At 39.5% G+C, this 498,044-nt stretch overlaps 2 protein-coding genes, 1 long non-coding RNA gene and 1 other non-coding gene across 11 annotated transcripts; 1 reads left to right on the top strand and 3 right to left on the bottom strand.

The window, feature by feature from the left end:
* Positions 1-40,345: 40,345 nt before the first annotated feature.
* Positions 40,346-397,287, bottom strand: LOC131511730 (uncharacterized). 2 transcript variants are annotated; one of them, XR_009261694.1, is made up of 8 exons: positions 397,205-397,286; positions 341,303-341,379; positions 249,631-249,691; positions 133,060-133,185; positions 116,923-117,054; positions 114,150-114,348; positions 85,000-85,105; positions 40,346-40,992 (listed from the first exon to the last, which is right to left on the bottom strand). It is a non-coding gene; the product is annotated as an uncharacterized LOC131511730 (long non-coding RNA). The 2 variants fall into 2 exon arrangements; XR_009261695.1 differs by lacking the exons at positions 40,346-40,992; positions 133,060-133,185 and adding an exon at positions 84,789-84,907 and having other exon boundaries at positions 397,205-397,287.
* Positions 366,132-366,240, bottom strand: LOC131513266 (U6 spliceosomal RNA). The gene has a single exon (XR_009262496.1). It is a non-coding gene; the product is annotated as a U6 spliceosomal RNA (small nuclear RNA).
* An 8,417-nt stretch (positions 397,288-405,704) lies between the features above and the next one.
* Positions 405,705-417,934, bottom strand: OXSM (3-oxoacyl-ACP synthase, mitochondrial). 4 transcript variants are annotated; one of them, XM_058729717.1, is made up of 3 exons: positions 417,648-417,934; positions 409,099-410,208; positions 405,705-406,226 (listed from the first exon to the last, which is right to left on the bottom strand). In XM_058729717.1, the coding sequence occupies exons 2-3, from the start codon at positions 410,076-410,078 to the stop codon at positions 405,824-405,826; spliced, it is 1,383 nt and encodes a 460-aa protein (XP_058585700.1). In that variant the 5' UTR covers positions 410,079-410,208; positions 417,648-417,934; the 3' UTR covers positions 405,705-405,823. The 4 variants fall into 4 exon arrangements, with proteins under 4 accessions (XP_058585700.1, XP_058585702.1, XP_058585699.1 ...); XM_058729719.1 differs by lacking the exon at positions 417,648-417,934 and adding an exon at positions 417,158-417,278; XM_058729716.1 differs by lacking the exon at positions 417,648-417,934 and adding an exon at positions 410,793-411,556.
* On the top strand, positions 417,462-482,939 carry NGLY1 (N-glycanase 1). Of its 4 annotated transcripts, XM_058729711.1 has the most exons (12): positions 417,464-417,668; positions 428,626-428,740; positions 433,502-433,747; positions 448,480-448,645; positions 459,470-459,692; positions 463,850-463,971; positions 464,951-465,096; positions 467,753-467,863; positions 469,145-469,309; positions 473,352-473,537; positions 481,383-481,560; positions 481,930-482,939. In XM_058729711.1, the coding sequence occupies exons 1-12, from the start codon at positions 417,538-417,540 to the stop codon at positions 482,103-482,105; spliced, it is 1,965 nt and encodes a 654-aa protein (XP_058585694.1). In that variant the 5' UTR covers positions 417,464-417,537; the 3' UTR covers positions 482,106-482,939. The 4 variants fall into 4 exon arrangements, with proteins under 4 accessions (XP_058585698.1, XP_058585695.1, XP_058585697.1 ...); XM_058729715.1 differs by lacking the exon at positions 481,383-481,560 and having other exon boundaries at positions 417,462-417,668; XM_058729712.1 differs by lacking the exon at positions 473,352-473,537 and having other exon boundaries at positions 417,462-417,668.
* Positions 482,940-498,044: the final 15,105 nt, after the last annotated feature.

A 498,044-nucleotide genomic window follows, 5' to 3' on the forward strand; every position in this document is an offset into this window, starting at 1 on the left:
TTCAACACTTCCAGTGACTAGAACTATGTTCCCACCCCACCCTCTGCTAGCTCAGTCTTTTGTTACCTTTTAAAAGAACTTTTTAAAATATTAGAATAATTTTATATCAACAGAAAAGTTGAATATCCAAACCTTCTTTAGTCACTTGTATTCTAAGAACTTGTCAACAAATTCATATTGCCTTCTTGTGAATGTGTGAATGTCAGTAAATATTTATCCTCTTTCCCTGCACGTGGGCAGAGAATTTTTGTTCCCATCCCACCAGTGTTGGGCTGTGCTATAGGAATTACTTTGTCCAAAGACCCATGAGTGGACAGGACAGAAGCAGAAGTGTTTTAGTGCAATTGAAATTAGTGTCAGTGATCTGCCATGAGAAGTACATGATGTGATGATGTGTCAGTGATGATGTGATGATGAAAGATTTGAACCATACCCTCACCTAGAGTAAAATATAGCTTACCTAAATCCTGATACAAAACTACCCAACAGAGTCCAGCTTGGACCAGCCAAACCATGCTTATCTACAGACCCATGAGAAAGAAAGAAATGTTCCTTGATGAAAGCCACTGCGTTCGGGAGTAATTTGTCACTCAATATCTTCATGGCAAATCTGACTGATATACCCTCTTTTTTTAAGCCAGAACATAACCAATTGCTAGATTTCTTACTGAAACTGCAAAGTACAACCTCTATAACAGTCTTTTGAACTACCTCCTGTAATCATATCCCAATGGAAACTTAGTAGTTTAGTTTAACAATAACGGTCATGTAGCCCAGGGGTAGCACAATAGATTTCTCTCCACCCCCTGGGAATCTGATTTAATTGATCAGCAGTAGGGGGTTAGGCATCAGCACTTTACAAAAGTCCCCGGGGTGGGGGGTGGGGAGTGGGGGGTGGGGGGCGGGGTACAGCATACAGCCAGGATGGAGAACCATTGACTAGAAGGGATGTGGAGGCTGGGCTGTGTTTTTGGAAGGACCAAACTAAAGAAACGAGTAAAGACACCAAATCCCCATCAGACCATGTGGATGCCTGTGCAGTGGGACTGCAGGAGTCTGCCAAGTAGAGTTTCCATTATATGAAAAACAACAACACAACAATTATAAAACCTCATCTCTCACTCAGTAGGGGCAAAACAAAAGCTAAGGCCTGGGGCTGGTGACATCTGTAGATGTTGAGATGTTGAGCAATTATATTGATTTCCCTACAGGAAGATCAGTCAGAGTAGTAATGGTTGTGTGGGTAACGTGGGTGGATGAAGAAGAAATCTGTTAGTCTAGAAAGTCTTTTTAAAGAATGCACCTTGGGATGTCTGTTTAATTATGTTGCCTCCAACTTTATAACCTGAGGGATTTTTGTTTCCTTTTTAAATAAACAACCCAGTTAACAAGTTTTTCCAACCATTTTAAACTCCTCTGGGCACACGTGGACTTGTCAGCTCTGGTTTCAGTAATCACTCTGCTCAAATAATGTTGATTAGAAACTTATAAAATCCAACATTAAGCCTTGACACGAACAGGATCTTCTATAGATGATAGAATTGCAAAGAAAACTGATCAGAAGGAAAGAACACAGTCATGGTTCATATCCAAATCTGCTATTGTAAGCTGAGTAATCTTGGGCAAGTTAGTTTCTTTGCCTCCATTTCCTCATAGACATGAAACAAAGGGCAGAATTTTTTCACCAGAATTCTAGTGAGGATGCTAACCTAAGGCAAACTATTTTTCCTACAGGGTGGCAGGCAGGAGAAGGAAGGAAAATGGCGATAAGAAGGTAGAGAAGGGCAGAGTCCTGAGGGGCTCTAGGAGAGTAAAGTAGCATGTGGGTGAAGGCAGGGTAGGTATCAGTATCTGCCTTGAAGAGGAAATTTACAGAAAGGAAGAGACATCTAGGGAGTATTTGCACAATGTTGGCTGGTGATACCATCTTAAAGCTCATTCCTATCCCTTTTAAGAATGCCTAAAGATCCACATCACTTGTCATGGTTTCTAGAAGTGGATTTGAAAAGGTGGTAGACAGTGGTTGGCTCTAACATGACCATAGAATATAGGGTTATTGAGAAGATAAAAATGTAATATGTAGAGGGGTGCCAGGGCAGATCAGTCAGCTAAGCATCTGACACTTGATTTTGGCCCAGGTCATGATCTCCTGTTTCGTGAGTTTGAGCCCTGCATTGGGCTCCAAGCTGAAGGTACAGAACCTGCTTGAGATTCTTCCTCCCTCTCCCTCTGCCCCTCCCATGCTCATGGTCTGTCTCTCTCACAAAATAAATAAACATTTTAAAAAATGTAATATGTAGAAAACCATTTGTTCCAGCACATAGAAAGTACTGGACTATTAACATTATAAATGTATCCTATCTCTAAGGGCAGCTAATAGGCATCTACTTATTCCAAAAGCCCATGCCAACGCATGAAAGCATGCGTAATGGAACATGAAAAGTAATGGAACCCGAAAAACAAAAAAGGAAATGAAGGGTGGAGGCATTTTCTGGAGGCCTCAGCATCCAATTAAACCATTGACACAATTGTCTGGCTATTTCAGGCCAAAGCAAAGGTGGACAAAGTGAAGTTTTCAGATTGTTAAAAGAATGCAATGGACAGGAGAAGACACATTTGTCATGTGCAGAACTTCAAGCCAAATGACAAGGGCAAGTCCATTTACTGCTAGAGTTTCCAAAACTGTTCATGACAGTTTAGTGAATGGGAGAGAAGAGCTAAAGCAGGTGAACTGGAAAGAAAGAAAGAAAGAAAGAAAGAAAGAAAGAAAGAAAGAAAGAAAGAAAGAAAGAAAGAATGAATCTATGGCCTTCAAACCCCAAAGCAACAAAAAATACTTCCTAAAATAAAATAAATTCTGACAAAAACTCTCCCTTTTCAATTTGCCCTATTTGTATTTGCTCAACGAAAGTTTCTAGTGTCTCTGTCATGCGGAGGACAAATCACTCAGCTACACGTCTGGCAATGCACTCAGCAGCACCCTGCTAGAGGCCAGCAGAATGCAGAGAAACCATGTGAGGCATGTAAAGGGCCAGTCCTGGGGAAGTGAGGCAGGCGGCAGGTGTGGAAATGAAGGATTCTCTCCCCACAGGCTCAAGAGACTAAAAGGTAGTGCTCAAATGTTGGCTTTAGAAATGCAAAGCATAACAGAAAACACTTCTTTAATCTAGCAAAAGCCTCCTTCACCTGTGCACAATTCAGTTTCCAGTTGCAAATCTCTGCCTCAAGTACTCGCTGCCAATCTGCAACCGTCAACTGAATGGAGGACTATTTGCATTGACTAAAATCTCTAATAGTGTGAACGAATCACGTCAAATATAGCATAAATGAAATACGATTGTGTACCTAAGATGAAATTTCCCTTTGGAAACACTGGATTATCAGTTCCATGAATACTATTGCATGTGCCCTATGGGTGGTAGACCTATGATCTATTTTACCTTCAGCTAATTTTATCAGTAGGACAGGAAGTAGGAAGCTCAGGATGAGCTTCTGTTTATCCTTCTATTGTATTTCCATAATGTGTTCATGGCGGGGGGGGGGGGCAGGTCTTTGGTTCATTAGAGCTGTGAGTATTTAGGAAAGTATTGGCAAGAGAGGTTCCTTTGTATGAAATACAAGGAATATAGTCTACTCATGAAGACTCAGTGTATACTTCTTTCATCTCAAAGGGACTATAATGAAGATAAAATCTTCACATATTGAATCTCAGGGATAGAAGTAAGCTTCAGCATGTTGGATAAGTTCTTGTTTTCCAAGATAAGGTAATTTTAGCCACAATTCAGTCCAAACAGTGACCATTAGTGAAGTAATCATCTTTTCTTTTTCTAAGATTGAGACCTCTGGACTATGATTTCTCTCTCTCTCTCTCTCTCTCTCTTTCTGTGTGAATTTCTTCAAATGAAAAGTCTCACTAACTTATAACAATTAAATCACAATTCATTTGGATGAGCTAAACCATCTTAATAGTGAAGAATAAAATTTTATGAACTCAGGACAATCCCAGGACATCAGCATATGAAATGCAATTGATGAAAAGAAACACAAAAAAGTATCCTTGAAGACAGTAAAGACCTTCTCACTTATGAAATAATATTTTTAAAATGTACTTGCTGCAGCATTTATTGGCCATTGCGAACATTTGACAATCCTATAGAGCTCAGTGGTCATCAACCTAGATGGAATTCTTCCATTCTGCCTGCAATGGCTGCAATGGAATATTTGGCAATCCTTGAAATACGTCTGTCACAATCTAGGTGGGGTTAGCAGGGAGGTTGAGGAGCGCTACTGGCATCTAGTAGGTAAAGACCAGGGATTCTGCAGAACATCTAACAGTCATCTACATCAAAAAAAATTCTCTGGCCCCAAATGTCAATAGTGCCACTGTTGGGAAACGCTGCTGTAACTGGAGTCCTCAGGAATGCCAATACATAAATGAGGAATCAAACAAGATAGACCAAGAACTGAGAACAAGGGGTTGAAAAGGGTGTAGCCATGTTGGATTTTTAAGAATCTGGTCATGCCAAGAAGAAGAAAGGATAGTGAAAGAGAAAAATGGAGTCAAAGATAAACCAATCTATAACCAATGAAAGCCACAGGACCTGGATTATATTTTCCTTTGGAAAGAGTTAAAGCAAAAAATTTAAATATATAACAGCATTCGACAATAAAGGGAACTCCTATCATTAGTGGGACAGAATTATATAGGAATTTCTGCAAAATGAGAAGTATATGGAATATAATTGATAGGTAGAGAAAACTACAACCCAAAATAGGTTAGAATGGGACCCTAGAAAACTTTTCTTTTTTTTTTTTTTTTTTTTTTTTTAATGTTTTTTATTTATTTTTGGGACAGACAGAGACAGAGCATGAACGGGGGAGGGGCAGAGAGAGAGGGAGACACAGAATTGGAAACAGGCTCCAGGCTCCGAGCCATCAGCCCAGAGCCTGACGCGGGGCTCGAACTCACGGACCGCGAGATCGTGACCTGGCTGAAGTCGGACGCTTAACCGACTGCGCCACCCAGGCGCCCCTAGAAAACTTTTCAAACAAGACAGTACCGGTAACCAAGGTATAGGGCAGTAGTTCCTAAACTTGACTGAACATTTAAATCTGAACATGTTTCAAAGCTGCCAGTGCCCAAGCCACACCAGACAAATTAAATCTCTAGGGATGGAATGCAACATTAGTATTTTTGGAAGCTCCCTTGCTGATTCAAATGTGAAGAGAACTTTGAGAACCACCGGTGTAGAAGTAATCAAAGGATAATTATTGGCCATCAACTAAAGCAGTGCTTCTCAGACTTTCTCCTGCATATGAATCACTAGAGTATCATCCTAAATGCAGATTCTGATTTAGCAGGTCTTGAGATTCCATATTTCTAACCAGCTTCCACAGGACATCAATGTGGCTGGTCCACAAATCACTCTTAGAAGAGCAAGAAATTGAAGAGAAACAGGCTATTCCCATCACCCTATCCCTATTCCCCCTCCAATTCCCATAAATACAGAAATTACCTCTAGTATCAGTCCTCTGGTTAAAGCACTGAGGCCAGCTCTCTAAACTAAGTGGAAGCTAAGCCTGGAAGAAGCTCAAAGAAAAGGAAAGAAGACCTCAAGGTCACACCCGGCCTATTCCGCAAACAGTGGGAAACAAGAAAGAAAAGGCAACTGAACTCAGGAGTTGAGGGTATTTGGGGCACAGTTTCCACAGAAAGTAAAACCAGGATTTAGATTACAATGAAAATATTTTTGGCAGTGACCTTAATTACTAATTATAGTGAAATCTTACAACTAAATGTTAAGCAGGCACCAAAAACTATATTATGGAAGAATGATTAATGATCTAGAAAGAAGTTCATGGGGTAACTTTAATTTTAAAATATCTAACAGAGTGGGTAGAAGAGGAAAAGTAAATAAGCAAGTGAGCAAGATATAAATGGGGGGGAGGGGCGGGTAGCTATCATTCTCTCTCTAGGAAAGAGGCGGTGGAATTGTAGGTGATTTTTATTTTTTTCTTAGCAGAAACAAGATAGTAGGAATACCACTCTCTTCCTCCAAACAAAATGTTTAGAGGTCTCAGACTCTACTTAATCCTACTCTCAATTTCCAGGGGATAATCGAGCTGCCCTTTACAGCTTTCTCAAGTCGCTGGGCCTCTGCTACAACCAACACCCACAGTCATCAACAGCTGATGGTGCCATCCCAGCCACCATACTATTAACTGAATCTCTGGTGCTATTGATAAGCTCTTGTAACCCTGGGCTCCAATACCACCCAAGAGTTCCCCCAGCTCAACCTACAATCATAGTTCTTTCTTCCCAGGGCAAAGAAGTTTGATTCTGAGTGTGGCAGCCATTTGAGGCTAACGCTAGATCAGAAAATACTGTAAATAATGGTAACATGAATAAGCTTCACTCACCTGCTCTGGTTTCATGTCTCAAAATGGTACCCATGCTATATCGCCTTCCCTCTCAAAGGTCTCAACACTAACTTATATGGTCCCAATTGTAAGCCCCCACGTTCCTGTTATAATCCCTGCATTGGCAGGGTTGGAGAGAGAGATTTAAATGGATAACCTGGTGATCTACCTTGACTTCCCAGGATTCCTGATGTCGATCCATTGATTGTGTTCCTTTTCACAACCCTCACATTGACCTGGACAAGTTGGTTTTTGGAGAAGGTTGTGGCCTGGTACCTCACTGATGAGTACATTAAGGTAACAGGAATTTTATTTTTTAAAAAGTTAATAATCCAGAAGACTACTAGTAAACAGCATTTAGAGAATCGGTTACAAGTGATGGCTACACCATGGGTCCAATTACAATAACATTTAGAAATTTTAACATCACTTTCATATAGAAAGAAAAATCGGTCACAGTATTTCAAGCTCCCGCATTATCGACATGGTATTTCAAGTCTCTGGCTAAAGATTCACGGGTGGTTGCTTCTATTAGACCATTAATCATTGTGCTTCATTATGGACAACCTCAGGTTTGAAGTTATTAACTCTTTAACCCTTCTTTGTAATTAGATCAGCATAGTTTTCTGTTAAAAGGCAACAAATCAATAAGTCAGCTGAAGGAAATATCTCTTCCCTCAGGCAACATATGATTAGTCCGTTAGCCTCAAATACCTTTAAAGTAAATAGTTTGAAGTTTACTGTCAAATTAAAATTCTTCTGATTTGTTAAGCATCTACTATATGTCTATTCCTAATGCCATAGAGTAATTATAATTCAGCTATTTGTTTAGCCATATATATATATACATATATATATATATACACACACACACACACACACACACACACACATATACATATTTCCATTTAGGTCCCTTTCTTATTAAAACTGAACAACAAGCTGTATACTAAAAAGAAAAAAAGAAAAAAACTATCATTAATAGAAGATAAAAACAGAGAAGTAGAGGAACAAAAACCAAAAAAATCATCTTCAACAAAGCAACTTACCTGCTATTACATTAATTTATCTTCCTAAAATTTCATCAGGAACACACTCAAAAAATGCAGCTAATTAAAGACAAACCATGATTATGGAAATCATTAAGGGAAGTAACGTGAAACAGAAGAGGCTGATAACTAAAAAAGAAGATCTAGAAACTAACAAGATTCAGTGTCCCACTAAAATGTAAGTTCCTTGATGGTAAAAACTTGCCTCTCATTCACCACTGTATCTTCAACCCCTAAAAGAGTGCCTGGCACATGGTGGGTCCCTGATAAGTATTTGCTGCATAACTCACTGTTTGGAGTAGCCTGTGCAAGAGAAAACAATGCATATTAAAGACTTAAATATTTCAGTTGCTAAAAATGGATGTTCTGTAGCAGAACAGAAAGATTCTGCAAATGCTATCACTATGTATATGATATGTCCTCTAGAGCTAGATAGAGTCTCTTCCAACTTGATATTCATCACGTAACTTTTTCATTGCAAAAGTCACTTCCAGAAGTGGAACACAGTAAAGAAAACCTGAGTGCTCCAGTTATTAAAATGATGTATGCCCATTTGTCAATTAACATTTGACATTCAGTTTCACAAATCAATCTCCTATGGCTTTGGCTGTATTGATAGATTTCCCAAAGCTTTTACAAGGAATTTATAGCTTTGAATTTCTAATTGTTAAAGTCAAAAGCTACACTCTACCAGGTACCCACCAAAGGACAGATACTCTATTAGAACCCTATCAGAAGTATCTATCCAGACACCTTCCCATTTCAAAACAATGACTAATTCTAGACACCAAGGGCCTGGACCAACAGCCAACATAAAGAAGAAATCTGTGCAGTGTTCACACAGTATGCTCCAGCAGGAAAGAACCATAGCTTGGTTTGGGAAAAAGCTGGATTTTAGACTATTCCTGACTCTATACTATTAGACATATTGCTAAAACTCTTGCTTGCTCAGATTTTTCATAAGTAAAATATCTACATTGGCTATCTCTATTGTTCAGGGATAGAGTTTGGGAATGAGGGGGAAAAATCACCAATATGTGGTACAAGGGGACAGTAACAATAAAAAATAAAGCATTTTCTCCCAGGTTTTCTTGTTAAGCAAAACTCAATATATCTCAAGATAGAGCCTCTGTCCTCTTCCCCATCTCTAAAACCCTAGCTTATCTTCCAAACTAATCTATTTCATTTAATGGTGGATGTCATTATTCTTCAATCTAATAGACACATATTTTTAAGGGTGTCTTTTATCCTTCCTTCTCCTTTATATACCAAATCAATTCATCATGACTTCCTATCAATTATTCAGAATAATCCATCTCTATCTTTCCTTATCGCCTCTGCCAGTGTCCCAACCTAAGGCTTCATCAAGACATGCCTGAGCACAGACTATAACCTAATAATAGATCGCATAACTTACTGGTTTTATTCATTCATGTAATATAAATGCTCTCATTTGTTATTTTATATTTTTGTCTTGTTGCCTCCATTGTAAAACCTATTTATTTGGGATTAGGATCTGGTAATCATGAAGAACTAGGGTCAGTTAGTTCAAACAGGATGTGATTATATTTAGATAACATTTGGGGGGAGGGTGGCTATTACAGAATCTACCTTTCTAAGTCAATAGTCTCATATCTACCTAATATAGAGTTTTGCCCTCTTTTCAAGCACTGTTTTAGTCATCTAGTGCTTCAAAATCCTGGAGTTGAAACATCCACTTCCAAGATAAACCCTTCCCTCACAAGGCTGTTGAGAGAAGGACTCAGTTATTCCCTCACTTGGGGAGCTCACTTGCTGCTTGAAGATCCTCACAGCATGGTGCTGGCTTCTACCGGGGTGAACAATCCAAGGACAAACAAGGCCAAAGATAGAATGTCTTTTATGATCTGTCTTTGGAAGTGACACATCATCATCCCATGGTTCTACAGGTCAGTGTCACTTAATGTGGAAGGGGATTACACAATAGTGGGAATACCAGGAGGCAAGGATTATTGAAGGCCATCTTGGAGAACAGGTACAAAATTAACAACTAACTTTCATGTGCATGTGTGTTGTTGTGATCAAACACTTCTGTGGGTCACTATTTCACTCTACAACTTCCAAGATTACAAATGTATCCTTGTTTAGAAGAGGAACTTCTAGATTGGAATTTAGGAAGACGTTGACCTAAAGCTTTATATGTAGAAACACAGTAATAAAAATGGGACAAACTGCCTATACTCAATAATTCTAAACAACCAATTCTACAACCAATTTTCTCCTTGGGCCCAAATGTTTATATTTATATTTACACACCTCTCATTTTGTTTCTCATATGAGTGGGGTGAGGGGAATAAAGACACTCATCATTGTGGGTTCTGGTTTCAGGTCGCTACTGGAGTTTGAGAACTTAGGTGAAAAGCACATCCCACTTCAGCTTTGATAACCTCTTCTTTGCCACGCAAAGTGTGGTCCAAAGACCAGAAGTACCATCATCACTTAGGAATTTATTAAAATTGCAAACTGGTGGGCTTTCACTTCAGACCCACTGAATCAGGATGTGTGTGTGTGTGTGTGTGTGTGTGTGTGTGTGTGTGTGTGTGTGTGTGTTTTAAAAAAGATGCTCAGGGACTTGTGTAGGGAGTGCTTATCCAGGAACCGCTTCACAGACCGTGAAAGCTGTTATGTCAAATTTTCGCCTCTCTGCAGAAAAACACCTATCAGGATTCTCTACATAGCAGATGCCTCAGAACACTGCTGATGGAGTGACATCATTATGACTTCCCCTGCTGGGCAGCTTTTCTCTCTGCTTTTCTCAGTGAAAAAGCAATAATGCATTACCAGTTACCTCTGTAAAATGCAAATGTGCACATAAATAGAGCAGAATGTGGGAAACATTTTTTTTTCATTTTTGTTGTGCTTTCTTCTAATGTACTAAGTACAAAGGCATAAGGCTTACAATTAATGCCATGATGAAAATCTTCCCACTTTTCAAAAGATTGAAATTCTCATTGGATAATATAGATTTCCCAACTCCCACAATGCCTTGGGCAAACTGTAACTTCATTTTTTGAGTCCCAGTTGTCCCCTGAGTAAAATATGGCTCATAAGAATAACTCATAAAGTTTTTCTTTTTGACTTTTTTGCACATTTACAGTCAGTAAAACGTACATATTTTAAGTGGACAACATGATGAGTTTTAACAAACACGTATATACCTGTGTAATCACATCAGTTAAAATATAGAACATGTCCACCACCCACACATTTCCCTTAGCCCCCTTTCAGTCAATTCTACCTTCTAGAAAGGATAGATGGTGAGGAGTTTTATAGATAATATTCAGGAAATTAGAGCTGGAAAGAGACTATTTTAGAGTCAAAAGAACTAAAATTTGCCTAAGTTCTTATAGCTAGCAAGTGGCAGAGTGGGAAACTGACTCCAGGATAGCGAGTCTCCCATAGTTCTCTTTTCTGCAAGTTAAGATAAAATGTGGAAGGGTATATACATGTTACTGTCATCACCATATATTATTGTTGCCTAATGTTGAGCTTTATATAGATGGAATTATTCCATTTGTGGCCTTTGATTCTGGCACCCTTCACTCAACATAATGGTTCTGAGATGCAGGCACTTTGTTGCACATGTGAGCAGTACCCACAGGGCTGTGTTGAAACTTAAATGAGATATACGGAAAAGTACATGTTTCCATACTTTTAAATCTGAAAATCAAATAAGGGCATTTGGATGCCCTAAGATTTCCATCTTCCCAGATACTAGGAATTAGGACGTAAAATGTGATCTTCCACTGGATAACCTCATTCTAATTTTGCTGCCTTTACTCAGATTTGCTAATATGTTCCTGAGAGTACTACAGCAAATAAAATGGACTGAGCTCTTCTTCAATCAGAACACGATAATGATAATCTTACAGGTTTTCCTTTGGCCTGGGGAAGATGCCTGACATTGATAACCGCCAGGTCCAATGGGAATTTTCCTGGAAAGCAATAAGCACCTGGATAAATCTCCTCTGTCCATTCACTGTCACTATGGCAACATGTAATTACACCTGCCCTGAATGAGAATGTCTCTCTCTACCAATATAATACAGCTATGCTACTTCAAAACCATTCATTTTCAATAGGACCGCTCAGCATAGACTGACAGAGGAATTATGTCTCAGCCACAGTAATGATGAAAAGTAATTATGTGAGTCTTACCAACACTTCGACATTGAGATGAAGTTCTGTCTATGAGATCACGAAACTGTGATCCAGCAGGAAACAGGAATAATTGTCCTGGCCAAGATTCCATGGCCAAAGTGAAGCAGATAATTGAGGCAATTATTTGGCAGATTCAAAGCAAAAAGCATACTAGAGTAATAACACTGTTCAACACTAAAGGTGCTCTCACGGAAGATAACCATAATTATGTGTCACTGTGGCAACAGTACTTAAACACTTCTTCCCCACTGGTCTTACATTCGAGTATTTATGAGAATACTTACTTTCTGATAGTTTCTAACATTGAATGGCCACTTCAAATCCAGTTTTAGGGATGATTTTAGGTACACAAAGATGAAAATCTAGTGCCTTTATCATTTGTATATTTTTCAACTTCTAATTGAGTCTAAAGAAAACTGGCAATATATTATCCTTGATGGCCAAGGCCATATGTTCAAAGGAAGGTCTCTTGCGATATGTCTCACGGTTAATATTTTGGATGGCTAGGTTGGATCTGGTAGTATGAAGGTACAATGTATTAAACGGGATTCTTGCAATAATAAGTTATAAAATTCATTTCAAACTGCCATCCACCATGAAAAGCATAGAGGTAGGTGCTGCTGGATGCTAATCAAGCGTTTTGATTTGTGCTTCAATATGTGATCACAAATTTGTCTCCTTCCCGTGATGGCTTTACTTCCCCCGTCCCCAACATTTTTGTTAACATGTAATTGATACATAATATTGTATAAGTTTTAAGTGTACAATGTGATGATTAGATGTATGTATATATTGCAAAGTAATCACCACAATAAGATTAGCTAACACATCTGTCATCTCACAAAATTATCCATTTTATGTGTGAATAAGAACTTTTAAGATTTACTATAGTCAGGTACACAATACAGTATTGTTTGTGATGGCTTTATTTTCAGGGTGAATCTCTCTCTAAGTGGCAAAGACAGAAATAGCAGACCTGCTCTTGCTTTCTTTTAACTCAGCAACCCCTGTGGAATATTAGAACCTACTGTTGATGGTTACAGCAAGAGTCTCAGGATAATCCAGGTGGTCCCAGTAGGCCACACATCCACCCAGAAGGAAGAGTGGGAGACAATTACTATTTATGTTCACCTGAAACACACGCAATGAAGCTTAACTTTACAAATTCATCTCAAAGAGGACTATAACATAGAGTCATTGTGTTTAGTGACATATTACTAATAAAATACATAATAATAATCCACAAGCAGTTACGATATGCCCACAGCCCAGTGTTAATTTTTCTTTTCTTAAGTTAAAAAAGAAATGAATGATAACTTCTGACTCCTACCATATGAGAGTTTTCAACCTAGTGGGGAGTCAGGAGTTAAAATAAATATGAAATTAGAAAATATAAGACAACATGCAATCCTATGCCATATTGGAGAGGTCAGATTATGATAGGTATGGGAATTTATTGAAGTCAGTGGTAAGATATATTTCCTATTATCCCAGCAATTCTACTCCCAGGAGTTACTCAAGAGTAATAGATTCACAAAAAGACTGTCAGATTTATTTGTGGAACAGGAGATAAATGGATAAATAATTATGGTATATCCATACAATGGAATATCACTTTATGATAAAGAAGAGAATGGGGGTACCTGAGTGGCTCAGTTGGTAAGCGACAGACTCTTGATTTCAGCTTAGGTCATGATCTCGTGGTTTGTGAGTTCAAGCCCCACAGTGGGCTCTGTGCTGACAGTGCAGAGCCTGTTTGGGATTCTGTCTCCCCTCTCTCTGCCTCACCCACGCTTGCTCTCTCTCTCTCTCTCAAAATAAATAAAAATAAACTTAAAAAAAAAAGAAGAGAATGATCTACTAACATGGATGAATATCAAAAACACATTATTCTTAGATAAAGAAACAAGGCAAAAACACAACCTACCATATGATTCCCTTTAAATGAGATACTAGAACAGGCAATGACAGAAACGGAAAACTCTTCAGTGGTTACCTGAAGTCAAGAGTGAGGAATTAACCTCAGAGACATGAGGAAATATTTGGAATGAAAAAAATATTTGCTTATGTGGGTATAAATATATGTAAAAACTCATCAAACTGTACGCTCAAAATAAGGGCACTAACTTATTTAAATTATGCTTTTCAACAAGTTGATTTAGGGCCAGTGTTAGTAATCAAGGAGGCAGTAGATAAAGATTTTATTATTAAAAATAGTCATCGGGGCACCTGGGTGGCTCGGTCAGTTGAGTGTCCGACTTCGGCTCAGGTCACGGTCTCAGGATCGGTGAGTTCAAGCTTCACAATGGGCTCATTACTGTCAGTGCAGAGCCCATGTCGGAGCCTCTGCACCCCCCTCTCTGCCCCTCCCCTGCTCGCGCCCTCTCCCTCTCAAAACTAAATAAACATTTAAAAAAATTCATAAATTATATAGTGAGAGAGAGAGAGAGAGAGAGAGAAAGAGAGAGATGATTACATTGCCTAACAATGTGATGAGAACCTGGTCACTGGCTCCAAACCCATCCGCTTCTACATGCTGTCTCTACTATCAGCTGACAGGGTGGTGATCCCATCTCCAACACCTGAAAAACTGACTACTTACCACCTTGGAATATTAAAATATATTAAATGTGAAGATAAAATGAAATCAAAAGGATCTGAAGGAAAAGAATAAAATCTATCCAAAGCATTAAAACGATAGAATAAGGAATATAATAAAGAATAGAGAACTATGGATGGGTGGATAGATAGATAGACAGATAAAAGATGGATTACTTCTAACTTTGGCAAGAGGCTTTGTCAAGAATAAGGAGGCAATCCTGTGTAATGAAGTACTATAGGAATTTACATACTTCAATGGGAATTCTTTATTCAGAAAAATAAGGAAAAGGGGGGCTTTCAGCACTTTGACCACAGAAACTGTCAATGTTATAACTGGGCCACGTGAGCCAAAGATATTCACAAAGATTAAATGATTCATTTCCTACTCCTCTTACCATGATTATAATAATATCATAGCTGAGATAAATAATTAGTAACTATCTAATGCAGAGTGAGGTATAGAGGGGTCGTCTTGAGTTTGTAAATAAAAGAAAGTATACTGAGCCTGCATTGGGGGAATGACCTAGGTACCACCTGATCTGCAACATCTCCAGATAACTTGGTCATTCAATGTAAGTAAATTAAATGCTCTCTATGTACCAGTCACGAAATTCCCTATTAAGGGGACCAGCAGCTTTAGGACCACCAGTAAGCTGATTAGAAATGCAGACTCCCACTTAAGCGACCGACTTTGGCTCTAGTCACCATCTCACAGCTCGCGAGTTCAATCGCCACGTCGGGCTCTGTGCTGACAGCTCAGAGCCTGGAGCCTGCTTCAGATCCAGTGTTTCCCTCTCTCTCTACCCCTCCCGCACTCACACTCTGTCTCTCCTTCAAAAGTAAATAAACATTAAGAAAAAAAGAAATGCAGACTCCACTCAATATTTGCTGAATCAGGATTTGCATTTTAACAAGATCCCCAGGTGATTCTTGTGCATACCGAAGTTTGAGACCAAAAAGCCTGCTTCCTTGCTTCATGAAAGGAAATCTAGGACAAGAAGAAAGGGAAGCTTATTCTGGTGGTGTGAAGACTTAGGCTTGGAATTGCTAACTCAGAAACTCCAGTAGCCTTAGGCTACCATCAAGAGCCCACAAAAAGGCACAGAAAAGTCAGGAGCAATAACGCAGGTAATGGTAGTCAGGAAGTCAGAAGAACGATATATGCCAAAATGTTCCGCCTCAGTAGTATTCAGAGACTTGCGTATTTTAGCAACATGAAAATGTTACTTCTTCCCATTGGACTGAAAAAATTTTAAAGAATGTTATTAACTCTTAGTAAAACTAAAGGAAAATGCAACTTTCATTTACATTGCTGATGAAGCTGGAGAGCATTCATTCATTCATTTTGAAGAGCATTCTGGCATTAGCTACTAGATGAGCAATGGGTACCTCCTATGACCAAGCCATTGCATGCCTCAATATCTACCCAGGGAAACCCTTGCGTTCATGCCCAAGGAGAGTTACTTAAGGCTTGTTGCATGAGGCTACTACAGCATTGTTAAAAATAAGAAGATATTTGACATCCAAATGACATCCGAAAGAAGCATGTTTAAAACAAACTGGTATTTCTATACTCTGAAATACTGAAATATCTGTTAATAGAATAAGTATATAGATTCACATAGGAAGATTTCTAAGACATATCATCAAATTAAATGTAGTTGAAGAATAATCTATAAGATATGATATAACTCCTTTCTTTCTTTTCTTTCTTTCTTTCTTTCTTTCTTTCTTTCTTTCTTTCTTTCTTTCTTTTCTTTCTTCTTTCTTTCTTTCCTTCTTTCTTTCTTTCGAGAGGGAACAGGGGAGGGGCAGAGACAGGAAAAGAGAGAATCCCAAGCAGGCTCCACGCTGTCAGCGCAGAGCCCGGAGGAGGACTCAATCCCATGATCAGGACCTGAGCCACAATCAAGAATCAGACACTTAACTGACTGAGCCATTCAGGTAGCCTGAAATAATTTCTTTTTTTAAAGAAAAAACATATACAAAAAACTTCACATTTATATAGGTGGAATTATGTACATCATACATATATGTTAGGCAAACACATAGACAAAGCACATGCACAAAATCTTTTAAAGTTGTTATCTTTGGAGAGAAAGCTGGATCAGCATATAATGGCACAGAGGAATTTTACATGTGTGTATTTGTATATTATTTTATTTTTGTTAGTATATATAATAGTAAATGAAAGACAATAACCTTAAGGAGAAATATTTATATAAACCTAATGTGTTACTTTGTATTTTTCACTGAAACATCTGTAGAAAATAGTATTTTTCTCTGGAACTGACGCTTAAATTCAATGTAAAGAATACAGTCCATAGAATTATCATCCTTTTATGGGACGGGTTTTCTAACTGGAAAGATGCTTTAGAATCTTTAATAAAAATTAAAATTCTCGAAAAATGTTTCACTATAAAAATGCTGGCATCTGCAGAGTGCTTTGCAATCAGTTATTGGTTATTTCCTTCCCAAAAAGACTAATAAAACACTTTGAGTAATATGCAAGACTAACTTTTCTCGGAAATTTTAACATTTCCCAGAAAATATAACATTGGCCTAAGTTACCATGGGATAAAATTTTGTTAAGTATGATTCTATTTATAGTTCCGGTTACTACACCCATCTCCTATGATATATATACCTGGGTCCACATGACCTGTTTTCTTTCCGGTTTTACACATAACCTTGTTTAGTTCTTACTGCAACTCTCTGATGTGCCTATTATTATCCCCATTTAATATAAGAAGCAGAGACTCATCAGGTTACATGGTTGCTCAAAACCAGGTTTTGTATACCAAACATCCCAAATAGTTTCCAAATTAGTTATGCCCATGATATACTCCCACTAACAGTTCATGAGCATTTCACTTATTCTACATCCTCACCAAGACTTTGAATTGTTTTCATCTTTAAAATATTATTGTGGGTGTATTGTGGCTTCACATTGTGGTTTTAATTTTCATGTCTCCAGGTCCTAATGAAATTGAGCACCTTTTCATATGTTCCTTGGCCATTGGAATATCATCTGTTGTTAACTGCCTGTTCAAATCCTTTGCCCTTTTTCTATTGTTGTAACTGGTTATTTTATCTGGGGAAGACCTGGGACTCAGATTCCCCAAAAAGTGTCCATTAGCAACATCCCTTCCCTAATTAATCATGCACCAACACTAATTTACAAAGTGCCTGAGTCTCCTACAAGAGTTGAACCCTGGGAATTTCAAGAAAAAAAAAAATCCCTTCCCTCAAAAAGCCCAATAAAATAAACAGAAACAAACAAAATTTAAAACCCACTAAAAATGCAATCCATTTTATTTTTTTTTCTTTTGGTACTTTCCTCTGTTATGGGAGACAAATAACTTTATTAGGAAATTTGCTTGACTTCCTAATGCTTGAAAAACACCATGTCAATGAGTGGCACAAAGTCTCAAGGCTTTGATTTTGTTTTGTTTTGTTTTGTTTTCAAGATGGGTGCTATGGTTCTTAACTTTAATATTCTAGAGCATGGGGTGCCTGGGTGGCTCAGTCGGTTAAGCGTCCGACTTTGGCTCAGGTTGTGATCTCACAGTCGCTGAGTTCGAGCCCCGCGTTGGGCTCTGTGCTGACAGCTCAGAGCCTGGAGCCTGTTTCAGATTCTGTGTCTCCCTCTCTCTGACCTTCCTCTGTTCATGCTCTGTCTTTCTCTGTCTCAAAAATAAATAAAAATGTAAACCGTAATATTCTAGAGCATAATTGCTCAGCAATCCAGACTCCTAAGTGTTTTCAAACATACTACTTTAAAGATCCCAAATTAACCAAAATTAATATAACAAATAATGAAACCACACATCCTAATGAGAGGATTGTAAGAAAGAGTATGGAGATGAACAAGACAAAAATATTCTAAAACAATTTACTAAGGGCAATGAAGATCCACAAGCCCTTTGTTAGACTTTTGTATTCAAGAGTTTGTCCTTCCAGAAGCACAGGAAAGAGTAGACTTGAGAAATTCAAGGAACACTTGCTTGCCCATGGAAGAAGCCAAAATCTATCTACTGATGGTTCTTTCAGTTTTTTCTTTAAAAAAAAACACCCCAATTCTTTTCAAAGAGCCATTAGCATCAACTCTTGTCTCTCTGTTGAGTATTAGAAAGGCATTTACACTTAAGTCATAAACTTTCAATAAACTTCTTTTTCTCACTCGGATCTGCATTGTTTTGCTCTGCGTATGACTGGAAGAAATGACTTAAAGACATTATCAAAGCCTGAAGAAAATGTTCATTAGTACACAGGTACTAGTGTTATACTAGTCATTTTATTCTCAGCTTGAGTATTTTATTTTATTGTATTAAAAGCTTATTTATTTATTTTGTGAGAGAGAGAGAGAGCTTGCTTGTGCACATGAGCAAGCGGGAGAGGGGCAGAGAGAGATGTAGAGAGAATCCCAAGCAGGCTCCCTGCTGTCAGAGCAGAGCCCTACACAGCGCTTGATCTCACGAACCATGAGATCATGACTCGAGCAGAAATGAAGAGTTTGACACTTGACCTACTGAGTCACCCAGGCGCCCCTCAGTTTGAGTACTTTAAACTAGTTTATGCAGAACTACTTTTTGCTTCCCCAAAGAGTTTTCCTAATTAAAGCTTTCTGGGGAAAGAGGCCCTTCTTTGACACAATTCAGTATTATAGGAAACATTGGTGTCACCTTGATTCTCATAAATGATAAGAAAGATGAGCTGAGACAAAAGTAAGTAATTAGGGCTCAGAAAGAGGTTTCTTCATCTTTATCTCAGCTCCAACTAGAAGTACAGACACATGGTTACTTAAATAAGCTACTGTTAAACTAACATCCTATCTTTTCTCCTGGTTGGCATTTAGGTAATTTTCCTTATCTTATTTTTATACAAAGGTATAATATCACATAATATAGAGTTTCAAATACTTGGTTTCCAAAAGCTCTCAAATAAAAGAATGAACCTATTTCTACTGGAAACTAGAAACCAATCATTTTGTAGAAAGCAAATTATTCAATCTGTCTGATTCCAGCTTCACGAGATACTGTAACAAGTCTCAAATCTCTAAACACAATGTCAAGTTAAAACAAAGGCAATTAGTCTGGGTCTAGACCTATTTTATGCCTAAATTTCCAATTCCAAAAGGTGAGGTCCAAGAATAGAGACATGTCTATTGTGTTCTCTTTGATTTTTGTTAGTTTGTTTGCTGGAGAATAACTTTGACAAGTCAAAGCATGGAATACCCTCTCAAGTAGAAATCAAAGATAATTTATATCAGGGAATGAACTCTGGTTCCAGCAGTCCTTAAAGCTGGGTGGTCTTTGCAAAGACACTTCATGTTGCTGGGCTTTAGTTTTAGCATCTACAAAACTAAACCTCTGAACTCTATAATTCCTCTGGTCCCTTCCAGCGCTGATTTTCTGTGACAACACTTAAAAATCCCCTTAAGCTAAAAGAATTTACATTTCAGTACTTATCCTATAAAAGGCCAATCGGTACCGTCTTAACTAATATAACCAAGAAAAACTAATATAACCAAGAAAAAATGGTGGCAGTCTAGTGAGTAATCATGATAGTAAGCGTTTTAGATCTGAACCAGGCTGCACAATCTACAACGACTTTCAGGCTTATCGTGTCAGTGTCGTTTCTTAGCTCCCTAAGACTGCACAGTTAGCAAGTAATGAGTCCAGAACATATCATTTGGTTCAAGAGGCAGGGTGTTCTAAATGCATAGGAAAAAAAGATCAGACTTGGGGTTACTGGAAGTGGAGGTGAGGAAGGGGGAATCGGAGGAAGGTGGTCAAAAGGTACAAACTTCCAGTTATAAGATAAAGTAGTAGGGATGAAATGGACACACGACGACATAGCTAACACCTCTATAATGACATACAGGGAAGTTGTTAAGCGGGAAAATCCTAAGAGCTCTCATCACGCGGAAAATTTTTTTTCCCTTTTTTCCTCTCTTTTGTTTTTACTGTATCTATAAGGGGAGATGGATGTTAACTGAACATATTGTAATCATTTCACAATGTATGTACATGGAACCGTCATGCTTTAAGCTTATACAGTGATGTGTCAATTCTTCACAAAAAGCGGGGCGGGGCAGGGGGGAGAAACAGGATGTTATCCATATTCTGCTATCTCTGTGGTCACTGGTCACTTTGAAGGAGGAGTGTGTAGAATCAGCTATCAACGTCGAACTTTGACATTAAAGTAAGGGTTTTTTTCATAATTTTTAAAAAATTTTTAAATTTAAATTTTAATTTTAATTGTTAATTTTTTAATTATAACTGAATAAGTACCCCCCTCCTCTTTTATTATACTGCCAGGGAGACCCAAATGATATGATGGCCAAAGAATGAGCTCAACAACCTGTCATACTTCAAATCAGCTGTTTGCTATGAATGTGGTTGGGTAGTTACATGAGCTCTTTGTGTACAGAGAATAATTATTCACCTCAAAGGAACTGAAGAAATTTGTGCACGTGAATGTGTGTGCATCGCAGAGCTGGTATATATTAGGCAGTCACTGTATGTGAGAGAGACAGAGAGAGACAGAGCGTGAGCAGGGGAGGGGCAGAGAGAGAGGGAGACACAGAATCCGAAGTAGGTCCAGGTTCTGAGCTGTCAGCACAGAGCCCGAATGGGGCTTGGACCCATGAACTGCGAGATCATGACTTGAGCCAAAGTCGGATGCTTCACTGACTGAACCACCCAGGCACCCCAGAATTTCAACATTTAAATGTCCCAAATCTCTGAGAAGAAGAAATGCATAAACCCAGGTCTAAATCTAGGTCCATCTTTACTAACTGGATGGCCTTGAGGAAGTTATATAAGCCCTTTGAATGTCAGTCTCGTATATAAAGAGTGTGTGTGTGTGTGTGTGTGTGTGTGTGTGTGTGTACCACCTACCATAAATATTTATTCTGAAAATTATAGTCTATTCTGCCTCAATGCTTATTTTTATAATGGGAATGATCTGATATATGATTATTAAATAGAGGAATTATGCCAGGATAATTCAGAAGTCAGGTGGTTTTATGGAATTTTTTTCTGATCACGTGCTGTTTTGCACCCAGTAACCATAGCTATATGCCAAATCCACCCACACAACTAACAGCAAGCCTCACAGGAATACCGTAGTGTACATCATGCTCATTTACCCCCATATTCTGCCTCCTGGCTTAGTTTATCCAAGTTCTCTGCTCCAAAGGTGTTTATTGGACAATTTTCTCTAATCTTGGACCTTAACTCAACAGCTGCAGCTCTTCTTTATACCCTTTTCCATCAACTTACCTCTACCTTTAAAAAAAAAAAATGAAGGCTACATATTTTAACTAAGCTTGTATTTTATTTTTATTAGATTATTAGTGCTTGCATTACAAAGTTGAATGGGTTCTGAGTGGTCTTCCCAAAGTCTATTTTCCCATTATGCTATTATTTCTAAAGCATAATTTTACAAAATGTGTTTTTTAATTTGCACAATCACGTTATAAACAAACACCTGTAAATCAGATAACATATGTAAAGTACTTAGCACACTGCTCGGCATATAGATTTTAAACATCAGACTCCCTACTCTTTCAAGATGTCAGTATTTCCTTTCAAAAGGCATAAAAATGAATTAAATGAAATTTAGGGTCCTTTAGCACCTTTAAGAGGTTTTCTGAGTCTGTGAGAGAAAGCATAATTCATACTAAAAACATTGGCTGAAAGCATAAACTATGATCAGTGCAAAATGCCCTGGGAATTATTCATGGTTCAACATAAAGAAACTGAAAGGATCAGACTAAAAGAAAAAAAAAAAGGCCCAAGGGTTACATTGCACCTTGTGTATTTTCTTCAATCCACTTGGTACCTCCCAACCAATAGGAGACACCTATGATTTTTCATGCCACATTGGTGGTCTCCTTCAAATATCCCCTGAAAATTGAAATGCTTAATAGGTACCCGTGCTTTTGTGAAGCTCTTTCGGAAGATTCTTTCTTAACACTGTTCCCGAGACCACACCTATCATGTAGCAAGTGACAGAAGGTGGCTGGCAGAGAGATATCGAAGCAGCCATTAGCAGAAGTCACTGGGCACTGACTTGTGTCTGGAGAGGCAGGAACCCAACTGGTCCTCTAATGGTGCTCCCCCTGCATCCCTCCTTTTCCACGGGAAACCACTCTCCAGTTCACCAAACTCAGATGTCAAAAATCAAAGCGGAGCTGGCAGTAAAAACCTTCCCCTTCAACCTGGAAACTCTTGAGACTTGGGCATGAAACTGGTTTTGAAGCAGAGGACTGGTTGGCAACTGTAATCCATCCACTGCCAGGCAAAACTGCTGCATTTGTCAAGTGTCACATCACACTTTCCCCAGGCAGTTATTTCCCTTGAGCCCACTTACCCCACTGAGAAGGCAAAGGAAACGTTGGGCCTGCCAAAATTGTTCTCTAAAGCAAAACCAAGGGCCGTTTTTCATCACAAGAACATAGCTAGCACAGTGTCCTAAAAACAGTAGGTGCTCAGTAAATGGGAACTAACTTTCACTTCCCCTGCCATGGTTCAAAAAAAACCATTCAGATCTACTCTAGTTAGAATACTGGTTTCCCTCAAAACAAAAGCAAAGAGGAGATTTAAAACACAGGTAATTTTATCTCCTGTAGAATATAAAATTTTACATTTAATTTGGGTCTCTACCAGTTTTATTAAGCATACTTCTCTCTGAAAACTCCTCCAAAGTACCAGGGACTGGACACCGGATTTTCAAGGAGTGACTATTTTCTTTCTTTCTTCCTTTCTTTCTCTCTCTCTCTCTTTCTTTCTTTCCCCTCTCCAAATAGTGCTACTCACTTTGCCAAGCAGTTTTCTTAATAAATGCCTCTAAATTCCCATGCACCAAAGCTACGACTGTGCATCAGATTATGTCTGCCCACTATATTCATAGCCACAGAATAACCATGGAATTATCAGCAATAAGGAGACTAGAATGAAAATTAGGTAGGGTCACTGCCCTAACGCACAAGTGGGCTTAGAGGCAAATGTTCATACATTCATTCAATAAATGATTATTGTGGACCCATCATGTGCTTGGCACTGGTGAAATAATGGTGAACAAAAAGTAGACGCGGTCTCTATTCTCATAGAGATTACTGTTTAGTAAGGAAAGACTGATATTAATCAAACAATCACATGAATGGATAAATAACCTAAGACAAATGAAATGAGATAAATGGAGTACGATTCTATTAGAGTATATAATAAAGAAGTATGATTGGGCTCAGAGAACTAGGAAGCACTTTCCTGAAAAAAGTAACTTGTGCAGAGATCCATATGATGAGTAGGATTATCCAGGCAGGAGACTATAAGATGGAAAGAAGTGATGACCATACAGAGTTGACAGAAAGCATGCAAGTTTTTGTAGGTCATGTTAAAGATTTTGGTCCTTTGAGGAAACCCAATATTCAGAGGCCCACATGAGGAAAATGAGCTAAAGGAAGGAGTGACCAGACAGCTAGGCAGAAAATCAGGTGAGCTAGTGTCTAGAAAAATGCGGGACAAAATGGTTTTAAAAAGGCAGCCTACAAAGCCAAAAGCAGCCACCAGGTCCAAAACATGTTCTGCAAAGCTGTGGGCTGAAAGTCAGGTTGGATGTTGAGAAATGAGTGAGAAGTAAGAAAATAGAGATGACTTTGGAGAAATGTGGCTTTGAAGGGAGGACAGAGTTAGAGAAGAGAGGTGATATTTATGGTGGCATCTAGTAGGAAGAAGAATGACTGAATGCACAAACGAGAAAAGGAATCATGGATGGTATGTGCTTCCTGAGAAGGGGAAGAGGAAGCACTGCACGGCACCGGCGGAGAGATTGGACTCACATAGGATTAAGGCCCTTTCTCTAATGTAGTAGGTGAGAATTAGGACAAAATGAGTACAACTGTAAGCAGTTTGTTTTGCAGATGTGATGGCCAGAAGATAAGGATGGCCATAGAACGGCTTCGGATCTCTATGGCTGTAGGAAATTAACCCAGTCATTGAGCATGGTGGGTAGAGATAGCAGAGGTGGAGATTTAAGGATAGGTTGGAAGTGTTGAAACATGTGGACTGAGCTGGTTAGAAAAATGTTAGCCAGTGTCGAAAGCACATCTGATACTGATGATCAGGAATGGTCGGTGACACTAATCTGCCCAGGCTTCCCCCAGCAGCACTTGATTGCCAAGCTTAAAGACAGTGCATTGGAAGGTTCTTCTTGGGATGGGGTTTTGCCAGACTGATACTACACAAAGACAGATGACCAGGGACTTTAACACGGTAGCAAGGAAATCATTTAAATGATTAACCATGGTCTCTGAGCTGGAATGGATGTTCCATTTTTTCCTCTCAACATATGGTTGGGTTTAAAATTCAAAGAATAACCAGCACCCAGCCTTCCCCTGCCAGGTTTTAATGGGTCAAATAAAGGAATGAATGAAGTCCTACTTCATCTTTGTTAGAATTCCCCCATAGGAACTCAGCTCGGTCTCCATTTGAAGCTTTGCGGTTTTCTTCAATCTTTCAGTTGTCTTCCATTAACCCTGAGACTTCTATGGATGATGAACTACGAGAAGTAATTTTTTACCCACCACACACCAGATGACTCTGAACACTCTATCACTCTTTTCTAGTGCACACTAATCATAGCTTCCAAGTAGGGAATATGCCAATCATTTTACATGTATTATTTCATCACCATTTTACAGACGCAGAAATTGAATCTCAAAAAAGATCAAGCAATTTGTCCAAGGACACACAACCAGTAAGTGTCAGAGCAAGACTGGCAACTAGGCCATTGTCTAAGAAGTACACTACTCTGTCCCCCTTACCAAATAGTTACTAAATATTTAGCCTCAATTGGACAAACTCATAACATACTTCTCTCCCGGCGCAACGCGTGAATATGCTCAGCAGAGTCTTCCTCTTGGGTACAGAAGACCACTATGAAAGTGATGATCATTCAATATAGCGTTTCCCACAGTGTGATACAAAGACTACAGTGGGATCACCTGGATTAAAGTTGAAGCTGCCAGGCCATCAAGCTTCTCACCTCCCCGAGTGCTACCACCGCTTCCTATCAAAAGTCAGTTTCAGGAGGCTGAAGTAGAGCCCGGTCGCTCACACTTTTAATAAGCTTTCATTTCCTAAGCTCTTTTTTTTTTTTTTTTTTTTTTCACACTAGAGTTTGAAAACCATTGACTCAGCAGAACTCCAGTCTTGTCAAAGGGACTTGAAAGAATACTACATTTGGGTACTTTTGTTAGAAAAGATCATTTATCTCATCATGAAAACCACAAATCTGAAGACATAAAACACAAAGGGGTTGAACTGACAGCATAAGGGAATCCAAGATTAATATCTGAGGAGGATGCCTAAGTGTCTCTGTCTGTCTGTTTATGTGGGACGGCAGAGCAAAACAAGCTTTGCCTCTTAGTGATTCTGTCTTTTCATCCCCCCCCCCCTTGGCCCTCCCCCGGCATTTCTTTGAGAAGGGAAGATTTAAATGCCTGTGTTTATTGGTAAATTGTTTCCGCCACTTGATGGAAAACCCCCTTAGAAAGCAGAGGATGGAAATGGCCTCTGCAAATGATTACGGATAGCTATGATTCCATTCTGAGGGCGGACGCCAAGAATCGTGACCAAGAGCAACATTATTAGCCACAGGGGATTCCTCCCGCTGTGCTCATGTATAGTTTCCAAAATGCATCATCATGCCTCCAGAGCAGCCGCAAATGCTGAACCCAAGGCAGATTCTGCTACAGCAAAAGTGCCTCCCTGTGACTCAGGAGAAAGTTCCCCTTCTTCCCTGACCTTTGCTCCCTCAAACTACAAAGGTTACTTGGAATTTCTCCAGTTATTTCTTATTTTAAAGTATCTGTGAAATACTTTGCAAAATGACCCATGCGTGGTGTGAGGGTGCAAAAGGGTACATGGTTTCGCGGTTCCTGGTACAAAGGCATAATGAAGGCAGAGGGGCAAGAGGAGACACAGACCAAAGGGCCAGACCTTATTTTCAAGGAGCCCATGTATAAACCTGGGATTCATTAGACACTTTGACAAGCAATGGCATCATCAGCCACCAGTTTTGATGCAGTCGTCCAAAGAGCTTCACCCCCAACCAGAGAATGACTTAGGCTAGATATTTAAGAGTCACCCTAGGGCTTCCCTTCATCCAGAGGGCACACTTTTCCCTGTATTAACTGGATATTCCCTCTTAATGATTGGCAGGGCCCAAAGAGTTCAACAAAAGCACTGACCCATATACACCTTGTCATTCAAGTTAGACAGGCATGTGGTGCTAGAGACCTCCGGGTGGGGAGAAGGGAGAGGAGAAGGCTAATGTTGCTTTGACCAGCAGCGCTGCACTGTTGACATGCTCTGTAGCATATTGACCGAGAAGAGCCCCAGCTGCCAATACCTCATGGGTGAATGTGTCATCCTTTTGGCACATGGAAGGGTCCTTTTTCATAAGCCTTTGAACTGTAAAAAAATTTATTACCCTTAAGAGCCTAAGTGTTCAGGCCAGGACTCACCTGACAAGTATTTAAATCTAATCCAGTTCCACAAAATTGTATTGATGTCTTACTATGACCAGATACTGGGAATATTCTGATGGCCAAAATACTCTGGGCCTTGGAGATCACCTGGAAGTTTCATTAAAACACAAAGTGTGGGGTTCTATTCCCAGAGTTTCTGAGTCAGTAGGTTTGTAATGAGACCCAGAAATGGCATTTTTAACAAGTTTCCAGGAAACACTAATGTTGCTGGTCTAGGAACCACAGTTTGAGATCCAGTATCATAGAAGACTAAAACATAACTCTTGGTTTAAAAGGTCTCGGATAAGGTACAGCTCATCTGAATACAAGACAGTTTGCGCACCCGGCATGAAATAGGTAGGCAATAAATAGTTGCCAAATCGATGAATAAATAAATGAATGAAAATATAGAATATTAGGGGCGCCTGGGTGGCTCAGTCGGTTGGGCGTCTGACTTCAACTCAGGTCATGATCTCTCGATTTGTGAGTTCGAGCCCCACACGTCAGGCTCTGTGCTGCCAGCTCGGAGCCTGGAGCCTGCTTCGGATTCTATGTCTCCCTCTCTCTCTGCCCCTCCCCTGATCATGCTCTGTCTCTGTCTCTGTCTCTGTCTCTGTCTCTCTCTGTCAAAAATGAGTAAACATTAAAAACAAAATTAAAAAAAAAAAAGAAAATACAGAATATTATACACTATGCCAGGACATGGAATGGAGGAATTTACTCTAGTTACAGGGTGTGCCATTTGAAGACGCATCAAGCAAGGGCCTAGTGGCATTATGCTTTGAAGGTCAAATGGGATTTATGTAGAGAAATAGTTGGCTGGAGGAGTTTCTAAGCTAAGAGAACAGCACGGCAAAGGCACAGGGGAAGGCAGGGAGCCGTGCACGGTGGGGAGTGGTGAGCAGGTGGGTATGTGTGACATTTCACATGCCTGTGCTTGAGCCTTGCCTCTCCAGCAAAAGCCACTTCACTACGGTTCCCCTTCCTCTACTTTCCTCGAAAGTATCTACTTCTCCTTTCAGTGCCCATTTCTTCCTCCTCTACCCTCACTGTTCTTTCCTCTTTGGGAAATCAGAATATCCCTTATCTGAAGAGCTTTTGAGACAGTGGCAGGTGTTTTGGGGACCACCATCCACCCACTTAGCCCCCTTCTTATTTCTCGTTCTCTGCACATGACCCAGACCCACACCAACTACGTTTGACAGCTTTTCTTTACCTTTCTGTCTCAGGGCTTCCAACGTTCAGAAACTGTGTCATCCCATTGGCAGGAGCAGACAAAGGGTAGTACAGTTTACAGCATCTGGGGCCATTATTAAGCAACGGGAGAGAAGATTCAGTGGATGCTTCACCCAGCATCTTGTCCTTTGGAGGTGGGTTCCTCAGAAGGTCTGCCATGGAATCAAACCTAATTGCCACAGTGATGACCATACCAGTAACACAACCTTTATTCATTATTGTTGTTGTTGTTGGCTTTTCTTTCTCCCTCCTCTCTCTACCTCTCCTCAACTCTGTTACCTGGAGTCACCTCCCAAATAAACTACCACATTTAAGTCTTTGTTTCAGAAACCCAAACTGGTATCTGTCACTCATGACAAGCACACAGCCGCTGGGTCCTAGCTAGCTTTGCTTGAATGCTTTTCTGAGGGGGCAGGTGAAATTTCAAGAGCAGTGGCCTTCAGCAACAACGGATTTGCGAATAGCAGAAGACAGATTAGCCAGTTTCCCTCAGACTGCAAAGGCATTCACATCACTGAAGACAGACGGGTTGTTTTCCATTTGAATGACAAATCTACTTAACACTGACTTGTTGATTTTTGTGACTTTGGTATTGCAGTTTTCAATGAGAGAGCCACTCTTGGGATGATCCAGAAGTTCTAAACTTTTATACCCCAAAGACATCCAAAATGATGTCAAAGTTATGATGTTGTAACTTAGGATGTTAGAAAGTGAGGTATAAACTATCTGCCTTGCACTTGAAGTGGCAGACTTACTAACCTGTGAGACAAGGACGCATCTCCAGCCATAGGGAAGCTCCAGAAACAGAAAGCCAACCAAGCCTTCAGCAGGAGGGGAAGGGTGAGGAAACAACAACAAGAGTTACAGGAAAGGCTCCATCTAGCTCCAAGAATCTGATTCAAACTGGAAACCTGATTTTGTGAAACTCTCTTTGGGTTTTTTCACAAAAGCACAAGCATAGTTAGCAGCAGGCAGATTCTCCAACTCCCTTTCAAGAGGATGATAGCAGAGGCTTTTAGTGAGGGAAAATGAATGGTCACCAGCATGAATATTTCATCATTCACTCCCCAGGCGCCAGGAGATCAGCACATACAAATTACACTGATGTGGTGCCAAGAGGAGGCTGCCCAGAGTTTTCAAGGTAGGAGGTTCCGGAAAAGCACTTGAAATTCCAACCACCGCGTGATATGATTTGAAGACAGCTGGAAACCTCCATAGGCATCTGAGGGTCTAAAAAAGCACTCTGAATTTCAGGTGTCTTTACTTTTTGCTAAAATAGCATCTTCAGACGCGGACCGGGGAATGACTACCCACTCAGCCCACATTTTAATCTAAATCAATGATCTGAGTGAAGGCCTGAGTTCTTCCCTTCCTTTGTGAAAACTCTCAGAACTCTCCCTTCCCTCAACTACGTGCTGGTAGAAATAAAAGGCAAAAATCATAAGATAAGAGAGTGAAAGCTAGAATAGATGGGAAAAAAAGATATACCGGGAAGGTCACGAAAGATCTTGATTGTCCTAAATAAAGAGCTCCATTATCCCAACATAAAGAATTTATTCCCTAAGTCCATCTCCCCTAATATTTGTAGAGAACTTGACATTTTAGAACATAGTTTCACACACATGACATCAATTGATCCTGATATCTACCCACTAAAAGTGGGCAGGACAGATGGCTTCAACTTTATTTTGGGGATAAGGGAACAGTGTTTCAAAGGGTTAAATTACTTGCCCAAATTCCTAAGGCTGATTAGTGACTTGGGACCAGAATCCAGGACTTGGGACTCTCAGTCTAGTGCCTTCTCTGCTACACTGCCTTTCCCAAGCCAAATGACAGATGGGCCTTCAGTTGGACAGTTTCTCTAGCAAAACACCCTCATTTGTGGGTGAGCAGTGCCTTGAAGGGAGCTCTGTAGCCTGCTGCATGTTGCTGTCCTCTGAGAACCAGGCCTTGTTCAGACCACCTAGGCTGAATCCTGGATCCTCCATTTGCTAGTCGCACGGCTTAGGGAAAGTTAAACACACTGTTGCTGAGTCATACCTTTTCTATCTGTAAAACCAGAATGAATGTAATCCTTTCCCGATAAGATGCAAGAATCAAGTTAAAAATGCAAGTAAGTCATCTTAACACAGACCTTGGGATTTAGTTGGTGCCCATAAAAATGAGTTGCTATGATGATGGTAGTAACAGTGATGCTGATTGTTATCATAAAACCCAACGGGGGCCAGTAGCCTGACACAGCCCGTGAATCAGGCAAACTCTTTCTTTTGGAAACACACGTCTCCCCTTCGGGTTGCCTTTTATATTTACTTATTTGTTTGTTTGTTCGTTTATTCAAGCGTTTATGTAATTCAAGTTTTATGGAAAAGGAAAACATAGCTGGATGTAATTTGTTAAGGAATTCGTTTTTGGGTTCAGTGTCAGTCTTGTAGATTCCTATTATGTTACTGAACAAATACATAAATAAATAGTGCCATACATCTATTTCAATGTTGATAGTGAGTAATCAATTAAGGATTTTAATTCATCCAATGTTTCAGGTCCAAAATATTAAAAAAAATTAAAATGAAAAAGTGCAAGATCAGATCAACATAATTTATTATAAAGAATTACAGGGGCGCCTGGGTGGCTCAGTCGGTTAAGCGTCTGACTTCGGCTCAGGTTATGATCTCACGGTTCGTGAGTTCGAGCCCCGCGTCGGACTCTGTGCTGACAGCTCAGAGCCTGGAGCCCATTTCAGATTCTGTGTCTCCCTCTCTCTCTGCCCCTTCCCTGTTCATGCTCTGTCTCTCTGTCTCAAAAATAAATAAACATTAAAAAAAAAAATTAAAAAAAAAAGAATTATATATATGAATAAAGGCATGTATTTATAAAGAATGTCACTATTTAACAGAATAAATGATTCCTAAAACACTTGAAACTTATTCCTTGAGCACATCTCACTCCTAATTCAATGGTCACCTCACTAATGTTGACTCTTCATCCATCTCAGTGATGTCATGACAAAGAATGGACTTCCACAGTGTCAAGTGGGCTCAGACATGGCTAAAAATTTGCCTCCTTTGTCAAAACAATTAAGTGAAACCTGAGAGTCAAACTTCTCACTTCTAAAGTTCCAGGGACATTGCATTTATTCTGTAAGCATGGCATGCTTTGCTTTTAAATTTAGAGGCTTAATAATTTAGCCTAAAGCAGCTACAGAAACAGAAACCTGTGAGTTAATATTTGGAAAGTGCTTATGGCAAATAGTAAATGCTATGTAAGTGTTTGTTAAATAAATAAATCTCTTTGGAAACAATGACTGCCTTTTCAACAAACTGCTACTCGACTCTTCAAAACTCTACAATTTATTTGCCCTGAGAACAATTTGCCAAAGAAAAATGAGGACAGTCTCCATCCCGCACTTTGTTGAACAAGTTAGCAATTTTTCATGACCTCCTGCATTTCCAAGTCCAATGTGTCATATCACTGACAAGATGCAACTTTATAAAGTCCTAGGAAATCCTGCAAATTTGGATTCTAGCAGCACTTATATTCCAAAATGCTAATGTGTGAAGGCTTTGGTCAGTTAACCACTTCCAAGAACGTTCACAGCACATTTTAGCTATTTCACACACTGAAATAAATTAAATACACATATTTTACTGTCTAGAGGACAGTGTATTTACTTCTCCAGCATTCGCTCTCGGCCATCCCCATTGTGTAGCAGCAATGCGACTCTGACCCACCCCAAGCTCCAGAATGTATCCCAATGGGGCTAAGCCAATTAAGAGAATCCCATACTTCTTGCCAAAGTGATTGAATTAGGAGAAGCTAAGAGAGAGGATGAAGACTTTTGTTCACATGATTGTGGGAAGTCTTGTGCTTTGCATCCCTGATATAAACATAGATGCACATACTCTGAGTTCTTGCTGGTGGCCATCTTATGACCATAAGGAAGTCAGCCCGGGGATGAGCCCAATACACAGGGAGGGTAAAGCAAAGAGAATTGCTGAAAAACAGATTCAAGATCACGGTTTAACTATGCCCAAAGGCTGCTCCACCTCTGGAATTTTAAGTTAGTGAATCATAAATCTAATTTGTGGATTAGTTTAAACTGAATGCATTTTAGTATTCAGATTTTGACAACAGAAATGTGGAACCGGCTAAATTGAGCTGATAAAGGAAAGTGATGAGGGCTTTGATTCACGACTGGGAAATTGATAAACCTTTTTATTTAGATTCTTCTAAAAGTCAATAAATCATAAACAATAAAGGGATAAGGCATGCAGAGAAACATCATCAATGTCTCTGGTGATTTCCACCATGACATCATTCAATGATTCTGCCTTGCCAGATTGACGATAGATATAATGGTAGCTACATATCAAATCCCTCCTTTTCCATCAGTAAATCTTCTAAACACTTCTGCTTTCCTGCTGAAAGGATATGCAAATTCCTTCCTATCAGAAGGGTAGGTCCCATTGATTTATGCGTGCCACTTCATTATTTTAAAAATTTCACTCCAATACTACTTTAGTAATATTCCCACAGGTATTCTGAACGGACTAAGAGCTCTGTTTTCTGCCCCTGCCTCAAGGCAATTGTTTCACTGAGGAGGAGAGTAGGCTAAAATTCAAAAGGATGAGTAACATGTATAAAACCACCAAGATAGTGGCAGAATAATGATAAAAGTTCAAAACTCTGCTTTATTTACCCAATGCCCTCCTGAGTATACCATGGAAACAGATTAGAAAACCATTCTGTCAGTCAACAGTTGCTGTGTAACAAATTACTCAAAGATTCAATTTCTTAAAATAATTACTTTTTCTCAACTATCTCTGGGTTGGCTGGGATGCCTCTGCTTCAGGCTGCAGATCTGCAGGGCTGCTCCACTTGTTTCTACCCTCCTCTGATCACAGGCTCACCAGAGAATGTTCTTCTCGTGGAGACAGCAGGGGCGCAAAAAACATCACCCAAGTGCATAGGGATATTTAAAGCCCTTTCTCATGTTGCATGTGGCAACTTCCCACTGGCCAAGGCAAATCATAAGATCGAGTCCAAAGTCAAGGAGAAGGAATTGTAAAGTTACTGGGAAAGGGGGAAAATGGGAACAATAACTGAATCTACTACAAATGTAAACAGACTGAGGAATATTAAAAGTTAAGAAAATGTACTTCCTAAAGTAAAGTCAACAAAACCCAAAAAAGGTTTGTTAGGAAGAGAAAAGCATCAGGGCACTGCAGCTGAAGGTAATGAGTACAAAGCGAACACCTCATCTGAATCAAGTTCATTTGTTTAGCTGGAGATGAGGATTAATGCTATAAATTTCTCATTAAATATTAAACAACAGCTTGCTCATCCGGGCATATTATCTTAGATGTCTGTAATGCCAATGAAACTCCAACCAGGCCCTAATTTGAAAGGTGTAGATTTGAACACAAACTTGTTGTCTATAAATAGAAAGCTTTACCAAACACACATAAGCAAAACATCCTTTTCTCCAATCTGTAAAGAAATACTATAAGTAAACCTTCAGATTTTATCAGGACCACTGAATTTACCCTGGGCAAAATATAAAATCGTACTTATGCTGCCCACATTTCTAAAATGCCACCCATTTCTAATACTCTGAGTAGTATCAGTGTTCAGGATGCAAAGGGTTTGTGACAGGATTGATTATTCAAAGAACAAATTCCTATCCCCCAAAACTTTGGTAAGGAAAACAGAATGGCGTTAAAGAAAGCAGGAATGACAGGGATATGCTGAGGTCATATGAAATATAAAAGCCACATCAGTCAATGTGGAAACTACAAGGCCCACAGACAGATCAGTAGCAGGATTGTCCTCCTGGGGCTAATCAGCACCTAGCAGGGGATTCTGGAGGTAGTACCTCTTGTCCTGTGATCAATGGAAACTCCACTAGAAGTCTACGTAAAAAGACACAGTGATCATTTATTAGTCTTCCCATCATGGACAAGTACAAGTTACATAGTAAAACAGAATCTAGATTCAAGTCTGGATGCTACTATAGGAACAAGTCTTAGCTCCCACTACTTCACTAGCTGTGAGGATTCTTGCAAAGTACTTTGATTAACCTACGTTAGCCTTAGTCTCCTTACCTACAAGATGGAGAAATTAATAATACCTATCCCTTAGTGTTGCTGAGACAGCTAAACGGAGTTACATAATGCATGTCAAGCAACTAGCATAATGCTGAGCAAGTGGCAAAGGTTCTTACAGGAAGGAGACTTTAACCATTGCTGGGAGTGACCCAGGGATGTTATCCAGTTCAAGTCCTCATGTTTACACTAATGGAACTAAAGTTGATCAGAGACAGAAAGTGGTGCTTTAAACTGGTTTATTAATAACTGGACTGGAGTGAGATTGCAATTTTCAACTGGTTTCTTTTTTTCTTTTTATGCTAAGCCAATGATTGTCAGCTTAGGGTTCCAGGTTAGTGAATGAGGAAAAGTGCAAGCTGATAAGTTAGTTGCTATTTTTAGAGATCTGGAACTTGGGAATTTGCTCATAAGCTATGGAAGAAAAATTTAAAAATCGACTTTCTTTGCTTTACCTAGAATTATATAAACTCAGAATAGTAACATGGATGCTCTCATGCTGCCCAGAAACTGAAAATATTCTTTAAAAGATTCCAGAAATTATTGTGATGTAACAACCTACCTCATCGTAGGATTTTCTGGGACATGATTGATGGACCTGACTCTGACCCAAGTCCGGAAGACACCCCCATCTAAGTAGAACCTATACACTCAGACTAAAATGCAGAGAGGCAGCTAAAATAAAGTTACCCATAACAAGGAATTGTGTTTTCTGCTGTATTCTTACTTAACTTCATTATGTAGCGGCATTATAACGGAAGTAATGATTTATGCATTTTCATAATATTACGATAAACTTGGATGATTGGTCTAAATCTGGATTCATGTTTAAATGGAAAACCAGTAATAACACAGTTGGAGCTAATAAATTACTATTTAAAGAATGTAGTTTAGTAAAACATCTTTCAAAATACAAGTCTTTTTTGGCATTAAGAAGAAAAAAATCCTGAAATTACTGTACTATATCAAGCTACTTCTTGCTACAAATTTACATTTTAGGGCTATAATTTTAAGATTTCCAAAGTGAACAGATCTCCAGGAAGAATACCTAAATTCACCTTTTCCAAAATATCGAAATCCATTTTTTATGCCAGTGTTACAAAACATGAATCTCTTCTAGGAAGCCATTTGGGCTTACGTGATCTTGCTTTCTCCTAGAATTCCTAAAGAAGCACTGGGGAAGAGACACTGTGCCATTAAAAAGATGAGTAATCTGTTAAATATGAACCTTCTAGGAATAGTGTTTCCAAAATAACCTCAAAAACCAAAAAAATGAATCAAGTTGCCTACCTTATATACGCTAAAATTTATGTGTCTCAGGGAAAAATGGAAGGAGTTACTACAACATACATGGTCAACTCTCTCTTGCTTCTTTAGAAGAAAAACTGTGTATCTGTTTGGCTGCAAGCAGACACCATTTTTGTAGGTTTTTGTATTTTTATCATTTCAAATGTTTTACATTTTCAGCATTTTCTGTCTCGTCTATCTCAATTTCTGATAGTTTAAGCCAGACTTCTTTCTAAATCTCAAGACTTTTATCCAAAATCCCAAATTCCAATATCCCACAACAAGTATCCATGAAATAATCCAAAGTATTTCCTTTAAAAGGAGTTATCGCTGGGGCGCCTGGGTGGCTCAGTCGGTTAAGCATCTGACTTCGGCTCAGGTCATGATCTCATGGTGGGTGAGTTCGAGCTCCGCATCAGACCCTGTGCTGACAGCTCAGAGCCTGGAGCCTGCTTCAGATTCCCTGTCTCCGTCTCTCTCTGCCTTTCTCCTGCTTGTTGTCTCTGTCTCTGCCTCTGTCCCTCTCGCTCTCAAAACTAAATAAACATTTAAAAAATGTTTAAATGAATTATCCCATGGCATGTAAATGATGCAAAGGCAGAGAATTTACATTTAGCGGGCACTTACAGTATTCTATGCAAAATCATCCTCTGCACATTAGATAAAATATCTCAGTATCCGTCATCCAGGGTATTACTGTACCCGCTTTGAAGAAGAGAGCTAAAGCTTGGAGAGACTGAATAATCCAAGGGTAAGAGCTAATAGATGGCAGTGCAGAAACAACCCACCACAGGAGAAGAGACTCAAATTTGATGGCACTATCCTCACTAAATTGGATGGAGGGTTGTACTCAGCACACATATGCAATGTATGAAAGCTATTAGGTTACAAGTGACAGAAACCCAACTTGAACTAGTTTAAACAAATTAGGAGAATTTATTTATCCCCATAAACAAAGCCTAGGAAGAAAGAATTGGAACTGGCTTTTAGGGAGACTGGAATCAAAGACTTGAACAAAGTCAAGACTCCTTTTCTTCTTTTCGGCGTAAAAATCATCTGACTTCTCCAGATGATGAAGGGCATGGTCCCCACTCTAATATTACAGTCTTGGGATATGAGAACCCCATCTACCAGCTGCTGGTGCAGAATTCTTTAGGGGAGGGTTTCTCAACAGCAATATTATCGACACTTTAGTTTGGATAATTTAATTCTTTGTTGTGATGATCTATGCTCAGCATTGTGGTATATTTAGAATCACCACCAACCTCTACTCCATGGATGCCAGTGGCATTCCCAAATCATGACAGTCACAAATGTCTCCATACACTGTTAAACGCCATGGATGAGGTGGCAAAATCTCCTCCCGTTGAGAACCACTGCTTTAGGGAGAATTACAACTAGCCTGGTTTTATTCAAGCATCCACCCATGCACAATCCTGGTGGCCGGAAAATGTGTCATTTAAAAACATGGCAACTCCAATTCAGAGCACATGACTAGAATTCGAAGGAGAGGAAAAGTCCTTAAGAAGACGAGGGCACGGTACAGACATTGTCACCAGGAGTCAGTGATACAGCTGTGCCCCAATTTGTGTCAATCCCATGCAGATTATAGCAGGAAAGCAAAACATATGAGCTTCTTTACCTGACTCAAATGAAGCCTGATGGATCTTTTGTAGTCAAATGCCACATCCTCCATAGCATTCAGTGTGATTTTCTATATTCCACTAGTTCTAAGGGAGTAGCTATATATGTTCTCTCTCTCTCTCTTTGTCCCCAACTTCCATATTCCAAACACATTTTTAAAATGTACAGCAAATACACTTACTTAGGGCACAAGAAAATAATAGTTGATGCTTACTGAGAAACTACGAAATGCCAGGCACTGATCTCAGCATGTTTAATTCACCTCATTTAATACTCACAATGGCCGTATAATATAGACACTGTTTCTGTCTCTATTTTATAGAAGAAGGAAAAAGTCTTAGAAAGGTTAAGTGACGGGTCCAAGGCCAGCTAGCTGGGATTTCAAAACGTGTACCTTCAATATTAAAAAGTTGATGTTCTTATTCACAAACACATCCTACAAATGGTTTTGCAGGACTCAAAACTGAAGAGCCAGGAAAGAAAGGTAGAAAGTAAAGTGGTTCTTCTTTTCCCTTTTCTCCAGTTGCTGTCTCCCCAGCAGCTACAACTCCCTCCTCACCCTCTCCCATATCCTTCTCTTAGGAGCACAGAAAAAGCCACAGAATCATTTTTTCCACAAGTAAATTGCTAATAAGTACAGACAATCAATTAACTCAAAATCTAGACACTACAAAGGGTAGGTGAGGGTTAATCAGCATTCATTCCTATTCAATTACGGCACATTTCAGATGATGTTTACGAAGCAGGAGGGCAAAGGGGTGGACTAGATAATTGCTCTGAAATATAATATCTAGAGTATGAGCATTATGACAGGCAGAATTCTTTTACAGAAATGAGAAACAATAGTTGCAGATCCTAAGTGTCTCAAAGTGCTACAAGGAAATCTAAACAAAGCAGAGAACAGGAGAGCTTGTCAACATCAATGAGCCCATGGGCAGAACGTTTTGAACCTCAGTATAGTTACAAAAGGGGACTTCCCTACTTTGGACAGGAAGCCCTCAAGCAGAAATGGGAGTAGAGAGAGACCAGCTGGTGACTCGAGCTCTGCCCCAACTGGATTCATTTTTGGCATTCATCTCTTTGGTTTCAGTGGCATCAAGTCTAAAATTGCGGATGATGTTGCCCACTGGACCACTTCTCCCTGTATATTTGACAATCTAGGGATGAGACTGTGATATTGGTGCCAAAGGACATCTCTTAATCCAACTTGGTCTAATCCAAAGAGACGCTGAGCATTTCTTTCGGCAACTCCAATTGAATCTGGTCAGGAAAAACTCTGCGTGCCACTCAGCACGCTGTATGCATACAAGAGGTTTTATTCCAGCAAAGCCCCACTCCCCAGATCATCATCCCCTGCTATGATGTTTTACCCCCATTTCTTATAAGATTTGGTGTTGCATGACGCCCTTTTAATCCTCCATATTTAATTAGTTCTATCATATCCTTCAAATTAGACATGGAAATCTTCTTGAGCCATATTGCACACATCATCACCTTGTCACTTTGCCATGGTTCCTGGTCCTTTCAGTCCCTATCCCCTCTTCCACTGGACCCCCAAACTTGTCTATGATGAAACTGGGATCCCCTTCTCTTACACCATCTTCTCCAAGGTTATTTATTTAAAGTGTGTTTCACAGTTAATGCAAAGCATAAGACCTTCCAGTGATACACCTCAGTGTGCCCAACAGCTTTATATCAACCTGTAGCCCAACACACTGGTTAATGTCTAAGGCTCCTCCCAGCTGCAACATGCTATAATATCACGGACACTACAGTAGTGACAGTAAACATGTAGCATATGGCAGAAGAGGCCTCCTGCCATGGGCAGCAGTTGAAGGACCAGAACATGAGCCGAACTTCACAAACAGTCCTTCATTAGGGGCCAAATGGTTTCAGCATTCCCATCTATAAATAACTACATGATATTTCTCGGTAGCAATCAAAAGAAAGCATGGAGCTCTGTGCCCCCAGCATATATGACAACACTTACATGTCTCCTGTGACATCTACATGAATTAGAGAATGGTGGGAAAATGCACGGGGTCCCAAGAAGCTTTCCGTATTCATATAGAATATGAAGGGAGTCCACCTGCATGTACTTTCCTTGTGAAGCATTCATCACCATGACTAACATTTTCCTGAACCTTCTCTTTTTACTTCAGGTTGTGGGGTTGGGTTGGGGTTGGGGTTCGGGGGTGGTGAGAGGTTTTTGAAAAACACATAAGAACAAATACACCCAAATTAATGCACTTCCTAAAAGGTCATTCCCTCCTCCTAACAATGCAAACTCATGTAAAGCTATTCTATGGGATACACTCTTAAAGCCGGTTTATTGACTACATTCTTTTTAAAAGGCTCATGACTTTATAGTGTATCTTATATTTGAAAACAAAACGAGACAAAAAAACACATAAAAAGAGCCAACTTGATTACCCAGTTTAATGAGCCATCCAGGTTAGCAGGTTTCACCATGAAACACTCTGGGCTTTTTCCAAAAACAACAATGACCCACAAAGTCTTATGACCATGGGAAATGTTTATACACTGTGCCAATATCTTAGGATGAAATTCTAAAAGAGAAATTTCAAAGATGTTTTCATCAGTGATAACATCAAAGGCAACTAGCTTATGGTCTCTCGAGATAAATATTTTGAAGGTGTCAATACTCATTAAGAAGTATAGCTTGTATGTTTATTATTTTGTATTTGGTCAAGGCTTATACTATTTATTCATCCTTATCACACTTTGTTTCAGAAGTAATTTAAAAGGGTGTATAGGAAGAAATTTAAATGCAAGAAATAGCAAAACTAAAAGTGGGGTGAAAGAAGAATTAAAAAGAAAAATACATAAGAGACAAACAATAGAAATGGAGTTTAAAATGCACATCATGGTGTGAGCTTGTGACCCACAGTGTGGCTGGCAGCCAATGGGAAAAGGAAAAGCAGGTCAGCTCCACAATTCACAGTGCTTGTAAGAGAGGAAGCAAATCAACTGCTCAGGAAGAATTGTGTAACTGACAAAGTTTCCTTTTTTCCCATCATCCCAAAGGCAGGGCCAGTCAAGCTTTTCCTCCAAAAACAGGTTTGAATCAATTCTACGTTACAGGTGACCAAGTGAATGAAGGCCCCAAATTCTGCTCCACGTTGAATTATTCCATGGAACATGGATATAATACTCATAGTTTTAAAAATGTTGAGGCATGTATAACAAGAATCTTGCCTGTATCAAAATAAAACTTGAAAATAAAATAAGAATGTCTAGTTTGGAATGGCATTAATTCCTGCCAGGGGGAAAAAAAAAATATTTGTGAATGCTTCCCAAAGCTATTTAATTAGGTCACTGCTGTATAGGATTGGTATGTAATAAATAATCACAATTTAAAGAATATCATCACAAAATATCTTTTATCATAGAATAGCGGATATGTCTCCTCTTTAATAAATATATTGAACTAGTTGATGCTTTAGTGATTTAGTGGTTTAGATAAGATTTAGTTTCTTATCACATTTCTCTGAAGATATTTCTCATACTCACACATACGTTCAAAGAGGCTTATAAAAGGATCATTTTTGTATATTACTGATAATAATGGAAAATTGGATGCAGTATTCCAATGCCTTCAACAAGGTAATGGTTAGATAATGTGCGACACATTTTAGAATACAATACACGTATTTAAAAGAACAAGGTAGGTTAAACTGACTCATGAGAAAAGTCTAAAACATACGTTTTCTTTCTCTGTTTGCTATTAATTCTGGTCATTTGTGTTCATTCTTCCATTTGTTGATTGTGGAGGCTTTCTTTCATGATGTTAGATTTACCGAACAATTTAGTGACTCTTGGTAGCATACACATCCTTGTCTTTGAGATTCTCTGTTAGCCCACCTGAGAATACTGCACTGGTCATTGTTCACTGTGAAGAGAGAAGAATATTCTGCCAGGCAGCACAGGCTTGCAGTTTCTTACTAGCTTTGGGGTCCTCTCCTCCATGAGATGTCAGCAGCTACCTCAGGCACTGCCCTTTCTCCAGGCTCAAGTGACCTTACTGATCACTTCTGCCAGGGATAGGGACAAGACTATATTTCTACTGTCTACCATTTGGCCCAATTTGGGGAAGGGAATAAAACTGAGCCTCCTGGCTTCTTCCATGGCACCTCAAATAGTCATTCTGAGGGTTATTCCCTGGCCTCTTCTTCCTCCTCTACCTGCCTCTCCTGACTCTGAACCCCTCTTGAAACTGATCCTACACTCTGTTGATGTTGTATCTCGGGGGTTTCCCATTTCAATCCAATCTGAACTATTTCAGGTATTTCTTGTAATATATGTCCATCCAGAGGATTCCTTCTGGTCACCAGCATTGTTATGGGTTTGTTTTTAAATACTAGGCTTTGTGTCATTTCTAGGAATTTGAAGTGGGAATGGGAGACAGGTGTGTGTGCTCAGCTCCCTCTCATAATCCAGTCTCTGCAGGTGGATTGCAGAAACACTGTGTTCAGTCCTCTCCTGCATCTACCTACATAAAAATACCGTTGAGATTTCCACGAGGATTGGGTTGGCAGAATAGATTTAATTGAGGAGAATTTACATCCTTAACAATACTGATTTCCCCAATTACATGAACAGATATTTCTTTCTCTCCATATATTTTCTAGATAAAGAATGTTATTCTGTTCACATAGGTCTTGGACACTTATTATTTATTCCCATGTAGTTTACGCTTTTGTTACTATTGTGAATGGTATCTCCTTTTCGATTAAAATTTCTAACCAGTTCCTGTTGGTATATTAACAAAGCTATTGATTTTGATATATTCATTTTGTAACTGGCCACCTTGCTCAGTGCTTTTATTTTTTCTAATAGTTTTCAGTAGATTCTCCTAGGCTTACCAGGGAGATAATCATAAAGACAATGTGCAATATGCATACCAGTATTTTCATTTCAATAGTTTGTAATGAAAAAAAGTATAAAATAGTATGAATCCCTATCAACAGAGGAATAAGAAATAGATTAAATAAGTTATAAAGCACAGTGATGATAGAGGGAAAATAATATGAATCTCCATCAATAGAGACATTAGAAATAGATTAAATAAGTTATAATGCATAATGATGATAGCGTGCATGCAACCTTTGAAAATAAACATATCTAGAAAGAAATCTACAGATGAAAAGGGAAAAAGAAGAATATGAGATAGCATAAATATTTTGATCCAAGTTCCTCATTCTTACAAAAACTCTTTGCGTGTATATTTTTGTGTATAGAAAGGGAGGGAGGGAGAAAGGGAGGAAGAAAGGAAGGGAGGAAGGGAGGAAGAAAGGAAGGGAGGAAGGGAGAAAGAGAAAGAAAGAAAGAAAGAAAGAAAGAAAGAAAGAAAGAAAGAAAGAAAGAAAGAAAGAAAGAAAGAAAGAAAGAAAGAAAGAAAAGGTTTTGACAGACAACCAAATGTTTAAAATAGCTATCTCCAAATGGGTGTTTTGTTATGTTCCCCCCCTTTTCTAAAAGACCTGTAATGACAACATATTACTTTTGTACAAAAAGACATGTTCAAATACACATTACTAGTGGCTCATTATCATCTACAACCACCATTTTCTGAGGCCTGCTATACTCTCCAGCTGACTGACCACACTGTTCTAGCCTACTTGGAGGCAGGGTCTGTGGAGACATGAGTGAATAAGCTAGCCAAATGTGGCTCTCCCGTTGGAGTAGAGAATATGAGAGAGAACAGTAATGGGTGATTCTCAGGGACTATACTAAAAGAAAAAGCTGGACAGAGTGTAGGTTGAGGAGTCAGTTTATGGAGCATCACTGTAAAGTCGTATCCAATATGGAATATGTCCAGCCAGGTTGATTAAGCCAAAGAAATTCAAAACTTCAAACTGCTCAATGAAACAAGTACCAAGCATGTTTCACATAAATTGTTTATGCCCTGTCAACATAGCCTAGTGCAAACAAGTTTTAAAATTGAATTTTGATGGAAGAATATAACTAATTGTTAACTCTAGGATATTAGCATACATAAAGTTCTCTTCTTTTAGAAATGAGCCAGATCATATGAGTAGACATATCCCCAAAATGTATCATTCATACACTGGATAGTAATCCTTATCTATGGCTAAAGCTCTATAACATAAATATGAAAAGATATCAAATGGTCAAACATTTGCCTTTATCAGAGTCAGAGTGATCACAAAATAACAGAATCTCATGATTGGGAAGTGCTCTACTGCTTGTTGGGTGTGGCCCGAACCAGGTAAAGTTAGCATCTTTTTTATAAGACCCCCACACATAGTCATTTAGAAAAAGCCAAAATCTCTGCCATGGTAGAAAAAGTACTTTTTTTGTTCATGTAAGGAATGTCAACAAGCATGCTGTAAGGAAAAGAAGACATTCATCGAATGCACTATCCTAAGGGCTTTATATATAACACCTCATTGCATCTTTACAATTGACCGCTAAGGTATTTATCATTATCTCTGCCTATAGTAGGAAAAGAAAAACTGGCAAAAGGATAGAGCCTGGAGATTAAAAAAAAAAAAAAAGTCCTTTTATGTGACTCTGCTTCTGCTGCATCCAACTGACATATAGGAGTCCCTCTATGCCTCCTAACCTGTGAGAAATAAAGACCTACTTGTATTTATTCCATCACAGTCTTTTGAACAAAGGACAGTTCAGTTGCCCCTCAAGATGTTTTACCATGGGCTGGGTATTTAGTTCTTTTTCAGAAGGCTTTTGGTTGCCAAAAACCTAGACCTGACTCCAATACTCTGAAATAATAAGAAAAAAGTATTCTCTTCCATAACAGGAAGTGCAGGGGTAGGGGAGGCTCTGTTTTGGTTGACATAATGGAACAAATCTCATCCAAAACCAAAGTCCTTTACTTCTCTCCCAGTTGCATCTCTGCTGAGGGCCTTTCCTTCACCCTCAGTCTTGTTTCCCTCATGGCCCCAGGATGGTTACAGCTGATCCAAGCATCACACTCAGATCTCACACAATATTTACCCATATTTCCTTCTAAGGAACAAGGAAACTCCCAGAGCTCTCAGCTCTTCTCCTTGAGCCTAGATGGGTCACATGCCCATCTCTCAACCAGTTACCAGCAAGAAACATACACTCTCCCTGATTGGTTGGGTCTAATCAAGATCCAGTCTCCAGAGTAGGGGTTGTGACAGCATTCCCTGAAATATGAGGGAATGTGGAGGAGCCATGAGACTTGAGCTAAATCATGGTTGTTTCATAAACAATACAGACAAAAGCAAAAGGAAAAGCGGGTAAGCAACCAACAGAGTTAAATAAACAACACTGAGAAAACTCCAGTCAGACCAGCTCACTAACGGTCCCAAGCATTTGACTCTCAGACTTTGATCTTTGTACCTTGTTGTTATTAATTGCTTTGTGAGGAATGGTCATTTGCTACTTCTACAGAAATGTGAATTTCACCAAACCTTTTAGTTTTGGTTCAGTCTCACCTCTAGCCTATAGATCTCTCTCTTTTTAGCAGCAACTCTTATGTAAAGTTAACTTGGCATTTGACTAAAGACCTTGTATCAGATACAAACTCCACTGACTGCCTACCTGTCAGACTATGCTACCACCACTAGGAGCTGACCAGTCACTCCTCCTGGGAATGTAAACCCTCCCCCTGGGTGATTGTCATACACTTGGCCCAAGTATCAACATACTGGAGTTTCTGGATCTCCACCATTTCTGGACTTATGTGAAACCCCACACAGGAGGTGAGAAGACCTGGCACTCCAAGAAGACACACGAAGGGCGACGTGATGCAATTCAGAAGTGTGGGGAAGTTAACTTGCCGTGAGATGAATTTTAACCAACGAGAAGCAAGAGATGGGAAGGAGCAGGGTTGACAAACTTCCCCTCCTTTATCCCTCTCACTGACTCCCCTGAGCCAGACTTTCTCCAAACTATCTGCCATTTAGGCCTATCATTTAGGCTCAGTAGATGCACTAGCCAAGCTTCCTAAAGTATCTCTTCCTAGCTCACTATAAAGCCAAAGCCAGCAAGGTAATGTAACACTTCACATTGTTTCATGTCTTTTTTTGCCCTTCTCTTTCCCTCACTCTCCCACCCTAGACTATCACTCCCTAACAAAGCACTTTAACCCTTGCCTCAGGCTCTGCCCTTCTAGAACTCAGGCTACGACAAATATCACAGAGAGGATGAGATACATGTTTTTCTGGACTACCAATCATTTGTTCCATCCAGTGTAGGGCATTATTGCTTCAGTTCTACTGGTGAAGCTTGCATAAACTATACAATAGAAATGGGTACATATTTTCAGGCCACTTAGGGGAAGATTTGACATAAAAATTTACTTAAATATTTAAAATATAAATACTTACTTAAAAATGAAAACCTATTGTACAATATGAAAATCAATAAAGCATATAACAATACTTCACTGAAGAAGCAACATCAAAATCGTCCTGCGTGTGTATCAATAGCTGATTTGCTGACATTTAAACTAATCAAAGGACACGTTACTTCATCACATCAGGATTCAGAAGTGCTCCGAGCCCCTGGAGTTACTTGTTAATATCTGCCATCAGAGCTCAATGACTAAATTTTGATACCAGATATGTAGAATTTTGGAAGCTACAGAAATCCGCTAAAAAAGTAAACTTGCAATGGGTAATGACTAATAGTCAAATAATCACAAAAATAACCACAGAAAAAATGTGACAAGGGTACAAAAGTTCAATCAGATTAGGCAAAATGATTTTTAATTAGTTGGCTTTAGAAGAATGAATTTTGTTTCTTGCGTGACACTTGCCTGAGAATCTATTCATCTAGAACCAATCCCCTCACCTTCCTGGGTTCCTATTGCCCTATGACCTGTGTTATTTACCATGAATTGTTGCCATGCTTTTGTTCCTGCTTTCCCATCTGCCTGACATATTCTTCCCTTTTCGGTGGTCTTATGCCTTCTTCCAACTCAGTTCCCATGTCACTTCCTTTAAGGGTTTTTGCACCGCCAGGCAGAGGTTGGCACACTATATCCCATGGGCCAAATATGGGTGTTTTCATGGAGCTAAGAAGGATTTCTACAGATAAGCATTTGCAATCAGTCTAATGATAGGGGACATTAACTTTGAATCCCAATTAAGCAAGATGTGATCCAACTTCAACAAAACAAAATAAAATGATGAAAGAATTCCATTCTCATTAAAAGATCTGCAATTCAAAGAAGTTATACCCAATTATTATTAATGCATTGTGAAATGTCCCAATAAAAATTTATGGACATTTCTTTTATCTCTTGTCACATAAATACCTGCACAAGATCTTGATTTTTGTCTCTTGGCCCACAAAGCCAAATATGTTTCCTATCTCATCCTTTCCAGGGAAACATCTATCAACCTCTGCACTAGAATCATGGAGCCCAAAACAGCCAGAAAATTTCATATTTAGCATCTTGATTATAAAGATTAAAAACAACAACAACAACAACGCAAAGAGAAGGGACAGGGCCGCCCCCCTCCCCCCACCCCCGCTTCCCAGAAGTATTAGGACTGGCCCCCAAGCCTCTGGGCTGTGCTCTGCTCTTCCCCAAGTCACAGCTCAACAGACGTTTGTTAACTGACTAGAAAGGAGCAGGATTTCTCAGAGAACCTATAAATCAGACAGCATGCCCAATCTCCATTAAATATACCTTTCTCCTCCTGCCTTTTGCTCTTTGTTTAATTTAATGGAAATCCAATGCTTGGATGAAATTCAACCCCACTCTGTCTCCAGCAAGTGCTTAAGGATGTTATGTGAGAAGCAGCTGTGAAGACGGGGTGTGATCAGTTAAATGTGAGCAGAGTTGAAAGCCTGGAAAGGATTCTATAGCCTAGTAATGGTTTATTAAAAAGCCCTGGCAAGGCTTCACTGGATTGACAGTTGGCCCACACCTTTCTCTTCCTTCTGAAAGAGCTCAGCAAAACCAATCTGCCTCTGCCTGAGACCTGCCATTCCACACTGCAGAACTCTACCAGGGCACAGTGTTTACACTAGAACTCGATTCATCATATTTACAAAAGGTCAGACATGACTGAACAGCCTGCCTGGAGATTTTATTTAAATCTACTGTATTTCTTTAAAGGCTTAAAAAAAAAATTCAACCTGTGCTTCGAATGAAGGGGCCATTTGATTTGTGTGATTTGTGTTTGAAAGGTCATCGGCTATATTATAAAACTTGGTCAGCAGAGATGGGGATGAGAGGAGTTGAGAGCTGACTAATAATGGGGGAATGTTCCCTCTGTGCTCATGAAGGCTTATTCAAAGGTATATTGTTTGTACACACTTTCAGAATATCCACGCTTCTAACAGTTGTGTTTGGGGAAATTAGAATCTCAATTCAAGTCCATAGAGATTGATAATACATAGATAAAAGGATAGATAGGAAGGGAGGTAGATAGATACACTGAAAAAACATGGTCAAAAAAACATGACTAAGCAATTGTTTGATGATGTGGATCATGTATTATCCTCAAGTTCAGAGAAAGGACATGCAGCCACACACACTGTCCTTAATTTGTAGGAGGAATTTTTACAAAGAATGTTCACCTTATGTTGGTGGTTGGCTGGTGGGAGGGTAGGGTTCTTCCTATATATTCCCAACTGCATTCATGTGACATGCAACCTATCATGAATTGTCACCTACAGTAGGAAGCTTGTGAGGACAAAGGCGTGGTGTTCATGTGTGTTGGGATTAGTTCTTGAAACAACTTTTTTCCTGCCAATCCATTTAGGGAAATTCTACACAAATAAAGCTCTCAACAGTCCACAAAGACATTGCTAGTGTTGATTTGAAAACAAAATCAAAGATCCAGGAAGTTTCTGAGGAAAAGTGGATTGATTACATCAGAAGGTCCCACACATGGTTGCTTACCACAATCACCTGGGAGCTATTTTCTAAACATGTTTCAAGAGCTAAAGAATTCTAGCTTAAGAATGAAAGAAACATGTGCTTCACTAACGTGTCAAAGGAAGAATGAGGAAACCTGTAGAACTGGCGTAAGTCTGAAAAAGGGGGTGATGAGGAAGGAAAAACAAGAGTATCTCTCACATTTATCATTTTCCTACATATGGGAAACATACATATACATATACAGGATACATATCTTAACACTCTTGTTTTCAGAGTAGCACAGTGGAAGGCAGAAGACCAAATCAGTGGAGAGGACCAATTTTGCTATTACATAATCTGGGCTTGAATCCCAATTCTGCTACCACATCATTATCGAACAGCTCTGAACCTCAGCTTCCACAAGCATAACATGATTCTAGAGATAAGACCTTCCCTATTTGCTTGTTATGAAGATTAACTGAGATAATCTGTGTAAACATTTCACCAAGGTGCCTGATGAACCCTCTGCAAAATCTATTAGGATAGACAGGAAGCAAGTGCAAGTTCACAGAGGGGCCGTTGGGATCTTGACTTTCCCCACATGGTCTTATCTTCATTGGGGATCACAAAACTGAAGAGGCCTTGTGGTTCTCAAATTTGACCGCACATCTGAATTACCTACAGAACTTTCTGTTTCAAAATCTAGATTTTTATGGGGCGCCTGGGTGGCTCAGTCAGTTAAGCGTCCAACCTCAGCTCAGGTCATGATCTCACAGTTTGTGGGTTCAAGCCCCACGTCCGGCTCTGTGCTGACAGCTCAGAGCCTGGAGCCTGCTTCAGATTCTGTGTCACCCTCTCTTTCTGTCCCTTCCCTGCACTCCCTCTCTCTCTCAAAAATAAATAAACATTAAAATATATAATTAAATAAATAAAATCTCGATTTTTAGGCCCTCCTCACATCTATTTCATTAGAATCTCTGGGATGGATTCCTGACAGTACTATGTTTAAAAAATATGTCCCAGGTGATTCTGGTAAGCAACCATGTGTGGGACCTTCTGATGTAATCCACTTTTCATCAAATGAAGGAATCCCTTCTTCAAAATCCATGTCCCAACCTCTTCAGGGCACAGCAGTGCTCTCAAGTAGATAGTATCTTCTATGGTGTCATTTTGGTTGTTGGACACTGTTTTCTATGAGGTCCAAAAATCTTACAATCTCTACACCCCCATCTTACTTCTTAGTAGGAAACGACTTTTCCTATGCAATAACTTTTCTAAAATCTTTTTTTTTTAATTTTTTTAATGTTTATTTATTTCTGAGACAGAGAGAGACAGAGCATGAGTGGGGGAGGGGCAGAGAGAGAGGGAGACACAGAATCAGAAGCAGGTACCAGGCTCTGAGCTGTCAGCACAGAGCCCGACGTGGGGCTCGAACTCACAAACCGTGGGATCGTGACCTGAGCCAAAGTGGGTCGCTCAACCGACTGAGCCACCCAGGCGCCCCAAACTTTTCTAAAATCTTAAGGAGGCCATTCATCAAGCCTTCATTCTTTATCTTTACATTCTTTATCTTCTCCACCTTCTGCAAATATTTCTCCTAGGACATGGTTTCTAAATCAACTTAACATCATCTTCTTCCTCATCTTAAACACTAGGTCAATCAAAATATTCCTCCTTAAAAGATTTTACTAGAACACAATAGATGCTGTGTGTGGCCTGATCAGCACAATCACTTTCATGATCTCCCACCAAGCAGTCTAATTTTTATTAGTCTGTATCTTTTGACAGCTATCTAATATTGTTCAGGTTGTGGTCCATTTCAAACACCGATGCTCTTCACAAACTGCTAGCAAACCAAATCTTCCTTATTTTTACGGCCATGTTTAACTTTTTGAGGAAAATGAAAGACTATTTATTTCCCACTCTTGAAGTTTCTTTTAGAGATTTTGTAATCAATTTTTTGAGGTGATGAGTAAAATTTTTATTATAATCAACATATGTGTTATTCCTCCTTGCTTTGCATTGTTTTGCATCATCTCATTCAGCCTTTGGCTTAAAAAAAAAAAAAAAAAGGCAGGACCAAAGCCTGTGGAAGTCCACGAGACACCTCCAACTGGGTGGACATAGATTCACACAACCAGCTACAAGTGATGCTACAAAATGCTTTGCTGACCTCAAGAAAAATGATAACTGGAGAGCTCCTTGGATCTATCATCGTCATAAAGCGATTTATAAAGGAACTAAAGTCAGCTTGAGATATCTTCCTCTTAATGAATACACACAGGTGGCTCTGTATCCTTGCCTTTTCTAAAGATACATAAACAATTTAATGGTCTATTTCAGAATGTTGCATGGTTGTAAATGTCAAGATTGACAGTTTATGTCAACCAGAAGCTAGCCTTTGTGAGAATAATGGAATGATTTGACTGTCTCCATTTTTCCAGAACTTATTTATGAGCCCTCAGAGGTAACTGACAATGATGCTGAGACTCAGCAATCACATTTCTAAGGTCTGTTAGCATTTTAGAGGCATGGTTCCTTTTATTCTCAGGTACTTGAATTCTCTTAAGTCTGCTGAATCTTCTTTTACTCACTTGTCATATTGCTTAGGCCACAATACCCCCTTATTTTCTTTTGAATTTTCTTCCCTTCAAGTCAGAAAATGTTTCCCATTTTCAAGACAATGGAAAAAAAATAGAAATTATGATTTTTCTCTTCTTTTCATCATGTTAACACACAAATCTTTATTTTTCAGACTGCAGGCTTGATACGTCCTCCAATGTAGGTACTTGTTACAAAGATCACTAAAACAGCTTTCTGAGCCACTGCAAGTCTGGGAATGTCCCTCCCAACATAATCTTCCCTGTACTATGCCCTGCTTTCATATTCAACCTTGACCATTTGGCATCTGAGGACAGATCATTTTCTGTTAGAGCATAGAGGGACTGTCCCATACATGTTGGATGTTTAACAGCATCCCTGTCCTCTGTCCACTAGATGCCAGTAGCATGCACCTCCCACCCCCCAGTTAGGACAAATTGAAAGTATCTTCAGATGTTGCCCCCAGTTGACTTCCTAATTTTTGGAACTTTTGAAAATCACATATCAAAAATTTTTATATTATTATTAACCTTCCTTACACATACCCCTTGGCATCTCTAGGCTGGTTCATACTTTTTGTTTAATTTATTCTCAAGTTAGTTAACCTACAGTGTAGTCGTGGTTTCAGGAGTAGAATCCAGTGATTCATCACATATTAACACCCAGAAAGTGCCCTCCTTAATGCCCATCACCCATTTCCCTACCTCCACCAACCCTCAGTTCGTTCTCTGTATTTAAGAGTCTCTTATGGTTTGCCTCCCTGTTTTTATCTTATTTTTGCTTCCCTTCCTCTATGATCATCTGTTATGTTTCTACAACTCCACATGAGTGAAATCATGTGATATCTGTCTTTCTCTGACTTATTTTGCTTAGCATAATACACTCTAGTTCCATCCATGTTGTTGCAAATGACAAGATTTGATTCTTTTTCATAGCCAAGTAGTATTCCATTGTGTATATATGCCACATCTTCTTTATCCATTCATCAGTTGATGGGCATTTGGGCTCTTTCCATAATTTGGCTATTGTTGAGAGCACTGCCATAACCATTGGGGTGAATGTGCCCCTTCAAATCAGCACTCTTACAGCCTTTGGATAAATTCCTAGTAGTGCAATTGCTGGGCCGTAGGGTAATTCTACTTTTAATTTCTCGAGGAACCTCCACACTGCTTTCCAGAGTGGCTGCACCAGTCTGAATTTAGGCTGGTTCATATTTACATTTGCTACAAATATCCCATGCAGTTGGATTGTATGTGGCCAGACCAGAAACCTTCCAGGGAGGACACAAACTCCCAAGTCTATTGTCCTTAGAAATTGTTTATCAGATCTGACATCTCCCTCCATTTCATTTGCAAATCTGCCATTTTTTAATCCACCAAACAAGAATTGGAAACCTTCGGCCCCCAGAGCTTCTCAGATCGCAAGGTTCATATTTAAAATAGTGAAATCATAAGATAATAATCTGATGCTTGGTGCTTCTAATTCCAAAACCCACACTGATTCTGGGAATGGAAGGAACCAACCAGTTTGCCTTGAGCTATTTCCAAGCCCTTTCTAAGAAATGCTTACTTATACCACAAGTAATCTTTTTCCCTCATAGCTTATTTCTAGCTACTTTCCAACAAAGTTTATTTTTCTCCTTTTTACTAGTGCACACTAGATGTACTTTTAGTGATGTGTCCTTGTAATAAAGTCAACTGAGCAAAACCCAGAGGGGAGGATATTTTCAAATGTCTTTTGGAAAGAAAGAAAACAGTCCACAAAAAAAGGAAAGGCAACACTGTTCTTTTAGAAATAGCCTGCTGTGGCAAAAAGAAATGCACAGAAAAGGACAATTTTGTGATTCAATAGGAATGCAAAAGTCAGAATTATTGCCAATACAGAAGGACAGAGGTGCAAATGCTGGGAAAGTTAAGGTTGCCAGGCTCTCCGTATACGCACAAAGAACTTCTTGTCTTACGCTGCCGAGAAAGACAAGCTATGGACATTTTGCCTATCTTTCCCACCTAAATGTAAAGGCTAACACAAATTCGAATTTGAGATCCTAACACAAATTCTTTCCCAGAGATTCTTGGGAAACTTCCTGGGTCAACACCCCCCTCCCACCTCCTAGAATATGTTTGACACCTGCCAGTAGCTACTGGGCAAGTGTTTTTCAAACTTCAGTGTGTTTAAGGGTCAATAGGAGAGCTTATTTCAAAGGTAGCATTCTGGGGCCTGTCTACCAGAGGTTCATTACATGCAGGCTGGAGCCCAGAAATTCACACTTTTTTTTTTGAGTGATTTTTTTTTTCTTTACTATTTTTTTTTTTTAATTTTTTTTTTTCAATGTTTTTTATTTATTTTTGGGACAGAGAGAGACAGAGCATGAACGGGGAAGGGGCAGAGAGAGAGGGAGACACACAGAATTGGAAACAGGCTCCAGGCTCCGAGCCATCAGCCCAGAGCCTGACGCGGGGCTCGAACTCACAGACCGCGAGATCGTGACCTGGCTGAAGTCGGACGCTTAACCGACTGCGCCACCCAGGCGCCCCTTTTCTTTACTATTTTTGAGAGAGAGAGAAAAAGCACGTGAGCGGGGAAGGGGCAGAGAGGGGAGGGGCGAGAGGATCTGAAGCGGGCTCTGTGCTGATAGCAGAGAACCCGATGTGGGGCTCGAACTCATGAACTGTGGGATCATGACCTAGGCCGAAGCTGGACGCTTAACCAACTGAGCCACCCAGGTGCCCCAGAAATTCGCACTTTTTAAATTAAGTAACACAGGTGATTCCGATGCATGTTTGAAAAACACTGTCCCAGGTACCCTAGGGTGAAACTGGGAAAACCCTGATAACTGGGGCCTGGTCATGTAGATACAAAATGTGTTTTATCATGGCATTCAGTACTTCTCTCCCCAAGGAAACAATTGGCAGATAAGCAATATAAAATAGTGTTATCAGAGCTTGTATGCAAACCCTTCCCAAAAGAGAAGCAACATTTAAAATAACTTGTTATTCACACAGAAAAATATGTGTTTAGCAAAAATATGCTGTTAAGACTATTAAGCTTTAGTTTCTGTATAAATGAAGATTTCTTCCCTCAAAGAAAAATTAGGCCACAAGAAATTTTTTCTCCTCTAATAAACCATGACGTTCGAATGCGTGAATGAAAGGACAAATGCCTTGCCAACGTTCTCCATAAAAGCTGACCGTCTGTGAGCCCAATGAGACAGCCTAGCCCTTGCAGATCTGAAGCTGGAACCTAGCTGTCCGACCCACTGATGGCTGTTTTCATAACAGATGATTGAGAAAAGTCCCCTGTCACTTCTGCTTCAGGGTCTGTGCTGTCTAGTCGAGACAAGCTGATGCCCACCAGCTAATGTTCATGTCTCCATCAACCTTGTCTCCAAGTCCCAGAAACATCTCACACAAGCAGAAGTTCTCTTTCTCAAGGTACATGGAGCAGACCACATTTAGCAGAGGTCATGATACTGTCGTCTCTATTTGAACCCGAACTGACATAGCTTTTACTCTTGTTCTGCACAAATAAATGAGAAAACACAAACGAGATCCTTTTTTTCCTTTTATTAATGGACAAAAGTGCACAAAATTGTAAGTACTCAGCTGCATGAATTGTCACAAGGTTGAACACACCTCTCTAACCATCTAGGACCTCACCTGGAGCCAAAACATCACAGGATCCCACAAACTTCCTTCCATATTCTGCCAGTCACTATACCTCCCAGGATAGGGGCAAAGGCGTGGTTTTGCTTATTTGGGGCCGTTATTAAATGAGGTAATATTGTATGTGCTGCTTTGTGTCTGATATCTTTCAAAGCAAGTATTTTAATACACGGATGCCCATCTCATGCCCCCTGTTCTCCTGAGATACTGGTATTCATCAAATATCTGTAAAGACCCTTCAAAAGTTGTCAGTAGAGCAAAGCAACTGACCAACCTCCTGAGAAATTTAACAGCAGCCTATAGCACGAAATGGGAGGAGATTCACCATAGAAACCATTGCTCTCTTTCCATCAGACAATAAATTTGTATCAAATGCCTACTGTGTACTAACTCTACATTAACACTATGAGGTAGAAAAGTCATGGCCCATCCAGAAAGCACTCATAATGTATCTGGAGAGGTTAATACACAAACATAAAAGAAAGAAAGAAAACTCAGGATGTGTGTATATACTTACAGTGCTGCATGTGTCTTCTAGGCAATTCGAGAAAAGAACAATAAGGTGCTGCTTGAGTTACAGACAGTAACTTCTTGAGTTACAAGCAATAATTGCAAAGTGAGTTATGGAGGAAGGAGCCCAATGCAAGGTTGTCACCAAGAGAAAGGGTTCTCAGGAGAGATGACATCGTGTCCTGTGTATTGCAGATATGGCTACAAAAGTTGTGTTATTAATGTCACTAGGGTAGGAACAGAAAGTTCTGTAGGGAGATAAAGATTCGGCCTAGGTGGGCAAAAAACAGGCAACATAAAAATAGGACCCTGTTAACAAAAAAAGAGACATCAATGTTTGAGAGTCAGTGATGGTTTGCCTCTGAGGTGTTCTTTTTCCTCAGAGAAACTCAGTATCTCTTTACAGAATCACTGTACTTGAGCCAATGATAGAGGTTCCATAATTGAATCTTATATCTTAGTAATAGCAGTCACTGCCAGATAAGAGTTTGTCCTATTTAGTACGAAAGATTTCCTTTACAGTTGGCCATAGCCAAAAAAAATTTTTTTGATAATAAAATATCATTGATCGGGTGGCAGGAACTCTTTCATGTATATGTTAGCTATAATCTTCACCATGTCCTAAAAGGCAAATACTGAAAACTAAGATTCAGATGGCTCCAATACCTTTCATATAATTAAATAGCCTGTAAGAGGAACTGCCTGGATCTGATCCCAGGTCTATCTAGATACAAAAGTCGTCTAGAGAGCAGAGGGTGATCCCTTTAATTGGATGTGCTGATAATGATCACAATGGCCCAATATAATTGTTATATGGTATTTTCTATTCTATAAATTCTTTATTCTGTATCGCTCTTCACAGTCTCACAAATAGGTTTATCTGCATTTGACCCTCACAATGACCATACTGAGTAAGTAAAACCAATCTTAGCCCATGTCACAGGGGAGCTCACCTAGTTTGTCAGCAGGAGGCCACAACTGAAGGCCAGATCTTCTGATTTCATAATCAGTATTGTTTCCACTGACTAGAAATGTACAACTTTAGTACTTCTGTATGGATATGAAGATAAACCATAATATGATCTTTAGGTCATGGGTAAAATAAGAATCCAAGATATATACTGATAAAATGTCTTTGTAACACAAGTTGCTCAAAATACTCTTCTTAAAGAAAGGCCTGGGGAGGGGGTAGGATTCCAACAATCCTAATGATTATCTGTTTCCTCAAAATCCCGGACTTGTTCAGTAGCATGGAAACTCCTACAGAAATGGCTTTCCCTGCATCTGTCTGAGAATAAGAGAAATAGAGGAAGGTTAAACATGCAAATGATGCTGCAAAATTCATGACTGTGGATGCATCTGATTCCCAGCCCGCAGCTTTAGGGGGGCACGTGGCTCCCCTGGATAAAAGAAAGTAAGCATGGAAAGAAGCTGGCAGGCTTTCCCAGAAAATACACCACCCTTGGGCACCCTGCCCAAGAAAGAATCAGACAACATAGCCAGATGATTTAAATGCTTAGCTGCTAACCTCAGCCTGAAGGAGCCTTGTGTTGGCAGTCTTCACTAAGATTCTCAGGCTTAGCAAGTAAGCCAGGCATCCCATACCACTAAGGGCCACAGAACAAGAGCCTCTTAGGAGGACAGTCTAGGCCAGATAACCCCCTTCCACCTCACAGATCCATGAATACCGTTTGCACAGCAAGTGGGATGAGTGGTCATCGAAATCAAATAAACATATGGCTTCAAGGATTCTCGGGCACCCCCTTGCCTACAGGGCTTGCTTAAGGTCTCCCCATCGTATTAGACAATGTCAGGGTTCTACCCAGATTCCCCAGGATATCTTTTGACCTTGTTTGTGCATGCCCCTCCTCCCTTTGGTGTGTTTTACATACCCATGGCCAGCAAGTATTTTTAGGACTGCCCTAAGGCTACTGGAAGCGGGAGCCTGAAGCACTTCAAAATACAAAAAGCCCTTAACCAATGCCTGACAGGCATCATCTATGAAAGACCCAGCCCACTTGCCCAGGCCCCAGAGCAAGTCTGTTTGTGCCTAGAATGCCACAAAATTTTTGGTGAACGATTCTTTCAGTCTTTTTCTTCTTTCTTGTAAGTTTTCATTTAAATTCCAGTTAATTAACATACAGTGTTATATTAGTTTCGGGTGTCAAACATAGTGATTCAACACTTTTGAAAATACAACACCCAGTGCTCATCACAGCAATGCACTCCTTAATCTGCATCACCCATCCTTCCACCCACCTCCCCTCTGGTAACCATCAGTTTGTTCTCTATAGTTAAGAGTCTGTTTCTTGGTTTGCCTCTCTTTTTTTCCCCTTTCCTCATTTGCTTAGTTTCTTAAATTCCACATATGAGTGAAATCATATAGTATTTGTCTATCCCTGGATGACTTATGCTTAGTTTCTTAAATTCCACATATGAGTGAAATCATATAGTATTTGTCTATCCCTGGATGACTTATTTCACTTAGCATTACACTCTAGCTCCATCTATGTCATTGCAAATGGCAAGATTTCATTCTTTTTATGGCTGCATAATATCCCATTGAATATATATACTACATCGTTATCCATTCATCCGTCCATGGACACTTGGGCTGTTTCCATAATCTGGCTGTTATACTGGCTGCTATAAACAAAGGGGTGCATGTATTCTTTTGAATTAGTATTTTTACATCCTTTGGGTAAATATCTAGTAGTGCAATTGTCGGATCGTAGGGCAGCTCTATTTTTAACTTTTTGAGGAGTCGCCATACTCTTTTCCACAGTGGCTGCACCAGTTTGCATTCCCACCAACAGTGCAAGAGGGTTCTCCTTCCTCTGTATCCTTGCCAATACCTGTCATTCCTTGTGCTGCTGATTTTAGCCATTCTGACAGGTGTGAGATGACAGATCATTGTAATTTTGATTTGCATTTCCCTAATAATCAGTGATGTTGAGCATCTTTCCATGTGTCTGTTGGCCATCAGTATGTCTTTTTTTTTGGAAAAATGTCTTTTTATGTCTTCTACCCATTTTTTTAATTGGATTGTTCATTTTTGGGTGTTGAGTTTTGTAAGTTCTTTATATATTTTGGATACTAACCCTTTATCAGATACGTCATTTGCAAATATCTTCTCCTATTTTGTAGATTGCCTTTCAGCTTTGTTGATTGTTTCCTTTACTGTGTAGAAGCTTTCTATTTTGATGATGTCCCAATGGTTTGTTTTGCTTTTGTTTCCCTTGCTGCAGGAGACATATCTAGAAAGAAGACACAGTGACCAGTGTCAAAGAGGTACTCCCTGTGTTCTCCTCCAGGATTTTTATGGTTTCAGGTTTCACATTTAGGTCTTTTATCCATTTTGAATTTATCTTTGTGTTTGGTGTAAGAAGGTGGTCAGTTTCATTCTTTTACATGTTGCTGTCCAGTATTCCCAACACCATTTGTTGAACAGACTTTTTCCCATTGGATATTCTTTGCTGCTTTGGCGAAGATTAATTGACCATATAGTTGTGGGTTCATTTCTGGGTTTTCTATTCCGTTCCATTGGTCTGTGTGTCTATTTTCGTACCAGTACCATACTGTTTTGATCATGACAGTTTTGTAATATAAATTGGAGTCCAGAATTGTGATGCCTCCAGCTTTTTCTTTTTAAGATTTCTTTGGCCAAAAAAGACCCAAACAGTCAGCCTCTTCTTAAACCTCAATCCAAGGAACCAGCTGGAGAAGAGAGAAAATGCTGCTCCTCACAAAATACCCCCTGTCACTTGAGAAGTCTACCTGCAATAAATTTCACCCCATCCACCTTCTTCAGTTACACAAATCAGAAGTCCCCGTGCACATCAACGTATGAAAAGAGATACTGGGGAGGGTGCTAGAGATGTAGTGTGTACCTGCAGTGTCTAAGGTGTAGATTGGCTAGTCAAAATGCCACATTACTGAGTAAGTGTCTGGAGAGAGGTAAAACTTTGAGTTGCAATGACCATTTGTATCTGAGTGTGCAAAAAAGATTTGCAAGCAGATATGTAGCGGAGAGAAGGTCTGAGCAGCTGAAGATGAAAGGGAAGTGTGGCTGGGGCAGGAAATCAGGCTGAAAGTTTAGGAAACACAGGCTGTTTCTCCTACAGTAATGGTTCTTCAGGTATAGAAGCTTTCTATTTTGATGATTCAGGTGATTCAAGCAGCATCAGCATCACCTGCGAGCTTGTTAGAAATGCAAATTCCCGCTACCTCTTAGAAATGGGCCGAGCAATCTGTGTTTTACAAGCCCTCGGCTGATTCTGATGACGTCAAAATTTGAGAGTCACCAGTCTAAGGTGTAGCTCTCAATAGAAACCCCGCCACCACCAAAGAGCAACTGTTGCCATGCCCTAAACGCTAGGAGCTCTGGGGATAAATGGTGTCGATTTTCAAAGCCAATACCCATTTGGCAAAGCTTATTTTCAAGGTCTTTTTTCACTGTAGCTTTAAGGCCTTAAAAAGAAAAGTCTAAATTCTCACCTTCAGACACATCACTGCCCAGTGCGTGCATAAGAGATGTGGCAGTCCCAGTCTTTGCCCTCATGGGTGCATCTGTTAGCTGGGGTTTGCCCCTCCTATAAACACGCTGTCATGCTAGCTGGAAATGTCTTCTGATGATAGAATGCTTCCTGTTCGGCAGAGAAGCTTCTTCAAATAGCTCCAGCTGCTGTTCTTGTCTGCCAGCTTGCCTCTCAGAAGTCGTCGGGAGATGGGATCAAGGTAATAGACGGCATAACAGGAGGAGATTCATAGTCACAGACACAGGCCAGACTCCACTCCCTGGTGGAGAATCTATGCCAACTTCAGGGTCAGGAATGAGGCAGAAGCCACCAGCAAGAGATTCACTTGTCCAGAATATCTGGACTACAGTTGCCCTGACAGAGTCCTACAAAAATCACAAGAGATCCAAAGGTAGGAACCAATTTAAGTAGAAGCCCCAGTATGCCTGTACCAGTCTAGCATGGGAAACATTCAAAAGGATGTAAGAAACTGAAATAAGGAAGATAAATAGAAAAGTGAAGAGTCAAGAGTGATGTGCTCTAAGTGGAAGTGCTCTGAGACCTCAGGGACGTGAGCAACCTCTCTGGACTTCCCTTCCCCTTCTTTAAAATGAATGAGTCAACAGGATGACCTCCAAGGCCAAATCCAGCTCTATAACTGTAAATCTCTCCCCACAGTTGGAGGTGACTTTCTTCTTTCTTTGCTGTGCTGGGTTGCCGTGGGTCTAATCACCACTTCCTAATCTCTGGGTACATTTTCCTGCTGACTTTCCCAAAGGCAAACTTCTACAGATTAAAAAAAAATGAAAACAGGGGCGCCTGGGTGGCGCAGTCGGTTAAGCGTCCGACTTCAGCCAGGTCACGATCTCGCGGTCCGTGAGTTCGAGCCCCGCGTCAGGCTCTGGGCTGATGGCTCGGAGCCTGGAGCCTGTTTCCGATTCTGTGTCTCCCTCTCTCTCTGCCCCTCCCCGTTCATGCTCTGTCTCTCTCTGTCCCAAAAATAAATAAAAAAATGTTGAAAAAAAAAAATTAAAAAAAAAAAAAAAAAAAATGAAAACAAAAACAAAAACGAAAAATCTCCCAAAGTCTCTGCTTTTGAACTGGAGGTACAATTGATGCCCACAAAAAGAGTCACCAGGGTAAGCATATTTGGGAAAAAAGCATTTCAGCAATGGAGGAAGGAAAAGACATCGAGCCCAATGGATATTAAAAATAAAGGTTAGGGGCGCCTGGGTGGCGCAGTCGGTTAAGCGTCCGACTTCAGCCAGGTCACGATCTCACGGTCCGTGAGTTCGAGCCCCGCGTCAGGCTCTGGGCCGATGGCTCAGAGCCTGGAGCCTGTTTCCGATTCTGTGTCTCCCTCTCTCTCTGTCCCTCCCCCGTTCATGCTCTGTCTCTCTCTGTCCCAGAAATAAATAAACGTTGAAAAAAAAAATTTTTTTAATAAAAAAAATAAAGGTTAGTAAACGTTCGGAGAAATCTTCTCTCTCCTTTCCCTATGTCTATCCTCCTCTTTCTTTTCTCCTGCGTGACTCTCCTTTCTCGTGCTGTTTATTAAGCTCTTATTTCATAATTTGCACATTCTCTGCTGGCATGAATAAATCCTCACAACAACCATGTGAGGCACATACCATTAGTATCTTCTTCTTATCATAAGGAAACTGAGGTTTAGGGACATTAACATTCCCAAGATGACAGAGAGAATAAGTGTAAGAGTTGGAACCTACATCCAGGGAAAGCCGGGTCCAGAGCCAGGCTCTTAATCCTCCGGTGTGCTGCACCTCTCAAATTTCCTTTATAAACTGTTAATTTAGGATAAAAAACAATGAGTTTTAGAAAATTTGTTCGAGGTTTATCTTAAAAAAAAAAAAAAACAACTAATGTTTATTTATTTTTGAGACAGGCACAGAGCGTGAGCAGGGGAGGGGCAGAGAGAGACAGAGACAGAATCCGAAACAGGCTCCGGGCTGCTGAGCTGTCAGCACGGAGCCCGATGCGGGGCTGGAACTCACAAGCCGTGAGATCATGACCTGAGCTGAAGTTGGACATGTAACCGGCGGAGCCACCCGGATGCCCCAAGTTTTATCTCTTTTTTAAAGTAACCCCGAAATACTGTTGCACATTCCTTCAGGCAGAACAGTGATCCTGACACTACATCTCAACAGACAGTTATCTGAAGAGCATCCGATGTATCCAACAAGGGATCGAGGTGAACGATAAGCCCTCGATGTCTAGACATGAGGTTCTTAGTTTCATCAACCAGAGCCTGAGTACTACCCCAGATTCTATTCTGAGAGAGCTATGTGACCTTGGGAAAGTCAGTTGACATCTCCAAGGTTTAGTCTATCTATAAATTAAGGGGAGATTGCTTTCCTAAGAAAAAATACGTGTGACCGTTCTCATACCCCCAGAATCTTCAGGGAGATCTGCGGACTTGCAACTCAGCTCCTTTTTACGTGCAGAACAAATTCAGTAGTAAAGTTAGACAAGTAATCAGAATTTAGAAGTTGGCTTCTGGACTTGTATTCTTCAACATCTGAGGCTTCTACCAACCTCAAGTTTCTATATTTGCGTTCCATGTATTGGTTACTGTGGGGTTTTTTTCTTCCTTTAGCTTCACTCCCCACGAGTTAGAATACTATAAAGCACATCGACTGGCTATTCTAGAAATTAAAAGCCTTTGCTTTAATGTAGAACAGTTACCTTAACTCACACTTCGGTATCTAGCCTGCTTACATTATTGCTCTATGTCTCATAATTTCACAAGAGTTGCTTTTTCTTATTTATGCCTTCGATAGAAAGGACCTGACTCTGGGGCAACCTCCTTTCCCCCTTCACTGCTTTCTTCTCCACTTTTCTAGAAACAAATACTTCAGAACAAGGGGAAATACTCATTAATCCCTTCTCTATTTTGAATCATGGTGGCTAGCCTTCTGGCTGCTTGTATTGCCAAACTTTGCTGTTTTTAACTTTCCTTTTTCGACTCAGTGATCGCAGACTCAAAGGAGTGGCCGAGAGGCAATCAGAGTTACTCTTGCATTTGAACTTCAGCAAGGAAATTACAGTGTTGGTGTACCCACTAGGAATAAATTTGCCATTCCTACTTCTCCCTAACAAGTTCCAAAAGTAAACCCCAAATATATAAAATGACATCTCTGCTGGCCACTTATAATGAGTCTCTCTCTTCCCAATCCCTTAATGCAGGGGTCTCAATTCAATTTAGCCATCAAGTCATGTCAAGATTAATAACCCTTTAGAAGAGAGATCATCTTACCCAACTAACCAAATGAATCTCCCTCAGTGGGAATTCTGACTCTTGTAACTAAATCATGGTCTTAGGAATCATGGAGCTGGAAAGAAACTTCTGAGGTGTTGTAGGTCATCTTCATGTCTGGATAAAACCAAGTTCAAAACAAAGAGAATGAGGTGATCTTTACTTAAAAGAGCCAGAGATTCATTAGTCTTTTTCAGTCATGCAATGCTTAAATCCATAGACAAACATCACTCGTTTATATTTTTCAGAGGGAAAGAGTAAAAGAAATGGTTTTGACTATCAGATTTTAGTGTAATTTAAACTGTAAGTGAAATTTGGACTCCAATTCATTATCTTTTTTACAAAAAACCATGAACTTAATACATTGAAAAGAAATTGCTGAAATAAAGTGTGGGTATTTCTAAAATAAGTATACTATTGGCATGGACAAGCCATGGCATTCAGAGCAACTAATTCAAACTGCCAGAAACGTACTAAAATAACTCTGCACATTAACAAAGAAAATTCTAAAATTAATTTATATATTGTGTCACTCAGGAATCTTATTTGCAAGTATTGCATTCTGGCTGATTTAATCAGAAAATGAATGAATTGAAATTATATCAGCTGCTTGCAGAGTTGAGTCGCTAGGAAGGTTGGAAATTGGTCAGGAACAAGGGATACTAGAGCACACCCAAAGCAGGGCCAGAGTTCTACCACCAGACTAGTCCAGTGGGGACTTTGCTTCCGATGTCCCTGAAAACCAGGCACAATAGCTTACAAAATTTTCCACCAGAAATGGACCCCAGACCCCAGATGTTAGTACTGTACCTGTTATCCCTGATTTTCCCAGAAACGTACATTTCCTACCTTGCTATTGCCACCAGAAGAAATGGGAATCATTTATCCACTGTTCCTACTTCTTTGCATTTCTAGCAAATTTATATACATAGATGGATGTGCTGATTGGTCAACTGTGGATCAAGTGCCTACCAGAGAGGTGACAAACTATCTATCCTTTTGTACTTCTTATGGGAATTCCCGGGGCCCTGCCAAGACCCAGACTCTGCCAGACTCGAGGGCCAAGAGTCAGAAGAGGCCAAGTCATGCTGCTTAAATGAACCACCCCAAAAATCTTAGTGGCTGAAACATAAAATATTTTTGTTTCTTTTTCTTTTCTTCCCCCCGCCCCAGCCCCAGCCGTCCCCAGTCATGCTATGTATTTGTAATTAGTTACCTGAGACCTCTGTTCTGTGTCACTTTCTCATTCTCACTCAAGGACATAGGCTAACAGGGCAGACTCTATGTGGAAAGCTTCACGTCATCATGGCAAAGGGACAGTGTGGTGAAACATATACCAGTACTTAAAGTTTCTAACTGGAAGTGACACGCGTCACTCCTGCTTCACCTTTAGTGGCCAAGCAAGCAGGGTGTAGGGAAGTATGATTCTACTATGTGCTCAGAAAAAGAACCAGAAACACTAGATGGACAGCACTAATGAACAGCATAGTGATGAACTGCCAAATATATAAAGGGGATTCAGACATTAGGCAGTTAAAAACCGACAAACATCTACTACATATTAATGATAACTAACATTTATTGAGCAGTTACCATGTTCCGGGCACTGTTGTTACTGAGTTGCCTTACATACCTTATCTCATTAAATGGACTCTGGGACCTAGCTTTTAGCATTATTTTGATTTATTGGTGAGGAAACTGAGGTTGAAGAGATTATGTGACTTGCTCAAGTTCACATACCAGGGAATAAAGAACTAAGATTTCAACTTATAATTATCAATAAGTGTAAACAAAAGGAAAAAAAAACTCAGAGTTTTTTCTGAATGGACAATAACCACACCAAGTACAAAGCGACGGCTGAGGGCTCATATGGGAAGTCAAGTGTTAACTTTCCTCAGCTTCCCACCTCTGTTTCCCTTACTCTTTCAGTTCCCCTCTCTTCTCTCTCTGCTTTTAGCTCTCACTAGTCCTAGAAGCGCATCCCAAGTCTCCTTCATGGAGACTTTGATCAGAAATTGTGGAGTGAGAGACACCACAGAGTCTCACAGAGACAGAAGCTCTGGGTTCTGTCAGGCTTTCGACTGGAGGCAGCTCTGAGCTTCAGTCTTCTCAAAGCTGAACTGATAACAATAATCCCAAATTACAGTGTTGTGGTAGAAATAAGTTACAAATACTACACGTGTAAAATGTGATTAGTAGAAAGATGATCAATAAAGAATTTCTGCTGTAATGAGATTTATCTGAAAAAAATGATAAGAAGCTTCAAAGTCCAAAAGGATGAACAGCTGAAGAAATTCCTGGCCAATAGAAAGAGATCTGGGTGAGTTATCTTTTTCAAATCTCTTCTGGAATAACATCAGATAGACTAGTGCCCACTTGCCTTTCACTCTCCCAATGCGCCCTCCTATGTGAGAGCTTACTACCGCCATACAGATCCCCCCCACCCCATTTAAAAACAGAGTGTTCCTATGAGCTTTTCCATAAACAGAAATGGCTTAAAGCAAAGAGTATACCCCCTTGGAAAAAGATACTAACATAGGTTTTCAAGCGAAGTGACAGTACTATGAACTTTCAGAGAGTGGGGGGTACCTATAAATCTAATTTATTAAGCCTTTCCTTTTCAGACTCTCTGATGCATTCCAGGAAACAGTGACACCACAAATGATGTTAAACCTTATTCATTCCGTTGATAATGAACAATCATCATGTGTGCCTTCTGGACAATGTATTCTTAAAATGATTCTGCTCATTTGGGTATGTCACTGTGAAGTTAGAATTTCTAAATTCTTTTACTTTTATCAGGTTAAGTGGTGAGGAGAGGTCAATGTGGAATAAAAGTGAAAGCACCGCTGAACAGAGGGAAAAGTGATGCTAATAACTGGAGAAAATGTCAGGGCCAACTAGAAGTTTCCACTAAAACATCTCCCATTACAATTTGTCCTGTGAGTGCTGTGGCCGAAAGTGCCCTGGTCACTCCTTTGAGCATTTTTCATTAATTATTTTTCCATTGTGTCGATTAGACTAGAACCAATTGCTTATAAGCATTCACATCCACAGCAGGTCTAAATTAACGATATAATGTTGTTCTTTCAAAGCCAGCTTTGTGCAAGGCAAACCCAGTGGTAGCAGATGGACATTTTCTGTTGCAAAGAGCGCTGTGTATTTATTATAAAATTAGGGATTCTGCTGCTTAAGAAACAGTGCAATTTTGCTTCCTTTACACCAAAAAGTAAAAGTATTCATCCTCTGTCACATATCTGAAAATCATCTCTTTGTTGGTATAAATAATAGGGAAATAAGAAAAGGAAAGACCAATATGGGACGAGTCCACAGTTTTCCATTATTGTTGTGTAAATTACCCACTTTTGTTTCTTTGGCAGCATTTTTTTAAAGTAGCATTGGTTTCCTGGGACTGACAGAATAACTTTCAGCACCATGCCACGTCTCTAACAGGTCTTATTCATATCTTAAGCAAAACACATTGAAGAAGGTTGAATTGTTTTATCTCGTAAATCAAATGTAAGTGATTATTTGGTCCCAATCTTAGATTGTACTGTGCTTCCCTGCCCCTTTGGCCCAGATCACTGTCAGATGCCTATAACTTATTTCTTTGTGGTTTTAGCTAGAACTTCTGGTCTTCAAAGAACAAAATTTTAATTCTGTTTTCTGGACGTTGGGACCTATTTTAGTCTCAATTATTGATAAATACTCCTGTCAACTTCTCAATTATAAACCGGAGGCATTATTCACTTCCTCTTCATTGATGAATTTTCATACCAAGCTGATGAAGGGCACTATTTTTAGAATGAGTTCCTCCAGATTTCACCCAAACATCTGCAAAGAGGATAGCATGAAATTGAGCATCTCCATTCCCGAGCATATGCAAGGTCGCAAAAACACAACACAGTTTCCCAAGTAAATATTAGCAGCCCGAAAATTACCAAGATGATAATGTTACTCCAAAAACTGTCTCTTGTCTATAATATGGGTTGCTGAGTTTGTTCCCTTGGTATGTGCACATCCACTCTGCAACCTGCCTTCTTTGGCATTCTTGGTGTGTGTTTCCGTGGGGAAAAAGATTAGCGGAAAGGCTCCTCTTGTACTTTTCTCTGTTGTCATTTCCTCTTGATGTTACTTTCCCTCCTTATTTCTCTACAACTTCTTTCTGTAACTAATAAAACTTTCAAATGGCAACATCATATTTCTTGCCTTTGTATTTATATTTCAGGCTCTTAGTCTAGAAAGTAAAGATTGGTTTATATTTCTCTTTAGAAAAAAGAAGAAGAAGAAGAAAGAAAAATGTAGTCACTTTCACTTATATGATTTTAGAAAGTATTTCTTTCCCAGAAGCCCTTAATACAAGAGAAACTCCTCCCCTTACTGAAAGTCTCCCCAGGAGGGAATGTAATCAGCCACATTTAGTGCCTGGAGGCAGAAAGATCAGGCAGTCATCGAGTACCTCTTGCTGGGAGAATCTGGGAAATAAAGGCCATTTACACATATTTGGTTAATTAAAAAGTTAGTGTTGTATGTTACTGAATCTATAAGACTATTTCTTTTCTTTTTCTGTGTTTTGAATATATTGAAATTTTGAACATATTGCATTTTGAGTATACTGAAATTTTGAAAGCTCTTCTGCTGAATTTTCATGATTCAATGCTTTACAAAAGCAATAGTATAAAACTTCTTTTAAACATCCCCAACTAAACCCTAACGCTATTTCCCCCTGTGAAGTAAGACTGTAAGAATGTGTAATTCAGGTTTTACAGGGCATACTGTTACTAGGAAAAACAATATAAGTCAGCTTCTCATTAAGGTGATATACATCCCGCATTATGACTTCTAATTATCGACATTGACTCCAACTATGACTCATCATTCCCATGAGTTTTAAGACAAGAAAGTACAAAAGCCAAGGAGAAGAATTTTATAATCAGTATTTGGGCAATAGAGGATTGGCCCATTCTATCAGGATTGGAGAAATTCCTGACACCTTCTCTGCCTTTTTTATGGGAAATAATACACCGCCTTATTGTCAAAGCCAGTTTAAGTAGGGAACTCTGGTTACTTGTAACAAATAGCATCTTGATATATAACACAGTGCCCTTAGTTAAAAGGAACAGAATCCAACTCTGGGTCACTTAGCCAAGAGAAGACATATTAGACAGATACCTGAGGGATCACAGGACTGATTAAAGTCTGAGAGAACAGACTTAGAAACCAGCAGAAATCTAGGAGGTAAGAGAGAGCCATGATTTAGAAAGCTGTAAGAGTGCCATAACAGACTTTATAGTCTCAGATGGCTCCCTCCTCATGCTTGTTTCCTTTACCCAAGATTTACTATCTAGTTGGCCATGCTTAGATCACATTCTCCCACTGGGGTATGAAGACAGCAGGAAGGAATGGGAAGATTGGCTCCCTTGATTTTCATATTGGGAAAGAGCAACCTCACTCCAAGAAGATGTAAGACAGGTAAACTCCAAAAGGAACTGGAATATTAAGAGAAATGGGATGGATTCTGGGCAAATTAAAATGACAAATGATCTAGCAAAAGGGCATGAGCTTTGAAGTTAGACCTTGAGCAAATTACATCCTCTCTTCAAATTTCAGTTTTAAAATCTAGAAGATGATAATGAGTATGGTGATGAATATAACATCTGCTCTGTAGATTTCTTCCAAAGAACAAACAATGTGTACAAAATCGTTAGCATAGAAACCATGACAAAGTAGCTATGGACCCTCAGCAGTAGTAGCAGCATTGTTCTCGGTTCTTCCAGAAGACATGGCTGACATCTGCCAGAACACCCTCTTCCCTAATTATAGGATTGTTCTTTTAAAACTCAGGGCGTTGGGGCACCCGGATGGATGAGTCGGTTAAGTGTCCAACTCTTGGTTTTGGCTCAGGTCATGATCTTGTGGTTTCGTGGGTTCGGCCCCACATTGGGCTCTGCACTGGCAGTAGGAAGCATGCTTAGGATTCTCTCTCCATCTCTCGCTGCCCCTCCCCCACTTGCACTGTCTCTGTGTCTCTCAAATTAAATTCATGAACTTAAAAAAGAATTAAAAAAGAAAAGCCTCAGGACTCCAATAGCAACATTCTAGACGATGCTCTGGGCAATAAACCAGTCAAAAGATCTAATCCCAATATTCAATCTAAGAAGGAGAAACCCCCTTAGGCTTGGGAATCAAGTACCAAATACACTCTGGGTATCTCCCTACTGAAGTGAAGGAACATCTGTCTGGTGGCCCTCAGGAAAAGTGGTAGTATAATTGATGAGACAGGGCAAGGCCTTGGAACTCGAATTCAATCATCATCTCAATCAATTCCAACCCTCAAGAATGGCTTCTTTCTCCTTCACATGAGACCTGGGACCCTCAGAGCTATGGCAATTTCACTTGGAAGGCAGTTGCTTCTTCCCTAACTCTACCCACTGAGGGGCTCCAGGCAGATTTCTGGGCTCTCGCTGGCACGCAGATGGCTCAGGAGCTGGGGGAAGTGGAACTTCAGAAGGCATTGGCACCAACCCAGAGTTTCTAACAGACAACACAACCTCATAAGGTATTAAGGTTAATGGCTTAGTGGTGCTTGGCTGAAATCCATTAACCATTTGTAATCTGTAGGGAAACTCCTAGGTGTTTAGCCTCCAAACAACATGGTAGTTAAAGGCCTAGATTTCAGAGTCAGAAGTCTAGGTTCTAATTTAGTTCCATTCATCTTACTAACAGAAATCACTAACCTTCTAGCAAAAATCTATTTGGCATTAGGGAATAAGAGAAGTTAAGTGGCTGCCCCGCAAAGGACTACATTTCCCAGAGGCTCTTGCACCTTAGGTAGGGTCATCTGATTAGTTCTCACCAATGACATGCAGCAGGCTAAGAATGTTCAGAAGCAAGCTGCCTTCTTCATACTCTCTTCCTCATCAGCATCTGGGAGGGAGGAATCAAGATCCTAATGGGTGGCAGAGCCATGAGATAAAAGGAACTGGGATCACTATATGGAGCTTATGCCTTCCTCTAATCACAGATATCTGCTCTGGGCTGTGATGGTGAAGCCATCTTTCACTTAGGGGTTATTTCTTACCACTTCCTACTCTACCCTAATTAATGCATAAGTGCTATGCAAGCATTTATTAAACACATGAACATCTTCTCTCCCAGTTTATTTTTTCTATGTATAGAATGGTTTTCTGTACTGCTTTGCTTTTTATACTCACAGTACGTTTGCCCTGTTTCTATACTCTTTAACAGAATTTAGTGATTCTAGAAACTTATGAATGGAAATTCCATAATTCATTTGACCATTTACTTATTGGAAGAGATTTACATTTTTTCTCATCTTTCACCTTTTAAATTTAGTTATTCATTGAAAATGAATCTGACTCTGATATATTTTCTAATAATGTCCTGGTGACCTTATGTCTTTTAACGTACAGTCTTGTTTTGTACAATGTCTGTGAAAATGTTCATATCTTCTTCCAAGTGTTGAGATGAAGTTAACTCCCTACAAGACCAGTAATATAGTAAGCCTATTTTCCTCATACACCTTCTCTCTTAATTAATTTATTTATAGCACATGCATGCACACACATGCATGAAGTAGGGGGAGAGGAGCAAAGGGAGAGGGAGGGAGAGAATCCCAAGCAGACTCTTCTCTGACAGCACACATCTCACGAACCATGAGATCATGACCTGAGCCAAAATCTAGAGTCGGACGTTCAACTGACTGAGCCACTCAGGCACCCCCTCCTCTCTCATGCTGCAGCAGCAGCATTCACTTCTGCTAAAGTGTCTACTGTGATGATATCTAAGACAAGGTATTGTTTTTAGAAGAGTTAGTAGTTGCCTCCTATTTGAGGTTCTAGCAGTAACCAAATCATCAGTCTTGAGGGATTGCTCCTGACATTAACTGATTTCATAGCAGGCTTATCTCCTATATCTATTAAAAAAAAACAAACTAAAATTATGTAATGTTAATTGATTTTCAAAATCCTCTGCCACCAGAAAAAGAACCTGTTAGCTGAGTCCTGGGATTCACTGTGTTACAAGAAACATATTACATTCATGGCAAGTAGTTGATAAACTACATAAAGTCTCTTCCTATTTTAGAAATGTATCCCCTCTGTCTTGGACCCTTAGATTTGGATATTTATTGACCAAGAGGAAAAACAGCTAAAATAATCATGCAGGACTTTGTATCTCAAACCCCTCACACTCATGGTCCCTCCAAGCTTTGTTGTCAAAGCACACCTTAGCATCTCATGATTTAGTACGATTGAAAAATTAAAATGAAAGAATAAAACAGATTCTGAAATTGGAATTAGAAATATAGTCTTGAGAATGCTGGCTTTATGCTTCTCACTTCCTAGCTATCATAGATGGAGGAAAAAAATGTATATTTCATCTTTATTGCTTGGGGAAGAAAAGAGAAGGTGCTGGAAATCATGCTGGAAAAAAAAGAGAGAGAGAAACTTACATCTGAGATTTTTTTCTTCTTCTTGCCTTTGTATTTACAACTCCTGCTTATTTGGTAGACATTTTCTTAGCAATCCTGCAACAATGGCCAGTGTGTTTGGGTGTACCACAGTGTGGTTTCAGTGTTTGAGCAATCTGTTCACTTGTGTCTCTTCCACACTAAACCTCATCAAGTAAAAAACAAAAAGCAGCCCTCATGGAGGATTCAGAAAGTGGAGAGAGAGCGAGCATCTGTTAAGCTATCTTTTCTACGTGACTAGCTGCACCAACCCAGACCATGCTCCACATAGTCCTATCAGATACCTGCACATACATCAAGGAATTTGTAAACCAAACTTAATTTCTGACAATCAAGAATGACGTTTGGCTCTAGGGACTCAAGAGGGAAGTTAGGCCCGATGTATAGAATGTATAAATTTTAAACGAACTCGGCTCCATCAGTTCACAAACCATGCAAGAACTTCTTTGATCACTAAGCAAAACTGTATCTAGAGACCCTGCCACAGACATTTCATGCTATTGAGGCTTTATGAGCTCACCAAATGGACCATGAAAAACTATAAGAACTGTGAATCCACTTATTACAGCAAGTGAGGAAGAACACTTTGTGATGTTGCTGCCATTATTTTTCCATCTTACCTAATATGCAACATTTGGGAAACCCCAATGTTACAAGAGGCTCATTCCATAATTATAGATAATCCAGCAAATTGTTGTGGATATTTTCTGACCCTCTGAAAAGGCACTAAGAGACCTCAATGTTTTGTTTCCAACTAGGGAAGCAGATTAAGCAAATGGCTTCAGACTAATTTTATTGATGAAACCAGAGAATGGGACATTGGGGCAAAGTATTTTTTCCCCAAAAGGTAACTTCCAAGCTGAGAGGTCACCACTCTGATTGCACTTCAAAATTCTTACACGATTTAGTGACAAATAATATAAATTAACTAAACCAAAGCAAGTGGTAGATTTATTTACTCTTTTCTGTTTATACCATTGTCAATCTTCTTCCTCTTTCTCGTTTAACTTATTGTCTGAAGAAATTTTTAAGTGGTATGAGAGACAGTAACTAGTTAATTGGGAAGTTGAAAAAAGCAGAGAACTAATTAAAAATCAGTCATCTGGGAAGGTCTCAGCAACGTGGTAACTTATGAGCTGATGTCTACATGACAAGAAGGAGCCAGCCAGCCATGTGTCTAGAATATTCAGCAGCCAATTCCAAGGCAGAGCTTGGAATGTTTAAGGTACAGAACGAAGGCCTCTGTGGCTGTAGCACGGTAAGCAAGAGGCCAGCAATGAGGAGATAGTGGTCTGGGACATTCAGGACATGGTCAGGAGCTCAGCCTTTATTTTGAGTACAATTGGCTACCTACCTGGAGCATTTTAAAAGAGATAGTGGAGGCGCCTGGGTGGCTCAGTCGGTTGGGCATCCAACTTCAGCTCAGGTCATGATCTCACCATTTCCTGACTTTGAGCCCCGCATTGGGCTCTGTGCTGACAGCTCAGAGCCTGGAGCCTGCCTTGGATTCTGTGTCTCCCTCTCTTTCTGCTCCTCCCCCATTCTCACTCTGTCTCTCTCTCCAAAATAAACATTTAAAAAAATTAATTAATAAATAAAAGAAATAGTGACCTGATCTATTTTCCATTTTAAAAGATTACTGTTGCATTGAGAATTGATTACAGAGAAAGAACAGTCCTATGAAAGCCAGGCAGGAAGCCACTGCAGCAGGTGAAGAAAGAGCTAATGGTAGCCTGTAATAGAGTGGTAACTGTGGAAATAGGACTAAGTGAATGGATTTTAGATACACTTTGGAGGCAGAGGAAAAGGGAACTGTTTAGAATTGGTTATGAGTGTGGGGTACCTGGGTGGCTCAGTGGTTAAGCATTCCACTTTTAATTTGGGCTCAGGTCGTGATCTCACCATTTGTGAGTTTGAGCCCTGTGTCGAACTCTGCACTGACAGTGCAGAGCCTACTTGGGATTCTCTCTCTCCCTCTCTCTCTTCCCCTCCCCTGCTCACACTCTCTCTCTCTCTCAAAATAAATCAATTTAAAAAAAAACAAGAATTGGATGGGGCACCTGGGTGTCTCAGTTGGTTGGGCATCTGACTTCGTCTCAGGTCATGATCTCATGTTCCATGAGTTCGAGCCCCTCATCGGGCTCTGTGTTGACAGCTCAGAGCCTGGAGCCTGCTTCGGATTCTGTGTCTCCTTCTCTCTCTGCCCCTCCCCTGTTCGCACCCTGTCCCTCTCTCTTTCTCTCTTTCTCAAAACATAAACAAACATCAAAAAAAAATTTTTAAAAAAAGAATCGGTTATGGGTATGAGAGAATGGAAGTAATAAGGAATGACTCTTTGGGTTCAGACTGTAGAATATAAGCAGATTGTGATTCTCTACACTGAGACAGAGGATCAGATGGATGAGAGGAGAAAAGAAATTCCATCAAATGTTCTGATTTAGTCATGTTAAATTTTAAGGGCTTATTAGAAAATAAAGGTATGCAATAGGTAGTTGAAAAATGAATCTGGCTAGATGTATAGAATATACAGATTTAAAGAAATAAGACTTGATGAGGCCACCTAAGAATAGAGACCAAGAAGACTAGAGAACCTACAAGTACTGTGGGCCATTCCAAAAGAAAAGAATGAAAGAAAAATCGAGACAGAAAAGGAGATTCAGTATGGAGGCCACAGGAGTAGAGAAATAACCAGTGTCAGTGTCATATAAACCAAGAGAACAAAGTGTGTCGGGAAGGCAGAGACAACCGTGTCCAAATCCACTGGAAGGTTGGGCCCAGAGAGCAAATGCCCACTGAATTTGGCAATACAAAAGTAATCACGACCTTCACAAAAGCAGCTTCAGAGGACCGATAAGAAAGAAGTCCACTGAAGTCAGGTAAAGAGGCTGGCGTGGGAGGAAAGGAAAATGATGGCAATACCGACTCAGTAAGTTTTTCTATGAAAGAGCACAAAAAGGGAGAGGTGGATAGAGGAAGATGTAGTCTACAGGTGTCTTTATCATTGAAATTAGTCTGAGATGGGAGAGCATGTTTGTATACCAATAGGAAGAATTCATTACAGCTGGAAACACTGGTCATGAAGGGGACAGGAGAGTATAGCTGAGAAAGAGACTCTTCAAGAACATGAAATGAAACCCAAAGTACTCTGGAAGAGTTGCCCTTTGAGAAGATCAGGGACTTTTATCTTCTGTAACAGGAGGAAGAGAACTCAAGCCACAATTCCAGAGATGTGTAATACCAGCAGAGTGATTCAGCCTATGAAATGGGATGCCCTGAGGTATTGTTGTGGGGGCTCAAAGAATTTGCCACTGGGATTCAGAGGCTTTGCTCAGTGTCCAGCAGACCTGACTTTTCACAGCATTTCTGAACACTATATACTTCTCCAAGTCTCCACTCTCTACTCCAATTTCTCATTGTCTTTAAAAGTGTAATTCAACATCCCTCTTTAAGAAGCAGCTTCAGCCTACGTGAATTTCTTCTTTCTCTGAATTCTAAAAGTTCCATACAGTCTACGTTTGGTACTTTATTATGTACTATTTTGGTCTCTAAATGCTTCTTACCTTAAGTCTTTTTTGCACCATGGGATCAGAGTTCCATAAGACCATGATTAAAGTTGGGTTTTTTGTTTGTTTGTTTTGTTTTTGTTTTGTTTTCTACATATCTGATCTCTCATGATGCCTAAATGCAGGCAAGGATGCTGTCTTGTCTGAAAACTACCTGATTGCTCACGAACTATAGCAAAGGTAAACAGAGGTATCAGGACAGGAGTTATAGAACAAACAGTCTTCCCAATGAATATTCATCATCACCACATCATTAACCCCAAACTCCAGTTAATTTAGGGTGAATTAATTCTGCAGGGATGTATGGTATAAGTAACAGGATGCCACAACCACCTCCACCGCTAGTTCTTTGAATACATCTGGCCAAGGCCAATTCTGCCAGAGAACCCTGAGATGGGACTGTTCATTCTAAAATCATGGATCATTTATTGAGGAAAGATTCTAACATTCATCACTGAAGGTCATGGCTCTTAACTTAAGTTTTAAAGTAGGACCTATCACCCTTATTCAATCCAGATAATAGACAGAATTGGCTAGTATATACATGCCCATATCTCGTAGTTCCCGTATTTCTAAGTGAAGAGCTCTCTGATTAAAAAATTATTTTTTTAAAAAAAGGACTATACATAATTGTCATTTCCAATAAAGGAAATATAATTTATTTTCTCAAGATCCTTAAGTATATTGCTATTAAATTATGAATGTTCCCTTATGTAGTTTGAATAATATGCATCATCATGAAGTTGAGATGTACTAAAAACTACAGCTCCTTATGTCATCTCCAAGCTGTCCTTCATGACTGGTCATATTCAGTTGGATTTAGAGCATGTCAGTGTCACCTAGATCTATGGCAGTGCTGGGGATGATTTGCTATAGGAAATCAGTTGGGTATTCATTTGGTGATGGCTCCAGTAATGACAGAATCAAGAAAGATGGAGGGGGTCAATTCTTACTAGTTAACTCCAAATCTGTTGTCCCTAAAAACAAAGAATAACAATTCAAAATAAGCAAAAAGCTGATGTATCAGTGAATCACCAGCTGGATTACACTTTGCTTATTATAGCATGAAATGACAGCCAGAGATCCAGTCCCTGATTTCTTTTCAACCTACCCACCACTTTGTTCCTTTCTCTTAAATGTGCTGGTTGGACTCTTTCAGTTGTTTGTGTTTAAAGATCAAACTCTCAAAGTTATGAATGACTGACCAATATATACTAGATGCATTTGGCCCATCCACAGGATGGGTTGGGACAAGAAAATGGTAAGAAGGACTGGCAAAGAGACAAAGTGATATGGCAGTCATTCAGAAGTCATAGAAAACACAAAGGCTATCACACAGAAAGTTCTGCAGAACATAAAGGTAACAGGGGAAATGCTATTGTTCCTTGTAGTGATTTTACTGTTTTACTAATTTTTCATCACTGAGGGGTATTACTTCATATGAAAGAAATATAATTAACTTTTAAGCCCTGCTAAAGGTTTATTTAATGTTCTTGAAGCTATCTTAAAAATGTCTTCTTGTTTTTCCTTAAATTAATTCTTACCTCTGCCTTACCTTTCTTCCTATTCCCTAACCACATTTCTACCCAATCCCTCTCAAATCAACTGGAAAAAAAATCAGAAATTTCCTCTTCAGGGAAATCTACTCCACAAGAAACGATAAAATTTTGTGCCATTTGGAGTTTACGATTAATTATTTTGTTCTCTGAAAACAGATTGGAGCTGTCTAAAGAGTCTATCTAGGAAAGAAAATTTCCTTTTCTTTGAACTTCTTTTTAGATGTGAACATGAGAAAGGTTACCTTTAATGCAATTTATAAGCAGTCATTTCACTGAAGGTGCGGGAGTACATTTCTAAATTGGTTTAGGATCATTGCATCTTATATCTGCTCTAATTCCCTGAGAGACACAATTTCCAATTAACATTGGAAAGCTTGACAAATAGAAAAGGAACATTCTTTCCCGTGGTGAGCAACACCTTTCCAATGCTATTCCTTGGCCTTAAGTGACCTCTCTGCCCTAGTCCATCTTTCTGTGTGAGCTTTAGTTGATCTACCCTTCTAGAGTCAGGCTTCCTGGGGAACCTCCCCAGACCCATTCATGCAGGGTTAATGACCCTCTCTTTTGTGTTGTTGGTGGACTTGATACACATCTGTGTGAGTTGCCCTTCCCACTTGCAGTGTCATTATTACTTTGCGTATTGAAACTCCCCACTATACCATGAGGACCCTGAGAACAGGGATTGTCTTTTACTTCTTTTCATAGTCTCATTGCACACAGCAGGTGTTTAACAAATATCTGATGAATGAATGATTCTCCCCTCTGTTAAAAACTATGTGATCCTGGATGAGTTATACAGTCAGTCCCTCTGTGCCTCAGTTTCCTCATATGTGGCTAATGACATAAATCTTTTTGAATTGTGGACAGGATTAGAGACACTGCAAAATGCTTATCAGCATGCCAGGCCCTTTCGAGGAGCTTGTGGCAGAATGCAGATTACCTCCTCCTAAACCATGCCTCTTGCTAATAAATGCTAGATGTTACTTTGGTAGGGGGCAGCAGTATGTTTTGAGAAGGTGAACCCATCCCTCAAACTCAGATAGGGAACTGTTTTGACAATGACAGGTTTAGGGGCAGGCCTAACACTTGGTCCTACTTCATACAACTGAAGGGGATTCTCTTGGGGGGGTTTTGGATTATCCTCTTTGATAAAAACAGTCAGGAGGAAAATGACTGTCCCCTTTCCCTTCCATGGACATTGTTCTATGAGGTGTGACCTCCATCTTATTACCATAAGGGGAAATTTAAGAGAATTACAGAGAAGCCAACTCAAGGAACTTGACATATTTGAGTTGCTATATTAACAACCCTGAAATCACCTCTCTGTAGACATTTTAGCCTGTGAGAAAATAAATGTCCCATTGTCAAGCCACTTTAATTGACTATTCTGTCACTTGAAGGGGGAAAAAATCCTAAATAATAGGATGCTTAACAAATGCTAGCTATTCATTATTATTATTAATCACTTCAGCCAGTACTAATGCTCTCTGAACAATTTCTGTTACAACAAGGAAGTAGGTCCTTGATAGAAATTACACCATACTTTCCCTACTGTTATTCAGAAAATAGGAATTCCATAAGCTAACACTTTCTTGTCTATTTGGAAAATAAGCTAAAGTTACCAGGTACTCACTGCCCCACTCACTTCCTTACTATCTCTCCAAAACCCCATGGAAACATAGTGCAAATAAAGATTGGTATGGCTTGCAAAATCTTTCAATATTTCATTGACTTTATAGGACCTGGTAGAAAACAGGTAGGTTATGCTTGTGTCAAGTCTCACTCAGAGAACTGAACTCTGACTGAATCAACTCAGTCAACAAATTCTACTTTATACTCCCAAGTAAGCTGTACCCTGTCTACCTACCCTATATCTCAGCAACTTACAGCCCACAGTAAACAGTAGATTAGCAATACAAACAGGGTGGGTTGATGTCTGCTTTGGGGGAGACTGTCTTAAGTTCTCATATTCTTCTTTACTTTATTTTTTTAAAAAATTTTTAATGTTTATTTATTTTTGACAGAGAAAGAGAGACAGAGCATGAGTGGGGGAGGGGCAGAGAGAGAGGAAGACCCAGAATTCGAAGCAGGCTCCAGGCTCTGAGCTGTCAGCACAGAGCCCGACGCGGGGCCTGAACTCACGGACTGCGAGATCATTACCTGAGCCGAAGTCGGACACTCAACCGACTGAGCCACCCAGGCGCCCCTCATATTCTTCTTTAAATATATTGGCATCTCTTGTTCTAGAACACTCTAAATAGGTTGTCAATGTTATCTACAATGTTACTTCACTTCCTCTTCACTACAACACCCACAACAGTACATCAAAGACCTCCAACAGAAATATACATACATATATAATTGGTATATATTATGTACATTATATATATAATTGCTGTACATGTTGAATGTCTTTATCTTGACAGATAACAAAAAACGAAGATTTTTGAGAGGGGAATGGTATTCTCTACCACACACATACCTTAGAGATTAGTCATCCCAACAGAAAATAAATGGCACACTCAGAACTAGACATAAGATGTGATACTTTGTGGGGGATTCATAAGAGGCTATGACAAAGGTGTAAGAGTAGGGTAATACCAAGGAATACTGCAGCAATTGGAATCAGTAACAGCCAAATCGTTACCATCCAAAGACAGATGGAAATGGGGGAAGAGTTCAATACTCTTCAATACGGTAGAGAAAGCCACCCTTGGAGTGACCTTCAGTGGATGGACACAGCCAGCTCAAAGAAATTTTTCGTGGAAGGATTTGATACTGGACTTCTCTTTCTCTTCTCTAATCTTGGGCTAAGCCTCCCCATTGACTAGATCCAATCGGAATCCAGAGGACCTGGGGACCCTGTGATGAAATCTATACCTATCAGCCTGTGGGACAGAGAAAGAGGGAGAAGAGTGGATAACAGACCTGAAGAGGCATAGCCCAGGTCCAAAGCAGGGTTACCGTGAAAAGAAAAGGATTGGCTCAGAGCTGCAGAACCTTGGGAAATATATTTCATTGTACAAATCCTGGCAAGGTCTAAGGGCAGTGAGAGAAAAGGAAAACAAAATCAAAACCCTCTCACCTTTCACTCATATTTGCTTGAATATCAGGTCTCCAGATTTTTAAACATTAATAGAAATCTGGATTTGAGTGAAAGATGCTGAGCAAAACACAATCAGAGATAGAAAATTTGAAGGACAATTAGACGCCAATTTCTCTCCCTCTCTTTCTGCGGCAGCTGCAGTAACTTTGAAAAAGATATTCCTTGATTTAAGCTGTGGAGACATTTTAAACCACTCCATCTTAACTTATCCTCCACTAGATATTGACCTGGCTGTTCGCAGAGCAATGCCATCACGTTATAGAAAATCCACTTCTATGTATGTGAAGAGGGCATTATTCATTTCTGCCTCTGCTTATTTATCTACCTATCGACGTTTTTTAGTAACTTCTTACAGAGAAAGTTGTTAATTTAGTTTTCCCCAGCATATGCCACTGAATATCAGTGAGCTTTAGCACTTAAATTGTTCAATTATATTTTGCATATTCTTAATTAATTTGTACTTAGTCAAGTAAAAACAAATTTTCTTTTCTAAAAAAATTGGGACATGACATATGTCATGAAAAAGCTCCAATCCTTCTCCTATCACCAAATATCCCAGTCTGTGGCATACCTCTTTCCAGACCATTTGACCATGGTTTTGAATATACATCTGTAAGTACGGAAATTATGTAGTATTACATACAGTTGTACTATATATATAATTTTGCAACTTTTTTTCTTTCAATAATGTATACTGGCTACATATTGATGCTACTTTACATAGATTTAGTACATTCCTTTTAGTATTAACAAATTTACCACAGTTAATTTACGCATACAACCATTGATGAGTATTTAAATTAATTTGGGGGAGGGTATACAAACAAACTACAATGACTATTTTTATACATGTCTTCTTGAGTATAAGTGCATTCATTTTTATAAGGCAATTAGAAAGGCGTAAGATTGCCCATCCACAGATAGGAGGGGTAAATATTCTCTGAAGACGGCTACACCAATTCCTTGCACCTCCAAATAAACTTACGTAGCTCCTCACAAAGGGTGGAGTCTAATTTCCCATCTCCTTGAAAATGAGCAGATCTTACTTATTTACTTGAAAGTAGTAGAAAGAAGAAAGTTCAAGTAGAAGTTCTTGAACTTCTGAGGCCAGGTCATAAGAAGCCTTGCAGTTTCTTCCTGAGGGAAGCCAGTCACTATGTCAGAAAGTATGACTACCCTGAAAGTACCATGCTGTGAGGAAGCTCAAGTTAATCATTTGGAAATGTCCTATGTAGACAGAGAGAGAGAGAGAGAGAGAGAGAGAGAGAGAGGGAGGGAGGGAGGGAGAGGGATCAGTCAACTCACAACCATTCCAGATATTTAACCTGAGACACCATACATGCTATGAGTGAAAGACCCAACTTGAATGTCCAGCCCAGGTGAGTTTTTGTGTAACTATAACCCTAGCTGTCATCTGACCATAACCACGTGAAAGACCTCAATGAAAATGACCCAGCTGAGCCCACTCCATCCATTGAGCCATAAGAAATAATGGCAATTTTGGGGGCGCCTGGGTGGCTCAGTTGGTTATGTCTCCGACTTCAGCTCAGGTCATAATCTTGCAGTTCGTGGGTTCAAGCCCTGCATCGGGCTGTGTGCTGACAGCTCAGAGCCTGGAGCCTGCTTCAGATTCTATGTCTCCCTCTCTCTCTGCCCCACCCCTGCTCATGTTGTCTCTCTCAAAAATAAATAAAAACATTAAAAAAAAACTTAAAAAAAAGAAATAATGGCAATTTTTAACCACTAAATTCTGAGGTTTTTAAAATGTAGCCATAAATAACTGGAATAAAAGGTATGCTAATTTTCATTGTTAATCAGTGCTGCCCAATTGAGCTCCAAGATGGCTACACCTCTCCTACCACTAGTATATGAAAATTCCTAAGTACCTACAAACCATTGTTTTACACTAAGAAAACTTAAAGGGCATGTTTTTCAGCTGACCTTTTTACTTTAACTCTGAAGCCAATAAAACCCTTTCATGTTTTCCATTTGTAATAAGGAGATTTTGCTGTCCTCATGCTCCACACTGACAGACAGGGTCAGACAGACTCTTCTTCCTTTTCTTAAATAAACTAGTTAGAGATGTTTTTTATACTCAAAACTGTGAAAATAGCTCAAATGGTAATTGCAATGTCTGGTTATCACATGTTTGCAGACCATGATATTTAAAAGCAATGTTTGAAAATGACTCTGGATTGTTTCCTAGTGGTCAGTCCGAGGCTAACCCCAGGTCCACATATTCCTGGAGGGAGCTCATCTCAATGCAGACATGGTTCTAACTATGTAACTCCACTCCTTTCATCTCTCCAATCCAATTAAATACTAGCAACCTGTCCACTGTCAGAAAATGACTATAGAGAATTGGGCCAATGCACCTCTGTGAGAATTTCTTCTGGGCCAATCAGAGGGTCAGTCCAATTATTTTCAGTGATTTGGAGAGTGACAGAAAGTCTATCCTTCAATCCTATCATTTAACTACCGGCAGCTAGACAGTCTCAGGGCTAAGCCTATAGAATAGGGTGTTCCCAGCATGGGCAGAGTATGTATCTATGCCCGGAGAACATGTCCTTTCTATGTCATCTTCCTTTATGCACCCAGAGAAATCCACCACTCAGCCTCTCCAATCTTTTCTATAAAATAATCCCCCAAATGGCAGTATTTTATTACAAATGTAATGCATGATTGTTTTATAAAGACATACAATGCCAAATTACGTATTTCTCAAATCCTTCCCTGTTGGTCCCCCTTCCTTAATTATAGCACTTTTTTTTCATTTAAATTTTAATTAGTTAACATACAGTGCAATATTGGTTTCAGGCGTAGAATTCAGTGATTTATCATTCACATACAACACTCAGTGCTCAACAGCCAAACAATGGAGCCAGCCCAAAAGTCCATACACCAGATGAATAGATAAAGAAGATGGGGTATATACACACAATAGCACTTTTGACAGCAGGATGTTTTCTCCCAGAAACACTCCTATGCATTGTTGCATTACTATTCCTTTGTATTATTGTTGTACCAAATGGGATCATAATACTATTTTGCAACCATCATCATTTACTTAAATCATGTATAATGGACTCTTGCTATAGGTACAACAGTTTCCACCCTGTTTGTCCTTTCTAAACAGCCACACGGGATTCCACTGTCTCCTTTCTTTCTGGTGGGAACTGTGAAGGTTTACTGGAGAAAAGTGGATTCCCACCTTTTTATACCAATATCTTATCTCAAAATAGAATCAGTAAGGGCTAGACAGCAGAGTAGAACAACAAATAATTTGGAAATGGAAAAAAAGAAGCAAAGGCAAAGCAACTGGGGGCATGGACTCTGTGTGCATCCTGTGGTTTTTGACTCAGGTTTGGAAGGAAAAAGAAAGAATGACACTGTCAATGCTGATAATTTCACGTTGGCACCAGCGTGTCTTAGCTGGAACTTGAGAACGCTGATAAAAAATTCTTTTCTTTTAGACCATGGCTGGCTGTTATTTACAGGAATATGATGGAATCCCATTAAAACACAGGAATTATTACATGTTCTTTTTCTGATACACACTCTACATTGAATTAAGTTCTCCAAAACTGAACTAAAAGAATACAAGCAAATCCTTGTTATTAGAAGACCTGCCAGTAAGACATCTATGAGGCTTCACCGACATCACGACTATTAAAAAATACTAACAGGTAAATTCACCATTCATCTTATTAAGTCATCAAAAAAGCCTTTATTCACTTTCTGAAAGACATTTACTTAATACAGCTGGTATTAATAACAGAACGACAAGATGCCATCATGGTTTTGGGCTTGAGAGTCTTTGGACCAGTGAGGAAAGATAGATTTCTAATGGTTGGAATTTTTTAGTTATCATGAGAGAAGCAATAAATTATAAACACAGATTATCTAAGAAGCATCCCATGAGTAAATTTGGGAGCTATTCGGGAATTAGCTTGACTACTTCAGTAAACCAAAAAAAATTCAATGACTGAAATATATCTGGCTCCGCAAGTCAAATTAATCCCAACCAAAGCAAAGCAGAAGGATAATAGGAGCTGCAATGTCCCTCAATATGTATTTCCCAACAAAAAGCAACACAGTGAAAGCTGACTCAGTCCTCCAGCACCCATCTAGCAACCTCAACTGTCCAAAAGACAGACAAGAGCCAGAAAAAAAGAAACTGAAAAAAAACAAAAAAAAAACCCAATTCTGAGCATCCAAAAGAGCTGCCATAAAATCAAAACATTAAATTCTGTTCAATTTATTCAGGGGGCACCAAAGCCTTCAGGCAAAATTGTGCAATTTGGAGCCAATTTTTAAGAGCTTGCTTATCTGGCTTCTCAATTCATACTAGATTAGAAATGGCAATTAAGAGGCAGTGGAAAAGACTGGCTGCTAATGATAGACAAGCTGACATTAACAAGAAGTATGAGAAAAACAACGACAACAACAAAAATCCATGAAGGAAGACACATTAATTCTAAATCCTATCAGCTTAGGGTTGTTTAGTGCAGGCACAAACAACCTCAGAGATCTCATAGCATGGAAAAAAGTGTGCTCATATTTCTCGTCACTAGAGTCTGTGTAAGAAGGCTGAAACTTGTAGAACTCATCTTCAAAAGACTTTCACTTAAATATCATACACACACACATACATATACACACACGCTTGGTGCTAAAGTTTGATTAGGATACAACTTCATGTGAAATCTCATGGGGTGCTAACTTTCTATAGCTCATGTATTTGAAAAAAGAATGAAGGAGATTTTCATATACTTATAAATTTATTTCACAAATAGACAAGGACCTGGAAATTTAATGAATGAGCACAGCTCAGTCCACTACGTATGAAATTTAATTCTGTCTTATGTGGCCTTTCCAGTGTAATAAGTGAAAGTATTCAAAGAACTGTAGGGCTGGGAGAGCTCTCAGCTTGTCTATTTGTGAAATAAGTTTATCACAAAGCAGTTTGGAGATGGGGTAGAATGACAGCAGTCCATAATTGAGTCTATGGGGAAAATACAGGTATTCAGGGTATGCTTTAATGGGTAGTTCTGGAACGCATAAACAGTAAACTCTTGGATTGTCCATGTGGTGATGACACAGACCATAGCTAATTATCATTGTATTCCCAGAACTGAGAACAGTGACTAAAACATAGTAGGTGCTCAAAAAATGTCCAAATCATTTGTGAGTCATAAAACAGAGTACACGGCACTCTGTTCAGGAGAATGAGAGATGAAAATGATTGCAATGATTGCAATGAAAATAATTGGCTCCACCAATTAATCTGGCAAAGACAGGACTAATTAGGGTTTGAGCAGAAAAGATACCACTGGGATACACTGTACTTTTGGATGAAGAGAACACTTGGAATGACTTTCTGGCTCTTTGGAAGAGTGCTGGGTAGGAATGCAAAAATACAGAAACAGGAATAAGTATGTGGTGTCAGGAGGATAAGACATCAAGCTAAAATGATGCAGAAGGGTGATGCTGGAGCCTAGTGGAAGTCCTATTGAAAAAAAAAAGCTAGGGCTGTGCATGCATGCACATGCATGTACACACACCCAGGTGGAAGGGGGCAGGGCTTGACTGCCAGTCGAGAGAGTTCAGCTTGGGCCATAAGGCCCAAGTATGTGTAAGAGGCTTCCAAGCAGGCAAATGACAGATGCAAACAAGGTTTAAGCAAAATTAACCTAGTAGAATGACAAATGGAATGGATTCAGAAGAGGCTGGAGAAAAAGGAGTACAGGGCTCGGGACATAGTAAGAATGTCTTGGGTACTTACTCAATTGATGCACGAAGCCAAGGAGATCAATGTTGAGCAATGTTGATTGGTCATGGAATATACACAGGTTCTTTGAATCAGGTGCTCTTATTTCAAGGGGTATATCCTATGGAAAAAGAGTAAAGAGGTGAGCAAACATTTACCTACCTGCCTGTGAATTTCAGTATTCTTTGGACAATGATTAATGAAATTATGGAAAATTATACAGACTCATAAAATGATACATACCTACAATAACAAACAGGAGTTAAAATTATTTTTACAAAGAATAATCAGGCTATTTTTCCCCATGGATGTGGGAGGTAATCATCAGGGGGAAAAAAAATGGTGCTGGACCTTGGCAGCTCAAGTCCAATTCTGAGAGATATGTGCACTGATGTCAGAGACTGTGCTATAAAAATTATTCTTCTTCAAGGGAAAGGTTTAAAAATCAAAAAGAAAACATATAGAGAACTAAAGACTGAGATCTTGGGAAGAGATCAAAGTTGGATAAAAGAAAAGAAAGCTGAATGTATGGAGAAAAAAATCTTTAAAAAAGGGATGGTGGAAGGGTGCTGAGAGCACAAGAATTTAAAGAAACAAGAGTAGACAATGGAACCAATACTGTAGAAAGAAGTATGCAAGTTGATGAAAAGCCTCTAGATTTGAAGTCATCAGTCTTTTATGAAGTCCAAGGATCTTAAAAAGTATAATTTTCATGAAGCTGGAAGACCAAAATCTCAAAATTTTCAGCAAAGGTCAATGGTTAAAAAAAAAAAAAATCTATATGCTGCCTACAAGAAACTCACTCCAGATCTTAAAACACACGGCAAGTGAAAGTCAAAAGATGGGAAAAGATACTCCATATAAAGGGAAATGAAAAGAAAGCTGGTATAGCAACACTCATACCAAACAAAATAGACTTTAAAACAAAGGCTGTGACAAAAGACAAAGAAAGACATTATATAATTATAAAGAAGTTAGTCCAAGAAGATTATACAACATTCCTAAATAATAATGCACCCAGCATGGGAGAACCTAAATACATAAAGCAAATGTTACAGACATAAAGGGAGAAATTGACAATCCAATAAATTCAAGAAGACTGAAATTAAATTAAGCATCTTTTCTGACCACCCTGGCATGAAACTAGAAATCAATTACAAGAAGAAAACTGGAAAAAAGCCACAAACACATGAGGACTAAGTAATATGTTCCCAAACAATTAACAGTTTAACAAAAAAATCAAAGAGAAAATTTAATAAAATACCTTGAGAAAATGAAAACGGAAACACAAAATCTCTGGTACACAGCAAAAGCAGTTCTAACAGGGAAGTTCATAGCCATACAGGCCTATCTCAGGAAACAAGAAAAAACCCAAATAAACAACCTAACACTATACCTCAATAAACTAGAAAAAGAACAAAGCCTAATGTCGGTAGAAGGAAGGAAAAAATATAGAGCAGAGCAGAAGTAAATGAAATGGAGACTCAAAACACAATAGAAAAGATCAATGAAACTAAAAGCTCGTTCTGTGAAAAGATAAACAAAATTGATAAACTTCTAGAAAGACTAATCAAGAAAAAAAGAGAGAGGGCCCAAATCAAAAAATTTGAGAAAAGAAAAGGAAATGGTACAACTGACACCACAGAAATGCAAGGATCATAAGAGATTACTACAGTTATACACTAACTGAAAAATCTAGAAGAAATGGATAGATTCTAGAAACACACATTCTAAAACTGAATCACAAAAAAATAGAAAATCTAAATAGACTGATCACAAGTAATGAAATTGAATTAGTAATTTAAAAACTCCCAAAAATCAAAACTCAAGCTTTAAGAGATGAACTCTACCAAACATTACAAGAGTTAGTACCTATCCTTCTCCAACTAGTTCAAAAAAACTGAATAGGAAGGAAAGCTTCCAAACTCGTTTTATGAAACAGGATTATGCTGATACCAATACCAGACAAAGACACCACACACACACACACACACACACACACACACACACACATTATAGGCCAGTATCCTGGATGAGCATAGATGCAAAAGTCTTCAACCAAAGATTAGTAAGTCAAATTTACTGATTTGTGATTTATTCCAGGGATAAAAAGATGTTTCAGCATCCACAGATTAATCAGTTAACACATTAACAAAAAGGAGAATAAAAATCATATTATCATCTCAACAGATGCAGAAAAAGCATTTGACAAAATTCAACATTCATTTATGATAAAAACTCTCAACAAAGTGGGTATGGAAGGAACATACTTCAACATAATAAAGGCTATAGATGATAATCCCACAGCTAACATAGTACTCAATGGTCAAAAGCTAAAAGCTTATCCCCTAAGATCAGGAACAAAGACAAGGATGCCAATTCTCACCACTTTTATGCAACATAGTACTGGAAGTCCTAGCCACAGAAATTAGGCAAGAAAAAGAAACAGGCATCCATATTTGTAAGGAAGAAGTAAAACTGTCATTCTTTGAAGATGACATGATACTATATATATAGAAAACCCTAAAGACTCCACAGAGGAACTATTAGAACTAATCAATGAACTCAGGAAAGTCACAGGATATAAAATTAATAGACAGAAATCAGTTGTGTGTCTATATACAAACAATGAGCTATCAGGATGAGAAATTAAGGCAACAATCCCATTTACAACTGCATAAAAATGAATAAAATACCTAGGAATAAAGGATATGAAAGATCCAAGGATATGAAAGAACTGTACTCTGAAAACTATAAGAACATTATGAAAGAAATTGAAGGTGACACAAATACAAGCATACCTCGGAGATATTACAAATTTGTTTCCACACACCACAATAAAGCAAACACCATAATTAAGCTAGTCAAATGAATTTTTGGTTTCCCAATGTATATAAAAGTTATGTTTACACTTTAATGTAGCCTCTTAAGTGTGCAATAGTATTATGCCTAAAGAAAGCAATGTACATACTTTAAAAAATACTTTATCACTAAAAAATGCTAACCATCATAAGAGCTTTCAGCAAGTGGTAATTACTGATCACAAACCACCATGACAAATATAAGAAGAAGAAAAGTTTGAAATGTTGCAGGAATTACAAAAATGTGACACAGAGACATGCTATTGGAAAAAGTGGTGCTGACAGACTCACTCGATGTAGGATTTGCCACAAGCCTTCACCTTAAAAAAAAAACCACACAATTACATGTGAAGTACAATATGGTGACATACAATAAAGTGAGGTATGCGTATAAATGGAAAAAATATTCCATGTACATGAATTGGAAAAATTAATATTGTTAAAATGTCCATACTACCCAAAGCAATCTACAGATTCAATGCAATCCCCATCAAAATACCAATGGCATTTTTTCACAGGACTAAAAAAAAGAATCCTAAAATTTGTATGGAACCACAAAAGGCCCCTAATAGCTAAAGCAATCTTGAAAAAGAACAGAGCTAGAGGTATCATGCTCTTGGGTTTCAAACTATACTACAAACATATAATAATCAAAACGGTATGATATTGGCACAAAAACAGATACATAGATCACTGGAATAGAATAAAGAGCTCAGAAATAAACCCATACGTATATGGTCAATTAATCTATGACAAAGGAGGCAAGAGTATACAATGGGGAAAAGACAGTCTCTTCAGTAAATAGTGTAGGGAAATCTGAACAGCTACATGCCAAATAATGAAACTGGACCACTCTCTTACACCATATACAAAACACATTCAAAATGGATTACAAATTTGAATGTAGGACCTGAAAGCATAAAACTTCTACAAGAAAACATAGGCAATAAGTACTTGGACATCAATCTTAGCAATATTTTTGGGATCAGTCTCCTCAGGCAAGAGCAACAAAAGCTAAAAAAAAATGGTATTACATCAACCTACAGCTTTTACACAGGGAAGAAAAAAAATGATGAACATGGGGGATCAACAAAACGAAAAGGCAAACTAGTGAATGGGAGAAAATATTTGCACCTCATACATCCAATAAAGAGTCAGTATCCAAAATATATCACTTAACATCAAGCAACCTGATTAAAAAATGGGCAGAGGACTTGAATTATTTTTCTAAAGAAGACATACAGATGGCCAACAGGCACATTAAAAGATGTTCAACATCACCAATCATCAGGGAATTGCAAATTAAAACTACAATGAGATATCACCTCATACTTGTCAGAAGGGCTAAAATCAAAAAGACAAGAAATCACAAGTGTTGGCAAGGACGTGGAGAAAAGGGACCCTTATACACTGCTGGTGGGAATGTAAATTGGTAAAGCCTCTATGGGAAACAGTATGGAGGTTCCTCAAAAAGTTAAAAATAGAACTATAATACAATCCAGCAATTCCATTTCTGGGCATCTATACAAAGAAAACAAAAATACCAATTTGAAGAAATACATGCACCCCTATGTTTATTTTGCGATTATTTACAAAAGCCAGAATATGGAAGTAACCTACGTGTCCATCAATAGATGATTGGATAGTGTGTGTGTGTGTGTGTGTGTGCGTGCGTGTGTGTGCGTGTGTGTGTGTGTGTGCGTACACACTGGAATATTACTCAGCTTTAAAAAAAAGTGAAATCTTGCCATTTGCAACACTTGGATGGACTAGAGGTTACTATGCTAAGTGAAATCAAGTGAAAGACAAACACTGTATGATTTCCCTTGTATGTGGAATCTAAAAAAATGGACAACAGAAGAAAACAACCTCACAGATACAGAAAACTGTTGGTTAGCAGAGTGGGGAGGTGGTGGGGTCCAGGCAAAATAGGTGGAAGGGATTAAGAGCCACAAACTTCCATTTACAAAATAAACAAGTTAAGGAGCTATAATGTATAGCATGGGGAATATAGTCAATAATACTGTAATAAGTTTGTATGGTGACTACACTTACAAAGATCATTTGAAATGTGTAAGAGATCCAGTCAGTATGGGGTATACCTTAAACTAGTAAGATACTCTATGTCAACTGTATTTCAATTTAAAAAGAAAAGAAAATAGATGCAGAAGAAGAGAGAACCAGATTTGAGCTGCTGGAGGCAGGAGGATGTCAGGAGGTAATGATGATTGTAAAAGCTCACAGCCCTGCTGCTGAGGGACACCCTGCAGTTGTCCTGAAGGTACCGTCACATCATCCTACCAGACCTTCACAGCAGAAAATATAAAGGCAGTCGTATTAGACCAGACGAACTGAGGATTACTCAGGTGTCTTACAAATGAGGAAACTGAAGCTCTGTTAAAATTAAGTCATTAGTTAAAAAAACTCTGCCCGATGAGGGATCCTCGATCAGATAGGTAAAGGGTTTTAGCTATAAAAACCCTTAATTTTCTGTGTGACTTGCAAGAGAAGTCATAGACTATCTCACAGCAGTGGTTCTCAACCAGGGTATGAGTTTGTCTCTCAGGGGACATCTGGCACTCTACAGATTTTTGGTTGTCACAACTGGCAGCTAGGGTGCTATTGACCTCTGGTGAAGATAGCCTAGGATGCTGCTAGAATTCCTATGATGCACAGGATAGTTCCCCACAGGAAAAAAAAAATTACCCAACCTAAAATACCCATAGTAACAAGATTAAGAAACTCTTCTGGAATATTATGTGAGCATCCATAATAAAATCTGATTTCTAATTTTAATAAAACTTAATTGTGAGGCTAATCTGCAGCAAGTTTGACTTTGACATTAGTCCATCATTTTAGTATATTTACTTTTCTGAAATCTCATTTTGTCTATTTTTGGAATCTCAAATGTCTAGAGTGAAGTCCTATAGAGAAAGACAAACTCCCCGATAAAGTATGTATTAATTGAAGAAAGGCCCCCGGGAGTTGGGCTTATACTTACAAAATTGCACACCACTGAAAACTGAGATTTACCAAGGACAAAAGTCACTGCACAAATCAATAATCTCCTAGGGTAAAAAAATGCTCGGCTCTGCATGGATGTTCTGTTTTCACCTTAAGATTCATAATTGTTTGCCATGTTGATCACCTCCGTAGGGAAGGAAGAGGGGGAAAATCTATTGTGTCAAAAGGAGTCATAGAGTTTTCTAGCTGACTTGAACAACACTGGGGTGGAAGCAGTAGTAAAAGTGTATTTCGCTGGTACAGATGGAGGACAGAAGATTACAAAGGACGTGCCATCCTTAACCAAAGTCTGGGTTTGTTCGACTTCACGCGGCTTTCTTCATAATGTCTCCCTGTTCTTCTTAATACCCCGTTATTAATCTCAGCGTGCTAAGGAGAATTTTCTTTTTCCTCTTTTCATTTTGCTCTCATTTTTAGTTGCAGGAAAAGACATTGTTTATCGTATTAATTCTGACAGGAGTATACATTTAAATGCCACATTGGGGCTTATGTACATTTATATTCACACTGCATATACGTACAGGGGTGAATATCCTAGAACTATGTTAGTGGCAACATATCATTCTTCTTTATTAATAATTTCAGAAGAAATCTTAGATCTATTAAATACTCTGGTTTGGACTTCATAGATACTTAACAGAAAATTTAGTTATAATCATTGATAAATGCTTGTTTAAGATGCATACTTTGTTCTTATAGGTTCCCATAGATTTTTCGAGTCTCCTCCCCTTATTAAATTAGACCATCGGCCATCCCTAAAATATTCTTACTGAGGTAACATTTAATGATGTCACCTATGTTTTCGTAAGATCACTAGAACAACCAGGTGTTTGAACAATTTATAAGTCAAGGCATCATTCCCTATGTCACCCAACATCCTTCCTTTATACTGATGTCTGATAAACCTATCTTTATGTTATAAGTGACTATTATGCAACATTGGCCCAGGTTATGAAATGCTAGTTTTTCAAATTCAATTTTAATAAACCTACATGTGATTGTAAAATACCTATGTAAATAGGTGAACAGAAAGAGGACAAGGAAAATAAACAGAACAGGCAGGGAAGGAAAGGGGCTTTTAAGGATGAATTAGGAGAGCATGGCTTGTTACCAAAAGATCTCTAACTGCTTGAAACTTAAGACAACTCTGAAAGCTCATTTGTTTTCTAAATAAGGACAATTGTGTAAAATAAAACAAAAATGGGAATTTAGACCTGTGAAGAAAGTCACAACGAAAGTTAGTTCGCCAAAGTTATGTCCACAGTACAAAGATGCAAAGAAAGCATGTCTAGCTCACGCTACTCATGAGAAAAACTTAACTGGTTTAAGGGAGAAATGAAACACTGGAAACTTCTCTAATCCTGACCCAAAAAAGGCAGGTAGGGTAGGTAGTAGAGCTCATTAACAGAACTGCAAGGAGCCTGAGTGAATGTTGAGACGATTTTAGAGAAAAATTTTAATATTAATGTAGTAGGAAACAATTTTAGTTTTTTTTTAATGTTTTTCATTCCCTCATATTTTTATATCAGTTTATTATTTATTAATCATTATATAAAGATGCATTTTGGAATCATAAGTACACGATGCAATTTTGTACATAACTGGACAATATCTTAATCATTGCCTTGAATTATTTCCAAGAACTGATTTCACCTTAATTATTCAAGCATCTATGTTGCAGTCACAGCTCAGAATCCTGTCACCATGGTCACTTGGTAGTGTTCCTCGTTGAATTTTCATAATCAGGCCATATCAAGTTTCTTAACATACAAATTATGATCACTTGCAAGGTGTTTTACTCAAAGTTCTAAATCAGGGATTCACAACTGATGAAAACGTGACCATGTAATCCAAGATGACTTCTTTAATTTCTTTAGCCACTTTTTATTTACAGTCAAACTCTGCCTCATTGAGATAACTCTCTTACCATGTGCCTAATATCGTCTACTCCTGCTTCCTTGAGCCTTCTTGGATCTACTTTTTTTTTTTTATGTTTATTTATTTTTGAGAGAGAGAGAGAGCAGACGTGACTGGGTGAGGGGCAGAGAGAGAGCAGAAGACTGGAAGCAGGCTCTGCACTGACAGAAGAGAGCCTGATGTGGGGCTTGATTTGAGGAACAGTGAGATCATGACTTGAGCCGAAGTCGGAGTCTTAACCATCCATCCAGGCAGCACCTTCTTGGATTTACTTTTAATTGTTATATCTAAGTGTATAAACTGCCTCATGTAGAAAATAAACAAAATAAATACCACGCTTGATGTTTTCAAGGAAGCAACTATACTCAGATTAACATCTATAAGTGATGAATAATTCAGACATAATCAATATTTCCATTCATATTAATGCAAATTAGCCATGCAGATTAATAAACCCGGCAGGATGAGGATTCAAAAGAAATTGGTTACACTTAAAAATATTATACCCTGAAAGTAGAGGATCATCAGTAATAATTGAAATTGTGACCCAAATCAGTAATATTCTAATTATCTGGGCTCTTAATATTTCCTTCCACGGGATACATTAAAATGTGGATAAACTAGGTAAACGTGGGAAGTCTGAAAAATTCATGCACTGCTTAAATTATTTTGCAGAACAATGGATTTTTAAAATGTATTTGCAAGTTTCTACATGTTTACATGTACTAGAATTTCACAAACTCAACCACGTTAATGTGGAAGATGTACCTCAATTAGCAAAAGCATATATACTGTAAAGATGCTTAAAAGAGCGCACCAGAGTATATATGGTAACTACAACCAGAATAACAATGAGCTGTCTTTTAGAAGTCCCAAGGGAGACCTATTTTTAATGACTAGGAGAGAGAGATTCGCAATTAGCATATTCATTATGTGTATGTAAATGCCTGATTCCAACAGCTGCTTAAGGGTGTTAAAAAACAATTTGTTCTATTAAGCAGTTTAAATATTCTTCTTAAAATCTTGTTTACCTGTTTCATTTGCTGAACAATGTCTTCCTTCAGAGGACTGGGGGGTGGGGGTGGGGGGGGAGGAAGATGTAGATTGCCTCTCCTGCTGTCATTTCTTCTCTGGTGAGATTCTTAAGCAAAAAGTGAGAGGTAGAGGCCACAGCTCAACATTAATATTTTGGTGATTTGCTATGTTCTTTCATTAAATGCAGCGGCATTTTTTCTCTCTGGCAGGGATATATTTTGCAGTGGTAAAGATCAGTGCTCTATATTGCACCACCTCTCTTCTAGTCATGGATGTCTGGTAAAGCTCAGAGGAAAAAAGGTGGAGAATTTAAGACAAAGTACCTCTTTTTTTCTTCCAGGATGCTTGCTAAACAATCACCAGTGACCTTCCTCCTGGCACCCAATCAGCTCAAGTCTCAAAATGGATGCTGTGAGAGTACTGAAGGCTTTGAGGTCGGTCCCCTACTCTAGGATTCCAATTACATTTTATTCTTAAGCAAACAGAAGTGCGAGTCTTGAACAGAAAGCCCAGCTGTAGGCCCCAGTATCTGCTCTAAGCTCCCTCATCTCCCTGTTCCTCTCCCTGTGGGAAAACCAGGGCAAACCACCCCTTCTGCCAGTCCCTGCCAACCTGTGAAAGCAAACCAGTGTTAAGTCTCATTCTCAGGATAAGGACTGAAATCCTTTAACTTCCACCCAACACCCATTCCCTTCCCTCTACCTGTAGTCCTTTGATGTAGCCCAGGGCTTTTCAGACTTCACTGTGGCCTTGTTACAATGCAGATTTTGAATCAGGAGGAGGCGTGGGGCCTGACATTCTGCATTTCTAACAAGCTCCCAGGAAGGAGGTCTGGTGGATGGACCAAACCTGAATGAGTAGCAAAGGGGCTAGCGCTGAATCCCAAGTCCCCTGGTTTTATAATAGTAAATATTACAGTAGCCATTAACACATATATTAAATACATATACAGCACTTAGTTTGCTATTTTCTCCATGAATGTGGTAACTGAGGCAAAGACTGATCAATAATATGAGTAAAACCACACGACGAAGGACAGAGTCAGGTTTCAAACCGAAGCAGTCCAGCCCCAGATCTGCTACATGGTGGGTCCAGATCTGCCAAACTGTAAGACTTTCTGGTTTTCCTTTCAGCCTCTGGACTTCAGCTTTCCTAAGGTTTGCTGTTTCCCTTGTGCCTCTGGCCCCAGCATCAGCTAGTTCTATGGCAAAATATACCTAATCAACCTTCTGGAACCATTGGACAACTACTCCAAGGAGATGGGGAAATAACAAAAAAGAAAAGGTGCAGACTCCCTTCAGTTTAGACTGAAACATTTGATAAACTTTTGGGACCTCTGAACATGTACTTCTCACTAGTACTAATCAGACATAAATGATATAGAGGCAATCAACAACTCTGTTCTTTCTACCCCAAAGCTACATTAGCCCTCTCTGCACACCAAGTCTGGGATTTATTGGATAATATACTGTGGTATCCCAACATGTCCAATTGTTGGCAGAGTCCTTTAATGGCATTGACAGTTGTGATGGCCCAAGAAGAAGACTTTAACAGAATGACTGCCACCTAATCTGTGCTATTAAAGAAGGAGCCATCAGTGATACTTCAGTGGACACTATAATCTATGGCAGATGGATAAATATGGTGACACAAAAGTAAATAGCACCAGTCAACAGTCACCAAGTCATGGAAAATGTACATCCCACCATATCCAGTTGTGTTCAGGCTGGGGAAGCCAATCACCATGATCTGTATGCTGATTCTAGGATGTAGATTGAAGCTCTAATGCAGGGTCACCTTGAGAACTGTATTCTTTTTTCAGAAATCATAATTAAGGAGTTGTAGCACTTCTCTCATAAGATACTCTTTGACCTTGAGTATTTCTGTGACAGTGGAGGAACATACTACTCAAAATCTCCAGGGCAAGATGCCTCAGGTACTGGCATATTTGCAACAGGGTTCATAAGAATACCTCCTGTGCAAGACAGAAGGGGTCTCTCATTTTTGGTATAGAAATAGCCAGCAAAAATGCTTCATGTATTATTTTTCTACAGGGTCCTTTGCCCGTTGTCCTAATTCTAATGGACTATGTTTATTGTCCCCCATCTGTTTCTAGCATTCCCAGTGTATAGCCACACCATTATTTATGCCCAGAGAAATATGTTTGCAAACCTCAACTTTGACAATGCTTCTCCATTGCTATTTGAAAAATGCTGTTCCATCACAAACCCAAAGACTCAACTTTTCAGTTTGAAATGTATATTGCCCTGAAATATTCCAATGGTTCGTGTTCTTTTTCAAAAGAATCCCAAGACTGATACCGTGTTTTGATGATGTCATGAATGTGAACGCAACAGAAAGGGAACTGGAGGAAAAATTTTAAACAGCCCACATTGTTTCCAGCCGTCTCAGAAAGAAGAAAAAGAAAAAGATGAAGGGAGAGAGGGACGGAGGGGACGGAAAATGAATAGGATCTTCTAGAGCTGTCTTCCTAAACAGCACTGCTGATATTGGGACAAACCGTCTAACATATTTGCAGTGCGTTCCTTCACTCAGTAAATATTTACTGAAAACATTCTACTTGCCAGACCGTTTCAGGTGCTAAGGATACTGCAGTGAACAGGGCAGACGTGATCCTTGCCCGTAGGAAGCGTATAGAATAGCAATTTATGCAATCCATCTTCAATGTACGATGAAACCACTTCAAACATGTTTTTAAACTAGTTTAGTTCTTCTAGGGTTTTTATTTCCTGCCACCATTTTCTTTTCGGAGACAGTTTTTCTGTAGATCCTTTCAAAAGTCTAGTGAATACTGAATACCACATTTGCACAAAAGCATTCTTATTAAACCTATCCTATTTGGGGGCACTTAGCAAAGAAACAAGCTGGGAGCCCTTGAAGTTGGTGAGGCAGAGTTAGAATGGCAAAGCTGAAAACAGAAAACGGGCCAACATGATATACTTAAAACAAGAACGACAATAAAGGCTGATTATAGCATATTACATACAATATTTTTTAACTCCCATTACAACCCCTATGCAAGCACCTTCATTAAAACCACTTTTGAGCAATACAAGAGGATTCTCAGAGATGGTGAATAATTTCACGATATTTTACGATAGTAAAACAAAAGCCAAGGCTTAGATCAAGCCCAAGGGCTCTAGTCCAAAGACAAAAATCTCAAATGACATGATATGCTGGCCTCTCAGAACCTGGCGTACGGTGAGAGAAAAGTAGAATAGGAACCAAAGTCATCTCTTAGTCAATTAAAAGAAGATGCCAAGTTCAAGAATAATAGAGATTAATAAATCAGATGCCAAAAGCTAATCTAAAATTGTAGATGGTAGGGGTTGGAAATGAAGTAAGGCGAACAGCAAGCCACAAAACCCAGACAAACTTTCTTGGGTTAACATTCTCTGACAGGGTCCCTTCAGAAATCTATGGTGTTACCCCTGAGCGTGTACTCCAATCTCCAAAGCTGTGCCTTCCCACCAGTATCTGGTAAATCCACAATTTCTTACCACTAATGCTTCCCTATAAGATATAGCCACTGAGTTTAGTCACAAAGTAGTGTTAGTGAAGTGGCCACCACTTTTCCAAGGTCACTTACCAAATACAATGGGACACAAAAGGACTTTTCTATTGTGGTGAAAGCTAAAGGAGTCCCTCACAAACTCTACAACTCCTTTTAAATCTCTACCAATGCTAAGTCTATAATAACTGGAAAAGGGGGAGGCGGTAATTCCTTACCCTTAAGTATGTCACAGCATTTGCAGGCCTGAGGACTTTCCCAGGTGCTTTGGATAATGCAATTCTCTGTGACGTGGGAGAGAAATATAACCCAGAATCATCTAGGGTACTTCCTCTAGCAACTTTAATATATAGACACACACCCCCTTCCCCGATCCCCGATACCTTTTTCTCATTGAGCAAATGATATAAATAACTATTTGGGATCTTAGATAGGCCTTGAATTATTTGTGGAAAGGGTAACCAATAGTGGAATTTACTGAGAAATTCAAGAAAATGTACAAAGCATCAACATGAGTTATCTGTCTATAAGGATACCTGCCAAAGAAAAATCACATTATTCCAGAAAACTTTATCTTGGTCACATTCGATGCTGTATATCCAGAAATAGACCACACAAAAACACTGACACACAACAAGGTTTTCTGATTAGAAATTAATGAACACAAAGTCTTTCTGATTCCAAACCCCTTACTTTTAGCCTTTATACTGGACTGAATAGACTGATCTGACAAAGTGAGAAATACAGGCTGTATTTTATTGAGGTAGATAGAGTGAGCAGTATTTTAAGGTAAAGGGTAAAATAATGGAGCTGATTTTAGGTAAATGTGTATGTAACTCTAGAAGTAGAGAAGATTACTCTAGGGGAGAAGGGAATGGAGACAAGATTTGGAGCTATTGCAAAGGTATAATATCTTAATCTATAGTTTCCTTTTAGTTTAGATTTTCCTACCAGCTTATTCTCAGCCCAAGTCCTTCACTACCTAGCCTCCTGAAAACTCTTTTTATCCCTTCCAACCAGTTTCTAATTAGCCTCATATTTGTCTGTCAAAGTCTCCCCATCACTCAGTTCCAAGTATTTTCTCTGTTGGTCTTGCCTTAAGGCAAAGGACAACGATATGGTTATAAGGTGCTCCAGGTAACAAAGTACCCCAAATTTGGTTTCTTTCATGATTCTGTGGGTCAGGAGTGTGGGCAGGGCTTGGATAGCTCTTCTGTTCCTTGGGATATTAACTGGGGCCACTCAGCAGTATTCAGGGGGTGGCTATGATGGTCTGGAGAATCCACAATGGCTTCACATACTGAATGTGTGCCTTGGCAGGGATGGTTAGAAGGTGGACTCAGCTAGGACGATTGACAGGAGCCTCTAGTATGGGTTTCCCAACATGAAAGTTTCAGGGTAGTCAGACTTCTACCATGGCAACTGGCTTTCCCCAGAGCATGTGTCCCGAGAGAATCAGGCAGAAGCTGCATGGCCTTTAGGTCTTTCCTGATCTAGCCTTGGAAATCATGCATTGTCACTTCTGCCATATTCTATTGGCTACAAGAGAGTCATAGGCCAGCCTAGATTCAAGGGGAGGAGAAACAGACACCACCTCTTGAAGGCTGATTGGCCAGGTCACATTGTAGAAGAGCTAGTAAGATAGGAGATGATGTCGTGACCATCTTTGGAAAATACCCTCTGCCGCAAAAACAAAGAATTGAAGTCAGGCAGGCCTGAGCTCAAATCCTACTTCTTTCCCTTAATTGTGCAACTCTTGGAGAGTCACATAATCTCACAGTTTACATCTTGTCCTATAGAATGGGATTTAGAAAATGCTACCTCTCACGGTCAGATGATTAAATTAAATGAGAAGATATACACAAAGCAGCCTGACTGTAATAAATGCTCAATTGTGTATGTTTTTTTTCCTCCCTGCCCTAGAGCCTATAACACTGCACAAGACAACCCCAAATAATCCTTCTAGGACAGAGGTATTCATTGCTTTCTTACATCCAGTGATTTCTACCAGCTGACTCATTTCTACTCTTTCTGTCTTTTGATTTCCCCTTCTTTTCTATACATTTGTTCAGAACCTCATCACCCAGGATGCTGACAAATGGATTGTTCGCTACAAATCAGCCATCCATTTCCTCAGGAAATTGTGAGGAATTGTGAGCCGATGGAAAAAGTAGTATTCAAAAACTTATATATAGAATAAGGAATCTGTTTATCCCTTGACAGGGAGGAAAATTTCAGACAAGCCCCTGTCTAACTCATCACAAATTCTGAACGTATAGGTGCATATTCCAAAAGTATACATTATGGTGCTAGTTCTCCAGTATGTGGTAAAAGGACAAATTCCAGTTTTAATACTGAATGTAATTATTGAATCATAGTATAAGATTCTGTGCAGAATTTCCAATCCAGCCCTTCAAAAGCACTGACAGTAAACTTGTTAGGGCAGGTTTATGAATCTCGTACAATAAGAGCTCCATGCTCGTTTCTTTCTATTGTATATTTTGACAAAGTACTTTGATCCTTCCTTCCTTCCAATCTTCCTTCTGTCTCTCACTTTTCTTGCTTGCGACAAGATGCCTCACCATCAGCGAGGTATTTATATTCACTCATTCTCTGGAGCACATCAAATTGTGATGAAACACAAAATCTGGGCCAGCCCAACATGGGGCAACCCTAGACTCATTTTTCTTTTATTTGAATAATACAGCAAGGAGCGCTGATGGAAGTCAGTCTCCTGTAGCTTGGCTCTCTGAATGTTCTGCGACATGGTGGGAAACCTGAGTGAAATGATGCAGATCAACACAACTGTCCTAGGAAAGTGTTGTGATGTTTTCTTGCTGTCACCCATGAAACAAGCTTAAAATCATTGATGATTCTTTTTGCTGGAGACATGAAGCCGCGTTTGGTCACTTTGAAGAAACCGGAGAAAACCCACTAGGACAGTGGCCGAGATATCTTGGGCCTTATTCTTCATAAAACAGTATGAGCTCTGAATACCAATCAGATCAAAAGATGACTTCGCCAGCGGGGGTCTCGAGCCCAGAAATGCTCAATGCGATCAAGAACAACACCGAACAGTGCTCTCCGGGGCACATGCCACGAACAGTCACATAAACATATATAGTTTCCACCATCTTTGTGTTTTTCTTCGAAGAAAGGCAAAGATAACCATACTCCTTTCAATGGCTTGTCTGCATTCTGTCCCATCAAAGTGTGCTGGCAGTCCTGTTGGAGCAGAAATGTTGTGGCCTCAGACCAGGAATAATTGGAAACTAATTTACCATGGAAATCTTAATGATATTTGAAATCACAGATGAGTGCTTTAGGGAGATAACAGAAGGAATATTCAGAGCAGACAGCAGAGACACCAGTGACTATCAGAGTTTTTTTCCCTTATGAGCTACAAATGGCCCCCGTCACTCTCTCCTGTGCCCAAACTTCTTCCAAAATGACTGATGTAATTTTTTTTTAACTAAGTTTATTTTCATTGTACATGCATATGGAAAGGGAATTAGGTAGTGCTGAACAACAGGAATACTTCTGTTCTCTTTACCTTTTGTTCACCAGGTCTGGCCTGTAGCCATTTGTTGGCGGAGAAATGGGTACAAAAGGCTGTCCTGTTACATTTCATAGACTGATAGGCTTAGAAGGGCCTCACAAGCTGGGCTGGTACAGAGAGGACCATCTTGCGGCTTAGTTGTTGTTGTTGTTTTTCCTCACCTAACAGCGTGCCACAGAGGCAGGTCTCAAACTGCTCGGGGCCATCTTGCAGAAGAGCAAAATGGAGACCAGATCCAAGTCTTCCTATTTCCCACCCCCCCAGCCCACAAAGATTCGTCATCATAATGACTCCACATTGAATCCATTCACTCTGAAACCCAGAACCATCTTTTTCTTCTCAGTTTGCTTAAGTTCCGTATCTCAGCATTGGAGGAAGGACAAATAACCCTGACATTTGATGTTAAATCTCAAATGTAGCCTTCTACAACACTTCTCTCCTGCTCTGCACTTTTCTTACTCCACGAAAATACAAATTAGGAACAGGGGCTGCACTTTATCATCGAGGCCCTTCTTTCTCCTTGGGTCTAGTGGAAGAGGTCCAGATGTGAGTTTCTGAGAAATGTGATGCTGTATGTTTCTATTTTTCTGTGAAGTAGATGCTAAGATGCTTGAAAAGTACTCATTAGTGATATAGAAGAGACAGTTTACTTGATATAGCAGCATTGTCAATGGTTAAGAGCCTCGGCCTTGAATCTTGCCTGCCTGAACTCAAATCTGGGTTCTCCTACTTCCGCTGACCAGCTATTTCAACTGACTTGTCTCCGTTTCCTTATTTCTAAAATCAGGATAATAATATTGCCTTGAGGGGTTATTGACAGCATTGACTGAAAATGTGCATAAAATCTTGTCAGAGTGAATAGCACATGATATGTGCTCAATAAATTTTCTTTTTATCCGAAGTGAGTACACAGTGCATTTTATTGGGTGTGACAAATGCATGAGCACAGTACATAAGATTGCACAGAAAATGAGGTTCCTCAGTTACTAAATACTAAGAAAAGGTGTGTGTTGAAATTGGAAGGGCGAAGTGAGGGGTCGGGGGGTGGTGAATGCAAGAATGAGGGCTGACCTCCAGGGAGTTCAGCCAGATACATCATAGCCTGTTGTCACACGTCACCATTGGACCAGTGCCCCAAGTCTCTCCTGGAGAATATACATGACGCACAAAAGGGACACATGAAAATACTACCCCAGAAATACACCAAAGCCTTAAAATTGTCAGAACTAAATCCAGCAGGACATAATCCACCACAAGGGAAATTCTGCCCAGTCACAGACTTTCAAAGAGAAATGTTCATGCAACAAATACTTGGTTAATTCTCCCACCTAGATTCAACACATGGTCTCACAACCAGCAAGGGCTTCCTGAAAGGGACAGGAGATTTCACATTTCATCTACTCTCATCTGTGAAGTCGTTCTTCCACGTGTGGCATTAAGGGTGGGAATGGAGAAGAGGAGGCTTCTTCTTAACCTCCCTAATAGGGGAGAGGAAGGATACATTTTGCCTTAACATTAAAGATATAAAAAACGTATCAAGGACAACCAGGGAAAATTGCTATGTAATGACGTAATATTTTAAGCTACAATTAAGTTTCTTTGCTACTTTACCTAAGTCAAACAATTAAAAGAAAATAAAAATAACCCTTACCTTAGCTGTCTTGTCTATGCAACTAATGAGTGCACAGACACCCATCGTAGTTGTCTTAGCTTTTGCCCATCTACAAACAAGTGATTCATTCATACACTTTTTTTTCCTCTGGTGCCAAGAAGACATCCTCAAACTGTACTTTCTGGAATGTATGCAGTCAGGGGTGCCTGAGTGGCTCAGTCGGTTAAGCATCCAACTTCGGCTCAGGTCATGATTTCATGGTTCGTGAGTTTGAACCCCTCATCCAGCTCTGTGCTGACAGCTCAGAGCCTAGAGTCTGCTAAGGATTCTGTGTCTCCCTCTGTCTCTGTCCCTCCCCTCTCATGCTCTGTCTCTCTCTCTCAAAAATAAACATTTTAAACAGCTAAAAAAAATTAAAGAAAAGAATATGTGCATTCAGACATTTCTAATATAATGCTAGCTAACAACTACAGCAGGAAAGAACAAAAGACAATTCTTTATTCGCTCTGTTCATATTTTTACTTTTAAAGCTAATTCTAAACCTACCAAACTACCCTTATTACAGTTGTTTTGAATACAAAAAATTGTATTCTCCAGTGTTACACCAGTGCCCTGCAAACCAAGGTGATTGATTATTTCCAAGTGGTAATAATATTACTGGTAAAAATAGGCTTTAATTTGACAAATAATTAGCTTTGCATTCAGAAATGGATAATAAAGCACCACACTAAAAGGCAAACTGTTCTTTTTTCTTTCCCTGCTGTGGATATTAGGAATATTTCTTTAGTCGTATGAAACAATACACAAATCACTTATTTTATTACTTTCCCAAGACAGGGGGTCTCAAGGATTGAAATACTCTTAAGCTAAGAATTTGCCTACCTAATTGGTGATTCAGAACTGACTCTGTTTTTCTGAATGTTAATGTTGGGAGTCCTTCTAAAGACCAACCTGCTTTGTACCTTTTAATATCCTTCCTGATGTGGCTTCTGACTCCCTTTTTAGTCTCCTATCTTACCTTTCTGCTTCTTGTGTTTCCTGCTTTGCTGTCTTAGCCTTCTTTTGGGTTCCTGGGACAAGAAATGCTCACTTCTGCCATGAGGCGTGTGCACATACTTCCTCCCTCTTTCTGAATCAGTTGCCTTTACCACAGACCCCTCGTTGGTGATGGTGAAATCTTCCCTTAGCCTCCAGACCAGTAGTCTTTGTTTAGCATTTTATTTTAGATGTGGCATCTAACGTGGTGCTCAATACGCATACGAGAAACTCAATAAATACCTGCTGAATGAATACATGTTTTTCATTTGGGGGGAAACTCATCAATCGTCTGGCATTTTTCCAGATAGGGATCCAATCAATGCCATTCTAGCTATACCAGCCTTAGCAAACACCGAACAGATTACAAATTAATATCTATTAAGTCCTATGAGGCAATATATCACGTCCACCCAATTTCATCTCCCCTGCTAAATGTATCTTTTGTTTAATGATGCAAATTTGATGGGGACATGGGATCAGGGTTCGTCAGTAGCCTATTGCAAGCAATGCACTAATAGAATTAGCTCTTCTGTAGGTTGTTAACTTCTGTAATAATGTTACCACAAGACAGAATGTAATGCAGAAATGGGCAGAGATGAATCACTTTATATGTTCACTGGTTCTCAGGGCACTCTATCCACTCTGGGGAACTCTAAGTGCAATATCTGACAGAGTCCTAGGAAAAGAGAAGGTATTCTGCCACCTAAAACTCTCTCTCCAACCCTGTGGTTCCTAAAGAAACTTCCACAAGTAGTAAAAATTGTCAACTCATGATCCAGCATTTTTGGAAGACCTGCCTCCTCACGCAAAAGCAGAATGTATACAAAACCTTCATTAAGTTCACCCCACATACACACAAAATTTTCCCATGGTCTTAAAACAGCTGTCAAACTCCTCTGTACTCTTTTCTCCTACCACAAAATGAGACTAACATCCACTAACCTTAAAGGAATATTTCTAAAGTATGAATCAACAGAACTGAGAAATTACATATACGTGTTATTATAGAAATGTCTAAAATGATTAAGAAGGAATTTGTTTCAGCTTCACAAATCTTTGCAGCTTTCCAACATCATGGAAAAGTTAGCAGAAATAAAATACTTCATGACATTTCTCAGAAAATAAAAGAGAAGAACATAAATTTCAGAGAAATAAGAAAGTGTCACCAAGAAAAATGCAGAGCAAAGATTTAAAATAGAACTTCTCAAACTTAAAAACAAACCCTTTGGATGCCTTGGTAACAGTAATGATAATATTCAAAATGATTAATAATAGAGCCAGTACTCAAATAATGTGAGTACAAGCAAGGCATTCATGGATAATGTCACAATAATAGTAGAGTCACAACTTAATCTGGGATAGAAGGCTTTTTTTTTTTTTTTTTTAAGAGTAAAGCCTATTAGGAAAACCAATCTTGCGTCTTGTCAGGGCAATTGTGCTCTCTTTTTCTTCTCAGCTTTATTTATTGTAAACAATGGAAAAATGAAGCAGCATATTATTAGATTGTTTTCATTTTTCTTTGTTGAATTTTGTCTCCCCATGGCTAGTACATAATTTAATTCAAACTTTCACATAGACATAATTTTTAAGGTATGCTTTTCCAAGTATATAGTTTTGGTTCCTTGGACGTCTGAATCAAATACTTGGACAACATTCTTAGGAAATTTAGTCATAGGTTTGAAATTGTGACCTACAGTCCACATCAGGCATGTAAACCATGATCTGTCTGCTCATATTTATCTAAGACGGCAGAATCGTCATCAATCACAGAGGATTATCTATTTTCTTCAAACAAGTTATGCAAGGTAGAATATACCCATTTTGCATGTGTAAAGATTCACATTGAATTTAGCATTCCCAAACCGAGGATATAGATTGTTGATCAGGTTCCTACTTTATACTTTAAGTAAATTTTCTCATCTCATCATAATCAAACTCCTCCTAAATGCAGGGAGAGGCCTTGATTTCCAGGTTAAGAGCCGTCTTCTCTTCTTGGCAAAGTATGACTCTCTCTCTTTTTAATTTTATTTCAGAGAGAGAGAGTGCAAGTGGGGAAGACAGTGGCGGGGGTGGGGGAGGGAAAAGAGGGAGAGAGAGAAAGAGAGAGAGAGAGAGGGAGAGAGAATCCCAAGCAGGCTCCACACTCAGCATGGAGACCGATGCAGGGCTCAATCCCACAACACTGGGATCATGGCTTGAGCCAAAGTGAAGAGTTGAATACTCAACTGACTCAGCCACCCAGGTGCCCCTTGGCAAAATCTCTTTATCCTTGGTGAGAGGTTCTTAATGAGCTAACTTACATGTTTAGAGCTCTTGGGAAAAGAGAAAAAGAACATTTAAAGGTTAGAAGGCAATTCTTTGGCCTGAAATGACACAGATGGTAACTCCAATACACAAGAAGAAATGAAGAACCAGAAACGTAGGTAAATATGGAATGTCTTAAATGCATATTTTTTCACATTTCTTCCCTTAACTTCTTTAAAAGACATAAGGTTATATGAAGCAATAAATGTAACACTGTATTGTTAGATTGATAACAATAGATGTAATAAATGTAACAATAATAGCAGAAAGAAGGGGAAAGAATAGAGCCACATTGCAGTGAAGTTTCTGTATTTTACCAAAATTAAGTTAAAAAATAAAACTAAAAGTTAGTTCTTTGAAAAGTTCAATAAAATTGACAGATCCTAACTAGACTAACCAATAAAAAGTGGGTGGATAGAGGACATCAGCTACCACCTTCAGGTCAGAGAAGAAATCATAAGGTAAATTCAAAACATTTTCTATTGAATGAAAATAAAAACACAGTACACCAAAATTTCTGGCACACAGCTAAAGCAGTACTTACAGAGAGATTTACAGCTTTAAAGGCATATATCAGAAAAGAAGAAAATTCTCCAATCAATAACCTATGCTTCTACTTTTTTAAAATTTTTTTTTAACATTTATTTATTTTTGATACAGAGACAGAGCATGAGCAGGGGAGGGGCAGAGAGAGAGGGAGACACAGAATCCGAAACAGGCTCCAGGCTCTGAGCTGTCAGCCCAGAGCCTGACACGGGGCTCGAACTCACGGACCACGAGATCATGACCTGAGCCAAAGTCGGATGCCCAACCGACTGAGCCACCCAGGCGCCCCTCTATGCTTCTACTTTAAGAGCCTAGTAAAAGAAGAGCAAACTAAACCTGACGTAAACAGAAGAAACAAAATAATAAAGGTTAGAACAGAAGTCAATAAAATAGAAAACAAAACCAAGAGGAAAAAGGCAATCTTGATCTTTCAAAAGATCAACAAGATTGACAAATCTTTAATTGAACTGAGGGAAAAAAAAGTGAAAATACAAGTTACCCAATTTAGGAATGAAGGAAGAAACATCACTACCAATGCTACAGAAACTGAAAAGATTTATGAAGAAAATTATAAACAGCTATGCCAAAAAAGAAAACAAATGAGATGAAATGGACTTCCTAGAAAATAATGAGCAACATGTTTAAATAGATATTACACAAAAGATAAACAAGTGGCCAATGCACATACGAAGGAAGATATGTTTAGTTTCATTGGTCATTTGGGAAATACAAATTAGTTAAAATACAAATTATTACAAACACAATTAAAGTCACAATGAGATAGAACACCTACTAGAATGGCTCTAATCAGAAAGACAGTCCAAAGTGTAGGCAAAGATGTGGAGAAATTGGAACCCTTATTTATTGCTAGTGGGAAGGTAAAATGATACAGCCGCTTTACAAAACATTTTGGCAGTTTCTTATGAAGTTAAATATAAACTTACCATATGATCCAGCAATTTCACTTTTTGGAACCCATCCAAGAGTAATGAAAACATATGTCCACACAAATATTTGTAAATGAATGTTTTGTTTATAGCAGGATTACTCAAGATAGCCAAAACTGGAAACTATCCAAGTGTTCACCAAATGATGAGTAAATAAAAGTGGCACATCCATACAATGGAATACTGTTCAGCAATAAAAAAGGCACAAAGTACCAATACCTGCTACAGCTTAGATGAATCCCTAAATATTATAATAACTAAAAGAAGCCTGATCCAAAAGAATGCATATTCTTTGATTTCATTTATATGAAATATCCAGAAAAGGTAAATTTGAAGAGAAATCATTAACATGCTTTCTTAGGTCAGGTGCGGAATAGAAGATTTTCTGAAAATGGTCAGAAGACATCGTGAAGTACTGAAAATGTTCCAGAACTAGACTGTGTTCATATCATAGCAAATTTACACACACAAACACACACACACACACACACACACACACACACACACACAACACACTGAATTGCACATTTACAATGGGGAAAATTGTATAGCATGTAAATTCTCTCTCAATAAAGCTATATTTGTTTTAATGGCTAATAAATAATATGTAAAAGGAACACAAATGGCTCTGTTTGGATGAAAATGCCTGATTTCTTTATAAAGAATTATATATCAAAAGCATAATGAGATACAGTTTTTACAACTCAGGTTACTAAGATTAAAAAGTTTATAACACACCCAACTGATAATGATATGGAGAACAGGCAGTCTTATTTATGGCTGGGAGGAATATTAATTTGGTATATCCTCTATGGAGAGCAATTTTGCTTTATCTATCAAAATTGAAAATTACATGTTCCTTGACTCAGTAATTACGTTCCTACTCCCACTGATGCCAAGTGATGATGTACATTATATTTGGTACAAGCAAGAGATTGCAAACAATCCAAAAGTCCATCAATAGAAGACTAAGATAAATTGTAATAGAACCAATGAGTGGAATCTAATGCAGCTGTAGAAATAAACAGCTCTATTTGACCTATTAGGAAATGATCTGTACTCTTAGTGCTAAAAAGTAAAAGCAGAACGACGTGTAAACTGTATGTTACCATTGTGAGTATGAACAAATATAGTAATACATAGTAAAAACATTAAAGATATGTTCTGTGCTTGCTTGCTTTCTGGGAATAGAGGTGAGTTCCTTAAAAAATACGGAAATGACAGAGGTTTATTTTCTCTGTCTACTTTTTTATACTTTTTCAGTTTTGATCATGTGCAAAATTCAAAAACAATACCATATAAAGTATCTTTAAAAGAGGGCTTTGAAGCTGTAATCATCAAAACAGTATGGTATTGGCACAAAAACAGATACATAGACCAATGGAATAAAACTGAGAACCCAGAATTGGACCATTAGGAAAGAGTATCCAATGAAAAAAAGACAGTCTCTTTAGCAAATGGGAGAACTGGACAGCAGCATGCAGAAGAATGAAATTGGACTACTTTCTTATACCATACACAAAAATAAGCTCAAGATGGATAAAAGACCTAAATGTGAGACAGGTAACCATCAAAACCCTAGAGGAGAAAACAGGCAACAACCTCTCTGACCTCAGCTGTGGCAGCTTCTTACTCGGCATGTCTCTGAAGGCAAGGGAAATGAAAGCAAAAATGAACTACTGGGACCTCATCAAGATAAAAAGCTTCGGCACTGCAAAGGAAACAATCAACAAAACTAAATGCCTTTAGTTTCAAACCAATGGAATGGGAGAAGATATTTGCAAATGACATATCAGACAAAGGATTAGTATCCAAAATCTATAAAGAACTTCTCAAACTCAACACCCAAAAAACAGACAATCCAGTGAAGAAATGGGCAGAAGACATGAACAGATACTTGTCCAAAGAAGACATCCAGATGACCAACAGACACATGAAAAGGTGCTCAACATCACTCATCATCAGGGAAATAGAAATCAAAACCACAATGAGATACTACCTCATACTGGTCAGAGTGGCTAAAATTAATAACTCGGGAAACAACAGATGTCGGCAAGGATGTGGAGAAATGGGAACCCTCTTGCACTGCTGTTGGGAATGCAAACTAATGCAGCCAGTCTGGAAAACCATGTGGAGGTTCCTCAAAAAAATTAAAAATAGAACTATCCTAGAACTCAGCAATAGCACTACTAGGAATTTATCCAAAGGATACAGGAGTGCTGATTCATAGGGGCACATGTACCCAATGTTTATAGCAATACTATCAACAATAGCCAAATTATGGAAAGAGCCCAAATGTCCATCAACTGATGAATGGATAAAGAAAATGTGGTTTATATATACAATGGAATACTACTAGGCAATGAGAAAGAATGAAATGCTGCCATTTGCAACAATGTGGATGGAACTGGAGGGTATTATGCTAAGTAAAAGTCAGTCAGAGAAAGACAGATATCATGTTTTCACTCATATGTGGAATTTGAGAAACTTAATAGAAGACCACGGGGGAAGGGAAGGGGAAAAAGTAGTTTCAAACAGAAAGAGAGGGAAACCATAAGAGACTTTTAAATACAGAGAACAAACTGAGGATTCATGGGCAGGGGAGGAGGGGAAAATGGGTGATGGGCATTGAGGAGGGCACTTGTTGGGATGACGCTGGGTGTTGTATGTAAGCAATGAAATCATGGGAATCTACTCCCGAAGCCAAGAACACACTGTATACACTGTATGTTAGCTAACTTGACAATAAATTACATTAAAAAAAAAAAGGGCTTTGAATAAGTGTAAGAGGGATATGGAGAGAGAGTACAGGGCTCATCTTAAATGAAATGATCTTTCCATCTGATTATAAATATGAAACATTGAGACATTCATTAATATAATGGTTACAAATTCTTATTTGTTCCTAAAGCAATAACTACAAATTTGACTTTAAAATACTTATATTTGGGAGAAATTTCTATTTAATTGGTGGAATGTTAGTTAATTTGAAGTTGATTTTTTGCATAGTATAAACTGGTTTTAAAAAATTAAGCATGGCATTTTAAAGTAAATTTCCTTTTAAATTAAGGATTTATTCCTATAATTTTTAATGATTTTTAAAAAAATCAGCCATTCAGAGTATTATTTGAAAATGCTGGAAGTTTAGACAATAATTACACTAAAGACTAAAAATGAGTCTTTGACACAAGCTTTGAGAGCAGAAATAAACGATTAATGGTAATTCAGCATACCTGAAGCAAGGATTTCCCCCTGGATAATCTCATATAGACATATGTTCCTTTTTGAACTTTATTACACATAAATATTTCAAGGTCTCAAGCTTTTTTTGGTTGTCCTTTCTTTCTTGCCCAAAATGTTTTACTTTGCTATCCATGCTGCCCCTTCAATCAACTTTATCTCCTTGTAACTTGAACCTTTCTGATTAGCTTAACAAAACCTCCAACACGGCAATACTAACAAGCTGAAGAATGGCAGAGAAAATAAAATGCCAAAACTCACACAGAGTAGATGGGAAGAAAAGCTGGTATCACCATCTCTCGAAAGGGCCTTTTCTACCGCAGAAGGTCCCCACTGTCTCCTAAAGATCGAAGACTAACCATTGACTCTGAGCCTCAAATGTTTTTCTCTTGTAAATACAGCCGAATTCACTTAGAATTTTCTCCCATGCCATTTAGCAAACATTAGTCAAGGGTCTGTATGTCAGAGATAGTCTACTTAGCATTAAAGATGGGAAAACAAATAAGATCCAGTCCCAAAGTGCCAGGAACTGAGAGTCCAATAGGGAAGTCAAACATGTACACACATGATTATAATAAACTGCTATTTGGGCAGTAACAGAAATGTGCACACAGTAGAGGGCATGCAAATAAGGTGATTAATTCTGGATGCAGAGGGAAGGTGCATGCATAGGGCTGATGATGTGTGAATAGGTTTTAAAAGATGAGTAGAAATACGTTAGGTGCTCAGTGCAGAAAAGCACTCGCTGGCAGCAAGCAGGAAGCTGTGAAGCAGTATGATGTGTCAAGGGAAATGCCAAATAGTGATGCACTGATGAAAAATAAACATGCAGCGTGGTTACAACGGCAGCCATGGGAATGGGGGCCTAACCCCCTCCTAGGTCCACTGTGCTAGCTTCTCTTCACTTACCTATGAAGCTGTGTGTTTCAGAGCCAGGAGAACTTTACAGAACTTGGGGAAATCCAGATGTTATATTTATATTTATAGGTAGCTTATAGGCTATAAATTAATATACCAACATCCCTTGCAGGATCGCCTGCCATGGCAAAGGGTGAAAACAACCTAGATGTTCATAATTTGGGGTCTGATTAAATAAATCATGGCAGCTTCATAAAATCCAGTAGCATGAGGTTATTTTTTTTAATTTTTTTAATGTTTATTTTTGAGAGAGGGAAAGAGACAGAGCGTGAGTGGGGGAGGGGCAGACAGAGAGGGAAACATAGAATCTGAAGCAGGCTCTAGACTCTGAGCTGTCAGCACAGAGCCCGACACAGGGCCTGAACTCACAGACTGTGAGATCATGACCTGAGCCGAGGTGGGATACCCAACCACCTGAGCCACCTAGGCACCCATGCATGAAGTTATTTTTAAAATAAGACTGTGTTACATGTATTCAAATGAATCTCACTCCAGTATATAATACTCAGTGGAAAAACAAAAAACAAGGGGCTGATCAGGCATCAAGCAAGGCACTTACTGTCTTTAAGTGGTTTCTGAAAATACATACACATTACTAGACTGTGATCTATTAAAAAAACAGCCCAGGAATTGATTCTCTCCCCCTATTCCCTTTCTTTCATCTGTGGAAATGAACAAGATACTAAGCGGGACAGTGGGAGGAGAAGAGATAATGCAATCAAGAATTCATACTCAATTACAGATTGTCCCACAGAATTAAATATGGTCAACAAAAATACTCCATGTAACACTTCGGTTAGAGTTTGTACCAGCACACTGTTCTTTTGATCAACAAATAAAACCTTACTTTTACTTCTTCTGGGTATACACACAATTGTGGTGTTGGAGCCATGGGCAGGGGTCAAGGGGAATGTCAGGCTGGAAGACTGTATGTCTCCTGGAACATGGAGGCTCGGCCCTCCAAATATAAGAGTCTGACATCAGGGAATCAAGTGGTTCCATTTAACAAAAGCCTGATGCTAAAGGAGGGCAAAATGAATAGTGTGGACGTTTTTATAGATGCTGTAAGCTTCTGCCGTACTGTGGATGTAGACTGTGTTACAATTATTCCTGTCTTGGCTAGTGTCGTTTTGAATTTTGTGCTAGCAAAACATCCTAAAATTTGGTATCTGTCATGTACCAAAAAGCTTGAGTCCACTGGGTAAAATCATCATCCTAGCTTTCAACACTAACACTTTTAGACATTTGACCTATTCTAAATTAATCCTGAATCTAACTGTACATATCCATGGAAATAAGCTGAATTTAAGGAGGAAAAAAAATGTCTTACGGGCACAAGGGCAGGACCTGACTACATAATACCCAGAAGTAATTTGCAAGTGCACCAAGTTAATGTCCAGAGCTCTGTAGTCTGCTGTGAAGGAACCAAGAAAAGAAATATACTGTGCCCATCTCACTATACGCCATTTCATAAAACACAGCTGTAAATGCTATAAAGAGTTATGGGCCAAAACGGCATGGTCAGTTCCACCTGTGCACTTTGAAGTTGGAGAGCTGGGCTCTGTAGATGTGTCGAGGAGAGGCGGTAATGGAGGACACGGCCTCTGCCTTGGCCTGACGAGGCTCTTCCCAGGCCCGTTGGGATGCCAGCTGCCTGCTCTTCAGCAGGAAGCCACAGGTGAAGTTCCTCGTTCTATAGACATCCTAGGTGCTAATGACCTCACTCTTTCTGATTAGAGACTTTCATTTCCAAGTTTCAGGGGCCATATGGAATTTTTCCTGCTTTAACTCCTTTAAATAACAGTTCCTGCCTGAGGCGCCTGGGTGGCTCAGTCAGTTGAGCATCCAACTTCGGCTCAGGTCATGATCTCGCAGTTCATGAGTTCGAAGGTCATGATCTTGGGTTCGCGAGTTCAAGCCCCACGTCGGGCTCTGTGCTGACAGCTGGAACCTGGAGCTGCTTCAGATTCTGTGTCTCCCTCTCTCTCTGTCCCTCCCCTGCATGCACTCTGTCTTCCAAAAGTAAATAAACATCAAAAAAGAGAAAACAGTTCCTGCCCTAGTGGACTCCAGCATCCAGAAGGAGCCTAACACCACTCATTTGTCTATTTGTACCTCCCTCCTTCTAACAGATTCCTCATTCTCATTATATAGTCCTCAGTTCACTCTCTGAACCAATTTCTGTTCAAGTCCTTAGCTTGAAGATTCAACTGGCCGCCTCACAGAAGTCCATTTCTTATCTCTTCTGAGGTTAGGTGTGATCTAAACTAGGAAATGTCAGGGCCTTTGTCTGGGTGACTTTAAGGTCATACACACTTGAGTCTTCCTGTGTAGATGATCTTTTTTTTTTTTCAATTTTTTTTTTTTTACATTTATTTATTTTTGAGAGACAGAGAGAGAGCACAAGTGGCGGAGGGGCAGAAAGAGAAGGAGACACAGAATCCGAAGCAGGCTCCAGGATCTGAGCTGTCAGCGCAGAGCCTGACGCAGGGCTCAAACCCACAAACTGCGAGATCATGACCTGAGCGGAAGTCAGACACTCAACCGACCGAGCCGCCCAGGTGCCCCTAGATGATCTTTTTATATTTGTTCAACACTGTAGGCCATACAAGGACATGAAATACCATCATACCTTGAGCTTCTCCTTTGCTGTTTAAGCTTTAAACTTGCGATCATCCTCATATCTCAGCCCAAACGGTTTATGAAGACAAACTTCAAACACAAAAGGGGACTTTAGATGACTCCTTCTGATTAAGTTCCCTGGAAAGCAGTCTCTGAGACAAAGACTAGCCTGTGGGGTGTTTATTACAGAATGCTTTTGGAATCAGCACCTGTGGAAGGGGAAGGAAGGAACAAGATTGGACAATTGGCTGTGATGCAGTCCCAGCAAAGGGCTCAGTCAATTCAACCTGGTGGGAACTCAGGAACTGGAAGAGCCCCTGAGAGTTGTTCTGACTTGGGGCAAGTGGACAGAGCCTTCACACTCCTGCCCCTGTTAGTCACCGAAGAGGACAGACTGCTGAGGGACTGGGGGAAGAAGTCCTTGATTACCAAAGGGAATGCTGGGCAGCAGTATGGCGTCTAAAATGGGACCATTTGGGACCCTTCCCTTTGCCTCATCTATTTCATCTGTTTCCTACCTCTGTTGCTTTGTCTCTTCTGGTTACAGACTTTCACACGTGCCTCTGCACCCTTCATGTCTGGCAAGTCTCTGCCAACCCCTCGCCCACACACATCCTGCCTGTGGCTTCTTGGACCTTGGCACCCTGGCACAGTGGCTTTGCTCACAATCTCAGCTTTGCCATCCTGGGATTCTTTTCCTTTCTTGGGACCTCAGAATACCCCCCTGTTAAAAGGGCAATTAGGTTGTGGGTTTTGTGGATCATCTAATTCAGAGTGTGCAAGGTAAAATACCTCCTCCACTGAGAAAACAATTCTTTCAGTCATTGAAAATAAGTTACTTCTTTCACTAAATTCGGGGGTTAGACAGAGTAAGGAAGGCAGGAAAAGATCCCTTATAGATTTTTAAGGTTCTTGGTACATAGCTCACACCAAGAGGCTTACAATTTGGGGGTTCTGAATATCAAATATTCCAAGAGTAAAGCATAATTTTGGGACAATCCTGAAAATCTGAAAGATAAATTAGAGAGGATGATTAACCAAGGAGAGAGAATTTACTCTAAGCCCAGGCAAAGAAAGCCTCCAGAAACGTACCTTTTCTTTTGAAAGGTCACCTGCTACTCTCTGTTACTATTTATCCTCAAATTTACTAAGATAGGTTCAATGTTTCAGCAAATATAATCATCTAGGAAAATGATATGGCCAACAGCTAGTGATGCGGCACCCCATGCACTAGTTAGAAAGGGGTAGAAACTTGGCTCTGTTGGATTCAACACGGCATCAGTCTAGAAGTCACAGATGAACTACTATTATTAAGACTTAATTGTAAATCCAGGAGACAAAGCTACTCATATTAAAATGCAATAAACTGGAGGCATTTTGTGTAATAGGAAACACTTTACAGGCAGCAGTAGCATTGAACTATCAGGGCAAGTCCAAGAACTCATGATCATGGTGATAATCTTAAATCATCCAAAAAAAAAAAAAAATCACGATTTTTATTCATGCTGTTTAACAGAGAAAAAAAAACCAGAATTCTTTGTTTTCAATCCCTATTTGGATGGGTTAAAAGAAAAGAAAAATTTAAAACAAGAGACAGAGACAACTCTTCAAGGACAACTGGAAAACTGAATTTTCCAGGCTAGGTGAAATATCCTGGGGTGTGAGCCAAAATGTGCGCCAGTTACTAGATGGACAAAGGTCTACTGCTCCCAAAGGAGATTCACTCTGAAGCCAGAAAGGCTGTGGCATCCAGTCCTGCTGCAGGTAAAATGAAAGAGAGCTCACATGTGACTGCCCGGTCCTTGAGGTCTATTCAGAAACGCCCTCTTGCAGTAACACAGGAGTGTCCAGACAGCCCCCAAGTTGACCAGGCACTGACAAAGAAGATGAGAACCATGGACGGTCATGCACTTACTGGACAGGAATCAGTAGCCACATCTAGATCATGAAGCAGGCTTCTCAAACTACCTGAAATTTTGGGGGGAAATGGTGTGACCAGGGATGAGAAGGATCCCCCCATTTACAAACCCCATTCTTCATTCTCAAATTTACTCTCCGCTCAGATGCTTTTCCAAGGTCTCCTGGGCCGTTGTGCTACCTCAGAGAAGCTCCCCTTCCCATCTCCAGCAAGGAGAACGGCCCTGGGAAATTAGGGTTACTGTGATTCTGCAAAGGTACTATTTGAATTGCTTTAATCTGCACTGATTTTCCAGCACTAACAAATGCCTCTCCAGAGTACACATCTACACTGGCAACTACAGGCTCTCAAGCCAAAAAAGGTATTGTTCCTCTTATTCACAGGACGACTTTCTATTACCCTTTTGAATCGACACTCTGATTGCAATCCCCACTGCCACAATCACAGTTCAGGCCGCTACCGGCTTTTGTTGGAATCAATGCTCAGCCTCCATCCCTGGTGAAAATTCTTTATGGGTTTCCCAATGCCTTCTAAATAAAACCCAAACTCACTTATAGGACATGAGAGGCTTTCCCTTGAGTCTGTGTTATAACTGTGCACTTACTTACATGTCGGTTTCACCATTTACTTGTGAATTTCTTTGGAAAAATGGCCATGCCTTTATTCCTTTTAATCTTAATGCCCTAGCTCCTGAAACACTGAGCAGCAGCCTGAATTCGTGCCCACAGAACAACTGGCAGTCAGTCCAAGGTTCTCTGAATCCGTGGGCAAGGTGCTGAGCCTTAGGGTATAACATGGTACATTTTAGCCTCCAGAGAGACAGCAAGTGACAACCTCACTGTAAAATGTCATGGCATTTACCTACCTTACAGGCTTCTTGCAAGGACGTAATGGGATCATGCGTGTAAAGGTCCTAGGTCACTGCTGGCACATGGTATTTATTCTGTCACTGTATATATAGTCCATTTGTTTCCTTCTCTTGGCCTCAGTTTATAATCTGTAAAATTAAAAAATTAAACTAGGTGATTTCTAATGTCCCTTCTATCTCATAATGAGAGATTTTAGCACACGATTATCAGTACTTGATAGGGAAAAGAATGAAAATCAGTCAAGATAGAGAAAAGTTGGACAACACAACAAAGTTTATATAAATACTGTGAGGTGGTACGTAACCTGAGTGCCATATGCAGAATCCCACACCCAACGCCTGCAGAGAATACATTCAAGTGCGTGTGAAAAACATACCAAAACCAACCCTATGTTTGGCTAAAAATAGTATTATACACAGCAACAGAAACTGAAAGAAATATGGCCACATGCAGCAAGATAGATGAGTCTTTTAGACATTAAGCTAATGAAAAAAAAAAAAAAAAGCCAGAGGGATGCCTGAGTGGCTCAGTCGGTTAAGCATCCTAAGCATCCGACTGGCTCAGGTCATGATCTCACAGTTTGTGAGTTCAAGCCCCACATCGGGCTCTGTGCTTACAGCTCAAAGCCGGGAGCCTGCTTCGGATTCTGTGTCTCCCTCTCTCTCGGCCCCTCCCCCACTTGCACTCTGTTTCTCCCTCTTTCAAAAATAAACATTAAAAAAATATTTTTTAAGCTAGATATTTACATAAAGCTAAAAACAAGCAAACAAAACAGGCGAAATAGGTCCAATGGCATCAGAGGTCAGGATTGTGGTTATTGGGAAAAGAGGGCAATGAGGAAGGTTTCTGGGGTTCTATTTCTTGATCTGGATAGTGGTTAAATGGATATGTTCACTTTGCGTTAATTCAAGGGGTACACTGATGATGATGCATCAGTAGAAGTTTATCAATGACACCAAAAAGAAAAAAAAAAAAGTGTGGCTAACATGCCCAGCTAGAAAGTGGTGAACCTGAGATTTGAATCAGGTGCACAGGGCCTCACCCTCCTCTGGGTGTCTACAAGGGCCTTTGCGTGAACAGCAAGCTCTGCTGTTTGTACCTCAGCCCTGGACGTTTTCTGAAAGCTCTTCTCAGCTTCTCAGGCTCTCCTCCACTGCTATAGAAGGCCCCTGTCTCAAGGGGAAAGAAGGCATCAGTTTGGGATTCATGTCCCTATGCCCTCTTTCCATTCAGGATTTTGTCTCTTTATGACTTCTCTGAAAAAGAACGGACTTGGCGACTGCCTGTTCTTTACAGCCAACAAATTATTTTGTCAATATATCATCTAGTCCGAAGGTTCCTGCAACAAGGAATTCTACCATCACAAGAAGTGACACGAAAACTTACTCCATCTTTTCGCCCAGAGTTATTTCATTTCTTTTATACATTATTCAACAAATATTCATTGGACACCCTGTGCAACAGAGGCACAATTCTAGGATAGATGCAGTGTTGAATAACTCTTATGGTATTTGCATCAACAAAACTAAACTAATAATGCGTCTTCTTTGCTAAGATTAGATAATGTACCACACAGCTTAATGTTTGGTAGACAGGAAATGTGAAATATATTTTAGTCCTTACTTGTGTGTCTTTTATAACTTAGACATCTTCATCAGTGTCCCCAGCTCAAGAGGAGAAAACTGGACTCCATTTTAATCATCTGCTGTACCTTAGCACAATATAAAAGGAAAGAGAGGAAAGAGGAAGGTATTTTTAATTTGGACCATTTGGAGTACATAAATGGTCAAAGCAATAAGACATCCTAATTCTACTCATAACAAATGATCCAGCCAAAAGCCTGTGAAGACCCTTGTCCCTACCTCCCTGCCACTCTGCAGAAATCACGGAAGGCTGAGCTATGTCTCTGGCTTCATCAGGTACTGTAGGGCCACTTAAAGATGACAAATTGGGAAACCCAGAGGGGTTGTCCCTCCAGAACCTCCGGTTGTGAATTACATAAACATGTTGCTCTACAGGGGCGATTCTCTGACTCGCCTTTATTAGATCACGTCTTTTACTCCCGGGTTACCTCAACCTCTACTGCTTGCACTTTCTTAGCAGCTAGCCTGACCCCAGGGCACCTTTGTTTTATGTTAAAAAATAACTTTGCAAGGCTGCAGTGTGTGGCCATGTAAACTCCAGGATTATCACTGCTAGAATTCAAAAGGGCTTTCCTGGCCTGCCTGCGCGGCCTGCTGTTACATGACGAGAACACAGTGCTGGGCTGGGGCTTCCCTTCTAGAAGCCGCCGCGTGTCCCCATGAGGAAACGTGTCAGAACAGAGGTTTTGCAGGCTAAAAATACATGACCAGATTTCAAAATAGCAGTCAGAAAGCATTCCACAGCAACCTATTTTGTCCACTTGGTTCCCCTAGGAAAAGAACATTCATGCCTGTGATTCGTCCCTCACTGAATTTGGATCAAATTTCTGAGCTCTGAAATATACTACTAGCATAATAAGGTTAAAGAGACACCTTGAGGATTATCTACCAGACATTAGCGAGCAGCTTTCCAAAATTATATACTGCAAGTGCTCTAGACAGAACCGCAAATTTGCATTCGTTTCCTCTATATTTGTAAATGGTCTCTGTTCAACCAACATCCATTACTCAACACATCACGGAGCCAAAAAGACATAATTATGGTCTGCTGCTTCTCCAGAGAAAGATTTCCCTTGAAAGCCAAAACAACAACAAGAAAACACTAAAAAAGGAAGACCGAAAGAGTTCAAATTCTTTTAGATCACATAAACTCTGAGAATATTCTCTGCTGTCATTACAAGTGATACATTGCTGTGCTAAAAATATGTTTGGGATGATGAATGTTACTCGTCATGATCTGATTCAAGAGGACCACGTTCAGGGTGTCCAACACCGCGAGACTATACAGAGTCCCGGGGTGGATCTGAGATTCTGGGAGGTTAACTGAGGCAAACAGCCAGAGGACAAGGCCAGTGGGGTCCCCTACTTCTGTAAGCCCTCTGACCCCAAGGACTGGGCCCTGAGCGTGCTGCGTCCCTGACATCTGTGCGATGCTCAGCTCAGGGCCCGCAATGCATGGGTTTTGAACAAAGAATTAATGAATGGCAGATATTATAATAGATTATAATATCTAAAGCAGAGTTTATCAGGGGAGGGAACACATCACTGTTTTCACTTACATTATACACAAGAGTGTCTGAATACAATAACACTACTTCTGAGACTGCTGATGCCGGACGTGGGTTTTTATCCCCTACCCCAAGCAGTTCTTTGATACCAGCTGGATGTCCCACAACTGAACTCAATTCTGACACTGTCCTAGAGACAGCATCAAATCCCACAGGTTAAAGTCTTGGTCCTACCGAATTGCCCCGCCCCACTTGAGACGCTAGTTTCAAGTTCAGGCTATCACCTGTGCTTCTGAGCAAAGGACCACAGATCAGAGGTTACCATGACCCTCTCCTCAGGTTTGATTGCTTTGCTAGAGTGGCTCACAGAACTTAGGAAAATAGTTTACTTACAAGATTACTTGTTTGTTATAAAAGGAAAAAACAAAAAAGAGGCAAATGAAGAAATTCATGGGACAAGGTATGTAGGACGGGACATGGGGCTTCATGCTTTCTGAGGCGAAACTCTCCCTACATCTCCACATTTGCCAAGGAAGTTCTCCAAACCCAATCTTTGGGGTTTTTATGGAGCCCTCCTTAAGTAGGCAGGCATTGATCAAATCATTGGCCATTGGTGAGTGAACTCAGTCTCCAGCCTCTCTCCTCTCCCTTGAGGTCAGAGATGGGGCTGAAAATTCCAACCTTCCAAACACATGGATGGTTTCACTAGTAACCAGCCCCCATTCTTAAGTTACCTAAGTAGGGGCTTTCCAAAAGTGGCCTCATTAACATAACAAAGACACCTTGCCTGCTCTTAGCACTTAGGGAATTCTAAGAGCTCTGTGCTGGGAAGTGGGAGGAAGACCAAGTATATATTTCTTATTATAAATCACCATATCATAGTCACTCTTAACATTTGGCTGGACAACTCTTTGTTGTAGGGGGCTCTCCTGTGTGTTGTAGGATGTTTCGTAGAACCCCTGGACTGTGCCCACCTACACCAATCAGAAATGAAAATCAAAAATGTCTCCAGATATTGTCAAATGTCCCTAAGGGGGCAAACTCACCCTCAGTTGAGAACCGCTGGATATAAAGGAACAGGGTAGAATATCTAGGGAGATCCTCAGAGAGGTTTGACAGTATGAACTTCCGCAAGGTGGTTAAAGTTTGGGGACAAACTCTTGTCTCCAGAAAAGACTTGAGAAGTATATTAGTATCCTACCTATTAGTTGAAAGTGGCCTAACCCAAAGTGGCTTAAGCAATAAAAGATAACCTATTCGAAGAGTACCTAAAAGTGCAGAGATAGCTAACTTCAGGTATAGTGGGATCTAGGAGCTCAAACACTATCATCAGAACTCTGTTCCTCTCCCTTCTCTCTCTGCCCCTCCGCCTCTCACACTCTGTCTCTCTCTCTCTCTGTCTCTGTCTCCCTCTCAAAAATAAATAAACACTAAAAAAAATTTAAAAATTTAAAAAAAGGGGGGCGCCTGGGTGGCTCAGTCGGTTAAGTGTCCGACTTCAGTTCAGGTCATGATCTTGCAGTCCATGAGTTCGAGCCCCGCATCAGGCTCTGTGCTGACAGCTCAGAGCCTGGAGCCTGCTTTGGATTCTGTGACTCCTTCTCTTTCTGCCCCTCCACCTCTCATGCTCTCTCAAAAATAAATAAACATTTTTTTAAAAAAAGAAAAAAAAAAAAAAGAACTCCGTTCCTCTCCATTGCTGGACTCCTCTTTCCTGATGGCAAAGTGCTCACCCCTCCAGTTCTACATCTTACCAGCTTAGAAACCAACCCTGATAGGAAGAGAGCTTCTCTTTCTCAATAGTTCTAGAAAGGAAAAAAAAAAAAAAAGATGCTCCCAGTTGATGCTTTTTGGACCAATTAGGTCACGTGTCCATCTGTAACTAATCAGAGTTAGGAAATTTAGGAGTTGTGGAACATGCCAAGTGGTTGGGTCTGAGTCTTGTGCCACTCCTAGATCAGGGAGCAAGGAATAGGCCAGTCCCACCCCAAGTACCTGGATTTACCTTGGGAGGCATATGGTTACCGAAAGAAACTCAACATGATGATACCCTAAGGGGTTATAGTAGGTACTGGGCAGGTAAAACAGTGTAAGTTAGTGGCCTAAATCTGGAAACACTAAGATACCAAATCAGAAACCAAAGCAAGGCCTCCTGTGCCAGTGTAAATACAGAGCCCCAGTGATGGCCTCAGGGTATGAGCTGCTCAGTTAGGGTACTACTTATAACTATATTTTCTCTGAAACTTTCTTTCCTAGATCTGTGAGTACTTATTAAACATGAAGAGATTTATGCATTCAAATAGCAATATTTAATCTTTCCCCCTGCCTGGCCCTGTTTGTGTACCTTTGCTTTCCTTCTTGCCCTTTCTAAAGATCCCCTCCAGTAAATTCAGACTTGGAACAGCTCCCTCCAGCTGGATGACAGACACTTTCTATTTTGTGCTGCTCACAGATACTGAATTATGGGTCACGGAGTGGGATCGCCTAACTGCCAACACCAGGTTGAGGACAGAGAAGGGAGACTTGTAATATCTTGCCCTGGTAGCAACTGGAGGAGATTTCCTCTTGCCCTAGCTGGTGAGCATTTTACATCCAGAAACAGAATGATGACCTCTGATAACGCGTAGAAATTGTGGTCTCCCTGACACGACCACAGGTGCTGTTTTTGTTTGTTTCAATGCTAATCCCTTTCACAAATCTTACTGAGCATTTCTCTACAGACTATAAAGTCACATCAATCTCAGACAACATGTTATGTGGAATATGAGAAATCCAGCAACTGTCCTTTATAAACTTTTAGCTTTTTAATTTTTTTTTAATGTTTATTTTTGAGAGAGAGAGAGACAGAGCATGAGCAGGGGAGGGGCAGAGAGAGAGGGAAACACAAAATCCAAAGCAGGCTCCAGGCTCTGAGCTGTCAGCATAGAGCCCGATGCTAGGCTCAAATTCACGAACCATGAGATCATGACCTGAGCCAAAGTCAGACACTTAACCGACTGAGCCACCCAGGTGCCCCAAATTTCCCCAAATTTTAATCTCATTATGTGACAACAAGCTGCAGGAATTCACCTGGAAATGTGAGGCGTCTGGGCTGTTCTCATAAATTTAAGGCAGTTATTCATTAAATGGAAGTTCTTTGAGGACAGCAAATTTGTTTGCTGAGGGCATCTGAAGTCTGTGGAGGGACAGGGCTTGTGCTGACAGCAGTCCGGATCAATGGCTGCCCATCGAAGGGTTGGGCCCACTCTGAAGACTAGAATCTTGGATCCCCAGTGTTGACCAAGATCAGTATCTGTGATAAGACTTGGAAGAGATTCTTTAAATGCATGCATTCCTAAGAGGATAAAAGTAGACTTTTTAATTTATAAGCATAAGGACGGACATTCAGTGGATTCTAAGACAAGCCCACGTTTCTCCTTTATTAGGGACCTGTTAACAACTCTGAACTTCTACTGTGATAATAGCCTCGTTTGGATTCTTCTATTTTGCAAGTTTGCTAATGCTCTTTGACATATCAAGTAAAGCCTTGTCCTGCTCTCTTCTCTATGAAGGCATTACATGGCAGTGAACTGCAAAGACTTCAGACTTGTAGAGACACACAAACCTAGTTTGGAATCTTTGTTTTTGCCTCTTGCAATTTTGTGACCTGGAGCTCATTTCACATCTATTTTCTTATCTCTGATCTGTGGGCACACCCATTTGATAGCATTGTGCTGAGATTTACTTAAGAGGCACATGTAACGTTTGGCACAAAGTAGGAGTTCATGGTGGCTATTGTATTATTTTAGGGTCTTTGCTTACTATTTGAAAATAATCCTTGGCCTCTGTGTCTGCAAGCACATCACATTCTTTTTCAGGTAATCTTTACAGAGGATTTGTCTCTCTACCACTCGCGGTAAGCTCCTGGCCACCTTTTTTATTTGTTAACTAAGGAAAAAACTGGGGTCTCCCTCCTTGGTCTGTGGCCACGTCCAACAGAGCAGTATCCCCCATGCCCAGGATCGCTCCTAACTTTGGCCAATATAGTGTTGCTGTCTGAGTAACACCTCCACGCATCCCACAAGAAGAGCATGTCAGGGATGTGGCAATCATGCCGTACCTGATACGGTATTGGTCGTGTAATTGTTTAATGTGATGCTAACAATCGTTATATACACACATATCTCAGGGGGTCAAATGCCATTTGCCCACCAAGTGAATAGAATCCACTAGTTAAAGGGATTCTAGTTAAACAATCCCTAGTTAAAGGGACCCAGACAAAGCCATGATTCTTTAGGGGCCTTGTGCATATCTTCATTACGCATGCTTGGAATTTTTAGCATCTGATTACGTAGCTTGGTTTCATGGGTGATCACCCTCATCTTTCATGTGTATATTCAACTCTAAGCTTAGTCCTCAGGGTTTTCTGTTCTGTTACAGACCTCATCCTAGGAAATTTCTAAGCAATCAACTTCTTTAACAAACATATATTGAGCACTCCCTGTGGGTAAGACTCTATGCTACGTGCCAAGGATACTTATATAAGTGAACCACTGCTGGAATGCAACACAGAATACACTAGTTTATATAATAAATGCGTGAGCCTCTCATGTCTGATGCTAACACTGCCATACCTAGATAAAGGCAGGGGGCATGTCCAGACAGGCATGACCTTACGTGCACAAGATTCCCCTCATGGCCAGAGAGCTGGCTGAGCAAATGGGGGAGAATGTGCTAAGGGATTCAGTTGCTAAAGGAGTCAGGAAGGACGATAGCACAGGGGTCAAAGGGTTGATTACATATTTCTTGGTTCATCTAGATCTTAGTTTCAAGGTTGTCACAAATGATTCTTCATACGTGAAAGAGATTTATGACCACTGCATTCATGATCACTACTGGATAATTCTCTGACAGGCACAGGAGACAGAGACTGAGTTCAGAAAATAACCTGACTTTGCCCTTTACCAGCCATTCCTTTCCTACCCTTTGATTTCACACCACCATTGTCTTTGATATTGTGTTGGTTATTCTTGTTGCTTTTCTTTTTGTTAAGGAGTAAGAATTTGTCTTCTGCTTTCTTGCTTTGAAATGACAACTCCTTGTACTGTATTTAATAAGGGCTAAGTTAAATTAATGCAGGAATTGGGACAAGGAGAATTTTTTTGGAAAGCACATGTTTGGGAATCCTTAGGTAAGCTAAGGATGTAAGAAACCCTGAGACTACCCCAGAGAAAGACATGCTCCTTAAATTGACCACAGTTGAAACTCTACCAGGACTGTTTTTTTAAACAGCATAAATCTCAGATAACACAATTAAGGGTTCAAAGCTGTTTGTCATTGTATTTGATGGAGACATACAACAACCTTCTGCTTGTAATCAGAATTTAAGAAGCAGGTACCAACAGGATTTACAGAAAGCAAGACACCATCCTGGACACCAACACAGTCTGTCTCTTTTATATCCAGTCCAGAACGGAAATAGATGTGGCATCACTCTGCTTCTGTTCAACTCCAGTGCCCTCTATGTGTTACTCTTGACCCCAAATTTTGTTACACTGTCAACTAAAGTCCAAAAGGTGAGCTTTGAACTGGTCATCATCAAAAATCTTCATTATTTTGGGGGGCACCTGGGTGGCTCAGTTGCTTAAGTGTCTGAGTCTTGATTTTGACCCAGGTCATGATCTCACAGTTTGTGAGAACGAGCCCCACATCAGGCTCTGTGCTGACAGTGCAGAACCTGCTTGGGATTCTCTTTCTCTTCCTCTCTCTCTGCCCCTCCCCTGCTCACACATTCTCATTCTCTCTCTCTCTCTCTCTCTCAAAATAAATAAGTAAGCATTTAAAAATCTTTATTATTTTTATTATTTTTGTCGGGGTTTTCCCAGAAACAGATTTTGTTTGGGTTCCCTAAGATAAGAACTTGAGTGTGGAAAGCTTATTTAGGAAATGAGGGGAATACCAATAGGAAGGAGGGAAGTGATGGAGGGAGAGAAGGCAACCAATAAAAGTGTTACAGAGCCAGCTACCACGGTGGACAACCTAAGCTTAATCCTCTGGAGACACTATGGGAAATGTTGTAAAATTCACACCAAAGAATTTTCTCACATTAAGTGTTATGGGTTGAATTATGTACCCCAAACAGATATGTTGAAGTTCTAACCCCCAGTACCTCAGAATGTAAACTTATTTAGAAATAGGGTCATTGTAGATGTGATTAATTCAGTAAAGATGTGTTCATCCTGAATAAAGTAGGCCCTGAATCCAACATGACTGATTTCATTATAAGAAGATGATATGAATTGGGGCACCTAGGTAGCTAAGTCAGCTGAGCATCTGTCTCTGGATTTCAGCTCAGGTCATGATCCCAGGGTCGTGGGATAGAGCCCCAGTGTCAGACTCCATGAGGAGCATGGAGCTTGCTTAAGATTCTCTCTCTCTCTCTCTGCCCCACTTGCTGTCTCTTTCTCTCAGAAGGAGGAGGAGGAGGAGGAGGAGGGGAAGGAGAAGGAGAGGAGAAGGAGAAGAAGAAGGAGAAGAAGGAGAAGGAAAAGAAGAAGAAGAAGGAAGGGGAGGATGGGAAGGAGAAGGAGAGGAGAAGGAGAAGAAGGAGAAGGAAAAGAAGAAGGAGGAAGGGGAGGATGGGAAGGAGAAGGAGAAGGAGAGGAGAAGGAGAAGGAGAAGGAGAAGGAGAAGGAGAAGGAGAAGGAGAAGGAGAAGGAGAAGGAGAAGGAGAAGGAGAAGGAGAAGGAGAAGGAAAAGAAGAAGGAGGAGGAGGAGGAGGAGGAGGAGGAGGAGAAGAAGAAGAAGAAGAAGAAGAAGAAGAAGAAGAAGAAGAAGAAGAAGAAGAAGAAGAAGAAGAAAGAAAGAAAGAAAGAAAGAAAGAAAGAAAGAAAGAAAGAAAGAAAGAAAGAAAGAAAGAAAGAAAGAAAGAAAGAAAGAAAGAAAGAAAGAAAGGGAGGAAGGAGGGGGGGAGGAGGAGGAGGAGATGTGAAGCTAAGAGGGAAGAATGTCATGTAAAGATGAAGACAGAGATGGACTCATACAGCTACAAGCCAAGGAACACCAAGGATTAATGGTGACAGCAGAAGCTAGGATAAGGCAAGGAAAGGTTCTACCCAGAGTCTCAGAGAGAGCATGGTCATGGTAATGCCCTGATTTTGGACTTCTAGCCTCCAGAAATGTGAAAGAATAAAATTCTGTTGTTTTAGGGCCAGTTTTCATACTTTGATAGGGAAGTCCTAAGAAATGAATACACTGAAGGACGTGGGATATTTATACACTATCATCAGTCACTGGTTGAGGACTGGTTGAGGACTGCTCAACCAGTGACTGATGGGAGTTCAGCCCACAGCACTTCTTGATCTTCACACACAGGCTGAGCAGCTTTTTGAGGTTCCAGAACAATCCTCAGGCATAGAGATCCAGTTACTGGCAGCTGGAAGTCCACCAAGTCCCCAGGCTAGTGGCAGAAAAAGATAGAGAGATTTGAAGCCTGAGAAGGACTCAATGCATTCTCACTGGTTTGAAGACAGGGGCACTTGCCCCTAGAAATAATGAATGGCCCCCACTGACAGCCAACAAGAAACCGGCCTCTACCAACAACCTGCACGGACTTGGAAGTGGATTCCTACCCCCAAGCTTCCAGATTAATGCCAGATAGCCTGGACTTTGGCCTTTTGAGACCTATTATGGCCGTCAAGTTCTGATGTGGTTTGTAATACACCATAGATATCTGAAACAAGGACTTTTATGCCTTTTGGTTACAGTTGAAATACTTCTCCAGATTGGTTATGTTGTATACATTATGTCTAACCTCACAAAAACATTGAAAAGTGGCTTCTGTATAATTAGTCCCATTTTGCCAATAAAAAAATTGAGTTTCACATAGGTCAAGCAACTCATATATATTTACCACCACTGTCCCCATTATTTTTACTCCTGCCTTTTAATGATAAAACAATACTCAAACCTCTACTTTTAGCAAATCATTTCCCAATCTGTGCCAAGTAAAAGAACTCTGGTGTGGTCGCTGACATGGGCTGGGCTTCTTGCCCCAGGGGAAGGGAAGTGTCACTGTTGTATGGCTTAGATGGGCACATGACCAAAAGCATGTTGACCTCTCCAGGAAATCAGTGGGAAGCAGATGCCCTATAGGGAAGCAAGGGTCCACCTACCGCTCACCATATGTCAAGCGGTGACAGGTCAGCATTTGTCTAAGAGGTAGGCATTCTGAGAGTTGTCACCTGGGAGCATATGGCAATTGGGATAGAAAAAAACAAACAAACAAACCCCCTAACATGTCAGGTGTTAAACACCAGTTGCCAAAAATATATATTGTTTATGACAGCTTTTAATTTCTGGAGAATCATGGAGAGGCATATTCCCCCAGGCAACTTTGTGGAACTACAATTATATTCAATAAGCTGCAACAACTAAATACAGCAAAATGGCCAGCCCTACGGTAGTAGGATTGTTCCATGCTCCTAAAAATATGGCCCCAAATAATTACCTAGGCCATCATATATTATCATCCAGACAAATAGAAAAGCAGACAAATGATTAGAACAGACACTTCAAAAAAGTAGGTATCCAAGTGGCAAATAGATATATGAAAAGGTGCTCAATTTCATTAGGCATCAGGGAAATACAAACTGAAACTCCACAGAGACACCATTGACAATCCAACAAAATGACTAAAATGAGAAAGACCAACAATATCAATTGTTGACCTGGGATGGGGACCGACTGGAAATTTCAAATATTGCTGCTGGAAGGAGTATAAGTTAGTACTTTAGGAAAATGTTTTAGCACTATTTACTAAAGTCGAATGTCCCCTGACTATATGACCTAACAATTCCACTGTCAAGTATACCCAACAGACATGTGTGTACATGTTCCCAAATGACATATAAACGAGCGTTCAGACATTATGATGTGGTGCTTGAAAATCAACACTCCACATATGAGACCCAGTAGACAGCTTGGTTCCTATCAGGTTGTAACACACACTTTCCATTTGTAGCATACTGAGTTATCCAGCCATGAGTTAGGCAGGTAGGGATTAGAATAATGGCTGTACCATTTTATTAGCTATGTGGCTTTGAATACTTATGCATCAGCTTACCTGTCTTTAAAATGTAGGCCAGAGCAATACCTATTTCATTAGATTGTAGTAAGAACTCATGATGCTAATGTAAATATAGCAGTTAGAACAGTGCTTAGCACATAGTAAATGCTCCATAAATTAGATGCCATGTATCAAGCCATCTCTCTTTCCCTATTTATACAGCTGTATGCTCAGGTATGTTTCAGACATACTCAAGCAGGTTCAGCTAAAGGTGAACTTCAGATGAGCACTTCAGTCAACGGACAGGTAAGCATCCAGTGATATCGTAAAAATCAAATCTGTTAATTGATAAATGTTGACATTAATAGGTGACAGAGGACTAACTTTATAAGGATGCATTTATTTATGAGCATATATCTTGCTAATATTTTTTATAAGATTGGAATGTTGATAACATGCTTCATTAAGCATACGTGATTTTGAACTCAATAGCGTACCTAAAATACTTATATTAATTGTATGCACATATAAACATTTGTTTCATCAAGATTTTCTTTTATTTTCAGCACTACTAATTTAACCGAAGGTTTACAAGTTTGAAGGAGTACAGAAGTTGTAGGATAATCTTGAGGTCTTAAGTTCAGATGTCAAATAGATCACAGAAATGATATAAAAGTTTGTGGCAAGGAAGATGGATACATAGCACTAAAGAAATAGGAGAAAAATTGGAAGCAAAAATGAAGGAGTAATATACTTGGATAAACCCAACAGAAACACTAAATATCAATGATCAAGCTACAATAATGTGGAAAACATAACTTTTTTTTTTTTTTTGCTTGCTTCAACTCATTCTCTCTGATAAAACATGCCCCTAATATTCATTTTCTAGCCTTGAGTCCTTCCAGTGACTACCAACAGTGGCAGGGACAGACTTTTGATAGAATCCATTTGTACCTTCCAAGATAATGTTACTATTTTGCTCTTTCAGGAATGCCAGCATTGAAAAAAGAAAGTCCCTGAATGACAGCTATGCAGCAGCCTCAGGAACAAGTCCTAGAGGGAGAAAGAGGACACAGAGCTCAGCACAGACTTCTCCAGAGAAAATGGAGTCAATAGGTTAGCTGATATGCTAGGGTATGTGGAGAAGAGCTTTACATCAAGGGCAGAGACTGGGGTGGGGAGAGAGGGAAGCACAGAACTAATGACAGCAAAAGATTAAGCAACAGAAAAGATGGAGAAATTATTAAAACACCAAGGGAAAAATAACTAAAAGAAAAAAGCAATCATATTACACAAGTTGAGTTGGCTCAGCTGGGAGTAATATTTGTATAGATATAATAATGAAAGCACAGTACTGATTTAATACATTATGACAAGACTATGTTGTATTAGGAGAGTCAAGGAGGAAGGAAGAGTGTGATAGGGACAAAGAGAGGACATGAATGTGTCAGTCTGGTTTAGGATATGTGGGTAAGAAAACAAAACTTTCTCTTAGCAGAAAATCAAAAGGTAGCAATATAATTATATTACATATGGAGGTACTATCCAAAGAAAATCCAAGAGTTTATAGCGGCTATATTCAGAGGTAAGAATGGCAGGATTTGAGGGAATCTTTTTCATTATTAGATTTGCAGTATTATTTCATTTCGAATCTATGTACCTATACTATTCTGACATTAAAAAAACCACTAAATGAACAAGGGGTTAATCTTTGGACTCAGTCTTGATTCTGAAAAGAACAACATGGCTAGTAGTGTTTATAATAAAATAATGCATAAATTAAATGTATTAATATATTGTAAATAACTATTTGGTTCCACTCAGTGGCTTACATGATACTCATAAAAGCATGGTCACCAGCCTGGTCCCCCATTAGTCAAAGTCTGCCAGAATTAAGATACAAGAAAAAGGTACAACATGATTAGACTGCTATCATTTTTATTTAGGGACCAATGCTAAATTCAATATTTAAGAATATAATGGCACTTAGTACGATAATTTGACAGGATTGTTGCATTATGTTTGTTTTTCCAGAGTAGCCTCTTAGTTCTTCACCATTCTTAACAATTTTGACTTCATTTGAATATCCTATGAGATAGTCAATCCCCTGGCTCTCTCCCCCAGTCACCCTAAGGATAAATAGAATCTATTTTATCTATTTCACTTGCAGCCTGGTGGCACACCTGCTGACACTCCCTTGACCAAATGGGGCCAAATAAGGTCCTTCAGGAACACACCTCCTTCTGCTCACCACTGTGTCCAGGGAGCATGAGCAAGAACATGAATGAGAAAGTAATGAAAACTTGCTTTTGTTTGTCTCATTGTTTGTGTGCTCACATGGTGAAAGAAACAGAACCTAGGGGCACCTGGGTGGCTCAGTTAAGGTCCGACTTCGGCTCAGGTCATGATCTCACGGTTCACGAGTTCGAGCCCCTCGACAGGCTTTGTGCTGACAGCTGAGAGCCTGGATCCTGCTTCAGATTCTGTGTCTCTCTCTCTCTCTCCCCTTCCCCTCTGCTTGTGCTCTCTCTCTTTCTCTCTCAAAAATAAATAAACATTAAGGAAGGAAGGAAGGAAGGAAGGAAGGAAGGAAGGAAGGAAGGAAGGAAGGAAGGAAGGGAGGGAAAGAAAGAGAGAGAAAAAGAAAGAAAGAAGAAAGAAAGAAAGAAAGAAAGAAAGAAAGAAAGAAAGAAAGAAAGAAAGAAAGAAAGAAAGAAAGAAAGAAAGAAACCTATGTTCAGTTAAAACCAGGCATTTAGGGGCGCCTGGGTGGCTCAGTCAGTTGAGTGGCCGACTTCAGCTCAGGTCATGATCTCACAGTCCATGAGTTCGAGCCCTGCGTCGGGCTCTGTGCTGCCAGCTCAGAGCCTGGAGCCTGTTTCAGATTCTGTCTCCCTCTCTCTGACCCTCCCCTGTTCTTGCTCTGTCTCTGTCTCAAAAATAAATAAACGTTAAAAAAAAAAAAAAATTAAAAAAATTAAAAAAAATAAATAAATAAAAAACCCAGGCATTTAGCTGATACCCAGACTAAAATGGCAGTATTCAGGATCAGCAAGGAAAAAAATCAGAAAAAAAAAACAAAAACTGCAGAGTGTGAGAAAAAATATACAAAGAGGAAAGTAAGATAATCATGAGCCTAGAGCATGTATTGTTTTTAGCTCCCTAGTACATATCTATTTTTCACGAAACCCAGCTCCGGGGCAGGATCTGATGGGTTCAACCAATCATAGAAATCCCAACTCCTTTGTCAAAGGTCATTTTCTAGATGAACCAACTAAATTTTTTTCTCTTTTTTTCCCTTTTTTTGTTTAATTTCAGATTTACTGAGGTATAACGGACAAATAAAACAGTAAGATATTTAACACGTACATTGCAGTGATTTGATATACATATACATTAGGGAAGAATTTCTCCCACCTAGTTAATTAACACAACCATCACCTCATATATTTCCCTTCTTTTTTCCCTCTTGGTAAGAATATTTAAGTTCTGCTCTCTTAACAAATTTCAATTATACAATATAGTATTATTAAGGACAGTCACAAGGTTTTACATTAGATTCTCAGGCCTTATTCACCTTATAGCTGCAAGTCTGTACTCTTTTACTAATCTCTCCCTATTTCCCAAGCCCTGGCAACCACTTCCCTTCTCCCTGTTTCTGAGCTTGACTGTTTTGTTTTGTTTTGTTTTTTTCTTTTTTAGATTTCACATATAAGTGATACCACGTGGTATTTGTCTTTGTCTGTCTGGCTTATTTCACTCAGCATAGTGTCCTTAAGGTCCATCCATGTTGTTACAAATGGCAGGATTTCCTTCTTTCTCGTGGCTGAACATTCCATTGTGTATATATATCACGTTTTCTTTACCCATCCATCCTTTGATAGACTCTCAGGGTGTTTTCCTATACTGGCTATAGCCAACTAGGTATGTATTTACCTTAAACAAAAGATTTGCTCTAGGCCAGTCCAGTGTGCATAGTACTCAGAAAATTTGCTCAGTAATTATGGAAAACTACAGTCTCCTGGCTTCCATCTTGTGACCATGAGGCATCAGAAAGCTAATCTAAGAAAGCAAAGTGTAGAGAAGCACAAAATAAGAAAGTAGAACCCTCCACAAACCATGTCTGAGAGTTGCCTCACCTCTAAACTTTTTGGTCGTGTGACCCAATAAATCCCTTCTACTGTTGAAGACAGTTTGACTCCCATATTCTTTTACTTGCAACAGAAGCTTCTAACTGACACTGTACCTAATGGACAAGATGCATGGAGAAGCCAAAGAGGGATAGAGTATCAGGCACCAAGACAGAGAATTGAATGCATCTGAAAATAATTCCATTCAAACTGAGTCCAGAAGACAAAGAAAAAACTCAGTGCTGGAAACTAGAAGATAATTGCTTAATTACAGTTTGGGGACAGCACTTGTAAAAGGGGAACATTTCACCCCAGTGGGACTGCAGAGAAGGAAATTACTCATTGTTCTCATACTGGTAAAAGCTAAAATCCCTTGTCTAAGGATTATTGTTCTCTGCGATGGCTCCATAATATTCTGTTAACTTGCTTATAGATTTTTTTTTTTAAAAGGTATGTTTTCTCTGTGAGCTTTAGAGGAAATGAATAAGGACAAGGAGAAGAAGAAGAGTTGGCAGTTTAATGAAAGAAACTTAGAGCGTGTATTTTCATATACATGATGGATCTGGCAGAATCTTATATTTGCCAGTTACTTTGTTATTTTATTTTTAAATGTTTTATTTATTTTTGAGAGAGAAAAAGCATGAGCAGGGGAGGGGTAGGAAGAGGGGGGACAGAGGATCCTAAGCAGGCACCACAGTGATAGCAGAGAGCATAATGCAGGGCTTGAAGCCATAAACACTGAGATCATAACCTGAGCTGAAGTCGGATGCTTAACTGACTAAGCCAGGCAGGTGCCCCTGTAACAGTTATTTTAAATGTTGAAGCTTGAAGTTTTAGATAAAATAATATAACAGAAATTTCTGCTGTATGGTACAGAGCAATCTCCCCACTCCAGCCTTCTTTCTGTCCAGGGAGACATTGGGTCAAATTGTGGATTGGGCCTTTGAAACCTTCCTTCCCTCAGCCCTAGTCTCCCTCGCTTAGCTCTGTAAGGATTCCACTTGCTGGCAAATGAAATTATTCTGTGGTAAGAGGACTCTTGATTTGTGTATTAAAGTTACACCTCCACAGGTTGCTTTTAACGCCCAAGTCACTACTAAATTACCCATCTCCTCTTAGATTTCTGAGTCAATGACCACAGAAAGAATATAGCTCTTAAATTCACCCAAACACACATGTTCAGAACTCATGGAATATTACGTGGTTGTTTACAAAAGACAAAAACCAGATTCTAGAGAGACTAGACCCGAGGAGTACACGACAGGTCAAAGAACTTAAGGAATGACTGCATTTCACTAAGTCTAAGATGCACTCTTTTTCTCATTTTTGATCTCAGGAATTGAGCTGTATCTGACCACTGGCTACTGTTATGATGTAGTTCAAACTGTCTGCATGCATGTGACTCTCGTCATAGATGTTCACATCGTTGGCACTTCAGCTAATATGTGAATTGTTGGCCCTTCATGTGCTGAGTTTAAGTGCCCTTTAAAATGTCCTCCTGGTTGTGTTAGTTTGCTAAGGCTACCATAACAAAGTACCATCCCAGGGTTTTTCTTCTGTGTGTCCTAATCTCCTCTTATAAAGGCACCAGTCAGATTGGAGTAAGACCCATCCTAAGGGCCTCATTTTATCTTAATCACCTCTTTTTTTTCTATTTATTTTTTTTTTTAATTTACATCTAAGTTAGTTAGCATATAGTGCAACGATTTCAGGAGTAGATTCCTTAATGCCCCTTACCCGTTGAGCCCATCCCCCCCGCCACAACCCCTCCAGCAACCCTCTGTTTGTTCTCCGTATTTACGAGTCTCTTCTGTTTTGTCCCCCTCCCTGTTTTTATATTATTTTTGCTTCCCTTCCCTTATGTTCATCTGGTGTGTGTCTTAAAGTCCTCATATGAGTGAAGTCATATGATATTTGTCTTTCTCTGACTAATTTCGCTTAGCATAATACCCTCCAGTTCCATCCACCTAGTTGCAAACAGCAAGATTTCATTCTTTTTGCTTTAACCGCCTCTTTTAAGGCTCGATCTCCAAATGTAGTCACCTTCTGAGGTACCGAGGGTGAGGGCTTCAACACGTGAGTTTTGAGGGGCACATAATTCCCACAACACTGGGATGAAAAATTCTAAGATGGTAAAGCTCTATGCAGTGATTTGTGAGTTTTTCTTCCCTAGGGATAGATAAAATTATGAGACATGTTAGGATGAGTGGCATCTGTGCAGATTATTTACTTATTCCTTCCAGCAACCAACCCACCCTTATGTACTCTCTGATGCTTGTGATAGGGTAGGAACCACAGACCCCACACCTCCCTGCCCTGTGGCTTCCTGGTGAGCTCTGCCACTGGGAGACCCAACAGGGAAACTGGAAGGTGGGAAAGGGGGATAAAGGACTTATTTTCTGTGTCAGTATTAATCCACTATCAGAGGACAGCTGTAGGTAGCCTCAGCCTCAAGATTCTTTAGGCAGTTCCAGAACCAGCCATAGAGCAGGCGCCTAGAGAAAAGACCACCCACGCTCACATCAGCCATGCGGTAGTGCCCAGAGGTGCAAGCACCAGCCACAAAGGGCCAAGCCCCCAGGTTTGGTGAACCCATCTCTTTTTATTCTCTACCACGGCAGCTGCTTACTGCAGTTTCCATATCGTGGGAACCTCAGCAGCCCCTTTTTATACTTTCACCCTTCCAGCAGTTCCTGTATTAAATTGCTTCAATCAGAAATACCTGGTATGGTTCATCTTTCCCTATATAGACCCTGATTAATATAATGCCTTAGATTCGATGAGATAAAGTAACTCGAAAATATTTAAGTACACCTAGGGGCGACTGCGCGGCTCAGTTAGTTAAGCATCTGACTTTTGATTTTGGCTCAGGTCACGATCTCACAGTTCATGAGTTCAAGCCCTGCATGGGGCCGGGTGGTGGCAGTGGGGATCCTGCTTGGGATTCTCTTCCTCTCTCTCTCTGTTCCTCTCCCACTTGTGTGCTCTCTCTCTCCCTCTCTCTCTCTCTCTCTCTCTCAATCAAAACTAAATAAATAAACTTTTAAAAAAGTTTAAAAAGAAAATACTTAAGTACATCTAAATGTTCTGTTTATTTGTATGGTTTCTATAAACCACTTTATGTAGCTATTTTACCTCAATTATCCACTTCTTCAATTTGGAGTTTTAAAGTGTATTTTTCTGGGGGCGCCTGGGTGGCTCAGTCAGTTGAGCGTCTGACTTAGGCTCAAGTCATGATCTCACCGCCTGTGAGTTCAAGCCCCTTGTTGGGCTCTATGCTGACAGCTCAGAGCCTGGAGCCTGCTTCAGATTCTGTGTCACCCTCTCTCTCTGCCCCACCCCCACCCCTTGTGCTCTGTATCTCTCTCTCAAAAATAAACATTAAAAATAAAAAAAAATAGGGGCGCCTGGGTGGCGCAGTCGGTTAAGCGTCCGACTTCAGCCAGGTCACGATCTCGCGGTCCGTGAGTTCGAGCCCCGCGTCAGGCTCTGGGCTGATGGCTCGGAGCCTGGAGCCTGTTTCCGATTCTGTGTCTCCCTCTCTCTCTGCCCCTCCCCCGTTCATGCTCTGTCTCTCTCTGTCCCAAAAATAAATAAAAAATGTTGAAAAAAAATAATAATTTAAAAAAAAAAAATAAAAAAAAATAATAACAGTGTACTTTCTGTATACTTTTCAGTCTTTACAGATTCACGCTAACAGATTAATTGGCTTTATATTGTATTTGTAGCTTCTGATTCCCACACGTACTCAAAACTTTATCTATAAAAGGTAACCATACACAAAAGAATATATACACAGGTTTGCTAAGGGCAAAATGCACCTATATTTTGTAACTGTCTGTTGAAGGTACATTTTGATAGGAATGGGAGAGATAATTTTGAAAATGTTTGTGACAAAATATTTTAATGCATGTAAATTGTCCTGTATAAATTCAACTGTCACTGAGGATAAGAGAACTTCCTAGATTTGGTATTTCTCTCTCAGAAACTTCTTAACATGTGAGTTCTGGCTTTTTCTTTTTTCACTAGAAATGTCTAAATTTTATGTCTAGTACAAACAAGGCCTCTATACATCTCTATGACCTAAAATAAGCCACTCTACAACTCTGACCTCAGTCATCCCATGAGATAAACAAGGGGTTGGACAAGATCAGTGATCCTGATCTTTAAATACCAAAGACACATTTCTCACCTGTCTCTCATAAACCCAATATTTAAACAATGTTTCTCCACCAACAAGACTGCATTTAAGTTTGGACTTCCCGATATCTATCATTTTTATTAATTTTTTTTAAAATTTCATTTATTTTGAGAGAGAGAAAGAAAGAGAGAGAGCAAGCAGGTGAGGGGCAGAAAGAGAGAGAGAGCCCCAAGCAGGCTCCACACTGACATCGTAGAGCCTGACACAGGGCTCAAACTCATAAACCATGAGATCATGACCTGAGCTGATATCAAGAGTCAGACACTTAACTGACTGAGCCACCCAGGCTCCCCCCAATATCTATTAATCACAGACATATATAACTTTCAATTGGATATTTTGATTTTCAAATTTCTTTTTCTAAATTTACTTCAACTTTTTAAAAATGTGGAACATCATTTGGTAGCCCCATTATTATGCTCATGAACCATCTCTAGGTGTTTCAGATTCAGGGCCACTGGTCTCAGTAGTCTTTTTGCGTTTATAGCCTAACCTCGGCACTCTGAGGTAAATTCCAAGGTGTGTGCCAAACATTCCCTTAACCAGAATCTTCATCCAAATGTACATCATGAGAACTGAAATAGAGTGGAACAAAATGGAATATGTTTGGCTCCTACAGGCTTACTTTATCAATCACTCTGTTAGAAAATAAAGCTGTTTTTAATCCCATAAGATTCAATCATGCTTATAAAGACCAAGTTTTGAGACTATATATTCAAAAATCACAGAGTTGAAAGGAGTCTCAGCTAATCAGTCCAACTGGATCCTTTGTTTCCAGTGGCCCTGCCCAATATTTGTCCAAATTATGCTTGAATAAATTAAACTGACAGGGAGAATCACGGTGCTGTGTAATTAAAAGCATTCAGACTTCCGTACCCTACATAGTTTTCCATTGCCTGAAACCAAAGACCCATCCACATCCTTTTCATATTCCATTACCGACACAGAGAAGGTAGTCATTAAACAATCTCCAATGCTGAAGGAAAACTCAGATCTACTCAGTGGCATTTACTGGATAGTTTTGCTTTTGTTCACCTGCATGAAAGGGAAACCATCACACCCTGTGTTTATCTGCACAGGCAAAGTTAAGGAGACAGTTAATGCAATCATCTGGATAATTCAGGTCAATGGGAAAATCCAGTCACTTCAGTGAAAGGGAGTTAAGGGTTATCTAAATGATGCAGATTGGCATTTGTTTTGGTTATATCGAAATAAACTGAAATACTTAATCTGTATATGCAATCTTCCTCCCATATGCCATGTCCATTAGAAAGAACATTTATGCTTCTTTTAGCTGGCTTTTCCTGGTTTGCAACTTATATTTTTAGAATGGATTTGTATCACCCATTATTCAAGTAATTATCAGTTTCTAGCAGATCTGTTGATTTTCTTAATTAAACTTAGCTAACAAATCATTAAAAAAAGAGAGAAAAATGCAACAGTGTTTCCCAGTCCAATTAAATAACTATTCCTTATTTTATTCTGTTGCCCCTAGACTGCAAAGTAAATTGTGCATAAAACAACACTTCTAATTTTACTACTGTCATCTTAGGCTCATGGTTCCAAGTTGCAAAGAAAAAAAATATCTTAGAACACTGTTATTTATTGAGAATAACATAACCAGCTTGTGTCTCGAGGCAGATGATAAAAGGAAACTATAAAAGAGAAGCAACTTTGGAAGTTTCACAAAAGGAAAATGCAGACTTTCAGAGACATCTCAAATTATTTTCTGGAGGTGAAATTTGTTAGAATGAATACGGGAATTTTTTTGCTCTCATCTTGCTGCCTCACTTATTTTTTGACTTGAAATTGAATACTGTGACACATAAAATAAATTGTCTCTCTCTTTTCAAACGTTTGTATATGACCAAATGCTATTTCCTGTCACAGTTTCCTAAACAATTAATTTTTTCCTTTGTAATATTTCTCAAGGAAATTTATTTTATTTGCTTTCACAGATAGCAATCTGATCTAGGCCTTTAATTCCTGAGCCAAGGACAATCGTAACAATCTCCACACTGGGGTCCCTGCCTCTACTCTCCTCCTGAATCTAGCACAGGACCAATGTGGGCAGTGATCTAGAGCAAAGACTCGAGCCAGGCCTGAGTTCCAATCTCAGCTCCAGCAGAGTGACCTCAGGCATGTTACTTCACCCTTCCACTCCTGTTTCTTATCTCGAAAATACCTAATTGATCCTGGAACTGTTTATACCCTGTTCTGCTCTGTAGTTCCTTCAGGCTCCCATGTCAACTGACTTCTAGTGGGATCAGCCAGCAGGTGGCGTTAATGAGTGGAGGGTGAGAGGAAAGAAAAAGCCAGAATACTTCATGTCCTCCCTACCCCTCCTCAGACAAAGGGCCTTCCTTCTGCAATGGCCTTGCTTCCTCCACAGCTGCAGCTCTCTCATGATAAGCCTACTAAGATTACAACCTTGACCTTGACCCAGTGACCACCCCCCCCCCCCAACCTCTGGCCTCCTCCATCACTGCCTCCTTTTGTCATCCTTCCGGCCCAGATGTGATAGCAGCTTCCTGACGCAGTGAATCTAAGGTGTTTTAACCTCCCTTGTTGGCCTCCTATCAATTCCATCACCTGTGTATTAGGTGCCCTCTGTTTGAAATATTCAAGATAAGGTTTTCCCAGTCAGAACCAGTTAAACACTGAGTGATCCAGTACCTTACAGTGTTATTGAAAGATTTAAATGAGCTGATATACAAAACAAAACAAAACAAAACACCACTGAGAACAGTACTTGGAACTTGATAAATATTAGTGATTATTAAATGTTGTTACATACTAGTGCTCCACTAGTGCTCCACTAAGAAATGGGAAATCCCCTGAGCTTTATTCTTATGAGTGACACAACTGAGTTCACATTATATTAATACTCCGATTCCATAAACGTAGTTAGTTCACCTGTGGGAACTGAGAATCCAGAAATCCAGGATCCAGATCCTACTCCTCAATTTCTCAAGTCCCCAAAGGTGACTCACATATACTCATAAACAAGTTGATTTCCTTCTTTTCGAAATGCATAATTTAGCACAAGACCTAGTATCCACAGTGTATTGGCTTCCTAAGGCTACCATGACAAAGTACAACAAACTGAGTTGTGTAACAGAACAGAAATTGATTCACTCAGAGTCCTGGGAGCTGGGAGTCTAAAATCAAGGAAATCAGCAGGCCCATGCTTCCTCTGAAGGCTCTAAGGAAGACTCTTTCGTTGCCTCTTCCTAGCTTCTGGTAGTTGCCAATAGCCCCCCGTGGCAATCCTTAGAATCCGTTGGTCTACAGACACCTCACTCCACTTTCCTTGTGTATGTCTCCAAACCCCTCTCTGCTTACAAAGATACCAGTCATTGGATGAGGGCCTCCCTACTCTTAACTTGATTATACCTACAATAACCCTATTTCCAAAGAAGGTCAACATTCAAAGGTACCTGGGGTTAGAACTTCAACATCTTTTTTTTTTTTTTAAATGTTTTTATTTATGTTTGAGAGAGAGAGAGAGAGAGAGAGCAGGGGAAGGACAGAGAGAGGGAGACACAGAAACATAAACAAGCTCCAGGCTGTCAGCACAGAGCTTGACACAGGGCTCAAACCCACGAACTGTGAGATCATGACCTGAGCTGAAGTCAGATGCTTAACCGACTGAGCCACCCAGGTGCCCCAGGACTTCAGTATATCTTTCTGGGGAATATGATTCAACCCACAACACATATATGTTGCTCTAGACATACATCTTTCCTGTGTAATGCTAGTTAATTATCACAAAATGCCTGAAGTGTTATTATCCCCATTTTAGAAAGGGAGAAGCTGCCATTAGAGAAGTCAAGGGACCTAACCAAAGTGCAACATACAGTAATGTATTGCAAAATCAGAACCTAAAGTCAGGTTTTTTTGGAACTTAGACCACTCTTCTTCCAATTATACCATTTAACCCTTGAATTCAGTGAGAACACTGATCTTAGTACTTAATGAGGTTTAAGTTCCTGAGTATTCCACCAAACCCTATGTTGCATTTCCAGATTTAGCCAAGCAGCCATGTGAAGGCCTAGAAGATCAGTATGTTCTGTATGAGTCAGCTGTTGTTGCATAGCAACCATAACCTCATGCCCTAGATGCATGATGCCTCTGGGGTCAACTGATCAATGCAGATCTGCTCCCTGTGAGGTCACTCACATTTCTGGGTTTGGCTGGCTGTTGACTCAACTGATTCAGCCTGCCACTGTTCCACATGTCGTTCATCCTTCCCCTGAGACCAAGAAGCTAGCTTGGACTTGTTTTCACGGTGATGGTAGAGGTGAAGAGAGAAGGCATGCCCCAATGTGCAAGGCCAAGTCAAGCCTCTTCTGCCTCCGCTGGTTGCTCATATCCCTTTGGCCAAAGCAAGTTTCACGGCTGACCCCGGTGTCAAGGGGCAGGGCAGGGCATGCTGCTCATATCGAGAGGGAACTACAAAATAACATGACAACGGGCATAGACAGAGGGAAGGGGGAAGAACTGGAGCCCTCACTGCAACTTTCTTTGCCACCTTAGAGTAACTCTGGTGAGCAGTTTCCTTCTTCTAGCTAGCACAAGGACCACAGAGCCACTGAATACCTGACGCTGACTCCTCTCCTCTTCACCCAAAGAGTGATCGTCCTACAGTCCCTCAATAAATTTTCAAACTTCTTACAATTCTGTGGCTGCCTTTCACATAAGGCTGGAGCCTACTCAAAATGAAAGGGTCATCATTTCAGAAATACAGAAGTACTTGTAGAATGGAGAAACATATAAATTTTTTTACTGCAGCGGACGGAATCATTTACATTGAATCATATTTCTGTCTCTCCCCCAGTTCCAATATTCTTCTTCATATTTCAGCAGAAGGTTTAATTTTTCACTTTGACACTGTAATTCAACCTCCTCTTCAATAGCTTATATCTAAAGAAAGTGTATTTTAGAAATCTCAGCAACAGATTCGCTTTGTTCTTTAAAAACAAAATCGGACATTAACGGTATTTCAAGTGCATTCATATGTTGAGTTTTCCTCAGAAAACCTTTTTTTTCTAGATTTTACTCCATTGCATGTAGATTCATGATTGGTCCTCAATAAAAATTTGTTGAATAAATTAATGAATGAATTGACATATGCCTGAGCATCCATTATCTCAATCAATAACGTCCATACAGGAACGGTGATATTGCTTATGAAATTTGTAAACAAGATTATTTCCATCCCGAATGCAGCAACCACAAGGAACACATGGTTTAGAGGTGCCTGAGTGGCTCAGCTGGTTGAGCGTCCACCCTCGGCCCAGGTCACGATCTCACAGTTTGTGGGTTCGAGCCCCGCATCAGGCTCTGTGCTGACCGCTTGGGAGCCTGAAGCCTGCTCTGGATTCTGTCTCTCCCTCTCTCTCTTCCCCTCCCTGACTCACCCTCTCTCTCTTTCAAAAGTAAACATTGAAAAATAATAAAAATTTTAAACATAGCAATGTATGGTTTAAGGATGTTAAGTTGGACTTGTCATTTCATCTCCTATTTGGCTCAGTACAAGAATGAGTTTTCAGCTCTTCTCCCACCCAGGAAGTTGCACCCCTAATCTCTTCCACTATCCCAGTATGGCAAAGAACACATGGATGGCCCAGAGCTACACCAGGACTAGTGTGGCAGGGTAGGCAGCCATCTTTTCAGAGTACTCTATAATGTACAATCTTTCTCATAATATTCAATTACACATTTAGTTGACAAATATTTTTGATATCCTAATATTTGCCAACCAGAGCTGCCAAGTCCAAGATGATAAGAAAAAAAATTGCTAGAAAAAAATTAAAGAAAAAGTAATAAAATCCAGTCCTATGCTCAAAGAGTTTATAGTCTACCGTAGGCATATGGTCATTAGTCAAATACTCACAAAGGTAAAATATAAAATCGAACCTTGATAAATGCTTTGGGAGACGGCGACACTGTGATGTTGATGCATGCAACATAGTGGTGTGACCTAGTTACAGGGGTGTGAAGGCTAAGTAGGAATTAACCGGGAAATCAAAGTGTGAGGGAAAGTGTGCTATGCCAAAGAAAAGCAAGTACAAAAACTGCTATGGGAAGAAGCAAAGCCTATTTATTAGAAGAACTAAAAGAGGACTGGTAGGGTTGATTGCAATCAGAGCTCAAATTTTCACACCTTCCGGTGGCCACGCCCTTCGATAGTTCCCTCCCACACTAATCCTAAACGTGGCTGTGTGACTTGCTTGCCGTGGGAGTGCCGGTTCCAAGTTTGGGCCTCAAAGCACCTTGAACACTGCTGCTTGCTCTCTCAGACTGTCAACCTGCCAGGAAAACAACCTGAGCTAACCTGCTAGAGGGTGAGAGGCCACACCGAGCAGAGCTGCGTCATCCCAGCCGAGGCTCTTCAACCAGCTAGCCCTCTGATGACCTGAGCCACCGATGCAGATTAAGCAAGGACTGCATCAACCCGGCCCAGCTGAGAGCAGCAGAACCACCCAGCTGCCCTATGGACTGGTGAGAAATGCTAAATAGCTGCTGTTGTAAGACGCTACGTTCGGGGGTGGTCTGTTATGCGATCCGATTCAAGACTAACGTGGCCGGATTACACAAAGCAAGGGGGAATGCTGGGCTAGACAAAGCAGGAAGAATAGGTTAGGAAACAATGTAGCGGTTCATATATCCACACAATAGTAAACATTTGTATCTCAGCCAAACCAGCACATGTGCATCCTTCTTCCAGCAAGATCTCCAGGTTTCTTGCAGGGATCTGCACTTTCCCCACTCTGAGTCCATATGGTTTAGGTGGGGTAGAATCTAGGTAAAGTATGTCATCCAGCTTTTGGCCAATCAACATAATCTGATTCACCTAATCTGGGTAATTGGTTCAGAAGAGGACACATGACCCAAGCCAGTCCAATCAGAGGGAATCCCAGGGCTGTGGCTGAGACTGCCGGGGGCGGGGGGAAGGTTTTATCCACAGCACATAAGTTAGAGTCGCTGGCAGCAGTGTTGCAGCCAAGAGATCTCACCTGAGAGGAATCCACACAGAGGAAGCAAAGGTGGCGGAGAGAGAAAGCAGATCTTTATCAAATCTTTTAACGTCCTGAGCCCTGATTGTTGGATAGGGTTACCCAATAACATTTCCTTGTTTACTTAAGTCAGCTTGAATTAGGTCGCCTATTACTTACAATCAAAAGAGTCTAAACCCACATTAAGTACTTCTGTCTTTATCCTAGGGACACCAGGAAGACCTTGAAGGGTTTTAAACGGGGTGGGGGAATGAATGAGTAAATTTGCGCTTCAGAATAAATACCCTTTGGATGCTGTGTGGGAATAGATTAGAGAAGCTGGAGGCTGAGTGGTAGAGAAGCCTTCAGATGGTTTTTTTGTAGGAGTCCAGGTGAGAGCAGATGGCCACTTGGACTAAAGTCAGGTAAAAATAAGGCCCACTTTGAGCAATCACTTAACAGAAATAAAAACTGTACTGGAAGAAAGGAACTTTCCGGGCATACCAATTCTTCCTCTGTGCCTGTAAACCAAGGCACGTAGCCCATTCCTAGAGTCACAGAGGCCATGCTGCTGGCAATGCCTGTCACACACTGCCGGGTGGCCCCTGCTCACCTCCTCTCTAGTCTCACTTCTCCTCACACCTCCAACTCTGAATACGCTCCTTCTCTCACCTAACATTGGCAGAATCCCCCAAACTCTCCTCTTTGAATTTAAAGGCCTTCAGCATTACACGTGGCTCTTGACTGTCCATCCGCATCTTCTCCCTGGTTTCAGTGCCAGAGCTTTACATCTTTCTAATCAAAATTTTAGGTCGCGGTACCAAGACTAATTCTAGGTGATAACAAATTTAGCTAAGAGCAAAAGCGGTTCATCAGAGCATTTTGGTAACAGTGAAAACTTCCACCAATAAGGAGATTGTTACATGAATATGGTAATGAGTAATGGTACAAAAACTTTAAAGTGACCACGGTGAAGACATTGTAGGAAGATACAAATATTTGTGAAGCAACACATATTGTATGCCCAGTATATTTACATCTAGATAAAAATGTATGTAACACGTATAAGCGAATGTTCATGAAATGACAGTAGTTGCGTGCTAAGACGTTTGCATAAGGGAGACCGTTTGTCCCTCGGATTTCTAAACTTTCCCTGATCTTATTTCACTTTTTAGAACTTGCAAAAAAAGAGAAAGAAGTAATAATGCAATCTCATCCTCCAGTGAGTCCCACTGGCTGGTAATCTATCCAACTCCAGTTTTATAAAGATGTATTGAATTCATTTAGACATCACATTACACTTGCTGCTAATGCTGTGCCCACTTTATGGATGTGGGAAGCAGCATCCTGGGAGAGTAATGTTAATGGAAACGTTAGAAGGGTCCACAATCCCATATCTGCAGTTCTGAGATCCAAAAAGCTGTGAAAAAAACTAAAAGCTTTTTGTAAGGCATTTGACGGCAAGACCTGACCTGAACGGGCATGAGGCTACTTTTATCACTCGGTGTGAATATTCCTCAATTTCCTTGCAGCAAGATGAGTGTGTGTGTGATTAACAGGGTTCTTTCTAGTCTCTGATGTGTTGTACAATAGGCAGTATATGTACCGTATTACTTTCCTAAGATCCAAAAGTTCTGATACACCTCCGGCCTCAGAGGTTTCCTATAGAAAATTGTGGAATGGATTCTTCTTCAGGTTCAACGGTGTAGAGATCATAATAATTCTCCTAATCATCATATGACTGCAGTCCCCGGAGCTAGTATTGCCACATACATTACGTGCCAGATAACTTTCATGCTGACTCCTCGGTGCATTCTTCAGTCATTTCATCCGCACAGCAACACTACGCGGAAGCTTTTGTTATCTCAGCTCTGTAGCTGAAGGAAGCGATGCTCTGAGAGAAATAACCGGACCACAAGCACACAGTGGCCAGCAGCGGGGTTGGCGTTGGCGAGATTTCTATGGGCTACTTTAGCAATAAAGATTCCTCTGCTTCTCAAGTAATTCTGCTTCTAGGATTAATTGTACTTTCATCCCCACAACTCCTGGCTTAGGCAAACTCTGTTCCTGCCTCTGCTCTGTCCCGCAGCCCTGATTTAGACCAGGCAAGTGAGTCACCTCATACACTGGCCACTCTTTAAAGCGATCAATGTTGAATGTTTTGGTTCTTTCTGCTTTCCTGGGAAAGAAAAATATGCCTTACAAAGCAGTTTCTGCAAGTCAACACACTGCTTGCCATACAGTATCGTCTTTCAGCTTCCCAACAAGGACTGAGATAGATTTTATTGTTTTAGTTTTCAGGGGAAGATACCAAAACTGACCATGCGGTGACCTCAAAGTTGTTCCAGACAGAACTATGTTTATTGAGTGACAACATCAAATAGGGCTGTGTTTATCAAAGTGTAATTTGTGAATGGACGTCATCCAAATCACGGAGATCTCTAGTTCCCTCTCTAGACCAACCTAATCAAAATATCTAGAGGTAGAATCCCAGAATCTGCCCTTAAGAAACTTCCCCCATTGTTCTGACAATGGACAGTTGGAGCCTGGCCTGGCAGAATAGATGTGGCTTTGAAATGCAAGCACACACCCAGTGTGCAAATCCAGACTCCATCATATACTAGCTGTGTGACCTTGGCTGAGTTTCTTCACCTCTCTGAGCCTCTGTTTCCTTAAATAATAGGTAGTGCTACTCGCCCTCCTTGCCTCATAAATTACAGAGAGTAAATAAGGTCCCATATGTGACGTTTTTAGCATATGATAAGCTGGATATTTAATGGATGATACTGAAAAAGATGAGAATTAATACATAAAAGAATGAATGAACAGGGCTGCCTGGGTGGCTCAGCCGGCTAAGTGTCCATCTTCGACTCAGGTCCTGATCTCACGGTCCATGAGTTCAAGCCCCGCGTCGGGCTCTGTGCTGACAGCTCGGAGCCTGGAGCCTGCTTCAGGTTCTGTGTCTCCCTCTCTCTCTCTGCCCCTCCCCCACTCACGCTCTGTCTCTCTCTCTCAAAAATAAATAAACATTAAATGTTTTTTTAAAAAAGAAGGAATGAACAAACTACAATCTGTTTCTTATGTCTTGTCTTCTTCTGTTTTGACTTTGCCTGAGTCTTTCCCTTTCCAAACTTCCCCCAATGTCTATCTGTTGACTTAACTTGGAGAAGTTCTACTTAGAGACTCATGATCTCTCTTGTACATTTAATGCTCCTATATTTGAGCTTGGATCCTAGTTCACACAAAAACATCATCAAGTGTGATCAAAGAGGATGTCTGCAGGAGTTGATGGTGCAAGCCAGCATTTCTAAGCCCTGCTCACAGCAGTGGAGACACTCAAGAAAACCGTGAAGCTAGACCAACCCCAATCTCACCTGTTTATAATGTCATTTGGTGTTTAGAAAGGACCTTTGAGCGTAAAGTGGCCTTTTCATAACAATCGGATGCAAGCCCCTTATACTGAGGTAGCATGTGTTTTATGATGTCCTTGGTCATAAAAATGCCAAATTCTGGGCCCCAGGAAATTGTTTCGATAGCTGATTTTGACCATTTTTAAAGATTCTTTTGGCTATTTTTAGCAGTAGATAGTCTATTCCAAAATGCCTTATACTTAATTCATGCAGTAGAGAAATACTACACCCCATTCATTCATCTTTGTCATATAAAATGAGCTAGTATTATGATCCCATTTTTCAGATAGGAGAATTGAGCTAGTGGCTCAAGACCAAATCCTCCATGAACCTACAGGCCCTTTATCCTTGGTTCCTGAACCATCCGTGCATATGTAAGCATTAGTGTTTTATTTGTTCGTTTTTTTAAGACAATTGACAATTTTATATTACTTAGAAATTTTTTGGGGTGCCTGGGTGGTTCAGTCCATTAAGTGTTTGACTTCGGCTCAGGTCATGATCTCACAGTCCGTGAGTTCGAGCCCCACGTCAGGCTGTGTGCTGACAGCTCGGAGCCTGGAACTTGCTTCAAATTCTCTGTCTTCCTCTCTCTCTGCCCCTCCCCTGTTCACGCTCTCTCTCTCTCTCTCTCTCTCTCTCTCACAAAAATAAATAAACATTAAAAAACATTTTTAAAAAATTTTAACTCATTTTTTAGAGTACAGATTTTTGCCAAGATACAATTTCATTCCTTTTATCACTGAAATGGTAAATGCTTCCACTTTCATGTTCAGAGTTTGGGGCTAAAATCCCCGTGGACAGACTTAATTCCATGCACAATCTATGAATAATGGTTCTCAGAAATTCAGGCTGAAACCATTATGAGAAACCAGTGTTTCAGATCCTCTGCCCCCGACTTGGTCTCTGGATCACACCTCTGAGACTCAGCTTCACAGAGTCTCCTTTTTTTACTATGTAGATATGGTAAATATAACAAATACCTCCAAATAGAATAGAGAGGGCTTTTAAAGCAGTTGAAGAAACAGCTTGATCTGTTTTATTTAGAAGCCTGGGTGATAACACTTTTTAAAAGAAAGCACAAGGTGTGAGGTCTAAAATGCCTGGGTTTGAACACCAGCCTCCCACCCACTTCATGCATCAACTGACTACATAACATTGAGCGGTTCCTATTTACCCCCTTGGTGAAAACAAGACAGTAGACCCCAAATGGAGTCACTCATGCTAAGCGCCACATCACCAAACCAGAATTTAACCTTACTGCAGTTCCAGCTTTCCCACAAATGGAGTCTTAAGCCAGTCAATCACCTGATCAGCACTAGCTGGGACATCTGCTGGATAGGCCCCTGCCATTCCTTAAAGGGAAGTAACTTTGCAATAACTGACCTGCCTTTTTTTGCCAGTATAACTTCCTTGTTCCTGCTCCTTTCTGCCTATAAAAGTTTTTCATTTGGCTCCTCAGAGCTCCTTTCTATCTGTTGGATTGGATGCTGCCCAATTCAAGTAGTATTTTGCTCTAATAAACTCTTAAAATTTTTAATATGCCTCAGTTTATCTTTTAACACCCTCTGTGGAAGAAGTAAACAATCGCCTTCATCAAAGGCTTCCTGGAAGGAACAAACAAGACAGAATCAATACGGTATATATTGCACAATGTGTGCACTACGAATGTTTATTTTATTTCACTTCTGAGTCCCTTTACTTCCTGTCTGGAACCTCATGCCTAGAAACTACTGAGGAATGTGCTGGCGAGGGCCTGGGCTGTGACCTTGAATGACCCGAGTCTACATCCATTGCTGTGTGATTTTGGAAAAGTTAACCCACGTCTCAGTGCTTCAGTTCCCTGACCTGTAAAATGGAGATAATACCCGTAACTCCTTCACAGGGTTGTTGGGAGAAGTCAGCGAATTAGTACACGTAATGCACTTAGCACAGCACAGAGAAGTACATCAGTGAGTGCTAGCTATCATCACCTTCATCATCATCATCACTCTCTAGATTATACTTTTGAAAACTGTGTTTAGCTCAATAGACAACTACTGTGATATTTAATCAAGTATTGCTCCGTGCACCTTTGTTTCAAAAAGTTTCCCCAAAAAAGTTTTAAATTATAGTTGCAAATTACCCATTGAAAGGATCTACTCGATTATTTATAAAGTCCACAGCAATTCAGAACATTTTTCACAAATCTGTCCCCTTCGTCCACATTTCCAACCCCCGCAGTACGTTTAAAACAACATTTCCAACCCCCACAGTATGTTTAAAACAACGCAAAATAAAACAAAGATATTTTGACACTATTGCTTAGCGGTATCATGCAGAATATAGGAAAACTTTCTGTTTGGTCGATGCCTTTAGGATCAAAGCCGATCTGCAGATTTCATAATCTCAGGGCTAATAAAATCATTTTTCTCTGTGGGGACTGTGCCTTCAGTGAGGATTTAAAAGGAGCCAGGGCTTTGCAGGGCTCCTGTCTCCCCAGGCTCAACCTGAGCTTTGCCCTTTATTAACGCTGATTTCATTTTTGATAAGCAGGAAAAGAGATGCAAAGTTCATGCCTTTTCAAAGCCTAAACCAGCATTCTGGGCCTGAAGTGGTTCCCCCCACCAGCCCCCCCCACCACCACCTCCCCGTGTGATATCTGGGGTTTCATCGGTTTCGCCCACTTCTTGATATTTACGATGTTGTAAAGTGAAAGGAGGGGCAGCAAGCCCAGCAGACTTGGAGGAGCGTGCATCACTTAGGTGCCAAGGCCCCAGACAAATTGCCCAACAACTCTTGCTGCTGAGGGCCCAGCCCTGCCTTGGGTTCCCTCCCTGTTTCTTAACTCAGAGTAACCGGCTCTGCCTTAAATTCTGAGAACACCCCAGCAGCTTTCCAATCCATTCCTCCTTTTTTCTTAAGTTAAACAATGTTCAGTTCTGTTGGTGGCAACAAATAAAATCGTAATAAATATATTCACTGAGCACTTTACGTAAGTCTCATACCAAGCTTTTACTCTCTTCATCTCCACAATATAGCAACATTATTAACAGCCTATTTTATGGATGGGAAAAGCAAGGCAGAGAGAGGTTACGGTACTTTCCTAAAGTCACACAGCCAATTGGTAGAAGAGCTGTATTTGAACCCAGGTAGACTAATTCAAATGTGCATATGATAAGCTCCCAGGCTGTGCCCCTTTAGAAGTTTTCTCTAGGTAAAAAGCAGTTTGGGCACTGGCTATGCCTAAAAAGACAGGGGAGAAAATGAAAACACTCGAGAGGAGAATGACGGGCCACTTCCCACTTAAGCAAGCCCGAATGTTACCTCCATTGATTAAAAAACAAAAATAAGAAAGAGTCATGTGCTTTTTAGATAAGTATAAAATATCCCCATCCACAGACATAATTCAGACAGAAATGAAATGCAGCCAGCTCTCCACTAAGAGAATCATAGGGAATGTATCTGAAGTCACAGGAGGCTCAAAATTCCATGTATGGCAATGAGAACAGAAAGCAGGTAGGAATGGCAGCTCCCTCCTCCCCTCCACCCCCGGCTCACCCCTCACTCCTAGAGAGCTCCAGCCTCCTCTCGCCTCCCCTCCCTGTCGGTTCCCTCACTGCTTTGATGTTCTGATAGGCTGCTGCTTTTTCTATTTCTGAACCTGTCTTTTCCTCGTGAATCCAGGCTCCAGGCCACCTCTGAGGGAGGCACGTGCACTTGGGAGAGACTGGGAATGGACTTACCCCAAGGCAGGGCTTCTACACGGGGAGAGTAAGAGCGTGAACCGTGACCGTAACCGGCAATTACTGCGTGCCTCCCACGTTTGGGGGGGGGGGGCCGCGCTGCACCACATTCTTTGCGGTGCCATCCCATCTCAGCCACACCCGCCCTGTCAGGTAGGCATCATTTCTCCCATTTTCGAAATGCAGAAAGTGAGACTAAAAGAGATGAAGGTAACTGCCCCAAAGTCGTGTCAGCCAGGATTTCTTGGATTTCAGGTCACAGAAACCAACTGTGGCCAACAAGCAGAAAGGGGACTCTGTTGACAGGAAGGCGGTAGCTCCCCGCATTCAGAGAACCAGAAAACAAGACAAGAAAGAACAAGACAATTCCCAGCACGAGGAATTACTCAAACAGCAAAATTCAGTATTTCCAGGGGAAGCAACGGGCTCTACCGTATTTGTCGGCCTTACTCAAGACTCAGATGCCAGGGGAGTCATGGTCCTAGCGTGGCTAGGAAAGGACAGCACACCCAGATTTACATTCCCATCAAGACAGATCACAAAGAGGGAAAGACATTCCCCCCAAGGGAAATCATTTACCATTACGAACGAGGATAAGCAGAAAATACAATCCATATCTCTGATATTCCAAAATGGCAGAAACAGGATTCACACCCAGGTTCCTCTGACAGCAAAGTCGGAACACTTTTGTGGAGGAGATGGGAGGTGGGTTAAGAGAGCCAAAAAGAGTTTCTCAGGGTTCAACATCTTTAATTAAACTGACAAGGAACAGAGTCTAGTGCTGGACACAGAGGAGGAGCTCGATAAGTTCTTGCTGCATAAATAAATGAAAAGGATGCATAAGAAAGCAGGAAATCTGACATTCTGATTCTCCTTCTCCCTATTTCACACCCTTGGGGGAACAGGCACCTGTTTCACCCTTAAAGCTTATCTGTCTGAACCATGCGTTGCTCAAGGATCTGAGTGGAATTAGAAACCTGAGCCATCCTTTTCTTTATGAAACCAAGACATCATCAGCCTGGCCCCCATGGAACTGGGCAGAAAGCAGCCTGTGCAATGCGTGTGCATCGAGGCACACACGCGCAAAGAAATCTTCTTTGGTCGGGGTAAAGAAGGTAAACCACAATGCCCACATATTGCCTCCTGGCCTTCACAGGAACCTGGATGATTCTTAGAAGAAAAGGCTATGAATCTGGCATGGTATGCTCTCTTTCTAGTGCACAATCTCAGAGCCTGAAAGATGCAGATCTAAAGGCATGGGCTGTTTTAGTGAAAGAGAAGGAAGAAGGATCATATAATTGGGGGTCAGGAGGAGAATGCCTTCTTGTGATGCCAGTTTTCTCTGTTGGGGCTTCCTTGGCTCTGGAGATCTAGGAGAGGACTTTTTATTTCTAAAGCACTACTTGGGCTGAATGTAAAAAAATAAACACTGAAGGAGCCATACTTTTTCTGTTGACCTCATTGATTCTGTGACCAATGGCATCCACAGGATCATACATCATTGGAGGTGGAGAAATTTGATGTTCCTTTAGGTTCAGAATGAGACCTCAGCTGTGAGATTACGTGGCTAGGAAAACCACTAAGTTCATTTCTGTCATTTGCAAGGTCAAGCCCAACAGTGGTAGCTCAACGTAGTTCACTGCTGAAAGAATAAGGAAGCTGCTAAAATGAACAAAGATAAGGGAGACCCCAGAAATCAGCAGCCACTGTCAAAGAAGCTGAATGTTTACCTAGGTGAGAATGGAATTTTTTAAAGGGGCAACCATATTCTTGTAATAAACTCAAAACAAAACTCATATGAAGTATTTTATTTTTAGGACTATCATTCAAAGCTTAATGCACTTCTTTTGAGGCCTTAGCACAGGGCTTGGGAGAAACAATCTAGACTTCCTTTTTCTTGTGAATTAAAAAGTATAGTATGACTGCTCACAGAAGAGAGAAAGTGCAATAGTGTTCAATAACCTTGAATTATGTTGCCTTCAACCTCAGACACATCACAAGTTTCACAGCTATTTTTTAATAATAAGAACTATAGGTAGGGAGAATCTACAACTTGAATAATCCAAAGATCGCTACTGTTTTTTTCGGTAGCATGTTTTAAACCATGGTCACAGCACAAGGGGTATGCTGATAGACTAAGTTCCATAGGCACAGTGATTAAGCTCCATTATGGTCCAGTTAGGGGAAAACTGGAGAACTTCTCAGTATCTCACAGTTCATGAGATGCTCTACTTCTCACCCCTTCTTCCTACATGGCAGAAACATACAATATTATGACTCAGAGTAACTCAAAACACAGATTTGGGCAGGAATGCTCTCTCTCTCTCTTGAGCCACAACTGTTTCTTTCAAAGTTTGCAAAGACAAGATATCAGTGAGCAGTTTTCATTTAAAAGGAATCTTGGGCTGAGTTCTTTGATGCCTGCTTTCTATTTTACAACTAACTCTGGGAGCTTTGAACATAGCAACACATAGTAACATCTTGCTCAGTCACCTCTGAAATAGGGAAAATAAAGTATGTTTTGAACAGTAACAACAAAAGCAGGTTATACTTAAGAATTATCTTAACTAATCTAACAGAGACTCATGTAATCATTGAGCTTTAAGATTAAAAAACAATTTAGCTACACAAGATGCAAGAATCCATTTATTCAACAGACACTAGGTGAGCAGGTACTATGAGCTAGGCCCTTGCCTACTGGGCACTGAGGACATACTGATGAACAAGACAGTCTCTGTCTTCATGGGCTTCTTCTCAGGAAGAAAAGACAGAAAATAGACACGTTACCAACCAACTAATGATACCTTTCATGTCTCAAAAAGAGTGCTAAAGAAAGCAAAACCGATTAACGTGATAAAGCACATATTCTTTGATGCATGCTTACTTGGCATGTACACTTTGATGAAATAAATCCTGGCTTTATTTTTCATGTTTCTTTCCACTGTCATTTCCCTTTTCTGTCATTTTAGCCCTTCCTGTTGCTTCTCTGAGCCGAATAAACATCAATAGTGACTGAATTTCTTCTGGGATGAACTGTCCAACTAATCTCAAAGCACTTCAGTACTTTTTTTTTTATTTTTTTTCCATTTTATTTATTTTTGAGAGAGAGACAGAGACAGAGCACAAGTGGGGGAGGGGCAGAGAGAGGGAGACACAGAATCTGAAGCAGGCTCCAGGCTCCAACCTGTCAGCACAGAGCCCGATGCGGGGCTCGAACCCACGAACCGTGAGATCAAGACCTGAGCCGAAGTCAGTTGCTTAACCGACTGAGCCACCCAGGCACCCTAGCACTTCAACCTTTTTATTCCAGAGTTGATGTCTTAGGAAAGTAAGAGTTTTAGAGCCAATGATGCCATGATGTAGAAGTTTCATTGCAAGCTTTGCTTTTACAAATGAACAACACAACAAAACATCCATTTTCAGTAAGCTACTCAGGAAGATAAAAATGTATGTTTTCGATAATTCTAATATATTTTGGATATTTTGCTGAAAGCACTTCATACAAAGTCAAAAAGTCGTGAACATGAAAAAGCAAAACAGTGGCAGACCAATGAATTATAATCCTAAGAAAAGAACTTGATTCATCAACTGGGAAGGGTGTCTCTGAGTCATGACAGACTCTATTTCATTCCCTTAGTGACAATATCAGCTACTGATTGACAGTCCTTATCAAAATCATTTCTTATACTGACACAAACTCTTTAAATTTCTTAATACATTTTATTTATTAAAAGCAACTCTTAATTATTCTCACTACTGGCAACAAGGAGATTCTGAGAAAGGAAAATTCAATCATAATCCACAAACCTAAATTTAGCCTGATACTCAATCACTACCAGCTCTTTGACTAGAGGTGCTAAAAACTAAGGAAAGCCGTACCCAATTCCTTTCTTTTGACTTTCATAGCCATGAAAATACTCCAGGCAGTGAAATGGCCTGGAGGCAGACAGAAGAAAACAGGAGAAGAAAAATCTCTGTATAATCCACTGACTGAATAACCAATCCCCACATTAGAGTTAATTGTATTGTCACAGCCTGCAGGACTATTACTTTACAAAAAAACACTAGAACTTTCCGAAAAGTGAATAGGATCGCTGTGCCAGTAGAAAGAAAATGCAACTCAGGCTTCCTAAAATCCCCATCTCTAAATGAAACCGTTTAGTCTCATTTCCACAGGGGGAGAGACAGAGACAGACACAGAGAGAAGAAAGGTCAAAGCTAAGGCTAAGGTCTAGAGAAACAAGTCTCAAAGTGTAATAGAAAAGGCTACTTTCTGCAAGAAAATGATGCCTAATGGTATTAGCAGTACTCAGATTCTTCAGTTCAACAGAAAGTGATATTCGCCATTATGGTATAAACAGGAATGAAGACATGGTCTTCTCTCAATTGGGGAAACTAAACACAAAGTGTGTATTAAGCGTCATTAAAGAATCACCATTGATTTTCTTAGGTGTTATCCTGGCATGATGATGATTTTGTTTGTCCGTGTTTTTGAGAGCTGTGTGCTGAAGTAGTTAGGGATAAAAGGTCATGATGGCTGACATTTACATTTAAATGGTTCAGTGGAAATAAAACATGTATCACATAAAGTAAATGTGACCACATGCTATTGCATGTTGAAAAAGGTGGGTTTGTGGATTGCATTCTATCCCTTCGAGGTTTCTGTATGTTTGAAAATTCCCATACTAAAATATTGGGGAAACTGCAATAGAAAAGTGATATTGTGGCCTCCAACTGAATGAGAAGGACAAATATACAACTAATTATAAAAGAAGTGCAGGAAGTAAGTATCAAAACACAACTTTGAATTTTTGCTTGTTTATTTAAGCATTATCAGGGCTAAAGATGATAGTGACCACCTCTGATTTGGGGGAAACAAAAGACTTCACAAAATAATTACTATATATAGTATACTATACTATATATACATATATACATATATATATACTTATATACTTATATACATATATATATATATATATATATATACTATACACACACACGTAAAAGTATATCTATACTGTATACATATAAGTATATATATATATATATATAAATATATACACACACACACTTAAAAATGAAAGTATTTTTTTAAGTTTATTTTTTTTTTAATTTTATTTATTTATTTATTTATTTTTTTTTTTTTTTTTTTTTTTTTTTTTTTTTTTTTGGGACAGAGAGAGACAGAGCATGAACGGGGGAGGGGCAGAGAGAGAGGGAGACACAGAATCGGAAACAGGCTCCGGGCTCGAGCCATCAGCCCAGAGCCTGACGCGGGGCTCGAACTCACGGACCGCGAGATCGTGACCTCGCTGAAGTCGGACGCTTAACCGACTGCGCCACCCAGGCGCCCCAAGTTTATTTATTTTGAGAGAGAGAGCAAGTGAGGAAAGGGCAGAGAAAGAGAGAGGGAGAAAGAAAGAATCCTAAGCAGGCTCCTCTCTGACATCACAGAGCCTGATGTGGGCTCGAACTCACAAAACGTGAGATCATGACCTATGCTGAAACCAAGAGTCGGATGCTTAACCGAATGAGCCACCCAGGTGCCCCTAAAAACCGAAAATACTTTAATAGGCAGACAAAGGTGACAAGTACACTCCTATGGAGGGGCAGCATTTGGAAAGGCAAAAAGATTGACATTAGGGGAATGACAAGGGTGAACAAGCTGAGTGTGCATGGAGTTGAAGCCGGGGGTTGTTGAGGGGGTGGAAATGAGCCCAAGCCTGGGCTGAGGTTGGGCCCTGGAGTGCTCTGAGTGTCCAAATCCTGCCTGCAGACTTTATATGCTGGGTGTGGGAGAGACCCTTGAGGTTAGTGCAGTTTGTTTGTTTTCAGCAGGAGAGTGAGACAATTATTTATATGTTTTCTCCAACACTGTATTATATTTATATGCTTTTAAATACAAATCAAACAATAGAGATATTTCACCGATAACAGCACCTCCTAAATGTGCCATGCACCATTGTAAGCATGATGTGTGCATGAACTCACTCCACTATCTCCATTTCCCAACGGGGCAGGGACTGTTATCACTGTTCTCATTTTACAGGAAAGTAAACTGAAGCACAGAAGCTGAGCAAATTGTTCAAAACCACAGAGCTAGCAAGTGGCAGAGGGAGGATTAAAACCTGGGCAAATTGGCTCAGAACACTCTACCACACGTCCTCTCTTTGTAAGAGAAAATGGAAAATAAATAAGACTACAATCTTCTTCTCTAAATCAGAGTGCAGGAAAGGGAGGTGAGCCAAAAAGAGTCGAATTTGAATCTGACCAGTTGTAAAAACTTAAATAAAATAAAGTAAAACTATCCCTTCAGGGAACTGTCCAGCTTGAGCAACTGCTGGTTAGTGCAGGCAATTGAAAATGCCCACACCCACCTCCAATCCACCTCTCCTCCATGATAGAGGCAACCATGAAATTTTCCATAGATGCACATCTTCACTTGCAAACATTTCCTTTGGCCTCAAGAAGACATGGCTACAGTAGAAATGAGATAAGATGCTCCTGCTATCACGGATGACAAGAACTTCGTCATTGCCTGTGAGCTAATGGTAGAGAGGACACTCCTGACGGAGCAACTCTTAGACTCTTCTTTGGAGTGACTGATGTTTTTTTTAATATTAATATTTGTATCTCCTCAGGCACTGTCCCCTTTCTTTTTCTAAAGTCAAACGGGCAGAAGAATACGGTTTGGAAAGAAGGGATTTTGCAACACGCAATGAGAAACGAAGAGAAGTCACAAAGAGTGAGGGAGGATCTCCTGAGCAGTGGGGAAGGGTGCTCTTCCTGAAGGGTGGCAGGCAGACAGCAAAGCCCCAGAGACAGAGCCCCATGATGCTCCTGGAAGGCCATCTCCTAAGCTCTGAGGTTCATAGCACTGTCAAAATTCCTTCCTCCAAACTGGAAGGGCGGCAGAGTTCCAAGACCGCAGGGGACCACAAACACATGGACAAAGCATACAAGAGGATGAAGCCCCCCAGTGGCTTGGTACCAACTAAGACCTTGAAGCTTCAGCTTGACTCTAGGGAGAGGAGGAGTCTCATGAAGGACTGAGGCGAAATTTCCTGCCGGCCAGGAAAGTGGGTATTCATAGTCCAAATTGTGTCAATTGAAAGGAAGGAATTGAAGAAATGTGATATTTCTTGTCTACTTCCATTTGTGGGCTGAGAGTCATACTGTTACACCTGTAATCTTTTTGAATACAAATATTTTCAAAGCCTCATCAAAGCTAATGAGAAAAAGAGTACCAGAGAACTTTAATATCTTTTTTCTCTTTCCAATAGCCAAAAAAAGTTGGGGAGAGAGGTTGTTTTTCAGCCATGGAAAAGTAAACACTACAATCAGAGCAGAGCACTATAACCTAGTAGCAGTTGCCTATAGATTGCAATTTGAGGGGGAGCAGAAAGACACTACAAACTGTTTTCCTACTATTACTAAAGTTGCATTATTAACAAATACGCCAGACACTTAGGCATTACCCCCAATTTGTGCACTTTCAAGTGTAAATACTACCAAGAACAGTAAAGAATAATATTCTCTTTTCTCTGTGACAAGACGGTTGAATTTTGATGAAATAAAGGTCTTGGTGTTTAGGATCCCTGAAATAGGTCAGCACAGAACAGAACAGAATCAGGCAGCTTAGACCAAACAAACAAACAAACAAACAACCACTATAACTATGTGATTTTGCTTAATGGTGTGATTTTGCTCAAAGACCTCACCAAGGCCACAGTGGCTTTGCCTCTCTTGATTCCCAACTACTCCCAGGAAGATGGAGCATACTGGAAGGGAAGAAAGAGGCTGCTGGCCTTCCTCCAGATATAAGAAATATAGTAAGAAGGATGTATTTTTTTATTTTTTAAAATTTACATCCAAATTAGTTAGCATATAGTGCAACACTGATTTCAGGAGTAGATGCCTTAATGGCCCTTACCCATTTAGCCCATCCCCCCTCCCACAACCCCTCCAGTAACCCTCAGTTTGTTCTCCATATTTATGAGTCTCTTCTGTTTTGTCCCCCTCCCTGTTTTTATATTATTTGTGCTTCCCTTCCCTTATGTTCATCTGGTTTGTGTCTTAAAGTCCTCATATGAGTGAAGTCATATGATTTTTGTCTTTCTCTGACTGACTAATTTCACTTAGCATAATACCCTCTAGTTCCATCCCCGTAGTTGCAAATGGCAAGATTTCATTCTTTTTGATTGCCGAGTCATACTCCATTTTATATATATTATATATATATATATATATATATATATATATATATATATATATATATTCTTTATCCTTTTATCCATTGATGGACATTTGGGCTCTTTCCATACTTTGGCTATTGTTGATAGTACTGCTATAAACATGGGGGTGCACGTGTCCCTTCGAAACAGCACACCTGTATCCCGTGGATAAATGTCTAGTAGTGCAATTGCTGAGTCGTAGGGTAGTTCTATTTCTAGTTTTTTGAGGAACCTCCATACTGTTTTCCAGAGTGCCTGCACCAGCTTGCATTCCCAAGATTGATGTATATTTTTGAAATCATCCTAAATGTTAGACCTGCACACAGACATGCAAAACAAAACTTCATGCTTTCTTGGGGAACACTGCAGCTTTTATGATCAACCCCTTTTTTTGAGCTCAGTGATAACTGAGGTCCCTGCCAACACTGAGATGCTTTGATTTGGGGGAATATTTAATTACCCATAAGTTAGAGAGGTTGTTAGGGTCAAGAAAAAATTGACAGCAGATACCCTATTTGAAGGGGGAAGTAATAGCTTTATTGTTAAGCCTGAGTCAGAGAAATATTTAAATGCCTTTTAAAGGTATACCTTCACCTGGTAACTTCTATTACAAGGCTGGAGTAATGACAGAGCCAGCAGGCACACTTAAAGCCCCACAAAGCAGGGGTGCCTGTGTGGCTCAGTCAGTTAAGTGTCCAACTTAGGCTCAGGTCATGATCTCATGGTCTGTGAGTTCAAGCCCCACGTCGGGCTCTGTGCTGACAGCTCAGAGCCTGGAGCTCTGATTCTGTGTCTCCCTCTCTCTGACCCTCCCCCATTCAAGCTCTGTCTCTTTCTGTCTCAAAAATAAATAAACATTAAAAAAAAAAAAACCTTTAAAAAAAAGCCCCACAAAGCAGAACAGAATTACCACCGATAGTCATATAAGCAAACATCAGCCCCTACTTGCTCAGGACTTGCCCTCTTTCCCTTAAATCATTGGCCATGAGCATCCCCAGCCCAGGTCTGGACTGTTCAGAGAACATTCTCTACCACTCCTGCATCTGACAGGCCCAGCAGCCCCCTACATCCTTGAGGATGACCTAAGCCTCCCTAATTATCCCCTAATGCATGTGGCCTGCCCCCAGCTGGTTTTCTTCCCTGCCCCATGCTTTCACTCCAGTTCCCTGCTGAAGGAGGCTGGAGCTTGAGCTCACCTGGAACCTGGGTCGAATTCTGATAGACTGTCACTATTGGTTTGGACCAGGTTTGATCTATCTCCCCAAAGGCTCACTGAACACATGAACTTCGGGGGGGGGGGGGGCTGAGTGTGGATGTAAAAGTAAGCATGGTGCAGGACTGCTACTCCTGCATCACACCCGCCCCACCCATGGACCTAGGCCTCACCTCAGCCTGAGTCTGATACCATAATCAGATGGAACTTTTCAGGGTTTTTGAAGGAAGGGTAAGTACATGGAAGAGACGTATATTGTTGCAGCCAGACAGTAAGCCTGTGGCAAACTATCTTTTCCAAAAACAGCTGCATCTATGTTCTGGATTCCAAATGCTCTTCCATTATTTTGACATTGAGAGTTCAAATCTATTCCCTTCCCCTTGAAACTTGGCAAATCTTTGTAACTGCCTCAGTATGTTAGAATACTGTGGAAGGGACACTGTTTAGTCAACTTGAGAGGCTGGGTAATAAAGGCAATGTGGCTTCCACCTGGCTTTCTATCTTAGGATGCTCACGCTGGAAACACAGCCACTGTGTGGGATTAATGCCCAGATTATATGGAGGGGGAGTGTGTCGATGTTCCAGACAATAGTCTCAAGGGTTAAAGTCTCAGCCAACAGCCAGCATCAACCATCAAGCATGTGAGTGACAGAACCTTCAGATGATTCGAGCCCCCAGCTATCAATCATCCCATTCTTAAGCCTTCTACCTGAGGCCCCAGACACCACAGAACACAGGCAAACCATCCTTGCTGTTCCTGCCTAAATTCCTGACTCACAGAATCCATGAGCATGATAAATAGCTGTTTTTTGCAACAAGTTTTGGGGTAATTTGTTGCACAGTAATAGATAACCAGAAAACCATAAAGGATAATACCCTCTTTATAATTCCAACATCATTTTGCAAGTAAGAGCTAAAATGAACACAAAAGCAACCTTGAAGGGTGAAAACTGTATCAAATGAGCATCCAGATGGCGTGAGCACATTTCTAAGAGCTGGATGCACGTTTGATCTGAGCCTCTGCCTTCTGCAACACCAGATGTGATGGTCAGAAGAACAACCTCTTTCTTTCCTTTTCCAAAGACAGGAAGGGCAACTCTGGGACCACTTCCCACTGTCCAATCCGAGAAGCAGCTCTCCACAGATATGTGCATGCACTGGAAACCCTGCTTTCGAAAAGTGACCCAGAACTTCTTTTGATACCCACGATCTTGTATGTAAAGAGTCCTTTACAGACAGTCTCGATACACATGACAAATTACAAATGATGCCACTATCCTATTGAAGACTTTTACTTGCATTGCATTAATTCCTCCACTCGGTATCATTACTTCATATTCTCTTTAGGGAATGACTTTATAGTAGATTGAATGATTGGCCACAAGTATTTGCCCCTCACTGTATCCATTTTTGTCATGTGACTGTGCTCTTCCTGCTGCTAGAGGCAAGAAATATTTCCCCGGCCTCATGGGTGTTGGAACTGTCTGTGTGATTTGCTCTGGTGAATGAATGTGAGTGAAAGGAGCACTATGTTGGTGTGGGCTTACGTTTTAAACAGCAGTGCTTGGGGACGCCTGGGTGGCTCAGTCTGTTAAAGTGTCTGACTTTGGCTCAGGTCATGATCCCACGGTTCGTGGGTTTGAGCAGGGCCCTGTGCTGACAGCTCAGAGCCTGGAGCCTGCTTCAGATTCTGTGTGTGTGTTTCTCTCTCTGCCCCTCCACTGCTCATGATCTGTCTCTCTCTGTCTCTCAAAAATGAATAAATGTTAAAAAAAAAAAACTAAACAGCGGCGCTTGTTTCCACTGTACCTTATATCTCTATCATCACTGTGAGTTGGCCTCAAGTGGTGTAACCTAACAACAGAAGACTGTTAAAGTTCATTTACCCTGTCAGTAGTACTCTAAAAAGAATGCTTGTTTTCACTACCTAGATCCCCAGAAAACCTCTGATTTCCTTCTGATACTTGGTTATTCTGCCTTTACTCAATGAAAGCAACATGACTAGGGATGTTTGGAACAAATCTGCCCATTGAAAGAAATCTACACGTAAATCTCTTGGAGCAAAACAGCCTAGCTCAGAAGGAGGCAGTTCTGGTAGTGGGGTGGGGGGGGGGGGGGGGGTTGGGGGGTGGGGTGGGGAGGACACACAGACAAAAAAAAAACCGTATGTTAAAAATTCAACCTTTGGAAAGTACCCTGGGAGATGGGGGTGGGGCTATAAAATGTAAAAGAAACAAAATTTGACCTTCACCAAAAGATCCATTGTGCTTGATGTTTATGCAAAAGCCTCCACATTCCAAAATGGGATTTGTACCATGCCTTGTCAATTAAGAGAAAGAAATACTTTATAAATCAATTACAGGCTCTAGCTTTCTGCTTGCCAACCAAAGCAACCGAATGGCTAATAAGTACACACAGTGCATATGCACACACCACACACACACACACACACACACACACACACACACACAGTAAGACTTCCTAGCAAATGCAGCCCAGAGACCATATTAATCAGAAATACCTGACTTGTTTCACACAGTGTGACCTGGGCTCAACACTGTGATTATTTCTGGGGCTGTTATATGTTATGTTATTTTTGTACGAGTTTCAGCAAGCCTTGTTATGTTTCCCAAGTGTAATCAATCACATTCATTGTTTTCAGGTTTCTTTTAGCTGTTACCCTTAGCATTGGGGTAACCGTGTGGAATTTCACAGCCCAAGCAAGCTCATTAGCTTGTGTGGCATTTCTATTTCTCAATTTTGGCAGTCTGTGGGAAGTGGGATTCAATGGCTGCGTGCAGTCATTCATCCGTCAGGGACAGCATCCTTCATCTGTTGCTTTTTTTTCCCCTTCGCCACAGAAATCTTCCCTTTTATTTTTCTGTACGTTAGAAGACATGAGATTTTACCTAACCTTAGTGTTAATACAAAGCACTCAAGTTTGACCTTATATTCTCATTTTTCATTTCATGAAAACACAGCAAAAGAAGCAGAAAATGGATTCTTCCTAGTTTCACCTCAAAATACCTCCAGTTCTGGGTTTTGGGATCATAAAATACTTTAAGTACCCAAAACTAACAGGGAAAAAAGATCTCAAACCTAAGCCCGTAATAAGAAACATAAATTAAAACTGTTTTATTTTTTTAATTATTTTATTTAAATCCAAGTTAGTTAATATATAGTGTAATAATGATTTCAGGAGTAGAACCCAGTGATTCATCACTCACATATAACACCCAGTACTCATCCCAGCAAGTGCCCTCCTTAATGCCCATCATCCATTCAGCCCACCCCCTCACTTAACACCTCTCCAGCAACCCTCAGTTTGTTCTCCGTATTTAAGAGTCTCTTATGGTTTGCCTCCCTCTCTTTTTTTATCTTATTTTTCCTTCCCTTCCCCTATGTTCATCTGTTTTGCTTCTTAAATTCCACATGTGAGTGAAATCATATATTTATCTCTCTCTGACTTACTTCACTTAGCATAATACATTCTACTTCCATCCGTGTTGTTACAAATGGCAAGAGTTCATTTTTTTGATCACTGAATAATATTCCATTATATGTAGGTGTGTGTGTGTATGTGTATATACATATATATATATATGTATATACATATATATGTATACATATGTATATGTATATATATACACATACACACACACACACCACATCTTCTTTAACCATCATCAGTCGATGAACATTTGGGCTCTTTCCATAATTTGGCTATTGTTGATACTGCTGCTAGAAACATTGGGGTGCATGTGTCCCTTCGAGGGAGCGTTTTTGTACCCTTTGGATAAGTATGTACTAGTGCAATTGCTGGGTGTAGGGTAGTTCTATTTTTAATTTTTTCAGGAACCTCCATACTGTTTTCCAAAGTGGCTATACCAGTCTGCATTCCCATCAACAGTGCAAAGGGTTCCCCTTTCTCCACATCCTTGTCAACATCTGTTGTGTCCTGAGTTGTTCATTTTAACCATTCTGACAAGTGTGAGGTGGTACCTCACTGTGGTTTTGATTTGTATTTCCCTGATGATGAGTGATGCTGGGCATCTTTTCATGTGTCTCTTGGCCATCTGGTTGTCTTCTTTGGAAACGTGTCTATTCATGTATTTTGCCCATTTCTTCACTGGAATATTTGTCTTTCAGGTTTTGAGTTTGCGAAGTTCTTTATAGATTTTGGATACTAACCCTTTACCCGGTATGTCATTAGCAAATATCTTCTCCCATTCCGTTGGTAGCCTTTTAGTTTTGTGGATTGTTTCCTTCTCTGTGTAGAAGCTTTTCATCTTGACGAGGTCCTAATAGTTCATTTTTGCTTTTGTTTCCCTTGCCTCTGGAGATGTGTCTAGTAAGAAGCTGTTGCAATGGAGGTCAAAAAGGTTGTTGCCTGTTTTCTTCTCTAGGATTTTGATGGTTTCCTGTTTTATATGTTGGTCTTCGATCCATTTTGAGTTTATTTTTGTGTATGGTGTAAGAAAGTGGAGCAGGTTCATTCTTCTACATGTTGTTCTCCAGTTTTTCCAACACTATTTGTTAAAGAGACTCTTTTTTCCATTGGATACTCTTTCCTGCTTTGTCAAAGATTAGTTGGCCATACATTTGTGCCTCCATTTCTAAGTTCTCTATTCTGTTCCACTGATCTATGTGTTTGTTTTTGTGATAATACCATACTGTCTTGATGATTACAGCTTTGTAATACAGCTTAAAGTCCAGAATTGTGATGCCTCCAGCTTTAGTTTTCTTTTTCAACATTACCTTGGCTATTTGGGGTCTTTTCTGGTTCTGCACAATTTTTAGAATGGTTTCTTCTTGCTCTGTGAAGAATGCTGGTGATATTTTGATAGAGATTGCATTGAATGTAGATTTCTTTGGGTACCATCAAAATTTTTTTTAATTTTTTTAAAATTTTTTTAATGTTTATTTATTTTTGAAGGAGAGAGAGACAGAGTGTGAGTTGGGGGCGGGGGCAGAGAGAGAGGGAGACACAGAATCCGAAGCAGGCTCCAGGCTATGAGCTTTCTGCACAGAGCCTGACGTGGGGCTCGAACCCACAAACCAGGAGATCATGACCTGAGCCAAAGTCGGACACTCAACCGACTGAGCCAACCAGGCGGCCCATACTATCGACATTGTAACAATATTTGTTCTTCCAATCTGAGCATGAAATGTTTTTCCATTTCTTTTTGTATTCTTCAATTTCTTTCATATTACATGGGATCAATTTTTGTAAATGGGATCAATTCCTTATTTCTCTTTCTGTTGCTTCATTATTGGTGTATAGAAATGCAACTGATTTCTATACATCGATTTTATATCCTGTGACTTTGCTGAATTCATGTATCAGTCCTAGCAGTTTTTTGGTGGAGTCTTTTGGGTTTTCTATGTAGAGGATCATGTCATCAGCGAAAAGTGAAAGTCTGACTTCCTCCTTGCCAATTTAGATAACTTTTATTTCTTTTTATTGTCTGATTGCTGAGGCTAGGACTTCCAGCACTATGTTGAACAACAATGGTGAAAGTGGACATCTCTATGGAGTTCCTGACTGTAGGGGGAAAGTTTTCAGTTTTTCCCCATTGAGGATGATATTAGCTGTGGATCTTTGGTATATGGCCTATGTGATCTTAAGGTATATTCCTTCTATCCCTACTTTTTTATCAAGAATGGATGTTGTGGGGTTTTTTAATGCTTTTTATGCATCTATTAGAAGGATCATGTGGTTCTTATCCTTTCTTTTTTTAATGTGATGTATCACATTGATTGACCTGTGGATATTGACCTGTGAACCATCCCTGAAACCCAAGAATAAATCCCACTTGATTGTGGTGAATAATTCTTTTAATGTACTGTTGGATCTTGTTTGCTAGTATCTTACTGAGAATTTTTTTCATCCATATTCATCAGGGAAATTGGTCTGTAGTTCTTTTTAGTAGGGATTTTGCCTGATTTGGGGATCAAGGTAATGCTGGCTTCATAGAAAGAGTTTTCCTTCCATTTCTATTTTTTGGAACAGTTTTAAGAGAGTAGGTGTTAACTCTTCTCTAAATGTTTGGTAGAATTCCCCTGTAAAACCATCTGGCCCTGGACTCTTATTTGTTGGAGATTTTTGATTACTGATTCAATTTCCTTAATGGTTATGGGTCTATTCAAATTTTCTATTTCTTCCTGTTTCAGTTTTGGTAGTTTATATGATTCTAGGAATTTGTCCATTTCTTCCAGATTGCCCAATTGTTGGCATATAATTTCTTATGATATTGTCTTATTATTATTTGTATTTCTGTGGTGTTGGTTGTGATTTCTCCTCTCATTCATGACTTTATTTATTTGGGTCTTTTCCTTTTCTTTCTGATGAATCTGGCTAGGGGATTATCAATTTTGTTAATTCTTTCAAAGAACCAGCTCCTGGTTTTGTTGAACTATTCTACTGTTTGTCTGGTTTTTTTATTATTATTTCAATGTCATTGATTTCTGCTCTCATCTTTATTATTTCCCTTCTTCTGCTGATTTTGGGCTTTATTTGCTGTTCTTTTTCCAGTTCCTTTAGGGATAAGGTTAGGTTGTGTATTTGAGACATTTGTTCCTTCTTTAGGAGGACTTAGATTGCTATATACTTCCCTCTTATGTCTGCCTTTGCTGTATCCCAGAGGTTTTGGGCTGTCGTGTTTTCATTTTCATTGGCTTCCATGTATTTTTTTAATTTTCTCTTTAATTTCTTGGTTTATCCTTTCATTCTTTAGTAGGATGTTTTTTAACCTCCAAGTATTCATGTTCTTTCCAAATGTTTTTTTATGGTTGATTTCAAGTTTCATATCATTGTGGTCTGAGAATATGCACAGTATGATATTGATCTTTTTGTACTTGTTGAGGGCTGATTTGTGACCCAGTATGTGTTTTGTTCTGGAGAATGTTCATGTACACTTGAGAAGAATGTGTATTTTGCTATTTTAGTATGAAATGTTCTGAATATATCTGTTATGTCCACCCAGTCTAGTGTATCATTCAAAACCACTGTTTCCTTATTGACTTTCTGCTTAGATAATCTGTCCATTGTTGTAAGTGGGGTGTTAAAGTCCTCTACTATTATGGTATTATTATCAATGAGTTTCTTTATGTTTGTGATTAACTGATTTATGTATTTGGGTGTTTCAAGTTGGGGGTATAAATATTTATAATTGTTAGATCTTAGTAAATAGACCCCTTAATTATGATATTATGTCCTTCTTCATCTTTTGTTACAGTCTTTGTTTGAAAATCTAGTGTGTCTGATAAAAGTGTGGCTACTCCAGATTTCTTTTGAAATCCATTAGTATGATAGATGGTTCTCCATCCCCTCCCTTTCAATCTGCAGGTGTCTCTAGGTCTAAAATGGGTCTCTTGTAAGCAGCATATAGATGGGTTTTATTTCTTCATCCATTTTGATACCCTATGTCTTTTGATTAGGGCAGTTAGTACATTTACATTTAGAGTGATTAAAGATATTAATTTAGTGCCCTTGTGTTGCCTGTAGAGTGGGTTTTTGTGGTGATGTTCTCTGGTCCTTTCTAGTCTTTGTTGCTTTTGGTTTTTTTTCTTTTGTTTTGTTTTTTTTCTCCCCTCAAGAGTCCCACTTAAGATTTCTTGCAGGGCTGGTTTAGTGGTCATGAGCTCCTTTAGTTTTTGTTTTTCTGGAAAACTTTTTATCTCTCCTTCTATTTTGAATGAGAGCCTTGTTCGATAAAGAATTCTTGGCTGCATATTTTTCCATTTCAGCACATTGAATATATCCTGCCACTCCTTTCTGGCCTGCCAAGTTTCTGTGGACAGATATGCTGTGAACCTAATCTATCTAACCTTATAGGTTAAGGACTTTTTTTTCCCCTTGCTGCTTTTATAATTCTTTCCTTGTCTGTGTATTTTGTGAATTTGACTATGATATGCCTCGGTGATGGCCAGTTTTGGTTGAATCTAATGGGAGTTCTCTGTGTTCTTGGATTTTGATGTCTGTGTCCTTCCCCAGATAAGGAAAGTTTTCAGCTATAGTTTGCTCACATGAATCTTCTGCCCCTTTTACTCTCTCTTCATGTTCTGGGACTCCTATGATTCAAATGTTATTCCTTTTTAATAAGCCACTGAGTTCTCTAATTCTTATATCATGACCTTTTGCCTTTGTTTCCCTCGTTTTTTCCCCTGCTTCATTATTTTCCATGATTTTATCTTCTATATTGCTGATTCACTTCTCTGCTTTGTCTATCCTTGCCATCATGGCATCCATTCAAGATTGCATCTCAGTTATAGCATTTTTAATTTTGGCCTGACTAGATTTTAGGTTTTTTTATCTCCACAGAAAGGGATTCTCTGGTGTCTTCTATGCTTTTTTTCCTACCTCAGCTAGAATTCTTATAATTGTGATTTTAAATTCTAGTTCAGACATCTTACTTATATCTGTGTTGATTAAATCCCTGGCCATCATTTCTTCCTATTCTTTATTTTTGGATGAATTCTTCCATCTGGCAAGTTATCTGGCTCAAATTATGCAGATTGTTGCATTAATCCTCAGATCAATATCCTAGGTGTTCAAAATGATCTGATGCTGATTTAGCTGCATTTCAGGGATGAGACGAGATCAGGGTCCCCGTACTAATCTGCCATCTTACCTCCTCTCCAAGAGTGTTAGAAGACATTGTCCTTAAACCCTTTTCTTCCCCACCAGAAATCATACAGGTCCCCCGCCCCTGACTATGAAAAGTTACAGGGTTCCTAAAAAACCTTTCATAAGCAGAAATGGCATAAAACAAAGAGGCAGGTACCACTATTTTATGTGGAAACTATTTTAAGCATTCCCAAACCCCCAAAATCATCTCAGTTATATTTTTATGATACCTTAGGACACATCTTGCTAACAGATGCACAAAATAAATCCAGGTAAAGCACAGATACTCACAGACACACCTCAAAGCTATGGCAGCCTGATGCTGAGATGCTGAGTGTGGTTCCCAGAGAAGGAACTGGTAGTGCCATTCTTGCTTCCCTCTATCACGGTTCATGGCCATAAGCATAAATCCTCTTTGAATTTCTCTCCATTAGTGAAAACAGGTACTGACATAGGTCATTCATAAAAGCAAAATTATGTATGGTGAACTCTCAAAAAGCAGGGGAAACCTGCATCATGAAAGGAAGAACATGCCCTCATTAGAATGGTAAAGCTGAACAACAGAAATTTCAAGCATACTTTTTCTCTGTACAGGGGACAAGAACCTAGGTGAACTAGAACAAATTCATAGACTTGGGGGGGAAATGAATGTGAAATACTTTTCTCAGTAGTAGAATTCCTGCCTAGAGTAAGGGTGCATTCCTGAGCTATCAAAAGTCAAGGAGAAAAATTAGTGGGGGACAAGGACTGGGAAGTTTATATACATTTTCATCACCTAATATGTCCAGTCTGCCTCATTATTGGGTCCTAGTTATCAGAATTATATAATTCAAGGTTACTACTGAGAAGTCCATTTAAAAATGTACCTACTAACACATGCCTAATGCATACAAAACACTATTCCAATTTCCAGTTGACCGAGACTTACAGAGTTGAGCAAGATATGGTCTCAGTTTTCAAGGAGGATACGTGTTAAGCAATCACCCACATACAAAGCAAATAAATGCCACAGTGCAGGATAGGCAAAGGGCTGTATTGTGTCAAAGAAGGGAGGGCACAGGAGCACCCGGGTGACTCTGTCAGTTAAGCTTCCAACTTCAGCTCAGGTTGTGATCTAATGATTTGTGAGTTTAAGTCCTGCATCGCACTCTCTGCTTTCAGCCTGGAGCCTGCTTCAGATCCTTGGTCTCCCTCTCTCTCTGCCCCTCCCCTGCTTTCACTCTCTCTCTCAAAAATAAATAAACTTGGGGAAAAAAAAAGAAGGGATGGCACATGATAAGGGAGGATCAGGGAATGCTTAGATATGGCTGCATTCTGCACTGCCAGTGGACACCTGCTAGCTACTGGCTATGTGGGGTCCATGGGTTCTGTTCAGCTATTTTCTGTAAATTTGTTGCCAACACTGAAACTTTCGAATATTGCTTATAAGTATCTGGAATTCTGGCTTCTCTTGCTAAATAAGATAATCTGAAAATTTGGGGTCCACGTGCCAGCCTGGCAATAATTACTTAGGGTGGCATAGAAACAGTCATAGATCTCCACTTTGCTTTGGTCCCCACGACTCCCCGTTGCACTCAACTCCTGGCCTGCTTCATTCCTTTCTTTTGTCTGCTCTGATCCTATATGCTCCTATCTGCCTTAAAGAACAGATAGAATCTCAACATACAAAGCTGGAGAGGGAAGATCAGAGCAAAGGTAGAGAGGCAGAAGAGTTTAGGCTATGCTCAGGGAACTGTGAGCAATCTGCTCAAAGAATAGGCTTAAGAATGAGATGAATTTAAAAATAGACAAATGATGGTTGGGACAAGTGGCGGTGGGGGGTGGGGGACTCCACGGACTTCTCCTAATGCCAGGATGAAGCAAACTGACTCAATTTGGTCAGAATGTGAAGCAAATTCAGAATGTTAGATCAGGGAATTGCCACCATCTGAGATAGCTTTCAGAATGATTAATCACAGGTGAGCAGAATAGACCTAGGATTCTATTGTAGATGCTGAGGTAATTAAGTGACAGAAGGAGAAGAAAGGATGGCACACGCTTGGTGGACACTGAGGAGATGGTGTAGACCAGACTTGGGAACGGCTTAGATAGGGTGGTGGGGAAAGAATGAAGTGAGTAGGGAGGAAGAAAAATTAAAAATGCCTCTATGTCTGGGGTCCCAAGCTCAAATGTCTTCAGGTACAGTCATGTAGCAAAAATATGATAAGCAACAGGTATAAATGTCAAGGATTGGTGGAGACTTTGGTGGGCTGGGGAATGCATATTCAAAATCAATTCATAAACTCAAAAAACAAGAAGAAGTGTGCCCATCAAACAATCCACGTCAATGCAAAACAAACAGCAAGCTGCCCACGAAAAGCCTTGAAATAAGAGACATGAAAAGGCATACTTATAGGTGGTTCTCCCAGTAGAGATGTCCATCAGGTCAGGGTAAACACACGTATGAAGTTTAGGTGTAGACAAAAGGCATGAGTTTTGGTTTGCAAACCAATGGATAAATGATAGAATCTCAAGATTGGGGATCATGAAGTTCAGGGATTCATCCATGTGCTGATGATAGTTGAGGCTGTGGAAGAAGGTACAAGATCAGAGGAAAAGAACCAGAGGATGGGAAGCATTCCCCCCAGGGAGTCCTTAAGGAGCCTCTGCTCCCTGGGAGCTGGGCAAGAAAGAGGAGGCTGAGAAATGGAAGGAGAAGCAGGAAGTAAACTGGGGTATAACAGTATTATGAAAACTACAGGAGGAAAAATATTCAAGAAAGAGGAAATGATCTCCCCTGTGAAATTCCCTATTCCCTTCTGTCCCCTTCTCAAAGACTCATTTAATTAAAATACCTTTCTCCCAAAATTGATAATTTCTGCAATAGCTTTCACAGTGTCAAGCAGAAAGAACCCCATCTGTTCTCCGATCTTCACTGCCTTCCCTTTTGCCCCAGGGCAAAGTCTCTTACACACATCGGGAGTAATATGCAGAACGATTTTTCAACCACCGACTCACCCCTGATGTGTGCAGACGCAAGTGAGACAGCATCTTTTATGTGACCTCTCAAAACCCTGCCTACTGCCTCCTTTGGTGATATTTGGAACTTCCCAAAGAAGCCAGATTTTCCTGGGCATCATTCTCCTCTTCCCAGGCAGCTGAGAAGTGAGCTGTGAGAGTACAAAATGCCACAATAAGAAGAAACCCTTCCCTGGGTGAAGAGATAGAGATGAAATCAGGATATATAACAGGGTATCACGATCCTCCCCCTCCAAGCCATAAATCTGGAACCGAAGCCATTTTATGGGTTCCCACATCATCACTGAAGCCAAAATTACTCCTAAATCACCCGGCTTGTATCTCAGATGACAACCTGCAGGGTTAGAGATTTTGCTTTAAAAATAAATAAATAATTGTTCTCCGTGCTTCCTTGAAAAGATGAAACAGTGCACAGGCAAAAGATACTATTTTTTAACTCAGGGAGCATCTCTTACTCAGCTGGCTTCCGCCCTTTATAAGGCCCTGAGTCACCAAATGGCAGGAGCTCCTGAGATGCCCTTAATTTTAGTGCTTCCTGCAACTTTAATTTTAAGAGACGCCATTGCCCTCATCCCACATTGGGAGACTTCCCTGGCTGAACTAGTTTCCCACACCATCACTCCAAAGCCAGGGATTAAGAAAGCTGTTATCTCCCATTTTTTATACCAATGTCAGTAAAGTTTCAAAGTAAATACGGACAATGGAGGCCAATGTCACATCCCTGAGACAAGAAAGTGTTCAGTCTATACCTAGAAAAGGAAGAGTCCTGTGATTTACAGAGAGTGCCTTTGTTCAAGGGCAAAAAGTGTCTTAGACAAGAAGAGCTCCAACTTAACAAGACTTGAAAAGGAAATTAGATGACAAAGTCCACCATGAAAAGTGGGATTTCTAAAGGGCACAGAGAAACAATTGCTTCCGCTCAACTGCTGCAGCCAAAGACAGAGTACCATGTTCTCTTGGTCCCTTAAACACATCAGGTATTTCCACCTTTACAAGTCGATCATGCCGTCCACCCTCCCTATTTCTCTGTGTCAGCCATGAGAATCTTATCTTTCCTTCATGGCATGGTGCAAATCCTGTCTTCCTTACACAGCTTTCTTTCCTTCCTGGCCTACATGCATCACTCTCTTCCTCTGAAGCTCTACAGTATTTTTAAACTATTCATCTTCGTTCTTAATCCCACATGCGCTTAGATGCTGCAAGTCAAAGTCTTGTCTCCCCAGCCAGATCATGAACTTGATGACATGAACTCTCCTGGGATGTCATCATATCCCCTGCAGCAGTGGCACCGTGCCATGCCACCAAACCCTCCTAAGAACCACTGAACACAGGGGGTTATGCAGAGATATATGGGGAGATACAAGCAACAGAAAAGCAAAAGGTCCAAGGAAGTTTGCTTTATTATTTAAAAGAAATTCATAATTACATCCAAAATACTTTGCCAATTAAATTCATGCTAATCTCTGTGTCAAGAACTCCATTGAGGAAAGATTATTTTCTCGAGTCTTTCACAAAATCCAGGAGTCTCTTAACATAGAACTCCCTTTTTCCTTAATTGCCAAAATGATCATAATTTCAACCAGAAGCTGTTTATCAGATCAGATCACCTGTCACTCTAAGGAAGCTTCAGATTTGACTATCTTCTTCTTTTCTTTTCTTTCTTCCTTCCTCTTTCTTTCTTTCTTTCTTTCTTTCTTTCTTTCTTTCTTTCTTTCTTTTCTTTCTTCTTTTCTTTATTCCTTCCTTCCTACCTTCCTTCCTTCCTATCATCCTTCCTTCTTATCTTCCTTCCTTCCTTCCTTTCTTTTATACAACAGTGCCAGGTACTATCCTAGATTCTGAGAATACTGTGCTGAGTAGGACAAAAACCCTGTTCTCATGGAGTTGACATTCTAATAGAAATAGACAATATATGTATAAATAAGTAACAATTATCAGGATGTGATCCCTGCTATACAGAAAAATAAATTAGAAAAAGGAGCTAGAAAATAATGGGGGAATGAAGAGACACTGTGATCTGTTCTGGATTGAAGAAGGACTGAAGGAGACGGCATTTGAATGGAAACTTGAAAAAAATCAGAGAGCAGGAAGGCTAAAGAGCACCCACAAAGAAAGAAGAGCAAGTGCAATGGTCCTGGGGAAAAACTAGTTTGAAGTATTCTAGGGCTAATAGGGAGACCAGTGCATCTGGAGCAATGATTCGGGAGCAGAATAAGCAAGGAGAAGGGTAGATCCCTCACCAGGAACTGAATCGGTTGGCACCTTGATCTCTGTCTTCCCAGTCCAGAACTGTGAAAAATACATGTCTGTTGCTCAAGCCCCCTAGTCTGTGACATTCTGTTATGGCAGCCTGAGCTGAGTTAACACAGGTAGTAAGGAAATAAGTGAAAAATACCAAAGGTGTCTGACAGATGCTGCAACTGCAGAAAAGTGGAGAAAAAACTCCCAAAGAAGGTGACATTTAGCAGACACTCTTAGTCACTTCTAGCTCCTAAATAAATTTCTATCATTTTCATTGGCTGAGGGATTACTTAGTGTGAGTTCACTGTTCTTCCTAGTGGTGATATTCTTATCTATGTATTTTTAGATATTTTATACACTCTTTGCGTGAACTCCCAAAATCCACACATCTGGGTCCATTAGATACTTTTGCATCTCTTTTCGCTCACCAAATGTGACAGCATTTCTTTGAATTTCAATTAATTCAGTGATCACTGAATCTACCTTTTTTATAAGGTAACAGTTGCATGAGTCCATTCTTTGGGAGGAAATCTCTCCAAGAATTTTATACATCATTTTATATATCATCATAAAATATATTTAATTTTGCATTCATTTTGCTGATTCATCTGCCAAAACTCCACAAACCATGTAAATCTTAAGAAGGAAAATGATATTATCCTTCCTGAATTTCTCTACCTGAAATTCAATAGCCTTCTTAGTGAGCAAGACTGAACAACAAAAAGAAATAACATTCGTCTTCTCCAAAGTAAAGAAGCAGGGATGAAGTACTCAAGTGGGCTAGGTCCTGGAGCCTTCCGGAGCTAAAGTTTATATTGCATGGTTTTAACAGATTTTGTCAGTTGAAGTGTGTTTGTGATTTGCAGTTTCATTTTGTTATCTCGTTCCAGTAAGAAAAGTCACACTGCTTACAAAACTGAGAAACTTATTAGAATCCTGTGGTGTTTGCCTGCTTCGATTTTCACACGGCGAGCCAACATAAAATGAAGGGTAGTGTTGGAAAGGGAAAGGTGGAACATGTGCAAAAATTCGCAGCTGGAGGCAGCACCGCCTCAGCTGTGCAGAAGAGTCTTCCAACCTCAACATCCTCCTTCTTCTCAAACACAGGCAATTGTAAGTCAGATTCTGCCCGAAAAACTGCATCTAGAGGTGAGGTCTTATGCAGGGATGGGAACTGGACACGGCAGTTAAGAAAACCGCTGTGGAAAATGCCAGAAGATTCTTACATTTGTTTTAATGATTTCAGCTTACCTCGAAGGGGCTCTGAATCACCAGGTGGTTCTAAATGCCAAGTTGGACTGCAGGGCAGTTGGGGTGAAGTGAAAAAAGGCTGTGCTGAGTCAATAGATGTGTTTGTTTTGTATTCAATTCTTTGTGAGGCATCATCGCCAATACTCCTAACAGGCACACCGGGAACAACTAGTACAAAAATCACAGAGGTGCAAAAATCACACGAAAAATCAATTAGAGAAATAAGCCTTGGGAAATGTAAACGGGAGCAGATGAAAAAGTAGATAGAAATTCCCAGAAGGACTACAGAAAGCTACAGATCCCGGTCAAAGAGAGAAGCCATTGGATAACCAATACATTCATCTGATAATTAGAGGGAAAGCATTCTTAAAAGAACATTTCTTTTTAATAAAAAAACAAAACAAAACAAAGCAAAAGACAAAAAGCTCTCTAGCATGAGTCTGTCGAAATGGTAAAATTAGGACACTGGCCAGAGAGAATATCACAAATGAACATTCCGAGTTTCCTAATAACACTCATCTGCTCTCCTCTTTGGGTTACCAAGTCTCCAAGGAGAGGAATATATGCTTATGACTGACAAATCTGTTGTTGGCAAAGGAAAACTGCCTTATCTTTCACATCCTTTGACTGGCTACTTCAACCTCAGAATGGAAGATGGGGATAGTTTTCCAAGTGGCTACTTGATTCAAAAGGGAAACTCTGACTCAGTCAATAGCTGTCTTAAACAATTCCTGATAATACGGACCCTAATGTTTCCCAGGCAAACACGCTCATTAAAACTTTGAAAAAAATGGGGCACCTGGGTGGCTCAGTAGGATACGCGTCCAACTTCGGCTCAGGTCATGGTCTGGCAGTTTATGAGTTTGAGCCCCACGTCAGGCTCTGTGCTGACAGCTCAGAGCATGGAGCCTGCCTTTGGATTCTGTGTCGCCCTCTCTCTCTCTGCCCCTCCCCTGCTAGCACTCAGTCTCTGTTTCTCTGTCAAGAATAAGTAAACATTAAAAATTAAAAAAAAAAAAAAAACTGACAAAATCTGTAAGTCCTCCTATACAATTTTTAACAAATAACAATGACATTTGAAAAAATTCTCTTTGGGGCGCCTCGATGGCTCAGTCAGTTAAGTTCCGACTTTGGCTCAGGTCATGATCTTGCGGTTTGTGAGTTCGAGCCCCACGTCGAACAGCTCAGAGCCTGAAGCCTGCTTCGGATTCTGTGACTCCCTCTCTCTCTGTCCCTCCCCTTCTCATCCTCTGTCTCTCTCTGTCTCAAGAATAAATAAAACATTAAAAAAAAGAAAAGAAAAAATTCTCTTTGCTAAAAAATTAGAACATTATAGAAATGCCTGAACTTCTCTTTGATCTTTAGCACCAAATCTGGCTCCTCCTACTTCCTTTTAGTTTGCCTGGCTTTCTCCAACCCCTTCTCTCTCGAATATACACATTAGAGCACATATATTTTTTGGTGTTTGTGTTTCATAAATTGAATCATATCATATATACCTTTCTGAATATTTGTTTTTGTTCACTGATCAATGAGATCTGGAACCTTCTATGTTTGTACAAATAGACCTGCCTCAATCTTCTTGATCAGCTGCATAGTATTCCTTGAGAATGTTAGTATATATTTTGCCATTCTCCATTGATAGAAACTTAGGTTATTGTTAATTATTCGCTTTTATAAAAACTCTTCAATGAGCATCTTTTCACAATACATCCTTGGGTACCCCTCAACATGTTTTTCCAGAGTACAAGCAGACCAAAGAAATGTCTCATGCTTTTTAAGTGCTGTGCTAAAATAGTAGGGAACAAAGAATGAAATAAAATATACCTGTCAGACTAAAAGACATAAAATTAGAACTTTCCGAAAGGAAACCAGAAAGCTACAGAAGGTTGGTTTGGAAGAGATTCTTAAAAAGTCAGAGATTCCTAGCTTCAAACCTGGCCCCAGCTCCAAATCAAAAAGAATCTAAGTGCCCTGTTTTTGTTTAATGTTTATTTATTTTGAGAGAGAGAGCATGAGCAGGAGCGGGGCAGAGAGAGAGAGAATCCCAAGAAGGCTCCACACCATCAGTGCAGAGCCCAATGTGAAGTTCAATCTCACAAACCTGTGAGATCGTGACCTGAGCGGAAATCAAGAGCCAGATGTTCCACCGACTAAGCCATCCAGGCACTACTATGTGTCCTTCTATGGGAATGGCAAAACACATACTACCTAAAGAATCCTATATAGCTTATTTTAAAAAATTACGCAGGTCTAGATATATTAACATAGACCGTAACCTTGTGTAACTTTTAAAACGTTACTTTTCTGTCAAGCTTTAGGTTCCCCATCAAAATATGGAAAGAACAATTTTTTGAAATGAATCTACAGCATAAAGTTCTTGCACAGATTAAATAACAGAATACTTGTTAAGCACTTAGTATACTAATGACACAGAATAAGTGCTCAAAAGATATTGGTTTCCATTACATTTCTATTTTTGATATGTCCCACGATGGTGGAGGAATTTCAACAACCCAAGGCCATTTATTAATCTGTCAGTCATTTATTAAGCATCCATTATTAGCAGAGCTTTATGCCACCTCATTTGAGGAGAACACAGATGAATGAAATATCATTATAATATTCCTCAAGAATCTTGGGAACATATCAAGGAATATAAATCATGTCCCAAATAACCTTAATAAAAAAATGAATGTAGTATTACAACAGATCTCATACTAGACTACTATTATTTTTATATGTCCAGGGCCACTTCCTTCGTCAGGCAATAGCATCATTCTTTGGAAGAACTATTCCTCCTCCAATCCCGATACTGATGTGAAGGCAGACAATTATAGAAGCCACAGCCCTGGTTGGCCACAGTTGATAGGTCAGGAAATGTGCATATGACTTAGTCATATGACCCAAGCCAAGCCAGTCAAAGCATTTTTCACACTAAGAATGGAGGAAAGGGAGTGGGTCTTTTCTAATGACAAAGGCATGTGATGGCAAGTTTGAGCACTATTTACAGCCAAGTTCTCCCATATTTGGGAGACTCTACTCTGAAAAAATAAAGAACCACAGTGACAAGAGTAGAGGCAAAAACACAGACAGACGTGAGGGGATTGGAGTCCCAGGTTCTGGAGGCCCAGCCTCAACCCTGCCTTTTGGTAATGACATGAGATATCATTAGTTCTATGAAAGCAGAGGTTTCTGTATGTTTTTATTTACTAATGTATCCTCAGCATCTAGAACACTGCTTGGTGCCTAGCACATAGTAGACATTCATGACATATTTTCTGAATGAATGAATAAATGAATGAGTGAATAATATCCTATAATATAGCCCTCTTTTTTTTTCTGAGTTAAAATTTTATTTTATTTTATTCTTTCCTTATAACTGAAGTCAGAATTACTCTTGAAATTTTTTACAACCCTATCTCAGAAGGAAAAAGAGGAAATGAGGCAAAGAGTGAGGGAATATAACATCCAAATATTTTCCTGGGCCAATAGGCTAGTGGCTTCAGACACTACCAGGACCAGATTCTATCAGAGTATTGCCCATCTCTGTCACCACAAATCCAGAGCTATTTTGAGTTTGAGTTATTACAACTTCTCACGTAGGATTTGGTCTAGTTTAATAAAACACAGGCTTGTCTACTTGGTTTCCAAGACTGCAGACTTTAGATTCTAGAAATCAAAGACAGTCTGTCATGTGACTGCTTCTGTCTCTCTTATTTGCCTATGTCTTATTTATTTCCTTCCATGGACCAACGGGTAAGATATAAATAAGTAGCCAGGCAGTTAAAGACTGGCAGAAGTCTAAAAGGTTGTCAATGAGCTCATTGTCAACAGGAAATTCACATTAATGAGCTCAGATTGGCAGCAGTTTGATGTAACGTCCAGGGATTGAGTAGCTTGCAAACACCTCTAGCAGATCTGAAATACACAGCTTACTGAGAATCACATCATTATTGAAAAATTGCACGATATAATTCAATGTGCATGACGGTTGTGGCATCAGTAAATTAAAACAAAATAGAGGATTGCCTCTTTTTAATATCTATTAACTGCCTAATACATGTTGGGAGTTGTTGCACACAGAAGAAAAAATAGATACAGATCTCAGTCTATAGACTTAGACTCTAGCAGATGACTAAGACATGCTCACCAATTGTCAGATCAACCAGTCCAGGACAAAAGTGAACCCATATGGAATCCAGCCATGATGAAGAGTGTCAGGTGAGAAAAATGTCATAGTAAAGTTTTCATCAACTGTTGAGGAAATAGCTACTTTTCAGCTCTCTCTCATGCTACCTTGACCATCACCTCCCATGCCTGGTCTATCTATGGCTTTTGACATTTTTTTGGCTAAAGTCCAGGTACCTCCTCATGGCTTCCATAAACAATATTTATGGCCCATAATGCCACCACTTGGCCACTAACATAACCTGCCCTGCGCAGGCTGCTCTCCAGTACATAACACCTCCGGGACTATTTATTTGGCATATCCTATCCATAAAAGTTACCCGGTCCTACGTAATCTTAGTACAAGATAGAATGAACTATGACGGTACAATGCAACAATTTTCATCAGCTGAATTAATCTGGCTTTTTGGGTTTTTTTTGTTTGTTTGTTTATGCAAAATTTTAAAAGAGTAGATTGCCAATTATATATATATATATATAAAATATATATATTATACATATATTATGCATATATATTATGTATATATAATATGTATATATGTGTATATATTATGTGTGTGTATACATATGTACAATAAAACCTTGGATTGCGAGTAACTTGTTCTGTGAGTGTTCTGCAAGACGAGCAAACATCCCTAATACATTTTAACTTGATAAACGAGTGCTTACAATACAAGTAGTATGTGATGCCAAACATCACATGATCACAACAGAGCCAATGGTTCTTCTCTCTCTCTCGCTGTGGGATTGTGGGTGATCATCTCCCATGCTCAGATGCTCAGTGTCAGGCCGTGGTGTTTGGCAGAAATCGGTGATTTTTCAGAACATTGGAAGGTGCCCACAACTGACACTAGTGTATTTTTGTCACCTCAAAGCACCTATGGATAGTCCTTTGCTTTTCCATACCAGAGTAAGCTTAGGAATGCTTTGCTTCATTTCTATGTCATTGGACAGGTTCTTTGTTAAAGTTGCATGAAAAGAAAAATTCCATTGAGCCAATAGATAGCATGACTTCATTAGTGACAGTGAAAGTTGTCCTACACATTAACCCTCCCATCTCTTGTCTCCCTCACACCAGCCACTAAGGTTTTTAAAGGTAATTGCAGGTTGATTTATTTTTCTTTATATTTTGTATTTTCTTTTATTTTGTATTATATTACAGTATTGTAATCATTTTTATATGAATATTTTTGAGTTGCAAAACGAATCATCTGAGCTTTCATTATTTCTTTTGGGGAAATTCACTTTGATATACAAGTGCTTTGGATTATAAACATGTTTCCAGAATGAATTATCCTTGCAAACCAAGGTTTTACTGTATATGTGCATATTCATTATATATGCACTTATCTGTGGACTTATAAACATATGTTAAACATATACAGTTTATCTTGGTGAACAGCCTGTGTGCTGATCAGTACTGTGGAGGGAAAACCAACTTACTGTGTTTATTATGTGTCTGCTCTGTATTTGTTAGTCTCCTCCTTATATATCCCTAGCCCCAAATTATTTCCTCTATTTCGTTCCACTGACTTTCCAATGAGAAAGAGACAAACCGTACAATCAGACTTCATTGTTCCTTTTCTCTTCTGGATCATATCCCTAAAACTTTCTCCTAACTTTCCGCCTACAAATAAAGACACAGTGTCTTTATAAAGGCTCCAGTGGGTCTAACAAAACTTAACAAAATAAATGTTTTGGAAGCATATTATTTTACTCTCTGATTCTTTTTACCAAACACAGAATTCAGAGGCAAGCCAAATGTAAAAATGAGAGACAAATGAAAACATTTGTATATTGAAACCTACTCAGGAACTGCACACATAGGAAACCCTTGAATATGTGCTTTAAAAGCAGATCTGGAATTGAACGACTATTTCTTCAAGTGTGGATCCTTGACTCAGTTTCTATTCTTCACTGAATAATTCAAGATGATGTCCATTTATTGAGATGGTCACAGCCCAGTATCTGTGTTAACTATTACAGGAAGGATTCTTCCAAAAGGTAACCAGTAGGATCGTTTCATCCATGAGAACAATAAAATGGAGCTATGCCACTCTGGCATGTTGATATTAGGTCACTGAATACTGTTACAAGTTAAGTCTCAGAGATCATCTTCCAGACCACTGTTCCACAAAGTAAGGTCCTTGTACCAGCAGCATCAGCATCATCTGGGAACTGGTTAGAAATATAAATTCTTGGCCCTATCCTAGACCTACTTACTCAGAAACTTTGAGGTACAGTCCATCCATCTGTGTTTCAACAAGTCCTCCAGGTGACTTTGGTGCACATCCAAGTTTGAGAATTCCTGCTCAAGATAGTTTCTTATTTTGGAAGTGAACCGACTGAACCCCAAAGAGGTGAAACAAGTTGCCCAAATGGATGACAAGAACCAGGAAGAAATCTCACAAAGCACAAAGTAAGGTTGCTTTGGGGGTTCTAGAGGACCAAAAACTCAATCCTCAGTATTTTTATTAGTCAGTGTCTTGACAGGAATTCCTTGGTGTATTCAAATTTGGGTAATGTTTCATGTATTTACACAGGTATGGGTGAAGTGTAAAGAAACCACAAGGGGGAGACACAGTAGAAGAGCATATTCCACTCACAGGCCTAAAGAGGCAAAGGGTGCAGGACGTGGGGGTCAGCAGGGGGAAAAAGAGAGCCTTGAGAAGTGCAGTGATCTTTATTCATGGGTCATAGACAGCCTGAGGTCACCTCACAGGAGGTATCCAAGACCAAAAATCCCTGACATCACTCTCTACCTCCTTATCCTTATCCTTATCCTTATCCTTATCCTTATCCTTATCCTTATCCTTATCCTTATCCTTCCAGGCCAACCCAACTGGAAGCCAGATGGCAAAGAAACTCATGTGCACAGTCTATACCGACACCCTCCCCAGGCAGAGTGGGGAGTGAGAAGGATGGAGAGTAAATTTAGAAGGGCAAATGGGAGATTTCTAAACAATATAAAATCAAGGATGGCCAGAAATTTCTGGAATTCATGATGCATACTAGTAATTGGCTCCAACTACTTTCTTTTCAAGAAGGGATCCCTGAAATCACCCCACATTCAAAACAAAATACAGATATATCTTATTGTTAGTATGCCTTACTAACTAACTGTTCCTACCTTCTTTATCAGCAGTAGAACTCCTAGATCTTAACTGGAAATGTGGCCATCACACCTAAAAGATAATATTTCAGTCTCACGAGCAGTTAGGTATGCAATGTGACTAAGTTCTAGCCAATGGTACATAAATACAAATGATGTCCACAACTTCAGGGATTGTTCTTAAGGTTCCTCCTTCCAGTTGACTGCAAATTCAGGCAAAGTGTCTGGCATTCCAGGAGCCATCTTGGATCGTGAGTTCACATTGAGAAGGAATGACATACACAGAGGAGCAGCGAGGTGGGAAGAGGCTGAATCTCTGACCCCCTGCAACACGAAGCCAGTCCTAGGCTGACCATCTATCTACTTCTTGAGTGAGAGGGATGTATTTTTATATTCTTAAGCCACAATTATTAGGTGATTGCTATTACCTAAATCTAATTATAACTAACATACTCTGTATATACTAACAAGAAAATATCAGCAAAGGCATGTGTTAAGGGGTAAATTGTACCACTACCACCCACCCAAATTCATATGTTGAATTCCTGACAGCTAGTACCTCAGAATGTGACTGTATTTGCTGATAGAACCTTTAAAGAGGTGACTAATTTAAAGTGAGGCTGTTGGTGGGGGGGGGGGGGTCCTAATCCAATCTGACTGGTGTCCTAATAAGAAAAGGAAATTAGGGCACACGGGGATAGTATGCACAAAGGAAGGGACATGTGAGAACACAGCAAGAAGGTGGCCATCTATAAGCCACGGGGAGAGGCTTCAGAAGAAAAAGCAAAATACCTGAAGATGCCTTGATCTTGAACCTCTAGCCTTCAGAACTGTGAGAAAATAAATATCTATTATTTAAGCCACCCCTTCTGTGGTATTTTGTTATGGTAGCCCTGGAAAACTAAGACAACATGGTATTAAGTTAAAAAAGAAAGCAGCAAAATGCAGAATGGTATTATTTATGACTAATGTGCTTATGTATGAATACGTACAAAGGTCTGGAAATACACAGCGAAAAAGAAACAAAATGGTGACCAAAAGTGAGGAGCTACTGGGGGACCAGGATTGAGGATGGAGGTTAAAGGGGAATTTCACCTTCTATAGAAAAACATATGCAAGATTAGATGTGAAATTAAAATGTATTTCTTAAATCTATTAACTTCTGCTCTGGTTTTGGCAGAACCTGGATTCTGCCGAGCAATTAAAATTGAAATCTGATGTGCTTGCCCATGGTGGTAACATCCGGTATAAAGAGAATCTCAGAACTGGGCACTGAGTTTGGCTTTTGCTGTTTTCTGTAAGCCCGGGCTGCTGTTCATTGTTGAAATAAATTGTACTTCAGCTCCATGGTCTGCAAAGTTGTGAGAGAGTCATTAGGGAATGAGGCCTATAGGGCTGTGGGGTCATGTTCATAAAGATCACATGCTGAGTTGTCTGGAATCAAACCCAGAAATATAGAGAAGTGGCAAGAAATCCAGTGGGATGAAATACAATCTGGTTATGAGACCAATAATCAGGAATGTGTTGTAATGTGACTTATACTGGAGAGGGAAAGAAAGAAGTCCTTCTATTGGAAACAATAGTAATTTAAAAAAATAGAATAATGATTTTGAATGACAGGACTGAAATTACCCCCAGGAAGGGCACATTTTGGAAACTACTCATGAAATTTTTCGGTCTGCACAGGGCTGTATACAACAGACGTCCTTGGAATGTGTGTGTCCCCACATCTGTGTTTCCACAGAGAAGAAGTGGTCCCTAATGGAAGAAATACTCAGGATGTGGCATATGGAGAACTGCCCTGAGCTCTGGTGCCTATTGTAAGAATAGCATAGAGTTATAATTAGAGAAGCCAATGAATCACAAAGGACCATGGTAACATGGCAACCCTGGGAACAATGGGATGAGGAAATAGGTCACAGCTCTATCTGGCAGTGGGACAATGTTACTTCTGATTTCAACACCTGGGCCTAGTTAAGAGGAGATTACCCTGGAAAGAAAGGATTACGGGTTGAAAGTTTACACGGTTGAGTGTGGGGAGTTTTGTTAATAGGAAATGTGGCTATTCCTGTGATAGTAATGTTTTTAAGCAGCTAAGTAATACAAAAGAAAGACGAAACAAGAAAAACAGATGGGGAAAATTACGCATAGGATCCTTTCACACAACAAAATTTAGGAAAACTTTTAAAGGGTGGGTAGATGTTGTAAGGGTGGAGTTTTGATCAGAGGGAGAATCTGAGAAAGGGCATAAGTCTACCAAAAAGAAATAGGAGTTCACTTACTAAACTTAGGAGAAACTGATTAAGTGGGCCAGATCTGGTGGTAGAAGAGACAAGATAGAGGAAGAAAGGAGTATCTCCTTAACCACAAGACAACAACCTGACAAAGAGCTCTAGGTATATCCCATTTCCAGTTGTCGTAACAACAGCATCCTCACCTTATGGTAATGGCGGTGTAACAGAAAAACATACAGATAAAGAGAGTTTTTACAGGCAGGCCCACACAGTTAGCTTCCCAAGATTTGGAGGAAGGTCTTGGAGGAGTTTATGCTACCAGACCAAGGATGATGTCAAAACGGAGAAGGATCCTGACTTGAATATAGAAAGGTTCCCTTGCACCTGCGGCTAAGAAGGGCTTCGGGTCCTGCTTCTGTTGAGTCTGATTGGTGTCAGAGTCAAGCAGTAGGTCATACAGTGATTTACTCTCAATGTTTCCCTAGTTCTCTGCCAGGCTCAATGCTTAAGAGGAAATCCTTAAAATTAAGGGCAAGATCTAGAAAAGCCAGGTACTCATTCAGTCGGTGCCTGAAGCCAGGGCTAAGACTGTTCTTCCTCCATTCCCACCACCCTACAGGTCTAGGCCTGCCCAGAGTGGGGAGGAGGAGGTGGGAAGTCAAAAACTCTGCATGCACCTCGTCAGAGACTGATTCCACCCAAGACTTTTCCTGGGAATGAAAAATAGAGTGTCCCTGAGGCAGATCTTCCCCGTCCCAACCCAACCACCAGCCCGCTGAAGTTTCTTCCATCATAGCCAAGCAAAATAAAATGATTTCTAGCTTAAAAGTACATGTGGTTGCACACCCCCAAAGAGGGCCCCACCCAAATACTGGTGACGGCCTGAATACTGCCCTGCAGGCGCTCCAAGGATAGTTGAAGGGATGTGGCGACCAGGGCTAAGAGTTCCCATCCAGGTGAGACCATCACACCACACCCTGGGCTGTAGCTGTTTCGGGTAGCTTAAGATGGCAAACACATTGCTTTCCAGCTCAGATGACCACTTCACCTGCTCCACTTTCATCTCTCACCAAACCCTGCTGCACCTCCTCCTACCTAACAAAAGCCTGTACCCCTCAGACCAGCATTTGGCCCTGCCCATGTTAGATGATACCTCCAAGAACGTCAGGAAAGAAATACTAGAGTCTTTCAGACATCACCATTAGTTCCAGAGTGGATGTCAGCTGGAAGCACCAGCGAAGAAAACTGCCTTCTGACTCTATGTTAGAGTGGTTTAAATCCTTTAAGTCCTGTAACTAAGTACACTTGGAAAAATGTCAGCCCTGCTCCCACCGCACAGGATAGACAGCCACGAGGAAGAGGTATTCATCTATTCTAGACCCTGTAAATGGATCCGGTCCCTTGCGCCATGCCACTAGGTAGAGATAGAACTGAAATCCAGTAGTCTTTGGGAACCCATCTTAAACTCCCACCACCAGCTGCTACTTCTTGCTACTGGAAAACTTCTTTGGCTCTCTACACCCATCCCAGGCTTTCCTTGTTTGGTGTATAATAGGTTTGAACATTCTCTTTGAATTCTGACGCTATATCACTCTAATACAATGCTATAGAGCACAGTTGCACATACTGTGCACTGTTCAATTCCATAACACCATTCATATAGTTGAATTTTAATACTATTGATATAGATTCTCTGGCTTCACACACTCATGACTACTAATAAGAGACACTCCCACCTTTTGCCCTTGTTTTATGATAACTATACAGGCTGGGTTAGCCCCAACAAAGAGAAGTTCAGAAGTAGTTCTCAGAGGTAGAGATCTGAGCCAAGAGAAATAAACAACCCATGTTCTGTAGGTTACAAGTCCCCTGGCTAGTTTTGAGATGTGGCTTCAGTTAGAGTTTCAGAATCAAAGATGTGAAAACTGCCTTTGTATTGTTACTTTTCAAATGTAGCCATACATTAACATTTTATTAACTCAGAAGCAGTGCCAGTTTTCAATTTTCTTTCTTTTTTTTGCTTCAATCTTTCATCTTTTCCAGATTAAAATTTATGAATTCAGTTGAATTATGCCTTGTGACTCTACCTAGATTTATTTCCTTAGCTCCTTTCCCCGAAAACACTGCTCTTCTGAAGTAGATGAGTAGCTAGCTATTAAGTCCACGAGTTTATGCTTTCAATAATATGTGAATCATTTGAATGATATATAAGTTTGGGGGATTATTTTAATTTTATACAACTAACATTACAAGTTGTCATTCTGTACCTTGCTCTTTTTGTTCAAAACCAAGTTTTTAAAATTCATCTGTAAGATTCACATCCTTCAGCAATTTCTTTTTTCTTATTCTTGGAGTTCTTTATGAATTCTGGAAGTGTTTCCTTTCTCAGATATATATACTCTTCTAGTCTAGTTTTGCTTTTAAATTGTTTATGTTATCTTTAGTCATATATATTTTTAAAGTTTCAACCTAGTCAAATGTATCAATATTTCCCTTCTGACCTCTGTCTTTTTAAGTTCTGATTAAAATATTGTTCCCAACACTGCATAAAACTAGAGGTATCACGATTCCAGACCTCATTGTATTACAAAGATGTAGTAATCAAAACAGTATGGTACTGGCACAAAAATAGACATTTAGATCAATAGAACAGAACACAAAACCTGGGAATGAACCCACAACTATAAATAGATTATATACTTTTCTCCCTAAAGATCTTGCCCAATATTACTAAAAAATATTCCTAGTCTTCATGCTATTATGACTAGGGTCATTTTAAAATTTAATTATACTTTTGAGTTGGTTATTCCTGGAGTATTAGAAGGCTGTTGATTTTAAAATATTAATCTGGATCCAGGAGATTTGCTGAAATTTATTTAGTTTCAACATCTTGTGAATATATCCTGCTAGATTTTCTAACCAACAATTTATCAGTTGCATAGATGATAATTTTCTCTCTTCCTTTCCAAATCTTACACTGCCAATTTCTTTTTCTTATTCTATTGCATTGGATAGGACTACCAGGACACTGGTGAATAGTAATAATTACAGATCCATCTTTATTTTGTTCTTGATTTTAATGGAAATTCTTTTAAATTACTTGAATTATGATGTTTTTATGTGTTTAGATTTTTTATATTTTTTCAAGTAAATAAACTTCTTCCTAGTTGCTGAGATTTTTTGTTTTTAATTTTTAACATTTATTTACTTTTGAGAGACAGAGAGAGACAGAGCATGAGCAGGGGAGGGGCAGAGAGAGAGAGGGAGGCACAGATCTGAAGCAGGTTCCAGACTGAAGCTGTCAGCACAGAACCCAGTGCAGGGCTCAAACTCACCGAATGCGAGATCATGACCTGAGCCAAAGTCAGATGCTTAACCGACTGAGCCACTCAGGCACCCCTGCTGATAATTTTTAATCATGAATATTTATAAATTTTGTCAGGATCTTTGAAGATGATCATAGTTTTTTCTCCTTCAATGTATTGTTGTGGTGTACCATTGATGGATTTTCTACAGTTAAGCTATCTTGCATTCTTGGGATAAACTCTATTTGGTCAAGATATGTTTTATATACTTCTAGATATGATTTATTGGTATCTGAAAGGTTTTTTATCTCTTTGTAAATCAGCTTCTCTTGTTTGTACACAGTCTGTCCAATTTTGATGTGAGTCTAAAATTAGCTGAAAAGCTTTTCCTCTGAAACAATTAAATTAGAAGGGGATTATTCTTAAAGGTTTGATCAAATAAAACCCTCTGTGGTTGGTACCTTTACACAAAGGTGGGAAAAGGAGATGTATTCTCCAAAGTCAGTCTCTTTCATAGTCATTTGATAAGTCTGGCTTTATTTCCCTTGAATCCATCTTGACAGCATTATGTACTGCCTGGTAGTTATCAGAAACCTGGCACAAAATGCCTAATTTGTTCATCGTTTATTATATAACTACATTATCTCTAGCTATGCTCTTTTTTATTTCTAAAGTTGTTAATTTATGCTTTATTGCTTTTTATCAAATTCATGAGTATTTCAAATACTGAGCTTTGAGTTTTTGTTAATCATTTCAATTATTTCTTTAGCTATAGCCCACAAGTTTTGATATGTAATTTGTATTTTTATTTCATTCTAAATATTTGTTTTCCCACTGCAATTTTACTAATGCATGAATATTTACAAGTGTAGTTTAGTGCTGAAATACATATATTTCTATTGTCTTTCTATTATTTCCAATTTTATTACTTTGTGTTCAAGGATCATGGTATATATGATACTTAGAGTGTCATTAAGACTTACTTTGTAGCCAATTTTTATAATTATACCCTGTGTATACAAAAAGTAATATATACATAACTTTTATACACATACACACACACATGTTGGGGATAGAAATCATATATCTCTGTTAGCAGTTTGTTAAATCTGTTACTAAAATCTTAAATATCATTCATAATGCTTTTATCTCTGTGACTTGTAAGTTTCAGAAATGCGTGTGTTACAACCTTCCTTTGGGGAACAGAATTTTCCATTTATCCTTATAGTTCTGCCATTTGTTGTTTTATATGTTTGGAGGCTACATTGTTTAGTGCATACAGATTCATGATGGTTATAGCTTCTTCAGTCAATTGTTATCATTAGATAATATCTCTATCATTATTAGCATTTTTTGTATACATTTTTAAATGTTTCTTTATCTTGAGGGAGAGAGAAATAACGCTAGTGGGAGATGGGGAGGGAGAGATGGAGAGAGAATGCCAAGCAGGATCCACACTGTCAATGCAGAGCCCAATGCAGGGCTCGATCTCAAGAACCACGAGATCATGACCTGAGCCAAAACCGAGTCAGATGCTTAACTGACTGAGCCACCCAGTGGCCCACATTACATTTTATATGACATAAAAATTGTTAAACTGGTTCTTTTTTTATAACACATAAATTTATTTAAAATAAATTTTTTCCTAAAAATTCAAAATCTCAAATCACTTGGTTTAATTTCATACATTTCCAGTTCAAAGGTAAAATTAAGAAGCTGGTATCTCCTTTTTTTTCCTTGATTGAGGTATAATTGACATATGATTATATTAGTTTCATGGATACAACAAAATGATGTGATATGTGTAAACACTGCAAAATGATCACCATAAGTCTAGTTTCCCCTATCACCATATAAAGTTACATAATATGCAGTACAATATTATTAACTATAGTCCCATGCTGTACATCACATCCCAATGATTTATTTATTTTATGACCAGAAGTTCAGACCTCTTGATCCCCTTCTCCCATTTCACTCAACGCCACAATTCTCTCTAAACTGGCTCTTGTATTAGTATTTACCTAGTATATAATTTTCCATTCCTTCATTTTCAAACTTCCTGAATTAAAATGTTATTTTAAATATGATAAAATTATTCACACATGCACAAGAGTATACAGTGTGAGATAATTAATCCCATTATGGCCATAATGCAAATTCAACAGTCAGCAAGACTTTGCCCACACTTGCTTTATCTATTTTTTTCTTTTTTTTTTTTTTTGCTATAGTATTTTATAGAAAAATTCCACACCTCATGTCATTTTACCCTTGCATACTTGCAAGGTGTCTCCAAAAATACAAGCATTTTCTTTTTTTTTTTTTTTTTTTTTTTTTTTTTAACATTTTTTATTTATTTTTGGGACAGAGAGAGACAGAGCATGAACGGGGGAGGGGCAGAGAGAGAGGGAGACACAGAATCAGAAACAGGCTCCAGGCTCCGAGCCATCAGCCCAGAGCCTGACGCGGGGCTCGAACTCACGGACCGCAAGATCGTGACCTGGCTGAAGTCGGACGCTTAACCGACTGCGCCACCCAGGCGCCCCTACAAGCATTTTCTTACATATCTACCCTGTCACTTGCACTTCGAATAAAATTAACACTAATTCCTTGGTGTTATCTGATTCCAATTTAGCATCAAATTTACCAAGAGTCTAAAATGGCTCTTGTTGTTGTTGTTGTATTTTTGTTGTTGTTGTTGTTTACAATTTGTTCAAATGAGGATCTAAACAAGATTCACGTATTATGCATTATTTTTGGTTGTGGCTTTTTAATCTAGTGTAATCTTTTCCTTTTTTTCTTTTTCTTTTTCTTTCTTTTTTTTTTTTTCTTTTCATGCCTATCTTTCTCCAAGACCCAGGTCAGTTTTCCCATAGAAGGCCCTACATTCTGTTTGCTTCATCCTCACCGTTATGTCATTTAACTAGTTTTTCTGTCCCTGTGTTTCCTGTAAACTGGAAATTATCTCTAAGGCCTACGTGCACATAGGTTCAACACTTTGGGGCAACCTTACTTCATTAAGCATACTTCTGTGGGCTTCGTATCACTTCACCTCTGGAGGCATACTGTAAATGGTGTTGTTTCTGTCCTACCATCTAATTCTAATTCTTCCTCTAATGAAAAGCCTGTATATTCTATTTCTATCATTCCAATTACTATTCTTAATTTCTCAATATGCTTATCTATGTAGACTTTATGTTAATATCTCCACTCTCTTCCCAAACAAAACAAAAAAATTAGAGTGCTGTAACTCTGAACTCCTGCTCCTATCATTCACATTGTTGCTTAGGAGTTTGAGTCTCCTTTTTTTTCAAATGTCATTATGAACTAATGTCATTATTTTTATAGATAATATTTATTTAGTATTTCCAACATGTTTACCAATGTCTTTTTCACCCTTCTTGCATTATATGGCTTCTTCTGGGTTTAATTTCCTTCTTAGCAAAATACATCCATTACTAGTTTTTGTCATCTATTTTGTTTTGATCCAGAAAAGGTCTAAGGTAATATCTTGGCAATCTTTATAGTTTGAAAATGTCATTTTACCCTCACCCTTTAGTGATTATTTAGCTGCATACAGAGTTGTAGACAGACATTATTCTCCTTCATAACCCAGAACCTACTTTGTGGTCTTATGGAATACATCTTTAATGTTGAAAAGGGTTTTTTTGTTTTGTTTTGTTTTTAGTCTGATTATTGGAATTTCACAGGTGATGTCTTTGTGAGCGTTTTTAAAATTCTTTCTGTCTTTGCAGTTTTACATTTCCATTATGATATATCTGGGTGTAAAACTGTTATCCTATTTGAGAACTGTAAGCCTACTTTGATCTCAAAACGAATTGAATTTTTCTTAATTCTGAGAAGTCCTCTACCATTATGACTTCAAAAATTCCCTCTCTGACATTACTTGTATTGTTTTTGTGTTATTATACACAAATATATCATATTATTTTCAATATCTCCAAGCTTCTCCTTCATGTTTTCCATTCCTTTCCCTCTCTGTGCTGTCTTCTGAGTGACTTCCGAGATACATCACCTAATTCTATTTTCAGCTTTATACAGACTTCTATGAAAACTACCCATGGAGGTTATTTCAAAGGGTATATTTCCCATTTCTAAAATGGGCTATTTTTTCCAAATTCTTTTTTGTTTTTTTCATAATATTCATTCTTTTATTCTTCTATAATTGATAGCTATTGAGGTGTGAGATTTGCAATTTGTCAGATTTGCTGATTCTTATAATTTGTAACTTGCAAATATGGAAGTAGAAATTGTTGAGCAAGAGGTTCCCACATGACCTGGGCTGAGGAGTTTCTTTATGTGGAAGTTTTATGCTTGTCTCTATCTTCATCCAACAGTTTCCCCAATGTCTGATCATTTTATAAGCAAATTATTCAGCTAAGCGTTCTCACATGACTCAGAAAAAAAGGAATTGGGACCCCACATCCATAAGTGATTAAGGTTTCATGTTCCATTTTCCCAAATGTCACAGGCATTGGCCAGCTTCCTTGTTACCAAGTTGTGGACTCAACTGGTCCCCAGTTCATAGATGGGCCAGGCTTGAGTGACTCTCAGTTTTACTCAACTGCTTTTGATTCTAGTTCTTCACTTTCCTATAACCTTATCAAACTTTGTTGAGTTCTTGGCATTTTTAAAGCATCCATCCATCATTATTTATGTTAAAATAAAAGGAAATGCCATTTTGAATGACAGAGTGTTAGAAATGGAAAAATTGAGTTGAGGGTTTTTTTTTATATGAGAAATCTTAAAGTGGGACACACACATTTTTTACTTCATATTTTTCAAGGGGAAACTATTCTTAAGAGTATTCAGAGAAAAGAGGGAGACATACTAAAATACTGCTGCCTATTAAGGTAGGGAAAATGGGTTGACCCCAGAGCCAAGAACTCCAAAAATCAGGTTTGAGACTCTGGACCATGAGGTTTTACAAACTGGGTTTCAGGATTTCAGCTTTTGATGTATCAAGTTAGAAAAATGGAGATTGGCAGGAAACATGCAGCTTCAAAGATGTAAAGAAAGGTAAATTCCTGTAGGAAAATTTATAACAAAATGCCACAACCTTTTTAAGTCATACTTCTTACTATGAGAAAAGAAGCTTTGTGGGTGATGAGACCATAAAATAAAGCCATACAAAGTGAGACTACTTTAGGCTCAGTTAGTCTGACCCTAGACTTTGTTCTTAAAGTGCTGCTTACTTAGCTAAATCTAATCTGAGAGGGAAACATCATTTGCTAAGCTTTGGGAGCTAGAATATTCTGTAAATTTAAGATTTTTCCCAGAAATATTACAATAACTCTGTTTTTAAACTCTGCTCTGTCTTGCTTGCTGTGGTCATAAAGTAAAAAAAAAAAAAAAAAAAAAGGTCTAAACCGGTCTCATTAGTCAGCCTTAAAAGATCAACTTCCCACACACTTTCCTCATGACAGAAGACCAGCTCTCTCCCGGGACAAGAATGGCTTTGAGATTTCAGAAGATATTTCTCATTTTGAAGAAAGAGCAGACAAAATGTAGACCCATTTTATCCGAGCAAAAACACTAATAAGGTTATAGACCCTAGAGAAGCATCAACATCCCCAAAATGTGTGAAGGTCAAAATGTAATAATAAATTGTGTGTCTCTAGTTATCATAAACCAGAGTAAGGTGGATCCTTGTTATAGGTTAGTGGAGAGATTGGCGAAACTGTGTCCTCCAAGTTATGTGGAAATAACTTGAAGACAATGAACTTGGCTCTTCGCTTGAGGACATTTCCAAAGAAAGTGTTGAAGGTGTGACCTGATTTCATCTTGTTGCTCATAGTAAAATGTGAGACGACAAATTCTACCGGTGGACAACAGCTTCAGCCTGTGCCTGTGAGTTCTGGTCTGCCCTATGCATCTTGGACTTGCTTAGCAAGCTCCCAAACTGCAAATGCCAATTCCTTGCAATAAATCTCTTCATATATTTGTTAAATAAATAAATAAATAAATAAATAAATAAATAAATAAATAAATAAATAAATGGTGCGTCTTCTGCTGAAAAGCAGCTAGGACTCATCTAATACCTATGAGCTAATCTATCTTAAGCGCTTAATTTGGGACAGTCTTCCTTCTCCTAGGTTAGCAACCAAACGAATTGGTCAGCATGGCAAAGCCTTCCCAGGCGAAACGTGTTGTGTTTTTCACCATTCTGCCTCATTTCCAGGATATTAACAGGACATCTGGAGATGATGTGAAAGATAATAAGATATACTCCTTCAAAAGTAAAGCAGATCAGGGCTTCCAGAAAGTCCGTTGCACTGAAGCCTAATATCTTAAAGGCGTTTTCCTTCGGAAGGTGTGGGGATTTTCAAAAGGCTTTTCAGGCAAACGCCCATTCTGGACGTGCAGACCTAAGCACGTCCTACCTAAGCACTGACGCCAACGCTCATTTCCAGTGGATAAAAGGAACCCGTGGTCTCTATATGCACACAGGAAAGCCCTGCTGACCAAATCATAAATTCAACAGGCATGAAGACAGAACGTGAAATGAACAACCTGGGCAGTCTTTAAATATTGTGACAATTACCCTGTTGTCAGCCAGATTTTTGTCTCCAGATGTTGTTACCCAACAGTACCATGTGTGTAAGTGCTTTTTTCTTTTCTGTGGCCAAGACAATTTTCCAGCTGTTTCCTCCTCCTTAAAAGTTAGCAGTGGTAAAAAATGAATACAGTCAGGCACCGAGAAGACTGCCAGCCCAGCAGCAGCTGCAACAGCAGCCTGACTTTCTAGAACACTGATGCTTCACTTTTTTCCTTGTCCAGGAAAGGAGGGGGCAAGCTGTCAGTCAAAAGAATGCCACTCTAAGTTTCAGGGAGGCAAGGAGGGTGCCTCCCAGAAAACTCACGTTCTAGTGGAAGGAAAGTGGACAATAAGCAGGTAAGCAAACGACTTTTGTCCGACAATATTAAGTGCTACAAAGAAAAGAAAATAGGGCAATGAGACACAGTAATGAGGCATGGAGGTTGGTAGCTGTTTTAGATACTTTAGCTGTCTTATGAGAGGTGACATTTGAGATGAAAACTGAAAGATAAGTAGTAGGCAAACTGCTCTGAATACTTTGGAATGTTTTTAAAATATTTTTAAATGGGTTTACATATTTTGTAACATGGTATTTACTCAATCTGTTAGGAAAGTATTTCTATTTTTTAAGTACTCTTCCGCAGCATAATTTTAACAGTTTATTTGAAGGGAAATTAACACACGAAGAAATTAAATATCTCCCACAATCTTACCACTTACACACAATCATATAATGAAGTTAAAATTCTCCATCTCTTCTGTTTCTTCCACCCTTCCAATCCCCATGTCCCTGTGGCTAGCTAGTCCCCACTGTGCAGTGGAAAGAATCACTAGTAACGTTCCCATCGGTAAGTGGATTACGGACAGCACTCTATCAACATGCTTACATTTAATTCAATTATGGTGGATAACTTGCAAAGCTTTAGGAGTTCTCCGATTGTTCTTTGCCTACACATCATTTGACCTTGCCTGGGGAAGTTCCAATGGCTGCAAAACCTGTCAGTTCCCCTTTAACTGCATGAATGAACTGTGAGTACCACAAACCACTGTAATGATGGCGAATGATGAGCATGGACTGTGTGCCCAGCAGCCAACTAAAGACTCTGCATACATTACCCTGCTTAGTCTTCACAACAACCCTATCCTACAATGTCAGTGTAAACGTCCCCATTGTAAAAGCGAGGCCCAGAGATTAAGCCTATCACCCAACATCATGTAGTGAGTGGCAGGCGAAGATTTATGTGCACATCTGGATGACTCTATCAGTCGTCCTCTGGATCGGGGGTTGGCAAACTACAGCCCGAAAGACCTTGTCATTTGTTTCTGTACAGCCCATGAGCTAAGAATGGGTTTTAGATTTATAAATGGCAGAAAAAAAGGTTTTCGTGACACATAAGAATTATATAAAATTCAACTATCAGTACCCATACGTGAGGTTTTATTGGACCACGGGCACATTCGCTCATTATGTATTGTCTCTGGCTGCTCTCATGCTGTTGCGTGGCGAAGTTGAGGAGTTGCAGCAGAGACCAGTGGACCCACAAAGGCTCTGATATTTACTATTGTGATTTACGAGAAAGTTTTCCAACCCCTCCTCTAGATAATCAAGCACCGCCCAGGCAGTAAATGAGTATATAAGCTGTCTCATTCTGAGTTTGATCAGCAAAACAGAGATACTACACTATTATGATAATAACGGGTTTGCTATGGGAATCAAGTTTACAAGAAAGTGGAAGGAGCTGCAAAACCCACGATCTCGAGGCTACAGCCAGAAGTTTAAGGAAGCAGCCACTTTTAACCTCATTTTGAAGCACTGGGGTAGGTGGAGAAAGTACAGCTGGTGGGGAGCTCTGAGGAACCACTACATCTGGCTGCACAGCCTCAAAGAGGGAGTTTACGGAAAGGTCCACATGGCTGCCATGTCTGACTGTCAGTATCTCCTAGAATGGTGGCTTCTCCTTCACTTTCACCTTCCAAAGCTCTACAAGTTCCTCCCAGTGGTAAATGCTAACCCAGAATTATAGAAGAAGAGGGATTCTGGGAAACATAGACGAGGCACAGAACGGGGTGGTGATTGTGCAGAGTTGAAAACCCAATTCAGCATGCAAACCAACCTGTACTTAGCAACACCATAGGCAAGATTTACCCAGTGGTAACCAGGACCTGCAAAGAGCGTGTCATCTTGCCCACAGTAATAGGGATGTAGATTGGAGTCTTGGGGTGCCTATGAGAGGACAGAATGCAGCATTCCAAACCCATGCCCACTAGATGTGACAGGTTTGCTTGTCTGGCCTTCTACCATAACCCTTATTCATAGTAGCTACACTGCTTTTTCTTTGGGATAGTGATCCAAGCTTAAAATTCAAACTGGACAACAGGTAACCCAGTATTTTATCATCATCATCATTGTCTTCATTGTCATTAAAAGGAACCTCCACTTAAAAAAAAAAAAATGCCTACTTCTTACTTGGGCCCATACTGGGTGATTTACACACTTCACCTCATGTACTCTACCCATAATCCTTTCAGGCAAAGAGGTTTTACCTCTTTTTACAGATGAGAAAACAAAAGCATGAACAGGTTAAGAAACGTGCTGAACTTCACAGCATAAACGACTGAGCCAGGACTTGCATCTCAATTCTGTAAGACTCTCAACCATAGCACACTGAATCACCATGCAATCTGCCAAAGCCAAGTTTCTCTCAAACCCTGCTTCTGGCACCCTCTTCTTCACTTTGGCCTACAAGTTGGAAAACCTTTGTTTGCTGGCCACCGAATTATCCACGACAACGCTCCCATTCTCCATCCCTCAAGTTAGACCCTTGGAAAGTTCCAGATTCAACTGGATTTCACTAAACTTCCTTCATCGTAATATTAACTGCTGATTTCATCCTCGATGGGGCTGAGGATCACACATATTGCCCTTCTGGTCCTTTTTTTGCAGTGCTGCACAGCTTAACATCTGCCCTACTAGTTCTCAAAATATAGCTTGGTCCAGGGCGTTCCCAGCTATGACAATAAAAAACAGTCTTAACAAGAGGCCCCTGGGTGGCTCAGTCGATTAAGCACTGACTTCGGCTCAGGTCACAATCTTGCAGTTCTTGAGTTTGAGCCCTGTATCGGGCTCTGTGCTGACAGCTCAGAGCCTGGAGCCTGCTTTGGATTCTGTGTCTCCCTCTCTGTGTCTGCCCTCTCCTGCTCATTCTCTGTTTCTCTCTGTCTCTCAAAAATAAATAACGTTAGAAAATTTAAAAAAAAAAACAACAGTCTTAACAAATAGTCTCCTTTCCCAACACTGCAAGGATAAGAGTTCAAGCACAGGCTCGGGCATGAGATTACCTGTTTTAATCTAGGCCCTCACACTTACTGACCATGCATGATCTAACCACTAACCCTATGTTTTCTCATCTATAAAATAGAGACAGTAATCATATTTCCTTCACAGAGAGGTTGTATGGATTACATAAATCAAGATATACAAATAACTTGCTGCAATGGGATACTTACTATAAGCATACACAGTTGGCTATGGTTATTATGATTATCTTCATAAATCAAAGACATCAAAAAATACCGGCTTTTCAAAATGATATACAGTGTATTTTCTATCCAAGCAAGCCAATCTGAACAATTGTTTCTAGTATGATGAAACGGTTTCTCAGTATAATGATGATAAAAATAATTAATAGTAGTTAGCCAGTATGGCGCCTTGTGATTTTGAAACAGCTTCCTCATTAATCATAAGCATGCACAATCATTTCTGTTCATGGACTAAAACGCCAGTTAATGGATTCTGAACCGGGGCTGTGTCAGAGCAGCCAGAAGGTGTGTGAATTTTTGACGAAGTAGAGAAGAGCTTGGAAAGCTGGTGTTCAATTGCTAATACAGGCAGGCCCCTGTGCAGCTGATCTGCATGGTAATTGCCTTGCCAGAAACTAGATTCTGCAAGGCAGACACCATGTTAGTGAAATTCTCCTTCTTCCTCTCTCCCTTCCCCCCTTGTCTCTCTTCATCTTGCTCTTTATCACCATCACTCAATCTGTCACCAAAAAGAAAAAAAACACTCCACCCTGTCCCCAAAATGAAGCAAGAAGTCTGGAAATAGTGGTTCTTTTATGAAGTCCCCACAGCTAGAAAGCTATTGCTTGGGATCCAGGCACACTAAATGACTTTAAGCGTGAGAATAACACGGTCAGATTTAGATCCTTTATAGAAGGATCTACCTGGAAACGTGGAAAAGGGGGATTGAAGAAAGACTAGACTGAAAGCAGAGAGTATCTTTTACAATAATCCAGGGTGATATTATGTTCAAGGTGGCCTGAACAAGGTGCTGTAAAATGGAGAGAAATGGATAGATTTGAGGGACATTTAAGAATAAGGACTAAAGACTGATCTGACATGGGGCTGAGAGAAGAGGGGAGTCAAGGATGACCCTCAAGGATGACCCCGTCACAGTCAATTGGATCCTCTGGGCCTAGAGATAATTAGGAATTTAAATTATCATTTGATTAAATGGCCTCATACACCCAATTCGTTAACACCTAGGTCAATATATTCATATCAACATTGAGACTATTTACCCATTAGACACAGTAGCAAAAGAATGGTTGACAGGGCTACTTAGGGAACAATCCCCTACTATCTATGCCAGGCACCAGCAAGGATATAGAGATGAATAAGACAGTAAGACGACATTTGCAAAGCAAAGTTGATAAGTGTTACATTAAGGTAAAAAAAATGCATTCAAAGGGTGAAATATACAGGAATGGGAAATTAATTCCAAACTACCAGAATGAACACTAGCCCCGGGGGGGTGGGGGTGGGGGGGGGAATGTGGAATCTAAAATGGTCCTTGAAGAATGAGCAGAATTTCAACCGGCATAGATATGATGTTCCGATTAATGAAAAGGTTTGAACAAAACCTCACAGGTATGTGAATGTACTTGCTATACAACAAAAAGCCTGAGTCGATAAAGTGAAAAAAAAAGTATCATGAGATCAAGTAAAACCAAGTATGACATAGTGAACAGGGGAAGTCAGAGTAAGAGATATGTCTGGGAGCAGGGGTTTATACTTGGATCTTGAGGACAACGGTGGCACATTTGAAAGCTTTTGAGAAGACAAGTAATGCTGTCAGATCTGTAATTCAAGATGAGGTATTCAGCGCAAAAAGTCAAGAAAAAGACATAAGACACATAAAGATTATAAAGGGGGAGGGAAAACTGTCTCTATTTGCAGATGACATGAATTTTAATATAGCAATTCCCAAAGAGTTTATAAAATAACTAATAGAACTAATACATAAATTGATCAATGCCACAGCATACTCGGTTAATATTCAAAATGCATGGGGGCGCCTGGGTGGCGCAGTCGGTTAAGCGTCCGACTTCAGCCAGGTCACGATCTCGCGGTCCGTGAGTTCGAGCCCCGCGTCAGGCTCTGGGCCGACGGCTCGGAGCCTGGAGCCTGTTTCCGATTCTGTGTCTCCCTCTCTCTCTGCCCCTCCCCCGTTCATGCTCTGTCTCTCTCTGTCCCAAAAATAAATAAATAAATAAAAAAATGTTTAAAAAAAAAAAAATGCATGCTGGCATCAAATACTGGAAAAAAATTTTTAATGTTTATTTTTGAGAGAGAAAGCAAGAGTGGGGGAGGGACAGAGAGAGGGGGGCAGAGGATCTAAAGCAGGCTCTACGCTGACAGCAGAGAACCCAATGCGGGGCATGAACTCACAAACTCTGAGATCATGACCCGAGACAAAGTTGGACACTTAACTGGCTGAACCACCCAGAAGCCCCGGAAAATAATTTTTTAAGATTATTTCTACAATGCCACCAAAAAGCAAACTATACTTAGGAATAAATTTAACAAAACACATGTAAGACTTCTAAAATGAACCTACAAAACATTGCTGAGAGACAGTAAAGAAAACCAAAGAAAGTGAGCCACATGCTGTCCAGATGGAATGACAGAGTCAATTTTGTTAAGAAGTCAGTCTCCCCCAACCCCCTGCAAATTAATCTATGCATTCAGTACACCCCAAATCATAATGGCAAATGACTTTTTATAAAAGTTGATGAGACGATTCTAAAATTTATGTGGAATTACAAATTATCTAGAATATTTTTTAAAAGTCTGAAAAAGAAACACACTTATACCTACTACCTAACTTCCAGATATATTATAAAACTACTGTAATGAAACGGTGTGGAACTAGCATAAGACACATAAATAAACATAAGAGAATGATAGTCCAGATAAAGCCTCACAAGTATACTAGTATTTCACTTTCAACAAAGGCACCTAATCAATCTAAAGAAGGTAAGAAAATTCTTCAGTAAGAGGTGTTGAACAACTAGGTATCTATATGGAAAATGAACCTTAATCTCCACCTCACCTTATACTCAAAATTAGTGCAAAGTGGCTCATAAGCCTAAATGTAGAAGCTATCTTATGTGAGAGAATATTTGCCTAAGTATAGATTAAGTTTTCTTAAGTAGGACAGAGAAAGCGATGACGAGCAAAGCTCCTTAAAATTTACCCAAAGAAATTAAAACTTATGTCCAGACAAAAACCTGCACATGGATGTAAACAGCAGCTTTATTCATAATTGCCAAGACTTGGAAGCAACCAAGTGGTCCTTCGGGAGGTGAAGCTCATTCTCATTCAGTGGGTAAACGGGTAAACAAATAGTGGTACACCTGTGCAATGGAATATTACTCAGCACTAAAACAAAAATAAAATATCAAGGCATGAAAAGACATTGGAGGAAACTTATGTGGATATTACGAAATAAAAGAAGTCCATCTGTAAAAGCTACATACTGTATGATTCCAACCATACGACGCTGTGAAGAAAACATAATGTAAAAAAGAAGTGGTTGATCTGAGGGGAGGGAGGGATGAATAGTTAGAGCACAGAGGATTTTTAGGACAGTGAAACAATTCTGCGTGATACAATAATGATGGCTTCATGTCACTATACATTTGTCAAAACACATAAAATTTATACAGACGTAAGACAAGCTTGGCAGATATATCAATGCCCAAGCACCAAGTAAAATACATATACTTTCAAGATCAAGAGAGTAGGTCTGGTATGAGTTCAGACTGCCAATAAATAAGTTAATTTCTATTTCCCCATCTTCTCCTGAATGCTTAGAATTCCCTTTAGCTTGTTGTGAGGGCGGGGGAGTGGGATTTAATCCATTGAGTTAAAAGACATAAAATGTAAATACCTGTGTGAGGTCACTTTTTAGGCAGAATATGTTTCATGGTGGGGGGGGGGGGGGAATCCAGTGAATTGATTAACCAAAGGATTAATTTTCAGATAATTGCCTATTCTTGGATAGACACAACAGTGAGCAGGAAGATACCATAATGGGTTTGTTGGCACTTGGCCCTAAATAAAATTATATTGCACATAATATTCAGAAATGATGCTGACTATATCTGGTTATAACAGGGCTTACTTGACAACTCCCCAAGGGATTCCTCAAAATTACATAATCATTGTTCAGAGTGCTTAAACCTCATAACCTCCAAGGAAACCTGGTTGTTAGGGTGGTATCTGGAAAACAAAAGTGGAAAATAATGTGTTACTTTTATAGTAGATACAAGAACTTCTCTGAAAAAGGGAAGTGTCTTCATCTGCAATGTGCCACTTGGAAAAGCAGGTGAAATCTAAAGGTCACAGGGTACAGAGTGCCTATAAGAGGCAAGAAGAAACTGGTTTTGCTCTTGCATGAATGGCATGGAGAAGAAAGGAGAGGGAGAGGAAGAGGGGGAGGAGGTGGGGGAGGGGGAGGAGGAGGAGGAGAAAAGTTAATGTATAATGTTCAACTTGAGGTTTGTGTTTCTGAAATATAATCTCCAAGTCTGGATCCCCAAAGCCATTCCCACTCCCAAATCTTCGCTTAAGTCTACTAGACACAGCAAGTATCTTGTGGAAAGATGCTTTTTTGGAAATCAAGAAAATCACAGGGATTCATTTCTATGTCCACATGGTAGAGAACAAGGAGGGCATTTTAGGACTGCTCACTGGTCCATAAAGAGAAGGTTGGAGACTTTCAAAGCCAGGATTTCTACAAAGTGAAAGACCCTGTGGAAATTTTCAGGAAATCTTGTAGATAGCCACTGGATAAGAAAGTTAAGGTTTAAACCAATCTTTCCTAGATCTGAAGAAGCAGAACTAGTTGATACCTGACAGCAGCACACATAAGCAGGCAAGTCAAAAGAAGCTAAGGTACCTTTTGAGAGATGCCTTAGCCTCGAGGTATATGTTTTGAAGCTGGATTTTGCCAGTGTAAATTATTGATTTTTGGCCATCAGAAGGACAAACTACAAAAACATCCATAAGAAACACGCTGGCTACTCCTCTGCACAAAAATCTACCGCTTGACTTTTTAACGAATGACATGAAGGGGGATAAAGGCAGCGGCAAGACATCAATTTATAGAATGAGATTCTAAAAATAAACACAGTTGTGAAGATGGACGAAGTAACAAAGAAAGGAGGAGGAGAAATAGCCCTCACTATTCCTCTGAGTCGAGCACTCAATCCCCCAGAGTGTTTGTTCTTTATAGATATGTCATTTGAACAGCTCTTAGGTAAAGCTGTTTGAAACCGGCATATTTCATGACAGGCTGTGAGCGCCAGTTCTAATACAGGGCATATCTCCACTGCAGTTCCCTACCATAGTACGTGACCTCAAAGCATTCCGCAACTGCAGCTTTCCACAAAGGAAAACATAGCACCATTGTTATAAAGGATATTAAACTCAGTTGAATAATGGCTAGAAAATCAAGCATGATGATCAATCACTTTAATCAATCTGTTTCTAGCTCCCCCAATGTTTAATTATGCAAAAACTTTGCTGTAGGTCCATATTCCTCCTGATACTATTCTAGGGTTAGAAAAGAGGCAGGGTCAGTATCAAAAATGGACTAAACTGGGGTGCCTGGGTGGCTCAGTCGGTTAAGTGTCTGACTCTTGATTTTGGCTCAGGCTGTGTGTCACAGACTCTAAGTCTGAAGTTCTCTCTTGTCTAGCAAAAGAGCAGATGCAGGATTAAAACCAAAGATGGCTAATGTCCGGGGGGGGGGGGGGGGGGGGAGACAAGAGCCCAGAATAAGGGTCCTTGCCCTGTTTTTATTCAGATCAGAAGGTTTACAAATATGATGGGCGTGTACAAGGAGACAAAGAAACTGAACATTAACTTTGGGATGTGAGGGGGAAAGGGGGGGTTTGAAGATACACAGTATTTGGGGTTTGGGTCAATATAAAATAAAATCCGGGCGCCAGGCAGATGGGTAGATGGTTGTTAACAGCAGACAGGAGGTGCCGTGCCCATTTATCTTTGCCAGCCTAGGGGATGAAACAGATAGGGGGAATAACCTCAGAGTTAACAAGACACCTTTTCTTTTGTTAACCATCTCTGCTCCCGGCTGCTTTGCCTGCAGCGGTCCAAAGTCCAATTCACCAATTTACCTAACCTGCCCCTATTCTCCTATGAAAGCAGCTTTCTGCTATAGTACTAAACTTGGGATGCTTTCACCCTGAATACCTAATCTTGTTATTCCTATGTATTGGGCACCTTTGTGCCATTTCTATTTCAGGCCTTTGCCTCTCTCTATTTTGGGGGACTCTGCAGCCCCTCCCTATTTTGGGGTGCCTTTGCACCTCCCTATTCCTGGCACCTTTGTGCCTCCCTATTCTCGGGGTGTCTTTGCATCCCCCTATTCTTGGAGTGCCAATCTGTTTTACCCAAACTTGGGTGTGAGCATTTTATGACTTTGTATTTCTTTATGCCTTGTCAACTCATTGGTGTAAGCCCTGGGGGATTCCTAAGCTTATCCCCCACAGCTGTGGTCGCACGGTTTGTGAGTTCAAGCCCCGCATCAGTCTCTGCGCTGACAGCACAGAGCCTGCTTGGTATTCTGTCCCCCTCTTTCTCTGCCCATCTCCCGCGTGCTCTCTAGATCTCTCTCAAAATAAATACAAATAAACTTTTTAAAAAACGGACTAAAAAATTGTTACAAGTAGTTGAAAAGATTTGTATAAAAACTTCACCCCCACTTACAGGCCTATGTGAAATCACTGTGTCCTTAAAATGTCCCGTAATTCCAGGGTAGCATTTTCCATAAATTCTCTTCCCAGAGAAACTCTGGAAACAACAAAAGAACAAAAGACCTTATCGCTGGCCTTTAGAAAAGATAAAATTGCAGCATTATTTTTCACCACATAATCAGAGGTCTTTGCTCAAGGTCAAGCATTTCCTTCTGCACTTGATGAGTTTGCTATAATTGCAATTGGCACCACAAAAGGAGGTGCCCCCAGAGCTCCAGTGTTTTGTCAGCCAGGAGAAGAGGAAAAGAGGCCGAGGTTGCTGGTTGTGTCTCCTGATTTTAAAATGCCTGTAGTTTCTCTAAATGAAGGACATATGTGGGAAAAGAAAAGAATACTCTCCCAAAATTTAAGGCCAGATGATGCATTAGGACTTGGCCAGCTAACGTGGTTTCTGTGCATGCTACATTTGCACTCAAATGGTGTATCTGGCCCCCTGACAACATGAGAAATAAAGAGAATAGTCTGATAAAATAATGACAGCCAGGGAACAAGCAAGTTAGACCAGAAGCAACCCTTCACCAGATTCTGTACCAAAATCCTGTACCACCGTCCTTACTGATTTCAATACATCACAAGGAGAAATCTGAATTACATGAAAATCATGGTATTGTGCCATCTATTACCATGTGCCATGGACCATCGGAATGTTTTTGAGCTGAGAATTTATTAGTGTTCTCCCACCCTCTCCCAGTCTCGCACCCCCACTCCCTGCAATCACTCTGACCTGATTCACCAACTTGGAATACAGTTACGACATCTTTCGTTTCTTCAAATACACAAACTCTCACCTGCCTTATTATCAAGAAGTGTGGATTCCCTTCTTGGAGCCCCCATCACCATTCTGACTGATCTTAGTACCCAAAGAGGATCGGTCCCCCTTACAATGCCATAAACAAAAAAAAATTTGAAATTCTAAGCAATCCACTATCTAACACATAAGAGACTCCACATCCTTGCCAATGCTTGTTATCATCCATCTTTTTATCATAGCCACCCCAGTGAGTGTGAAGTGCCATCTAATTTGGTTTTCATATGCATTCTGCTAATGATAATAATGTCAAGCATCTCTTCATGTCTTTAATGGACACTTACATATCTTCTTTAGATAAAGGTCTATTTAACTCCTTTCCCCAAATTTTGTTGGGATTTTTGTCTCTTTATTGTTGAGTTGTAAAAGCTGTTTGTATAGTCTGAATGCTATATAACTTTAATAATCCTATAAAATAAATTGTATATATATATATGTGGTGCCTGGGTGGCTCGGGTCATGATCTCACCATTCGTGAGTTAGGGGCCTGCATCAGGCTCTCTACTGTTAGCACAGAGCCCATTTCTGATTTTCTGTCTCCCTCTCTTTCTGTCCCTCCCTGCCATTCTCTCTCTCTCAAAAATAAACATTTAAAAAAACAAATTTTATGCACACACACACGCATATATATGTAATTTACAGGTATGTTCTCCCATTTTGTAAGTTGTCTCTCCATTTTCTTGATTTTGGTCTTTAAAGTACATAAGGTTTGAAATATGATGAAGTCAGGCCTGGGTGGCTCAGTCAGTTAAGCGTCTGACTTCAGCTCAGGTCATGATGTCAGGGTTCATGGGTCTGAACCCCGTGTTGGGCTCTGTGCTGACAGCTCAGAGCCTAGAGCCTGCTTCAGATTCTGTTTCCCCCTCTCTGCCCCTCCCCCACTCATGCTCTCTGTCTCTCTCTCTAAAATAAAAACATTACAAATAATAGTAATAATAAATAAATATTATGAAGTCAAATTTACATAGTTTTTTCTTCAGTTGCATGTACTTTTGATTTCATATCTAAGAAACCATGGACTGATACAAGCATACAAAGGTTTATGCCTAGGTTGTCTTCCACAATTTTTATACTTTTATCTTTTACATTTGGGTCTGATCCATCCTGAGCTCATTTTTAATATAGGTGTGAGGTAGGGGTCCAACTTCATTATTTTGCATGGGCATATTCAGTTGCCACAGCACCATTTATTGGTTCTTCTTTCCCCCACTGAATAATCTTGTTACCATTGTCAAAAATCAACTTACCATAAATGTAAAGGTTTATTATGGACCCTCGATTTTATTTAATGATGTATATCTATCTTTATGCCTCATAGTCTTGATGTTGCAACTTTGTAGTCAGTTTTCAAAGTGGGAAGTGTGAGTCCTCCAACTTTCTTTTTTTCCAGAAGTGCTTTGTCTATTTTTAGCTCCATGCATTTCTGTATGAATTTTGAGGACAGTTTGCCAATTTCTTTTTTAAAAAAAAAGGCAGTTGAGATTTTGAAAGAGATTGCATTGGATCCACAGACCAATTTGGAAAGTATTTCCATCTTAAAAACATTAAGTCTTCTAACCCATGCAAACAGGATGTATTTCCATTTATTCAAGTCTCAATTTTTTTTCAAAGATGTTCTGTAGTTTTTGATGTACAAATCTTGCACTTATTTTGTTAAAATTATCCATAAGTATGTTATTCTTTTGATGCTATTATACATGGAATTACTTTCACAATTATATTTTTGGGTTGTTCATTATGACTATATACAAATAGAACTAATTTTTGTATATTGATCCTGTATTCTGCAGCTTTGCTGTATGGTTTATTAGCTCTAATAGTTTTTGTGTGTGCATGTAGACTCCTAAGGATGTTCCATATGCAAGATCAGGTGATCTGTGGCTAGAGGTAAGTTTAAGTTCTTCCCTTCTGATCTGGATGTCTTTTATTTCCTTTTCTTGTCCAGTTGCCCCAGCTGGAAGCTCCAGTACAATGTTGATTATAACTGGTGGGAACAGACATCTTTGCCTTGTTCTTAATTTTAGGGGAAAAGCCTTCAGTCTTTCACTACCTAAGTATGATGTTATCCATGGGTTTTTCATAAAAGTCCTTTATCAGGTTGAGGATATTGCCTTCTGTTATTAGTTGGTTCACTGTTTTTATAATGAAAATGTGTTGGGTTTTGTTAAATACTTTTTCTGTATCAATTGGGAGGGTCGTGTGATATTGATCCTTTATTCTATTAATATCATGAGTTGCACAGGTTGATTTCCATATCTTGAAACAACCTTGCATTCCTGGAACAACTTCCATTTGGTCATAGAGTATGATCCTTTTTATATCTTGCTGGTTCAATTTTGTGGTGGTTTGTTGAGGATTTTTGCTTTTATAATCATTCTATCTTCTATGTTTTAGAAAATACCCTTTGTTTCTAGTAATAATTTTTGTCTTAAAGTCTATTTTTTTCTAGTAATTGTATAGCCCCCCTGTCTTTTGGTTTCTGTGTGCATGTACACCTTTATCCATTCTTTTACTTTCTATCTCTTCGTGTCTTTGAATTCAAAGTGTGTCTCTTACAGACAAAATGCAGTTCGATCATTTTAAAGTCCATTCTATCAAACTCTACCTTTTGACTGAAGTGGTTAGTTGATTTACATTTACCTAACTGCTAACAAGGAAGAATTCATATGTCTTTTGGTCATTTCTTTTTTATACATATTATGTCTTTTCTGTTCCTCTATCCTTTCATTAATGTCTCCTTTAGCATTAAATAAATATCTTCTAGGGTACCATTTTAATTCCCTTTTTGTTTCTTTCACAATAGATTTTTTAAAGGATTTTTGTTGTTGTCATCGTTGGTTTTTAGTAATTACTCTAGGAATTAAAATTAACACCTTAAATTATAACAATCTAGTTCAGATTAATACCAACTCAATTTTAATAGTTTACAAAAATGGTCCTTGATATTCATTCTCTTCCCCTTCTTTTGTGCTGTTATTGTCATACAGATTACATTTTATACATTGTATAACCATCAACACATATTTATCATTATTTTTATGCAGTTGTCTTCCAAATTAATAGGAGGAAAAAGAGTTATCAAAAAAAATTCTTGTCGTTTACATTTACCTATGTAGTTACCTTACTGATGTTCTTTATTTCTTCATGTGGATGCAAGTCACTAGGTAGTATCCTTTCATTTCGGTCTGAATGACTAGCATTTCTTATAGGGCATGCCTGCTAACAATTGATTTTCTCAGTTTGGATTCATCTAGAAATGCTTTAATATTTCCTTTATTTTTGAAGGACAGATTTGTTGGAAATTGAATTCTTGGTTAAAATTCTTTTTCTCTCAACACATTGAATGTATAATCCCACTACCTTTTGGCCCCATGGTTTCTGAAGAGAAGTCAGTTGTTAATCATACTGAAGATCCCTAGTCCTGGACAAGCCATTTTTCTTGTCTTATTTGCAAGAGATTTTCTTTGTCTTCGATGTTTCAAAGGTTGACTATGATGCATCTAGATGTCAATCTCTTTGAATTCATCCTACCTAGAGTTTATTAAACTTCCTGGATATATATGTTAATGTTTTTCATAAAATATTAGGATTTTCTATATGAGATCAATGCCATCTGTGAAATGATGTAGTTTTACTTCTCCTTGCCAATCTGGATGTCTTTTATTTGGCTAATTTTCCTGACAAGAGCCATTATTTCCTCAACTATTCTTTCTGTTCCTTTCTCTCCTCTCCTTCCAGAATTCTTCCTCACTATGCATATGTTGTTACACTTGATGGTGTCCCACAGGTTCTCTGAGACTGTGCATTTCACTTTGTACTTTTTCCTGTCTTTTCTCATATGGGATAATTTTAAGTGATCTATCGTTTTTCAAGGTTTTATTTTTGAGAGAGCAAGATCAGGGACACACAAAGAGAGAGGGAGAGGAAGAACCCCAAGCAGGCTCCGCACCGTCAACAAAGAGCCCAACGCGGGGCTCACACTCACAAACTGTGAGCTCATGACCTGAGCCAAAATCTAGAGTCAGATGCCCAACCAACTGAGCCACCCAGGCGTTTCCTAGGTGATCTATCTTTAAGTGCACTTATTCTTTATTCTGCTGGCTCAAATGTGCTTTGAATCTCTAAGGCAAAATTTCATTTCTGTAATATTTTTGGACTCCAGAATTTATATTTCGTTCTTGTTTACAATCTCTATCTTTTTAGTGATCGTCTCTATTTGCTAAGACATCGTTCTCACACTTCCTTTAGTTTCTAGACATGTTTATTTTCCTAAATTTCCTTTCTGAATGTGTTCTTTGAATAGCTGATTAAAAACCTTTATTTAATAAGTACAGTGTCTGTGCTTTCTCAGAGACGATTTCTATTGATTTTTTTCCCCTGTGTATGCATTACACTTTCTTCCTTCTTTGTATGTCACATAATTTTTTGTTGAAAACTGAATGTTTTAAGTAATATAATGTGGAACCTCTGGAAAATAGATCCTTCGTCCCCAGGATCTGTTGTTGCTGTTTGCTATTGTTGCTGCGGTGTGCTTATTTGGTTATTTTCTGAGCTAATTCTGTGATTTATCTGTATTCAGGTTATAATGGTATTCTGTATTGTGTGTGGCCACTGGATTGTTTGCCCATTTATGTTAATGGTCATCTCATGCTTGGATAGATTTCCTTAAATGACTAGAACCAGTAAGTCTCCCAGCCTCTGCTGAGGGTCTCTATGTATACCCTGGGGCATATTTGCAACACTCAGACAGACAGGCAGTTTACAACTCTGTCTTAGCCTTCACTTCCTGCATGCACATAGCCTTAAAATCAGCTGAGATGAGAGTTTAGAACCTTTTCAAGTCTTTTCTGGGAATGTACACAGCCCTATACATAAGTATAGCTTTCTATATTCCTAGGAATATGCTGAATCCTTTCAAAGTCCTCTATATACATCCTATTTCCAAGCTTTTCCTTTTAGATTTTTTGTTCAGCTTGTTGTTTCCCCCAAGTGTTATTACCATTTCAGGCAACTGCAAAGTTTAATAAATGCCACTGATTATTTTAGATAAATGCCCATTGGCAAAAAAACAATGGGCCAGACTTGAGTCAGTTCAAATAAAAGCAAACCTTGTTAGAGGGATTTTTCCAAGGGACTAACATATTAGTCAAATCATGTGAGTTATATAGTAATTGAGCTTAGAGGAGCTCCAATCCCATTCTGCCCTTTCAGAGACTGCTAGGCTGCTGGTATTCGATGTGTGCTATTGGTGTCCAAGGCTACCGGTGAGCTGGCAAGAGGGGAAGAAGACGAAGCAAGTTAAAACACCACACACGTGGTGTTCTTTCCAAGATTCAGAATTTTCTCAAATAAATATTCTTCAAATTGTTGCAATCGTTTGGCTATTTTCTAAGGTTTTGAGAAAGTTCATTTTCCACTATATTCATTGCTTTATGGAGGAGGGGATTTTCGAAGGTCCTTACTCTACCATTCCTGCTGATGTCACTTCCTCCCATAATTTTTATATATCTTTTTCATTAGTTTTATGATCTGCCTTAATATGTAACCAGTTACACAAACTTCCTTGTCTTATGACGACTAAAAGTGTCTCAGGATCAAACTGAAAAAGAAAAAAAGAGATCAATAAAAGAACCCATTTGATCACCACTATCCGCTCTGCATAGACATGACAGTTTGTCATGCTTCACTATCAGAGTCACATACCAAATGGACACACAGAAAGCAACTTCTCCCAGGTTAGAAAACATCCTTTATCCGTGTCTCTCTCCTCACTACTTGGTTCATTTTTTTTTTTAAGTTTTCTAAAATTTTAATCAGTTTAAAGCATGCCCAAAGTTAAATACACCCCAAACATTAATGACAAAAAAGCAATAGTTCTCTGTCCCAGAGTGAACCACTTTCAACAATTTATGTTTTGAGTTATTTGAAAGATTATCTCCACATTTTAAATAATACGTTTATACCACTAACTCTTCACTTACCAAATTTGGATGTTATTATTTCCTTACTGCTATAACTTCAAAAATGTTAGTGCTTAGGTCATGATTTTTAGTTTTTCTATTGATTGCCTTTTAGCTTAGATTATTTCTACAATATAGTTCTTTCTCCACCAACTGGAAATGGAATCTTACTCCTCACATTTTTAAGAAAAGGATCTTTGCAACCCAACCTTCTCTCCACATTTCCTCCCTCTTTCATTTTCTCGACTTCGTTTAGGAATACTTTTATGTTTCCGTTGTCAACGTTGATAATATTTATATTCTGTTCTGAAACATCTATATTTTTTATACTTAGTAGGTTAACTCTAAATATTGAAAACCAATAGACAATACTTCCGTTATTATTATTCTGTTGTTCACAGCACAGGTAAGTAGAAACTATGATGAAATTTCCTTCCCTGAGATCACAATGTAATTATCTCTGTGCCACTCACAAGGCAATGTTCCTAATGACAAGGTCAAATGAGTTTTCTGCTCTTGCTCCTCCCTCCCCTATTCCAACTAATTGTTCAAACCTTGATGTATTTTAATTTGCTACTTACGTGACCATAACTTCCCTGTGCTTTTTGAAAAGTTAATTTTGCCTTTCATCAGGATTCCGATGGCCTTCCTTGACCTTAAGACTGATAGTAAGCTCTTAGTAAATAGTTATTGCAATTAAATTATCTGAGTTACCAGCCTATCCCCACTAATAATGGAATGTTAAAACATTGCTTTTTTCTGGGAATTTTGTATGTGATTACTGGCAGGAGGAGAGAGAAATTATTCAGTATGTCCCTTTAGGATAAATTTCCACGTTTTCCTGAAATGTTTGTAGGCAATATTGGTATCATCCCACACAGCATGGCTTCCAGAAATCACAATGACTTTACTGTACTCAATATTAACTAGCCAAAAGGGAAATAAATATTTTATTTTTCCATAAATGAACTAAAATAATGTTATCTGTCAGGTTCTAAATAAAAAGCATCTGGGGGCGCCTGGGTGGCGCAGTCGGTTAAGCGTCCGACTTCAGCCAGGTCACGATCTCGCGGTCCGTGAGTTCGAGCCCCGCGTCAGGCTCTGGGCTGATGGCTCGGAGCCTGGAGCCTGTTTCCGATTCTGTGTCTCCCTCTCTCTCTGCCCCTCCCCCGTTCATGCTCTGTCTCTCTCTGTCCCAAAAATAAATAAAAAACGTTGAAAAAAAAATTAAAAAAAAAAAAAAAAAAGCATCTGGCTCAATTTAAAAGGTTTACCTAAGGACTTTGATTCCCAAAGAGTGTGCACATGGTGAAGAATTACAATAATCAAATCCCGAGAAGGAAAAAAGAACCCACGAGCAAAATATTGACAGTGATTATAGGTAATGCCATTGGGGGAAATACGCAGATTTAATTGTCGAGAGAGTGGATAGTTTCTAGCCTCCTGAGACAAACTTCACAAAACCACTCACACATGCTTTCCCATTCAAATATGGACCCCTGCCAGTTCTCTGGAGCATGGATTCCAATGTGGGTCCTCAGACCTCTCTAAATAAGCCTCAGCAAATTGGTGAACCTCCTATATCTATTTAACAAGTTTCATGCTTATGAAATTTCTGGGTAACGGGTTTACAGATTTAATTGATTTGCAAAGGGTTCCAAGATTCCAAAAAAAAGTTGAGCTCACTGCCACAGATTAAATATGCTTCTTGGATATCATATGTTGACAGGCCAATCCATAACAAATATACCCAAGACTTCTTTAGAAGGGTTACTAATTCTGTCATAGCCATACAGAACCTACATCTCTTATTTATAACTTAATTAGTCAAGCTACCACATTAGATACCTCCCTTTCATTTTTCTTATTCCATGCCTATCAGAAATCTCACATGGCCTAAAGAAAATTTATAATAAAACCTATACCTTCTAAAAAGTATCTTCATAGTCCTCAGAGTCACTGGGCAATAACAAAATATCTGCCAAAAATTTCACTAAAAAGTATAAACAAACCATGGCAACCTTCTGGTTCACTCTATTAAGGCCTAGGAACAGAAAGTATAAGTGCCCTAGACCTCCTTAGGTAAACACATACATTCCATATTGAGGATAGTACATTTCATGGGAAGATAGGGGTGTGAAGTTTATGGGACCTAGTGCTCTGGGGTATATTGAGATATCCCTCCAAGTGGCAGAAACTTGCTACACCTTGAGCTTCCCACCATTACAAAAAAGTCACAATGCTTGGCGGTCCTCTTGGGTTGTAGAGGTAACATACACCACACTTTTGTGTACTTCTCTACCCCATTTCCTATTGATTCCAATGGCTGTCAATTTATGTGAGGCTAAGGGCAAGTTGAGATTCTCCACCTGGTCCAAGCTGCAATATGAGTGCCCTGACACTTGACTCAACAAATCGGACAAGACTTGATGGGCTTATGGCAGAAATGTAATACTCTATGGAGAATTTCACAAGATTTGAATGGTAACCTCTTGGTTTGGGGGACAAACATGCCCCTTTCAAGCTAGTGTCCTTTTGAAAAACATCTCTTGGTTTGCTGTTAGGGAAAATGAAGACCCAATACCTCATTATGGGATGCCAGCTGACCAAACAACTTCTCCATGTAACATCACATATTAAGTGTTATTTAATTAATCGAACACCATAAACTCAGGCATAGTCAACAAAACCATAATCATTAATCGATATATATTGATATGTTGACCTATATCAAACCTAAATAGATAGCTGCATAGATAGATACATAGATAGACAGATAGATAAAATTATATCTATGGGACATATCCTGGGAGTGCCTGGGTGGCTCAGTCAGTTAAGCGTCTGACTCTTGATTTCGGCTCAGGTCATGATCTCACAGTTCTGTGAGTTCAAGCCCCGCATCAGGCTCTATGCTGACCAGGTGGAGCCTACTTGGAATTTTCCTCTCTCTCTCTCTCTGCCCCTACCCCTCTCACACACTGTCTCTCTCTCTCTCTCTCTCTCTCTCTCTCTCTCTCTCTCTCTCTCAAAATAAATAAATAAACTTTAAAAAAAAGAACTGGGACACATCTTAATGGTACAAGTGATTTGCCTGAGTAAGTGGTCTACACTCCCTGAATATTCACTCACGTCTTCTGCCACCTCTCCCTCAGCCCTCACTTATGGCCTCCTGAGGAGATTCCTCTGACCAGAGATCTGAAGAGAGAAAGATATAAGTTTAGCTTACAGACAGTTCCAGAATACAGTGCCAGTGCCAACCAGAAGTGGACTGTGGACAACCTGATAACTCTCCTAACAAGTAGCCATGAAATACAGTAAAGAGAGGTTTTCCCCATGGGTAGAAAATGGAATAGGATATTAGTCATCTTTCATTCAGTAAGTTGTGGTTCAAACAACCCCAAAACATGAGTGCTTACAGTAAAGGTTATTTGTCACTCATTATCATGTTGGCTTTGGGTGAGTTATAGCTTTGTTCTGCATGTTTTTGCAGTCTTAAATCCATCCTCCATCTACAACATTGCATTCTTCCATCAGAGCAAAAACAGACAACGTCAAAGCTCATAATGGTATTCTGATGTTTTATCTGAAGATGCCAGATGTTATGTCTGGTCCCATTCCATTGGTCAAAACATGTCACATGGCAAAGCCTAATCAACAGTCTCTACAGGAAGAACTGTCAATCACATGACAATGGATAGGCTACATAATTCTTTAATAGGAAGGGGTGTGAATAATTAGGAAAATAGTATAATCTACAAGTAGCACATATCATTGTTCACTTTTACTAGAAACAGAAACTTTTCAAGATACGATTCAAGACCAATTTATAGGGGGTGGCTGAGAGTTTAGCTGGATCACAAAGAGTCTCACTGTGGAAGAAACTCTTAGTAATCAGATGATTTATCTAGTGAATGCCAGCCTCTGTCTTCAGCCAGTGAACTCTTGAACTAAATGGCTATGCCAACAGGCACAGAGAAATCTCCCCATGAAAGTCATGGCGGAGACCACCAATGAATTCTCCAATTGCCAGCAGCAGCAACCAATCCTAAAATCTGATTATAAAACCATATCCTTGGAGTGAGGGCAACGCAACTACCTAGCTATCCCATAAGAGTTGACTGTATTAGACCCTTTCCATCAAGGTGAGAACATTGATTCTTCCTCCCCCCCCCCCCCCCCCCCCGCCACTGGAACAATCACTATTTCTGGATTTGAGTAGTGATGAGATATCCTTACAAATTGTTCCTGCAGTCTCTCAATCATTTTGGAGCCTGGTTCTCCAGGTTTCCCACTGATTCTGTGGGCTACACAATTTCCTTCCAATAAATCCCTTTTCGGCTCAGAGTCAGTTTCTGCTACTTGCAACTAAGACTCCGGCCTGAAAAAGAAAGCCTTAGGATTTCTACTCAGTCACTTTCCCTCTGAAATAAAGCCCTAAATTCCCAACTTCTCAAAATCCTGCCATTTACAAAAAAACATGGATGAACCTTGAGGGCATTATGCTAAGTAAAATAAGTCAGACAGAAAAGGACAAATATTGTATCATCTTATATGTGGAACATAAAAAAAACAAACGTGTAGAAAAGGAGAGCAGATTGGTGGTTGCCAGGGTAGGGGGTTGGGAAGTGAGAGAAATGGGTGAAAACAGTCAAGCTTCCAGTTATATAACATGACTAAGTTCTGGGGATGTAATGTACAGTGTGATATACAGTATATATGGTTACAGGTATATATAATTAACATTACTGCACTATATTTTTGAAAGTTTCTGAGAGTAGATTCAAAAAGCTCTCACTACGCCAAAGCATAAGAGACTGTTAAAAACTGAGAACAAACTGAGGGTTGATGGGGGGTGGGAGGGAGGGGAGGGTGGGTGATGGGTATTGAGGAGGGCAACTTTTGGGATGAGCACTGGGTGTTGTATGGAAACCAATTTGACAATAAATTTCATATATTAAAAAAAAATAAAAAGCTCTCACTACAAAAAGAAAGTGTAACTATGTGAAGTGATGGATGCTATTTAATCTTATTTTGATGACCATTTTGCATTGTTTACATATATCAAGTAATTACATTATTGCCTACCTTAAACGTATACAATGTTATATGTCAATTTTATCTCAATTAAAAAAAAATCCCAATTTCTCCATAAATGAAGCAGGAGTTTCCTGTTTCTTAGAATTATAGGCCTGGCATCCAAGTTATAATCAAATCAATCCAAGAGGAATTTCTTAGAGATTCAAGTTTAGGCTGCCTAGGCAAAACAAGGGCTAAATTGAGCAATTTTCCACTGAATTTGCTAACTACAGGCAGCAAAGCTGTCATTCACTTTATAAGATGCTTCTTTTTCTTCAAACGAACATATATTTCCTTGGATATCCTGGCATCCTTTCTACATACTTCATTTTTTCTGCATAAAATAAGTTAAATTATGCAGTTCTATTTAAAATATAGCAGTAACTGCTACCATGTCTATAAGTTTTCCCCAGGCATCTTTACTAAGGAGATGTGCAACTAGCTGCTTCTTAGTGACCAAAATTAAAAAGAATTCAGGTAATTCCAAAGCAATCTCTTAGCACGTGTCTGGGGCTCCTGGATTTTTTTTTAAAGTGTTTATGCTACACACCCATGCCTGCATCAAACTTCCAGTAGCCTTCATGTAACATCTTAGTCAAGATAGACAAAACTCCGCTTTAGTGACTAACACAGCAAAGCTTCATTTCATTTTTATTTCATTTATCTAATGTCTGATCCAAGACTGCTTTTCTCCATGCAATGACATAGAAATCTAAGATACTCACATTTGTAGTTCCACAGTCTCAACATAGGACCTCTAAAGCCTTTTGGCCAGAACTAGTCACGTGTCCTCATGGCTAGCGAGGCTGGGGAATGCAGGAAAAACATCAACTATCTCTGTTACAGATGAAAAAAGAACCAGGTATTTTTCATTTGTTCTAGCATTCAAAAAGGGTTATTTTCTTTAGTAGCCGGCATATGTCTGACACTCTGTATGCACCAGGGCTATGAGCTTGAGCTGTACATGGGTCTTTCCTCAAGAAGATTATAATTCTGAGAGAGGTGAGAAATAAATCAAACCGTTTACAACATCATGTAATAAGCACAGTACACAGGTTACTGTCAAAGCACAGAGAAAAGAAATCAGGGTAAGATTTTTACAGGAGGTGATTTTTCAACTGATTTTTTAAGGATCTAGTTTAAATTAAGCAGATGATGGAAGGGAAAAGAACATTCTAGGCAGAGAAGCCAGGACGTGAGGACACTTAGAAAATAGTAACAGCATGATGAATTTCAGAGACAAGCTGGATCAGAGAATAGAAGAGACACAGTCACCAAAGTTAAGAGGCTGGTATTCGTGAGAATTATGAGTCTCCTGAAATACTTCATGACAAGTGATTCAATGGTTAAATGTGTAAAATTCTTGGGAAATGTAGCAGATTATATGCTATATACATTGTAGCATACTGAAAGTTCTGAGAAACCTATGCTATCGAAAGGAACTTGGCCTTTTTGACTAGTATTTTTCAAATTCAATATGAAATCTTATTAAAAGTTCATAAAATTGATGATCTAGAGAATAGAGATGGAGAAAAATCTGTTATAGGGACAGTAAAGATCTCTAAATAGAGTAAAAATTTGAAGATGCTGTGATGTATGGTAATCCAGCCATGGAGTTATTGGGGACTGAACATAGCTTTTTTTTATTTTTACCTTTTTCTTTGGCTGAATCAGCTGGACTGTCAGGGTGCATGGTTTCTTCATCTCTGCGTGCATACATTCCAAGCTCAGGGTTCCACACACGATAGAAGTTCCACGGCTGAAGAGTGACTGAGTGCTTTAGACAGCTTCTGCAATGATTCCCAATGATCCCTGCTCTCTTGGCCTCCATGCCCTTTCTGTAATCCCCTCCCCTTGAGCCATGCTGGACCTAGTGACTTGCTTCTAACAAACAATACAGCATAGGAGGCCACTCCTGTGATTAAGTGAAAGAGAACTGTGACTCCCATCTTACTTTTCACTCTCTCTTGCTGGAATTCTCTCTTGCACTCTTGCTGGCTACATGTTACAGCACATTCTGTGGACAGGTGGACATGACAGGGAGCTGACACAGACCTCCAGCCAACAACTCACAGTGAACCGAACCCTCAGTGAAGCAGACGGCAGGAATTAAATCCTATCAACAATGATAGAAGTAGATTCTTCTCAGTCAAGCCTTGATATGGCTGGGCTTGTAAGAGATCCAGGGCGTAGGGGGACCCAGCCAAGTATGACTTCTGACCTACGGAAACTATGAGATAATAAGATGTATTTTTTTGAGCTCCTAAGCTTTGAGGTAATTGGTTATGCAGCAACAGATTACTAGCACACTAAATGAATAGATGAATCAATCAGTACGTACATTTTTCTCTATTTTATGGCTTTGATATTTATCAAGTCTTCTTCCTTTCTCTTTTATACTTGATGACACAAGAGCTGTGTGTTTGATGGCATAATTGGTCCCCAATTTTCACCTTTTCCTATGTGACTGCCAATTTTCACCTTTAAAAAAGTGAAATATAGGGGCATCTGGGTGGCTCAGTTGGTTGAGCATCCGACTTCGGCTCAGGTCACCATCTCATGGCTTGTGAGTTCGAGCCCCACATCAGGCTCTGGGCTGACAGCTCAGAGCCTGGATTCTGTGTGTCTCTCTCTGCCCCTCCCCCACTTGCACCCCATCTCTCTCTCTCTCAAAAACAAATAAACACTAAAAAAAACAGTGAAATATATTTTCCTATCTCTTGATACTGGGTTTAGCTACATGACTTGCTTTAGCTAACAGAGTAAAGCAGAAGCAACAGGGCACCAGCTACCAGCTGAGGTTTAAGAGGCCTTGAATGTTTTCATTCCAATTTGCATGCAATTCTACCGTTGCTACAAGCAGAATGAGCTCAACCTAGTCTGTGTATCCCTAAAGGAAGATGAGAGACATGTGGAACTGAGCCACGTGCTCAAGCGTAATGTCAATCAGCTAACTCCCAGACCATTCTCTGAGTCATGAGCTCAATAGATGCTTACTCACATATGCTATTGAGATTTTGTGATTTTGTTGTTGCTGGTTCTCAATAGGAGAAACACTTTACTTAGTTCTCCCTTTTCCATTACCAGGGCTCATAAATCTGATGCTTTTGAAGAACTCGTTAGCTCTTTGGGATCATACTTAGCTGGAGGCCATAAGAGCATGGATTGACTCTCATTTTGTTACAGTTCTTTTTTTTCCAATAAATTGGTGAACATAGAGAGGAAAAAGTGGTCAGTTAAAGGGAAATTTAGTCCATGACTGTTTTACATGTAGTCTAAGAAAAGTCAACCTTTGGTGGACTGAACCAGACTCCTATTTGAGCTTAATTGCTGTTAAGTTATTTGAAAGAAATTACTATGGTTTGCATGTTACTATTTTTCTTTCAAATTTTTATCCCATTATGCTTATTTAGTTTTTTTTTTAACTGAGCTTCTAATGAAAGAGCATTTCTATACCTCTGCTCAAACTGCCAAATCCCCTTCCAAAGATGGCTGATCCATGCTATAACATTTTATGCAGTCAACTAGAACCTTTCTGGTTGTTTGTACTCTAGCCAAATGTATTATCATAAACTATACATTTTCCAGATTTCTGTAGCACTGACAGTTGAATGTTTGGTAATTTACAATATTGGAAAAAGTGTTTACCACTCAAATCACATGGCAAATTGAACTAATTTTAACAATGATGTGGAAATACTGCTTTCTTGAAATACTAGTCTAGGCTTTAATTGCTGCAATTATCCCTCAGTAGGGGGGTGGTATAGATTTCCCAGCTGCACCAGCTGCATGGCATGCTGGGACTAAGAGGAGGGAGAAACTGAAGGGATCATGGAGTTTCTGGAATAAACAAAAATGCAGCTCCAAGAAGCAGATGATCCAAAAAAGCTCAAATTTGAAGAGAGACATAGAAAAATCAAACTAGATTTATGACTGATGATCAGTAGGAATGGAATATGCCATTTGGGAGTACAAAGTAGATATCTTTTCATAGCCAGTTTCCAGGTTGGATCTAAGAGTTCCATTACAACAGGGCAAAGAAAGATCTGAACAATGTGAGCCAGATTCCAGGTGTGATAGAATAATATTATGAAGAATAAGCTCATGTGTCTCATATTCTTTACTCCCTTTAGGAGTAACCTTCCCATCCCCTTCTTGTGTCCCAGGAACAATAAGTTCTCAAATTAGGCCAGATAGCAATACACACAATGCTTTTTCTTTAAGTATTTAAAAACCAATGCCAGACCAAAATGAATGCAGCAGATACGGAATCAAACAGAATGGAGCCTTGCCCCCAAGTATTTTAGCTGGCAATGATTTTAAAAAATGAAGAGAAAGTTCAGATGTTGGTCCGTTTCTGTACTATAGCTGCTATTCCCAACTCCCAGAGTTGGTAGAAAAGAAAGGTGATACAGTCTTCTAGATAGATTTGAGGAATACCAGACCAAGAGACCTGTGCTTCACTTGTCTTTCCTGAAACATGGTAAGTTGGCTGCTTTGCTGATACTATTCATAAAACAAAGGCAAGAGATTAACACAGTATGGATAGCTGGGAGGGGTGTCTATGTCAAAGTAGGTGCCAAGTGACAACCCTGGCTTTTCCATGGTTTCCCACACAGAAAAACAGCTGGAATTTCTTTATGCCCTTGAAAATAGCAAATAAGAGCCAAGCAAGGCCTAGCAGACCATGCCCTCATCCTCCCCTGACCTGGGGGGAAAAAAAGACCTGGCATTTGGAATAAGAAGGAAGCCAGGTAACCTATGTTGACCTGATAGCTAGAGATCATGAAAGACTAGACACTTAATGGGATGATTTCTATCTCTTCGTGGGCACCTTATGAAAGAGGGTCAAGCCTGAGGACCAGACTGGATGGGGTCTAAATGGAGCAGGAAGACAGCAGAAGAATAAAACAGATAGAGACAAAGGAAGAGAACGATCTATTTCCATCAATGGCTCAGTGACCTTTTTAAACCTCATGGAGATACAGGCAAGGGTCATTAAGAGCTGGTTAATGAGCTTTAACTTTACTTATGAATAGTGAAAAGACTTTGAGGTGTATTTTTTTCTACAGTAATCAAAATTCAACTACTATTGGCAGAAATGGACAGATTTTTCTCATTCTCAATATTCAGAAGTCTGGAGGGAAAGAATTCTGGGCTGATGCAGCAACTCAAACATGTCATCAAGCACTCTGGATTTTTCTATCTTCCTGCTACACTATCCTTAGGATGTGGCTTTCATCCTCATGAATGAAAGACAGTTGCAACACATCTAGTAATCAAGTCTTTATTCCATCCACAAGGAAGGTAGAGGGTCAAAGTGTAGAAAACAAAAGAGTTTTACCCTGGTAAGATGTTTCATTTTGTTTTAGTTTACATACTGTCATTATAATCATGGTGTATTTTCTTGTACTCTTCTACTGAAGGACTAGAGAAATGTTTTAACTATTTCATTTTTCTTTCATTATTTTTGACAGCTTTCCTGGAATACTACTTATATACCATTACATTCACTCTTCTTGGCATACAATTCAGTAAGTTTTAGAAACTTCATAGAATTGTACAACTGACAGTATAATTCAATTTTAGAGCATTTCCATTGCCCCTAAAAGATGCCTTACACCCATCTGAAGTCACTCTCCATTCCAATCTTCAGCCACAGGCAACTACTTTCCGTCTCTGTACATTTGCCTTTTCTAAACATTTCATACAAATGAAATTATATAATATGTGACATTTTGTGTTTGGCTTCTTTCATTTCACACATTGTTTTTGAGATGCATCCACATAATACATGTTACTAGCCCATTCCTTTTTATTGGTGAATGGTATTCTATTATTTGGAAATACCACATTTTATTTATCTGTTCAGCAGTTGGTAGACACTGGGTTTTTCAGAATTGATCTATTATGAGTACTACTACAATGAACATTTATGTACAAGTCTTTGTGTAGATATGTTTTCATTTCTTTTAGGTAGATTCCTAGCAGTGAAATAGCTTGGCCATATGATAAACTTATGAAAAACTGATGGATTTTAAAGAAATTGCCTACATAGGGGCACCTGGGTGTCTCAGTCAGTTAAGTGTCCAACTTCAGCTCAGGTCATGATCTTGTGGATCGTGAGTTTGAGCCCCACATCGGGCTCTGTGCTGACAGCTCAGAGCCTAGACCCACTTTGGATCTGGGTCTTCCTCTTTCTCTACCCCTTGCCTGCTCACACTCTGTCTCTCTGTCTCTCTCAAAAATAAACATTAAAAAAAAGAAAGAAATTGCCTACATAAAGGTTACAGGACAACAGGAATTATAAATAATTATAGCTGAGGCTGGGACGATGGCAGAATAAGAGGACTCTAAGCTCACCTTGTCCCAAGGATACAACTAGGTAACACCAATCAGTATAAATAACCCATAAAACAGCCCAAAGATTGGCAGAACAAACTTAACAAGTAAAGGTAGAGAAGAGGCCACATCAAAGAGGGTAGGAAGGGCAGAGACTCAGTGGAGAGCAAAATGGACTGTGGCCATCCTGGGTAGAAAAGGAAGGAGAGAACCACAGCCCAGACAAGGGCAAGGAACAGACTATCACACTGGGGAGCACAGGTGGGGAATACAAGTCTCCATAGCATTTGGGTTTGAAATAGAAAGAGGCCAGATTTTATTGGCTCTTACAACAGTGAGACTTAAAGCCTGGAATTTTAAAGATCAGTGGGATTGGTTCTGGGAGACCCGAGAGGGCAAGAAGAGTCTGAGTCCCCACCCTTAAAGAGAGAGCACTACAACAGAGTGCTGAGATATAGCATAGAAGCAGTAATTTGAAACACGTGTGGGACATATGAGAGAGAGAGAGTAGTTTATTCATTTGGGAGCAGAATATCAGGGATCTCTGAGGGACTCCTCCAGGAACAAAGGAGATGGCAGGCACCATCTCCCTCTCCTACTCCCCAGCCTAATGGCAAGGCCACCTGCAAGATTAGATTAAGCCCTGCCCCTGCACACTTAAGCAGATCCACCCTTCCCAGTCACATTTGCCTCAATCCTGGTACCATGAGTCCCCTCTCACAGAAGACTGGCACAAACCTTGCCAACACTGCTTCTCTCAACCCACCCATTCTGCTGGGCCTCAGTCTTGGTGACAGTGCCTGAGGGGGAAGTGGGCCCTGTGGAAGCTTGAGGCATACTTGTTATCCACTTTTCAAGCTTTGTGGATGCCCCTAGGAAGACCCCCAGTTGACTGGATTGAAGGAAAAAGTGACCAGGACACAACAGTAGGATGCACACAATGCATATAGGAGACACCTCCTGAAGTGCCAGGTCCTGGTGAACAGGAGACACTATGTACTGCAGGATACCAGAGGACCTCTTCTTCATAAGGCCATTGCTTTCAAGAGCAAGAGACCTTGCTGACTTTCCTAACACAGAGAAACAGACACAATTAGGCAAAGTGAAGAGACAAAGGGATATGTCATAAATGAAAGAACGTGACAAAACCACAGCAAGAGACCTAAGTAAAATGGATATAATTAATATGCCTGATGAAGAATTTAAAGTGATGATCATAAACATACTCACTGGATTTGAGAAAAGAGTGTAGGATATCAGTGAGATCCTTAACAAAGAGATAGAAAACAAAAAAGAACCAGTCAGTGATGAAGAACACAATAAGTGAAATTAAAAATACACTAGATGGAATAAGTAGCAGGCTAGAAGAAGCAGAGGAATGAATTAGTGACCTGGAGGACACCATAATGGAAAGTAATCAAGCTGAGCAAGTAAGAGGGAAAAAAATATGCAAAAATCAGAATAAAGTTAGGGAACTCAGGAATCCCATTAAACATAGTAACATTCACATTATAGGAATCCCAGAAGAGAGAAAAAAGGGGGTAGAAAATTTATTTAAAGAAATAATAGCTGAAAACTTTCCGAATCTGGGGAAGGAGACAGATATCTAGATCCAGGAGGCAGAAAGATTCCCCAACAAAATCAACCCAAGGAGGTCCATACCAATACACATAGTCATTAAAATGGCAAAAAGTAGTGATAAAGAGAGAATTTTAAAAGCAGCAAGAGAAAAGAAGCCGGTTACATATAAGGGAAACCCCATAAGGCCATCAGTGGATTTTTTCAGCAGAAATTTTGAAGGCCAGAAGACAGTGGCAAGTATATCACTAAAGAAAGCCAGAAAATCATGAAAGAAAGCAAGAAAAGAAAGGATCAAAGAAGAACTACAAAAATAACTACAAAACAAGTATCAAATAGCAATAAATATATACCTATCAAAAATTACTTTGAATGTAAATGGACTAAATGCCCCAATCAAAAAACATAAGGTGACAAAATGAATTAAAAAACAAGATGCAAGGGCACCTGGGTGGCTCAGTCAGTTAAGTGTCTGACTCTTGATTTTGGCTCAGGTCATGATCTTGCAATTTGTGAGATCGAGCCCTGTGTCAGGCTCTGTGCTGACAGCACAGAGCCTTCTTGGGATTCTCTCTCTCTCTCTCTCTCTCTCTCTCTCTCCTGTCCCCTGCACTTTCTCCCCCCCCCACTCTCTCTCTCTCCCAAAATAAATAAATAAATAAATAAATAAGTAAGTAAATAAATAAATAACTTTAAAAAACAAGATCTATCTATACACTAATAGAGACTCATTTTAGACCTAAACAGGTAGATTGAAAAGGGGAGAAATATTTATCATGCAAATGAATATTAAAAGAAAGCTAGGATAGAAGTACTTATATCAGACAAATAGACTTTAAAACAAAGACTAGTAATAAGAGGCAAAGAAGAACGCTATATAATAATAAAAGGAACAATTCAACAAAAAGATATAACAATTGAAAATATTATGTACTCAACATGAGAGCACCCAAATACATGAAACAGTTAATAACAAACATAAAGAAACTAATCAACAGTAATACAATAATAGTAGGGGACTTTAAAACCCCACTTATATCAATGGACAGATCATCCAAATAGAAAATCAATAAAAAAAACAGTGGCTTTGAACCACACACTGGACCTGATAGATTTAACAGATATATTCAGAGAGGTCCATCCTAAAACAGCAGAACACACGTGCTCCTCAAGTGCACATGAAACATTCTCCAGAATAAATCACTTATTAGGCCACAAAACAAGTCTCAACAAATTCAGAAAGATCAAAGTCATACCACGCATCTTTTCTGACCACAACACTATGAAACTAGAAACCAACTACAAGAAAAAAATTGGAAAAAGCACAAATACATGGAGGTTAAATAAAGTGCTACTAAACAATTAATGGGTCAACTAAGAAATCAAATAAGAAATAAAAATTTCATGGAAAGAAATAAAAATGAAAGCACAAGAGTTCAAAATCTTTGGGATGCAGTAATAGCGTTTCTAAGAAGGAAGTTTATAGCAATACAGGTCTACCTCAAGAAACAAGAAAAATCTCAAATAATCAACCTAACCTTACACCTAAAGGAGCTAGAAAAAGAATACCAAATAAAATCCAAAACCAGCAGAAGAAAGGAAATAAGAAAGATTCGAGCAGAAATAAATAATATACAAACTAAAACAAACAAACAATAGAACAAGTCAATGAAACCAGGAGCTAGTTCTTTGACAAGATCAACAAAATTGATAAAGCTATAGTCAGACTCATCTGAGAGAGAGAGAGAAAGAAAGAAAGAGACAGAGAGGGAGGGACTCAAATAAACAAAATCACAAATGAAAGAGAAATAACAACCAACACCACGGAAATATAAACAATTGTAAAAGAACATTATGAAAAATTATACGCCAACAAATTGAACAACCTAGAACAAATTGATAAATTCCTAGAAACCTACAACCTACCAAACTGAAGTAGAAAGTCACAGAAAATATAAACTAATTACCAACAATGAAATTGAATCAGTAATCAAAAATTTTCAACAAACAAAAGTCCAGGACAAGATATCTTCACAGGCAAATTCTACCAAATATTTAAAGAAGAGTTAATACCTATTCTTCTCAAACTATTCCAAAATATAGAAGAGGAAGGAAAACTTCCAAATTCATTTTATAAGGCCAGCATTACCCTGATACAAAAAAAAAAATGAAGATACCACAAAAAACAGAACTATGGGCCAATATCTCTGATGAACATAGATGCAAAAATTCTCAACAAAATACTAGCAAACCAAATCCAACAACACATTTGAAAAATCATTCACTATGATAAAGTGGGATTTATTCCCCAGATGCAAACATGGTTCAATATTTGCAAATCAATCAACATGATATATCATATCAATATGAAAAAAGATAAGAATCATATGATCATTTCAATAAAGAAGAAGCATTCAGCAAAGAACAACATCCATTCATGATAAAAACCCTCAATAAAGTAGATTTAGAGAAAACATACCTCAACATACTAAAGGCCTTATATAAAAAAACCTACAGCTAACATCATACTCAATATGGAAACACTGAGAATTTTTCCCCTAAGGTCAGGAACAAGACAAGGGTGTCCATCACTCTCACCACTTTTATTCAAGTCCTAGCCACAGCAACCTAGACAACAAAAAGAAATAAAAGACATCCAAATTGGAAAGGAATACGGAGTGCCTGGTGGCTCAGTCGGTTAAGCGTCGGACTTCGGCTCAAGTCATGATCTTGCGGTTTGCGAGTTCAAGCCCCGTGTTGGGCTCTGTGCTGACAGCCCAGAGCCTGGAGCCTGCTTTGGATTCTGTGTCTCCCTCTCTCTCTGCCCCTCTCCTGCCCATGCTCTGTCTCTCTCTGTCTCAAAAATAAATTAAAAACATTTAAAAATTTTTATAAACATAAATAAACAAACAAATTGGTAAGGAATAAGTAAAACTTCACTGTTTGAAGATGACATTAAAACCCTAAAGATTCCAACAAAAAACTGTTAGAATTGAGAAATGAATACAGTAAACTCACAGAATACAAAATCAATGTACACAAAGTTGTTGCATTTCTAAACACTAATAATGAAATAGCAGAAAGATAAATTAAGAAAACAATTCTCATTTACAACTGCACCAAAAATATAATAAAATATTTCGGAATAAACTTAACCAAAGTGGTGAAAGACCTGTACTCTTACAAAACACTGATGAAATAAACTGAAGATGACACAAAGAAATGGAAAGACATTTCATGCTCATGGATTGAAAGAACAAATATTGTTAATGTTTCTAAACTACTCAAAGAAATCTACACATTTAATTCAATCCCAATCAAAATATCAACAGCATTTTTCACAGAACAAGAAAAAAAATCCTAAAATTTTCATGGAACCACAAAAGACCCCAAGTAGCCAAAGCAAACTTGAAAAAGAAAAACAAAACTGGAGGTACCACAATCCCATACTTAAAGTTATATTAAAAAACTGTAGTAATCAAAGAAGCTGGACAAAAACAGATAGAGATCAATGGAACCAAATATAAAGGCTAGAAACAAACCCACAATTATATGGCCAATTAATCTTTGACAAAGGAAGCAAAAATATGCAATGGGAAAAAGACAGTCTCTTCAGCAAATGATGCTGAGAAAACTGGACAGCTACCGGCAAAAGAATGAAACTGGACCACTTTCTTACACCATACACAAAAATAAACTCAAAATGGATTAAAACCTAAGTGTGAGACCTGAAACCATAAAAATCCTAGGAGAGAATACAAGCAGTAATTTCTCTGACTTTGGTCATAGCGACATCCTTCTAGATATTGTCTCCTGAGACAAGGGAAATAAAAGCAAAAGTAAACTATCAGGTTACATCAAAATAAAAGGCTTCTTTCTGCACAGTGAAGGAAACAACCAACAAAACTAAAAGACAATATACAGAATTAGAGAAGATATTTGCAAATGATATATCTCATACAGGGTTAGTATCCAAAAAATATAAAGAACTTATACAACTCAACACCCAAAAAACAAATAATCCAATTAAAAAATGAGCAGAAGATATGAATGGACATTCCTCCAAAGAAGACACAGATGGCCAACACACACATGAAACATCATCAAGGAAATGCAAATCAAAACCACAATGAGACATCACCTCACACCTATCAGAGCGGCTAAAGTCAAAAACTCAAGAAACAAGTGTTGTCAACGATGTAGAGCAAAAGGGACCCGTGTGTACTGTTTGTGGGAATGAAAACTGGTACAGCTCCTGTGGAAGACAGTATGGAGGTTCCTCAAAAAACTAAAAATAGAACTACCCAATGATCCAGGAATTGCACTACTCAGTATTTACTAAAAAAATACAAAAACAGTAATTTGAAAAGATATATGCACACCTATGTTTATCACAGAATTATTTATAATAACCAAATTATGTAAGAAGCCCAAGTGACCATCAATATATGATGGGTTTCTTCTTCATCCAAAGAAGATGTAGCACTTATACACAATGGAATATTATTTGGCCATAAAAAAGAATAAAATCTTGCTATTTGCAACAACATGGATAGAGCAAGAGAGTATAATGCTAATTGAAATGAATCAGTCAGATCAAGACACATACCATATGATTTCAGTCATATATGGAATTTAAGAAACAAAACAAATGAGCAAAGGGAAGAAAAAGAGAGACAAACCAATAAACAGAGTCTTAACTATAGAGAACAAATTGATGGTTACCAGAGGGAAAGTGAGTGTGGGAAATGGGTGAAATAGGTGATGGGGATTAAAGAGTATACTATTCATGATGAGCACTGAGTAATGTATAGAATTCTTGAACCACTATACTGTACACCTGAAATTAATATAACACTGGGGATTAACTAAAAAAAAGAAGAATTAATGCCAATCCTTCTCAAACTCTTCCCCCCAAAAATGAAGAGGGAACACTCCCAAATTCATTTTACAAGACCAGTATTGGCTACTCTTTACCAAAGCCAGATAGGAAAAATATAAGAAAAAAAACTACAGGCCAATATCCTTGATAAGTATACAGGCAATAATTCTCATAATGATAGCAAACTGAATTGAAATATATATTAAAAGGCTCACAGAACATGACCAAATGAGATTTATCCCTGAAATGCAAGGATGGTTCAACCTGTGCAAATCAACAAATGTGATACAAGACATTAATAGAATGAAAGATAAAAATCATATGACCATCTCAACAGATGCTCTAAAAGCATTTGACAAAATACAACATGATTTCATGATTAAAACTCTAAAAAAACTGAATATAGAAAGAACATACCTCAACATGATAAAAGCCATCTATGACAAGCCCATAGCAACCATCATACTCAATAGTGAAAGATTAAAAGCTTTTCCATTAAGATCAAGAACAAGACAAGGATGCCCACTCTCACCACTCCTATTCAATATAATACTAGAAGTCTTAGCCAGAGCAATTAGGCAGGAAAAATAAATAAAAATTATCCAAACCAGAAAGGTAGAAGAAAAACTGTCTCTGTTTGCAGCTGACATGATATTAAATATAGAAAACTCTAAAGACTCCACCAAAAACTGTTGGAACTATTCGGTGAATATAATAAAGTTACAGGATACTAGGGTGCCTGGATGGCTCAGTCAGTTAAGTGTGTGGCTTCAGCTCAGGCCATGATCTCCTGGTTCATGAGTTCAAGCCCCATGTTGGGCTCTGTGCTGACAGCTCAGAGCCTGGAGCCTGCTTCAGATTCTGTGTTTCCCTCTCTCTCTGCCCCTCCCCCACTTGTTCTCTCTCTCTCTCTCTCTCTCTCTCTCTCTCTCTCTCTCTCAAAAATAAACATTAAAAAGAATAAAGTTACAGGATACAAAATCAACATGGAGAAATCAGCTGCATTTCTGTATACTAACAATGAAATCCTCTGAAAAAGAAATAAAGAAAACATTCTCATTTACAATAGCATCGAAAACAATAAAATACTTAGGTATAAATTTAACCCAGGAGGTAACAGATCTATACACTGAAAACTATAAAAATTTGTTAAAAGAAATTGAAGACACAAATAAACAGATAACTCATGTTCATGGATAGTAAGAATTCATATTGTTTAAAAGTCCATACTACCCAAGGCCACCTATAGATTCAATTCAATCTCTACCAAAACCAATTGTATTCTTGGGGTACCTGGGTGGCTCAGTTAGTTAAGCGTCTGACTCTTGATTTCAGCTCAGGTCATCATCTCACAGTAGTAGGATCGAGTCCCACATTGAGCTCTGTGCTGACAGTGCAGAGTCTACTTGGGATTCTCTCTCTCCCTCTCTCTCTGCCTCTCCCTCTACCAAAACAAACAAACATTAAAAAAACAATGCTATTCTTGACAGAAATAGAAAAGCAATCATAAAATTCATATAGAACCAAAAAAGCCTCCAAATAGCCAAACAATCCCAAGAAAAAAGAACAAAGCTAGAAGCCTCACGCTTCCTGTTTTCACACTATACTCCAAAGCTATAGTAATCAAAGAATATTACAGTAAAACCTTGGATTGTGAGTAACTGTTCTGTGAGTGTTCTGCAAGATGAGCAAATATTTCTAATAAACTTTAACTTGATAAATGAGGGAATGTCTTGTAATACGAGTATTACATGATGCTGAATGTCACATTAACACAATGAAGCCAATGGTTCTTGAAATTTGCTTTGATATACAAGTGCTTTGGATTACAAGCATGTTTCTGGAATGAATTATGCTTGCAAATCAAGATTTTAATGTATACTGGCATAAAAATAGTGACTAAGGGAACAGAAACAAGAGCCTAGAAATAAACCATAACATAAACATTGAACTATTATTTGACAAGAGAGCCAAGAATACTCAATGGGAAAAGGATAGTCTCCTCAATAAATAGTGCTGGGGAAACTTGATAATCATGCAGAAGAATGAAATTGGATCCCTATCTTACACCATTCACAAAAATTAACTCTAAATGGATTAAAGATTTAAACATAAGACTTGAAACCCTATAACTTATAGAAGAAAACATAGGGAACAAGGTCCTGATGTTGTTCTTAGCAATGATTTTTTTGGATATGACACCAAAAGTGCAAGCAACAAAAGCAAAAATCAATAAGTGAGATTACAGCAAACTAAAAAGTTTCTGCACGGCAAAGGAAACCATCAGCAAGATGAAAAGGCAATTTATACAATAGGAAAATATTTGTAAACCATCTATTTGATAAGGACCTATTAAACAAAATATATGGAACTCATATAACTCAATAGGAAAATATATATATATTATATGATTATGATTATATGATATATATTATATGATTATGATTATGATTATGATTATATGATATATATGATATAATATATATGTATATATATGTACATATGTACATATGTACATATATATACATATATATAATATATATGTATATGGAAAAATATCTACTTAGGTCCTCTGCCAATTTTTTAAATCATATATATATATATATGTATATATACGTATACGTATACATATATATATGTATATATATGTATATGTACATATATATGTACATATGTATATATGTACTTATATATACATATATAAGTAGATATTTTTCCAAAGAAGAATACAAATGGCCAATAGGTATATGTAAGGTGTTCAACATCACTCATCATCAGGGAAATGCAAATCAAAACCACAATGAGATATCACCTCACAACTGTTAGAATGGCTATCATCAAAATATCAAAATGACAAGAGAGAACAAGTATTGTGAGTATGTGGAGAAAAGAGAACCGTCATGCACTGTTGGTGAGAATGTAAATTGGTGTAACCACTATGGAAAATAGTAGAGCCACTATATGATCTAGTAATCCCACTTCTGAGTATATAACCCAAAGAAAATGAAATCAGGATCCTGAAGAGGTATCTGCACTCCCATGATCACTGCAAAATTATTCACAATAGCCAAAGTATGGAAACAACCTAAGTGTTCACGCACAGATAAATGGGTAAGGAAGATGCAACATAAATACAGAATGGAATATTATTTAGCCACGAGAAAGAAGGAAATTCTGCCATTTGTGACAACATGAATGGACCCTGAAGGTATTATACCTTCAGTGGAATAAGCCAGAGAAAATCAAATACTATATAATCTTACTTATATGTGGAATCTAAAAAAACTGAACTCATAGAAACAGATAGTGGGGGGCGCCTGGGTGGCGCAGTCGGTTAAGCGTCCGACTTCAGCCAGGTCACGATCTCGCGGTCCGTGAGTTCGAGCCCCGCGTCAGGCTCTGGGCTGATGGCTCGGAGCCTGTAGCCTGTTTCCGATTCTGTGTCTCCCTCTCTCTCTGCCCCTCCCCCGTTCATGCTCTGTCTCTCTCTGTCCCAAAAATAAATAAAAAATGTTAAAAAAAAAAAAAAAAAAAAAAAAGAAACAGATAGTGGAATGGTAGTTTCCATGGATTGGAGGTTGGGGAAATAAGGAGATGTTGTCAAAAGAAACAAACTCCCAGTTATAAGAGATCTAAGTTCTGGGGATGTAATGTACAGCATGGTGACTCTAGTTAACAGTATTGTATGATACACTTGAAAGTTGCTAAGACAGTAGATCTTAAATATTTTCAACACACGTACACACAAGGTAATTAATTATGTGAGGTAACAGAGGTGTTAACTAACCTGCTGTGGTAAACATTTTTGCAATAGATTTGTGTATCAAATCATCATGGGTACATTTTAAACTGACACAATGTTATAAGTCAATTATATATCAATAAAATTAGAAAACAAATCTTAAAAAAACAGAGGTGCCTGGGTAACTCAGTTAAGTGTCCAACTCTTGTTCTCAGCTCAGGTCTTGATCTCATGGCCATGACTTCAAGCCCAATATTGGGCTCTGCACTGGCTGTGAAGCTTACTTAAAAGAAGAAAAAAAAAGAAAAGAAAAAAGAAAAAAAGAAAAAGAAATTTCCAACCTCTTCCAAAGTGGCTGCACTATTACACCTTCCATCCGTGATGTATAAGGATTCCAAAATCTCTGTTTTCCTTGCAAGTATTTTTTATTGTCTGTCCTTAACGAAAGCCATTCTAGTGGGAATAAAGTGGTATCTCATCACATCTTAATTCACGTCTTCCTAGTGACTGACTAATGATGTAGAGCATCTTTCCACATGCTTGTTGGCTATTTGTATATCTTCTCTGATGAAAGTACCTATTATATATCTTCTGCCCATTTTTTTAAATTGGGTTTTCTGTCTTACAATGAGCTCCAAAAGCTCTTTATTTTATTCTGGACATAAGTCCTTTATCAGATATGTACTTCAAAAAGTATGTTCCCTGGGCCTGTGTCTTGTCTTTCCATTTTTTTTTTTTTTTTTTTTTTTTTATTTTTATTTTTTTTTTTTTTAAATTTTTTTTTTTCAACGTTTTTTATTTATTTTTGGGACAGAGAGAGACAGAGCATGAACGGGGGAGGGGCAGAGAGAGAGGGAGACACAGAATTGGAAACAGGCTCCAGGCTCCGAGCCATCAGCCCAGAGCCTGACGCGGGGCTCGAACTCACGGACCGCGAGATCGTGACCTGGCTGAAGTCGGACGCTTAACCGACTGCGCCACCCAGGCGCCCCTGTCTTTCCATTTTTAAAATGATGTCTCTTGAAGCACAAAATTTTAAAACTTTAATGAAGTTCAATTTATCACTTTTTTCTTTCATGGATATTCCTTTTTATTTAAGAAAGAAGTTCCTCTCTAGAAATTTCTGCCCAGATACCATTGACCAAAACCATATTATGTAACTGATCTTAGGGGTAAGGGAGTTTGACTCTAACAAAATTTACCCTCAACAAAATTAGGTTCTGTTATAAAAGGGACAAAAAAAGACAGAAAGGCTGTTTGTAAAGCAATTAGCATTGTCATCATTTTTTAAGCAAGATTATCCAATTCTACTTTAGAAAGTCTATCGGTTTTTCTATCGCCAAAATAATGCTTCATAACAACACGCAGAAAACCCCTGTAGCATACACAATGAATGTTTATTGCCCACGTGTCGAGAGTGAGCTGAGGTTTGGCTGAGTGGCTTTGCTAATCTTGGCTGGTTCTCTCTCTCTCTCTCTCTCACATGCCTAGGCGTGGGCTAGCTATTGATCTAGACTGGTTTCAGTAGGCTGTGTATGATAATGTTGCTCTACTCCATGTGTCCCTCATCCTCCAGCAGGCTAGCCGAGCCACGCTTTCCTGACAATGGCAGAGTGCAAGAAGGCAAGGTCGACAAGACCTCTTGAGGCTAAGGCTAGGGAATGACATTCTTCCACTTCCCCCACATCCCATCGTCCACTGCGAGTCATAAAGCTAGCCCAGATTTAAGAAGTCAAGAAACAAATTAATTCCTCTCTTTAGGGAGGAGAATTGCAATCTCACGTCAAATATGTGTACCCAGGGAGGGATCTGGGGCCTTGAAAGCAGTCAATCTAACATACAAAACAGCATTGTCAGACTAGGGAAGTGGGGTGAGGGAATGAGCTAGGCTTGAGTAAAATACAAGTGAGGCAATTTCAGTAACTCAGGTGAGAAAATGGTAGCCCGAGCTAAGGGGAGCCTGTGAGTAGGAAGAGAAACAGACCAACTCCAGAGATATCTAGGAGCTAGTGAAGAAGACTTGGGTTGATTAAATCATAGGGAGAGGAGTACAGGAGGGGGGCAAGGAGCAGTCAAGTACTCACATAATTTTTCCTCTTTCTGCTTTTCAGTGAAGGTCTAAGTCATCAGATATTTTTGTTATCAAAGAGACTAGAGAGAGAAAAAAGCATTATATATGGAACAGTATGACATACATTTGAATTTTACTTATTGCCAAAACTGGCCCATTTTTATTTTAGCTTCAGTTTGATTTTACACTGATCTCTTGGGAGTGTTGCAAGGTGCAATAACTTGTGACACGTGTCTATCACTAAGATCTAGTTTAATGAAGCATTTTATTCTAAATGATACACTGTGGGCGAGGTGAGAAGAGAAATGTTTTCCAAGAGCCATACGGATATGGCTTTTGGTTGATTAGCCCTGAAAATTGTCCAAAATAAATTAGTACTTAATGTAAGCCAGAAAGCCAGATGCCAGCTTTAATGGGGAGTCACAAAGTAGCATGACAACAGTAACACAAAAAGAGCTGAAGGGGCCTGTGAATCAAATGTTGCATTTGCTGATACAAGTTTTGTGCATTGTCAGGGCTACAGACACCTGCTTTACTGAGAGTGAAAATTTCCAAGGCTTATTATCATGGAATATGGTACTCCGTGGGGTTCGTTCAGCCTTCAAATGCAGAAGTTATAGCTTGAAAACCAAAGCTGGAAGCACATATTTTGCTGGGTCTTGATGACTGCACTCTCCCGTGGACATTTCAAGTTTCATTCTAAAAGAAAAGTCCAGGTGTGCCTAGGTGGCTCAGTTAAGCGTCTGACTTCGGCTCAGGTCATGATCTCATGATTCGTGAGTTTAAACCCTGCATCAGGCTCTGTGCTGACAGCTCAGAGCCTACAGCCTGCTTCAGATTCTGTGTCTCCCTCTCTCTGCCCCTCCCTAGCTTGTGCTCTGTCTCTCTCTCAAAACTAAATATTTAAAAAATTAATAAATAAGTAAAAGAAAGAAAAGGACAGGTTCCCATGCCCTTAAGCAAAGCCCCACTAAATTTCAAGAACGAGATAGTAGGAGAGACAGAATGTCATGGTAAACCTGTGTGGGAGACACAACCAACACATTGGAGGATGTGCTGGTCTAGGGTACCTGGAAGGAAATGAAGAGAAGGGTAAGATTCTCTCTCCAGAGAGACCCCACACCCTTTATTTTTGTCCCCCAAAGATAAAGAAGCAGAAGCTGGAGTGTGAAAATTTTACCAATCCCCATGACAAGGTCTCTAGTGGACACTACCATTTACTTACTCACTCGCTTTTTTTTAGAGTGAGCTGTTATCACTTAGCTAAAATATCACTAACATCACAGCTGGTGAGTTCTATTGTGTGAAACAAAAACACAGAGAGACTTCCTGAATTGAGGTAAGACAACAGCAGTCTTCGCTGAGGTCTATATAGCAGGCATGTTGCATGTTTATCTTATTTATTCCTCTGAACAACCCCCAAATGTAAGCATTTGCTATCATTATTTAAATGATAAAGAGAATTAAATTTGAGAATGGTCAAGAAATATGTATCCAAGCTCATGCATCTAGAAAACTTGTTCAACCAGGATTTGATTTTCTTCTATTCTGTTCCCAAACCCCTTGGCCTTAACCATGCCTACATTAGAGTCTAAAAGGGGAGATAAAACATGGATGAAAGCAATCAGGGTAGATATAATGATCCTTAGAATGGTTTCTACATGCCCAACATTTTTCTAAACACTTTGCATGTTTTAATTCACTTAATCCCTATAGTGATGTCATTATGTAGGTACTAGCATTGCCTCCATTTTTAAGAATAGGAAAACTGAGGCACAGAGACATTTACTGAAAGTCATACAATCAATAAATGACAATGCTGGGACTTGAGCACAGGGAGACTGGGGCTCAAAGAAACCATGCTGTCGACACCTTGCTATGCTGTCACTCTCAAAGGAAAAACACAGATTCAAAGCAACAGGAGGGAGTAATTTCTTGAAGCTATAAAGTACACTAGTATGTGGGAGAAAATAACCTAAGTTTGGGGGGAAGATGAAAGTCTAAACTGGTTTTTGGAAAAGAGGTGCACATGTGGTAGGAGGGTGAGGTTCAAGTGGAATGTGGAATACATTCTACTTAGATTTCTCTCCAGCACCCTGCCTTTATTCTCTATCTTTGGCATTATTTCCTACATAGAAGTCTGTGGTCTATAATTATGTATTTCCTTACTTCCTTATAAAAAGACCATAAGGGCAGAGACCAGATTCTTTCCATCATTGCATACCTGGTGCCAGGCACTCAATCATCACCAATGAACCAGATAAAGAAGAAGGAAGGAAATTGGAAAAGCTAGGGAATGTGTAAAGGGTTGACAAATTCTGTAGGAATTCAAGAAACCTGTCCAGGATTGGCCAAGGAGGGCTTCGTGTGGTCAGTGGAATCTGAGCCAAGCAACAATTTTTAAATATAGTATATTACAATGTTTCTAAAATTTACATGTTTTCCATGTGAAATGAGTGACACTGAAATTAGAACCCACTTTTAGTCAATGGTATACTTTAGCTTAATTGGCATCCTTTTTTCTACCTTAAGTAATAAATTAAAATGATAGTCCATTTTATAATTGATGACATCTTAGATCAATGAAATAAAGTATTGATGTAAAAATGGCTTGTCTGACACCTATAGACAATGCCTGTTAGGAAACAAATGGGGAAGACAAAAGCAAACTGTGGAGTGTCCTGGAATCCAGTCTTATTGTAGGCTTGATATGAAAAATAATAGGAAGCCATGGTGACTTTCTGGGCAGAGGAGCAACTTCATTGAAATAGTGTTTAGGAAAGAAGTGACTGGACTCCGCATAAAGAAAACCCTGAAGATGGAAGAAAATGGCACCAGTGAAGGCAGCCTAGCAGTGAGGAGATACAGAGAGACATGTCCCAAAGTCAAGAGTGTTCCAAAGTCCACTGTGTAACTAATGCTTTGAGCTGACATGCATCATTTGCCTTTCCAGTTTGGGTTTCTTCATTAGTAAGACAAAAGGGTAACACAGAACAGTTTACAGGGCTCTGTGAGTTCTAAACCTTGATGTGTACTCCAGGTATGAAACAGTAGGACAGATAGCAACATAAACCATGAATACTTCAGGACCAGTATTTTGAAGGAAGAACAGTGTGTGCAGAAATGTCGAGTTTGGAGGAAGGATGGAATAGAATGCAACACAGTGTGGCTAAAGATAAGGTCAACGATGCAGAAGGGCGGAAATGGACAAGGCTGAGCAGAGCCTTTTGGAAGCCACGTTGAAAGGTTTGGACTTTATTCCAGGAACAATAGGAAGCCATTGAATAAGCAAGCAGAACTATCATAATCAAATACACACTTAAGATGGTCATTTTGTCTGATTTGCTGTGGTCTATAATTAAGCTATAATATAAGCCCAGAATGAGCCGACCTCCTCTGAAGAACGAGTTGGAAAAAGAAAGAAAAAAAAAAAAAAAAAGGAAGAGGCTAACATTAGAGTGATACACCATAGGGAGAAAGGGAACTAGACAGGATTCAAGACACTTAGAGACAAAACTAGCAGGATTTACTAAGAGATTTAATTTTGAGAGAGAGAAATAAAATAATAATTGTAACAGTGGTTGTATTAGTTTGCGAGGGTTGCCACAAGAAAATCACTACAAGTGGGTAGCTAAAATGAGAGATATTTGTTTTCTCATGGTTCTGGAGGTTAGAGGTCCAAGATCAAGGTGTCAGCAGGTTTGGGTTCCTCTGAGGCCTCTCTCCTGGACTTTCAGATGACTGCCTTCTCACTGTGTCCTCACACGGTCATTCCCCTGTGTGTGTGCATTCCTAGTGTCTCTGTGGCCCAATCTCTTTTTATAATGACACCAGTCGGATTAAATTGGGACCCACCAAACACCTTCATTTTATTTTAGTTATATCCTTTTTTTTTTATTTTTTTAAATGTTTATTTATTTTTGAGAGGGAGACGGAGTGCAAGCAAGGGAGGGGGAGAGAGACAGGGAGGCAGAATCCAAAGCAGCTCCAGGCTCTGAGCTGTCGGCACAGAGCCTGACACGGGGCTTGAACCCCAAGCCATGAGATCATGACTTGAGCCGAAGTCGGATGCTCAACCAACTGAGCCACCCAGACACCCCTTAATTATATCTTTAAAGGCCCTATTTCCAAAAAACAGTCATATTTTGAGGTTTGGGGTGGGGGTAGGCTTCAACATATTAACTTGGGGGACACACAATTTAGCCCACAATGTAGTAATAAGAATAGTAATAGCTAATACCTAGAGGACCTACTAATTCCATTGTCTCCCTTTTCACAATTCTGGACTATCTTCCTTTCTTCTTCCACCCTCTCCACCCTCAGCTATCCATCTGCTAGCCACCTGCTCTCCTACTTATTTCCTGGGGCTCTGAATCCCCCACGATCATATTGGACACCAAATCACACCTCAGTGGCCCCCCTCCCTAGCTTTCCAGCCATTCATTAAGCATTTTAGCTCCCATTACCATCATGTGATCTCACCCACCCCCCACCCAGTCAACAGAAACAAAGAAATAACTGCCACACTTCCACCTCCTCAACAGACATCATGCCCTCAATACTCAAGAACTCAGCACATATCCATAGTCTACAACTGAGATCACTGTGACTCTGCCTGTGTAGCGGTCCATACATGTCAGAAATTAATCCCGTCCCCAGGTTAGGTTCTCCAGGAAGCACACTGTGAGACAGAATTTAATGTGCAGGATGTGTTAAGGAGTTCTCTTGGGATTGACACCCACAGAGATAGAGAAAGCAAACAGGAGTGGGCAGAGGCAAAAATCAAGTTGGTCCAGAGCACAGGCCCAGTGACAACCTCAGTCAACCCTGTGGGGAGCTCTGGAGGCAAATTAGAATCGTCCCAAGTTGGGTTTAAATGGCCAGGCTTTTATATCCCCACTTCAGTCAAACATTGCATACGGGCTACCATGGAAGGATGTGACCTCGGTAAGGTGGCTTTCGGCACCGAAGGCAATTACTGAATGGGTAGATTGTGGAAGGGTGTCCACTGACGGCACCCCCAGAAGCTGGGCAAGTCCTTCCCTAAAGGAGAATCTGGGTGGCACAGATGGCCCCCACAAAGCCCCAGCAAGCAGCCCTGAGCCAATGACTGACCAGGGTTGGAGAATAAGTACCCCAGTGTCCTCATTTCTTGGGGTTGGGACTGGGAGAGGGAAGACATCTCTAAAGCACATTCTGCCCTCTCCCAGAATTTCCCAATTTAATTGAGCCTCAATTAAATTTGAGTTGCCCAAAGTGATAACCTGCTTGATCCCACACCATTTACTGGATTTCTTCCCTTCCCCATCTCACTTCCCCACTCTTTACCTGTGCCTCCTAGATACACTATGTGCATTTAAATCCTCATCTCAGTGCTGTTTTGGGGATAACCCAACCAAAAATATCTCCAAAAAGTTTCTTTATTCATAGTCTCTATGTTAAAAATAGACATCTTTTTTTAAAGGAATGGCCTATATCCCTAGGCTAAATTGCCTCCCTTTCATTGCAATTTACCTTTTTTTTCCCAATTGAACCAGTTATTTGAGGTAGGCATGAGTGACCTTGGCATATGCTAATGCCTGTAAGGTGCAGGCTGTTTGCAGAAAGTGCTGATTTGTCCAGCATGATGTTTATTGTTTATCAGAAGGCCCACGCGTTCGACAAGAAAACATCCTGAGCACTTCTCTGTGACTTAATCAAAAGCTGGTCGCTGAAGTACATTCCTCAGTCCTAAACCTAGCAGACAATAAAATCAATCTTCTCTGAATGGTTATGTCTGGCACATGCTTATAACAACTTGTTGGCTGCTCGAGTCCCCACATCTGTATTCAGCAGCAGCTGTCCAGGGAAATGGTCTCCATATACCTCAGGAATACCTGCTGTTGGCCTATTTGCATCAACAGAACCAGAGAATTGCTCTTCCTGGCAAGGGATGACAGATGGGCTGACGACCTCCAGAGGGTTTGGTTGCTACACCAGGACTGGCAGTTCCAGGTGGTAGATGACTACACAAACACTTTTAACCATGAACAGCTTTCCTTTATGTGGGAAGGTTCTCTTAGTTGACAGATATATGTGGTAAGGGGAACGTTTGTTTTTGGTCTTCTTTACTTCCTTTTAACCTGTGGCCCTTAACCGTTTGGATCCATTTGAGTTGTCAAGAAAGAAAAGAGAAAAAAAAATCGAAAATCTTTGGCTTTTAAGTTGAAAAGCCATAGTCCACCTGTCACAGGAAGTGTTCAAAGAATACGTGCAAAGAGAATTTGTTCCCACCCATCAAAGAAATTTTTATTGTCCTGAGACAATGACTTGAGTGCAGGGAGTTTATTCACAAGGCGGTTCCAGGAAGCGGTTCCAGGAAGCACACGTAAGATATGAGACAGGGGCGCCTGGGTGGCTCAGTTGGTTAAGCGTCCAACTTCAGCTCAGGTCATGAGCTCACAGTTTGTGAGTTCAAGACCCATGTTGGGCTCTGTGCTGACAGCTCAGAGCCTGGAGCCTGCTTCGGATTCTGTGTCTCCTTTTCTGTCTGCCCGGCTCATGCTCTGTCTCTCTCTGTCTCTCAATAATAAATAAATGTTAAAAAGAAATTTTTTTAAAGTAAGATTTGAGACAGAGAAAGGAAGAAAGTAAATAAATGGCGCGTTGATGAGCTGGTTTGCAATGTGGGCAGCTGGTGCTAAAATGTATTAGGGACCCTCTGAGAAACTGTGTGAAGCACCCCTCAGAATCTTCCTGAAAGACAAGCAGATTGGGGCATTTAACTCCCAAATCCCCTCACCTGCTGGGCAACAGCTTCCCACAGAGATGTCAATACTGTATAATTCTGGGCTGTACCTGCTCAGCCAAGCATGCTTCCATGATATCACAGAAAGCCCTCAAGCAGAGAAACAGAAAGAGGCAGGTGCGGGCACTTTGAGTGGGAACTGGCAGTATGTTGGAAGTGTTTATAGCTGCAGCTCAGGGCGGGTGAGAGAATGAGAGAATACAGGGCAAGAAATCAACAGTGCTTGCTTTAATATGCTTGAGAGTTGAAGGGAAGGCAGTAAGGGACAGAGGCAGAGGGAAGTAAGGCCATGAGATACCATGCGACGTTTTGAAAAGGGGCTCTGCCCCTTCTGTCCCTCATCCTCCACTGGTCAAATCCAGTATGGGGAAGAATGACTGAACCCTCACAAAACTTTTAGAGTCTAAGGACAATGAGAACCTGAGTTCAAGTTCCTGGCAAGGCCCTTGAAAGCAAGCAAGGCCCTTGAGTTCCCCCATACCTCTCTAGCTTTAAGAACAACACCACAGAGAAAAATGATGTCAGCAAGGGTAATCTCAGAAAACACAAAAATACAAGAAGGCTAGAAGGGTGCCTGGGTGGCTCAGTCCATTAAGCATCTGACTTTGGTGCAGGTCATGATCTCACAGTTTGTGGGTTGGAGCCCTGCATCGGGCTCTGTGTGGAGCCTGTAGCCTGCTTTGGATTCTGTGTCTCCCTCACTCTCTGCCCTTCCCCCACTCACACTCCATGTTTCTCTCTCTCTCTCAGAAAAAAAAATAAACTTACAAAAAGGAAATATAAAGTCAAGGACACTACGAATATTTCAGCAAAGTCAGGGTGAAGGGTAGCGATGGCTAAGAAGAATGCAGCTGAGGGGCGCCTGGGTGGCTCAGTCGGTTGGGCGTCCGACTTCAGCTCAGGTCACGATCTCGCGATCCGCGAGTTCGAGCCCCGCGTCGGGCTCTGGGCTGATGGCTCAGAGCCTGGAGCCTGCTTCCGATTCTGTGTCTCCCTCTCTCTCTGCCCCTCCCCCGTTCATGCTGTGTCTCTCTCTGTCTCAAAAATAAATAAACGTTAAAAAAATTAAAAAAAAAAAAAAGAAGAAGAAGAATGCAGCTGCGACCATTGCAGCAGGTGCCAGCAAAAAACCAGAGACCAAAACCATTCCAGATTCCTCCCTCCAAAGCCATGGCACTCTACAAATTCCCCAAACCTTAGATGCTGCCGCAGGGAGGAGGGGGGAAAGAAAATGTCCAAATTGACAGAGGCTAAATCTAAAATGACTATATGTCTTAGTTTGGGCTTTGGGGGAGGCAGAGGAAGGGGATTCCAGAGAACAGGAGTGAGGGACTAGAAGAAAGAAACTGAGAAAGAAGCAAAGCCAATGCAAGGGAGTGTTACTGAGGCAGCCCTTGTGAGCCATAAGAACTTACTTCCTTTGGAACCTCCTGAGAATCATAGAGAATTGTCCACCTGAATGACGGGAAGGTGAGGCATTTATCCATGGACCCACATCCTCAAATGGTCAAGGGATGGCCTCCGTATTAGTCTGCGTCTCCAGTAAAGCAGAAATAGTAGTGTGTGTGTGTGTGTGCGTGTGTGTGTGTGCGTGTGTGTGTGTGCGTGTGTGTGTGTGTATGTGTGGAGAGAGAGAGAGAAAGAGATTTATTATAAGGAATTGACTCACATGATTACAGAAGCTGACAAGTCACAAGATCTGCAGGGTGAGTTAGCAAGCTGGGGACCTAGGAGAGCTGATGGTATGGCTCCAGTCTGAAGGGCGGGCTCAAGGCTCAAGAGGAGCCATTGTGTCAGTTTGAGTCTGGAAAATGACAATGTACCAGTCCACAGGCCATTAGGCAGAGAGAGTTCTCTCTCGAGGGACAGTCAGCCTTTGTGTTCTATTCAGGCTTTCAACTGATTGTATGGGGCCCACCCACAGTATCCAGGCAGTCTGCTTTACTCAGTCTACCCATTTAAACATTAATCTCATCCAAAAACTCCCTTAGAGAAACACCCAGAATGATGCTTAGTATCTGGGCACCCTGTGGCCCAGTCAAGCTGACACATAAAATTAACCATCACATACCCTCAGAAGTGTTCATTCTTCTGCACTTCCAAGCTGCATATATACTACAGGCCAAGCTAGCGCCTGCCAACATTCGTGAGTTTGAAGGAACCCACGGGCAAAAAAAAAAAAAAACAAAGACTCAGCACATAAACCTCAGCCTAGAGGCTGACAGTTGGAAGTAAGTCAAAGCCCATACAGAATTATGCACACAGCCAAGATTTAAATCAGAAGTGAGGCACAGATGATGTGACTGGGGGCATAAAAGCATCTTCTCTATTAGGTTTTTCAGAATTTATTAAGATTATTATTTTTCTGCCATCGACAGAATAGGGGTTCGAAAAAGAGATTAGATTGAGTCACAGAAAGATTTAGAAAGCTACACTTCCTGCACATCTGCTTTTTGTCGTCTGGGATATTCTTACCCACTTCGCAAGTATTACCTTAACAAGTTAGATTAATCAGATCTTGGCAATCAATGGATTGCTGCCCAATCATCTCATACCTAATGTACCTGTAATTTATTTTTCACATTAACTCATCCATTGAACATTTACTGAGTATGTAAGCCATCATGCCAGTTGGGACCACAAAAGGGAGACAAGATGAATTTTCTGCTCATTGATAGCCTCCCTACTATTTGCCACCAAAGACAAAAGGTTGACTTTGTGAATACTGGCAGCTGTATAGGATTATAATGTCAGGCCTTATTTGGGCACAGTGTCTCTGAATAGAGATTGGGAAGAAAAACAGATATTTACCTAAACACTGGAGGTCACAGAAGCACACATTTGTGTCAGTTCCACTCAAAGGAAAACTGTTTGACCTCAAACATCCGGGCATGCCTACAACCAAATTTATAAAGTTAAAAAATTTCTCTTCTGGGCACCTGGGTGGCTCAGTCAGTTAAGTTTCTGACTTCAGCTCAGGTCCTGACCTTATGGTTCATGGGTTTGAGCCCCACATCAGGCTCTGTACTCACAGCTCAGAACCTAGAACCTGCTTCAGATTCTGTGTGTGTGTGTGTGTGTGTGTGTGTGTGTGTGTGTGTCTGCCCCTCCCCCATTCATGCTCTGTCTCTCTCTCAAAAATAAATTTAAAAAAATTCTCTTCAAATTATACCACCAGCATTCTGTTTCTTTTTACCACCTGGCAATAAAGGAGTCAAACCAAACATATAATTTCTTTTTCTCACTCATAAATAAGTAGAGGTCTTTCCAAAATGTTCTTCCTGTATTTCCTCCCCTTTTCCCTCTTATTCATTAACTTTTACCTTTCTCTAATTTTTCCTTCTCCCACTCTTTCCCAAAAGTCCAGAGAAGGAGTAGGAAGCCAGCGTGGAAGGAGAGAACAAGAAAAATGATTAATTTTTAAGAAAATTATTTCAGCAATGTTTTCCCCTTTCAAACCCTGAACAAAAATGAACTTCCAACAATACTCCCAGTTTATTCATTTGAACTAAGGAGATGCTTAGTTCAAATGTGTGGTCCACATGCCATCAGTGAGGTAGAAAGATTTTCCTAAGAGGCCACCAAATGATCAAAACTACAGGTTCTGGGGGCACCTGGGTGGCTCAGTTGGTTAGGCATCTGACTCTTGAATTCTGCTCAGGTCACGATCTCATGATTCGTGAGTCCAAGCCCCGTGTCATGCTCTGAGCTGACAGCATGGAACCTACTTAAGATTCTCTCTCCGCTTCTCTCTGCCCCTCCCTCACCTGCACTATCTCCCCCTCAAAATAAAGAAATACACCTTAAAAAAAAAAACTACAAGTTGTATGGTTGTTACAGGGGAGTAATGCACTATAGTGTATGTATTCCACAGACTTTATTATCTTTATCATACTCTGGCGGTATGTTAATAACAGAAATAATAATAGCTAGCATTTGTTGAGTATTAATGCCCCAGGTACTCTCAGAAATGCTTTCTTTACATGTACTAACACATTTATTCTTCACACCAAACCTAGGGTTTGGTCATCCCTATTTACAGGCGGGGAAACAGAAGCACATAGAGATACAACCCACTACCCAAGATCACATAGTCAGTAACCAGTGGGACCAGTCCAAGCTCAGGCATTCTGGCTAAAACTCTGTACTACCATGCCTTTGCATGAGCTGTAGAGCAGTATTGAAATTTGTCATTTATAAACTAAAATAAGCGGTTTACTAGTGTTTACCAAGGATTCTCATTCAATGTTCTAACTGGCTGGTGGCATAATACCATGCAGCCCAGCAAATCTCCTATCAAGCATAAACATAAGCAGTACTTGATTCTAAATTGCTAAGTCCAATGGTCAATTCTCAGTCCTGACTACACTTGATCTATCAGCAGCGTTTGACACAGGCTCCCTCCTCTTCAATATACTTTCTCTTCTTTTCTCCCAGAGTACCAGTCTCTCTTGAAAGGGGCATGCTTGGCCATTGCTTCTTTTTTTTTTTTTTTTTTTTTTTTTCATTTTTTTAAAAATTTAATTTGGCCATTGTTTCTTGGGTCTCTTTGGCTGGTCCCTCCTTTAATAGACCTGATAGTACTGGAAGGCATCAGAGTACAGCCCTTCATCCTCCCTCCTTATGTGTAACTGCACACGCTTTTTTGGTTAGACAATCCATTCTCACATCTTAAATACCATCTATTTACATGCCAGTAAGTCCCAAATGTTTAAGTCAAGCCCAGCCTTCTCCTTCCTGAACTCCAAACTCTCATACCAACTGCTACTTCAATGTCTTCACTTGGATATCTAATAAACACCTGAACCTCAATACGACTTAAACAGTCCTGTTCTTTTCCCCCCAAACTTGATCCTCACACAGCATTCTCCAACTTCAAATGATGGCAATTTCATCCTTCTACTCATCCAAGGAAAATACCTTGGAGTCATGCTTGACTTTTCTCTTGTTTTCACATGCTGCATAAATTCCACGTAGGTTCTACTTCCAAACGTACCCACAACATGACCACATCTCAACACTTCCACTGTTAGCACCGTAGCTTGGGCCCCCATCCTCTTTTACCAGGACGACTGCAATAGACTCCTCACTGGAATCCTTGCTTACCTTCTCATCGTCCTACAATCTATTCTCATATATACAGCAGCCTACTAGATTATAAGCTATACCATGTCCCTCTGCACAAAACCCTTCAGTAGGTTCCCATCTCACTCGGACATGAAGAATGCCTCCCACCACTCCTACCTTTCTGACATCATCTTTCCCCTTGCTCATCCCACTCCAGCCACACTGGCTGCCTGTTCCTCCACAGGCACTCTCCTATCTTAGAGCCTGTACATTGGCTGTGCCCTCTCCCTACGTGTCCTTCTGTTCGAAATCCACTTGGCAAATCCCTCACGTGAAGTCTGTTCTTAAGTGTCTCCTTCTCAATGAGTCTTGCTCTTATCTGCCCCTATTCAAAACTGTAACTAATCCCCTACACTTAATACTCTCAATCTCTTTACTTGGCCCTCCATTTTTCTTCTTAGATACTAATTGTCAACTACTGGCAATTTACTTATTTTATTTATTCTTAATTATCTGAATCTCCCACTAGAATGTAAGCACTAAAAGGGCAAGACTCTTTTTCTTTTTTATTCATAGATATATTCTAAGACCTTTTCCTAGAAAAGCTGGCACATAAGAGGCTCTCAGTAAGTACTTTTGTCTAATCCTCTAGTGTTCAGAACGCTCTCTTTCTTAAAATATACGTGCTGCCTTGAACTGGTCACGGTTTTTCAATTACTCCTCTTGCTTTTTACTTATCACTGGAGTTAGTATAGCTACATAATTATGATTTAACTTCTTTTTATTTGATTAACCTTACATGTCTTGCAAAAAATACATTCAGCAACAGCATTTTTTGACCCATAATCTCTCAATAAATACACTTTAAGGGCTTTGTATTGAGTGCAAATATGAATTGGCCATACTTTGGGGCTGAAATAGATATATGCAAAACCCACACAATTTTGCTTTTATGGTGGAGGATACTTAATTAGCGATACACTGCCTATGAGTTTGGGTTATTTAAATAACATACTTCAAGGCAAATGTAAAATTACAAGTTATATTCCAGTTTAAAAGGTACTGATACATAATAAAAAATCATATGTGTAGGTTTAAATTCCTCTAATAGATGGCACATGTTACTATAATAGCAAGTAAATGGCTACTTTTTAATTTTTGTTTCTCTCCAATTTGTTATTATAAAGCATTTTTCAACAGAAAAGTGGGTCTAATGATTGGACCTCCATAGTCTGTCCTCAGTCTCTATGAGCCACATTCAAAACTATATGAGATCCACTGATCTTGGGGTCAGAGAATATGTCTGGAGAGTATATGATCAGGTAAGAACTCAGTCTCCAGAATGAGTCACGCTTAGATATGAATCCCCAGATCACCAACTACTAGTCATGTAAACTTGGGCAAATTATATAATCTCTCAGCATCTCTACTTCATCTGGAAAATGAAGATAATATTAATGCTTACTTCATATAGCCATTGAGAGGATTAATTGAGTTAATGCACTTATCTGTGTACTTAGCACAGTATCTGGAACATACTTTGTGTTCAATAAATATTAGTGATTATTAAATTATTATTTTTAACAATATATACACAACAAAATCATTGCACTTACAATGAATCATATCACAGGAGAGGTGGGATTTTATACAATAGCTACAGAATCCAGGTTATGCCTATAGGGGAAAACATAAACCAAATATTGGTTTCTTAGATTTTATACAGGAAAATTAAAAAAAAGGCACAAGTTCATTTTAACATTTTTTCCCAAGGTCAAAATTAATTTTGCTTTGGGCTTTGCAAATCCCTCCTTTAATCCTCTAAACATCTGCAATTGAGAAAACTGAGTGTGTAAGTTTATTTTCCCCAAAGACAAAAAAAAAATTGAAGGCTACCAAATTGTTTGTTAATGCATAATACAAAGACCTAAATGGGGAAAATAAATCTTCAAAGACTTTATCTGCAATCACTTCACTAGCCATGATAGCCTTAAGATACATATTAATTTCCTAAACAAATAGAAATTCCCTACCTTTGGAAGCTATAATTTTAAATGGGCTAGGAGAATCAGGGAAGAGTATACATATAGTATAGACAAGTATTTCAAATTTAATATTTCTTGATTTCATGAGTACATATGTTTAAGAACTAATTTTATGCTAATGCCTTCCATTGATTCATTACAACCAAGTGATGTTAGTGAGAACAACTTTTAGCTGAAGGAGACATTAATATATATTGCAGGCAAAGGAAAGCCACAAGTTCTTAGACATTCTTCCCACTAAGAGGTGGCACCTACCTCCCCTCCCTTTAATAATGGGTAGGCTAAGGGGCACCTGGGTGGTTCAGTCGGTGAAGCATCTGACTTCAGCTCAGGTCATGATCTCATACATAGTGAGTTGGAGCCCTGCATTGGGTTCTCCACTCTGCTCTTAGCACAGAGCCCACTTCAGATCCTCTGTCACCCTCTTTGCCCCTCCCCCACTAGTATGTGTGTGCGCGCTCTCTCTCTCTCTTCCTCTCTCAGAAATAAACACTTAAAAAACAAAAAGAAGCTAGATGGGTTATTGAATAGATGTTTTTCCAAAGAAGACACACAGATGGCCAACACACACATGAAAGGATGCTCAACATTACTTATCATCAGGGAAATGTGAATCAAAACCAAATGAAATATTACCTCATACCAGTCAGATGGCTAGTATCAAAAAGTTAAAAGGAATAACAAGTGTTTGCAAGGATGTGGAGAAAAGCGCTTTTAGTGGGAATATAAACTGGTGCAGCCACTTTGGAAAACAGTATGGAGGCTCCTTAAAAAATTAAATATTGAGCTATCATATGATCTAGTAATTCCTACTGGGTATTTACCCAAATAAAATGAAAACATTAATTCAAAAAGTTATATGCACCCTTATATTTATTGCAGCATTATTTACAATAACCAAGACATGGAAACAATCTTAGTGTCCATCGATAGATGAATGGATAAAGATACGGTATAAATACACAATGGAACATTAATCAACCATTTTAAAAATGAGATATTACCATTTGCAACAATATTAATAGACTTAGGGGGTATTATGCTAAGTGAAATAAGTCAGAGAAAGACAAATACCATATAGTTTCACTTATACGTGGAATCTGAAAATAAGAAAATAAAATAAGACAAACAAGAAAATAAAAATAGCCTCATAAATACAGAGAACAAACTGGTGATTGCAAGAGAAAAGGGGAGTGGGAAGATGGGGTAAATTGGTGAAGAGCGTTAACAAGTACAAACTTCCAGTTATAAAATAAATAAGTCAGAGAAATAAAAAGTACAGCATAGGAAATATAGTCAACAATATTGCAATAATTTTCTATGGTTACAGATGATGACTGTACTTAGCATGGTGAGCATTATGTAATGTCTGGAACTGTCAAATCAATATATTGCATGTCTAAAACTCATATAATATTGAATGCCAACTATGTTTCCGTTAAAAAATTAAAAATTTCCCACACTACCTACCTCCCCTTCGTACACCATAATCAACAGTCAACTCTAGGGTTTGAGTTTGACTGCTTCTGAATAATAATTCCAGTATTCTTTATGGATTAATAAATTCTTTAATCTGACTCGTTCTGAAGAATTCTCTTGTGGAACTTGAGAGCAGACAGTATGATGTACAGAAATAATACCAGACAGTTTAACACCCATTTAACTGCAGTGTGGGAAAACTGGAGTGTAGTTATATTGCTTTAGCTATACTAGCATTGGTCAGCCTATTATGTATTTTTGGTGTGTATCTGAAAGGATGTTTGCTGCCCTAAATCTAATTGCATTTACTTATCAATAAATGCCAATAAATGGGAATTATATTACACTTGACTATTTTCCAAATGAAAGAACAAAATAGAGTATAAAACCTAGCCACCTGTGTAATCCTAGTCACGTGCCTGGAATATATATGTGTCACATTATCTGGCTCATGCTACCTGTTTTTCCATCTAAACTTTTTGATTCACGCTACCTCATTCGTTTACTTGACATACTGTAGGCCCACTGGAACTCTCTTCTAGGTGATGACACAGGGCACAAATGTCTCTTGGTCTTCTTTATCAACACGAATGCCTTTTAATTACATCAGCATTTGCTCCTGGAATACACATTTGTTCAGGAAAACATGTGGCATTCTTGAATAATAATTTCCAAATACCTTTAATACAAAGAAAAAGACTTAAAGTTTATTTCCCTTTCTTATGCACACCGGAATAAAAATGATGTGCATGTTTTAGGGATAGATTACTTAACTGTCCATTGGTCTATTTACGTGTAAGAATGTTTTTTAAAGCACACATCTTGGTTTTTTTTTTTTTTTAGTATTTATTTATTTAAGTCATCTCTATACCCAATGTGGGCCTTGAACTCATGACCTCAAGATCAGGAGTCACACACTCTTCCGACCGAGCCACCCAGGAGCCCCAGCACATATCTTGTTTTAAATGATACGCAAACTTAAGGCATTAATAAAATTTAAGAGTAATAAAATAAAATTCACACACAAAAAGAAAAGAAAATGGGTGTGCACCATGACAATTTTCACACAGAGAATATGGCAGAAGAGACACTGTTTCTAATGTCTGAGGCCAGGAGGTAAGAGACTGGCAGCTTCCACCTCCTTTCTCTTGGAATACTGTCCCTGGAAGAATCTGTTGGTTTGCAAACTTGGGAGCTTCCTAGGTGAAACATGAAACTGTTCCCTGTACAGAGGGTAAAGAGAGACTAAAAGAAGCAGCAGACCACTGCAGGTCAGTAGGTGGCAGTTTTAATAAACAGGGGAACTTACTTACAAGACTTGCCTTGGGCGGCCACAAGATGAGTAGATCTTGGCACCCAGTTGCCAGAATCATAAATGTTTACATAGAGGCCTTAGCTGGGTTTAGTCACATATTCAGTATGATGATCTTTTTTTTTTAATGTTTGTCTATTTCTGAGACAGAGAGAGAAGGAGCATGAGTGGGGGAGGGGCAGAGAGAGAGGGGGACACAGAATCCGAAGCAGGCTCCAGGCTCCGAGCTGTCAGCACAGAGCCCGACGCGGGGCTCAAACTCACGAACCGCGAGATCGTGACTTGAGCCGAAGTCGGATGCTCAACCGACTAAAGGCACCCCTTTAGTATGATGATCTGAACAACACCTTACTCTCTCAAGCCTGCATCCTTGAAAATGACTCCCACGGTAAGAATGGTGGGTAGAACCTACATTCCAACAATAGGGGAGGGAGTCAGGAGCCTCTGATTGCCTGGGTCGACCTTGCTGGTCAACCAGAGGTCGCATCCTGTCGATGACCTCCCCCAACAGTAGCCAGGCCCCATATAAGAGGTCCAGCTCCCCTGAGACCAACATACAGTGATGAAACTCAAGATAACCACATGGATAGTTCACAAGAAGACACACACACACACACACACACACACATACACACACACACGTGCACGCATGCGCACACCCAATCAATCTGCAACTATTCCAGCCAGCTCAGCCCAAGCACCAAGTATAGGAATAACAAGCCTTAAATGACTCCAGCCTGAGCCACCATCTGACTGTAACCATATGAGGAATCCCAAGCAAAGATCAAAGATCACTCATCTACATCCCTCAACCTCCAGACCATTGATAATTTATTATTACACTGTAGATAACCTGAATAGCACAGTCTTTCATTTATTGATAGAAACAGTGAACTACAAGTCTTCTCCTGTTTTATGTATTGTATAATGATGGACCTAGAATGAGGGTTCCAATTCTACGAGCTTTATTTCAGATTCTCAATCCAGTGGTTTCTGGTTAGAAATTGATTCTCTTACTTTATTTTTTTAAAGTTTACTTACTTATTTTTGAGAGAGAGAGAGAGAGAGAGAGAAAGCAAGGGAGTGGCAGAGAGAAAGAGAGGGAGATACAGAATCTGAAGCAGGCTCCAGGCTCTGAGCCGTCAGCACAGAGCCTGATATGGGGCTCGAACTCACAAACCATGAGATCATGACCTGAGTCAAAGTCAGATGCTTAACCGACTGAGCCACCCAGAGTGTCCCATCTTCCTTTCTTTTAAAATAATAATCACAGGAGCACCTGGGTGGCTCAGTCAGTTAAGCATCCCACTCTTGGTTTTGGCTCATGTCATGAATTCACGGTTCGTGAGTTCAGGCCCCACATCAGGCTCCGTGCTGACAGCATGGAGCCTGCCTGGGATTCTCTCTCTCCCTCTCTCTATGCCCCTCCTCTGCTCTCTCCGTCTCTCAAAATAAATATACAGGCACTTGCACCCTAATGTTTACAGCAGCACTTTCAACAATAGCCAAATGATGAAAAGAGCCTAAATGTCCATCAACTGATGAATGGATAAAGAAATTGTGGCTTATATACACAATGGAATACTACTTGGCAATGAGAAAGAATGAAGTAATAGCCTTTTGTAGCAACGTGGATGGAACTGGAGAGTGTTATGCTAACTGAAATAAGTCATATAGAGAAAGACAGATACCATATGTTTTCACTCTTATGTGGATCCTGAGAAACTTAACAGAAGACCACGGGGGAGGGGAAGGGAAAAAAAAGTTAGAGAGGGAAAGAGCCAAACCATAAGAGACTCTTAAAAACTGAGAATAAACTGAGGATTGATGGGGGGGTGGAAGGGAGGAGAAAGTGGATGATGGGCACTGAGGAGGGCACCTGTTGGGATGCGCACTGGGTGTTGAATGGAAACCAATTTGACAATAAATTCCATATAAAAAAATAATAAAATAAAAATTAAAAATTAAAAATTAAATAATAATTCCAATGTTCAATTTTTTTTATTATCCCCCAATTTATTTCAGGCAGAAGTAGCTAAATCTTCCTAGAACACTTATATCTACCTACTAGTCCTTAAAGTATTGTTAAAATATGCTTTAGTATTATTAATGAGCAATGAATCACATCAAGTACTTTCTAATTTATGGGATTTTGTCTCTGTACTTTCATATGCAAAATTCTAGAGGTCGAAAATTAATATTGTCTAAAAGGCTCAGCTGACAGTATATTGGGGTGAGGCCTGGATATCAATGAAATGCTGATCCTCATTTAAAAAAAAAAATGAAGTTTTCCAGCTCAGTTCAGCCATGACTCATTGAAGAAGACACATTTTTGATAGCTTTAATTAACTTGTTCACAACTGAAGTATGGAAGGACAATAGCTTCTACAATCTTTTCTTACTTTCTGAGTAGAGTTTTCAAATGAGTTGTCCATTTTTTTCATTCATTACATAAGTTAGGAACTTAATCTTTTCTCAAACAGTAGCTCAATGATTGGTTGATTCATTGATTCATTGATTCATTCATTCATTCATTCATTCATTCAATAAATTGGGTACTACCCTGTCTGTCAGGCACTGTGTTAGGTCCTGGCAATACCAAGGTAAACCAGACAGACTTGGTCACTACCATGGAGTTCATATTCTAGCAAAAAAGCAGGCATTCAACCAATGGCAAGTGTGTTAAGAGCTAAAAGGAGAAAATATCAGGCACTATGCAAGCATGTAGAAAAGGAATTTAACACAGTATAGAAAGTGTGAGAAGGCTGCCCATACACCATACAACTTGATCCCAGTAAACAGCACCATACGCTCCAGGCTTTGTACAATTTAAGGTATAAAGTAATGGAGTGGCAAAGGATACCTAAATAACCATCTTTTTACTGATAGACCCTTAATTAGAGGACAGAACTTAGCATGAAAGCCAAAGCAACCTGAATTAAACACATTTATGCACTCACCCAGAGCAAGTGGTGTTAGATCAGATTAAGCAAGAAAGGCAGAGCTGGGCTAGGCATGCCCACCTATTATTTCCAATTTTATCATCAAAGCAAAGCAAATCACTCATGGACAACAACAACAACAACAAAGCAGAGAAGGATCAGAAGTGTTGCATCAATAGAATTTCTTCCACTTGGAAGAAACCATAATGAATGGGTAAGACACAGGAGCTTATTTTACCCAAGAAAAAGCCATTACTTCTCTAACTAGTTTCTTCTTGTCCTGCTGTTCTCTTTAACAACAAAAGAAAAATCGTTCTGAAAGGCATCTCCACCTTCCTGATGGTTTCTATTAACAGCAAAAACCCATTGCACAAACAGTTCAAGATTTAATAAATGCCTTTGATGTATAAAATGATCCTTTTGCTGATTCATCAATAAGAGTAAAAATGCAGTCTGACCAGATTGGACACTTAAAATGCTTTCTATTATTACCGTATGTTTTCCCAAGTGCAAAGCTGAATGTTTAAGCAATTCCACTTAAAATACAGTAGATCAGTGTAATAAATGCCAATTGAAAAGCTTCCAGCAAATGTTTCATGCTAAATTTTCTCTGTTCTACCTTCTGAGGAAGAATATTTTCTTTTCAAAAAACTCAAGAAAAAAAAAGGACTAATAAAAATTAAGTATAAATACTTCCAGATAGCTCACATTTTCAATCCCTGCTCTTATACCAAACTCAGTATTTCTTTGTCCATCCTTCAGATTAGTAAATTTTTAGTTCCCAAAATATTTCAGAAACCAGACTGAACACCGGTACTTTGCAAAGTGGAGAAGCAGAATCATGCATGTGAAAGCATAAGTAGATGTAAAAAGATTCATTATGGGTTGCCATCTTGTGAAAGTGATAGGATCCCCTTAATAAATGGATGAGCAGATTCATATTTCAAAGAAAATCATGACATGGAAAATGGGGATGCTTTTAATACCGTTCATTTCCAGAAGCTTCCTGGCTGCTTGCAATAATTATTTAAAAAACAAAACCAAAACTAGCTAATGGTGGTAGGCTAAGTGCAGAGAGGGCCCCAAATCTCATTATGCTCCAAGTAATACTGCCTCTTCCCAGACTCCACCCACCAGTGGAGAGGACTGAGTGGAGAGGAGGAGGCTGAGCTTGCGTTCTTGGCAAGGCTTCTACCCTACCCTGGACACCATCACCCCAACACTCACAGCCTCACCACCCCTACCTGTCTCGGAGACCATCAGCACTCGTTCCGTATGCCTCCAAATCAGGAAGGCCCAAATCCCAGCCTATCCCTCAACCCCATATGGCTCTGCACAGTTCTTAGTTTGACCTATCTACCCTCCCCTGGCCCCAGATCTTACCAGTGCTCTCTCTGGAGCTCATGATGTAACATCAGTAAAACCTTTGTTCTCCAAATGCTTGCCACTGGGTGATATAGCACAGCAATTATGTACACCGAGATTCTGAGGTGACCCACCTGAGCTCAAGTCCCAACTCTGCCAGTGGCTGCTACCAATCATGCGCAATACACTCAACCTGTATGTGCTCCAACTTCCCCATCTATAAAATAGGGCTAAAAATAGTATCTTCCCCCAGAGAGCTTGTTTTGAGAATTAAATAATTAGTACATAAAAATCATAGAAGAGTTCCTGGTACATAGCAAGCACCTTATAGGTATTTTGTTTTTCCTTTCACCTTCATTCTCCCAATGAGCCCTGGCTCTCCCCCTGAGACTGCTTTCCCTAAAGCTCTAGTAGGTGGTATCTGTTTTTCTCCCCCTCATATCCCTCATACTAATGTGACTGAGAGTTGAATAGAAGTCTTTCTTGCTCATTTCCCCTTTCAGACCATTATCCTCCCCTCCTCCCAATGACCCTCTCCAACTCTGAAGTTCATACATCAAACCACACTACCCAATCATCACTCCTTGTAGCAGCATTAACAGAGTAGCAGATCACCTCTCTCATTCCTTGAGAATTTCAACTCCCACATCCCTGCTGTTCTAGCTCTACTGTTGTTATGCTTTCTGGTGACTGTAGTGTCTATGGGGATGATCCTTTCAACTCTCTGGTTTTTTACTTTCCTCACCACTTAACTTCCAGTGATTTTCTCCTTAACTGTAACTCAACACCTCGCTCCCCTGGTTATACCCTACGTAGACCTTGCCATTGCCAATAAACCCATCCCCTTCCACAGTCTCGTTCTCTGACCATTGTCTCCTATCTTTCAGCTCAATCTCTTTGCTTCTCCTAACTCCAACAATTACTTGTCTTCAAAGTTCTCTTGATGTATTGATTCTACCCCTCATGTCCAGATTTCCCTGCATGTTATTAAAATTCCAGGGCATGGTCTGTTATTACAGTCCCTTCCTTCCATACACCCTCAACTCCCTTGTGCTATTACCCTTCATTATACTCGCCTGGCAAAACCCAACCCTGGTTAAATCCAACTCTTGACAGCTCTGTGCTGTCTTCCACAGAGCCTAATAGGGCTGGAGAAGATTTCAAAATCAAACCTGCTAATCTCAATTTATAATCACTAACCTAACAAAGTTCATCTGGACCCAATAAGCATACTCTTTTTCTCTGCTCCTTTAACTCTCCTACTTTATTCAACAGCTGTTGAATACATCTTCTCTCTCCTCAAACTTCTAATATATCCTCCATAATCCTTATTTTCAGTTGGGACTTATCCCTCCTATTTTGGGAGAAAATAGAAGAGGTCAGAAGATAACATTTCCACCAGACGTTTTCCATTTTCCCTTCAGATTCACCCTCCACTCTTTTCCAGCCAACTCTGTGCCTGAGAGGTTGACTTCTATGGATTTCATCAGCTTTGTTATCCTCTGGATACCAGTTGGCTCAGCCAAGGAGAGGACCCAGAGAGAATTGAAGGCAAGAGGAGAGTGAAATCCAGAGCTTTATTCCCTTGGCTCTCTCTCTTCTGGTCTATGGTTTTAGAATTACTGCATTTCTTTTATTAGTCTCCAACTCTGTCATGCGGCCCTGTACTCTAGTTATAGTCACAGCTGGAGATCCACTGGATTCTAATGACAGCCCTTCCACTTGACTCTTCAGACCCAGGGTTGTAATAGCTATTGCTAACATGAGGTGCTTCACCGACTCTTATTAGTTGCCCTAAACTTGCCCATTTCTTTGTAAGTTATCATGCTATCAGTTTCCTGTCAGGGTCCTTCTAACTTATTCCCACCTACCTCCATTTGTGCCTTACTCTCTTGCAGCCCTCCTGTTACAAGGATGAAGAGTCTGGCTCTTTTCTAAGGCAAACCCCTGCACTTGTCCCCAAACTCTCTTACCAATTAGCCCTCTAGCAATTAATCATTTTTGCTCCTACTTCATCCTTTTTTCTCTCTCTACTGGATTATACCAATCGGAATGCAAACACGCTGGAAGAGTCCACTTAAAAATCCTCCCACTACCTCATATCTTCCTGTAGCAGCTGCCCCATTTCTGTGTTCCACTTTTTTTTTTTTTTAATGTTTATTTGTTTTTGAGATAGAGACAGAGCATGAGCGGGGAGGGGCAGAGAGAGGGGGAGACACAGAATCTGAAACAGGCTCCAGGCTCTGAGCCATCAGCACAGAGCCCGACGCAGGGCTCGAACCCACGAGCTGTGAGATCATGACCCGAGCCGAAGTCAGACGCTCAACCGACTAAGCCACCCAGGCGCCCCTCTGTGTTCCACTTTAAAGCAAAACCCTCCAAAGTGTGGTCTATCCTATCTTCCATGCCTCCCTAACATTCTGTGCATATCTCACACCAAACAAGCATCCTTCTCTAACACTTAACAAAAACAGCCATCATCCAGTTAACCGTGACCTCCTCATTGATGAGTCCAATGGCCACCAATCAGTCATCACCTTCAAGGACCCACTGGCAGCATTTGATACATGTGATCACTCCCTCCTTCTTGAACCGCTTTCTTTCCTTGGCTCTGGGACAAAACTTTCTCTTGGTTATTTGCCGTCTCACTGCCCACTCTTTTCCAGTAGACTTTGCTGGCTTCCCCCCATCTAATGGTGGAATGCCCTAAGACTCATTTCACAGGCCTCTGCACTTGTTGGTTTAAATAACTTCATCCCACTTCATATCTTTAAATTCCACTTTGTCTCTACCCAGACCTCTCCTGCAAGCTATAGGGTGGTTTATATACCCATATAGTCAACAAACTTTGAGGTATACTAGGCTTCTCAAATTCTGTATCATGTCCAAAATCAAACCAGTGAACTCCCCCACCCATCTCTCAACCTATTCCTCCTAAACGTCTCCATCTCAGAAAGTGTCAACTCCATCTTTTCAGCCATCTTTGACTCCTCTCTTTTTTCACATCCTATGCCTTATCCATCAGCAATCCTGTTGGCTGCATCTTCAGAATATAATCAAAATCTCACCTTTCCTCAGTATCTCTACATCACTCCTCTCATCTAAGCCAACATGTCTCTTGACTTACTGTTTTACAGCCACCTAAGTTGTCCTCCTGCTCAGTTGAGACTTCCTCTGGCATCCAATATACTAGAGGAACTTCCCTATTCCCTCTACTCCCGCTATGGTTTCTCACATGGCACTTCTCACCATCTGACATAATCTATGTTCATATAGTTATTATGTATCACCCCTTAAATTCTATGAACGTAAGGATCTCTGTTTTCATTTAGTGTTATATTCCCAGTGCCTTCCAGGGTTTGTAACACACAGTAGTCACTCAGCACATATTTTTCAAATGAATCATTGAATAAGTATTGGAATAAGCCACAATGATACCATGATCTAAATTCTTATCACTAGAAGAATGGGAGACCCAGGAAGACCTGTATGACTAGGAAATCATAGCATGTACAGCCATTGTTAAATACTCATGTACTTCCTGGTCAGCCTTAAACCTGACATTGTAAAATGTCAACCAGTGGACAGCTTTATCTTGTTCGTTCCTAAATTAATATGTAATACATTACTCCGTACCAAGTTTGGAAAACCAGTTCTTCAAGTGTACAATGTTCCTTTAGGAAAGAAAAAAGACAATCTGTTCCAGCGGGGGTGAATAGTGAGGGAGAAAACTAAGGCAGAAGGTGCAGGCTGTGATAGACTACGTGGGAAACAGGGCCATGTTGGAAGCAATAGAAGTAGGGAAACTGACTGTGAAACGATATTCATCAAACATTTATTAGATGCTTACTCCATACAAGATACTGTGCTGGGTGCCAAGACTGAGGCACATTTAAACACGAGTAAGGCAAGTTCCTGTCTCCAGGTGTTCGTAATCAAATATAGCAAATAAAACATATGCTTAAATAACTCTAATATAGGTACAGCATGAGGTGTCAGAAAGGAAGAGAAGGTGAGAAGAAAAAGGCTACTGGGTGGTATAATGACTGCTAATGGAAATGAAGCAGCAGGTGGAATCAAATAGGGTTCTAAAACTTTAAGCCTAAAGTTTCCGAAGGATTCTAAGTACACGAACAGAAATGAGGAGAATCGGTTTGGCAAACTCTTAGGATCAGTTTCAAATGACAGTGGACCATTGGGAGAGCCATGACCCAGGGGCTCCCAAACCTCGCTGTTCTTGGGACGGAACTGCCTGAGCAATTTCTTTTTTTTTTTTTTTTTTTTTTAATATATGAAATTTATTGTCAAATTGGTTTCCATACAACACCCAGTGCTGAGCAATTTCTAAAAACTACTAACTCCTAAGTCCCAGCCCACAGCTACTCTGTCAGAATCTCTAGTGGTGCCTATTGATATATATGTATTTTGTATATATGCATGTGGGTGTTTGTGTGATACATGTGTGAGTGTGTGTGTGTATTTTTAGGTAAATAATTTAATGATGAAAGAACACTAGAATGTCTTTAAACACAATGTCTCAAGTTACTATATTTTGTCTGGAGTACAGATCTGAAATGGTACAAACTGCACCCAACTACTAAACCATGAATTAAGCAAATAGAATGAAAAAAATTTCCTTGATCTTAGGTAATTTCTGAGGCGGTCAATCCATGGACCATCATTTGGAATCATTGCTACTGACAGCTGAAAATATAGGACTAAAAAGAAGATGAGGAGTCATTGTTGGAGAAGTTCTAATTCTTTAAACCAATGACCTCATTCATATACTGAGGACTGGAACCTCTAAGAATGGAGGAAATCTGGATGATTTACAGCTCTCTAAGGGTAGAATTAGATGGGCATCAAGGGACAAAAGGAAGGCACAAAGAGGCACTCTGAGAACAGACTGAAAATAGTTCTTACGTGAAAAAAAAAATGAACTGCAGCAACTCAACAAGCAAGTACTTCTTATGCATAATAAAATATGGAGTCACTTCTCAGGTATATCCATGCCCCACATGCATATTTTCCCTTTTTTTGTATTTTGAAGCTTAGTGATGTAGAAGAGCAGAGTAATGATTCATTTCCTTCTCCAAATATTTTTGAAAAAGAGAATTGCTGTCTTAAAATAATGAATACTGAACTGAATGTTGCAGAACAGATGCAGTACCCAAAAAGACAGGTCTTGCTAATTAACTCAGTACTCATTAAAGATGAACAGCTCATGAAGCTAAAACATAATTGTGCAATGGTTTAAAATGTATAATTAATATGAAAGAGAATGTATTATTAAAATAAAATAATTTGTTAATGCAATAGTCTGTGGCCTACTTGGAAAAGCACGGTCTTAACTTTACCGACGACCGTTATGTTTTATTCAGGTGTGTAACCAACACGTATGTGGCACATGTTATATGCCAGGCACCCTTCTAAACACATTACAAATCTTAATTCATCTAACAACCTTATCAAACATTGCAGTATGTACTGTCTACTTCAGCTAAGAAACAGAGGCCTAGTGAGGCTGTGCAGCTTGCCGAGGGACTACGACTAGAAAAGATTCAAACCCAAGCCATCTATCCCCAGAGTCTGTGTGAAGGCAAAGTAGTTGCCATAACACTGGGAATATTTTTACTAACTTTAACTAAATTTAATTTTGATCTGAAAACAGATAACAGAAGTTGGTTTGTGGTACCTCACCAGTATGTCTAATGAACATATTAAAAGCAACATATACGGAAGATGAGATGACTGAAGCAACCAGAGTTACCCAAATGTCTGATGCTCGAGTGCCTCCTATCTTAAGATGGATTCCCCCAGAAGCGGACGCTGAAATGAGGCTGTGAGAGCCAGCAGTTTGGGAGTGACCCCAGGAGGCACTAGAAAGGATACCTGTACACGAGACAGCAAAGGGAGAGAAGCGAATATAGTACATTTTTGAATACATGACTCCTGTGGGACAGTGTGGCTGAGCCTCACTAGGGAAATCTGGGTAGCCATGTGCAGCATGCTACCAGGGCACGAGAGAGCTGGGGTTTTTACCTACCAACTCCTGTCACTGGTGGAGAGCTATTTCTGGGGACTTCTGGGGACTGTTAATACCTCTGGCAGCCAGAGAGAGCCCTCAGGCAAAGAGCGGCAGGTGCTTACAGTTGGAAACCCTGGGGTCAGTGGTCACACCCATGCAGAGAGGATGTGGGCAGAGCATCGGCAGTATCCTTACGCATCTTGATGTATCTGGCTCTCACTTCAGAGAAGAAATGTTTTCCCATGAAGATAGCTTTAATTATATAAAACTGTCATTCTATAAAGTTAGTACTATTTTCCCATTTGTTTAAATCACACCTCAGATTCAAAGCTCTTTCGACAATATATTGCATAGTCAAATACAAAGTATCCCAGACATTATATTACATTAGTAAAGTTTTACCAGGATTATAGTAAAGATAGCAGTAAAGTGAACTTCCATGAAATAATTCAGTGCATGAACAGCTTTACATGGAGGAAAAAACAGGAGTAACATTCTAAAACCAGCTCTACTGAGCTATGTGATCTAGAATGAGTAACTTAACCTCTCTCCACCTGTTTCATTATGAGGAAAATAGAAATGGTGATATTTGCCTTGTGGATTGGCAAGAGATGCATATTCTTTGCCTTTGGAGTATTTCTTTCTTTGAAAAATTAGCTCTCCTTCATTCCGTGTGTCCCTGGGGGAGCTATCCTCCATAATGTCCGGTCACCCCGCAACAGGGGTGAACAGGTGACCCACGTAGGGCTAATGAGAGTTTTTTCCTGAGGCTAAAATAATGATTCTGGAAGAGGAAACTTCTCATCTACTGCTTTGCTAAAATGACAGGATGAAGTTATGGAGAGGACAGCAGCCATCTTAGCAGATACATGGAGACAGCCTACCTACAAAGAAACCAAATTGACACAGGCAATGGTTCAAGGGAGAGAACCGGAGTCCTGGCACCATTGTCTGAGCTCCTGAATCTTTGTGGCTAAAGTGCCCTTTATCTTGGAAAAGTCCCGTTAAATTCCCTTTTACTTAAGCTGGTTTGAGTTCAGTCTCATACTAACAAAGTCCACTCCGGGCATATTAAAATCTTGCAGCACAGTGTTTAATACATAATGGATGCTTGATAAGTACCAGTTCATCCCTAACACCAGAACTTCTACTATGGTTTCCCAATTCTTGCCTCTAACTTGAAACTTTAATCCTAATATTACCCTTTTGATAGTAATTTCTCACTTACCTTGAAATCACATGAATCCCCAATGATATCCTCTAAAGAAGGGTGTATATCCCCCGACTAGGTGGATTAAATTATGTTTAATGTTGCTATGTTAGTTAAGTTCCTTAATGTCATATGTTCCTTATTACAGTTAAAGAATTAAATTCTGAAGAAGTAATGCCTCTATTTTTAACCACAATTTGGTAGTAATTAATTTAAAATAAAAGTGTACATGTATGTGGTGGGGTGGGAGAAGGAAAAAGAACTAAATCCTCATCTTCTGAAATAAGGTTATGGATGTTGTTCCAATGAAGAGAAAAAAATAGAAGCCATAAAAGCAAAGTATTTATTGCTGTTGAGGTAAACAAAACACACACACACACACACACACACACACACACACACATACACACACAATTTCAAACATCTCAGTTAAAAGAACATGGTTTCTTCTGGAAAAATGGAAATGGGGTAATGAGCATTAGAAAAACTGTCTTAAACATTATACAACAAACTGACTCTTTAATCTATGTACATTTATAACTGATAAAAATGAAAACTTATCATAAAATATAACAAAATTGAACATCTTACTAGTAGACTCACTTTCAGGCTATTTTAATACTTTGCTATTGCCTTTACTCACACTGCCTAGAAAACACACTTCATTTCTCACTCTCTTTTCCTATTATTTTCACCAGTGAGGTCACCTCAATACACATGTGCATGTGAAGTGCAATGCACTAGGTCCAGAAGTACATGCTATTATGTGCTGTACAGAACTGCACTGAGTTTCCAGTCCTAACCATCCGTTACGCTGAATAAACACCATTATTTATCTGTAGAAGAAGAAAAGAATCACAAAAGATATCAAAAGCCCAAAACCAACAAATGTGCTTAACCGTATTTTCTTTTATGTAGTTTTTCATTTAACATATGTGTTACAACTAAACATTGCCACTTTTATTCTAGATATTTGAATACTGAGTTTGCTAAGTAGTGTTATCATAAAAAAAAAAACAATAAAACAATAATGGTCTGACATACAAATGTCAGAATCACTGAGTAGCTATGTAACATTTGACAAGCCACTTGAATATTCTGGGACTTAATTAGCTGGTATAGAAAAAGGAAGAAATGCATAGGTGGACTAAATAAATTACTAATTTCCCTTCCAGCAAGAACACTGGAAAATTATTTACAAATTAGTTGCTCCATTTCAAAGAAAGAAATTCTTTCTGGTAACAAAAATACAAATTTTAGTGTTCTAACAATGAAACTAATATTTCCCAGATATCGTAACTCCACAAAATAGAAATTGGCTTCCAGAGGAGTTCAAAGTTTCTCATTACCACTCTGCCACAACTTCCCACCCCATCTCCATCGCAAAGGTCAGGATCAAGGTAAGAAATGACATCCCACTGAAGAGGACTACCTGGCATCGCTAACTGGCTGGATTCTGAAGCATCCACTGTTACATTTTCTAAGTGGTTCAAAGGGAGGTATAGGTTGCTACGTGAGATCATGATCTCTCCTCTTTTCTTCCTCCTCTTCTTAGCCTTGCACTCACACAGCTGAAGCAGTCAGCAAACTTGGGCTCCCTTGGAGTTGGCCACACCAGGGTCTGGTACTGAGAATCTAGGAAACTCAGCAGCACAAGGCACTAGAAGTAGATGTGGTCTCTCTTGCCAACTGCCTCTCTTATTCCATTTCATCTACTATTGGCTGTTATGGCTTTTTGTCCTAAAGGAGCAGTAAATACTGGTGTTAAGAGAAAATGCAATACTGGGACCTCAGGAGACAAAGCTAGTAAAGGGCAGATCCTGGATCCAAACTCACGATTCTGTACTCAAGAGTCCTATTCCTCCCATTATACCCCAAGTATAATAAAAGTAATACAGAGAAAATAGACACAGTCTTCTGGTCCTCTCACAATTAAATGAAGTTAGTGAAGTCCCATGGATCATCCTACTCTGTATATCTAACACAGTACTCCTAAGGAATTTAATAATAAATGCAGTGTCTCAGTTGGAAGCAGCAGCAATAATCTTTCAATAATTCATTGAGGAAAAAGTAGGTGGGAAGGAAATAAAGTTGGTTTTAACACATTTAATAATGACTTAAAATGGAAAAATTATGAAGGAAGCATGAAAAATAGATGTGCTGTTGTTCAAATGACTAATATTTTTGAGGGTGAAAAATCTTTATATAAGAAAAAGATTTGTGTTTGTTTTGGGATGGGATTTTTATTTCTGCCAAGTAACTTCTAAATGGCACATAGAAATAAAATATGATAAAGACATTTACATACACACCATGTAATATTTTATACAGCACCAGTGAGTCCTACCGAAATAGGTGTTGATATGAATAATTCAGAAGGAAATTACATATTACTTCAATAATAACATTCATCTACAATTACTTTCAACCCTATTCAGGTGCTAAAGCTCTTCAAAATGAACACAGAATGACGGTATGGCAGCAGTAGCATGACCAGTAATGTGGGGATCAAAGAGTAAATAAAGAATCTGTGTTTTGTTCTAAGAAACACAAAATTATTTCAAGGCCGCTCACAGCTTTGTTAAAATTACTCAAGCCTGCCTCAGCTACATTCAAGTTAACTATCACTTCAGTGGATGGTGATCGCTGTGACTATAACCCAATCCACCTACTAAATGGTAGACATTGAGTATGCAGTCATAGACAAATCTGCCTGTCAAGGCAAAAACAAAGCTGTGGAAATTCACAGAATTTAGCTGCCATTAGCATCATTCACACTGCGTGAAGAAGATTGGGCAATGACTAACTGATATGTTGTATCACTGCTCAAATTTTATCCCATCAGACTCAGGATATATAGCAACCACGACCAGAATTTTAATCTCTCTTCAAAAATAAAATAAAAAAAAAAAGGCCTACAGCTAATTTAATACATGCTAAATAATAAGCAACCAACAATCCATTCTAATAACAATAAAGTAGGAAGAGCTGAGAATGACTACTGCAGATTCACTCAAATTTCTCCCAAGCCATAGCACTGGTTAGCACATTTTTTAAAGTCGTGCCCTAAAATAGTATTGTGGTGGTATGGTATCCCTTGATCTGACACCTATAGTTGCATGGCATAATGAGTTGAGTCAAGGAGAGTCAAATCCAAGGCCAAGAAATTGATCAGAATTTCTTCTTCAATACCTGTCCCAGGTGGGTCTTCAATTGGCAATGCACTCTGAATTGAATGTCTGACTTCATACAGCATTAATTCCATGATTAGTTTCTTTCTGACAGCATATTTATTAACTCATTGCCACTCCTACCTAATTTTCTCTTAATTTATAAGTTAAAAGATATAACAGAATGATTTCCTATATCTTGAAGTTACTCTACCCTTAGATTGCCAAGATCTCACCATACTATTGGTGCAAATGTGGTCACAGTAATAATAATGAAATTAATTTCATCAGGACTTTCTCCCACCCACATGATACAATATTGCACACTCCCACAGAACTCCCTTTAAGAGTGTTATGTGGTTTCCAAGAGGTATCTCACAAAGCCTTACCACCAATCTTAACATCCTTCTCTAGATGCCTTTATTAATGGAAACTGTACATAAAGCTAACTAACTAGCAAAGTGATACTTTACTATTTTTATCCATATGTGGGGGGTTATTCTCTTAACACCCCCAGTTCTGAAAAGCTGAATAGCCTTGAACCAACTGTCAGGGAATGGGGTCACCCGTTAGGCTGAGGTTGTTAATTCCAATTACTAAGGTGAAGTTGGGGTGTCTCTACATAATGGAGCAAAGAGGAATTTGTTTGGAACCCAGGTGATTCCCTAAGGGGCCTTTTAGTATTCTCTTGACCAATGCTACTTCTCAATAGAAAACTTCAGCAATCAAATAAAAATAGAACTACCAAGGGCTCAAATTCTTCAGGAATAAAAGTTTGATAACCCCCTAGGAAAGAACAGAGGCTAGCCAAGGCACTGGAAGCGGATTAGGAGAACAAGAAGTAGGTTATAGAAGATGAAAATTATCAAATTAGACCTCATGACCAGATTCAAGAGATTTGGCAGCTGTGTTTATGCTCTTTCCCTGCTACGTTATATAAAGTATTTGTAATGGCTAGTATTTTAGATTTTAGGTGGAAGCGAATTGACATTATCTTGTGATAAAATGTATCTGATGGCATTTTGTGTGCCCCCCATGTAGGAAATACATTTTTTTTTTTTTTTTTTACTCAAAGAATAGTGGCAGATGCTTAGGGGCAAAAGCTAGATACTTTCTCTAATCTTTACTCTTCTCCACCCTATTCTGTACTTCAGGAGACACAATTGTTACTACAACATTAATGGGATCCCTTGCCTTCTGGCTTCCCATTAAGTTTGACCAATAGGAGACACTGGCAGAAAATCAGAAGGGAAGAAGAGTGAAGTCAAGTGTTTATTCTTCCAGCACCTATCCTGCTGTGTTGCTGCAACTTAGTTGCACTTATCAAAAGCCACAGCCCCTGTAAGTAACCCTTTCCTACATTATAGCTCTCACTCCAAGTTCTAGTAATTCCTTCATTCTTTACTCCTTCAAGTACATGACTCTCAACATCTTAACTATTGTTAGTCCTAGGATGCTGCACCATCTTTCATTGTTTTTTACCTTGTCCACATCTTTATAAATACTTCCTTTATGTGCTCTACGCATATGGAGAATGTAGTTTTTTCTTGTCAGGACTGAAACTGGTATACAACACAATAACAAAAAAGAGCAAAATACTTGAACAAGCCTGTACAGCATATTCTCCATATCTGTGTCATTAAAAAAAGTCTTAATAAATTTCAAAGAATTGAAATTTCAAAAGATTGAAATCCTAGTATAGTGTTCTCTCACCAAAATAGACTTAACTTGATGGCCTATATTGGAAAGAAATCTAGGAAAAATGAAAATGTTTGGAAAATAAACAAAATACTTCTAGATAAGTATCCAGAAGATAATCCATGAGAGAAAAAATGTAAGATAGCTTAAAAATAAAACAATGAATGAAAACAAAAACACAATATACCAAATTCTATGAAATGTACCTAATGTAGTGTTTTGAGGGAAATTTATATCTTAAAGTGCTTATCAAAGAAAAAGATCAATTTAATAACTCAATAGTCCATCTTATTAACTAGAAACAGAAGAGCAACCCAAACTAATACAAGTAAATAAAGGATACAGTAATGATTATAGTAGAAATCAATGAGATAGAAAATGAAATAATAGAGGACATCAATGAAACCAAAAGTTTGTTCTTTGCAAAGCCTGACAAACCCTTCTCAAACTAACAGAAAATGAGAGGAAATACAGCCTATCAAAATTAGGAATGATTTCCTATCCTATAGAAATTAAGAGGATTATAAGGGAATGTTGTGAACAATGTTATGCCAACAAATTAGACAACTTTGATGAAATGGACATATTCCTAAAACCCACAAATAACTAAAATTGATTCGAGAAGAAACAGATTATCTTAATTGGCTTATAAGTAAAGAAACAGAATTGGTAATTTCAAATATTACCATAAAGAAAAGCTCAGGGCCAGAAGGTTTCACCGATGAATTCTATCAAGTATCAAGAAATAATACCAACATTTTATAACCTTTTTCTGAAAATAGAGGAGGAGGAAACACTTCTCAGGTCATTCTATGAGGCCAGCATCAGAAAAGATACCATTAAGAGAATAAACCACAAATCAATATTTCTCATGAACATAAATACAAATACCATCATAAATTCAAAAATTCAGCAACATATAAAAATGATTATAGATCACAGCCAAGCAAGATTTATCCCAGGAATGCAAGGTTAACATCTAAAATTCTGTTAACATAATATGCCATATTAATATAGTAAAAGACAAAAACCACATGATTATCTTATGATAAAAGTCAGTGCCCATTCCTGATTTTTTTTTTTAATTTCAACACTGAGACCAGGAGAGCACTTCTTCAACTTCATAAAGGGCATCTAAGAAAAGCCTACAAATAGCATATTTAATGGGGAAAGGCTGAATGGTTTCCCTCTAAGATTGGGAATAAGGCAGGGAGATTTTTAGGCCAAGATAGATAAACTGAACTTCACTTAAAAACAATTTTTTTTTGCCTTAAAGGATATCAACTAGAAAATGAACTCAAGAGAATAAGAGAAAATCTTTACAAATCATATATCTGAAAAAGGATGTATACCCAAAATATGTAAAAACAAAACAAACAAAAAAAAAACACCTTATAACTCAAGAATTGTGAAACAACCCAATTTTTAAATGGGCAGAAGACTTGAATAGCTATTTCACCAAAAATGACATATGTATGTAAATGAGCAATACATTAGTGATTAATGCAAATTAGTCACTACAGAAATGCAAATCAAAATCACTAGTGATACCACAACACACGTACTAGGCTGGCTATAATCAAAAAGGAAGATAATCTAAAATATTGGTAAGAATGCGGCACCTAGGTGGCTCAGTCGGTTAAGCATCCGGCTTCAGCTCAGGTCATGATCTCAAGGTTTGTGGGTTCGAGCCCCGTGTCAAGCTCGCTCAGAGCCTGGTGTCCATTTCAGATTCTGTGTCTCCCTCTCTCTCTACCCCTTCCCCTCTCTCTCTCTCTCTCTCTCTCAAAAATAAACATTTAAATAAATAAATAAATAAATAAATAAATAAATAAATAAATAAATAAATAAAATATTGGCAAGAATGTGGAGAAACTGAAACCCTCATTCATTGTTGTGGAAAGGTAAAATGATGCAGCCTCTGTGGCACACATTTTGGCAGTTTCTTATGAAGTTAAACATTTTTTTTAATTACTTGTTTATTTTTAATTGTTTTAGCATTTTTACTTATTTTTGAGAGACAGAGTGTGAATGGGGGAGGGGCAGAGAGAGAGGGAGACACAGAACCTGAAGCAGGCTCCAGGCTCTGAGGTGTCAGCACAGAGCCTGGCAAGGGGCTCAAACCCATGAACCGTGATATCATGACGTGAGCCGAAGTCGGACTCTTAACCGACTGAGCCACCCAGGTGCCCCAAACATAAATTTATCCTATAATCCAGCAATCCCACTTCTAGAAACCCACCCAAGTTAAGTGAAAAGCATAGCCATATGATTTGTGGTTTTTTAAGTTTGTTTGTTTGTTTGTTTATTTATTTATTTATTTATTTATTTATTTATTTTTGAGAGAGAGAGAGAGAGAGAGAGAGAGAGAGAAAACAAGTTGGGGAGGGTCAGGAAGAGAGGGAGACAGAGGATCAGAAGCAGGCTACGTGCTGACAGTAGAGAGCCCAATGTGAGGCTGGAACTCACAAACCATGAGATCATGACCTGAGCTGAAGTTGGACTCTTAGCCAACTGTGCCACATGGGTGCCCCCAAGGTCACATGATTTGTAAATGAACATTGATAACAGGATTAAAACTGGAAACCACCCAAATGTCCATTAACTAATGTACAGATAAATATATGAATATATGTATGAATATATATATTCATACACTGGAATGTTATTCAGCAATAAAAATGTACTGATCCATGATGCCACAATATAGATAAACCTTGAAAACAATATGCTTCAGAGAAGACATACGGTCAACATACATACAAAAAGATGCTCAACATTTATAACCATCATGGAAATGCAATCAAAATCACAATGAGATATCATTTCACCCCTGTTAGGATGGCTACATTATCAAAAAGACAAGAGGTAACAAGTATTGGTGAGGATGCAGGAAACTGGCAAACCCTGGTGCACTGTTGGAGGGAATGCAAATTGGTGAAACCACTATGGAAAACAAGATGAAGTTTCTTTCAAAAAGTAAAAATGGAACTAGCACATGATCCAATAGTCCTACTTTTTTTTTTTTTTTTTTTAATTTTTTTTTTTTTCAACGTTTTTTATTTATTTTTGGGACAGAGAGAGACAGAGCATGAACAGGGGAGGGGCAGAGAGAGAGGGAGACACAGAATCGGAAACAGGCTCCAGGCTCCGAGCCATCAGCCCAGAGCCTGACGCGGGGCTCGAACTCACGGACCGCGAGATCGTGACCTGGCTGAAGTCGGACGCTTAACCGACTGCGCCACCCAGGCGCCCCCAATAGTCCTACTTTGGTGTATATATCCAAAGGAAATAAAATCACTATCTCAAAGAGATATCTGTACTCCTGTGTTTATTTCAACATTATTCACAATAGCCAAGATATGGAAAGAACCTAAGTGTCCATCCACAGATAAATGAATAAAGAAAATATACTGAATATAGTTAATAATATATTACATACTTGAAATTTGCCAAGAGAACAGATCTCAAGTGTTCTCACCACACACACACACACACACACACACACACACACACACAGTAACTATGTGAAGTGATGGATGTGTTAATTAGTTTAATTGTAGCCATCATTTCACAATGTATACATATATCAAAACATCACGTTGTACACCTTAAATATATATAATTTCTATTTGTCAATCTCAATAAAGCTAAAAAAGGAAAAAAATAAGAGCAAAATTTAATAAAACATAATAGAGAAAAAAACATGCTAAGTGAAAGAAGCTAGATGCAGAAGACCATATATTGTACATAATTCCTTTTGTTTTAATCTGACTATAGTTGATACCCAACGTTACATTAGTTTCAGGTATACAACACAGTGATTCAACAGCTCCATCTACAAGTGTAGCTACCATCTGTCACCATACAATGCTACTCCAATACCACTGACCATCTTCCCTATACTGCACCTTTTATTCCTGTGATTTATTCACTCCGTAACTGGAAGCCTGTATCTCCCACTCTCCTTCACCCATTTTATCCAACCCCCTCCCCACCCCCACAACCATCGGTTTGTTCTCTGTTTTTATAGGTCTGATTCTGCTTTATGTTGGTTTATTCGATTTCTTTATTAGAATCACATGTAAGTGAAATCATACGGTATCAGCCATAGCAACATTTCTCTAGATGTCTCCTTAGGCAAGGAAAACAAAAGCAAAAATGTATTGGGACTACATGAAACTAGAGAGCTTTTGCACAGCAAAGGAAACAATTAGAAAAAAAAAGTCAACCTACTATATGAGAGAAGATATTTAAAAACGGTATTCTGAATAAGGGATTAATATCCAAAATATATACAGAACTTATACAACTCAACACCAAAAAATAATAAAAATAAATAGCCCAATTTAAAAAATGGGCAGAGGAACTGATTAGACATTTCTCCAAAGAAGACATAGAGAGAGCCAACACACACATGAAAAGACGCTCAATATCACTAATCATCGGGGAGATACAAATCAAAACCGCACTGAGACATCAGCTCACACCTGTCGCAATGGCGAGTATCAAAAAGACAAGAATCAAGTATTGGCTAGGATGTGGAGAATAAGAAACCCTTGTACACTGTTGACAGAAATGTAAATTGGTACAGCCATTGTGGGAAACAGTATGGAGTTTCCCGGAAAAAATTAATAAACAGAGTTATATGATCCAATAATTCCACTAATTTACACAGACAAAATAAAAACACTAATTTGAAAAGTTATAGGCACACCTATGTTTATTGTAGCATTACTTACGATAGCCAAGATATGAAAACAACGTGTCTACCAATAGATTAATGAATAAAGAGGATGTAGTGTATACACACACACAGACACACACACACACACACACACACACACACAATTTAATGGAATATTATGCATTCATAAAAAAGAATGATATCCTGCCATTTTGCAACAGCATGGATGGATCTAAAGGGTATTGTGCTATGTGAAATAAATTGGACATAAAAAGATATGATTCCATTTTTATGAGATATTCAGAAAAAACAAATTTATAGAGACAGGAAGCAGATTAGTAGTTGCCGAGAGCTGGGAGTAGTCACAGAGATTGAGTGCAAATGAACTTCACAGAATTCTCTGGAATTATGGAAGTGTTCCAAATTTGTACACATAATGATGATTGTGTAATTCTATATATTTACTAAAAAACCACTCAATTGCACACATATGAATGGTGGATTTTATTGTATGTAAATATGCCTTGTGAAAAATAGGGAGAAAATCATGTAGAAGATGTCATTCTCTTTCTTAAAGGTGGACTGTGAAGGATGTGGAATTTGCTCATACCTCAACTACAGAATTAATTTAAATGGTCAGGAGCATATCGTCGATACAATGGAGAAATGATCAGCAGTTGCAGTAAGGCAGCATGCTGATAAAACTTTGTTAATATGCTAATATTGACATGTAAGGTAGGTTGCCTACCTTTACTTATTCTTAGACAAACCAGGTATAAATAACTGTCACCCTATTCTAAACATGTCTATTTTTCTTCTTCTTACCAATAGAACAAGGCAAATTAGAATGCTTTCCTGAAGTTACCCTACTACAAAGGTCACATTAATTGATATCTCTCTAATATATCTTATACAGTAACTTGCTGAAAATTAGCCAGTTTTCTAACTAATTTCTGGGCTTGCACTCAAGACTAGGATAAATGCATATTTCCCCTCCTTTGAAACCCCAGAGCAATTTCTCACATATTCCTGCTCCAGAATTAAAAGAACATTTCCTTTTTGTTGTACTCAGATGAGCTCTTTCTTCATGAAATATACTACGGATTACTTTGAAATCCATAGTGAAAGATGCCTTCCTCCTCGTCCCCACATCCTCCTCCTTCCTCTTTCTTACCTCACCCTGTTCTTATGGAATGACAGAAGACCTGCCAGGACTATTCTTTCTCCTTGAAGCCTTCAATCCACTTTTTAAAAACAATCCCCCCCCCCCAAATTTTATTTCCTATTCTAGTTTCCTTTTCAGGATCCATTTATCAAGAGCTTAATAATGACGTATGCCCATTCTGTCCTTTTGCCCCTACGTCACACATATTGTACACTTAGAGTACGTTTGTGAGCTCAGCAATGTGCAAGGCTCTGCAGACTGACTCTTAGGAGCCAGAAGGTTCAGCTCCAGCTCTGAATGTCAGCAGGATTGGATTGGGAAAACAAGATGCACATATAACAAACCACAGAGAATCAAGTCACTCAATTGAATCCCAGACAAGAACAAATGGACAAGGTTTGAGTGCAAGGAGTTTATTTGAATAGCAATCCCAGGAAGCGCACTATGTGAATCAGGAAGTATGAGTAATGGGAAGGTGCTATCAACTTACCACTGAGGGCAACTGACTTGCCCTCTCCTGCTTGAGAACTCAGGAGACATCATGAAATAAACAAAAGTTGTCTCAGTACCCATCTATCTTTGGCTGAGGAGAGATTAATTCTCCACCACTTTCAGCCTACCTTATACAGGAGTGAGAGGAAGCCCTCAGACAGAAGGTGGCATGAGCCTGCCATAGGATGACATCTGCAAGAACTGGAAACATGAATGCCAGGGAGATGACAGCAAAGCCAACACTACTATAGTCAGCAAAGACTTTGTGAGGGATGGCATTTCAGATTCTTTAAACAATGCACTGTGAACTGGTCGAGAAAAATAGCATGGGTGAGAAGAGAGGAGCGGGAATTGGCAGGAAATGGCGTGAGTGAGAAGAGAGGAGAGGGAACTGGGAAAGGGTGACAGCAAGAATCCCAGGAATTTTGCAAGCACTCTGTTATTTAAAGAGGTGGAGGGACATAACTTTCATCTTAGAATCTTTGTATTTGCAAGAATTAATCATCTCATTCCACACAGATCAGATTAAACTCTCAAGAGAAAATGAACAGCTCTTAGTTTCAAAAGAAGGCAACCTGGGAGAGGAAAATACTAAATAAATTAACGTGTTAGAAAGTAAACTCTTGAACTAAGGCTAACACTTAAAATTCTTATTATATAGCACAAGAATGAACAGCATTCGCCCTTAAGTCAAAGGCCTATTAAGTATAGATATTCCTCCACTTACAATGGGATTACATCCCAATAAGCACATCGTAAGTTGAAAATATCATAAATTGAAAATACATGTGATAAACCTAACCTCCTAAATATCATAGCTTAGCCTAACCTACTCAAACATGCTCAGAATGTGTACATTAGCCAATAGTTGGGCAAAGTCATCCAACAGAGAGTCTATTTGATAAAAAAGTGTTGAATACCTCATGTAATTGGCTGAATACTGTACTGAAAGTGAAAAACAAGAATGGCTGTATGGGGGTACACAGTGGTTGTAAGTTTACCTTCGTGCCACTGGCCAGCAGCATGAGAAAGGATGGACTGCATAGTACCAGCCCAGGAAAAGATCAAAATTCAAAATTTGAACCAAGTGCTTATTGCTTTCACACCACTGTAAAGTTGAAAAATCAGAAGTTGGGGACCATCTGTAAAAAGTAAGTAAAGCCTAGGCCAAGAATACATCTTCAGGATGTCTCAGACAGTGGTCTTCAAAGGGGCTTGTATTATAAGAATCACCTATGACATGTCTTCAAAAACACAGATTCCTGAGCCAAATACCCAAATGTTTTGACTTAGGATATCCTGGGGTAGATCCTAACTACCTGTATTTTTAAGACCCATAGATAATCTTAATATGTACCCTGGTTCAAAAACCATAGGTGGAGAACAGAATGAACTATGAATCCTGTAGTTATGCAGCTGGACTGTGGAGGATGCCTAGGGAAAGAGGGAGAGACTGTGAAAGTAATTAGAAATTACCTCTGGCAAGAAAGAAAGGAAAGAAAGGAAAGAAAGGAAAGAAAGGAAAGAAAGAAAGAAAGAAAGAAAGAAAGAAAGAAAGAAAGAAAGAAAGAAAGAAAGAGGGAGGGAGGGAGGGAGGGAGGGAGGGAGGGAGGGAGGGAGGACGAAATTACCTCTGGCCAATAAATAAGACATTAGAGAGGGAAAAAGAAAAGAATGTGACAACACTAGGGGAAAAGAAATCTTCTACCCCAGTCCTATGTTGCCAAAAGGAAGGGTTTGGCATGTGTCCTGCTAGATCTATATAGCAGGCCTGGCTCCCATAAGCCTAAATAATCAGGTTAGAAATGCCCCCATAGACCCTAAGAAAGTGGGCCCATTCAGTGTGAGTGTTAAAAAACCAGGTCGCAGAGTTAAGGAAGACTTAATGGAAGAATTTCCCATTTCTTCAACCATCCTAAGTAAAACAAACATAATCAGAAAGCAACTACTGTTGGTATGCAGGATGGAGGAAGAGAATTTATCAGCTTAATGCACCAGCCACTGATTGAATGTGGAATATTGAGAGCTCTGTTGATTAAATTTATTTAGTACTCATAAGAAATGTGTTTAGGGAAAGAGCAGCACTTGATTCAGTGGGTTCTAGCTATAAAGCATACTAAATAAAGAGGATTTATAAAAATCCTAATCCTTCAGGCCAACAACATGCAGTAATAATGTTTATATGCTCCAGGCATATATATATATATGGTAATTATACAGAAAAGAGTGATCTAGATGCTTTCTGCTTCACCCTGAAAAACATCAGAACACAAGAACCATCTTATAACAAAAGCTTAACATGATTTTAGATTAACTGCACACAAGTTCCAAGGTATTAAACACCAAAATGAATTAAGGGGTATATTGTAGAGATCTCTACAATTCTCTCTCTAGAATTTTGCAAGTAGATTATAGATCTTTCCCAGCTGATAAGTTTCTATATGTTGAGTAATAAAAAGTAGAAAAGGGTGTCCAATCTTATGCAAGTATTTATTGATCCTAAGTGTTAGCATTGCACTAGGTGTTTGGGGAATATAACAGTAGCAAAACACTTGACCCTTGTCCTCAATGATCTTATATTCTAATAAACAAGATGACAGTAATGCATTGCATACAACAGCAACAAGTGAAAAACAAATTCTGTTGTGTTTCTTCCATTCTAAAATATCACTAATTATAGCTCACATCAATTTCTTAGACAGCAAATTCTTAGGGGGAAAAAAGAAGCATATTAATATCCATAATAATTGTGAGATGTATCTTAATTCCCAAAACATTAAGTTGTGGAAAACAGGTATGTTTTATAATTTTAAAATGTTGTAATTAAGAAATACATCATATAATACAGGCTATAATCTTAGTGGGGAAAAAATAAAAATGAGGGAAACCACTGTGCGCCTTTCCATATCTGGTTTGCATTTAATACTGTCCATCTCATACACTGGATATTCTATGGAACTATACTTATCCTTCTACATGAAACCCTGTCTCCTCAGATAGACTAGAAGTCTCCAAGGACAGTAATGGTGTTTCATACCAGTGTTGCTCAAACGTTCCTGCAAATGAGACTCACTGGGGCAGATTTGAAAATCAAAATGCCCAGGACACATCCAACGCAACCAGTACTTCAGGGCTTGGGGCAAGGGGACGAGTCTCCACATTTTTTAAGCTTCCTGGACCATTCAAATATGAAGTCAAGGTTGACACCCATCATTTTACACCTTTTTTCAATCACCAATCTCTAGCAGCTTATTTTCTCAATAAATGTTTATTATCCATGATATTCTCCGAAGGATCTGGATAAAGTTTTAATCATCTTATCTCTCACTCAAATATGCATGCATATTTAATCATGCATACCTCTCACAGAACAACATGCCTGAATTTCACAACTTAATGTTGAGTCGGAAAAATCCAGAAGCAAAAAACAGTACACAGTATGATTCTATTCCTATAAAGTTCAAAATAGTCTAAAGTAATCAATGATGTTGTAAGTCAATTCTCTTGAAAATGGGTACTGACTATGGCCATGAGATTTGGGAGTGCTCCAACATCCTGCTTCTTGATCTGACAATTGTGTTCATGCTGTGAAAATTCATTGAGCTGTATGTACATTTATGAGTTTCTAAATGTATGTTACACTTCAATGTAAAAGTTTACTTAAAATAACAAATGAAGCCATTTTAAAAGCTGGCTTTGAACTTCTCAGTAAAGATGATGTCATGATCTAAATCACTTAGGCTCCACCTCTAATATGAACAAGATGAATAATAAACAATAGAACCCAGCCTCCCTCAAAAAATTCATCAGCAGGAGACAATAAGAAAGGTCACAATTTAATGGCATGATATTCAAAAGTAGAAATGGCTGCAGGCTGAATTTGGAGAATGATCTGTGTATGTATCCCCAAGGGGTGGTATGCATATTTAACAAAATTATCAGGAGATCAGAACCTAGTTTTCCAACAAATGGTTCTTCCCATATCCCAATTCCCAAAATCTAAAACTATAGAAAAGTGGCTGAGACACAATATCAAACTCTAAAACTCTAGTGCAGAAAAAGTAAGTACATGTGATTTAAAAAAAAAAAAAAAGTCAACAAGTATTCATCAGTACTTTAAGTAAGTAAAGAGAAATTCTGGTTAGAGTTTCACACACTAAATAGGAGCCAGATGAATCATCATGAGAATCATATTAACAGACTAGAGATAAATAAATAAAAGTAAGAGGAAAGAAGGAATGAAGAAATGGGAAGAATGAGAGAGTGGAGAGGGAGGAGTGAAGGAAAAGGGAAGGGGATTAAGAGGAAATAAATGAAAGGAAGGAAGAAGAAAAGTAGGAAGGAACAGAGGGAAGGTGGGAGGAAGAAAGAGGAAAAAAGGAGGGAGAGAGGAAAGAAAGGTATCAACTCCAAGTCCAGAACCTCGAGCTGATGAATGATTTCCAGCTGTGGCACCTCTTCTTGACCCAGAGACCCAGGTAGTAAAAGGACAAGTTATCTTCACTACCACACATCCAACATACAGCAGTTGAACAAGAAGGACAAAACTGCACTGAACAGTTCATTCAGAAATAAACCCTTTCACTTGCAAAGAGGAAGGATGGGAGCACAGAGCAGTCTCTGGTCCGTTGCAAACCTGAAATCCGGCAGGGAAGATGTCATGAGGAGCCGAGACCCTGGTGTGGGGAATATTCCTCCATCTGGCTCTGATTTTATAACCTCTGAGTAGCTCGCCTGTCCATTTTCCAGGGATCTTGCCTCCACCCTTGAAAAGCATCATCCTTTTCAATTAAACTCCTTTGTTACACCTGAAGAAAGCTTTGAAGCAACAACTGAGGCAAAAAAAAAGATCAAGGGATTTGAGCAGTGAACCAAATAGGTTTGTAAACCTCTACAAAGTAGACATGGACACAACTTAGTTCAATATATCTTTAATGAGATTCATTTGGTCAAAGTGAAAAGTCTGTGCAGAGTAAAGGCGGCAAAAGAAGGATTTAAGGAACCCTTTGATATGTCTCCCATTGTCTACAGAATAAAGTCCTAACTCTTAGCCTAATAGCCAAGACCCTTCAAGACCAGCACCAACCTGACTTTCCAGTATTATTTTCCTTGATTTCTTTTTGACTCTATAGATTAATCAAAATAATAACATGGCAAATTATTCAGAATTAGTAAGCTATTGAGAATATCCCCTCCAAATTAAGTGTGTATATTTCTTGAGATCTTAGTAACAATACTCAATAATAAAGAGGCCTTAGAACATTTCTATATTGGGAGCATTTCTGCACACAGATGACACTAAGAGTCTGAAGAAAGAATGTGGAGGGCTTTCTGCTCCAGACTCAGTAGGGTGACACTCTATGTTCAGATTCTTTGAAAAGGATGAACTACTTCATAGCTCTTTAGCAGTGGTTCTTAAAATGGGTAACGTTGCCCCCTCAGAGAAATTTGTTAACGTCTGAAGACACTTTTGGTTGTCACAAATCAGAGGAAGGGAGGGAGAAGGAGCAGGAGCTATTCATCTAGTGGGTAGAGGCCCGAGATGCCACTTAACATGCTACGATGCACAGAACAGACCCCCCCACCACCCTAATAAAGAATTATGTGACCCAAAATGTCCATAGTGCCAATGCTGATAAATCTTGCACTATAATTTGGCCTACAGGACCAAGAATGGCCCCAAAGGAAAATGGAAATCGAAGAGTTAGGAAAAAAACAGTCCTCATCACTAAAGTGGAGGGGGGTGTGTGTTTAGCAGAGAGCCCAAGAGAATAACTACACCTGCCTCCATTTCTTCAGCCCCCACACTCTACCCACGCTCTTTCCCATATGTCCCCATAGGCTCTCCGGATCCTGAAGAGAGCAGTGCACAGAAGCCAGATGGCTTTGCCTCTCACCCTCTGCTTGTCCACTCCTCTCTGGACTCGTTGACTCAACACAAATAATCCTAATTACCATTGCTATTTTCAGCTTGAAGACAGATATTTCTTAAATGAGCAGGATCATCCTTACTAAGAGAAAGAAAGAAAGAAAGAAGGAAAGAAGGAAAGAAAGAAAGAAAGAAAGAAAGAAAGAAAGAAAGAAAGAAAGAAAGAAAGAAAGAAAGAAAAGAAATTGAAAAATCCCCAAACTTTAAGTCCTTGGCATTGAGTACTTCAATTTCATGTCAGTGAGTCTGGACTTGGCCTGAAGGGAAAATGCAACAGAGCGTGCCATCAAAATAACTAGGTCAATTTTCAGCTTCTTCTTGGAAGGCTTTCTGCTCCTTCCCTGCCCTCCCCGCTGGGCCCTTGGCCTGCCTGTGCCAACCACCCTGATTTCAAATAACTGGCTCTCTCAGCCTACATCTCAAAGTCCAAAGGCCCCTGGGATTGAACAAATTGCCCACCTACTTTGAATCAAAGAATACAGTCCTGCTCTTTCAATTTGGGCATCTGGAATTAGTAACACCTACAGTGTGCAAGCACTAGACCACCTGGCGGAGAATGAAATTTTATGTGATGCCTGCTGGCATCCTGGGCTTCGTCCACTGCCTCCATCAGAGCATACCATTGGACCTCAGGAACTGCTGACTTGCATGCTTTACTTAAGGACCTAGTGTCAGGCTCATGTCAGTGGAAAATACATGATTTATCAGGTTTATAAAAAAACATCAAACAATAAAACCAAAAAGAAGGCCAAAGTGCCAGGTTTAAGGAATTAAGGAATCCGAAATCCCTAAGGGAAGGGAAGGGAAGGGAAGGGAAGGGAAGGGAAGGGAAGGGAAGGGGAAGGGGAAGGGGAAGGGGAAGGGGAAGGGGAAGGGGAAGGGGAAGGGGAAGGGGAAGGGGAAGGGGAAGGGGAAGGGGAAGGGGAAGGGGAAGGGGAAGGGGAAGGGGAAGGGGAAGGGGAAGGGGAAGGGATATGAAGGGAAGGGAGGGAAGGGAAGGGAAGGGAGGAAGGGAGGATGGAAGGAAGGAAGGAAGAAAGGAAGGAAGGAAGGAAGGAAGGAAGGAAGGAAGGAAGGAAGGAAGGAAGAAAACCGATGTGAGGAAAGATTCTTTTCAATCAAACCTTCCCAGAACATGGCATCCAGCTTTTTATAAGGTATGAATAAAGACATCAACTATACAAGTTCTCATAGTCCTTCAACTGTTTCTTTACACATCTTTCTTCCTCTAAACACCTAGACATCCAAAGATAGAACTTACATTTCTGTCTTATATATTCAATATTCAATAGAATGCCTGACTCATACTGATACTTAATAAATTGATTCCTCAACCTTTCCTTGTACTCTTTTTTTTTTTAATGTTTATTTATTCTTGAGACAGAGACAGAGCATGAACAGGGGAGGGATGGAGAGGGAGAGGGAGACACAGAATCTGAAACAGGCTCCAGGCTCTGAGCTGTCAGAGTGCAGAGCCCTCAGAGCCCGACGCAGGGCTCAAACCCACGAACTGTGAGATCATGACCTGAGCCGAAGTCAGACGCCCAACCGACTGAGCTACCCAGGCGCCCCTCCTTGTACTCTTTTTTTCAATGACCACTCTCAAATAGTCTCCCAAAGACACCTGGATTCCAGTGGTCAGCACCCTTTGATCCCAAGACTTTTAGCTACTATACCTACACCCAGTGCATGTTAAGGGTTGGCTCTTCCCCACTTGGGAACTGTTTCTTCTATATTAACTGGCTACTGCTTACAATCAGTTGGCTAATGTTACAAACCATGTGGGATTTGTGTCCTGATAAATAATTTAAAAAGAAAAGAAAAAGCCTCCTTTACTTTTAACTATAACTTTTTAAAGACAGTATGCGTCCTTACTAATTACTCATTGGTTGACATGGCTAAATTCAACTCTTTCTAACATGGTGTCCTATGTATAGTAGATACTTATAAGCACTTGCTGAACAAATGTTTGCTTCATTAAAGAGACATCTTCTCCTAATATCATAGAAGGGAGTTATTGAATAAGTGTATCTTTGTATTATATTTACATAACAACAAGCACCTGCTGATTCCCACACATTTTTTCCCAGTAAAAAAAATAAATAAATAAACAAGGGAACATAAGGGATAAATCATACTAAAATCCATAACCCCAGCATCAACAACAACCTCCAAAAACATGGATGTTTCTGAACCACAGTAAAGAAATAAGAATTGCTCCTAATTGAAGGGCTTAAGTATAATTTTCCTTATATAATAGGACAAAAAATGAAAGAAAAAAAAAGTCCCAACTTGACATGCAGTCTGTCAGGGATGCCTTCTTGAGTAAATAAGGTTTTAGAGTTTATTTTTTAGAAGTGAAAATTTGGTGAAGATTTAGGAAGGTATTTCAAACACGGAGAAGATGAGAGAAGGGCATGAAGTCAAGACAGCAAGTCACACGAGCTGAACCACTGAAGAAGGTAATACACGCTAGACAGAACAGTGAGTAGAGAGAACAAAGGTGATGTCAGAGACAAGGAGGTTAAAGCATCATGAGGAATGCCTATAAAATGGAAACACTGGGTGAGATGATCTCTAATATTATCCATCATTCTACAACCATATGGACACTGATGCCAGCTTCTGCTCTGTGGTTGTCTTTATCAGGACAACATATCCCCCTTTTTTTGCTCCAGAAACACTCGCCACAAAGTCAAGCTATAATAGAGTAGAATATGAGCACAACTTAAACAACAATCCTTTTGAAGTAAACCTCAAGTTCTCAGAGTGTAAGTTATTAGGAAACTGCTACTAGAAACCCACAGTGAAAGCTTTAAGACCTAATTTTTAAAAGATATATGATTATAGTGAAAAAAACTGTAGGAATAAAAAAAACCATCATTTTCTTCAAGACAGCTCATCTCTATGTAATGCAATGCTTTAAATGACCATATGGTACCAAGTAAGAAGAAAGGAAAATGGAATCAACATGTATTGATTTGTAAGCTATTTTATACGATCAATGTCCAAATCATGACTGTCTTGTATTTTGCCCTTACTTGGTCGAAGATATGTCTGGAGGAAACTATGTGCCAGCCATTTCTTGGCATGTTTTATGAGAATATTTAATCTTCCAGAGAGAAATATTACCTGCACTAGTTTATAGCTAAAGAAAGGAAAACTGAAAAGAAAATTTAAAAGTTCTCAAAGTATGAGGCAGCCCCAGGATTTGAACTCTGATTGTTCTAATCCCAAACTCTCATGTCTAATACTAAGTCAGTACCTTCCATACTTTGGAATTTCACAGACCAGTAAAATTTCAAAAACATTCTGAGATCAATCTAAGATTATCAACTTTTTTTTCCAAGACATTAAGCTCGTGCGCGCGCGCGCACACACACACACACACACACACACACACACACACCTGTTACCATCATCTCAACAATGAACATTTTGACACCGAAAGAGTGAATAAACTTAGCTTTGTAAACAACTTGCTATATATCCTTGCTTTTATTACATTGCCTCAAAGGGGGAAATTCTAATCAGACAGTGAAAACGTCAACATGGCACTGAACTTCTGAGGACTTGCCCTTGGGAACTGCTGCATGTAGCCAGGGAGGCTCTTCATGGTACAATGGCAACAAAGTACCTCCACCTGGAATTGGATTGGATCCACTGCTGAAAAACTAAAAACTGCCAGGGCCTTCCAGCTATCCACATGGATCAAGATGTCCAGGAGATCATGTGGAAAAGGTAAATTTGTATGGAGGAGACAAGTATATAGATAACTTCAAACCAACACACATAGGTATCTGCGGCCACTTTCAAAAGCAGATACTGCTATTTGTTTGTCATTGTTCTCTATAAACTGTTACTCTGATAAAAGACATTTCTGTATTATAATTAAACCTTTCCTGAAGCTGGAGACAAATTAGGAACCTTGCTTGGAATTAGGTGTTTACATTAAACTATGCCAATTTTGCACAAAATGTGCACTAACTGAGGGGGCATACAATTTAGTAGAAAAGACAGACAGACAGATTTGGGTTCTCCACTTTGTTTTGACCCACTTACTCTGTGATTTCTAGCAAACCATTGAATGTTTCTTGGCCTCACTTCCTCACCAGTAAAAGGAGAGACTGAGAACATTGCTCTCCAAGCTTCCTTTCAGCACCATTAAACTCTACTTGCCAACATCTGAGCTAATGGCTTATTTACAAAGAACTTACTTTATTCTTATTACTTTTATTTTTCTCCTTCCAATTATATTAACATTTCTGAGTACTGTAGAAAAATTGGAAAAGTAGACACAAAATATGACGAAAAATACGTAACAATCCTACCACCCAGAAACAGCAATGTTAACAATATTGTTAATATTTTTCCAAGTACAATTTTACATGGCTTATAAAATTTTGCACATAAAATTTTGCATCTGCTTTCTCTTGATATTATATTAAGACTTGTTCCCAGTGTAACCAAATATTTTTCAGCAGCATACTTTTTAAAATCTATGTTTTTGTTAATTTAAAAGTAATATGCTTATTATAGAATGCAAACTTATAGAAAACATAAAGAACAAAATGTTAGATTTCCTAAGGGTTGATTCCTATTAATCCTTCCATGTAAGTATTCCAGATACATATTATAAAATTTTTCCATGCTAATTTTTCCACATCAAGTAATGGCCATGCAGTACTTGATCACAGGAAATTACCAAAAGTATTTATGGGTAAGGGATTGCCCTTACTATTGTTGCATGCTTAGGTTTTTAGTCCAGTCTGATTTTTTTAAATTTTATTTTAGAGAGAGAGAAAAAACACAAGTGGGGGAGAGGAACAGAGAGAGAGAGAGACAGAGAAAGAGACAGAGAGAGAGTGAATCTTAAGCAGCTTCCATGTTCAGTGAGGAGCTTCTATGCCACGACCCTGGGATCATGATCTGAGCTGAAATCAGGAGTCGGACGCTCAACTGACTGAGCCACCCACCCCGGCGCCTCCAGTCTGATTTTTAAAAACCAGATGTTACTACTGCCCTTTTATTAATAATACTAGTTTTATTAATACACATTTTGACATTTCAAATTTAAAGCTGCTCGTTTGCTATAATAATTACAGTACATATAACTTAGTGCTCTGTCCCAGGCATCGTCCCACATATTTTGTTCAATCCTCATGACAAATCTGATGTAATAAGTACTATTTTATCCCCATTTGATGATGGGCAAACTAAGGCTTGGAGAGGTCAATAACTTGCTTCAGCTCAGTAAGATTAGTAAGTAACAGAGCTGGGATTAAATCCTATCAGACATCAGAATCCAGGCTGTGAACCTGGAGACTATGTCAATTCTTCAGTATGCCATAAAGTGAATATTTACTTATTTGTTTACATACAGACTCACTTAGTCTTCTGAACAACCGAGGTCTTATTATCCCCATTTAACGGATTAGATAACCAAAGCTTAATGGAGTTATACAACAAAGCTAAGAAACTCAAGTTAGCAAGTGACAGAAACAGGAAGGAATCTAAGGTGAATGACTCAAAAGCCATGTTTTTTAACCATGGCACAGAGATTTTAATACACTTTATTTACTGGCTGAACTGATTCATTTAGTTTATTTAGTCAATGTGTATGTAGCATAATTTTGAAGCCTTTCCTGTTTTTTTCTTTTTTTTTTTTTTTTTTTTTGCTTTTCTCTCTATAGTACAGAAAAGGTACATGTCGTATTTTTTTAAGTTTATTTATTTATTTTTGAGAGTGCATGGGTGTGCGGGCAAGTGAGTGGGGGACGGGCAGAGAGAGAGGGGGAGAGAGAGTCCCAAGCAGGCATCACACTGTCAGTGCAGAGCCCAATGAGGGGCTCAATCTTCCCAACTGTGAGATCATGACCTGAGTTGAAATCAAGAGTTGGACACTTGACCAACTGAGACACCCAGGTGCCCCGCATGTGACCTATTTTTAATTTTGTTAACGGTTACCTTAAGTTTTTTTCCAAAATATTCCATGGACTACATTCTTCCAACTTCTCAGAATCAAAAGTAAAACAGTATCTTTTCAATTTCTTCTTTTATAAGGCATGGGGTTACTCTGTTATCCACCCACCCCCAGCCATGGGCCCCTTCAGCAACTTCTCAATCTTTATTACCACAACCTAGTAATAAATTCCAATCTATATTTTTATGGCACTATTTATTAATTTGTAATTAAATGCACTACCTATTAATATATAAAATGTTAAGCTTATTAAACTAAATTGTTTTTGCACTACACATCTTTCAAAAAACTAATTTAACACAATATTCAGTTTTATAAGAAGATTCACAGTAATTATTTTTTAGTTGTGTCTTGCTAAGCTAGTTCCAGTGACACCATGGTTATCTTTTGCACAGCATCCACATTTGTGGGTGCCAAGCTTCATCATTTGAGCAGTCACGCGACAAACTCTAGCTCTAGGCCCATCTAGTTTTCATATCCTTGTAGATTTCTCTCCTCCCTGGCTGGATGCTGACACACTATTTTCCCCTGTCATTCAATTCAGTATTTATTATCTGGATAAGTTTGAATACGGATCTCTTTTCAATTATTTTTCCGGGATCATAATGGAATCTTTCTTGTGCCTAAACTAGCCTTTTTAGCTCATTTATTATAATTACATTGTTATTGTTGTTCTTATATTCCTCTTGTGAACACAGATTATCCATTTGTTGAATCTTCCTTCTGTTTTCTGCTTGTATTATCATCTTTCTTATTATTACTGTCAAATTTATCTTTTATTTCTACATTCCAGGGGAGTGTGTCTTCATTGACTTTTCTATAATGCTAAATCATCACTTTTTTTTTTTTGGCCTCCAAAGTAACTTTAGTTCTACTATTTAATTTTTAATGCACTTGCAATCCTTTTTAATATTATCCTTCTCCCTTTTAATTTAGCCTTCTTGTCTTTTCATCAGAGCCTCTTCTCCCTTTATAACTTTTGGCTACTATTCCACAGAGGCCATGCTTGCTTGTATCCTATTGAGAATATCTGTTCCTTCATAGTTTATTCTATCTCTACAGCAGGTCAATTTTAGAGTTGTGATCTTCTTCAAAGACTTTACGAGTCTGTTCGCTTCCCCTATTCTATGCAAATTTCCCACTAACTCCATGTTGGTTGTAGGTTCGACTGGGTTGGTGCTCTTTCTTCATCCTTGGCGAGAGAACACTGCTGGCCCCGGGGCCAGCTCTTCGATCACTGAAGTAGTCAGCAAATGCCAGTCCAGTTGCAAGTTTCTTGCTACTACTTACCTGGAGCAGCACTCTCTGTCCTACTGAGATCATATTCCCTTTCTCACCATCTTGCTTGTTCTCTAGTTTTCCTAATCAAGGAAGATAAATTACCATTTACAGAATGCTGCCATGTGCTTTTACTTTTCTGCTACCTTTCACACTTTCTTCCTGGAGACCCTATCTCCCAGGATGCCATTGGCCATTTCCGGATACCCTGAACTTCTCTGACCTTAGTCTCTAAGACTGATTGTCTCTGATCTTTCAAACAAAGTTGATGAGGGAAGGGAAAGGGGAAAGAGTGATCTGGCTGCCTCAAAAATCAGCACCAAGTCAGCAGAGCACTGGCTCTGAAATTTTAGGTGCATCCCCCACCCAGAGCTTCTGACTCAGTAGATTGGAGATGAGGCTTGTAAATTTGCATTTCTATGAAGTTGCCAAGTAATGCTGATGCTGCTGGTCTAAGGACCATATACTGATATCCACTGCAGTTGTGGAATATATGCCCTTTTCTCTGATTAATAAGACCCCTCTAAGTCAAAGCAGACAGCTGGGAGTGGAAAATGCCTTTTTTTTTCCCCAGGTGGGCTCTATATCTTGAAGCCAAACTTGAGCAGGTTTTCTCTGATTGGAAGAAAATAAAAACTTCTAGTATTAACTTCTCTGTTGGTTTTGGCTTTCAGGGGAGGTTGTTACAGATATTTTAGTGAGAAAGGGTGTTTTAAGGGCTGCTAGCCAGATGCCATTTTAAACCAGAAGTTTGTAAACATCATTTTTTAAAACAACATAATATTCCTTCCAATGGATGTTCCATAATTGCTTCATCATTCTCCTAATGTTGTGCTCTTAGGCTATTATCAATTTTTCAGTATTAGTAGGTACAGCCGCACTGAGCACCTTTATAAATGAAGTCATTTCTGAATTTTTATATTATTTCTCCTGATAAATTATGAAAAGAATAATTACATGACCCCTTTCATGGCTACAAATACAAATAGCCAAATTCTTTTCTCAAAAATGTATTGTAGCAATCAACATTAGGTATTCTCATGGGGGGCAGGGGGACTCTACTATTTTGCGTTACTTTAATATAGGAAAAAGAATAGTATCTCGTTATTGTTTTAGCTTGCTTTTCTTACTTTTTTTTTTTTTTTTTTTTTTTTTTTTTTTTGTCAAGGAATAGTTCTCCCCTTACCCTGCACACTCTACTTTTCCTCAAACCAGGCACACACCAAAACTACCATAACAGAAGGGGTCTTTGGTAATAAAATTCTGGTAGGAAGGAAGGCCAGAACCTCCTTCATCATAATAACATACAGAAGATGCATCGGCAGTAAGCTCATTTTGGCACGTGAAGGTCTGTTTTGTTCTCTATTCAATGAATGGGTCATGCTGAAAGCCTGACCTTGCCTACACACCTGCAATCCACCCTCAGTATCCAAAAACCGATGACACTTCTGATGCAGAACTGGTTGTAAAATAATGACCCAAACTTTCACAACAGGCTAGACATAAGAAAAGGCAGACTCCTGGGACAGGAGATGTAGAAGGAGAGAAGAGGAGGGTGCCTGGATGGTTTAGTCAGTTAAGTGGCTGACTCTTGATTTTGGCTTAGGTCATGATCTCCCGGTTCATGGGATGGAGCCTCACATCAGGCTCTGAGTGGAGACTGCTTGGGATTCTCTCTCCCTCTCTCTCTCTGCCCCTCCCCTGCTCATGTGCTCTCTCTCTCTCAAAATAAATACATAAACATTTTTAAAAAATAAAAGTAGAAAAAAGGAGGGAAGAGGAAAAGGAAGCAATGAGATTTTAAAAGACCAAAAGCTGAGAGAGAAAAGGGGAAGAACCTAGAAAGAACCAGAAGTGGCAAGATCCTTAGCTGACTTTGAATAGGTGGACAGTAGAGTGCCCTTAAAGTAGGAAGCTCAGAGCCAGCATCCACCCTTTGGAGGACCCAAGGGTGAATGGCTTAGAGGCTCTCTTTCTGAATTCCTTCCCAAAATACACAAACTACCACACTGGATACTGTAGAGCAGTGGTTCTGAACATTGGCTATAATTAGAATCACTTAGGGAGGGAGTTAAAACAACAACAACAACAACAAAACTGATTCCAGGGACCACAATTGGGCATTAATCTCGTTTAGAAATTCCTCGGGTGATTTTAATGTAAAGCCACTAGTGATGAGAAGTTTGGGGAAAATCATTCAAATCCAAAGTCGAGAACTGATTATCCTTCTTATATGTTAAACTCCTTGACCAGTTAATGGGAAGTTCATTTGGGAAAGAACTGTGCCACCGCATTCCACAATAAAGACTGTAGTGCTAAGTTAGGAAGTAAAATTTAACATTCCTCCATAAGCCATTCCTCAGTCATTCGGATGGTAGGTTCATAGCTATAAATCAGAGTAGCAGAGTAATGTCTACCTACTTTCTGAGTCTAGCAGCTCAGAGCTGATTGCTGACCATTTGTAAAGTGCCACGGAGCATGGCTTCTGGATGAGCTCCTAGTACAGTATTATTGTCTCCGTTGTTCTACCACATGCCAGAGTGTACATTTAATGGTGTGTAAACAGAACCACTGAAATGTAAATACTAACTTACAGGAGCAAAATTCCTTTTGTTTTCCTCCTCTGAACACTTAAACTAGCCTGTCTACAGTAATAGCAAAGCTTATGATGATGGATTTGAGATTAGATACTGTACTCATAAAGCTCTGTTGCTATGTAAATTTTAAATAACTGAGGTTGTAAAGGACCTTTAAAAATGTCCTAGAGCTATCAAGGGACATACAAGTAGGATATATAAATAACTTCTTCAAATCAGTAAGAAAAAAGAGAACCCAATAAAAAAAAAATGTGCAAGTGACTTGAACATACACTTCACAGAAGTGGTTATCCACATAACACGTGAATGGATTCTCAACTTCATTAGTCAGCAGGGAAATGAAAATTCAAAACCCAGTAAGAATGCCTAAATTAAATATACAGAGAATATCAAGTGTTAGCAACTGGACTCTCATACACTGCTGGTGGGGGTATAAATTGATACAATCACTTTGGAAAACAATTAGAGAGATGAACATACATACCCTCTGTGACCTAGTAATAGGCACCCCTGTGACATAGCAATATGTGACCACTATAACCCAACACTTTCACTCCTAAGAATTCCTCCAATAGAATTTTTTATTCAAACACGAACAAGAATGCTCATAACAGCACTATTCATAATAGCAAAAATCTGGCAATGACCCAGATATCCATCAAGAGTAGGACAGATGAATGTATTATGTATATTCATACAATGGAATACTGTCAACAACGATAAAGAACTACTTATGACTTACTCATAACAACATCAGTAAATCTTACAAATGGAATAATGAGTCAAAGAAGCCAGATACAAAATCATACATATGTATGACTTCAGTTCTATGAAGTTCAAAAACAGGCAAAAAGTATCTACAATATTAGAAGTCAGGATCCTTGCGTAACAGTTCAGGAATGGTGACTACAAAAGAGGGAAGGGAATTTCTGAGATACTACAATGTTCTTCTTGACATAGGAGTGGTTGTGTTAATGGACTCCTTTTGTAATAAATAAATTGTGAACAAATGATTAATATAGTTTATTCTAGACATACAAAAAGTTCTTTTAAAAGTAAAGTGAAGTTTAGGACAATGTTTTCCATAATTGTGAATTATAAAAATCTAATTTATATACAGTCAAGACAGCAGACAGAAGAATTCTAACACCACCACTTACTAACGAGGTACCTATGGGAAAATTATTTTATCTCTCTGAGCCTCTACTCCTTCAAGCATATACATTAATTCTAACAACAGCTACAGGAAATAGAATTAAATGGCATACAAGAGAAAACGCCCACCATGGTATATAACATACAAGAGGAGCTCCATAAACATTTGTGAATTTCTACGTGTCATATTATTCCCATGTAGAATGAACAAAATAAATAAAACTGTAAGAAAGAGCCTTAATCTACTTTCCTACTCAACTCAACAAAGTTAAAGGATTCAAATCTATCTGACTGCAATTCTTTCAACTTTCATGCTTGGTCTTACGTTCCCTAGAAGATACTAGCTCCGGTGAACTCTTTGTCCCACCCTTGCTGAAATTCATCCAACACTCTTACTAGAAAACTTAATTTGCCATTGCAATGTTGGGAACCCCAGGTGCCTCCAATGATCTCAAGGACCATAATGGAATTTTCTAAACAAGCCTACCTCACTTTATTCTTTAATATGTAACTACATGTTCTAAGCATAATTAGAAATACATAGGTATAAGGTAAGGAGGTAATGTACGATACCATGAAACCAAGTAAACAATGAAAAATCTTGAGAATTATTTATTTAAATCAGGTGTTGGCAAACTTTTTCTGTAAAGGACCAGATAGCAAATGTTTCAGGCTTTTTGGCCATGCTGTCTTTGTTGTAACTCTCAACTCTGCCATACTGAAAGCTGGGCCAAAAAATTACCTTTTTAAAGTTCAGAACAAGTTTTGGTTGTGAAGATTCTCACACAATACATAGCTGAACGGTCATAGAAGTGTTCTAATAAACCTTTATTTATAAAAAATAAAGCCCTGCAATGGGCTACCTGTGGCCCACAGGTTCTAGTGTGCTGACCCCTGATTTAAAGATGAAGCCAAAGGTGATTTCTTCTTTTTTAATAATGCTCTATCTCTCAACTCCTTCAGGCTTGTTTTAAAACGGCCTGGAGAAATATCCAGTCAACTGAATTTAAACCAACTTGGGACTTGGACGGAGGGCCTTTCTTCCAGCCCTGAACTAATTAAGGACTGGTTTCTCTTTGACCTAACCTCGTGACAGCTCCGCGAGGATGAGGCACCGTGTTTCCATTCATCTTCTAGCTTTATCACAGCTGTACCATTCCTGTCAGCAAAACTCCGGGGCCGTCAGCATTTTCATTATAATGCTAGCATCTCAGGAGGTTATAAATCTGCCTAAGATAGCCTGAGCTAAAACTTGGCATGACAGCTTCTAGACCAAGAATTTTCTCAAGGATGAGCAAGCTGGCTCAACAAAAAGTAAGTTCATACTGAAAGCTGGGCCAAAAAATTATCTTTTGAAAGTTCGGAACAAGTTTCAGTTGTGAAGATCCTCACACGATTCAATTTAACAAGCATTTATTGAGTTCCTACCATGGATGGCGTCTGTTATTGTATCTGCCCCACTTTACTTCTCTTGGGGATCTGCATCTCCCCCAATTCATGGCAGCTTCTAATGGAGCTGTCAATCAGGGAGGCTTGCCTTGCCTTCCCCCAGAGTAATTCACGTGACACAAGTGAGCCAATTATATGATCCCAACTCTCAAGGCACAGCATTGATCCAAGGACAGTTTAGGATTGTTTCCTTGTTCAAAGCTGTTACAATTTCTTGGAACAAGAAAACCTCTCTCCTTCTTCGTTGTGATCAAGTGGCGCCATGAAGCTGCTGTGTGGGACGAATGTGAGGGACCATTGGACATCCTGTCGGTGATACCCAGTAGGTGGTTGGATCCAGGATGCAGCTATGGATTTGGGAGTCATTAGTGTGCTTTAAAAAAACAGTATGAAGAGACCTCTGGGATCCTACAGTTCTCTGAAACACAGTTTAAGAGTACTAAGAACACAACTAGAAAGTAAAAAGTACAAATAACTCCTCAACAAAGATACTGTGCCCCTACTACATGGTTCATTCCAGGCTGGGTGCTAGGGCTACAAAGGTGAATGAGAATAATGTATGGTACTTATAAGGAGATACAAATTCAATGCACTTATCAGCTGTGGACTCCGAGTCCCATAAGATTTGGGTAATATGACATTCTGTCCCTCTACTATGACCGATGAAAGCCCAAAGCCTTCCTGAAAGTTTCTGCGGAGTCGCCACTCTCTACACCTTCCTACTTCCACACAATTTGTTTCCACTGAGTAGCAGCCTAGATTAGGAACACATTTATGAACTCCAGGAGCGTGTTATCATCCATTCACTTGGCTTGTATTTGTAGTATTTTGATTTACCTTGCATTTGTGACTATCATATTTTGTCAGCTACCCCAGGACTTTATTGTAAACAGAGATTCTATAATTATACCTCAGGCTGCACAATAGTGGTGCTATGTCTTTGTCGATGAAGCTTTATTCCACTCATTCTACCTATACCACCCTTGAGAGGCCTCTCTCTTCTTTTTTTGTGTCCATAACAGGGCATTAGCCTGCCCAATCACTAGTTACCCAAGCCAACCCAAGAAAGCAGCCATAGGATTTTCTGCTGTAGCAGGGCCAACAGAAAAGATAGATGAGATTGCATCAACTCAGAAACATTTGTTGCATCAGTTAGGTTCACTCAACTGCTGTGACAAATACAAACATGTTAACCGGTACCGACGAAATTGAAGTTTGGTTTGGGGCCACAAAATAGTCCACGGTAGATGTTCCTGATTGAGCGTGATACCACATAGTGATTCAGGGGCCCAGGCTCCATCTATCTTGTGGCTCTAGAATACCTATGCCTCATCGTCATCATCTATGTCCAGCTGTTATAAAGAAAAAGAGAGTAGGGAGGAGGCACAAACCTCCTTCAAAGCCCTGGCCCAGACCAGACCGTCGGACCATCACACAGTTTGTCCCGTGGACACACAAACTACAAGGGCTAGGAAGTGTAATCCATTCAACACACCCTCCCAAAATCCAGTCTCCATGCAGGGAGACAATAGACATAGGTGGTCAACTAGTGGACTCTACCATTCTTGGTTTATCTACTCTGGTTAAGATCACCCCAGTGGACAAAATCACAGGCAAGAGGCTCCATACATTGCCTTTTACCCTCTTTTATCCATCACTCATCTCTTTCTCTTACAACCTCAAGTGTTCTTCCTCTGCAAGACCTCTCACACTCCTCCTAATTCCACCTTTTCTCTTGTAACGACAGAAATATAAGAATTCAATAATATCTCCATTGTGACCACGGCTTTATTCTGAGCATTTTACGGACCAAGTCATGAATATCTAAATTATTCATTACATCTAATGGAACACAACATGCAAAATAATCTCAACCTTTCAAGGCCATGGCTCCAAACTCACATAAGGCAACTTTTCCAAAGACATCGTTTATCCTGACAAGTTCTCCCTTTTTCTGAATACAGCAAATTCCTTCCTGATCAGAATTGCCATTCTCATATATACGTCTGTTTCACCAGCATCTAGCACTACCGATGTCACTTCATTAACTGAATTGTCTTTCGTGATCCTAGTTATTCTAGCCTGAAAAGATACAGGACACATATTTAGTCAACAAACATTTACTAAGAGCCTACTGTGTAGTTAGCAATGTGAAAGACAATGTGAAAGACACTGGAGATTGGAGGATGAAGAGAATACACTTGCAAGTCACCAAGGATTTACTGAGGGGTACGGAAGACAGGTTATAAACAAGTATTTATAGCCCGTTGCAAGAGAGCTCTGAACAGGTCTTCATAGGATAAGAAAAAAGGACGCACTCAACTCTGCTTGAAGATGTCAGGTTAGTATTATTCACCAGCTCTTATGGTGTCCCCAGTCTGTATTCAGTGTTATGATGGGCAGTGTGAAGGCTACGAAAGAAATAAAATGTTCCGTCCTTGTCCTTGAGGAGCATATCATCTCCATCCACAGAGCAATAATGTTCTCGGCAAGGCTGTATAGAGTGCTGCAACTCAGTGAAAAGGGATGTTAATGATGCCGAAGATGAGGTAAACTTCCGGGGGGAGGTTAAGTCTTCAGCTGGACCTTGAAATTTTGTTTTGATTACGATGGGAGTGACATACAAAACAACTGGTTTTCCAGGCAAAGGAAAGAAATGGAGTAAGAGAGAACAGGGGAAAATACAGCCAGTGTATACCCAAACAGGAAAGACATTAATCTTCTGGAGTGAAAGGAATTTAGCAGACCAAAATGGAGGAGAGTGTGAGTGGCTTGCTGGAGTCAGCCTTATGAGCTCAGCAGGTAAGATTTAATGTATATACATTTTTAAATGAATTATTTCACACAACAACACACCTCACAGGGAAGCTTCTGTAATTCCAAATTGGGCTAAACTCGGATGTAAAACGTCGACATGAAGAGAAGACAGCCCTTCCTCAGATGGCAGAGCAGCAGAAATAAGACACAAATAGTCAACCCTAGTAAAGGCAGATTATTTGCATAAGTGAACAAAAGACATTTTACACAACTTTGGGAACTATTTTTACCTTTCCTCCATAAACATTAATGAAAATCAGAATCCCAGAATCCTAAAAGGAATCTTGGGGGTCAGATTTATTAATTATTCTCTTGTACACTTAAAATGATTACCCATTAAAATGATTAAAATGATTAAAAATTACCCAAGATTTGTAATTTTATATTTGATTGGATGCTGATGTATATTGTAAGTTTTGAGGTACATTGTTCATGTGCCCTGAGTAGTTATGTTTAAAGAAGCATTTTAAAATCAAATGTATTGGGGCGCCTGGGTGGCGCAGTCGGTTAAGCGTCCGACTTCAGCCAGGTCACGATCTCGCGGTCCGTGAGTTCGAGCCCCGCGTCAGGCTCTGGGCTGATGGCTCGGAGCCTGGAGCCTGTTTCCGATTCTGTGTCTCCCTCTCTCTCTGCCCCTCCCCCGTTCATGCTCTGTCTCTCTCTGTCCCAAAAATAAATAAAAAACGTTGAAAAAAAAAAATTTAAAAAAATAAATAAATAAAAAAATAAAAAAATAAATAAAATCAAATGTATTAAGTAAAACATGATATGATAAAAAATAAGAAAGATTTAATGCATATAAATTAGGAGACTATTGAAGCTTTATGAGGATGGGGACTATTTGATAGAAGCAGAGACCCTCATGCCTACAGTGGCCTGATCCATAAACACTTGTGGATTTTTAACCCATGCACAATTTTCAATATCAAGAGTCAGGAAGTGGGCACCTGGGTGGCTCAGTCGGTTAAGCCTCTAACTCTTGATTTCAGTTCAGATCACGATCTCACAGTTTGTGAGAGAATCGAGCCCTGAGTCGGGCTCTGTGCTGACAGCACGAGCCTGGTTGGGATTCTCACTCTCTCTGCCTCTCCCCCGCTCAAAAGACAGCATGTGTGTGCGCGCTCTCTCTCTCTCTCTCTCTCGCAAAGTAAATAAACTTAAAAAAAAAAAAAAAAAGGAAGTATTGGTGCTGCCACATCATTCTGGATTGAGTGGCACAACTCTGATCCTCTGGGTTTATGAAGTCAGTATGTAGATGAAAATCAGTTGGAGACATCCTAAGAATACTGCAAGTAAAATTTCCCCAATTTCATAGCACTGCTTTCTGAAATCTTAATGAGGTTTTCATTTGGGAATCCATGGCAGTCCTTCTGAAATCACTATATATCATGCTTCCCCCTTACTGGTCTCATGTGAACAAGCTTGCTAACTTTTTTAAAGGAAATTTGAGATTTATTTTGTTTCAAAACTGTGTTATTTTCCTAAATTTTTTTAATGTTATTTATTTTAGAGAGACAAAGCAGAGAGAGTGGCACAGAGAGACAGAGACACAGAATCTGAAGCAGGCTCCAGGTTCTGAGCTGTCAGCACAGAGCCTGATGCAGCGCTCGAACCCATGATCTGTGAGATCGTGACCTGAGCCAAAATCGGGTGTTTAACCGACTGAACCGACTGAACAAGTTGCCCGAAAGCTGTATTATTTTTTATCTGAATCTGATCATCTTCTTTTCTAGGTAGATGCAAATTGATTTCTCTGTCCTCTTTACCTTCTCCTGCTGGGTATGACCAGTTGACATCTTGAGTCAAATGAACTACTTTCACATTAGCTACGAGCCTTAAGACTAAACGATCTATTTACAAAAATTAGACTTTTCTTCTTTACAAGCAAAACTTTACATATAAAACTGGGGCCCAAAAACAAATCCCTGTGGGATGCTTTTCTTCCTTACTCTGACTGTTTAAGATAATTCAACTGAATTGCCTATAGGAGTAAACCAGATAACATGAGCAAATGAAGGATCCCTCATATAGTAAAAACAACAAGGCAAACACAATGAGGAATGGCAAATAATAGAGTCTCAGTGATGGGAAGAAAATGAAGAAAAATGAGGCCTGTGGCAAAATCAGTTGCCACGCCCCATCCCAACGGAGCAGCTGCTACAGAGTGCTGGCTTGTCATTTCCATGCACGCAGCTACAGCATTTCCAGATTTTCTCATTTTTCAAAAGATGACATAATTCAGATTTTTATGCGAAATCTCTCGGGTGTTGTGGGTTTTTTTCATTTTGGCAACCACATCAGAGACCCTACCGGTGCTGCCCACTGGCCATTTCTGACCCACATGACCATCTCCCACTTCCCTTTTCAAAAGCTGAAAAAGCAGGTGCTCACTTCCCCCAGACTCCCTACTTTTAGGAATGGCCACGTGACCCAGTTCTTGCCTTTGAGATACAACGAAAAATTTTCTGGGGGCAACTCTAAAGACAAGTTCTCTAGGAAGGTATCGTTCCTTATCTGATAAAAGAAAAAAAAAGGTATGAAGAGAAATCATTCACTGCCATGGCTATTACCTAGCTTTTTTGCCCTTAGTTGAAATCACTTATGCGGTGGGATGCCTAGAGGTGTGGCAGCCATTTTATAAGCGCAATGAGGAGAAGAGAACTACGGAAATGTCAGTCTAGAGCTCTGTGTTAGTCTGCTCAGGCTGCCGTAACAAATCACCATAGACTGGGTGATTGGACAGAAATTTCTCTCTCAGAGGTTGAGGAGCCCAAGGTCAAGATGCCAATAAGGTAGATTTCATTCTGAGGCCTCTTCTCTCAGCTTTCAGGTGGCTCTCATCTTGCTAAGTGCTCACATGACCCCTACTTTGTGTACATGCCAGCGGAGACAGCAAGCTCATTGGTATCATTTATTATAAGAGCACTAATCCCATCATAAGGGTCCCACCCTCATGACCCACCTAACCCTAATTACCTCCAAAGGTCCCATCACCAAATACCATCATACTGGGGGTTAGGGCTTCATCCTATGAAGTTTGAGAAAACACAAACATTCATTTCATAACAAGTTCTTAAGTTGACAAGCCACTGATAGAACTCTGGGAACATCCACCTCCGTTCATTATGTTATACGAGATAATAAAAGGTTTATTATTTAAGCCACTATTAAGTAGGTAGTTGGTACACACAGCCAAAAAATATTCCTAATTGATATAATTTTTTTGTTAAATTCTGTGTATAATTTCCTTACAATGTATTTTCCTAACAATAATTCAGAATTCCTATGTATTAACTGGGATTGTTAAAGATTCAAAGTCTGATATCCTAAATAAAGCTCCATTACTTAGGGTCAGTACTATCTGCTTAGAACTTTCTCAGTAATTGTGTTATGGGTGGTAATTATAAGCTGTTATAAGTGAGTTCCTTCATGCCAATTTCTCTGGGAAGATCTTTAATCTAGTTTGTGATGCTGATACAACTTTGAGGAAGAAAAGTACATCCCTGGGAAAATCTAATGAAAGATTTGGAATTTCTCCTGAGAAAAATGCACTTACACACTTTATACTGATGTCTGAGTATACCTGCATGAGTTTCACAGGCCCCCTGAATCATCCCATGGATGTCCAAATAAAGAACCAATGACTTCGAGGTTGATTTAGAAGAAGTACTAAAGTCAGACCTGGAAAACCATGATTGGGAACGGACACAGAATCAGAAATGACCAGTTTGGGAATGAAGGATAGCCATCCTCTGTAACCAAATAACCCAACAGCTATTTGAGATGAACTCCATGCCACAGGCTACTTGCTCAGGATCCGGGAACAACAGCTCTTCCCTGAGAAGCTGTTATAAGTCTCTGGACACACATACAGCCTCCAAAAGGCAAACCTTACATTACTTCACCTTCTCCACCTAGATTGTAGTACACAGCACAACTAGGCAGAAATAAGCCACCATGAGATGGCATTCCGCAAGGAGGTAGGAGGAGGGGTGCTCTTGCCTTTACCCAATCTGGGCACAGACTCTTGACATATAATAATACTGGGCTATGTGATTATATGCCTCTATCCAGAAGGAGTCTTTAACACGGACTTCTAAGTAGTGTCTTAGTGTTGCCAATTTGCCAGAACTAGTTTTGATTCCCTAGGCCTAAAATGTACACTTCTAAGTTGATTTGTGTCTTAAATAAATAGCAAAAAATTTTACCGCAGCATTGGTACAAGCGAGACTCTGCTCAGTGAAGCCAAGGAATCTGATGGGCTAAGTTCCAGATTCATCTTGGCACGGCTGACCAGCCCAACAGTATGCAACTCTGTGAAAATCTGAACATTTTCCTTTTGAAAGCACATTATTCACAACAGTGTTTTTTCTTTATCTAGCTTTGATCGCTCCTAAATCTCAAATGTCTTTTCTAAGTGGGAATATCTTGCAGCCCTACTAAAAAATGAGAAAGCTGGCCATCTTAAATTTTACAATATTAGTTTACATTAGTACTAACATTTCCTGAAGGAAAAACATATAAAGGCAGACATGTCTTCCATAATCTGGAGACTACTTCTGCTTGAGTTTACCAAATTCTACCCTGAGTATTTTGAGTTTGGCTAACAATTAAAATTTTGCCTTTTTTGGATAAAGCCAGTAAAATTTGGACGTTGTTACCTAATGAAGAAAAAGGAGCCTTGGTTATGGCATTATTTTTTCTGTGGAGAGAAAATAATCTGCCAAGTGAAAAAAGAAATTTCAGGAAAGAAATTACTACAGCAAGTCTGTTTGCATTGTTTTTAGACTCTAGTGCTAAAGACCTTTTGGTGTCATGTATGGGCCAATAAGCACATGATTAAACATTGAGTGAATAAGAACTAAACTATGCATTTTCATCTTTTACTTGTGCCTCTTGGTTGTTTGCAAGCAAATGATGACTTTTTAAAAAAATAATTCATTAGGGGCACCTGGGTGGCTCAGTCGGTTAAGCACCCGACTTTGGCTCAGGCCATGATCTCGCAGTTTGTGGGTTCGAGCCCAACATCGGGCTCTGTGCTCACAGCTCAGAGCCTGGAGCCTGCTTCAGATTCTGCCTTTCCCTCTCTCTCTCTGCCCCTCCCCCACTCGTGCGCCAGCTCTCTCTCTCAAAAAATGAATAAACATTAAAAAAATAATAATTCATTAAAGCCATACAAGTTAATGTGATGTATAAGATAAACATAGAATGTTTCCAATAAACTTCACCTCTACCTTGGCCATCCCACAGCAGTGCCTTATGTCTAGTTTGGTCCTCATCTGATATGTCCTATGTGCTCATCTTTCACAATATCCCAGGACACACGGAAGTCCTAAAAAAGGAGAGTGGAAGCTTCAATTCTGAGACCTCCTCAGCAGACTGAAATAGTAGTTGTTGACATTCTGAGATTTTTACCATGAAAGTCACTAAAGAACATGAATCCTCAAAGATGTCAATGGGATCACGTAAAGACAACATGGGAAAAAACATCCTTACACACTGGATGTTTGCCCTCTATTCACATCCCTGCTTGCTAATTGCTGTTATGCTTGCTTGTCATTATCCATCTAGAATCTAAACAACCAATTTAACATAATGTGTGTTTGTGGGTTTATAAAACCCCAAATCAGTTAGCTCTGGTGCACAACAAACCATCCCAAAATGTACCAGTTTAGAATAACCCTTTATTATGACTCATGAGTCTACAGTCACTTAAATGGTTCTACCAATCGAGAGCAGGCTTGATTGTCTTGGCTAAGCTCTTTCATATCTGAAGTTTTGCCTGGGAAACTGAAATGACTCCACTATAGTCCACATAGGATCTCATCCTCCACCTGGCTGTCCAGGCCTGTTCCCATAACGACTGACAGTGTTCCAAAAGGAAGAGTAGAGAGGCACCTAAGGTGTCTTGAGACCAAGCTCTTAATTCACACACAATCACCTGATGGATTCATTCTATTTGTCAAAGAAAGTCACAAGCCCCGCCAAGGATTGCCCGCATGGGAGAAGATACAAAACCTCCCATTGCAAATGTAAGGGATATAGGGAGAGGTGAAGAGTGAGAGCTATTTTTGCCACAGAAACAGGATAAACCTCCCAAGCAAAAAAATGTTTCTTTGTAAGGGGTTTAATTTGAAATAAGGAGAACTCTTTGTAACACCAATGGGTCTTCACAAATCTAAGCACATTACCAGGTAAGGCCCGGCTTCCAGTTCGTGCAGACCCCCAGCTTATTCCTCAGTTCTGTTGCCCACTCCCATCAAACGATCTTTCAGTTCCCACCCAGGAAGGAGAGTTCGGAGGACAATGTTTGTTGAAAAGTAATTTAGGCAGCCTCTGGCCCGGAATGCATCCACTGAACTGGAAGATTAGGAGCTACAAAAATAAAACACTTGATGGACAAATAAATGCTTGGCTCTTTCTAAAGGAGGGGGCTGGAAAGCACAGGAACTGGCAGGAAAGGTCAGTACAAGAACAAACATACCACACAGCGCTCGCCAAGGTACCACAAACTCCCGGGGAGGCTCAAAGCCCTCGGGGGCAAAAGGAGGAGGAGAGGGAAAGCTCTTAACAGAAGGAAGCCGAATACCCATAAAAGCCAAAGACAGAGAAAATGAAAACAACACAGAGGCAATAGAAATCTGGAGGACCCAAAATAAAATGAGTTCAGTTTCAACAAAGTTCAAAAATACTAGTCTTTCTGGAAAATGAATCACTGGCATGCATGCCAATTTCACTGATGGCATGTCTTTAATATTTGTATATACAGCACCAAATAGAAATAGCTCCTTGATATTTAAAGAGTTTATTCCCAAGCCGTGGATTATCTGGTCCTCTGTTTCTCCTCCTTCTATTTCCTTTAGCCTAGGTAGTTCGGCAGGTAAATAGAGATTTACAAAACACACTAACAGAAGAAAATAGCAGAGGATAATAAAAATTAAGACTACTATGTAACAGAAACTTTATAAATGTTAAATGTTAGCATCCTAACAACCGAGAGAGGAAAGTATCATTACATCCCTTGAAGAAAGTCAAAACTTGAGGGGTGCCTGGGTGGGTCAGTCGGTTAAAGCATCCAACTTCGACTCAGGTCATAATCTCATGGCTTGTGGGTTCAAGCCCCACATCGGGCTCTGTGCTGACAGCTCAGAGCCAGGAGCCTGCTTCAGATTCTGTGCCTCCGTCTCTCTCCGCCCCTTCCCCACACTCTATCTCTCTCTCTCTCTCCCTCAAAAATAAATAAACATGAAAAACAAATCAAAAAAAAAGGAAAGTAAAAACTTGGGACACCTGCATGGCTCAGTCACATAGGGGTCTGACTCTTGATTTTCACTCAGTTTGTGATCCAGGTTGGTGATCCCATGCTGAGCATGGAGCCTGCTTGGGAGTCTCTCTCCCCTCTCTCTCTGCCCCTCCCCCCTCAAAATAAATATAAGAAGGAAGGAAGGAAGGAAGGAAGGAAGGAAGGAAGGAAGGAAGGAAGGAAGGGGAAAGAAAGAAAAAGAAAGAAAGAAAGAAAGAGAGAGAGAAAGAAAGGGAGAGAGAAAGAAAAAGAAAGAATCAAAACTTTAGGATTAGAACAGTAAACTAACTTTCACAAGGTCTCACTTCTTACATGCTCAGGATTCCAACCCACTTGTGCCTGACTTCAAAGCCCAGTGCTTTAACATGGTTCCTTAGAACTCTGAGACCAATTAAAGGCCTCCATTTGACTGTTGGGCACCCAGACCACTGTGACTGGTTGAGCTGCCAATATTAATCCGTGTCCTGGGTTAGTGACGGACCCTGGGCTTGAGACAGTTCTGCCACTTTCTGGTCCAGGGCCCGTGCTCCCACCACATTCCTAAGGGGACAAAATCCAGTTAATGTCTTCACTCATTTGGAAATTGTTTATTGAGCAGCTGCAGGGGAGCACAGCGTGAACAATACACTGAGTTCCCAGCAGTTGCAGGATGAACACTGGATTGTAAGGAACCCTGAAACACAGAGCGAAGAAAAGCGTGGGGATTCAATTACCCATTATGCCTACTTTTTCCTCCTTACTTGTTCCTTTGATGTGTGTCCGTCCTTCTCTTAGTCACCCCGCTCCACAGCACTTTATCACAGCAGTATTTTAGCCAGTAGTATTTTAACGACTCAAGAAGAACTGATTGGGCTCCTGCTCCCCACATTTGGGACCTTTTTCTGTAATTAAAGGATTGAAAAACACTGAAGACAACAGCTCTGAAACTTCAGAAGTCCTAAATACCTTGACTATCTTCACAGCAGTCTCTTAATCCCTCCAGTATGGTGGTAAAACCCACTGCCAAGAATCTTCTCCATAGGGTGCTTACAGAAATATCTCCTTTTGCAGCAGTTTGATGTCTTTTTTTTTTTCATTAGCACTATGCTAAAATGTCCAGAGGAAGTTAGCCAGCCTAGGATAGTATCTCAGAAAGCGAAGCTTGAGACAAGGGCTGGGGTGCGGATGGTTTTATAGGAGTCAGCCCCAGAAAGCAGAGGTGAGGGAGAGGCAAAAGCAATCCAGGAGAGCGAGCAAAGACAATAAAATTGTATGTTGGTGTGCTGGTTACCTCTGTGGACAAGTACAGCTCACTCCTGCTGAGGAGCCTCAGACTTGTCTCACCAGACGACAAGCCCAGAATAGTCACGCGCTGCCTTCCATTAGCCTTTGAGGCAAGACTGCTCCACAGTGCATTAACTTCCCCGCACTTCCAAGGCCTGTCTCTGGGTGCCTGATCATCCATCTGTGGCTCCAGAAAGGCCCTCTAAGGCAGCAGAGTAGAAAGATGCCACTTCCCACACTTGATGAGGGATTCTGGTCACTTGCATGGATCTGTCCACCTCAGTGGCACTAAAATCGGAAGGCCCGACAGGATGCAGTGCATGGTATCATCAGCATCTACCAGAAGTAACATTACTCGTTTTGAAATAGAAGTAATTAGAGATTCTGTTTGGTACCTTGTAATTTACAAAGTGCCCTTCACATACATAGTTGCATTTAGTTCCCATAGTAGACATACTATGAGATTGACCTTATTATTATCACATTTCCTCATAAAGCTCTGAGGATCAGAAAATCTGACAATGGTAAGAATACCCCTTCTTACTGAGAGTTCTAGTCTGCTCCCTCCAGTCAGAATTGACTTAATGAGAACATCTTCATTGGAATGGTCAGTGTACTCTAAACCCCTGCCTTGGAAATGCTAAGCAAAATTTTTAATTATCAAATGATTTCACAACCATGAACACCTGGCCTAATAATACTGCAGTGGACAGATGTCAACAACTTATAACTTTCTCATCCTCTGATACATAAATCAGAACTATAGAGGCCAAGAAATAATTAACAGGTTCCAGTTTATCTTAAAATAGCCACCAATATAACTCATATGGCAATTCCAGCAATATGAATGTTCATCCCTCATGCCAAAAAATCCTCCATAGAAATCTGTTACTGAAAACATTATGTGGCCACATTCCCATCTGCAGAGATGCTTGCTTTTCTCTGTTCCGTGCCAGAGTACTTAATCCAGTCATCATAATAAATTGCTGTTTTCCCTGCCCTCTTTATACAATTATTAGCGTATGTATCTGAAAAATTCTTGAGGTCTTAAGAATAGAGGAAGCTCTACCAGAAACATTAATAGAATCACTCCCACGTTTCACTCCTCTAATCTTTGCTTTATCAAAAAGTTATGCAGCTAAGTATATTTTTTACGAAATGTCACCGTGCATTTAAAACGAGCTCAAATTATGTTTATTTTCATCCTTTATCCTGTCTGTGTCCCAGCTTTACTCAGCAAATTCTGTATTTGTTAATAAAAACAACCATAACTTCATTTGCTTTGTCTACTGGCAGAGAAACACATATACTATCATATCATATGGTTATTATATGACACTATGACACATATAGTCATTGCAAACAGAGCAGATGAACTAACCTATAGAATGTAAGTTTACTGCCAAGAACAGTAAAATCAAAATAAAATTGCTGAAAGAAAGGAGAAAACATATGGTTTGTAGGTCTGCCTACTTGTCATAAAATGGAAAGATACAATTAATTATTCCAGTTCTTCTTAATACTAAAATCTATTTATTACCTACCATTCCTAACTATTCCCGTCAAACGGTATGATGGTGTAAGATTCCTACCAAAGGAAAACTATATCTATGCCACAGTTTTCCATTCTTCCTTATGATTATTATTTCCTATTGCTCTCTTTTGATGTATTTTGCAAACCACATCAGGGCCAGAGAGCCTCCTACCAACTTCCCTTCAGTGTTTATAGAAGGGTTTACTGTGTCTCTTTCTTCATCCTTTGATATCAGAAAGGTTCAGTCTACAAAACCAGAAGGATTAAAGGGCCGTTTATCAAGAAATTATTAATAGCAAAATTCTGGGTAAAGTCAACACACCACGTTTGACAGATTGGGACATGCTTCTAATATATTTGCTCAACTTCAGAGAAATGTTCCACCCAAGCAACCAAGAAAATAACTCATTAAATGTTCAAAAGGCTAACTGGTTTTTATTTTAGGCTAAGCTAATGAAAAACAGTTGTTTTCCCACAATATGTATGAAAACTTCAAGCACCACTTGCAGAAGGCAGATCTGGATCTCCTGGCCAACCTCAAACCCTCTGGGAGAAAGAAGCTCACATCAATTATTTTTCACAACCAAAATGTGAAACAGAAGTAATTTCCTAATCATGACAAAAGCAGGGATCTGAAAGTGCCCCCGAGAACGTACGGCAATGGGGGCACCATAGTGTACCCTTCATGTCATTATCAGATGTCCTTCTTGAAATCATCTATTCCAGTTGGAAATATTCTTTGTGCTTTCGTATTTCGAACACTTTACAAGAAGTAACATTTTCTATAAAGGGAAAACATATAGAGCTCTGTTAATCGAGTTAAAAAATATCCCCACCCAGTATTTCTTTGGCTACTACACCTCAGTAACAGATCACCCTTTATCTCTATTTGCATTCATTTATGCAAATATGAGCACCTACTCTGTGCCAGGTACTCTACGATACACCGGGGATAAGAAAATGAAGAAGAGGTAGTTTCTGTACTGGTGGTGGCGGGGAGGTGGGATCACCTTCCAACAGTGGAAAATGTAACCAGATTAAGATGACAGAGCAAGTAAAACACGTTCTACTGAAACCATACAGACTAGATACGATGTGAGACCAAAGGAGGCAACAGTTCAGCCTCTGCCTAAGAGATTCAGGTTCACATGGGAGGTGACTTTTGTTCTCACTCTTAAATGAAAAGTATTCATCAGGGTAAGGATGATGGAGTGGGGGCAAGGTGTGACTTAAGGCATGTGTGCAAAGCTAGAGTGAAGCATGTCGTCCAGAAAAGCAGGAGATCTGGCTGCAAAGATGCTGGTAGCAGATGACGGGAAAAGTTTTATGCTATACTATGTAGGTCAGGATATAGAAGATCAGAACTTCTCAGATTATTAATAAATGTCCTGATAACACAGAACCAATATATTTCCCTCAGGATTTAAAGCTGAAGATTAAAGCAACTTCCAGCTTGGGCCAAAATTATTTGAAATTCATATGTTTCAACTTTAAAATTCATGCTAATTTATGCCCTAGTCTATAAGATATCCATGTTTATTTGAACATTTTTAATGTTTTAATTTCCATTGAGAAACTAACGCTCCAGGAAGTGGCAGAGGAGAGGGGCTGGGTTTCTCCTACTCATCCTGGAACTCTGCACACCAACAGCCAGTAAGTATTTATCGAGCCCCTACTACGTGCCAGGCACTATTTGGACTGGCACACCACCACGTACTCCTGTCGAGAAGCTCTGGGGGGCAAATGGGCAACCATTTAAAGGATTAAAGATGGTGTAACAGGTTGGGTTCTCTGGAAGCAGGTACTGACCAGAAGGGGTGTAAGATGTTTATGAAGGATCAAGACACATGAAGGGAAGAAAGAGAGATGAAGCATGAATGGGTAAAGAGCAAGGTAGAACTAAGATGCAGGCCTAACCATGCCTTGGCCAACCCAGTAGGAAGCTCAGGAACAAGCACGGCTCTTCAGAATTGGCCAGCTTCCAACAGAAATAGCCAGGCCTTCATCTCTCCATCACTCAGCCCTGGGTGTAGCCCTCCAGGGAAGGGATCCAGGTGAGTCAAGAAGGTCAGGGGAAGTCTGCAGCTGAGGCGGCACCTGAAGGAGCTGAAAGCTGATGCTACCTACGGACCACACTCTGCTGCAGAGAATCAAGGAGGATTCTTGATGTGGCATGTCTCCACATCTACCAGGGTGGGGAAGTGGTGTGAGAAGGATTACTCTAGGAACCGTAGGAAAGGAGACACTTCTGCAGTAGTAAACTGAGAGCAGATAAGATTTGCTATTCCTTCTTTCTCCTTGCTTTAACTTTTTAAATCAGGGGAAACTGGGCAGAGGAGCATGCTGGTGGAATGGAGACATGATGTGACAACGTTGCTTTCAAAGTTTTTCTCCTGAATGCTCACACACCCCTTATTAAATGGCACTTATGCCATTTTCTATGGTTCATCTGGCACCATCACATGAACCATCTCATTTGTTTGATACTCATAGCAAATCTACAAAAGTAGATTATAACAGAAATAAGGCAGATTACATTGGCTTGCTGCTCCCAGCTGCATAATACAGGACCCCAGAGAGCCATCCAGTCCTTCCATAAAGAATCTTCACCCAAATCCAACAAGGGGGTGGGGGTGTATAACTGCACCATAGAGTGAGTATTATTGGAGCTACTTAGCACACACAACAGAGATCTGTGCCTATCGCAGTGTTATATGTTTAACTATCGTATTAGTCAGGATCCTCCAGAGAAACAGAACCAATACAATGTGTATACAGAAAGAAAATGAGAGATTTATTTTAAGGAACTGGCTCATGCAATTGTGGAGGCTGGCAAGTTCAGCATCTGCAGGGTAGGCGGCAGGCCAGAGACCCAGGGGAAAACTGCACTTCAAGTTCAAAGGCAGTCTGCTAATAGATTATCCACTTCATCAGGGCCAGTCAGTCTTTGCCTTAAGACCATCAACTGACTGAATGGGACCCACTCATACTGTGGAAAGTAACCTGCTTCACTCAATGTTTACTGTCTTAAATATTAATCCTGTGTGGAAAAAAAAAAACTTCACAGAGATATCTAGAATAATGTTTGAGCAAATATCTGGAGATACTGTGGCCTAGCCACGTTGATACATAAAATTATCCATCACTACTATTAAGATAATAAAGATACTATACCAAAATAGTCCAATTAGTACTACGCACATTAATTTTCATATGATAGAAAGTAATATAGAAGTTATCATGTTGTTTTCACACAAAGTTTCCTTTTGTTTTGTTTTTTGTTATGCGGTCGTTTTAGCCTTCTGTATCTGTTAAGAGCTCTTGAATGCAAGCAACAGAAACTGACTCTGGTTGTCTTAATCAAAGGCAATTTATTGGAAGGACATGAAGACTTGACAGAATCAACAAAAACTTGGGAGACCAAGCCTATAAAATGGAAAGGAACCAAGGTAACTGCAGAGGCTAGACAGCCAGGAGACCACACTACTATAAGACATTGCAACTACTCACCCCTAGATGTCACTGCCCCCCACCCCTGGGCCATGTCAATATTCATGATATTGGTGCCATTATCTTTGTGCTGTTCAACGAAGATTTAAAGTCACCAGGAGACATTAGATTGTCCAAGTCTGAGTCACGTGCCCACTCTTTAGCCTCTTCTCCAGGCACAGAGAATATTAGAAATTTTGGGCTTCCATAATGTAAGATAATACCCCACATTCAACAAGATGGACAGCATGATGGATTCCCACAAAATGAAAAGAATGTTCAGATAGTTGTAACCAAAGAGTAATGAATACATACGAAAAGGCAGGCATCAGGTTTACTTACTCTATTCTCACTTTGTAATGCATCCTTTTGTCTATTCTCAAAAAAATCTGAGAAGAACATGGAGACTCCAAAGGGATTCCAATCAGGTGGCTGTGAGCCAGAGTGTCTAGCTCTCACATCTGTTCTTTTATCCCTATCCTGAATGTTGACAGTGGTGAGGCCAGAAAATCCATCCAGGGTATGAGCAGGGTTTGGGCAGGAGCCCTAAAGGAATTAATTTATGGCCAAACACAACTGGTCTGCAGCTGATCTCACAAGGAATTCAGGAGGTATGCAACATAGCTCTCGATACACAAGTTGGTTTCCAAGAGACATCATTATTTAATATATATTTATTAAATATCTACTGTAGTCCAGGCAACGTTCTAGATGCTGGAAATAAACAAGTGAAGAGAAAAAAAGATAAGATCTTTTCATGCTACTGAAATTTACATTCTAATGGAGGAAGTCAAAGAAGAAACAAACAAACAAACAAGCAACTGTTCCAGATGATGCTAAGTGTCATACAAAAAGCAAAGCAGGAAGAGGTGACAGAAAGTGCAAGGAAGTGCTATTTAAATAGGGCTTAAGGGGGGAGCGGGGGGGGGGGGGGGGGGATGGGGGATGGGCATTAAGGAGAGCACTTGTTGGGATGAGCACTGGGTGTTGTATGTAAGTGACGAATCACCGGAATCTATCCCCAGAACCAAGAGCACACTGTATACACTGTATGTTAGCCAACTTGACAATAAATTATATTTAAAAAATAAATAAATAAGTAAATAAATAAACAGGGCAGTAGATATGAGCTCTCCAAGCAGGTGACATATGAGTAAACAACTGAATAAAATAAGTAACAGCACGAGATGTATAACTGGAGGAAGAATATCCCAGACAGAAGATATGCCTAGTGCACAGACCCAGAGTTGAAAATGTTCTTGATATATTTAATAAATAGCAAGTAGGTTTGTATGACTGGAGTATAAGGAAGTATAAGGAAATAGCAGATGAGGTTAGAGAAGTAGCAGGGTCTAGATCATGTTAGGACCTTGTTAAGTTTTGTTAAGAGGCTAAGAAGTTTGGGTTTTATTCTAAAATGGGAATTTATTTAAATATTTTTATCAGAGAAGTGGTGGCATATAACATATTTTTAAAGGGTTACTTTGGCTACAATGTTGAGAAGACACTTCTAGGGAGAGGACAAAAACAGAGCATCTAATTACACTGGTCCGGTGAGAAATTTGGGGTTTGCTTGCACTAGGCTCTTACAGAAGTACATGGTCAGGCTATGTAAATGTTTGGAACATGGAACCAACAGGACTTTCTGTTAGGAGGTGCAACATAAAACAAAGAGAAAAGGCAATGATGACTTCAAGGTTTTTGGCCTGAGCAATAATAATGATAGAGTTGCTACCAGTCGAGATGGGGAAAACTGGAAGGTAAGAGTTAGACAAAGAATTTTAGTTTGGGACATGTTAAAGGTGGGATTTCTGTTAGACATCCAAATGGAAATGTTAAAGTCATAAAGATGAAAAGGATCCAGGAAAGAGAATGGAGACTGAATAGCTGGAGAGGCGGGTGGAGAACCAAGAGACTGTGGTGTGCTACTGAATGCCAAAAATTGGAAAAGTTTCAAGGGCGAGCGAATGAGAAACTTTGTCAGTACGATGAGGACTACATCCAGTAAGATGAGGACCACCAGATTTGGATTTAACAACATGGAGGTCATTGGTAACCTTGACCACCCAGTTTCAGAGGACAGAAGGCTTATTGCACTAGATTCTACTGAAAGTGGAAAAGGCAATAGACAAGTTTACTCTCAAGGAGAGCAGGGAAATGGAACAACAGCTAAAGGAGTAAGTGAAGTTGAACCTAATTGGTTGGTTAATTTGCTGGTGGAAGTATGTGAATGTTCCTTCCAACTGCTTCTAGTTTCTCAGCAAAATAAGCAAGGTCTTAGTGGGAGGCAGGGCAGGGAGAGGAGAGGTTGAAATCTGAGGAGAGAAGAGAAGGTATGTAACAATAATTTGCCTAATATCCATTTTCTCTTTCTTCCTTAGTAAGAGAACTATTTTTAGCTGGGCCCTTGGTTACCTAGAAGAAAGTCTGTATTTTCCAAACTCCCCTGCAGTTAAGTGTGACCAGTCGACTAAATTGTGGCAAGAGAGAAGTATGCAAAAATGCTATGAGACTACCAGAAAAGTGCTTCTGTTCAGAGGGGCCTCATTTGTTTCTCCCCTTCCTCCTTTCTACTTCTTGTAACTCAGATGTGATTGACATTTCAGCCGCCATCTATCTTACCTCGGGGATAGACGTTGAGTGCAAAGCATGGCAGGGCAGAGACATGGAAGTTTCTTGGGTCTCTCATGACTCTGTGTGACTGCTAAAGAAGCCAAGAACTACCTTTTTGTGTTTTATATTAGAAGATCCATCAGTGGGTTTCTGTTATGTGCCACTGAATCTAATTCCAACAATATATGGGAGTATGAGAATGCTGAAAGGGGCAATGCCATGGATGTGCCAAGCCAACTAGAGCTATGTGGTTATATATTTAGAGTGATCTTAGTCATCATGGTTATATTTTTCTCTGTTGCTTGAGTGCAGAGAAAAGAGATTTATCAGAGTTGGAGTTTTGCCAAACATACTGAAGAGAGACAAAAGTGTCAAGAATGCAGGCAGCAGAGTGATTACCATGATGGAGACTGGGATCTAAATGAAGAAACAAAGAAAGTGAAGACATGGCAGAGCCGAGGGACAGTGAAAATATACTAACATTCTTGGATTAAAGGTCCTAATGGGGTTGAAGAATTGATATGAGTATGAGATGCTTGAAATTGAGAGGGCAAAGGTATGCAGGTATACTTGGCATTAGCATTTAAGGCATGCCCATGGGATTGGGTGACTGAGATGGAGTATGAGACAAGATCAAAGCAGCTGAGATCAAAGTCATGTTGAATCCCATGCACTGGACCTAGACCCAGACCAGGCTGCCTTTACAGATAGACATCTAACTTAGTCACATGAAAATTTTGCTGAGCTTTCTAGATTTGTTTTTGAAAAATTGTTGATTTGGTACCTCATTACTATCACCATCGAATCAGAACCATCCCATTTGCGCTTACAGTGCCTATCTTTTGAATACGAACTGATTGTCAGGTTATTACGATCAATCACTATTACAGAGTTCACTGTGAAGAGGGTAAGGGTAAATATTAACAGCCCTGTTTTTTTTAATTAACAACCTGAGACAGAGAATGAATAACTTGGGGAAGAACACACATACAAAGAGCAGGTACTGTCAGTGGCTTTCTAAGTGGATAAGTCTAGCTTTCTTGGGGGATAAGTACCCTCATCAGAGTAACTTAGGAAACAGGAACCTTCTTTCCCTACTAACTTTGTGACACAGAGTGAAATTCTACCTTCCATTCCAACGGGAATTACACTACTCCGAAAAAAAAGAAACGAAGCTTCCCTGCTGTTAGCTTGGGGCAGACTCTAATCCTTTTAAGCACTTAAGAAAACTGAGACGTATTTCTCTGACCTTGAAATCAGACTGGAATCTGAAGTTTTGTTGTTGTTGTTGTTGTTGTTGCTCCGATTGTACTTTTTATGGGCCCCCAATGTAGCAAACATTAAAGTGAGCTTGGTTTGCTTAAGGCAAGAGTGGGAGCCTGGGGCCCTGCATACTTGGGTTTTCCACTTATCCATGTTGGGGACAGGAGAGGGTTATTTTCTTATGCCAGAAAATCTTGTCCCTGGCAAGATTTGAAAAACTGACAAAGACAGATGAATAGGAGAAAATTTTTTTAATATACATTTTTTTTAATATAAGATTTACTTGACATGGGACACTTCATAAGGAAACTAAGACCTGAAGAAACAATAACCAGAGTATTTTTATGTTAGGTTTGATGATGAGTGGACATCCATAGAGGAAGATGATAGATCAAGGAGTAGGAGGTAACTGTTTAAACTGGGGGAAACTTGGGGTGCCTAGGTGGCTCAACTGGTTGAGCGTCCGACTTTTGCTCAGGACGTGATCTCACAGTTTGTGGGTTTGAGCCCCCCGTTGGGCTCTGTGCTGACAGCTCAGAGCCTGAAGCCTGCTTCAGATTCTGTCTCCCTCCCTCTCTCCCCCTCCCCCACTTGCCCTGTGTCTCTCTCTCTCTCTCTCTCTCTCTCTCTCTCTCTCTCTCAAAAATAAATAAACATTAAAAAAAAATTTTTTAACTGGGGGAAACTTAGCAAGGCCTGTTCCTCAGGATTCTCCTAGGCATCCCTCCCAGTATAGGGAAGACATCTCTCACATCAGCGTTCTATGATGAACTGTTTCAAGAGAAAGAGTTGAGAGTGGGACAGAAGGTCACAGTAACCTTCCTGCTCCTTCCATTTCCCTAAACTCCTTTACCCTAAAATAGTCAACATGCCACGGTGCCATATTTTGGGGTAGCATTTCCTGAACCCCATCTCATGTTTGGCAACCACTCCAGACACCCACTGAAGGGACAACAGTTTGAAAATAGGGATCAAGGGGCTCCTGAGTGGCTCAGTCAGTTAGGCGTCTGACTTCGGATCAGGTCATGATCTCACAGTCCACGGGTTCTAGCACCCCATTGGGCTCTGTGCTGACAGCTCAGAGCCTGGAGCCTGCTTCGGGTTCTGTGTCTCCCTCTCTCTCTGCCCCTCCCCTGCTGGTACTGTCTCTCTCTCTCTCTCTCTCTTTCTCAAAAATAGACAAAAACATTAAAAATTAAAAAAAAAAAAAAAAAAGGAAATAAGAGAGTTTAACCCCCATTTTCAATGATGGACTGCCTGACTCTAGTCTACACATTCAATTTATGGCATGGCTAAGACCTAAACTACAATGTTTTTAAAATACCTACATATGTAGGGGCGCCTGGGTGGCGCAGTCGGTTAAGCGTCCGACTTCAGCCAGGTCACGATCTCGCAGTCCGTGAGTTCGAGCCCCGCGTCAGGCTCTGGGCTCATGGCTCGGAGCCTGGAGCCTGTTTCCGATTCTGTGTCTCCCTCTCTCTCTGCCCCTCCCCCGTTCATGCTCTGTCTCTCTCTGTCCCGAAAATAAATAAAAAACGTTGAAAAAAAAAATTTTTTTTAAAAATACCTACATATGTATATGTATTTATTATGACAAATACTCATTTATTTACTTATTTCTGTATGTAATGAGTTTGTAAGACACAAGGAAATGGAGGGAAGACTGAAAGGTACAAATCCTCACTGTCCTTGACCTTTTCTTTGTGGTTGTTACCTTCCTTCTTTTAGAAATCTCTGAAAAGCAGAGGGTACTTTTAAATAATTTAGATTGTAATTATTAGAGTTGGATTCTAAAAAAAAAAAAAAAGATGAGAGTAATTAAAAAGAGATGAGTAAATACATTCTATAATCTGAAAATTTTCAGATTCTCCAGATTTTTCATATGATTGTATCCACTATAAAAGGTAACCTAGTTATAACCAAACCAAGTTTAACCATTGGTGCAAAGGTGCCATGTCCCTGAGCAGCAGTGGGTCTTAAACTTTAGAACACATAAGAATCATGGTAGAGTACAGATTCCTGGGCCATGCTAGCCTGAGAGTCTAAGCCAACAGTTTTGAGATACAGTCCCAGAATCTTCAATCATTATTTTTTTAAATTTTTTTAACGTTTCTTTATTTTTGAGAGACAGAGAGCATGAGCAGGGGAGGAACAGAGAGAGAGAGGGAGACACAAAATCTGAAGCAGCCTCAAGGCTCTGAGCTGTCAGCACAGAGCTCAATGACGAGCTCGAACCCACGAACCGTGAGAACATGACCTGAGCCAAGGTTGGACGCTTAACTGACTGAGCGCCAGAAGCCCCACCAAAATCTGCACTCTTAACAAACCTTCTTTGATAAACAAGGTGTTTCCCAATATTCTTCTAAGATCCTAATTGTAGGAATTACCTAAAAACATATAATCTCTACAAGTGGAAATAAAATGACTTTTTTTCTATGTCTAGGTAGGCACTTCTATATTACAGAAATAGAAGGATCCATCTTATCAGATGTATTTGCTTTTACATACATATTTTTTCATTTACGGTATTGAACACTCCTCAATATGCCAAGCATAGATAGTGCTGGAATTTCACATCTATGGTTTCCTAAACGTGTCAGTGAATCTGACTTGTTGAGGCCTTTGTTAGGGCCTGGAATGTCTTCACCAGTTTGAAGCATTATGCCATCATAAAGGGTAGCACATCAGCTTTCTAACAGTTTATACACAATCTCTTTGAATCATTGCCATTTTGCAGAATAACAGAATGAAACCCGGGATAGATGTGTTTTATTAAAAGGAGGAATGACAGAGCATATAAAATATCAGGAGCTTGAAGCTCCTAAGAAAACCAAAGGAAATGTTGAAGGGAGGCTAAAAACAAATCTTGTCCAAATGCACAAGATTCCCTATCTTGAGGAGGTCTGACCATATGGTTTGCTAATTGATAAAGCTACCAGGACCCCCAGGTTGGCCTCACTCTCTCCCTACACATTCAACACCGCTCCATTTCCATTCTCATATCTCACCTAGGATTTCTATTTGTTTTATAGGTCAGAATTTTTAAAAAGAAAAGTGAATGTATTCTTCATGAAGTCAACTTAATCATAAATATAAATTTATGAAGATCTGTTGGTATCGTTAAGAAGCTGTTCCTTTAGTTCATGAAACTGCAATAGAAAATACTGCATTTAAATCAGCAATATTTTGGATGCCACTCACTCTGTAAGTAGGCAAACTTTTGTTTTTGAGATTCAAGAAGAAAAAATTTTACATGGATTGTTGTTAACATACAAACCACTTCCCAAGCAGATCTCTTTGTACATTCAGAGCAAGGTAAACACATAGGTGTCTATCCCAAAGGATTGCTCAGTCGTGACACAGGTAAGGCTGACTTTTTTGAATTTTGAACGTAATTATTTTGTATTCAGAACACTAAATAATGGAATTTAAACATTCCTGAGAAAAGCTGTCTCTAGATGTTACATATTTTAACTTCAACATTTTAAGTGCTTGGTTGGTTGGTCGGTTTACCTGGCAAAACGTAAGGTGACTTACCTAGGTTACTAGATACATTGTTGAATAATTTGAGGTTTAAAAGGATTTTATGCCTATTAAATTATGGAGGAAGTTGGGCAGAGTGGGATAATTACTAAGTAACAGTTTTATTTCCTCTACCACTTAACTGGTTATAAGAAAAACAAGACTATAATTGCTTTTTGTATGGTGTGTTGCAAGAATTTTGGTCCCCAAATCATATGCTTAGCTCTAGGCTACAGTTAATTGGCAGTGAATGCAGGGATATTGTTTGCTGGAAATTAACTCTCATTTAGAAGATTTTCTGAATACACTGTGACCTTGGGGACTAAAGGGAGGAACTTTCAAATAGGGCTTCAGAATCATTAACAGTTGAGGAGATCATTTAAAAGAGCCCACCTGCTTGTACAGCTGAGTGAGAGAAAGTCAAATTTTCCCTCTTTGGTGCCATGAATCCCCATAAAATCATCATCAAGATGTTGAAATATTTACTAAGTGCAAAGAGTAAGCTAGAAAAACAGGAAGGAAGATGGAAAGAAAGAAAGCGAATCTACAATATTCCTCAGACATTGTCTTCAGAGTTTTCTCTTTGCACAGCAGTTGCCCCATCGTCAATGACAAGCATTTAGGCTACACAGGACATGAGCTGAAACACTGGAACCAGCATGCCCCTTTTCATCAGTGGGAAATCATGTCTTCTTTTCGTATACCACTTGATTCAAATTGACTTACGCTCAATTGCCATTCAAAGATTGCCCAATATTTTGTGAATAAATAGCAATAGCTTCCATATATTAAAAATAGTTGAGGACTTTGTGTTTCCTCTCCCCCAACCTCTCTGCCAGGTGGTAGGTTACAGTGAAAGTAAGTCTCAGGCTAAAGTCTGCCACTCATGCAAACGTTTAACAAGTAGGAATACCAACACAGTCATTCAAACTGTGGTATTCATAGTGCTGTTACCCAAATATCTCCAACTATCTACCTTGTGGTCACAAAGATAGCTTCATATTTGCCCATACAAGACCCTCCAGAGAGAGCTCAGTCTTTCCTTCTTCTAAGACAATGAACAAAGGTCCAGCTCATGGCTGCTCTGTCGGGCTCTGAGAGTGATAGCAATGCAGAACAAACCCTCAGTGGACATACAGAATGAGAAAGAAACAAACCTTTGTTGTTTTAAGGCAGTGAGATTCTAAGTGTAATTTGTTACTGCAGCACAGCCTGGCTATCCCGACTGACGCAAAGTTGTCGCTGTAAGCTCCGTGAAGTCCCCATTTTTTGTCCTTTATTTTTAATCCAACAGTGATTTTGAATAAAAAGCTCACTCTGAAGTAAATGCAATGTCCTCACAGTAGGATCAACTAGAATCTCCCATATTCAAAGTGAGGAAGGGTAGCAAGTAGGGATGAGCTAACTGCTGTATCTAGGGAAATATGCTGAAGTGGCTAGACTCACCAGATTTTGACCCATTCACGCAATGACAAGGTATCAGGGGGATCATCATTGCCAACCGCATATCTTAGAAACCATTCGTTTAGGGCACCTGTGTGGCTAAGTCAGTTGAGTGTCTGACTCTTGATTTTTAGCTCAAGTCATAATCCCAGGGTCATGGGATCAAGCCCCACATCCGGCTCCACGCTGAGTGTGGAGCCTGCTTAAGATTCTCTCCCTCCCTCTCTGCCCCTCTCCCCAGCTCACACTCCCTCTTGTTCAAAAAAATTCTTTTAGGGGCGCCTGGGTGGCGCAGTCGGTTAAGCGTCCGACTTCAGCCAGGTCACGATCTCGCGGTCCGTGAGTTCGAGCCCCGCGTCGGGCTCTGGGCTGATGGCTCGGAGCCTGGAGCCTGTTTCCGATTCTATGTCTCCCTCTCTCTGCCCCTCCCCCGTTCATGCTCTGTCTCTCTCTGTCCAAAAAATAAATAAAAAACGTTGAAAAAAAAAAAATTTTTTTAAAAAAAAAAAAATTCTTTTAGTCAACGAAAAAGTATTTCTCGTCCCTTATGCTAAATAGTGAAGCCTGTTGTGCAGACTCAAATAGCTATCACCTATTCTGAAGTTTGGATTTCCAGTTAGGGTATCATGAAGTATTAATTAACCTCAAATGTTAATTTAACTTTAGGGTATAAATTAATCTACTGTGTACATATATATCACAGCCTAAACTGAAGTATTATAATTAATTACAGACAATACAATATCAGTAAAATAACTCAAGCCCTGGTCTCATCTATTTACAAAAAATAGCCTCATCTCTTTTCTAAGGATATATCTCCCATCGAGATCCTCAAAACTCCCTAGAATGCTTACACATAACTAACGGATTCATTCACCACCTTTTTGGAGGTACTAGAATTCTACATGTGCCATCAAGATACTGGAAAAACCTGCCCCATCAGAAGCAAGTTGCTTTAGAAACAGCTCTACATTTACCAAACTGTAAAACATGTATTGAATAAGACACCTGGAACATCCAAAGAAAGCCAACACCTGTGTTCTAGTCACTGACACTGTCATTGGTTGAGACCCCTACCAGGTCTCAGTGGATCTTCTAGATGCAAGAGAGGAGATTCTTTCTCCAACCCCCCCTCACTCCTACCCCAGTCACTGCAACAATCAGTCATGCTTACTCCTTGTCAACATTGCCCTGTGCTTCCAGTTTTACATCTTTAAATTTATTTGATCTATTTTTCAAAATCCCAGCATATATTTTAAAACATATAGTTATTATTTAAAAGGACTATTTTCAAAAGTATGGGCATGATGCAGAGAAATCTAAGGAGTAACCTAAGACTCCAGGGCAAGTAGCAGTGGAGAACTGTCACTATCCCTATACCTGAAGGGCTGGGGAAGGGGTAGGGGGAATATGAGAAACCATGGCTAGGACTCTGTGAGACAGCGCTGGAGAAGAGCTGTGATCTTTGGTTGAAGGATCAAACCAGCCTACAAGAACTCCACAGGAAGGGAGTTCAAGGGAGGGACAAACCCAACTTTACCCTTCAATATCCTGATGGTATGTGCCATTGGCAAACCCAAACAACGACAAGAGGGCAGGGGAACCCAATAATGTAATCCACAGAGGTTAGCCTCTCAGAGTGGGGAAGAGGAATGAGTGCATCTGGAGAGGAAAAATAAAAATATCTAGCACTCATATAGCTGCTTCACAGGGCACAAGTCTGTCTCAGGAGGTTAAGCTAGAACTCACCATTTCATGGATCCAGAACCACCTTCCCCAGTAGCCCTATCACTTTCTATCTTCATAATATTTTTTTTCAGGGATTTTCCTGAATATCCTCTGCCAGTTCCTCAGTCAGGGACACCAACATTCTCCCCAAAAGGTCCCAAAACTCTTACCCTCAAGGGAGAATTGGCAGTAAAGAATAAAACTTGTGTGGGGTGCCTGGGTGGCTAAGTGGGTTGGTTAAGTGTCCAGCTTCGGCTCAGGTCACGATCTCATGGTTCGTGGGTTCGAGCCCCATGTCAGGCTCTGTGCTGACAGCTTAGAGCCTGGAGCCTGCTTCGGATTCTGTGTCTTCCTCTCTCTCTCTGCCCGTCCTCCACTCATGCTCTGTCTCTCTCTCTTTCAAAAATAAATAAAAGTAAAAAATTTAAAAAAAAAAAAAAAAGAATAAAATTTATGTCCCAATGGAAAAGTGTACATTGTCTATGTACAGCATATACTTTTGGGTTACCAGACTGTAGCCTTTCATTTATTTGAGCTATTTTGTAATTCTTTGTAAGTTAGACATACAAATTCTGCTTTTTCCAGTAAAGTTTCTATTTACTTCCATCCTTTTAGTTAAAAAAAAAAAAGGGTTTACCTCCATTTGCAATTTCAATTCCTTTATTTCATATAAATTTGTGCTTTTTTACTTTGTCTTTAAGCTGACTTTCTTAAGTTGACGACATGCTAAGAAAATAAAGATTCTGGCTAAATTGTGAAATGTTGAAATGTCAATACCTTAATAGTATTTTATAATTCTCTCCTGATTCATTTTGTAGATGTGACCATGACTCAGAACCACAATGAATGCTAAATTTTATAGTAATGGTATTTGGTTTCACAGTGTGACTCCTGTCTTATTTTTCACCTCTTCTCAAATATCTGTTGGAGACAGACAGGCTTCACTGGGTGTGAAAGCCATTGGGTGTGCATGAGACGAAAAACTCAATACTTCTGAAAAAATTATAATATGGGGGAGAGGGTACCCCACCTTTAGTGAGCAACCAGATAAAACTAAATAATCCAAGATTCTAGAACTAATTATTTTAAAATCACCTCCTAGCTGCACGTTTGAAGAATTATTTCCAATTTCATCAGTCAATATGTTATCCTTTCAGAATTGTGCCTTTCACTTTTAAAATGCCAACACCAGCTAAATCAGGCCCTTGCCCACTTTTCCTGCTCTAACTCCCACTATACCATAACAAAAGCCTCCCACAGTGCCAGATTTGACTTCTCCTTGGGGCTAAACATTCCTAGCCTTTCCAAGGATTCACCATCATACCCATCAAGCCCCTCCCTAACCTCCAATCAACTTATTTCTAAATCATCCTTATGCTTTTCTGCCAATGCAAAGGAACTGTCCCTTCAGGGCTAACTCAAATATCATCTCTTCTACAAAGTTCTTCCTGACCATTCCAGCTGGAAGTGACTTAACATCTGTACCTCTTTAACACTTACAGCTTGTCCGTGTCATCCATTCGGTGATGACGGGGACGCTAACTCAGAGAGGGTAAGTATTGCAGGCAGGCTGGATCTGCTACAAGAACAAATCAGAAGAATGCCAATCACATCCCTTCCCTCTGTGAATTCTAAAACAATTAAAACAGATACAGGAATCAGGCAGGGGTCAAAATGTCAGCTTTGTTGCTGGCAAAGCTGCATTAGAAGGCACAGATCCAACCGGAGGATGAAACCAAGCTTCCTATTACCTCCTTCTGAGTTGGATCAATTTATTCACCAAGGCTGGGGGCCAACAGGCCTACCAGGGCTTGCCTACTCACCAAAACAGCAGCAGAAATGGAGAGAACATATGCATCTCTTCAGGCTCAGCTGTCATGCTCACTAACCTTTCTGCCCATGAGGGTAGGTAACAAAGGGAACAGAGTATGGGACAAAAGCTATTCATAAAGGGGTGGCAATCTCTAATTCATAAGCCTATAGGAACACAAGATGAATGAGAAAGTGATCCTGCCTGCAGACAAAAAGTGTAATTATGTAACTTATGTCTGGGAGTAACGGGTTCATCATCTCCTCCCCTCTGTGGATGGTTGGCTCCCTCAATAAAACCAGCACAGCCTGTTGCTAAGATAAAGCTGAATTCCCTGCTCACCATGATAAGGAAGAGAACCCTCTCCGCAGAACTCTGACACTGTCAGGGTGGGGAGTTGATCAGGGAAGGAACATCAGAATTTATTGAGCATTGAAAATTTGGTTTAGGGAGGACCTTTTGCTACGGGGAGTTGATTTGGGTTGAGTAAGGATTGTACTACAACAGTCCAGTATTGATGGAAACAGCAAAGGGGGGATTTTATAGTGAGAAATCCCAAGAACCTTAGTGTGCAAACTACCCATTGATGCTTTCCACTGAAGAGTTAATGAGATTTGGGGGATGTTCTTATAATGAACAATCAAATCATTTTCCTGGAAAGAGACTCCTAATAACATAAAGCATGCTAGTTAAAACAGTGGAATAACAAAGTCATGTTAATATAGACATTAAGTGGTGGCTTCTGCTTATATTGTCCACTGCGAGTGGGGATAAACTATTTTGGTTCTCACTTCATTCTGAGAAGAACGATGACTATTTCTGGAGTAGGACTTTAGAAACTCAAACCTCAACCCCATCTCAAAATTTAAAGCATAGAAGCCATCATACACAAAGAAACTCAAATCTAACCACAGGAGTCCTGACATTCACAGGTCTCAGAAAAATTTTCCCCAAACCTCTCAGTCCCCAATTCTCCCTAAAGACCTCTTGGTAGTTGTATTAGTCAAGGTTCTACAGAGAAACTGAACCAGTAGGAGAGGTTAAAAGAGAGAAATAGATTTAGTGATAGAGAGATTTATTTTAAGGAACTGGCTCACATTGTCATGGAGGCTGGCAAGTCTAAAATTTATAGGGCAAGCCAGAATCCTGGAAACTCAGGAAGTTTTAGACACCATGATGCAGTGTTGAGACAGAATTTCTTCTTGAAGAAAGCTGTTTTTGCTCTTAAGGCCTTCAACAATTGGATGAAGCCCACTCACATATTTGAACATTATCTCCTTTACTTAAAGTTAACTAATTACAGATATTAACTATAGCTATGACAGATCTACACAGTAATCTACACATCTAGATTAATGTTTAATTCAATAAATGGATGTGACAGCCTAGCCAAATTGACATATAAGACTAACCATCACAACACAGAGTCAAAAGTTTCTCTCCCCTCCCTTCTGAAACTCTATAAAAATCTTTATCTGTGCTGGCTCACCTCTCTTCTAATTTTCTCTCACACTCCTCCTTCTCTCTCTCTGTCTCTCTCTCATCCCCTCTTCCTTCTGCCTTTTGTTTTTTTTGTTTTTTTTTTAATTTTTTTTTTTTTAATGTTTATTTGTTTTTGAGACAGAGAGAGACAGAGCATGAACAGGGGAGGGTCAGAGAGAGGGAGACACAGAATCTGAAACAGGCTCCAGGCTCTGAGCTGTCAGCACAGAGCCCGACGCGGGGCTCGAACTCATGGACCGTGAGATCATGACCTGAGCCAAAGTCGGCCGCCCAACCAACTGAGCCACCCAGGCGCCCCTGCCTTTTGGATCTACATTTCTCTTCTGGAGGCAACTGTATACACTTCCTCTCTAATTTTTTTAAATTATAATTTAGCGGGGTTTTTTACTCCTGCCAGAGAGGCAAAAGGAAGATAAATGAGTTGCCAGGCACACACAATCACATGGTTAGACAACCTATGTTTCAACATCATCTTCTGACTCCATTTGCCTACCTCAATGTCTCTGTCTCCATAGTTTGTGTGTTGCAATGGTCCTAGCCCAACATTTTACAGCAACGGTGTTTTGTTTGGCTCTTCTCTAAGAAGGGAAATAACCCCCAAATACCATAGCATCTCCATGCTAAATAATACTGTCTCTGCAAAATAATTCATCTTTCTAAAATAGTCATAGTGTACGTGCCATCCATCTAGTTCCAACAAAAACAACAAAAATATATTTTTAATGAGATAGCATTAGGACCATGGTACAGGTTGTACTTCTTTGCCTTTCTTTTAAAATCTTGGGGGCGCCTCGGTGGTTCAGTCAGTTAAGCATCCGACTTCAGCTCAGGTCATGATCTCGCAGTTTGTGAGTTCAAGCCCCACGTCGGGCTCTGTGCTGACAGCTGGGAGCCTGGAGCCTGCTTGGGATTCTGGGTCTCCTCCTCTCTCTGCCCCTCCCCTGCTCATGCTCTGTCTCTCTCTGTCTCTCAATAATAAATAAACGTTAAAAAAATATAAAAAAAAAATAAATAAAATAAAATCTTATTCAAGTCATTAAACAGACTCATCTTGTAGTCTTAGTTAGGGCTTAGGAAAAGTGGAGACTGTGGTAGAGCAATTAAAGCAAAGAAATTTGTGATAGGCAAATAATGAGCCTCTAAAACGCCCATGCCATAGTCTTTAGAACCTGGGAATGTGTTGTCTTACCTAGAAAAGGAACTTTGAAGATTTGATTAAGTTAAGGCTTTTCAGACTGGAAGATTATCCTGGATTACATGGGTGGGCCCAATGTAATTACAATGTAAGAAAAACTCAACTGACCATTGCTGGCTTTGAAAATGGAAAGGAGCCACAAGCAATGAACATGGATGGGTAGCCTCTAGAACCTGAAAAAGGCAAGGAAATGGATTCTACCCTACAGCCTCCAGAATGAATGTGCCCCCGCCATCACCCTGATTTTAGCTATTGAGATGCATTTCAGACTTCCGACCTCCAGAACTTTAAGGTAATAAATGTCTGCTGTTTCACCCCACCCAATTTATGGTAGTTTGTTACAACAGCAAGATGAAACTAATTAAAGATCTCTGGTACTGAAAGTCGTAACAACTGAGACAGCATCAATAGTAGTTCCTTCAACAACTCTCAAGGAGCTTCTGCTGCCTTGTCAGTCAGAATAATTTAAGTCTGTCTGTTTATAGCAACCTACATGGCTAATTCTTTTAGATCAGGGGTAAGACATTCAAATGTGAGGGACAGCAGGTAATATAAATGAGAGAATTAGATCAATATAAGAAACTGGGGATTGGTGAAAACTGAGCCACACTAGAGAATGCATATACCGTCGAAAGCAGTGCTGTGTAAGAGATCTTTCTACAGTGATGGAAACATTCTATATCTGCACTGTCCAGTATGATAGCCAAACAGCCACAGGTGGCTATTAAGTACTTGACGTGTGCTAGTGTGAATGAGAAGGTGAATTTTTAGTTACAATTAATGCTCATTAATTCAAATGTAAATGTAAAATATCCAGACATGGGATCTTATTAGATATATCTGATATAAAGAATATAAAGAAACCAATATAAGAATATAAAGAGTACAGAAATAAAGGTTCTAGTGCTACATCTTCTGGTTTTTCAAGAGAAACAAACAAAGAAACAAAAAGCATATTTCATATGCTTCCATACGAAGTATCTTGGCTTTTACACGTTGGCTCAAATTTTCTTTTTGTAAAAGTCAGATATGTTGAGCTATGATTGACATACAAAATATTTCACATATTTACTGTACCATTTGATGAGTTTGGACACATACATATACGGACAAAACCAACACCACAACAAGGTAATGATATATCCAACACTTTCAAAAGCTTTCTTGTGTCCCTTGGTTTTTTGTTTTGTGCGAATAACACTTAACAGGAGATCTACCCTCTTAACGAATTTTTATGTGTGTCGTGCAGCACTGTTGACTGGAGGTGGCTCAAATTTTCTCTTAAAGAGTGTGTAGGCCAAGGATATTTAGGAGACTCTATTCTGCCCGCAGACCAAACAGTGTCTGTCTGCTTGAGATTTAAACAATCTTTCTTAGTCTCAGACACTTACCAATTACCTATGCAAGGCACATTCCTCAGATACCAGAAAGACCCTAAAGAGGATCAATATGTCCCGTAGACTAAAGACACAGGCTTCCAATCTCCTTGTCACTGCTATCATCATCTGAAGTTCTTTCACAGTCTCCGATCACAGAATCTACTACAAACCAAAATTTTAAACTCCATGAGATCAGAGACCAAGTCTTATACTTTTTTGAAGCCCTCATTAGTAACTGGAATAACGATTCCATTTTCAAAGACTCTTGTTGTTTTTTCTATTGCTATTGTATCTGAGATGGAAATTTTATCATAGACGTTTAGAGCAAAATTAATGTACACATTTCAGAATTACAACAAATAAATTAGTAGGTGACTTTATGTCTACATCGAGAATTCTTCTAATGGCAATCTTCTCTACCATATTTAAGATATGATTCTAGGGGCACCTGAGTGGCTCTGTCAGTTAAGCGTCCAACTCTTGGTTTCGGCTCAGGTATGATCTTGCGGTTTTGTGAGTTCACGCCCCACGTCAGACTGTGCTAACAGCATGGAGCCTGGTTGGGATCCTCTCTCTCTGCCCCTCCCCTACTCACACTGTCTCTGTCTCTCTCAAAATAAATAAATAAACTGAAAAAAAGATACGATTCTAGAAGAAAAAGGAACATGCAATTATTTGTGGATGTGTCAGTTGTATCAAGCAGTGATGATATCTAAGTTGACTGTCTCAAAACTATGATCAATAAGACAGAAATATATCTGAAAATGAAGCCTTCTCTCGGAACCAAAATACAAATTTTTTTTACATTTTCATTAAGAAATTAAACCTTTATAATATGACATTATTTCTACATGTATCATTTGGTTAACAAGACAATTCTACAGATAAAGGGACCCCAACATACAGTCCAAATCAAAATAATAATTTATTCTCCGCATCACTAGCCATTAGGAAAATGAATTAAAAAAACACAATGAGACACCACTTCATATCCATTAGGAAAATAACTGGCATTGGCAAGGATGTGAAGAAATAGCACCTTTGTACATTGCTAGTGTGGAATAAAACAGTGCAACCACTGTGGAAAACAGTTTGGAAGTTCCTCAAAGAGTTAAACATGGAATTACCATATAATCCAGCAATGCCAATACCAGGTATATATCCAAACTGAAAGCAGAGACTCAAACAGATATGTACAATGTTCAGCGTAGCATTATTCACAATAGCCAAAAGTTAGACCCAACCCAAGTTTACATCAACAGACAAATGGATAACATATGGTATACAACAGAATATTGTTCAGTCTTAAAAAGGAATACAAGCCTGGCCCATGATACAACATGGATGAACCTTGAAAACATTATGCTAAGTGGAATAAACCAGACACAAAAGGATAAATATTGTGTGATTCCATTTTAATGTGTGTCTCAGTCAGCTCAGTCTGCTTTAATAAAATGCCATAGACTGGGAAGCTTGACCAACAGAAATGTATTTCTCATAGTTCTGGAAGTTCAAGTAGTCTGAGATCAGGGTGCCAATATGGCTAGGTTCTGGTGAGGGCTCTCTTCCTGATTTACGGACTTCTGTGTTCTTGCTACTTGCTATGTTCTCACATACGGAGAGAAAGACAACCTCTCACGTCTCTTCTTATGAGGACACTATCCCATTCATGAAGTTTCCACCCTCATAGCCTAACTACTTCCCAATGGCCCCACTTCCAAATACCATCACATCAGGGATTAGGGCTTCAACATATGAATTTTGGGAGAACACATTCAGTCCATAGAAATATGCTACCTACAACAGTCAAATTCATCAAGACATAAAGCAGAAGAGCAGTTATAAGGGGCTGGGAACACAGGGGAAAGGGGGTTATTGATTAATGAGCAGTTTCTGTTGGGGATAATAAAGAAGTTCTAGGGGTGCCTGGGTGGCTCAGTAGGTTAAGCATCAGACTCTTGATTTTGGCTCAGGTCATGATCTCAGAGTTTGTGAGTTTGAGCCTAGGATGGGCTTTGTGATGACAGCAAGGAGCCCACTTGGGATTTTCTCTCCTTCTGTCTCTCTGCCCCTCCCCCACTCACATTTGCTCACTCTCTCTCTCAAAACAAATAAACATTTAAAAAAATAAAAAAGTTCTGGAAACGGATAATGGTGATATTTACACAACATTATGAATGTATTTAATGCTACTGAATTGAATATATAAGAATAAGTAAAATGGCAAATTCTGTGTTACGTGTATTTTACCACAAAAAAAAATAATAATAATTGATGCTTGGATTCTCTAGACCACTGCTTCCCACCTATTTCCCAGTAGTGCTAATAACTGAGAGGTATTAGGCACATACAATTAAACAGACTTGCTGCGTTCTGAAGAAGTATATAAAGCTGCCATCACAGTCATTACCTTATTTTGCCACAGGCATTCAAGTATGTGAGAATGATTTAAATAACAAGACAAGTTATGGAAGAATGAATTTTTCCTTTTGTTGGTGAAAGACATACAAAATTTCAAAAGCCCAAGAAATAGGAAAGGACACTGTATAATCATTCAAAGAAAGCCCGCAAATGTGACCCTAAGAGAACAAATGGAAATGTGAGGCCTGCTTCAAATCTCAGCACAAACCTCTCTGTATGGCTGAGATCAGGAAACGGTTCAAAACCACAACAGCATGTTGTAGAAATCACACCCATCTTGAAGTCCAATAGAAAGAAGGTAAATCTTAATGATACACCACAATTTTGCTGCAAATGGGAGCTCTAAAAAGCAGATGTTTTCATTAAATTGGTCTATCACAGACCCCTTCCAAAAAGTTTTAGCTGACAAAGTACCAGAAGAAGCTCATTACATGACTGGCTCAATACTCGAGGTGGTGCCCTGTCCTGACTCGAAGTGAAGCACGGTTCTAATAAGGTTCTGGAAAGTGCTATCAAGCTGTGTTGGATCTAAAAAGACCACAGTGCTAAGAACAAGGTCACAATTTCTTTGGCTGTATTTTTGCAACTTAGATTTTAATGGGAATAACCACTGGCAATTGGCCTGATCAAAACAAAACTACTTTAGTTTATCAATGCTCAATCTCCAAGGTCCTCACAGTTCTAGCATGTTTTAATTCTATTATTGCAAAAATTGCTGAAATATCCAGTTCTTCAATCTGAAGGCAATTAATTTGGGGACTATGAGTACCCACGGTGTTGAGTTTATGATCGACTGACTCACTGCTTAGGAAGACATTAGCAATTGTCAATTAAGCTTTAATGATAGTATTAAAATGCAAACCAGGATAATTCATACACTCTTCTATGACTTAGAAACAGAACTTTTGTTCTACAGAACAAAATCTATTAAAACAGCCTTCATGCATAAATCGAAAAAGAGAATAATTTGCATAGAACTGATAACAATTAACTCACACTTGCACAGGGCTTTAAAATTTACAAAATGTTTTAACATAAATTTCCTCATTTAATCCTTATTAATACGTTGTTTTTTGGGCTGGAAGCTGAAATTTCCCATTATACAATCTAAGACAAAAACAATGCAAATAATAGTGGCTGTAAGAGTGAGCTGAGAACTACCTTAAATTTATAAAAGAAACCTCACAATTTTTTTCTTAATTAAACCAGCAAAAAATTCCCTCTACACTAGAACTACAATGCTTAAATAATTCTTGAGCCTAAATTACTTGTTTGAACCATTGAACAATATTACACTATGTGGGCAAATGAAGTTCAAACACAAAGATAAAAATGAGTAAGTAACTATAAGACTAGTCAACCCCTTAATCACCATAGAAAGACAAATAAGAAAGAAAGGCTGAAAGTCTGCTATTAAAATAAGTGTGAGTTAGGGGGTGCCTGGGCGGCTCAATCGGTTAAGCTTGAGCGTCTGACTTCGGCTCAGGTCATGATCTCACGGTCCCTGAGTTTGAGCCCCGCGTTGGGCTCTGTGCTGACAGCTCAGAGCCTGGAGCCTGCTTCGGATTCTGTGTCCTCCACCCCACCCCTGCTTGTTCTCTGTTTTTCTCTGTCTTTCAAAAATGAATACACATAAAAAAAAATTTTTTTAATAAGTGTGAGTTAGCCTTTTAAACTATTTTTAGAAGGATTTAGGTTTTTTGGGTTTTTTGAAGTTTTTTCTTTTAAGGCTTATTTATTTTTGAGAAAGAGAGAGACAGAGTGCTGGCAGGGGAGGGGCAAAGAGAGAGACAGACACAGAATCCAAAGCAGGCTCCAGGCTCTGAGCTGTCAGCACAGGGCTCAAACTCACAAATTATAAAATCATGACCTGAGCCAAAGTCAGACGCTTAACCAACTGAGCCACCCAGGTGCCCTGGATTTTAGTTTTTAATATTAGTTTGTTCTCCTTGTCTCCTTACGTTTATGTTTTGAGGATTTTGTGTGTTTCAAACATATAACAATGATAAGTAAAATATTTTGAAAGAATATTTTCAAATGTGAATAATGCAAAACTGAAATAAGTAACTCCAAGAGCAAATGGCACAGAAACACTCAGTAATGAGGAGGACATCAGATTCTCCACATACATAAGCAGACAGAAGAGTCTCGGAATTTGGCTCCCGTTGGGAAACAGGCTGGTGTTGGATCCCTACACTCTTGAAAAGAGGGAGAAGAGATTTCTGCTAACCACTGCCTGTGGTTGCTACTTATATGAGCCTCATGCCTAAAGAGGCAGATGAATATACCTACCATCATGCAGCAAGATGCTGAGGCCAAACTACCCATAACTTGGTGACAGATTCTCCACTAGCCCTACCATCACTGAGGGACAAGTGTTGGGAACCACCAATATGAGACATGGTTCTGAGTCAGAGGCCCGGGGATAGTCAGGTGGGAAAGTAAGTGTAAGCACAAAACTGCTAAGCAGGAAGAATGGAGTACAGAGCAAGAGACAGCCTTCAATACATGATGAGCCTGCAAAACCTTAAGACCAAAATACATAAATAAAACTATAGCAAAGACAGAAAGTCCATAAATCAGAATATGGATTTATGACAAACCGTTCGGTATGCTCAAAGAGACAAAGTAATGACATTCATAAAAATAAGCAAGAAATCCTAAATCCAAAGCAGTCTGTAAGAAAATAAGAACAGATGATGGTAAACAGAAATTAGTAAAAGTAAACTTAAGAACACTAAAATTAAATCACAGTGAATAGACTAGATAAAGCCCTAGGTGGACCCAAAGGGAAAAACGAATTAGCAAATTGGAAGGTAGTCTAAAGAATTCACTCAGAATGGAGCACTGAGAAACGAAGGTTGTTTGGCTTGTTTGGTTTTTTTTTTAATTTTTTTTTTAACGTTTATTTATTTGTGAGACAGAGAGAGACAGAGCATGAACGGGGGAGGGGCAGAGAGAGAGGGAGACACAGAATCGGAAGCAGGCTCCAGGCTCCAAGCCAACAGCCCAGAGCCCGACGCGGGGCACGAACTCACGGACCGCGAGATCGTGACCTGAGCCGGTCGGACGCTCAACCAACTGAGCCACCCAGGCGCCCCTGCTTGTTTGTTTTTAAGTAGGTTTCATGCCCAGTGCTGAGCCCAGCGCAGGGCTTTAACTCATGACCCTGAGATCAAGACCTGAGCTGAGATCAAGAGTTGGATGCTCAACCAACTAAGCCACCCAGGCATCCACAGTGGGGTTTTAAAGATACCTATATCTGTGTGGATAGAGAAAAAGAGTGAGAGAAACATAGAGACAGAGAGAGACTCAAAGAAATACCTGATAGCAGTGCCAGAAGAATAGAATAAAGGATATGGTGAAGAAGTAATACTCTCAAAGATAACTGCTTGGATCTTCCAGAATTAATAAGAATATAAACAAGATTATACCAATAAATTTAAGTTGGATAAAATGGATAATTTCCTAGAACAGCATAAAAATATCAAAATTGGCTCAAGAAAAATAAGAAAAAGAATTCCTGAATAAACAGCCATTGAAGAAACGGATTTAATTTTTTAAAATCTTTACCAAAAGAGGACTCAAGTCCCTCACAATTTTATAGGCACATTACCCCATCTTCAAGGAACAGGTAACTTCTCTTCTACAAAATGATAAGTTAATATAAAGACTTACTATTAAGCCTTAGTAATTAAAATGGTGTGAGACTCATGCAGGAATGGAGAAAAAGTACCAATGAGGCAGAAAAGGAAGCTCGGAAGCTGACCTATCTTCATACTGAAACTTGGTATATGACAGAGATATCCCTATAAACCAGGAAGGGCTAATTAATAAATGCTCTAGGTTAATAACCATGGAAATGGCTAGTTATCTCAAAGTCAAAACTTTGAGAAGTAAATACAAGAAAACACTTTTATGATGTTGGACACAGTACAAATCATTAGGGGTAAAATTGATCAAAAATCCAAAGTGTCTGTGTCCCAAACAGCGTCACTTTAAAAAGTTAAAACACGAGACCTATAGCGGGAGAAGATAATATATAACCCATAAAAAAAAAAATATATATATATATATATATATATATATATATATATATATAAATATAAATATAAAATATATATATATATATATAAAACCCATAAAAGATCAATATCCAGAATATCAAAGGAAGTGTTCTAAATCAATAAGAGACAAACTACCCGGCACCAAAGAAAATGAACAGAACCATATATTTGAAAGGGCACTCAGCCTCACTAGTAGTGAAGGCAATTCAAATTAAAACTTCAAGAGGAGACTATTTCACACCCATCAAACCAGCAGAAAGTAACAAGTCTGAAAATACCAGGTGTTAGAGAGTAAGAAGAAAAACAGGAATTCTCATACACACACTGCTGGTAGAAGAGAAAATGGTGTAATGACTTGAAAAGTAATTTGGCGACATTTAATAAAACTGCAGATGTGATTTCTCTTATTGAGCAATTCCCTAGATATATGCACTGAAACTCTCATACATATATGCACAAGAAGAGACAAAAGATAGGTGTGTGTGCATGTACTTCCCAACCCACCCCACGCTTGGTCCCTGAAGTTTAGCTGTTCCATATACACGTACATGGTCTCTCACTGCAATATGGCTCATAATAGTATTTAAAAAATGTAAGACAGAGACCATCTAAATATCCATAAAAGGAAAATGAACAAGTCATTGTTCAGTAATATGGAATACCACGGAGTGGGACAAATAAATGACCAGGAGCTAAAGGTACCGTAATATATAAATCTGGCAAACAAAGTTGAGAGGAAAAAATCTGGTTGTAGAACAGTTTGATCTAATTTGTTTCAAAACAAAATAGTATTTTGTACAGACATATATATATATATATATATATATATATATATATATATTTTTTTTTTTTTTTTTTTAATGAAAGCTGCATAAAAGCTAATGACCAACTTAAGCATAGTGTATATCTCTGGGGAGTAGGGAGAGAGCACTGGCATTAAGGAGAGGCACAACACCTATTTCTTCAAAGAAAAGAACGAAAGTAAATGTGGAAGATATTGATGCTGAGTCGCTCATACAAGCCTCTTTTTTTTATGTACTTGTAAATGTATTTGAATATTTTCTCATAAAAAATATTTTTCCAATAATGTTTATTGGAAAACTCCACAAGAAAGCTAATTGACTAAAAGTCAGTTAGTTGAAAGAAAACAGAACTCTCAGATTCACAAAGAGTAGCGGTAAAAATTGTTAGACCTTCTGGGCAAGTGTCATCTTTAAAATAAAAATGAATGACATTTTATAATAAATTCAGAGTCTGTGTTCGGTGAAAAATGTCTATGGATGATTCTCTGAGCATTACACTAGAAAATGCTGAGGTGAAGCACAAAATGAGATGCTATTTTCTTAGAAATGCAATTGATAAATTTTGTGGTGCCGTCTATAAAAAGTGACAAGTAACCTACATAATTTCAAGTTTTATTTTATATTCCTTCAATAGATGTGTTCCAACATCTGTGGAGCCACAGAAGGATCCCCTAACTGGCCGTCACAAAGCCTGAGCCCTGGATCTGCTGCGTGCTGGTCCTTGCCTTCACTCATCCCACCCCGGTACAGGGGCCCTGCAAGCCCTACCCAGCCCTGAGTCAGTTCTCATCAAGGTTTCCAGGGTATGATTAGTCTAAGAAACATCATCCAGCAGGCTCTAAGTTTCATCTTACTGCCCTAAACAATGTGGCTTTCCAATCCACTCCACACTTGGTCCCTAGACTTTAGGTGTTCCATATACACATCACAGCGCCCCCCACCCCCACCCCATGAGAAGAAACATCACATGCATGCTGGCACTGTTAGCTATTTTCCAGCCCCACCTTCCTAAGCACAAAGCTTCCTGTTTTCCTATTCCATTTGTGATGTTTCTGATTCTTGACCCCAATGTTGACACTTACTTGGAGGCTCCTCCAGGATTTGACACCTTTCCCCCACATTCCTGTCCTTGCTTTTTTTTGCCATAGCCTGGTCCTCTGTTTCAAATGCTTCCCATTGTCTTAAGTAAACCTACTTCTCTTGCCTCTGGACAAGGCAAGAGGCTGACAAGAGGTTGTCAGCCTCTGGACAACCATACTACAGTCCTTACCATGCTACCGTCCATCAGCCAGTACCCAAGCTAAGGTTATAGTTCATTTGGTGCCTGGGCTGAAAGGAGCATTGAGGAGCTCCTTGTCCACCAACATTAGGCCCATTGCTCCAGCATCTGACCTGCGAATAAGCTTCCACCCTGGTTTCCTAATTTGTCCTCCACTTTCCCTTTCTGGAGCACAAGCCCTACCTTGCAGGATTAATAACAACAAGAGCTACTTATACCAAGGTTGAGTAGGAAAAACAGAAGCTACTCTGTGTATTCCTGGTAGAAGTATTTTAATACAGGGATTTAGAAGTTAACACACCTGCTAGAAGAGACAGGTTGGAGAGGGCTGGCAAAGCTACCACCAGCCACCTCTGCCTGCAGCACTAATGTGCGTGGTTTTTCAGGGCTCGCTGGAAAGCTCTAGGAATTTCTCTGTCCATGTTTCCAGCTGCACAGCCTCCAAAGACTGGGGCTTTCTTCTCTTACCTTCCAAATCTCACCCAAGTGTTTCTCTTGGAAACACCATAACCAAGATTTAAAGACAGAAGGAGAGTATGGGAAGTGCAATCTCCAGCTTCTCCTACAGCATGCAGAGAACTTTCAAGGGGGTAGTACTGATGCCGATTCGACAGCAGACAAGCCAGCACGCTAAACACTTACTGAATGCTTGGAATGTGCCAGGCACTGTGTGAAATTATATCATCTAATCCTCACAATAAATCTATGACATGGACACTTTCTCCATTAACAGAAAAGAGAAACAAAATTCAGAAAGGTGAAGGAATATGCCCAAGATTCAACAGCTAAAAAAATGGCTCAATTAATATTTGAACCTAGGTCACCTGACTGCAAAATCCCAACACTTAACCACCATGCAGCATGTGCCTGAACTCTACCTTTTAGTTAGAACTCTTCAAATGAACTGACCCTTACTAGAACCTTCCACCACTAGTTGAAGACTGATTCTGTATCTACAGCCTCTGCTTGGGGTCCTATTTCAAATTGGATAAACCTACCAAGAATAAGGTGGTGCCTCCCAATTGACTCTGTTTTCATGCTGTTTGAAGTTTTCTAGAAGCAAGGCTTTCTAGGATCAAGACATTCATTGACACTTCCCTTTGTTCTCTGATATTCAGGCTGTGGACCTTTATCTCAAGGCTAGCTCTATTTCCACATTAGTTCAACTAGACCTAATTTTCTCGATTCCTACCCTTTCCTACTAGCTCAATCTCCCAGCATCCTTCACTGCCATCAAGGCCAAACCATATATGCTATAACACTGCAAGATTTCAGCAAGCCAATTCTGCCACTACTCTGGAACTCCTGAAGCTCCCCACCGCAAATGCACTGTGAATACCTTTCCCAATTTGAGTTAATTGGACAAGTGGCCTAACGTGACAGAAAATTTTTCAGTAGCCATCACTGCCTACGGAATAATACAGATGCCCTCAATTAACACATTCAAAGCCATTTCCAAATGGTTCAAATCTAATATAGCCCATTATTTCCCTAAATTTATCTTTTATCCTATCAAAACCCATCTAGTTACCATTCTTCTAAAAGGACCTGTATGGACCTGCCTCTCTACCTTTATTCAAGCCATTCTTTCCACTTGGAATGCGCTTTTTAGTCCCCGTCGTCCCCAGCAAATTACAGCCTATTTCTCAAAGCACCTAACAAAAATTGTATTTCTCAATAACAAACATCAATACAGTGCTTGTATCCTGACTATTTGGATAAGCATATTACCCTTTATATTGCACCAAAAATCACTGAGGGCAAGGACTATTTGTCTTAACGATGCCCCTCACCAACATTTTCACAGACTCCTACTATGGACTAAGACGTGACAGATGATAAATTAAAAAAAAAAAAAAAAAAAAACTTTAAAATTTAATGTAAAATTAAATTTTTTTTCAACGTTTTTTATTTATTTTTGGGACAGAGAGAGACAGAGCATGAACGGGGGAGGGGCAGAGAGAGAGGGAGACACAGAATCGGAAACAGGCTCCAGGCTCCGAGCCGTCAGCCCAGAGCCCGACGCGGGGCGCGAACTCACGGACCGCGAGATCGTGACCTGGCTGAAGTCGGACACTTAACCGACTGCGCCACCCAGGCGCCCCTAAAATTTAATGTAAAATTAAAAGAAGGTCAATAAAACTGTTATCTAATAAAGTAAAACATTTCCAGTTTTCCCAAATTAGAAAAGACATTCTACACAATATTTCTATCTATACAAAATAGAGACTTTAGATGATGCAAGTATAAAGAAATTTAATACGAAACTTCCAAAATGAAAACTCCTGGGGGGGGGGGAACCTAGTTTGTAATTACCAACAGACTTTAACTATCATCCCATCCAAGGTTCGAAACCCATGAAGAGTCAGTACAGGTTATAGATTCTGAGCATTTATCCAATTATGTTCCATTTGCATCCGTTATTTTCAGTCTGTTAAAACACTTACACAAACCCTTGGGATTTCCCCTACCTCCATTCCTAAAAGTATCTCCATCAATATGTTAAATGAGTAACAGAAGCTTTTGTTGAATCGTTGCTGAAACACACTAAATACTGAGAATAGAGAAAATATATCTCCTGAGTCATTCAAATACAGAAACATCAAACTCTGGAGAGACTAACAGCCTAAGAATTTAGGAGGTGTCAAAGATTGAAGACATTAGGAAGCCTTAAGGCACTGACACCAAAAGTTGTGTGGCAAGGAGTCTTTGTTTTTCACTGAAAGGAAAAATTCAGATTATAGGCATAAATATACCTCCAACCTGATGGAGGTGGACACAAACAGGATCAGGGTAATAAAATTAAAGCCTCAAAAGGACTGCGCAGAAGCGGGGCTTATGTGAAGGTTTCCACTACATCAGAGACAATTATCTGTAAGCCAAGAGGTAAAGACAGAAGCTTTAGAATATAAGCTAGCAGTTGTCAGGTATAATCCAAAGGTCTAAAAGCCAAACACTGAAAACAGAGGTGTCTTGGATATCAGGGATCAGGAGTAAGTCAAGCATTTTTAACACAAAAAGGTCAAAGCAGAAGTGAGGAAGACTAAAGGATTTTAATGGTCAAAGTAGATATAAATACAGAATTGTGAATGTCATATTGATCAAGACACTGGCACCAAGGGGGAACCTGGGTGGCTCAGTCGGTGAAGCAGCTGACTTCAGCTCAGATCATGTTCTTGCGGTTCATGAGTTCAAGCCCTGCATTGGGCTCTGTGCTGACAGCTCAGAGCCTGGAGCCTGCTTTGGATTCTGTGTCTCCCTCACTCTTTGCCCCTCCACCGCTCATGTTCTATTTCTCTCTCTCCTCAAAAATAAACATTAAAAAAATTAATCAAAAAAAAAAAAAAAAAAGACACTGGCACCAAGAACAAGAATGCAAAATCTGGTCTGTGAAATAAACATGATTTATTTGTGACACTAATACCCTCTGACTTCCTCTATGCGTTTTAGTAACTGTGACTTGTTCTGTGTTCACAAGTAAATGAAGAAAGTAACTAAACAAGCTGGAGCCCAGAAGCATTCCTGATACAGGTGAGCTGTGTTGGCAGATGAAGAGGAATAGATGAACTGAGTGTAGCAGACTGTATTTTCCAAAGACGGCTACCACAGTATCTCCCATCAAATGTGCTCTTCTGCAATGTGATCCTGCCATTTCCCCATCAAGAAGTGAAGTCTCATCACTCTACCTGAGGGTGGCCTTTGTGACCTGCTCAGCCCATAGAATGTGGCAGAAGTGACACTCTGGGACTTCTAAGACAAGATTAGAAGAAGCCTTGCAGGGGCACCTGGGTGGCTCAGTCAGTTGAGGGTCTGACTCTTGGTTTCAGTTCAGGTCATGATCTCACAGTTTCATGAGTTCAAGCCCCACGTCGGGAGTTTTTCTCTCTCTCCGCCCCTCCCCTGCTGGTTTTCTCTCTCTCTCTCTCTCTCTCTCTCTCTCTCTCTCTCTCTCTCTCTCAAAATAAGTAAATAAACATTTAAAAAAAAGAAGCCTTGCAGCCCCCACCTGAGCCTCTTAGAAGGTCTCTCTGGGGCTACTCCTCTGAGAACTTGGAAAGTTCATGGGTAAGTACATGGGAGGCCCAGCTGAGCTCTCAGCAGTCAGCATCAACTGCTAGCCATGTGACATTCCGGCTCAACTGAACCTTCAACCTCAGCCTCTGTTTGACTTCAACTGCATGTGAGACCCCAAGCTGAGCCTGGCTGATACACAAAACCATGAGAGATAATAATAAATTGTTACTTTAAGTTGTATGTTTTGGAGTGGCTTATTATATAGCAGTAGATAATCAGTACCTGGAGTTAAAGGAATGATTTTGAATATTACCTCTATCTATAGCTTGTAATATTGAGGCCATGTCATTTACAATTATCACCTCTAGTAGACTCAGAAATGCACCGTTTCCCCCATCCACTGCCTTTGATATTCTAACGAAAAGTTTGGTGGAGGAAGAATCTGAAAGTTAAAATGAAATTTGGGATTATCTGGGGAGTCTGACTTGCACTGTCTCTATAATGCCTGTTGCTGCAAATACCTGAGATTTGGGTACAGCCTGGAACAACTGAAAATGTGGAACAGTCTATATTAAAAGGCCAGGATGGAGCATTAGAGATAATTGAGCAATTACTGAACACCTTAGAGAATCCATACTCTGGTGATAATTTCCATTAACAGCAGGAAATTTTCCAGAGAGATAAATCAGACCTTTCTCAAACAATTAATACCAGCACTGTGCTGTTTGTTAACGTTATCTTCCACCTTAAATATTACAGGTGCCAGGCTATTTCACTTACCTCTAAACCTTCAGTTTTTCAGTCCCTGTTAATGCAGGGGCATAATGCAAAACATACAGTGATTCTCACTTTACAGTCAATTCTCAATTATCCGAGGCTTATGGAATTATAATTCAGTCCATGAGAGCTCTGCTTAAATATTGGCTTCATTGACATTTGGGCACATCTGGAAATCCCATCTGTTTAATTATAATTTTGCTATCACAACTAAGTTTTTGAAATCTACATAAACCAATCACCTCCCATGAAGGATGGGGCTAGACAGAAGGAGGGAAAAAAATGTATAGATCGTCTTTTGTGTATACATTGCTTTATCATACATTATCTAATTCAATCCCTGTATACAGCAAAGCCATGAGGTACTGTTACTTTTCTTTTATAGAAAAAGAAACTAAGGCTCAGAGTGGTCAAGTTATGTTTGCTTCCTTCCCCTATTTTGCTGCTTGACATCAGAATTAGAGTACAGAGTCTAGAATCAAACAGGTTGGAATCATAATGTGTTAAAATTAGAATTGGTTTTCTAATGTAAAGTTCATCTCCATTTTTATATATGGCAGTTTCTCTGTGTTAGCTTTTAGAAAAAGTTACATTTTTCTTAAATGACCTAGCTTCTACTTCCTTGAACTCACATCATCATTATCTGGGAAACATCTAGCCTTAGAAGTGAAACAGGTAACGACTTAGACCAAATAGCAGCAGCAGCATGCACTGAAACAGAATGAGAAGTAGGAAGACATAACACATCATTTTAAGAGCTATCATGACCACACGAGCTGGAATTCTTTTGATAATGTTTTCTCCTTGTTCTCAAAACTACAATTCTCTCAGTCAGTGTATCTTGAGTTTGGTTTGGAAAGCACGATCATCCTTTGTTTAGAGAGGAAAAGTAGCCTTGGACAAATGGTACTATTAAAAGTTGCTTGGTGGCCCTTTGTAACAAATACGGGCCATTAATGTGGAGACACAGATTCCTGTGTATTGGTTCATATTTTACATGCACCACAGGGTAGAAATATAAATGGTCTGCAATGCAACTTGTAATTTCAATTTATTAAAAAACTTTGTGTTAGTGACTTACCATTAACTAAGGGACTCTAGGCAGATGTTCTAATTCTCTTTCAGTAGTGTATTGTTTGCCTGGTTCCCAGTTGACAGCTGGAATTAAACAAAGAATTGAGTTTCATTCTATAGTATGTCAATCTTATGGGAACACTAAGAGGTAAATTAAAAATTAGTCTACAATCTCTCATGTAACGAAATCATAAAAACATTTGCAGGCATCACTTCAGATGCAACAATAGAATGCAGAGTGTTGTAAATCAAAGAGCACACAGACTATGCTGCAGATGAAGTAATGATAATGCACAAATTAACTTTAGCAGTAATCCTTGAGGAATCCATTTTACTGGGGTAGTATCAATCTTAGCATAGGCATTCAGGAAGGGAAGAAGCAAAAGCAAAGATTAAATAAGAATCTCTGGCAAGTATATACAATTTCTGAAATGTAAGGTAAAGGAACAGGATATTAGACCTAACCTCTTCTAATCTAAATAAAAGTGTGAAGAAATTAAAATGATTGAAACTGATAACTAATCAGCTAGAACTGTATATCAATCCACAGAGACAGGTAAAAAACCAAGTGAAGGCACCCCCGCGCAAAACAAAACACCCCAGAACTCCCCAGCCTGCACCTGCCCATTGCTCCTCCTGCCCTGCCTAGGTGCCCCCTGCTAGAAATGCAAGGATGGCCGTTCTCACTAGTTTTATTCAACATAGCACTGGAAGTCCTAGCTGCAGCAATCAGACAAGAAAAAGAAATAAACGCCATCCAATTGGAAAGGAAAATTTATAACCATCACTATTTGCAGATGACATGATACTATATATAGAACACCCTGGGGGCACTTGGGTGGTTCAGTCAGTTAAGCATGCAATTTCAGCTCAGGTCATGAACTCACTTTTGTGAGTTCAAGCCCCATGTCAGGCTCTGTGCTGACAGCTCAGAACCTGGAGCCTGCTTCGGATTTTGTGTCTCCCTCTCTCTCTGCCCTTCCCCTGTTCACTCTCTCTCTCTCTCTCTCAAAAATAAATAAAGATTAAAAAAAGAAAGAAAGAAAGAAAACCCTGAAGACTTGACAAAAAAAAAAAAACTATTAGAACAAATGAAATTAATTCAATAAAGTTCCAGGACACAAAACTAATATACAGAAATCTGTTGCATTTCTATTCACTAATAATGAAATAGCAGAAAGATAAACTGAGAAAACAATCCCCTTTACAAATGCACCAAAAATAATAAAATACCTAGGAATAAATGTAACCAAAGAGGTGAAAGATATGGTACTCAGAAAATAATAAAACACTGATGAAAGAAAGTGAAGAGGACACAAACAAATGGAAAGATATTTCACACTCATAGAAGAATTAATATTGTTAAAATGTCCATACTATCCATAGCAATCTACAGATTCAATATAAATCCTTATCAAAATACTAATAGTATTTTTCACAGAAGTAGAGCAAATAATTATAAAATTTGTTTGGAATCACAAAAGACCTTGAATAGACAAAGCAATCTTCAGAAAGAACAAAGCTGGAGGTATCACAATTCCAGATCTCAAGATATACTACAAAGCTTTAGTAATCAAACAGTATAATACTGGCACAGAATAGACACATAGATCAATGGAATAGAATAGAGAGCCCAGAAATAATCCCACATGTATATGGTCAACAAATCTATGACAAATGAGGTAAGAACATGAAATGGGGAATAGATGGTCCCTTCAGTAAATGGTGCTGGGAAAACTGGAAAGTTACAAGCAAAAGCATGAAACGGGACCACTGTCTTACACAAAAATAAACTCAAAATGGATTAAGGACCTAATGCGACCTGAAACTATAGAACTTTAAAAAAAAAAAAAAAAAGGCGGTAATCTCTTGGGCCGTAGTGACATTTTTCTAGGTATGTCTCCACAGGCAAGGGAAACAAAAGTAAAAATAAACTATTGAGTACTTCACCAAAATAAAGGTTTTGTACAGCGAAGGAACTAATCAACAAAACAAAAAGGCAGACTACTGAAAAGAAGGTATTTGCAAATGATATATCTGATAAGGGGTTAACATCCAAAATATAAAAAGAATTTGTACAACTTAACACTGAATAAATAAACAAACAAACAGGGGCGGCTGGGTGGCTCAGTCGGTTAAGCGGCCGACTTCAGCTCAGGTCATGATCTCGCGGTCCGTGAGTTCAAGCCCCGCGTCGGGCTCTGTGCTGACAGCTCAGAGCCTGGAGCCTGTTTCTGATTCTGTGTCTCCCTCTCTCTGACCCTCCCCTGTTCATGCTCTGTCTCTCTCTGTCTCAAAAATAAATAAACGTTAAAAAAAATTTTTTTTAATAAAAAAAATAAATAAACAAACAAACAAACAAACTGATTTTAAAATGAGCAGAGGACCTGAATAGACATTATTCCAAAGGAGATATCCAGATGGCCAACAGACACATGAAAAGATACTCAACATCACAAACATGAGGGAAATGCAAGTCAAAACCACAATGAGATATCACCTCACACCTGTCAGAATGACAAGTGTCCAAAAGACAAGAAATAACAAGTACTGGTGAGGACGCAGAGAAAAGGGCACCTTTATACACTGATGGCAGGAATGTAAATTAGTTCAACAGCTGTGGAAAACAGTATGGAGGTTCCTAAAAACTGAAAAGTAGAAATACCATACGATCAAGTAATTCCACTACTGGATATTTAGTCCCCTTAAAAAAAAAAAAAAGAGAAACGCTAATTTGAAAATATATTGAAAATATATATGCACTCCCATGTTTATTGCAGGATTATTTACAATAGCCAATATATGGAAACAATTTATTGCTTGATAGATGAATGAATAGGTGAATGGATAAAGATGTGGTATATACATACAATAGACAATATATACAATATACAATTGTATATAGACAATATACACAACAGAATATTATGCAGTCTTAATAAAATAATGAGATCTTGCCGTTTATGAAAATATGGGTGGACCTAGAGGATATTATGCTACGTGAAATGAATCAGAGAAATACTCACTTATATGTGGAATCTAAACAAAAAAAGCAGAAACAGACTCACAAATCCAGAGAACAAAGTGGTGGTTACTGGGGGTGGGGGGTGGAATGGGAAAAATGGGTGAAAGGAAAGGGAGATAAAGCTTTCTAGTTATGGAAGGTATAAGTCATGGAAATAAAAGTTACAGCATAGGGAATACAGTCAATGGTATGGTAATAGTATTGTATGGTGACAGATGATAGCTACACTTGTGAACACAGCATAATGTATATAGAATTACTGAATCGCTGTGTCATACACCTGAAACATGGTATGTCAAGTATACTTCAATTTTAAAACCGTGAAAACAGATTTGAGATTGGTAATCAAATAAATATGAAAGAAAAAGTAAGATGTTTGGAAAACTGGACAAAACCCCTTGGAAAAGAAGATCCACTGAAGAACAACTATCAAGGACATCACTAGATACCTGGTAGATTTGGGCCTGATATGGGCCACCTTCCCATTACACACCGTAGAAGTTCAAGATCCAGGTGAAGATAGCTAACACCTGGCACTCCAGCAGCCCCAAGTGGTACTGCACCCAAAAGTAGGCTTTAGGAGATAACTGAACTGCATGGGGTTCAGGTTTGAGAGAGTGATGCTAGAACTAAGACCCCTACAGAGAACCAGAAACTAGTCCCAGGCATCCAGTCCATGAAATAGAAATTAGACTCCGTCCCTATGGAAGGCAAAATGTCACAGAAACCTGGGGAAAAAGAGAAAGTCTCCTAAAAGCACTTTTAAAACCCAATATTGCCCTACATGCATGGGTAGAGTCAAGATATAATAATAAATTGTTGTTTTGATCCATAGGTTCTGGGATAGTTTGTTATATAGTAATAGAATCAGTACCTGGAGTTGCAAGGATTCTACACATGGCAGGAATTTCAAACAAAGAAACTAACACAAGAAATCTGGTCTAGAAGTGCTGAAACATGAAGAACTGACAGAAGCCAATAAAGTCATGTTGAAATGATGTTTCTAACTCACTGCAACTCAGACATTGACAACATGATGAAACCAAGTTAAAGATAAACTCACAATCAAAAATTGCAAATCAGGGGTGCCTAGGTGGCTCAGTTGTTAAGTATCTGACTTCGGCTCTGGTCATGATTTCACAGTTCATGGGTCCGAGCCCTGTGTCGGGCTCTGTGCAGACAGCTCAGAGCCTGGAGCCTGCTTCAGATTCTGTGTCTCCCTCTCTCTCTGCCCCTCCCCAACTCACACTCTGTCTCTCTCTCTCAACAGTAAATAAACATTAAACAAAATTTTTTTTTGAAAATTGCAAATTGGCCAACAGGCACATGAAAAGATGCTCAATGTCACTCCTCATCAGGGAAATACAAATCAAAACCACACTCAGATACCACCTCACGCCAGAGTGGCTAAAATGAGCAAATCGGGACTATAGATGCTGGCGAGGATGTGAAGAAAACGGGAACCCTCTTGCACTGTTGGTGGGAATGCAAACTGGTGCAGCCACTATGGAAAACAGTGTGGAGGTTCCTCAAAAAATTAAAAATAGATCTACCCCATGACCCAGCAATAGCAATGCTAGGAATTTACCCAAGGGATACAGGAGTACTGATGCATAGGGGCACTTGTACCCCAATGTTTATAGCAGCACTTTCAACAATAGCCAAATTACGGAAAGAGCCTAAATGTCCATCAACTGATGAATGAATAAAGAAATTGAGGTTTATATACACAATGGAATATTACGTGGCGATGAGAAAGAGTGAAATATGGCCTTTTGTAGCAATGTCAATGGAACTGGAGAGTGTTATGCTAAGTGAAATAAGTCATACAGGGAAAGACAGATACCATATGTTTTCACTCTTATGTGGATCCTGAGAAACTTAACAGAAACCCATGGGGGAGGGGAAGGAAAAAAAAAAGAGGTTAGAGAGGGAGGAGGGAGGGAGCTAAACCATAAGAGACTCTTAAAAACTGAGAATAAACTGAGGGTTGATGGGGGGTGGGAGGGAGGGGAAAGTGGGTGATGGGCATTGAGGAGGGCACCTGTTGGGATAAGCCCTGGGTGTTGTATGAAAACCAATTTGACAATAAATTTCATATTAAAAATAAATAAATAAATAAATAAATAAATAAATAAATAAAAATAAAATTAAGTTTAAAAAATTGCAAATCATATAAGGATATGAACAACCACCAGAGAGAGAGAGAGAGCATACAAAAAATATGCTAAAATCAGAAGGGGCTAAAATCAAAACATCACGATTTGAAGTTATTCTTCATGATTCTCTGGGGCTGTAGGAGAGCTTTTCTAGCACCAGCTGACATCTGCACATTAATTCTGGCACTAACTATCTGGAAGCAGCACTGACCCACAAGTTAAGGGCTGAGTCCTCCACAACACAACCCTCATTTTATTGCCAGTCAGACATCGGTGGTCCCTGGGCCACCTGTACTTCTGACTGGCTGGCTACAAATTCAGGGGCTCCCACAAACCCCCTCAGGCTAGCTAATTTGCTAGACTGACTCACAGAACTCAGAAAAGTACTACATTGATTATTACAGTTTTCTTATAAAGGATACAGATCAGGACTGGTTAAACAAAGAGACACAAAGGCCAAGGTCTGGGAAGTTCCTAAACCCAGAGTATCCATGCTCTTCCCATGGAATCCAGACATGTGGCCTTCCTGGCACATGGATATGTTTATCTATTTGAAAGCTCCCCTGAGATTCAGGGTCCAGAATGTTTACTGGGGTTACATTATATAGGCCGGATTGATTAAATCATCAGCCATGTGACTGAACTCCATTTCTAGCCCTTCACTTCTTTATATGTGTCAGACTGCTCAAAGTCCCAACCTTCTAATCATATAGTTGGTCTTTCTGCTGGCCAGCCCCAGTCCTGAGACTACTTGAGAGGCTAATCTTGAGACATTTCATTTGCATAAATTCAGGTCCAGGGGCTGATCCAAGGGACTCATGAATAACAAAGACACTTCTATCACTTGGGAAATTCCAAGAGTTTAGAAGCTCTATGTCTGTGCTCAGAACCCAGAACAAGGGCCAAATTCTTTTTCTTTTTTAATGTTTACTTTATTTTTGAGAGAGAGAGAGAGAGAGAGAGAACGAGCGTGAGCAGGGGAGGGGCAGAGAGACACACACAGAATCCGAAGCAGACTCCAGGCTCTGAACTGCCAGCACAGAGCCCGATGCGGGGCTCGAACCCACGAACTGTGAGATCATGACCTGAGCTGAAGTCAGACGCTTAACTGACTGAACCACCCAGGCACCCCAGGGCCAAATTCTTTATTATACAACATAGCTCATCTCAGATTCTCTCTGTGCAGTCTTTTCAAATATTCTCTCTTGGTACACAGGCATTCCTGGCTTCAAGATTCTGGCTGATCACAGCTGACCCAGCTGCAGTGCTCCAGTTTGATATAACCATTCAGTCTTAACACCCAGCTCCAACTAACTCACTAACATCCCTGAGTTACCATTTTACATCTCTGGGAGACAAAGTCTAAATGCCACAGCGTGAGTCGAGACAATTGGTCTAAAAAGCTGTGATCAGAGGGACAAAGTCACAGGATGCTTTGAGATGGGCCTGACAATTCTCAGAGAACAAAATATGAACTTGACAGGCATCAGACAACATATCTAAACTCAAGTTTTACAACTCTGACAAGCACAGGTGTGTAAAGCAAGGCCCTAGGAAATGGGAACAAGGATCGGCACAAAGAGAACCAAATGTAATCAAGCTCCAAGATCGTTGTCATCCCTCCTACAGTCTCTTTATAAAATAAGCACAGAAATAGCTCAGTTCAACTTTATCCAGGTAGGATGTCATTATGATTAATACTCACGGGAGACAAACCCAAGGTGGACATGTTCTTGTGTGCAAATGGTTCTATCTGGCTTTAGAGAATCATCATAAATGAAGACAGCAATTTATAGGAAATGGGAGAAAGAGGAAGTCCTTTTGGGAATACTCTTATGATAGGAAAAGATAGGATTCTAGCAGGCAGAGAGGGCAAGGTTAGGACCTAAGGGCCCTGGGTGGGGAAAAACACACATTTTGGAATAATGCTGGGAGCATCTGACCATAGGAAACCCCCTTGGGCATAAGGTTCCTCTTAAAAATGTAACAGACACCTCGTATTCCCCCTCAGGTTCCCCTCAGGAATCTGACAATCAAAATACCTAACTAAAATAAGTAAACCATAAAACTTATGTTAACCCAGGGACAGTATGACCATAGTCTGACTCCACACAATGGAGTGAGCCAGTCAGCAATGGACAACCCAGCACTCAAGCCAGAGTTGTCCAGTCAGTAAGGGTAGAACCTGAGAAGAACCGAGGGGGAAGGGTAGGGGAGCGCTGACCAGAACCTTATAAAACAAGGGCCCTTGCCTATGGTCACGGACATTCACCTTCAAATGCCACCTCTCTGTAAAGAGAGCTTTCCTACTGTGCTTCCTTTCTAATCTTATACTCTAATACATTTCTGCCTGCTGCTCATTTTGTGTCCACCTCTTCATTCTTTGAAGGGGCGAGATAACGAACCCCAGGCACTGAGGTAAAAAAAAAAAAAAAATCCCACAACACTTTCTGGAATCAAATAGAAGACATAGATAAAGACTCACCCAATGGTACATAGTTGAGCTAAAAGAGAAAAAGATAAAGGTCTCTTTAGCTGCATCTGAGAGAAGCTAATTGGAGCTAGATTAAGAAAAATGAGAAGTTGTCATAATGATGAAGGGATAACTCATGAACTCCAAGTGCAGAAATGCAATCTGGCCTCCCGAAGGGACTGAGATCAAGGCCTAAAAAGTCCTCATGGCTTCTCTCTGTATGTTTTCCTTTTCTCCTTCCTCCTCCCCTCTGTCTGTCTCTCTCTCTCTCTCTCTCTCTCTGTCTCTCTCTCTCTCCCCCTCTCTCTCTCTCTTTCTCTGGCTCTTCCTGGCATTTCCATTTTGCTGTTTCTCAGGTCACACAACTGTGCATGATGGCCACTTTACAACCCTGAGTTTACATTCTGAAAAGCAGAAAAAGGTAGCGTCCCTCAGTTCCAGATCTTTAGCTCCAAGAGCTGTTGTCTGATTGGATCCCTCAGGTGCAATCAGCAATGGTCTAGAGGGCAGGGATCACATAGTGCAAACATGGCTGCAGGGGCCCATCTTTGTGGGTCAAAGAGGCAGTTAAGGAGCCATTTTTGAGTTGAGAAGATGCCCCAGAAAGTACCTCTGCTACTACTCCATTTATTTAATTTAGAGAAACACAACAGCTGCTCTGGATAAATGACAATGTCTAAAAAACATCTCCCCAGGCTACATCATAGTTTCTGCACTTAATATTTTTCCAAATTATGTGAAAAGGGAAAGCTCAAAAAAAAAAAAAAAAAAAAAAAACAAAACTCACATTTGCAGATAAACAAAGATCTCTGGAGGCCAAAGTGGTAGGAATAAAATGACAACAGATGAACTTCAGTGAGTGTAAGAGAAAGGTAATAATACCAGGGCAAAGTAAATCCAAATGATGTAAATCCATTGGTTCTAAGAAACCAAAGGAGCATAATCTTGGATGCACCGAAGAAAATTTCAAACTGATAAAGACGTGATACCCTATGACCTAAAAGATTAATAGAGACTTTTATTTATTGAATAAATTCTAGTTTCCAGTATTATTTACTCATTCACCCATGCAACGTAAATATGCAAGGAAAGAAAGGGTGCGAGGGAAGGGAGGGAAAGAAGAGAAGAAAAGGAAGGAGAAAGGAAAACAGACAAGGAGGAAGGGAAAATACACCCTAGTATGTCATACATACTCATGAGGTGGATTACTGATCTCATTTTTCAGATGAGGAAACTGAACTCAAGACCCCATAAACTACCCCAGACCATCAGTTAGTAAGTAGAACTAGGATTCCAGTTCAGGTGGGTCTGGGTCCAAAGCATATGTTCCCTGCATCACATGGTTATCCCACATTTTCAAGATGTTGGCATGAAATTTTTTTAATTTTTTTTTTTCTTTAAGCAAGCTCCGTGCCCAACATGGGGCTTGAACTCACAAACCCTGAGATCAAGAGTTGCATGCTCTACCAACTGAGCCAGCCAGGCACTCCAAGATCTGGCATGAAATTCTTAGCAAAAACATTGGCATGCATTAAAACAGCCTAAAAAAAACCCACAAAGTACTGCTTTTTTTCCATGCTACATAAAAGTCTGAAGATGAAACAATAACCCATTTGGGACCAGAGTATGATACCAAAAAAAAAAAAAAAAGGGGGGGTAAACATATATTTCTCGACCTGCCTACATTTGCACCCCCAAAATGCTGCCCTGTTTGCTTTACTAAGGCCCAAAATTTCCAAGAGGAAAACTTTGGTGTCAAGTATAATGAAAATATTCAAACCTAAAAACAAAGAAATAATGAAGGAAAAAGAGATATACCACATTACAGAAAAATTAAAAGTTACATATAGGCAAATAACACCAAAAATAAAGGTAAACTGGAAATCATATGTGACATGTATGAGTTACTATTCTTAATAGCTCAAGAGGTCATGCAATAAGAAAACATTAAATGTGTCAACAGCAAAAGGGCAAAGAACAAGAAGAGAAGTGCATTTTCCAAATAAAGTTAGGAAAAAAATGTCCATCCTTGTTAGTAACCCTGGTATTTCTCTATCCAACTGCAAGTTTTCTCTTTTTTTAAATTTTTTTAATGTTTATTTATTTTTGAGAAAGAGAGTGTGTGCACGTGTGAGTGGACGAGGAGTAGAGAGAGAGAAACACAGAATCTGAAGCAGGCTCCAGGCTCTGAGCTGTCAGCACAGAGCCCGATGTGGGGCTCGAATCCACAAACCAGAGATCATGACCTGAGCCAAAGTCAGACGCTTAACCGACTGAGCCACCCAGTTGCCCCCTCTCTCTTCTTTAATGACAATAACCAGGGTTTGTGGAGGATATCGGGAAATATGCTTTCTTAATTTTGCAAGTGACTATATAAATGGACTATATTTTCTGTAACACGATTAGTCAACAGTATCAAACAATGCAAACATCTGTCTACCTTTTGACCCAATACTTGCACTTCTAGGAATATATTCTAAGACAAATATTAGAACTCAAAGACTATGAACAGTAATGTGTTTATACAAAAGCATCAATAAAAACTGAAAACACCTAATATCCAAGAGTAGCAATTGCTTAAAGAAAGTTGATCCATCCATGTCATAATTGTTTGCAACCACTAGAAAGTGTGCTCTAACAAAGCAGTAATGCCCTGAATAATTAAGTAGAAAGGGCAAATTATGAGATTATGTTTACTTATCTATACGGTTTTAGATATGCAAACATTACATATTATATATAACACATAATAGAAATAATTTAACATACTCATCAGAAACACGCCAAAATATTAACAGCAGCCCTTTCTGAGTAGGGTTATAGGAGATTTTTAGGTTGTACATATAGGTGTTGTTCTCTATTGTTCACAGTTCCCATAATAAATTAAGTTGCATTATTTTCATAATGGGGAAGCAAGTATGTTAAAATAAAAATGCAAAGCTTTCAATGAGAAGGCATTATTTCTGTTCATCTTGTCTATGTGCAGAATGAATTCACACAGGTTTTGATTCCATTCGAGGAGGCCGCAAAGGTGGTGGCTGATCCCGTGTGGCCAGAAGTAAACCGTCCTATTTAGAAATGTGGAGAGTCTTTTTAAATATTCCTTCCCAAAGCAAAACACAACAGTTACATTTCTAATAAGAGCAATTTGCTTTTGATGATGAACTCCTACCAAAATAATTAAGACATTATTCAGAATCTTCAAAAGCAATAACACGAGTAAGAGCAACAGAATAAAACACACAATGAAAAGGATAAAATACCAAATCAAAACAAGGTCATCTCATTAAAAACCAGGGATTACTGTTGAAAATGTCTAGGGTCTCATCAGAAGGACTTTATTGTCTTTAATAATAGTTTTGATTTGAGAATGCCAACACCAAAATGACTCCATTTTCCTCTCAAATGCTTTCATGATTGTGTTTAGATAGCTCTGAGAATGCTCACACGGTTGTCTACAAAGAAGACTATGATTGGTGAAAATAGGAACCTGTTATTTGCAATATTCAGAAACAAAATACGCTGTATCCAGATAATTAATTTCAAAATGTACTGTATTTTTTTTATTTCATACAAACAGTATAACCTGATTTAGGATTTTTTTCTTTTTTTATTATTTTATGTTTTCACCATGATCAGTGACTCTTTAACCTCCATCATCTATTTGACTGATCCCCCTGCCGCCTCCCCTTTGGTAACCATCAATTTGTCGTCTATTAAACAGAGTTAAGTTTAAGCAAGTGTGGCCCCCTCTTCCTGTTCTTCTCCCATTTCCAAATATCTCTGCCACCTCATGCCAAAGGGACCATCTACACCATTATTGAGTCATTCCCTGGGGTCCTATCGCATTTACTTTATCAAGAATCTTTCATTCCTTAAAAGCGAATACTCTCTGAGCCAAATTCAGCTTGGTTCTTGGTTAGTTGCAGCCATCTGAGAGTCAGAAATTGACCAAGACAGGGGCGCCTGGGTGGCGCAGTCGGTTAAGCGTCCGACTTCAGCCAGGTCACGATCTCGCGGTCTGTGAGTTCGAGCCCCGCGTCAGGCTCTGGGCTGATGGCTCGGAGCCTGGAGCCTGTTTCCGATTCTGTGTCTCCCTCTCTCTCTGCCCCTCCCCCGTTCATGCTCTGTCTCTCTCTGTCCCAAAAATAAATAAAAAACGTTGAAAAAAAAAAATTTATTAAAAAAAAAAAAAAAAAAAAAAAAAAAAAGAAATTGACCAAGACAACCACACCAGGTGAGGGGACTGTATACCAAGGACATATATATGGGAAGCATATGGGAAGTGAAAGGCAAAGAAAAAGGACTGTAAGCAAGCACTGCGAGGTATCCATATACAGACAATGGATATAATCATGAAATTCCAGGGAAAAATAATTGATGCACTTTAAAATCAAGGAAGCATCCACACGATCCCATTCTATGGAGGCACACAAAGCAAACCATTCAGTCCCTGAAACGGGCTACTTCTTCCAGCCACAAGGTGCGGCTCTCCTCAGGATCTGCAAACGGATTGCATATTTAGAGCTGAGACAACGGCAAGCTTGCATTAGAAATCCCATCTATAAACCATACTCCTTCAGTCAATTCAGTTTTGAACAGAACTTTCTGCCAATGAAACACTCTGCACAAATACAGAGTTCTGTCCAAGGAGAAGCCCTCCTTAACTGATGCTACGTCTGTGTGGGCAAAGTCACCTCTAGATTGCAGCATCCACAGCCATCACTTTCTTTCCTCAAGCTGAGCTTTCCGCTATGGAACTGAGCTCTATGGCTTGCCCTCTCTCTCCTTTCTTCTTATTTCCTGGATCTTGTTATTTGCTTTTTGTGTTATGACAAGTCAAGTGAAATGTCAGATATGAAGATATGCCACCCAGATTATTCTTCAGGAAAAGACAGGCTGCCCAGCTGTGAAGAGTATAATCGTCAGTGGGCAGCTGTCAGCTCCCTCCCAGTACGAGCTACAGAGAGCCACCTTGTTCAAGCCCATGCCCTTCCCAGAGCAGCCTGCATCAGGTGACTGACGGGTGCCGGGAGGGTCAGTAGGGACAGGCCACTTCAACTCAATGCATGACAATTACAACAGGCAATGCTCGTTCTAGAGCTTTGCTGGGCCTTCACTGCACACCACCTTCTCCCCACTGCTTCCAGCCCTCTTCGTTTCAAGGTACTAATCCCTGATAACTATCTTGTGCCCCAAACCACATCTTCTTTTTTTTTTTTTTTTTTTTTTTTTTTCCAACGTTTTTTTTTTTATTTATTTTTGGGACAGAGAGAGACAGAGCATGAACGGGGGAGGGGCAGAGAGAGAGGGAGACACAGAATCAGAAACAGGCTCCAGGCTCTGAGCCATCAGCCCAGAGCCTGACGCGGGGCTCGAACTCACGGACCGCGAGATCGTGACCTGGCTGAAGTCGGACGCTTAACCGACTGCGCCACCCAGGCGCCCCCCAAACCACATCTTCTGTGCCTACGTCCGGCGAACACAGCCTGCGACAATGCAACAATGAATTGCTCAGATCATCTGACAATGATAGGCTATTAAATAATTTGGAATACTTAGCTTTTGCTTTTATGCACTTTTGTGCTTCAGATATTTTCACTGAATTGCCATTTACTCATTTACTCAATAAATATTTCAGTGCCTCCCATGAGCTGGGCACCGTGCTTCGTAAAGAATACATGAAAAATATCTGGAACACAACACAGTATTAGGGTAAAGCAGCCATCTTGCAAACATGAAAATGAAAGCAACAATCCAAGGGATGGCAGGAGAGAGAGCCAGAAAGAGCCTTCATGGGACAGTAATGACTGCCCTGGACTGTCTATCTCTGACCTCATTTTATGAGAAAAGTAACCTCTATTTGGTTTTCTATTATCTGCAATGGAACAACATCAACCCTAGCTGACAGACTCCCCCCTCAGTCGACACTTAGTATGCCCACTGCAAATACCATGCCTTGGCCACTGTTTGCTTAATTACTGATTGAGTAAATGAACAAATGAACGATAATTCTTACTAGTATTTTATCTCACATTCCCTGGTCAAATCCAGAAAGTGAGCCAATAAAAAGGAATAAAGCCCGAAAAGTAGTCTGGTCCCCAACTGCCCACTCCTTGGCTCAAATCTGTTCACCTTATTCTTCCCTTTTTCATTTCAAAATTATATTCATATCATTCCTTTTATAGTATTGCCACATGAAAATTAACAACAAGCAAAGCATTTCTCCAGTAAGATCATTTTTGACACTTTTTTCTTCTATATCTCATGTACAAAGAAGAGGAAAATTTGACACATGGGCTGTGGGGCTGTATAAACATATAGCATATCATTTTAAATGCTTCAGTTTCAGAGGCGCTGAGAGACAAATGGCACATCTATAATTATCCCTCCACCATCAATAAGCTTCAAATTACTATCTACTCTCAAAGGTAGAGAAAATGTTAAAGTTTTTTTATGAAACTTCAGAAGTTGCATATTAAGTAATTTGTTGTATCATAAAGTCCTAGACCCAGGAAGTGTCTTTTGTTTTATTTACCAGATTTTATTTACCAGAAAGGATGTTTTCAATTAATTGTTTGATTGGGATATATAAGAAGACCCCCGAGAAAAGCCTTACAATGAAGTCAAATAAACCTAGGCTCGCTGAGGCTCACAAAAGCTTTCCACCAAAATTACCAGCCACTGACGGTATGACATTCAACTCAGCTATCGCCCAATAAATTTCCTTCTTCCTAACAAATGTTTCCTCTTAATTTGTTGATTTATATATCTACTCAACAGACATTCATTAAACACCAATTATGGGCAGGCTTAGTACCAGGCACTAGAAAGAAATAAGGTGTCGTCCCGGATCTCAAACAACAGAATGCATAGACAGATACGAACACAGGACATAGCGTTTCAGTGCAATATCATGTGTCTAACAGAGGTGAGCATGGGCTGTTTGGGGGAATCACAGAAGAGGGAAACCCAGCATGGAAGAACAGTACAAGAAGTATTTCTCAAAGAAAATGGCCTTTGAGTTAGCTTAAACAGTGAACACAAGTTACCCCTACTTACCGTAAATATATTCAAATCCAACTGCTTCTCCACACATCCACCTCTACCAGCCAAGTCCATCATCCACCTGCCTGGGTCACCACCAGAGCCTCCTAACAGGTCTCCCTGCTGCGAACTCTTACACCCCTACAGCAGCCAGAGGGAGCCTCTTACAAGGTAAATCAGATGATATCACCCCTCCAATGGCTTTCCTACATCCTTAAAAGAAAAGTCCTCACCATGTTAGTAAGAACCTGTGTGATCTGGCACCTGGCTACCTATTCAATTTCCTATAACTCTTCCCGTGGCTGACTGCTCTCCACCTACACTTGTAACCTTGAAATTCCTCCAACACAACAAGAAACCTATGTCAGGGCCTTTGTATTTGCTGTTCCCTCTACCTAGAAATACTCTAATGGCTTGTTCATTTCATTTGGGCCTCTCCTCCAATGTCACTTCCTCAGAGAAGCCCTCCACAACCATACCACAGAAAATACTACACGCTTTCCCCTTATGTGACATCATTGTCACCTTCCCCTCTGGACTCTAAGTCCCGTGAGAGTAAGATTTTCTGTAGTTCAATGCTGTGTCCGCAATCCCTGCAGCAACTCCTATTACACACAGCAGACACTCAGTAGACATCTATTGAATAAATAAACCCTTTGCATGTGCCCACCACCAGACAAAAAGAAGAAATAAAAGGATAGTGTGTTTACAAGTTGTTTACAGTGTAGGCCCAGGCTCTCCGCTCCCAGGACTGTTAGATCGACTAAACAGTTCATCTAGCCAACTGCATGAAACCAAAGAGAGAGAAGATCAACTTCAAAGTGAGTACAAAGGTGGGGGTGGTGGGAGAGTTGGGCCAGGATTACTCATCTGAAAAGTTTTGGACACAGTATTGTCAGAGAATCAGAGCCCTGATACTAACAGCCTTTTGAAATCCTTCAAGTTCTAAGTGACTACAAGGCCCAAGCCCATTTGGAGACATGCTCAGCCACCTCAGCCTGATGTCACGTCTGAAGATAGGATTTTGTGATGGACAAGGGTTCCTGGAGAAACTTTGCTGGGTAACCTCAGTGGGAGGCTATGTAAGAATTTCCTACACGCGGAGGTAAGAGTTCTTAAAATGGTGACCCAGAGGCCCATTCTGTATTTGAGAAAAAGGGAAGGGGCCTGTGAGGGCTCTATACATTGTATTTTTAAAAATTTTTAAACATCCAACGTTAGAAGATTTCATATCAAAATCCATATTTTCTATTATCTCTTGAAAATATGAAAGATCTAGCAAAACTAGGCTGCAGTCTAGTCACAGCCGCTCCCTTTAGATGGGGCAAGCACTCTGTAGCTCACCGCCAAGCTTAACATGACCTCTGTACTACCTCAGGTGGGTGCTCTCATTTATTTGACTCGTCTGAGCCAGGTAGGCATTTAAGTCTTGATTCCTGGTCTTAAACTTGATTGATTACTTGTCCCAGAGTCAGGAAGATCATAAAAAGAGCCAAACACTCAATGCTATGAAGAACCACCAAGTATCGAAATGACACAGTCCTTAACAGAAATGTAGAGCGGGAAGGGGCCTCAGAAATCATCCAGTCAACTTCATTATTACAGATGGAGGAACAGAGGTCCATGTGGGTCAAACTTTGAACAGATCAAAGATTGGATCTCCAGATGACCAGTATGGGTCTTATACCTCCCCGTGAGCGGCTATCGGAACATACATTTGCAGGTTGGCAAACACCGCCATGTAACCCTTGTCAGTGTCCTAGCCGCTCACTGGCCTTCATCCCTGATGTGTTAAAAACATTTTTAAAAATCTAAATACTAAGAAGACAGCATTTGTAACCATGTAAGGGCAAGGGAGAAAAATCTATGGAATAAAAATCTCACGAGGCCTGGACAAGACGGGAGAACTGAGCTGGCCTCTGTCAGAGGTAAGTAAACTCTTTTGATAAAAGGCCAGATAGTAAATATTTTAAACTGGGCCATGCAGTCTCTATGGCAACAACTCAGCTCTGTTTGTAGCAGGAGAGCAGCCGTAGACAGTATATAAATAAACAGGTGTTAATGTGTTTCAATAAAACTTTACTGATAGATACTGAAAGTTGGATTTCATATAATTTCATGTGTCGTGAAACAATATTCTTCTATTTTTTGCGGGGGGGGGGGGAGGGGGTGGGGGTACCATTTAAAAATGTAAAAATCACACTTAGCTCAAGGGCCATACAAAAACAGGTGGTAGGCAGGGTTTGACCCTGGGGCCATAGCTCGCTGATCTCTGACCTAGATGGTGAGGGCAGATATCCCAGGGCTTCTTTCCCTTTGAATACGAGACATCTCCTAACGCACAGGTCAGACTTCTTAATGATAGTATCGGAATTGTCTCACAGCGTATCAAGTTTATCCAGTTACTCACTCATATTCTCTTGTTTGGTCTTCACAATGATTCTATTAGATACGAGGAACGAGTGTAAGTGTGCATTTCCAACCTATTCACTTTTTGTACGGATTATAATGACATGAACAGAAGAAAAATTTACCCGAAATGTCACTACCTCAGGAAAAAAATGTTGACATTTTTCTTTGTACTTCTCTTTTTTTTTCCATATCTAGGCAAACTTCCACTGAATTGGCATCATCATGTGGATAAAATGGTACATTCCAGGTTTTCACAGAGTGGATTTATGCATTCTACCATATTTCTAAATAGGCCTCATGGTGAATATTGAAGATTCTATGTAGTATGTCATTATCTGTGACATACGTCCTTTGTTGGACATTTAGGAAGTTTCCAATTATTTACCATGATACATAATGCTGCAGTGAATGTCTTTATTCACTTTACTTTGATAGGAATATTTCCTTGATATTCCCAGAAGTGAAATTACCAAATAAAGTACAGTAACACTCTGATTACTAATATGCTTTGGAAACACCTTTCAAAAAAGTTATACCAAAGCAGGTTTCCTTAGCACGGGGTGAAAACAATGGGCCATGGAGCAGTCCGGCCCTGTCATGGTCTCCGGTGGGACCTTGGGAAGTCACCTCTACCTTAAGCTTCAATTATGTCACCTGTCAAGAGAGGAACATAATCTCTGCCTTCCGTGAGAATCAAAAGAGACAGTCGATCACACTGAGCAACTTCCAAACACCAGTGAGGATGCTATGAAATGCTGATGGGGAGACTGATAACAGTGATGATGAGCTTCAAGTTATGTGTAAAGAACCAAGGCTCAGATTTAAGAGTCTTGCCCCAGGCCACGCAATTGGTAAAGAGCACTTCAGACTCCAGTCCATGCCTTTTTCTGTTTCTCTTTGATGGCACCCAGGATCTCCTGGGACTTTGAGTATAGAAATAGTGTTGATTCCTTGCTCACTCTCAGGGGCATTTCATTTGCAGACTGATTTCTAAGTCTCAGATGTCAGCCAATTTGTTCCTTCCAGATGCTTGGACCCTACTGGGACCCCCACCTGCTACGCCTGGTGTACTTTTTTTTTTTTTTTTTTACTTTTTAAATTCAAAAAGTAACAAATGAGCATTATATGACATAACATTTGTGCCTTCAAGCCCTCACATCAGCCTAGTCACTAAACTTGCCAGAGCAGTCCTTTCCCTTCTGACAGTATTTAGATTGCTATTAAAGTAGATGTCGACAAGTTCTAACTCTGAGTTCATTTATATTCATAATCTTTTATCCACATTCTGATAGTTCAAGGTTAATGAAATCAGTACTCCTGAAACTGAGAATTAATATCCAAGAAGAATTCATATGAAAAATATAATACTTCCTCCCCTTTATTTCTTCTTTTACAAAAACAATATCTGCAAGAAAGGTCAAAATTAGAGGCAAGAATAATTAACATGAGAATTTTGACGAAACCTATAACCTCTGTCTACATTGTATAACCTATTCTGATTGAAATGCAAAGACAGAGTCTACGAACTTTCTTGCCAGTTCTTAGTCACTCCTCCCAGGATGGTTTTCTGTAAGTTTACTCATTGATAGAACTGTGTTTCTAGGTGTTGGCTGCACTTGGTAGCAAGCGTGATTTAAAGTATCTGAGGCAGGGGCACCTGGGTGGCTCAGTGGGTTAAGCGTCTGACTTTGACTCAGGTCATGATCTCACGGTTTCTGAATTTGAGCCCTGTGTTGGGTCTGTGCTTGGAGCCTGGAGCCTGCTTCGGATTCTGTGTCTCCCCCTCTCTCTCTACCCCTTCCCCACTCGCACTGTCTCTCTCTCTCTCTCTCAAAAATAAAACAACAAAAAAAAAACAAAAAAAAACAAAAAAAATAATAAAACAACAAAAACATTAAAAATTAAAAAAAAATAAAGTATTTGAGGCAAATCTAGTTCCAGGAATTAATGATACTTGTGGTTAGAGACTGAGGGCTTTTGTGGGTCTAGAGCATGTCAGGAGACGTTTCCCTTAAATAGTCAGATAGTAAAGATTTTAGCCTTTGCAAGTCAAAGGTCTCTGTTGCAACTATTCATCTCTGCTATTCCAGCACAAAAACAACCATAGACTATGTGTAAATGAATAGGTGTGGCTATGTCCCAGTGAACCTTCATTTCCCAAAGCAGATGGTAGGCCCGCAGGCCAGAGTTTGCTGACCTCTGGTCTAGAAGCTAACAGAACTTGCACTTCTGGATGTCAGTATCTTGGCACTCTGTAACCCTTGATAATACTTTAATGGCACCTACTATCCCAGTGTTTTCTGGCACTTTGTGAAACCAGCCTATGGTGAAGACTTGCTGGGACCGGGTGGCACTTATGGTTCTTGACCTTCAGCACTTGAGGTTTTACGCTTGATGATCCTTGCGGCTGTGAGTGCTTGTGGCATTTACATTTCTAGAAGGTAATCATTTAACAGCACTAAAGGTCATGTGCCGATCCTGAAGTCATAGCCCTGAGCCCATAGTAAACACTCAGAGAATGTTTGTCGAGTGAATAAATGACCTCTTTTGGGGTCTTCAAGGTATGCTAAAATTGGATCTGTAACATTTACAGATTTCTAAATTCCATCCTTCGTATCCAACAAAAACTGACTACTTAATTTGGAAAAAGTGACCAACTTGGGCCAACAGGTGGTTTGGGTTTTCCTTAATTCATACTCGCAGTCACCATGAGCAAATATTAATTAACAATCTACTATGTACAGGGTAGGGTACTTCCTCTAACCAATCATTTCAAGTGTTATACTGAGGTATCTGGGTTCACCAACTTCATAATCGTCTCTTATTAAAGCTTGGTATCTCTCCCAATGCACTTTGGAGAAATGTTTGCACTCCCAAAAAAAGGGCAATGCTATTATACACAGATCCTACTGGTCTCATACTTAAATAAATAAATACTGAACTTCATCTTTCTTTGGCACGCTCTGGGTTAGACAACTCCAGTTTTGCAAGTATAAAATAATGAGAACTAAGTCAGTTTTACCTACTGACTTAAGAACATGATTAGAACTAAAACATTACTTTGACAAAATTTCACTTATCCTCAATGAATTTGTTTTTTAAAATAAAATAACTAAGTGAAGGTGGCGACATTTCTGTGGAAGGAATTTGCCCGCAGGTCTGAACAGCCACGCTAACTATCGAGGTTTTGGCGCCATCGTGTGGCCGTTTAGATTTATCCACTAAAAACTAAGTGCCACTGTCACCGTTTCCAATCTGTTCTCTTCCAGGAGACAAAAGATAATTATAATCAAACTACTATCTGACTTATAAAGTTACCTCACTACTTTGCAACCAATTTTCGACCAGCCTTGTGGAATGCCGTGGCTAAATGTCTCCTGAATCTTCTCTCTTCTGCTCTCCCACAGCCAGCACCCTGGTCCAGGCACCACATCTGTTTCTCTGCAAATCTCTCTCACAGCCTCCTAGACCGATCTCCCTGCACAGACTCTTGAGTCCCTCCAATTCATTCTCTACTCTGCTGCCACAGTTATTTGTGTTAACACCAAACTGATCATGTCACTTCTGAATCTACCTAAACCCCCACTTCAGTAACATCCCACTTCTCCTAAGAAAAATGTCCCAATCCTAACATAGCCCACAAGTCTCATAGAGCTGTCCAACACAGCAGCCTCTAGCCACATGTGGTTCTGAAACCCCTGAAATGTGGCTGGTGCAAATTAAATGCGATGTCAGTATAAAATGCACCCCAGACTTTGAATACTTCAAACATTAAAAAAAAAAAGAATGTAAATTATCTCATTACTAATTTTTATAGTGATTATATGATTATATTACATGAAATGACAATACTTGGTATAGAATGGGTTAAATACAATATAATTTTTGATGTTTACTTATTTTGAGAAAGACAAAGACAGAGTGTGAGCAGGGGAGGGGCACAGAGAGGGAGAGGTAGAATCCCAAGTAATCTCTACGCTGTCAGCTGTCAGCGTGGAACCCAACACAGGGTTCGATCCCACGAACCACCGTGAGATCAATGACCTGAGCCAAAATCAAGAAGAGTTGGATGCTTCACCGACTGAGCCACGCAGGTGCCCCTAAATACAATATAGTTTCAACTTATTTTCACCTGATTCTTTTTACTTCTACAGTGTGGCTCTAAAACCTCAGGATACAGTGAAGCAAACAGGAAAAGTCCCTTTCCCTGTGGTGCTTACAATCTCATGGGAGAAATAGGGCATAAACAGTATATATCGCAGAGTATGTAAGATAGTGACACACGCTAAGGAGAAGGGAGATATGAGGCACGCAGACAGGCAGCTGAATTTTACATAAGTAGTTTTAGGCAAGGCCTCACTGAGTAGGTGGTTTTGAGACATAGGAAAAGTGAGAGAAGACACCAGGAGGCAAAACATTACAGGCAGAGGAAACAGCAAGGGCAAAGGCCATGAAGCCAGCGCAGACCTTGTTTATTTAAGAACTAGCAAAGACATCAGTGTGGTTTAAGCTCAGTGAACAAGGGGAGAAGGGGAGGTCAGGGAAATACCAAGAGCCAGACCATTTAGACTCTCACAGAATGTACTAATAAGGACTTTAGCTGGGAGACAGGAAGCTACCCAAGACTTTCAATACCGCATTTACGCTGACTCAGAAAATCTATCTGCAGCCCTAGCTCTTTACCTGACTCACACCTGGATATATAACCACTCGATGTCTTCTCTCGGCTGTCTAAAAACTCTTTCGGATGTTACCTAGACAACCAGACAACACTGATTCCTGATATGCCACCCCTCCATGCCCCGCCCAAACCTAGATTGCTAAATTGGATCTACATAAGCCTATTCAGCACTTACATACAAATAATTTACGGTAAAAGGCTTCCAGTTTCTGCTCCCAGATGCAAAAAGATTAGAAATCATCACGCTTACATTCCAACAAGAAACAGCTGAGCAAACTGAAAATCAATGGCTTTCCTTGGACCCATCACAGAACTGAGGTAACAAGGCAGTTAACACCCTGTAATCTGGAGAGACAGATGCATGCAGTGACTTACAGCCAAGACCTGCTCACCAGGAGGAGAAGCCACTGGAGTCACAAACTGGTAGCCTCAGGGTCCCCATGGTTGCTACAATTACAGAGAATTTGACTCCTAGGCAACTGACAGGTGTCAAAGGCTTTTCCAAGTAAGGAATGAAACCCGAAGTAAAATATCTACAGAAGCCATGAAATCTAAAAGACAGGTTTGACTACATAAAAACGAAGAAGTTCTGTACAACGAAAGGGGAAAAAGTTAAAAGATAACTAGAAAGTCGGAGGGAATTATTAGCAGCAAAGGTATCAAAAGTTCAATGTCCATAATACATAAATAACACCTACAAATCATGTTTTTCAAAAAGACAACCTGAGTACAAACAGGTATTTAGAAAAAAAATAGTTGTATTTGGGGAGAATCTAGCAGATTAAGAAAAAATGTTAAGAGATAACATTCAGTATTAAAGGAACACGGATAAAAAGGCACCGTAAAACAGCACTGGTAGGAGTACATTTTGACAGCATTTGCCAAAATATTAAACATGCAGACTTTTTGAGCCACTTCTAGAAATTAGTAAGTGAATATATAGAAATACAGGTATAAAGGGGTGCCATGGTAGCTCAGTTAGTTGGTTAAGGGTCCAACTTCAGCTCAGGTCATGAGATCATGACCTGGTTCGTGGGTTTGGGCCCTGAGATGGGCTCTGTGCTGATGGCTCAGAGCCTGGAGCCTGCCTCGGATTCTGTGTCTCCCTCCTTCTCTGCCCCTCCCCACTCACACTCTGTCTCTCTTTCTCTCTCTCACTCTCTCTCCCTCTCTCTCAAATAAATAAACATTTTTTAAAAATTTTTTAATTAAAAAAAAAAGAAACGTCATGCTTCGTTAAAAAAATTAAAAAGAGGGGCGCCTGGGTGGCTCAGTAGATTGAGCGTCTGACTTCAGCTCAGGTCATGATCTCACAGTCGGTGAGTTGGAGCCCCGTGTCAGGCTCTGTGCTGACGGCTCAGAGCCTGGAGCCCGCTTCAGATTTTGTGTCTCCCTCTCTCTCTGCCCCTCCCCACTCATGCTCTGTCTCTGTCTCTCTCTCTCTCTCTCTGTCAAAAATAAACATTAAAAAAAAAATTTTAATAAAAATAAAGAAAAAAGAAATGTATGCATGAGGAAGTTCTTGTTACATTGTTTCCAACACAGAAAAATTGGAAACATTCTAATATTTGCCATTAGGAACTGCTAAGAGTAGGTATACCCATTCAGTAAGGTTCTATGCATGTGATAAAGGCCTGTTGTAACTCATCTACTGCCTTAAGAAAATGTCCACAATTTGTATTTAAATAACAAAATCATGATAAATATTCAGAGACTTAAAACAAAGTACTTAATGTATGTATTCAAGACCTCTTTTATGGTCCCACAATGAAATTTTACAGTTTTCTTCCAAAAGGACCTTTACAGTTTTAGTTAAGTTTATTTCTGCATGGTTTATGTCCTGTAATGCCATTATGAATGGAACGTATTTTTCTATTCTATTTCCTATATAAATTTCTATACAGTTTATATAAAATGTATTAATACTTTTACATAAGAAATCTCCTGATTTTGTATGTTAATTTATAATTGGGCTTCTTAACGAATCATCTTATTGTTTCTAGCAGTTTCATTTCCTACCCCTTCTATTTTTTAGATTTCCTTCTCCACACCCCAAGAGGAGCTGTTAAATATGATTGCAGTTCAGGGGAATTTTACTGCTAAACACCTGGGAAAAGAGAGTAGGGAACCATAAAATTACACATATTTGGAAAGAAAACAGTTTTACAAAATCAAGTAAGTAACTATGTGGTCTGTGAACTAAGGTTCCTAAAGTTGGTCTCCATCTAGGCCACGGTATTGTTCACATACTTGTTAAGCTTTCTCCAAATGAAACTTGGGCAGGAGCACAGTATGTAAAAACTGTGCTGGTCTGACACTGCCATAAAAATTACTCTTTTTGAGGGGCGCCTGGGTGGCTCGGTCGGTTAAGTGTCCGACTTCGGCTCAGGTCAGGATCTCACAGTCTGTGAGTTCGAGCCCCGCGTCGGGCTCTGTACTGACAGCTCAGAGCCTGGAGCCTGTTTGGGATTCTGTGTCTCCCTCTCTCTCTGCCCCTCCCCTGTTCATGCTCTGTCTCTTTCTGTCTCAAAAATAAATAAATGTTAAAAAAAATTTTTTTAAAAATTACTCTTTTTGAATCTATGGGGGTCCCAAGATAACTTTTGGACACAAATAAATAAGGCATTTGCTACAGTCCTAAAGGCATGTTCTATGATCAACATATTCTAGGCTTTGATTTGGCTTGAAGGAACCAAAAGACAATGTTTTAAAATATATTTTAGCCAATTCTTGAAAATCCCTACCTGTTGACCTTATAAACATACCACAGTGAGTGATTAAAATTTCAGTGTTTCATGGGGCCCCTGGGTGGCTCAGTCTGGTTAAGCGTCTGACTCTTGGTTTTGGCTCAGGTCATGATCTCACAGTTCATGGGTCCGAGCCCCACACTGGGCTCTGTGCTGGCAGCACGGAGCCTGCTTGGAATTCTCTCTCTCTCCCTCTCTCTCTCTGCCCCTCCCCGACTCAGGCTGTCTCTGTCTCTCTCAAAAAAATAAACTTAAAAACAAAAATTTTTAATCCCAACGTTTCTGCTGATTTTTTAATATGAAACGCTTCACGAATTTGTGTTGTCATCCTTGAGCAGAAGCCATGCTAATCTTCTCTGTATGGTTCGTTTTAAAAGTGCACGTGCTGCCGAATTGAGCACTGTTTCTGCCGATCTTATGCCTTTATGAAGATTATCAATTTAAGAAAGGTCTTACTCTGTACGCCCACAGCCGCTTCTCCAGAAGTCAGGAAAGTCAAATCAAAAGTGGAAAGAAAGCAAAAAACTTCGAAAACGACGTAGACCAAGGATAGGGCTTTACAACAATGGGGCTTTCGTCCGAAACTGTGCCTGGCACAAATCATTCTTCCAGTTCCATTTACATAATTGGCTAAGCTGAGAGGTCTGCCGTCTGGCAAGCACTCACTTATAAATTTGGTTCTTTCAGTCCTATGTCAGGTAGAGGAGGCAGCTGTGCTGTGGAACTTCTCTTACTCTCCTGGCACACATCTATGTGTGCTTGCATAAAATTCCATCTGCTGGTATATGGAGGGATTTTAATTGCAAGACCGCATTTGGTGAGTGGATGAGATAATACGCCGAAAGTTTTCCACATGATGAAATTACATCTCCCAGCATTACCCTTTTTCATTAACTGACTAGGCTAAACTACATTGTTTCTGAGCAAAAGCCTTTCTCCCCAAATCATGTTTTACAGCAGAAGGAGCTGTCATGCTCTGAGCAATCACACTGACCAGAAGGCTTTCTCTACAGTAAAGCCTGTCACTTGCTAGAGCCTCTATAGAAAGTACAGTATGGCACAGGGATTAAATGAGTATCTTTGGTAACTGCCTTGTCATGATTGGTATAAAGAGAATAAATACACAGTTGAGGGAAATTACAGCTATCCAGACGTACACTACTGAATTAGCTTAGCCTCGACTGAACACACTAATCATTTTCTCCTTAACATGCCTGCTTTCGCTTCTCTTTCTTACAAGTTAATTGTACCCCCGACCCCAGGCTTAGGCTACACTCTAGCTTTCTGTATGGGTTTAAGTCTGGATTTGCAAGCTACAGAATTCAATACCTCCTCTCACAGCCAGATGAGGTACGTTAAGTTCTATCCGTGCGTCCATTTCTTCCTCCCACTGCCCCTGAATATGCTGAATATTTGTTTTATGCATCAAGTATTGCTGATGAAATGTCTGATATCATCCTGATTTTCTTTCCACTGTAGGTAATCTGTCTTTTATCACCGGTAGTCTTTAGGATTTTCTTTCCATCCCTCGTGTTTTGAAGTTTCACTACAATATGTTAATTTTTGTGGAAGGGATAAGGTCTGTGTGTCCACTCATTTTTTTTGACATATGGATCTCCAATTGTTCCAACACCGTTTGCCAAAAAGATTATTCTTTCTCTATTGAAGTGCCTTTGGTCCTTTGTCAAAGATCTGTGGGGTCTATTTCTAAGCTCCCCATTCTGTTCCATTGATCTATGCTAATCAATGCTATCAGTTTGCCCTACAAAAAAGGTCTGCAAATATAAACTCCCACCAACACTGTTTTATGTTGACCTTTTATCCACATCCCCATCAACACTGAATGTTATCTTTTAAATTCTTTTCTAATCTACTAGACTACTCCCTTCAAAAAAAAAAATCTTTTTTTTTTCAAAATGCCTGCTTACCCTTTAATGTCTTGGGTGACATTTTTAAATTTTTTAATGTTTTTATTTATTTTTGAGAGGGAGGCCTCGAGTGGGGGAGGGGCAGAGAGAGAGGGAGACACAGAATCTGAAGCAGACTCCAGGCTCTGAGCTGTCAGCACAGAGCCTGACGCAGGGCTCGAACTTGTGAACTGGGAGACCATGACCTGAGCCACTTAACCTACTGAATCACCCAGGCATTGGGTGACATTTTTAAATTATCTGTTTACATGTGATACATTGACCTTTCATTACCAATTTGTAAATAGCTCCTTCCAGTTTCCTAGTTACCTTTTAACTTTTTTTTTCCTTTGATTGTACAGAAGTTTTTCATTGTTATGTAGACAAACACATCTTTTAAATTTTTATTTCATTTCATTTCATTTTAAGAGAGAAAGCAGGCATGAGCAGAGGAGAGGGGCGGAGAGGGGGACCTAAGTTGGGCATGGAGCCCGATGCAGGGCTCAATCCCATGACCCTGGGACCAGGACATGAGCCGAACTCAAGAGTCAAACACTCATCCAACTGAGCTGCCCAGGTGCCCCGACAAACCCATCTCTTAGATTTCATGGCTTGTGTAAACATTTTACTTCCAGGTTTCATTTCTGACTTTAAAAAGCCTTTGGCACCTGCCAGGTGCCTAAGAGTCAAATTCTCAGTCTAATCATAGCAACCATGTGGAACCTGTGGTTTACATATTTTCATCTGAAATTTTTGCTTTCTCATCTCAACACTCTAATATTCTTTTTTAACGTTTATTTATTTTTGAGACAGAGAGAGACAGAGCATGAACGGGGGAGGGTCAGAGAGAGGGAGACACAGAATCTGAAACAGGCTCCAGGCTCTGAGCTGTCAGCATAGAGCCCAACGCGGGGCTCGAACTCACGGACCGCGAGATCATGACCTGAGCCGAAGTCAGACGCTTAACCGACCGAGCCACCCAGGCGCCCCTCAACATTCTAATATTCTTAACATTGCTTTACATTTGACCTAGCTAATACATCTAATACCACTTCAATTAGTGTTTCTGTCGTGCAGAAAAGAAACCCCCAGCACAAAGTAGGTAAAAATAAAAGTATATTCCACTCCTAGGTATAAAGCCCAAAGAACTGAAACCAGGTGTTGAAACAAAAAACAGATGTTTATAGCAGCACTATTCACAAAAGCCAAAAGAAGGAAACAACCCAAATATCCATCAAATGATGAATGGATACACAAACTGTGGTACATCACACACTGGAATAGTATTCAGTCATTACTAGGAATGAAATATTGATACCCGCCACAACCTAATGAACCTTGAAAACATTATGCTAAGTAAAAGGAGCCAGATGCAAAAATTCACATATTGTATGATTCCATTTAGACGAAATAATCAAGAATAAGTAAATCCCTAGAGACAGAAAGCAAATGAGTGGTTGCCAGGGACTGTGGGGAGAGGGTAATGAAGACTGACTGCATAACGAGTATGGGGTTTCTTTATGAAACGATAAAAATGTTCTGAAAACTACATAGAGGGAATGGTTGCACAACATGTGAACATACTAAATGCCACTGAATTGCACACTTAATTTCTTTTCAGTTTACTTATTTATTTTGAGAGAGACAGAGAGAGTGCGAGTGGGGTAGGAGCAGAGAGAGAGAGAGAAAGAGGGAGAGAGAGAGAATCTCAAGCAGGCTCCGCACTGTCAGTGCAGAGCCAGAGGTGGGGCCTGAACTCACGAAACCGTATGATCCAGACCTGAGCCAAAATCAAGAGTCGAATGCTTAACCGACTGAGCCACCTAGGCACCCCTGAACTGCACACTTTAAATGGTTAAGTTTATACTATGTGAATTTTACCTCAGTTCTTCTTAAGTACAAATAGATAATAAACATTTCCTTCTAAGGTAGGGATCGTAATTTCTACCTACTGTAAATGCCTGTTATAATGCTTAGATGATACACAGAAAGTTAGAGCATAGTACAAATACAGCATGATCAAATATATCATAATCATGATTATTTTCCTCTCTAGGACAGATTTTGCCTTCCTTTCAAAGCTTCTCAGCTGTGGTTTGTCATTCGTAAATCTGTTAGGACAACAAATTGCTTCGTTTTCACCACTGCCCTGCTTGAATTTCAATAAAAGGAAGGTCATGGTTAAAATTCTAGCCCATCTCTGTCCCTGCTCCAATTAGGAGCAGGCAGCTGCTGTTCCTACTGACTGGATTACAAACTGTGGACTCAAAAAAAGCACAAAAGGCAGTAACTGTGAGCCTCTTCTCTAAAGAAGAGTTCACTTTGATGTTGTTGTTTTATTTTCTTATTCAAAAATAAAAATTTTTTAAATATGTATATATATTTTTTAATATTTATTTATTTTTTAGAGAGAGACAGAGACAGAGTACAAGTGGGGGAGGGGCAGAGAGAGAGAGAGGGAGACACAGAATCCGAAGCAGGCTCCAGGCTCTGAGCCGTCAGCACAGAGACTGACGTGGGGCTCAAACCCATGAACCGTGAGATCATGACCTGGGCCGAAGTCAGATGCTTAACCGACTGAGCCATCCAGGTGCCCCCAAAATTAAACATTTTTGAGCACCAACTATATGTCAGGTACTTGGAATACATTTGCCAACAAACCAGTCAAAACGCCAGTTCTTGTGGAGCTTGCCTTCTGTAGAGGGAGAGAGAAAAAATCATAAAAAACTTAGTAAGGAAGCAAATTTTGTAGTATGTTAGAAGGTGATAAAGTGCTACGGGAAAAGGGAAAGGTGATGAGCATCAAGAGTGTAAGAGGGTAACATTTCTAATAGGCGATCTGGCTGAGCTTCCTTGGGAGAGTAGTATGTGAACAAAGATGTTAAGGAACAAAGAGACAGATCTCTAGGAATCTAACACTCATCATGCAGAGTGCTTGGGGCAGGGCCTCGGCAGATGTCCTAAGGCAGAAGCATGTGAGAGCCTCAGCACAGAGACCAGTGTGGTCAGAAAGGAATAAGCGATGGGAGAGAAGATGGAGATGAGATTAGAGGGGTAAAGGGAGAAACAGATCACATCCGTCCTCCTAGGTACTTGGAAGGACTTTGGTCATGAGCAAACAGCAAGGTTCTGAGCAGAGGCCTGGCTCGTGTCCAGCTTGACTGCTCATTACTCCAGGGGGGGGTTCCCTCGATGACGCTAGCTCAACATACCACCTAAGTCATCTGCTTCTTGTGCCCATTTCGGAACCTTCTTAACCCTGCCTCTTTAGCCACTTTCACAGTTACTAGCTCTTTGACTTCCTTTGTCCCAGAACAAGTAGAGCATATGCCCTGCCTTAAGCTGCACCAAATACCATGTGCTTTCTGCCCAGGGATCCCTTTGAGGCCAAACCAAGATGTCTTCCAAATCACTTGGAATTCTTTTTTTTTTTATTTTTTTTTTTAATGTTTATTTATTTCTGAGGCAGAGAGAGACAGAGCATGAATGGGGGAGGGTCAGAGAGAGAGGGAGACACAGAATCAGAAGCAGGCTCCAGGCTCTGAGCTGGCAGCACAGAGCCCGACACGGGACTCGAACTCACAAACCGTGAGATCATGACCTGAGCCGAAGTCGGTCGCTCAACCGACTGAGCCACCCAAGCGCCCCTCACTTGGAATTCTTAATCCAGATGTACAAGGAAATGGGTATCAGCGAAGCCCCTCGCGACCATGGGGAACAGAAGTCAAGGCATACGCTCCTCCCTCTTGCACTGCCACCAAGAAAACAGTTCTTAGATGCACTGCATAAGACTCCGCGTGACATCTCACTGGATCCAACACAAGATGCCTCTAGTGCTGGTCCAGTTCAATCATCTACCCCTGTATTGACTTACTCTTTTCCAGTTTCATTTCTCCATCCTGTATTCCTGTTCCCTGAGACCATATTTCCAAATAAATTGACTTCACACAAACATATCTCAAGTTCTGCAGGAACTTGAGGGAAATTAGGGGAAATCCAACCCAAGACACCTCCCTACACTTTCAAACTATGCCCTTATTCCTCCAGAGTGCAGTCCCCTAGAATGTGGTGCCCACCTGGAATGTCAACAATTGTCACACACACACACACACACACACACACACACACACGGCCTTGACTGACAGCTGGTTCTACGCTGGCTGCCCCTTTAGCTCCCTCTGTTCCCCACAGCCAGGAGCAGAAATTGAATCCAGAAACAGGTGGCCAGCAGATTGTGAAAGGCCTGGGGTGCCATGCCCAGAATTTAGGCAGAAGAGATTCATTAGATATTTTTAATCAGGGCAGGAATGTGATCATATTTTGGAAAAATAACCAATGGCAGTGTAGATGGTAGATGGGAGGAAGAAAGTCTGAAGCCATGAAGCAAAGTAAGTTTAAGAATATACACTCTGGGGTGCCTGGGTGGTTCAGTCGGTAAAGTGTCCAACTTCGGCTCAGGTCATGATCTCATAGTTCGTGAGTATGAGCCTCGCATCGGGCTCTGTGCTGACAGCTCAGAGCCTGGGGCCCGCTTCAGATTCTGTGTCTCCCCCTCTCTCTGCCCCTCCCATGCTCTGTCTCTGTTTCTCAATAATAAATAAACATTAAAAAAATGTTTTTAAGAATATACACTCTGAATAATCATTAGTTTCTCCTCAAAAGTGATCATCTGCCAATAATGCTGGACACAGAAGTAGAGCGAGGGCCCCAGGGGAATGGTAGATGTAACCCTCCCAGTGGGGTCCTCCTGTGGAGGGGTGGGTTGCCCTGGGTTGAGAGCAGCTTATAATAGGTGCAGAGGAAGGCTAACAGATAAGGGAACATGGTGATTGATGTAAGGATGTGGTTGAAGGATAGATCGTGGACTCAGATGGGGAAGGTACAGAAACCACACAGTGCACAGTCTAAAAGAATCAAAACAGTCAAAAAGTGGTGGTTTTGAGAAGGGACAAAAAGGTGAAACTTTAAAATATCCATCTTCTTAATTACAATTCTAAGTGGAAGGTTTGGCATAGAATACATGGATACTAATCACTCTGATGAAGTTTGGGGATTATTGGTGAATTTCAAGGATAATTGGACTGAATATGCAATGAAATTCAATTCTGCTTAACTGATGGGAACTAATGATCTCATTTCAAAGTCTAAAGTGAGAATGGACAAAAACTTTCTATTAGTTCAGCATAAATATTAATATGGGGCCATGGGTACAAGGCTAGAAAAATGAGGCCAGAATCACAGCCCTAAAATTAATTAGAATAACGGTCAAAACTAAATGCTATAACATTTATAAGAGTTTATGAGACTGATGCAAATATAAGTAAACTAACAATCTTTTAAGACAACTTTAAAAGTAAATTTAGTTTAGGGGCCCTGGGGTTGCTCAGTCTGTTAAGCATCCAAATTCAGCTCAGGTTAGTTTGTAGGTTTGAGCCCTGCATCTGGCTCTGCCTTCAGATCCTCTGTCTCCCTCTCTGTGCCCCTTTCCTGCTCATGTGCACACGCTCTCTCTGTCAAAAATAAATAAACATTTATAAGTAAATGAATAAGTAAATAAACAAATTTGGATTATCAATTTGGTAATTTTTTCTTTTTCTTAGTAATTTAACTTTTCCATTTTCTTTCTGTAATTGAACAACTAATCACTCATCTTCATTTTAACTATTAACATGATTTTTGGGGTGCCTGGGTGGCTCAGTCGGTTGAGCGTCCGACTTCAGCTCAGGTCATGATCTCGCAGTTCGTGAGTTCGAGCCCTGCGTCAGGCTCTGTGCTGACAGCTCAGAACTTAGAACCTGCTTCAGATTCTGTGTCTCCCTCCCTCTCTGCCCCTCCCCCACTCGTGCTCTCTCTCTCTCTCTCTCTCTCTCTCATGCTCTCTCAAAAATAAATAAACATTAACTATTAACATGATTTTCATATACATGAAAAACAAATAGCCAAGATAAATGCAAAACCCAAGATGGGAATGAGGTCTGTAAACTAGCAAGGAAGTTTTTGCTTGTTGGGTTTGGTCTTTTACTTTCATCTAATTATAATGGATGTATGAAATCACTTCCACTAAATTGCATTTATCACCTTTAAAAAAAATCCAGAAAAATGTATCAAGGCTTAGAAAAATCACAAATCAATATAGGTACCAATAAAAAAAATTCAATAGCCAAATCCCACTATATCAATTATCTATTGCCACATTAATGCTTTGTAACAAACACCCACAAAGCCTCATTGGCATCCGCAGACAACCTGTTAGTGTTCACAGAACTGCGGATGGGTTGTCGGTTCTGCTGACCTTGCCGGGCTCACGCAGGGGCCTGCGGGCTGGATGAGGACTCTGATTCAGTTAGAGCTTCACTGAATACGTTTAACTGGGCTCGTTCTGCTTTCACTCTCCCGGAACCAGCAGGCTGGCTCGGAATGTCCTTCTCATGGCGACGGCAGCACCTCAATTGCAAAAACACCTTTGGGACTCTGCTTGCACCACGTTTCTAACATCCCGTTGACCAAAGCGAGTCACCAGAGCCCAAAGCTGGGACGTGGCACCCTGCTCACAAGGAAAAGTGCTGGAAAGTAACATAGCAAAGGGGACAGATGCAGTGAGGAGGCCAAACATCCAGACGCTGGGACAATCCACCATACCCATTCTTAAGAATTTACCCAAGGAACTGTTTTAAAAGGATAAAAGAACAAAACCATGCTCAGGACTATTTATTAAACACAGATTATAATATGGAGAAATTAGAAATGTGCATCGCCATGAATAGATGCCTTGTTAAGCACATCATGATACAGGAAAATGATCATGTGTACCGCTATTAAAATCAGTGTAGATCCTTTTCCTCTTTAAATGGAAAAATATCCACTACATGCAGCAGATGGGTGTTAGAGGAAGGAAGCAACTTTCAGAGTAAAATGAATGGTATGAACACATTTATGTAAAATGCATACATATTTCCACGTGTTGTATGCATATGAAATATCTCAAATAATGTCATCTGTAGTTGTCTCTGAACTGTTGAGTTTCAGATGCTTATTTCTTTCTCTGTATTATTTGAATTTTTTATAATGTGTAATTATTTTACAGAAGTAATAAAATAGTCAAAAAATAATAAGTAACTCATCTTTAAGGTTAAATACAGGGGAAAACAGATCTTTCTTCTCAATTTTATTCCTGATTCATTGTCAAGATTTAGATTGGAAGTCCTAATTTTTATCCACAAAAAAGAGAGTTAATATTCATTTAAAAACAAACTTTGGGGCACCTGAGTGGGTCAGTTGGCTAAGCACCCAACTCTTAATTTCCACCAGGGTTGTGGGATCGAGCCCCACATTGGGCTCAATGCTCAGCATGGAGCCTGCTTAAGATTCTCTCTCTCTCTCTCTCTCTCTCTCTCTCTTTCTCTCTGCCCCTGACCCCTGCTTGCTCTCTAAAATAAAATAAAATAAATTACTTTTTTATTAACTGGATAGAAAGTACAAGGATATGTGTTATTTATGCTTATACTCCTTTGTGTCTTAATTATTTTGTATTAAACATTTTTGAAAAATTTTTAAGCCAAACTTGTTTCACTATTCAATGTATTTTTATCACAAATGCAATTTTTTAACATTTTGTTCATATTTTTAGAAAGAAAGAGAGAGACAGAGACAGAGCATGAATGGCAGAGGGGCAGAGACAGAAACACAGAATCTGAATCAGGCTCCAGGATGTGAGCTGTCAGCACAGCGTGGAACATGGAGCTCAAACTCACAAACTGCAAGACCATAACCTGAGCCGAAGCTGGACACAACCAACTGGCCACCCAGGCACCCCACAAATGCAATTTTTTTTTATTAGTCTGAAACTTGATGTCCAATAAGGAAGATGTTTCAATTTGAAACTATTTTCAAGGGCGCCTGGGTGGCGCAGTCGGTTAAGCGTCCAACTTCAGCCAGGTCACGATCTCGCGGTCCGTGAGTTCGAGCCCCGCGTCAGGCTCTGGGCTGATGGCTCGGAGCCTGGAGCCTGTTTCCGATTCTGTGTCTCCCTCTCTCTCTGCCCCTCCCCCGTTCATGCTCTGTCTCTCTCTGTCCCAAAAATAAATAAAAAAAAAAATGTTGAAAAAAAAAAAATTTAAAAAAAAAAAAAAAAAAAAAAAAGAAACTATTTTCAATAATATGCTGGAATCCTCTAAGAAATAATCACTCATTTAATAAAATAATCACTTACTGAATTCCTACTGTATATAATGTACTGTATCAAAGGCTTTGGGAGGCTTTTTTAATGTACATGACAAAGAATCTACTGTCAAAGAGCCATAAGTTTCATATTCTGAAGAATACTCTCTAAGTACAAAATGCTATGAAGAATGTCTAACTCTAAAATTACCTAAGTATCGGGGCGCCTGGGTGGCTCAGTCGGTTGGGCGTCCGACTTCGGCTCAGGTCACGATCTCACGGTATGTGAGTTCGAGCCCCGCGTCGGGCTCTGGGCTGATGGCTCAGAGCCTGGAGCCTGTTTCAGATTCTGTGTCTCCCTCTCTCTGACCCTCCCCCGTTCATGCTCTGTCTCTCTCTGTCTCAAAAATAAATAAACGTTTAAAAAAATAAATAAATAAAAAATAAATAAAATAAAAATAAAATTACCTAAGTATCAAAGCTACATTTCATAGAGAAGATCCATCTCATCTATTGGACACTCATGTTAGCATCGCTGGCCTGAAATGACCACACAGGTGTTCCAGGCCCATGCTTCTACCAACTTGAAACTTTGCTCCAAAATCTATGGACGGTCATATCGCTTCTCGGCCTTTTGGCTAAGATCAAGTGCAAAATCTATGGACGGTCAATAGGCAACTTTATGCCCCAATTGAAGCATTCTGGCTACAGGGCACCAAATAGAATGTATACTAAAGAAAAATAACAAAAAGAGTGGTATTAAGTAGTAAGCCTAGTATGGTGATCCAAAACTGGCCAATATCCCAATGTGACTATTCACCAAGACTACTTAAAGCTCCTGAGAATGGTTTGTCGAAAGAATTCAATGTATACAACTTGGCCTGAGCTTAGTGTGACTGTGCACACAAATTCAGCTGCCACATTTTCAACTCATTGCCCTCCACTTTCCACCAAAAATAGGGATTCCATCTGTATGTTAATAAGCACTGCAAGAACTTTGCAGCATTACCAAATGCCAAATTGCAGCCAGATTTCCTAGTAGGATACCGAGTTGGTGATACATTCACTTTAGTTCTTGAATACTAAAAACCAATTGAAGGCAATATTTGCTGCCTTCCAACTGTTGTTACTCCAAACTCCTATAGTTCGTATTTTCAGTACAACTGCATTTACACGTTGATTTACGTTTAAAGCATTTTCATTCATTACATTCCTTCATTGATCATATATTCCTTAAAGACAAGAAGAGTATCTATTAATTTTTGCAGCCCCAGAATCCATACCACATCGTCTAGTAATGTGCCAATAAATGGCTTCTAAATAAGTGAAAAAATTCTAATGCTATTTCTATTTCTAAGCAATAAAAATACATCCGATGAGATAAGATTAAAAGAGCACTGGACTTGGAGTACAGAGACGTAGTAGACACTGTCGGTTACCAAAACACTTTGCAACGCTATCATCTTTTATAGCAAAATCTGCCTCCAGGGATAGAGACTAAAAGTTCCAGATATTTCCTTTGCCTGCCTCTCTTGTTACTGGGGTTAAAAATATAACCAAGTTCTAGCCAATGAGATATATGAAGAAATGTCTGGAGAATTATTTCTTGGAAAGATGTATCTCCTAACTAAAGAGAGGAAGAAAGAAAGAATGTAAGAGAAGAAGAAAAAAGAGAGAAAGGTGGACAAAATCAAGAAAGAAAGGGGAAGGGGGAGAGAGAGAAACAGAATGAGAGAAATAGACAGGAAAGGAGGACAGAGGAGAAAAAAAGAAAAGGCAGAGGGAAAGATGGAGAGAGAGAAAGAGGTCTCCTATTTTTCTCTTTCTGCCTTAGATTGATTCTGTTCTGTGAAGATGTGATGTTTGGCGCTCCTGTAATCATAGTGTGGCCTAGAGGGAAAGGTCAAGAGAATCAGAGACATCAGTCTAGCTCCTTGAACTAACCTGGAGCCATTTGTTTCCAGTCTTCTTTTAATGTAAGATTATTAAATGTCTTCTTTGTTTACACCACTATTAGCCAAATATACTGTCATATGTAGCCAAAGGCATACTATTTGATGCAGAAGGTGTAGGTTTAAGTCCCAGCTCTGCCACTTACTGTCTACATAACCTTAGAAAAACTTCTCAATATCTCTGATTCTCTGTTTCTCTACCTATCATAACCTTACTGAACAGGGATGGTATAATGAATGGGGAACCACTGAGGACAGTAAACAGCTATAAAAATTAATTGCAAGTTGAAACTAAAGGTATCCTCATATTTTTCAATGACTGTTGACAGATCATGTCCTCAAATCTCAAAATCAACAGGTAAAGAAAAGCATACCATAAAAACAAAATCAAAATCTGCTGACAAACAGAAGCAATTAAATTTCTTATATCTCTAGGTTATCTTTTTATCAAAAAGAACTCCCAAGCCTCATTTGACCAACTCCAAGAATTGTGCTTTTCTCCCCACAAAAATACTATAACATGAGTTTAAACAATATGACTTTTAGTCTTCTTAAAATATGCTTAGGGGTGCCTGAGTGGCTCAGTTGGTTAAGTGTCCATCTCTTGGTCTCAGCTCAGGTCTCGATCTCAGGGTCATGAGTTCAAGCCCACATTAGGTTCTGCACTGGGCATGAAGCCTACTTAAAAAAAAAAAAAATATATATATATATATATATATATATATATATACATATATATATATATGTATATATATATATACACACATATACATACACATATGTATATAAAAAATATATATATGTATACATATGTATGTATACATATATATATGTATATATGTTTAAAGTGGGCAAGAGACATTTTTCTGGAACATAATTATAGCAATATGGACTAATTACAGGATAAATCCAAAGGCTGTTTTTCCTATGACAGGTTGCACACTTACTGTAGATAATGGCTCAGTCACTTACAACAGCATATAATTACTCAGCATTTACAGCTAAGTACTCTATATGCCTTTGCCAAATGAAACCATGCAAATACTAAAGAACAGACTTTAGAAGAGTAAATGGAGGAAAAGCGTAAGTGTTTTACTTTCAGGTTGCCTAGTCTATGATTTAGGATGATTTGGTATTCTTAGTTGCACATATTTGTGTGGGTAAACTCCAGGCAGCTTCAACTCAAACAAGCAGAGGCGCAGCTCAACCTGCCTTAAGTGAGAGGCTTGTTAATCACAGCAGATAGTAGTAACTACTATTTTATCTACTAGACATATACACTTTCCTCTCTCCTTTTTCTGGCAACAAACTTTCCCCACTAGTCACAGGCTTAGGCCTCATAAACAAAATCAGTGAAGTGCAACACCCTCCTGACCCCAGTGTTTGGTAACGTGCATGTGACCCAAGAAGGGCCAATCAGAATCCTACTCTGGATTTACTATATGAATGTTAAGAAAAGTTCATCTCCATCAGAGAGAATCAGCTCAGCACATAGAACTGAATAACTAGTTTCATTGTTTGGGGCAATCCTGGGATTGCCAATAACCGGCAGGTTGCCAATCCAAATAACTTCTGGCAAAAAAAATCACTGGTTAACCCAAGGACGTGACTCAATTGTTCCTCCAGATGATAGCAAGCAAAAGGTGGGTGGTAAAGTAAGCTGTCGTCTGAATGCAGGTAGAATTTAGGAAAGACTTGGATTAGCTACACCATTAGAACACTGATTAACATAACAAGCAGAAACAGACAGTAATTGAGAGTAAAGGTTAGTCAATCCAAAGAAGAATCTAGAGCAGCACTATCCAACAGAAATATCACGTGAGACCCCTATGTAATTTTAAATTAGTAGATATATTTCAGAAAGTAAAATTAAAGGCGAAAATAATTTTAACAATATATAGCCCAAATCTTATCATTTTAACATATAATTGATATTTGAAAATTATTAGTGAAATATTCTTTTTTTTAGTAATAAGTTTTGAAATCCCATGTCTATTTTATTTTTTTATTTTTTATTTTTTTTTTTATTTATTTTTGGGACAGAGAGAGACAGAGCATGAACGGGGGAGGGGCAGAGAGAGAGGGAGACACAGAATCGGAAACAGGCTCCAGGCTCCGAGCCATCGGCCCAGAGCCCGACGCGGGGCTCGAACTCACGGACCGCGAGATCGTGACCTGGCTGAAGTCGGACGCTTAACCGACTGCGCCACCCAGGCGCCCCTCCCATGTCTATTTTAAACTTACAGCTTATCTCAATTCAGACTAACCATATTTCAAGTGCTCAAAGGCCACATGTGGCTAGTGGCTACTATATTGCATAGTAAGGTCTAGAGAATAAAATATCCAGGTTTATAATTTTAGGTGGCAGCTCCCTATTATCCCTTGGATCTGGGAATCAAGGTGATTTCCTCTAATCCAAAGACTCACTTACCAATATGATAAATAAAAATTCAATCTTTGATATATTTTTAAATGTTTATTTATTTATTTCGAGAGATGGAGGAGGGGCAGAGAGAGAGAGGGAGAGAGAGAATCCCAAGCAGGCTCCGCACTGTCAGTACAGAGTTTGACATGGTACCAGATCCCATGAACCGTGAGATCATGACCTGAGCCAAAATCAAGAGTCAGACGCTTTACCGACTGAGCCACCCAGGTGCCTCTCCATCTTTGATATTTTAAATGGCAAATTCAAAGATTACATGTGGGAGTGGTACACCCCCATAAGTGCCAAGAGCAAAAACACAACCACGAGTCATCTATTCTGCACCTGCCCCCAGGTTGTTGAGCTCTCTCTTGGAGAAAAACCATATAATGCTGAGTGTTGGTATCATTACAAATTCAAGGCTTCAAACCGCAGCTGGAAACTCAGTATTACCGTTAAAAAAAAATCCTGCCCCTGATCATTTCCCTTTGCCATTGTCCTCAAAAACTATTTCACACTTTTACCATTTTCCTTCAGTCCACTGCCTTTAAATACCACCTTCTTCTGTCATTCCTCTATGGGCAACTCCAATCTTCATAGAGGAATGAAAGTCTCCTTCATTTCCTGACACCTGTTTTCCTCCTTCAAAGCTCAGGCTTCAATCTTTATCAATCTCTTTTGGCCTCTCATCTAAATCTAATTGCAGTCACCTCCCACCTTTGTCAGGGCTTTTTCTCTATCAATTACACCACCCCTTGCATATTCAACCTCTCTTCTCTGCTTCCTCTTTCTCTTCAGCATCTAAAGTTCAAACTTCTATTGTATTGAAATTATATAAAAGCAATTATTGCTGCTGCTTGCTTTCTCTGCATCCTTTTGTAGCAATCTAGCCTCCTTACTCCATTAAAACTGTCCTAAGATCATCAGATACCTCCTCCTGGAAAATCCAACACAGCATGTTCTATCTTTATGTTATTGTTTCTCAGCAACATTTGACCCAAGTTGAGCACATCTGGTGTATTGAAAATCTTTCCACACCTGACTCCATGACACCAATAACTTCTAATTCTTCCTGTTCTGGTTTCTGACAATTTCTTTGCAGTTTTTTCCCCTTTGCCTATTATTTAAATGTTGTTCCTTCAGTATCAATCATCTACCTCTTTTGTTTTCCACATGTGGTCCATGGACCAGTAGCATTGCCATCATCTGGGAGTCTGATGGAAATTCAGAATCTTGGACCTCATTCCAGACTTTCTGAATCAGAATCTGCATTTGAACAAGATTCCTAGGCACAACAGGCACATGAAACTTACTAAGGTCCCACAGGCACATCTGATCTCATGTGTTTAGATAAAGGGAAGATCATGAAAGAGAAGTAATCATAAAAGAACATGTTGGAGTTGAGGTTGAATTTGTCATGAGACTAAAAGGACAGGGAAGACCAGGATTCATGTAAATAAAAAGTGACAGGAAGCACAAAGCCCATTTATCTTCATAATTGATATGGAACCCTTTTATCCTGAAGCAGTAGTCTCCTGGCAGGGAACATAAGGAAGAGATAACTGTTTAAGGTTTCTTCAGCTGGTATGAGAATTCACCCAGACCTCTTGGTCTTTCTTCTTCAAATTTCTTTTTATTCACTGAACAGATATTTCCTGAGCTCCTACTATATGTCAGATACTATTCCCAGTGCTGGCCATAGAGGAAAGAACAAAACCCAAATATTCTTAGTAGAAATATTAATTTTCTCCCCTTAATGATTCATTTAGAACAAAGTCATCATGCAAGTTCAGTCCCTGTGTGATCAACCCCCTGTCAAGCTCCAAGGTTCAGTTAAGAATTACAAAATATCACTTGAAACACTTTAAGGCAAGACTTTATATTAGGAAAACTGACAAGTAAGCATCTATAGGCCAAAAAGGCCTGAATCCTTCATGTCCCACTGCTTCTACAAAGAGGCTTGCTGGAAGCTGACCCCCTGGGCACCCCAGAAAGACTGATGCACTTGTTCGGTGTTTATACACACTGGACCATGATATCACAACAAAAAAGAACATCTCTGCCCTCCAGCAGGGGCAGGAGGTGAATGTCCATGAAGAATGGCAATCCACCACCATGCTTGAGAAACGTTTTCCAAGTACATTAATAGGTTTATCAGTGCATACAAAAACAATATGAAATATTCTGTTGTATCTCTTAGTTTATACAGATTTCATCTGTGGCACGTTTCCCACTGCTCTAATAAACTATAGACTAATTAAAACCACCACCATAGTTCAACTACAATAATGCCCCATGAAAAATCAGTATGTGACACATGTCTACAACTGTGAAAGTAAGTCTATTAGAGTTCATTTATGAGCAGAAAAATATTGATAACAAAACATTAAGCCACAGAAAATTTACAGGGGAATTATAGATTAACTGCAGAAATGGAGCATTTCCCTGACACTTTCATAAAATGATGTTTGCCTCCAACCCCAAAGATCATGCCCTTCAATATGTTCGATAATTGTAAAAATTTCAACTGTAAGTCACCACACTTATCTCTTTACATTTCTCTTTTTATATTGCATTTCAGTGCTGATAAAATAGGGAAGAAAAAAAAGTAGAGCTCTGATATCATGCCTCTTACCTTTTGATTTGATTTCAATCCCATTATCACGTATTTCCAGAAACATACAATAGTGCCAAATAGCTTTCTCTATCTTGGGTTGGTTTCCCTGTATATTAGCTGTCATTGTAAAATTATTGTGCCTCTTACATGCAGACTAAAATTCCAAACAATGGTTACTGACAAATTTCTCTGTAGTTCACTGATTCCTCAAAGAAAATGGATTTTCTACCCAGCTAAAATTAATTACCGTTGTTATAGAAATTGGAATGCATCTGTCAGCTTGAACAGAAAACATTGTGTGCTTTGCTTTCCTTTTCATCATATCAGTAATACATTCTCCAAAATCAATTAGTATCCTATAATCTTCCTAAAGAAATGACTACCCAGGGGTGCCTGGGTGGCTCAGTTGGTTGAGCGTCCGGCTCTTGATTTCGGCTCAGGTCATGATTCCACGGTTCGTGAGGTCGAGCCCCACGTGGGGGCCCAAGCTGACAGGGCAGAACCTGCTTGGGATTCTCTCTGCCCCTCCCCGGCTCACATTTCTCTCTCTCTCTCTGTCTCTCTCTGTCTCTCTCTCTCTCTCTCTCTCTCAAAATAAATAAACTTAAAAATAAAAATAAATAGCTACCCACTACACATGCTCACTATGGAAAAGTCACTGGGTTTGTGTATCCCTCACCCACCAGAATCTCATGAGACTATGGAGACACAGGTTTGGGGAATAGGAAAAGGCTTCGATGAATATGTTATCACCTCTGGTCTGCCTCAAGAATATGTCAGATCTAGGAAAATGACACTGTGCGATACCAGGCGCCCAAGATGCAGAGTGTCAGAGTGTTTAAGTTACCACCTCTGCCTAACGAGCTACCAAAACGGTAGCTCACAACAGCAGCCATGTATTACACCTTACACACGTACAGGTCGTCCAGGCAGTTAGCCAACTTGAACCCATCTCTGTGTCTGCAGTCAGCTGGCAGGCTGCTTGTGCTTGAAGCTTGTGCTTTAGCAGTGGCTCTAGCAGGACAACTTGGAGGTGTCAACTCTCCTGCCTGTGGTTTTACCTATCAGTAAGCTGGCCTGGGCTTACTCTTAGGGCAGTAGCAAGGAGAGAACCGAAGCATGCAAAACCCTTTAGTGACTAGGCTTGGAATGGACATCCTGCCAGGTCCACCGCATGCCATTAGCCAGAGCAAGTGACCAGTCAGCCCCGATTCAAGGTGTAGGAAAGTGAATTCTACCTTTGATGAGAAGATTTTATTATTTAAATTCATGTTAGTTAACATACAGTGTAATACTGACTTCAGGAGTGGAATTGAGTGATTGATCACTTACATGTAACACTCAGTGTTCATCCCAAGTGCCTTCGTTAATGCTCATCACCCATTTAGCCTATCTCCCACCCACCCCTTCCGTCAACCCTCAGTTTATTCTCTATATTTAAGAGTCCCTTAGGGTTTTCTGATGAGAAGATTTTAAAATCACATTGCAGGGGCGCCTGGGTGGCTCAGTCGGTTAAGCGGCCGACTTCGGCTCAGGTCATGATCTCGCGGTCAGTGAGTTCAAGCCCCGCATCGGGCTCTGTGCTGACAGCTCGGAGCCTGGAGCCTGTTTCAGATTCTGTGTCTCCCTCTCTCTGACCCTCCCCCGTTCATGCTCTGTCTCTCTCTGTCTCAAAAATAAATAAATGTTAAAAAAAAAAAATCACATTGCAAAGGCTTAAACAGAGGGGTAGAACATTATTAAAGTATTTAATCAGTCAGTCTAACATTCATAGGAAATCCCTGGATAGCCTTCTTGGGTATTAACACTTCTACCTGGCACGTCCTTGGGATCACGTTCTTGCTGAGACTTTCTCTTACCGTGGCCTAATCTTGCAGATGCGGTTACACCCCAAAGGGCAAAGGTAGGAAAAAAGATAGCTCAAGAGGAGAAGACGAAGATGCTGCCAGTGTCTACAGGACTTCGTTGTCTCTCAACTCCCACCAACACATCCAAAACCCTTGCTATGGCTTCTTGGTGGGGGAGTAAATTGCCTCGCCCCTTGACTTTGGGAGATCCACATGCCTTGCTCTGGCCAATGACATGTGCCACCAGCAAAGATTTAAAATGTGTTTCTACAATGCTTATATTATTGCATTTAGAACTTGGCCACAAGAAAAACACCCTGAGTAGACACTGTCTTTCAGCATGGAGCAAACCAGCCCAGACAATCCACAGGTGCGTGATATAAAAACAAATGCTTACCGTCGTATGTAGGTGAAATTGGGTGGCTGTTATACAGCAAACATTAAATGAATTATTGATAAGCTGAATTATAAGAGTAAACAAAAAGACAAGGAGAAGACTGGGAATTCTGAAGGCAGGAAACCAGCAAAGACGTGATGGAATCACTGTCTTAAATCAGGTTTATTCAACACATGAATTTTGTGAAGAGAAATCATGCAGAAAGAATCCTTCCTTACTGAGCATTACAATCATTGATCCAAGAACATCTTTTCTACTGTGTGTGTGCATGCGTGCATGTGTGTGTGTGCAAATATACTGCTTAATAGCAGGTGCTGGCTGTGGCTACTCATTGGGCCAGAACTTTGCATTATTTTTGTAAGTGTAAGAGGATACACTGGTATTTGCTCAAGAACTATCCCACCTTCCGCCATCTGTGAAATGGGGATTAACATGCTAAGATGCTTCAAAGAGTTCTGTTTTCTGGGGCTTTTTTTTTGCCCAAGAATAATGTAAAAATAATTGAACACATTTAAGAAATACAAAGTGAGGGGCGCCTGGGTGGCGCAGTCAGTTAAGCGTCCGACTTCAGCCAGGTCACGATCTCGCGGTCCGTGAGTTCGAGCCCCGCGTCAGGCTCTGGGCTGATGGCTCGGAGCCTGGAGCCTGTTTCCTATTCTGTGTCTCCCTCTCTCTCTGCCCCTCCCCCATTCACGCTCTGTCTCTCTCTGTCCCAAAAATAAATTAAAAACGTTGAAAAAAAAAATTTAAAAAAAAAAAAAAGAAATACAAAGTGATATAAACACTAAATAATAATCACTTGTGAGAATGGAAATGAGAATTGCTTTGCCAAGAATCTTACGTAATATTACAGCTCCATTATTTGTGGGGAACATCTAATGGGAATCTTCATTAAAATTTCTAATTTTCTACTGTCTGACTCTTCACCGGATCAAAACTATTAGCAAATCCACATCAACCATCCGTCACGAAACACAATGTTGCTCAGGGCAGCTAGCTTAATTTCCTTTTGGGATACACATGACCAGGGTGGTCAGAAGTCACACAGCCATTGCAGAAAGATGTGGTACTTCCAATTAGAGAGGAAAACAATCGTTCCCCCTGGCAGATAAAGCTTCACAAGGATACTAGGCGGGGACCTCTAGTTAGCTGGGTGAAAGGCTAGCTGATATAATATTTGTACTACTACCATTCCAAAGACTCACTGCTGATTTCCTTATGCACACTAAAAATAATAGCAATAGCTACTATCTATTGAACAACTATTATGTGCCAAGAACGTTATATTATCTTATCCCCAATACTTATTATGTATAGTTCTTTATATATAATAGAAGCTAATGAATACTTAATGAACGAATGAATATTCCTTCTTATAGATAAGAAAAATGGGACTTAAAGAATTTAAATAACTTGCATAGCACATGACAGAAGCAGAATTGAAAGAAACTTTTTGACTCCAAAGCCTGGTCTAGGACACCTGGTACATTCAAGGACATTTTACTCCTTCTCCAGTGTAGACACAAAGAACAGAATATAAATTAACAGAATCCTTGCTCTTTAGTCATTTCTGATCTAAACCAAGGCGAAGTTATCTGGTACAACCTGAGTCCAGCTGGGTCCAGCCATCCCGTACGAGGTAAGATGGAGGGTCATGGACCAGATCAGGGTGACTTTCTCTACTCCCCTCTCTGATTCCCACAAGGCTGCGCCCTCTGGAAATCAGTTTGAAGTAAGTATCTTGGCATTTCCAAGCAGAGTGTCCACCCAGTAGGGCCTCACCCCTTCCCTAGTTCTCTCATTGATCAACTACCCTATGAGCACCCTGACCTGCCCTTGCACCTCTTGTTCTACAAAGACTCACCCTGTTACCCAGCTCCAGGAAAACACATGGGCAAATTGGGGCTTCCTGGGACCCTTCTCTATTTTCCTCTTGTCTCTCTGGCTACCCCACATCCCACTTAACTCACCATGTTTCTCCCCAGTGTTTGCTATGGTATCATGAGCATAAAATTTGAAGCCAGAAATCCCAGCTCTGTCATTTCCTAACTGACTTTAAGATGTCTCGGGGCGCCTGGGTGGCTCAGTCAGTTGAGCGGCCGACTTTGGCTCAGGTCACGATCTCGCCGTCAGTGGGTTCGAGCCCCGCGTCGGGCTCTGTGCTGACGGCTTGGAGCCTGTTTCGGATTCTGTGTCTCCCTCTCTCTGACCCTCCCCTGTTCATGCTCTGTGTCTCCCTGTCTCAAAAATAAATAAAACGCTAAAAAAAATTTTTTTTAAAAGAATGTCTCATAATCATCCTAAGCCTTGGCTTTCTCATCTATAAAGTAGAGACGAATCTAAGCAGGGGAAAAAAAAAGTGCTTTAAGGCCGGCCTTTCAAATCTCACCGAAAGTATCGTTAATCCAGGTACTTCAGACAGAATATCATGACCAACTGGGATGAAGGAGAGTGATTTTAGATGAGGAAGCTTTCTCTATGACCCTAAGATCATACTGCCTAGAAGACTACCTGATTCCCCCTTTACATTAGCCCCGAATCATAGCTCTTAAAAGAGGTAGACGCAACAATAACTTGGTGAGGGCAAGAATTTTTGTTTGGTTTACTGAGATCTTCTAAGGACCTGACACATAGTTGGTGCTCAGTAAATATTTGTTGAATGAATAGAGAAGTTGCCATAAATGACCCAACCCAAAGCAATCCCACCCAATTGGGAAGTAATCAGCCTAGTGGTTTAAAAAAGCAGTGATTTAGGGGTCTGATGGGTTTGAGTTCCACTTCTGGCTCTGCAACTATGTGAGCTTGAGTTTAGCAGAGGCTGAACTTTCCTAGGCCTGAGTTTCATCCTCTGGAAATGAAAATAATAGTAGCATCTACTTTCTTAGGGCTGTTTGAAGGATTAAATGACATAAAACATGGGAAACATTTAACACAGTGCCTGGCATGCAGACTGATTGCCAGGAGAAGAAAATCTAAGAGTATTGGCAGAGGGTGGCCATGTGAGTCAGAGGTCTTTTGGTTTGTGGAATTCATTGTGTTCTCTTTATAGGTATAAGTGACAGCAATTCATTCATTCACTCAGCAAATACGTTTCAGGCACTTTCTATGCGTGTGCCAGACATTGATTTGGGCACAGGAGATGCTTCAGTGAACAAAACAAAGAAGCCTACCACCAGAAAGCTTACCTTCTGGCAGGAACAAATATTTAAGCAACAGATGAAGCAAATAAATAAATTATAAGGTATGTTGGAAGGGGACTAATGCCTTGGAAACTTAAAAGTAGAACAAGGTGAATGTGATCAGTAGTGTGGAGATGGTAAGAATATAGTATTTAAATACTTATTTAGGGGGTGCCTGGGTGGCTTGGTCAGTTAAGCGTCCGACTTCAGCTCAGGTCATGATCTCACGGTCCGTGAGTTCGAGCCCCGCGTCGGGCTCTGTGCTGACAGCTCAGAGCCTGGAGCCTGCTTCCGATTCTGTGTCTCCCTCTCTCTCTGACCCTCCCCCATTCATGCTCTGTCTCTCTCTGTCTCAAAAATAAATAAACGCTAAAAAAAAAAAAAAAAAAATTTTTTAAATAAATAAATAAATACTTATTTAGAAATAGAATGATTTCTTTTCTTTTTTTTTTTTTTTTGAAAGAGAGAGTGAGGAAGAGAAAGAGAGAGAGAGAATCCCAGGCAGGCTCCATGCTCAGCGCTTGGCACAGAGCCCAATGCAGGGCTCCATCCCATGACCCCAGGATCATGATCCAAGCCAAAATCAAGAGAAGGATGCTGAACTAAACAAGCCACCCAGGAACCCCTAGAATGATTCTTGAGAAGGTAACATTTGAGCAAAGACTTGAAGGAGGTGAAACAATTGGTCATGTAGGTATCTGGGAGAAGAGCACTAAAGGCAAAGGGAAGAGCCACTGCAAAGGCCCTGTGGAGGGATAGGACAGGTGAATTTATGGGTCTGAAAAGAGATCACTGGGGCTGGAGTAGAGGTAGGTGCAAATGATTTAGAGGATGGTAAGTCACTGTAAGGACTTCAATACTTATTTTAAGTAGTACAGGTAAAATAGGACGGGTTTGAAGAGAGGTTTCATTTGACATAGCCTGGGTTTTAAAAGGGCTATTCTGGCTGCTGGGTCAAGAACACGTTGTAGGGAAGCAAGTCCACAAACAGGGACACATTAAAGAAGTTTTTTTAAACCACTAAAAATGTGATGTAGACAGGAGGTGATGGTGACATGGACCAGGGTAGCAGGGACCTGAGAAATGGCAAGAAACAGATTCCAGATAATATCTTAAGGTCATTACAACGGGTAGAAGTCAGAGGCTTGCTGTGCTCATCCCCTTTTATTTCCAGTTGCCGTCATGCCCAATCAGTAAAGATAAATAGGATTAGTTTCACAATATTATAGTGGGTGGGCCTTGCCCTGTTCAAAGAAGCATTGCCTCCACTGCTGATTTTTATTCAGAATTAGCAATCTATAAAACTTGGCCTGTCTGCTAACATCACAAAAAGATAGCCATTATGTGCTGCCTCGTGAAGGTACATACTACCCTTGAAGAGTGTGTGCTCTTGTGAACTTGGTTCAAGTCAAGTCTCCAGTTCTAACCACTAGTTTCTAGGCAATATAGAGGATACAAAAACACGTTAAATGATACCACTTGCGAACAGCAAAATACAAATGCATAAAACTCTGTAAGACAAATGATCTATTTCTTTAACAGGTAAATTCCAAGGGGAACAGAGAGGAAAAAGGACTGCCTCCTTTAGACTGAAAACGTCTTAAGAGCTTTATCTTCCAGGGGCGCTTGGGTAGCTCAGTTGGTTAAGCATCCAACTCTTGATTTCAGCTCAGATCATGATCTCTCAGTTTGTGAGTTCAAGCCCTGCCTCTGCTTTGGGTTCTCTCTCTGCCCCTCCTCTACTCAGGCTCTCTTTCTCTCTCCAAATAAATAAATAAACTAAAAAAAAAAAAAAAAAAAAAGGCTTTATCTTCCAAATGTGTTGACCTTATTTGGATCCTGCTTTTTTAATAAATCCATATTTTAAAAATTTTGAGATATTTGGGGAAATTTTACCACCAATTCAATATTTGATAATATTAACGCCTTACTGTTAATACTTTAAGGTGTGAAAATGGATCATGGTTTATGTTTTTAAAAGAAAAAGAGAGTATCTTTGTCTTTTAGAGTAGGAGTTGACAAACATTTTCCATAAAGGGTCAGATAGTACATATTTTAAGCTTGTGGATCATACAGTCTGTCAACAACTACCATTATAGTACAAAAGCAACCATCCACAATAAGTAAATAAGTAGGCAATCACTGTTGTTCAGGAAGAAAATCTTTTCCTCTACCCTCTTAGATTCACTTGTTGGGGGGCCTGTGAAGTTAACTGATTGAAAAGTGGATTAGGAAAGACAGATTTTTACTCATGTACATACATAAGACTTTACATATATAAGAGGTGTGAGAATTTGGGACTTATGTATCACCTTAATAAGGGAAAAGGAGCGGGGAAAGGACACTTACGGGAAACGAAATGACATTTAGGAAAGATAAATGGGCCCTTAGGAAAATAGGTAACAGACATGATAGCTTTGTGACAATGTCTGTTTAGATGTGGTTCCAACTTTTTTGTGATAAGAGCCAATCTTTCATAGTCCTGAAATTCCTGGGGAGGGGATTTATGACAACGGTTCTTTTGGGAGACTCTGCTCTTAGGCAGATAAGGGAGTTGACAGAAGAAAAGCCTATTCTTAAATTACTTCAACTCAAAATAATTTTTATGCCCAATGGCATATTCTGGGCCCCTTCACTGCGTTCCAATTACACTTTATTTGTAAAACAGGGGTGCCTGGGTGGCTTGGGGGTCGGTTAAGCATCCGACTTGGGCTCGGGTCATGATCTCACTGTTGGTGGGTTTGAGACCCACAGCCAGCTCTGGGCTGACAGCTCAGAACCTGGAGCCTGCTTCAGATTCTGTGTCTCCCTCTCTCTCTCTGCCCATTCCCCACTCACACTCTGTCTCTCTCCCTCTCAAAAATAAATAATAAACATTAAAAAAAATTATTACAAAAATAAACTTTATTTGTAAAACAGACAGGGGCTATCATTCGCTACCACTATGTTAGACACACATATCAGAATATTAATAAATGAAATAATATGATGTATGAAATCTGTTTCAAAATAATCAAGTAGGAGGAGGGGAAGTGAATGGGCATTTAGGTAAAACAAGACTGCCCATCAATGGATAACTACTGATGAATACATGGGGGGTTATTATACTTCTCTACATATTTTTAAATGTTTGCTATTTCCCATGATAAAATTAAAAAAAAAAAGCAAAACAAAAGCAAGCAAAATAAAACACAACACTACTTAAGATTTTAAATTAATCGCTATTATTGAACACATTATATTCCAAGAACAGTGCTAACCACTTTATATGTACTAACTCAGTTAATTCTCACAACAACCTTAAGAAGTAGGCACCATTATTATCCCCATTTTACAGATGAGGAGCATGAGATACAAAAAGGTGAACTAAATCGTCAAAGTCACAGAGCTCATAAAAGGTCAGAACCAGCATCTGACCCAGGCAGGCTGGCTCCACAGCCCATCCTCCCCTCTGTTCTCTGTTAACAATGACTCTTTTCTAGTTAATATGCTGCTCCAGTAATGTCTAGTCTGGGAGGATTACCTCCTGGATCTTTGCATTCTACATTATTATTCATTCATCTTTCTGAACTGCAATATGATAACTAAGCTTACTTATTAAAATAATTTGAATCCTTCTGTATCTGAAGGCATTTTTTATCAACCCTTTCCCCCTTGCTTTCATCCAAAACACAACAATGAAAAAACCTTCTTGAGGAGAAAAAAGACCCAATGGCTTGTATAAAACATGAGCATTTGAGACCTGTTAATCTCAAGTATACAATTTTAACCAAGCAGGCATAGATTCAGGTCAGGAAACAGTACCTTCAACCATCACTGTGTACAAAGGATTTCACATCAGCAGTATTAGCATAATCTTTAAATAGACATCAAAAAACAAAACCCAGGCTACAAGGAACCTTGAGAGGTCATCTAATCCCCCTTGCTGCTAGGAAGGGGTGGGCCTGAGCCAGTGAAGGGAGGCCACCTTTCATCTCTTCACAAGGAATTTCATAAGCTTCTTTGTTAACGTTTCTATGCTTCAAACCGCTTATTTTAGGGAAAATTCCTCAAGTCTGGATGTGGTGTTTTTTACCTTGACAAAGCTTTTCTCCATTTAAAAACAGGTCTCAAGGATGACACTATAATAACAGTCATAATAAATAAATATAGATCTAAAATATAGGAATAATCATAATATCCAAAAGCAACCAAATTTTCTGGATGTAGCAACAAAGCGCATGGAGAATTCCTTAATAAGGAATACCTGTCTCTTAATTAATAGCCCTTTTTATACAGAGGATTACACTTAGTATATTCACCAACCTGAGGCTCAAAATCACTGCTGCACAGGTAGTATTACTGATTCCATTCACAGATGAGAAAACTGAGGCCCCGGGACAGTGGTTTAAATCTAGTTCTACTGAGTCCAAATCTCCTATTCTGCCCACAACACCACTCTGGAAAGCAAGATCTTCAGGTGGGTTGTTCACCACTGGGCCATCGTTAACAGAGCTTGGCTAGGGTAGAATTAAGCAGTGAAAGGAAAATTCTCATGTGCTGTTTGCTGAAGTTAGGCCACACCAAAATGGCAACACATATTTCAGTTACTTTGAGGTTATAAAATATTATTAGCCAGTGGTGAGGAGTGTGGAGAATGGGCTGACTTACATTCTTCCACACTGCTTTAATTTTTAAAAATAAGCATATATCACACACCATCTGTGGCATATGAAAAATATGCCATCAGTGGTTTTGTCTATAAGTTCATAGGTCCTTCCCTTAAGACACTATGATGAATTTAAAAATTCTAAATAAAGACATACAAATATTACACCTAGAAAGAGTAGAATATTCACACCTAGAGAAGGATCGTTTTGATTTTCAAGTTGGGGGTTGGTTATCAGACTTTAAACATTTTAATGTAATCTGCCAACACCTGCAAAAACCAAACAGGTCCTATCTTTGTTCTTTTCCAAATAAACAAAAGGAGCCACTCTTTAAACTTTGAATTGGACCTTCTCCCAACTCAAAACCAGGTCCAAAAGAGTTATCTCTACCCCTTTCTATATGATTTCCCTTAGTAGGGCTTCAACCCTTGCTCTTTAAGTGGTGTATTCTTGAGATTAAGAAGCTGCTCTTTGGGGTCAGAAAATATTCTTGAGCCCCTCCTTTGCCACCCTTTGTGTGACTTTGCACCAGCTTTTTAACTTCACTGAATTTCAAATTCCTTATCCATAAAATGAGGACAACAATATTACCAAAATTACATCATTCTTACGAGGAGTACATGAGAAGACATTTAAAAAGTCACCTGAAACAACACCTGGCATATAAGCATCAGCAGGTGTACTGAAATCCAGTTTTCTATGGTTACACTGCAAAATGTCTGGATACTTCACTGATGCAGAAAGAGTAGCTGGCTAAACATTTCAGAGAATGTGCTTCCTTGAAGAGTTAGAGCAGGAGCTGTAAAAATACTTCCCATTGGCCAAATCTGCCCCCTCTCTCTGTCAAATCCTGCCACACCCACTCTTTTATGCATTGTCTATGGCTGCCTTTGAACTATAAGGGGAAAGCTGAGAAGTAACTGAGACCATATAACCCACAAAACCAAAAAGGGCTGATTTGCTATCCAGCCCTTTACAGAAAAAATTGGCTGAACCCTGAGTTAAAGGCATTTTTGTTCAAGACAACACATTTATTTGGTCTCTTACAGTTCAAGATAGCATTTCTTGTAAGCAATCCTAAAGAAACTACCAAGATAACCATGACCCTTTCTATTTGATCCCAAACATCAAAGCTGAGTCTCAAGTAACTAACCAGAGAAAAAACCTGACGGTTTTAATTAATTATAGCTATGAGGTCCATCCCCGTACTTACCCTTAATGGGCATCTCTTACTTTAATAACAACTCTTTTGGTTTTCTAAGACTAAGCCTGCATGGCTCTTCCTTACTACCTTCCTAAAACAGAGAAATTTTTAGTCACTGCTGGCACTAAAATGTTTCTGTTTGTGTTGGTGGGCGTGTTTGTGTGTGCACACGTATGTGTGACATCTGTGTGTCCCATACAGTTTGCTGTATTCTGGGAATACAACTTTTTTTTTTTTTTTTGGCAGGGGTGGGAGAGATCAAATTTTTGTTCCAAATATTGGTGAGATTTCTTTTTCCAGAAAGCTTATATCCTAACAGATTTGTTAAAAGCCCAGAAAATATATCATTAAAAGGAGATCATTTCTGGTGTCGACAAGAGATTTGAAACAACACTACCACCACAACCAGGCTCTGGGATGGAGGTGGATTAAGGGGGCTACTTTCGACTGGGTGGCTAGGGAAGACCTCTCCCAAGAAGAGGTATTTGCACTGAAACCTGAATAACAAGAGGAAGGCAATTTGCACAAGATAAAAAATAATATTCCAGGACAAGGGAAGAGTAAGCATAAAGGCAGAAGTGAGCTTTGTGCATTTGAGGAAGAAAAAGAACACCAATGTGGCTTGAATGCGAGTAGTATGAGATGAGATTGGAGACGGAGGTCAGGGCCAGACCATGTAGGGACTCACACGCCTCAGTAAGGTGTTTGAACGGCATCCTACATCCAATGGAAAGCCATGGGAAGCTTCTCAGCAGAGAAATGACATGATCTGATCTATATCATATAAAGATCAATTTGGCAGCTTTGACAAGAGTGAATGGTGTTCGGAAAGCATTGGAGAGCAGAAGCAGGAAGACCAAAAAGTTGGCTCTTGTACTAACTAGTTCGGGGGAGAGGTGACAGTAGTGAAAAGCAGTGACTACTCAGGGTATATTTGGGGGATATAATCAGCTGGAATTGCTGAAGGACTGATATGGGAAAGCAAAAGGGGTGGAATCAAGGATGACACTTACTAGTCTCATGGTCTGAGCAGCCAGGTGATTGGTAGAGCAATTTTCTGAGATTCACTCATTCGTTCACTCGGCGTTTACTGAGGACCTACTTTGTGCCAGGTACTCTTCTAGGCACCAGGAACTCTAGCGATAAAATAAGCAGCAAAAATTCCTACTCTAGTGAAATTTGTATTCTGGGAGGGAAGAGAGAATACAGAAGATTAAGGCAGAAGCAAAGAATCTGGAGGGAACCATTTACCAGATCCTGTGGATTCTGTCTCCTAAGTATCTCTTGTAGTAGTTCAGGTTGAAATGGATGATGGCTGCATTAAAGTCACAATTGCCTTGTTAAATTAATTAAATGAAAAGGATAGTAGACTGAGGTGACTCCAATATCATGGCAGCTGATGTAAACAAACCAAGATCTAAGGCTGACTATGCCTCAAGGTTATTAAATAGAAACCTAAGGACAACCAAACACAGACAGCCAACTAGGATTTAAACTACAGCCAATCAATAATTTCCTTACTCTGCTTCTGCCTTTTCTCTACGAAGTCTCTCCCTGAGCTCTTGGTGGAACGCTCCTAACCATTTCTGGTTTAGTACTGGCCAATCCAAATCAGTAAATTTTCAGACAAACTGAAAATTTTTGGTATATCTCACTTCATCTTTTAATGAGGAGTAGACTTGAGAGATATTGGTGAGGGGAAGTCTTTCTAATAGGCAGAGCTGCAAACAATGCAACTGGCCATCCACTTTTTGTACAATAGAGGCCCAAGAAGTGAGAACATACAAAGATTCTTAGAGAGTAGACAAAGGTCTGGACTTTAGTCAGGAGTCTGGAAAGAATAAGATAGAAAGATAAAAGATAAGAATATCTGGGGGTGGGGGGTCACCTGGGTGGCTCAGTCGGTTAAGTGGCCGACTTGGGCTCAGGTCATGATCTCACGGTTCGTGAGTTTGAGTCCCGCATCGGGCTCTGTGCTGACAGTTCAGAGCCTGGAGCCTGCTTCAGATTCTGTGTCCCCCTCTCTCCTGCCTCTCCCCTGCTCATTCTCTCTCTCTCTCTCTCTCTCTCTTTCTGTCAAAAATAAATAAATATTTAAAAAATTTTTTAAAAAAGAATATCTGGGGCAGAGTCAGGCAGGTGGACATACGGACACTTAGTTGAAGACTAAAGACTTTTGTATCACATATTTAAACCCACCAGAAAGCATCCGCCACTGTAGAGGAACTGAACAACCAAGTAGACAAAAGGACTCTGCCAGCTGAGATCGGTCTTGTCATTGGCCACCTCAGAACTTGCATGAAAGAACCATGAATGAAGCAGTCACAGTGGCAGAAATGGAGGCTACCTATGGGCCCAACAATATGGACTCCCACTTACCAAGATGGATCTAGCTACTGCTGCCTACATTTACTAAATAAGTTTAGCTACAGCATCACCCCCTTATCCAAGGGGATACATTCCAAGACCCCAGAGGATGGCTGAAACCAAGGATAGTACCAATTCTATATATACTTTCTTTTTTTTAAGTTTATTTACTTCGAGAGAGAGAGAGACAGAGAATGCGTGCAAGCAGGAGAGAAAGGGCGAGAGAATCCCAAACAGGCTCCACGCTGTGGGCGGAGAGCACGATGAAGGGCTAGACCCCACCAACCTGGGATCATGACCTAAGCCAACATCAAGAGCGGGAAGTTTTTTTTTTTTTCTTCAACTTTTTTTTTTTTTTTTTTTTTTTTTTTTTAATTTTTGGGACAGAGAGAGACAGAGCATGAACGGGGGAGGGTCAGAGAGAGGGAGACACAGAATCGGAAACAGAAGAGCGGGAAGTTTAACCTGCTGGGCCACCCATGAGCCCCCTAACTCTGTATATACTACGTATTTTCCTATACATACAAACCTACAACAGAGCTTAATTTATAAATTAGGCGCAGTGAGAGATTAAGAATAATAATAAGGAACAATACGACAATATACTGTAATAAAAGGTATGTGAACGTGCTCTTTGAAAACACCTCACGGCGCTGTACTCACTCACCCTTCCTGCGATGACGGCACACGCAAAATGCCTACGTGATGACGTAAGGCGAACGTGGTGGGCGGGCCTTGTGACGTAACACTGGGCTCCTACCGACCCTCGGAGGATCCTTCCCAAGGATCACCAGCTTCCGGAGGTGGTTGCGGCGGGTGATTGAAACCGCGGGGAACGCCACACTGCGGGTGAGGGGGAACTACCGTACTGCTGCCGCTGAATGTCCAACGCAGCTCAGAAGTATCTGTGTTTCATCCTCATAGGTATAGATACCTATTTCAGGTGTGGGCGTGCCTTTCCTGCCCAGAGAGCGTCAGCCAGCACCACTATCTGCAGGCTTATGGAACACCCCTTCCGCACGCCTGGCACCCCATACAACACCGCGTCTGAGGGCTGCTTCGCCAACTTGTTGCTTCCCTGCGATACCTGGACGTAGCCCCTTACCCGGAGGGCAAGGAAAGACTCAAGAAATAGGCTGGCCACTCCAGATTGGTAGGTGTGGCTGCTTTAACAAGCAAGGGGATTTTACGAGGCTTGTTTCCACTGGATCTCTGCACCTGTGGATCTTTACATCCGCTGCCAGAATCTTTAAAGTATATTCAGAGGCCTTAATGAGGTTCAGCCGTGTAACTGCCCAGCTAGTCTCAACAACACATTGCTCCCACGGGGCCTGTGTCCTTAAAACTGGTTCCTCTTGCAGAAACACAGGGCTAAATGTACATTCCAAGGACAGGGGAGGGAGTCGGGAGCTTCTAAATTGCCCGGGATCTAGCCCGAGGGTCAACTGGCGTTTGTGTCCTCTGGATGACCTACCCCTCCTGACCTGCCTTTACCATCTTATGTGCCCGCACCCCCACCCTGGCTCTTCTGCAAATGACCCTCAGCAGTGAGCGAGGAGTTTCACTGAGATGGAGGTGACTCCTTTACAGCTACCTGGCAAAATTGGAGGCAGGTACGGCAACAACACAGGCACATGCAAGAGAAAACACAAGATAATGATTCCTAACATAAGGAATGACTTTTTCCACCAAGAATGCCATGACACAAACCACCAGTTTATTAACCAACCTAGGAACGGTGTCAGATTTTTTCAGAACATTCACTGGTATCTTCATGTGACTCTACTTAACGTATTAGCAGAGTCATCACCTATGAACACGGCATTCTGTTAGGTTAACGGCATTGGTGCCTCCTCGGGAGGTGGTAATAACGTTCAAAGCCATAGTTTTTCTCATTAGAGACAATTCAGTGTTCAATAAGGACAGGCTTTGTTGGCATCATTTAAGACTTCTTAGATGAATTCAGTAAGGCCTTGTATGTGAGCTATAACATCCTCCAGGCCAATGGCGGAAACAAAGACAATGGCCAAATGATTGTACCAGTGGAAAACAGAATGTGTCCATCTGGCCTAGAGGAGAGTGAGGTTGACAGCTTTAGGAATTTGACCTGGTTGTAATACCATGCATGCTGCCTGGGGGAGGCAGCACTGTCAGACATGAGGAGATGGACTGGGAGTGGGCCATGCCAGACCAGAACCTCTACCTTCTCTGCTTTTAAAATGGTTCATGCTTCTTTCCAGGTATAGTACATTCCAAAGGCCCAGCCTGCAGCAGGACAAGTGGATCCCAGTGGAGATTATATAGTTCCTTCTCACCCAGGGGGGACATAGTAATTATTCATCCATTCCGGTGGGAAATTCCATAGTAATTATTCATTCATTCCGGTGGGAAATTCAGTAGGTAACACCTTTCCCAGGCATCATGGGGCTTGGTGTCCTCAGCAGCATAGCAGATAAATCCACGGTGACAGCTGGGGAGGGAGGGGGCTAGTTTCCCACATTTCCCATACCTTTATGGTGTTGGGTGTCTCAGCAGGGTCCCCAGTCTGGCATACGGAGCAACAGGGGCTACTGGTTGGTCATTCAAATGTATTAAAACGTGGGGTAGTACCTTAGTCTACCCAGGCAAGCTAGTTTTACCCTTTAGTAAGTTAATCTATTGCTTGCAGGTTATAGGAAAGGTGGAACCTCCATTCAATGTCATGCTCTTTTGCCCAGGTTTGTACATCATGGCATTTGACATGTGACCCCTGATCACTGTTTATTTGATGAAGGTATCTACCTGGTACTCAGTTTCTCTAATCCCCTAATGGTGGGAGTGTGGTTTGTGCAGTGACAGAGGAAAGCTTGGTTAGTCCAGACATCGTGTCTACACAAACTGAGACATATTTAGGATTCTCATTTGGTGGGAGGGGGCCAACATAATCAACTTGCCAATCCCTCATTGGTTGGGAACTCCAGTGAATGGCCCCAGGGTCCTTTGGCAGTTGCCTTGGGCATTGTTTAGCACATATAAGACATGTTATTGCATTAATCACTGTATTTCAAGGGCAATTTGGCATCGTTGGCAATATGCCATCCCACCTGGATAGGTAGTAAGTGGCATCTACTGAAGGGTCAGTACTAGGGCTTGTACAGAGTGATGGCCTCAACCTCCGCATTGCCAGGAGGTGTCAGTGCCTTATGAGCTGGGATGCGGAAGACAGTGAGGAATGTCTCAGGCTGAACCCAAATGTCTTTCCGTATATCCCCACGTCATAAGGGCTTATGCATGATCAGCTACCTCTCAGCCTCCCACAGATTCAACCCATGACGTTAATCCCCCTCTAGAATTGTCCAGCTATCAGTACAAAGGGTTAATGGCCAGGGCTCTGACTGATCACCAGACAAATTGCTCTGAGCTTACTGGTTTGCTGTAGTTCTTGCCTGTTACGAAGAGAACAGATTCTTATTGAACTTATGCAAGTAACTATGTGAACATGAAAATAAGAATATTCACTAAGATTTCCAAATTCTGGAGGGACCAGGTAGGGAGGAAAAGATAAATGTTTCATCTTTGTTCATAAAGGTATATGTTGGCAAATTGCTGATAGCTCAAGAAAAAAGAAACAGAAAAGGTTTCCTGAAATCTGGAAAATCAAAACATAAAAAAAAAAACCTATAATGTTTCCAATAAAAAGTCATAAAAATTACAGTCATCCTCATCAGTTTTTCCATTAGAGTCCTGTAAATTCTTACTCAGTTCAGTAGTATGACTTTAGTTATCAGAAACCTGTATTTGTCTGTCTTTTCCATGAAGCTCCTTGTCTGCATGAACACCTTCACAAAGGCATCAGAGTAAAAACAATAACATTCTGTAAAGGAGAAAAGACTTAAAAAGATATGATAAGATTTATTACAGTGTAATCAACATGGAAATTTGGTTATTTCTGTGACACACCTGTCCTCATGATGACCTCCTCCAATACTAAGCAGAGGGTGTTCTTGCACAGCACAGGAGATTGACCATGGGAGTCAGCCCGTGACATGGGCATGGGCTCCCTGAGTTATATTACATGTTATACCATCCTGAAGCAGCCAGCCTCAGAGAATGCTGGAACAGCCCTCTCAAGGCACACCCGAATCAGCAACTCAGAGGCAATATCGTGAATGTGGTGCCATCCCCAGGATGCAGTATATTCCTACATGAAAGACTTCTATACTTCTATGTGGGGCTCAGTCCCCAGCAAAGAGAACACAACCTTTGTGTGTGGAGAGGGAACGGGAGCAGCCCCGCTTACCATCGTTCCCAACGACCCAGGCACAATGGGGAATTTTGTGCCTCCCATCCTTGCAACTCTGAGCTCCTCAGTGCTAAAAATTCTGGTCTCTACAGGGTATACAGACTCTTACCAGGAAACACAGAAAGTGTCTCATTGAACGACAAAGTGTACTTACTACTAGGACACTTTGCACTCATTGTGCCCAGGGCCCAGAAAGTCAACACACTGGCTGTGGCATTTGATCCTAATCAGCTGAAGAAGGTGGTGCTGATTTACGATGAAGACAGGGAGAATATGTGTCGAATCTAGGAGGTGTACTTGGGCACCTTCCCGTGTTTCCTTGCCTCCTGATTCCAGTGTTCTAGACACAAACAGCAAATGCTGTCTGAAAAAAAGGTGTGGTATGATTGCCAAGGCCCCAGGCTGTCAGGAGTGAAAGTTTGAATCACAGCACCAGGGGAGCCAGCAAGGCCTGCCAAGATAACAGCTGAGTGTGTATGTGTGTGTGTGTGGGGGGGGGGGGGGGGGGGGGATGGATTTGGAATGAATAATGGATTAGGGAGAGGATGAGGACCTGAAACCTACCACAGCACTAGGAGCTACTGTTTGTCCCACTAACCTTCCTCTTCAAAGGTTTCCCTCAGAAAGAGAGGCCACAGGAACCATGGAGGAGCCTCCCCCTGAACTTGAAGAAGTTGATCTCTTTGGTGTAAGAAGTAGAGGTTGCTGACCATTAAAAATACAGCTCAAGGGCCTCTGGTTGGCTCAGCTGGTTAGGTGTCGGACTCTTGATTTGGGCTCAGGTCATGCATGATCTTGCAGTTCATGGGATTGAGCCCCTCGTCAGGCTCTGCTGACAGCACAGAACGTGCTTAAGATTCTCTCTCTCCCTCTTTCTCTGCCCTCCCCTGCTCATGCACGCTGTCTCTCTCAAAAATAAACTAATAAACATTTTTTAAAGGATACAGTTCAGATCTCCTGCTGTGCCCAGGCAGCTCCCAGCCACTCACCAAGCATGGTATAGGTACTAATGAAGGCCTGTTCTGAGAATTGTGGAACTCCTTTAACAAGAGATTTTAATCAGCAACTCTTCATTAGCCTGGCCAAAGCTTTCTTAGAATGATACTTCAGTCTGAGACCCTTCTACCAATCCCCTCTTTCATTCCTTACGGAGGGAACTCTCGGCTGAGTCGCAAGATACTCTGCTTTCTCCAGCTTTCTTTCTCTGTCCTTCACGGGCCTTTCCCCCAATGAATTTCTTGAACAGAAAATCCTGTCTCAGTGTCTGTTTCTCAGGGGACCTGAATTAACATAAAAGCTAACTGTTATTATTTTTATTATCTTAAGTTCCTCTACCTTTTTCTTTAACTGTAAAAACTCTGGTGGGATAGAGGGGAGAGGATAATTGGGTCTAAAAATAGTTATATACACTTGGCACTAGACCATAGGAAGTAATTCTCAAATTTCTAGACATTTGTAGTATTCTCAGTAATAGGAGTATATATATATAGATATACACACACACATATACATATATATATATATATATATATATATATATATATATGCTATCTGTATATATATCCTTTGTTACATCCTTATATACATTTGTGATTTTCAGAGGAAGGATTCTTTGCTTTAAAAGCTCTCACAGTTCCAGTATATTTTTAAAAACATGTCTTTTGTTCAAAAGGCAATACATATTCATTTAAAAATAATAGTGAGATAAAGTAAAATGTTATAACAAGTTAAGTGGGGATTAGGGACAGGAAAAGTGAAGGATATCTATATTGACTAAAGAATTTTGAAAAGTCAGCAATAGATGGAATGGATTATTGATATACTCAATAACATTGAAAAAGCTCAAAAACACTGAGTGAAAGAAGCCAGATACTAAAAGTATACTCTGTATGATTCCATATATATAAAATTCTAGAAAAGGCAGACCTTATCTATAGTAACAGAAAGCTCTTCAGTGATTGTCTGGAGCTGGGGGGCGGGGGTGTGGCTGGGGGGGAGTTGACTGCCAAGGGTAATGAGAGAATTTTTGTGGTCATGGAAATGTTCCGTATTTCGATTGTGGCAGTTACATGAGTTGTGTGTACATCTTTGTCAAAGCTTATTTAACTGTACACTTAAACTAGGTGCATTTTATTATATATAAATTATGCCTTAGTTGATTTAAAAAAACAAAACACGATATTCAACTTTGGAATAATCTTGGAATAAGATTCCTCATCCAGGCCACCATCTTTTCTTACCTGGGTTTTGTAATACCCTTCTGACTGGATTTTCTTTTAGGAATCAAGCTTCCCTCCAATCTGTTCTTCACTCTAAAGCCCGAGTGATGTTTCCAAAAGAGTGATTAGGTTACTCCCAGTAACTCCCATTTTTCTTCACATATATCAGTCAGGGCTCAGAGAAAGAGAACCACTAAAATAGATGTAGGTATGCAGACATAGATACTTGTTATAGAATTTTGACCTTACACAATTATGAGAACTGGATGTTCACCTGTCAATCTTCTGTTGCTGGAATCTGAAGTCCACAGGGCAGCCAGTTTGAAAGGGAAAATGGATGTAACCCTTCAATAACAAGCTAGAACTCACAACCACAAGAATGAACTGAAACCTCTCAGACCTTGCTGCCTGTGACCTTGGTGGTATGGGGCAAAGCCGGGGCCCTTCATTACCATGGAGTTAGACACACACCTGGCCGAGAAGTCAAGGAAGCTGAAGGAAGATCCGACAGAAGGGGAAGCAGTTGCAAGGCTCAGCCACTGCCTTCTCATCAAGGTGAGCCAGCAAAGCCACAACATGTATCTGCTATAAAAAGGAGGCTGCTTCACTTCCCCACTCCAAATCTCCCACAAGAAATGTCTTATGGCCAGCACTAACCAAAAACATACAGTAGAGAGAATTCTAGGAAATGTATGTAGTTCAGCTTGACCCCTTACAAAACCATTTTTGGTTTTGTAACAGACCCTTACTTTGAATGACTTCCCATACTTTTATATCCTTAACAAAACTTGTAAGGTTCTTTGTGACCTGTCTTCCACCAGACTTTCTGGCTTTATCTCCTACTCCCCGCACCCCCTATCTGAGGCCATTATGTATTTGTGTTCAGTACAAATGTTCGAACATTTCTAACCTTTTCACACTATCCCTCCTGGCTGAAATACTGTTCTGCCTTCCCTATCTTCCCCTTAACCTAGCTGAGACCTATTCACCGTTATGGGCTCAGCTTCTTTTAGGAAACCTTCCCTGACACATCCCTTTATCATTGGTGGCCAGTACAAAACCAGGTCCATAGTTAGAACCCAACAAATTTCAGTTGAATAAATTAATATGTGCCAATGACAAAACTGAGTATAGCTGAATGAACAGGGCTGCAGCCCTAGGCACATAGGGGATAAAGTGCTATAGCGAAGGTCTATGGGTAGGCAATATATTCGGTCTGTTAAAATGTGTGGAACACTATTCACTCCTGCAGAAATATACACATTCCGGAATATTTATCCCCTTATTCACTCTATCCCTTTGCTACATAAACCCCCATTGCAACAGATACTTCTTGTCTTAGTTTGAGTCCCCCACAAAGCAGAGCCTAACACAAGGTAGTTAGTTTGGGAGGTGATTCCTGGGAGTAGGATTAAAAATCAGGGAGGGAGGAGAGGGAAGGGGGAAAAACCCAGTAAAGGGAGTTATTGAGCTGGTTAATGCCCTGAGCTGCCCCACTTCCTGAGGACCTTTATCTCCATGAATCACTAGGTGCCACCATAAGTAGAAGAAGAATAAGAAACACCAAACCAACTTTACCTCCTCCTCTCAGAGAACTCATGACTTGGGAGTTTAGGGAAAGTTCACTAATTTTATCTCTGTATAGATAGTATGAAGAAAAGAGAGAGTGGGGGGACACCTGAGTGGCTTAGTTGGTTGGGCGACCGACTTCGGCTCAGAGCATGATCTCACAGTTCATGAGTTGGAGCTCTGTGTCGGGCTCTGTGCTGACAGCTCAGAGCCTGGAGCCTGCTTCGGGTTCTGTGTCTCCCCTCTCTCTTCCCCTTCCCTGCTCACGCTCTGTGTCTGTCTCTCAATAATAAATAAAGGTTAAAAAAAAAAAACAAAGGTAGAAGGGGTAAACAGCTCATCGTTGGATGACTGCTTTATTCAAAGAGTGTTGCTCAGGGGTGCCTGGGTGGCTCAGTCGGTTAAGCGTCCGACTTCAGCTCAGGTCATGACCTCACAGTCTGTGAGTTCGAGCCCTGCATCCGGCTCTGCGCTGACAGCTCGGAGCCTGGAGCCTGCTTCCGATTCTGTGTCTCCCTCTCTCTCTGCCCCTCCCCTGCTCACACTCTGTCTCTCTCTCTCAAAAATAAATAAACATTAAAAAAAAAATTAAAAAAGAAAAAAAAAAAGAATGCTGCTCAATGATGCAAACTCCCAGTTATATGCACATTCCTTCTCCTTATGTTGTATGGGAATGGTAAGCCTGGGGTGGTACAGTGCAGCAACCTTGCCTAGCACAGAGCAGCTACTCACCAAATGTTTGTGGAAGGGACAAGAGCAGGTGAAATATCAAAGAGTTGTTTGACCAAGAGTATGAGGAAAATATAGATCAGTGTTTCTCATACGGGGACTATTTTGCCACCCAGAAAACACCTGGCAAGGTCTAGAGACATTTTTGGTTGTCACAACTAGAGAAGAGGGTGCTACTGGAATCTTGTGGGTCAAGACAAGGATGCTGCAAAGCATCCGATAATATATAGGACACCTCCCCTTCCCCCAACAAAGAATTATCCTGCCCAAGATATCAGTAGTGGCAGGGGTGAAAAATCCTGACACAGATAAAGGTTATCTGGGCATTAATATATATATCTATATAGATATATAGAGATAAATATTGATACATTTCTATAGACATTTTATTTCTTCACTTAAGATAGTTTATAACATTTTTAAAAATCAATGTTTAATTACAAATGATTTGCCCCTAAAAAAGAAAAAAAAAAAAAAAAGATTTGCCCTACATGGCAGCAATACAAAGTGTTGCGTTAGTACCACCAAAACCAAAGGAATTGGTGAGTCCAATACGTCTTTTCTCAATTTTCCATTCTTGTGCCTTTAGTGGAACATAATTGAGATCAAATTCTGGTTCTGTACAATCCAGGTTTAAAGTAGGTGGTAGTTTTTGATAATAACAAGCCAGAGCAGTAAAGGCTGCCTCAACTGCCCCTGCAGCTCCCAACAGATGTCCCGTGGCTCCCTTAGTTGAAGAAACCGCAAGGGCACGGGAATGGTCTTTGAAAAGATGTTTGATAGCTTTGTTTTCAGCAGCATCTCCCAATGGTGTGGAAGTAGCATGTGCATTGACATAGGATATCTCTTCAGGTTGTACACTTGCATCTTTTACAGCTGCAGCCATACATCTAATAAAATAGGGAAAAAAATGATCAGAACTAAGCCTAATTTTAACACACGAGTCATTATATGGCCTATGAGAAAGAAATACACGTATATACAGGATAAAAAGAATCTTTTGCTCTAATAACAAAACTCCAACTTGGATTAGCATATGCATTAGCATGCCACCTGCCTAGTACCCTGGACTAATTCAACACCATGAGATAAATACACAAGCCTATGGGTTTTAAAACCTCTAATAAAATATATTTCCATTTATTTGGATTGATATCTTTCCCTGGGAGAAAAACCACATTCACTCAGCCTAGAATAGTTTTTCTTCTAGCAATTTCTTTCTTTCTTTCTTTCTTTCTTTCTTTCTTTCTTTCTTTCTTTCTTTCTTTCTTTCTTTCTTTTTAATTTTTTAATGTTTATTCTTTAAGAGGAACAGCAAGCAGGAGGAGGAGACGGGGAGAGAGAAGGGGACAGATGAACCAGAGCAGGCTCTGCGCTGACAGCACAGAGCCCGATGCGGGGCTCATACTCGCCAACTGGGAGATCATGACCTGAGCCAAAGGCAGATGCCCAACCACCCAACTGACTGAGCCACCCTACGAATCTTTCATCAGTGGGGTGTGTGTGTGTGTGTGTGTGTGTGTGTGTGTGTGTGTAGTGATTCCAAATAGGGAGAAAAATTTTATAACCATGTTTTAATTTTCTTCTCATATTTAAATGTAAAACTTGGCATATTTCCCAATAATCTAAAAACGTCTGTACCAATACTTTGGTGCTTCAAATAACCTTTCAAGGGGCACCTGGGTGGCTCAGCCAGTTGAGCGTCCGACTCGATTTCAGCTTGGGTCATTATCTCACAGGCCTGCGTCAGGCTCTAGTTGGGATTCTCTCTCTCTCTCACTCTCTGCCCCTACCCCACTCACACTCTCTCTCTCAAAATAAATAAACATTTTTAACAAATATCCTTTCAAAATTCTATTTAGGCTATAAGAATTCTAAGTAAGTGAGCAAGTATAAAGCCAAGCCAAAACAGGGGTGCCTGGGTGGCTCAGTCGGTTAAGCATCCGACTTTGGCTCAGGTCACGATCTCGCGGTCCGTGAGTTCGAGCCCCGCGTCAGGCTCTGGCTGATGGCTCAGAGCCTGGAGCCTGTTTCCAATTCTGTGTCTCCCTCTCTTCTGCCCCTCCCCCGTTCATGCTCTGTCTCTCTCTGTCTCAAAAATAAATAAACGTTAAAAAAAAATTTTTTTTTTAAATAAAAAAAAAAAAAGCCAAGCCAAAACAAACAAATATGAAAATAAAACTTTTCTCTCGAAGAACCTTTGAAAATCTCAGGAATGTCAACACCCTCTTTTTTAGATCCTGATCTCTGGGTTGCATATATTTCCTTAAGAGGCAGCTTAGAATGTAATTTGAACTTTCACCTAAATACAACTATTTCTGCATCTAGCTGGCTACTATGTTTGACATTTCTAGCACCAGCAACTACTTACTGAAACTCAAAAGGATAATTCAGTGGGTCAGTAAACTATGGCTCTAGCCAGATACCTGCTTTTACAAATACAGTTGACCCTTAAATAATATGGGTGGGTCCACTTGCGGATTTTTTATGTAACTATTCTGTAAATGTATTTTCTCTTCTTTATGATTTTCTTAATAACATTTTCTTGTCTCTAGCTTACCATGTGAGAATACAGTACATAATATGTATATAAAATATGTGCTCATTGACTGTTTATGTTACCAGTAAGGCTTTTGTGTCAACAGTAGGCTATTAAGTTTTGGAGGAGTCAAAAGTTATACATTCAATTTTTGACTGCATGGGGATCAGTGACCCCTTGTTCAAGGGTAAACTCCAGTTTCACTAGATCACGCCCATTCATTTATGTATTGTCTATGGCTGCTTTCACAAGAGAAGACAGAATTGAGTAATTGTGACAGAGACCCTATGGTCCACAAAGCTGAAAATACTCTTTGTCCCTTTACAGAAAAGGTTTGCCAACCCCTGGTCAATTTGACTGGTTAAAACATAATATGATCGGGGCGCCTGAGTGGGTCAGTCAGTTAAGTGTCCAACTTCAGCTCAGGTCATGATCTCGCAGTTTGTGAGTTTGGGCCCCATATCGGGTTCTGTGCTGACAGCTCAGAGCCTGGAGCCTGCTTTGGATTCTGTGTCTCCCTTCCTCTCTCTCTGCCCCTTCCCTGCTCGTGCTCTGTCAAAAATAAACATAAAAAAAAAAATTATGATCTAAGCAGGCTAACCTATTAGCTAACACATTAACAGGGATTTTTTTTAACTTAATTATCTCTTATGCAATATCGACTTGTTTTTCAAAGTGTGGTCCTCAGACCAGCAGCGTCAGCATCGGCATCATGGGAGATTGTTAGAAATGCAGAATCTCAACCACCACCCTAGACCTAGAATCCGAATCTCCATTTTAATATCCCTGGATAGTTACAAGTTAGGAAGTCCTGATTTAGTAATAGTAGAACCCTGTTGAAATGGTGCAGAGACCAGACACAACTAGAAGAAAGGTTTGACTTTACTGTCTGAGTCTGATGAAGGGCCAAAGAGGAGCACTGTGGGAGGGAGCACTCTGACAGTTGCTAAGCACAATTGAAAGTATGAAAAGTTGGCAAAGACACACATGGCCTTTCTCGAAACTTTACAGGCCTTAACTAAAATCCAATTTTTATTAAGGATGGCTAAAAGCTTTCAAATATTTCAAACGTGTTGAAGCAAAGAATTCAAAACCTTTTTAAAACGGAAAAACACCAAAGATACTGTGTACCAGAGGCAGATACTACAATTTCCCCTAATTTGAGATTCCAATTAAGATGTCTTATGTGAAGAAATATTTTAAATAAAACAGCAAGTCTTTACCTTAAGGCGCCTTCTCCTTCGGGATCAGGTGCAGTTATGTGACCGGCATCACCTGAGAGGCCATAGCCCAAAACTTCTGCATAGATCCGGGCCCCTCGTTGAACAGCATGATCATGTTCCTCCAGTACCATCACAGCTGCACCTTCTCCCATTACAAAACCATCTCTCTTGGGGTGAAACGGCCGACAGGCCAGCTTAGGATCAGAGTTTGTGCTCAGAGCACGGGCTCTGGAAAACCCAGCAAGAGATAAAGGGCTAATGCAAGAATCTGCGCCTCCAGCCACCATCACATCAGCATCACCATGGGCTATAAATCTAAAAGAGTCTCCCACGGCATGAGCTCCTGTGGTACAGGCTGTAGACACTGCATGATTGGGGCCCTTGAGTTTATATCGAATGCTGACCTGCCCTGCTGCCATATTGACCAGAATCTTCGGGACAAAGAATGGGCTGACTTTACTGTAACCTTTTGTCTGAAACATCAAAGCAGTTTCAGAAACAACTTCAAGAGGAACCATTCCCATGCCAATTGCAACGCCAGTAGCCACTCGATCGGCTTCTGATTGAGGATGCCAGTCAGAATCTTTCATGGCTAACTCTGCAGCCCCAATGGCCATAATGGTGGGAGAAGACATGGACTTGATATCTGACCTGGATACAAAGTTTTGTTCGTTGAACTGACCGTCAGCACAACCTCTTGGCACTAAAGCAGCAACACTGCAAGGGATACTCTTATATTCTTCACCGACCAGTGAAACAATTCCACTCTCTCCCCGGATAAGACGATCCCATACCAGCTGCGTTCCAACACCAAGAGGAGTCACTAAACCAATGCCTGTAATGACAACCCGCCTACGAATTCTGGATGTTGGCACAGTTCCAAAAAACCTCCCTTTATTTCCTATTAACTGCTGGCATAATCTTGAATATAGATGAGGGCTTGTAATTTTTAAGAAATTTTGCAAGCAATTTGACAACATGGTTGAGATTCAGATGATCATAAACACATTCCTGTACATCACAACACGCCCAGGAGGTAACCACTGTTGTTTAAATAGCTTATAGGCCTAGGAAACAATAGCAGAAACGTTTTCAGGTGCTGGGTGTGAGCTGTTAACACAGAGAAAATAACGTTAACATCGTTTTAATTTATACTTATTAAACGAACCATTTGGAGTTCCCTTTTTTGATTGTAAGTACCCTCACATTCCAAGATGAGGTGAAATGATGACTCAATTCACCAAAATAGAATTACACTAGGTAAATTACAAAGGCATTCCCAGCCCTTTAGGGGCTGCATAAAGGAGCCTTTTTCAGGATTATCGAGCCCTTATTCTAAGTATTTCTGGCATCAGTGGCACAAAAAAAACCACTGCAAGGCCTATTCTCTGAGGTACGGGTAAGTGAACTTTACTGATCTTCAAAACGTGGAGATAATTAGGGTTTTTAATCAGGAGACAGGAAGTGAGGGGCGTGGCCAACTCCTCCCTCTCCGCCCTCCCTCCCTCCCTCCCTCTCCCTTCTCCCCCTCTCCCCTCACCCCCTGCCTCTCAAGCACCACCACACACACTAAGAAAGCATGGCTAGAGGAAGAGAAGTCAGGCGCAGATCATCAGACTCCCCTTTCCCGACCCAACCCCCACCCGATCTGGCTGTGGAGAGGCGGAAGGAGAACGCTAGCACGCCGCTGATACCTTCGCCAGGCGTCGCGCCGGCCGCGCAGCCGCCCTCTGCATTCGCACGTCCGCTCATGCGCGCGCCCACGCACGCGCTACGTGTGGGGGGTGGGGCCTGCCGGTTGCTCTTTCTCTGTCACCTTGACGGAGGTCAGACCGTGGGAGGTGGCGGCGCTCCGCTTGCTAGGGAGGAACCTCCCCTCCCTCGATTTCACTGACTGTCAGCTAGCCAAGAACGCGCACAGAACGCGATGAGGTAGCCCTTTTGCCCATCAAAAAAAGGACTTTTGTTTTGTCGGTAAAGATGATGTCCAGATATTTCCATCTTGTGGAAGAAGGGACACCGCCATATTCTACTGAAATCTTTGTAAAGAATTAAGTAAACTACAGGAGCCTCAAAGTTGCTACTGTTCCTCCTAAGGTTGTTTATAATAGTAAAGTAGAACTAACCAAAATGCCCAACATCAGGAAATGGGTTATTTTGCAGTACATCTAAAAGCTATGCAGCCATTTAAGATAATTTTGTAAGTTAATACTGTATAGAAAGATGTTAAAAGTATGTTAGGAGATGACAGGTTACAAGATGGCATATATCCACTTAAATATGTGTGTGTGTGTGTGTGTGTGTATACACAAAATTATTATATTTTATGTAATGAATCACCTGAGGGGCTCAGTCGGTTGAGGGTCTGACTTTGGCTCAGGTCGTGATCTCCTGATTTGTGAGTTCAAGCCCATCAGGTTTGCTACTGTCAGCACAGAGCCTGCTTCAGGTGGTCTGTCCCCCTCTCCCTGCTCTTGCCCTGCTTGCGCTCTCTAAAAAAGAAAACATTACCTGTTGGGATGAGCACTGGGTGTTGTATGGAAACCAATTTGACAATAAATTTCATATTATAAATAAAGAAAGAAAAAAGAAAACATTTTGGGGTGCCTGGGTGGTTCAGTCGGTTGAGTGAACGACCTCAGCTCAGGTCTTGATCTCACAGTTGATGAGTTCGAGCCCCGCGTCAGGTTCTGTGCTGACAGCTCAGAGCCTGGAGCCTGCTTCAGATTCTGTGTCTCCCTCCGTCTCTGCCCCATCCCCACTCATGCTCTGTCTCTGTCTTAAAAATAAATAAAACATTAAAAAAAATTTTTTTAAGAAAACATTTAAAAAATGTATATATGTGGTGTGTGTGTGTGTGTGTGTGTGTGTGTGTATGTATGTATGTATATATGCATCTGGGGCAGGGCTCAAAATGCCACATGGATGTCCAACGAACAGAGACAAGAAGGGGCGCCTGGCAGTGAGTTGGTGGAGCATGCGATTCTTGATCTTGGGATGGGGAGTTTGAGCCCCGTGTTGGGGTTAAGTAGAGATTACTCAAAAAAATAAATACAAAATAAAAATATTTTTTAAAAAATTTAATGGAGACAAGAATAGAGATTGGAGACATTTATTTCTAAGTGTCTAAAAAATATAATAACTTCATTTACTCAGCTAGCTGTGAATCTATGAAAATAGAACATGAAATTATAAAAAGCAAGAAATCAGCAAGATACTTATTTAGATGACCATCTGTTGTTCACATGCTGTCCCAGGTGTGAGGTTTATGTCCTTTTTTCTTCTTTATTTTTTTGCGTTTATTTATTTATTTTGGGAGAGAGCATGCTCAAGCAGGGAAGGGGCAGAGAAAGGGAGACAGAATACCCAACTCAAAGCTCAGTCTCATGACTCTGAGATCACCACCTGAGCCAATATCAAGAGTCAGATATTGGGGCACCTGGGTGGATCAGTCCGTTAAGCGTCTGACTTTGGCTCAGGTCATGATCTCACAGTTCGTGGGTTCGAGCCCTGTGTCAGGCTCCGTGCTCACAGCTCAGAGCCTGGAGACTGCCTCCACTTCTGTGTCTCCCTCTTTCTCTGCCATTCCCCTGCTTGTGCTCTCTCTGTCTCTCAAAAATAAATAAACATTAAAAAAAAAAAAAAAGCCAGATGCTTAACCAATTGAGCCATCCAGGCACCTCCTTTTTTTATTCTTTAGATAAAAGGTTGAACATACAATCTGCATTTGAACCTCCCAGCCATATTTGTTTCTTTCTGGACAGTGTCTCTCGAATGATTGTTTCTGAATGCTCTGCCTTCTTTCCCAGCTCTAGAGAAGAATTTTGGTCAAGTACTGGATTTAAATGAGCTTGGAAATGTACTTTGCCTAAAATAGTTTAGGAAAGCCCAATATGACCTTGAGTCATCCTTGATCCTAGGCCTATTCAGTTACTTCTTAGCATGACCTTCATTCATTAACTATAGAGTTAATTTCAGAGGGATTAAACAAACACATGTGGTTGTAAAATAACTAAAACTTGGTTAGTAGAAATATGCAAACTTGCTGTCCCTTTTCATTGCTTTATGATATGTTTAAATTACAGTGGGAAAATATCTACAATATAGTCTTTGAAGCCAAACTCCTGTGAAACAGTTTTAATGTGCTGCTTGGTTTTTCTTTTGTAATATCACAAGATTATCTTGGATCTAGACAAATCAATTAAAATCCTGTAGAAAAGTAAAACCACCAAAAAGTCATTTCATTTTTATTTCTACCTCTGATCTCCTTTCCTTTGGTTTGGAAAGAGGTAGGAATTCTTATGATATTCCAATAGCCGTACTAGGGTCTAGTACCATATTCCTTGCTGGTGATGCTGCTGCTGCCGATCTAACCACTGCTGTGAACTCCTTAGGACTTCTATGAAAGCAGGGCTCATGCTCATCTGATTCACTGCTTCACAGCCCCTGGCACAGTGCCTGGGATTCAGTAGCCATTTCATAAATATTTGGTGACTGACTGAATTATGAAATAAACGAATAAGCACATACCCTTCTATCGGTTAGTATACACGCACTATTTTGTGTTTTTTACCAAATGACTTCTTTTTCTTTTCACAGTAACTTTTGTCTCATCAGCTCGGGGGCTGTCTGTATGCAAGATATTGTCATTAGTTTTGTCTTTCCTACTAGAATAAAAGTCTCTTATGTCCTCCATCTCAGATTGCTTTGTACACACAGGTGCTCACTAAATAGTTGTTGGGTAATCCCTTAATGCAATCATACCATAATAAATCACTACCCCAATTCCTGAAAGGCTTCAACCCCTCTCTGTGCTATAGTCTTTATTGAGGTCAATGTTTTCTTTTTTATGCCAAAACTGATCCTGGGGAAATTTAATGGGTTATTTCTTTGTTCTATTCTATTTAAAAATAGTGCCACCATGTGTCAACTTTAACAATGGTGTACTTAAAGCAGGAATACTGAAAAAAATTATTTGGAGAAAAAAAACAAAAGCCAAGTAAAAGAATAGAAAGTTCAATGCTGATTTAATACTGGAACACCCATTAGTTGTGTGAAGCAATGGTGAGCATAAAGAAATTAAGAGTAGCTTACTATCTTCAACTTTTCTAAAGGAACTGAAAAATCAAAATATTTTCAACTTGACTTAGTGGAAGAAGCAGACAGGGAAAAGAATGAGTCAAAGTCCTTTATAATAAATTCTCTTTTTTTTTAATAATAAATTCTCTTAACAGTTGCATAAATGGTGGTAACCAAGAGAGATTGTAGTTACTCAAGAACTTCAGCAGAAACATTGGTAAACAGTAATTTGGAAGGATTTAAATTTCAGGTGATCTAAGATAAACAATAACTTACTGAATTACCCTTGAAATGATGATTTCCATGATTTTCTAGACCCTGCATTATTATCACAGTATTAACTTTATGGCATTGGTTTTCACACTGTGTTTGCATGTTCCCCACAAAGATGCCTGATGGCCATTATCTCCGTCAAAGGGCAGGCTCAATTGATGGCATTCTATCCTTCCTGCCACCCACACTCTCCTGCTTCAATTCTAGAGCATCTCCACTTTGGTGTTTTATATATACTGGTTTCCCTCCCAAGAATTTATTTGAAAACAAAAAGTGTTCTATTTCTTTAAAAGTAAAATAAAGTACTACATAGTATGTAATAATCTTATGCTATTATAAGAATAAATAAATGTGAAAAAAAACACCTCAAATTAAGGTGACTATAGTTTGTGGTAGAGACAGCTAGTTATAACTCCAGGCCCCCCTCCCTGCACCTTTTATCCTGCACCTTTAGAGTTGTGGGTACATGTCCAGCTAGGAACTAAATTTCCCAGCCTTCCCTCTTTTATCTAGATGGGGCTTCCTTTTCTCAATTATATGGTAGAGAAAATGCTATACCAGTAAAACCTTAGATGGTGAGTAACTTGTTCTGCGAGTGTTCCACAAGATGAGGAAACATCTCTAACAAATTTTTACTTTATAAACGAGCGATGTCTTACAAGTATGCAGTAGGAGTACTACGTAACACTGAAAGTCACATGATTACAACTGAGCCAATCGTTCTGTCTCTCTCTGTGGGACTGTGGGTGATCGTCTCCCACACTCAGTCTCAAACCATGATGACCACCGATCAACTGATGGATCTGTATCGCAAGCAACAGCAAGAGGTTATGGAGGCGATCTTATCTGCGGAGGAGGAGGAGGAGAAAAAGGCAGAGGAATCCCTTACTTCACATGAGATTAGGGAGATGTGTAAAATGTAGGAAACTGCAAAATTTTGTAGGAAAGCACCACCCAAATAAGGCTGTAGCAGTGTGAGCGATGAATCTGTTTAATGACAATGCAATGTCACATTTCCGTGAAATCCTCATAAGGAGGCAAAAGCAAGTATCATTGGAAAGATTTCTTGTTAAAGTTGCATGAAAAGAAAAAGATTCCGTTTAGCCAATAGATAGCATTTCATTAGTGACAGTGAAAGTTGTCCTACACAATAACCCTCCCATCTCTTGTCTCCCTCACCATGAAGCCATGAAGGGTTTCAAACGTAAGTGCAGATTAATTTATTTTTCTTTATATTTTCTATTGTCTTTATTATTTTATATTACATTACAGACTTTTTTGGGGTTGTGGAACAAATCATCTGAATTTCCATTATTTCATATGGGGAAATTTGCTCTGATATACAAGTGCTTTGGATTCCAAGCATGTTTCTGGAAAAAATTATGCTTGCAAACCAAGGTTTTAGTATCCTTTGGGGCCCATGTGGTTAAGAAGCAGGTATGTCTGCTTTTTTGCCCAAACACCACTGAATACAGAAGTCTCTGAGGCTCTATGGCAGGAATAGCAAACTACAGGCCCAATCCAGCAGGCTGTTTTTGTAAACAGAGTTTCATGGGAACACAGGCATGCCCATTCATTTTAGAGTATTGTCTATAGAACTACAAGTACAAAGACAGAAGTAAAGAGTTGAAACAGGGACCCTAAGAGACCCTAAAGCCACAGAGCCTTAAGCATTTATAGTCTGGCCCTTTACAAAAATGTTTGTTGACTGCTATTCTACAGGATGGAAGGATCCTGAGAGTCCAAATTATTACACGGAGGAAAGCTGCTCATTGACTAAAGATACTTGCTTTACTAAACTGTTCTGTGAGCAAGAAAGAAACTTCTCTTGTGTTAAGTCACTGAAAATTTTAGTTACAGCAGCTAGGAACATACTATCAGTTAAACACTAGTTAAACACTAGTCCTGGAAGCTGGTCCCAAAACCTACATATTTATTTAAAACTTTCCCCATGTATCTGGCAGATGAATGGTAATTGAAGCAGACAGCATAACTCAAGGTCTTGCTCAGAAGTACTGAAAGAAAACTTCAAATGTAAAAAGCAAATAGAAGATAAAGCATCAAGAACATTTAAAGGAGCTACTTCTGCAAACAATTTACCTTAAAAACATAAGGTCAAGATAAATATTTGTTGAGGTTTGGAAATGTTTGTCTGCAAAGAAGGAAGCCGTTGGTAAAAGTATACTTTCAAGGCCATGGTGAGGCCAAGAACGGATTAAATAGGTTAGGACTATCTTCTAAAAGGAATAAAGGAAATTAATCACATGATCTAACTTCAAAACAAACTCACAATACCTACCCACACTGTATGAGATGATTATTTTTTATTGTCCCCCCCCCATTTTATTCTATTCCTTTTTGTCATTATTGTATATATGTTTTATACTGGTAAATATACACGGTTAAATTGAGCCCACAACTATGTTGAACCTGTGGTTTAAAAGCTTTAGAGCAACATCATACTATTTGAGCTGGTACTTATGAAAAAGGACTTTCAATCACTCATTTAATTCTACAAAGAATCTATATACCAGAAACCCAGCAGAGTTTATAGCCACCCATTAGGTTTGGAACATTTGTTGCTCCTTCCTTGAGGTCTTTCATTCACACGTATTTAGGAATGCCTGGCCGTCTACGAGGAGGAAGCGGTAAGATTGTTTTGTTTGGGGGTAAAAGGCGTGGTTAGACGTACGTGGGGGTTACCCACCTTCGTGGCTCAATCGAAACCCACTCTGGGACGCCGAAGGACCTGGGATTTTGCGACCCATCGGCCAGCACAGGCCAACACCCGCTCCCTGGGCCCTCCTCGCCGAAGCGCCCGTGCCAGGACGACCAAGCACCCCGCCCCTAGTTTCTGACTGAACCCCCAGGGCCTGGCAACGACGCCCCCGTCCCTCCAGGTCCAAACCCTCGACCTTCCCAGAACGCCCCCACCCAGCCGGGTTGAGCCCCCCCTCCCCCGCCCCCCACCTCCCGGCCCAGCGCCCCGCCCTTCCTGGCCAGCCGCAGAGGAGGCCGCGCGCTGTGGCGCCTGCTCAGTGCGGGACGCGGCGCGCGAGGGGCGGCGACGGCCGCGGGCGCTCAAGCATGGCGGCAGCCGCGTTGGGCAGCTCTTCGGGCTCTGCGTCCCCGGCTGTGGCCGAGCTGTGCCAGAACACGCCAGAGACCTTTCTGGAGGCCTCCAAGCTGTTGCTCACCTACGCAGACAACATCCTCAGGTGCGGGGCTGCGTGGTGGGACGGGGTGCCTGGGCGGGCGGTGAGGGGCACCTGCTTGGCGCAGGTTTGGGGGCGCCCCGCCAGGGCCCCGAAGGGCGGCGAGGCCAGGAAGGAGCGGGGCCTGAGCCTGGTTCCCACTCCGTGTCGGAGCCCGCTGGCCAAGGGCCTGGAGACTTGGCCAGGCCCCTCCGTCCAGAGAAGAGTAAGTTTCTTTTGCACTTGTGACTTGGCACCTGATGGCGGGGTGCTCCAGGGTGAACTGGAGGTGGTGGGGAAAGCGCAGGGCGGAGGGAGGTGAGAAGGCGTGCCGGAAACACTTGCCTCCGATCGAGTTGTTTAACTGTCTTGGTGTCAGCGCAGATGACAGCGTCTCATTCCCGCTGCGTGGGTCTTACCGTAGTGCCTTAAATTGCCACAGGCTTATGAGAAGTTAGTCTCCGACAAAATCCCCCTCCCCCCAACATTTTGTGAATATTTTAATATTAAAGCATAATGCTAACTGAAGTAGTGGGGTTTTTACATTTCTTTATGGTCTTTTCCTGTCCAGTTTTGTCGACTGACATATTAACCGTGTTACTTTAAAGTTACAGTTTTTATATTAATACCTGTAGTGTAGTTTTCAACATGACCTTTTAAATAAGAATGAGTGAAGATTACCGTAGCTGAGAGTAATTTGTTTCATTCTCCTGTGAGCAAAAGTACACTTGTAGATAGATCCTAAAGGGACCTTTACAGATTTGGGGAATTGGGAGGCAAGTTTGATTCCTCATTTTGAATCCTTTTCATTATCAGTTCTTAGATCAATTCGTGTAGTGTCTTGAGAATGAGATGTGTGGGGGAGGGAAATAGAAGCGAGGTTAAAGGACTTCTAGGTGGCAGATACTTGAGTGGTGATACCTCATTTCTCAGGTCACCACGATTACTGTCTAGGCTCTCTCTCCCACCCCACCCCCTGGTGCACATGTTCTGCTGAGTGGCGGGTATATTGGTGTGAAGGCTGAAAGGAAATGCTTCTTAGTTTCATGGTTATAGATTTGATAAGACCCAATTTTAGAGACCTTAGTTACAAGTGTAGTGTTTCAACCCGTGGCAGTTCATTGTTCATGGCAATATATTGTGTATATAGGTAACATTAAGGATTTTAAAAGTAAATTGAAGGAAAAATGAGCCTTTATTATTTGCCAAATGCTATAAGGGATACAGCATGGGCAATGTACACAGCTACACAATTGTGACCTATGTGGGGGACTGCCTTTCTCCTCTGTGACACCTTCTTCAGCTCACCTCTACCCTGTGAGGTCTAACAGCTCTTCAAAGCACAAAGATGCCAGTGGACTGTGCATGAATGAACTCATAAACTGAGTCCTCCGGATTTTAGCAGCTGGGACCTCCAACCTGGAAAGCCATCAAACTATTTAAACCCCATTATTCAGAAAAGGGAAGTGGCCTTGTAATAGGATTCACTTCTGCTTTTAATCTAGTGAAACCCAGAATGCTAAGATCAAGATGTTTTGAGGAAGGAAAACCTCTGCATGCAAATAATAACTTGGTATAATCACCATTGTGAATATTTATCAAACTCGTAGAGGCAGCTTGGCACGCTGCCAGTTCATATTACAGTTTTTACTATGGCTTATGTTTCTGATCTTGAAAAGCTTTATCTAAAAAGAGAATTAGAGGGGCGCCTGGGTGGCCCAGTTGGTTGAGCGTCTGACTTCAGCTCAGGTCGTGATCTCACGGTTTGTGAATCCGAGCTCCGAGCCCCGCGTCGGGCTTTGTGCTGACAGCTCAGAACCTGGAGCCTGCTCGGATTCTGTGTCTCTTTCTCTCTCTGCCCCTCCCCTACTTGTGCCCTGTCTGTCTCTGACTCTCAAAAGTAAATAAATCTAAAAAAAAAAATTTTTTTTAAGGGAATTAGAGGTTTGGAACTGATAATTGGAGATGGCATGAAAAACTACCCTTGTTAGTTTAAGTACAGGCATACCTTGTTTTATTGTGCTTCATTTTATTGTGCTTTGCAAATATTGTGTTTTTTACAAATTCAATTCAATTTTACAAATTTTTACAAAATTCAAATTTTATGGTGTTGAACAAACCTGTCAGTGCCATTTTTCGAACAGCATTTGCTCACTTTGTACCTCTGTGTCACATTTTGGTAATTGTAGTATTTCAGACTTTTTCATTATTTGTTATGGTGATCTGTGATCAGTGAGTTCTTTAATTTTTTTTAATTTATTTATTTTGAGACAGAGATCAAGCAAGGGAGGGGCAGAGAGAGAGAGAGAGAATGAGAATCCCTAGCAGGCTCCCCATTATCAGAGCGGAGCCCAACACGGGGCTCATACTCATGAACTGTGAGATCATGAGACCTGGGCCGAAACAGAGAGTTGGATGCTTAAGGAACAGAGTCACCCAGGAGCCCCTGAGCTCTTTTATATAATTGAAATATAGTTGACACATTGTCACGGTAATTTCAGTATTACAACATAGTGATTCCCCGAGTCTGTACATTATGCTATGCTCACAAGTGTAGCTACCATCTATCATCATACAAAACTATTATAAAGCTATATTAATATAGCCATGAACTATAGTTCCTGTTATGTTCCTTTTATCCCTGTGACTTTCTTACTTTTTTTTTTTTTTTTTTGGTGAGCTCTATGCTCAGTGTGGGGCTTGAACTCACGAGCCCGAGATCAAGATTCACATGTTCTATTGACTGAGCCAGCCAGATGTCCCCTGCTGCCATGACTTATTTATTCCATAACCGGAAGCCTGTATCTCCCACTCCCCTTCACCTATTTTGCCCATCCCCCTCTCTGTGTTTGTTTCTGTTTTTTGTTTATTTGTTTTGCTTTTTTTAGATCCAAGTTGTCACAGATGGCAAGATCTCATTCTTTTTTATGTCTGAGTAATATTCCCATTGTGTGTGTGTGTGTGTGTGTGTGTGTGTACACACCATATCTTCTTTATCCTGTGATCAGTTATCTTTGATGTTACTATTGTAATTTTTGGGGGTGCACCAACTGCACCTACATAAGATGGGAAACTTAATCTATAAATGTGTGTGTTCTGACTGCTCCACCCATTGAGCCTTCTGTCCCCTCTCCTTTCCTAGGTTTCCCTGTTTCCTGAGACACAATAATAATTGAAATTAGGCCAGTTAATAACCCTGTAATGGCCTAAGTGTTCAAGTGAAAGGCAGGGGTACACATCTCTCACTTTAAATCAAAAGCTACAAGTGATTCAGCTTAGTGAAGAGGCTGTGTCAAATTCCAAGATAAACCAAAAGCTAGGCCTATTGTACCAAAAAGCCAAGTTGCAAATGTAAAGGAAGTGTTCTTGAAGAAGATTAAAAGTGCATTCGAGTGAACACACAAATGATGAGAAAGAAAAACAGCCTTTTTGCTGCTAATAGAGAAACTTTTAGTGGTCTAGAAAGAAGATCAAGCCAACCACAACATTCCCTTAAAAACCAAAGCCTAATCCAGAGCAAGGTCTTAAATCTTCAGTTCTGTGAAGACTGAGAGAGGTGATGAAGTTGAAGAAGAAAAGTTTTAAGCTAGCAGAGGTTGGTTCATGAGGTTAAAGGAAAGAAGCTGTTTCCATAACACAAAAGTGCAAGGTGAAGCAGCAAATGATGATGAGAAGTTGCAGAAAGTTACCCAGAACTAGCTAATATAATTCATGAAGATGGCTACACTAAACAACAGATTTTTCAACATAGACAAAGCAGCTTTCTATTGGAAGAAGATGCCATCTAGGACTTCATAGCCAGGGAGGAGAAGTCAATTTCTGGCTTCAAAGGACAAGTTGACTCTCTCTTGTTAGGGGCTAACACAGCTGGTGATTTTAAATTGAAGCCAATGCTTATTAACCATTCTGAAAATTCTAAATGGAAAAACAAAGCCTGGATGAGAGCATGTCTCTTTACTATGGGATTTATTGAATATTTTAAGGCCACTGTTGAGACGTCAGAAAAAAAGATTCCTTTCAAAATATTATTGCTCATTGACAATGCACCTGGTCACCCAAGAGCTCTGATAGAAATGTACAATGACATAATGTTTTCGTGCCTGCTAACACATCTCTTCTGCAGCCCCATGGATCAAGGAGTCATTTTGACTTTCAAATCTTTTTATTTTAACAGCTACATCTTGTAAAGCCATAGCTGCCGTAGATAATGATTTCTCTGATGGATCTGGGCAAAATTGAAAACCTGAAAAGGATTCACCATTCAAGATGCCATTAACATTTGTGATTTCATTGTAGGCAGTCAAAAGGTCAACATTAATAGGAGTTTGGCAGAAGTTGATTTCAACCCTCATGGATAACTTTGAGGGATTCCCAACTTCAGTGGAGGAAATAGCAAAAGAACTAGAATTAGAAGTGGAGCCTGAAGATATAGCTGCAATCTCATGATAAAACTTTCACGCATGAATGGGGTGCCTGGTGGCTCAGATGGTTAAGCATCTGACTCTTGATTTCAGTTCAGGTCATGATCTCGGGGTTTGTGAGATGGAGCCCTGCATCAGGCTCTGCACAGATAGCACAGAACCTGGCTTGGGATTCTCTCCTTCTCTCTGCCCCTCCTCGGCTCTTTCTCTCTTTTTCTCTCAAAATAAATAAATAAATAAATACATTTTAAAAAGGAAACTTTCATGGATGAGGAGTTGCTTTTTATGGATGAGCAAAGGAAATGGTTTCTTGAGATGGAGCCTCCTAGTGCAGATGCTGTGAAGATTGTTGCAATAACAACAAAGAGTTTAGAATATAACAAACTTTGCTGATAAAACAGTGTTGGGGTTTGAGGGGATTGACTCCAGTTTTGAAAGATGTTTCATCAAACAGCATCACATGGTACAGAGAAATTATTCATGAAAGGAAGAGTCAATTGATGTGGTAAACTTTATTGTCTTGTTTTAAGAAATTGCTGCAGCCCCACCAATACTTAGCATCCATCAACATCGAGGCAAACCCTCCACCAGCAAAAAGATTACAACTTACTGAAAGTTCATATGATAGCATTTTTTAGCAATAAAGTATTGTTTAATTAAGGTATGTACAATTTTTTAAAACATAACGCTATTACACTTTTAATGGAGTACAATATAGTATAAGCATAACTTTTATATGCAGTGGGAAATTTTAAAAATTCATTTGATTTGGTTTACTGCAATTTTCACTTTACTGCATTGGTCTAGATCCAAACCTGTAATGTCTCTGAGGTATGCTTGTAATAGTAGTAATCCCTGCTCTCATTTTCTTTGAACTAAAACTCCTTTATGCTTCAGGAAGTTAAAAAACATTCTTTCTTCCACTTCTAAGTCCCTGATCTCTTTCTTCTTCAGAGATTTCTAATGTAGGTTACTCTAACTACATTATGTTACAGATCTGCTAATCTCACTTATTTGAGAGTAGAGAAGACCAAAGTTTTCTGTTCCTTTTGCTGTTTGGAGAAATCCATTAGTGTTAAAGATAAGGGACTGTGTCAGGGATGTTGTCTTAATATATCTTATTCCTCCCTCAGTGTTTGACGTAGTATTTTATGAAATGAGTGTTGAAATGAGACTTTCATTAATAGCTGGGTTTTTTTGTGGTTTTTTGTTTGATTTTTTATAAACAGCAGCACTTGTCATTTCACTCAAGTGAAGATTATGGTTTTGGTTACATTTCAGATTTCTGCTTCAGGTGATGTTAACCTATTCCCCAACTAAGAGTCATAGTTAATGAGACTACAGAATAAAATATAAGCTAATTTGCACGCACAATATGCCATGGGTTTGAACCTTTTACTTTTTTTTTCAGTTCACTGACTCCTAGATAAAGATGAGCTGTACTCAATAATATCTGTTTTTCAAGCTCTAAAATAGTTTGACTAGCATTCCACATGTGTGAAATTATTCCTTGGATAATTTGCTCCATTTATTCCTTAAAAAATATGTTTGATGTTCTACTAATTTCCTTTGCAAACTACACACGGTTATTGTTTACAAATTAAACTGCCTATGATTGGGGAGGGCCAAGAATGGAAAGTGGTTCCTTCTTTCCAAGAAAATAAATAAATATGTTTAGGAGAAAGGCACAAGTATGGGAAACAGCCACAGTGTAAAATCCAGAGAACAATTGCAAGACAGTGTTCAAGGAGTTACATGTTCGTGTCTGGAGATAGCAGGGGGACCTAGCGTGGAAGAGTTTTGAGAACAGAGGTTTGGTAAGATGGGACAGGTTGATGGAATGGCAGAGAACATATATTTGACATAGGAGACAAGAGAAGGTGATTATACGTTCTAGAGTCAAAGAGAAACATAACGAAGGAGTTTAATGTAGAATAATCATGTAAGAAGACACAAGGCATGGATTTCATTTGTGAGCCTATTACAGTAATCATAAACATAAATGCGGAGAGAAGAGAACTGTTGGAGGCAGGGATTGGTAGTTCTTGATGACTGAATGCAAGGAGTAGAACTGGAAATGGGAAGAGACAAAATAACCCAAATAACTTCAGATTTCTAATCTAGGTTACTACTGACAACTGGAGAAATCGAAAGAGGGTTAATTGAGGAGTGGTGAATTTGTTGGTGTATTGTATGGTGAAGAGTATGTAAGCTTTGTAATCAAACCAGTGGTTTTAAACCCCAGTCAACCATTTCCTAAGAGTGTGGCTATAGTCAATTTATGTAAAGTCTCTGGACTTAAGTTTCTTCATTTTTTTTCAGTTTCCTCATTTTTAAGAGGAAAGAAAAAATGCCTGCATTATAAGATTCTTGCAAAAGAGAAATAAAGGCACATATGTTATCTATTGTTACCATTATTCAACTTTTCACTCTGAACAAGCTAGGTTATGTGTATGTTTCCCTTATTGTTAGCTACATAGAATGGTAGACAGCCGGAGGTGGTTCCCAGCTGGTTCTAAAGGCAGTTAGATGTTTTTGAAAAATATACACATGTGGGGCACCTGTGGCTCAGTGGGTTAAGCATTCGACTTCAGCTCAGGTCATGATCTCACAGTTTGTGAGTTCGAGCCCCGCATCGGGCTTTGTGCTGACAGCTCGGAGCCTGGAGCCTGCTTCAAATTCTGTATCTCCCGCCCTGTCTCTCTGCTCTTCCCCACTTGTGCACATGCATGTTCTCTCTCTCAAACATTAAAAAATTGTTTTTAAAAAGAAAAATTTACGTGTATCTCAGAATTATTTTGATTTAGAAAAGGACTATTTTGTAAAGAACTATTTTGAAAAGGACTATTTACAAAAGAAACATTTTTTAAATGGCCTACAAACCAATTTTTGTGATTAGTAATAAAAATACAAGATTATAGGATCTCTCATGTACTAAGTTTCCATTTCTGTAAACACTTTCTGGGATTATGCATTCTAAAGAGAAAGAGGGCTAGTAAATGGTCAGCTATGTTTATTCTCAGCGTTTCTGAAATTCTGAAATAGAAACATTTAAGTTGTTTTTTTTTTTTTCCTGAGTCTGTGACCTCAGTGGGAAGCTTACTGTTTAACATGCCTTAAGATCCTAAATATATGGTAGATAATGACTTTCAAGGTGAAAAGCATGACTTTTTTCTACCATTCAGTTGTAAAAGTAAAGACTAATAATTAACATTCTACAGATTAGGGGCGCCTGGGTGGCGCAGTCGGTTAAGCGTCCGACTTCAGCCAGGTCACGATCTCGCGGTTCGTGAGTTCGAGCCCCGCGTCAGGCTCTGGGCTGATGGCTCGGAGCCTGGAGCCTGTTTCCGATTCTGTGTCTCCCTCTCTCTCTGCCCCTCCCCCGTTCATGCTCTGTCTCTCTCTGTCCCAAAAATAAATTAAAAAAAAAAAAAAAAAAACATTCTACAGATTAAACAATTTTGTAGATACCTGGGGGTAAGACAACTAGGAAGATACTAAAATGTGTTCAAAGTGATAGTGAGTGAGGTGCAGGAAATTTTGTTGCCCTTTCAAGACCCTATTCATTCGTTCAATACTATCCAGCAAACAACTAAACAAACACCTCAAGTGAATGTGCACAATTATTGCTAATAAGCAAGATAAATATTACCAGTTGCAGAAATAGTTAAGAGTCAGCAGAGGCAGAAAAAACACATTGAAGAATGAGAGCAAAAAATATTGAGAAAAGTCTGCAGAGGAATTAACAGAAGAAGAAGATGAAGGAAAAATAAAGGTGATCCTTAGGGGTAATTTAGACACTGCAAGATAAGGAGAGTAGTAATGAGTTCAAAGATGGTGGATACATTGGGGTGAGAGGCTGTAAGACTAGAGATTTAGAAAGTGTTTTTGTGGTACTTTTCCAAGGACAGGAAGTGGGATCTTACGGATTTGAGGCCTAATGGCTTTGTGGCCAAGTCCTCTAAGCCTTTGAGGGCTTCAGGATGAACTTTTGGCACCATTTTATGTTCAAGACTATGGCTGGTGTGCTCAACATATTTTAAAAGAGATAGATAGAATTTGGGTAACTGGACATTACTGTTGGGTTTTTTTGTTTTTGTTTGCATTATGTTTTTAGCGAGAAAAATACATAAATGGTATGTGAGGCCCATAGATGTAAAAAGATGGGAAATAGACTATAACAGAAAAGCCGTATCAACAGTTATTTTGAAACATGTATCAGATCAACTAATGAGTGTTTTATAAGAATTTCTTAAACAGTGGTAAAAGAGGGAGGGAAAACTAGAAAATTAAGGCCAGTGAAAGACTTTGATCATGTAAAAATCTGGAAGCTATTGGGGAAAAATACGTAAAACAAACAAAACAACCTCAAGCAGTTTTGCACCAGTAGGTTCTGTCATACTGATGGTAGTGATATGTTTATAACCCTGTGAAACGTGTTGAATATCATGAAAAGATGCTACATTTATCTGTAACTAGCCTTGGTAAATGTAGGGTTATTGTATGGTTTAATGTTTTTTGTTTTAAGTAGTAAGAAAGGGAGGCACACTCACGATCTAGTGTGGCATAAAAGCCAGGGATGCTAAGTATCTCGCTGTGTGCAGGGCAGCCCCCTACAGCAAAGACCTCCAATGTCAATAATGCCAAGGGTGAGAAGCTCTCATTTAATACACAGAGTAAAAGAGCAGAACATACATTTTTTTCTTTGTGTTTTTTCAACCACCTGTGATGCTCAAATGACCTCTGGTGAAGAACAAGTGTTTTTGTTTTTAATTTCCAGTCTTTGGTGGACCTATACCTTTTGTAAAATAACAATAAAAATTTCATGGCACATCAAATTGTTATAAAAATTGCTGAGTATTCTCAATTTCTGCACATTCTCATGAATGAATAGCAAGGAGTTTGTAGATTGGCTCCGGTCCGTGGACATTTTGAATAACACTATTTTAGAGCTTTGTCCCTGAATATTCTGTAATAAACTTGTATAATTTTGGAACTTAAGGAAAAGTTTTAAAAAGATTCATGTATTTATGACAATTGGGCAATAGAAAGTTGCTCAATGGAAAACAAATGTGAAATATGTTAAAAACTTCCACAATTAAATTAGGACAGGGGCGCCTGGGTGGCGCAGTCGGTTAAGCGGCCGACTTCAGCCAGGTCACGATCTCGCGGTCTGTGAGTTCGAGCCCCGCGTCAGGCTCTGGGCTGATGGCTCGGAGCCTGGAGCCTGTTTCCGATTCTGTCTCCCTCTCTCTCTGCCCCTCCCCCGTTCATGCTCTGTCTCTGTCTGTCCCAAAAATAAATAAAAAACATTAAAAAATAAATAAATAAATAAATAAATAAATTAGGACACAAATGGTTAATGAGTTGTTAATAGTTGCCAGCATTTGTCTGCCATCCCCATTCAATAGCCCAGGCAGATGGCCTCAGCACTCCTTCCCATAGACCCCTGACACAGCCTCAGAATCCTTCTTAAAATAGTAATGGAAGCATTGGAAGGGAGTTTGTGTCAGATATGAAATCTACTTATCATCCTAAATTATGTTCTGATGGTCTTGAGTATAATACTGTGATTATCTTAACCTTGTTTTTTTTTTTCTGATTTTTTAAAAACAGCATTTCCGATTTATCAACGTTATTAAAAATCTCAAAGCTTTTCATATGCTGGTCTTATCCCATGCATGCTATTCAAAATCTTAATCACCGTAAAAAAAAAAAATTGGGGGTGCCTGGGTGGCTCAGTCGGTTGAGCGGCCGACTTCGGCTCAGGTCATGATCTTGCAGTCCGTGAGTTCGAGCCCCACGTCGGGCTCTGTGCTGACAGCTCAGAGCCTGGAGCCTGTTTCAGATTCTGTGTCTCCCTCTCTCTGACCCTCCCCTGTTCATGCTCTGTCTCTCCCTGTCTCAAAAATAAATAAAAACGTTAAAAAAATTAAAAAAAAAAAAAAAAAAAATTGGCTGTGACTAAAATATATCTTGAGCTGAAGCAGAACATAGAGTAAAAACAATCACCAGTCTAGGGAAGAAAGAAAATCAAGGTGTACCTGGGTTTATATTTTTCAGAAGTAAAATCTTTCAGGAACTGTAATCAGTTTTTATGCAGCTTTTTTGTTTCTTTCATTCATTCATTTCACAAGTATTTACTAACCACCGTCTATGCATCAAGCACCATTCTTGATGACTGAGGTCCATCAGAACAAAATAGGCAAAACCTTCTGCCCCATGTCTGGAGCTTATGTGGATTTTTTTTTCTTAGCACCGTAAAAACTCATAAAAGTATGTAGCCTTAATAGCACAGAATTACAGAGTCACATGGATGTCTATTATGGAAGCATTAATATTATCAAATGAAATTAAACAGTAGGGTGGTAGTAAATGTATATTGAGGTAAGAATCTCAAAATCAGGCTGTTTTTCCAGACTGTTCTTCCTCTTTCTGTAAAGCTGGGATCTGTGCTACCTTGTAGCAATATAGCCAATATAAAATGTGAAAAGGAGTGCAAAAACACTGTGGAAAGTATAAATTGTTATATATAATCAAATTTTTTTTATTTAAATCAGAAACCCTAATGATGAAAAATATAGATCTATCCGGATTGGAAACACAGCTTTTTCTACTAGACTCTTACCTGTCAGAGGAGCCGTTGAATGTTTATTTGAAATGGGCTTTGAAGAGGTGAGTATGTTGAAGGGTTTCTTTTCCCCAATTCATGTACAAAGAATTTGTTGTAGTGTTGATGGATAATTACCTAAATAAGATAATATTTTTTTAATTAATTGATCAGTTTGGAAATCTGTGCAGCTAGTTATTTCTTCACCTATTAGACATTTGAAAGTCACAGTAAATATGCTTTAAAATCACAATATAACAACTCTCCCACAGAGAAAATTCTTACAAGTCTTAATCCTTTAGAACAGGTTGGTCAGATATACAACCTAGAGACCCCATTGTGGGTCACTTTAGACTTTCGACAAAAACCTGCTTTGTGAGCACACATGAATACGAATAGGGTCTAACCACCTGTCTCCATTAAGAAATGAGAAGGGTAGACACAGAAAAGCTGAGTTTAGTTGCCACTTTTAAGGAATTTCTTCTGTGACAGAAGAGAAGAATCTCAGTATGTTTTTTGGTTTTTAGGTCAAAGTAAACGTTTGGTGTTTTCATCCTCCGGAATCTTGTGGCATAGTTCAATTCTATGCCACAGTGGAAGTAGTTATCAATACCGTGAATTTTCTGTCTGTGTATATGCTTAGCCATTTCTAGTTCATGGAATATTGAAAGAAGTAGAACCAGCTTATGGATACTCGGTAGTCCACAGAGGCTGAATTGGCAAGGCTGTAGAAATTGTTCAGGCGATATGCTGAGTTGCCATAAGAGGTCGTTTCCTTTCTGCCTCTCTGCTCTTCTCCCCAGATTCTGTTCCAGGCTCTGAAGGGTATAATAGTGAACTACAGAAATAGATCCCATCTCATGTGGAGCTTGGATTCTAATAGGTTAGACAAATAGTAGACATGAAAACAAAGATGAGTGCAAAGAAGAAAATAAGGCATGGTGATACGATACAAAGCAGCTGTAGAGGCAGGCAGCTAGGTACAGATGTGTGGTCGGGGAAGGCCTCTAGGGAGAGAACATTTGAGCTGGGACCTAAGTGAAAAGAAGTATTTCAGGTACCTGAAGCCCTCAAGTCCAAGTACTTTAGACGATTCACATGTCCAGAGCACTTCCAGCAGGAGTAGCTTTGGCACAGAAAGCTGCACAGACAGGCAGAAATCCAGGGCATGGGGTTTTGAGGACTGTGGTAAAGACTTGGATTTCATTCTAAATGAAACGGGAAACCATAGGAAGGTTTTAGGCAGGGAAGGATATTTAGAAGGTTATTCTAGCTGTTGTAAAGGGAATGTCCTGGATGTTCTGGGATGAGGGCAAGGGGTGAAGCAGGAAGGACCAGTTAGAAAGCGTTTATTAACCTAAGGGAGAAACAGTAATGATTTGTATAAGTTCCATGAAGGCAGAGCCTTTTGTCTTTTTGTTCCCTGTGTTGCTAGCTCCTAGAATATTGCTGGCACATTGAGGCACTCAGTAAACATGTTGAATTAAAGACTGATAGCAGTGGAGATGGGGGAAAGTGGAGGCATCCAGAATTTTTTTTGAAGCAGAGTCTGCAGGACTTGCTAATGAACTACATGTGGGGTACAAGGGAAAGGAAGGAATGTAGGTTACTTTTAGGTTTGGTTTGAGCATCTATGTGGATGCAGGTACCATTCAGATTGTGAAATCTGGGAGTGTAGCAGATACTGGGAGAAATCACTACCCAACTTGTGGATAATTATAACTGATAAAACTGTTAAACATAGCAAGTAGGCAATTGGATATATGAGTCTGTAACTCGAAAGGAGAGATCAGGCCGGAAGTATAAATTGTGGTATCTGCTTGTAGTTACTCACAGACATCTGAACATAAAGAATTTAAAAGTGTAGGGGGGAGAGTTGAGAACGTTGCTGATTTTGTTCATGAAAATACAGATGTTTTTAGTCAAATGACAGAAAAATTTAGTAAATGACAACTGGAAACTGTACTAATTTTTCATTTTTGAAGTGTCACAGGTTCTGTGGAGTCATATTTGTCTTTCATTCAACAAATATTTGAGTGCCGGGTTGATGACCAACTGTCCCAGTTTGCCTGAGGCTATCCTGGGTTTAGCACTCAAAATCCCACATCCTAGAAAACCCATCTCAGGCAGACCCAAAGATTAGTCACATGAGTGCTAGTAACAAGCTGAGACTTGCAGTAGTATTTGACCCAAATAGAGCCACAGTTTCAGAAAAGAGTAACATGCTTTGATCAGACTAATTTATATACTTCAAGTTTCTGATTGGCTTTGGGCATTGCACCTCAGGGCCCGTCTGAAGTCTGTGTGTTATCAGTGTGGCTAAGTTGCAGAAGGAACCATTGGGACTGCAACTGAACTCTGCCATCAGAAAGAAACTTTGGTAGGCTTTACGGTGAAGTAGGAACCTCTCAGACCCATCCCCAAATTTTTATATTTTGTATATTAAAATCCTGGGCACTTTTGGGCCTACTTGCCTCTAAGGCTGAGCTCTTTGTGAAAATTCTGAGAAGAAGGTTGAGAAAGACCGGGATCCGCATGGCTGTGTGACTCATCAGGCTTGCTGAGTGGGATGGTTCCTGCCAGGTGCCACAGGAGGTGGGCAGTGTTGGTTGTCTTGGTGACTAGAAGATATTACCAGCATTTAGTGGGCAGGGAGGGGGCAGGTTTGCTTAACATCTGGCAGGGAGAATTGTCTTAGCAAAAATATGTTAAGAAATAGGGATTTTGTTAAATACTAGAATTCTCATTGATTTCTTATAATGTTACTGGATCTAGTGCAAAGCCTGTGATTTTGTCCTTTCGTGAAAATACAGTGCCACTGATTAAACTTTTTGGTACACTTTGGCCGTGATCATACATACTTTTAGGACTGATCCTGCAAAGTTGGAAAGGAAAGCAGCGTCTCTGTCTTATCCGGGCCCTCTCTGAGGTGTGAACTGAACATAGATCCAGAAACCTATTATGCTGTGTTTCCACCTCTGTCCGTGGTGTCTTCTACCTTTCTCAGTGCTGCTCCACTAACAGTATGAGATGGGAAACGTCCATATCTGGTTTTGAATTAAGTGTTGGTCTCTCTTCCCAGACCTCATCAGAGATGCGAGGTGGTTCCTTTCTGATGTTGGAAACTCATTGTGATCTGATTTGTGCTTATCATGTATGTAATTATCACGGCTATAAAAATATTCTCTTTTGCTCAACACTTCCAACTTTTAGTCCAGCTTGTGGTTATTGGTCTCTGTTCAGTCTAAGATGACTCAATTATAGCATAACAATTAAGATTTGTTAAGTGTGGGGGCGCCTGGGTGGCTCGTCGGTTAAGCGTCCGACTTCGGCTCAGGTCATGATCTCACAGTCTGTGGGTTCGAGCCCCGCATCGGGCTCTGTGCTGACAGCTCAGAGCCTGGAGCCTGCTTCCGATTCTGTGTCTCCCTCTCTCTCTGGCTCTCCCCTGCTCATGTTCTGTCTCTCTCTGTCGCAAAAATAAAGAAAAAAACATTTAAAAAAAAAATTTTTTTAAATAAATAAATAAAAAGATTTGTTAAGTGTGAATCCTTACTCCAACAATTGTTCTGTGGCATCAGGCAGGTTATTTAACTTTTCTGAGCCTTCATATTTCCATATAAAGAGTAGGGATAAACCTAGTACCTACCTTGCAGGGTGGTTGTGAGAATTACTTGAGATAATATATGCAAAATGCTTAGTACAGCACCTAGAACACATAAACACAATAAATGATAGTTTTGTTTTTACAGCTATTATGGGTAATGAATATAGAGAGCTTACCGGCCCCTTCTGGCTTTTTAAAAGGGATTCATATGGAATTAATTTTCATGTCATTAATGAGAAATGTCTTGGTCAGTTCATTCTGATAGGTCTGCCATCACCAGGGAAATAAGGTCATTCTCAGTTATGGAGCTTAACTTAAATGCTCACAATCTGTAAGTCTTATTACTGCACGTTAACAATAGTTTTCTCTCCTATATATGCAGCTGGTGGAGTTACTATTTTAACACTTGTTTCTCAGTGCCTTGAAACTTAATTGAATGTATTTTCATTTCACTTTTTTTCTTGTTTGTAATTTGCTGACTATTTTACATTGTGAGCTTTGTTGTAATGCTTATTGTATCTTAAAGCATTCTGATTGTATTGTGGGTATTCATTAAATGAATCACTACTTGAAGAATGGGATTTTTATGGTTTGATTGTTTTGTTTGGACCACCTTTGTATGTACTGTTAACAATCCATAATTTTGAATTGATCATCAGGGTGTGCTTTTTGTCTTCTTGGAAAAATTAGTGGACCCCATATACAGACTGCTAATCATATAGCTATTCTTTAAAGTCTTGGGTTTAGGAGATTCAAAGAAAGAAAGGAGATTTATAACTTCTTGGTTTTATGTGACCCCCTGATCATTTTGTATGGCTGCATCTCTAGTAATTACTGTTACTTCATAGGGAATTTCACAGGGAATAGTAGTATTATATACTATTGCAGAGAAGATAGGAATGTACATTTTTGTAATTCTTACGAGACTTTGTGACTTACTATTCCTAACAGAAAATATTTTTCTAAAGGCCTTTGAATCGATCAAATAAACTAAGCGTTATATATATGCTAAGAAAGAGACCAATTTTCTGAATTTCCTGGTTTACATTTATGCAGTTTTACCTTTGTTTTTTTTAAAAGTGCCACAATGGTAGAAAAACAAAATGATTATTAATATCTGATGTATTCTATAGTATTGGTTTCATTTTATAGATCTATATATGAATGACTGTCAGTATAAAGCAAAAGTTAAAATTTTTCCCATTTTTATAAATTCCAGGGAGAAACACATCTTATCTTTCCTAAAAAAGCTTCAGTGGAGCAGCTGCAAAAAATTCGTGACCTGATTGCCATAGAAAGAAGTAGCAGATTGGATGAATCAAATAAGACTTACAAAGTAGAATTATCTCAGCAACCTGCACCCGGTACCCAGCTTCCCATTACACAGTCTTCAAATCCTAATGGGTTAACCCAGCATGCAGGGAACAGTGAAGGACAATCATCAAATCCACCACCTGCTCCAATGGTAATGTCAGAATTAAACCTTTCTTAACCAGTTCAGAGTATTGAAACAGCAAAAGCTTTGAAACATGTGATTTATTCCTGGATTTATGCCCTCATATTCTTGGCTCTTAGAATTATAATACATCAGATTTCCTTAGCTCTTTAAAAAATTGTCATTTTGTAACAAGTGGGGAAAATGACCATCTTTTTTTATACTTTTAAATCTTAACTTTCAGTGTATTGCCTTTTAGGCATTTCATCATTTATCATATAAATGTACCCGTTGCCTTGGTACTTAAATCAGTCATATAAATTAGTATGCCTTTAACCTAAAACACAATAACAGACTTGCAGGACGATGGCAGTCGTATGAGATTTCCTCTACTGTATTGACACTTCTGGTCTAAATTTTACCTGCTGCCATTCATTCTGGGGATTATTAATTCCAATAACCAAACCCTTATCAACCCCTCAGTTTAGTGAAAGGAACCAACTTCTTTAAGTTTAAAGTAAATAGTAATGCATTCACTCCTTAAGAGTGGTGCTACCAGATTAGTGAAGCTTAGTTAGTGGCATACACAGATATATGCTTCTGTAGAACTGATATCAGACTTGTGATCTCTTACAGGCATCCCTGGTACACTTAACTGATCTCATGTAATAGGAAACTATCTTGTTTACAAAAATCCCTTTTGATACAAGTCCTTAAGGTTTCCTCTGAATTTTCACTCTCAGAAAAATTTCGTGATTTTTTATCTCTAGTAATTTTATCAGTAGCCAGCTTCAACTCGTATCCTCTTGTGTTAATTTTGGTAAAATATCTTGTTACCGTCCTCCATAAAGCATAACTTCTATATAGAGTCAGTTATTAAATCTACCCTTAATCTTCAGTTGATTAATTCCCTAGTAGTCAAATGATTACTGGGCATTTCTTTGTTTATGCTGAGAAGACCCTAAACTTGTCTTTAAAAAATAAAGAATAAAGGTGGTAAGGGCTGTCAGGGGAATAGACAGAGTCGCTGTCCTTTCATGTAATTCTTGTTGAGTGGTTTCCATACTTTTTTCTTTGTGGAGGATTAACTCCTCTGAAACATATTAGTGCTTCAATTTACTTAAATTAACCTTGAAGTCTTTAAAATGTTTTCTCTTCTCATTAACTTCACAGCTAATTTTTATTTATTTTTAATGTTTATTTGTTTTGAGAGAGAGAGCTCGGAGAGATGTGTGCGAGAGATGTGTGCATGCCAGCGGGAGAGGGGTAGATAGAAGGTGGAAAGAGAGAGGGTGTAAGTGGGGGAGGGGCAGAGAGAGGAGGAGAGAGAATCCCAAGCAGGTTCTGCGCTGACAGCGGGGTGCTCCATCTCACGAACCATGAGATCATGACCTAAGCCGAAATCAAGAGTCGGATGCTTAACTGACTGAGCCACCCAGGCGTCCTTACAGCTAATGTTTATTTATAATAATAATAAATACAACTAGTGTTTGTGAATGCTTTCAAGAAACTGGTACTGGATACATTAGGTCAACTAGTAATAATACTAAGTGGCAGTGGCCATTCCGTGAAATAGCATACGTGAAAACTTTTTTTAACTATAAAGGTTTGCTCTTGGTAATAATAATTCTTTCTGTAAAGTATCTGAGCTGCTTCATTAAGTGACAGAATTATCACAGAGTAACAGAAAAATGTGACTGCTTAACTCTAATGTGACAGAATCGTAACCCTAATCAGTCCATTCTTTAGAACAGTGGTTTCCACTCTTTCTTGATTGCACATCTTAACAGTAATATAGGTGTTGAGTACCTGACCTGGCATCTATTTCCTTATAAATTATATACTTCTAATCTGTTATGTACCTTATAAGAGAATTGTGTAAAGAAGGTGAAATAAAAAGTAAATCTAAGATGCACCCAGTAGATTCTTTTGTGCTCCTCTCATGAGCATGTGTGCTCCATCTTAGATTGCCTGACGTCTTCAGTTTGGCAGTTAAGGTTGATACAGAAGCGCCTTTCACTCCTTCATTTTTTAGCACCATTTCTTATGTTTTCTTTTTTAAAAAAATTTTTTTTTCAACGTTTTTTATTTATTTTTGGGACAGAGAGAGACAGAGCATGAATGGGGGAGGAGCAGAGAGGGAGGGAGACACAGAATCGGAAACAGGCTCCAGGCTCCGAGCCATCAGCCCAGAGCCTGACGCGGGGCTCGAACTCGCGGACCGCGAGATCGTGACCTGGCTGAAGTCGGACGCTTAACCGACTGCGCCACCCAGGCGCCCCTCTTTTTTTTTTTTTTTTTTTTTTTAATTTATTTATTTATTTATTTATTTTTATGTTTTCTAATCATAGTGTTAAAATATATGTTTTAAGATTCCCTACTTCATCTTTTGTTGGATCTCATTGTTACGGGTTAAAATGTACTATAGTAACCAGTTTTACAGAAAAGCATATAATATACGAAAACATTTTATTTTACAAAATAGCTGTTTCCTAGACTAAGTACTGTTTTGGCTCAGGAAACCCATTCGCATTTTCCAACTCGTCTGTAACCTCTTTCCTTTTTTTGATTCTTAACCTTGCAATTCAGATACACTTTGAGGTCTTTAAAACTCTGTAATCACCAGAAAGCCACTGGATGCTGTACTAAAAACAAAATGCCATTTTATTGACAAAACAAATACAGAATTTAGAAGAAAATAAACTTTCTTAAAGACCTATCCCTTTAGTAGGCAGTCTGTTACCGACTCTTATTTCTCTGGTCCTTGGAACACAGTAACTTTTTTTGAGTTCCTTAAGGGAATTGGGAGAAATTAGAATGAATCTTGTTTTTTATTGCCAAGTCTTGGTTTTCCGCAGATCACTGGAATATGTAGTTTAAAAAAGTGGGGCAACAGAGTGGCTAAGTAAGTTAGGTGTCCAGCTTCAGCTCAGGTCATGATCTCATGGTTTGTGGGTTCAATCCCCACATCAGGCTCTATGCTGATAGCTCAGAGCCTGGAGACTACTCTGGATTCTGTGCCTCCCTCTCTCTGCCATCCCCTGCTTACACACTCATTCTCTCTCTCTCTCTCTCTCTCTCAACAATAAATAAACATTAAAAAAATGTTTTAAGTATTTTGTTATTTAAGCATCCATCACCACTACTTGTTATACTACAGAATTTGATAATTATGTTCTCCTGCCTTGCCCATTTTGAATGGGGGTACTAATTGCTAATTAAAATAGACCAAATTCAAGCACCAAGAGAAAGATTTAACATGCATATAAACTAGACAAATCCTGAGCACTGATGTGCTCGCAGCTATTATAATATTTTTCGTTAAAATTACATCAAGTAAAATCATGAATTATAAAACAAGGTGATAGTCACTGATGAAGTTTGCCAATAAGCTTTTCCTTTACGATATAAAATACTGGAGGGGCGCCTGGGTGGCGCAGTCGGTTAAGCGTCCGACTTCAGCCAGGTCACGATCTCGCGGTCCGTGAGTTCGAGCCCCGCGTCAGGCTCTGGGCTGATGGCTCGGAGCCTGGAGCCTGTTTCCGATTCTGTGTCTCCCTCTCTCTCTGCCCCTCCCCCATTCATGCTCTGTCTCTCTCTGTCCCAAAAATAAATAAAAAATGTTGAAAAAAAAAAAAAATTAAAAAAAAAAAAAAGATATAAAACACTGGAATATATTGGTATTAAATAAAAGGTGATGGTTGCTAGAAACTTATTTTGCTGCTCTTTTTGAATATTTATGTAAATAAATTACACAGTATGTAGCTTTTTGCTTTGGCTTCTTTTACTTTTATGCTTTTGAAGCTTATTCATATTGTAGGATGTATCAGTATTTTATTCCTTTTTACTGCTGGATAGTATTCCATGTTGGACTTTTGGGTGGTTTCCCCATCTTTGCCAATTATGAATATTGCTGTTTTGAACATTCACATACGAGGCTTTGTGTGGACATATGTTTTCATTTCTCTTGGGTAGATTTCTAGAAGTGGAACCACTAGGTTGTGTGGTAAGTTTATGTTTAATGTTTTAAGACATTGCCAAGCTGTTTTCCAAGGTTGCTGTACCATTTTACATTCTCACCAGCAGTGTGTGAATGTTACAATTCTCAATATCCTCACTGACACTTGTTATTGTCTTTTTTATTATTGCAATTTTAGTGGATGTTAGGTAGTATCTCATTGTGGCTTTAATTTGCATTTCTCTAATGACTCAATTGACTTTTAAATTTGCTGGTTATACATGCTGAGTGTGTAGTGTTCCTATAGGACATAATTTCCTGTTAACCCATTATATATTTTTATACCCTTTGCTCTCCAAAAGCAGTTTCAAAATAGCAAAAATAGTTTCTCAAAGACATAGAACCTTAGAATGTTAAAAGCATTATATTTCCAATTTTGTGACTTTATCTAGGTTGAAAACATGATTCTGAAGTATGATTTGCTTAAAATAAGTCTTCAGCAATTATTATACAGCTAGTTTATGTGCATACTTTTATTTGGCATATGCCTAATTTTTTAAATGTATGTGGAATTGTTAAAGGACTTTTCATCAACTCCAACCACTCTGGAAATTATTGTCCATTGTGTATGTGGGTATACATTTATTTATTTAAAAGAATTACCATTTGACGGGCACCTGGGTGGCTCAGTCAGTAAAGCGTCTGACTTTGGATCAGGTAATGATCTCAAGGTTTGTGAGTCCGAGCCCCACATTGGGCTCTCTGCTGTCAGTGCGGATCCTCTGCCCCCCACTCTCTCTGCCCATCCCCTGCTCTCTCTCTCTCTCTCTCTCTCTCTCTCTCAAAAAATAAACTTTAAAAAAGTAGCAAAAGAATTGCCATTTGAGATTATTCTGTTGGAATTATAAATATAATATATTTTTAGACGATAACAAAATGAGTTGGTTGATTTTTTTATGAGTTTATTTATTTCTTTTTTAAATGTTTATTTATTTGAGAGAGAGACCAGCCTGTGAGCATGGGGTAGAGAGCAAAGGGAAAGAGTGTGGGGGGCGGGGAATCCCAAGCTGGAACTCACCTGAGTCAAAACCGGGAGTCGGATGCTTAACCAACTAAGCCATCCAGGCACCCCCGAGTTGATTTATTTTTGAACTAACTTAATCTCTTAAGAAACCTTTTAGTCTGTATCTATATATGATCTTTATTAGAGAAGAAGTCTTCTATTTGGACATAAGATTTAAATGTCTAATTTCTTGTTGTGAACCTAACATTGTTAAAGGTAAAATACATCTGCATACCCTTCAATAAGGGATCACTTAAATTATAACACATCCATATACCAGAATTTTTTTAGCATCTGTTAAAAATGATGATGTGGTCTGTGTTGACATTAAGAGACTTATTATGTGGGAAAAAAGGTAAACTCAGAATTCCAAAATTAAACAACATGTGTGTATGTATAATATTTCAATTTTCTTATTAAAAATGCACATACATAGAATTTAAGATACAAAACAAATCAACAGAGGGAAGGGAAGCAAAAATAATATAAAAACAGGCAGGGGGACAAAACACAAGAGACTGTTAAATATAGAGAACAAACTGAGGGTTGCTGGAGGGGTTGTGGGTGGGGGGATGGCCTAAATGGGCAAGGGGCATTAAGGAGGGCACTTGTTGGGATGAGCACTGGGTTTTTATACATAGGTGAAGAATCACTGGAATCCACTCCTGAAATCTGTATTGCACTATATGCTAACTAACTTGGAAGGAACTTAAAAAATAAATAAATAATGTTTTTAAATGCACACACATATGTTCATTTTAAAAAGGTCTAGAAGGCTATACAATGAATTCTTAGCCATTATTTTATCTGGGGGTGAAATTACAGGTGATTCCATATTACTTAACACCATTCAGTATTTCCTGAGAATTTCTCATAACAACATTTATTACTTTAAGTAGAAAAAAAGGAGGTTTTGTAAGAAATAAGGTAATTAAAATCACAAGTTGATTAAAACTATAATTAAAAAATTATTAAATGGAACTTCTGTGTTTAAAAACAGGTTCTAAATTTAAAAGCCACAAAAGCAAAGAGCTACATAAAGGTAGAAGGAAGACTGATGGGCCTGGGGACCGTTGGTCCTTTACTAAAAAAGTATATTTACTAATACAGCTTCCATGGGTCTCATCGCATGATTTGGCAAAATATACATATTATCTTTTTTTTCGTACATAGTGTCTTAAATATATTTCACATTAGAAACCAAAATAATTAGAATCCAAGTATGATCAGTGAAGAAAAACATCTTTTTGACTTAAAACCAGACAGATTGCGCATTTTAAACTTCTATTTGGACTCCAAATATTACTTCAACTCTCTCAGGCAATTAACTGCTGCCTTGTGTACATGGTTACCCAGCTGCTGTGGTCGCCATGCAATCAGCAGACTTCTAGTTTTACCACTTAGTGCTCATGGAGCTGTGCCAAAGAATATGTAAAGAAATAAGGCAAGAAAATAAACTATTGTTCAGGATTGTCTGAGTGCCATTAAAACCACAACGAATGAGGTAATTTCCAGATTGGAAGTATTAAATTGAAAACAAAAACCTCTAGATGAGTTCTTACCTTACTCTCAGTAAATGAAAACTTGCGTTTAAGAACAACAACAAAAATATTGCTGTGCCTCATTTTTGTAAGAATTCTTTAAAGTAAAAATGGAGACATTTCTTTTTTGTGTTTCTGTATCCATTCTGGTAAAGGAGCATATTCTTCCCTGTTGTGAAGAGCCTGGATTTGTCATCACCAGATCTTCAATAAATTTCCTCATCCATCTGTTGAACTTGTCCCTTCTGTAAATCGGGGAGGTGTGTCTGCTCTTAATAAAAGCCACTTCCTCCTTTGTCCCGGCATCCCTTCTTCTCTGTTACCTGTGTAATCTTACATGGGCTGTGCACAGTCTTGAATCCTCTTTTCTTGGGGATTCTTCTCAGTGGCATTTAAACCTTGCATTAGACCAGTTTTCATCTAATGTTAGACTGTTTGCATCAGAATGAGCTGGACAGGGGCGCCTGGGTGGCTCAGTCGGTTAAGCGTCCGACTTCGGCTCAGGTCATGATCTCGCGGTTCGTGGGTTCGAGCCCCGCGTCGGGCTCTGTGCTGACAGCTCAGAGCCTGGAGCCTGTTTCAGATTCTGTGTCTCCCTCTCTCTGTGACCCTCCCCCGTTCATGCTCTGTCTCTCTCTGTCTCAAAAATAATAAACGTTAAAAAAAATTTAAAAAACAAAAAAAAAAAAAAAAAAAAAAAGAATGAGCTGGACATTCAGATTCCTAGGTGTAACCCCAAACTGGCTAACTCAGAAAGGAAGATTCGGGAATTGGGAAATCTGCATTTTTACAAGTGGATTAATGTTTAAGAACCTTTCCTATAAGCACCCCTGTCTTAGAAACAAGCCAGCATACAAATATCCCTACCTAGATCCTTCACGTCCAGTGGTTCTCATTTCTTCTTGGCAGAAAGTTTCAGGAAGAGTCAGTCCCCTGTACTCATCATTGCATCTTTACTTTTTACACACTGGTGTAGTGAGCTTCCGTTCTTTGTTTGTTTTTTTAATTTTTTAGTGTTTATTTTTGAGAGAGGGACAGAACTTGAATGGGGGAGGGGCAGAGAGAGGGAGACACAGAATCTGAAGCGGGCTCCAGGCTCTGAGCTGTCAGCACAGATCCTGATGTGGGCTTCGAAGTCACTAATGGCGAAATCATGACCTGAGCTGAAGTTGGACGCTTAACCAACTGAGCCAACCAGGCGCCCCGGGAGCTTCCATTCTTTAATCATGTGCCCTGTCAGTAAAATGTTGAGCATATCCTTTCAATGTATATTTTTGTTTGTGAATTATATACATAATTATATATATGTTTTTTTATTATTTTGTTCACAAATTATATATAAATATATACTATTATGCCATTATATTCATCGTAAGACAATGTCAATAGAAGCTATCAAGTAAATAATATTTTTAATTTTTTAACTTTTTTTTTTTTTTGAGACGGAGACAGAGCATGAGCAGGGGAGGGTCAGAGAGAAAGGGAGAAACAGAATCCGAAGCAGGCTCCAGGCTCTAGGCTGTCAGCACAGAGCCCGATGCGAGGCTCGAACTCAGGGACCGTGAGATCATGACCTGAGCTGAAGTCGGCCGCTCAACCAACTGAGCCATCCAGGCACCCCAATAATATTTTTAATTTTTAAAAACGTATTAATCATATATCATTGATGTGGATGTAAATGAATTAATTTGGGTATAACTGTATTTTAAATAGTCTTGATAATTTTGAATTTAGCGGCAAACTTTGTTAGATCTAAGTAGATTGTGATTTATGTATTTAATTTGGCATTAAAATGTAGCTGTTGAAGGGCTCATACCAAAAAAAGTATACGAGTTAGCCCTGCCATTTTCTTCTTGTTTACATGTACTTGCAGTATTAGTATTAGCTTCCATGCCTAGAGGTCTTTGAATCTTTGTTGTTGTTGTTGTTGTTGTTGTTTAATTTTATTTTTAAGTAATCTCCACACCCAACTCAGGGCTCGAACTCACAACCCTGAGACCGAGAGCTGCATGCTCCACCAACTGAACCAGCCAAGTACCCCAAGTATTTGTAATATTTCCAAGCCAGGTTGAGGGTTAATTAGTGAAAACTACATAATATAACCTGTAAATTCACTTAGCCAGGCACACACGAATTGCAAAACCTTGTAATATGGTGAAAGCAGTAGTAGGAGTGAACATGCCAGTTGTTAACTCCCCCTGTACTTTGTGGTACTTTTCTCTCCTCAGGTGAGCTTCTCTAACCTCGGGGGGAGCTACCGATAATCCAAATTCTAAATATTATTATAACTTAATTGCTTTATTTTTCGGACAAAAGAAGAATGTAAATAGAAGTTCTAATATTTTCTGTGTACTTTCTAGTGGACCATTTTGTGGAGTTGCTTTGGTACACTTAGACCACTTTGGGACACAGTTACACAACTAAGTTTCTTACAACCTGTTTGCCTTATTAACATTATTACAAAACTTCTTACTGAGATTGTCAAATATCTCCATGCTGCTAAATTTAATATACTTTTTTTCTTCAGTTCATTTTTACTTGACCATTTGTCATCTTTAGTTCAGTTGATCATTTCCTGGTTTTCCTTCTACTGTAATTGGCTCAACTATTACCCCATTTAGTTGCTCATTCAAAATTCACAGATTATTCCTAATGTATTTTTCTAGTTTTCTAACTGCCCCCTGACTTCCCAATTCAGTCACCAAGACTTCTTAATCCTAAATTCTTTTTATTACTTTTCTACCACTACTGAGCCATCTACTTGAAGCCATCAGCTCTCAGTTCTACAGACCCCTTTGGGTGTTTTCACAACCTCCTTTCTCCACTCTACAGTTGGAATAGTATTCTGAAAACACAAATATGATCCTTTTACTCCCTTGCTTAAGTATCTTTAATAGCTTCCCATCACAATGGAAAGAGACCAAAAAGATCTAAGTGCTTACCAATCAACTTCATCCTCAGCTTTCTCTTTCCAATTCCCCTTGGTTCTCCATGCTCTCAACCCCGCGATAGGCTCTCTGACCGTTCATAATTTGCTAAGCATGTCCCTGCACACACACACTCCCCAGCTATCTCTGTGCTGTACCTTCTGATAGGAATGGTCTTTTCACTTTCCTGCTTATTAGCCTCTTCTCATCCTTCATAATTTACCACAAATACCATTTTTTCAGGGAATTCTAGGTTTGGAATCCCTGTTATACAGTGTCATTATCCTCGGTATTTTCCTTATAACTTTTCTTATACCTGTGAATAAGTTCTCTAACTTAGCATTATATCCCCAGTGCATAGCAAATAATAAAGGCTCATTAAATATTTGAGTAAATTAATATTGTTATACCAGTATTTGTCTCTGCATCCACAGACTACTTTGTGAGGATAATGTCCTTGACTATTTTGGTCTCCATTATTTTTCCAGTATGTAACACACACACACACACACACACACACACACACACACACACACAATTTATACACAAATATTTATTGACTTAATATGGTAAGTTTTGTCATTATTTGTTTCATGCCTTTCCTTCCCTTAGACCATAAGGTGATCGTGTCTGTCCTGTACACCCATCTCCAGTGCTTTAAATAGTTCTTGACATTAAAGAGAGTATTTGATAATGGTTTTTATTTATTTATTATTATCTTTTAAATTTACATCCAAATTAGTTAGCATATAGTGCAACAATGATTTCAGGAGTAGATTCCTTAATGCCCCCTACCCATTTAGTCCATCCCCCCTCCCACAACCCCTCCAGTAACCCTCTGTTTGTTCTCCATATTTAAGAGTCTCTTATGTTTTGTCCCCCTCCCTGTTTTTATATTATTTTTGCTTCCCTTCCCTTGTGTTCATCTGTTCTGTGTCTTAAAGTCCTTATATGAGTGAAGTCATATGATATTTGTCTTTTTCTGACTAATTTCACTTAGCATAATACCCTCCCGTTCCATCCACGTAGTTGCAAATGGCAACATTTCATTCTTTTTGATTGCCAAGTAATACTCCATTGTATATATATAACCACATCTTTGTCCATTCATCCATTGATGGACATTTGGGCTCTTTCCATACTTTGGCTATTGTTGATAGTGCTGCTATAAACATGGGGATGCATGTGTCCCTTTGAAACAGCACCCCTGTATCCCTTGGATAAATGCCTAGTGGTGAAATTGCTGGGTCGTAGGGTAGTTCTATTTTTAGTTTTTTGAGGAACCTCCAGACTGTTTTCCAGAGTGGCTGCACCAGTTTGCATTCCCACCAGCAGTGCAAAAGAGATCCTCTTTCTCCGCATCCTCGCCAACATCTGTTGTTGCCTGAGTTGTTAATGTTAGCCATTCTGACAGGTGTGAGGTGGTATCTCATTGTGGTTTTGATTTTTATTTCTCTGATGGTGAGTGATGTTGAGCATTTTTTCATGTGTTGGTTGGCCATCTGGATGTCTTTGGAGAAGTGTCTATTCATGTCTTTTGCCCATTTCTTCATTGGATTAATTGTTTTTTGGGTGTTGAATTTGATAAGTTGTTTATAGATTTTTGGATACTAACCCTTTATCTGATATGTTGTTTGCAAATATCTTCTCCCATGCCGTCAGTTGCCTTTTAGTTTTGTTGATTGTTTCCTTCACTGTGCAGAAGCTTTTTATTTTGATGAGGTCCCAATAGTTCATTTTTGCTTTTGTTTCCCTTGCCTCCAGAGATGTGTTGAGTAAGAAGTTGCTGCGGCCAAGGTCAAAGAGGTTTTTGCCTGCTTTCTCCTCGAGCATTTTGATGGCTTCCTGTCTTACATTTAGGTCATTCATCAATTTTGAGTTTATTTTTGTGTATGGTGTAAGAAAGTGGTCTCGTTTCATTGTTCTGCATGTTGCTGTCCAGTTTTCCCAGCACCACTTGCTGAAGAGACTGTCTTTTTTCTATCGGATATTCTTTCCTGCTTTGTCAAAGATTAGTTGGCCATACATTTGTGGGTCCATTTCTGGGTTTTCTATTCTGTTCCATTGATCTGAGTGTCTGTTTTTGTGCCAGATAATAATTTGTATTTTGAAACTTAATCTGGCTATGGCTACCTTTTATTTTTATTTTTTAAGTTGTTTTCAATGTTTGTTTATTTTTGAGAGGGAGTGCGAGAGCACAAGCAAGGGATGGGCAAAGAGAGAGGGAGAGAGAGGATCTGAAGCAGGCTCTGCGCTGACAACAGAGAACCTGATGTGGGCTCGAACCCACGAACTGAACCGTGAGCTCATGACCTAAGCTGAAGTCAGACACATAACCAACTGAGCCACCCAGGCACCCCTTGGCTACCTTTTAATAAACACACATACAACCCGTTCATATTTATCATAACTGCTAATATATTGGAATTTATTTCTGACATCTTATTTTGTGTTGCCTGTGTCCTTTGCTTTTGTTTTTTTTTCCATTTCTGTTTTATATTGAAAACATTTTCTTCAATTATTTTCCCTTTAAAAGTTAAAAAAAGTTAAATATCTTTTTGGTTTTCTATTGCATTTAAGTTTTTAATGCAAATATTTAATTTTGTACATATATATTTACTTTTACATATCATATATATGTTATATACATGTTATATATATACTTGTTATAACATGTTAGAAAAAATACATTTACATATCACATATATACACATATATATACATGTATATATATGTATATATGGATGTATATATATACATGTATATATATGTGTATATATGTATGTATATATGATATATAAATGTATTTTTTTCCAACATGTTATAACAAGACAGGAACCTCAGAAAGATTTTACTTTTTCTGCTTTTTTTCCCTGCTACCTTCTTTATGAGAAGATTTGAGATATTGCTGTTCAGTTACTATTTGTAATAATCAGAACTTAGGTTTTACTAGTTTATTTTTTTAACTTGTTCCTGCTTCTTTTATCTCGGTTTCTACTGGGTAATCTGTTTATTTACTTTGAATATATTATATTTTGAGGGGAAAATAACTTCCCTAAGAATTCTTTTAGATAAGATTTGGGAGTGGTATACTTTCTACACTGTTAGATATCAGAAAACATATTTCTTGTGCCCTTTTGTGTGATTAGTTTGGCTGGGTATGAATCCTGTTTTCCAGTTATTTTCCCTCAGAATTTCTTTTTTTTTTTTAACGTTTCTTTATTTATTTTTGAGAACAAGAGAAAGAGAGAGAATCCCAAGAGGCTCCGCGCTGTCAGCACAGACCCCACACAGGGCTCTGTCTCACAAACTGCGAGATCATGACCTGAGCAGAAATCAAGAGTTGGAGGCTTACTGACTGAGCCACCCAGGCACCCCCCTCAGAATTTCTTATTTATTTATTTATTTATTTATTTATTTATTTATTTATTTATTTATTTATAAGGGGGGAGTGGGAGGGACAGAGAGAGAGTGAGAGAGTGAGAGAGAATCCCAAGCAGGCTCTGCACTGTCAGTGTGGATCCCATTGTGGGGCTTGAACTCATGAACCATGAGATCATGACCTGAGTTGAAACCAAGTCGGATGCCACCCAGGTGCCCCAACCCCTCAGAATTTCAAAGATTTTGTTTAAATGTTTCTAATGAGATGTCTGATTCATTAGAGCATATTAGGATTTTTTCTATTTACTGTTATGAAATATCCCTATTATATGCCTAGTTTTATCCCCCCATTCGTAGTGGCTCTTTTCTTCAACTATTGGTTTCTGCTATTTCTTGGAGAAGTTTCTCTTCTCCACTTTTTCTACTCTATTTTCTAGATTTCCTGTTGGCTGGATTTGGGAACTTTTGGATTTATACTCAGTGTCTATTTGTTGGGGTTTTTTTGGGCAGGGGCGGAGGGATTTTTTTTTTTTTTTTTTTTTTTTTTTGGCACATTCTCAGAAAATGTCTTGGTTCAGTCTTCTAATTGATCACTCTTTAGCTATGTTTATTCTACTGTTTGACACCCTCTGTACTTTGTCCTTTCAGTGTTTAAATTTTTAATTTCCAGGATCCGTAGTTGTCTTTTGCTGAATACAGTATACCCTCAAATCTCTGAAGATAGACTTTTTTATAGTCTGTCTCTGTATTTGCTGCCATGGCTACAGGGTTAGTTCTTCCGTTGTTGATGCTAGTATGTCTTCTCAACAGTATGGGTTGTTGCAGATCCAATGAGTCTTGAGAGTTTCCACGAGCCTGTCTGTGAATACAGCATCTTCTTCTAGCAATTGTAGGGAGGGGTAGCACATGCTACCAGGGTAGGCTGTACCAGAAGCAGCAGTTCTGAGCTTGGAAGTTTTTCTTTGCTTTTGGGAGTCTCAGCATCCTCCTTCACTGCTGAGAGGTATACTTATTTGTTGACAAGGAGTGATGGGGATAGGGTGGAGAAAATGCTAGCTGTCCCTCCTGCAGAGCTCAGCCAATGTTCCTGATGCTTGTTCCAAGGCTTTTTTTGCTCTGGATCCTGTGGCTCCTCTACCCTTGGGATTATTTTGAGAACATTTTTTAGTTTGTGTAACCACTCTAGGCGGCGGGGGTGGGGGGGTGCATATTGCCATGTTTTTTTCCTTTAATCCATTTGTGTCTGTTTTTCTTCTTCAGGAATTTCTCAAAATTCCTGATCCCTTCAAGAGTACTCCTCCCTTGTTAATGTCATATAGAGTTTTCTTAAAAAATTATGTTACTGGGTGCCTGGGTGGCTCAGTCAGTTAAACATCCGAGTCTTGGTTTCAGCTCAGTTCGTGATCTCACAGTTCATGAGTTTGAGCCCCACATCAGGCTCTGCACTGAAAGTGCAGAGACTGCTTGGGATTTTCTCTTCTACATGCACTTGCTCACTCTCTCTGTCTCTCAAAAAATAAACATTAAAAATTTTTTTTTCAAAAATTATGATACTTGCAGGGATTTGAAGTGGAAAAGCTATTATTCACATGCATTGCTCAGAGCAGTGTGTTGATCCAAACTTGTAATCAAGCATTTAGCGTATTCTTGTTTAAGTGCATCCTCAGTGATACAATATATTCAGAGGAAAAAAATAGACATATCTTAGACTGTGACCCAGATACGGGTATCTCCTAAAACTAATTTTATAAAGGTTTTGAGTATAGTTATGTGTATTTCAGTAAATTCATACATTCCTCTTTATCTATGAAATCATAGAACCATTGTTTTCTGTTACGTGTTATTTTTGTAGCATATGGAGAAAAGCTAACTTCAGTATTTTTTTCTATTAGGTTACCACTGATTCAGTCATTCTAAAAGTTCTGCGGTCCAACATTCAGCATGTGCTGGTCTATGAGAACCTTGCTCTCCAGGAAAAAGCACTGGCTTGTATTCCAGTCCAAGAACTAAAAAGGAGATCTCAAGAAAAGTTATCTAGAGCTAGAAAATTGGATAAAGGTAGTGGCTTTATATAACCGTTCATTGCTAAATATACATCATTGCTAAATGGAAATACTGAAATGATGCCTTTTGCTGTATACATCATAAAATTCTAACCTATTAATATGTTGATGTCTCAAGTTAAAACAGTAGTAAAATTTTATTGCACATATCTTATGGACACATCTATTAACATTTTTTTTTTCTTACTTCAGTATGTATTTGCAGTTTAATCATTGGTATGTGAATTTTTTTAGGTATAGTAGAACTTTAGTCTGTGGAACATACAGCATTTTAATAAATTTTTTTTTTTTATTTTTTTTATTTTTTTTAAATTTTTTTTTTTTCAACATTTTTTATTTTTATTTTTGGGACAGAGAGAGACAGAGCATGAACGGGGGAGGGGCAGAGAGAGAGGGAGACACAGAATCGGAAACAGGCTCCAGGCTCCGAGCCATCAGCCCAGAGCCTGACGTGGGGCTCGAACTCACGGACCGCGAGATCGTGACCTGGCTGAAGTCGGACGCTTAACCGACTGCGCCACCCAGGCGCCCCAGCATTTTAATAAATTTTAATGTGAATCAGACAGAAAAACACATTCAAGATTAATCTATATGATTAGACCATTGACTCACTTTGGTTAATAAAGAGATAGTATTTACTGATTAAGAGTATGGATCTTGAAGCCAACTGCCTGGGAAGAAATTCAGCTCTGCCACTTTACCGTACATCACTGAGCCAGTAATTTAATCTCTAGGTCTCAATTTCTTCATTTGAAAATTTGATTTTGGGGGCACCTGGGTGGCTCAGTCAGTTGAGCATCTGACTTCGGGTCAGGTCATGATCCCACAGTTCATGGGTTTGAGCCCCACATCGGGCTCTGTGCTGACCACTTGCTCAGAGCCTGGAGCCTGCTTCGGATTCTGTGTCTCCTTCTCTCTCTGCACCTCCCCCGCTCACACTTTGTCTCACTCTGTTTCTCAAAAATAAATAAATGTAAAAAAATTTTTTTAAAAAGGTGATTTTTAAAAGTAAATGAGATAGAACAAGTAAATGGCTCAGAATGATACCTGCCACACTCATCAACCAATAATTATTTGTTATCATTAATGGTTTTAGAATTTTAGTTATTTTTCCAACATCAGCATTTTTACTTTGGGTTTTTATGTAATTAGCTTTTATCTAAATCATTTCTTAATACTAAATTTTCTAGGGGATGATGTAATTTTTTTGGTGGTTGCCTTAGTTTTAGTAAACAGTTTTAACTAATCTAAGTCCACCTTCAAAAACACTATTCTTCGTCATGTATAGTGCAGATACCTCTTAAAAGAATTGTCCCAATTCTTCCCTCCCGTCCTTATGACATTGCTGTCATATACTGCAATCACCTAATAATACATTGCTGTTGTTATTAAACAAGTTACTTTTTAGGCCATGGATAAGAAAAACACAAGATTCTCTTTTACTTTCATATATTCCTTTTCTGACACTTTCTTTCTCTAGATCTGAGTTTCTGACCTTTACCTTTTTCCTTCTTCCTGAAGAACTTCTTTTTAATATTTCTTTCAGGGCAGCTCTGTCAGAGGTGATTCCCTCACTTTTTCATTGCCTGAGAAAGCCTTTATTTTTTTCTTCCCGCTTGAAGGATAGTATCACTGGGATATAGAATTCTAGGTTGGTTCTAGTGTTCTTTCAACAACACTTTATTTTACTCCACAGTCTTCTTGCCTGCATTGTTTATGACCAGAAGTTGGCTATGGTCCCCATGCTTATTCTTGAACAGTTAAGGTTCCCCCACACCTGCCAGCTCCTCATCCCCAGCTTTATTCAAGATTTTCTCTTTGTCTATGGTTTTCTGCAGTTTGAACATGACAAGCCTAGGTGCAGCTTCTTGGTTGGTGTTTCTGAGCTTCCTAGATCTGTGGTTTGGAATCTCATTAATTTTGGAAAATTCTTGGCCATTATTGCGTCAGATATTTCTTTTGTTTCTTTCTCCCTTTTCCTTCTGGTATTCCAAAATGAAGATACTCTATTTTACCTTCATCTATCTCTTCCTCAGTTTCCCACAGTTCTTAGTGCTCTGGTCCATTTTGAGATTCTCTTGCAATTCTTGGATGTCCTGTGCCCCTTTTCTTTTTTTTTTCCTTTATTCTTTTTTTTCCTCTTTGATTTTTAGTTTGGGAAGTTTCTGTTAACCTATCTGGAAGCTCACTGTCCTTGGCTACGTCTTACCTACTGATGAGCCTATGAAGCTCATTCTTTTTTTTTTTATTTTTAAGTTTCTTTATTTCTGAGAGAGAGAGAGAGAGAGAGAGAGAGAGAGAGAGAGAGAGAGAGAGAGAGAGAGAGCATGAGTGGGGGAGGAGCAGAAAGAGGGAGACACAGAATCCAAAGCAGGCTCCAGGCTCCGAGCGCGATGTGGGGGCTCGAACCCGCGAACTGCGAGACCATGACTCCAGCTGAAGTTGGATGCTTAATGGACTGAGCCACCCAGGTACCCCCCATGAAGGGCATTCTTAAGTGTTCTTGATTTCTACCATTTCCTTTAGATTTTTTTAAAAGTTTCTAAATAACAAAAAAATCTATTTACATTATCCATCTATTCTTACATGGTGTCTACTTTTTTCATGAGAAACCTAATATATTCATCATAATTATTTTAAATTTTTTGTCTGTTAATTCCAAAATCTGTGCCATATCTGAGTAGTTCTGATACTTGCTTTGTCTCTTCAGACTGTTTTTCATGCCTTTTAGCACATCTTATATTTTTTGTTGGAAGTTGGACATGATGTATTGGGTAATAGGAGCTGAGGTGAATAGGCCTTTTATGTAAGGTTTTATGTCCATTTAATGAGGAGTTGGGCTATGTTTAATGTTTGCCATAGGTGTCAGAAGCTTCAGATTTCCTCTGGTATTCTTGTCTTCCCTCTTGTCTTTGGGCTTTTCTAAGAACTCCTTAGAGTCTGTATCTTTTAGTGTATTCCATTTTTTTTACACTAGAGCGTTGTTGGTATAATGCAGAGAGGAGGAGAAGCCCTCTGTCATCTTCTGAGTAAATCTCAATTAAGTTTTAGTGGGCCTGTATCCTCAGGCTTGTGACCTTCCCAAGTCTTTCTTAACTTTCCCCCCCCATAGGCAAGATAAGAAGGCTAGAGACGGCTAGGGCCAGGGAAGTCCCCTTTCCCCACTTCAGAAAAGGCTCTGGTAAAATCTTTTTTCCCTGAAGAATAGGCCTTAATTGTAGAGAATAATCTGGGTATACTTTACAATTCTTAATCTTCTCCTCTCCTTCCCAGAGCTATGAAGGAATCTTTTTTTTTTTTAATTTATTTATTTTGAGAGCGTGCACACACATACACACACACATTCAAGCAGGGGAGGTGAAGGGAGAGGGAGAGGGAGAGAGAGAATCCCAAGCAGGTTCCACTCTGCCCTGTCAGCACAGAGCCCAACATGGGGCTTGATCTCACAAGTGTGAGATGATGACCTAAGCTGAAATCAAGAGTCAGTCGCTTAACCAACTGAGCCACCCAGGAGCCCCTCTTTTTTGGTTCTTTACCAAGAAAACCTGATGGAATTCTTGGAGGGAAAACCCTCAAACGTGTTAGGAATCCCTCCTAAAATTGTGTTTCTTATTCAAGCTAGTCCATATTCAGCCTCCAGCAGTTTGTCAAAATTACCATTTAAGTGTTTCTTACCAATTTATGACTCCGGTGGCTTATTTTCCATATAGCAGATGCTGGTTGTGATTCTCTGTATTTGTCTGTTTCTCCAGATTTCAGGGTGACAGTTTGCCCTGTGAACTCTTCTGAACTCAAGAAGTCAGTGATTTTGGTTTATTCAGTTTTTTACTGTTGTAACAATGCAAATGAAAACTCTAAGCTCTTTACGTGTTAGAGCTAAAACCAGAAGTCTCTCAGAGGGATTAACTGTGTGTCTCTTTTCCTTTTTTAATCATTTAATCACTTCTTACATATATCATGAAGATATTTTGCTGCCCATTGTATTTTGGTAGTTTTGTCTTTATTATAGTATTATACTGTGTCATTTCCTTGTATTTGATGACCAGTCTGGGCCTTAGTCTAAATTCAGCAACATTGTTATGAGACCTTGAGACAATTCTTCATGTTGGATTAATAGATTTTTACTATTTATGAGATAAGAATGCTTATTAATATGTGATCACAAAGACCCTGTCCACTTTAAAGTACTGTGCTCCTTTAGATAATGCCTGACATAAATGCCTGTCTAATAGGTACTAACTGAAGCGTGTTTTGTGTGTGAGTCATTGGGCTAAGCCCCGCAGGGGAGACACAGCAGTGTCCCTGCTGACATTTGCCTGGCATGTTTTCCCTCTAATTATAAAGGTAATATGTGGCTTTTTGGTAGAAGATTTGGAAAATAGGAATAAGATAAGACATCTATAACTTCATCTCATCAGAGTATGACTTAAGATTTATCTATATATCCTCTCACACTTAAATTAAAAAAGTTAAAAATCCTGTTCTTTAGTTACTAATGTACTAATGAGTACATGAACCCATTTTAAGTACTCATTAACCACAAGTGATTTGTGGCCACCCTGTCGGACAGTGTGGATATGAACTATTTCCATTATTGCTGAAAGTTCTATTGGATGCTGCTGTTCTACAAAAACAGTAGGGTACTGAAAGATGAAAGAGTAAGAGTAGTAAGTGGGAGAAATCCAAATATATAGTGAAATAAGTGGTATTACAGACATAATGGCTATATTTTTTCAGGTTAGAGTGGGCTGTGAGCAATGGGATTTGATCCCAGTGGCTTAAGATTTATTTTCTCATGTAAGAAATTATTGAGGGAGGCAGTCTGTTGCTACTGGTAGGCTCTGAGACATTATCAGAAGCCTAGGTTCTTTCATCTTTTGGTGCCGGCATACATGGTTTCCATTCCGCAAGTTACGTCTCATAGTCCAAGGTGACTGCTAAAGCTCCAGCCATTATATCCGCAGACCAGGCATCAGGAAGAAGAAAAGCAGAGAAAGCAAAAGGTACCTCTAAGCTGAGCCTGTTCTCTTGAAGCAGCCTTCCTTGGCATCTCACACCAATCTTCGTCATTTGGCCTCATTTAGCTCCAAGGGAGGCTGGGACCTGTAGTCTTTTTAGCTAATGCATTGCCATCCTAAATAAATCAGAATCCTGTAAATAAAGTATTGGCAGATGGATGTTGTATGGCAAGGAGCACCTTTGGCACTGAGATGATTACAAAGCCTCCTTTGTCCAGGTTGGTGATTTTCTTTCATTGTGGGTTTTTTTGGTGTGTTATCTGTTTGTTTTTTCATTTCCTCCTCAAATTAAATCTTCTGGGTTTCTGACTAGGAAAAGTGTTCTGGTTTGAAGCAGAAGTGAGAACCTTGGAACACTGCCCACTGAGATACCTTTAGAGATAGTTGAGGCTCAGAGAAGTGTGATTTCATAGCTCTGGCTTGAAAGACTGAAGAGTTGTCATGATTGAGTGTTCTAAATATAGGTGAAACACCTATTTCGAAGAGGAAGAACCCTGTCATTTTAGAAAAGTGAAATAAAATATATGTTGGCCTACTGAATTGAATATGAAGACATGGGAGGAAAAATGTTGAGTGTTAAGGTGTGTCTAAGGATGAGGCTACCTAGACAGATGTTTTACTGGTTCTCTTCTCTTTTTGTTTTTATGTTTATTTAATGTTCTTGCGAGTGACAGAGGGACAGAGAGAGGGAGACATAGAATTTGAAGCAGGCTGCAGGCTCCAAGGTGTCAGCACAGAGCCCAATGTGGGGTTCAGACTCCTAACCCACGAGATCATCACCTAAGCCAAAGTCAGACACTCAGCCGACTGAGCCACTCAGGCGCCCCAATGGGTTCTCTTCTTATTCCCTCTTTTGTACACTAATGTCTGGTTTTCATAGGATGGAGTTAAGACCTAAAGTTGTTGATTTTATTTTTGTCACTGAAAAATTACCAGAAATCTATTCGTATGTTGTTTTTGAAGATGCTAAATTTATTAATCTAAAGTCTTTTTTTTTTTTTTTAGGTTTATTTATTTGAGAGAAAGAGTGCACAGGGGAGGGGCAGAGAGAGGGAGAGAGAGAATCCAAAGCAGGCTCCATGTTGTCAGAAGAGCTCAATGCAGGGCTCAGTCTCACAAACCATGAGATCACAACCTGAGCCAAAATCAGGAGTTAGGCACTTAACCAACTGAGCCACCCAGGCACCCCCTTGAAGTCTTGATTATAATTTTAAAATATACACTCCACACTCTAATATATTCTCCATATTTTCCCAGAATTTACCATCTAAAACAAACAAAAAAACCAAACACAGGCACACAACAAAAAAGAATTTAGCATCTAAGTCAAACCTTCCTTTAAGCCCCATAACTCTGAGCTTTCTGAGCTCTTATCCTCTACAGACAGGATTCCACTTGCATTTCTCTGAGCCATAATTAAGGATATTGCTTGATCAAGGAGCACTGTCCCTGGTGTCCCTGGCACACTCTGTGTGCCAGTTCTACTTCTGGCTGGGTGGCTGCAGTACCTAGAATGCAGAAATACAAGTATTCTGTCTTCCTTGCCCTTCTTTTCCCATTTTGATAATGACTATTTGGTGAACAGTATTAATTCTAAGTAATATTATGAGACTTGTTTGTTTAGTCCTTCCACCATTCACTCAGGTATTTACTGCATGACAAGCACAGTTCAAGGTGTTGGGGATACAGCAGTGAACAGAGCAAAGTCTGCTGTCATTGGGTGAGAGACTAAAAAAAACCCAATACGCAAATATAGCGCGTAGTGATAAGTGCTGGGAAGACAAACAAATCAGGATAACAGAATAGAGAGTGACTAGGAAGGATGCTGTTTGTATAGAGTTGTCAGGAAAGTCTTCTCTGGAAAGCGGGGATTTCCACTGCAGTTAGGGGGAACCAACAACTGCAAAGGCTCCCTGCGGTGCAGGTGAGCTTGGTCCCTATAAAGGATGGCAGGGAGGACATGGTGCCTGCCACAGAATGAACAAGACAGAGGTCAGAGAAGTAAAGGGGTACATTAGTTTCCTGTGTTTGCTGTAACAAGCGGTCACAAACTTGGTGACCTAAAACAACAGGAATGTATTCACTTGCAGTTCTGGAAGCCGCAAGTCCATAATCAGAATCGCTGGGTTGAAATCAAGGTGTCAACAGGGTCTCATTATCTCTTTCTGTTCCACTATCACATCACCTTCTGTGTATGTGTAGAATTTCCCTCTGCTTCCCTCTTTTAAGGGTACAGCATGCATTTAGGGCCCACCCAGATAATCCAGTATAATCCCACATCTCCATATCCTTAATCATATCTTCAAAGTTTTGTTTTGTTTTGTTTTGTTTTTTGTTTTTTTGCTATGTTAGGAGTTAGAGACTCCAGGGGTTAGAATATGCTTATCTTAAAAAAAAATATGCGGGGGCGCCTGGGTGGCGCAGTCGGTTAGGCGTCCGACTTCAGCCAGGTCACGATCTCGCGGTCCGTGGGTTCGAGCCCCGCGTCAGGCTCTGGGCTGATGGCTCGGAGCCTGGAGCCTGTTTCCGATTCTGTGTCTCCCTCTCTCTCTGCCCCTCCCCCGTTCATGCTCTGTCTCTCTCTGTCCCAAAAATAAATAAAAAAATGTTGAAAAAAAAAAAAAATTAAAAAAAAAAAAATATGCGTATCTTTTGGTGGACCGGTTTTCAGCCTACCAGAGGAGACCAACTGTGGTAAGAAAGGGCAAGAGTAGAAACAACTGTATCCTGAGTGAGATGGAAACGCATTGGAGGGTTTTGAGTGACATAATCTACCTTGCATTTTTGAAAAGATTACTCTGCTATAGGCACTTGATGGAGAAGGATGGCAGTGCTATATTTCTCAAGCTCATTTTTAATCTAATGCAAACTTTCATATTATATAAGTAAAGCTAGATTTGGAAAGCTTGGCGGCTCAGTCAAGTTAAGCATCCAACTTCAGCTTAGGTCATGATCTCATGGTTTGTGGATTTGAGTCCCGCATCAGGCTCTGTGCTGACAGCTTCAGATCCTCTGTTCCCCCTCTCTCCCTGCCCCTCCCCAGCACACGCACTCTCTCTCTCTCTCTCAAAAATAAATAAACTTTATTTAAAAATGCATTAAAAAAAAAAAAGAAGCTAGACTCTCCCTGCCAATCAGTCATATCTCTTCCATAGGTTAACAGCTATTATCATATGATGTGTTCCTTTTCATATCTTTTCCTATGTTAATACGTAGGAAATACACCCATAGTTACCTGTAAAAATAGTTTAAGCTGTGTGGATTTACATAAAATTTATCATCCCATATATCTTCAGTTTCTTGATGTTTTTCATTTACTAATGTGTTTTAAAAATCTTTTTAACTCTCCATAGTGTTCTATAGTATGCATGTACTATTATGTATACAGTTCCCTATTGATAAACATGGAGATTATTTACCATTTTTTTCTATGCTAAGTATTCCTGCAGTGAGAATTCCTGTAAAGCATGCCTCCTGGTGTATATATATGCACAAGTGTTTCTCTGGGATAAATATAAATGTCAAGGATGTGTTGATACTTTTATACTGTAATGGATCCTGCCAAACAAATTGCCTTCCAGTGTACATAAAAAGTGTCTTGAGAGTATTTGTTTCCACTTAATGAAATTATTGGACTTCTTTTATGGACTTTGAATTTATCTAATGGGTTTGCTAATATTCTTACCGATTTATAGAAGTTCTATATATATTCTGCGTACTTTTCTTTGTTAAACATGTTACTTTTTTTCTCCCAGTGTTCTTTGTTTAATTTCATGTAGTATATCTTTTGAAATTCATGTTACAAAGTTAATATAAGAAAATTAATTTTTTTTCCATTATTAATTTCACAATCTGCATCTTGCTCAAGAAGGCCCTTCTATACCACAAAGCCATAATTGTGTTCTTTTGTAATTTCTGCCTCTATAGTATTCCTCCTCTCAGTATGTTATGTAAATTCTGTTGTACCCAAATCATTTTTTTTTATTTAAAAAAAAATTTTTTTAACGTTTATTCATTTTTGAGAGACAGAGAGAGAGACAGAGCATGAGCGGGGAAGGGGCAGAGAGAGGGAGACACAGAACCTGAAGCAGGCTCCAGGCTCCAACCTGTCAGCACAGAGCCCGACATCGGGCTTGAACCCACAAACCGTGAGATCATGACCTGAGCTGAAATCGGGTGCTCAACCTACTGAGCCACCCAGGCGCCCCCCAAATCATTTATTGAATCGTCCATCCTCTTAGAACTACTTTGAAAGGCTAACTTCATGTTAAAAAAAAAAAATCTCTTTAAAAAAAAAAAAAAAAAGGGGCGCCTGGGTGGCGCAGTCGGTTAAGCGTCCGACTTCAGCCAGGTCACGATCTCGCGGTCCGTGAGTTCGAGCCCCGCGTCAGGCTCTGGGCCGATGGCTCGGAGCCTGGAGCCTGTTTCGGATTCTGTGTCTCCCTCTCTCTCTGCCCCTCCCCCGTTCATGCTCTGTCTCTCTCTGTCCCAAAAATAAATAAAAAATGTTAAAAAAAAAAAAAATCTCTTTGAAAGGCTAACTTCATCAGACATTATGTATCACTTAGAAATCTATTTTTCAGGAGTCTTCCTTTGTTTCAGTAATCTACTTTGTCTATTTTTCACCAATATCACAGTATTTTAATTATTTTTGTGATTTTGTAATGTGTTTTGACATGTATTAGATGAATTTATCTTATTGTTCTTACTCAAAGTTATGTTGACCATTTTGTCTTTCATGTGAATTTGCACTTTGTCAAATTTTATGAAAAATTACTTTATAAATTTTAATTACATAAAATTTGTAATTATTTTTAATTTTAATTGGCATTACATTAAATTACAGATTAATTAGTAGATAATTAACCACTTTAGAATATTGTTTTCCCATCCAGGAACATAATCTGTTTCTAGCCTTTATAGTCTCTAGGTTTTTGTATAATACAGTTTTTTTCTATTTTGAACTGTATCAAACAGAAATACAAAAACACCTATGACCAGCATTGAACTTTATTAGATCTTAACATTATGCCATATATTTCCTTCAAGTATGTTTTATTATCACTTCTTAATAATAAAACATGAAAAGATAGAAATGAGAACTCCCTAGATATGTCTTCTAGATTCATTTCTCTTCTCCTTCCCTTCTTTCCAAAGATACCACAGTCTTGAATATGATCAAGAGAAATCTTTTTAAAGTAGATATAATATTAATAGGCCATACATACCTGCTGGGGTTGTTACATACATTGTAGGCATTGTTCTCTTTTTAGTTGATGTGTGGTGAGTGTCCACAGATAGATTACATTGTGTAGTTGAAAGACTAAGAAAAGTTGATAGGGTGATTTTTTAGGTGTCTGGAATTCTCTGATTTCTGCTTGTGATTTTGTGATTGTTTCATGTTTACTGGTATATATACCTGATAACAAATTGAATATAGTCATTTTTAAATATTTTTAAGAATCAGAATGATTTTCTTACCTCCCTGTGTTTCAAGATCAATTCCACATTAACCGTAGTTCCCTGAGAGGTGGTTATGTTCAGCTCACTTTAGTACATAATGTCAGTTACGGTGGTAAATGGCATACTGCTATAAATGTGCAAGGCATTATGTCGTATTTCATCCTGATTCACGATATGCTGACAGTTCTTTTCTTGTATCATATTTGAGAATACCTTTTAGATCATCTTATATTTTCATATATTTCAGCTCCATATTTTAGAATAAAATATGTGTGTGTGTGTGTATTTTTAGTTTTTGTCAGCTTCAGATCTTACTTGGTTCTGTTTTAACTTCTCAGGTACTGATGTAAGTGAAGAGGATTTTCTTCTGCTGGAGCTTTTACACTGGTTTAAGGAAGAATTTTTTCAATGGGTGAATGACATTTTGTGCAGCAAATGTGGTGGCCAGACTAAGTCTAGAGGTGAATCATTATTTCCCAATGATGATGAACTGAAGTGGGGTGCGAACAGAGTAGAAGATCATTACTGTGATACATGCCAGTTCAGCAATCGATTCCCAAGGTGAGTGTCCACTGGACAGTAAAGTCAGAGTGATCTCTTAATGGAATGGTTAGAAAAGAATTTTTATTAAATGAGCTTTTTAATTATTAGAAATATATTCCTCTAAGACAGAGGTCAGCAAGCTATGGCTGGTAGGGTAAGTCCAGCCCACATCCTATTTTTGTAAATACTGGAACACATTTATTCTGATTTGTGTGCTTATGGTCTGTAACTCCTTTCACATTATAATGTCAGGGTTGAATACTGGCAACAGCGGCCATATGGCCTACAAAGTCTAAAGTAATTACTGTCTTAAAAATTTTTTTTTATTGTTTATTTATTTTTGAGAGAAAGAGATGGAGAGAGACCGAGCACAAGCAAGGAAGGGGCAGAGAGAGAGAGGGAGACACAGAATCCAAACCAGTTCCAGGCTCTGAGCTGTCAGAAAGAGCCCAACGTGGGGCTCTAACTCACAAACCGTGAGATCATGACCTCAGACAAAGTTGGACACTTAACCGACTGAGCCACCGAGGCACCCCAATTACTGTCTTTTTATAGGAAAATTTTGTTTACTCTTTCTCTAGCATATATTGAGTGTAGAGGCACCTGGATGGCTCAGTCAATTAAGCATCCAACTTGGGCTCAGGACGTGATTTCATGGTTCATGAGTTAGAGCCCCTCATCAGGCTCACTGCTGTCAGCTTGTGAGTGCAAAGCCTGTTTCAAATCCTCTGTCCCCCTCTCTCTGCCCCTCCCCAGCTTGGGCTCTCTGAAAAATAAATTAATAAATTTAAATAAATAAATATATAAAAGTGTGGTCTTAGCACATTTAATGCTATAAATCTTTTTTTTTTTTTATTTTATTTTAAGTTTCTTATTTGAAAGAGACAGCATGAGTGGGGGAGGGGCAGAGAGTGAGTAGGGAGAGAGAATCCCAAGCAGTCTCCACGCTGTCAGTGCAGAGCCCAACATAAGGCTCTCATAAAACTGCAAGATCATGACCAGAGCCGAAACCAAGAGTCAGTTGCTTAACTGACTAAATCATCCAGCTGCCCTAATGCTGTAAATCTTGTATTGTTCTTTTAATTACATAACTTGTAACTTTCTTTTTTTTTTTTAAATTTTTTTTTCAACATTTTTTAATTTATTTTTGGGACAGAGAGAGACAGAGCATGAACGGGGGAGGGGCAGAGAGAGAGGGAGACACAGAATCGGAAACAGGCTCCAGGCTCCGAGCCATCAGCCCAGAGCCTGACGCGGGGCTCGAACTCACGGACCGCGAGATCGTGACCTGGCTGAAGTCGGACGCTTAACCGACTGCGCCACCCAGGCGCCCCTGTAACTTTCTGATAACTTTATTAATAATTGATAGCACATAAAAATAACACTAATGGCATTAATAATACTACTGATACATTGTGATAGTAAACACAATGAGGTACATAAAATAATCATCAGATGCTAATATGGAAGGTAGAAGTATAATGCCATCATATTAACGACAGAATTTTAATCAGGTGCCTTCCCCACCCAATCTAATGTATCCTCATTATTTAAATTTTAAACTAAGGAAGTTTGAACTTTTCAATTAACTTTTTTTGTCCTTTAATTCACAAGCCTCTTATCAGGTTTTTTAAATTGGCAATACTTACAAACATTGGTCGTATCATCAGTCAAGAAAAGATACCAAGTTTTGAAATACCTCATTTTGGACACATAGGGACTTAGTTTTGTCCTACATATAGAGTTGGGGTGACGAACAGTATTAATTCTAGGCTAAGCTGGTTATGCAACTTGGCACAAGTAGTGTATAGAGGAGGCATAGGATGTGCTAATTCTGCCACTGTTACTGCTTCATGTAAATTGACATCTGTTTTTGGGGCGCCTGGGTGGCTCAGTCGGTTGGGCGTCCGACTTCAGCTCAGGTCATGATCTCGCGGTTTGCGAGTTCGAGCCCCGCATCGGGCTCTGTGCTGACAGCTCAGAGCCTGAAGCCTGCTTCCGATTCTGTGTCTCCCTTTCCCTCTGCCCCTCCCCTGCTCACACTCTGTGTCTCTCTCAATAATAAATAAACGTTAAAAAAAAATTTTTTTTAATTTACATCTGTTTTCAATTACTTTTAATTATGTTGGTCATAAATTTATTTAAATTAAGTAGTTTAATGGCATCTGTTTAAGGCAAACTTATCATTGCAAAGCCAATTCATTCATGCAGTGGTTTCCTTCTACAAGCTTATGGCCAACATCTCTGCTCAGCTAGGGCACTTTTCTTGCTTAGCTTTATCAGTGAAATCCTTCTCAATGCATTATGCAAAATTTGGTGTTCTCCAGTTTTATGATTATAATTACAGTAACTTTTTAAAAGATTGTGGCAAACATCTTCCAAAAAATAATTTCCAAATTAGCAAGCACCTTTAAGTGGTTAAGAAGAAAAAAGTTCCATCAAAAAGATCATTCTACAGTATAGTAGTATTTAATTTTTTTTTTAATTTTTTAATGTTTTTATTTATTTTTGAGAGAGAGAGAGAGACAGAGCATGAGCAGGGGAGGGGCAGAGGTGGGGGAGACACAGAATCTGAAGCAGGCTCCAGGCTCTGAGCTGTCAGCACAGAGCCCGACGCAGGGCTCAAAGTCACGGACTCTGAGATCATGACCTGAGCCGAAGTTGGACGCTCAACGGACTGAGCCACCCAGGTGCCCCCAGAATAGTAGTGTTTTAAGTAGAATTGAGTTCACTTAAGTTTTAAAATCTTTACTGAGTAGTTTGTTAAAGTTGTTTACCTTTTAAATACATGAGCTAATTATACCACTTGTTAGAATAATACTAATGCTTTAAGCAGATTTCCTAGAGAATCTCTGCCTGTCCATATCTTATCTGTCCTTCAGGTCCCAGTTCAAATACAAACTTTCCTCCCAACCACACTCTGTAACACTAAATCTGACCTGTTGTATATGGTTTTGTCACATTCTGCCTTCTTCCTGTTAATGCCTGTAAACTCCTTTAAGGCTGTACCACTGTTTAACCATTTTCCACTATAGATTCTAATACAATGCCTCATATATTCTAGGCTCTTTAATCATTATTTAAGTACGTGAAATGAAGCTAATATAAAATTGTATGTCAACTATATTTCAATTAAAAATAATTTTGGGGACGGGGACAAAACATAAGAGACTTAAGTACAGAGAACAAACTAACGATTACTAGAGGGCTATAGGTGGTGGGATGGGCTGAATGGGAAGGAGCATTAAGGAAGGCACTTGTTGGGATGAGCACTGTGTTTTATATAAAGGGGATGAATCACTGGAATCTACTCCTAAAATCATTAGTGCACTATAGGCTAACTAACTTGGATGTAAATTAAAAATAAATAAATAAATAAATGATAATAAAAAAGAAAAAACAAAAAAATTAATTTTTAAAAATGTGAAATTAAGAAATGTTGCTGTTTAGCACAGAGGTAATATAAATTATTTAAATTATTGATTATGATAATGAATCAAGGCTTTTCTATGGTTATTTTATTTTATTTTATTTTCAAATTTCTGGTGAGTTTCATCTCATACCATGCATGTAATATAAAGCTAATAATGGGACTGTAGTGAAAAAGCAAGCCATGATGTTAACCACAATTAGGAATGAAGTTCCATATAGTACATGATTAAAAAGCAAATATTAATAAAGGTACAAAATCAGCAAAATCATAATACATTTGAGTAAAATGCCAGCAAGTTATCATTGCTTATTAACGCAAAATCATACTTCAGGAAAAACTGACAACGAAACATAACAAACTTAACTGAATCCCAGTGTTACGCTCATCGTTTTAAAAAAAAGCAAATACTTTACCGGGAGCAAGACAAACTAAATTCTAAAAGAAAACATACTTTAGAAAACATACTTCAGTGAACATTAAAGCTATAGGACAAGTCCCCCGAATGTACAAAACTATCATAAAAGCTTTAATCTTTACCCTCAGACCGTAAAAATACATCATCTTCAGGGCCAGGTAAACAGAACCTGAAAATCCACCACCATTGCCAGAATCCCAAGGATCCCCTTCATTACTGGAACTCACTGCAGTGCAGATTGAGTCGGCCCTACATGCAGAACACCCCCTTTCAGTCCCTTTGCAGAGTTTGGTTGCAAAGTTGATAACTATGGTTATTTTAAAACAGGTATAATAACCCTGAGAAACTTTTGGAAACGAGATGTGGACGGTGTGGCGAGTGGGCCAATTGTTTTACGCTGTGCTGTCGAGCCTTAGGGTTTGAAGCTCGCTATGTTTGGGATTATACAGGTACGGAATGTGGTGTAAGCAAAGTAGTAGAGCTGTGCACACTTCAGGTTTGGGTTTACAGTCTGGGCTCATCGCTTTTTGTCTATTACTTTCTGGCCTTGTCAGCCTGAGCTCCCATTTGCCTTCTGTAAATAACACTAATACCAACCTTGTAAGTTTTTTGTATAGAGTTGTACACCTACCACTTTGCCTGGTACTTTAAACATGGCCTATAAACATTCTTTTATTAACCATTTACCGTGACATTTGTAACAGTGCTTTTTCTGTGTGAGTAATAACATGTAATATGCTGTAGAAACCTTTATTTTTGTAGAGATTAGTATAAAAGACATAGTAATCTTAAACCTCAGTATACAAAAAAAATGTAATAAAAGCCTTGTGAAATTTATGTTGTTCTTATTTAGAAATGATTTATCATCTACACGTTAAAAAGTTGTTTTCCTTGTTCTTAGAATTTTGCTTGTGTTTCTGTTGTTTTGTAGGATAAAATGAAACCTTCACTTAAGAGTTACTGTTCTCTTACAGTCAAATATAGAACATCAATAGCCAGAGATCCTTTGGGGGGCCTCCTACCTGTTCTGAGTCGTAAACGTCAAGAGAGACTGCAGTTTCCAAAGTGGCATTAGCTCCACATTAGCAAAAGCTGAGGCCCATGTTTCTGATGCCGTTGTTCAATATGTTCACCCTTTTAGAGTTATGGTTTACATAATTTTTAATGACACTTAAAACTAACCACCTTAAAGGACATTTTCCAAAAATATTTTTAAGGGTTTCAAAGAGAGAAATGAAAACAAATGTTCTGGAGTTTTGTGTGCCCCAAAAATGCTCGGTCCTATTAGCTAAAATTTAGACTGTTAGAAATTATTATACGATCCTTATCTTCGCAGTTTGTATGTAGTTGTTGGAAATCATTCTGGTTTTATAAACTTAACTTTTATATTCTTTCTTCCTGCTGTTTTCTTGTGTCTTACTTGAGTAGACCATGTCTGGACAGAAGTCTATTCACCTTCTCAGCAGCGGTGGCTGCACTGTGATGCATGTGAAGATGTCTGTGATAAGCCACTCCTTTATGAAGTAGGGTGGGGCAAGAAGCTTTCCTATGTCATAGCATTTTCTAAGGATGAGGTAAAGCATAAGAAAAAAAAGGGTTTTTTCTAAGAATAAAATAGAATTTCTTTCCTTTTTGGACAGCTTTTGAAGATATATTTGACATATAATAAGCAGCATACATTTAAAGTGTACAGTTTAATAAATTTTGTCACTTGTATGCACCCATGAAATCATCTTTGTAGTCAAGATAGTGAACATATGCACTATATCTGGAAGTTTCCTTATGTCCTTTGTTATCCCTCCTTTTTGCCCCTCTTTAGGCAACCATGGACCATGGATCTGCTTTCTCTCGCTGTAGATTTCTAGGTTGTTGTTTTGGTTTTTTTTTTTTAGTGTTTTTTTTTTTTGAGAGAGAGAGCATGCAAGCGGGGGGCGGGGGGAAGAGGGAATGAGAGAGAGAGAGAGAGAGAGAGAGAGAGAGAGAGAGAGAGAGAGAGATATCCCAAGTAGGCTCCACCCTGTCAGCACAGAGCCTAACATGGGGCTCAGTCTCACAACCGTAAGATCATGACCTGAGCCCAGATCAAGAGTCAGACACTTAACCAACTGAGCCACCCCAGCATCCCATTTCTAGAGTTTTATATAAAATGGAATTAATACAATATATATGCTCTTTTTGGTGGGCGTGATCTGGTGTCTTTTTCTCAGCACAATTATTTTGAGATTCACCCATGTTATACTCGTGTATCAATAATTTATTATTTTTATTGCTGAGTAGTATTCCATTGTATGCATGTACCCTAGTTTGTTTATCCATTCACCTGTTGAGGGGCAGTTAGATAATTTCCAATTTTTTAGTATTTCAAATAAAGTTGCTGTAAACACTTAAACACAAGTCCTTATATTGTCGTACGCTGTCTTTTCTCTTTGGTAAATGCCTAGAAGTAGAATGACTGAATTATATGGTAGAGCCATAAGAAACTGCTAAGCTGTTTTCCAGAATCCTGTGCCGTTCTGCATTCTCACCAGCAGTATGTGAGAGTTGTCAGTTTCTCTGCATCCTTGCTAACACTTAGTGTGGTTGTCAGTATGTGAGGTGGTATCTCATGGTGGTTTTCATCTGCATTTCCCTGATGACAAATGATGCCAGGTATCTTCCTGTGTGCTTATTTGCCATGCATCCTCCTCTTTGCCCATTTTTTTTTAAGTTGGGTTGTTCATTTTCTTATTGTTGAGTTTTGAGAATTCTTTATATATTCTGCGTATAAGTCGTTTTTCAAATAAATGCTTTGCAAAGATTTTCTCCTTGTCTGTGGCATGTCTTTTCATTCTGTTACAGAGTGACTTTTGAAGAGACAAAACTGAGAAAGTCCAGATTATCAATTTGTTCTTTCAGGGATTGTGCTATTTTCCTTTTAAAATGATGCATCGTCTGCATATAACACTGTATAGTTGCACATATACAGCATAATGATTCAGTATTCGTATAGATGATGAAATGATGGATTGTGCTTTTTGATGTTATAGCTAAGCAAGTTTTGCCTAGCCCAAGTCAGAATGATTTTTTCGTGTGTTTTCTTTTAAAAGTTTTATACTTTCAGTTTTACATTTGGGTCTGTCATCCATTTTGAGTTAATTTTTGTGTATAGTACAGTGTGTGGATCGAAAGTCATTATTTGCCAGATAGATGACAGATTGTTCTAGCATCATTTGTTGAAGAGGTCATCTTTTTTCCATTGACTTGTTTTTGTACCTTTGTCAAAAGTTAGTTATTTGATATGAATTTAATACAGTAAAAATGGAAAAAGTTTTTATTAGTTGAATATTATGAAATTAACTTTGTAGATAAGTTTTAAAAAGCTAAATATTCTGAAAATATCATTTTATCAGTCTTTCTTGAAAGTATACCTGTTAGAGCAGTTTAACCTACATTAAGAATCCAAGGGGTCGCCTGGGTGGCTCAGTTGGTTAAGCGTCCAACTTCAGCTCAGGTCATGATCTCACAGTTTCTAAGTTTGAGCCCCGCATCGGGCTGTGTGCTGACAGCTCAGAGCCTGGAGCCTGCTTTGGATTCTGTCTCCCTCTTTCTCTGCCTTCCCCCACTCACGCTCTCTCTCAAAAATAAACAAACATATGGGGCGCCTGGGTGGCTCAGTGGGTTGAGTGTCCGACTTCAGCTCAGGTCACGATCTCACGGTCCGTGAGTTCGAGCCCCGCGTCGGGCTCTGGGCTGATGGCCCAGAGCCTGGAGCCTGCTTCCGATTCTGTGTCTCCCTCTCTCTCTGCTCCTCCCCCGTTCATGCTCTGTCTCTCTCTGTCTCAAAAATAAATAAATGTTAAAAAAAATTTAAAAAAAATACATAAACATAAAATTAAAAAAAAATAAAGTATACATGTTAGAAAATGAATAAAAAGCATATTTTTTTTTCCTGCAGGTTTTAAAATTTCAAGCAAAGGATAGCATTTTAAAAATCTATTTAAGAATTCTGTACATTCTAAGAGCACCTGGGTGGCTTAGTCAGTTAAATGTCTGACTCTTGATCTCAGCTCGGATCTTCATCTCAGGGTCATGAGCTAAGCCCCTGCTTTGGCTCCAACGCGGGCATGAGGTCTACTTAAAAAAAAAAAAAAAAAAAAAAAAAAACAGATAAGAATTACATACGTTCCAGATAGTTAGCAGATTAAGGTTGATGGTTGTAATCTTGTCAACTATTGTATTCTGTAATTTGAGGTGGTTGATGTCACTTGGCGATACTCTTGTAAACATGACGAGGTAATCTCCAGAAGAACTGAGGTTAAAGAAGAATTACTTCGAGAAACTATTAATGGACTTAATAAGCAGGTATGGGCATTTGTCATTTTTGAGAAGACATTTGAAGTTTTTTATGTAATCAAGAATGGCCAGTTTTTAACCCATTGAAATTCTTAAAGTAATAGCATTACTTTGCAAGCAAAAGTATTTTAATATGTTAAATGTCTTTTCGTTCATTGAAAATTTTGAGGACCCCTTTTAAATATTGTGGTAGTTTTATGCATTAAATTGTCACATCTCAAAGTTTAGTGAAACAAAATTTCAATGTATGTAATACTAGGCATCAAAAGTATGTTGCTTTATTTTTCAAAGAAATTATGTCTTGAATATAATTACACACACTTGTCCAAGTGTGGAAACTTTTGAAACAAAGCACAGGAAATTGTTAACAATGACTACTTTTGAAAAGAGGAACTGGAAGTTCAAAAAGGAAGATTCGGTTTTTATTTTATATCCGTTTGGTAGTATTGAAATTTTTTACTATTACACACATGTGGGTTCTTCTGTGATTTAAAAGCCAGACCATCAATTTTGTTTCTTGGCAGGCAGTTAGAATCACCTTAATCCGGTGGTTGAGATTCAGGGTGAAGTTTCCATCTGTTTGGAATTTCACCTTCTGATGTGCAGCCCTTCAAAGATCCTAAACTGAATATCTGGAGTATTAACTAGAGGCTCTCACCTTGAAATGCTCTGAACTCCGCTGTATTTACTCCACAGTACTGTGATTCTGTAAAAATTCTGCTGTGTTTTTCAGCACGTTAGCTGTCATTTTGTGCTTGGCTTCTCTCCCTCTTTAGCTCATACCAGTTAATAATTGGCAAAGCCTGGAAGGGAAAAGAGGTGGAGTATGTTCAGTTCACCTCAATTCATTTCTTTCCCTGGGATCTTAGCTTCTACAGCTGTGCTTGCCTTGGTAGCCTGCTGTTGCATTTAAACAGGGGTTTGTTTGTGTCTGCATGTAATGTTTTGCCCAGCTTTGTACCTTTTCTCAGTAGGACAGTTGGTCTGACACAAGGTAGTCTATCGTAGCTGGAAGCAGAAGTTGCCACCTTCATTTTAAATGTAGGACAGTAAAGATCATGAAGAGTTGGGTTATGGATCTTAAATGATTTCTTCACATAACATTTGTAAAATTATTTTCAGTTTTCCACAGTGACCTATTACTTTTCCAAATAACTACATGTGAACAAAAAGTTGGTTACGTCTGTCAGGATCCCATTAAAATATGAATGTTTTAAGTATATACTTACTTAGAGATGGACCTCTGCACTTCCCTAATCTTAATGACTTTTTTTAAAACATGAATTACAGAGGCAAGTATCTTTGTCGGAAAACAGAAGAAAAGAACTTCTCCAGAGGATAATCGTGGAACTTGTTGAATTTATATCTCCCAAAACCCCTAAGCCTGGAGAACTTGGTGGAAGAATATCTGGGTCAGTGGCTTGGAGAGTAGCCCGAGGTGAAATGGGTCTAGAGGTATTTAATTCATTATAGCATCATAATCTTTTCACTTGACTGCTTCCTATAGTGTGCTCTTTACTTACAGAAATGCATTTGCCAGGACCTTTCAATTAACTTTTTACAGTAATTGTGAAAAGACATAAACGTTTGAAGAGAAGCAATAATTGATTGACATAGTATATTCACATGCAGGAGTAAGGAAAGCATTTTAAAATGGGATTTTCCTATGTAAATTTTTAGTATAGTATAACTGTTACTAAAGTACGTACAGAAAAAAATGCACAAATTATAAGTGTGTATAGCTTAACAAATTTGTGCAAATTGAGCATCCATGTAACCACCAACCAGAGTGGCAGATAGGCCACCAGAATCCCAGGAATGGCCATGAGTTCCCTTCCAGTCACTTCTTCCACCACTAAGAGTAACCATTATCCTGGTTTCTAACCTCATAGATTGATTTTGCCTATTATTGTGCTTTATGTAAATGGAATTGTACCATATGTACTCTTTGGTGAAGAGTTTTTTTCTTTTAACATGAAATTCATGAAATTCAGACTTGTTGCTGCATGGTTATGGCACATTTTTTCTCACTGAAATATAATATGTATAAATGCAGTTTATCCATGCCACCATTGATGGGCATTTGAGTTTCTAGGTCTTGGATGTTAAAAATTGTACTGCTGTGAACATTTATATACATGTTTTCAGTGAATGTATTTATGCATTTGACTTTGATTTATACCTAGGAGTGGAATTGCTAGGTCATAGGGAAGGAGTATGTTCAGTTTGGGTAGATATTGCCAAGCAGTTTTCCAGAGTGGTTGTGCCAGTTTACACTCTGACCAGCAGCGAATGAGAGTTTTTCACATATTTGCCTGTAGTTGGTATTGTCTTTTTCATTTTAGCAGTTCTGGTGGTGTGTAGTACTATTATATTGTGATTTTACCTTGCATTTTTGCATTTACCTTGATGACTAATGAAGTTGAATGCCTGTCCTGTAAATTTTTGGATATCATCTTTTGGGAAGTGCCTGTTTAAGTTTTTCAAAATAGGATTTTACACATTTTAGAAAAGCTTGTTTTACCTTTTTAGAAATTTTTTTTATAGTACAATGAGACAAATAATAGAATCTGGATAATTCAGTGAAGGAAAGTATTTATTTCTTGTTATTTACTTGCCTATATCTGTTATTGGCTAGAAATGATCATTGCTGCTGTGATTACTATTGCCAAATTTATATTAAGACATTCTCTCTTGATTAATGTCCCCAAATTAAATAATGAACAATGGACATATGCCTGTAGTTAGGGGCTAGGTGAAAAGCAATGTGTCTGTAATGAACATTAAGAAAGTACAGTAGACTGTCCCTTGCCCTTAGGAAACTTAAAGTTGACTCATAAATGTCTAAGAAGGTATGTAATGAAAAATGCTTGGAACGAAAATACCCACCACAGTATCATATCAAACAATTCCAAACAAAATAGAGTTTTATATCTACTTTTTCTAGATTTGCCATTGTTGCAACTAATTTCTCCAGTAAAGGAATGTGTCCAAAATGGGTTAATTATCCCCAGTAAACTTTATGTTTGCTTTTTAATTTACTTCATCATCTTTAGGAAGCAGTTGGAAGGGTTGGTTCAGCCATAGAATTACACGATCTAAATTCAACAGATAATTCAAATCACTGCTGATGCAGTGAAGTTACAAGTATAAATCTAAATGAAGCCAATTTAAAAGAGCTAATTTAATTCACAGCTGTGTTCAATTTAAATAAAACGTCGATATTATTTAGGTCTTTATTCTTTTTTCTTTTTATGGATGGATGTGCTTCCTCTCTTGTATGGCATATAAGTTGATTAAACTTTAAAAATATGAATTGGGTCATATGCCTGGATTGTCTTCCCTTTTGAAATTTTTTTTTTAAATTTCTGTTACTGGAGACCATTAGGGCCATGGATTTAAAAAATCATTTTCCTCTTTAGAAGTAGATGTTCATTTTAAAAGTTAATTGAAAAATGTTGGTCCTAAAAAATAATGGAACTCTACCTTGAAATCATTTGGAAAAAGAAGGAAACATTGGTGATATCATTTCCAGAAAGAAAATTTTATCTTAATCTTAGAGTTAAAAGATTTTATGAAATATTAATGTTATTCTGAATCTAGATTACTCAGTTGCATACACAATTACGTTCAGTAGCATAAATATTTTTCTTTTCTCTTTGGTAATTAGTTATCCTTTGTTAAGTAGTAGATAATGCTACTTTTGAATTTTATTTCCATTGGGTTTATGTCAGCACCCTAAAATATTTTTGATAAAGAAGAAAAGAATTGGGGAGTTTTGTTATATGCTTGTTTTGAAATTATAATCCGTAATTATAAATCAGTTTCTAAAAATAAGCTGCTTTTTTTTTTAAACCTTTTTAACAGTGATATTCATAGGTTCTACTAGGAAATTCTGTTTTTCTACATTTTATATTACTGCTTAATAATTCCAACAGTGATATATACACACACAAACATTATTTTTTCTCTTTTTGTTTCTAAGATGTTTTATATTTTGCTTATTGATTGTTATGCATTTGAAGTTTTCATATTGTTTAATACCTAGTACCCAATGTTTAACAAGAAAGCATTGCCTACTATTTTGGTTGATTAGCAAATACTGTGGCAAGACATTGACACAGACTAGAGCACTGGTTCTCAGTGGTGGTTGATTTTGCCTTCCAGGGGATATTTGGCAATGTTTGGAGACATTTTTGGTTGTCACATTTGGGCGGAGGGGTGCCACTGCCATCAAATGGACAGAGGCCTGGGCTGCTGCTAAACAACCTGCAATGTACTGGGCAGCCCTTACTACAAAGAATTAATTGTCTGGCCCAGATGCTACTATGCCCATGTCTAAAGGACAGGGACCAGTGTTTTAGTGGCATATAAAGATGTGGGATAGGGGCGCCTGAGTGGCTCAGTCGGTTGAGCGTCTGACTTTGGCTCAGGTCATGATCTCACAGCTTGTGAGTTCGAGCCCCACGTCGGGCTCTGTGCTGACTGCTCAGAGCCTGGAGACACAGATTCTGTGTCTTTCTCTCTCTCTCTGCCCCCTCCCCTGCTCACACTGTCTCTCAAAAATAAATATTAAAAAACAAATTTTTTAAAGATGTGGGATAAATGTATCCTCTTTCTCAAACTTTAGATTCACTCAGTGATTTCAGATTTCTAGGGATTGATTTTCATTACAATAAACATGGATTTATTTCGGGGCTAGGATGCAAATTTTTCCTGGAATTTTAAGGTAAAACATGGGCTTCACACATGTAAGAAGTTTGTTTCAAGCTATGTATCCCAGGCACTCTCCTACCTTAGAGTATCAAGAAAGGACAGTGATGAAATGGCTTTAAGTTGAGGCCTGAAAGAAGAGAAAGAATCAAGTATATGGAGAGTAGGAAAACAACATTCCAGATAGCAGGAACAGCATGTCAAGACCCTGAGGCAGGAACTAGCTGGACCTTTTTGAGGAGCTAATGGAAGACTACCATGAGATTGGTTTGAGAAGTAAGCAGGGAATGGATCATTTAGAGCCCTGTTAGCCTTGGTAAAGGTTTGGAGTTTAAGTACAGTGGGAAGTCATTGGAGTGAGCTAAGCAAGAAAGTGACATATCCCAATTTACATTTCTAGAAAATCACTTTCATTACTATGTGGAGCTTGGATAGGAAAGGTAAGAGTTGATAGCTGGGAGTCAACTTTAGGAGACAACTGAAGGAATACAGTTTGGAGATGTTGGTGGTAGAAATGAACAAAAGTAATGAATTTAGGTTGAACATAAATCACAACAATATAAATCAGAGCTATGGTTTATACTTCTCATTTTCTGTTTAGTAATTTTTGGAGCTATATCCACATCATACTAATCATATTTAACCTATAAAATGTTTTCCAAATTTTTTAATGGTACCAACTCTTCATTTTCAAGTTGAAGGAATCTCTTAACCACTGGATGTAGCAGTTCTTCATATATAGTCTTCCATTATGTTGAAAAACTAATTCCGCTTTCTTTTTAAGAGAAAAGAAACCCTGCTCATTCCGTCTGAAAATGAGAAGATTTCCAAACAGCTCCACCTTTGTTATAATATTGTGAAAGATCGTTACGTCCGAGTTTCAAATAATAATCAAACCATTTCTGGATGGGAGAATGGTGTGTGGAAAATGGAATCCATATTCAGAAAAGTTGAAACAGACTGGAACATGGTAATTTCCTGCATGAAGCTGTTTGAAAACTTTGTCATTGTTTTTAAACAAACATAGATTGGCTTCATTTTTCAGTTGTGTATAATGTGAAAACTGATATATCAAAAGTACTTTTAGTAATCCTTAAACCTGTAAAACAAAATCCTGCTCCCAACGTTTAATCAAAAGTCCATAAGACAGTTGTGCATTTATATCAAGGAAGCATCCATTTTCATCAAAGAGGCTGAATTTAATTCATTCATGAGGAAAAAGAATCACATATATGACCAACTTGTGACTGGTTTTTTGCATGAATATATAAAATACACTGTTATTTAATCCTTTCACAGATACTTGTTGATTGCCTACTAAATGCACATTTAACCCAAAGTCCCAAGAGCTAAGCATTTAACATGCTTTCATTTCATAAGAATGTGGATGACTGAACAGTAATACTGGCTATTTCTTCTTTGTGTCCTGAAAAAGAAAGAAATGGATGCTGGACTATAGTATTTCACTTATACCAGCTTGCACATTGTTTTCACATGTTCCCAGTTAATAGTAAGAAGCTTTGCTTTTAAAGTGTCCTACCACTTAGACACACACCAAAAATAAACTCAAAACTATTCACATGACCTCAGCAGATCGAACCATATTATTGATAGATTTTCATAGGAATTAGTGAACTTAGAGGGAGCTTTTAAAGTTAACTTGCCAGGATGTTTGGGAAGGGAAGTTGCTCATTTTCAGGACACATTGGCTAGATTTAAAGAGCGAGTCACAGGTTAGCAGCTGCTAGTGTATAGGAGCATCTACAATGTGCTTGTCACCGTACTAGGCATTAGAGTGCAGAAGACGTAAGGGTAAGATCCCTGCTTTTTTTGGGTTTTTTTCCAGTCATAAGTTTTTGTTGTAAAATTTACCTTGGTGCTTGTTTTGGTGATCTTTTTATATTAAACTAAGAATCACTTGCCAACGTTAATAAAATTGTATAAATTATTCCTCTTGGGTTAAAGAAGAACATAAAAAATATGTTGAAAGGTGAAAATTTGAATTTTAAGATCTGTATATCTATAATTGATTATACAGTTAATGAGGAAGGGTAAACTTCTCTGGAAGACTATCCTTAGCCTGAAAGTTCTTCTGAACAGAAAGCAGGATAGGATAGACATGTTATTTATCCAAGGACTAAGCTGTCATTGCGGAACTAAAGAAAAAGTATGCCTTTTTCCTAACCATCAGTGTTAATGGAGAAAATTAATGGAAAAAAAAACAATGACATGCTGCAGAAGATGTGATGTGATGAAAAGCAGGTCGATTCTGTCTTATTCACTCATTTGTTCATCAGCAAACATTTACTGAATGCCTGTTATGTCAGGCATTGTTCTTGGCTCCATGGATAAAAAGATAAAGATACGGTTTCTGCCCTCACAATCTAACAGGGAAAGCTGAAGCACAAACAGCCATCTTACCCAGGATGCAGAGTGCTATAATAAGGATATCAACACATTGCTATGGAAACACCAAGGAGGGAGTAATTAGCTCTGGCTGTGGGAGTTGGGGACAGCTCTGTAGAGCAGGAGACATTTGAGCTGGACGCTGAAGGATGAGTAGGTGTTCATAAAGCAAGGGAACAGTAGGGGAAAAGCATAGATTACATGGCATGTTTTGAGTTCTCTAAATAGACCATTGTGCCCAGAGGGTATATTGTATGAGTAAGATTTAAATAATGTAAATGAGATGTAGAGGCCATTAAAAAAAGGCTCCTACTCAATTAAAGTTTATGCCTTGATTTACCTTTACAAGGGGTATCACTTTTTAAAAGTTGAATGAATCTTTGTCCAGTTATAATATTTAATACCAAATGAAGAAAAATAGTTGAATCTTAATTACCCCTAAAGAGTCTAATAACTCAGAAGTAATATATTGCCATTGAAACATTGAATTTTCCACCTAGAAATAAGTCAATATTTTTAGTTTTGTACTAGCATGTTCCCAATTAGGGATTCTCTAGGTCCGCTAAATAGAAGAAGAAACCTACCTATTTCCCACCACACCTTCCTCAGTAACCTCCAGCCTGGAATCATGACAGCACATGCAGCCTGCTCTCAGATATTTAGAACAGATTCTTACCCTCTCAAAGAGCTAGTCTCCCAGGAACACAGAGACTTACTAAATTCTACTACTTAGCAAATACATTGTTCAGTGATGTCTAATTTGGAAGAAATATAAAAAGCTGAATCAAGAAAACCAGTATGCCTTTTAGGAGGCAGGTGACAACACCTTGATAAAAGTGTTAATAGCTTCCTAACTAGTCTTTCTGCATCTGCTCTGGTCCCTTCATAGTTGTTTTCCATGGCGTAAGGCAGAAAAGCATTTTCCAAACCCCAGTCGTTACTGAGTGCTCTTAAGGCAGGAAACAACTCAAGTCTCTTCTGAGTCTGGCCTCTGCCTTCTTGGCCTCGCCTTGCTCCATGGTACCCCCTTGCTCTGCATTGCAGAGCAATGCATTGCATTGCATTGCATTGCCCTTCTCACCTCTCCACAGGACTTCTTTTACTTTCCTTTTTGTTAGATTCACTTATTCCTTTCCTTCGAGCTTGATGTAAGCCTCACTCCCTCCAGTCCCAGCTAGCTGGATTCATTTCTCCCTTTATTTATTCACTGTACCATGTACCCCTCCTTCTTGACATTTATTCAACAAATATAATAGATTATTTGTCTCTATCCTACCAGATTGTAAACATTCTCATAGAAAAGACTTTGTCTTTCTACTCCATTGTCCTCTCAGTATGCATCTGTCTAGCATAGTGCCTGAGAAATGTTTAGTAAAGATGGCTGGATGCAAGAAAGAATTTTTGAATGTATGTGGCATAAATTCTGTACCACCCTCAAACTGTGTAGGGTATCAAAAATAATCTATCTTCATTTGGATTGCCCCTTGCATGTTTTTAAGTACTTTGAATTTTTGCAAAGTATTGTTTTTGTCAGTAGAGTCATTTTAGCACTTTTTGGGGTATGGCATTAGTCATTAGTCATTCAGTAAGTGTGCATTGTCAGACATTGTGCTTGGATGTGATATGATGTGCTTGGACATGATGTAATGTTAAATTAAGAGTCAAGCATCAAGGTGAGCTTAGACTAGTGAAGGAAAAAGACATGGACCAGCTGTTTAGATTGGTGAGATGAGTGGTAGAAGAATATGGGTCTGTATATGACTCCAAGGGAGAGAAGACAGAAGGAAGAGCCACTCTCCCTTCTTGAGTCAGAGATGACCTTGCAGAAGAACTAATATCTGAATAGGCTTTTAGAGAAGGAGGCAGTGGACGAGTTTCTCAGTGTGGAGACAGGATGTGGAAGGGAGCATGAGATAGAGCATGTGCAAAAACACTGAGGTGAGAAACGTCTGGTATATTCAGGGGAAAGTAGTAGGGAATATGGAGGAGAATGGTGGGAAATGAGACTAGAGAGGTAAACAGGGGTCAAGTTCCAAGGACTTTGATTACCTTGCAGTTATGTAACAGGAAACCACGAGAGACTTCAGACAAAGGAAGGACAAGATCACACTAGTGATCGGAGGTAATTCAGAGGCTGCCGGTAGGAGAAATAGGCAGAGTATAGAAAGATACTAAATGCAGTGGGGACTGACCGATTCACGTTTGATTTCAGTGATAAAATGGAATAACCAAAATAAGATTAATGAGCAATACCAACCAGTCTATAAGTATTAAATTAAAATCTCTTGAAATATAGCTGTTCTGTTAGGTATCTGTAGTCATGACTAACTATAGAGTGCTGCACAGTAAACTTAATTAGAGTTCATCTTAACAGGCAAAACAGAAGAATCATTTTAAGAGTATAGTGAAGAACAGCTTCAACAGTGCAGCACAAACCTCCAGAAAACCATAACAGTGGACAAAACAGCCTGGCATGTAGTAATCAGGCACCCTTTAAGTGAAGATCTAGGATGTGAAATACATAAAGCATAAAGAAGCTGACATGCAAATTGTTCTCAGTCTTGAAAATAGTGGTTACAGCCATAATCCAAAGGACAAGTTTACATTGTGTACATTGTTAGGGGCAAAGCTTAGACTTTCCAGCCACAGACAGACTGGTCTTGTTCTCACCCACAGGTTGTAATCTGCCTGTTCTGTGTGTGCCTTACAGTTGCCAGAAAGGGACAGGGATAGGTCACCGGAGGGAGGGGTGGGGTGCTGTGTAGATTTCGGGTCTGTGGAAGAAAAACTCCATGACTTCTGATTTTACTGTCCCTATTGCAAAAGTGAGGTGGCTCTTAGTAGTCCCTGAAATTGCAAGACCAAGCATGTAGAACTTGCCCACAACAAGTGATATCTATGCATTAAAAAACCAACATCCAAAAATTTGTCTAAGATAACACTCAAGAAGTTAGGAGCAACCAGTAGTTACAAAAAAAATGGTTTGTTTTTTCATCTAGATAAAACAATTGAATATTTGAGAGCTTATAAAATATTTTTTTCTCCTAAATAAATTATAAGTACTGGTTTTGTTGCTATTACACAGAAAGGACTACGGTTGGGTGTTTATATAAATCTTACTGTTTTGGCATATTTCAAATGATCAAACTGAGCATATGCTTGGTAACTTCTACCTCTAAAAACGCTGAGTTAGGGGTGCCTGGGTGGCTCAGTCGGTTGAGCGACCGACTTCGGCTCAGGTCATGATGTCACAGTTTGTGAGTTCGAGCCCTGCGTCGAAACTCTGTAAGTATAGTTTTAAAAGTAAAATGTAAGGGAAAACTGTAAGTATAGTTTTAAAAGTAAAATGAAGGTATTCATGAGGAAATGTTAGGCTGCCAGCTCAGAGCCTGGAGCCTGCTTCTGATTTTGTCTCTCCCTCTCTCTCTGCCCCTCCCCCACTAATGCGCTGTCTCTCTCTGTCTCAGAAATAAATAAACATTAAAATTAATTAATTAAATAAATAAATAAATAAAAATGCTGAGTTAAAATAACTTGGTTAAAATGGTACAGAAAATATATTGTGAGAAAAAAGTGACATGAATTTTCAGTATCAGTAGTCTTTTATTTCCATATACTATTTCTTTAGCCTGGGAGACCTTTTATTTTTTCACAATGTGTTTGAATGTTTATTTAAGCATTTAAGAGTTCAGTGTTGAATCCCATCCTGTCCTTTAACTTTTTTGGTCTTAAAAGCTGATGCCTTTAGGACTGAAAAATGTAAATTATAGAACAAGCAGTTCTGTCAGACATGTTCAACAGCTATTGAAAACCTTCTTATGATAGTTAAAGTTGTGGCCCAGACCCCCTTGGTATAATTAAGATAATTCTAATCTCAGGGCACCTGGGTGGCTAAGTCCGTTAAACATCCAACTTCAGCTCAGGTCATGATTTCGCAGTTTGTTGGTTTGAGCCCCACACCAGGCTCTGCGCTGACAGCTCAGAGCCTAGAGCCTGCTTCGGATTCTGTATCTCCCTGTCTCTCTCTGCCCCTCCCCCGCTCATGCTCTCTCACTCTCTCAACAACAAATAAACATTAAAAATTAAAAGCAAAAAAAAAGTTCTGGGGGTAAGCTAGAAATTTGAAATTACCCTAACATCAATCTTTCATATTTTACGTCCACACTTTGGCAAGGGTGGGACAGGGGGAGGGGGAGCTTTTATTAGACTACTGAGCTCTAAAAAGACTTAAGACATAAAATATATATATGTATATATATATAGAGAGAGAGGGAGAGAGACATATATATGTATATATATAGAGAGAGAGACATAAATTTGAATGTATTTATTTGTCTTAAGATAATTTTCCCCTGGTCTTTTCGTTTCTCTAGCCACCTTTCTTCCAATAACTGTTTGGCTCATCTTTTCCAGATAATCCCCTTTACTAGCCACTCCTTTGAAAGAGTAATTAAGCTACAGATAATCCCTGTAAATGGCCAGGAGTTTAGGTTTAATGTATGAGCCAGTTGCTCTACATCCTAGACCATGCAAATGATAGGAAGGAAGTGAGCCTTTAAAAACATTAATTAGCATGAATAGACACTTCTCTAAAGAAGACATCCAGATGGCCAACAGGCACGTGAAAAGATGCTCAACGTCGCTCCTCATCAGGGAAATACAAATCAAAACCACACTCAGATGTCACCTCACGCCAGTCAGAGTGGCCAAAAAGAACAAATCAGGAGACTATAGATGCTGGAGAAGATGTGGAGAAACGGGAACCCTCTTGCACTGTTGGTGGGAATGCAAACTGGTGCAGCCACTCTGGAAAACAGTGTGGAGGTTCCTCAAAAAATTAAAAATCGATCCACCCTATGACCCAGCAGTAGCACTGCTAGGAATTGACCCAAGGGATACAGGAGTACTGATGCATAGGGGCACTTGTACCCCAATGTTTATAGCAACACTCTCAACAATAGCCAAATGATGGAAAGAGCCTAAATGTCCATCAACTGATGAATGGATAAAGAAATTGTGGTTTATATACACAATGGAGTACTACGTGGCAATGAGAAAGAATGAACTATGGCCCTTTGTAGCAACGTGGATGGAACTGGAGAGTGTGATGCTAAGTGAAATAAGCCATACAGAGAAAGACAGATACCTTATGTTTTCACTCTTATGTGGATCCTGAGAAACTTAACAGAAACCCATGGAGGAGGGGAAGGAAAAAAAAAAAAAAAGAGGTTAGAGTGGGAGAGAGCCAAAGCATAAGAGACTCTTAAAAACTGAGAACAAACTGAGGGTTGATGGGGGGGTGGGAGGGAGGGGAGGGTGGGTGGTGGGTATTGAAGAGGGCACTTTTTGGGATGAGCACTAGGTGTTGTATGGAAACCAATTTGACAATAAATTTCATTAAAAAAATAAAAAATAAAAACATTAATTAGGCAGTTGGAGAAAGATGAGCATAAAGTCATGACTATTCATGGTAAGTGCAGTGTAAATGAGGAAAGGGTTTTTTTCCAGACTTACTTCAAAGAAATACATGATTATTGTGTGAGTTTGAACATCAGGGATAAGTGATTAAAGAGTCAGATTCTTGGGGCGCCCGGGTGGCTCAGGACTGTCTCTCTCCTTCTCTCTCTGGCCTTCCCCTGCTTGCTGTCTATCTCTCTCTCAAAATAAATAAACTTAAAAAAAAAAATTTTTTTTTAAGAAGTAAATAAAAAGAGTCAGATTCTCAGGGGTTGAGCCTGGTTGAAATGGAGTTACTGTGAAAGACCAAGGCTGTGGATGTCAATGTTAATGTCCACATCTTCTAGAATGTAGATGAAACTATGCAAGGAAATGAGCTGAAAGCAGCCAGTAACCTTGGCTGCCTTAAGTAGTATACATTTAAAGTGGTAAGGGTCACTGATAATGCAGGAATGGGGCATACTATTTGAAGAGGCAAGCATGAATACTACCTTTTAAACCATTACTTAGCAATGACTGAGTTATTTTCTTGACTTCTCACTCTAGAAAAGCTTGTCTGAAAATCCACACTTAGAAAAGAAGATATAGAATAATTGCATTTAAAAGGATTCTTCATTTTCAGCAGGACTTCTCCTAAAGTTCATATTAAATAGCTGGGCTTTACTAATTTAAAAAAAAATAAGATTTACCAAAATTTGGTTAGCGTGCTCCCCTTAGCAATGTACTTAACGGGGCACCTGTATCCAAGTTTCTTTCTTCCAGAGCAAAAGATGCTGTAGGAAAAATTGCTGACAAGATGAGAAATGTTACCAGTAAAAATTTCAGTGGGAAAAAACTAGGTGTTCAGAGCATCTGTATTGTAGTACCCTATGACAGTAAGACTTTGACTACATGTGTTTTCTACACTACTTTATTATTTCTGACAGTTCTTGCTCTCCCTCCTCCTTTGTAGGTATATTTAGCCCGAAAAGAAGGATCGTCTTATGCTTACATTTCCTGGAAGTTTGAGTGTGGGTCAGTTGGCTTCAAAGTAGATAGCATTTCCATTAGAACGAGTAGTCAAACCTTTCAAACTGGAACAATACAGTGGAAATTGCGATCTGACTCAGCACAAGTAGAACTGTCAGGCGGTAAGCATTTGACTAGAGAATTAATCACGATGTATATAGTTAACACTCTGAAGAATAATCGTACTTATTTGAGGGTTCCATACCCAAGAGTCATTCGTACTCTGCAGTAAAAAATAAAAAATTTAATTAAAACTTGTATAACCTCATTCTGATAGAAAGGCTTATGTTTTTTATTGTGAAACATAAATGGATGAAGAAAGATTATTTCTTTGTTTCAAAGGACACATTCCCTCCCTAAGGAATCATTGTATTTATTTTTTAAGGGTTGGTTTTTACCTACATGTTAGGCATATAATATATATAAGCTATTTCTTTATATTCTTTAAGTTACCAAAAGCAGAGTGTTAATTTTTTTTTTTCCTCCAACAGATAAAACTCTTCGCTCCTATCATGATTTTTCTGGTGCCACTGAAGTTATTTTGGAAGCAGAATTAAGCAGAGGAGATGGTGTTGTTGCTTGGCAACATACTCAGCTGTTTAGACAAAGCTTAAATGACCATGAAGAAAATTGTTTGGAGATAATTATAAAATTCAGTGACCTTTGAGAACCTGAACATTATAGAAAAGCTGACAATAATCAAAGATTTACTGTGTTCTAAAGTAGTCTGTGGGTTCAGTGCATGCTTAGTTGGCCATTTGCTACCCTCTGCTAGCCTATTTCTTTGGCTAGCTGTCCATCATGTGCCCCTCAGGAAAATATATCTTTGTACTACGGACCATAACGAAACCTTGAATTAAAAGCTCCCTTCCATATGTGACTGTAATTTGAAGTAAAGTCTTATTGCCTCAATATGAGATTTTAATCTAAAAACTGTAAGTATAGTTTTAAAAGTAAAATGAAGGTATTCATGATGAAATGCTATTCATGATTATGATATAATCTTTAATAATAGTAATTTGACATTTTTTGATTGGCCATTAATTTCTTCATAAGTACTTAGGTTTCCTAAGATTTTTAATTTTTAATAAATGTGAAAGTATAGTATCTCATAAGTTATAATGCATGGACATTTTTATGATTGTAAATACATAGGCATTTAAGAAATAAAATGGATTATTTTGTATCATTTTAGTGGTTACTTTGACTAAATAAGAATCTTTAATAAGTATGCTAAACATTGAAAACTGCTGGGATAGATAAGAGTTATGAAAACATTTAACACTGGCTGCATAAATTCAGAGATACATTATAAATCCATGTGTAGACACTTTAGAATATGCTTTACTTTGGAGTTTACTTTTGAGTATTTCTATCTACCTCATTGAATAAATATCTGTTCTTGTCTTTGAAACTGTGTAACTAGATTATGCAGTACATGCTGTTTCAAGAGTTTTTGGTGTGTTCCATGTAACCTCTCCAATTAAATTTATTAAGCATTTGTGTGCAAGTGTGGTGATAGTGCTGAAGGAGGCAGTGGTGAGAAGGGTAGGCTCTTGTGCTCTCACCATCTTTGTAATGTTCTACAAAGCGAGTTCTCAATCTTTTTTTTTTTTTTTTAATTTTTTTCCCCTAATGTTTATTTATTTTTGAGAGGGAGAGACAGGGCGCGAGCAGGGGAGGGGCATAAGGAGAGAGAGACACAGAATCCAAAGCAGACTCCAGGCTCTGAGCTGTCAGCCCAGAGACTGATACAGGGCTCAAACTTACAGACCACAAGATCATGACCTGAGCCGAAGTCGGGCGCGTAACCGACTGAGCCACCCAGCACCCCGAGTTCTCAACTGTTCCTACAAGAAAAGTACGTTCTCAGAGATTCTCACTCTGCAACTCGTAGGACATTCATATGCATTATTAAAAATGCACTAAGATCCTGAACAAAGGTCTTATATTTGCTTTTTAATTGTAGTCAAACTGTTGAGGATCAGTTTCTTGCTAAAAAGTTACATTTCAAAAAAATTTTTTGTATTATCTAAAGTGATTTATTAGTAAGTCTTAAATATTAGGAAGTTTTATGGAATTCTCCCTCCTGAGTTAGCTTCTTGTCGTGGTCAAATACATAAAGTTGAAGAGACTTGACTCTTACCTGTCTTGAGGTGTCTGCTTTGGCACATGAGTATTGTGATGAGCAGGTGGACCAACCCTCTTAACCTTCGTGAGAAAACCTAGAGGTTGGCAAGCACCTTTGTAAAGATGGTAAGAAAAATGTCAGTACTTAACTGAATGTATCTCATTTGTGGAAAAGGTACATTCGAATTTTTACTGTGGCTTTAAGCAGAAAAATGATTAGAGTTCAAATGTCGGATTTTTATAGAGTTGCAATGTTGAAGAGGAAAAGTAGTTGCACCTTTTTTTTTTAAATATTTATTTTTGAAAGAGATGGAGAGGGGCAGAGAGTGAGGGAAAGAGAGAATCCCAAGCAGGCTCCATGCTGTCAGTGCAGAGCCTGACACGGGGCTTGATCTGACCATGAGATCCTGACCTGAGCCAAAATCAAGAGTTGTACCCTTAACCGACTGAGCCACCCAGGTACCCCGTTGCACACTTTTTAAAAATGTATCCCGTGAGAGTCTCAACCCCAAGGGTATCCAATACATACTAATAGATACTACACAGAACATTTTGGAAATAGTACAAAAGTTTTGGGACGAAACAATTCTCAGGGATGTGTATATAAAGCTAAGTGACCGTCAACCGGTAAGGCAAAGAAGGGCTGCAGTAGGACAGGCCCCTTCCGTACTGGCGCGGAAGTAGAGCCCGGTTTATGCAGCAGTCGCTTATGGTCTGTTCACTTAGAAGTATGCCGCGTGCTGTGCCCAGAGTGCACGCCAGAGCGCTGAGGGCATAACTGCACCACCTTCTTGAAACCGGGGCCGGTCGATGGGCCCTCTCCTGCCACTGCTCATTGTTTAAAAAGGGTTTCTACTTTGGTGTCAGGTCAAGTCCCATCATGATGAATTTTACAGACAGTCTGCTTTGTATGACAGTGGGTTTGGGTGGTGGGGGCGGGGGGAGGTTAAAGAAGTACTTGTGCTGGAATTCACATTCTCAAGATAGACAAGAAGCCACAGCCGATAAAACACAATTTTATCAGTTCACAAGGAAAAGAAGTGCCTCACGTTGAAGGAGGGCTAAGAGAACAGTGTATCATGGACTTGGGGGATAGGAAAGGTTGTTTGTGATCATTTAACCCAGACTTCTCACTTTTCACTGAGGAAACTCAAACCCAGAGAAGTTAAATGACCTAAGCAATGAGTTGCTGCTTTAGTAGGTGTTTCATAAATAATAGATACTTCGATGGGAATATTCAAGTTGAGTTGTTAAAATTCACACTAGAACCAATGATATCAGTTCAGCTTTCTGGAGAACTACAGTTCAGCTTTCCTGGAGAACAAATTTATTGTAATTTGATGATACATTGTACTAGATATGAATGCTTCAGTGTTTGTGTAATAATTTTTAAAGATTTTTTCCTCTGTAACAATAAATTGCATTTTGATTTTATAGTCCAAGTGAATACACTCTTAGAAGCTAATAACTCTGACTCAGGTGGCATTCTTTCCTTAAATACTCCTGGGGGAAGAACAAGGATAAACCAACACAAGTCGCGATTGGTTTTATTCCACTTAGCATGTATTCCAGCCACCTCTTTATAAGGACCCAAACAGTGCTTTATTTCTGATAAGAAATTTAGAACGGACCTAAACTAACAATGGTCCCCTTTTTAGTGTCTAATCAGTGCCAAAGACTCGAGTGTCTCATTTGATCATAGTGGCATTGTATGCTAGGCATAGCGACATTGTATGTATTTTGAAACTGAGAGGCTAAGGGGAGGCAGTATTTTAATGCCTGTCTATCGGCCATTCCCTTTCATCACAACACAAGTGAATACAGACTCAAAAGTTGAGACCTTGCTCTCTTCTTTTAGTTTTCTAAAGACTTGCTCTGAGGTCAACCCAATTGTAGCAGCAACTAGAAATCTACAAGTAAGCCAGAAAGGGCCTCCGAAGAGCAAAATAAAGTCTAATCACTGAAGCCTATATTCTTTATTGTGAGAGCATTTGGAGTAGTCACTCAAAGTCTGTCATTTACTGATTTTAATGTTTCAATTACTGAAGCCATTTTTGTTAATTCAAACAAGACGGTAAATAAAAGTGCTGCCTCCACCCCCACCGCTGACAGAAGCAACTGCCAAAATGTTTACATTTGTTTTTCCAGAGCTTTCCTGGAGACTTTTGTTTTCGTGCATGCACATACACACAAAATCAGCTTTTGTGTATTGGGGTTTTTTTCTTTTTATGTAAACGGAAGTGTATTTTCTTTCTGCTTGTTTTCTTAACGATAGGTCTTCAAAGAAGGCTGTCCACAGGTGGTCACAGATCTACCACATTCTTTTTAACTGTCCCACAGTATTCCTTTATTTATTCCCTTATTTACAGATATTTAGGTTCTTCCCTTTGTTGTTGTTGCAAACACTACTGCAGTAAAAAAAATCATCACACATATTTCTTTCACATAGAAAATATGCAAAGATACGTGCATTTTAAATCTTACCTGTCTACCATCAAGTCATTTTCTAAATGAGGTGCATCCGTGATAGTGTATGAGGGCACACATTTCTGCCCATTCTTGCCAACACGAAATATTGCATTTGTGGTAGCCAGCCTGCACTGATCCTCACCTCCTGGCTTTCGTGTGTTTGTACTGTCCCTTTCACGCTAAATTAGAGCCAGTCTGTGTGTGTGTCCAATAGAATATGGTGAAAGTGACCGTGTGGAATTTCTGAGACTTTGTCATAAAAACCTTGCTTGCTTATACTGCCTCCCCGGGGCGGGGCGGGGCGGGGCGGGGCGGGAATCAGTTGCCCTGACATAAGGCCACTCTAGCAGGTCTGTGGGGAGGAACTGAGGCTCCCTCCAACCTCTAACACCAACTTGTCAGCCATAGAAGTGGATCCTCCAGCCCCAGCCAAGCCTTCAATGACTAGCTTCATGAGAGCGAGACACCTCCAGATGAAACTGTCAGCCAAACCACTACTGAATTCCTAATGCACAGAAACTGTTAGAGATAATTGATTTTTAAGACACTTGGGGAGTGAATAGTTTATACAGCATTAGATACTGTTATGGACTAAGTGTGTCCCCCTCTCCACCCACCCACCCAAGGCATGTGTTGAAATCCTAACCCCCCGATGTGTTAGTATTAGCAGGTGAAGACTTTGGGAAATAATTAGGTTATGAAGGTGGAGCCCTTTGAATGGGATTAGTGCCCTTAAGAGAGCTTGCTATCTCTGCTTCCCACCATGTGAGAATAGAGCTCCATCCATTCATTCATTTGACTTGCTTTATTGACATACTCACTTTATTGCAGTGGTCTGGAACCAAACCCGCAGTATCTCCAAGGTGTGCCTGTATATTTGCCTATTGGGTGAGTCTTTGATAATCATTGTTACATCCAACTCTTTATAATTCCTTCGTATCATCTTGTGCTTGCTTAGTGATTATAATATTCTATTCCTGTGTTTGTTTTACTTTTTTAAAGTTTATTTATTTTGAGAGAGACAGAGACAGCACGAGTGGGGGAGGGTCAGAGAAAGAGGGAAACAGAGAATCCCAATCAGGCTCTGTGCTAATAGCACATGGGCCTGAACCCATGAAACCATGAGATTATTACCCGAGCTGAAACCAAGAGTCTAATGCTTAACGGACTGAGCCACCCAGGTGCCCCTCTATATTTTGAGAGGGAGAGAGCATGTGCATGCATGAGTGGGCAAGGGGCAGAGAGAGAGAGAGAGAGAGAGAGAGGGAGAGAATCTCAAGCAGGATCCACAGCCAGTGCAGAACCTGATGTGGGGCTTGGTCTCACGACCTTGAGATTATGACCTGAGCCAAAATCAAGAGTTAGTCGTTTAACCTACTGAGCCACCCAGGAGCCCCTATCTATTTCTATTTCTACAAGATTATAAATTAGAACTTTTCTAGAAGTCTTCTTTGTTAAATAATTACCTCTGTTTTCTGGACCATATATTGTTCATTTTGGTTTCTCTTTCATGCTATTCGTTTTCTTTAAATGTTTGTTCCACTGAATGCGTAATTAAGGACTAAGCTGATGCCAGGTAGCTGGTTCGGGTCTTCTCACTCCAGGTGTAGGGTATTTCTTCACCAGGCCCCTCCCCTGGTTGGGAGGCCTGACTGCAGGACACTGGAGGTGGTGGTGTGGCAGGTCAACAGTGAGTGTCACCCTTGGGCGCCAGGGCATCAAGCAGGCAGACATGCTGGGGCCTCTCACGCCTAGTCCCTCCCTGATCAGTATTCAGAGGTTCATTTGTTTCAGGGATTTGATTTTATTTTTTTAATAATCTAATTTTACGTTTTCTTAGATCAAACATTTACATAATTCCAAAGTCAAAACCATACAACAAAGTGGATAAGCACTTGCTATAGAGTCTTGCTTCTATTCCTGTTCTCTTTTGCCACCTACTCCACCCTCACAGGTGATCATATTTACTTATTAGGGTTTATTCTGGTTTTTGTCTTTTACATTTCTCCTCCTTTCCATCACAATAGACACTACTGTCCTGCAGACACTTGCACCTTGTCTTTTTTTTGTTATTCATTAATTCATTTTTACCCACAGTCATTTATAAAAGTCATCTGCCTATACATGTTGGAGTATGTGACTGCCCTAAAGGGATGCACTATTTTATTTGTGCATATTTCAGCCAAGTTTAAAGTAATGACTTAATATTACTAGTTGCTAAAAGCAAGATAATTGGCATATTGAATAGCTTTCGGGAGGGTTGTTGACTTTGAATTTTCAGGAACTTCAAATTCATTAGTAAACTACTTAAAGATTGTCGGAATCGTTCCCGTGCTCAAAAACAAAATATAGGAAATGTACCAATTTGTATAGCCTTATTTCTACAACTTGTACCTTCCCCCAAGTTTTTTAAATTTTCTGTGAGGCAAATACACTCACTTCTTGTAGTTTTATTTCGATCTTTGCAATTAATGCTCGGAATGCTTTGTAAACATCACCATTTGCAGCTCTGCTGAGTGGCCAGCCCCACCACAGTACCCTCACGGTTTAAAAGGATGATCATGGGTATCTTCAGTTGTTTTCTCCCCAGACATCCCCTCTTATTACCTGTTAATGTTTTGCGTTTTGCTTGGGAAACACACACACACACACACACACACACACAAGTACAAAGAATGACATGACAAAAAACCAGTGTAACCTCCACTCAAAAGTGAAATAACATCAACATTCTGTTGTGTTTGCTTTATCTTCTAAAGAAAATCCAAACAGCACTTACAAAGTCGAAGTGCCCTGCGACTCCTCTCTCAATCCCACACCCCCTTTCTACTTCTCCAAAGGCGATTATCATCAGAAATTTAGAATTTCTTTATTTTATGACTTTTTCCTTTGACTATATACAGTATTTAATTGTATTGATTTGTATCATTATAAACAGTACCTGATGTTCTACAATTTGCTTTTTCCATTATTTTCTATATCCACATTGATACACATAGGTCTTAACTATCTTAACTCCATATAGATGCCATCATTTACAAGTACCACAATTTATTTCTCCCTTATCCGCTTGATGGATATTCAGCTGATGCTCAGAGTTTATGACAAGCAGTTATCATTACTATCACAACCAATGCTATCTGTATCTCCTTGTGGGTAAGTGCAGTAAGTAGGATATATCTTAGAAATGAAACTCCCGAGTCACAGGCTATGCACATTTTCACATTTATTGCCAATTGTTTTCCGAGATGTTTACTGCCAACTTAACAGTCTTATTGGCAATTTACTCAAATTTCCTTTTTTCTACATCCTGGCCAGCACGTAGTATTATGAAGCTTTGTAATGTTTGCCATTATGATCTGCGTGAAATAGTATTGTGTTGCTTTACTTTTGTATTTTCCTGATTACTGGTGAGTCTGAGTATGCTTTCACATTTATTGATCATTTGGGTTCCCTATTCTGTGAATGCCTGCTCGGATATTTTGCTCCCTTTTTTATTGGGCTCTTTGTCCTTTTCTTACTGACTTTTAGGTCTTTGTGCATTTGGGACAGTAATCTTTTAAATTTGTATTAAATTCCAAATTTTAAATCTGTTGCTGATCCTTCGTTGGAAACAACATAATACAACAAAAAGCCCACCTCTCAACAACATCAATGTAAGAAGATAACAATCTTTGACTTAAACCTTCTCATAAGCCCTGAAGCCAGTCTTACTGGGCACAGGGCTTTGTGCAAAGTAAAGGGAAAAAGCAGTATCTGGTGGCAGTACAGAATGGTGTGTTATATTCCTGGTGTTCTTGAAATGTAACACGGAATGCAATTCCATGTGTGATGGCAGCATGCTTATGACTTGGAGAACATTTCGGCTTAGAAAAGAGGCAAGTGCTTGAAAATGAAGGCATTCTCATGCTGCTGCGTTCTTTGGTGGAAAGAAAGACTGTCATCTGAAGGGTTATGTCATTCCTCCCAGATGTAAAAGACTAAAAAAAGCAAAGAGGGCCTTTGATCTTCATTTAATAAATATGGAATCATCAAGGCTCTCATACTTCGTGCAAACTTAAATTTGAAACAGATTCAACGCCGAGGGAGAAAGATGGTGGGAGAACTCTGTAAAGGGAATCATGAAGTGGTCGCATCTCAAAACTTCACGGTTGAAGAAAGGAGTGTTGTCCTTTCGGCTGGATCCAAATCACTGGACAGGATAAGGAGTGTCAGCCCCGAATGGTCATGCAAAGTCACCCATTTTTACCTCTAAGGACAAATATCATCGGCCTGAGCGTGCCAGGTGGGAGAGCAGCTGCACAAAAGAAAGCGCGCAAACCGAGGTGCTGTGTTCCCCTTATCCGGATGTGTGGGAACATGTGTCTCCACTGAGGCGTCACCAGGTTCCTGTTCTGCCTGAACCGCCAGCCAAGAGTGGGTGCCTCACCTCCTGCTCTCCTTCCACTTCTTCATGGACTGTTTCTTTCCCTGCGGGTCCCTGGATCCCAGAGCAGCTGCAGGAATGCCCGTTAACACCTACGCACGCATGGTAAACAACCATTACGCCTAAAGCACGTTTTCAGTGGGAGAGTAGAAATAGTCTCCACTTGACTTCTCAGATGCTACCTGCGTGTCATAAATCGTAAGCCATGGTATTCGGGGGAACCTTTTCATTTTGCTCTGTGAGGGCAGGTGAATTGTATTTCTTACTTCGAATGCACTCTTGTGTTTAAGCCACAGTTTCTGATAAAGGCATAAGTTTGATTTCCCTCACTGCAGAACGAGTTGCACACAGATTCACTTACACAATTTATGAAATAACTCCTGAAGTATTTGTGAATGTACTATGATGGGAAAACAGACATAGAAACAGGAAGATGGGGGTTGGGGGGGGGGGTGGGCTCAATGGGTAAGCGGCATTAAGGAATCTACTCCTGAAAAGGGGCGCCTGGGTGGTTCAGTCAGTTAAGCGGATGACTTTGGCCGAGGTCGTGAATTTGAGCCCAGCGTCAGGCTCTGTGCTGACAGCTCTCTACCCCACCCCTGCTTGCACTGTGTCTCTCAGAAATGAATAAACGTTAAAAAAAAAAATTTAAAAAAATAAAAGGAATCTACTCCTGAAATCATTGTTGCACTATGTGCTAATGTGAATGTAAATTTAAAAAAAAGAAAGAAACAGGAAGAAAAGAAATCACAAGATGTGTATTTAATACTTCTGCTAGGTCTCAGAGCATCTTTTGGGTAGGATCACTCAGGATTTTTCAGGATATTTCAGGCAGTGTTCCCCAGAGCATGGACTGCATCTCACCATCTGAGGGGATGCAGATTCCTGGGCCTCTTGCAGGAAATGTTGAGTCAAAACCCTTAGGGTTAGGCTAGCAAATTGAGTTTATTAACAAACCGCCGATTCTTTTTTTTTTTTTTTTTTTTAATTTACATCCAAATTAGTTAGCATATAGTGCAACAAAGATTTCAGGAGTAGATTCCTTGGTGTCCCTTACCCATTTAGCCCATCCCCCCCCACACACCCCCTCCAGTAACCCTCTGTTTGTTCTCCATATTTAAGAGTCTCTTATGTTTTGTCCCCCTCCCTGTTTTTAAATTATTTTTGCTTCCTTTCCCTTGTGTTCATCTGTTTTGTGTCTTAAAGTCACAAACCTTTGAGAATACTGTTCTAACCTAATGCTCTTATTTTCATGATGTGGAAATTGAAGGTCAGAGAGGAAAAGACCCTGGCCCAATGTCACACAAGTTAGCAGTTCTTTGCCCAGTGCCTAATATTTGGAAGTCTCTTCTATTGCTAACCTGATTTCATTCTCATTTTTATAACATTTTACTAACACTGTGTGGTTTGTTGTTTCCTTGCATTGTTATGTGCCAGCTGCATTTTTTTTTTTTTTTTTAGTAGAAAAGATTTAGAACTTTTTTCTGGTCCTCTTCTCTCAATTCTTAGAGCAGACCAAGGTGACCTCCAAAGGTAGATGATAAGAAAAGAAAGGAAAAGAAAGAACAATGGTGTTCCAGATCAACTGAGCCCATTTCTTCACATCCTGTTTCACTTTGAATGAACTACAGTTCATTGTTCCGTACTCTGCTGAAAACACAAGATGGCAAACCCCTTCAACGCCAGCACCTATGTCCTATTCTTTTTCGTTGCCCCTGCTATACCTAGGACAGCACCCAGAAGCGACCTACGGTTGACCCTTGAACAACATGAGGGGTCAAGGGCACCCACCACTCATGCAGTCAAAAATTCCTGTATAACTTTGGACTCCCCACAAGCTACCACTAATGGCCTACTGTTGGCTGTTGGCTGGTTAGCTGTTGACCAAAAGCCTTCCTGATACCATAAACAGTCAATGAACACATATTCTGTGTCTTATATGTATTATATCCTGTATTCTTACAATAAAGTAAGGTAGAGGAAAGGAAACATTATGAATAAAATTATAAGGAAGAGAAAATACATTTACAGTACTGGACTGCATTTATGAAACAAAATGAACATGTAAATGGACCCGTAAACTTCAAACCTGTGTTGTTCAAGGGTTAACTGTAGTAAGAGACAACAAAGGATAAGCAGATAAGCTCCAGAATAAAAGGAACCCCAAGTGGGGACTGAAACTCTTTGGGGGTATGTTTAGCAGTTTTGCCCCAGGACACATTTTGAAAATTTTGCACCCACTGTGATTCTTGTATAAACTTGTGAAGTGTCATTGAAGATCTGCTCCTGAACTCTTCTTTACCTTTTTTTTTTTTTTTTTTTTTTTTTTAGGTAATAGTCTCAGGTACATATGTATCTTTTCACTCTTCATTAGTCACTGGGACCCGCTTTTTCTCAACCCACATTCTGGCTCTTTTTTTTGATTGTATCTATCAGCATAATATAAATTGACTTCCTGTTACCCTAATCCATCCAACAAGTAGTAATCTATTTTTTTTTTAATGTTCATTTATTTTTGAGGCAGAGCGTGAACAGGGGAGGGGCAGAGTGGAGGGAGACACAGAATCTGAAACAGGGTCCAGGCTCCGAGCTGTCAGCACAGAGCCCGACGCGGGGCTCAAACCCACGAACCGTGAGATCGTGACCTGAGCCAAAGTCGAAGGCTTTCAACCGACTGAGCCACCCAGGTGCCCCAAAGCAGTAATCTATTAAAATTGATATGTTATTTAAATCAAAATCTATGGTTAAAATAATCCCTGGGATATTGACAGCTATTGGCACATACCACATCTTTCTTACAACTGTGTTTGTCATGGTCAGTTCTTGTCCACCATTCAGTTCTTTGCCAAAGAAGTGCTTAACCAAAACTCCATTCAGTCTTCTTCCTAATTCACTATTTCTCTTATAGAATTGAACATATCTCATAGTTTCACTGATCAATCTAAACACAGATGACTCCCACAATTGAGCCTCATGCTGACCTTTCAGAGATGTCTGAGTTCCATCTCTCCAGCCACCCAAGGTCCATTTCCATGGATATCCCATTACCATTCGCAGTCACACCCCACCTCCACGGTGGCAACCTTCTGGGTATCAACTGTGGATGTGCCTTCTTGATGTTAATGACATAGTGAACTCAGCCATTCAATAAATATTATGGGTGTCCTATTCTGTGTTACAAATTGGGTTAGCTACAGAGAATACAGCAACAATGACAGACGAAACTCCCTGCCCTCAGGGCATATATACTTTGGAGAAGGAGATGGGTTTTGATTAAGATTCATATGTGCATTTAGGTTGTGATAAATATGTAGATTGGTTTTTAGATAGTGATCAATTCCAAAGAGAAAATTATTATTTTACCAGAACAAAATTAGGCTGATGAACCAGGAATGACCTGCTTAGCTTATGAATCTAGCTGACTGTCCAACCTCTGAGCAGACTGGCTGGCATTTTGGTGTGGCTTTGTTGCCTACACTTGCCTCTCTCTGCCCAGCAGATGAGAGCTACAAAGAACACACTACCATCCCACTGTGATTCTTGTGTATCTCTCACTGCAAGCACTGAATAACTTAGATGGGCTGTGGAGTTTGCACAGTTTCTTGAGCTGACCACAAGCATCTCCCTTTCTTTGGCACTGGGTTGCCCACACATTACTGTGTCCTCAGGATAAACCCAGTGCACCTGTTCTGCCATACAAAATCCTTTGCTCTCCTATCTGTTGTGTTAGTGATGTTAACTGTGGACCTACTTGTTGAAGGACCAGTGATTGGCCTAGTGCCATTGAACATGTATTGATGAGGAGGAACATGGCAGTGAAACTTGGTGCTTATGAACATCTCTGCATCTCTACCTTGGTCACATTTGCTCTCTCACTTTGGTCTCACGATATCTTGTCAGCTCTACTGCAACAACTTTATTGTGTAGCTGTAAGTAACTTCCTTCTGTGTTATTGTGCAATACAAAGGCTGGAAATGATTCCAGCCTTTCAAGAATGCAAGGCATAAGCACGATGCTTAAATGTAATAAGACTCAATGCACAGTAGTGGTCATTGTGATTGATCTTCCCTCTCCTTAAGAGGACCAGATCTGACCAAATCATACCTTCTTCGTGAATTTTGGCCTTGGCCATTCCTGCTTAGATATTTTTCTCCTCATTCATAATTCTGCTTCACTTTTCACAATTTTTTGTTAATTTGTAGTTCTTGTTCTCAAAATGGTAGCGAGAATATCAGAGATATTGAAGAAATTTAGTATCATGCAGTAGCAATGGAATTTTTGGATTTTTTTTCTTGTAACCTTTTCTTACTGTAAGTTTTTATTTTAATTCCAGTTAGTTAACATACAGTGTTATATTAGTGTCAGGTGTACAATATACTGATTCCACAGTTCCATACATCACCCAGTACTCACCACAAGTACACTCCTTAATCCCCATCACCTATTTCACTCCGTAACCATCAATTTATCCTCTACAGTTAAGAGCCTGTTTCTTGGTTTGTCTGTATCTCTTTTTTTCCTTTGCTCATTTGTTTTGTTTCTTAAATTCCACATATGAGTGAAACGATATGGTATTTGTCTTTCTCCAACTGACTTATTCCACTTAGCATTATACTTTCTAAGTCTATCCATGTCATTGCAAATGGCAAGATTTCATTCTTTTTTATGGCTGAATAGTATTCCTATATATAAATATATCACATCTTCTTTATCCATTCATCAATCGATGTACACTTGGGCCTAACTTATAAATACTTTTGCAACAGAAAAATTAAAATAGAGATTAACAAAAGTTAAAAATTACGTGTAATCCCACTGCTCAGAGATAACCACTGTTAGATGATTCTGGTATTTGTCTTTAGATAAATGAGGATACATATTTGAAAATTTATATATCTATTTATTCAAAAATGGAATTGCTCCATATATAATGTTCTATAACTTAAATATGTGCATGAATCATAATGTGCTTTTCATCATTTTTTAGGATTGCGCAGTAGTCAATTATACAATGCAATATAATTTGAAGCAAACCGATCTCTTGTTGGATTTTTAGTGATTTAATTTGTTTGCTGTTACGTTGTAGTTTTTTGCCATTTTTTTTTTAAGAGAAGGAGTAATGGAAAGGTGGCTCTCAGCAAATATTTCCAAACATGTCAAAATACCCATAACATGTCCTGAGATGATAGAGACTCAGTCTAGTTTCCCACACTTTGTTTAGTAACGTCTTAGGGACATTAGTCACCAATTCACTGTGACCATTACCAAGGCCTTTACCTCCTCCCTTCCTCCTCTGTCACTTACTGGAGGACACCAGCCCAGCCTTCAAGGAGCTTCTCGACTCCTTAGCATAGGACTAATATTCTGGGGGGGAGGAAATACTTAGGTAAGGTTTTGTTTTGTTTTGTTTTGCTTTGTTTTTCATATATATAAGCATAATATATTTTTTTAGTTGAAGTTTAGTTGACACACAGTGTTACATCAGTCTCAGGTGTACAACATAGTGATGTGATAACCCCATATGTTATACTGTCTCACTGCAAGTGTAGCTACTGTCTGTCCCATACCACACCACTATGATACAATTGGCTATGTTCCCTATGCTGTACCTTTAATCCCCATGGCTTATTCTTTTCATAACTGGAAGCTGGTACCTCCCATTCTCATTTACCCGTTTGTCCCATCCCCACACACCCCACCCCTCTGGCAACCATCAGTTTGTTCTCTGTATTTATGGGTCTGTTTCTATTAAGCAAGAGTTTTAAGAAGGCATTTTTGGTTTACTCTAATAGAGGTTAAACAGCCAGATTTTGTGGTACATATATAATTGGTGCAGAGATGTTCTTTAAACTTGAATCTCAAATTTATTACTAATCTAAACATACAGAATATCAAACATACCATTTCCTAGTCTTGTATTTTACTTAGCACGTGCCTAAAAAACAAAAGATAATCTTACTGCTTATTCTCACATAACAAAAAGATTAGCTGAATATCACAAGAATTGGAAAGGGCTCCATAATCAGTGGCAGATATGTTTGGCGTTGCAGAATGACAGTAATTTTGAAGAGGAAGTGAGATTAAAATAGAGCCTGATGGCTAAGTATAGGCCTGGGGTCCTGGAGCTGTAGCCTGTTTACAAGAAATCATAGATGTGGAGGCTCCAGTTTCTAGAATTCAGAGATCCACATTAAATACACCGGCCTCTGTGAGCTGTATTAAAGTTAATGGCAAGCTAGGATTAACTCAGCATTATGCAAGACAGGTGTAGCCCCCAGTCTTCTGACAAGTTGCCAACATGGGCAAAGTTTGAAACTGTTGACTATATGTTGGTAAGATGTAGACAATATTCATTGGAGAAGAAAGCATGGTTTCAAAAATACAGTTAAATCTCACCTTTCTGCAATAGATCTAATATGTGACTAGTATTAGTCAACAGAAGGTAAATGTGTAAAAATATAACTAATAGATTGCTTCTTTCAAAACTAATCACTGTATAAACTGTGGCAGGCACCATTGGGAAGAGCTTACACATAGTTTGGATTCTTATAGTTAATGAAATCGATCTAATGACCATTTAGATGAGCCACCATCATCTTAAATTAAAGGTATTCTACACCAACCCCAAATGTAACTCTTCATCTCCGAGTAATTCCATTCCCATGTTTCCTCCATCAGTAACGCCACATGAAACAATCAAGTCCTTATTGTTGACTATTCCTTTCAAATATTCTATCTTCCAACCATTCCTTTCTAATCCCACAACACAATCCAGGCCCTCACCCCCTCCTAACAGGTTTCTGTGCCTCTGGTATGTCCCTCTTCCCAAGATATTCCACCTACCATTGCTAACACAGTGTGTTGTCTTTCTGAAAATATTCATTTTATCAGATAAACCCAGTTTCAAACTTGCCCTTGATTCCCCCCAAATTTAATTCCTGGCACATAGTAGGTTTTTAAGAAACGTCGAATGCTTCATGAACTCATTGGTTGGTTTCCCAAATGTGAGGTTATGGTTTTGTTTTAGCTTAAACATGTGATTCACTAAGCTCAAATTCTTAACTATGGTACTATACTTCTCCCAGGTTATTTTCATTTACAACTAATAAATGAACCGTGGCATTGTAAAATGATTGTTGGCAGTAAAATAAACTAAGGAGATTAAAGCTTTAAGTACACTTCAATCTTGTGAAATAATTTGGAGTCACAATCTAACGTGTGCTTCATTAAAACTTGAATCATTCACAATGTGTGTCTTTAAGGTGAAGATACTGATTTCCATAATCCTCACTTGCAAATCAGCCTCATTATTTCCTACGTCTCTGTGTATGCTCAACCCTTTTTTCCCCATTCTTTTATTTTTAGACCCAGCCAACCTGCCAATCATCTGTCTATGAACTGCTCATGAGCAAGACCGTCACTAAACAGGATTGTAACGTTAGGGTTTTTGGTTACTGCATAAATGTTTGTAAATCAGTCGAATACATTCAGCATGTGGAGTTTAATTGTTTTACACTGAAGAGAAGTTTTACATGAAACGTTAAATGTTTGCATTTGGAGTGGAAGTCCTTCTCCTCCTCC

This window comes from Neofelis nebulosa, chromosome 5 (assembly GCF_028018385.1).
Source record: "Neofelis nebulosa isolate mNeoNeb1 chromosome 5, mNeoNeb1.pri, whole genome shotgun sequence".
In the NCBI taxonomy this organism is placed as follows: Eukaryota; Metazoa; Chordata; class Mammalia; order Carnivora; family Felidae; genus Neofelis; species Neofelis nebulosa.

Coding starts and splice junctions, on each gene's coding strand:
- OXSM (XM_058729717.1), bottom strand. CDS start 410,078: ATGTTGTCAAATTGCTTGCAAAATTTCTTAAAAATTACAAGCCCTCAT. Junction 406,227..409,098: donor GAAGGAGAAGGCGCCTTAAG/GTAAAGACTTGC, acceptor CTATTTTATTAG/ATGTATGGCTGCAGCTGTAA.
- NGLY1 (XM_058729711.1), top strand. CDS start 417,538: ATGGCGGCAGCCGCGTTGGGCAGCTCTTCGGGCTCTGCGTCCCCGGCT. Junction 417,669..428,625: donor TACGCAGACAACATCCTCAG/GTGCGGGGCTGC, acceptor TATTTAAATCAG/AAACCCTAATGATGAAAAAT. Junction 481,561..481,929: donor ACAAGTAGAACTGTCAGGCG/GTAAGCATTTGA, acceptor TTCCTCCAACAG/ATAAAACTCTTCGCTCCTAT.